Source organism: Heptranchias perlo, unplaced genomic scaffold (genome assembly GCF_035084215.1).
Source record: "Heptranchias perlo isolate sHepPer1 unplaced genomic scaffold, sHepPer1.hap1 HAP1_SCAFFOLD_193, whole genome shotgun sequence".
NCBI classification, from domain to species: Eukaryota; Metazoa; Chordata; class Chondrichthyes; order Hexanchiformes; family Hexanchidae; genus Heptranchias; species Heptranchias perlo.
Window position 1 is genome coordinate 15,822 of NW_027139198.1, and position 576,716 is coordinate 592,537.

A 576,716-nucleotide genomic window follows, 5' to 3' on the forward strand; every position below is an offset into this window, starting at 1 on the left:
GGTGATGCTGTGTGAGAGGGTTAGGAGTGGAGGTGATCCTGTGTGAGATGGTTAGGAGTGGAGGTGATGCTGTGTGAGATGGTGAGGAGTGGAGGTGATGCTGTGTGAGATGGTGAGGAGTGGAGGTGATGCTGTGTGAGATGGTGAGGAGTGGAGGTGATCCTGTGTGAGAGGGTTAGGAGTGGAGGTGATGCTGTGTGAGAGGGTGAGGAGTGGAGGTGATGCTGTGTGAGAGGGTGAGGAGTGGAGGTGATGCTGTGTGAGATGGTGAGGAGTGGAGGTGATGCTGTGTGAGATGGTGAGGAGTGGAGGTGATGCTGTGTGAGATGGTGAGGAGTGGAGGTGATGCTGTGTGAGAGGGTTAGGAGTGGAGGTGATGCTGTGTGAGAGGGTTAGGAGTGGAGGTGATGCTGTGTGAGATGGTGAGGAGTGGAGGTGATGCTGTGTGAGAGGGTGAGGAGTGGAGGTGATGCTGTGTGAGGGGGTTAGGAGTGGAGGTGACGCTGTGTGAGAGGGTGAGGAGTGGAGGTGATGCTGTGTGAGATGGTGAGGAGTGGAGGTGATCCTGTGTGAGAGGGTTAGGAGTGGAGGTGACGCTGTGTGAGAGGGTTAGGAGTGGAGGTGATGCTGTGTGAGATGGTGAGGAGTGGAGGTGATGCTGTGTGAGAGGGTGAGGAGTGGAGGTGATGCTGTGTGAGGGGGTTAGGAGTGGAGGTGATCCTGTGTGAGAGGGTTAGGAGTGGAGGTGATGCTGTGTGAGAGGGTTAGGAGTGGAGGTGATGCTGTGTGAGAGGGTGAGGAGTGGAGGTGATGCTGTGTGAGAGGGTGAGGAGTGGAGGTGATGCTGTGTGAGATGGTGAGGAGTGGAGGTGATGCTGTGTGAGAGGGTTAGGAGTGGAGGTGATGCTGTGTGAGAGGGTGAGGAGTGGAGGTGATGCTGTGTGAGATGGTGAGGAGTGGAGGTGATGCTGTGTGAGATGGTGAGGAGTGGAGGTGATGCTGTGTGAGATGGTGAGGAGTGGAGGTGATGCTGTGTGAGATGGTGAGGAGTGGAGGTGATGCTGTGTGAGAGGGTGAGGAGTGGAGGTGATGCTGTGTGAGAGGGTGAGGAGTGGAGGTGATGCTGTGTGAGATGGTGAGGAGTGGAGGTGATGCTGTGTGAGAGGGTTAGGAGTGGAGGTGATGCTGTGTGAGAGGGTTAGGAGTGGAGGTGATGCTGTGTGAGAGGGTTAGGAGTGGAGGTGATGCTGTGTGAGGGGGTTAGGAGTGGAGGTGATGCTGTGTGAGAGGGTGAGGAGTGGAGGTGATGCTGTGTGAGAGGGTTAGGAGTGGAGGTGATGCTGTGTGAGAGGGTGAGGAGTGGAGGTGATGCTGTGTGAGATGGTGAGGAGTGGAGGTGATGCTGTGTGAGAGGGTGAGGAGTGGAGGTGATGCTGTGTGAGAGGGTGAGGAGTGGAGGTGATGCTGTGTGAGAGGGTTAGGAGTGGAGGTGATGCTGTGTGAGAGGGTTAGGAGTGGAGGTGATGCTGTGTGAGAGGGTGAGGAGTGGAGGTGATGCTGTGTGAGAGGGTGAGGAGTGGAGGTGATGCTGTGTGAGAGGGTGAGGAGTGGAGGTGATGCTGTGTGAGAGGGTTAGGAGTGGAGGTGATGCTGTGTGAGAGGGTTAGGAGTGGAGGTGATGCTGTGTGAGATGGTGAGGAGTGGAGGTGATGCTGTGTGAGATGGTGAGGAGTGGAGGTGATGCTGTGTGAGATGGTGAGGAGTGGAGGTGATGCTGTGTGAGAGGGTTAGGAGTGGAGGTGATGCTGTGTGAGATGGTTAGGAGTGGAGGTGATGCTGTGTGAGGGGGTGAGGAGTGGAGGTGATGCTGTGTGAGATTGTGAGGAGTGGAGGTGATGCTGTGTGAGAGGGTGAGGAGTGGAGGTGATGCTGTGTGAGAGGGTTAGGAGTGGAGGTGATGCTGTGTGAGATGGTGAGGAGTGGAGGTGATGCTGTGTGAGAGGGTTAGGAGTGGAGGTGATGCTGTGTGAGAGGGTGAGGAGTGGAGGTGATGCTGTGTGAGAGGGTGAGGAGTGGAGGTGATGCTGTGTGAGATGGTGAGGAGTGGAGGTGATGCTGTGTGAGAGGGTTAGGAGTGGAGGTGATGCTGTGTGAGAGGGTTAGGAGTGGAGGTGATGCTGTGTGAGATGGTGAGGAGTGGAGGTGATGCTGTGTGAGAGGGTTAGGAGTGGAGGTGATGCTGTGTGAGAGGGTTAGGAGTGGAGGTGATGCTGTGTGAGAGGGTGAGGAGTGGAGGTGATGCTGTGTGAGAGGGTTAGGAGTGGAGGTGATGCTGTGTGAGAGGGTTAGGAGTGGAGGTGATGCTGTGTGAGAGGGTGAGGAGTGGAGGTGATGCTGTGTGAGAGGGTTAGGAGTGGAGGTGATGCTGTGTGAGAGGGTGAGGAGTGGAGGTGATGCTGTGTGAGAGGGTTAGGAGTGGAGGTGATGCTGTGTGAGAGGGTGAGGAGTGGAGGTGATGCTGTGTGAGAGGGTTAGGAGTGGAGGTGATGCTGTGTGAGGGGGTTAGGAGTGGAGGTGATGCTGTGTGAGAGGGTGAGGAGTGGAGGTGATGCTGTGTGAGAGGGTGAGGAGTGGAGGTGATGCTGTTTGAGAGGGTTAGGAGTGGAGGTGATGCTGTGTGAGATGGTGAGGAGTGGAGGTGATGCTGTGTGAGAGGGTGAGGAGTGGAGGTGATGCTGTGTGAGATGGTTTGGAGTGGAGGACGTGCTGTGTGAGAGGGTGAGGAGTGGAGGTGATGCTGTGTGAGAGGGTTAGGAGTGGAGGTGATGCTGTGTGAGAGGGTTAGGAGTGGAGGTGATGCTGTGTGAGAGGGTTAGGAGTGGAGGTGATGCTGTGTGAGAGGGTTAGGAGTGGAGGTGATGCTGTGTGAGAGGGTTAGGAGTGGAGGTGATGCTGTGTGAGAGGGTGAGGAGTGGAGGTGATGCTGTGTGAGAGGGTGAGGAGTGGAGGTGATGCTGTGTGAGATGGTGAGGAGTGGAGGTGATGCTGTGTGAGAGGGTTAGGAGTGGAGGTGATGCTGTGTGAGAGGGTTAGGAGTGGAGGTGATGCTGTGTGAGAGGGTGAGGAGTGGAGGTGATGCTGTGTGAGAGGGTGAGGAGTGGAGGTGATGCTGTGTGAGAGGGTGAGGAGTGGAGGTGATGCTGTGTGAGAGGGTGAGGAGTGGAGGTGATGCTGTGTGAGAGGGTTAGGAGTGGAGGTGATGCTGTGTGAGATGGTGAGGAGTGGAGGTGATGCTGTGTGAGGGGGTTAGGAGTGGAGGTGATGCTGTGTGAGGGGGTTAGGAGTGGAGGTGATGCTGTGTGAGAGGGTTAGGAGTGGAGGTGATGCTGTGTGAGAGGGTGAGGAGTGGAGGTGATGCTGTGTGAGAGGGTGAGGAGTGGAGGTGATGCTGTGTGAGAGGGTGAGGAGTGGAGGTGATGCTGTGTGAGATGGTTAGGAGTGGAGGTGATGCTGTGTGAGATGGTGAGGAGTGGAGGTGATGCTGTGTGAGATGGTGAGGAGTGGAGGTGATGCTGTGTGAGATGGTGAGGAGTGGAGGTGATGCTGTGTGAGATGGTGAGGAGTGGAGGTGATGCTGTGTGAGATGGTGAGGAGTGGAGGTGATGCTGTGTGAGAGGGTGAGGAGTGGAGGTGATGCTGTGTGAGATGGTGAGGAGTGGAGGTGATGCTGTGTGAGATGGTGAGGAGTGGAGGTGATGCTGTGTGAGAGGGTGAGGAGTGGAGGTGATGCTGTGTGAGAGGGTGAGGAGTGGAGGTGATGCTGTGTGAGATGGTTAGGAGTGGAGGTGATGCTGTGTGAGATGGTGAGGAGTGGAGGTGATGCTGTGTGAGAGGGTGAGGAGTGGAGGTGATGCTGTGTGAGATGGTGAGGAGTGGAGGTGATGCTGTGTGAGATGGTGAGGAGTGGAGGTGATGCTGTGTGAGAGGGTGAGGAGTGGAGGTGATGCTGTGTGAGAGGGTGAGGAGTGGAGGTGATGCTGTGTGAGGGGGTTAGGAGTGGAGGTGATGCTGTGTGAGAGGGTTAGGAGTGGAGGTGATGCTGTGTGAGATGGTTAGGAGTGGAGGTGATGCTGTGTGAGATGGTGAGGAGTGGAGGTGATGCTGTGTGAGATGGTGAGGAGTGGAGGTGATGCTGTGTGAGATGGTTAGGAGTGGAGGTGATGCTGTGTGAGAGGGTGAGGAGTGGAGGTGATGCTGTGTGAGATGGTGAGGAGTGGAGGTGATGCTGTGTGAGATGGTGAGGAGTGGAGGTGATGCTGTGTGAGATGGTTAGGAGTGGAGGTGATGCTGTGTGAGATGGTGAGGAGTGGAGGTGATGCTGTGTGAGATGGTGAGGAGTGGAGGTGATGCTGTGTGAGATGGTTAGGAGTGGAGGTGATGCTGTGTGAGATGGTGAGGAGTGGAGGTGATGCTGTGTGAGATGGTGAGGAGTGGAGGTGATGCTGTGTGAGATGGTTAGGAGTGGAGGTGATGCTGTGTGAGAGGGTGAGGAGTGGAGGTGATGCTGTGTGAGAGGGTGAGGAGTGGAGGTGATGCTGTGTGAGATGGTGAGGAGTGGAGGTGATGCTGTGTGAGAGGGTGAGGAGTGGAGGTGATGCTGTGTGAGATGGTGAGGAGTGGAGGTGATGCTGTGTGAGAGGGTTAGGAGTGGAGGTGATGCTGTGTGAGATGGTGAGGAGTGGAGGTGATGCTGTGTGAGATGGTGAGGAGTGGAGGTGATGCTGTGTGAGAGGGTGAGGAGTGGAGGTGATGCTGTGTGAGGGGGTTAGGAGTGGAGGTGATGCTGTGTGAGAGGGTGAGGAGTGGAGGTGATGCTGTGTGAGATGGTGAGGAGTGGAGGTGATGCTGTGTGAGAGGGTGAGGAGTGGAGGTGATGCTGTGTGAGATGGTGAGGAGTGGAGGTGATGCTGTGTGAGAGGGTGAGGAGTGGAGGTGATGCTGTGTGAGATGGTGAGGAGTGGAGGTGATGCTGTGTGAGAGGGTGAGGAGTGGAGGTGATGCTGTGTGAGAGGGTGAGGAGTGGAGGTGATGCTGTGTGAGAGGGTTAGGAGTGGAGGTGATGCTGTGTGAGATGGTGAGGAGTGGAGGTGATGCTGTGTGAGAGGGTTAGGAGTGGAGGTGATGCTGTGTGAGAGGGTGAGGAGTGGAGGTGATGCTGTGTGAGATGGTGAGGAGTGGAGGTGATGCTGTGTGAGAGGGTTAGGAGTGGAGGTGATGCTGTGTGAGAGGGTGAGGAGTGGAGGTGATGCTGTGTGAGAGGGTTAGGAATGGAGGTGATGCTGTGTGAGAGGGTGAGGAGTGGAGGTGATGCTGTGTGAGAGGGTTAGGAGTGGAGGTGATGCTGTGTGAGAGGGTGAGGAGTGGAGGTGATGCTGTGTGAGAGGGTTAGGAGTGGAGGTGATGCTGTGTGAGAGGGTGAGGAGTGGGGTTGCTGTGAGGAAAGTTGAACATTGATCAGTAAGTTGGGTCTCAGAGCTCAGTTATTCTTTTCTTGTTTCCAGTGAGGTCAAACACATGACCTCTTCCCTTGGTCCACTGCCTCCAACAGAAAGTCAGAGAATAGACATGAAAAATCATTAATTCAGGGAATTAGCCTTTGGTTAAACATATTTTCAGTTCAGATTTCAGTGACAGACATTTTGAGCTTCTGGTTGTTGGAGAGGCTGCCATTTCCCTCGGACCTACACCCCAACACTGTCTTCAGGAGACCAAGGGAGAGACCATGGATGGTTTGGGAAATGAAAATGTCCAACTAATGCATTGAGGAATGTTCTTCAGAAACTGATGGGGCAGAGTGGTGGGCGCTTTACCCTATATCTAATCTGTGCTGTACCTGCCTGGGAGTGTTTGACACTAACACTGGGGCCCAAAATGAAAAAATGTTCCAGTCCCCAGCACCAAACTTCTTCACTTTGATCGGCTCAAAAATTGATGGGGTGATGTAATGAAAATATAAACGTATAGAAATATGCTGAATATGAACCCATCGAAACACGGAACCAGACTGCTGAGCCTGGCACTACCCATGGGTAAAATGTAGCTGTTGAGGGCCAAGGGCCTCATGTGCTAAAGTACTGGAACAACTCATGAATGGAGACGGCCGGATTTATGAGGCCAGCATTTCACTATCAGGTCAGAATGGACGTATGTGAACAAAGGAAGGGCCTTGTACAAAGGGGCAATACTGGTACTGTGTGAAGACAGAAAATTAGAAACACCAGCGATCAATAAATGATACGGTAGCAAAAGCATTTTGGATGAGTATGAAGTGTTGTAATGAAAAGTTGGTATACAATGATTAACGGGGCCAGTTTTTTTTTCTCCCAAACACTCCCCCGACCCCATGCTGTGCCAAGACACCAAACGGGCGCAGTGCCCCCTAAGTGTGCTGCACTTCTGAAGACCTCAGACTGCCCGACTTTGCCGTCCCAGTTCATCAGAATAGCCCCTGGTGCATCCTTGCACTGCCTGCCCCCAGCACAGCTGCGGACTCCAGATTCCTTGAGGCTCCCTGGTTGCTGCTCAGGAGCAGGGTCTGAAGAGGGTTGCAGTGCAGGCACCACCCCCAGTGATGCACTTGGACACCCCACAGGTGGGAGAAGAGGAAGTTGAAGTTGGAGGGAAGGGAACAACCCTTCCCACCTCATTTCAGTTGGAATGCTGGACCTGTACCTATGACAGGCCCAAGCCCAGGCCCAGGCCCATGTATGCCCTTTCGGGAACCCCCCCAGTAATCTCCGAGCATTGGTGTGGGGTAGAGACCTGATGGAGCGGGACTCTGCCCCCCCCTTTTCCTCTCTGCAGCACCTGCAAACTGAGCATTCACTATGCTGCAATGAGGAAAATCGCCCCTACTGTGTCGGACAATAGGACAGAGACCCATTTGACAAGTTTTAAGAGGTGTGTGACACGAAAAGTAACAACTGTTTTCATTTACCGCAGAAACTGATCATTCAAAAATCTTCATTGGCGATTTCTGTGTAAAACAGCAACAGTGTCCTTGTGTTTTGAATGGGAAAATTCATCCGTCAGGAGAGAAAGTGAACGCTCTGTGCAAATCCTGGTAAAACAAGCTTGGCTTTTCACACGAGGGACAGGGGCTGTATCCTGCCTCTGAAAGTTTGTTCAGTTTGTTTGTAATTCCTCCGCTCCCCTGTTATGCGACTCATTTCTCTGCCCTGCAGCATTACATACTGTCCTCGTGGCACACACCGCTCCCCAACACAGTAATCGAGCGAAGGGGTAATGGACGGGAATGAAGGGGACTGAAGCTCAGTGCGGTGCTTTCGGCAGGGTGTGGTGGGGAGGGTGAAGCTGCGGAACAGTACTTTGGCTGACGGAGTTAGGAGAGAGTGCCAGCTTGATCTGAGATGTAGTTAGGAGAGAGTGCCAGCTTGATCTGAGATGTAGATAGTCGACATGCCAGCATGATCTGAGATGGAGCTAGGAGAGGGTGCCAGTGTGATCTGAGATGGAGTTAGGAGAGAGTGCCAGTGTGATCTGAGATGGAGTTAGGAGAGAGTGCCAGTGTGATCTGAGATGGAGTTAGGAGAGAGTGCCAGTGTGATCTGAGATGGAGTTAGGAGAGAGTGCCAGTGTGATCTGAGATGGAGTTAGGAGAGAGTGCCAGCGTGATCTGAGATGGAGTTAGGAGAGAGTGCCAGTGTGATCTGAGATGGAGTTAGGAGAGAGTGCCAGTGTGATCTGAGATGTAGTTAGTCGACATGCCAGCATGATCTGAGATGGAGTTAGGAGAGAGTGCCAGTGTGATCTGAGATGGAGTTAGGAGAGAGTGCCAGTGTGATCTGAGATGGAGTTAGTAGACAGTGCCAGTGTGATTTGAGATGGAGTTAGGAGAGAGTGCATGTGTGATCTGAGATGGAGTTAGGAGAGAGTGCCAGTGTGATTTGAGATGGAGTTAGGAGAGAGTGGCAGTGTGATCTGAGATGGAGTTAGGAGAGAGTGCCAGTGTGATTTGAGATGGAGTTAGGAGAGTGCCTGCATGATCTGAGATGGAGTTAGGAGAGAGTGCCAGTGTGATCTGAGATGGAGTTAGGAGAGAGTGCCAGTGTGATCTGAGATGGAGTTAGGAGAGAGTGCCAGTGTGATTTGAGATGGAGTTAGGAGAGTGCCTGCATGATCTGAGATGGAGTTAGGAGAGAGTGCCAGTGTGATCTGAGATAGAGTTAGGAGAGAGTGCCAGTGTGATTTGAGATGGAGTTAGGAGAGAGTGCCTGCATGATCTGAGATGGAGTTAGGAGAGAGTGCCAGTGTGATCTGAGATGGAGTTAGGAGAGAATGCCAGTGTGATCTGAGATGGAGTTAGGAGAGAGTGCCAGCGTGATCTGAGATGGAGTTAGGAGAGAGTGCCAGTGTGATCTGAGATAGAGTTAGGAGAGAGTGGCAGTGTGATCTGAGATGGAGTTAGGAGAGAGTGCCAGTGTGATCTGAGATAGAGTTAGGAGAGAGTGCCAGTGTGATCTGAGATGGAGTTAGGAGAGAGTGCCAGTGTGATCTGAGATGGAGTTAGGAGAGAGTGCCAGTGTGATTTGAGATGGAGTTAGGAGAGTGCCTGCATGATCTGAGATGGAGTTAGGAGAGAGTGCCAGTGTGATCTGAGATAGAGTTAGGAGAGAGTGCCAGTGTGATTTGAGATGGAGTTAGGAGAGAGTGCCTGCATGATCTGAGATGGAGTTAGGAGAGAGTGCCAGTGTGATCTGAGATGGAGTTAGGAGAGAATGCCAGTGTGATCTGAGATGGAGTTAGGAGAGAGTGCCAGCGTGATCTGAGATGGAGTTAGGAGAGAGTGCCAGTGTGATTTGAGATGGAGTTAGGAGAGAGTGCCAGTGTGATCTGAGATGGAGTTAGGAGAGAGTGCCTGCATGATCTGAGATGGAGTTAGGAGAGAGTGCCAGTGTGATCTGAGATGGAGTTAGGAGAGAATGCCAGTGTGATCTGAGATGGAGTTAGGAGAGAGTGCCAGTGTGATTTGAGATGGAGTTAGGAGAGTGCCTGCATGATCTGAGATGGAGTTAGGAGAGAGTGCCAGCGTGATCTGAGATGGAGTTAGTAGACAGTGCCAGCATGATCTGAGATGGAGTTAGGAGAGAGTGCCAGTGTGATTTGAGATGGAGTTAGGAGAGAGTGCCAGTGTGATTTGAGATGGAGTTAGGAGAGTGCCTGCATGATCTGAGATGGAGTTAGGAGAGGGTGCCAGCGTGATCTGAGATGGAGTTAGTAGACAGTGCCAGCGTGATCTGAGATGGAGTTAGGAGAGAGTGCCAGTGTGATTTGAGATGGAGTTAGGAGAGAGTGCCAGTGTGATTTGAGATGGAGTTAGGAGAGTGCCTGCATGATCTGAGATGGAGTTAGGAGAGAGTGCCAGTGTGATCTGAGATGGAGTTAGGAGAGAGTGCCAGTGTGATCTGAGATGGAGTTAGGAGAGAGTGCCAGCGTGATAAGTGATGGAGTTAGGAGAGAGTGCCAGTGTGATCTGAGATGGAGTTAGGAGAGAGTGCCAGTGTGATCTGAGATGGAGATAGGAGAGAGTGCCAGTGTGATTTGAGATGGAGTTAGGAGAGTGCCTGCATGATCTGAGATGGAGTTAGGAGAGAGTGCCAGCGTGATCTGAGATGGAGTTAGGAGAGAGTGCCAGTGTGATCTGAGATGGAGTTAGGAGAGAGTGCCAGTGTGATCTGAGATGGAGTTAGGAGAGAGTGCCAGCGTGATAAGTGATGGAGTTAGGAGAGAGTGCCAGCGTGATCTGAGATGGAGTTAGGAGAGAGTGCCAGTGTAATTTGAGATGGAGTTAGGAGAGAGTGCCAGTGTGATCTGAGATGGAGTTAGGAGAGAGTGCCAGTGTGATCTGAGATGGAGTTAGGAGAGAGTGCCAGTGTGATCTGAGATGGAGTTAGGAGAGAGTGCCAGTGTGATCTGAGATGGTGTTAGGAGAGAGTGCCAGTGTGATCTGAGATGGAGTTAGGAGAGAGTGCCAGTGTGATCTGAGATGGAGTTAGGAGAGAGTGCCAGTGTGATCTGAGATGGTGTTAGGAGAGTGCCAGTGTGATCTGAGATGGAGTTAGGAGAGAGTGCCAGTGTGATCTGAGATGGAGTTAGGAGAGAGTGCCAGTGTGATCTGAGATGGTGTTAGGAGAGAGTGCCAGCGTGATCTGAGATGGAGTTAGGAGAGAGTGCCAGCGTGATCTGAGATGGAGTTAGGAGAGAGTGCCAGTGTGATCTGAGATGGTGTTAGGAGAGAGTGCCAGTGTGATCTGAGATGGTGTTAGGAGAGAGTGCCAGCTTGATCTGAGATGGTGTTAGGAGAGAGTGCCAGCTTGATCTGAGAGGAAGTTAGGAGAGATTGTTAACTTGAACTGTTGGGGATTTGGAGGCGGTTTTGAGTGCCAATATATTCTGGGAGGGGGGAAAGCATCAGATGAACTTGTTTGAAGGCGGAGCCGGCTGCCAGGATGATTTGTTGAGGGACAAGGAGAAGAATGCCTCTGTGTACTCGGGGGGGGGGGTTGGAGTAGAGAATGTTTTTTTGAAATAGGTGGGATTTGGAAGGAATGCAGAGTGTCCGTGAGCTACGTTTGGAGAGAGGTTCGTGTGTCTTTGTGAATAATGTCAGTGGGATGTTTGTTGTGGGAGAGTGACTGTTGAGGTAAGTTTTGGGTAAGTGATGGTCTGGGGTTGGTCTGTTGAAAATCCAAAGTCACTTTATTTTTCTTTCATAAAAGTGAAATATCTAATAATTGTGAAGCATAAAAGTCCTCAAAATAAACCAGAAAACATCACTTTTAATATTAAAAAAAAAACAAAATTTCCCGGGGGAGCATGCCCCATAACCCCTCCCCCCTCCCTTTATAAATGTACCACCAACTCTATCCCTTAAATATTTTGGATTTCCCCCTCAGGCTCCCATGTCCTTTTTCTCTTCCAATACAAGTGAAGAAACTGTGAGAATATCTACAACTTCAAAACCTATCTATTTTCACGTCAGGGTTGTTCTTGAGTTGTTAGAATTCTGGAACCTTTTGGTCAGATTTTGGCCTGTCGTTGGGAGAAGACGTGAAGCATTTCATTGGAGCAAACCCACCTCCCAGTTACAGTGGAGTTTCGAAACCCAACAGTGAGCATGTGCCATCTTGCTGCCTACATCTTGACAAGAAAGCATTTGACAAACTTTTTATTATTTTTTTTTGTAATGGCACAAAGCAATGGTGTATATTGGGTCATTGTGACAAAGATGACACATGGCCTTTTCAGGCCTTCTATCTCCCCCACATCCAGTGTTTGCCAAATACATTTTCAAGAAGAAAACTCCCCTTTACAGGCAGCCTGTGACATCAACGCTGGTTTCCATTTTAACCCAACTGGACACTCAGTACATGGCCATAATGCAACCAGTGGATCACTGGAGGGGTAATTTTACAAAATCACACTCCTTTCTTTCGGCCTTGCCAGCCAGTATGTCGGAGATTCAAGCATATGCCACCATGATTTTCTGTTCATTAGAAATATAATGGATAGAAAATGATAGCAATCATTGTGCTTCAACTCCCAGTGTGCGCTCCCAACAGCAAAGCTTCGCAACCAAGAGCGTCATTTTATAAACGTACCCCTTAAATATGTGATTTTATGAAACTGCCTTTTCCATAGTCTCAGCCGATTGTACGCCTTTGTACATCAATACAAACGAGATGAATAGAATCACTTTCCGTCTGATCACTAATGTCTGGTGTGAATTTTGTGCAGTTAATTCTGTTCTTTCCACAGCGTGTGTTCTGTCGGCCGGTGGAACTGCACCAGTGAGCCATGTACGGGGAGCTGTGCAGTTGAAGGGGGATCATTTGTCACTTCGTTTGATTTAAAGAGATACAGATTCCATGGGGTCTGCAAGTACCTGCTGGTCAAAGTAAGATCACTGTCTGCTGAACAGTTCCTGTGGGATGACAATTGTTCTGTTAAAAGTTCATTAAAAAGTTGGATCCCTCGCCTCCTTTTCCTTGACCTTTGTTCACTGAGGTTCCTCCCACCTCTCCCCCACTGATGAGCACAGGCAGGGTTCTTGCAGTCCTCCTCCATAACTGGTGTCTGTACAAGAGTAGCCGTGCTTTTCTTCACCCTCTGAAACCTTATATGCACTCATTCTTCCTGTAAGGACACATTCCAGTTAATTAAGTCCGGAGAGCTTAGGTGCAGGTTGGCAGGGCCAAGGCTTAGGAATGCGCAAGTGTGAGCAGGAGTTTAATCAAATCAAACTGCAGATTATCAGAGCAGATCAGTGGTAAACCTACAGCTGCCTGTCCAGCTGGGACCGTCCTGCCATTTCGGTTTATGGTGTGGAAGGTTATCTGGAGCGGAGTGAGTAAAATCCCAATCCCCAGTAACGGTCTGTCCCTCCAGATTCCATTCATGGACTAGGCTGGCTTGTCAGTCATTAGCACTGCCCTGGAGTGCGATAGGCCTGCCTGATTCAGGGATCAGATTACTGAGTCTGCCAATTCCAAACTTCCATCAACAGACATGTTACCCTCTGCCCTATATAGACCCTGGTGTCTCCCCCCTACTCCCCCGCCCCCACCTGCTACAAGGGAAATAATCAGTAATTGGTGGTGAGATAACTGACTAATACAGCAAGTCCCAGAGCTCCTCATGAGTGTCGAGGTGAGCAGCATAAAATGGACGAGGGCGTTGGCACCCTCCCCCTGACCACACGTGGACATGCACCACACCTCATCAAATGGCAGTTTCTCCAGTTGGACGTGCGGAGTTTTAGCAGCAGCTCTTTGCCTGTCCAACCCATAGTGGGCACTGCTTCCTGCATATATGAGCATGTGTTCTTATACCTTCAGGTAATGACTTCGAGCAGCTGTCGTCCCTCAGAGTTTATTCAGCAGCACGATGGAAGGATCTACACAGTGCAGCTTGTATCATACTGGTCACCTATTGCAGACGTCCATATCCATTGCTGCACGCAAGGCTTACTCAACACTAACTGCTTAATCCACGCGCTCCCACGAGGGGTATGAGCGTGCTGTGAGGTACTCAGTGACAGGTCGCTGTGGGCCAGTACCTTCCCCCTGCAGCCGATTCCCTTTTTTTGCTGCAAATCCCTTTCATAAGGCCTTTTGACAAGCCAGCCTAGCCCATTAATGGAACCTGGAGGGACAGACCATTACTGGGGACTGGGATCTTGCAGCTGGGCCAAAGGAAGTCCTTCTGTTGCATTCCTAGGAATTTTGAACCAAGAAGGAGAACTGAACAGTACATCTGAGAACAGTAAAACTCTTTGTAATTATCTGCTGGCTTTGACGATTGATGTGGACAGCAGTCATTTAAGGGGCATTAAAAATCTGAGCACTTCTCCCACTGGTTAACACCTGTTAACTTAAGACTGTAGGATGATTTGCTTGTTCGGGGGCTGTTACAAAGTGTTGAATCCATTCCACCCCCTGACAGGCCTCATCTCATTATGGGCCATGGAAAGGGGCTTCCCAGTAACTATAGTGGAGATATGATACTTTTAGGGAGCCTCACCAATCCTCCAGCTCACATTGGGGAATCACATGACTGTCCATCCATTAAAATTAACAAATGGCAAACATGGGCATTGTGCCTGTTATATGTACAGCAGGTAGGTGAGGCTCCCCAGAGTTCCAATGCCGGTCAGTGCTTAGTTTTAAAGGTTTTTTAAGTCCATAATTATTCTTGCCACATTAATTTTTCCTCCTGAATATTCAAGAGAAAAATCGAGAGGGGCTGGGGAGCATGTGATCTAGGGTAACAGGGTTAAAACAGTGTAAAATAGCAGAGATACTGCAAACTGATCTAAAGGGATAGTGCTCAGTGTGATGGAGGAAAGCAGCCTGTGCATTCAGAATACACTCTCAGAACTTCAGATGTTCAACCTGAAAAATAAATCCTTTTCCAGATGACAATCCTTGGACACAGGTGGTAGTAAAGATAACCAATTTAGCTCACCCCCGAACCACCTTATATACCCAGCCCACAATACACTCGTGGCCAATCACATAGAATTACAGTACAACCTGAGGGCATGGAGTTAACACCTTGCCAGACCCCTTAAAGATGAAGCCAGCCACAGAAGTATAAAGTATCTCTGCTTTATTCAACATCCAAGTTAACACAACTAATCAGCACTTGTATTAGGCACTGAGGTTACAATTGACACTTATTTAGTTAGAGGGTATTAAACTGACGGAGTATAAATGTAGTTGAAGCTAACTCAGTATCTCGGCCGTAGCTGGGATACTTGTTTTTGCAGTATAGCAAAGTAGAGTTCAAAGTTGCCAAGTGACTTCGCAAAGTTAGATTGAAAGTCACTGGCAAATTAACAGTGATATTCAATCTGAGAGCACTTCACATAATGAGTTATTTATTTTTCAGAGTGCAGTGATTGTTATTATGTAGCCAGATGTGGTAGCCATTCTGCACCAGCAACATCTCACGGACAACAATGAGGAAAATAACCAGTTCACCTCCTAGTATTTTCTGGAGGGAGGAATGTCGGCCAGGGCACTGGGAGAACTCCCTGTTCTTCTTTGAATACTACCACAGGACCTTTAACATTCACACAAGGAAACAAATGCTATCTTGATTTTATATCTCATCCAAAGTACTGCACTGGAATGAGTCCAGGCTCAATTCTCAAGTCCTGGTGCGGAACTTGAGCCCGTGATCTTAAGATTCCAAAGTGAGAGTGCCACCAACTGAAACAAATTGAACTGAGCCAAAATTCAATGTGTAACCATGGTGCCTGTGTGAGAAACGGTCATTTGGTTCCAATGGTCAGCAGGACCTGGCTCTATAACTGATTGTCCACATCTCACATTCAGTAAAACCCAGGAGTCATTCCTGTGCTTCATAATGTGCTTTCGTAAAAGCTCATAGTGAGAAGGTATTCCCCTTCGATATGAAATAAATAACATATTGTATTGTTGGTTCTTTAACATCTATATTATGCAGAGTCCAAAGATTCCTGAAAATGGATATATAACAGCGGTCTTTCAGCAGTGCGGTAAAAAACGCTCTGAAACCTGCTTGACAGCCATAACCTACACCAATGATAAGGTAAGAACTGAACCCACGACGAGTGAGCCGTTAGTTGGGCTTCCTGCAGAGCTCAAGTGTATGTGTTAGAGTGGAGCAGCACCATGCAATGGAGAGGTTCAATCTCCCACTGAGGCCCCAGTTCCATGCACTACTGTAGGAAGGTATCAAACCATGTGCAACTCCCACATAGCTGGACAGGGAAAATCAAAGGGAGAAATCACTGGGTCACTGCTGCATGTCTCACGGCATGAACGTTGCTGGAGACTCAGGAGCAAGTCACTTGCCATTGGATGTCAGTAGTCCAATGGGATCCAAATGGAGGGTGAGGGCGATTAGGAAGATTTCTATACCCTGACAGGAAAAAGAAGCCATACTCAGTTTGTACGGGCTGAGATTATAGGTCTGGACAGATTCAGCTCTCTCCCTAAAGCCCTGTATCTTCTTCTGATTCAAATATTTATCTAGCCTTCCCTTAAAAGCTGCAATGGTTTCTATCCTCAGCTACTCCTTGTGGGAAAGCATTCCATGCTCATTTTTTACAATGGATTACCCAACTTTGCAATGGCAGTATCAAACATCTACCAAATCAAGCCATTTTCCGGATGGCACCTACATTGGTTGGAGTAGCATCGGTCAGTCAGATAGATTTTGATGAATTGACAAGAATGTCCCTTTATCTCCTTGGCTCACTGTACTTTCTCATTTTAACAACATTTAGTTGCTTCACTTTAAACTGTGCTACTTACGTTCATTGAGTTATTCTGCTTTCATTTGTTTTCAGTTAAATATCGAAATTTCAAGGCAGGACATGATAATAGTCAATGATGAAGTCAAGAAGTTACCCTACAAAACAGGTAACACCAGAACTGACAACACTGCAAATTTGATTCCATCAGAACATAGGCCCATTGTTATATCCAAAGGGCTAGTATGAAAGAAAGAACTTGCATTTATATAGCAGCTTTCACATCTTCACGACATCCCAAAGCATTTTACAGCCAATGAACTGCTTTAGAAGTGTAGTCTCTATTGTTTCATAGACAGATGTGGCAGCCAGTTTGCACACAGCAAGGTCCCACAGACAGCAATGAGATAAGTGACCAGTTAAGCTGTTTTTGGTGGTGTTGGTTGAGAGATAAATGCTGTCCAGGACATGTTTCCTGCTCTTTGTCAAATAGTGCCATGAACTGGCAGATAGGTACTTGCTTATCATCTGATCCAAAACACGGCAATACAGCACTCCCACACTGCAGCACTGAAGTGTCAACCATGTGCTGATTGTCAAGTGGGTGTTGAACCCACTGCCACAGAGGTGAGGGAGCTACCTCTGGATTAGACCATTTAAAGTGTGTGGACCACTCTAATTTGAGATACCTTGCTGTGGCAGGTCAGGAATTTTTCAGTAAAATGTAATTCAAATAATTACACACTTGTCAAATTTAAGGGGATGGGCGCAATTAAAGCGAAACATTACAATAGAGGGACAAAAATTCAGAAAGCTTTTGGAGAGCCTGAAGAGGTATTTCAACCCATCAGCAGCCATTGCCAAGGCTGAAGGGGCAGGGGATTAAGAAAAGGAAGGTTACAAGGAAAGGGAATCCGAGATGCAATCGTGAGTCTGCAGGCAAGTGACAGAGTATCCAAACCCCTGTCTGACAGCTGCCTGAGCAGAGGTGATGCTGTGTGAGGTCCTCGTGAGGAGAGTTACCTTTGTAGTCATTCCACAGTACCAATCACATGGGCCAGCCCTGCAGCATGGCTACAAGAAGAAGCAGCCAAGAAGAAGGCCATAGCTGACCATCACATTCTCTGCATCTGCGAACTGTATGCTACCGGAACCTGGCATCAGATAGCACAGCTCTACACTACCTGGTCCTTCCATCAGATAGCACAGCTCTACACTACCTGGTCCTTCCATCAGATAGCACAGCTCGACACTACCTGGTCCTTCCATCAGATAGCACAGCTCTACACTACCTGGTCCTTCCATCAGATAGCACAGCGATACACCTACCTGGTCCTTCCATCAGATAGCACAGCTCTACACTACCTGGTCCTTGCATCAGATAGCACAGCTCTACACTACCTGGTCCTTCCATCAGATAGCACAGCTCGACACTACCTGATCCTTCCATCAGATAGCACAGCTGTACACCTACCTGATCCTTGCATCAGATAGCACAGCTCGACACCTACCTGATCCTTACATCAGATAGCACAGCTCTACACTACCTGGTCCTTACATCAGATAGCACAGCTGTACACCTACCTGGTCCTTACATCAGATAGCACAGCTCTACACTACCTGGTCCTTACATCAGATAGCACAGCTGTACACCTACCTGGTCCTTACATCAGATAGCACAGCTGTACACCTACCTGGTCCTTACATCAGATAGCACAGCTGTACACCTACCTGGTCCTTACATCAGATAGCACAGCTCTACACTACCTGATCCTTGCATCAGATAGCACAGCTCTACACTACCTGGTCCTTACATCAGATAGCACAGCTGTACAGCTACCTGGTCCTTGCATCAGATAGCACAGCTGTACAGCTACCTGGTCCTTGCATCAGATAGCACAGCTGTACAGCTACCTGGTCCTTGCATCAGATAGCACAGCTGTACAGCTACCTGATCCTTGCATCAGATAGCACAGATCTACACTACCTGGTCCTTACATCAGATAGCACAGCTGTACAGCTACCTGGTCCTTGCATCAGATAGCACAGCTGTACAGCTACCTGGTCCTTGCATCAGATAGCACAGCTGTACAGCTACCTGGTCCTTGCATCAGATAGCACAGCTGTACAGCTACCTGGTCCTTGCATTAGATAGCACAGCTGTACACTTACCTGATCCTTACATCAGATAGCACAGCTGTACACTACATGGTCCTTACATCAGATAGCACAGCTGTACACTTACCTGATCCTTACATCAGATAGCACAGCTGTACACTTACCTGATCCTTACATCAGATAGCACAGCTGTACAGCTACCTGATCCTTACATCAGATAGCACAGCTGTACAGCTACCTGGTCCTTACATCAGATAGCACAGCTGCACACCTACCAGGTCCTTACATCAGATAGCACAGCTGTACAGCTACCTGGTCCTTGCATCAGATAGCACAGCTGTGCACCTACCTGGTCCTTACATCAGATAGCACAGCTGCACACCTACCTGGTCCTTACATCAGATAGCACAGCTGTACACCTACCTGGTCCTTACATCAGATAGCACAGCTGTACACCTACCTGGTCCTTACATCAGATAGCACAGCTGTACACTACCTGATCCTTACATCAGATAGCACAGCTGTACAGCTACCTGATCCTTACATCAGATAGCACAGCTGTACACTACCTGGTCCTTGCATCAGATAGCACAGCTGTACACTACCTGATCATTGCATCAGATAGCACAGCTCTACACTACCTGATCATTGCATCAGATAGCACAGCTCTACACTACCTGATCCTTACATCAGATAGCACAGCTGTACACCTACATGGTCCTTGCATCAGATAGCACAGCTGTACACCTACCTGAACTTTGCATCAGATAGCACAGCTGTACACCTACCTGATCCTTACATCAGATAGCACAGCTGTACACCTACCTGGTCCTTGCATCAGATAGCACAGCTGTACACTACCTGGTCCTTGCATCAGATAGCACAGCTGCACACCTACCTGGTCCTTACATCAGATAGCACAGCTGTACACCTACCTGATCATTGCATCAGATAGCACAGCTGTACATCTACCTGATCCTTACATCAGATAGCACAGCTGTACACCTACCTGGTTCTTGCATCAGATAGCACAGCTGTACACCTACCTGATCCTTACATCAGATAGCACAGCTGTACACCTACCTGGTCCTTGCATCAGATAGCACAGCTGTACACTACCTGGTCCTTGCATCAGATAGCACAGCTGCACACCTACCTGGTCCTTACATCAGATAGCACAGCTGTACACCTACCTGATCATTGCATCAGATAGCACAGCTGTACACCTACCTGATCCTTACATCAGATAGCACAGCTGTACACTACCTGATCATTGCATCAGATAGCACAGCTCTACACTACCTGATCCTTGCATCAGATAGCACAGCTCTACACTACCTGGTCCTTACATCAGATAGCACAGCTGTACAGCTACCTGGTCCTTGCATCAGATAGCACAGCTGTACAGCTACCTGGTCCTTGCATCAGATAGCACAGCTGTACAGCTACCTGGTCCTTGCATCAGATAGCACAGCTGTACAGCTACCTGATCCTTGCATCAGATAGCACAGCTCTACACTACCTGGTCCTTACATCAGATAGCACAGCTGTACAGCTACCTGGTCCTTGCATCAGATAGCACAGCTGTACAGCTACCTGGTCCTTGCATCAGATAGCACAGCTGTACAGCTACCTGGTCCTTGCATCAGATAGCACAGCTGTACAGCTACCTGGTCCTTACATTAGATAGCACAGCTGTACAGCTACCTGATCCTTACATTAGATAGCACAGCTGTACAGCTACCTGATCCTTACATCAGATAGCACAGCTGTACAGCTACCTGGTCCTTACATCAGATAGCACAGCTGCACACCTACCAGGTCCTTACATCAGATAGCACAGCTGTACAGCTACCTGGTCCTTGCATCAGATAGCACAGCTGTACACCTACCTGGTCCTTACATCAGATAGCACAGCTGCACACCTACCTGGTCCTTACATCAGATAGCACAGCTGTACACCTACCTGGTCCTTACATCAGATAGCACAGCTGTACACCTACCTGGTCCTTACATCAGATAGCACAGCTGTACACTACCTGATCCTTACATCAGATAGCACAGCTGTACAGCTACCTGATCCTTACATCAGATAGCACAGCTGTACACCTACCTGATCCTTGCATCAGATAGCACAGCTCGACACCTACCTGATCCTTACATCAGATAGCACAGCTGCACACCTACCTGGTCCTTACATCAGATAGCACAGCTGTACACCTACCTGGTCCTTACATCAGATAGCACAGCTGTACACCTACCTGATCCTTACATCAGATAGCACAGCTCTACACTACCTGGTCCTTACATCAGATAGCACAGCTCTACACTACCTGGTCCTTACATCAGATAGCACAGCTGTACAGCTACCTGGTCCTTGCATCAGATAGCACAGCTGTACAGCTACCTGGTCCTTGCATCAGATAGCACAGCTGTACAGCTACCTGGTCCTTGCATCAGATAGCACAGCTGTACAGCTACCTGATCCTTGCATCAGATAGCACAGCTCTACACTACCTGGTCCTTACATCAGATAGCACAGCTGTACAGCTACCTGGTCCTTGCATCAGATAGCACAGCTGTACAGCTACCTGGTCCTTGCATCAGATAGCACAGCTGTACAGCTACCTGGTCCTTGCATCAGATAGCACAGGTGTACAGCTACCTGGTCCTTGCATCAGATAGCACAGCTGTACACTTACCTGATCCTTACATCAGATAGCACAGCTGTACACTACCTGGTCCTTACATCAGATAGCACAGCTGTACACTTACCTGATCCTTACATCAGATAGCACAGCTGTACACTTACCTGATCCTTACATCAGATAGCACAGCTGTACAGCTACCTGATCCTTACATTAGATAGCACAGCTGTACAGCTACCTGATCCTTACATCAGATAGCACAGCTGTACAGCTACCTGGTCCTTACATCAGATAGCACAGCTGCACACCTACCAGGTCCTTACATCAGATAGCACAGCTGTACAGCTACCTGGTCCTTGCATCAGATAGCACAGCTGTACACCTACCTGGTCCTTACATCAGATAGCACAGCTGCACACCTACCTGGTCCTTACATCAGATAGCACAGATGTACACCTACCTGGTCCTTACATCAGATAGCACAGCTGTACACCTACCTGGTCCTTACATCAGATAGCACAGCTGTACACTACCTGATCCTTACATCAGATAGCACAGCTGTACAGCTACCTGATCCTTACATCAGATAGCACAGCTGTACACCTACCTGATCCTTGCATCAGATAGCACAGCTCGACACCTACCTGATCCTTACATCAGATAGCACAGCTCTACACTACCTGGTCCTTACATCAGATAGCACAGCTGTACACCTACCTGGTCCTTACATCAGATAGCACAGCTCTACACTACCTGGTCCTTACATCAGATAGCACAGCTGTACACCTACCTGGTCCTTACATCAGATAGCACAGCTCTACACTACCTGATCCTTGCATCAGATAGCACAGCTCTACACTACCTGGTCCTTACATCAGATAGCACAGCTGTACAGCTACCTGGTCCTTACATCAGATAGCACAGCTCTACACTACCAGGTCCTTACATCAGATAGCACAGCTGTACAGCTACCTGATCCTTGCATCAGATAGCACAGCTGTACAGCTACCTGATCCTTGCATCAGATAGCACAGCTCTACACTACCAGGTCCTTACATCAGATAGCACAGCTGTACAGCTACCTGGTCCTTGCATCAGATAGCACAGCTGTACACCTACCTGGTCCTTACATCAGATAGCACAGCTGCACACCTACCTGGTCCTTACATCAGATAGCACAGCTGTACACTACCTGGTCCTTGCATCAGATAGCACAGCTGTACACTACCTGATCATTGCATCAGATAGCACAGCTCGACACTACCTGATCATTGCATCAGATAGCACAGCTGTACACCTACCTGGTCCTTGCATCAGATAGCACAGCTGTACACCTACCTGATCATTGCATCAGATAGCACAGCTGTACACCTACCTGATCCTTACATCAGATAGCACAGCTGTACACCTACCTGGTCCTTGCATCAGATCGCACAGCTGTACAGCTACCTGGTCCTTGCATCAGATAGCACAGCTGTACAGCTACCTGATCCTTGCATCAGATAGCACAGCTCTACACTACCTGGTCCTTACATCAGATAGCACAGCTGTACAGCTACCTGGTCCTTGCATCAGATAGCACAGCTGTACAGCTACCTGGTCCTTGCATCAGATAGCACAGCTGTACAGCTACCTGGTCCTTGCATCAGATAGCACAGCTGTACAGCTACCTGGTCCTTGCATCAGATAGCACAGCTGTACACTTACCTGATCCTTACATCAGATAGCACAGCTGTACACTACCTGGTCCTTACATCAGATAGCACAGCTGTACACTTACCTGATCCTTACATCAGATAGCACAGCTGTACACTTACCTGATCCTTACATCAGATAGCACAGCTGTACAGCTACCTGATCCTTACATTAGATAGCACAGCTGTACAGCTACCTGATCCTTACATCAGATAGCACAGCTGTACAGCTACCTGGTCCTTACATCAGATAGCACAGCTGCACACCTACCAGGTCCTTACATCAGATAGCACAGCTGTACAGCTACCTGGTCCTTGCATCAGATAGCACAGCTGTACACCTACCTGGTCCTTACATCAGATAGCACAGCTGCACACCTACCTGGTCCTTACATCAGATAGCACAGCTGTACACCTACCTGGTCCTTACATCAGATTGCACAGCTGTACACCTACCTGGTCCTTACATCAGATAGCACAGCTGTACACTACCTGATCCTTACATCAGATAGCACAGCTGTACAGCTACCTGATCCTTACATCAGATAGCACAGCTGTACACTACCTGGTCCTTGCATCAGATAGCACAGCTGTACACTACCTGATCATTGCATCAGATAGCACAGCTCTACACTACCTGATCATTGCATCAGATAGCACAGCTGTACACCTACCTGGTCCTTGCATCAGATAGCACAGCTGTACACCTACCTGATCATTGCATCAGATAGCACAGCTGTACACCTACCTGATCATTGCATCAGATAGCACAGCTGTACACCTCCCTGATCCTTACATCAGATAGCACAGCTGTACACCTACCTGGTCCTTGCATCAGATAGCACAGCTGTACACTACCTGGTCCTTGCATCAGATAGCACAGCTGCACACCTACCTGGTCCTTACATCAGATAGCACAGCTGTACACCTACCTGATCATTGCATCAGATAGCACAGCTGTACACCTACCTGATCCTTACATCAGATAGCACAGCTGCACACCTACCTGGTCCTTACATCAGATAGCACAGCTCTACACTACCTGATCATTGCATCAGATAGCACAGCTGTACACCTACCTGATCCTTACATCAGATAGCACAGCTGTACACCTACCTGGTCCTTGCATCAGATAGCACAGCTGTACACCTACCTGATCATTGCATCAGATAGCACAGCTGTACACCTACCTGATCATTGCATCAGATAGCACAGCTGTACACCTCCCTGATCCTTACATCAGATAGCACAGCTCTACACTACCTGGTCCTTGCATCAGATAGCACAGCTCTACACTACCTGGTCCTTGCATCAGATAGCACAGCTCTACACTACCTGGTCCTTGCATCAGATAGCACAGCTGTACACCTACCTGGTCCTTGCATCAGATAGCACAGCTCTACACTACCTGGTCCTTGCATCAGATAGCACAGCTCTATACCTACCTGGTCCTTGCATCAGATAGCACAGCTGTACACCTACCTGATCATTGCATCAGATAGCACAGCTGTACACCTACCTGATCCTTACATCAGATAGCACAGCTGTACACCTACCTGGTCCTTGCATCAGATAGCACAGCTGTACACTACCTGGTCCTTGCATCAGATAGCACAGCTGCACACCTACCTGGTCCTTACATCAGATAGCACAGCTGTACACCTACCTGGTCCTTGCATCAGATAGCACAGCTGTACACCTACCTGATCATTGCATCAGATAGCACAGCTGTACACCTACCTGATCATTGCATCAGATAGCACAGCTCTATACCTACCTGGTCCTTGCATCAGATAGCACAGCTGTACACTACCTGGTCCTTGCATCAGATAGCACAGCTGCACACCTACCTGGTCCTTACATCAGATAGCACAGCTGTACACCTACCTGGTCCTTGCATCAGATAGCACAGCTCTACACTACCTGATCATTGCATCAGATAGCACAGCTCTACACCTACCTGATCCTTACATCAGATAGCACAGCTCTATACCTACCTGGTCCTTACATCAGATAGCACAGCTCTATACCTACCTGGTCCTTACATCAGATAGCACAGCTGTACACCTACCTGTCTTCTGCGCCTCTGGGAAGACTGATCTCCATGACTTTTGCCAGGGCCTGCAAAGATGGTGGGTGGCTTTCAAGCAGACGTAGCCAATCAGGAATGCTTGCTCTTTGTAACACTGACATCTCTTCTTTCACCATGTAAACAGGGCATGCTGTGATTGGGGTGCTTATGAAGAGCCATCCAACATAATGGTTAGTCAGATATGCAAATAGAGGAGCAAATTTACAGGCAAATTACAGAAAGATGCAAGAACTATAGAGTAGTGATAATGAGGGACTTTCCAGCCCAACGAGGAAGGAAGCAATGCTGGATCTAGTTCTGGGGAATGAAGTGGGGCAGGTGGAGCATGTTTCAGTGGGGGAGCATTTGGGGAACAGTGATCATAATATCATTAGGTTTAGAATAGTTATGGAAAGGGACAAGGAAAAATCAAATGTGAAAATGCTTAACTGGAGATGGGCAAATTTCAGTGAGTTAAAAAAGGATCTTGCCCAGGTGGATTGGAATCAAAAATTGTCAGGCAAAACAGTAATTGAACAATGGGAGGCCTTCAAGGAGGAGATGGTTCGGGTACAGAATAGACACATTCCCACGAGGGGGAAAGGAAGGGCATCCAAAGCTAGAGCTCCCTGGATGACTAAAGATATAGAGAGTAAAGTGAGACAGAAAAAGGAGGCTTATGACGAATGTAAGGTTTATAATACAGTAGGGAACCAGGCTGAATATAGAAAGTATAGAGGAGATCTAAAAAAAGGGAATAAGACGGACAAAGAGAGAGTATGAGAATAGATTAGCAGCTAACATAAAAGGGAATCCAAAAGTCTTTTATAAACATATAAACAGTAAAAGGGTAGTCAGAGGAAAGGAAGGACCGATTAGGGACAGAAAAGGAGATCTTCTTCTGGACGCAGAGGGCACGGCTGAGGTACTAAATGAATACTTCGCATCCGTCTTCACTAGAGAAGAGGATGCTGCCATTGTAGCAGTAAAGGAGGAGGTAGTAGTGATATTGGATATGATTAAAAATAGATAAAGAGGCAGTACTTAAAAGATTGGCAGTACTCAAAGTAGAAAAGTCACCCGGTCCAGATGAGATGCATCCTAGGTTATTGAGGGAAGTTAGGGTGGAAATTGCGGAGGCTCTGGCCACAATCTTCCAATCCTCCTTAGATATGGGGATGGTGCTGAAGGACTGGAGGATCGCAAATGTCACACCCCTGTTCAAAAATGGGGAGAGGGATAAACCCAGCAATTACAAGCCAGTCAGCCTAACGTCAGTGGTGGGAAACTTTTAGACACAATAATCGGGACAAAAGTAATTGGCACTTGGAAAAGTGTGGGCTAATAAATAAAAGTCAGCACAGATTTGTTAAAGGAAAATCGTGTTTGACTAACTTGATTGAGTTCTTTGATGAAGTAATGGAGAGAGTTGATGAGGGGAGTGCGGTTGATGTGTATATCGACTTTCAAAAGACATTTGATAAAGTGCCACATAATAGACTTGTCAGTAAAATTGAAGCCCATGGGATTAAAGGGACAGTGGCAGCATGGATACAAAATTTGCTAAGAGGCAGAAAGCAGAGAGTAGTGGTGAACGATTGTTTTTCAGACTGAAGAGAAGTATACAGTGGTGTTCCCCAAGGGTCAGTATTAGGACCACTACTCTTTTTAATATATATTAATGACCTGGACTTGAGTATAGAGGGTATAATTTCAAAGTTTACAGATGACATGAAACTCAGAAATGTTGTAAACAGTGAGGAGGATAGTAACAGACTTCAGGAGGACAGAGACAGACTGGTGAAATGGGCAGACACATGGCAGATGAAATTTAACGCAGAGAAGTGAGAAGTGATACATTTTGGTAGGAAGAATGAGGAGAGGCAAAATAAACTAAATGGTACAATTTTAAAGGGGGTGCAGGAACAGAGAGACCTGGGGGTGTATGTACACAAATCTTTGAAGGTGGCAGGACAAGCTGAGAAGGCTGTTAAAAACATATGGGATCCTGGGCTTTATTAACAGAGGCACAGAGTACAAAAGCAGGGAAGTTATGCAAAACCTTTGTAAAACACAGGTTAGGCCTCAGTCTGTATTCAATTCTGGGCACCACACTTTAGAACAGAGAAGGTTAAAGGGAGAATTAATAGAGGTTCTCAAAATCATGAATGGCTTTGATAGAGTAAATAAAGAGAAACTTTCTAGTGGCAGAAGGGTCGGTAACCAGAGGACACAAATTTAAGGTGATCGTCAAAATGGCCAGAGGTGACATGAGGAAACATTTTTTTAAGCGGAGAGTTGTTATGATCTGGAATGCACTGCCTGATAGGGTGGTGGAGCAGATTCAATAATAACTTTCAAAAGGAAATTGGATAAATACTTGAAGGGAAAAAAATTACAGGACTATGGGGGAAAGAACAGGGGTACAGGACTAATTGGATAGCCCTTTCAAAGAGCCAGCACAGGCATGATGGGCCAAATGGCCTCCTCCTGTGCTGTACCTACGATGATACAATGAAAATATCGTGACACCATGGGAGTCTGCTGACACAGCTTCCTTCACCAGCACCACACCTGCTGAAGTCAGCTAATTTCACCTCTCGCTCCAGATGTGGGTGCACGGGTGCTGGTGGGAGCACCTCTCATGCAGCCTATCCTGTTTGACATCTTCTTCCTCCTCCTCTTCTGAACATGTCACCTTGGGGTATCCTCATTGGGAAATCCATTGATGCAGGTAAAGGTGCTGGAGGGAAAAAATAAATAAAGATAGCAGGCACAAACACCCAAGAAAGCTGAAGTGTCAGTAAAGAAAAATAACCAAAATGGCCAAAAAATACTTCAGGTAACACTCGGGTCCCTTTTTGATCTCCCGCCTAATGTCCACCCTTAGCAACCCCAGACACCAGATTTCGTGGCCATTGTCTCAGACTGAACCAGACTATTTACCATCTCGGCATTATATTCAACCTGAAACTGAGTTTTCAACCCCATTTACTCCCCATCACAAAGACTGCCTACTTCCACCTTAGTAACATTGCCTGCCTCAATCCATCAGCCGCTGAAACCTTCATCCATAATTTTATCATCTCTGGACTCGACTAGTCTAATGTTGTCCGAGCTGACCTCCCGTCCTCCATCCTCTGTAAATTTAACTCATCCAAAACTCTGCAGCTCATTATCCTATCTCGCACCAGGCCCCGCTCACCTCATCACTCTTTTTCTTGCTCACCTACAGTGCCTCTCGTTCTCCCAAAGCCTCCAATTTAAAGTTCTCATCCGCCTGGCCTCGCCCCTCCTTATTTCTAACCTCTTACAACCCTACAATCCCCCACCCCCTCCCACACACCCGAACTCTCCATTCCTCTGGCTCTGGCCTTTTGTGTCTACACTCTCCTTTTACCCCTAGGCCGTCTAGGCCTCAAACTCTTAAATTCCCTCCCTAAACCCCCTCTGCCACCCCACCTCCTTTAAAACTCTCTTTAAAACCCACATCTTTGACTAATCTTTTGCTGACCCCTCCTAATGTCACCTCCTTTAGTTCGGCGTCCATTCTTGTCTGATTGTGCCTCTGTGAAGTGCCATGGGACTTTTTCTACATTAAAAGCACGATACGAACGTGATTTGGAATTAGCGCCCAGCACACCAGCACCCTGGGAAATGGAGCGAGGGAGTCCCACTGCCTTCTCTGAAGCTCCCACCTACTTCGGATGGGGGTTTCTGACTCCCACCCCAGGCCTGGCAAGAAAGCCCAGTGGGGCCGGAAATGAGCAGAAATCACAGCGTAGTGATTTTTCCCTCACCTTGCAAGCATTACACAATGTCTGCCCCAATTTCAGGTTCAGAGGTACTGTTATGGACACCAAAATTGGGCCAGGCATCTTATATTGGATTTATTAGCATAATACCTTAATTATTAAAAATCAGGTGTTGCTGTTATTTAGAATTTATTTACTATCACAAATGGAAATCGCTTGTACTGAGACTTATATCTCCGTTGGTCACAGTAAGTAATCCTGACAGCCAATTCCCAACTGGCTGTTTCATTAACCGCTTCCCCCGCCCGCCCGCCCTGGGAGAATCCAATATGAATGGCATTTGAATTTCAATATAGGTAAGTGTCAGGTGGTGCATTTTGGTAGGAAGAATATGGAGGCCACATACTCCTTAGAAAGTAAGTCCAACTGAGGTAGAGGAGCAAAGGGACCTAGGGGTACAGATACACAAATCACTAAAGATAGCGACACAGGTTAGTAAGGCCATAAAAAAGGCAAATCAAGCACTGGGGTTTATTTCTAGAGGGAAAGAATTGAAAAGCAAAGAAGTTATGTTAAACTTGTACAGTACCTTGGTTAGACCACACTTGGAGTATTGTGCACAGTTCTGGTCTCCATATCATAAAAAGGATATAGAGGCATTGGAGAAGGTGCAAAAAAGATTCACATGGGTGATACCAGAACTGAGAGGTCATATCTATCAGGAAGGATCAAACAGGCTGGGGATTTTTTCTCTCAAATAGAGAAGGCTGAGGGGTGACCTAATAGAGGTCTTAAAGTTTATGAAGGGATTCGATAGGGTAGACGTAGAGAAAATGTTTCCATTTGTGGGGAGACCAAAACTAAAGGCCATAAATATGATAGTCACTAATAAATCCAATAGGGAATTCAGGAGAAACTTCTTTACCCAAAGATGGTAAGAATGTGGAACTCTCTACCACAAGGAGTGGTTGAGGTGAATAGCATAGATGCATTTAAGGGGAAGCTGGATAAACACACGAGGGAGAAAGGAATAGAAGGATATCCTGATAGGGTTAGATGAAGAGGGGTGGGAGGAGTCTCCTGTGCAGCATAAACACCAGCATGGACCAGTTGGGCAGAATGGCCTGTTCCTGTGCTGTACATTCTATGTGATACATGTTTATGTATGAAAATATATTTATAGTAACTGTGATGATGTCACCTTGATATAGCAGTGTGAAAAAGGTCACGTGACCTTACTAAAATCACACCGCCATCCATACATAAATATAATTCATATTTAATATTAATCTTCACATCTAAGCTTTATTCAATTACCTACCTGACTTGTGGTGCAGAATATATGATGATATGCTATGAGATATGAATCCCATCATACTTCAGGCTTATAATTGTTTTTAGAGTCAACCCACTTGTCGATCATAAATTGGATCGCACGTCTCATCATGCATCTCTCTCTCATCTCTCCCCACTCCCCCCATCTCTCTTATAAATAGGCTGTCCCAATACAGATTTGCTTTAATTCCCCACACGCACCCTCCAGCAATACTGAGTGGAAACTCTAAAAATGTTCCTTGATAATTTCTCTGTCCCTCCAAGTGAGAGATGAGTGATGGAACCTTCATGGCCTCGCCATTGCTGTTTCACACCGTACAGCAGAGAATGCATTCGCCCCACTGTGTGGCCACTGACCATGAACATTCATTTTAATGATCCTGCTTTCTTTCAGGGAACATTACGATTTACAGACAGTCCTCCACCTACATTCAGATGAGCACTCTGTCTGGCCTTGAAATGCAGATCCTGGTTGGCCCCGTTTTTCAGGCGTATGTTAATATTGGAAATGATTTCTTTGGCAGCAGCTCTGGTAAGAGTTTAAGCACTGTTAATAAACACTACTAAACAGCATTTTTAAAGACTAAAGACATCTTCATACACACACCAGACACACAAACACACGTGCAAACACACACACACAAACACACGTGCACACACACACAAACACACGTGCACACACACAAACACACGTGCACACACAAACACACATGCACACACACAAACACGTGCACACACACACGTGCACGCACACACGCACACACACGCGCACACACGCACGCACACACACGCACGTATACACACACACACATACACACACACAAACACACGTGCACACACACACCACACACACATACACACACACAAACACACGTGCACACACACACCACACACACATTCCACATTTACATCCTTGATCAACAATAATTAGGAGTGAGCTTTGAAAAAGTTGTGGGGCTTCTGGTTGACGTGAGATAAAAGGATCTGTAACTCCCAACAATGGGATGTGCTGCCAGCAGTGTTACCGAGTGGAGACAGCTACCTTCCCAGGATAATCGTGGGCTGAATATTTAGATAATTCACCTTTTAGCGTGAGCTCAGCTGGAAACAGGAGCCGCCCATGCGCCCGAAGATCGCACTCCCTGCCTCACTGTAAATTGTGAAGAAGTGTTCAAGGAAATTGCAAAAATACATAGATTAAACAAGTAGGCAGAATGGTGGCCAATGTAATTTAACACAACAAAATGTAAAGGTAGCACAAATAAGAATGGCAGTTGAGAATACAGTCTGAACAGGTATATGCTGGAGCTGTCAATGAGCAAAGGCATTTAGGGGTCCACATGCTTAAGTCATTAAAAATTAGCTCACCGGCATCCAAAAATTGTAATAGGAAGCTTAGCTTCATCATGAGATATGGAATATGTCAGACCTGATTTAGAATATTGTGCTGTTTTGGGTTCCCCACCCTAGGAAGGACATAGGGAGTCCAGAGAGCTTCAGCAGCATAACACCTGGGCTGAAAATGATGTGGAGATGCCGGTGATGGACTGACGTTGACAATTGTAAACAATTTTACAACACCAAGCTATAGTCCAACAAATTTATTTTTAATTCCACAAGCTTTCGGAGGCTTCCTCCTTCGTCAGGTTAACGGTGTGGAAATCAATACCGTTCACCTGAGGAAGGAGGAAGCCTCCGAAAGCTTGTGGAATTAAAAATAAATTTGTTGGACTATAACTTGGTGTTGTAAAATTGTTTACAATCGGGCTGAAAATGACTGAGCTATGGTGAGAGATTGGGTAAACACGGAATTAAATTCTCTAGGGCTGAGCGGTTTAAAGGGCAATCCAATTGAATGTTTAAAATAATGAAGGGAATTCAGAACAAGGGGACATCATCTTAAGATCGGAACTGAGCCAGCTCATCGTGAATCCAGGGGAAGGGTGTGAGAATGTGGAATGCACTGATCCTGCGAGGCCTTAGACACACAATTCATTGAGGGAGTTTAAAAGGGAGATAGTCATTTACTTGGGAAACAAGGGTGGTATGAAGGGATGTGGAGAAAGATTGGAATTGAAGAAATAAAGCTAGCATGGCCAACAAAATGGCAGAGCAGGCTCGATGGGCCGAACGGCCTAACTCCTGTTCCTGTTTTCCTATGTACAACCTGTTTATAACCTGGAGAAATGTCTGACCTCCACTGATCGCAACATGCCCAAGATTAGAAATTGGAAGATTGTGGGATCATTCCATATCTCAGTGCTCCGACTCACCACACCTCACTGCTGACTCGGGGAGGGGCATGTGATGACTGTTCTCACATTGGTTCACGCAGTTTACCTTTTTCTCAGCATCTGACCCCCTTTGTCACTGACTCCAACATGATCACCGGTGAGAAACGGGAGGTTTCAGTGCCCCCATGTAATTTGAAAGAATAAAAGTTGGTGGGAAGGGCTGGAGGAGCGACTAAAGGTACAACTTCTGCTCTTTGAATGTGAGACAATGATGATATTATTTGTTGTACAACCACTGTGCAATTGACGAAACAGCAACGTTATATAAAATAGATGTTGGGAAACGTGGATCATATATCGGCCCAGAACCTACTTACCTTGGACGCCGCTCCGTAATGGCGTCCGTTCCAACCGCTGTCGAATCCTTCGGAGCGAGTTCGCGAATGAGCACATGCGCATTAAAACCCCGAAATCGCGAACTTGCTCCGAATGGTTCAACGGCGTTTTGATGGTCCCGAATTAAAGGGCCAACCACGCCACAATCAATACAATCAAACATAATCACCAAACAATCGTAAACTGGCCCATCATCCCAGCTGGAACAAAGATACGTAGGCCCCGAGAAGGTTCACTCGACAATACCAGCCCGACACTACTTATTAAAAGCGCGGAGATTTATAATGACCGCAAAACAACAAAACAATACATTTTAAAAATGTGGAATGTCTAATTATTCCTATTTTAATATTTTTTAATCATTAACGTTTAATTTCTGTATGTTTCAGTACATTATAAATAATTTCCTTGCCTTTTTATAATGAGGTATGTTATTGTGTTAAATTTATATTTAGACTAACACAGCGAATGTCACTTTAAATGAATGAATATTACTAGCCCGCTTGTGAGTGGGGCTACCATTCTCACAGTCTTTGCATCCGCACGCGGCCTGCGCTGATGCCAGAGTGTACACGGCCTGCGCTGATCCCAGAGCGCACGCGGCCTGCGCTGATCCCAGAGTGTACACGGCCTGCGCTGATCCCAGAGCGCACGCGGCCTGCGCTGATCCCAGAGTGTACACGGCCTGCGCTGATCCCAGAGTGTACGCGGCCTGCGCTGATCCCAGAGTGTACGCGGCCTGCGCTGATCCCAGAGCGTACACGGCCTGCGCTGATCCCAGAGCGCACACGGCCTGCGCTGATCCCAGAGAGCACACGGCCTGCGCTGATCCCAGAGCGCACACGGCCTGCGCTGATCCCAGAGCGCACACGGCCTGCGCTGATCCCAGAGCGTACACGGCCTGCGCTGATCCCAGAGCGTACACGGCCTGCGCTGATCCCAGAGTGTACACGGCCTGCGCTGATCCCAGAGTGTACACGGCCTGCGCTGATCCCAGAGAGTACGCGGCCTGCGCTGATCCCAGAGCGCACGCGGCCTGCGCTGATCCCAGAGCGCACACGGCCTGCGCTGATCCCAGAGCGCACACGGCCTGCGCTGATCCCAGAGCGCACACGGCCTGCGCTGATCCCAGAGCGTACACGGCCTGCGCTGATCCCAGAGCGTACACGGCCTGCGCTGATCCCAGAGCGTACACGGCCTGCGCTGATCCCAGAGCGTACACGGCCTGCGCTGATCCCAGAGTGTACACGGCCTGCGCTGATCCCAGAGTGTACACGGCCTGCGCTGATCCCAGAGTGTACGCGGCCTGCGCTGATCCCAGAGCGCACACGGCCTGCGCTGATCCCAGAGCGTACGCGGCCTGCGCTGATCCCAGAGCGCACACGGCCTGCGCTGATCCCAGAGCGTACACGGCCTGCGCTGATCCCAGAGCGTACGCGGCCTGCGCTGATCCCAGAGCGCACACGGCCTGCGCTGATCCCAGAGCGCACACGGCCTGCGCTGATCCCAGAGTGTACACGGCCTGCGCTGATCCCAGAGTGTACACGGCCTGCGCTGATCCCAGAGCGCACACGGCCTGCGCTGATCCCAGAGCGTACGCGGCCTGCGCTGATCCCAGAGCGCACACGGCCTGTGCTGATCCCAGAGTGTACACGGCCTGCGCTGATCCCAGAGTGTACACGGCCTGCGCTGATCCCAGAGTGTACACGGCCTGCGCTGATCACGGAGTGTACACGGCCTGCGCTGATCACGGAGCGCTCATGGCTTGCGCTGATCTTGATGCGCACGTGGCCTGTGCTGATCACGGAGCGCACGCGGCCTGCGCTGATCTCGAAGCGCACGCGGCCTGCGCTGATCTCGAAGCGCACGTGGCCTGTGCTGATCACAGAGCACACGTGGCCTGTGCTGATCACGGAGCGTGTTACTGGAGAAGATTTCAAAATTAAGCAAATGGACGTCGTGGCCTACGCAGTGAGTATATTCGTATTTTTTTATCTGCAGGATGTGCAGAGAGCCTTGCCACGCTGGACGGAGCAAGTTCTGGCCTGTGGTTTCATTACTCCAGAGGCTAGAGTGCTTGCTGGCAGCAGTGGTAAGGCCGGATGGTTTAGTTGGAGATAACAGATACTTAGCATAGTTAATGTGACTGCTACACGACAAAGTGTTTTATAAATGAGATTCTGGGCTTCATAATTGTGATATGCAGCGTTTGTCCTGTTGTAGGACTGTGTGGTAATTTCAATGGTGATCCCAAGGATGATTTCAGGAGTAGTATGGGAATGTTGGAACGCACTGCTGCACCTTTCGTGAATTCCTGGCAAGTTGATCACCACTGTGAACCCGCTATTAACAAACAGCCATACACGTCTGTCTCGTCAAACTGTAAGTGTGCTGATCCTCGGTCATTAAGGGCTCGATGGTCCAGGCCAATGGGATGAAAGTCTCCCCTGCCTGTTGTCTGTAAGGGGATAATTTTCTGATTTGCGCCTGGCGCGCTGGCCATGCAAAGCGGAAAACTGCAGGTGCACAGCCCGTGATTTCCCAATATGCACTCGAAGATCCAAACTCGCAAGGTCCACTTGAAATGAATATGAGCAGCAAAACCTCAGTTCCCAGTGGACATGCTCCACAGCACATAACTGTATCCAATTCAGCAACAATTGGTATCCGATTGTAATTGGTAGCACTCTCACCTCTCCAGCAACTGAGCAGACAGCCTAGGCTGACAATACTGCACCGAGGGTGTGCTGCATTGTCTTTCGGATCGGATATTAAACTGAGGAGCCATAAGTTTGCTCAGGTGGATGTAAATTCCATGGCAGTATTGGAAGAAGAGCAAGAAGTTCTCTCAGTGAGCATTCCTTCCTCAATCAACACAACCAAAAACACATTGGGGTCGATTTTAACCACCCTTCCGCCCCTCCCCTCCCGGGTGGGAATGGTGCGAGGGACGGGATAACATTGGGCGAGTGGAACTTACCGGCTCGAGATTGCTTCATCTCGCCCAAGGCCATTCTTTTTTCATGCTGGTCGAGGCTCCGCGGAGGAGGCCGAACTGATGTCATCGGTGCCACGACGCTGTTTTGACTGGGACTGAATGAGCGCCTGGGTGGCTACAGACAAGAGAAACATGGCGGGAGGCAGCAGCGTGACAAGAGGAGGCTGAGTTAAGTTTCCTTATTTTACTCTTTGGGATTCCTTGGGGGCCAGGTGTCCCTCTGTGCCCCTGAAGGAATCCTTGAGCCTCCCCTGCTCCTGCCTTCTCTCTCCCTCCCCACACCGGCATCTGTTTGGGAATCCCCTCCCTCAGCACGCCTTACACCAGGGACCGTTCCCTGGGTCTCCAGTTCCCACTCCCGTTCCCGCTCCTGCCACTGGATTTTGAGGTAATTCCCACAGGCTTCCATTGGGGCACAGGTGTGAAAAATTAAAATGAGGCCCAGCAGTTAAAATCGCCTTCAGGCTCCCCACGAGTCTCACCTGAGTTAAAATTGACCCTGTTGTTTTCATTCAACTCATTGCTGTTTTTGGATCTTGCTATGTGCAGGATTGCTTCCATATTTTTCCCACATCGCAAGAGTGACTCCACTTCAAAGTAATTCATTGATAAAGAACTTGCTTTTAGAAAGGAACTTTCACAATCTCAGAACATCCTAAGGTATTTCACAGGCAATCAATTATTTTTGAATTGTAGTTACTGTTTTAATGTAGGGAAGAGCGGCAGCCAATTTGTGCACAGCAAGATCCCACAAACAGCAATGAGATAATGGCCATATAATCTGTGTTAGCAATGTTTGTTGAGAGATGAATATTGGAGAACTCCCTGCTCTTCTTTCAAAAGTGCCATTGGAGCTTTTATGACCACCTAAGAAGGCAGACAGGATCTCATTTTAACAGTACATTTAAAAGACAACACTCTCTCAATAAGTGTCAGCGTAGATTGTATGCGATATTAAATTATAAAGTCTCTGGAGTGCAGCTTGAACACACAACCCTCTGACTCAGTGCAAGAATGCTACCACTGAAGCACCTGGGAGAGCCTGAGAAATAAATCAGGTCCGATATCAATATAAGTTCTTTCCCTGAATCAGAGACCGCACGATGTTTATTTTGCGTAAAGAAAAATATCATCCTGATTTTGGGATTGCCACAGTATTTTGAGGTTGTAGCTGAGGCACATCATTGGAATTGTTTTAAGGGAGCTTTACTCTGTATCTAATCCGTGCTGTACCTGCCCTGGGAGTGTTTGATGGGACAGTGTAGAGGGAGCTTTACTCTGTATCTAACCCGTGCTGTACCTGCCCCGGGAGTGTTTGATGGGACAGTGTAGAGGGAGCTTTACTCTGTATCTAACCCGTGCTGTACCTGCCCTGGGAATGTTTGATGGGACAGTGTAGAGGGAGCTTTACTCTGTATCTAATCCGTGCTGTACCTGCCCTGGGAGTGTTTGATGGGACAGTGTAGAGGGAGCTTTACTCTGTATCTAACCCGTGCTGTACCTGCCCCGGGAGTGTTTGATGGGACAGTGTAGAGGGAGCTTTACTCTGTATCTAACCCGTGCTGTACCTGCCCTGGGAATGTTTGATGGGACAGTGTAGAGGGAGCTTTACTCTGTATCTAACCCGTGCTGTACCTGCCCTGGGAGTGTGTGATGGGACAGTGTAGAGGGAGCTTTACTCTGTATCTAACCCGTGCTGTACCTGCCCTGGGAGTGTGTGATGGGACAGTGTAGAGGGAGCTTTACTCTGTATCTAACCCGTGCTGTACCTGCCCTGGGAGTGTGTGATGGGACAGTGTAGAGGGAGCTTTACTCTGTATCTAACCCGTGCTGTACCTGCCCTGGGAGTGTTTGATGGGACAGTGTAGAGGGAGCTTTACTCTGTATCTAACCCACGCTGTACCTGCCCTGGGAGTGTTTGATGGGACAGTGTAGAGGGAGCTTTACTCTGTATCTAACCCGTGCTGTACCTGCCCTGGGAGTGTTTGATGGGACAGTGTAGAGGGAGCTTTACTCTGTATCTAACCCGTGCTGTACCTGTCCTGGGAGTGTTTGTTGGGACAGTGTAGAGGGAGCTTTACTCTGTATCTAACCCGTGCTGTACCTGCCCTGGGAGTGTGTGATGGGACAGTGTAGAGGGAGCTTTACTCTGTATCTAACCCGTGCTGTACCTGCCCTGGGAGTGTGTGATGGGACAGTGTAGAGGGAGCTTTACTCTGTCTCTAACCCGTGCTGTACCTGCCCCGGGAGTGTGTGATGGGACAGTGTAGAGGGAGCTTTACTCTGTCTCTAACCCACGCTGTCCCTGCCCCGGGAGTGTGTGATGGGACAGTGTAGAGGGAGCTTTACTCTGTATCTAACCCGTGCTGTACCTGCCCTGGGAGTGTTTGATGGGACAGTGTAGAGGGAGCTTTACTCTGTATCTAACCCGTGCTGTACCTGCCCTGGGAGTGTGTGATGGGACAGTGTAGAGGGAGCTTTACTCTGTATCTAACCCACGCTGTACCTGCCCTGGGAGTGTTTGATGGGACAGTGTCAAGGGAGCTTTACTCTGTATCTAACCCGTGCTGTACCTGCCCCGGGAGTGTTTGATGGGACAGTGTAGAGGGAGCTTTACTCTGTATCTAACCCACGCTGTACCTGTCCTGGGAGTGTTTGATGGGACAGTGTTGAGGGAGCTTTACTCTGTATCTAACCCGTGCTGTACCTGCCCTGGGAGTGTTTGATGGGACAGTGTAGAGGGAGCTTTACTCTGTATCGAACCCGTGCTGTACCTGTCCTGGGAGTGTTTGATGGGACAGTGTAGAGGGAGCTTTACTCTGTATCTAACCCGTGCTGTACCTGCCCTGGGAGTGTGTGATGGGACAGTGTAGAGGGAGCTTTACTCTGTATCTAACCCGTGCTGTACCTGCCCTGGGAGTGTTTGATGGGACAGTGTAGAGGGAGCTTTACTCTGTATCTAACCCGTGCTATACCTGCCCTGGGAGTGTTTGATGGGACAGTGTAGAGGGAGCTTTACTCTGTATCTAACCCGTGCTGTACCTGCCCTGGGAGTGTGTGATGGGACAGTGTAGAGGGAGCTTTACTCTGTATCTAACCCACGCTGTGCCTGCCCTGGGAGTGTTTGATGCTGACACTGTTAATCTTTGTTCCATTTCCCAGACCTAACCTTGATGAACAATAAATATGTTATTAGGGGGTTTATCACACATCAATGACAGAATATATTTGATGTTTTATTTAACAGGGGGTTACCCTCCAAACAAGTGCCGTCTGCTGGTGGACATGACCAGCATTTTTGGACGATGCCATAATTTAGTGGATCCTATGCCATTCGAAGAGGTGACAACGTTCCTGCTTTTACTGGGACTCAGCACATTGTTTTATAACTCACTGCTTTTCTTCATTTACTGAGATATTTCAGTGAGGTTTTGGATTTATGGTGCACTTGGATTTCAAGGATAATTTTACCCATTGCCATGGTATCTGCTGCAGCCAATAATGTTCAAAACAAGGACATAAATCTGTGACCTTCAGTCCATGCAGCTCACATCATCCAGCTCTCGCTCCAGATCCTATCTCCCACTTTGTTCACCTCTCCCTACCTCAGAGACATGTCTATCAACTTGTAAATGAAGAATTGATCCCGTTCCGAGGGAATCCTTTGTTCAGATGTCTTTTAAGTGTGATTTCATTACTCCCACCGCTTAATTCAGCTTGGCGCTTTCCTTAGTGTGTAATGATTGGCCGGGGATTGCCTTGGAGCTGCTCCGTCTCCTATGCCGCATCTCCAAGGAAATTCCGGGTTGTCTCTGGTTGTCTTTCTTGGCCTAATTTGAATAACTGCACGTGACTTTCTGCACTGTTTGAAAAGTTCTCTCGGCAAGTGAAGAAATGGCAACTTGACCTTGAAAGCAAAATGTGAATAAAGCATGTGATAGGAGAGCAGAGATCAGCCTGTTGGTGTGGTCGTGCAGCGTTGTGTTGAACTGGAACATGGTCCTCACTCACTGTGTTCCTGATCCCAGACCGGGGAGGGCAGACACTTCCCCACCAGCAGTAGATTGAGCCAGCCTCTGATGGCCTGTAACAGAGTGGCATTGATAATGGCCTGGCAGCACATTGCAGCCTGCCTGCCTGCCCGCTCACACATTGAGCCACTTGGTTGTGAGTGGTGCAGGGAGGTTGATCGAAACAGAACACAGAAAGATTCGAACGAGTAGCTCCTCGGGGCTGTTTCTTCAGCCTCTGAATCAGACGACTCATTCGCATATGGGCTGATGCTCAAACACTTTACTCTTCGAGCATTTGCATTGTGGGCCCCTCCCACTCCTAAAATCACCACCAAACACCGGCCAGCCCATGTACATCAGATCAGGCAGGCATCAAACTGACCCCAAAATCCCAACTCATCGGAAATTCCCAGCTCAGTCGGGACCTGGCTCGTTCAGTCATGCCAGTCTGAAATCTTCCAGATCCTCCGGTGTGGATTCAGTCTCGGATTGTGGTAACACACGGACTATTCCAACACGGTTCGTTTCTTTCAAAAGTTTCTTTCAGTAAATGGGTCACCAAAAGCGGTGCAGAATTATCTGGAATTAGGTTTTCAAGGAATTGCTCGATTTTAAATTTTGCTGTTTATATCCGATTTCAGAAATGCCAATTTGAGGTGTGTACCTATGAAAGGACTCAGGCATTTCTGTGCGAAGCTCTTGGGTCTTATGCTCGTGCTTGTGCAGCAAAGGGACTGCTCTTAAATGGATGGAGGAATACAGTGCAAGGCTGCAGTAAGTATACAGTAAGAGAAACAGTACATGCAGGGTCCGGGGAGTGTGTCAGTACTCACAGGGGTCCAGGGAGTGTGTCAGAACGCACAGGGGTCCGGGGAGTGTGTCAGTACTCACAGGGGTCCGGGGAGTGTTTCAGAACTCACAGGGGTCCCAGGAGTGTGTCAGTACTCACTGGAGTCACGGGAGTGTGTCAGTACTCACAGGGGTCCGGGGAGTGTCAGTACTCACAGGGGTCCGGGGAGTGTGTCAGAACTCACAGGGGTCCCAGGAGTGTGTCAGTACTCACTGGAGTCACGGGAGTGTGTCAGTACTCACAGGGGTCCGAGGAGTGTGTCAGAACTCACAGGGGTCCGGGGAGTGTGTCAGTACTCACAGGGGTCCCAGGAGTGTGTCAGTACTCACAGGGGTCCCAGGAGTGTGTCAGTACTCACAGGGGTCCCAGGAGTGTGTCAGTACTCACAGGGGTCCCAGGAGTGTGTCGGTATTCACAGGGGTCCGGGGAGTGTGTCAGTACTCACAGGGGTCCCAGGAGTGTGTCAGTACTCACAGGGGTCCCAGGAGTGTGTCAGTACTCACAGGGGTCACAGGTGTGTGTCAGTACTGACAGGGGTCCCAGGAGTGTGTCAGTACTCACAGGGGTCCGGGGAGTGTGTCAGTACTCACAGGGGTCCGAGGAGTGTGTCAGTACTCACAGGGGTCCCAGGAGTGTGTCAGTACTCACAGGGGTCCGGGCAGTGTGTCAGTACTCACAGGGGTCCCAGGAGTGTGTCAGTACTCACAGGGGTCCCAGGAGTGTGTCAGTACTCACAGGGGTCCCAGGAGTGTGTCAGTACTCACAGGGGTCCGGGCAGTGTGTCAGTACTCACAGGGGTCCGGGGAGTGTGTCAGTACTCACAGGGGTCCCAGGAGTGTGTCAGTACTCACAGGGGTCCCAGGAGTGTGTCAGTACTCACAGGGGTCCCAGGAGTGGGTCAGTACTCACAGGGGTCCGGGGAGTGTGTCAGTACTCACAGGGGTCCCAGGAGTGTGTCAGTACTCACAGGGGTCCGGGGAGTGTGTCAGTACTCACAGGGGTCCGGGGAGTGTGTCAGTACTCACAGGGGTCCCAGGAGTGTGTCAGTACTCACAGAGTCACGGGTATGTGTCAGTACTCACAGGAGTCCCTGGTGTGTGTCAGTACTCACAAGAGTCCCGGGAGTGTGTCAGTACTCACAGGAGTCCCGGGAGTGTGTCAGTCCTCACAAGAGTCCCGGGAGTGTGTCAGTACTCACAGGAGTCCCGGGAGTGTGTCAGTACTCACAGAGTCACGGGTGTGTGTCAGTACTCACAGGAGTCCCGGGAGTGTGTCAGTACTCACAGGAGTCCCGGGAGTGTGTCAGTACTCACAAGAGTCCCGGGAGTGTGTCAGTACTCACAGGTGTCCCAGGATTGTGTCAGTACTCACAGAGTCACGGGTGTGTGTCAGTACTCACAGGTGTCCCAGGAGTGTGTCAGTACTCACAGGAGTCCCGGGAGTGTGTCAGTACTCACAGGAGTCCCGGGAGTGTGTCAGTACTCACAGGAGTCCCGGGAGTGTGTCAGTACTCACAGGAGTCACGGGAGTGTGTCAGTACTCACAAGACTCCCGGGAGTGTGTCAGTACTCACAGAGTCCCGGGAGTGTGTCAGTACTCACAGGAGTCCCGGGAGTGTGTCAGTACTCACAGGAGTCCCAGGAGTGTGTCAGTACTCACAGGGATCCGGGGAGTGTGTCAGTACTCACAGGGGTCCGGGGAGTGTGTCAGTACTCACAGGGGTCCCAGGAGTGTGTCAGTACTCACAGGGGCCCCAGGAGTGTGTCAGTACTCACAGGGGTCCGGGGAGTGTGTCAGTACTCACAGGGGCCCCAGGAGTGTGTCAGTACTCACAGGGGTCCCAGGAGTGTGTCTGCACTCACAGGAGTCCGGGAGTGTGTCAGTACTCACAGGTGTCCGGGGAGTGTGTCAGTACTCACAGGGGTCCGGGGAGTGTGTCTGTAATCACAGGGGTCCCAGGAGTGTGTCAGTACTCACAGGGGTCCCAGGAGTGTGTCAGTACTCACAGGGGTCCGGGGAGTGTGTCAGTACTCACAGGGGTCCGAGGAGTGTGTCAGTACTCACAGGGGTCCGGGGAGTGTGTCAGTACTCACAGGGGTCCGGGGAGTGTGTCAGAACTCACAGGGGTCCCAGGAGTGTGTCAGTACTCACAGGGGTCCGAGGAGTGTGTCAGTACTCACAGGGGTCCCAGGGGAGTGTGTCTGTAATCACAGGGGTCCGGGGAGTGTGTCAGTACTCACAGGGGTCCGGGGAGTGTGTCAGTACTCACAGGGGTCCCAGGAGTGTGTCAGTACTCACAGGGGTCCCAGGAGTGTGTCAGTACTCACAGGGGTCCCAGGAGTGTGTCAGTACTCACAGGGGTCCCAGGAGTGTGTCAGTACTCACAGGGGTCCCAGGAGTGTGTCAGTACTCACAGGGGTCCGGGGAGTGTGTCAGTACTCACAGGGGTCCGGGGAGTGTGTCAGTACTCACAGGGGTCCGGGGAGTGTGTCAGTACTCACAGGAGTCCCGGGAGTGTGTCAGTACTCACAAGAGTCCCGGGAGTGTGTCAGTACTCACAGGTGTCCCAGGATTGTGTCAGTACTCACAGAGTCACGGGTGTGTGTCAGTACTCACAGGTGTCCCAGGAGTGTGTCAGTACTCACAGGAGTCCCGGGAGTGTGTCAGTACTCACAGGAGTCCCGGGAGTGTGTCAGTACTCACAGGAGTCCCGGGAGTTTGTCAGTACTCACAGGAGTCACGGGAGTGTGTCAGTACTCACAAGACTCCCGGGAGTGTGTCAGTACTCACAGAGTCCCGGGAGTGTGTCAGTACTCACAGGAGTCCCGGGAGTGTGTCAGTACTCACAGGAGTCCCAGGAGTGTGTCAGTACTCACAGGGATCCGGGGAGTGTGTCAGTACTCACAGGGGTCCGGGGAGTGTGTCAGTACTCACAGGGGTCCCAGGAGTGTGTCAGTACTCACAGGGGCCCCAGGAGTGTGTCAGTACTCACAGGGGTCCGGGGAGTGTGTCAGTACTCACAGGGGCCCCAGGAGTGTGTCAGTACTCACAGGGGTCCCAGGAGTGTGTCTGCACTCACAGGAGTCCGGGAGTGTGTCAGTACTCACAGGTGTCCGGGGAGTGTGTCAGTACTCACAGGGGTCCGGGGAGTGTGTCTGTAATCACAGGGGTCCCAGGAGTGTGTCAGTACTCACAGGGGTCCCAGGAGTGTGTCAGTACTCACAGGGGTCCGGGGAGTGTGTCAGTACTCACAGGGGTCCGAGGAGTGTGTCAGTACTCACAGGGGTCCGGGGAGTGTGTCAGTACTCACAGGGGTCCGGGGAGTGTGTCAGAACTCACAGGGGTCCCAGGAGTGTGTCAGTACTCACAGGGGTCCGAGGAGTGTGTCAGTACTCACAGGGGTCCCAGGGGAGTGTGTCTGTAATCACAGGGGTCCGGGGAGTGTGTCAGTACTCACAGGGGTCCGGGGAGTGTGTCAGTACTCACAGGGGTCCCAGGAGTGTGTCAGTACTCACAGGGGTCCCAGGAGTGTGTCAGTACTCACAGGGGTCCCAGGAGTGTGTCAGTACTCACAGGGGTCCCAGGAGTGTGTCAGTACTCACAGGGGTCCCAGGAGTGTGTCAGTACTCACAGGGGTCCGGGGAGTGTGTCAGTACTCACAGGGGTCCGGGGAGTGTGTCAGTACTCACAGGGGTCCGGGGAGTGTGTCAGAACTCACAGGGGTCCGGGGAGTGTGTCAGTACTCACAGGGGTCCGGGGAGTGTGTCAGTACTCACAGGGGTCCCAGGAGTGTGTCAGTACTCACAGGGGTCCGGGGAGTGTGTCAGTACTCACAGGGGTCCCAGGAGTGTGTCAGTACTCACAGGGGTCCGGGGAGTGTGTCAGTACTCACAGGGGTCCGGGGAGTGTGTCAGTACTCACAGGGGTCCCAGGAGTGTGTCACTACTCACAGGGGTCCCAGGAGTGTGTCAGTACTCACAGGGGTCCGGGGAGTGTGTCAGTACTCACAGGGGTCCGGGGAGTGTGTCAGTACTCACAGGGGTCCGGGGAGTCTGTCATTACTCACAGGGGTCCCAGGGGAGTGTCAGTACTCACAGGGGTCCGGGGAGTGTGTCATTACTCACAGGGGTCCCAGGAGTGTGTCAGTACTCACAGGGGTCACAGGTGTGTGTCAGTACTGACAGGGGTCCCAGGAGTGTCTCAGTACTCACAGGGGTCCCAGGAGTGTGTCAGTACTCACAGGGGTCCGAGGAGTGTGTCAGTACTCACAGGGGTCCGGGGAGTGTGTCAGTACTCACAGGAGTCCCAGGAGTGTGTCAGTACTCACAGGGGTCCCAGGAGTGTGTCAGTACTCACAGAGTCACGGGTGTGTGTCAGTACTCACAGGAGTCCCGGGAGTTTGTCAGTACTCACAGGAGTCCCAGGAGTGTGTCAGTACTCACAGCGGTCCCAGGAGTGTGTCAGTACTCACAGAGTCACGGGTGTGTGTCAGTACTCACAGGAGTCCCGGGAGTGTGTCAGTACTCACAGGAGTCCCAGGAGTGTGTCAGTACTCACAGAGTCACGGGTGTGTGTCAGTACTCACAGGAGTCCCGGGAGTGTGTCAGTACTCACAGGGGTGCCGGGAGTGTGTCAGTACTCACAGAGTCACGGGTATGTGTCAGTACTCACAGGAGTCCCTGGTGTGTGTCAGTACTCACAAGAGTCCCGGGAGTGTGTCAGTACTCACAGGAGTCCCGGGAGTGTGTCAGTCCTCACAAGAGTCCCGGGAGTGTGTCAGTACTCACAGGAGTCCCGGGAGTTTGTCAGTACTCACAGAGTCACGGGTGTGTGTCAGTACTCACAGGAGTCCCGGGAGTGTGTCAGTACTCACAGGAGTCCCGGGAGTGTGTCAGTACTCACAAGAGTCCCGGGAGTGTGTCAGTACTCACAGGTGTCCCAGGATTGTGTCAGTACTCACAGAGACACGGGTGTGTGTCAGTACTCACAGGAGTCCCGGGAGTGTGTCAGTACTCACAGGAGACCCGGGAGTGTGTCAGTACTCACAGGAGTCCCGGGAGTGTGTCAGTACTCACAGAGTCCCGGGAGTGTGTCAGTACTCACAGGAGTCCCGGGAGTGTGTCAGTACTCACAGGAGTCCCAGGAGTGTGTCAGTACTCACAGGGGTCCGGGGAGTGTGTCAGTACTCACAGGGGTCCGGGGAGTGTGTCAGTACTCACAGGGTTCCCAGGAGTGTGTCAGTACTCACAGGGGCCCCAGGAGTGTGTCAGTACTCACAGGGGTCCGGGGAGTGTGTCAGAACTCACAGGGGTCCGGGGAATGTGTCAGTACTCACAGGGGCCCCAGGAGTGTGTCAGTACTCACAGGGGTCCCAGGAGTGTGTCAGTACTCACAGGTGTCCGGGGAGTTTGTCAGTACTCACAGGGGTCCGGGGAGTGTGTCAGAACTCACAGGGGTCCGGGGAGTGTGTCTGTAATCACAGGGGTCCCAGGAGTGTGTCAGTACTCACAGGGGTCCGGGGAGTGTGTCAGTACTCACAGGGGTCCGAGGAGTGTGTCAGTACTCACAGGGGTCCGGGGAGTGTGTCAGTACTCACAGGGGTCCGGGGAGTGTGTCAGTACTCACAGGGGTCCCAGGAGTGTGTCAGTACTCACAGGGGTCCGGGGAGTGTGTCAGTACTCACAGGGGTCCGGGGAGTGTGTCAGTACTCACAGGGGTCCGGGGAGTGTGTCAGAACTCACAGGGGTCCCAGGAGTGTGTCAGTACTCACAGGGGTCCGAGGAGTGTGTCAGTACTCACAGGGGTCCCAGGAGTGTGTCAGTACTCACAGGGGTCAGGGGATGTGTCAGTACTCACAGGGGTCCCAGGAGTGTGTCAGTACTCACAGGTGTCCGGGGAGTGTGTCAGTACTCACAGGGGTCCGGGGAGTGTGTCAGTACTCACAGGGGTCCGAGGAGTGTGTCAGAACTCACAGGGGTCCGGGGAGTGTGTCAGTACTTGCAGGGGTCCGGGGAGTGTGTCAGTACTCACAGGGGTCCGGGGAGTGTGTCAGTACTCACAAGGGTCCCAGGAATGTGTTAGTATTCACAGGGGTCCCAGGAGTGTGTCAGTACTCACAGGGGTCCGGGGAGTGTGTCAGTACTCACAAGGGTCCCAGGAATGTGTTAGTATTCACAGGGGTCCCAGGAGTGTGTCAGAACTCACAGGGGTCCCAGGAGTGTGTCAGTACTCACAGGGGTCCCAGGAGTGTGTCAGTACTCACAGGGGTCCCAGGAGTGTGTCGGTATTCACAGGGGTCCGGGGAGTGTGTCAGTACTCACAGGGGTCCCAGGAGTGTGTCAGTACTCACAGGGGTCCGGGGAGTGTGTCAGTACTCACAAGGGTCCCAGGAATGTGTTAGTATTCACAGGGGTCCCAGGAGTGTGTCAGAACTCACAGGGGTCCCAGGAGTGTGTCAGTACTCACAGGGGTCCCAGGAGTGTGTCAGTACTCACAGGGGTCCCAGGAGTGTGTCGGTATTCACAGGGGTCCGGGGAGTGTGTCAGTACTCACAGGGGTCCCAGGAGTGTGTCAGTACTCACAGGGGTCCCAGGAGTGTGTCAGTACTCAGAGGGGTCACAGGTGTGTGTCAGTACTGACAGGGGTCCCAGGAGTGTGTCAGTACTCACAGGGGTCCGGGGAGTGTGTCAGTACTCACAGGGGTCCGAGGAGTGTGTCAGTACTCACAGGGGTCCCAGGAGTGTGTCAGTACTCACAGGGGTCCGGGCAGTGTGTCAGTACTCACAGGGGTCCGGGGAGTGTGTCAGTACTCACAGGGGTCCCAGGAGTGTGTCAGTACTCACAGGGGTCCCAGGAGTGTGTCAGTACTCACAGGGGTCCCAGGAGTGTGTCAGTACTCACAGGGGTCCGGGGAGTGTGTCAGTACTCACAGGGGTCCCAGGAGTGTGTCACTACTCACAGGGGTCCGGGGAGTGTGTCAGTACTCACAGGGGTCCGGGGAGTGTGTCAGTACTCACAGGGGTCCCAGGAGTGTGTCACTACTCACAGGGGTCCCAGGAGTGTGTCAGTACTCACAGGGGTCCGGGGAGTGTGTCAGTACTCACAGGGGTCCGGGGAGTGTGTCAGTACTCACAGGGGTCCGGGGAGTCTGTCAGTACTCACAGGGGTCCCAGGGGAGTGTCAGTACTCACAGGGGTCCGGGGAGTGTGTCAGTACTCACAGGGGTCCCAGGAGTGTGTCAGTACTCACAGGGGTCACAGGTGTGTGTCAGTACTGACAGGGGTCCCAGGAGTGTGTCAGTACTCACAGGGGTCCCAGGAGTGTGTCAGTACTCACAGGGGTCCGAGGAGTGTGTCAGTACTCACAGGGGTCTGGGGAGTGTGTCAGTACTCACAGGAGTCCCAGGAGTGTGTCAGTACTCACAGGGGTCCCAGGAGTGTGTCAGTACTCACAGAGTCACGGGTGTGTGTCAGTACTCACAGGAGTCCCGGGAGTGTGTCAGTACTCACAGGAGTCCCAGGAGTGTGTCAGTACTCACAGCGGTCCCAGGAGTGTGTCAGTACTCACAGAGTCACGGGTGTGTGTCAGTACTCACAGGAGTCCCGGGAGTGTGTCAGTATTCACAGGAGTCCCAGGAGTGTGTCAGTACTCACAGATTCACGGTTGTGTGTCAGTACTCACAGGAGTCCCGGGAGTGTGTCAGTACTCACAGGGGTCCCAGGAGTGTGTCAGTACTCACAGAGTCACGGGTATGTGTCAGTACTCACAGGAGTCCCTGGTGTGTGTCAGTACTCACAAGAGTCCCGGGAGTGTGTCAGTACTCACAGGAGTCCCGGGAGTGTGTCAGTCCTCACAAGAGTCCCGGGAGTGTGTCAGTACTCACAGGAGTCCCGGGAGTGTGTCAGTACTCACAGAGTCACGGGTGTGTGTCAGTACTCACAGGAGTCCCGGGAGTGTGTCAGTACTCACAGGAGTCCCGGGAGTGTGTCAGTACTCACAAGAGTCCCGGGAGTGTGTCAGTACTCACAGGTGTCCCAGGATTGTGTCAGTACTCACAGAGTCACGGGTGTGTGTCAGTACTCACAGGAGTCCCGGGAGTGTGTCAGTACTCACAGGAGTCCCGGGAGTGTGTCAGTACTCACAGGAGTCACGGGAGTGTGTCAGTACTCACAAGACTCCCGGGAGTGTGTCAGTACTCACAGAGTCTCGGGAGTGTGTCAGTACTCACAGGAGTCCCAGGAGTGTGTCAGTACTCACAGGGGTCCGGGGAGTGTGTCAGTACTCACAGGGGTCCGGGGAGTGTGTCAGTACTCACAGGGGTCTGGGGAGTGTGTCAGTACTCACAGGGGTCCGGGGAGTGTGTCAGTACTCACAGGGGTCCCAGGGGAGTGTCAGTACTCACAGGGGTCCGGGGAGTGTGTCAGTACTCACAGGGGTCCCAGGAGTGTGTCAGTACTCACAGGAGTCCCAGGAGTGTGTCAGTACTCACAGGGGTCCCAGGAGTGTGTCAGTACTCACAGGGGTCACAGGTGTGTGTCAGTACTGACAGGGGTCCCAGGAGTGTGTCAGTACTCACAGGGGTCCCAGGAGTGTGTCAGTACTCACAGGGGTCCGAGGAGTATGTCAGTACTCACAGGGGTCCCAGGTGTGTGTCAGTACTCACAGGGGTCCGGGGAGTGTGTCAGTACTCACAGGAGTCCCGGGAGTGTGTCAGTACTCACACGAGTCCCGGGAGTGTGTCAGTACTCACAGGAGTCACGGGAGTGTGTCAGTACTCACAGGAGTCCCAGCAGTGTGTCAGGACTCACAGGGGTCCGAGGAGTGTGTCAGAACTCACAGGGGTCCCAGGAGTGTGTCAGTACTCACTGGAGTCACGGGAGTGTGTCAGTACTCACAGGGGTCCGGGGAGTGTGTCAGAACTCACAGGGGTCCCAGGAGTGTGTCAGTACTCACAGGGGCCCCAGGAGTGTGTCAGTACTCACAGGGGTCCGGGCAGTGTGTCAGTACTCACAGGGGTCCCAGGAGTGTGTCAGTACTCACAGGGGTCCGGGGAGTGTGTCAGTACTCACAGGGGTCCCAGGAGTGTGTCAGTACTCACAGGGGTCCCAGGAGTGTGTCAGTACTCACAGGGGTCCCAGGAGTGTGTCAGTACTCACAGGTTTCCGGGGAGTGTGTCAGTACTCACAGGGGTCCCAGGAGTGTGTCAGTACTCACAGGGGTCCGAGGAGTGTGTCAGTACTCACAGGGGTCCGAGGAGTGTGTCAGTACTCACAGGGGTCCGGGGAGTGTGTCAGTACTCACAGGGGTCCGAGGAGTGTGTCAGTACTCACAGAGTCCCGGGAGTGTGTCAGTACTCACAGGGGTCCCAGGAGTGTGTCAGTACTCACAGGGGTCCGAGGAGTGTGTCAGTACTCACAGGGGTCCCAGGAGTGTGTCAGTACTCACAGGGGTCCCAGGAGAGTGTCAGTACTCACAGGGGTCCGGGGAGTGTATCAGAACTCACAGGGGTCCGGGGAGTGTGTCTGTAATCACATGGGTCCGGGGAGTGTGTCTGTACTCACAGGGGTCCCAGGAGTGTGTCAGTACTCACAGGGGTCCGGGGAGTGTGTCAGTACTCACAGGGGTCCCAGGAGTGTGTCAGTACTCACAGGGGTCCGAGGAGTGTGTCAGTACTCACAGGGGTCCGGGGAGTGTGTCAGTACTCACAGGGGTCCGGGGAGTGTGTCAGAACTCACAGGGGTCCCAGGAGTGTGTCAGTACTCAAAGGGGTCCGAGGAGTGTGTCAGTACTCACAGGGGTCCCAGGAGTGTGTCAGTACTCACAGGGGTCCCAGGAGTGTGTCAGTACTCACAGGGGTCCCGGGATGTGTCAGTACTCACAGGGGTCCCAGGAGTGTGTCAGTACTCACAGGGGTCCGGGGAGTGTGTCAGTACTCACAGGGGTCCGGGGAGTGTGTCAGAACTCACAGGGGTCCGGGGAGTGTGTCAGTACTCGCAGGGGTCCGGGGAGTGTGTCAGTACTCGCAGGGGTCCCAGGATTGTGTCAGTACTCACAGGGGTCCCAGGAGTGTGTCAGTACTCACAGGGGTCCGGGGAGTGTGTCAGTACTCACAGGGGTCCCAGGAGTGTGTCAGTACTCACAGGGGTCCCAGGAGAGTGTCAGTACTCACAGGGGTCCGGGGAGTGTGTCAGTACTCACAAGGGTCCCAGGAATGTGTTAGTATTCACAGGGGTCTCAGGAGTGTGTCAGTACTCACAGGGGTCCCAGGAGTGTGTCAGTACTCACAGGGGTCCCAGGAGTGTGTCGGTATTCACAGGGGTCCGGGGAGTGTGTCAGTACTCACAGGGGTCCCAGGAGTGTGTCAGTACTCACAGGGGTCCCAGGAGTGTGTCAGTACTCACAGGGGTCACAGGTGTGTGTCAGTACTGACAGGGGTCCCAGGAGTGTGTCAGTACTCACAGGGGTCCGGGGAGTGTGTCAGTACTCACAGGGGTCCGAGGAGTGTGTCATTACTCACAGGGGTCCCAGGAGTGTGTCAGTACTCACAGGGGTCCGGGCAGTGTGTCAGTACTCACAGGGGTCCGGGGAGTGTGTCAGTACTCACAGGGGTCCCGGGAGTGTGTCAGTACTCACAGTGGTCCCAGGAGTGTGTCAGTACTCACAGGGGTCCCAGGAGTGTGTCAGTACTCACAGGGGTCCGGTGAGTGTGTCAGTACTCACAGGGGTCCCAGGAGTGTGTCAGTACTCACAGGGGTCCGGGGAGTGTGTCAGTACTCACAGGGATCCGGGGAGTGTGTCAGTACTCACAGGGGTCCCAGGAGTGTGTCACTACTCACAGGGGTCCCAGGAGTGTGTCAGTACTCACAGGGGTCCGGGGAGTGTGTCAGTACTCACAGGGGTCCGGGGAGTGTGTCAGTACTCACAGGGGTCCGGGGAGTGTGTCAGTACTCACAGGGGTCCGGGGAGTGTGTCAGTACTCACAGGGGTCCGGGGAGTGTGTCAGTACTCACAGGGGTCCGGGGAGTGTGTCAGTACTCACAGGGGTCCCAGGGGAGTGTCAGTACTCACAGGGGTCCGGGGAGTGTGTCAGTACTCACAGGGGTCCCAGGAGTGTGTCAGTACTCACAGGAGTCCCAGGAGTGTGTCAGTACTCACAGGGGTCCCAGGAGTGTGTCAGTACTCACAGGGGTCACAGGTGTGTGTCAGTACTGACAGGGGTCCCAGGAGTGTGTCAGTACTCACAGGGGTCCCAGGAGTGTGTCAGTACTCACAGGGGTCCGAGGAGTATGTCAGTACTCACAGGGGTCCCAGGTGTGTGTCAGTACTCACAGGGGTCCGGGGAGTGTGTCAGTACTCACAGGAGTCCCGGGAGTGTGTCAGTACTCACACGAGTCCCGGGAGTGTGTCAGTACTCACAGGAGTCACGGGAGTGTGTCAGTACTCACAGGAGTCCCAGCAGTGTGTCAGGACTCACAGGGGTCCGAGGAGTGTGTCAGAACTCACAGGGGTCCCAGGAGTGTGTCAGTACTCACTGGAGTCACGGGAGTGTGTCAGTACTCACAGGGGTCCGGGGAGTGTGTCAGAACTCACAGGGGTCCCAGGAGTGTGTCAGTACTCACAGGGGCCCCAGGAGTGTGTCAGTACTCACAGGGGTCCGGGCAGTGTGTCAGTACTCACAGGGGTCCCAGGAGTGTGTCAGTACTCACAGGGGTCCGGGGAGTGTGTCAGTACTCACAGGGGTCCCAGGAGTGTGTCAGTACTCACAGGGGTCCCAGGAGTGTGTCAGTACTCACAGGGGTCCCAGGAGTGTGTCAGTACTCACAGGTTTCCGGGGAGTGTGTCAGTACTCACAGGGGTCCCAGGAGTGTGTCAGTACTCACAGGGGTCCGAGGAGTGTGTCAGTACTCACAGGGGTCCGAGGAGTGTGTCAGTACTCACAGGGGTCCGGGGAGTGTGTCAGTACTCACAGGGGTCCGAGGAGTGTGTCAGTACTCACAGAGTCCCGGGAGTGTGTCAGTACTCACAGGGGTCCCAGGAGTGTGTCAGTACTCACAGGGGTCCGAGGAGTGTGTCAGTACTCACAGGGGTCCCAGGAGTGTGTCAGTACTCACAGGGGTCCCAGGAGAGTGTCAGTACTCACAGGGGTCCGGGGAGTGTATCAGAACTCACAGGGGTCCGGGGAGTGTGTCTGTAATCACATGGGTCCGGGGAGTGTGTCTGTACTCACAGGGGTCCCAGGAGTGTGTCAGTACTCACAGGGGTCCGGGGAGTGTGTCAGTACTCACAGGGGTCCCAGGAGTGTGTCAGTACTCACAGGGGTCCGAGGAGTGTGTCAGTACTCACAGGGGTCCGGGGAGTGTGTCAGTACTCACAGGGGTCCGGGGAGTGTGTCAGAACTCACAGGGGTCCCAGGAGTGTGTCAGTACTCAAAGGGGTCCGAGGAGTGTGTCAGTACTCACAGGGGTCCCAGGAGTGTGTCAGTACTCACAGGGGTCCCAGGAGTGTGTCAGTACTCACAGGGGTCCCGGGATGTGTCAGTACTCACAGGGGTCCCAGGAGTGTGTCAGTACTCACAGGGGTCCGGGGAGTGTGTCAGTACTCACAGGGGTCCGGGGAGTGTGTCAGAACTCACAGGGGTCCGGGGAGTGTGTCAGTACTCGCAGGGGTCCGGGGAGTGTGTCAGTACTCGCAGGGGTCCCAGGATTGTGTCAGTACTCACAGGGGTCCCAGGAGTGTGTCAGTACTCACAGGGGTCCGGGGAGTGTGTCAGTACTCACAGGGGTCCCAGGAGTGTGTCAGTACTCACAGGGGTCCCAGGAGAGTGTCAGTACTCACAGGGGTCCGGGGAGTGTGTCAGTACTCACAAGGGTCCCAGGAATGTGTTAGTATTCACAGGGGTCTCAGGAGTGTGTCAGTACTCACAGGGGTCCCAGGAGTGTGTCAGTACTCACAGGGGTCCCAGGAGTGTGTCGGTATTCACAGGGGTCCGGGGAGTGTGTCAGTACTCACAGGGGTCCCAGGAGTGTGTCAGTACTCACAGGGGTCCCAGGAGTGTGTCAGTACTCACAGGGGTCACAGGTGTGTGTCAGTACTGACAGGGGTCCCAGGAGTGTGTCAGTACTCACAGGGGTCCGGGGAGTGTGTCAGTACTCACAGGGGTCCGAGGAGTGTGTCATTACTCACAGGGGTCCCAGGAGTGTGTCAGTACTCACAGGGGTCCGGGCAGTGTGTCAGTACTCACAGGGGTCCGGGGAGTGTGTCAGTACTCACAGGGGTCCCGGGAGTGTGTCAGTACTCACAGTGGTCCCAGGAGTGTGTCAGTACTCACAGGGGTCCCAGGAGTGTGTCAGTACTCACAGGGGTCCGGTGAGTGTGTCAGTACTCACAGGGGTCCCAGGAGTGTGTCAGTACTCACAGGGGTCCGGGGAGTGTGTCAGTACTCACAGGGATCCGGGGAGTGTGTCAGTACTCACAGGGGTCCCAGGAGTGTGTCACTACTCACAGGGGTCCCAGGAGTGTGTCAGTACTCACAGGGGTCCGGGGAGTGTGTCAGTACTCACAGGGGTCCGGGGAGTGTGTCAGTACTCACAGGGGTCCGGGGAGTGTGTCAGTACTCACAGGGCTCCCAGGGGAGTGTCAGTACTCACAGGGGTCCGGGGAGTGTGTCAGTACTCACAGGGGTCCCAGGAGTGTGTCAGTACTAACAGGGGTCACAGGTGTGTGTCAGTACTCACAGGGGTCCCAGGAGTGTGTCAGTACTCACAGGGGTCCCAGGAGTGTGTCAGTACTCACAGGGGTCCGAGGAGTGTGTCAGTACTCACAGGGGTCCCAGGAGTGTGTCAGTACTCACAGGGGTCCCAGGAGTGTGTCAGTACTCACAGGGGTCCCGGGATGTGTCAGTACTCACAGGGTTCCCAGGAGTGTGTCAGTACTCACAGGGGTCCGGGGAGTGTGTCAGTACTCACAGGGGTCCGGGGAGTGTGTCAGAACTCACAGGGGTCCGGGGAGTGTGTCAGTACTCGCAGGGGTCCGGGGAGTGTGTCAGTACTCGCAGGGGTCCCAGGATTGTGTCAGTACTCACAGGGGTCCCAGGAGTGTGTCAGTACTCACAGGGGTCCGGGGAGTGTGTCAGTACTCACAGGGGTCCCAGGAGTGTGTCAGTACTCACAGGGGTCCCAGGAGAGTGTCAGTACTCACAGGGGTCCGGGGAGTGTGTCAGTACTCACAAGGGTCCCAGGAATGTGTTAGTATTCACAGGGGTCTCAGGAGTGTGTCAGTACTCACAGGGGTCCGGGGAGTGTGTCAGAACTCACAGGGGTCCCAGGAGTGTGTCAGTACTCACAGGGGTCCCAGGAGTGTGTCAGTACTCACAGGGGTCCCAGGAGTGTGTCGGTATTCACAGGGGTCCGGGGAGTGTGTCAGTACTCACAGGGGTCCCAGGAGTGTGTCAGTACTCACAGGGGTCCCAGGAGTGTGTCAGTACTCACAGGGGTCACAGGTGTGTGTCAGTACTGACAGGGGTCCCAGGAGTGTGTCAGTACTCACAGGGGTCCGGGGAGTGTGTCAGTACTCACAGGGGTCCGAGGAGTGTGTCAGTACTCACAGGGGTCCCAGGAGTGTGTCAGTACTCACAGGGGTCCGGGCAGTGTGTCAGTACTCACAGGGGTCCGGGGAGTGTGTCAGTACTCACAGGGGTCCCGGGAGTTTGTCAGTACTCACAGGGGTCCCAGAAGTGTGTCAGTACTCACAGGGGTCCCAGGAGTGTGTCAGTACTCACAGGGGTCCGGTGAGTGTGTCTGTACTCACAGGGGTCCCAGGAGTGTGTCAGTACTCACAGGGGTCCGGGGAGTGTGTCAGTACTCACAGGGATCCGGGGAGTGTGTCAGTACTCACAGGGGTCCCAGGAGTGTGTCACTACTCACAGGGGTCCCAGGAGTGTGTCAGTACTCACAGGGGTCCGGGGAGTGTGTCAGTACTCACAGGGGTCCGGGGAGTGTGTCAGTACTCACAGGGGTCCGGGGAGTGTGTCAGTACTCACAGGGGTCCCAGGGGAGTGTCAGTACTCACAGGGGTCCGGGGAGTGTGTCAGTACTCACAGGGGTCCCAGGAGTGTGTCAGTACTAACAGGGGTCACAGGTGTGTGTCAGTACTCACAGGGGTCCCAGGAGTGTGTCAGTACTCACAGGGGTCCCAGGAGTGTGTCAGTACTCACAGGGGTCCGAGGAGTGTGTCAGTACTCACAGGGGTCCGGGGAGTGTGTCAGTACTCACAGAGGTCCGGGGAGTGTGTCAGTACTCACAGGGGTCCCAGGAGTGTGTCAGTACTCACAGGGGTCCGAGGAGTGTGTCAGTACTCACAGGGGTCCCTGGAGTGTGTCAGTACTCACAGGGGTCCCAGGAGTGTGTCAGTACTCACAGGGGTCCCAGGAGCGTGTCAGTACTCACAGGGGTCCGGGGAGTGTGTCAGTACTCACAGGGGTCCCAGGAGTGTGTCAGTACTCACAGGGGTCCCAGGAGTGTGTCAGTACTCACAGGGGTCCGAGGAGTGTGTCAGTACTCACAGGGGTCCCAGGAGTGTGTCCGTACTCACCGGAGTCACGGGTGTGTGTCTGTACTCACAGGGTTCCGGGGAGTGTGTCAGCACTCACAGGGGTCCGGGGAGTGTGTCAGTACTCACAGGGGTCCCAGGAGTGTGTCAGTACTCACAGGGGTCCCAGGAGTGTGTCACTACTCACAGGGTTCCCAGGAGTGTGTCAGTACTCACAGGGGTCCCAGTAGTGTGTCGGTATTCACAGGGGTCCGGGGAGTGTGTCAGTACTCACAGGGGTGCCAGGAGTGTGTCAGTACTCACAGAGTCACGGGTGTGTGTCAGTACTCACAGGAGTCCCGGGAGTGTGTCAGTACTCACAGGAGTCCCAGGAGTGTGTCAGTACTCACAGAGTCACGGGTGTGTGTCAGTACTCACAGGAGTCACGGGAGTGTGTCAGTACTCACAGGGGTCCCAGGAGTGTGTCAGTACTCACAGAGTCACGGGTGTGTGTCAGTACTCACAGGAGTCCCTGGTGTGTGTCAGTACTCACAAGAGTCCCGGGAGTGTGTCAGTACTCACAGGAGTCCCGGCAGTGTGTCAGTCCTCACAAGAGTCCCGGGAGTGTGTCAGTACTCACAGGAGTCCCGGGAGTGTGTCAGTACTCACAGAGTCACGGGTGTGTGTCAGTACTCACAGGAGTCCCGGGAGTGTGTCAGTACTCACAAGAGTCCCGGGAGTGTGTCAGTACTCACAAGAGTCCCGGGAGTGTGTCAGTACTCACAGGTGTCCCAGGATTGTGTCAGTACTCACAGAGTCACGGGTGTGTGTCAGTACTCACAGGAGTCCCGGGAGTGTGTCAGTACTCACATGAGTCCCGGTAGTGTGTCAGTACTCACAGGAGTCCCTGGAGTGTGTCAGTACTCACAGGAGTCACGGGAGTGTGTCAGTACTCACATGAGTCCCGGGAGTGTGTCAGTACTCACAGGAGTCCCGGGAGTGTGTCAGTACTCACAGGAGTCCCGGGAGTGTGTCAGTACTCACAGGAGTCCCAGGAGTGTGTCAGTACTCACAGGGGTCCCAGGAGTGTGTCAGTACTCACAGAGTCACGGGTGTGTGTCAGTACTCACAGGAGTCCCGGGAGTGTGTCAGTACTCACAGGAGTCCCAGGAGTGTGTCAGTACTCACAGGGTTCCCAGGAGTGTGTCAGTACTCACAGGGGTCCCAGGAGTGTGTCAGTACTCACAGGGGTCCCAGGAGTGTGTCAGTACTCACAGGGGTCCGGGGAGTGTGTCAGTACTCACAGGGGTCCCAGGAGTGTGTCAGTACTCACAGGGGTCCCAGGAGTGTGTCAGTACTCACAGGGGTCCGAGGAGTGTGTCAGTACTCACAGGGGTCCCAGGAGTGTGTCCGTACTCACCGGAGTCACGGGTGTGTGTCTGTACTCACAGGGGTCCGGGGAGTGTGTCAGCACTCACAGGGGTCCGGGGAGTGTGTCAGTACTCACAGGGGTCCCAGGAGTGTGTCAGTACTCACAGGGGTCCCAGGAGTGTGTCACTACTCACAGGGTTCCCAGGAGTGTGTCAGTACTCACAGGGGTCCCAGTAGTGTGTCGGTATTCACAGGGGTCCGGGGAGTGTGTCAGTACTCACAGGGGTCCCAGGAGTGTGTCAGTACTCACAGAGTCACGGGTGTGTGTCAGTACTCACAGGAGTCCCGGGAGTGTGTCAGTACTCACAGGAGTCCCAGGAGTGTGTCAGTACTCACAGAGTCACGGGTGTGTGTCAGTACTCACAGGAGTCACGGGAGTGTGTCAGTACTCACAGGGGTCCCAGGAGTGTGTCAGTACTCACAGAGTCACGGGTGTGTGTCAGTACTCACAGGAGTCCCTGGTGTGTGTCAGTACTCACAAGAGTCCCGGGAGTGTGTCAGTACTCACAGGAGTCCCGGCAGTGTGTCAGTCCTCACAAGAGTCCCGGGAGTGTGTCAGTACTCACAGGAGTCCCGGGAGTGTGTCAGTACTCACAGAGTCACGGGTGTGTGTCAGTACTCACAGGAGTCCCGGGAGTGTGTCAGTACTCACAAGAGTCCCGGGAGTGTGTCAGTACTCACAAGAGTCCCGGGAGTGTGTCAGCACTCACAGGAGTCCCGGGAGTGTGTCAGTACTCACATGAGTCCCGGTAGTGTGTCAGTACTCACAGGAGTCCCTGGAGTGTGTCAGTACTCACAGGAGTCACGGGAGTGTGTCAGTACTCACATGAGTCCCGGGAGTGTGTCAGTACTCACAGGAGTCCCGGGAGTGTGTCAGTACTCACAGGAGTCCCGGGAGTGTGTCAGTACTCACAGGAGTCCCAGGAGTGTGTCAGTACTCACAGGGGTCCCAGGAGTGTGTCAGTACTCACAGAGTCACGGGTGTGTGTCAGTACTCACAGGAGTCCCGGGAGTGTGTCAGTACTCACAGGAGTCCCAGGAGTGTGTCAGTACTCACAGGGTTCCCAGGAGTGTGTCAGTACTCACAGAGTCACGGGTGTGTGTCAGTACTCACAGGAGTCCCGGGAGTGTGTCATTACTCAGAGGGGTCCCAGGAGTGTGTCAGTACTCACAGAGTCACGGGTGTGTGTCAGTACTCACAGGAGTCCCTGGTGTGTGTCAGTACTCACAAGAGTCCCGGGAGTGTGTCAGTACTCACAGGAGTCCCGGGAGTGTGTCAGTCCTCACAAGAGTCCCGGGAGTGTGTCAGTACTCACAGGAGTCCCGGGAGGGTGTCAGTACTCACAGAGTCACGGGTGTGTGTCAGTACTCACAGGAGTCCCGCGAGTGTGTCAGTACTCACAGGATTCCCGGGAGTGTGTCAGTACTCACAGGGATCCCGGGAGTGTGTCAGTACTCACAGGTGTCCCAGGATTGTGTCAGTACTCACAGGAGTCCCGGGAGTGTGTCAGTACTCACAGGAGTCCCGGGAGTGTGTCAGTACTCACAGGAGTCCCGGGAGTGTGTCAGTACTCACAGGGGTCACGGGAGTGTGTCAGTACTCACAGGAGTCACGGGAGTGTGTCAGTACTCACAAGACTCCCGGGAGTGTGTCAGTACTCACAGGAGTCCCGGGAGTGTGTCAGTACTCACAGGAGTCACGGGAGTGTGTCAGTACTCACAAGACTCCCGGGAGTGTGTCAGTACTCACAGAGTCACGGGTGTGTGTCAGTACTCACAGGAGTCCCGGGAGTGTGTCAGTACTCACAGGAGTCCCGGGAGTGTGTCAGTACTAACAGGGGTCACGGTAGTGTGTCAGTACTCACAGGAGTCCCGGGAGTGTGTCAGTACTCACAGGAGTCCCGGGAATGTGTCAGTACTCACAGGAGTCCCGGGAGTGTGTCAGTACTCACAGGAGTCCCGGGAGTGTGTCAGTACTCACAGGAGTCCCAGGAGTGTGTCAGTACTCACAGGAGTCCCAGGAGTGTGTCAGTACTCACAGGGGTCCGGGGAGTGTGTCAGTACTCACAGGAGTCCCAGGAGTGTGTCAGTACTCACAGGAGTCCCAGGAGTGTGTCAGTATTCACAGGGGTCCCAGGAGTGTGTCAGTACTCACAGGGGTCCCAGGAGTGTGTCAGTACTCACAGGGGTCCCGGGAGTGTGTCAGTACTCACAGGAGTCCCGGGAGTGTGTCAGTACTCACAGGGGTCCCGGGAGTGTGTCAGTACTCACAGGAGTCCCGGGAGTGTGTCAGTACTCACAGAGTCACGGGTGTGTGTCAGTACTCACAGGAGTCCCTGGTGTGTGTCAGTACTCACAAGAGTCCCGGGAGTGTGTCAGTACTCACAGGAGTCCCAGGAGTGTGTCAGTACTCACAGAGTCACGGGTGTGTGTCAGTACTCACAGGAGTCCCGGGAGTGTGTCAGTCCTCACAAGAGTCCCGGGAGTGTGTCAGTACTCACAGGAGTCCCGGGAGTGTGTCAGTACTCACAGAGTCACGGGTGTGTGTCAGTACTCACAGGAGTCCCGGGAGTGTGTGAGTACTCACAGGAGTCCCGGGAGTGTGTCAGTACTCACAAGAGTCCCGGGAGTGTGTCAGTACTCACAGGTGTCCCAGGAGTGTGTCAGTACTCACAGAGTCACGGGTGTGTGTCAGTACTCACAGGAGTCCCGGGAGTGTGTCAGTACTCACAGGAGTCCCGGGAGTGTGTCAGTACTCACAGGAGTCACGGGAGTGTGTCAGTACTCACAAGAGTCCCGGGAATGTGTCAGTACTCATAGAGTCACGGGTGTGTGTCAGTACTCACAGGAGTCCCGGCAGTGTGTCAGTACTCACAGGAGTCCCGGGAGTGTGTCAGTACTCACAGGAGTCCCGGGAGTGTGTCAGTACTCACAGGAGTCCCGGGAGTGTGTCAGTACTCACAGGAGTCATGGGAGTGTGTCAGTACTCACAGGAGTCATGGGAGTGTGTCAGTACTCACAAGAGTCCCGGGAGTGTGTCAGTATTCACAGAGTCACGGGTGTGTGTCAGTACTCACAGGGGTCACGGGAGTGTGTCAGTACTCACAGGAGTCCCGGGAGTGTGTCGGTACTCACAGGAGTCCCGGGAGTGTGTCAGTACTCACAGGAGTCCCGGGAGTGTGTCAGTACTCACAGGAGTCCCGGGAGTGTGTCAGTACTCACAGGAGTCCCGGGAGTGTGTCAGTATTCACAGGAGTCCCGGGAGTGTGTCATTACTCACAGGAGTCCCGGGAGTGTGTCAGTACTCATAGGAGTCCCGGGAGTGTGTCAGTACTCACAGGGGTCCCAGGAGTGTGTCAGTACTCACAGGGGTCCCGGGAGTGTGTCAGTACTCACAGGGGTCCCAGGAGTGTGTCAGTACTCACAGGGGTCCCGGGAGTGTGTCAGTACTCACAGGAGTCCCGGGATTGTGTCAGTACTCACAGGAGTCCCGGGAGTGTGTCAGTACTCACAGGGGTCCCAGGAGTGTGTCAGTCCTCACAGGGATCCCGGGAGTATGTCAGTACTCACAGGGGTCCCAGGAGTGTGTCAGTACTCACAGGAGTCCCGGGAGTGTGTCAGTACTCACAGAGTCCCGGGAGTGTGTCAGTACTCACAGGGGTCCCAGGAGTGTGTCAGTACTCACAGGAGTCCCGGGAGTGTGTCAGTACTCACAGGAGTCCCGGGAGTGTGTCAGTGTTCACAGAGTCCCGGGAGTGTGTCAGTACTCACAGAGTCCCGGGAGTGTGTCAGTACTCATAGGAGTCCCGGGAGTGTGTCAGTACTCACAGGAGTCCCGGGAGTGTGTCAGTACTCACAGGAGTCCCAGGAGTGTGTCAGTACTCACAGGGGTCCCGGGAGTGTGTCAGTACTCACAGAGTCACGGGTGTGTCAATGCTCTGGTTCATTTTGAGCCCTTTTATTCTTGCTAATTGATAGATTTTCATTGTTAAAAAACAAACATTGTGATAATTGGATTTTCATCAGACCCATAAGTTCCTAAACAGTCCGACATCTGACCTCCCCACTCCCCCTTTTCACAAAGGCACTCTCCCCGTCCAAGCCCAGTAGACAGAGATATTGAACCCCATCTCGCTCCCACCCTTTGAGACCGACACTGGGACCGACGTTCTTGGTCTCATTGCCCCAGCAGCACCTATTCTTCACTGCCATGGGGCCGCCCCTGAATTCCCAGTCGCGGTTCAGAGTGGACCAATGCTTCGTCGTGTCAGACGGAGATCGTTCTATGTTACACAGGGGACTTGGTGGGTCTTACGATGTGACAATGATCTGTGAGCCCATTTGCTGCGGTTTTAAGTCAGGTACTGGGCTGCTACATTAAACCAGGGCACCGCGGCATCATTGACAGCAGTCTGAGGGCTGCGGGGTTGAATTTAAAACGGGGAGAGGTATGGCAGCATAGTTTGGGGAGAATGACAATTAATTCTTGTCCAATCTTGTTAAAGATAGAACCTCGTTACCTTATGGAGGTAATCTCGGGTCTAATTTGTAAGTGCTGGGAAGCCAGTTCATAGGTCACCAGGATGGGGTCCTTTTGGGAAACCCCTATCCGTGAGTTATTGGGAGGAAGATGAGCAGGAAGCCCTTTTAGATGCTCGGAAGTTGAAGCAGTACCAGAGGAGGAGGGCACCTTCAAGATGTATCCTATTGTCCGAAGATATTGTCTGCACAGGATCTTTCTACATCTAAGTGAGGAACAGTGCTTACAGAAGCTTAGGTTCAGCAGGTAAGTAGTGGGGCAGCTGTCTGACTTGCAGTGGCATGAGCTGCAGCCGCACTGTCAGGCCCAGCACAGTGCTACCCGTGACCAGCAAGGTGACCATGCCCTCCAGTCATGGCTTTCATGGGGCCACCGGGGACTTTGCTTGCATTAACCAGTCGGCAGTGCACCAGAGAATGCAGTAGGTCACAGATGCTTTATTTGTGAGGTCCAACCAATATATAGTATTTCCCCGTGGTGCCCAGGGAATAGTAATCACAGGAACTTGGGTTTTCTTGACCTGCTGGATTCCTGCAAGTCCATGGTAGGATTGAAGGGACACGTGTCACCCTTCAAGCTCCTGTGGAGAGGAGTGCTCCTTATATGGACAGAAAGGGCTATTAATCCATCAATGTCCAGCTGGTGTCTCACCCATTGTCACAAATTATGCAAGTGCCAGCCAGGTTTCCTGGTAGCTCACACAGTTCCTTCATTCTGAAGCCACCTACTGTTCCACTATCATTTGAATAAACCCAGGGACCAAATGGCTGCTGGGGAACCGTGGTCACCCACTCTTAGCATGTCTCATGACCATCTCACCCAAACCTGCTAGGGATCCCTGGTCACCCACTCTTAGCATGTCTCATGACCATCTCACCCAAACCTGCTAGGGATCCCTGGTCACCCACTCTTAGCATGTCTCATGACCATCCCACCCAAACCTGCTAGGGAACCGTGGTCACCCACTCTTAGCATGTCTCATGACCACCTCACCCAAACCTGCTAGGGAACCCTGGTCACCCACTCTTAGCATGTCTCATGACCACCTCACCCAAACCTTCAGGCTTCTTCCAATGCATCCCGACAAAGGTACAATGAAGCCCACGCATTTACCCCCGGGCCCATCCACACCACTATGGGATGCTGGGAAAGAGGCTGTGATGTCAAGACCATTCGGGCATGTGGGACGGGAACCCTCTACTCTTGTCACCATGGAGTAAAAGTTGAAAGGAGCAGTACCAAAAACTGCATCAATCTTTCATGTTCCAATCGCATTCTTCTTTTGAAAGCAGTGTCATGGAGATACGGGTCCACAGCCCCTGCAGCGGTGAGAAATGATGACCTTCCCCCTCCACGAAGGTGCTTCCTCTTCATCTTCCTCTTCCTCCTGGCCTCCTGTGTTTGGTGCATCGCCCATTTATCGATCCAGATTCCCTTAGACCTGCTGTTTGCCAAACCGTGAAATTGTGACAAGGTGCCTGTTGCAGGCTCTGTTGGGGGTTTGGCACCTGCTTACTGTGCTTTACCTGTGAGCATGTAAAGAGGAACCATGGTAATAGGCCTTCCTGTGGACTGCTTTCCAACCTATATTCTGCAAACCTTTAACTTTCCATGTAATGTAATGCTGCTGAATGATCTTTGGGGACATTATGATGATTGGAGGGAACTTAAGAACAGGGTGGTACCAATTCTGCACCTGAGGAAGACCCCCCCAGCTCCCCATCTCCTGTCTCCTCCTGCGAGTTTGAGCCCTGTACCTGTGGGGCCCTGTTTTCATGCAATATAGGTGGATCTCCTTCATTGGCCGTCATATGTCTCTGCATTTCCCCTGCAGAGACTGAAAGAAAACTTGGTTATCTGCAGATTAGTTAAGGCCTAGCAACCCACCCAAAGTAATGGAGGCCTCTTCCTATGGACTGCAAGGCGAGAAGGTTGACCCTGCATCTGCTGTCGGAGGAAGGTGAAAGCAGCAGGCTGCCTTTACCAGTACTTGTCAAGAGTGGATGGGCAGGAGGAGTCATCATGAGAGTTGGTGTGAAGTGGTCCATGGCTTCTGATGGGAACACAACTATAATTGGAGGGGGGGGGGAATAACTACGTGGAAGGTGGGGAGATAACATGATAGTCAGATGGTGCACTTACAGTGCAAGAGGTGAAATGGGTCAGATTTGCTTATCCCCTCCTGGTGAGATCATTGAATTTCTTCCTTTCTGGAGACACGTCCCATGGTTAGTGTTCCTGCCTTGATTGCCTCCGCCACCTCTTGCCATGCACGGCAGGCCACTGCCTTGAGCACCTTACAGAAATGGCAGGGAAATAGAACATCACTGCTCTCCTCCAGCTCCCGCAGCAGTGGGTCGTTTGAAGAAAGTTTCATGACCTTAAGATGTTCCAAAACGCTTTACAGCCAATGAAGTGCTTTTGAAGCGTAATCACTGTTGTGATGTAGGAAACGCGGCGGGCAATTTGCGCACAGCAAGATCCCACAAACCGCGATGAGATAAATAATCAGATAATCTGTTGTGTTGGTTGAGGGATAAATATTGGCCAGGACACTGTGCAGAGCTGCCCTGATCTTCTTCGAATAATACCATGAGATCTTTTACGTGCTCCTGAGAAGGCAGATGGGGCCTTAGTTTAATGTCCCCTTTAAGATGGCACCTCTGACAGTGCACCACTCCCTCGGTACTGCACTGAAGTGTTCGTCTCGGATAGCTCTGAAGTGGGACTTGAGCCATGGCTGACTCATTGTCAAAGCTGGGGCCCCTGATTTTTCTGTTCCTCCTGGTATTTTGAGAAATGAATACAGTCTGATAAATGCAGTTACTAATTCTTGCTCCATGGCAATATAATTAGCAGAAAACGCCCCAGCAGTGAAATGATCAAGAAACGTTGCAGGGCATTTATGTTCTGCAGTTTTCCAAATATGCCCAGGGTTCCCAGAATAGACTTCATCAAAGAGCTCCTGAAAGCCCTTTGTACTGCCACAGACTTCGATACCAGCACTCAATCACAGCATGCAGCATCCGCCCACAAAATACTCAGTATTAAAATTAGTCCCAACAAGAAATCGGGGAGCTCGGAGCTGATTCTGAGCGCAGCTCACCTTTAGCTCATCTACCTGCACAGGCCCAGGATAATCAACCCTCCCAGTTCATACAGCATTCGACTCCCTCCTCTCCCTTCACTTTAACAAACACTCTTCTCAATCCCCAACCCAGTTAAGTTGGTACTCTTCTTCCCCTGTTCAAACTAGTACTCATACCTGCTCCCTCCACAGTCCGTGCTGCCACTCTTCACCACAGTCCGTGCTGCCACTCTTCACCACAGTCCATGCTGCCACTCTTCACCACAGTCCGTGCTGCCACTCTTCCCCACAGTCCGTGCTGCCACTCTTCAACACAGTCCGTGCTGCCACTCTTCACCACAGTCCGTGCTGCCACTCTTCACCACAGTCCATGCTGCCACTCTTCACCACAGTCCGTGCTGCCACTCTTCACCAGAGTCCGTGCTGCCACTCTTCACCACAGTCCGTGCTGCCACTCTTCACCACAGTCCGTGCTGCCACTCTTCACCACAGTCCGTGCTGCCACTCTTCACCACAGTCCGTGCTGCCACTCTTCACCACAGTCTGTGCTGCCACTCTTCACCACAGTCCGTGCTGCCACTCTTCACCACAGTCTGTGCTGCCACTCTTCACCACAGTCCGTGCTGCCACTCTTCACCACAGTCTGTGCTGCCACTCTTCCCCACAGTCCGTGCTGCCACTCTTCACCACAGTCTGTGCTGCCACTCTTCACCACAGTCCGTGCTGCCACTCTTCACCACAGTCCGTGCTGCCACTCTTCACCACAGTCCGTGCTGCCACTCTTCACTACAGTCCGTGCTGCCACTCTTCACCACAGTCCGTGCTGCCACTCTTTACCACAGTCCGTGCTGCCACTCTTCAACACAGTCCGTGCTGCCACTCTTCACCACAGTCCGTGCTGCCACTCTTCACCACAGTCCGTGTTGCCACTCTTCCCCACAGTCCGTGCTGCCACTCTTCACCACAGTCCGTGCTGCCACTCTTCACCACAGTCCGTGCTGCCACTCTTCACCACAGTCCATGCTGCCACTCTTCACCACAGTCTGTGCTGCCACTCTTCACCACAGTCCGTGCTGCCACTCCACCACAGTCCATGCTGCCACTCTTCACTACAGTCCGTGCTGCCACTCTTCATCACAGTCCATGCTGCCACTCTTCACCACAGTCCATGCTGCCACTCTTCACCACAGTCCGTGCTGCCACTCTTCACCACAGTCCATGCTGCCACTCTTCACCACAGTCCGTGCTGCCACTCTTCACCACAGTCCGTGCTGCCACTCTTCACCACAGTCCGTGCTGCCACTCTTCACCACAGTCCGTGCTGCCACTCTTTACCTCAGTCCGTGCTGCCACTCTTCACCACAGTCCGTGCTGCCACTCTTCACCACAGTCCGTGCTGCCACTCTTCACCACAGTCCGTGCTGCCACTCTTCACCACAGTCCGTGCTGCCACTCTTCACCACAGTCCGTGCTGCCACTCTTCACCACAGTCCGTGCTGCCACTCTTCACCACAGTCCGTGCTGCCACTCTTCACCATAGTCCGTGCTGCCACTCTTCACCACAGTCCATGCTGCCACTCTTCACCACAGTCCGTGCTGCCACTCTTCACCACAGTCCGTGCTGCCACTCTTCACCACAGTCCGTGCTGCCACTCTTCACCACAGTCCGTGCTGCCACTCTTCACCACAGTCCGTGCTGCCACTCTTCACCACAGTCCATGCTGCCACTCTTCACCACAGTCCGTGCTGCCACTCTTCACCACAGTCCGTGCTGCCACTCTTCACCACAGTCCGTGCTGCCACTCTTCACCACTGTCCGTGCTGCCACTCTTCACCACAGTCCGTGCTGCCACTCTTCCCCACAGTCCGTGCTGCCACTCTTCACCACAGTCTGTGCTGCCACTCTTCACCACAGTCCGTGCTGCCACTCTTCACCACAGTCCGTGCTGCCACTCTTCACCACAGTCCGTGCTGCCACTCTTCACCACAGTCTGTGCTGCCACTCTTCACCACAGTCTGTGCTGCCACTCTTCACCACAGTCCGTGCTGCCACTCTTCATCACAGTCCATGCTGCCACTCTTCACCACAGTCCATGCTGCCACTCTTCACCACAGTCCATGCTGCCACTCTTCACCACAGTCCATGCTGCCACTCTTCACCACAGTCCATGCTGCCACTCTTCACCACAGTCTGTGCTGCCACTCTTCACCACAGTCCGTGCTGCCACTCCACCACAGTCCATGCTGCCACTCTTCACCACAGTCCGTGCTGCCACTCTTCATCACAGTCCGTGCTGCCACTCTTCACCACAGTCCGTGCTGCCACTCTTCACCACAGTCCGTGCTGCCACTCTTCACCACAGTCCGTGCTGCCACTCTTCACCACAGTCCGTGCTGCCACTCTTCACCACAGTCCGTGCTGCCACTCTTCACCACAGTCCGTGCTGCCACTCTTCACCACAGTCCGTGCTGCCACTCTTCACCACAGTCCGTGCTGCCACTCTTCACCACAGTCCCTGCTGCCACTCTTCACCACAGTCCGTGCTGCCACTCTTCACCACAGTCCGTGCTGCCACTCTTCACCACAGTCCGTGCTGCCACTCTTCACCACAGTCCGTGCTGCCACTCTTCACCACAGTCCGTGCTGCCACTCTTCACCACAGTCCGTGCTGCCACTCTTCACCACAGTCCGTGCTGCCACTCTTCACCACAGTCCGTGCTGCCACTCTTCACCACAGTCCGTGCTGCCACTCTTCACCACAGTCCGTGCTGCCACTCTTCACCACAGTCCGTGCTGCCACTCTTCACCACAGTCCGTGCTGCCACTCTTCACCACAGTCCGTGCTGCCACTCTTCACCACAGTCCGTGCTGCCACTCTTCACCACAGTCCGTGCTGCCACTCTTCACCACAGTCCGTGCTGCCACTCTTCACCACAGTCCGTGCTGCCACTCTTCACCACAGTCCGTGCTGCCACTCTTCACCACAGTCCGTGCTGCCACTCTTCACCACAGTCCGTGCTGCCACTCTTCACCACAGTCCGTGCTGCCACTCTTCACCACAGTCCGTGCTGCCACTCTTCACCTCAGTCCGTGCTGGCACTCTTCACCACAGTCCGTGCTGCCACTCTTCACCACAGTCCGTGCTGCCACTCTTCACCACAGTCCGTGCTGCCACTCTTCACCACAGTCCGTGCTGCCACTCTTCACCACAGTCCGTGCTGCCACTCTTCACCACAGTCCGTGCTGCCACTCTTCACCACAGTCCGTGCTGCCACTCTTCACCACAGTCCGTGCTGCCACTCTTCACCACAGTCCGTGCTGCCACTCTTCACCACAGTCCGTGCTGCCACTCTTCACCACAGTCCGTGCTGCCACTCTTCACCACAGTCCGTGCTGCCACTCTTCACCACAGTCCGTGCTGCCACTCTTCACCACAGTCCGTGCTGCCACTCTTCACCACAGTCCGTGCTGCCACTCTTCACCACAGTCCGTGCTGCCACTCTTCACCACAGTCCGTGCTGCCACTCTTCACCACAGTCCGTGCTGCCACTCTTCACCACAGTCCGTGCTGCCACTCTTCACCACAGTCCGTGCTGCCACTCTTCACCACAGTCCGTGCTGCCACTCTTCACCACAGTCCGTGCTGCCACTCTTCACCACAGTCCGTGCTGCCACTCTTCACCACAGTCCGTGCTGCCACTCTTCACCACAGTCCGTGCTGCCACTCTTCACCACAGTCCGTGCTGCCACTCTTCACCACAGTCCGTGCTGCCACTCTTCACCACAGTCCGTGCTGCCACTCTTCACCACAGTCCGTGCTGCCACTCTTCACCACAGTCCGTGCTGCCACTCTTCACCACAGTCCGTGCTGCCACTCTTCACCACAGTCCGTGCTGCCACTCTTCACCACAGTCCGTGCTGCCACTCTTCACCACAGTCCGTGCTGCCACTCTTCACCACAGTCCGTGCTGCCACTCTTCACCACAGTCCGTGCTGCCACTCTTCACCACAGTCCGTGCTGCCACTCTTCACCACAGTCCGTGCTGCCACTCTTCACCACAGTCCGTGCTGCCACTCTTCACCACAGTCCGTGCTGCCACTCTTCACCACAGTCCGTGCTGCCACTCTTCACCACAGTCCGTGCTGCCACTCTTCACCACAGTCCGTGCTGCCACTCTTCACCACAGTCCGTGCTGCCACTCTTCCCCACAGTCCGTGCTGCCACTCTTCCCCACAGTCCGTGCTGCCACTCTTCACCACAGTCCGTGCTGCCACTCTTCACCACAGTCCGTGCTGCTACTCTCCCTCCCTATTCCTCCTCAGCTAATGCTGGTCCTCTCCTCATCAAAGCACTGCTCCCAACATCACCCTTCTCCTCCCCACCTCTAAGTCTCGTGCTGCTCCCAGTTTATATCCTTTCCTTATCCACGTCCTTTCCATCCATTTCTCTTTCACTGCTTTCCATTCCTTTCCCACTGCTAGATATTCTTCCCCTCCCCTTGCCGTGCATTCTTCCCCGATCAAACATTCCACCCTCCTCTCCTATTGCCGACCATTCCCCATTCCACTTGCCTACAATTCACCCCCACCCCTTACTCCAACCCGAGTACAGTTTCTTAAGCTCCAGGCAGGCCCTGCTCTTCCTACCAGTGCGTCCCAGCACTAATGCTTGGATTGCCGCCTGTGCATACTGTAAGTGGGAGTCCCCATGTAGAGTGTATGTAGGCAGCAATCTGGGCTATTGCTGCTCGGAAAACACTGGCAGGAGGAATGGCGTCTATCTCGTACGTAGGCGACTGAACTTAGGAGCAGCAGACGAGTAAGTGGGTAATAGGGGACCCAGTTGTGCTGATTTATGTCAGTAAATGCTAACGTACTGACTGGGCTCCAATGTGTCGGAATTTATGTTAGAGGCTGGCAAAGCCAGATCCTGTCCCCACCAAGTATCTTCACAATGTGCTTTGTCTATCAGGAGTCACTAGACAGTGATTGGGACTGAGAGTGCTGTTTGAGAGCTGGGGTTGACATGGAACATGGGTTGGACGTATTCCTGGAAGTTTCATCACATGGCCTCATGCCTCCAATCGCTCTGCCCCATTTTTTCCCATCTCCAATAATTTTATAACTAATAAACAAAAGCATTCAAAGAAAATGGTAAAAAAAAACACCTTTTTTTTATGCCTCACTGCTCGGAGGCCACTGTTTTAAGACTCCAGGACAATCCTAGAGGGATGGCAAACCTACAGAGAGCTGCTGAGAAATTAATTGTATGATGGAATGTCTTGTGAAAGTGCGCCTGAGATTTCTATGGGAGTCCTCCGGCAGGGGATATGAAATAAATGGCTAAAATATGTAATTTCTCCGAGGGTTGCACTGTGGTCTTTTATATAGCCTCTCTGTTAGAGTAAACTACAGGAGGCTGTGGGAAAGAAAGGCTGAGAGAGGGGTTTGAATGTATTTTTAATCCATTGTATATCTTTTTCAGAAATTATGTGCCCTGATCATCAAGTTTTTAGTTACAACGCCAGAGCATGTGATCGAACCTGCGTGTCACTATCTGATCGAGACTTTGAATGCACTGCGATTGACATCCCAGTCGATGGCTGTATCTGTCCATCTCGCACATACCTGGATGTTCATGGTAATTGTGTTAAAGCATCAAAGTGCCAGTGCACACTCAGCAATGGTGACTGGATAGGCCCAGGCGAATCGATTACCATTAACTATGAGACCTGGTGAGTGAGCACTGTAGATATTCAGCTATCAGCAGAAAAAGGGGCAAACATCGAAAATATCTCATGCATTTTCATTAACCTTTTAACGTCTTGGAATGACTATTGTTGATGATGGTGTTACACGTTTTTTAATTGAAACCTTTACCCGTTCATTTTCAAGTAGCGGCAGAGGAATGTCACACATCCACGTTTAATGCTCGTCTGCTAATATTACAAGCAGTGATCTCCGACCTATATATTATCATTTTTAAACTTGGGGGTTGAAAATCCGTGGCTCTTCTGGCAGATGGGAGTCTGCCAAAACTTTATGAAATTGGGCCGGGACCCGGTTATATTGGGTTTCCATCTCGTGATAGCCCCATGGGGTAGAGCCTCCCCCTGTCCCTTACAAGGTGGGGGCAGGGGGAGGCTCTAACCCATGGGGCTATCACGACATTGCACATGGAACATGGAACACGGGCATTGCACATGGAACGTGGACATTGCACATGGAAAATGGAACATGGGCATTGCACATGGAACGAGGACATTGCACTTGGAACACGGACACCACACGGAACACAGACACTGCACACAAAACACAGACATTGAACACGGAACATGGACACTGCACATGGAACACGGACACTGCACATGGAACACAGACACTACACATGGAACATGGACACTGCACGTGGAACACGGGCACTACACATGGAACACGGACACTGCACATGGAACATGGAACACGGACTCTGCACATGGAATGCAGACACTGCACATGGAACATGGACACTGCACATCAAACTGGGACACTGCACGTGGAAAGCGGTCACTGCACATGGAACATGGACACTGCACATGGAACATAGACACTGCATGTCGAACACAGACACTGCACATGGAACATGGAACACAGACACTTCACATGGAACATGGAACATGGACACTGCATATGGAACGCAGACACTGCACATGGAATATGGAACATGTACACCATGTCGAACTGGGACACTGCACATGGAACATGGACACGACACATGGAACACAGACACTGCACATGGAACATGGAACACGGACTCTGCATATGGAATGCGGACACTGCACATGGAACATGGACACTGCACATCAAACTGGGACACTGCACGTGGAAAGCGGTCACTGCACATGGAACATGGACACTGCACATGGAACATAGACACTGCATGTTGAACTCAGACACTGCACATGGAACATGGAACACAGACACTGCACATGGAACATGGAACATGGACACTGCACATGGAACATGGAACACAGACACTGCACATGGAACGGGGACACTGCACATGGAATATGGAACACGGACACTGAATGTTGAACTGGGACACTGCACATGGAACACAGACACTGCACATGGAACATGGAACATGGACACTGCACATGGAACATGGAACACAAACACTGCACATGGAACATGGAACATGGAACACGGACACTGCACGTAGAACTGGGACACTGCATATGGGACACGGACATTGCACATGGAACGCGGACATTGCACATGGAACACAGACACTTCACATGGAACACAGACACTTCACATGGACCACATACACTGCACATGGAACACAGACACTTCACATGGAACATAGACACCACATGGAACACAGACACATCACATGGGACACAGACACTTCACATGGAACACAGACACCACATGGAATACATACACTTCACATGGAACACAGACACTTCACATGGAACACAGACACTTCACATGGAACACAGACACTGCACATGAAATGCAGACACTTCACATGGAACACAGACACTTCACATGGAACACAGACACTGCACATGGAACACAGACACTTCACATGGAACACAGACACTTCACATGGAACACAGACACTGCACATGGAACACAGACACTTCACATGGAACACAGACACCACATGGAACACAGACACTTCACATGGAACACAGACACTTCACATGGAACACAGACACTTCACATGGAACACAGACACTGCACATGGAACACAGACACTTCACATGGAACACAGACACTTCACATGGAACACAGACACTGCACATGGAACACAGACACTTCACATGGAACACAGACACCACATGGAACACAGACACTTCACATGGAACACAGACACTTCACATGGAACGCAGACACTTCACATGGAACACAGACACTTCACATGGAACGCAGACACTTCACATGGAATACATACACTGCACATGGAACACAGACACTTCACATGGAATACAGACACTTCACATGGAACACAGACACCACATGGAACACAGACACTTCACATGGAACACAGACACTTCACATGGAACGCAGACACTTCACATGGAACACAGACACTTCACATGGAACACAGACACTTCACATGGAACACAGACACTTCACATGGAACGCAGACACTTCACATGGAACACAGACACTTCACATGGAACGCAGACACTTCACATGGAACACAGACACTTCACATGGAACACAGACACCACATGGAACACAGACACTTCACATGGAACACAGACACTTCACATGGAACACAGACACTTCACATGGAACGCAGACACTTCACATGGAACACAGACACTTCACATGGAACGCAGACACTGCACATGAAATGCAGACACTTCACATGGAACACAGACACTTCACATGGAACACAGACACTGCACATGGAACACAGACACTTCACATGGAACACAGACACTTCACATGGAACACAGACACTGCACATGGAACACAGACACTTCACATGGAACACAGACACTTCACATGGAACACAGACACTGCACATGGAACACAGACACTGCACATGGAACACAGACACCACATGGAACACAGACACTTCACATGGAACACAGACACTTCACATGGAACACAGACACTTCACATGGAACACAGACACTGCACATGGAACACAGACACCACATGGAACACAGACACTTCACATGGAACACAGACACTTCACATGGAACACAGACACTTCACATGGAACACAGACACTGCACATGGAACACAGACACTTCACATGGAACACAGACACTTCACATGGAACACAGACACTTCACATGGAACACAGACACTGCACATGGAACACAGACACTTCACATGGAACACAGACACTGCACATGGAACACAGACACTTCACATGGAACACAGACACCACATGGAACACAGACACTTCACATGGAACACAGACACTTCACATGGAACACAGACACCACATGGAACACAGACACTTCACATGGAACACAGACACTGCACATGGAACACAGACACTTCACATGGAACGCAGACACTTCACATGGAACACAGACACTGCACATGGAACACAGACACTGCACATGGAACACATACACTGCACATGGAACGCAGACACTTCACATGGAACACAGACACTTCACATGGAACACAGACACTGCACATGGAACGCAGACACTTCACATGGAACGCAGACACTTCACATGGAACACAGACACTGCACATGGAACACAGACACTTCACATGGAACACAGACACCACATGGAACACAGACACTTCACATGGAACACAGACACTGCACATGGAACACAGACACTGCACATGGAACACAGACACTGCACATGGAACACCTACACTGCACATGGAACACAGACACTGCACATGGAACACATACACTACACATGGAACGCAGACACTTCACATGGAACACAGACACTGCACATGGAACACAGACACTGCACATGGAACACAGACACTGCACATGGAACACATACACTGCACATGGAACGCAGACACTTCACATGGAACACAGACACTTCACATGGAACACAGACACTGCACATGGAACGCAGACACTTCACATGGAACGCAGACACTTCACATGGAACACAGACACTGCACATGGAACACAGACACTTCACATGGAACACAGACACCACATGGAACACAGACACTTCACATGGAACACAGACACTGCACATGGAACACAGACACTGCACATGGAACACAGACACTGCACATGGAACACCTACACTGCACATGGAACACAGACACTGCACATGGAACACATACACTACACATGGAACGCAGACACTTCACATGGAACACAGACACTTCACATGGAACACAGACACTGCAAATGGAACGCAGACACTTCACATGGAACGCAGACACTTCACATGGAACACAGACACTGCACATGGACCACAGACACTTCACATGGAACACAGACACCACATGGAACACAGACACTTCACATGGAACACAGACACCACATGGAACGCAGACACTTCACATGGAACACAGACACTTCACATGGAACACAGACACTGCACATGGAACATGGACACTGCACATGGAACATAGACACTGCATGTTGAACTCAGACACTGCACATGGAACATGGAACACAGACACTGCACATGGAACATGGAACATGGACACTGCACATGGAACATGGAACACAGACACTGCACATGGAACGGGGACACTGCACATGGAATATGGAACACGGACACTGAATGTTGAACTGGGACACTGCACATGGAACACAGACACTGCACATGGAACATGGAACATGGACACTGCACATGGAACATGGAACACAAACACTGCACATGGAACATGGAACATGGAACACGGACACTGCACGTAGAACTGGGACACTGCATATGGGACACGGACATTGCACATGGAACGCGGACATTGCACATGGAACACAGACACTTCACATGGAACACAGACACTTCACATGGACCACATACACTGCACATGGAACACAGACACTTCACATGGAACATAGACACCACATGGAACACAGACACTTCACATGGAACACAGACACTTCACATGGAACACAGACACCACATGGAACACATACACTTCACATGGAACACAGACACTTCACATGGAACACAGACACTTCACATGGAACACAGACACTGCACATGAAATGCAGACACTTCACATGGAACACAGACACTTCACATGGAACACAGACACTGCACATGGAACACAGACACTTCACATGGAACACAGACACTTCACATGGAACACAGACACTGCACATGGAACACAGACACTTCACATGGAACACAGACACCACATGGAACACAGACACTTCACATGGAACACAGACACTTCACATGGAACACAGACACTTCACATGGAACACAGACACTGCACATGGAACACAGACACTTCACATGGAACACAGACACTTCACATGGAACACAGACACTGCACATGGAACACAGACACTTCACATGGAACACAGACACCACATGGAACACAGACACTTCACATGGAACACAGACACTTCACATGGAACACAGACACCACATGGAACACAGACACTTCACATGGAACACAGACACCACATGGAACACAGACACTTCACATGGAATACAGACACTTCACATGGAACACAGACACTTCACATGGAACACAGACACTTCACATGGAACACAGACACTGCACATGGAACGCAGACACTTCACATGGAACACAGACACTTCACATGGAACGCAGACACTTCACATGGAACACAGACACTTCACATGGAACACAGACACTTCACATGGAACACAGACACTTCACATGGAACACAGACACTTCACATGGAACACAGACACTTCACATGGAACGCAGACACTTCACATGGAACACAGACACTTCACATGGAACACAGACACTTCACATGGAACACAGACACTGCACATGGAACACAGACACTTCACATGGAACACAGACACCACATGGAACACAGACACTTCACATGGAACACAGACACTTCACATGGAACACAGACACCACATGGAACACAGACACTTCACATGGAACACAGACACTGCACATGAAATGCAGACACTTCACATGGAACACAGACACTTCACATGGAACACAGACACTTCACATGGAACACAGACACTTCACATGGAACACAGACACTGCACATGGAACACAGACACTGCACATGGAACACAGACACCACATGGAACACAGACACTTCACATGGAACACAGACACTTCACATGGAACACAGACACTTCACATGGAACACAGACACTGCACATGGAACACAGACACTTCACATGGAACACAGACACTTCACATGGAACACAGACACTTCACATGGAACGCAGACACTTCACATGGAACACAGACACCACATGGAACACAGACACTGCACATGGAACACAGACACTTCACATGGAACACAGACACCACATGGAACACAGACACTTCACATGGAACACAGACACTTCACATGGAACACAGACACCACATGGAACACAGACACTTCACATGGAACACAGACACTGCACATGGAACACAGACACTTCACATGGAACACAGAAACTGCACATGGAACACAGACACTGCACATGGAACACATACACTGCACATGGAACACAGACACTGCACATGGAACACATACACTGCACATGGAACGCAGACACTTCACATGGAACACAGACACTTCACATGGAACACAGACACTGCACATGGAATGCAGACACTTCACATGGAACGCAGACACTTCTCATGGAACACAGACACTGCACATGGCACACAGACACTTCACATGGAACACAGACACCACATGGAACACAGACACTTCACATGGAACACAGACACTGCACATGGAACACAGACACTTCACATGGAACACAGACACTGCACATGGAACACAGACACTGCACATGGAACACATACACTGCACATGGAACACAGACACTGCACATGGAACACATACACTGCACATGGAACGCAGACACTTCACATGGAACACAGACACTTCACATGGAACACAGACACTGCACATGGAACGCAGACACTTCACATGGAAAGCAGACACTTCACATGGAACACAGACACTTCACATGGAACACAGACACCACATGGAACACAGACACTTCACATGGAACGCAGACACTTCACATGGAACACAGACACTTCACATGGAACACAGACACTTCACATGGAACACAGACACTGCACATGGACCACAGACACTTCACATGGAACACAGACACCACATGGAACACAGACACTTCACATGGAACACAGACACCACATGGAACACAGACACTTCACATGGAACACAGACACTGCACATGGAACGCAGACACTTCACATGGAACACAGACACTGCACATGGAACACAGACACTTCACATGGAACACAGACACTTCACATGGAACACAGACACTACACATGGAACACAGACACTTCACATGGAACACAGACACTTCACATGGAACACAGACACTTCACATGGAACACAGACACTTCACATGGAACACAGACACTGCACATGGAACACAGACACTTCACATGGAACACTTACACTGCACATGGAACACAGACACTGCATATGGAACACAGACACTTCACATGGAACACTTACACTGCACATGGAACACAGACACTGCACATGGAACACTTACACTGCACATGGAACACAGACACTTCACATGGAACACAGACACTTCACATGGAACACAGACACTGCACATGGAACACAGACACTTCACATGGAACACAGACACTTCACATGGAACACAGACACTTCACATGGAACGCAGACACTTCACATGGAACACAGACACTTCACATGGAACACAGACACTTCACATGGAACACAGACACTTCACATGGAACATAGACACCACATGGAACACAGACACTTCACATGGAACACAGCAACTTCACATGGAACACAGACACTTCACATGGAACACAGACACCACATGGAACACAGACACTTCACATGGAACGCAGACACTTCACATGGAACACAGACACCACATGGAACACAGACACTTCACATGGAACGCAGACACTTCACATGGAACACAGACACCACATGGAACACAGACACTTCACATGGAACACAGACACTTCACATGGAACGCAGACACTTCACATGGAACACAGACACTTCACATGGAACGCAGACACTTCACATGGAACACAGACACTTCACATGGAACGCAGACACTGCACATGGAACACAGACACCACATGGAACACAGACACTTCACATGGAACACAGACACTTCACATGGAACACAGACACCACATGGAACACAGACACTTCACATGGAACACAGACACTTCACATGGAACGCAGACACGTCACATGGAATACAGACACTGCACATGGAACACAGACACTTCACATGGAACGCAGACACTTCACATGGAACACAGACACTTCACATGGAACGCAGACACTTCACATGGAACACAGACACCACATGGAACACAGACACTTCACATGGAACACAGACACTTCACATGGAACATGGACACCACATGGAACACAGACACTTCACATGGAACACAGACACTTCACATGGAACGCAGACACTTCACATGGAACACAGACACCACATGGAACACAGACACTTCACATGGAACACAGACACTTCACATGGAACACAGACACCACATGGAACACAGACACTTCACATGGAAGACAGACACTTCACATGGAACACAGACACTTCACATGGAACACAGACACTTCACATGGAACACAGACACTTCACATGGAACACAGACACCACATGGAACACAGACACTTCACATGGAACACAGACACCACATGGAACACAGACACTTCACATGGAACACAGACACTGCACATGGAACACAGACACTTCACATGGAACACATACACTGCACATGAAATGCAGACACTTCACATGGAACACTTACACTGCACATGGAACGCAGACACTTCACATGGAACACAGACACTTCACATGGAACACAGACACTTCACATGGAACACAGACACTTCACATGGAACACAGACACCACATGGAAAACAGACACTTCACATGGAACACAGACACTGCACATGGAACACAGACACTGCATATGGAACACAGACACTGCACATGGAACACATACACTGCACATGGAACGCAGACACTTCACATGGAACACAGACACTTCACATGGAACACAGACACTTCACATGGAACACAGACACTTCACATGGAACGCAGACAATTCACATGGAACACAGACACTTCACATGGAACACAGACACTGCACATGGAACGCAGACAATTCACATGGAACACAGACACTTCACATGGAACACAGACACTGCACATGGACCACAGACACTTCACATGGAACGCAGACACCACATGGAACACAGACACTTCACATGGAACACAGACACCACATGGAACACAGACACTTCACATGGAACACAGACACCACATGGAACACAGACACTTCACATGGAACACAGACACCACATGGAACACAGACACTTCACATGGAACACAGACACTGCACATGGAACGCAGACACTTCACATGGAACACAGACACTGCACATGGAACACAGACACTTCACATGGAACACAGACACTTCACATGGAACACTTACACTTCACATGGAACACAGACACTACACATGGAACACAGACACTACACATGGAACACAGACACTTCACATGGAACACAGACACTTCACATGGAACACAGACACTTCACATGGAACACAGACACTGCACATGGAACACAGACACTTCACATGGAATACATACACTTCACATGGAACACTTACACTGCACATGGAACACAGACACTGCACATGGAACACAGACACTTCACATGGAACACAGACACTTCACATGGAACACAGACACTTCACATGGAACACTTACACTGCACATGGAACACAGACACTGCACATGGAACACAGACACTTCACATGGAACACAGACACTTCACATGGAACACAGACACTTCACATGGAATACATACACTTCACATGGAACACTTACACTGCACATGGAACACAGACACTGCACATGGAACACAGACACTTCACATGGAACACTTACACTGCACATGGAACACAGACACTGCACATGGAACACAGACACTGCACATGGAACACAGACACTTCACATGGAACACAGACACTTCACATGGAATACAGACACTTCACATGAAACGCAGACACTTCACATGGAACACAGACACTGCACATGGAACACAGACACTTCACATGGAACACAGACACTTCACATGGAACACAGACACTTCACATGGAACACAGACACTGCACATGAAATGCAGACACTTCACATGGAACACAGACACTTCACATGGAACACAGACACTTCACATGGAACACAGACACTTCACATGGAACACAGACACTTCACATGAAATGCAGACACTTCACATGGAACACAGACACTTCACATGGAACACAGACACTTCATATGGAACACAGACACTTCACATGGAATACATACACTGCACATGGAACACAGACACATCACATGGAACACTTACACTGCTCATGGAACACAGACACATCACATGCAACACAGACACTTCACATGGAACGCAGACACTTCACATGGAACACAGACACTTCACATGGAACGCAGACACTTCACATGGAACGCAGACACTTCACATGGAATACATACACTGCACATCGAACACAGACACTTCACATGGAACACAGACACTTCACATGGAACACAGACACTTCACATGGAACACAGACACTTCACATGGAACACAGACACTTCACATGGAACACAGACACTTCACATGGAATACATACACTGCACATCGAACACAGACACTGCACATGGAACACAGACACTTCACATGGAATACATACACTGCACATCGAACACAGACACTGCACATGGAACACAGACACTTCACATGGAACACAGACACTTCACATGGAACACTTACACTGCACATGGAACACAGACACTGCACATGGAACACAGACACTTCACATGGAACACATACACTTCACATGGAACACTTACACTGCACATGGAACACAGACACTTCACATGGAACACAGACACTTCACATGGAACACTTACACTGCACATGGAACACAGACACTGCACATGGAACACATACACTTCACATGGAATACAGACACTTCACATGAAACGCAGACACTTCACATGAAACGCAGACACTTCACATGGAACACAGACACTGCACATGGAACACAGACACTTCACATGGAACACAGACACTTCACATGGAATACAGACACTTCACATGAAACGCAGACACTTCACATGGAACACAGACACTGCACATGGAACACAGACACTTCACATGGAACACAGACACTTCACATGGAACACAGACACTTCACATGGAACACAGACACTGCACATGAAATGCAGACACTTCACATGGAACACAGACACTTCACATGGAACACAGACACTTCACATGGAACACAGACACTTCACATGAAATGCAGACACTTCACATGGAACACAGACACTTCACATGGAACACAGACACTTCACATGGAACACAGACACTTCACATGGAATACATACACTGCACATGGAACACAGACACATCACATGGAACACTTACACTGCTCATGGAACACAGACACATCACATGCAACACAGACACTTCACATGGAACGCAGACACTTCACATGGAACACAGACACTTCACATGGAACGCAGACACTTCACATGGAACGCAGACACTTCACATGGAATACATACACTGCACATCGAACACAGACACTTCACATGGAACACAGACACTTCACATGGAACGCAGACACTTCACATGGAACGCAGACACTTCACATGGAACACAGACACTTCACATGGAACACAGACACTTCACATGGAACACAGACACTTCACATGGAACACAGACACTTCACATGGAATACATACACTGCACATCGAACACAGACACTGCACATGGAACACAGACACTTCACATGGAACACAGACACTTCACATGGAACACAGACACTTCACATGGAATACATACACTGCACATCGAACACAGACACTTCACATGGAACACAGACACTTCACATGGAACGCAGACACTTCACATGGAACGCAGACACTTCACATGGAACACAGACACTTCACATGGAATACATACACTGCACATGGAACACAGACACTTCACATGGAACACATACACTGCACATCGAACACAGACACTTCACATGGAACACATACACTGCACATGGAACACAGACACTTCACATGGAACACAGACACTTCACATGGAATACATACACTGCACATGGAACACAGACACTTCACATGGAACACATACACTGCACATGGAACGCAGACACTTCACATGGAACACAGACACTGCACATGGAACACAGACACTTCACATGGAATACATACACTGCACATGGAACACAGACACTTCACATGGAACACATGCACTGCACATGGAACGCAGACACTTCACATGGAATACATACACTGCACATGGAACACAGACACTTCACATGGAACACATGCACTGCACATGGAACACAGACACTTCACATGGAACACAGACACTGCACATGGAACACAGACACTTCACATGGAACACAGACACTTCACATGGAATACATACACTGCACATGGAACACAGACACTTCACATGGAACACATGCACTGCACATGGAACGCAGACACTTCACATGGAATACATACACTGCACATGGAACACAGACACTTCACATGGAATACATACACTGCACATGGAAGACAGACACTTCACATGGAATGCAGACACTGCACATGGAACGCAGACACTTCACATGGAACACAGACACTTCACATGGAACACAGACACTTCACATGGAATGCAGACACTTCACATGGAACACAGACACTTCACATGGAATACAGACACTGCACATGGAACACAGACACTGCACACGGAACACAGACACTTCACATGGAATACATACACTGCACATGGAACACAGACACTTCACATGGAATACATACACTGCACATGGAACACAGACACTTCACATGGAACACATACACTGCACATGGAACACAGACACTGCACATGGAACACAGACACTTCACATGGAATACAGACACTGCACATGGAACACAGACACTGCACATGGAACACAGACACTTCACATGGAATACATACACTGCACATGGAACACAGACACTTCACATGGAATACATACACTGCACATGGAACACAGACACTTCACATGGAACACATTCACTGCACATGGAACGCAGACACTTCACATGGAACACAGACACTTCACATGGAACACAGACACTTCACATGGAACACAGACACTTCACATGGAATGCAGACTCTTCACATGGAACGCAGAAACTTCACATGGAACACAGACACTTCACATGGAACACAGACACTTCACATGGAACACAGACACTTCACATGGAACACAGACACTTCACATGGAACACAGACACTTCACATGGAACACAGACACTTCACATGGAATGCAGACACTTCACATGGAACGCAGAAACTTCACATGGAACACAGACACTTCACATGGAACACAGACACTTCACATGGAACACAGACACTTCACATGGAACACAGACACTTCACATGGAATGCAGACACTTCACATGGAACACAGACACTTCACATGGAATACATACACTGCACATGGAACGCAGACACATCACATGGAATTACTTACACTGCACATGGAACGCAGACACTTCACATGGAACACAGACACTTCACATGGAATACATACACTGCACATGGAACACTTACACTGCACATGGAACACATACACTGCACATGGAACGCAGACACTTCACATGGAACACAGACACTGCACATGGAACGCAGACACTTCACATGGAACACAGACACTTCACATGGAACACAGACACTTCACATGGAACACAGACACTTCACAAGGAATATACACTGCACATGGAACACAGACACTTCACATGGAACACAGACACTTCACATGGAACACAGACACTTCACATGGAACACAGACACTTCACATGGAACACAGACACTTCACATGGAACACAGACACTGCACATGGAACGCAGACAATTCACATGGAACACAGACACTTCACATGGAACACAGACACTGCACATGGACCACAGACACTTCACATGGAACGCAGACACCACATGGAACACAGACACTTCACATGGAACACAGACACCACATGGAACACAGACACTTCACATGGAACACAGACACCACATGGAACACAGACACTTCACATGGAACACAGACACCACATGGAACACAGACACTTCACATGGAACACAGACACTGCACATGGAACGCAGACACTTCACATGGAACACAGACACTGCACATGGAACACAGACACTTCACATGGAACACAGACACTTCACATGGAACACTTACACTACACATGGAACACAGACACTACACATGGAACACAGACACTACACATGGAACACAGACACTTCACATGGAACACAGACACTTCACATGGAACACAGACACTTCACATGGAACACAGACACTTCACATGGAACACAGACACTGCACATGGAACACAGACTCTTCACAAGGAATATACACTGCACATGGAACACAGACACTTCACATGGAACACAGACACGTCACATGGAACACAGACACTTCACATGGAACACAGACACTTCACATGAAATGCAGACACTTCACATGGAACACAGACACTTCACATGGAACACAGACACTTCACATGGAACACAGACACTTCACATGGAACACAGACACTTCACATGAAATGCAGACACTTCACATGGAACACAGACACTTCACATGGAACACAGACACTTCACATGGAACACAGACACTTCACATGAAATGCAGACACTTCACATGGAACACAGACACTTCACATGGAACACAGACACTTCACATGGAACACAGACACTTCACATGGAATACATACACTGCACATGGAACACAGACACATCACATGGAACACTTACACTGCTCATGGAACACAGACACATCACATGGAACACAGACACTTCACATGGAATACATACACTGCACATGGAACACAGACACATGACATGGAACACTTACACTGCACATGGAACACAGACACTTCACATGGAACACAGACACTGCACATGGAACACAGACACTTCACATGGAACACAGACACTTCACATGGAACACAGACACTTCACATGGAACACAGACACTTCACATGAAATGCAGACACTTCACATGGAACACAGACACTTCACATGGAACACAGACACTTCACATGGAACACTTACACTGCTCATGGAACACAGACACTTCACATGGAACACAGACACTTCACATGGAACGCAGACACTTCACATGGAACACAGACACTTCACATGGAACACAGACACTTCACATGGAATACATACACTGCACATCAAACACAGACACTTCACATGGAACACAGACACTTCACATGGAACGCAGACACTTCACATGGAACACAGACACTTCACATGGAATACATACACTGCACATGGAACACAGACACTTCACATGGAATACAGACACTTCACATGGAACACATACACTGCACATCGAACACAGACACTTCACATGGAACACATACACTGCACATGGAACACAGACACTTCACATGGAACACAGACACTTCACATGGAATACATACACTGCACATGGAACACAGACACTTCACATGGAACACATACACTGCACATGGAACGCAGACACTTCACATGGAACACAGACACTTCACATGGAACACATACACTGCACATGGAACGCAAACACTTCACATGGAATAAATACACTGCACATGGAACACAGACACTTCACATGGAATACATACACTGCACATGGAACACAGACACTTCACATGGAACACAGACACTTCACATGGAATACATACACTGCACATGGAACACAGACACTTCACATGGAACACAGACACTTCACATGGAACACTGACACTTCACATGGAACGCAGACACTGCACATGGAACGCAGACACTTCACATGGAACACAGACACTTCACATGGAACACAGACACTTCACATGGAATGCAGACACTTCACATGGAACGCAGAAACTTCACATGGAACACAGACACTTCACATGGAATACAGACACTGCACATGGAACACAGACACTGCACATGGAACACAGACACTTCACATGGAATACATACACTGCACATGGAACACAGACACTTCACATGGAATACATACACTGCACATGGAACACAGACACTTCACATGGAACACATACACTGCACATGGAACGCAGACACTTCACATGGAACACAGACACTTCACATGGAACACAGACACTTCACATGGAACACAGACACTTCACATGGAATGCAGACACTTCACATGGAACGCAGAAACTTCACATGGAACACAGACACTTCACATGGAACACAGACACTTCACATGGAACACAGACACTTCACATGGAACACAGACACTTCACATGGAACACAGACACTTCACATGGAATGCAGACACTTCACATGGAACGCCGAAACTTCACATGGAACACAGACACTTCACATGGAACACAGACACTTCACATGGAACACAGACACTTCACATGGAATGCAGACACTTCACATGGAACGCAGAAACTTCACATGGAACACAGACACTTCACATGGAATACATACACTGCACATGGAACACAGACACTTCACATGGAATACATACACTGCACATGGAACGCAGACACTTCACATGGAACACAGACACTTCACATGGAACACAGGCACTTCACATGGAATACAGACACTGCACATGGAACACAGACACATCACATGGAATACATACACTGCACATGGAACGCAGACACATCACATGGAACACAGACACTTCACATGGAATACATACACTGCACATGGAACACTTACACTGCACATGGAACACATACACTGCACATGGAACGCAGACACTTCACATGGAACACAGACACTGCACATGGAACGCAGACACTTCACATGGAACACAGACACTTCACATGGAACACAGACACTTCACATGGAACACAGACACTTCACAAGGAATATACACTGCACATGGAACACAGACACTTCACATGGAACACAGACACTTCACATGGAACACAGACACTTCACATGGAACACAGACACTTCACATGGAACACAGACACTTCACATGGAACACAGACACTGCACATGGAACACAGACACTTCACATGGAACACAGACACTTCACATGGAACACAGACACTGCACATAGAACACATACACTGCACATGGAACACATACACTGCACATGGAACACAGACACTTCACATGGAACACATACAGTTCACATGGAACACATACACTGCACATGGAACGCAGACACTGCACATGGAACGCAGACACTTCACATGGAACACAGACACTGCACATGGAACGCAGACACTTCACATGGAACACAGACACTTCACATGGAACACAGACACTTCACATGGAACGCAGACACTTCACATGGAACACAGACACTTCACAATAAACACAGACACTGCACATGGAACACAGACACTTCATATGGAACACTTACACTGCACATGGAACACAGACACTTCACATGGAACACAGACACTGCACATGGAACACAGACACTTCTCATGGAACACAGACACTTCACATGGAATACATACACTGCACATGGAACACAGACACATCACATGGAACGCAGACACTTCACATGGAACACAGACACTTCACATGGAACACAGACACTGCACATGGAACGCAGACACTGCACATGGAACGCAGACACTTCACATGGAACGCAGACACTTCACATGGAACACAGACACTACACATGGAACACAGACACTTCACATGGAACACAGACACTTCACATGGAACACAGACACTTCACATGGAACGCAGACACTTCACATGGAACACAGACACTTCACATGGAACACAGACACTTCACATGGAATGCAGACACTTCACATGGAACGCAGAAACTTCACATGGAATACAGACACTTCACATGGAACACAGACACTTCACATGGAATACAGACACTTCACATGGAACACAGACACTGCACATGGAACACAGACACTTCACATGGAACGCAGACACTGCACATGGAACACAGACACTTCACATGGAATACAGACACTGCACATGGAATACATACTCTGCACATGGAACACAGACACTTCACATGGAATACATACACTGCACATGGAACACAGACACTTCACATGGAACACATACACTGCACATGGAACGCAGACACTTCACATGGAACACAGACACTTCACATGGAACACAGACACTTCACATGGAATGCAGACACTTCACATGGAACGCAGAAACTTCACATGGAACACAGACACTTCACATGGAATACATACACTGCACATGGAACACAGACACTTCACATGGAATACATACACTGCACATGGAACGCAGACACTTCACATGGAACACAGACACTTCACATGGAATACAGACACTGCACATGGAACACAGACACATCACATGGAATACATACACTGCACATGGAACGCAGACACTTCACATGGAACACAGACACTTCACATGGAATACATACACTGCACATGGAACACAGACACTTCACATGGAACACATACACTGCACATGGAACGCAGACACTTCACATGGAACACAGACACTGCACATGGAACGCAGACACTTCACATGGAACACAGACACTTCACATGGAACACAGACACTTCACATGGAACACAGACACTTCACAAGGAATATACACTGCACATGGAACACAGACACTTCACATGGAACACAGACACTTCACATGGAACACAGACACTTCACATGGAACACAGACACTTCACATGGAACACACACACTTCACATGGAACACATACACTTCACATGGAACACATACACTGCACATGGAACACAGACACTTCACATGGAACACATACAGTTCACATGGAACACATACACTGCACATGGAACGCAGACACTGCACATGGAACACAGACACTTCACATGGAACACAGACACTGCACATGGAACGCAGACACTTCACATGGAACACAGACACTGCACATGGAACGCAGACACTTCACATGGAACACAGACACTTCACATGGAACGCAGACACTTCACATGGAACACAGACACTTCACATGGAACACAGACACTGCACATGGAACACAGACACTTCACATGGAACACAGACACTTCATATGGAACACAGACACTGCACATGGAACACAAACACTTCACATGGAACACAGACACTTCACATGGAACACAGACACTGCACATGGAACACAAACACTTCACATGGAACGCAGACACTTCACATGGAACACAGACACTTCACATGGAACACAGACACTGCACATGCAATACAGACACTTCACATGGAACGCAGACACTTCACATGGAACACAGACACTTCACATGAAATGCAGACACTTCACATGGAACACAGACACTTCACATGGAACACAGACACTTCACATGGAACACAGACACTTCACATGGAATACATACACTGCACATGGAACACAGACACATCACATGGAACACTTACACGCTCATGGAACACAGACACATCACATGGAACACAGACACTTCACATGGAATACATACACTGCACATGGAACACAGACACATGACATGGAACACTTACACTGCACATGGAACACAGACACTTCACATGGAACACAGACACTGCACATGGAACACAGACACTTCACATGGAACACAGATACTTCACATGGAACACAGACACTTCACATGGAACACAGACACTTCACATGAAATGCAGACACTTCACATGGAACACAGACACTTCACATGGAACACAGACACTTCACATGGAACACTTACACTGCTCATGGAACACAGACACTTCACATGGAACACAGACACTTCACATGGAACACAGACACTTCACATGGAATACATACACTGCACATGGAACACAGACACTTCACATGGAACACAGACACTTCACATGGAACACTGACACTTCACATGGAACGCAGACACTGCACATGGAACGCAGACACTTCACATGGAACACAGACACTTCACATGGAACACAGACACTTCACATGGAATGCAGACACTTCACATGGAACGCAGAAACTTCACATGGAACACAGACACTTCACATGGAATACAGACACTGCACATGGAACACAGACACTGCACATGGAACACAGACACTTCACATGGAATACATACACTGCACATGGAACACAGACACTTCACATGGAATACATACACTGCACATGGAACACAGACACTTCACATGGAACACATACACTGCACATGGAACGCAGACACTTCACATGGAACACAGACACTTCACATGGAACACAGACACTTCACATGGAACACAGACACTTCACATGGAATGCAGACACTTCACATGGAACGCAGAAACTTCACATGGAACACAGACACTTCACATGGAACACAGACACTTCACATGGAACACAGACACTTCACATGGAACACAGACACTTCACATGGAACACAGACACTTCACATGGAATGCAGACACTTCACATGGAACGCCGAAACTTCACATGGAACACAGACACTTCACATGGAACACAGACACTTCACATGGAACACAGACACTTCACATGGAATGCAGACACTTCACATGGAACGCAGAAACTTCACATGGAACACAGACACTTCACATGGAATACATACACTGCACATGGAACACAGACACTTCACATGGAATACATACACTGCACATGGAACGCAGACACTTCACATGGAACACAGACACTTCACATGGAACACAGGCACTTCACATGGAATACAGACACTGCACATGGAACACAGACACATCACATGGAATACATACACTGCACATGGAACGCAGACACATCACATGGAACACAGACACTTCACATGGAATACATACACTGCACATGGAACACTTACACTGCACATGGAACACATACACTGCACATGGAACGCAGACACTTCACATGGAACACAGACACTGCACATGGAACGCAGACACTTCACATGGAACACAGACACTTCACATGGAACACAGACACTTCACATGGAACACAGACACTTCACAAGGAATATACACTGCACATGGAACACAGACACTTCACATGGAACACAGACACTTCACATGGAACACAGACACTTCACATGGAACACAGACACTTCACATGGAACACAGACACTTCACATGGAACACAGACACTGCACATGGAACACAGACACTTCACATGGAACACAGACACTTCACATGGAACACAGACACTGCACATAGAACACATACACTGCACATGGAACACATACACTGCACATGGAACACAGACACTTCACATGGAACACATACAGTTCACATGGAACACATACACTGCACATGGAACGCAGACACTGCACATGGAACGCAGACACTTCACATGGAACACAGACACTGCACATGGAACGCAGACACTTCACATGGAACACAGACACTTCACATGGAACACAGACACTTCACATGGAACGCAGACACTTCACATGGAACACAGACACTTCACAATAAACACAGACACTGCACATGGAACACAGACACTTCATATGGAACACTTACACTGCACATGGAACACAGACACTTCACATGGAACACAGACACTGCACATGGAACACAGACACTTCTCATGGAACACAGACACTTCACATGGAATACATACACTGCACATGGAACACAGACACATCACATGGAACGCAGACACTTCACATGGAACACAGACACTTCACATGGAACACAGACACTGCACATGGAACGCAGACACTGCACATGGAACGCAGACACTTCACATGGAACGCAGACACTTCACATGGAACACAGACACTACACATGGAACACAGACACTTCACATGGAACACAGACACTTCACATGGAACACAGACACTTCACATGGAACGCAGACACTTCACATGGAACACAGACACTTCACATGGAACACAGACACTTCACATGGAATGCAGACACTTCACATGGAACGCAGAAACTTCACATGGAATACAGACACTTCACATGGAACACAGACACTTCACATGGAATACAGACACTTCACATGGAACACAGACACTGCACATGGAACACAGACACTTCACATGGAACGCAGACACTGCACATGGAACACAGACACTTCACATGGAATACAGACACTGCACATGGAATACATACTCTGCACATGGAACACAGACACTTCACATGGAATACATACACTGCACATGGAACACAGACACTTCACATGGAACACATACACTGCACATGGAACGCAGACACTTCACATGGAACACAGACACTTCACATGGAACACAGACACTTCACATGGAATGCAGACACTTCACATGGAACGCAGAAACTTCACATGGAACACAGACACTTCACATGGAATACATACACTGCACATGGAACACAGACACTTCACATGGAATACATACACTGCACATGGAACGCAGACACTTCACATGGAACACAGACACTTCACATGGAATACAGACACTGCACATGGAACACAGACACATCACATGGAATACATACACTGCACATGGAACGCAGACACTTCACATGGAACACAGACACTTCACATGGAATACATACACTGCACATGGAACACAGACACTTCACATGGAACACATACACTGCACATGGAACGCAGACACTTCACATGGAACACAGACACTGCACATGGAACGCAGACACTTCACATGGAACACAGACACTTCACATGGAACACAGACACTTCACATGGAACACAGACACTTCACAAGGAATATACACTGCACATGGAACACAGACACTTCACATGGAACACAGACACTTCACATGGAACACAGACACTTCACATGGAACACAGACACTTCACATGGAACACACACACTTCACATGGAACACATACACTTCACATGGAACACATACACTGCACATGGAACACAGACACTTCACATGGAACACATACAGTTCACATGGAACACATACACTGCACATGGAACGCAGACACTGCACATGGAACACAGACACTTCACATGGAACACAGACACTGCACATGGAACGCAGACACTTCACATGGAACACAGACACTGCACATGGAACGCAGACACTTCACATGGAACACAGACACTTCACATGGAACGCAGACACTTCACATGGAACACAGACACTTCACATGGAACACAGACACTGCACATGGAACACAGACACTTCACATGGAACACAGACACTTCATATGGAACACAGACACTGCACATGGAACACAAACACTTCACATGGAACACAGACACTTCACATGGAACACAGACACTGCACATGGAACACAAACACTTCACATGGAACGCAGACACTTCACATGGAACACAGACACTTCACATGGAACACAGACACTGCACATGCAATACAGACACTTCACATGGAACGCAGACACTTCACATGGAACACAGACACTTCACATGAAATGCAGACACTTCACATGGAACACAGACACTTCACATGGAACACAGACACTTCACATGGAACACAGACACTTCACATGGAATACATACACTGCACATGGAACACAGACACATCACATGGAACACTTACACGCTCATGGAACACAGACACATCACATGGAACACAGACACTTCACATGGAATACATACACTGCACATGGAACACAGACACATGACATGGAACACTTACACTGCACATGGAACACAGACACTTCACATGGAACACAGACACTGCACATGGAACACAGACACTTCACATGGAACACAGATACTTCACATGGAACACAGACACTTCACATGGAACACAGACACTTCACATGAAATGCAGACACTTCACATGGAACACAGACACTTCACATGGAACACAGACACTTCACATGGAACACTTACACTGCTCATGGAACACAGACACTTCACATGGAACACAGACACTTCACATGGAACGCAGACACTTCACATGGAACGCAGACACTGCACATGGAACACAGACACTTCACATGGAATACAGACACTGCACATGGAATACATACTCTGCACATGGAACACAGACACTTCACATGGAATACATACACTGCACATGGAACACAGACACTTCACATGGAACACATACACTGCACATGGAACGCAGACACTTCACATGGAACACAGACACTTCACATGGAACACAGACACTTCACATGGAATGCAGACACTTCACATGGAACGCAGAAACTTCACATGGAACACAGACACTTCACATGGAATACATACACTGCACATGGAACACAGACACTTCACATGGAATACATACACTGCACATGGAACGCAGACACTTCACATGGAACACAGACACTTCACATGGAATACAGACACTGCACATGGAACACAGACACATCACATGGAATACATACACTGCACATGGAACGCAGACACTTCACATGGAACACAGACACTTCACATGGAATACATACACTGCACATGGAACACAGACACTTCACATGGAACACATACACTGCACATGGAACGCAGACACTTCACATGGAACACAGACACTGCACATGGAACGCAGACACTTCACATGGAACACAGACACTTCACATGGAACACAGACACTTCACATGGAACACAGACACTTCACAAGGAATATACACTGCACATGGAACACAGACACTTCACATGGAACACAGACACTTCACATGGAACACAGACACTTCACATGGAACACAGACACTTCACATGGAACACACACACTTCACATGGAACACATACACTTCACATGGAACACATACACTGCACATGGAACACAGACACTTCACATGGAACACATACAGTTCACATGGAACACATACACTGCACATGGAACGCAGACACTGCACATGGAACACAGACACTTCACATGGAACACAGACACTGCACATGGAACGCAGACACTTCACATGGAACACAGACACTGCACATGGAACGCAGACACTTCACATGGAACACAGACACTTCACATGGAACGCAGACACTTCACATGGAACACAGACACTGCACATGGAACACAGACACTTCACATGGAACACAGACACTTCATATGGAACACAGACACTGCACATGGAACACAAACACTTCACATGGAACACAGACACTTCACATGGAACACAGACACTGCACATGGAACACAAACACTTCACATGGAACGCAGACACTTCACATGGAACACAGACACTTCACATGGAACACAGACACTGCACATGCAATACAGACACTTCACATGGAACGCAGACACTTCACATGGAACACAGACACTTCACATGAAATGCAGACACTTCACATGGAACACAGACACTTCACATGGAACACAGACACTTCACATGGAACACAGACACTTCACATGGAATACATACACTGCACATGGAACACAGACACATCACATGGAACACTTACACGCTCATGGAACACAGACACATCACATGGAACACAGACACTTCACATGGAATACATACACTGCACATGGAACACAGACACATGACATGGAACACTTACACTGCACATGGAACACAGACACTTCACATGGAACACAGACACTGCACATGGAACACAGACACTTCACATGGAACACAGACACTTCACATGGAACACAGACACTTCACATGGAACACAGACACTTCACATGGAACACAGACACTTCACATGAAATGCAGACACTTCACATGGAACACAGACACTTCACATGGAACACAGACACTTCACATGGAACACTTACACTGCTCATGGAACACAGACACTTCACATGGAACACAGACACTTCACATGGAACGCAGACACTTCACATGGAACACAGACACTTCACATGGAACACAGACACTTCACATGGAATACATACACTGCACATCAAACACAGACACTTCACATGGAACACAGACACTTCACATGGAACGCAGACACTTCACATGGAACACAGACACTTCACATGGAATACATACACTGCACATGGAACACAGACACTTCACATGGAATACAGACACTTCACATGGAACACATACACTGCACATCGAACACAGACACTTCACATGGAACACATACACTGCACATGGAACACAGACACTTCACATGGAACACAGACACTTCACATGGAATACATACACTGCACATGGAACACAGACACTTCACATGGAACACATACACTGCACATGGAACGCAGACACTTCACATGGAACACAGACACTTCACATGGAATACATACACTGCACATGGAACACAGACACTTCACATGGAATACAGACACTTCACATGGAACACATACACTGCACATCGAACACAGACACTTCACATGGAACACAGACACTTCACATGGAATACATACACTGCACATGGAACACAGACACTTCACATGGAACACATACACTGCACATGGAACGCAGACACTTCACATGGAACACAGACACTTCACATGGAATACATACACTGCACATGGAACACAGACACTTCACATGGAACACAGACACTGCACATGGAACGCAGACACTTCACATGGAACACAGACACTTCACATGGAACGCAGACACTTCACATGGAACACAGACACTTCACATGGAACACAGACACTGCACATGGAACACAGACACTTCACATGGAACACAGACACTTCATATGGAACACAGACACTGCACATGGAACACAAACACTTCACATGGAACACAGACACTTCACATGGAACACAGACACTGCACATGGAACACAAAAACTTCACATGGAACACAGACACTTCACATGGAAGACATACACTGCACATGGAACACAGACACATCACATGGAACGCAGAGACTTCACATGGAACACAGACACTTCACATGGAACACAGACACTGCACATGCAATACAGACACTTCACATGGAACGCAGACACTTCACATGGAACACAGACACTTCACATGAAATGCAGACACTTCACATGGAACACAGACACTTCACATGGAACACAGACACTTCACATGGAACACAGACACTTCACATGGAATACATACACTGCACATGGAATACAGACACATCACATGGAACACTTACACGCTCATGGAACACAGACACATCACATGGAACACAGACACTTCACATGGAATACATACACTGCACATGGAACACAGACACAAGACATGGAACACTTACACTGCACATGGAACACAGACACTTCACATGGAACACAGACACTGCACATGGAACACAGACACTTCACATGGAACACAGACACTTCACATGGAACACAGACACTTCACATGGAACACAGACACTTCACATGGAACACAGACACTTCACATGAAATGCAGACACTTCACATGGAACACAGACACTTCACATGGAACACAGACACTTCACATGGAACACTTACACTGCTCATGGAACACAGACACTTCACATGGAACACAGACACTTCACATGGAACGCAGACACTTCACATGGAACACAGACACTTCACATGGAACACAGACACTTCACATGGAATACATACACTGCACATCAAACACAGACACTTCACATGGAACACAGACACTTCACATGGAACACAGACACTTCACATGGAATACATACACTGCACATGGAACACAGACACTTCACATGGAATACAGACACTTCACATGGAACACATACACTGCACATCGAACACAGACACTTCACATGGAACACATACACTGCACATGGAACACAGACACTTCACATGGAACACAGACACTTCACATGGAATACATACACTGCACATGGAACACAGACACTTCACATGGAACACATACACTGCACATGGAACGCAGACACTTCACATGGAACACAGACACTTCACATGGAATACATACACTGCACATGGAACACAGACACTTCACATGGAACACATACACTGCACATGGAACGCAGACACTTCACATGGAATACATACACTGCACATGGAACACAGACACTTGACATGGAATACATAAACTGCACATGGAACACAGACACTTCACATGGAATGCAGACACTGCACATGGAACGCAGACACTTCACATGGAACACAGACACTTCACATGGAACACAGACACTTCACATGGAATGCAGACACTTCACATGGAACGCAGAAACTTCACATGGAACACAGACACTTCACATGGAATACAGACACTGCACATGGAACACAGACACTGCACATGGAACACAGACACTTCACATGGAATACATACACTGCACATGGAACACAGACACTTCACATGGAATACATACACTGCACATGGAACACAGACACTTCACATGGAACACATACACTGCACATGGAACGCAGACACTTCACATGGAACACAGACACTTCACATGGAACACAGACACTTCACATGGAACACAGACACTTCACATGGAATGCAGACACTTCACATGGAACGCAGAAACTTCACATGGAACACAGACACTTCACATGGAACACAGACACTTCACATGGAACACAGACACTTCACATGGAACACAGACACTTCACATGGAACACAGACACTTCACATGGAATGCAGACACTTCACATGGAACGCCGAAACTTCACATGGAACACAGACACTTCACATGGAACACAGACACTTCACATGGAATGCAGACACTTCACATGGAACGCAGAAACTTCACATGGAACACAGACACTTCACATGGAATACATACACTGCACATGGAACACAGACACTTCACATGGAATACATACACTGCACATGGAACGCAGACACTTCACATGGAACACAGACACTTCACATGGAACACAGGCACTTCACATGGAATACAGACACTGCACATGGAACACAGACACATCACATGGAATACATACACTGCACATGGAACGCAGACACATCACATGGAACACAGACACTTCACATGGAATACATACACTGCACATGGAACACTTACACTGCACATGGAACACATACACTGCACATGGAACGCAGACACTTCACATGGAACACAGACACTGCACATGGAACGCAGACACTTCACATGGAACACAGACACTTCACATGGAACACAGACACTTCACATGGAATGCCGAAACTTCACATGGAACACAGACACTTCACATGGAACACAGACACTTCACATGGAATGCAGACACTTCACATGGAACGCAGAAACTTCACATGGAACACAGACACTTCACATGGAATACATACACTGCACATGGAACACAGACACTTCACATGGAATACATACACTGCACATGGAACGCAGACACTTCACATGGAACACAGACACTTCACATGGAACACAGGCACTTCACATGGAATACAGACACTGCACATGGAACACAGACACATCACATGGAATACATACACTGCACATGGAACGCAGACACATCACATGGAACACAGACACTTCACATGGAATACATACACTGCACATGGAACACTTACACTGCACATGGAACACATACACTGCACATGGAACGCAGACACTTCACATGGAACACAGACACTGCACATGGAACGCAGACACTTCACATGGAACACAGACACTTCACATGGAACACAGACACTTCACATGGAACACAGACACTTCACAAGGAATATACACTGCACATGGAACACAGACACTTCACATGGAACACAGACACTTCACATGGAACACAGACACTTCACATGGAACACGGACACTTCACATGGAACACAGACACTTCACATGGAACACAGACACTTCACATGGAACACAGACACTGCACATGGAACACAGACACTTCACATGGAACACAGACACTTCACATGGAACACAGACACTGCACATAGAACACATACACTGCACATGGAACACATACACTGCACATGGAACACAGACACTTCACATGGAACACATACAGTTCACATGGAACACATACACTGCACATGGAACGCAGACACTGCACATGGAACTCAGACACTTCACATGGAACACAGACACTGCACATGGAACGCAGACACTTCACATGGAACACAGACACTTCACATGGAACACAGACACTTCACATGGAACGCAGACACTTCACATGGAACACAGACACTTCACAATAAACACAGACACTGCACATGGAACACAGACACTTCATATGGAACACTTACACTGCACATGGAACACAGACACTTCACATGGAACACAGACACTGCACATGGAACACAGACACTTCACATGGAACACAGACACTTCACATGGAATACATACACTGCACATGGAACACAGACACATCACATGGAACGCAGACACTTCACATGGAACACAGACACTTCACATGGAACACAGACACTGCACATGGAACGCAGACACTGCACATGGAACGCAGACACTTCACATGGAACGCAGACACTTCAAATGGAACATAGACACTACACATGGAACACAGACACTTCACATGGAACACAGACACTTCACATGGAACACAGACACTTCACATGGAACGCAGACACTTCACATGGAACACAGACACTTCACATGGAACACAGACACTTCACATGGAATGCAGACACTTCACATGGAACGCAGAAACTTCACATGGAACACAGACACTTCACATGGAACACAGACACTGCACATGGAACACAGACACTTCACATGGAATACAGACACTGCACATGGAATACATACACTGCACATGGAACACAGACACTTCACATGGAATACATACACTGCACATGGAACACAGACACTTCACATGGAATACATACACTGCACATGGAACGCAGACACTTCACATGGAACACAGACACTTCACATGGAACACAGACACTTCACATGGAATGCAGACACTTCACATGGAACGCAGAAACTTCACATGGAACACAGACACTTCACATGGAATACATTAACTGCACATGGAACACAGACACTTCACATGGAATACATACACTGCACATGGAACGCAGACACTTCACATGGAACACAGACACTTCACATGGAATACAGACACTGCACATGGAATACATACACTGCACATGGAACGCAGACACTTCACATGGAACACAGACACTTCACATGGAATACATACACTGCACATGGAACGCAGACACTTCACATGGAACACAGACACTTCACATGGAATACATACACTGCACATGGAACACAGACACTTCACATGGAACACATACACTGCACATGGAACGCAGACACTTCACATGGAACACAGACACTGCACATGGAACGCAGACACTTCACATGGAACACAGACACTGCACATGGAACACAGACACATCACATGGAATACATACACTGCACATGGAACGCAGACACTTCACATGGAACACAGACACTTCACATGGAATACATACACTGCACATGGAACACAGACACTTCACATGGAACACATACACTGCACATGGAACGCAGACACTTCACATGGAACACAGACACTGCACATGGAACGCAGACACTTCACATGGAACACAGACACTTCACATGGAACACAGACACTTCACATGGAACACAGACACTTCACAAGGAATATACACTGCACATGGAACACAGACACTTCACATGGAACACAGACATTTCACATGGAACACAGACACTTCACATGGAACACAGACACTTCACATGGAACACACACACTTCACATGGAACACGTACACTGCACATGGAACCCAGACACTTCACATGGAACACAGACACTTCACATGGAACACAGACACTGCACATAGAACACATACACTGCACATGGAACACATACACTGCACATGGAACACAGACACTTCACATGGAACACATACAGTTCACATGGAACACATACACTGCACATGGAACGCAGACACTGCACATGGAACACAGACACTTCACATGGAACACAGACACTGCACATGGAACGCAGACACTTCACATGGAACACAGACACTGCACATGGAACGCAGACACTTCACATGGAACACAGACACTTCACATGGAACGCAGACACTTCACATGGAACACAGACACTTCACATGGAACACAGACACTGCACATGGAACACAGACACTTCACATGGAACACAGACACTTCATATGGAACACTTTCACTGCACATGGAACACAGACACTTCACATGGAACACAGACACTGCACATGGAACACAAACACTTCACATGGAACACAGACACTTCACATGGAATACATACACTGCACATGGAACACAGACACATCACATGGAACGCAGACACTTCACATGGAACACAGACACTTCACATGGAACACAGACACTGCACATGCAATACAGACACTTCACATGGAACGCAGACACTGCACATGGAACGCAGACACTTCACATGGAACGCAGACACTTCACATGGAACACAGACACTACACATGGAACACAGACACTTCACATGGAACACAGACACTTCACATGGAACACAGACACTTCACATGGAACGCAGAAACTTCACATGGAACACAGACACTTCACATGGAACACAGACACTTCACATGGAACGCAGAAACTTCACATGGAATACAGACACTTCACATGGAACACAGACACTTCACATGGAATACAGACACTGCACATGGAACACAGACACTTCACATGGAATGCAGACACTTCACATGGAACGCAGAAACTTCACATGGAACACAGACACTTCACATGGAATACAGACACTTCACATGGAACACAGACACTGCACATGGAACACAGACACTTCACATGGAACACATACACTGCACATGGAACGCAGACACTTCACATGGAACACAGACACTTCACATGGAACACAGACACTTCACATGGAATGCAGACACTTCACATGGAACGCAGAAACTTCACATGGAACACAGACACTTCACATGGAATACATACACTGCACATGGAACACAGACACTTCACATGGAATACATACACTGCACATGGAACGCAGACACTTCACATGGAATACATACACATCACATGGAATACATACACTGCACATGGAACGCAGACACTTCACATGGAACACAGACACTTCACATGGAATACATGCACTGCACATGGAACACAGACACTTCACATGGAACACATACACTGCACATGGAACGCAGACACTTCACATGGAACACAGACACTGCACATGGAATACATGCACTGCACATGGAACACAGACACATCACATGGAATACATACACTGCACATGGAACGCAGACACTTCACATGGAACACAGACACTTCACATGGAACACAGACACTTCACATGGAATGCCGAAACTTCACATGGAACACAGACACTTCACATGGAACACAGACACTTCACATGGAATGCAGACACTTCACATGGAACGCAGAAACTTCACATGGAACACAGACACTTCACATGGAATACATACACTGCACATGGAACACAGACACTTCACATGGAATACATACACTGCACATGGAACGCAGACACTTCACATGGAACACAGACACTTCACATGGAACACAGGCACTTCACATGGAATACAGACACTGCACATGGAACACAGACACATCACATGGAATACATACACTGCACATGGAACGCAGACACATCACATGGAACACAGACACTTCACATGGAATACATACACTGCACATGGAACACTTACACTGCACATGGAACACATACACTGCACATGGAACGCAGACACTTCACATGGAACACAGACACTGCACATGGAACGCAGACACTTCACATGGAACACAGACACTTCACATGGAACACAGACACTTCACATGGAACACAGACACTTCACAAGGAATATACACTGCACATGGAACACAGACACTTCACATGGAACACAGACACTTCACATGGAACACAGACACTTCACATGGAACACGGACACTTCACATGGAACACAGACACTTCACATGGAACACAGACACTTCACATGGAACACAGACACTGCACATGGAACACAGACACTTCACATGGAACACAGACACTTCACATGGAACACAGACACTGCACATAGAACACATACACTGCACATGGAACACATACACTGCACATGGAACGCAGACACTGCACATGGAACGCAGACACTTCACATGGAACACAGACACTGCACATGGAACGCAGACACTTCACATGGAACACAGACACTTCACATGGAACACAGACACTTCACATGGAACGCAGACACTTCACATGGAACACAGACACTTCACAATAAACACAGACACTGCACATGGAACACAGACACTTCATATGGAACACTTACACTGCACATGGAACACAGACACTTCACATGGAACACAGACACTGCACATGTAACACAGACACTTCACATGGAACACAGACACTTCACATGGAATACATACACTGCACATGGAACACAGACACATCACATGGAACGCAGACACTTCACATGGAACACAGACACTTCACATGGAACACAGACACTGCACATGGAACGCAGACACTGCACATGGAACGCAGACACTTCACATGGAACGCAGACACTTCAAATGGAACATAGACACTACACATGGAACACAGACACTTCACATGGAACACAGACACTTCACATGGAACACAGACACTTCACATGGAACGCAGACACTTCACATGGAACACAGACACTTCACATGGAACACAGACACTTCACATGGAATGCAGACACTTCACATGGAACGCAGAAACTTCACATGGAACACAGACACTTCACATGGAACACAGACACTGCACATGGAACACAGACACTTCACATGGAATACAGACACTGCACATGGAATACATACACTGCACATGGAACACAGACACTTCACATGGAATACATACACTGCACATGGAACACAGACACTTCACATGGAATACATACACTGCACATGGAACGCAGACACTTCACATGGAACACAGACACTTCACATGGAACACAGACACTTCACATGGAATGCAGACACTTCACATGGAACGCAGAAACTTCACATGGAACACAGACACTTCACATGGAATACATTAACTGCACATGGAACACAGACACTTCACATGGAATACATACACTGCACATGGAACGCAGACACTTCACATGGAACACAGACACTTCACATGGAATACAGACACTGCACATGGAATACATACACTGCACATGGAACGCAGACACTTCACATGGAACACAGACACTTCACATGGAATACATACACTGCACATGGAACGCAGACACTTCACATGGAACACAGACACTTCACATGGAATACATACACTGCACATGGAACACAGACACTTCACATGGAACACATACACTGCACATGGAACGCAGACACTTCACATGGAACACAGACACTGCACATGGAACGCAGACACTTCACATGGAACACAGACACTGCACATGGAACACAGACACATCACATGGAATACATACACTGCACATGGAACGCAGACACTTCACATGGAACACAGACACTTCACATGGAATACATACACTGCACATGGAACACAGACACTTCACATGGAACACATACACTGCACATGGAACGCAGACACTTCACATGGAACACAGACACTGCACATGGAACGCAGACACTTCACATGGAACACAGACACTTCACATGGAACACAGACACTTCACATGGAACACAGACACTTCACAAGGAATATACACTGCACATGGAACACAGACACTTCACATGGAACACAGACATTTCACATGGAACACAGACACTTCACATGGAACACAGACACTTCACATGGAACACACACACTTCACATGGAACACGTACACTGCACATGGAACCCAGACACTTCACATGGAACACAGACACTTCACATGGAACACAGACACTGCACATAGAACACATACACTGCACATGGAACACATACACTGCACATGGAACACAGACACTTCACATGGAACACATACAGTTCACATGGAACACATACACTGCACATGGAACGCAGACACTGCACATGGAACACAGACACTTCACATGGAACACAGACACTGCACATGGAACGCAGACACTTCACATGGAACACAGACACTGCACATGGAACGCAGACACTTCACATGGAACACAGACACTTCACATGGAACGCAGACACTTCACATGGAACACAGACACTTCACATGGAACACAGACACTGCACATGGAACACAGACACTTCACATGGAACACAGACACTTCATATGGAACACTTTCACTGCACATGGAACACAGACACTTCACATGGAACACAGACACTGCACATGGAACACAAACACTTCACATGGAACACAGACACTTCACATGGAATACATACACTGCACATGGAACACAGACACATCACATGGAACGCAGACACTTCACATGGAACACAGACACTTCACATGGAACACAGACACTGCACATGCAATACAGACACTTCACATGGAACGCAGACACTGCACATGGAACGCAGACACTTCACATGGAACGCAGACACTTCACATGGAACACAGACACTACACATGGAACACAGACACTTCACATGGAACACAGACACTTCACATGGAACACAGACACTTCACATGGAACGCAGAAACTTCACATGGAACACAGACACTTCACATGGAACACAGACACTTCACATGGAACGCAGAAACTTCACATGGAATACAGACACTTCACATGGAACACAGACACTTCACATGGAATACAGACACTGCACATGGAACACAGACACTTCACATGGAATGCAGACACTTCACATGGAACGCAGAAACTTCACATGGAACACAGACACTTCACATGGAATACAGACACTTCACATGGAACACAGACACTGCACATGGAACACAGACACTTCACATGGAACACATACACTGCACATGGAACGCAGACACTTCACATGGAACACAGACACTTCACATGGAACACAGACACTTCACATGGAATGCAGACACTTCACATGGAACGCAGAAACTTCACATGGAACACAGACACTTCACATGGAATACATACACTGCACATGGAACACAGACACTTCACATGGAATACATACACTGCACATGGAACGCAGACACTTCACATGGAATACATACACATCACATGGAATACATACACTGCACATGGAACGCAGACACTTCACATGGAACACAGACACTTCACATGGAATACATGCACTGCACATGGAACACAGACACTTCACATGGAACACATACACTGCACATGGAACGCAGACACTTCACATGGAACACAGACACTGCACATGGAATACATGCACTGCACATGGAACACAGACACATCACATGGAATACATACACTGCACATGGAACGCAGACACTTCACATGGAACACAGACACTTCACATGGAATACAGACACTGCACATGGAACACAGACACATCACATGGAATACATACACTGCACATGGAACGCAGACACTTCACATGGAACACAGACACTTCACATGGAATACATGCACTGCACATGGAACACAGACACTTCACATGGAACACATACACTGCACATGGAACGCAGACACTTCACATGGAACACAGACACTGCACATGGAACGCAGACACTTCACATGGAACACAGACACTTCACATGGAACACAGACACTTCACATGGAACACAGACACTTCACAAGGAATATACACTGCACATGGAACACAGACACTTCACATGGAACACAGACACTTCACATGGAACACAGACACTTCACATGGAACACAGACACTTCACATGGAACACATACACTTCACATGGAACACATACACTGCACATGGAACCCAGACACTTCACATGGAACACAGACACTTCACATGGAACACAGACACTGCACATAGAACACATACACTGCACATGGAACACATACACTGCACATGGAACACAGACACTTCACATGGAACACATACAGTTCACATGGAACACATACACTGCACATGGAACGCAGACACTGCACATGGAACGCAGACACTTCACATGGAACACAGACACTGCACATGGAACGCAGACACTTCACATGGAACACAGACACTTCACATGGAACGCAGACACTTCACATGGAACACAGACACTTCACATGGAACACAGACACTGCACATGGAACACAGACACTTCACATGGAACACAGACACTTCATATGGAACACAGACACTTCACATGGAACGCAGACACTTCACATGGAACACAGACACTTCACATGGAACACAGACACTGCACATGGAACACAGACACTTCACATGGAACACAGACACTTCATATGGAACACTTACACTGCACATGGAACACAGACACTTCACATGGAACACAGACACTGCACATGGAACACAAACACTTCACATGGAACACAGACACTTCACATGGAATACATACACTGCACATGGAACACAGACACATCACATGGAACGCAGACACTTCACATGGAACACAGACACTTCACATGGAACACAGACACTGCACATGCAATACAGACACTTCACATGGAACGCAGACACTGCACATGGAACGCAGACACTTCACATGGAACGCAGACACTTCACATGGAACACAGACACTACACATGGAACACAGACACTTCACATGGAACACAGACACTTCACATGGAACACAGACACTTCACATGGAACGCAGACACTTCACATGGAACACAGACACCACATGGAACACAGACACTTCACATGGAACGCAGAAACTTCACATGGAATACAGACACTTCACATGGAACACAGACACTTCACATGGAATACAGACACTGCACATGGAACACAGACACTTCACATGGAATGCAGACACTTCACATGGAACGCAGAAACTTCACATGGAACACAGACACTTCACATGGAATACAGACACTTCACATGGAACACAGACACTGCACATGGAACACAGACACTTCACATGGAACGCAGAAACTTCACATGGAACACAGACACTTCACATGGAACACAGACACTGCACATGGAACACAGACACTTCACATGGAACGCAGAAACTTCACATGGAACACAGACACTTCACATGGAACACAGACACTGCACATGGAACACAGACACTTCACATGGAACACAGACACTTCACATGGAATACATACACTGCACATGGAACACAGACACTTCACATGGAACGCAGAAACTTCACATGGAACACAGACACTTCACATGGAACACAGACACTGCACATGGAACACAGACACTTCACATGGAACGCAGAAACTTCACATGGAACACAGACACTTCACATGGAACGCAGAAACTTCACATGGAACACAGACACTTCAATTGGAACACAGACACTGCACATGGAACACAGACACTTCACATGGAACGCAGAAACTTCACATGGAACACAGACACTTCACATGGAACGCAGAAACTTCACATGGAACACAGACACTTCACATGGAACACAGACACTGCACATGGAACACAGACACTTCACATGGAACGCAGAAACTTCACATGGAACACAGACACTTCACATGGAACACAGACACTGCACATGGAACACAGACACTTCACATGGAACACAGACACTGCACATGGAACACAGACACTTCACATGGAACGCAGAAACTTCACATGGAACACAGACACTTCACATGGAACACAGACACTGCACATGGAACACAGACACTTCACATGGAATGCAGACACTTCACATGGAACGCAGACACTGCACATGGAACGCAGACACTTCACATGGAACACAGACACTTCACATGGAACACAGCCACTTCACATGGAATACAGACACTGCACATGGAACACAGACACTTCACATGGAATACATACACTGCACATGGAACGCAGACACTTCACATGGAACGCAGACACTTCACATGGAATACATACACTGCACATGGAACACAGACACTGCACATGGAACACAGACACTTCACATGGAACACAGACACTTCACATGGAACACTTAAACTGCTCATGGAACACAGACACTTCACATGGAACACGGACACTTCTCATGGAACGCAGACACTTCACATGGAACACAGACACTTCACATGGAACACAGACACTTCACATGGAATACATACACTGCACATCGAACACAGACACTTCACATGGAACACATACACTGCACATGGAACACAGACACTTCACATGGAACACAGACACTTCACATGGAATACATACACTGCACATGGAACGCAGACACTTCACATGGAACACAGACACTTCACATGGAACACAGACACTTCACATGGAATGCAGACACTTCACATGGAACGCAGAAACTTCACATGGAACACAGACACTTCACATGGAATACAGACACTGCACATGGAATACAGACACTGCACATGGAACACAGACACTTCACATGGAATACATACACTGCACATGGAACACAGACACTTCACATGGAACACATACACTGCACATGGAACGCAGACACTTCACATGGAACACAGACACTTCACATGGAATACATACACTGCACATGGAACACAGACACTTCACATGGAATACATACACTGCACATGGAACACAGACACTTCACATGGAATACATACACTGCACATGGAACACAGACACTTCACATGGAATACATACACTGCACATGGAACGCAGACACTTCACATGGAACACAGACACTTCACATGGAACACAGACACTTCACATGGAATGCAGACACTTCACATGGAACGCAGAAACTTCACATGGAACACAGACACTTCACATGGAATACAGACACTGCACATGGAATACATACACTGCACATGGAACACAGACACTTCACATGGAATACATACACTGCACATGGAACACAGACACTTCACATGGAACACATACACTGCACATGGAACGCAGACACTTCACATGGAACACAGACACTTCACATAGAACACAGACACTTCACATGGAATGCAGACACTTCACATGGAACGCAGAAACTTCACATGGAACACAGACACTTCATATGGAATACATACACTGCACATGGAACGCAGACACTTCACATGGAACACAGACACTTCACATGGAACACAGGCACTTCACATGGAATACAGACACTGCACATGGAACACAGACACATCACATGGAATACATACACTGCACATGGAACGCAGACACTTCACATGGAACACAGACACTTCACATGGAATACATACACTGCACATGGAACACAGACACTTCACATGGAACACAGACACTGCACATGGAACGCAGACACTTCACATGGAACACAGACACTTCACATGGAACACAGACACTTCACATGGAACACAGACACTTCACAAGGAATATACACTGCACATGGAACACAGACACTTCACATGGAACACAGACACTTCACATGGAACACAGACGCTTCACATGGAACACAGACACTTCACATGGAACACAGACACTTCACATGGAACACATACACTTCACATGGATCACATACACTGCACATGGAACACAGACACTTCACATGGAACACAGACACTTCACATGGAACACAGACACTGCACATAGAACACATACACTGCACATGGAACACATACACTGCACATGGAACACAGACACTTCACATGGAACACATACAGTTCACATGGAACAGATACACTGCACATGGAACGCAGACACTGCACATGGAACGCAGACACTTCACATGGAACACAGACACTGCACATGGAACGCAGACACTTCACATGGAACACAGACACTTCACATGGAACACAGACACTTCACATGGAACGCAGACACTTCACATGGAACACAGACACTTCACATGGAACACAGACACTGCACATGGAACACAGACACTGCACATGGAACACAGACAATTCACATGGAACACAGACACTTCATATGGAACACTTACACTGCACATGGAACACAGACACTTCACATGGAACACAGACACTGCACATGGAACACAGACACTTCACATGGAACACAGACACTTCACATGGAATACATACACTGCACATGGAACACAGACACTGCACATGGAATACAGACACTTCACATGGAACGCAGACACTGCACATGGAACGCAGACACTTCACATGGAACGCAGACACTTCACATGGAACAAAGACACAAGACATGGAACACAGACACTTCACATGGAACACAGACACTTCACATGGAACACAGACACTTCACATGGAACACAGACACTTCACATGGAACGCAGACACTTCACATGGAACACAGACACTTCACATGGAACACATACACTGCACATGGAACACAGACACTTCACATGGAACACAGACACTTCACATGGAACGTAGACACTTCACATGGAACACAGACACTTCACATGGAACACAGACACTACACATGGAACACAGACACTTCACATGGAACACATACACTGCACATGGAACACAGACACTTCACATGGAACACAGACACTTCACATGGAACGCAGACACTTCACATGGAACACAGACACTTCACATGGAACACAGACACTTCACATGGAATACAGACACTTCACATGGAACACAGACACTGCACATGGAACACAGACACTTCACATGGAACACAGACACTTCACATGGAACACAGACACTGCACATGGAACACAGACACTTCACATGGAACGCAGAAACTTCACATGGAACACAGACACTTCACATGGAACACAGACACTGCACATGGAACACAGACACTTCACATGGAACGCCGAAACTTCACATGGAACACAGACACTGCACATGGATCACAGACACTTCACATGGAATGCAGACACTTCACATGGAACGCAGAAACTTCACATGGAACACAGACACTTCACATGGAATACAGACACTGCACATGGAACGCAGACACTTCACATGGAACACAGACACTTCACATGGAACACAGCCACTTCACATGGAATACAGACACTGCACATGGAACACAGACACTTCACATGGAACACATACACTGCAAATGGAACACAGACACTTCACATGGAACGCAGACACTTCACATGGAATACATACACTGCACATGGAACGCAGACACTTCACATGGAACGCAGAAACTTCACATGGAATACATACACTGCACATGGAACGCAGACACTTCACATGGAACACATACACTGCACATGGAACACATACACTGCACATGGAACGCAGACACTTCACATGGAACGCAGACACTTCACATGGAATACATACACTGCACATGGAACACAGACACTTCACATGGAACACAGACACTTCACATGGAACACAGACACTTCACATGGAACACAGACACTGCACATGGAACACAGACACTTCACATGGAACACAGACATTTCACATGGAACACAGACACTGCACATAGAACACATACACTGCACATGGAACACAGACACTTCACATGGAACACAGACATTTCACATGGAACACAGACACTGCACATGGAACACATACACTGCACATGGAACACAGACACTTCACATGGAACACATACACTTCACATGGAACACATACACTGCACATGCAACGCAGACACTTCACATGGAACACAGACACTGCACATGGAACACAGACACTTCACATGGAACACAGACACTTCACATGGAACACAGACACTGCACATAGAACACAGACACTGCACATGGAACACTGACACTTCACATGGAACACAGACACTTCATATGGAACACTTACACTGCACATGGAACACAGACACTTCACATGGAACACAGACACTTCACATGGAATACATACACTGCACATGGAACACAGACACTGCACATCGAACACTGACACTTCACATGGAACACAGACACTTCACATGGAACACAGACACTTCACATGGAACACAGACACTTCACAAGGAATATACACTGCACATGGAACACAGACACTTCACATGGAACACAGACACTTCACATGGAACACAGACACTTCACATGGAACACAGACACTTCACATGGAACACACACACTTCACATGGAACACATACACTTCACATGGAACACATACACTGCACATGGAACACAGACACTTCACATGGAACACAGACACTTCACATGGAACACAGACACTGCACATAGAACACATACACTGCACATGGAACACATACACTGCACATGGAACACAGACACTTCACATGGAACACATACAGTTCACATGGAACACATACACTGCACATGGAACGCAGACACTGCACATGGAACGCAGACACTTCACATGGAACACAGACACTGCACATGGAACGCAGACACTTCACATGGAACACAGACACTTCACATGGAACACAGACACTTCACATGGAACGCAGACACTTCACATGGAACACAGACACTTCACATGGAACACAGACACTGCACATGGAACACAGACAATTCACATGGAACACAGACACTTCATATGGAACACTTACACTGCACATGGAACACAGACACTTCACATGGAACACAGACACTGCACATGGAACACAGACACTTCACATGGAACACAGACACTTCACATGGAATACATACACTGCACATGGAACACAGACACATCACATGGAACGCAGACACTTCACATGGAACACAGACACTACACATGGAACACAGACACTGCACATGGAATACAGACACTTCACATGGAACACAGACACTTCACATGGAACACAGACACTACACATGGAACACAGACACTTCACATGGAACACAGACACTTCACATGGAACACAGACACTTCACATGGAACGCAGACACTTCACATGGAACACAGACACTTCACATGGAACACATACACTGCACATGGAACACAGACACTTCACATGGAACACAGACACTTCACATGGAACGCAGACACTTCACATGGAACACAGACACTTCACATGGAACACAGACACTTCACATGGAACACAGACACTACACATGGAACACAGACACTTCACATGGAACACATACACTGCACATGGAACACAGACACTTCACATGGAACACAGACACTTCACATGGAACGCAGACACTTCACATGGAACACAGACACTTCACATGGAACACAGACACTTCACATGGAACGCAGAAACTTCACATGGAAGACAGACACTTCACATGGAACACAGACACTTCACATGGAACACAGACACTTCACATGGAACACAGACACTTCACATGGAACACAGACACTGCACATGGAACACAGACACTTCACATGGAATGCAGACACTTCACATGGAACGCAGAAACTTCACATGGAATGCAGACACTTCACATGGAACACAGACACTTCACATGGAATACAGACACTTCACATGGAACACAGACACTGCACATGGAACACAGACACTTCACATGGAACGCAGAAACTTCACATGGAACGCAGACACTTCACATGGAACACAGACACTGCACATGGAACACAGACACTTCACATGGAACGCAGAAACTTCACATGGACCACAGACACTTCACATGGAACACAGACACTGCACATGGAACACAGACACTTCACATGGAACGCAGAAACTTCACATGGAACACAGACACTGCACATGGATCACAGACACTTCACATGGAATGCAGACACTTCACATGGAACGCAGAAACTTCACATGGAACGCAGACACTTCACATGGAATACAGACACTGCACATGGAACGCAGACACTTCACATGGAACACAGACACTTCACATGGAACACAGCCACTTCACATGGAATACAGACACTGCACATGGAACACAGACACTTCACATGGAACACATACACTGCACATGGAACACAGACACTTCACATGGAACGCAGACACTTCACATGGAACACATACACTGCACATGGAACGCAGACACTTCACATGGAACGCAGATACTTCACATGGAATACATACACTGCACATGGAACGCAGACACTTCACATGGAACACATACACTGCACATGGAACACATACACTGCACATGGAACGCAGACACTTCACATGGAACGCAGACACTTCACATGGAATACATACACTGCACATGGAACGCAGACACTTCACATGGAACACAGACACTTCACATGGAACACAGACACTTCACATGGAACACAGACACTGCACATGGAACACAGACACTTCACATGGAACACAGACATTTCACATGGAACACAGACACTGCACATAGAACACATACACTGCACATGGAACACAGACACTTCACATGGAACACAGACATTTCACATGGAACACAGACACTGCACATGGAACACATACACTGCACATGGAACACAGACACTTCACATGGAACACATACACTTCACATGGAACACATACACTGCACATGGAACGCAGACACTTCACATGGAACACAGACACTGCACATGGAACACAGACACTTCACATGGAACACAGACACTTCACATGGAACACAGACACTGCACATAGAACACAGACACTGCACATGGAACACTGACACTTCACATGGAACACAGACACTTCATATGGAACACTTACACTGCACATGGAACACAGACACTTCACATGGAACACAGACACTTCACATGGAATACATACACTGCACATGGAACACAGACACTGCACATGGAACACTGACACTTCACATGGAACACAGACACTTCATATGGAACACAGACACTGCACATGGAACACAGACACTTCACATGGAACACATACACTGCACATGGAACACTTACACTGCACATGGAACACTTACACTGCACATGGAACACTGACACTTCACATGAAACGCAGACACTTCACATGGAACACAGACACTGCACATGGAACACAGACACTTCACATGGAACACTTACACTGCACATGGAACACAGACACTTCACATGGAACACAGACACTTCACATGGAACACAGACACTTCACATGGAACACAGACACTTCACATGGAACACAGACACTTCACATGAAATGCAGACACTTCACATGGAACACAGACACTTCACATGGAACACACACACTGCACATGGAACACAGACACATCACATGGAACAATTACACTGCTCATGGAACACAGACACATCACATGGAACACAGACACTTCACATGGAACACAGACAAATTCACATGGAACACAGGCACTGCACATGGAACACAGACACTTCACATGAAATGCAGACACTTCACATGGAAGACAGACACTTCACATGGAACACAGACACTTCACATGGAACACAGACACTTCACATGGAACACAGACATTTCACATGGAACACAGACACTTCACATGGAACGCAGACACTTCACATGGAACACAGACACTTCACATGGAACGCAGACACTTCACATGGAATACATACACTGCACATGGAACACAGACACTTCACATGGAATACATACACTGCACATCGAACACAGACACTTCACATGGAACACAGACACTTCACATGGAACACAGACACTTCACATGGAATACATACACTGCACATGGAACGCAGACACTTCACATGGAACACAGACACTTCACATGGAATACATACACTGCACATGGAACGCAGACACTTCACATGGAACACAGACACTTCACATGGAATACATACACTGCACATGGAACGCAGACACTTCACATGGAACGCAGACACTTCACATGGAATACATACACTGCACATGGAACACAGACACTTCACATGGAACACATACACTGCACATGGAACGCAGACACTTCACATGGAATACAGACACTGCACATGGAATACATACACTTCACATGGAACACAGACACTTCACATGGAACACAGACACTTCACATGGAACACATACACTGCACATGGAACGCAAACACTTCACATGGAACACAGACACTTCACATGGAATACAGACACTTCACATGGAATACATACACTGCACATGGAACACAGACACTTCACATGGAATACATACACTGCACATGGAACGCAGACACTTCACATGGAACACAGACACTTCACATGGAACACAGACACTTCACATGGAACACAGACACTTCACATGGAACACAGACACTTCACATGGAACACAGACACATCACATGGAATGCAGACACTTCACATGGAACACAGACACTTCACATGGAACGCAGACACTTCACATGGAACACAGACACTTCACATGGAACGCAGACACTTCACATGGAACACAGACACTTAACATGGAATACATACACTGCACATGGAACGCAGACACTTCACATGGAACGCAGACACTTCACATGGAACACAGACACTTCACATGGAATACAGACACTGCACATGGAACACAGACACATCACATGGAATACATACACTGCACATGGAACGCAGACACTTCACATGGAACACAGACACTTCACATGGAATACATAAACTGCACATGGAACACAGACACTTCACATGGAATACATACACTGCACATGGAACGCAGACACTTCACATGGAACACAGACACTTCACATGGAACACAGACACTTCACATGGAATACATACACTGCACATGGAACGCAGACACTTCACATGGAACACAGACACTTCACATGGAACACAGACACTTCACATGGAACACAGACACTTCACATGGAATACATACACTGCACATGGAACGCAGACACTTCACATGGAACACAGACACTTCACATGGAATACATACACTGCACATGGAACACAGACACTTCACATGGAACACATACACTGCACATGGAACGCAGACACTTCACATGGAACACAGACACTTCACATGGAATACATACACTGCACATGGAACGCAGACACTTCACATGGAACACAGACACTTCACATGGAACACAGACACTTCACATGGAACACATACACTGCACATGGAACGCAGACACTTCACATGGAACACAGACACTTCACATGGAATACATACACTGCACATGGAACGCAGACACTGCACATGGAACGCAGACACTTCACATGGAACACAGACACTTCACATGGAATACAGACACTGCACATGGAACACAGACACTTCACATGGAATACATACACTGCACATGGAACGCAGACACTTCACATGGAACACAGACACTTCACATGGAATACATACACTGCACATGGAACGCAGACACTTCACATGGAACACAGACACTTCACATGGAACACAGACACTTCACATGGAACACAGACACTTCACATGGAATACATACACTGCACATGGAACACAGATACTTCACATGGAACACAGACACTTCACATGGAACACAGACACTTCACATGGAACACAGACACTTCACATGGAACACACACACTTCACATGGAACACATACACTTCACATGGAACACATACACTGCACATGGAACACAGACACTTCACATGGAACACAGACACTGCACATAGAACACATACACTGCACATGGAACACATACACTGCACATGGAACACAGACACTTCACATGGAACACATACACTGCACATGGAACGCAGACACTGCACATGGAACGCAGACACTTCACATGGAATGCAGACACTTCACATGGAACACAGACACTTCACATGGAACGCAGACACTTCACATGAAACACAGACACTGCACATGGAACACAGACACTTCACATGGAACACAGACACTTCATATGGAACACTTGCACTGCACATGGAACACAGACACTTCACATGGAACACAGACACTGCACATGGAACACAGACACTTCACATGGAACACAGACACTTCACATGGAATACATACACTGCACATGGAACACAGACACATCACATGGAACGCAGACACTTCACATGGAACACAGACACTTCACATGGAACACAGACACTGCACATGGAACGCAGACACTTCACATGGAACGCAGACACTTCACATGGAACACAGACACTTCACATGGAACACAGACACTGCACATAGAATACAGACACTGCACATGGAACACAGACACTTCACATGGAATGCAGACACTTCACATGGAACGCAGAAACTTCACATGGAATACAGACACTGCACATGGAACACAGACACTTCACATGGAACACAGACACTTCACATGGAACACAGACACTTCACATGGAACACACACACTTCACATGGAACACATACACTTCACATGGAACACATACACTGCACATGGAACACAGACACTTCACATGGAACACAGACACTGCACATAGAACACATACACTGCACATGGAACACATACACTGCACATGGAACACAGACACTTCACATGGAACACATACACTGCACATGGAACGCAGACACTGCACATGGAACGCAGACACTTCACATGGAATGCAGACACTTCACATGGAACACAGACACTTCACATGGAACGCAGACACTTCACATGAAACACAGACACTGCACATGGAACACAGACACTTCACATGGAACACAGACACTTCATATGGAACACTTGCACTGCACATGGAACACAGACACTTCACATGGAACACAGACACTGCACATGGAACACAGACACTTCACATGGAACACAGACACTTCACATGGAATACATACACTGCACATGGAACACAGACACATCACATGGAACGCAGACACTTCACATGGAACACAGACACTTCACATGGAACACAGACACTGCACATGGAACGCAGACACTTCACATGGAACGCAGACACTGCACATAGAATACAGACACTTCAAATGGAACACATACACTGCACATGGAACACAGACACTTCACATGGAACACAGACACTTCACATGGAATACATACACTGCACATGGAACACAGACACTTCACATGGAACACATACACTGCACATGGAACGCAGACACTTCACATGGAACACAGACACTTCACATGGAACACAGACACTTCACATGGAATACAGACACTGCACATGGAACACAGACACTTCACATGGAAAACATACACTGCACATGGAACGCAGACACTTCACATGGAACGCAGACACTTCACATGGAATACATACACTGCACATGGAACACAGACACTTCACATGGAACACAGACACTTCACATGGAACACATACACTTCACATGGAACACAGACACTTCACATGGAACACAGACACTTCACATGGAACACAGACACTTCACATGGAACACACACACTTCACATGGAACACATACACTTCACATGGAACACATACACTGCACATGGAACACAGACACTTCACATGGAACACAGACACTTCACATGGAACACAGACACTGCACATAGAACACATACACTGCGCATGGAACACATACACTGCACATGGAACACAGACACTTCACATGGAACACATACACTTCACATGGAACACATACACTGCACATGGAACACAGACACTTCACATGGAACACAGACACTTCACATGGAACACAGACACTTCACATGGAACACCGACACTGCACATAGAACACAGACACTGCACATGGAACACAGACACTTCATATGGAACACTTACACTGCACATGGAACACAGACACTTCACATGGAACACAGACACTGCACATGGAACACAGACACTTCACATGGAACACTTACACTGCACATGGAACACAGACACTGCACATGGAACACAGACACTGCACATGGAACACATACACTGCACATGGAACACATACACTGCACATGGAACACTGACACTGCACATGGAACACAGACACTTCACATGGAACACTTACACTGCAAATGGAACACAGACACTTCACATGGAACACAGACACTGCACATGGAACACAGACACTGCACATAGAACACATACACTGCACATGGAACACTGACACTTCACATGGAACACTGACACTTCATATGGAACACAGACACTTCACATGGAACACAGACACTGCACATAGAACACATACACTGCGCATGGAACACATACACTGCACATGGAACACAGACACTTCACATGGAACACATACACTTCACATGGAACACAGACACTTCATATGGAACACTTACACTGCACATGGAACACAGACACTTCACATGGAACACAGACACTTCACATGGAACACAGACACTTCACATGGAACACAGACACTTCACATGGAACACAGACACTTCACATGGAACACAGACACTGCACATAGAACACAGACACTGCACATGGAACACAGACACTTCATATGGAACACTTACACTGCACATGGAACACAGACACTTCACATGGAACACAGACACTGCACATGGAACACAGACACTTCACATGAACACTTACACTGCACATGGAACACAGACACTTCACATGGAACACAGACACTGCACATGGAACACATACACTGCACATGGAACACTGACACTTCACATGGAACACTGACACTTCATATGGAACACAGACACTTCACATGGAACACAGACACTTCACATGGAATACATACACTGCACATGGAACACAGACACATCACATGGAACGCAGACACTTCACATGGAACACAGACACTTCACATGGAATACAGACACTGCACATGGAATACAGACACTTCACATGGAACGCAGACACTTCACATGGAACACAGACACTTCACATGGAACACAGACACTTCACATGGAACACAGACACTTCACATGGAACACAGACACTTCACATGGAACGCAGACACTGCACATGGAACGCAGAGACTTCACATGGAACGCAGACACTTCACATGGAACGCAGACACTTCACATGGAACACAGACACTTCACATGGAACACAGACACTGCACATGGAACACAGACACTTCACATGTAACACAGACACTTCACATGGAACGCAGACACTTCACATGGAACGCAGACACTTCACATGGAACACAGACACTACACATGGCACACAGACACTTCACATGTAACACAGACACTTCACATGTAATACAGACACTTCACATGGAACACAGACACTTCACATGGAACACAGACACTTCACATGGAACACAGGCACTTCACATGGAATACAGACACTGCACATGGAACACAGACACTTCACATGGAATACATACACTGCACATGGAACGCAGACACTTCACATGGAACACAGACACTTCACATGGAATACATACACTGCACATGGAACGCAGACACTTCACATGGAACACAGACACTTCACATGGAACACAGACACTTCACATGGAACACAGACACTTCACATGGAATACATACACTGCACATGGAACACAGATACTTCACATGGAACACAGACACTTCACATGGAACACAGACACTTCACATGGAACACAGACACTTCACATGGAACACACACACTTCACATGGAACACATACACTTCACATGGAACACATACACTGCACATGGAACACAGACACTTCACATGGAACACAGACACTGCACATAGAACACATACACTGCACATGGAACACATACACTGCACATGGAACACAGACACTTCACATGGAACACATACACTGCACATGGAACGCAGACACTGCACATGGAACGCAGACACTTCACATGGAATGCAGACACTTCACATGGAACACAGACACTTCACATGGAACGCAGACACTTCACATGAAACACAGACACTGCACATGGAACACAGACACTTCACATGGAACACAGACACTTCATATGGAACACTTGCACTGCACATGGAACACAGACACTTCACATGGAACACAGACACTGCACATGGAACACAGACACTTCACATGGAACACAGACACTTCACATGGAATACATACACTGCACATGGAACACAGACACATCACATGGAACGCAGACACTTCACATGGAACACAGACACTTCACATGGAACACAGACACTGCACATGGAACGCAGACACTTCACATGGAACGCAGACACTTCACATGGAACACAGACACTTCACATGGAACACAGACACTGCACATAGAATACAGACACTGCACATGGAACACAGACACTTCACATGGAATGCAGACACTTCACATGGAACGCAGAAACTTCACATGGAATACAGACACTGCACATGGAACACAGACACTTCACATGGAACACAGACACTTCACATGGAACACAGACACTTCACATGGAACACACACACTTCACATGGAACACATACACTTCACATGGAACACATACACTGCACATGGAACACAGACACTTCACATGGAACACAGACACTGCACATAGAACACATACACTGCACATGGAACACATACACTGCACATGGAACACAGACACTTCACATGGAACACATACACTGCACATGGAACGCAGACACTGCACATGGAACGCAGACACTTCACATGGAATGCAGACACTTCACATGGAACACAGACACTTCACATGGAACGCAGACACTTCACATGAAACACAGACACTGCACATGGAACACAGACACTTCACATGGAACACAGACACTTCATATGGAACACTTGCACTGCACATGGAACACAGACACTTCACATGGAACACAGACACTGCACATGGAACACAGACACTTCACATGGAACACAGACACTTCACATGGAATACATACACTGCACATGGAACACAGACACATCACATGGAACGCAGACACTTCACATGGAACACAGACACTTCACATGGAACACAGACACTGCACATGGAACGCAGACACTTCACATGGAACGCAGACACTGCACATAGAATACAGACACTTCAAATGGAACACATACACTGCACATGGAACACAGACACTTCACATGGAACACAGACACTTCACATGGAATACATACACTGCACATGGAACACAGACACTTCACATGGAACACATACACTGCACATGGAACGCAGACACTTCACATGGAACACAGACACTTCACATGGAACACAGACACTTCACATGGAATACAGACACTGCACATGGAACACAGACACTTCACATGGAAAACATACACTGCACATGGAACGCAGACACTTCACATGGAACGCAGACACTTCACATGGAATACATACACTGCACATGGAACACAGACACTTCACATGGAACACAGACACTTCACATGGAACACATACACTTCACATGGAACACAGACACTTCACATGGAACACAGACACTTCACATGGAACACAGACACTTCACATGGAACACACACACTTCACATGGAACACATACACTTCACATGGAACACATACACTGCACATGGAACACAGACACTTCACATGGAACACAGACACTTCACATGGAACACAGACACTGCACATAGAACACATACACTGCGCATGGAACACATACACTGCACATGGAACACAGACACTTCACATGGAACACATACACTTCACATGGAACACATACACTGCACATGGAACACAGACACTTCACATGGAACACAGACACTTCACATGGAACACAGACACTTCACATGGAACACCGACACTGCACATAGAACACAGACACTGCACATGGAACACAGACACTTCATATGGAACACTTACACTGCACATGGAACACAGACACTTCACATGGAACACAGACACTGCACATGGAACACAGACACTTCACATGGAACACTTACACTGCACATGGAACACAGACACTGCACATGGAACACAGACACTGCACATGGAACACATACACTGCACATGGAACACATACACTGCACATGGAACACTGACACTGCACATGGAACACAGACACTTCACATGGAACACTTACACTGCAAATGGAACACAGACACTTCACATGGAACACAGACACTGCACATGGAACACAGACACTGCACATAGAACACATACACTGCACATGGAACACTGACACTTCACATGGAACACTGACACTTCATATGGAACACAGACACTTCACATGGAACACAGACACTGCACATAGAACACATACACTGCGCATGGAACACATACACTGCACATGGAACACAGACACTTCACATGGAACACATACACTTCACATGGAACACAGACACTTCATATGGAACACTTACACTGCACATGGAACACAGACACTTCACATGGAACACAGACACTTCACATGGAACACAGACACTTCACATGGAACACAGACACTTCACATGGAACACAGACACTTCACATGGAACACAGACACTGCACATAGAACACAGACACTGCACATGGAACACAGACACTTCATATGGAACACTTACACTGCACATGGAACACAGACACTTCACATGGAACACAGACACTGCACATGGAACACAGACACTTCACATGAACACTTACACTGCACATGGAACACAGACACTTCACATGGAACACAGACACTGCACATGGAACACATACACTGCACATGGAACACTGACACTTCACATGGAACACTGACACTTCATATGGAACACAGACACTTCACATGGAACACAGACACTTCACATGGAATACATACACTGCACATGGAACACAGACACATCACATGGAACGCAGACACTTCACATGGAACACAGACACTTCACATGGAATACAGACACTGCACATGGAATACAGACACTTCACATGGAACGCAGACACTTCACATGGAACACAGACACTTCACATGGAACACAGACACTTCACATGGAACACAGACACTTCACATGGAACACAGACACTTCACATGGAACGCAGACACTGCACATGGAACGCAGAGACTTCACATGGAACGCAGACACTTCACATGGAACGCAGACACTTCACATGGAACACAGACACTTCACATGGAACACAGACACTGCACATGGAACACAGACACTTCACATGTAACACAGACACTTCACATGGAACGCAGACACTTCACATGGAACGCAGACACTTCACATGGAACACAGACACTACACATGGCACACAGACACTTCACATGTAACACAGACACTTCACATGTAATACAGACACTTCACATGGAACACAGACACTTCACATGGAACACAGACACTTCACATGGAACACAGGCACTTCACATGGAATACAGACACTGCACATGGAACACAGACACTTCACATGGAATACATACACTGCACATAGAATACAGACACTGCACATGGAATGCAGACACTTCACATGGAATGCAGACACTTCACATGGAATACAGACACTGCACATGGAACACAGACACTTCACATGGAACACAGACACTTCACATGGAATACAGACACTGCACATGGAACGCAGACACTTCACATGGAACACAGACACTTCACATGGAACACAGACACTTCACATGGAATACAGACACTGCACATGGAACACAGACACTTCACATGGAATACATACACTGCACATGGAACGCAGACACTTCACATGGAATGCAGACACTTCACATGGAACGCAGACACTTCACATGGAATACATACACTGCACATGGAACACAGACACTTCACATGGAACACAGACACTTCACATGGAACACATACACTTCACATGGAACACAGACACTTCACATGGAACACAGACACTTCACATGGAACACAGACACTTCACATGGAACACACACACTTCACATGGAACACATACACTTCACATGGAACACATACACTGCACATGGAACACATACACTGCACATGGAACACAGACACTTCACATGGAACACAGACACTTCACATGGAACACAGACACTGCACATAGAACACATACACTGCGCATGGAACACATACACTGCACATGGAACACAGACACTTCACATGGAACACATACACTTCACATGGAACACATACACTGCACATGGAACACAGACACTTCACATGGAACACAGACACTTCACATGGAACACAGACACTTCACATGGAACACAGACACTGCACATAGAACACAGACACTGCACATGGAACACAGACACTTCATATGGAACACTTACACTGCACGTGGAACACAGACACTTCACATGGAACACAGACACTGCACATGGAACACAGACACTTCACATGGAACACTTACACTGCACATGGAACACAGACACTTCACATGGAACACAGACACTGCACATGGAACACAGACACTGCACATAGAACACATACACTGCACATGGAACACATACACTGCACATGGAACACTGACACTGCACATGGAACACAGACACTTCACATGGAACACTTACACTGCACATGGAACACAGACACTTCACATGGAACACAGACACTGCACATGGAACACAGACACTGCACATAGAACACATACACTGCACATGGAACACTGACACTTCACATGGAACACTGACACTTCATATGGAACACAGACACTTCACATGGAACACAGACACTGCACATAGAACACATACACTGCGCATGGAACACAGACACTTCACATGGAACACAGACACTTCACATGGAACACATACACTTCACATGGAACACAGACACTTCACATGGAACACAGACACTTCACATGGAACACATACACTTCACATGGAACACAGACACTTCACATGGAACACATACACTTCACATGGAACACAGACACTTCACATGGAACACAGACACTTCACATGGAACACATACACTTCACATGGAACACAGACACTTCACATGGAACACATACACTTCACATGGAACACAGACACTTCATATGGAACACTTACACTGCACATGGAACACAGACACTTCACATGGAACACAGACACTTCACATGGAACACAGACACTTCACATGGAACACAGACACTTCACATGGAACACAGACACTGCACATAGAACACAGACACTGCACATGGAACACAGACACTTCATATGGAACACTTACACTGCACATGGAACACAGACACTTCACATGGAACACAGACACTGCACATGGAACACAGACACTTCACATGGAACACTTACACTGCACATGGAACACAGACACTTCACATGGAACACAGACACTGCACATGGAACACAGACACTGCACATAGAACACATACACTGCACATGGAACACATACACTGCACATGGAACACTGACACTTCACATGGAACACTGACACTTCATATGGAACACAGACACTTCACATGGAACACTTACACTGCACATGGAACACAGACACTTCACATGGAACACAGACACTGCACATGGAACACAGACACTGCACATAGAACACATACACTGCACATGGAACACATACACTGCACATGGAACACTGACACTTCACATGGAACACTGACACTTCATATGGAACACAGACACTTCACATGGAACACAGACACTTCACATGGAATACATACACTTCACATGGAACACAGACACTGCACATGGAACACAGACACTTCACATGGAACGCAGACACTGCACATGGAACACAGACACTTCACATGGAATACAGACACTGCACATGGAATACATACTCTGCACATGGAACACAGACACTTCACATGGAATACATACACTGCACATGGAACGCAGACACTTCACATGGAACACAGACACTTCACATGGAACACAGACACTTCACATGGAACACAGACACTTCACATGGAATACATACACTGCACATGGAACACAGATACTTCACATGGAACACAGACACTTCACATGGAACACAGACACTTCACATGGAACACAGACACTTCACATGGAACACACACACTTCACATGGAACACATACACTTCACATGGAACACATACACTGCACATGGAACACAGACACTTCACATGGAACACAGACACTGCACATAGAACACATACACTGCACATGGAACACATACACTGCACATGGAACACAGACACTTCACATGGAACACATACACTGCACATGGAACGCAGACACTGCACATGGAACGCAGACACTTCACATGGAATGCAGACACTTCACATGGAACACAGACACTTCACATGGAACGCAGACACTTCACATGAAACACAGACACTGCACATGGAACACAGACACTTCACATGGAACACAGACACTTCATATGGAACACTTGCACTGCACATGGAACACAGACACTTCACATGGAACACAGACACTGCACATGGAACACAGACACTTCACATGGAACACAGACACTTCACATGGAATACATACACTGCACATGGAACACAGACACATCACATGGAACGCAGACACTTCACATGGAACACAGACACTTCACATGGAACACAGACACTGCACATGGAACGCAGACACTTCACATGGAACGCAGACACTTCACATGGAACACAGACACTTCACATGGAACACAGACACTGCACATAGAATACAGACACTGCACATGGAACACAGACACTTCACATGGAATGCAGACACTTCACATGGAACGCAGAAACTTCACATGGAATACAGACACTGCACATGGAACACAGACACTTCACATGGAACACAGACACTTCACATGGAACACAGACACTTCACATGGAACACACACACTTCACATGGAACACATACACTTCACATGGAACACATACACTGCACATGGAACACAGACACTTCACATGGAACACAGACACTGCACATAGAACACATACACTGCACATGGAACACATACACTGCACATGGAACACAGACACTTCACATGGAACACATACACTGCACATGGAACGCAGACACTGCACATGGAACGCAGACACTTCACATGGAATGCAGACACTTCACATGGAACACAGACACTTCACATGGAACGCAGACACTTCACATGAAACACAGACACTGCACATGGAACACAGACACTTCACATGGAACACAGACACTTCATATGGAACACTTGCACTGCACATGGAACACAGACACTTCACATGGAACACAGACACTGCACATGGAACACAGACACTTCACATGGAACACAGACACTTCACATGGAACGCAGACACTTCACATGGAACGCAGACACTTCACATGGAACACAGACACTGCACATGGAACGCAGACACTTCACATGGAACGCAGACACTGCACATAGAATACAGACACTTCACATGGAACACATACACTGCACATGGAACACAGACACTTCACATGGAACACAGACACTTCACATGGAATACATACACTGCACATGGAACACAGACACATCACATGGAACGCAGACACTTCACATGGAACACAGACACTTCACATGGAACACAGACACTGCACATGGAACGCAGACACTTCACATGGAACGCAGACACTGCACATAGAATACAGACACTTCACATGGAACACATACACTGCACATGGAACACAGACACTTCACATGGAACACAGACACTTCACATGGAATACATACACTGCACATGGAACACAGACACATCACATGGAACGCAGACACTTCACATGGAACACAGACACTTCACATGGAACACAGACACTGCACATGGAACGCAGACACTTCACATGGAACGCAGACACTGCACATAGAATACAGACACTTCACATGGAACACATACACTGCACATGGAACACAGACACTTCACATGGAACACAGACACTTCACATGGAATACATACACTGCACATGGAACACAGACACTTCACATGGAACACATACACTGCACATGGAACGCAGACACTTCACATGGAACACAGACACTTCACATGGAACACAGACACTTCACATGGAATACAGACACTGCACATGGAACACAGACACTTCACATGGAAAACATACACTGCACATGGAACGCAGACACTTCACATGGAACGCAGACACTTCACATGGAATACATACACTGCACATGGAACACAGACACTTCACATGGAACACAGACACTTCACATGGAACACATACACTTCACATGGAACACAGACACTTCACATGGAACACAGACACTTCACATGGAACACAGACACTTCACATGGAACACACACACTTCACATGGAACACATACACTTCACATGGAACACATACACTGCACATGGAACACAGACACTTCACATGGAACACAGACACTTCACATGGAACACAGACACTGCACATAGAACACATACACTGCGCATGGAACACATACACTGCACATGGAACACAGACACTTCACATGGAACACATACACTTCACATGGAACACATACACTGCACATGGAACACAGACACTTCACATGGAACACAGACACTTCACATGGAACACAGACACTTCACATGGAACACCGACACTGCACATAGAACACAGACACTGCACATGGAACACAGACACTTCATATGGAACACTTACACTGCACATGGAACACAGACACTTCACATGGAACACAGACACTGCACATGGAACACAGACACTTCACATGGAACACTTACACTGCACATGGAACACAGACACTGCACATGGAACACAGACACTGCACATGGAACACATACACTGCACATGGAACACATACACTGCACATGGAACACTGACACTGCACATGGAACACAGACACTTCACATGGAACACTTACACTGCACATGGAACACAGACACTTCACATGGAACACAGACACTGCACATGGAACACAGACACTGCACATAGAACACATACACTGCACATGGAACACTGACACTTCACATGGAACACTGACACTTCATATGGAACACAGACACTTCACATGGAACACAGACACTGCACATAGAACACATACACTGCGCATGGAACACATACACTGCACATGGAACACAGACACTTCACATGGAACACATACACTTCACATGGAACACAGACACTTCATATGGAACACTTACACTGCACATGGAACACAGACACTTCACATGGAACACAGACACTTCACATGGAACACAGACACTTCACATGGAACACAGACACTTCACATGGAACACAGACACTTCACATGGAACACAGACACTGCACATAGAACACAGACACTGCACATGGAACACAGACACTTCATATGGAACACTTACACTGCACATGGAACACAGACACTTCACATGGAACACAGACACTGCACATGGAACACAGACACTTCACATGAACACTTACACTGCACATGGAACACAGACACTTCACATGGAACACAGACACTGCACATGGAACACATACACTGCACATGGAACACTGACACTTCACATGGAACAATGACACTTCATATGGAACACAGACACTTCACATGGAACACAGACACTTCACATGGAATACATACACTGCACATGGAACACAGACACATCACATGGAACGCAGACACTTCACATGGAACACAGACACTTCACATGGAATACAGACACTGCACATGGAATACAGACACTTCACATGGAACGCAGACACTTCACATGGAACACAGACACTTCACATGGAACACAGACACTTCACATGGAACACAGACACTTCACATGGAACACAGACACTTCACATGGAACGCAGACACTGCACATGGAACGCAGAGACTTCACATGGAACGCAGACACTTCACATGGAACGCAGACACTTCACATGGAACACAGACACTTCACATGGAACACAGACACTGCACATGGAACACAGACACTTCACATGTAACACAGACACTTCACATGGAACGCAGACACTTCACATGGAACGCAGACACTTCACATGGAACACAGACACTACACATGGCACACAGACACTTCACATGTAACACAGACACTTCACATGTAATACAGACACTTCACATGGAACACAGACACTTCACATGGAACACAGACACTTCACATGGAAAACAGGCACTTCACATGGAATACAGACACTGCACATGGAACACAGACACTTCACATGGAATACATACACTGCACATAGAATACAGACACTGCACATGGAATGCAGACACTTCACATGGAATGCAGACACTTCACATGGAATACAGACACTGCACATGGAACACAGACACTTCACATGGAACACAGACACTTCACATGGAATACAGACACTGCACATGGAACGCAGACACTTCACATGGAACACAGACACTTCACATGGAACACAGACACTTCACATGGAATACAGACACTGCACATGGAACACAGACACTTCACATGGAATACATACACTGCACATGGAACGCAGACACTTCACATGGAACGCAGACACTTCACATGGAATACATACACTGCACATGGAACACAGACACTTCACATGGAACACAGACACTTCACATGGAACACATACACTTCACATGGAACACAGACACTTCACATGGAACACAGACACTTCACATGGAACACAGACACTTCACATGGAACACACACACTTCACATGGAACACATACACTTCACATGGAACACATACACTGCACATGGAACACATACACTGCACATGGAACACAGACACTTCACATGGAACACAGACACTTCACATGGAACACAGACACTGCACATAGAACACATACACTGCGCATGGAACACATACACTGCACATGGAACACAGACACTTCACATGGAACACATACACTTCACATGGAACACATACACTGCACATGGAACACAGACACTTCACATGGAACACAGACACTTCACATGGAACACAGACACTTCACATGGAACACAGACACTGCACATAGAACACAGACACTGCACATGGAACACAGACACTTCATATGGAACACTTACACTGCACGTGGAACACAGACACTTCACATGGAACACAGACACTGCACATGGAACACAGACACTTCACATGGAACACTTACACTGCACATGGAACACAGACACTTCACATGGAACACAGACACTGCACATGGAACACAGACACTGCACATAGAACACATACACTGCACATGGAACACATACACTGCACATGGAACACTGACACTGCACATGGAACACAGACACTTCACATGGAACACTTACACTGCACATGGAACACAGACACTTCACATGGAACACAGACACTGCACATGGAACACAGACACTGCACATAGAACACATACACTGCACATGGAACACTGACACTTCACATGGAACACTGACACTTCATATGGAACACAGACACTTCACATGGAACACAGACACTGCACATAGAACACATACACTGCGCATGGAACACAGACACTTCACATGGAACACAGACACTTCACATGGAACACATACACTTCACATGGAACACAGACACTTCACATGGAACACAGACACTTCACATGGAACACATACACTTCACATGGAACACAGACACTTCACATGGAACACATACACTTCACATGGAACACAGACACTTCACATGGAACACAGACACTTCACATGGAACACATACACTTCACATGGAACACAGACACTTCACATGGAACACATACACTTCACATGGAACACAGACACTTCATATGGAACACTTACACTGCACATGGAACACAGACACTTCACATGGAACACAGACACTTCACATGGAACACAGACACTTCACATGGAACACAGACACTTCACATGGAACACAGACACTTCACATGGAACACAGACACTGCACATAGAACACAGACACTGCACATGGAACACAGACACTTCATATGGAACACTTACACTGCACATGGAACACAGACACTTCACATGGAACACAGACACTGCACATGGAACACAGACACTTCACATGGAACACTTACACTGCACATGGAACACAGACACTTCACATGGAACACAGACACTGCACATGGAACACAGACACTGCACATAGAACACATACACTGCACATGGAACACATACACTGCACATGGAACACTGACACTTCACATGGAACACTGACACTTCATATGGAACACAGACACTTCACATGGAACACAGACACTTCACATGGAATACATACACTGCACATGGAACACAGACACATCACATGGAACGCAGACACTTCACATGGAACACAGACACTTCACATGGAATACAGACACTGCACATGGAATACAGACACTTCACATGGAACGCAGACACTTCACATGGAACACAGACACTTCACATGGAACACAGACACTTCACATGGAACACAGACACTTCACATGGAACGCAGAGACTTCACATGGAACGCAGACACTTCACATGGAACGCAGACACTTCACATGGAACACAGACAACTTCACATGGAACACAGACACTGCACATGGAACACAGACACTTCACATGTAACACAGACACTTCACATGGAACGCAGACACTTCACATGGAACGCAGACACTTCACATGTAACACAGACACTTCACATGTAATACAGACACTTCACATGGAACGCAGACACTTCACATGGAACGCAGACACTTCACATGGAATACATACACTGCACATAGAATACAGACACTGCACATGGAACACAGACACTTCACATGGAATGCAGACACTTCACATGGAACGCAGAAACTTCACATGGAATACAGACACTGCACATGGAACACAGACACTTCACATGGAACACAGACACTTCACATGGAATACAGACACTGCACATGGAACGCAGACACTTCACATGGAACACAGACACTTCACATGGAACACAGACACTTCACATGGAATACAGACACTGCACATGGAACACAGACACTTCACATGGAATACTTACACTGCACATGGAACGCAGACACTTCACATGGAACGCAGACACTTCACATGGAATACATACACTGCACATGGAACACAGACACTTCACATGGAACACAGACACTTCACATGGAACACAGACACTTCACATGGAACACATACACTTCACATGGAACACAGACACTTCACATGGAACACAGACACTTCACATGGAACACACACACTTCACATGGAACACATACACTGCACATGGAACACATACACTGCACATGGAACACAGACACTTCACATGGAACACAGACACTTCACATGGAACACAGACACTGCACATAGAACACATACATAGCGCATGGAACACATACACTGCACATGGAACACAGACACTTCACATGGAACACATACACTTCACATGGAACACATACACTGCACATGGAACGCAGACACTTCACATGGAACACAGACACTTCACATGGAACACAGACACTTCACATGGAACACAGACACTTCACATGGAACACAGACACTGCACATAGAACACAGACACTGCACATGGAACACAGACACTTCATATGGAACACTTACACTGCACATGGAACACAGACACTTCACATGGAACACAGACACTTCACATGGAACACTTACACTGCACATGGAACACAGACACTTCACATGGAACACAGACACTGCACATGGAACACAGACACTGCACATAGAACACATACACTGCACATGGAACACATACACTGCACATGGAACACTGACACTTCACATGGAACACTGACACTTCATATGGAACACAGACACTTCACATGGAACACAGACACTTCACATGGAATACATACACTGCACATGGAACACAGACACATCACATGGAACGCAGACACTTCACATGGAACACAGACACTTCACATGGAATACAGACACTGCACATGGAATACAGACACTTCACATGGAACGCAGACACTTCACATGGAACACAGACACTTCACATGGAACACAGACACTTCACATGGAACACAAACACTTCACATGGAACACAGACACTTCACATGGAACGCAGACACTGCACATGGAACGCAGAGACTTCACATGGAACACAGACACTTCACATGGAACACAGACACTTCACATGGAACACAGACACTTCACATGGAACACAGACACTGCACATGGAACACAGACACTTCACATGTAACACAGACACTTCACATGGAACGCAGACACTTCACATGGAACGCAGACACTTCACATGGAACGCAGACACTTCACATGGAACACAGACACTTCACATGTAACACAGACACTTCACATGTAATACAGACACTTCACATGGAACGCAGACACTTCACATGGAACGCAGACACTTCACATGGAACACAGACACTTCACATGGAACACAGACACTTCACATGGAACACAGACACTTCACATGGAATGCAGACACTTCACATGGAACACAGACACTGCACATGGAACACAGACATTTCATATGGAACACTTACACTGCACATGGAACACAGACACTTCACATGGAATAGAGACACTGCACATGGAATACAGACACTGCACATGGAACACAGACACTTCACATGGAACGCAGAAACTTCACATGGAATACAGACACTGCACATGGAACACAGACACTTCACATGGAACACAGACACTTCACATGGAATACAGACACTTCACATGGAACACATACACTGCACATGGAACACAGACACTTCACATGGAATACATACACTGCACATGGAACGCAGACACTTCACATGGAACGCAGACACTTCACATGGAATACATACACTGCACATGGAACGCAGACACTTCACATGGAACACAGACACTTCACATGGAATACAGACACTTCACATGGAACACAGACACTTCACATGGAACACAGACACTTCACATGGAACACAGACACTTCACATGGAACACATACACTTCACATGGAACACATACACTGCACATGGAACACATACACTGCACATGGAACACAGACACTTCACATGGAACACAGACACTTCACGTGGAACACAGACACTGCACATAGAACACATACACTGCACATGGAACACATACACTGCACATGGAACACAGACACTTCACATGGAACACATACACTTCACATGGAACACAGACACATCACATGGAACACATACACTGCACATGGAACGCTGACACTGCACATGGAACACAGACACTGCACATGGAACACAGACACTTCACATGGAACACAGACACTTCACATGGAACACAGACACTGCACATGGAACACAGACACTTCACATGGAACACAGACACTTCACATGGAACACAGACACTGCACATGGAACACAGACACTTCATATGGAACACATACACTGCACATGGAACACAGACACTTCACATGGAACACAGACACTGCACATGGAACACAGACATTTCATATGGAACACAGACACTGCACATGGAACACAGACACTTCACATGGAACACTTACACTGCACATGGAACACAGACACTTCACATGGAACACAGACACTGCACATGGAACACAGACACTGCACATAGAACACATACACTGCACATGGAACACATACACTGCACATGGAACACTGACACTTCACATGGAACACAGACACTGCACATGGAACACAGACACTTCATATGGAACACTTACACTGCACATGGAACACAGACACTTCACATGGAACACAGACACTGCACATGGAACACAGACACTTCACATGGAACACAGACACTTCACATGGAACACAGACACTGCACATGGAACACAGACACTGCACATAGAACACATACACTGCACATGGAACACATACACTGCACATGGAACACTGACACTTCACATGGAACACTGACACTGCACATGGAACGCAGACACTGCACATGGAACGCAGACACTTCACATGGAACACAGACACTTCACATGGAACGCAGACACTGCACATGGAACGCAGAGACTTCACATGGAACGCAGACACTTCACATGGAACACAGACACTTCACATGGAACGCAGACACTGCACATGGAACACAGACACTTCACATGGAACACAGACACTGCACATGGAACACAGACACTTCACATGTAATACAGACACTTCACATGGAACACAGACACTTCACATGGAACGCAGACACTTCACATGGAACACAGACACTTCACATGGAACACAGACACTTCACATGGAACACAGACACTTCACATGGAACACAGACACTTCACATGGAACGCAGACACTTCACATGGAACGCAGACACTTCACATGGAACGCAGACACTTCACATGGAACGCAGACACTTCACATGGAACGCAGACACTTCACATGGAACGCATACACTTCACATGGAACACAGACACTTCACATGGAACGCAGACACTTCACATGGAACACAGACACTTCACATGGAACACAGACACTTCACATGGAACACAGACACTACACATGGAACACAGACACTTCACATGTAACACAGACACTTCACATGGAACGCAGACACTTCACATGGAACGCAGACACTTCACATGGAACACAGACACTTCACATGGAACACAGACACTGCACATGGAACACAGACACTTCACATGGAACACAGACACTACACATGGAATACAGACACTGCACATGGAACACAGACACTACACATGGAATACAGACACTGCACATGGAACGCAGACACTTCACATGGAACGCAGACACTTCACATGGAACGCAGACACTTCACATGGAACACAGACACTACACATGGAACGCAGACACTACACATGGAATACAGACACTGCACATGGAACACAGACACTACACATGGAATACAGACACTGCACATGGAACGCAGACACTGCACATGGAACGCAGACACTGCACATGGAACGCAGATACTTCACATGGAACACAGACACTTCACATTGAACGCAGACACTTCACATGGAACACAGACACTGCACATGGAAAACAGACAACAGTTTTACAGCATAAATACTCCATGGAATGCTGAAAAGAGACATCAGCTATGCAATACAGATGTATAAAATGTAGGCAGAACCAAGCAACAAGTGAAAGTTTGCAAATCTGAGTTATAATGTGAGAGATGTAGTTCCTGTAATTAGTACCTTCATGTATTGTTGTTCTCCCCTGTCTCTCTCCACAGGTTCTGCAGGAACGGAATACTGAAGCGCACAGGCCAGCCTCCAGTCTTCAAAGGTCCAAAAAGATTCCCTATCATTTTAAATATAAATGTGTGATATATATTTATATACATATATATATATAGAAACACTTGAAAAGGTATCATTTGATATATGATTTCAAACACATCACTTTGTAATCCTTCTTATCATGTTCTGTTGGTGCTCTGAATGAAAATGATCCCACATTTCTGGTGATGCAAAAATATCTTAATTTGTTCTTTCCAGGAATGTGCAGGCCTCCTAAACTTTACTTTAGCTGTGCACACGGGCCACAAGGCCAATATGGGACAACATGTGCACCAACCTGCCAGACGATAGCCACAGAAATTTCATGTGTGAGTAGGAAATACAGTAAACTCGCCTTTCACAGAATTGTGAATCTTGAAATGATTTAAGAACTGAATTGCCTGTTCTTTGCCCCACCCATAGATACCATCTAAGTGTGCATCTGGCTGTATATGTCCAGAGGGGATGGTCTTAGATTACTACGCTAGGTGTGTCTACCCTGAAGATTGTCAATGCAAGTTCAGTGACCGGACCTACAAAAGAGGAGAGAAAATGATGAAAGACTGCCAGGAGTGGTAAGGAGTTCGAACATTTTACTGATCTACTGTGGAGTGAATTCTAAAAGTGAGAAACTGGTTTTAGGAACATAGGAACAGGAGTAGGCCATTCAGCCCCTCGTGCCTGCTCCGCCATTTGATAAGATCATGGTTGATCTGTGATCTAACTCCATATACCTGCCTTTGGCCCATATTCTGCTCTTCCGGTGACTCATGGTTAAGGCAGTGACCAACTGAACGTCTCAGGGTCAATCTGTGGTCTGCACTGAGTTAGCTGATTTCAGCCAGGACAGAGGTCAAATCTAGAGGCACTGAGGTCAAATGCAGAGCCCGTACGGGCTCTACATTTGACCTCAGTGCCTCTAGATTAGGGGCAGAAAATCATTCGGCCTTTAGGGTCAGACTGCTCAGGGATGAAGAGGGAAACCTAGTTGTGGGGGATGAAGGCACGGTGGAGGGTATCAAATGAACAGTTTTCGTCTGATTTTAGAAATGGCGGTGGAAGTGAGAATGACGGGGCACTAGAGGAGGATGTGGAAAAATTGGAATTGATAATCGTAGGAAAGGAATTGGTTCTCAAGATGTTAGCAGAATTCAAGGTGGATATGTCACTAGGGCCTTGATGGCATGAACCTTACCCTGTTGAAAGTAGTCCATCCTCCAGGGAGAAATGCAAATTGTGTCAAAAAGGAAATAAAGAATAAACTGGGTGACTGAAGACCAATGAGTCGATTGTGGTGAAATTCTTCGAATCCATAATTCAAGATAAAATTACTGAGCATTTAGAGTTGCAGGGGTTATTCAATGACAGCCAGCATGGATATGCTAAAGGCAAACCATGCTTGCAAATCTAATAGAATTTTGTGTAAAAGTGACCTATTCGATAAAAGGAATTCAGTAGATGTATTGTGTATCGATTTTCAGATGGCATTTGATAAGGTGCCTCACAAGAGACCAGTTACAAAAATACAGGCATTTGGTACAATAGGAAATAGGAAATAACTTGCTTTTTTATAGTACCTTTAAAAACATCTCAGGACACATCAGGGAAAACAGATGCTGAACCAAGGAAAGAGAGACTAGGAGTAGTGACCTCAAGCTTGGTCAGAGATGGGTTTTAAGGAGGGTTTTAAAGGTGACAAGGGAGGTGGAGAGGTTGGGGGGGTTTTAGGGAGGAAGTTCCAGAGCATGAGGGTCTAAGCGTCTGAAGGGGCAGCCATCGGTGATGGGTGAAGAGAGAGGGAGGTACACAAGAGGCTGGAGTTAGATTAATGAAGAGTTTGAGCAGGGTTGTAGGGCTAGAGGAAGTTACTGGGACAGAGTGGGGTAAAACCATGAAGGGATTTAAAGACAAGAATGATCGTTTTAAACTGGGGGTTGGAGAGCTAATGCAGGAGAGCGAGGATGGGGAAGGATGATTTCGTGTGCAACAGGATGTGAGCAGAAGAGTTTCGGATAAAGCTGAAGTTTGGGATGATGGGAGCCAGCCGGCAGAGCTTTGGAATAATCCAGTATGGAGGTGACAAAGGCACGTGTGAGGGGTTCAGCAGCAGAGATGACGTTACAGAGGTGGAAGTAGGCACTCTGTGACGGAGAGGGTATGAGGCCAGGAGCCCAGCTTGACGTTAAACAGAATGCTGAGGCTGAATATCCTGAGTTGGTTCAGTCTGAGACAGGAATGGGTTGGAACTTGTAGCTGGGGTTCAGGGTTTAAGACAGGTGCCAAAGGCGATGGCTTCAGTCTTCCCACTATCTAATTGGAAGAAGTTACAGCTCATCCCGAACTGGATGTTGGACAAGTTTGACAACACAGAGGCAGTAGAGGGATTGAGAGAGAGAGGTGGTGGAGAGGTTGGGTTGGGTGTGGAAGCTGGCCTCATGTCTGCGAATGATGTTATCAAGGGATAGATGAGGAAGAGGAGGGGGGGGCCAAGGATAGAACCTTGGGGGGGTGGGGGGTGCAGGTAAATGGTGTCCAAACGGGAAGGGAAATCATTGCCGGAGGTTCTCTGACTAAGGTAGGTAAGAATGGAAACAAGCGAGGGTAGGCCCACTGAACTGGACAAGGAAGAAGCGGCATTGCAGGAGGAAGGTGTGGTCGGCTCTGTCAAAGGCTGCAGAGAGGTCCAGGAGAACAAGGAAGAATAATACACTATGGTCATAGTTATAGTCATAGGGGATGTCATTTGCGACTTTGATCAGGGTTGTTTTGGTGCTGTGGAAGGGGTGGAAATCTGATTGGAGAGATTGAAACAGGGAAAGATTGGCAGATTTGGGTGGTGACAAGTTCAGGGACTTTGGAGAGGAGAGGGAGGTTGGAGATGGGGCAGTAGTTTGCAAGGGCAGAGTGATGATGGTGGTTTTGAAAGGGAGGGAGTCAGAACCTGAGGAGAGTGAACCACTTACTCTGTCAGCTAGCATGGGGGCCAGGAAGAGAAGCTGGGTGGTCAGCAGTGGGAATAGGGTTAAGGGAGCAGGAGGTGGAACCCGTAGATGAGATGAGCTCAGAGAGGGCATGAGGGGAGATGGACGAGAAACCAGAGAGAGTTCCTCACACTTGTTGGATGTGAGGGTGGAGATTTAAGGGCTGGGCAGAGGGGAGAATGGGGGGAGGTTTGGCTTGGTGGGCAAAGAGAAGGTGGTGGAGCAGAAGAACACAATGTGTCAAGGGTGGCTTTTTTGAGGAAGGGGGTGATGATGGCAGTTTTAACAGGGGGAGGGACAATGCCTGAAGGCAGGCATTAACAATGTGAGCAAGCATAGGGGCCAAAAGGGGAAGTTGAGTAGTCAGCACTTGAGTAAGGAGAGGGTCAAGAGAGCAGGAGGTGGGTCTCATGGAGACGTTTAGAGTGAAAGCTGTAGAATAGTGGGGGAGTCAGGGGTGGCAGCAAATGGAAACGGATGAGTTTGGGAGTTGGGGGGAAAGCAGCAGAGGAAGCTACCGAATGGTCTCAATATTGGAGACAATGAAATCCATGAGTGCTTCTCACTTAGTATTGGAGGTGAGAGTGGAGGGAGTGGGGGGGAAAGGGGCTTGAGAAGGAGATTAGTCCTGGTTGTCCTTGTCCTCTGGTATGATCCTGGAGCAGTTGGATATTTTGGCTCAGAAAGCAAGGCACAAGCTAAATCTGAGGGATTGACTGTCAGTTGTCCACCATGTGTGCTCATACTTGCAGCCCTCGGACTTGAAGGTGAGGACTGTACCAGGGGAATAGCAAGGGTGGGAGATGGTGAGCAATTTGGTAGGAACAGGACTTCAAAGGCGATGATGAGGGAGTGATTAAGCAGGTCCATGTTGGCTGAGGTATCATGGCAGATGGAGAGGCAGAGGAGAGGGAGCTGGGAGTTTGCGAGTGAATTTGTGAAGAGTGAATGTTTTTTCCATGTGTGGATACTGGGGGCTGTAGATGGAAGTGGGTCAGAGATCACCACTGATCGAGTCCTCAGGAATGGAGAGGCCACGGTAAGATTATGGGGTGGCCATGGACGTGGATGACTGAGTTTATGTGGAAAGTGAGACTGAGTGAGGATGGGAGGGTAGAGAAGTTAGAGGAGAGGGTGCAAAGGGAATCTAAATGTAGTTGAAATCACTGAGGATAATGAGCTAAGGGGGTAGGGAAGAGAGAAGATTTCAATAAGGAGATCGGCACGACATTTTGGAGGGCAAAACACATCAGGGATTTTAATTGAGAGGTGGGATGGATGGAATGTAATATTAAGGGAGGTGGGTGCATTAGGACTTAAATAGAATGGGGGTCATTTTGGCTTTGGGTGATAGTGTAAAACGGGCAATGTCGATTCAGCCCAGCTGCTATATATCTCTCCTGCTTTTCATCTCCATCAAAGTCTTAACTGAATCGTTATCACCCATTTTACACAATCACCCAAATTCAAAATTACCCCCAATGTTTTTAAATACATAAACCGACAGCAGTCTCATTTCTCACAAGTGTACATTTAAGAAATTCCTTCATTGTTTTCTATAAAATAGTTAACAAACTGATCCCCTAACACCAGTGGTGGACGGAGGGGGGGTTTGCATATTGAATCCAATGGGCAGTCACACAGGTACTCTGAGCAACAACAGGTTGACTGTGTGTGTGTGGGAAAGTGAGGGGCAAGTTTCTAGTGGGTGGGAATACACAGACACGTTCTGCTCAGCCTCTCCCACCCAAACAAGGATAGTACCAGAAGTTTCACTCAGCACCTATTGATTTTTATAATAATTATCTTAAAACACCACAGATTTCTATTTGACAGAGGGCAGCACTGAGACACAGTTAGTTCATGACCACAGTTCAAGCTTTCCCATCTATTGGTTGACACGTCTGACTACCTGAAGCCACATGTGTTGATAACATAGAACAGTATTCTCACTCAGCTCTCCTGAGCTAGTAATAATGAATAGCACAAACTGGGCTGTCTCCTTGTGTCTGCCTTGTGTAAACATGCCAGGGATCCCTCGAACTGTAATGGTTTCTCACCGAGTTACTCAGGCTCATCCGATGTTTCATTACTGTTCTGTTTTTCAACAGTATCTGCCTTAGCGGCAAATGGAAATGCACAGAAAATGTGTACTGCCCTGCGACTTGTGTCATTCACGGTGAAGGGTACGTTACCACATTCGATGGAAAGAAATTTGTCTTCAATGGCAACTGTGAATACACTTTGGTTCAGGTAATGAGACAAGATATCCAAGGATTATTACTTTTCAAATGTTTTCAGAGTTTCTTTGTGGTATCAGTGAGTTTTTAAGTAACAAATTATATTTAATTATTTGGGAATTTTAGAACTCGTGTTGTGCAAATGGTACACGTCCAAATTTCAAGATTGTATCTGAGAATGTTATTTGTGGCCAATCAGGAGTGACCTGCTCCAGAGCAATAAAGATCTACATTGGGGTAAGACGATCATATTAATATTGGGGTAAAATAATAGAATCACATTGATATTAGGCGAAAGGAACCCCATTAACATCGGGGTAATGGAATCTCCTCAATATTGGAGTGATAGAATCACATTGATTTTGGGCGAAGAAAATCACTTTCATATGGAATATGGGCTGATTCCCTCACGGGATCAGTCTGCCCCTCTCACTCTCCCACCTATCTCACCAGTTAAAACTGATCCTCTCAATGGTTCACTCTGTCCCTCTCACTGGGTCATGCTGTCTATCTGTCTCTTGCCAGGCCAGTCTTGTTATATTTTTTATCCTCCGTATGGAGTGCAATGCAGCTCTGTGCCAAACCTTTAGTCTCTGTCTTCTATTTTGAGCATATTGGAAAATCACAAATGTGCTGCGAGCAATTTTCTGCACATTGGTCCCAAATACCCAGCAGTTAAGCCAGGATCATGCCCACCGACGCTCTCCAGCATGATTCCAGAGTTTACAAATAAGGGTTGGCTGGAGGTTTCACCCCTTATAAGGCTGACTCTAAACTCCAGGGCCCCGATATTTATAGGAAGGGTGCAGGTGAGGCTGAAAATGGCCAAAGAACCCGGCAAGGCCAGGGACACTGAAGTCCCGCTGATCTTAACGGCAGGAGCTCATTAACATCTTCTAGCCCAATCTCCTGCCTGGCAGTCGGCCAAATGTACAGCCTGGCCAGAGAGTGGAGGGAAACGCCAGTGGCAGGAGGCTGCAGCTGGGGTCCCTTGGAGACGGTCCCCGGCAATCGGGAGAGGGGGGAGATCGGCAATCGGGGTAGGGGAGGCCGGGGCGGAGGGCGGGAGGTCGGCAAACAGGGCTCGGGGGGGTGGCAGAGGGCGGGTGGTCGGTAATCAGGGCTGGGGGAGATTGGCAATCGGGAGAGGGAGATGGCAATCGGGAGGGGGGAGATCAGCAATCGGGAGGGGGGAGATCAGCAATCGGGAGGGGGGAGATCAGCAATCGGGAGGGGGGAGATCAGCAATCGGGAGGGGGGAGATCAGCAATCGGGAGTGGAAGATCGGCAATCGCGGGGAGAGAGGAGGCAATCGGGAGTGGAAGATCGGCAATCGCGGGGAGAGAGGAGGCAATCGGGAGGGGGGAGATCGGCAATCGGGAGGGGGAGGAGGCAATCGGGAGGGGGAGGAGGCAATCGGGAGGGGGAGGAGGCAATCTGGGGGGAGGGGAGGAGACAAATGGGAGGGGGAGGAGGAAATCGGGGGGGGGGGCAATTGGCGGGGGGAAGGCTGTGATCAGGGCTGGGGGAGGCCGAAGGCTTCCCTTAAAGGGCCTGGGGGAGCACTCCTGCTCGTCCTGACCCACCAGGAGCACTGAAACAGCCACTTACCCACCTCCCTTTTACTGCCAGGTCTCCCGAACCCTGGGAAACTCGTACAGCAACAGTGAATTTAAAATCCGGCTCCCAATTGCACTGTGAGAGCCTGATTTAAATATGTTAATGAAGCGCTCCCCCCCTCTGTGGCGGGCCATCCGGACGCCTCGATATCCACCGCTGAAAAAATAGCGGCGGACATGTGTATACAGTGGGCTGGGACCGCGTGAAACGCATTCCACTTTTTAACCCCTCCCCCCCTCTCCACCGGTAACCCTCTCCTGCCCATCATGGGGGGTTAATATCGAGGGTCCAGGAGTCAGCGGAGTCTCAGCGTAACCAGCAAGCTCCTATTTCCCAGGGTTCCAGCAGCAGTCCAGCGGAGCCATTGATCAAATTCAGGCCCATTGATTCCAAGGGACTGAGTATTGTCAGGAGCCCACCTGTGGAGCTCGAATCTGTAATCCCAGCACAGGAGGGTCCGAATCACCAACAGGTAAAACACGGCTCGGAGCCTCGATTCTTGTTAAATGAAACGGTTGCTGAGAATGACAGCCTGAGCAAGTGCTGGAAGAAAAACAAAAAGAAACCAAAGAAATGGAAGGGTGCAAACCACCTGGGCTGATGAAATCGGAAGGGAATATTTCAGGGAACTGGAGAAAATGGAGAGAAAGGTTTGATTTGTTTAGGAGAGTTTTCGGGACTGAAGTAAAATCACCAAAGGTGCCATGTCCCTCATTATTAAGTCACAGGCAATGCGCTACTTAAAACATACTATAGAGCTCAATTCATCTTGGACAAAGCCATGCAATAGCTTGATGTGCTGATAAGAAATTTCAGACCACAGAATTCATAGAAACAGAGAAAATAGAAGCAAGAGGAGGCCATTCGGCCCTTCGGGCCTGCTCCGCTATTCAAAATGATCATGGCTGATCGTCGAACTCAGTACCCTGTTCCCGCTTTTTCCCCCTATCCCTTGATCCCTTCAGCATTAAGAAATATATCTATCTCCTTCTTGAATATATTTAATGACTTGGCCTCCACTGCCTTCTGTGGTAGAGAAATCCACAGGTTCACCACCCTCTGAGTGAAGAAATTTCTCCTCATTTCGGTTCTAAATGGCATACGCTGTACCCTGAGACTGTGACCCCTGGTTCTGGACTCCCCAGCCATCGGGAACATCCTCCCTGCATCTAGTCTGTCTAGTCCTGATAGAATTTTATATGTTTCGATGAGATCACCTCTCATTCTTCTAAAGTCCAGTGAATATAGGCCTAGTCGACCCAATCTCTCCTCATACGTCAGTCCTGCCATCCCAGGAATCAGTCTGGTAAACCTTCGTTGCACTCCCTCCATGGCAAGGACATCCTTCCTCAGATAAGGAGAACAAAACTGCACACAATACTCCAGATGTGGTCTCACCAAGGCACCGTACAACTGCAGAAAGACATCCCTGTTCCTGTACTCAAATCCTCTTGCAATGAAGGCCAACATACCATTCGCCTTCCTAACTGCTTGCTGCACCTGAATGCTCGCTTTCAACGACTGGTGTACAAGGACACCCAGGTCTCGTTGCACCTCCCCTTTTCCCAATCTATCACCATTCAGATAATAATCTGTCTTTCTGTTTTTACAACCAAAGTGGATAACCTCACATTTATCCACATGATACCGCATCTGCCATGTTCTTGCCCACTCACCCAACTTGTCTAAATCACATTGGAGCCTCTTTGCATCCTCCTCACAGCTCACATTCCACCCCAGCTTTGTGTCGTCTGCAAACTTGGAAATGTTACATTTAGTTCCCTCATCCAAATCATTGATATATATTGTGAATAGCTGGGGCCCAAGCACTGATCCCTGCGGTACCCCACTAGTCACTGCCTGCCACCCGGAAAAAGCTCAGTTTATTCCTACTCTCTGTTTCCTGTCTGTCAAACAATTCTCTATCCATGCCAGTATATTCCCCCCAATCCCATGTGCTTTAATTTTACACACTGACCTCTTGTGTGGGACCTTATCAAAAGCCTTCTGAAAATCCAAATACACCACATCCACTGGTTCTCCCCTATCTAGTTTACTAGTTACATCCTCAAAAAACTCCAGTAGATTTGTTAAGCATGATTTCCCTTTCATAAACCCATGCTGACTTTGTCCAATCCCGTTAATGCCTTCCAAGTGTTTTGTTATCACATCCTTTATAATAGACTCGAGCATTTTCCCCACTATTGATGTTAGGCTAACTGGTCTGTAATTCCCTGTTTTATCTCTCCCTCCTTTTTTAATTAGTGGGGTTACATTTGCCACCCTCCAATTTGTAGGAACCGTTCCTGAGTCGAAAGAATTTTGGAAGATGATCACCAATGCATCCATTATTTCCAGGGCCACTTCCTTTAGTACTCTGGGATGTAGATTATCAGGCCCTGGGGATTTGTCAGCCTTTAGCCCCATTAATTTCCCTAGCACTATTTTTTTACGAATACTGGTTTCCTTCAGTTCCTCCCTCTCACTGGACCCTTGGTTCCCTAACATTTCCGGGAGGTTACTTGTGTCCTCCTTTGTGAAGATAGAACCAAAATATGTGTTTAATTGTTATTCCATTTCTTTGTTCCCCATTATAATTTCCCCCATTTCTGACTCTAAGGGACCTACATTTGTCTTCACTAATCTTTTTCTCTTGACATATTTATAGAAGCTTTTACAGTCAGTTTTTATGTTCCCTGCTAGTTTACTCTCATACTCTATTTTTCCCCTCTTAATCAATATCTTTGTCCTCCTTTGCTGAATTCTGAACTGCTCCCAATCCTTCGGCTTGCTGCTTTTTCTGGCAATTTTATATGTCTCCTCTTTGGATCTAATACTATCCCTAATTTCTTTTGTAAGCCACGGGTGAGCCACCTTTCCTGTTTTATTTTTGCACCAGACAGGAATGAATAATTGTTGTAATTCCTGCACACATTCTTTAAATACTAGCCATTGCCTATCCACCGTCATCCCTTTTAGTAAAGTTCCCCAATCTATCATAGCCAACTCGCACCTCATACTTTCGTAATTTCCTTTATTTAGATTCAGGACCCTAGTTTCGGATTCAACTACTTCACTCTCCATCTTAATGAGGAATTCTATCATGTTATGGTCGCTCTTCCCTAAGGGACCCCGCACAACAAGATTGTTAATTAATCCTTTCTCATTGCACAATACCCAGTTTAGGATCGCCTGTACTCCAGTTGGTTCCTCAACGTTTTGGTCTGGAAAACCATCATGTACACACTCCAAGAATTCCTCCCCCACAGTATTATTGCTAATTTGGTTTGACCAATCTATATGTAGATCAAAGTCACCCATGATTATCGTTGTACCTTTCTTGCATGCATCTCTAATTTCCTGTTTAATGCCCTCCCCTACATCTCCACTACTGTTTGGGGGCCTATAGACGATCCCCACCAACGTTTTCTGCCCCTTGGTGTTTCTTGGCTCCACCCATACAGATTCCACATCGTGATTTTCCGAGCCAATATCCTTCCTCACTAATACATTGATTTCCTCCTTTACGAACAACGCTACCCCACCTCCTTTCCCTTTTTTCCTGTCCTTCCTAAATATTGAATACCCCTGGATGTTCAGTTCCCATCCTTGGTCACCCTGCAGCCATGTCTCCGTAATCGCAACTATATCATAATCGTTAATATCTATCTGCGCTGTTAATTCATCCAGCTTATTGTGAATGCTCCACGCATTAAGACAGAATGCGTTCAGACTTGTCTTTTTCAGATGGTTAGTCATCTTAGTTTTATTTCGCACTATGGCCCTATTTGTTTTTCGCCTTTGTTTTTTCTGCCTTCCACTATTGCTTCTTCCCTTTCTGTCTTTTGTTTCTATCCTTGTTTCCCCCTCCTCTGTCTCCCTGCTCAGGTTCCCACCTGGGAATATATGAAAGGCACATAATTAATGAACGAATTCAAGCCGCAGATGAATTGGTTGACGGGTTTGTCATACAGTTGAAAAAGAGGGGCAAGTCCTGTGACTGTGGTGCATGGAGAGAGAGCCTTATCCAAGGATTGTGAGAGGTGAAGGGGTGAGGAGTGTGACTGGAGCTCAGTGTGAGGAGTGTGACTGGAGCTCAGTGTGAGGAGTGTGACTGGAGCTCAGTGTGAGGAGTGTGACTGGAGCTCAGTGTGAGGAGTGTGACTGGAGCTCAGTGTGAGGAGTGTGACTGGAGCTCAGTGTGAGGAGTGTGACTGGAGCTCAGTGTGAGGAGTGTGACTGGAGCTCAGTGTGAGGAGTGTGACTGGAGCTCAGTGTGAGGAGTGTGACTGGAGCTCAGTGTGAGGAGTGTGACTGGAGCTCAGTGTGAGGAGTGTGACTGGAGCTCAGTGTGAGGAGTGTGACTGGAGCTCAGTGTGAGGAGTGTGACTGGAGCTCAGTGTGAGGAGTGTGACTGGAGCTCAGTGTGAGGAGTGTGACTGGAGCTCAGTGTGAGGAGTGTGACTGGAGCTCGGTGTGAGGAGTGTGACTGGAGCTCGGTGTGAGGAGTGTGACTGGAGCTCGGTGTGAGGAGTGTGACTGGAGCTCAGTGTGAGGAGTGTGACTGGAGCTCAGTGTGAGGAGTGTGACTGGAGCTCAGTGTGAGGAGTGTGACTGGAGCTCAGTGTGAGGAGTGTGACTGGAGCTCAGTGTGAGGAGTGTGACTGGAGCTCAGTGTGAGGAGTGTGACTGGAGCTCAGTGTGAGGAGTGTGACTGGAGCTCAGTGTGAGGAGTGTGACTGGAGCTCAGTGTGAGGAGTGTGACTGGAGCTCAGTGTGAGGAGTGTGACTGGAGCTCAGTGTGAGGAGTGTGACTGGAGCTCAGTGTGAGGAGTGTGACTGGAGCTCAGTGTGAGGAGTGTGACTGGAGCTCAGTGTGAGGAGTGTGACTGGAGCTCAGTGTGAGGAGTGTGACTGGAGCTCAGTGTGAGGAGTGTGACTGGAGCTCAGTGTGAGGAGTGTGACTGGAGCTCAGTGTGAGGAGTGTGACTGGAGCTCAGTGTGAGGAGTGTGACTGGAGCTCAGTGTGAGGAGTGTGACTGGAGCTCAGTGTGAGGAGTGTGACTGGAGCTCAGTGTGAGGAGTGTGACTGGAGCTCAGTGTGAGGAGTGTGACTGGAGCTCAGTGTGAGGAGTGTGACTGGAGCTCAGTGTGAGGAGTGTGACTGGAGCTCAGTGTGAGGAGTGTGACTGGAGCTCAGTGTGAGGAGTGTGACTGGAGCTCAGTGTGAGGAGTGTGACTGGAGCTCAGTGTGAGGAGTGTGACTGGAGCTCAGTGTGAGGAGTGTGACTCGAGCTCAGTGTGAGGAGTGTGACTGGAGCTCAGTGTGAGGAGTGTGACTGGAGCTCAGTGTGAGGAGTGTGACTGGAGCTCAGTGTGAGGAGTGTGACTGGAGCTCAGTGTGAGGAGTGTGACTGGAGCTCAGTGTGAGGAGTGTGACTGGAGCTCAGTGTGAGGAGTGTGACCGGAGCTCAGTGTGAGGAGTGTGACTGGAGCTCAGTGTGAGGAGTGTGACTGGAGCTCAGTGTGAGGAGTGTGACTGGAGCTCAGTGTGAGGAGTGTGACTGGAGCTCAGTGTGAGGAGTGTGACTGGAGCTCAGTGTGAGGAGTGTGACTGGAGCTCAGTGTGAGGAGTGTGACTGGAGCTCAGTGTGAGGAGTGTGACTGGAGCTCAGTGTGAGGAGTGTGACTGGAGCTCAGTGTGAGGAGTGTGACTGGAGCTCACTGGGTCACTCTGTTCCTCACTCTCGCTCACTCGGTCAGTCTGTTCCTCACTTTCTCTCACTCGGTCACTCTGTTCCTCACTCTGTCTCTCACTCGGTCAGTCTGTTCCTCACTCTCCTTCTCTGGGTCTGTCTGTTCCTAACTCCCTCTCTCTCTGGGTCACTCTGTTACTCACTCTCTCTCTCACTCGGTCACTCTGTTCCTCACTCTCTCTCTCACTCGGTCAGTCTGTTCCTCACTCTCTCACTGGGTCACTCTGTTCCTCACTCGCTCTCACTGGGTCCGTCTGTTCCTCACTCTCTCTCACTCGGTCAGTCTGTTCCTCACTCTCTCTCTCACTCGGTCAGTCTGTTCCTCACTCTCTCTCTCACTGGGTCAGTCTGTTCCTCACTCTCTCTCTCACTGGGTCAGTCTGTTCCTCACTCTCTCTCTCACTGGGTCACTCTGTTCCTCACTCTCTCTCTCACTGGGTCAGTCTGTTCCTCACTCTCCCTCTCTGGGTCTGTCTGTTCCTAACTCCCTCTCTCTCTGGGTCACTCTGTTCCTCACTCTCTCTCTCACTTGGTCACTCTGTTCCTCACTCTCTCTCTCACTCGGTCAGTCTGTTCCTCACTCTCTCACTGGGTCAGTCTGTTCCTCACTCGCTCTCACTGGGTCCGTCTGTTCCTCACTCTCTCTCACTCGGTCAGTCTGTTCCTCACTCTCTCTCTCACTCGGTCAGTCTGTTCCTCACTCTCTCTCTCACTGGGTCAGTCTGTTCCTCACTCTCTCTCTCACTGGGTCACTCTGTTCCTCACTCTCTCTCTCACTGGGTCAGTCTGTTCCTCACTCTCCCTCTCTGGGTCTGTCTGTTCCTCACTCTCTCTCACTCGGTCAGCCTGTTCCTCACTCTCTCTCTCACTGGGTCACTCTGTTCCTCATTCTCTCTCTCACTGGGTCAGTCTGTTCCTCACTCTCTCTCACTGGGTCACTCTGTTCCTCACTCTCTCTCACTGGGTCACTCTGTTCCTCACGCTCTCTCTCAGTGGGTCAGTCTGTTCCTCACTCTCTCTCACTGGGTCAGTCTGTTCCTCACTCTCTCTCAGTGGGTCACTCTGTTCCTCACTCTCTCTCACTCGGTCAGCCTGTTCCTCACTCTCTCTCTCACTGGGTCACTCTGTTCCTCACTCTCTTTCTCACTGGGTCAGTCTGTTCCTCACTCTCTCTCACTGGGTCACTCTGTCCCTCACTCTCTCTCACTGGGTCACTCTGTTCCTCACTCTCTCTCACTGGGTCACTCTGTTCCTCATTCTCTCTCACTGGGTCAGTCTGTTCCTCACTCTCTCTCTCACTGGGTCACTCTGTTCCTCACTCTCTCTCTCACTGGGTCAGTCTGTTCCTCACTCTCTCTCTCACTGGGTCACTCTGTTCCTCACTCTCTCGCTCACTGGGTCACTCTGTTCCTCACTCTCTCTCACTGGGTCAGTCTGTTCCTCACTCTCTCTCTCACTGGGTCTGTCTGTTCCTCACTCTCTCTCACTGGGTCACTCTGTTCCTCACTCTCTCTCTCACTGGGTCTGTCTGTTCCTCACTCTCACTGGGTCTGTCTGTTCCTCACTCTCTCTCTCACTGGGTCACTCTGTTCCTCACTCTCTCTCTCACTGGGTCAGTCTGTTCCTCACTCTCTCTCTCACTGGGTCACTCTGTTCCTCACTCTCTCGCTCACTGGGTCACTCTGTTCCTCACTCTCTCTCTCTGGGTCATTCTGTTCCTCACTCTCTCTCTCACTGGGTCTGTCTGTTCCTCACTCTCTCTCACTGGGTCTGTCTGTTCCTCACTCTCTCTCTCACTGGGTCACTCTGTTCCTCACTCTCTTTCTCACTGGGTCAGTCTGATCCTCACTCTCTCTCACTGGGTCAGTCTGTTCCTCACTCTCTCTCACTGGGTCACTCTGTTCCTCACTCTCGCTCACTGGGTCACTCTGTTCCTCACTCTCTCTCACTGGGTCACTCTGTTCCTCATTCTCTCTCTCACTGGGTCCGTCTGTTCCTCACTCTCTCACTGGGTCAGTCTGTTCCTCACTCTCTCTCTCACTGGGTCAGTCTGTTCCTCACGCTCTCGCTCACTGGGTCACTCTGTTCCTCACTCTCTCTCACTGGGTCAGTCTGTTCCTCACTCTCTCTCACTGGGTCACTCTGTTCCTCACTCTCTCTCTCACTGGGTCTGTCTGTTCCTCACTCTCTCTCTCACTGGGTCTGTCTGTTCCTCACTCTCTCTCTCTCTCTCTCTCACTGTGTCAGTCTGTTCCTCACTCTTTTGCCGAAAATGTCTGTCCCTCTCTTTCCCTTGCCCCGTCTTTTGCCTTGCATTCGCTGTTTCTAGGTTAGAAACACAGTCTGTCCCAAGAATGTGCAGAATAAGGGAATAGAGAGACATGCTTGACAGGACTGGCTGGGCTGCCACGAAACCAGTAGATTAGCAGAGGGACCCTAGCTGTCCAGCGTTAATAGTATATGTCTATTGTACGATGGGGTATATGTCTATTGTACGATGGGGTATATGTCTATTGTACGATGGGGTATATGTCTATTGTACGATGGGGTATATGTCTATTGTACGATGGGGTATATGCATTGAAAGAGCTCGACCATTTGTTTCCATTCCAGGATGTTCTGATAGAAATGACAGATGGAACTTACATGATAACACCTGAAAATGCGGCTGATAAATTTAACATAAACATCAACCCGCTGTATCTGTCCTTCGAAGTGATAATCCCTGGGGGTCACCGCCTACAGATGTTATGGAACAAGAATACAAACGCATTCATCAGCTTCACCAGAATGCAACAGGTAAACGAGTGATGGTTTACACTCATTTTCTTGCAGACTAATATCCATGTACAAGACATACCAGTCTTCAGCCATTACAAAAACCACTAAGAGATGATATGGGGCCAGGTGCAGAGAAATCCGAAACCTGGTTTTTAACAACATTTAGGCTTTTGCTGCACTGGGCACCGATAGATTGGGGCAATTTCCCCCCCCACCGCCCCTCGCCCCTGCCACCATGAGAGGATCGCGTTGGGGGTAAAAGATTAAAAATCGCAAAATGCGAGCCCAAACCCATCATGAAGACACCTGCCACCATTTTTACAGCGGTGGGTTTCGGGCGTGTCTCTGCCCCGCTCTCGACAGGTGAGACACCTCATTATAATATTTAAATCAAGGTTTCCACAATGATCTGAGAGGCTGATTTAAATTTAACGGTGGACGGACATGTTCGCTGATGACTGCACAGTGTTCAGTTCCATTCGCAACCCCTCAGATAATGAAGCAGTCCGAGCCTGCATGCAGCAAGACCTGGACAACATCCAGGCTTGGGCTCATAAGTGGCAAGTAACATTCACGCCAGATAAGTGCCAGGCAATGACCATCTCCAACAAGAGAGAGTCTAACCACCTCCCCTTGACATTCAACGGCATTACCATCGCCGAATCCCCCACCATCAACATCCTGGGGTCACCATTGACCAGAAACTTAACTGGACCAGCCATATAAATACTGTGGCTATGAGAGCAGGTCAGAGGCTGGGTATTCTGCGGCGAGTGACTCACATCCTGACTCCCCAAAGCCTTTCCACCATCTACAAGGCACAAGTCAGGAGTGTGATGGAATACTCTCCACTTGCCTGGATGAGTGCAGCTCCAATAACACTTAAGAAGCTCGACACCATCCAGGACAAAGCAGCCCATTTGATTGGCACCCCATCCACCACCCTAAACATTCACTCCCTTCACCACCGGCGCACTGTGGCTGCAGTGTGTACCATCCACAGGATGCACTGCAGCAACTCGCCAAGGCTTCTTCGACAGCACCTCCCAAACCCACGACCTCTACCACCTAGAAGGACAAGAGCAGCAGGCACATGGGAACAATACCACCTGCACGTTCCCCTCCAAGTCATACACCATGCTGACTTGGAAATATATCGCCGTTCCTTCATCGTCGCTGGGTCAAAATCCTGGAACTCCCAACCTAACAGCACTGTGGGAGAACCTTCACCACACGGACTGCAGCGGTTCAAGAAGGCGGCTCACCACCACCTTCTCAAGGGCAATTAGAGATGGGCAATAAATGCCGGCCTCGCCAGCGACGCCCACATCCCATGAAAGAATAAAAAATAACCGACATTACCCTAAATGTGATCTCAATAATATTCGACATTACCCAAAATGTAATCTCGATAATATCCCACATTACCCAAAATGTAATCGCTATAATATCCCACATTACCCTAAATGTAATCTCGATAATATCCGACATTACCCTAAATGTAATCTCGATAATATCCCACATTACTCTAAATGTAATCTCGATAATATCCCACATTACCCTAAATGTAATCTCGATAATATCCGACAATACCCTAAATGTAATCTCCATAATATCCCACATTACCCTAAATGTAATCTCTATAATATCCCACATTACCCTAAATGTAATCTCGATAATATCCGACATTACCCTAAATGTAATCTCTATAATATCCCACATTACCCTAAATGTAATCTCTATAATATCCCACATTACCCTAAATGTAATCTCGATAATATCCGACATTACCCTAAATGTAATCTCTATAATATCCCACATTACCCTAAATGTAATCTCGATAATATCCGACATTACCCTAAATGTAATCTCTATAATATCCCACATTACCCTAAATGTAATCTCGATAATATCCCACATTACCCTAAATGTAATCTCTATAATATCCCACATTACCCTAAATGTAATCTCGATAATATCCCACATTACCCTAAATGTAATCTCGATAATATCCCACATTACCCTAAATGTAATCTCGATAATATCCCACATTACCCTAAATGTAATCTCGATAATATCCCACATTACCCTAAATGTAATCTCGATAATATCCCACATTACCCTAAATGTAATCTCGATAATATCCCACGTTACCCTAAATGTAATCTCGATAATATCCCACATTACCCTAAATGTAATCTCCATAATATCCCACATTACCCTAAATGTAATCTCGATAATATCCCACGTTACCCTAAATGTAATCTCGATAATATCCCACATTACCCTAAATGTAATCTCCATAATATCCCACATTACCCTAAATGTAATCTCGATAATATCCCACATTACCCAAATGCAATCTCGATAAAATCCGACATTAGCCGAAATGTGATCTCCATAATATCTGACATTACCCTACATGTAATCTGTGCAACATGCAGTCCCTGGGGTGATGGGTCACCAGTACAATCCCTGGGGTGATGGGGCACCAATACATGCCCTGGGGTGATGGGTCACGTGTAAATACCATGGGGTGATGGGTCACCTGTAAATTCTCTGGGGTGATGGGTCACCAGTACATGCCCTGGGGTGATGGGTCACCAGTACATTACCTGGGGTGATGGGTCACCAGTACATTACCTGGGCTGATGGGTCACCAGTACAGCCCCTGGGGTGATGAGTCACCGGTACGTTCGCTGGGGTGATGGGTCACCAGTACAGTCCCTGGGATGATGGGTCACGAGTACAGTCCCTGGGGTGATGGGTCACGAGTACAGTCCCTGGGGTGATGGGTCACCTGTACATTCCCTCGGGTGAAGGGTCACCTGTACAGTCCCTGGGGTGATGGGTCACCAGTACATTCCCTGGGGTGATGGGTCACCAGTACATTCCCTGGGGTGAAGGGTCACCTGTAAAGTCCCTGGGGTGATGGGTCACCAGTACAGTCCCTGGGATGATGGGTCACCAGTACAGTCCCTGGGGTGATGGGTCACCTGTACATTCCCTCGGGTGAAGGGTCACCTGTACAGTCCCTGGGGTGATGGGTCACCAGTACATTCCCTGGGGTGATGGGTCACCAGTACAGTCCCTGGGATGATGGGTCACGAGTACAGTCCCTGGGGTGATGGGTCACCTGTACATTCCCTCGGGTGAAGGGTCACCTGTACAGTCCCTGGGGTGATGGGTCACCAGTACATTCCCTGGGGTGATGGGTCACCAGTACATTCCCTGGGGTGATGGTTCACCAGTACATTCCCTGGGGTGATGGGTCACCAGTACAGTCCCTGGGGTGATGGGTCACCAGTACATTCCCTGGGGTGATGGGTCACCAGTACATTCCCTGGGGTGAAGGGTCACCAGTACAGTCCCTGGGATGATGGGTCACGAGTACAGTCCCTGGGGTGATGGGTCACCAGTACATTCCCTGGGGTGATGGGTCACCAGTACAGTCCCTGGGGTGATGGGTCACCAGTACATTCCCTGGGGTGATGGGTCACCAGTACATTCCCTGGGGTGAAGAGTCATCAGTACAGTCCCTGGGATGATGGGTCACGAGTACAGTCCCTGGGGTGATGGGTCACCTGTACATGTCCTGGGGTGATGGGTCACCTGTACAGTCCCTCGGGTGAAGGGTCACCTGTATATTCCCTGAGGTATTGGTTCACCTGTACATTCCCTGAGGTATTGGTTCACCTGTACATTCCCTGAGGTATTGGTTCACCATTACATTCCCTGGGGTGATGGTTCACCAGTACATTCCCTGGGGTGATGGTTCACCAGTACATTCCCTGGGGTGATGGGTCACCAGTACATTCCCTGGGGTGATGGGTCACCAGTACAGTCCCTGGGGTGATGGGTCACCAGTACATTCCCTGGGGTGATGGGTCACCTGTACATGTCCTGGGGTGATGGGTCACCTGTACAGTCCCTCGGGTGAAGGGTCACCTGTACATTCCCTGAGGTATTGGTTCACCTGTACATGTCCTGAGGTGATGGGTCACCAGTACATTCCCTGGGGTGATGGGTCACCAGTACTTTCCCTGGGGTCACACACCATCCCGACTTGGAAATATATCGCCGTTCCTTCATCGTCGCTGGGTCAAAATCCTGGAACTCCCTTCCTAACAGCACTGTGGGAGAACCGTCACCACACGGACTGCAGCGGTTCAAGAAGGCGGCTCACCACCACCTTCTCAAGGGCAATTAGGGATGGGCAATAAATGCCGGCCTCGCCAACGACGCCCACTTCCCATGAACGAATAAAAAAAAACGACATTACCCTAAATGTAATCTCTATAATATCACACATTACCTGAAATGTAATCTCTATAATATCTCACATTACCCTAAATGTAATCTCGATAATATCCGACATCACCCTAAATGTAATCTCTATAATATCTGACATTACCCTACATGCAGTCCCTGGGGTGATGGGTCAGCTGTAAATTCCCTGGGGTGATGGGTCTCCAGTACATTACCTGGGGTGATGGGTCACTAGTACGACCCCTGGGGTGATGGGTCACCAGTACAGTTCCTGGGGTGATGGGTCACCAGGACAGTCCCTTGGGTGAAGGGTCACCAGTACAGTCCCTCGGGAGATGGGTCACCAGTACAATTCCTGGGATAATGGGTCACCAGTACAATCCCTGGGGTGATGGGTCACCTGTACATTCCCTGGGGTGATGGGTCACCAGTACATTTCCTGGGGTGATGGGTCACCAGTAGAATTCTTGGGGTGATGGGTCACCAGTACATGCCCTGGGGTGTTGGGTCACCAGTACAGTCCCTGGGGTGATGGGTCACCAGTCCATTCCCTGTGGCGATTGGTCACCTGTACATGCCCTGGGGTGGTGGGTCACCAGTACTTGCCCTGAGGTGATGGGTCACCAGTATATGCCCTGGGGTGTTGGGTCACCAGTACATGCCCTGGGGTGATGGGTCACCAGTCCATTCCCTGTGGCGATTGGTCACCTGTACATGCCCTGGGGTGGTGGGTCACCAGTACAGTCCCTGGGGTGATGGGTCAACAGTACATACCCTGGGGTGATGGGTCACCTTTACATTCCCTGGGGTGATGGGTCACCAGTTCAGTCCCTGGGGTGATGGGTCACCAGTACAGTCTCTGGGGTGATGGGTCACCTTTACATTCCCTGGGGTGATGGGTCACCAGTACAGTCCCTGGGATGATGGGTCAACAGTACAGTCTCTGGGGTGATGGGTCACCTTTACATTCCCTGGGGTGATGGGTCAACAGTACATACCCTGGGGTGATGGGTCACCTTTACATTCCCTGGGGTGGTGGGTCACCAGTACAGTCTCTGGGGTGATGGGTCACCAGTACTAACCCTGTGGTGATGGGTCATCTTTACATTCCCTGGGGTGATGGGTCACCAGTACAGTCTCTGGGGTGATGGGTCACCAGTACTATCCCTGTGGTGATGGGTCACCTTTACATTCCCTGGGGTGATGGGTCACCAGTACAGTCTCTGGGGTGATGGGTCACCAGTACAGTCCCTGGGGTGATGGGTCACCTTTACATTCCCTGGGGTGATGGGTCACCTATACATTCCCTGGGGTGATGGGTCACCAGTACAATCCCTGGGGTGATGGGTCACCAGTACAGTCTCTGGGGTGATGGGTCACCTTTACATTCCCTGGGGTGATGGGTCACCTTTACATTCCCTGGGGTGATGGGTCACCAGTACAGTCTCTGGGGTGATGGGTCACCAGTACAGTCTCTGGGGTGATGGGTCACCAGTACAGTCCCTGGGGTGATGGGTCACCAGTACAGTCCCTGGGGTGATGGGTCACCAGTACATGCTGTCCTGTAATCATTTGCCTATAGATTCATTGCTGCTACATTCCTGTGTCTTGCCTGTGTTGCTGTGGGGAGTCACTGTGTGGATGTCAGATTACTCTACATGGAGAGATGGAGGAATAGACAGTAACATCAGCGTAATTGTCAGAGAAGGACGGAGAGGTCTCGGAAGGTATGAGGTACTGAGAAATATGCTTACACAAAAGATGATAATATTTTTGCATGTCATCAGCTTTCACTTTGTGGACTCTGCGGTAATTTCAATGGTGACATCGGTGATGATTTCATAACTCGGAGCCAATACTTAGCCTCCAATGCATTAGAATTTGCAAATACTTGGAAGGAAGATCCTTTATGTCAAGATGTAACTGAAATTGTCCATCCATGTGACCTAAACCCATATCGTCTGTCCTGGGCAGAGAAACAGTGCCACATAATTCACAATGACGTCTTCGAACCATGCCACAATCTGGTGAGTGCTTTTCATGGGATTGTAACGTTGTGCCTGTTGTTCAGTCATTGAATGGCTAGAGAGATCACCAAAAGCTGAGGTATGCCTGTCAGTGCTCTCAGGCAGCTCACTCTGGGGAACATTCACCTGGTTAAGAAAAGGAATGTTGATCCACATCAGAATAGTGTATGAACAAAACAATGAGCAAATGAGGAGTGGGAATTGGAAAGACTGCACCAGACCCATTTCACTCATTTTCAAAGTCAGCAGGAAAACTAGCCTTTCCCTCCTTCAAGCCTGGGCCAGACCCGAGCTCCACCGTTGAAATGACGGGGAGCTTTCAGTCAAGGTGCAGGGGAGACCTGAATAGTTTTTGTCTTTCACAGCTCTGGCAGCTCTTTCCCAGTCTATGAGAGAGTCCATTCAGTCAGAATCACTGGGCTAATTAAAGCAAACTGTTGATTCTGGATCACTCTTGGAAAAAGATGCAGGGGCCAAGGTCTGTCGTGCAGGCCGTAAAGGAGGAAAACCATGAGATAAATCAGGTAGAAGGGATTGTTTAATGGACGCCAGCCGTGCGTTTTAAAAGCCTGAGGATTGTCGGAGAAAAAGACCTGAGGGAGTTGTGGAGTTCCACAGTTTTGAGGCCCGAGAAAGATTGATTTAGAAAAAGAGACAGTGCAATGAGTTCTGATTTCAACAGAGGAAGGGTGTGTAGGACAGGATATTTGCAGTTTAAGGAGAGCAAAAGAGGAGCATTTGGTGGAGCAACTAAATATGAGGACAAAAAAGGCAGTGGTGGAGAGAGATTGGAGGCTAGAAATGAGAAAAGGGTCACCAATAGACAGTGAGATTCTTGTTGCATCTGATCTGGGAACAGAAGGGATTTGCTGAAGAACATTCCCAGATATGGGAGCAGGATTCAAGACTTGGGCATGCTTGAGTTTTATGGAAGGTTAAAAGTTGCTGAGAAAAAATAAAGCTTTTGGCACTAAAGAGGAAACCAAGCTTCTTGGAGGTAGATCAGCAATGGAGTAGATCAGCAATGGAGTAGATCAGCAATGGAGTAGATCAGCAATGGAGTAGATCAGCAATGGGGGTAGATCAGCAATGGAGTAGATCAGCAATTGAGTAGATCAGCAATGGAGTAGATCAGCAATGGAGTAGATCAGCAATGGGGGTAGATCAGCAATGGAGTAGATCAGCAATGGAGTAGATCAGCAATGGACAAGATCAGGAATGGAGTAGATCAGCAATGGAGTAGATCAGCAATGGGGGTAGATCAGCAATGGAGTAGATCAGCAATGGAGTAGATCAGCAATGGAGTAGATCAGCAATGGAGGAGATCAGCAATGGGGGTAGATCAGCAATGGAGGTAGATCAGCAATGGAGGTAGATCAGCAATGGAGTAGATCAGCAATGGAGTAGATCAGCAATGGATTCAATCAGCAATGGAGTAGATCAGCAATGGAGGAGGTGAGCAATGGATTCAATCAGCAATGGAGTAGATCAGCAATGGGGGTAGATCAGCAATGGAGTAGATCAGCAATGGATTCAATCAGCAATGGAGTAGATCAGCAATGGAATAGATCAGCAATGGAGTAGATCAGCAATGGATTCAATCAGCAATGGAGTAGATCAGCAATGGAGTAGATCAGCAATGGAGTAGATCAGCAATGGAGTAGATCAGCAATGGAGTAGATCAGCAATGGAGTCGATCAGCAATGGAGTCGATCAGCAATGGAGCAGATCAGCAATGGAGGTAGATCAGCAATGGGGGTAGATCAGCAATGGAGTCGATCAGCAATGGAGTCGATCAGCAATGGAGTAGATCAGCAGTGGAGTAGATCAGCAATGGAGTAGATCAGCAATGGAGGTAGATCAGCAATGGAGTAGTTCAGCAATGGAGTAGATCAGCAATGTAGTAGATCAGCAATGGAGGAGATCAGCAATGGGGGTAGATCAGCAATGGAGTAGATCATCAATGGAGTAGATCAGCAATGGAGTAGATCAGCAATGGAGTAGATCAGCAATGGAGTAGATCAGCAATGGAGGTAGATCAGCAATGGAGTAGTTCAGCAATGGAGTAGATCAGCAATGTAGTAGATCAGCAATGGAGGAGATCAGCAATGGGGGTAGATCAGCAATGGAGTAGATCAGCAATGGAGTAGATCAGCAATGGAGGTCGATCAGCAATGGAGGAGATCAGCAATGGTGGAGATCAGCAATGGAGGTAGATCAGCAATGGGGGTAGATCAGCAATGGAGGAGATCAGCAATGGAGTAGATCAGCAATGGAGTAGATCAGCAATGGATTAGATCAGCAATGGAGTAGATCAGTAATTGAGGTAGATCAGCAATGGAGTAGATTAACAATGGAGTTAGATCAGCAATGGAGTGGATCAGCATTGGAGTAGATCATCAATGGAGTAGATCAGCAATGGAGTAGATCAGCAATGGCCTCGATCAACAATGGAGGTAGATCAGCAATGGAGTAGATTAACAATGGAGCAGATCAGCAATGGAGTAGATCAGCAATGGGGGTAGATCAGCAATGGAGTAGATCAGCAATGGAGTAGATCAGCAATGGAGTAGATCAGCAATGGAGGAGATCAGCAATGGGGGTAGATCAGCAATGGAGGTAGATCAGCATTGGAGTAGATCAGCAATGGAGGTAGATCAGCAATGGGGGTACATCAGCAATGGAGCAGATCAGGAATGGAGAAGATCAGCAATGGAGCAGATCAGCAATGGAGCAGATCAGCAATGAAGTAGATCAGCAATGAAGTAGATCAGCAATGGAGTAGATCAGGAATGGTGTAGATCAGCAATGGAGCAGATCAGCAATGGAGCAGATCAGCAATGGAGTAGATCATCAATGGAGTAGATTAACAATGGAGTAGATCAGCAATGGAGTAGATCAGCAATGGAGTAGATCAGCAATGGATTCAATCAGCAATGGAGTAGATCAGCAATGGTGGAGATCAGCAATGGATTCAATCAGCAATGGAGTAGATCAGCAATGGGGGTAGATCAGCAATGGAGTAGATCAGCAATGGATTCAATCAGCAATGGAGTAGATCAGCAATGGAATAGATCAGCAATGGAGTAGATCAGCAATGGATTCAATCAGCAATGGAGTAGATCAGCAATGGAGTAGATCAGCAATGGAGTAGATCAGCAATGGAGTAGATCAGCAATGGAGTAGATCAGCAATGGAGTAGATCAGCAATGGAGTCGATCAGCAATGGATTCGATCAGCAATGGAGCAGATCAGCAATGGAGGTAGATCAGCAATGGGGGTAGATCAGCAATGGAGTAGATCAGCAATGGAGTCGATCAGCAATGGAGTAGATCAGCAATGGAGTAGATCAGCAATGCAGTAGATCAGCAATGGAGTAGTTCAGCAATGGAGTAGATCAGCAATGTAGTAGATAAGCAATGGAGGAGATCAGCAATGGGGGTAGATCAGCAATGGAGTAGATCATCAATGGAGTAGATCAGCAATGGAGTAGATCAGCAATGGAGTAGATCAGCAATGGAGGTAGATCAGCAATGGAGTAGTTCAGCAATGGAGTAGATCAGCAATGTAGTAGATCAGCAATGGAGGAGATCAGCAATGGGGGTAGATCAGCAATGGAGTAGATCAGCAATGGAGTAGATCAGCAATGGAGGTCGATCAGCAATGGAGGAGATCAGCAATGGTGGAGATCAGCAATGGAGGTAGATCAGCAATGGGGGTAGATCAGCAATGGAGGAGATCAGCAATGGAGTAGATCAGCAATGGAGTAGATCAGCAATGGAGTATATCAGCAATGGATTAGATCAGCAATGGAGTAGATCAGTAATTGAGGTAGATCAGCAATGGAGTAGATTAACAATGGAGTTAGATCAGCAATGGAGTGGATCAGCAATGGAGTAGATCATCAATGGAGTAGATCAGCAATGGAGTAGATCATCAATGGCGTCGATCAACAATGGAGGTAGATCAGCAATGGAGTAGATTAACAATGGAGTAGATCAGCAATGGAGTAGATCAGCAATGGAGTAGATCAGCAATGGAGTAGATCAGCAATGGAGTAGATCAGCAATGGAGGAGATCAGCAATGGGGGTAGATCAGCAATGGAGGTAGATCAGCATTGGAGTAGATCAGCAATGGAGGTAGATCCGCAATGGAGGTAGATCAGCAATGGGGGTACATCAGCAATGGAGCAGATCAGGAATGGAGTTGATCAGCAATGGAGCAGATCAGCAATGGAGCAGATCAGCAATGAAGTACATCAGCAATGAAGTAGATCAGCAATGGAGTAGATCAGGAATGGAGTAGATCAGCAATGGAGCAGATCAGCAATGGAGTAGATCAGCAATGGAGGAGATCAGCAATGGATTCAATCAGCAATGGAGTAGATCAGCAATGGGGGTAGATCAGCAATGGAGTAGATCAGCAATGGATTCAATCAGCAATGGAGTAGATAAGCAATGCAATAGATCAGCAATTGAGTAGATCAGCAATGGATTCAATCAGCAATGGAGTAGATCAGCAATGGAGTAGATCAGCAATGGAGTAGATCAGCAATGGAGTAGATCAGCAATGGGGGTAGATCAGCAATGGAGTAGATCAGCAATGGAGTAGATCAGCAATGGAGTAGATCAGCAATGGATTCGATCAGCAATGGAGCAGATCAGCAATGGAGGTAGATCAGCAATGGGGGTAGATCAGCAATGGAGTAGATCAGCAATGGAGTCGATCAGCAATGGAGTAGATCAGCAATGGAGTTGATCAGCAATGGAGTTGATCAGCAATGGAGTAGATCAGCAATGGAGTAGTTCAGCAATGGAGTAGATCAGCAATGTAGTAGATCAGCAATGGAGGAGATCAGCAATGGGGGTAGATCAGCAATGGAGTAGATCATCAATGGAGTAGATCAGCAATGGAGTAGATCAGCAATGGAGTAGATCAGCAATGGAGGTAGATCCTCAATGGAGTAGTTCAGCAATGGAGTAGATCAGCAATGTAGTAGATCAGCAATGGAGGAGATCAGCAATGGGGGTAGATCAGCAATGGAGTAGATCAGCAATGGAGTAGATCAGCAATGGAGGTCGATCAGCAATGGAGGAGATCAGCAATGGTGGAGATCAGCAATGGAGGTAGATCAGCAATGGGGGTAGATCAGCAATGGAGGAGATCAGCAATGGAGTAGATCAGCAATGGAGTAGATCAGCAATGGAGTAGATCAGTAATTGAGGTAGATCAGCAATGGAGTAGATTAACAATGGAGTTAGATCAGCAATGGAGTGGATCAGCAATGGAGTAGATCAGCAATGGTGTAGATCAGCAATGGAGTAGATCAGCAATGGAGATAGATCAGCAATGGAGGTAGATCAGCAATGGAGTAGATCAGCAATGGAGTAGATCAGCAATGGAGTAGATCAGCAATGGCGTCGATCAACAATGGAGGTCGATCAGCAATGGAGTAGATCAGCAATGGAGTAGATCAGCAATGGAGTAGATCTGCAATGGAGGTCGATCAGCAATGGAGTAGATCTGCAATCGAGTAGATCAGCAATGGATTCGATCAGCAATGGAGTAGATCAGCAATGGAGTAGATCAGCAATGGAGTAGATCTGCAATGGAGGTCGATCAGCAATGGAGTAGATCTGCAATCGAGTAGATCAGCAATGGCGTCGATCAACAATTGAGGTAGATCAGCAATGGAGTAGATTAACAATGGAGTAGATCAGCAATGGAGTAGATCAGCAATGGAGATAGATCAGCAATGGAGGTAGATCAGCAATGGAGTAGATCAGCAATGGAGTAGATCAGCAATGAAGTAGATCAGCAATGGCGTCGATCAACAATGGAGGTCGATCAGCAATGGAGTAGATCAGCAATGGAGTAGATCAGCAATGGAGTAGATCTGCAACGGAGGTCGATCAGCAATGGAGTAGATCTGCAATGGAGTAGATCAGCAATGGAGGAGATCAGCAATGGAGGTAGATCAGCAATGGAGTAGATCTGCAATGGAGGTAGATCAGCAATGGAGGTAGATCAGCAATGGAGTAGATCAGCAATGGAGTAGATCAACAATGGAGGAGATCAGCAATGGAGTAGATCAGCAATGGGGGTAGATCAGCAATGGAGGAGATCAGCAATGGAGTAGATCAGCAATGGAGGAGATCAGCAATGGAGGAGATCAGCAATGGAGGAGATCAGCAATGGAGTAGATCAGCAATGGAGGAGATCAGCAATGGAGTAGATCAGCAATGGAGGAGATCAGCAATGGAGTAGATCAGCAATGGAGGTAGATCAGCAATGGAGTAGATCTGCAATGGAGGTAGATCAGCAATGGAGTAGATCAGCAATGGAGGTAGATCAGCAATGGAGGTAGATCAGCAATGGAGTAGATCAGCAATGGAGTAGATCACCAATGGATTAGATCAGCAATGGAGGAGATCAGCAATGGAGTAGATCAGCAATGGAGGTAGATCAGCAATGGAGTAGATCTGCAATGGAGGTAGATCAGCAATGGAGTAGATCAGCAATGGAGTAGATCAGCAATGGTGTAGTTCAGCAATGGAGGAGATCAGCAATGGAGTAGATCAGCAATGGAGTAGATCAGCAATGGAGTAGCTCAGCATTGGATTCGATCAGCAATGGAGTAAATCAGCAATAGAGTAGATCAGCAATGGAGTAGATCTGCAATGGAGGTAGATCAGCAATTGACTAGATCTGCAATGAAGTAGATCAGCAATGGAGGAGATCAGCAATGTTGTAGATCAGCAATGGTGTAGATCAGCAATGGAGTTAGATCAGCAATGGAATAGATCTGCAATGGGGGTAGATCAGCAATGGGGGTAGATCAGCAAATGAGGTAGATCAGCAATGGAGGAGATCAGCAATGGGGGTAGATCAGCAATGGGGGTAGATCAGCAATGGAGTCGATCAGCAATGGAGTAGATCAGCAATGGAGTAGATCAGCAATGGGGGTCGATCAGCAATGGAGTAGATCAGCAATGGAGTAGATTAACAATGGGGGTAGTTCAGCAATGGAGTAGATCAGCAATGGAGTAGATCAGCAATGGAGTAGATCAGCAATGGGGGTAGGTCAGCAATGGGGGTAGATCAGCAATGGAGTAGATCAGCAATGGGGGTAGATCAGCAATGGAGTAGATCAGCAATGGAGGTAGATCAGCAATGGAGTATATCAGCAATGGGGGTAGATCAGCAATGGAGTAGATCAGCAATGGAGGAGATCAGCAATGTAGGTAGATCAGCAATGGGGGTAGATCAGCAATGGAGTAGATAAGCAATGGGGGTAGATCAGCAATTGAGGTAGATCAGCAATGGAGTAGATCAGCAATGGAGGAGATCAGCAATGTAGGTAGATCAGCAATGGGGGTAGATCAGCAATGGAGTAGATAAGCAATGGGGGTAGATCAGCAATGGAGGTAGATCAGCAATGGAGTAGATCAGCAATGGAGTAGATCAGCAATGGGGGTCGATCAGCAATGGAGTAGATCAGCAATGGAGGAAATCAGCAATGGAGTAGATCAGCAATGGAGGAGATCAGCAATGGAGTCGATCAGCAATGGAGGTAGATCAGCAATGGAGTAGATCAGCAATGGAGTAGATCAGCAATGGGGGTAGATCAGCAATGGAGTAGATCAGCAATGGAGTAGATCAGCAATGGAGTAGATCAGCAATGTAGTAGATCAGCAATGGAGTAGATCAGCAATGTAGTAGATCAGCAATGGAGTAGATCAGCAATGGAGTAGATCAGCAATGGAGTAGATCAGCAATGTAGTAGATCAGCAATGGAGTAGATCAGCAATGGAGTAGATCAGCAATGGAGTAGATCAGCAATGGAGTAGATCAGCAATGGAGTAGATCAGCAATGGATTAGATCAGCAATGGATTAGATCAGCAATGGATTAGATCAGCAATGTACTAGATCAGCAATGGAGTAGATCAGCAATGGGGGTAGATCAGCAATGAAGGACTAAGACTAGTGGTAACTTTTTGTTCAATCTGTGAGCTACATGAAGGAATTATATTGCTTGATGAACTGATCGAGACTGGACTTTCATTGGTCCTATTGCTGATGGAGTTCCAACGTGTTGTTTCCATCACAACACTCAGTGAAGAATTTAGAAAGGAAAATAGGTATGTGCAGGACTCGAAAAGGCTCTGGATTGCAACTGGCTGGTCATAAAAACTAATACCTCTCATTCACCCTCTTCCTCAAATTTTGTTCTCATTCACCCGTAATATTTTTCACACTAGCTGAACCATTGCCTCCCTCTGCAGTCTGTTCCACACATTCACCACCCTCTCCATAAAGTAGTTTCATCTAATTAGTGTAGGCACCTTCCGTATTCTAAGCTTGAGCCTGTGACTGCTCGTTTTAGAGTTTATAACAATCTCAAACATGTTATCAGGGCCAATTTATCTATTCCCTTAAGGATCTTGAATACTTAAATAATATCTCTCCTCAGACTTCCCTCCCTCCAGAGTTATCAATCTCAGGCTCTCCTCATTGCTCAAATACCGTGAGCTCACCATCAGGTCACTTGCCCTTGACTGCACTCCCCGCACCACTCCTGCTTTCCCATCTTCAGGCTCCTTCTCCTCATTTAAAATCTTAAGTGAGGCAGTCATAAAGAAAAGGAAAGACAGAGACAATTTGTGCACAGCAAGGTCCCACAAACAGCAATATGATAATGACCAGATAATCTGCTCTAGATGTTGGTTGAGGGATAAATATTGGCCAGGAAGAACTCCGCTGCTCTTCTTTGTAATCGTGTTCTGGGATCTTTTACGTCCACCCGAGAGAGCAAACAGGGTCTCGGTTTTAACATCTCATCCTAAACATGGCACCTCCATCAGTGCAACACTCCCTCGGTAATGCACTGGAGTGTTAGCGTGGATTACATACCCCAGGTTCTGGGGTGGGACTTAAACCCACAACTGTCTGACTCAGAGACGAGAGTGCTACCACTGAGCCAGTAACTTTGTAGCCAGTCCCCACTCTAACTTCCTGGATTGGGTCTGGCAAGTGCATCGATACTGGGGTGGATTCGCACACACTTTAAGCAAATGCCCTATCCGGGTGGGTGGCAGAGACACATGGTGCCAGTGGGTGGAAATCACCGACCACCAATAGGTGTTTGGCTCTTTGATGCTTATCAAACTCCAACCGCAACAGACATCATGGGGGTAAATTTTAACCCCAAGAGCAGGTGGGCTGGGGGCAGGTGGGAGGTTAAAATAACAGCTTTTTGGAGTGGGACCTCATCCCGGGTCCAACTCGCCCAGTTCTGGGTTTAATCCAGGCAGGTTCGTCTGCATATGGACAGCAGACACCCCGGCCCCCCTGATCTTCTCCCCGGCCCCCCGATCTTCTCCACGGACCCCCAATCTTCTCCCCGGCCCCCTCGATCTTCTCCCCAGCCCCCCGATCTTCTCCCCGATCTTCTCCCCGATCTTCTCCACGATCTTCTCCACGACCCTCCCCGATCTTCTCCCCGATCTTCTCCACGATCTTCTCCGCGACCCTCCCCGATCTTCTCCGCGACCCTCCCCGATCTTCTCCCCGATCTTCTCCCCGATCTTCTCCACGACCCTCCCCGATCTTCTCCGCGATCCTCCCCGATCTTCTCCCCGATCTTCTCCCCGATCTTCTCCACGACCCTCCCCGATCTTCTCCCCGATCTTCTCCCCGATCTTCTCCACGACCCTCCCCGATCTTCTCCCCGATCTTCTCCCCGATCTTCTCCACGACCCTCCCCGATCTTCTCCCCGATCTTCTCCCCGATCTTCTCCCCGATCTTCTCCCCGATCTTCTCCACGATCTTCTCCGCGACCCTCCCCGATCTTCTCCGCGACCCCCCCCGATCTTCTCCCCGATCTTCTCCCCGATCTTCTCCACGACCCTCCCCGATCTTCTCCACGATCTTCTCCCCGATCTTCTCCCCGATCTTCTCCGCGACCCTCCCCGAACTTCTCCCCGATCTTCTCCCCGATCTTCTCCCCGATCTTCTCCACGATCTTCTCCCCGATCTTCTCCACGATCTTCTCCCCGATCTTCTCCCCGATCTTCTCCGCGACCCTCCCCGATCTTCTCCACGATCTTCTCCCCGATCTTCTCCCCGATCTTCTCCGCGACCCTGCCCGATCTTCTCCCCGATCTTCTCCGCGACCCTCCCCGAACTTCTCCACGATCTTCTCCACGACCCTCCCCGATCTTCTCCCCGATCTTCTCCCCGATCTTCTCCGCGACCCCCCCCGATCTTCTCCCCGATCTTCTCCCCGATCTTCTCCACGATCTTCTCCCCGATCTTCTCCACGATCTTCTCCCCGATCTTCTCCCCGATCTTCTCCGCGACCCTCCCCGATCTTCTCCCCGATCTTCTCCACGACCCTCCCCGATCTTCTCCGCGACCCTCCCCGATCTTCTCCCCGATCTTCTCCACGACCCTCCCCGATCTTCTCCGCGACCCTCCCCGATCTTCTCCACGATCTTCTCCACGACCCTCCCCGATCTTCTCCCCGATCTTCTCCCCGATCTTCTCCCCGATCTTCTCCCCGATCTTCTCCACGACCCTCCCCGATCTTCTCCGCGACCCTCCCCGATCTTCTCCCCGATCTTCTCCCCGATCTTCTCCACGATCTTCTCCCCGATCTTCTCCCCGATCTTCTCCACGACCCTCCCCGATCTTCTCCACGATCTTCTCCCCGATCTTCTCCACGATCTTCTCCACGACCCTCCCCGATCTTCTCCACGATCTTCTCCACGACCCTCCCCGATCTTCTCCCCGATCTTCTCCCCGATCTTCTCCCCGATCTTCTCCACGATCTTCTCCACGACCCTCCCCGATCTTCTCCCCGATCTTCTCCCCGATCTTCTCCCCGATCTTCTCCACGGCCCCCCCCGATCTTCTCCCCGATCTTCTCCCCGATCTTCTCCCCGATCTTCTCCACGACCCTCCCCGATCTTCTCCCCGATCTTCTCCACGATCTTCTCCCCGATCTTCTCCACGACCCTCCCCGATCTTCACCCGATCTTCTCCCCGATCTTCTCCACGATCTTCTCCACGACCCTCCCCGATCTTCTCCCCGATCTTCTCCCCGATCTTCTCCACGATCTTCTCCCCGATCTTCTCCACGATCTTCTCCCCGATCTTCTCCCCGATCTTCTCCACGGCCCTCCCCGATCTTCTCCCCGATCTTCTCCACGGCCCCCCCCGATTTTCTCCCCGATCTTCTCCACGATCTTCTCCCCGATCTTCTCCACGATCTTCTCCCCGATCTTCTCCCCGATCTTCTCCCCGATCTTCTCCCCGATCTTTTCCACGACCCTCCCCGATCTTCTCCCCGATGTTATCCACGACCCTCCCCGATCTTCTCCCCGATCTTCTCCCCGATCTTCTCCCCGATCTTCTCCACGACCCTCCCCGATCTTCTCCCCGATCTTCTCCCCGATCTTCTCCGCGACCCCCCCGATCTTCTCCCCGATCTTCTCCGCGGCCCCCTGATCTACTCCGCGACCCTCCCCGATCTTCTCCCCGATCTTCTCCCCGATCTTCTCCCCGATCTTCTCCACGATCTTCTCCCCGATCTTCTCCACGATCTTCTCCCCGATCTTCTCCCCGATCTTCTCCACGGCCCTCCCCGATCTTCTCCCCGATCTTCTCCACGGCCCCCCCCGATTTTCTCCCCGATCTTCTCCACGATCTTCTCCCCGATCTTCTCCACGATCTTCTCCCCGATCTTCTCCCCGATCTTCTCCCCGATCTTCTCCCCGATCTTCTCCGCGACCCTCCCCGAACTTCTCCACGATCTTCTCCACGACCCTCCCCGATCTTCTCCCCGATCTTCTCCCCGATCTTCTCCGCGACCCCCCCCGATCTTCTCCCCGATCTTCTCCCCGATCTTCTCCACGATCTTCTCCCCGATCTTCTCCACGATCTTCTCCCCGATCTTCTCCCCGATCTTCTCCGCGACCCTCCCCGATCTTCTCCCCGATCTTCTCCACGACCCTCCCCGATCTTCTCCGCGACCCTCCCCGATCTTCTCCCCGATCTTCTCCACGACCCTCCCCGATCTTCTCCGCGACCCTCCCCGATCTTCTCCACGATCTTCTCCACGACCCTCCCCGATCTTCTCCCCGATCTTCTCCCCGATCTTCTCCCCGATCTTCTCCCCGATCTTCTCCACGACCCTCCCCGATCTTCTCCGCGACCCTCCCCGATCTTCTCCCCGATCTTCTCCCCGATCTTCTCCACGATCTTCTCCCCGATCTTCTCCCCGATCTTCTCCACGACCCTCCCCGATCTTCTCCACGATCTTCTCCCCGATCTTCTCCACGATCTTCTCCACGACCCTCCCCGATCTTCTCCACGATCTTCTCCACGACCCTCCCCGATCTTCTCCCCGATCTTCTCCCCGATCTTCTCCCCGATCTTCTCCACGATCTTCTCCACGACCCTCCCCGATCTTCTCCCCGATCTTCTCCCCGATCTTCTCCCCGATCTTCTCCACGGCCCCCCCCGATCTTCTCCCCGATCTTCTCCCCGATCTTCTCCCCAATCTTCTCCACGACCCTCCCCGATCTTCTCCCCGATCTTCTCCACGATCTTCTCCCCGATCTTCTCCACGACCCTCCCCGATCTTCACCCGATCTTCTCCCCGATCTTCTCCACGATCTTCTCCACGACCCTCCCCGATCTTCTCCCCGATCTTCTCCCCGATCTTCTCCACGATCTTCTCCCCGATCTTCTCCACGATCTTCTCCCCGATCTTCTCCCCGATCTTCTCCACGGCCCTCCCCGATCTTCTCCCCGATCTTCTCCACGGCCCCCCCCGATTTTCTCCCCGATCTTCTCCACGATCTTCTCCCCGATCTTCTCCACGATCTTCTCCCCGATCTTCTCCCCGATCTTCTCCCCGATCTTCTCCCCGATCTTTTCCACGACCCTCCCCGATCTTCTCCCCGATGTTATCCACGACCCTCCCCGATCTTCTCCCCGATCTTCTCCCCGATCTTCTCCCCGATCTTCTCCACGACCCTCCCCGATCTTCTCCCCGATCTTCTCCCCGATCTTCTCCGCGACCCCCCCGATCTTCTCCCCGATCTTCTCCGCGGCCCCCTGATCTACTCCGCGACCCTCCCCGATCTTCTCCCCGATCTTCTCCCCGATCTTCTCCCCGATCTTCTCCCCGATCTTCTCCACGATCTTCTCCCCGATCTTCTCCACGATCTTCTCCCCGATCTTCTCCCCGATCTTCTCCACGGCCCTCCCCGATCTTCTCCCCGATCTTCTCCACGGCCCCCCCCGATTTTCTCCCCGATCTTCTCCACGATCTTCTCCCCGATCTTCTCCACGATCTTCTCCCCGATCTTCTCCCCGATCTTCTCCCCGATCTTCTCCCCGATCTTTTCCACGACCCTCCCCGATCTTCTCCCCGATGTTATCCACGACCCTCCCCGATCTTCTCCCCGATCTTCTCCCCGATCTTCTCCCCGATCTTCTCCACGACCCTCCCCGATCTTCTCCCCGATCTTCTCCCCGATCTTCTCCGCGACCCCCCCGATCTTCTCCCCGATCTTCTCCGCGGCCCCCTGATCTACTCCGCGACCCTCCCCGATCTTCTCCCCGATCTTCTCCCCGATCTTCTCCACGATCTTCTCCCCGATCTTCTCCGCGACCCTCCCCGAACTTCTCCACGATCTTCTCCACGACCCTCCCCGATCTTCTCCCCGATCTTCTCCCCGATCTTCTCCGCGACCCCCCCCGATCTTCTCCCCGATCTTCTCCACGATCTTCTCCCCGATCTTCTCCACGATCTTCTCCCCGATCTTCTCCCCGATCTTCTCCGCGACCCTCCCCGATCTTCTCCACGATCTTCTCCGCGACCCTCCCCGATCTTCTCCCCGATCTTCTCCACGACCCTCCCCGATCTTCTCCGCGACCCTCCCCGATCTTCTCCACGATCTTCTCCACGACCCTCCCCGATCTTCTCCCCGATCTTCTCCCCGATCTTCTCCCCGATCTTCTCCACGACCCTCCCCGATCTTCTCCGCGACCCTCCCCGATCTTCTCCACAATCTTCTCCACGACCCTCCCCGATCTTCTCCCCGATCTTCTCCCCGATCTTCTCCACGATCTTCTCCCCGATCTTCTCCGCGACCCTCCCCGATCTTCTCCCCGATCTTCTCCCCGATCTTCTCCCCGATCTTCTCCCCGATCTTCTCCCCGATCTTCTCCACGACCCTCCCCAATCTTCTCCACGATCTTCTCCCCGATCTTCTCCCCGATCTTCTCCACGACCCTCCCCGATCTTCTCCACGATCTTCTCCACGACCCTCCCCGATCTTCTCCACGATCTTCTCCACGACCCTCCCCGATCTTCTCCCCGATCTTCTCCCCGATCTTCTCCACGATCTTCTCCACGACCCTCCCCGATCTTCTCCCCGATCTTCTCCCCGATCTTCTCCCCGATCTTCTCCACGGCCCCCCCCGATCTTCTCCCCGATCTTCTCCCCGATCTTCTCCCCGATCTTCTCCCCGATCTTCTCCACGATCTTCTCCCCGATCTTCTCCACGACCCTCCCCGATCTTCTCCCCGATCTTCTCCCCGATCTTCTCCCCGATCTTCTCCACGACCCTCCCCGATCTTCTCCCCGATCTTCTCCACGATCTTCTCCCCGATCTTCACCCCGATCTTCTCCACGACCCTCCCCGATCTTCACCCGATCTTCTCCCCGATCTTCTCCACGATCTTCTCCACGACCCTCCCCGATCTTCTCCCCGATCTTCTCCCCGATCTTCTCCACGATCTTCTCCCCGATCTTCTCCACGATCTTCTCCCCGATCTTCTCCCCGATCTTCTCCACGGCCCTCCCCGATCTTCTCCCCGATCTTCTCCACGGCCCCCCCCGATCTTCTCCCCGATCTTCTCCCCGATCTTCTCCCCGATCTTCTCCACGACCCTCCCCGATCTTCTCCCCGATCTTCTCCACGATCTTCTCCCCGATCTTCTCCCCGATCTTCTCCCCGATCTTCTCCCCGACCCTCCCCGATCTTCTCCCCGATCTTCTCCCCGATCTTCTCCACGATCTTCTCCCCGATCTTCTCCACGACCCTCCCCGATCTTCTCCCCGATCTTCTCCCCGATCTTCTCCCCGATCTTCTCCACGACCCTCCCCGATCTTCTCCCCGATCTTCTCCCCGATCTTCTCCGCGACCCCCCCGATCTTCTCCCCGATCTTCTCCGCGGCCCCCTGATCTACTCCGCGACCCTCCCCGATCTTCTCCCCGATCTTCTCCACGGCCCCCCCCGATCTTCTCCACGGCCCCCCCCGATCTTCTCCGCGACCCTCCCCGATCTTTTCCACGGCCCCCCCCCCAGATCTTCTCCCCGCTCCCCCCGATCTTCTCCCCGCTCCCCCCCGATCTTCTCCCCGCTCCCCCCGATCTTCTCCCCGCTCCCCCCGATCTTCTCCCCGCTCCCCCCGATCTTCTCCCCACCCCCCCCGATCTTCTCCCCACTCCCCCCGATCTTCTCCCCACCCCCCCCGATCTTCTCCCCGCTCCCCCCCGATCTTCTCCCCGGCCCCCCCGATCTTCTCCCCGCTCCCCCCGATCTTCTCCCCGCTCCCCCCGATCTTCTCCCCGCTCCCCCCGATCTTCTCCCCGCTCCCCCCGATCTTCTCCCCCCTCCTCCCGATCTTCTCCCCGCTCCCCCCGATCTTCTCCCCGCTCCCCCCGATCTTCTCCCCGCTCCCCCCGATCTTCTCCCCGCTCCCCCCGATCTTCTCCCCGCTCCCCCTGATCTTCTCCCCGCTCCCCCGATCTTCTCCCCGCTCCCCCCGATCTTCTCCCCGCTCCCCCCGATCTTCTCCCCACTCCCCCCGATCTACTCCCCGGCCCCCCCGATCTTCTCCCCGCTCCCCCCGATCTTCTCCCCACTCCCCCCGATCTTCTCCCCGCTCCCCCCGATCTTCTCCCCACTCCCCCCGATCTTCTCCCCGCTCCCCCCGATCTTCTCCCCAACGCCCGATCTTCTCCCCGCTCCCCCCGATCTTCTCCCCGCTCCCCCCGATCTTCTCCCCGGCCCCCCCGATCTTCTCCCCGCTCCCCCCGATCTTCTCCCCTCTCCCCCCGATCTTCTCCCCGCTCCCCCCGATCTTCTCCCCGCTCCCCCCGATCTTCTCCCCGCTCCCCCCGATCTTCTCCCCGCTCCCCCCGATCTTCTCCACGGCCCCCCCCGATCTTCTCCGCGACCCTCCCCGATCTTTTCCACGGCCCCCCCCCCAGATCTTCTCCCCGCTCCCCCCGATCTTCTCCCCGCTCCCCCCCGATCTTCTCCCCGCTCCCCCCGATCTTCTCCCCGCTCCCCCCGATCTTCTCCCCGCTCCCCCCGATCTTCTCCCCACCCCCCCCGATCTTCTCCCCACTCCCCCCGATCTTCTCCCCACCCCCCCCGATCTTCTCCCCGCTCCCCCCCGATCTTCTCCCCGGCCCCCCCGATCTTCTCCCCGCTCCCCCCGATCTTCTCCCCGCTCCCCCCGATCTTCTCCCCGCTCCCCCCGATCTTCTCCCCGCTCCCCCCGATCTTCTCCCCCCTCCTCCCGATCTTCTCCCCGCTCCCCCCGATCTTCTCCCCGCTCCCCCCGATCTTCTCCCCGCTCCCCCCGATCTTCTCCCCGCTCCCCCCGATCTTCTCCCCGCTCCCCCTGATCTTCTCCCCGCTCCCCCGATCTTCTCCCCGCTCCCCCCGATCTTCTCCCCGCTCCCCCCGATCTTCTCCCCACTCCCCCCGATCTACTCCCCGGCCCCCCCGATCTTCTCCCCGCTCCCCCCGATCTTCTCCCCACTCCCCCCGATCTTCTCCCCGCTCCCCCCGATCTTCTCCCCACTCCCCCCGATCTTCTCCCCGCTCCCCCCGATCTTCTCCCCAACGCCCGATCTTCTCCCCGCTCCCCCCGATCTTCTCCCCGCTCCCCCCGATCTTCTCCCCGGCCCCCCCGATCTTCTCCCCGCTCCCCCCGATCTTCTCCCCTCTCCCCCCGATCTTCTCCCCGCTCCCCCCGATCTTCTCCCCGCTCCCCCCGATCTTCTCCCCGCTCCCCCCGATCTTCTCCCCGCTCCCCCCGATCTTCTCCCCACTCCCCCCGATCTTCTCCCCGCTCCCCCCGATCTTCTCCCCGCTCCCCCCGATCTTCTCCCCGCTCCCCCCGATCTTCTCCCCTCTCCCCCCGATCTTCTCCCCACTCCCCCCGATCTTCTCCCCGCTCCCCCCGATCTTCTCCCCGCTCCCCCCGATCTTCTCCCCACTCCCCCCGATGTTCTCCCCGGCCCCCCCGATCTTCTCCCCACTCCCCCCCGATCTTCTCCCCGGCCCCCCCGATCTTCTCCCCACTCCCACCGATCTTCTCCCCGCTCCCCCCGATCTTCTCCACGCTCCCCCCGATCTTCTCCCCGCTCCCCCCGATCTTCTCCCCACTCCCCCCGATCTTCTCCCCACTCCCCCCGATCTTCTCCCCGCTCCCCCCGATCTTCTCCCCGCTCCCCCCGATCTTCTCCCCGCCCCCCCGATCTTCTCCCCACTCCCCCCGATCTTCTCCCCACTCCCCCCGATCTTCTCCCCACTCCCACCCGATCTTCTCCCCTCTCCCCCCGATCTTCTCCCCGCTCCCCCCGATCTTCTCCCCGCTCCCCCCGATCTTCTCCCCTCTCCCCCCGATCTTCTCCCCGCTCCCCCCGATCTTCTCCCCCCTCCCCCCGATCTTCTCCCCGCTCCCCCCGATCTTATCCCCGCTCCCCCCGATCTTCTCCCCGCTCCCCCCGATCTTCTCCCCGCTCCCCCCGATCTTCTCCCCGCTCCCCCCGATCTTCTCCCCCCTCCCCCCGATCTTCTCCCCGCTCCCCCCGATCTTCTCCCCGCTCCCCCCGATCTTCTCCCCGCTCCCCCCGATCTTCTCCCCGCTCCCCCCGATCTTCTCCCCGCTCCCCCCGATCTTCTCCCCGGCCCCCCCGATCTTCTCCCCGCTCCCCCCGATCTTCTCCCCGCTCCCCCCGATCTTCTCCCCGCTCCCCCCGATCTTCTCCCCGGCCCCCCCGATCTTCTCCCCGCTCCCCCCGATCTTCTCCCCGCTCCCCCCGATCTTCTCCCCGCTCCCCCCGATCTTCTCCCCGGCCCCCCCGATCTTCTCCCCTCTCCCCCCGATCTTCTCCCCACTCCCCCCGATCTTCTCCCCGCTCCCCCCGATCTTCTCCCCGCTCCCCCCGATCTTCTCCCCGCTCCCCCCGATCTTCTCCCCCCCCGATCTTCTCCCCGGCCCCCCCGATCTTCTCCCCACTCCCCCCCGATCTTCTCCCCACTCCCCCCCGATCTTCTCCCCACTCCCCCCAATCTTCTCCCCGCTCCCTCTGATCTTCTCCCCGGCCCCCCCGATCTTCTCCCCGGCCCCCTGATCTTCTTCGCGGACCCCCCGATCTTCTCCCCGCTCCCCCCTGATCTTCTTCGTGGACCCCCCGATCTTCTCCCCGACCCCCCCCCCGATCTTCTCTGCTGCCCCCCCGAACTTCTCCCCACTCCCTGACCTTCTCCACGGCCCCCCGATATTCTCTGCTGCCCTCCCCCGATCTACTCTGCGGCCCCCGATCTTCTCCCCACTCCCTGACCTTCTCCACGGCCCCCCCCGTTCTTCTCTGCTGACCCCCCGATCTTCTCTGAGGCCCCCTGATCTTCTCCCCACTCCCTGACTTTCTCCGCGGCCCCCCTCGTTCTTCTCTGCTGACCCCCCGATCTTCTCTGAGGCCCCCTGATCTTCTCCCCACTCCCTGACCTTCTCCGCGGCCTCCCCGATCTTCTCTGCTGCCCTCCCTGATCTTCTCTGCTGCCCCCCCCCGATCTTCTCTGCGGCCCCCTGATATTCTCCCCACTCCCCGATCTTCTCCGCGGCCCCCCCGATCTTCTCTGCCAACCCCCCGATCTTCTCTGCGGCCCCCTGATATTCTCCCCACTCCCTGACTTTCTCCGCGGCCCCCCCCGATCTTCTCCGCGGCCCCCCCGATCTTCTCTGCCGCCCCTCCGCCGATCTTCTCCCCGTCCCCTCAATCTTCTCCCCGTCCCCTCAATCTTCTCTGCGGCCCCCTGATCTCCTCCCCACTCCCTGACCTTCTCCACGGCCCCCCCCGATATTCTCTGCCGACCCCCCGATCTTCTCTGAGGCCCCCTGATCTTCTCCCCACTCCCTGACCTTCTCCCCGGCCCCCTGATCTTCTCTCTGGCCCCAGGATCCCTCCCTCCTCCCTCCGATCCCCAGCTACAGCCTGCTACCACAGACCTTCCTGCCCAACAGCCAGCCTGCCTGTCAATCAAGCTGGGCATCCGGAAGGAAAATCTGCTGATCACGACCCGCCAACTTACCTTCCGGGTTTCATACCCGAAAATCGTTCCCCCCCACCCACCCACGCTGCTCCCTACCCGGCTCAGGGTCAAAATCATGCCCCATCTGCCTGTACACATTGCCTGCCACATAACTAAACTACTGTTGTTTTCTGCTCTCCAACAACCAGAATACAGAACTAACCAGGGCCCACCCAAGAAACTCCATATAGGCCATTTGTATCCCTGTCAATGCAGTCAGGCTTTCACACGGACTGAAGGTACTGAAATAACTGATATCGCAGTGCAACAAGTTCACTTGCTGTGCTTGGGCTAGAATTCACAGCTCTTCCGTGAGACCAGACAATGTGTAAATCAATGCTCAGAACAGGTTGACATACCAGTGATCTTCATAGTGTTGAGCAGAGAGGTCATTAAAACAACTGGAGGCTGAGTGGGCGACTTTTAGCAGTTTTGTGTGGCTCTTTCCCTTCTCTCTTTGCTGACAGGTTTATCGAGTTCCGTATTATGAAAGCTGCGTCCAGACCACGTGTGGCTGTGAGATATTTGGAGACTGTGACTGTCTGTGCGGTGCCATCGCAGTCTACGCTAAAGCCTGCTTAGATGCTGGCGTCTGCATCAACTGGAGAAGCCTTCAGTTCTGCTGTAAGTTTTTCTTGCGTCAAAGAATATTTTAAAAGGACTGATCTTACACTGCGATGAAAATTAATGCCGGGAATTTCCTCGAGAGTCCTGCCGATTGGCTGCCGTAACTTCGGCAGAAGATCGGCTGGAAGCCCATTTTCCACCAGTAATCAGCTGAAATTAGGGCAGCCGATCGGCAGAATCCCCAAGGGAATTCCCAACGATAGTTTTTTTGACTATGTGCTGCACCAAACTACTAATCATTAACTATTTATGCAATATATGGAATGTTCTTTGTATCTTGAGATTTTTATCTATAAACTCATGCACCTGCCTTTCATTCAGTACGTTTTATTCTGGAGGAAGCCATCACTTGGGGTAAATATTGTAAGTGGTTTTTGCATGTAGGATTGACTGAATTGATTGCCATGTGCTTAGCCTTCATGCCAATCGACAAACACTACAGAAGTTCAGAGCACAGAGAGAGGCCATTTGTCCCTCCATGTCTTTGCTTGAGCAATCCAAAACTAATCCCCCATACTGCCCCAAATCTTTATCTACTCTTCCCTTACAAAATGCAATGGTCTCTGCCTCAACCATCTTGTCTCACAACTCTCTGCATAAAGATACTTCTTCTGATCTCTCTCCTCACTCTCTTAATGGCAATTTTAAATGGACGATTCCTCATCACAAACTCCCCCCAGAGGAAACAGTCTTCTTTCCCCGTTCACTCCAACTAAACCCTTCATCATTTTAAAAACTTGCATTAAATCTCCTCTTAACATTCTCTCCTCCAGTGGAAAAAAAACATCTCAAGTATCTGGTTGTAACTGTAGTTTCTCATCCCTGGTATCTTACTGGTGAATTTATTCAATCCGTTCTCTGTGGCTTTCGAGCCTTTTTCATATTGGGGCAGCCAACATTGTGCACGGTACTGTAACTGAGGCCTGACCATTGTCACAGTTAGCTCCATCTCTTTACCGTTCTACTCAATGTCCCAAATGATAAAATCCAACTGATTTTTGGCCTTTTTATGACTTTATCTACCTGCGCTCCACACCTTTCAGCATCTTCCCATTGACTTTATGCCTAAATTTTCTGATCGGCATCACCTGCTTTTCGGGCCGATGGAAAGTTGGGTGGAGATTTGTTACCTGCGGCTCTCCTCATGTTGCCCGATTAGTATTTAAATTGGTGCAGGAAGCACCGCCAGTCTGTGAGCAGCTCTCTGTGAATGAGTGCACAATGACTTGATCATTTCACGTGCCTGGATTTTCTGTCATTTACGCCTATTTCATGCTGTTTCTTTTCCCACCGTCAGTGTAAAGAGACCAGGATTGAGAGTTCAACATTCTCAGGCCATTGCTGAAACCTTCTTTGATCTGTTGTTCCTGGTGCGACTGAATGGGGAGGTTTTCCTGGGTCATATTGGAAAATGATGTGGGTTCCTTTGCGGATGGACCTTCCCCCTCGCTCCAGTTTCTAATATTTGTTGCGCTCATGCACAGAGCCAGGAAAATCTCTCCTCCCGTCTATACAGCATTGCGCCCGTTGCTCTGGTGCTGCATATTTTCTTCTCCAGCTGTCCTATCGCTGCAATGTCTTTGAGAATCTGAGGGTCGGGATGGGGATCTCTGTGCAAGTACTAAGGTGTGTCTTCCCAGGACCCCAACCATTGACCCTGGCAAAGTTCACGGGGTCAGGGGGAGGCCCTCCATTTAAATGCCAGTAGTGGATGACGTATGACCAAGAGTCTATCTGGGGCACCTGCGCTGAGGAAGCTGGAAAGGCCTTTGTAAGGGGTCGGCTTTTAAATGTATATTTTTTAAATGCACTTTCTCTTCAGGGGTCCAGGCCACTACTCTAGCCTGGACCCCCAATGGGTCCCATTGCCATTGCTTCACCAGATAGACCACTACCGACACGATACCCTGTCCTGATGAGGGCCAGGAAATTGGCAACTCCTGACGTAGGGAATGCCCTGCCCAGCCTCACCCCTCTTATGCCGATGGCCTTGTTTGGGACGGGAATAGGCTCCGCTCCCGAGAGCCATCCTGGAAACTCCAGTGTTAAGGGCAGCGTATCCAGCTCCCATCCTAAGTTGGGGCTCTTTCAGTGGACTCCCACTGACGTGATACTGGGTGTGCGGCAGAACGGCCATGGATTTTTAAGCCCAGTAATGTTTTGGAGGAAGAGGAGGAGAACAACAGGGGGATGGCAGGCAGGTCAGGCTCCACCTGAAACCATTGGCATCCACCTGCTGGTAACCCCACACTAGAACATCCAGGCAGAGGGCGCCTCTATATTCTGTTGTCGGGGTACCAGTAAGATCCCTGTGTCTGAGGTGCAGACTTTTATCACCAGGAAAACCATCATGATTTATGCCACATACGGCGAGCAAGCCAGCAGATAAACTCTACCACAGGCACAGCTCTGCCAATGGCTGCAAGTCACAACCACACAACATTTATGCAAATGTGTTGTTTCAAAGTACCGCTGTGGACATTTCCAGTATCAGCTGAGCAGTAGTGCAAGAATGTGCAAAACAAGCACTGTTTCCTCCAGCACTGAGCGACGTCTCGTCTTTGACCATTTCAATCTCCATCTCAGCACCGATTGCTCGCTAGCCTCTGAATTCACTGCTCTCCCGAAACCTCTCTCTCCAAATGAACTCTCCTACCTCTGTTCATGACCACCCATTCCACCTTGGCGTGACCATCTTCCAGAATTCCAGAACGTGACCAGAATCTCGGGTACGCCCATTTTTGGTGCAGGGAGCATTCAGTGAGCCTCAAAGCTGAGGCCCAAATGCTCCCCAGATATTGGGCCTTGGGCCTCATTAGAATGGAGCTGCTGGCAAAGAGTTATGGAAAATCAGGCCACTGCTAGCGTCACATCGACCCTCAGGTGAGTGTGTTCAGGATTGGGATCGGGCTGGGAGTCGGGCTGGGGCCCAGGGCTGGGACTGAGGATCGGAGCTCGGGTCGGGCCATGGTTGGGGGTCAGGCCGGGGGTTGGGGGTCGGACTGGGGGCGGGTTTGGGCTGGGGGTTGGGGGCCAGGGGCCAGGGGTCGGGTCAGGCTGGGTCCAGGGGTTGGCCAGGGTCAGGGGTCGGGCCAAGGTGGGGGGGGGTCGGGTCAGGGTCGGGAAGGGGGCCAGGGGTCGGGAGTCGGGGGCCGGGGTTGGGTTGGAGCCAAGGGTCCGGGGTCAGTTCAGGCTGGGGCCAGCGGTCAGGGTGGGGGTGGGGTGGGGCTGGGCTAGGGGCCGGGTCGGGAATCACCGGGCCAGGGATCGGGGGGGGGGCAGGGATTGGGAATCTGTCGGGGGAAGGAGATCGGGAGCCCAGGCTGGGAGATGTGACGATGGGGGGCTGGGGAGCAGCGACAACCTGTTCCTTTAATGTGGGGTCAGGAGAACTCCTGCTCTTCCCCGCTCCACATTCAGGTAAGTTACCTCCCTTCTTGATTGGGTCTAACAGGTGAAGCCTCGGCTTGTTTCCCTGAGTGCAGCCAGTGTTGCTGTGGGCTGCCTCGGGCCAAACCAATCTTGGAGAGTGGGCCTCAAAGTGGTGTTCGGCCCTTTATTTCCATATACAAAGGAACTAAGACTTGCTTCGGGCGTGGGTAAAGGTCACATATTTTTTGTATTTACCCAATATGGCGGGTAGCACACGTCCAGCCGGAGATGTGTGCACACTTCCTGCCCACCATATTGGTGCCATGGTACCGCCCGAAAAATGGGCACTGCACAGACCAATTTCTAGTCCACGGTCTTGATCACCAACAAGGTCATCCCCCAGCACTCCTTTGTCACCACCCATATCCTTTACCCTCCGAGTCACACACCACCCCGACTTGGAAATATATCGCCGTTCCTTCATCGTCGCTGGGTCAAAATCCTGGAACTCCCTCCCTAACAGCACTGTGGGAGAACCTTCACCACACGGACTGCAGCGGTTCAAGAAGGCGGCTCACCACCACCTTCTCAAGGGCAATTAGGGATGGGCAATAAATACCGGCCTTGCCAGCGACAGTCACATCCCGTGAACAAATTTTAAAAAAATCCCACTTGCCCTGCATCCACCCTGGAAAAACCAAATCATTTACAACCACATTCTCCATTTCCCTCAATACCTCCAAAGCTGTTGATTTGCTCCTTGCCTCCACCTTATTTACTTTTGTCCCCAGTAACACCTTCACCAACTCCCACCCCAGTCAGTCCCCCGATACAGCCCCATCTTCACTCCCTCAAGTCCATGTGGCACAAACTTGAGCATACTGGTGCACAACTACCTTAGATATCCATTGCCAGATCTGGCTGGACCATATTGAACTCTACCAGGCTTCATTCTCTTCTGCTAAAATGGCCCATCACTCTAGGATTATTGGGAGAGCAAAGATAACCATTGGCTTTTCTCTTCAAACCCCTCTCCCCTGCACCCCACCCCCCAAACCTCCAACAATTGTGAAGAGCTCATGGACTCCTTTTTCTCCAAGATTCAAACCATCCGTGGATGGGTCTCTAATGCTTCACTGCCTCCCCTTGCTCACAAAAACCAAACCTCCTCCCATCCCATCCCCACCAAAGCCCTGAACCACCAGCTCTTTCTGTTTGTTCTCCCATTTTTCCTCAAGTTCATCGATCCCATGAGACCCATCACCAACTCCCTCAACCCTATACTCAACAAAATCCTGATCATCCAACTTTGCTCTCTGGTTCTCATTCTAGCCGATATTGTAAATGGTTTACCCTCCTCAGGTACTGTCATCATCCCCTCCTCAAAAAGCTCACCCTTGACCTCTCTGTCCTCATCAACTATCATCCACCTTTCATCTCCTCTTTAGAATCATAGAAAATTTACGGCACAGAAGGAGGCCATTCGGTCCATCGTGTCCGTGCTGGCCGAAAATGAGCCACCCAGCCTAATCCCACTTTCCAGCACTTGGTCCATAGTCCTGTAGGTTTCGGCACTTCAGGCGCACATCCAGGTAGTTTTTAAATGAGTTGAGGGTTTCTGCCTCTACCACCCTTCCAGGCAGTGAGTTCCAGACCCCACCACTCTCTGGGTGAAAAAAAATTTCCTCAGCTCCCCCCTAATCCTTCTACCAATCACTTTAAATCTATGCCCCTTGGATATTGACCTCTCTACTAAGGGAAATCCACTCTATCTAGGCCCCTCATAATTTTGTACACCTCAATTAAATCTCCCCTCAGCTTCCTCTGTTCCAAAAAGAACAACCCCAGCCAGTCCAATCTTTGTTCATAGCTAAAATTCTCCAGCCCTGGCAACATCCTCGTGAATCTCCTCTGCACCCTCTCTAGTGCAATCACATCCTTCCTGTAATGTGGTGACCAGAACTGTACACAATACTCAAGCTGTGGCCTAACCAGTGTTTTATACAGTTCTAGCATAACCTCCCTGCTCTTATTAGCCGAGGCATGGAATATAAAGGAAAGTATCCCGTATGCCTTCTTAACCACCTTATCTACCTGTCCTGCTACCTTCAGGGATCTGTGGACATACACTCCAAGGTCCCTCACTCCCTCTTCACCTCTCAGTATCCTCCCATTTATTGTGTACTCCCTTGCCTTGTTTGCTCTCCCCAAATGCATTACCTCACACTTCTCCAGATTGAATTCCATTTGCCACTTTTCTGCCCACCTGACCAGTCCATTGATATCTTCCTGCAGTCTACAGCTTTCCTCCTCACTATCAACCACACGGCCAATTTTTGTATCATCTGCAAACTTCTGAATCATGCCCGGCACATTATTGTCCAAATCATTAATATATATCACAAAAAGCAAGAGACCTAGTACTAAGCCCTGCGGAACCCCACTGGAAACAGCCTTCCAGTCACAAAAACACGTGTCAGCCATTACCCTTTGCTTCCTGTCACTGAGCCAATTTTGGATCCAATTGCCACTTGGATCCCATGGGCTTGTACTTTTTTGACCAGTCTGCCATATGGGACCTTGTCAAAAGTGTTGCTAAAATCCATGTAGACTACATCAAATGCACCACCCTCATCGACCCTCCTTGATACCTCCTCAAAAAATTCAATCAAGTTAGACATGACCTTCCCTTAACAAATCCATGCTGATTGTCCTTGATTACTCTGTGCCTTTCTAAGTGGCTGTTTATCCTGTCCCTCGGAATTGATTCCAATAATTTGCCCACCACCGAGGTTAGACTGACTGGCCTGTAATTACTCGGTCTATCCCTCGCTCCCTTTTTAAACCTCTCCAGGGCCCTTGTCTTATCACCTCCCAGATTCAGACTGATCTCTCCTGTAACTCCCTGTTTGAAACCCTCCCACAGCACAGACACAGCCTTAATCAAAGTCACAAACGACATTCTTTGTGACCGTGATCCATGATCCCGACTCATTCACCTTGACTTCTCTGCAGCCTTTAACGGAGTCAATCACACCATCCTCCTTCAATACCTCTCCTCTGCTGTCCAGCTCTTCCTACTGTCGGCTGCAGCATTTCCGCTACTGCAGCAGTAGCCTGGGCCCTGCCGACTGTGAAGGCATCAGAGGAGACTGGCAAGATGGTCCGGATATGGTACTATCCTAAGAGAAAGGACCATCACTGCGCCAATTCTAGCCCTGATCCTGGGCACTGCTTTGCTGCAGTGTTTCCAACTGCACGGAGTGGTGGAATTGGCAGTGACAGATGTAGTGACCGACTCCCATTCATCCTGGTCAGCTCTCCCTGGCAGCCTGTGGTCTGTCTGTGCCAAAGGTGGCCCCCATCTTCTCCCAGCAGGACGGCAACAGCCCCATTAGGAAATGTGGACACAGTCAGGATTCCCATGCCTTAAGTTTTGCTTCACTGACAAACGGAAGCATTACACTGCCTTCCGCCACTCCTGGGCTTTAAACCTGCGACAGCATGCAATCTACAGCAGCCTCTCCCCACATCGTAGAACTCCGAAACACAGGCATTTCTGACATCTGGAGAGCAGCCGGAAGAATTTAATGAAGCTGGCCCCTGAAACTGTGGCTGGGCCAGCGGGCAGCATGCTCAGCGGGTACAAATCACAAACCTTCAGACGTCGAGTCGGGCTTGTATTCAATCAGAAAGTCTAGGCTCACAAGCTCATGTGGTTCTGATGACAAAAATCTGGGTTTATGGTGAAGATAAATGGGAAACTTGTCTGTTGATAGCTCTTATCAGTTAGGACAGTTATTTACAGATTTTAATCCATTTTTTCCCAATTATTCCTCCTGGTCCCCTTTGGTAAGGATCCAGTCTGTTGCAGGGGTGAGATTTTACAGGCAGCACCAGTCCCTCAGTATCTCACTGAACAGACATCCTTCATGTATGAACCTGGACATTGAGTGTCGTAGGCTGTTTGTAGGGAGTGGTACAGCACAGCCTGGTCCTCCCCCGACCCAACATCCAAAACAGAGCACGTCCCAGCAACAGTCAGTGAGCAGGCAGGAGCACTGGAGCTCATTGCAGAGACCAGCTGAGCTGAGCCATTAGAGCACCTCCCATGGCAGATGATGCATTTACCCACTGGACCATTGGGGGGTTTAAAATATTCTGAATTGTAGTATACACAATCACAACCCGTACACAATCACAACCCGTACACAATCACAACCCGTACACAATCACAACCCGTACACAATCACAACCCGTACACAAACACAACCCAGACACAATCACAACCCGTACACAATCACAACCCGTACACAATCACAACCCGTACACAATCACAACCCGTACACAATCACAACCCATACACAATCACAACCCGTACACAATCACAACCCATACACAATCACAACCCGTACACAATCACAACCCATACACAATCACAACCCGTACACAATCACAACCCGTACACAATCACAACCCAGACACAATCACAACCCGTACACAATCACAACCCGTACACAATCACAACCCGTACACAATCACAACCCATACACAATCACAACCCGTACACAATCACAACCCGTACACAATCACAACCCATACACAATCACAACCCGTACACAATCACAACCCGCACACAATCACAACCCGCACACAATCACAACCCGTACACAATCACAACCCGTACACAATCACAACCCGTACACAATCACAACCCGTACACAATCACAACCCGTACACAATCACAACCCGTACACGATCACAACCCATACACAATCACAACCCATACACAATCACAACCCGTACACAAACACAGCCCGTACACAATCACAACCCGTACACAAGCACAACCCGTACACAATCACAACCCATACACAATCAAAACCCATACACAATCACAACCCGCACACAATCACAACCCGTACACAATCACAACCCGTACACAATCACAACCCGCACACAATCACAACCCGTACACAATCACAACCCTTACACAATCACAACCCGTACACAATCACAACCCATACACAATCACAACCCGTACACAAACACAGCCCGTACACAATCACAACCCATACACAATCACAACCCGTACACAATCACAACCCGTACACAATCACAACCCATACACAAACACAGCCCGTACACAATCACAACCCGTACACAATCACAACCCGTACACAATCACAACCCATACACAATCACAACCCGCACACAATCACAACCCGCACACAATCACAACCCATACACAATCACAACCCGTACACAATCACAACCCGCACACAATCACAACCCATACACAATCACAACCCATACACAATCACAACCCATACACAATCACAACCCGCACACAATCACAACCCATACACAATCACAACCCGTACACAATCACAACCCGTACACAATCACAACCCGTACACAAACACAGCCCGTACACAATCACAACCCGTACACAATCACAACCCGTACACAATCACAACCCGTACACAATCACAACCCGTACACAATCACAACCCTTACACAATCACAACCCATACACAATCACAACCCATACACAATCACAACCCATACACAATCACAACCCGTACACAAACACAGCCCGTACACAATCACAACCCGTACACAATCACAACCCGTACACAATCACAACCCATATACAAACACAACCCGTACACAATCACAACCCGTACACAATCACAACCCGTACACAATCACAACCCGTACACAAACACAACCCGTACACAAACACAACCCGTACACAATCACAACCCCTACACAATCACAACCCGTACACAATCACAACCCGTACACAAACACAGCCCGTACACAATCACAACCCGTACACAATCACAACCCATACACAAACACAACCCGTACACAATCACAAACCATGCACAAACACAACCCATACACAATCACAACCCGTACACAAACACAGCCCGTACACAATCACAACCCGTAGACAAACACAGCCCGTACACAATCACAACCCGTACACAAACACAACCCGTACACAATCACAACCCATACACAATCACAACCCATACACAAAAACAACCCGTACACAATCACAACCCATACACAATCACAACCCATACACAAACACAACCCGTACACAATCACAACCCGTACACAAACACAGCCCGTACACAATCACAACCCGTACACAATCACAACCCGTACACAATCACAACCCGTACACAATCACAACCCGTACACAATCACAACTCGTACACAAACACAACCCGTACACAATCACAACCCGTACACAAACACAACCCATACACAATCACAACCCGTACACAAACACAACCCATACACAATCACAACCCGTAAACTAAGATACACAAACACAACCCTTACACAAACATACACAAACACAACCCGTACACAAACATACACAAACATAACCCATACACAAACATACACAAACGCAACCCGAACACAAACATACACAAACGCATCCCGTACACAACCATACACAAACACAACCCATACACAAACATACACAAACGCAACCCGAACACAAACATACGCAAACACAACCCATACACAAACATACACAAACGCAACCCGAACACAAACATACCAAACGCAACCCGTACACAAACATTCACAAATGCAACCCGTACACAAACATACACAAACACAGCCCGTACACAAACATACACAATCACAACCATACACAAACACAGCCCATACACAAATATACACAAACACAACCTGTATGCAAACATACACAAACACAACCCGTACACAAACATACACAAATACAACCCGTACACAAACATACACAAACACAACCCTTACGCAAACATACACAAATGCTACCCGTACGCAAACATACACATACGCTACCCGTACGCAAACATACACAAACACACTGCACACACCAACACACCCTACACACAAACATATACACAGCACAATGAAAGGGTAGGGACAGAATGAAAGGTAAAAATACAGTCAAGTGCTGACCCTGTCAGACAGCCAGTTATAGCATTTAGTTGTTTTGTTAATATTTTGATTTGATTTAAGAGCCTATATTTGATGCATTGTACATTTCTTTTAGCCGTGTATTGTGACTACTACAACACCCATCCACCAAAAAATAACCAGACTGAATTTACTGAGAATGGAGATTATCCAAGTCATTATCAGCCTTGTTCATGTCCTGGTAACCTGTGGGCATTCCCAAAGAACAACATGGAAGGTAAGATTATTGATTCGACAGACCAGCCCTGATACTGGTTTACGAGCAACTCATCGATTTGCCTGAAATTTTACTCTCTCCTATTTTAATGGAGGCGGTGCCTCATGGAGGCTGGGGCACTTTTCTCTAGAAAAGGGAAGACTGAGGGGTGACCTGATGGAGGTCTATAAGATTATGAAAGGGTTTGATAGGGTAGACAGAGAGAAGATGTTTCCACTTGCAGCGTAGACCAGAACTACGGGCCTCAGATATAAGATAGTCACTAATAAATCCAATAGGAATTCAGGAGAAACTTCTTTTACCCAGAGAGAGGTTAGAACGTGGAACTCGCTACCACAAGGAGTAGTTGAGGTGAATAGCATAGATGCATTTAAGGGGAAGCGAGATAAACACATGAGGGAGAAAGGAATAGAAGGATATGCTGATAGGGTTAGATGAGGTAGGGAGGGAGGAGGCTCTTGTGGAGCATAAACACCAGCATAGACCGGTTGGGCCGAATGGCCTGTTCCTGTGCGGAATATTCTATGTAATATAATCGCAGGCTGGAAATTCAATTATGATAAGTGTAACAATATCACAGCATAATTATATGGCCTGTGTTCTTACTGATAGTGTTACAGCATCATTACAGGCCTGAGTGTTCTCAGTGTGATATTACCACCGAATAACTATAGGGCCTGAGTTTTCTTAGTGTGATGTTTCCAGTGGGGTTCCGCAGGGCTCAGTACGAGGTCCCTTGCTTTTTGTGGTATATATTAATGATTTGGACTTAAATGTAGGGGGCATGATAAAGAAGTTTGCAGATGATACAAAAATTGGCAGTGTGTTTGATGGTGAGGAGGAAAGCTGTAGACTGCAGGAAGATATCAATGGACTGGTCAGGTGGGCAGAAAAATGGCAAATGGAATTCAATCCGGAGAAGTGTGAGGTAATGCATTTGGGGAGGGCAAACAAGGCAAGGGAGTACACAATAAATGGGAGGATACTGAGAGGTGAAGAGGGAGTGAGGGACCTTGGAGTGCATGTCCACAGATCCCTGAAGGTAGCAGGACAGGTGGATAAGGTGGTTAAGAAAGCATATGGAATACTTTCCTTTATTAGCGAAGGCATAGAATATAAGAGCAGGTAGGTTATGCTGGAACTGTATAAAACACTGGTTCGGCCACAGCTTGAGTACTGTGGACAGTTCTGGTCACCACATTTCAGGAAAGACCTGATTGCACTAGAGAGGGTGCAGAGGAGATTTACGAGGATGTTGCCAGGACTGGAGAATTTTAGCTGTGAGGTAAGATTGGGGTTGTGCTCTTTAGAACAAAGGAGGCTGAGGGGAGATTTAATTGAGGTGTATAAAATTATGAGGGGCCTAGATAAAGTGGATAGGAAGGACCTATTTCCCTTAGCAGAGAGGTTAATAACCAAGGGGCAGAGATTTAAAGTGATTGGTAGAAGGATTAGAGGGGAGCTGAGGAGAATATTTTTCACCCAGAGGGTGGTGGGGGTCTGGGACTCACTGCCTGGAAGGGTGGTAGAGGCAGAAACCATCAACTCATTTAAAATGTACCTGGATGTGCACTTGAAGTGCTGTAACCTACAGGGCTACGGACCAAGTGCTGGAAAGTGGGATTCAGCGGGATAGCTATTTTTCAGCCAGCACGGACACGATGGGCCAAATGGCCTCCTTCTTTGCCATAACTTTCTGTGATTCTATGATAGTATCACAGCATAATTACAGGCCTAGGTGTTTCAGTGTGATAGCACCAAACAATAATTATCGTGCCTGAATGTACCCAGTGGGATTGTATCACAGAACAATTATAGGGCCTGAATTTTCTTATTATGATAGAAAAACAGCATAATTATAGACTCTTAGTGTCCTTAATGTGATATTATCATAGTACAATTATAGGGCCTGACTGTCCTTAGTGTGATATTATCACAGTATAATTATAGGGCCTGACTGTCCTTAGTGTGATAGTATCACAGTATAATTATAGGGTCTGACTGTCCTTAGTGTGATAGTATTACAGTATAATTATAGGGCCTGAGTGTCCTTAGTGTGATAGTATCACAGTATAATTATAGGGCCTGACTGTCCTTAGTGTGATAGTATCACAGTATAATTATAGGGCCTGACTGTCCTTAGTGTGATAGTATCACAGTATAATTATAGGGCCTGAGTGTCCTTAGTGTGATAGTATCACAGTATAATTATAGGGCCTGAGTGTCCTTAGTGTGATAGTATCACAGTATAATTATAGGGCCTGAGTGTCCTTAGTGTGATAGTATCACAGTATAATTATAGGGCCTGACTGTCCTTAGTGTGATAGTATCACAGTATAATTATAGGGCCTGAGTGTCCTTAGTGTGATAGTATCACAGTATAATTATAGGGTCTGAGTGTCCTTTGTGTGATATTATCACAGTATAATTATAGGGTCTGACTGTCCTTAGTGTGATATTATCACAGTATAATTATAGGGTCTGAGTGTCCTTAGTGTGATAGTATCACAGTATAATTATAGCGCCTGAGTGTCCTTAGTGTGATAGTATCACAGTATAATTATAGGGCCTGAGTGTCCTTAGTGTGATATTATCACAGTATAATTATAGGGCCTGAGTGTCCTTAGTGTGATAGTATCACAGTATAATTATAGGGTCTGACTGTCCTTAGTGTGATATTATCACAGTATAATTATAGGGTCTGACTGTCCTTAGTGTGATAGTATCACAGTATAATTATAGGGTCTGACTGTCCTTAGTGTGATATTATCACAGTATAATTATAGGGTCTGACTGTCCTTAGTGTGATAGTATCACAGTATAATTATAGGGCCTGAGTGTCCTTAGTGTGATAGTATCACAGTATAATTATAGGGCCTGACTGTCCTTAGTGTGATAGTATCACAGTATAATTATAGGGCCTGACTGTCCTTAGTGTGATAGTATCACAGTATAATTATAGGGCCTGAGTGTCCTCAGTGTGATATTATCACAGTATAATTATAGGGCCTGACTGTCCTTAGTGTGATATTATCACAGTATAATTATAGGGCCTGACTGTCCTTAGTGTGATAGTATCACAGTATAATTATAGGGCCTGACTGTCCTTAGTGTGATAGTATCACAGTATAATTATAGGGCCTGAGTGTCCTCAGTGTGATATTATCACAGTATAATTATAGGGCCTGACTGTCCTTAGTGTGATATTATCACAGTATAATTATAGGGCCTGACTGTCCTTAGTGTGATAGTATCACAGTATAATTATAGGGTCTGACTGTCCTTAGTGTGATATTATCACAGTATAATTATAGGGCCTGACTGTCCTTAGTGTGATAGTATCACAGTATAATTATAGGGCCTGACTGTCCTTAGTGTGATATTATCACAGTATAATTATAGGGCCTGACTGTCCTTAGTGTGATATTATCACAGTATAATTATAGGGCCTGACTGTCCTTAGTGTGATCGTATAACAGTATAATTATAGGGCCTGAGTGTCCTTAGTGTGATAGTATCACAGTATAATTATAGGGTCTGACTGTCCTTAGTGTGATAGTATCACAGTATAATTATAGGGCCTGAGTGTCCTTAGTGTGATAGTATCACAGTATAATTATAGGGTCTGACTGTCCTTAGTGTGATATTATCACAGTATAATTATAGGGCCTGACTGTCCTTAGTGTGATAGTATCACAGTATAATTATAGGGCCTGACTGTCCTTAGTGTGATAGTATCACAGTATAATTATAGGGTCTGAGTGTCCTTAGTGTGATAGTATCACAGTATAATTATAGGGCCTGAGTGTCCTTAGTGTGATATTATCACAGTATAATTATAGGGCCTGAGTGTCCTTAGTGTGATAGTATCACAGTATAATTATAGGGTCTGACTGTCCTTAGTGTGATAGTATCACAGTATAATTATAGGGCCTGAGTGTCCTTAGTGTGATATTATCACAGTATAATTATAGGGCCTGACTGTCCTTAGTGTGATAGTATCACAGTATAATTATAGGGTCTGACTGTCCTTAGTGTGATAGTATCACAGTATAATTATAGGGTCTGACTGTCCTTAGTGTGATAGTATCACAGTATAATTATAGGGCCTGAGTGTCCTTAGTGTGATATTATCACAGTATAATTATAGGGCCTGACTGTCCTTAGTGTGATAGTATCACAGTATAATTATAGGTCCTGACTGTCCTTAGTGTGATAGTATCACAGTATAATTATAGGGCCTGACTGTCCTTAGTGTGATAGTATCACAGTATAATTATAGGGCCTGACTGTCCTTAGTGTGATAGTATCACAGTGTAATTATAGGGCCTGAGTGTCCTTAGTGTGATATTATCACAGTATAATTATAGGGTCTGAGTGTCCTTAGTGTGATAGTATCACAGTATAATTATAGGGCCTGACTGTCCTTAGTGTGATATTATCACAGTATAATTATAGGGCCTGACTGTCCTTAGTGTGATAGTATCACAGTATAATTATAGGGCCTGACTGTCCTTAGTGTGATAGTATCACAGTATAATTATAGGGTCTGACTGTCCTTAGTGTGATATTATCACAGTATAATTATAGGTCCTGAGTGTCCTTAGTGTGATAGTATCACAGTATAATTATAGGGCCTGACTGTCCTTAGTGTGATAGTATCACAGTATAATTATAGGGTCTGAGTGTCCTTAGTGTGATAGTATCACAGTATAATTATAGGGCCTGACTGTCCTTAGTGTGATAGTATCACAGTATAATTATAGGGCCTGAGTGTCCTTAGTGTGATAGTATCACAGTATAATTATAGGGCCTGACTGTCCTTAGTGTGATAGTATCACAGTATAATTATAGGGCCTGAGTGTCCTTAGTGTGATAGTATCACAGTATAATTATAGGGCCTGACTGTCCTTAGTGTGATAGTATCACAGTATAATTATAGGTCCTGACTGTCCTTAGTGTGATAGTATCACAGTATAATGATAGGGTCTGACTGTCCTTAGTGTGATAGTATCACAGTATAATTATAGGGCCTGAGTGTCCTTAGTGTGATATTATCACAGTATAATTATAGGGTCTGACTGTCCTTAGTGTGATATTATCACAGTATAATTATAGGGTCTGACTGTCCTTAGTGTGATATTATCACAGTATAATTATAGGTCCTGAGTGTCCTTAGTGTGATAGTATCACAGTATAATTATAGGGTCTGAGTGTCCTTAGTGTGATAGTATCACAGTATAATTATAGGGTCTGAGTGTCCTTAGTGTGATATTATCACAGTATAATTATAGGGTCTGACTGTCCTTAGTGTGATATTATCACAGTATAATTATAGGGCCTGAGTGTCCTTAGTGTGATATTATCACAGTATAATTATAGGGTCTGAGTGTCCTTAGTGTGATATTATCACAGTATAATTATAGGGTCTGAGTGTCCTCAGTGTGATAGTATCACAGTATAATTATAGGGTCTGAGTGTCCTTCGTGTGATAGTATCACAGTATAATTATAGCGTCTGAGTGTCCTTAGTGTGATATTATCACAGTATAATTATAGGGTCTGAGTGTCCTTAGTGTGATATTATCACAATATAATTATAGGGCCTGAGTGTCCTTAGTGTGATAGTATCACAGTATAATTATAGGGCCTGAGTGTCCTTAGTGTGATATTATCACAGTATAATTATAGGGCCTGACTGTCCTTAGTGTGATAGTATCACAGTATAATTATAGTGTCTGACTGTCCTCAGTGTGATAGTATCACAGTATAATTATAGGGCCTGACTGTCCTTAGTGTGATATTATCACAGTATAATTATAGGGTCTGACTGTCCTTAGTGTGATAGTATCACAGTATAATTATAGGGTCTGAGTGTCCTTCGTGTGATATTATCACAGTATAATTATAGTGTCTGACTGTCCTTAGTGTGATATTATCACAGTATAATTATAGGGCCTGACTGTCCTTAGTGTGATAGTATCACAGTATAATTATAGGGCCTGAATTTTCTTATTATGATAGAAAAACAGCATAATTATAGACTCTTAGTGTCCTTAATGTGATATTATCACAGTACACTTATAGGGCCTGACTGTCCTTAGTGTGATATTATCACAGTATAATTATAGGGTCTGAGTGTCCTTAGTGTGATAGTATCACAGTATAATTATAGGGTCTGACTGTCCTTAGTGTGATATTATCACAGTATAATTATAGGTCCTGAGTGTCCTTAGTGTGATAGTATCACAGTATAATTATAGGGCCTGACTGTCCTTAGTGTGATAGTATCACAGTATAATTATAGGGTCTGAGTGTCCTTAGTGTGATAGTATCACAGTATAATTATAGGGCCTGACTGTCCTTAGTGTGATAGTATCACAGTATAATTATAGGGCCTGAGTGTCCTTAGTGTGATATTATCACAGTATAATTATAGGGCCTGAGTGTCCTTAGTGTGATATTATCACAGTATAATTATAGGGCCTGAGTGTCCTTCGTGTGATAGTATCACAGTATAATTATAGGGCCTGACTGTCCTTAGTGTGATAGTATCACAGTATAATTATAGGGCCTGAGTGTCCATAGTGTGATAGTATCACAGTATAATTATAGGGCCTGAGTGTCCTTAGTGTGATATTATCACAGTATAATTATAGGGCCTGACTGTCCTTAGTGTGATAGTATCACAGTATAATTATAGGGTCTGACTGTCCTTAGTGTGATAGTATCACAGTATAATTATAGGGCCTGAGTGTCCTTAGTGTGATAGTATCACAGTATAATTATAGGGCCTGACTGTCCTTAGTGTGATAGTATCACAGTATAATTATAGGGTCTGAGTGTCCTTAGTGTGATATTATCACAGTATAATTATAGGGCCTGAATGTCCTTAGTGTGATATTATCACAGTGTAATGATAGGGCCTGAGTGTCCTTAGTGTGATATTATCACAGTATAATTATAGGGCCTGACTGTCCTTAGTGTGATAGTATCACAGTATAATTATAGGGTCTGAGTGTCCTTAGTGTGATAGTATCACAGTATAATTATAGGGCCTGAGTGTCCTTAGTGTGATAGTATCACAGTATAATTATAGGGCCTGAGTGTCCTTAGTGTGATATTATCACAGTATAATTATAGGGCCTGAGTGTCCTTAGTGTGATATTATCACAGTATAATTATAGGGCCTGACTGTCCTTAGTGTGATAGTATCACAGTATAATTATAGGGCCTGACTGTCCTTCGTGTGATAGTATCACAGTATAATTATAGGGTCTGACTGTCCTTAGTGTGATATTATCACAGTATAATTATAGGGCCTGAGTGTCCTTCGTGTGATAGTATCACAGTATAATTATAGGGTCTGAGTGTCCTTAGTGTGATATTATCACAGTATAATTATAGGGTCTGACTGTCCTTAGTGTGATAGTATCACAGTATAATTATAGGGCCTGACTGTCCTTAGTGTGATAGTATCACAGTATAATTATAGGGTCTGACTGTCCTTCGTGTGATAGTATCACAGTATAATTATAGGGCCTGACTGTCCTTAGTGTGATATTATCACAGTATAATTATAGGGACTGAGTGTCCTTAGTGTGATAGTATCACAGTATAATTATAGGGCCTGAGTGTCCTTAGTGTGATAGTATCACAGTATAATTATAGGGTCTGAGTGTCCTTAGTGTGATAGTATCACAGTATAATTATAGGGCCTGAGTGTCCTTAGTGTGATAGTATCACAGTATAATTATAGGGCCTGACTGTCCTTCGTGTGATAGTATCACAGTATAATTATAGGGTCTGACTGTCCTTAGTGTGATAGTATCACAGTATAATTATAGGGCCTGAGTGTCCTTAGTGTGATAATATCACAGTATAATTACAGGGCCTGAGTGTCCTTAGTGTGATAGTATCACAGTATAATTATAGGGCCTGAGTGTCCTTAGTGTGATAGTATCACAGTATAATTATAGGGCCTGACTGTCCTTAGTGTGATAGTATCACAGTGTAATTATAGGTTCTGACTGTCCTTAGTGTGATACTATCACAGTATAATTATAGGGCCTGAGTGTCCTTAGTGTGATAGTATCACAGTATAATTACAGGGCCTGAGTGTCCTTAGTGTGATAGTATCACAGTATAATTATAGGGCCTGACTGTCCTTCGTGTGATAGTATCACAGTATAATTATAGGGCCTGAGTGTCCTTAGTGTGATATTATCACAGTATAATTATAGGGCCTGAGTGTCCTTAGTGTGATATTATCACAGTATAATTATAGGGTCTGAGTGTCCTTCGTGTGATATTATCACAGTATAATTATAGGGCCTGAGTGTCCTTAGTGTGATATTATCACAGTATAATTATAGGGCCTGACTGTCCTTAGTGTGATAGTATCACAGTATAATTATAGGGTCTGACTGTCCTTAGTGTGATAGTATCACAGTATAATTATAGGGTCTGAGTGTCCTTAGTGTGATATTATCACAGTATAATTATAGGGCCTGACTGTCCTTCGTGTGATAGTATCACAGTATAATTATAGGGCCTGACTGTCCTTCGTGTGATAGTATCACAGTATAATTATAGGGTCTGACTGTCCTTAGTGTGATATTATCACAGTATAATTATAGGGCCTGAGTGTCCTTCGTGTGATAGTATCACAGTATAATTATAGGGTCTGAGTGTCCTTAGTGTGATATTATCACAGTATAATTATAGGGTCTGACTGTCCTTAGTGTGATAGTATCACAGTATAATTATAGGGTCTGACTGTCCTCAGTGTGATAGTATCACAGTATAATTATAGGGTCTGACTGTCCTTAGTGTGATATTATCACAGTATAATTATAGGGCCTGACTGTCCTTAGTGTGATAGTATCACAGTATAATTATCGGGTCTGACTGTCCTCAGTGTGATAGTATCACAGTATAATTATAGGGTCTGACTGTCCTTAGTGTGATAGTATCACAGTATAATTATAGGGCCTGACTGTCCTTAGTGTGATATTATCACAGTATAATTATAGGGCCTGAGTGTCCTTGGTGTGATAGTATCACAGTATAATTATAGGGCCTGAGTGTCCTTAGTGTGATAGTATCACAGTATAATTATAGGGTCTGAGTGTCCTTAGTGTGATAGTATCACAGTATAATTATAGGGCCTGAGTGTCCTTAGTGTGATAGTATCACAGTATAATTATAGGGTCTGAGTGTCCTTAGTGTGATAGTATCACAGTATAATTACAGGGCCTGAGTGTCCTTAGTGTGATAGTATCACAGTATAATTACAGGGCCTGAGTGTCCTTAGTGTGATAGTATCACAGTATAATTATAGGGCCTGACTGTCCTTAGTGTGATATTATCACAGTATAATTATAGGGCCTGACTGTCCTTAGTGTGATAGTATCACAGTATAATTATAGGGTCTGACTGTCCTTAGTGTGATAGTATCACAGTATAATTATAGGGTCTGACTGTCCTTCGTGTGATATTATCACAGTATAATTATAGGGCCTGACTGTCCTTTGTGTGATAGTATCACAGTATAATTATAGGGTCTGAGTGTCCTTAGTGTGATATTATCACAGTATAATTATAGGGTCTGAGTGTCCTTAGTGTGATATTATCACAGTATAATTATAGGGTCTGAGTGTCCTTAGTGTGATAGTATCACAGTATAATTATAGGGCCTGAGTGTCCTTAGAGTGATAGTATCACAGTATAATTATAGGGCCTGAGTGTCCTTAGTGTGATATTATCACAGTATAATTATAGGGCCTGACTGTCCTTAGTGTGATATTATCACAGTATAATTATAGGGCCTGAGTGTCCTTCGTGTGATAGTATCACAGTATAATTATAGGGTTTGAGTGTCCTTAGTGTGATATTATCACAGTATAATTATAGGGTCTGACTGTCCTTAGTGTGATAGTATCACAGTATAATTATAGGGTCTGACTGTCCTCAGTGTGATAGTATCACAGTATAATTATAGGGTCTGACTGTCCTTAGTGTGATATTATCACAGTATAATTATAGGGCCTGACTGTCCTTAGTGTGATAGTATCACAGTATAATTATAGGGTCTGACTGTCCTCAGTGTGATAGTATCACAGTATAATTATAGGGTCTGACTGTCCTTAGTGTGATAGTATCACAGTATAATTATAGGGCCTGACTGTCCTTAGTGTGATATTATCACAGTATAATTATAGGGCCTGAGTGTCCTTGGTGTGATAGTATCACAGTATAATTATAGGGCCTGAGTGTCCTTAGTGTGATAGTATCACAGTATAATTATAGGGTCTGAGTGTCCTTAGTGTGATAGTATCACAGTATAATTATAGGGCCTGAGTGTCCTTAGTGTGATAGTATCACAGTATAATTATAGGGCCTGAGTGTCCTTAGTGTGATAGTATCACAGTATAATTATAGGGCCTGAGTGTCCTTAGTGTGATATTATCACAGTATAATTATAGGGCCTGAGTGTCCTGAGTGTGATATTATCACAGTATAATTATAGGGCCTGACTGTCCTTAGTGTGATAGTATCACAGTATAATTATAGGGCCTGACTGTCCTTCGTGTGATAGTATCACAGTATAATTATAGGGTCTGACTGTCCTTAGTGTGATATTATCACAGTATAATTATAGGGCCTGAGTGTCCTTCGTGTGATAGTATCACAGTATAATTATAGGGTCTGAGTGTCCTTAGTGTGATATTATCACAGTATAATTATAGGGTCTGACTGTCCTTAGTGTGATAGTATCACAGTATAATTATAGGGCCTGACTGTCCTTAGTGTGATAGTATCACAGTATAATTATAGGGTCTGACTGTCCTTCGTGTGATAGTATCACAGTATAATTATAGGGCCTGACTGTCCTTAGTGTGATATTATCACAGTATAATTATAGGGACTGAGTGTCCTTAGTGTGATAGTATCACAGTATAATTATAGGGCCTGAGTGTCCTTAGTGTGATAGTATCACAGTATAATTATAGGGTCTGAGTGTCCTTAGTGTGATAGTATCACAGTATAATTATAGGGCCTGAGTGTCCTTAGTGTGATGGTATCACAGTATAATTATAGGGCCTGACTGTCCTTCGTGTGATAGTATCACAGTATAATTATAGGGTCTGACTGTCCTTAGTGTGATAGTATCACAGTATAATTATAGGGCCTGAGTGTCCTTAGTGTGATAATATCACAGTATAATTACAGGGCCTGAGTGTCCTTAGTGTGATAGTATCACAGTATAATTATAGGGCCTGAGTGTCCTTAGTGTGATAGTATCACAGTATAATTATAGGGCCTGACTGTCCTTAGTGTGATAGTATCACAGTGTAATTATAGGTTCTGACTGTCCTTAGTGTGATACTATCACAGTATAATTATAGGGCCTGAGTGTCCTTAGTGTGATAGTATCACAGTATAATTACAGGGCCTGAGTGTCCTTAGTGTGATAGTATCACAGTATAATTATAGGGCCTGACTGTCCTTCGTGTGATAGTATCACAGTATAATTATAGGGCCTGAGTGTCCTTAGTGTGATAGTATCACAGTATAATTATAGGGCCTGAGTGTCCTTAGTGTGATATTATCACAGTATAATTATAGGGTCTGAGTGTCCTTCGTGTGATATTATCACAGTATAATTATAGGGCCTGAGTGTCCTTAGTGTGATATTATCACAGTATAATTATAGGGCCTGACTGTCCTCAGTGTGATAGTATCACAGTATAATTATAGGGCCTGACTGTCCTTTGTGTGATAGTATCACAGTATAATTATAGGGTCTGACTGTCCTTAGTGTGATATTATCACAGTATAATTATAGGGCCTGAGTGTCCTTCGTGTGATAGTATCACAGTATAATTATAGGGTCTGAGTGTCCTTAGTGTGATATTATCACAGTATAATTATAGGGTCTGACTGTCCTTAGTGTGATAGTATCACAGTATAATTATAGGGTCTGACTGTCCTCAGTGTGATAGTATCACAGTATAATTATAGGGTCTGACTGTCCTTAGTGTGATATTATCACAGTATAATTATAGGGCCTGACTGTCCTTAGTGTGATAGTATCACAGTATAATTATAGGGTCTGACTGTCCTCAGTGTGATAGTATCACAGTATAATTATAGGGTCTGACTGTCCTTAGTGTGATAGTATCACAGTATAATTATAGGGCCTGACTGTCCTTAGTGTGATATTATCACAGTATAATTATAGGGCCTGAGTGTCCTTGGTGTGATAGTATCACAGTATAATTATAGGGCCTGAGTGTCCTTAGTGTGATAGTATCACAGTATAATTATAGGGTCTGAGTGTCCTTAGTGTGATAGTATCACAGTATAATTATAGGGCCTGAGTGTCCTTAGTGTGATAGTATCACAGTATAATTATAGGGTCTGAGTGTCCTTAGTGTGATAGTATCACAGTATAATTACAGGGCCTGAGTGTCCTTAGTGTGATAGTATCATAGTATAATTACAGGGCCTGAGTGTCCTTAGTGTGATAGTATCACAGTATAATTATAGGGCCTGACTGTCCTTAGTGTGATATTATCACAGTATAATTATAGGGCCTGACTGTCCTTAGTGTGATAGTATCACAGTATAATTATAGGGTCTGACTGTCCTTAGTGTGATAGTATCACAGTATAATTATAGGGTCTGACTGTCCTTCGTGTGATATTATCACAGTATAATTATAGGGCCTGACTGTCCTTTGTGTGATAGTATCACAGTATAATTATAGGGTCTGAGTGTCCTTAGTGTGATATTATCACAGTATAATTATAGGGTCTGAGTGTCCTTAGTGTGATATTATCACAGTATAATTATAGGGTCTGAGTGTCCTTAGTGTGATAGTATCACAGTATAATTATAGGGCCTGAGTGTCCTGAGAGTGATAGTATCACAGTATAATTATAGGGCCTGAGTGTCCTTAGTGTGATATTATCACAGTATAATTATAGGGCCTGACTGTCCTTAGTGTGATATTATCACAGTATAATTATAGGGCCTGAGTGTCCTTCGTGTGATAGTATCACAGTATAATTATAGGGTTTGAGTGTCCTTAGTGTGATATTATCACAGTATAATTGTAGGGTCTGACTGTCCTTAGTGTGATAGTATCACAGTATAATTATAGGGTCTGACTGTCCTCAGTGTGATAGTATCACAGTATAATTATAGGGTCTGACTGTCCTTAGTGTGATATTATCACAGTATAATTATAGGGCGTGACTGTCCTTAGTGTGATAGTATCACAGTATAATTATAGGGTCTGACTGTCCTCAGTGTGATAGTATCACAGTATAATTATAGGGTCTGACTGTCCTTAGTGTGATAGTATCACAGTATAATTATAGGGCCTGACTGTCCTTAGTGTGATATTATCACAGTATAATTATAGGGCCTGAGTGTCCTTGGTGTGATAGTATCACAGTATAATTATAGGGCCTGAGTGTCCTTAGTGTGATAGTATCACAGTATAATTATAGGGTCTGAGTGTCCTTAGTGTGATAGTATCACAGTATAATTAAAGGGTCTGACTGTCCTTGGTGTGATAGTATCACAGTATAATTATAGGGTCTGACTGTCCTTAGTGTGATAGTATCACAGTATAATTATAGGGCCTGAGTGTCCTTAGTGTGATAGTATCACAGTATAATTACAGGGCCTGAGTGTCCTTAGTGTGATAGTATCACAGTATAATTACAGGGCCTGAGTGTCCTTAGTGTGATAGTATCACAGTATAATTATAGGGCCTGACTGTCCTTAGTGTGATATTATCACAGTATAATTATAGGGCCTGACTGTCCTTAGTGTGATAGTATCACAGTATAATTATAGGGCCTGACTGTCCTTAGTGTGATATTATCACAGTATAATTATAGGGTCTGACTGTCCTTAGTGTGATAGTATCACAGTATAATTATAGGGCCTGACTGTCCTTAGTGTGATATTATCACAGTATAATTATAGGGTCTGACTGTCCTTAGTGTGATAGTATCACAGTATAATTATAGGGTCTGACTGTCCTTCGTGTGATATTATCACAGTATAATTATAGGGCCTGACTGTCCTTTGTGTGATAGTATCACAGTATAATTATAGGGTCTGAGTGTCCTTAGTGTGATATTATCACAGTATAATTATAGGGTCTGAGTGTCCTTAGTGTGATATTATCACAGTATAATTATAGGGTCTGAGTGTCCTTAGTGTGATAGTATCACAGTATAATTATAGGGCCTGAGTGTCCTTAGAGTGATAGTATCACAGTATAATTATAGGGCCTGAGTGTCCTTAGTGTGATATTATCACAGTATAATTATAGGGCCTGACTGTCCTTAGTGTGATCGTATCACAGTATAATTATAGGGCCTGACTGTCCTTAGTGTGATAGTATCACAGTATAATTATAGGGCCTGACTGTCCTTAGTGTGATAGTATCACAGTATAATTATAGGGCCTGACTGTCCTTAGTGTGATAATATCACAGTATAATTATAGGGTCTGACTGTCCTTAGTGTGATAGTATCACAGTATAATTATAGGGCCTGACTGTCCTTAGTGTGATATTATCACAGTATAATTATAGGGCCTGACTGTCCTTAGTGTGATAGTATCACAGTATAATTATAGGGTCTGACTGTCCTTAGTGTGATATTATCACAGTATAATTATAGGGCCTGACTGTCCTTAGTGTGATATTATCACAGTATAATTATAGGGCCTGACTGTCCTTAGTGTGATATTATCACAGTATAATTATAGGGCCTGAGTGTCCTTAGTGTGATAGTATCACAGTATAATTATAGGGCCTGACTGTCCTTAGTGTGATAGTATCACAGTATAATTATAGGGTCTGACTGTCCTTAGTGTGATAGTATCACAGTATAATTATAGGGCCTGAGTGTCCTTAGTGTGATAGTATCACAGTATAATTATAGGGCCTGACTGTCCTTAGTGTGATAGTATCACAGTATAATTACAGAGCCTGAGTGTCCTTAGTGTGATAGTATCACAGTATAATTATAGGGCCTGACTGTCCTTAGTGTGATAGTATCACAGTATAATTATAGGGCCTGAGTGTCCTTAGTGTGATAGTATCACAGTATAATTATAGGGCCTGAGTGTCCTTAGTGTGATATTATCACAGTATAATTATAGGGCCTGAGTGTCCTTAGTGTGATATTATCACAGTATAATTACAGGGCCTGAGTGTCCTTAGTGTGATAGTATCACAGTATAATTATAGGGCCTGAGTGTCCTTAGTGTGATAGTATCACAGTATAATTATAGGGTCTGAGTGTCCTTCGTGTGATATTATCACAGTATAATTATAGGGCCTGAGTGTCCTTAGTGTGATATTATCACAGTATAATTATAGGGCCTGACTGTCCTTAGTGTGATAGTATCACAGTATAATTATAGGGTCTGAGTGTCCTTAGTGTGATAGTATCACAGTATAATTATAGGGCCTGAGTGTCCTTAGTGTGATAGTATCACAGTATAATTACAGGGCCTGAGTGTCCTTAGTGTGATATTATCACAGTATAATTATAGGGCCTGAGTGTCCTGAGTGTGATATTATCACAGTATAATTATAGGGCCTGACTGTCCTTAGTGTGATAGTATCACAGTATAATTATAGGGCCTGACTGTCCTTCGTGTGATAGTATCACAGTATAATTACAGGGTCTGACTGTCCTTAGTGTGATATTATCACAGTATAATTATAGGGCCTGAGTGTCCTTCGTGTGATAGTATCACAGTATAATTATAGGGTCTGAGTGTCCTCAGTGTGATATTATCACAGTATAATTATAGGGTCTGACTGTCCTTTGTGTGATAGTATCACAGTATAATTATAGGGCCTGACTGTCCTTAGTGTGATAGTATCACAGTATAATTATAGGGTCTGACTGTCCTTAGTGTGATAGTATCACAGTATAATTATAGGGCCTGACTGTCCTTAGTGTGATATTATCACAGTATAATTATAGGGCCTGAGTGTCCTTAGTGTGATAGTATTACAGTATAATTATAGGGCCTGAGTGTCCTTAGTGTGATAGTATCACAGTATAATTATAGGGTCTGAGTGTCCTTAGTGTGATAGTATCACAGTATAATTATAGGGCCTGAGTGTCCTTAGTGTGATAGTATCACAGTATAATTATAGGGCCTGAGTGTCCTTAGTGTGATAGTATCACAGTATAATTACAGGGCCTGAGTGTCCTTAGTGTGATAGTATCACAGTATAATTATAGGGCCTGACTGTCCTTAGTGTGATATTATCACAGTATAATTATAGGGCCTGACTGTCCTTAGTGTGATAGTATCACAGTATAATTATAGGGTCTGACTGTCCTTAGTGTGATAGTATCACAGTATAATTATAGGGTCTGACTGTCCTTAGTGTGATAGTATCACAGTATAATTATAGGGCCTGAGTGTCCTTCGTGTGATATTATCACAGTATAATTATAGGGCCTGACTGTCCTTAGTGTGATAGTATCACAGTATAATTATAGGGCCAGAGTGTCCTTAGTGTGATATTATCACAGTATAATTATAGGGCCTGAGTGTCCTTAGTGTGATAGTATCACAGTATAATTATAGGGCCTGACTGTCCTTAGTGTGATATTATCACAGTATAATTATAGGGCCTGACTGTCCTTTGTGTGATAGTATCACAGTATAATTATAGGGTCTGAGTGTCCTTCGTGTGATATTATCACAGTATAATTATAGGGTCTGAGTGTCCTTAGTGTGATATTATCACAGTATAATTATAGGGTCTGAGTGTCCTTAGTGTGATAGTATCACAGTATAATTATAGGGCCTGAGTGTCCTTAGAGTGATAGTATCACAGTATAATTATAGGGCCTGAGTGTCCTTAGTGTGATATTATCACAGTATAATTATAGGGCCTGACTGTCCTTAGTGTGATATTATCACAGTATAATTATAGGGCCTGAGTGTCCTTAGTGTGATAATATCACAGTATAATTATAGGGTCTGACTGTCCTTAGTGTGATATTATCACAGTATAATTATAGGGTCTGACTGTCCTTAGTGTGATAGTATCACAGTATAATTATAGGGTCTGACTGTCCTTCGTGTGATATTATCACAGTATAATTATAGGGCCTGACTGTCCTTGGTGTGATATTATCACAGTATAATAATAGGGCCTGACTGTCCTTAGTGTGATATTATCACAGTATAATTATAGGGCCTGAGTGTCCTTGGTGTGATTGTATCACAGTATAATTATAGGGCCTGAGTGTCCTTAGTGTGATAGTATCACAGTATAATTATAGGGCCTGACTGTCCTTAGTGTGATAGTATCACAGTATAATTATAGGGTCTGACTGTCCTTAGTGTGATAGTATCACAGTATAATTATAGGGCCTGACTGTCCTTAGTGTGATAGTATCACAGGATAATTATAGGGCCTGACTGTCCTTCGTGTGATAGTATCACAGTATAATTATAGGGCCTGAGTGTCCTTAGTGTGATAGTATCACAGTATAATTATAGGGTCTGAGTGTCCTTCGTGTGATATTATCACAGTATAATTATAGGGTCTGAGTGTCCTTCGTGTGATATTATCACAGTATAATTATAGGGTCTGAGTGTCCTTAGTGTGATAGTATCACAGTATAATTATAGGGCCTGAGTGTCCTTAGAGTGATAGTATCACAGTATAATTATAGGGCCTGAGTGTCCTTAGTGTGATATTATCACAGTATAATTATAGGGCCTGACTGTCCTTAGTGTGATATTATCACAGTATAATTATAGGGTCTGAGTGTCCTTAGTGTGATAGTATCACAGTATAATTATAGGGCCTGACTGTCCTTAGTGTGATAGTATCACAGTATAATTATAGGGCCTGAGTGTCCTTAGTGTGATAATATCACAGTATAATTATAGGGTCTGACTGTCCTTAGTGTGATATTATCACAGTATAATTATAGGGCCTGACTGTCCTTAGTGTGATAGTATCACAGTATAATTATAGGGTCTGACTGTCCTTAGTGTGATATTATCACAGTATAATTATAGGGCCTGACTGTCCTTAGTGTGATATTATCACAGTATAATAATAGGGCCTGACTGTCCTTAGTGTGATATTATCACAGTATAATTATAGGGCCTGAGTGTCCTTAGTGTGATTGTATCACAGTATAATTATAGGGCCTGAGTGTCCTTAGTGTGATAGTATCACAGTATAATTATAGGGCCTGACTGTCCTTAGTGTGATAGTATCACAGTATAATTATAGGGTCTGACTGTCCTTAGTGTGATAGTATCACAGTATAATTATAGGGCCTGAGTGTCCTTAGTGTGATAGTATCACAGGATAATTATAGGGCCTGACTGTCCTTCGTGTGATAGTATCACAGTATAATTATAGGGCCTGAGTGTCCTTAGTGTGATAGTATCACAGTATAATTATAGGGCCTGACTGTCCTTAGTGTGATAGTATCACAGTATAATTATAGGGCCTGACTGTCCTTAGTGTGATAGTATCACAGTATAATTATAGAGCCTGACTGTCCTTAGTGTGATATTATCACAGGATAATTATAGGGCCTGACTGTCCTTAGTGTGATATTATCACAGTATAATTATAGGGCCTGACTGTCCTTAGTGTGATAGTATCATAGTATAATTATAGGGCCTGACTGTCCTTAGTGTGATAGTATAACAGGATAATTATAGGGCCTGACTGTCCTTAGTGTGATAGTATCACAGTATAATTATAGGGCCTGAGTGTCCTTAGTGTGATAGTATCACAGTATAATTATAGGGCCTCACTGTCCTCAGTGTGATAGTATCACAGTATAATTAGAGGGCCTGACTGTCCTCAGTGTGATAGTATCACAGTATAATTATAGGGTCTGACTGTCCTTAGTGTGATCGTATCACAGTATAATTATAGGGCCTGAGTGTCCTTAGTGTGATAGTATCACAGTATAATTATAGGGCCTGACTGTCCTCAGTGTGATAGTATCACAGTATAATTATAGGGTCTGACTGTCCTTCGTGTGATCGTATCACAGTATAATTATAGGGCCTGAGTGTCCTTAGTGTGATATTATCACAGTATAATTATAGGGCCTGAGTGTCTTTAGTGTGATATTATCACAGTATAATTATAGGGTCTGACTGTCCTTAGTGTGATATTATCACAGTATAATTATAGGGCCTGAGTGTCCTTAGTGTGATATTATCACAGTATAATTATAGGGCCTGAGTGTCCTTAGTGTGATATTATCACAGTATAATTATAGGGCCTGACTGTCCTTAGTGTGATAGTATCACAGTATAATTATAGGGCCTGAGTGTCCTTAGTGTGATATTATCACAGTATAATTATAGGGCCTGAGTGTCCTTAGTGTGATATTATCACAGTATAATTACAGGGCCTGAGTGTCCTTAGTGTGATAGTATCACAGTATAATTATAGGGCCTGAGTGTCCTTAGTGTGATAGTATCACAGTATAATTATAGGGTCTGAGTGTCCTTCGTGTGATATTATCACAGTATAATTATAGGGCCTGAGTGTCCTTAGTGTGATATTATCACAGTATAATTATAGGGCCTGACTGTCCTTAGTGTGATAGTATCACAGTATAATTATAGGGTCTGAGTGTCCTTAGTGTGATAGTATCACAGTATAATTATAGGGCCTGAGTGTCCTTAGTGTGATAGTATCACAGTATAATTACAGGGCCTGAGTGTCCTTAGTGTGATATTATCACAGTATAATTATAGGGCCTGAGTGTCCTGAGTGTGATATTATCACAGTATAATTATAGGGCCTGACTGTCCTTAGTGTGATAGTATCACAGTATAATTATAGGGCCTGACTGTCCTTCGTGTGATAGTATCACAGTATAATTACAGGGTCTGACTGTCCTTAGTGTGATATTATCACAGTATAATTATAGGGCCTGAGTGTCCTTCGTGTGATAGTATCACAGTATAATTATAGGGTCTGAGTGTCCTCAGTGTGATATTATCACAGTATAATTATAGGGTCTGACTGTCCTTTGTGTGATAGTATCACAGTATAATTATAGGGCCTGACTGTCCTTAGTGTGATAGTATCACAGTATAATTATAGGGTCTGACTGTCCTTAGTGTGATAGTATCACAGTATAATTATAGGGCCTGACTGTCCTTAGTGTGATATTATCACAGTATAATTATAGGGCCTGAGTGTCCTTAGTGTGATAGTATTACAGTATAATTATAGGGCCTGAGTGTCCTTAGTGTGATAGTATCACAGTATAATTATAGGGTCTGAGTGTCCTTAGTGTGATAGTATCACAGTATAATTATAGGGCCTGAGTGTCCTTAGTGTGATAGTATCACAGTATAATTATAGGGCCTGAGTGTCCTTAGTGTGATAGTATCACAGTATAATTACAGGGCCTGAGTGTCCTTAGTGTGATAGTATCACAGTATAATTATAGGGCCTGACTGTCCTTAGTGTGATATTATCACAGTATAATTATAGGGCCTGACTGTCCTTAGTGTGATAGTATCACAGTATAATTATAGGGTCTGACTGTCCTTAGTGTGATAGTATCACAGTATAATTATAGGGTCTGACTGTCCTTAGTGTGATAGTATCACAGTATAATTATAGGGCCTGAGTGTCCTTCGTGTGATATTATCACAGTATAATTATAGGGCCTGACTGTCCTTAGTGTGATAGTATCACAGTATAATTATAGGGCCAGAGTGTCCTTAGTGTGATATTATCACAGTATAATTATAGGGCCTGAGTGTCCTTAGTGTGATAGTATCACAGTATAATTATAGGGCCTGACTGTCCTTAGTGTGATATTATCACAGTATAATTATAGGGCCTGACTGTCCTTTGTGTGATAGTATCACAGTATAATTATAGGGTCTGAGTGTCCTTCGTGTGATATTATCACAGTATAATTATAGGGTCTGAGTGTCCTTAGTGTGATATTATCACAGTATAATTATAGGGTCTGAGTGTCCTTAGTGTGATAGTATCACAGTATAATTATAGGGCCTGAGTGTCCTTAGAGTGATAGTATCACAGTATAATTATAGGGCCTGAGTGTCCTTAGTGTGATATTATCACAGTATAATTATAGGGCCTGACTGTCCTTAGTGTGATATTATCACAGTATAATTATAGGGCCTGAGTGTCCTTAGTGTGATAATATCACAGTATAATTATAGGGTCTGACTGTCCTTAGTGTGATATTATCACAGTATAATTATAGGGTCTGACTGTCCTTAGTGTGATAGTATCACAGTATAATTATAGGGTCTGACTGTCCTTCGTGTGATATTATCACAGTATAATTATAGGGCCTGACTGTCCTTGGTGTGATATTATCACAGTATAATAATAGGGCCTGACTGTCCTTAGTGTGATATTATCACAGTATAATTATAGGGCCTGAGTGTCCTTGGTGTGATTGTATCACAGTATAATTATAGGGCCTGAGTGTCCTTAGTGTGATAGTATCACAGTATAATTATAGGGCCTGACTGTCCTTAGTGTGATAGTATCACAGTATAATTATAGGGTCTGACTGTCCTTAGTGTGATAGTATCACAGTATAATTATAGGGCCTGACTGTCCTTAGTGTGATAGTATCACAGGATAATTATAGGGCCTGACTGTCCTTCGTGTGATAGTATCACAGTATAATTATAGGGCCTGAGTGTCCTTAGTGTGATAGTATCACAGTATAATTATAGGGTCTGAGTGTCCTTCGTGTGATATTATCACAGTATAATTATAGGGTCTGAGTGTCCTTCGTGTGATATTATCACAGTATAATTATAGGGTCTGAGTGTCCTTAGTGTGATAGTATCACAGTATAATTATAGGGCCTGAGTGTCCTTAGAGTGATAGTATCACAGTATAATTATAGGGCCTGAGTGTCCTTAGTGTGATATTATCACAGTATAATTATAGGGCCTGACTGTCCTTAGTGTGATATTATCACAGTATAATTATAGGGTCTGAGTGTCCTTAGTGTGATAGTATCACAGTATAATTATAGGGCCTGACTGTCCTTAGTGTGATAGTATCACAGTATAATTATAGGGCCTGAGTGTCCTTAGTGTGATAATATCACAGTATAATTATAGGGTCTGACTGTCCTTAGTGTGATATTATCACAGTATAATTATAGGGCCTGACTGTCCTTAGTGTGATAGTATCACAGTATAATTATAGGGTCTGACTGTCCTTAGTGTGATATTATCACAGTATAATTATAGGGCCTGACTGTCCTTAGTGTGATATTATCACAGTATAATAATAGGGCCTGACTGTCCTTAGTGTGATATTATCACAGTATAATTATAGGGCCTGAGTGTCCTTAGTGTGATTGTATCACAGTATAATTATAGGGCCTGAGTGTCCTTAGTGTGATAGTATCACAGTATAATTATAGGGCCTGACTGTCCTTAGTGTGATAGTATCACAGTATAATTATAGGGTCTGACTGTCCTTAGTGTGATAGTATCACAGTATAATTATAGGGCCTGAGTGTCCTTAGTGTGATAGTATCACAGGATAATTATAGGGCCTGACTGTCCTTAGTGTGATAGTATCACAGTATAATTATAGGGCCTGACTGTCCTTAGTGTGATAGTATCACAGTATAATTATAGGGCCTGACTGTCCTTAGTGTGATAGTATCACAGTATAATTATAGAGCCTGACTGTCCTTAGTGTGATATTATCACAGGATAATTATAGGGCCTGACTGTCCTTAGTGTGATATTATCACAGTATAATTATAGGGCCTGACTGTCCTTAGTGTGATAGTATCATAGTATAATTATAGGGCCTGACTGTCCTTAGTGTGATAGTATAACAGGATAATTATAGGGCCTGACTGTCCTTAGTGTGATAGTATCACAGTATAATTATAGGGCCTGAGTGTCCTTAGTGTGATAGTATCACAGTATAATTATAGGGCCTCACTGTCCTCAGTGTGATAGTATCACAGTATAATTAGAGGGCCTGACTGTCCTCAGTGTGATAGTATCACAGTATAATTATAGGGTCTGACTGTCCTTAGTGTGATCGTATCACAGTATAATTATAGGGCCTGAGTGTCCTTAGTGTGATAGTATCACAGTATAATTATAGGGCCTGACTGTCCTCAGTGTGATAGTATCACAGTATAATTATAGGGTCTGACTGTCCTTCGTGTGATCGTATCACAGTATAATTATAGGGCCTGAGTGTCCTTAGTGTGATATTATCACAGTATAATTATAGGGCCTGAGTGTCTTTAGTGTGATATTATCACAGTATAATTATAGGGTCTGACTGTCCTTAGTGTGATATTATCACAGTATAATTATAGGGCCTGAGTGTCCTTAGTGTGATATTATCACAGTATAATTATAGGGCCTGAGTGTCCTTAGTGTGATATTATCACAGTATAATTATAGGGCCTGACTGTCCTTAGTGTGATAGTATCACAGTATAATTATAGGGCCTGACTGTCCTTCGTGTGATAGTATCACAGTATAATTATAGGGTCTGACTGTCCTTAGTGTGATATTATCACAGTATAATTATAGGGCCTGAGTGTCCTTCGTGTGATAGTATCACAGTATAATTATAGGGTCTGAGTGTCCTTAGTGTGATATTATCACAGTATAATTATAGGGTCTGACTGTCCTTAGTGTGATAGTATCACAGTATAATTATAGGGCCTGACTGTCCTTAGTGTGATAGTATCACAGTATAATTATAGGGCCTGACTGTCCTTAGTGTGATAGTATCACAGTATAATTATAGGGCCTGACTGTCCTTAGTGTGATATTATCACAGTATAATTATAGGGCCTGACTGTCCTTAGTGTGATAGTATCACAGTATAATTATAGGGTCTGACTGTCCTTAGTGTGATATTATCACAGTATAATTATAGGGCCTGACTGTCCTTAGTGTGATATTATCACAGTATAATTATAGGGCCTGACTGTCCTTAGTGTGATATTATCACAGTATAATTATAGGGCCTGAGTGTCCTTAGTGTGATAGTATCACAGTATAATTATAGGGCCTGACTGTCCTTAGTGTGATAGTATCACAGTATAATTATAGGGTCTGACTGTCCTTAGTGTGATAGTATCACAGTATAATTATAGGGCCTGAGTGTCCTTAGTGTGATAGTATCACAGTATAATTACAGAGCCTGAGTGTCCTTAGTGTGATAGTATCACAGTATAATTATAGGGCCTGACTGTCCTTCGTGTGATAGTATCACAGTATAATTATAGGGCCTGAGTGTCCTTAGTGTGATAGTATCACAGTATAATTATAGGGCCTGAGTGTCCTTAGTGTGATATTATCACAGTATAATTATAGGGTCTGAGTGTCCTTCGTGTGATATTATCACAGTATAATTATAGGGCCTGAGTGTCCTTAGTGTGATATTATCACAGTATAATTATAGGGCCTGACTGTCCTTAGTGTGATAGTATCACAGTATAATTATAGGGTCTGAGTGTCCTTAGTGTGATAGTATCACAGTATAATTATAGGGCCTGAGTGTCCTTAGTGTGATAGTATCACAGTATAATTATAGGGCCTGAGTGTCCTTAGTGTGATATTATCACAGTATAATTATAGGGCCTGAGTGTCCTTCGTGTGATATTATCACAGTATAATTATAGGGCCTGACTGTCCTTAGTGTGATAGTATCACAGTATAATTATAGGGTCTGACTGTCCTTAGTGTGATATTATCACAGTATAATTATAGGGCCTGACTGTCCTCAGTGTGATAGTATCACAGTATAATTATAGGGTCTGACTGTCCTTAGTGTGATCGTATCACAGTACAATTATAGGGTCTGAGTGTCCTTAGTGTGATAGTATCACAGTATAATTATAGGGCCTGAGTGTCCTTAGTGTGATATTATCACAGTATAATTACAGGGCCTGACTGTCCTCAGTGTGATAGTATCACAGTATCATTATAGGGCCTGACTGTCCTTAGTGTGATAGTATCACAGTATAATTATAGGGCCTGACTGTCCTTAGTGTGATATTATCACAGTATAATTACAGGGCCTGACTGTCCTTAGTGTGATAGTATCACAGTATAATTATAGGGCCTGACTGTCCTCAGTGTGATATTATCACAGCATAATTATAGGGTCTGACTGTCCTTAGTTTGATAGTATCACAGTATAATTATAGGGCCTGACTGTCCTCAGTGTGATATTATCACAGTATAATTATAGGGTCTGACTGTCCTTAGTTTGATAGTATCACAGTATAATTATAGGGTCTGACTGTCCTGAGTGTGATATTATCACAGTATAATTATAGGGTCTGACTGTCCTTAGTTTGATAGTATCACAGTATAATTATAGGGCCTGACTGTCCTTAGTGTGATATTATCACAGTATAATTATAGGGTCTGAGTGTCCTCAGTGTGATATTATCACAGTATAATTATAGGGTCTGACTGTCCTTTGTGTGATAGTATCACAGTATAATTATAGGGCCTGACTGTCCTTAGTGTGATAGTATCACAGTATAATTATAGGGTCTGACTGTCCTTAGTGTGATAGTATCACAGTATAATTATAGGGCCTGACTGTCCTTAGTGTGATATTATCACAGTATAATTATAGGGCCTGAGTGTCCTTAGTGTGATAGTATTACAGTATAATTATAGGGCCTGAGTGTCCTTAGTGTGATAGTATCACAGTATAATTATAGGGTCTGAGTGTCCTTAGTGTGATAGTATCACAGTATAATTATAGGGCCTGAGTGTCCTTAGTGTGATAGTATCACAGTATAATTATAGGGCCTGAGTGTCCTTAGTGTGATAGTATCACAGTATAATTACAGGGCCTGAGTGTCCTTAGTGTGATAGTATCACAGTATAATTATAGGGCCTGACTGTCCTTAGTGTGATATTATCACAGTATAATTATAGGGCCTGACTGTCCTTAGTGTGATAGTATCACAGTATAATTATAGGGTCTGACTGTCCTTAGTGTGATAGTATCACAGTATAATTATAGGGTCTGACTGTCCTTAGTGTGATAGTATCACAGTATAATTATAGGGCCTGAGTGTCCTTCGTGTGATATTATCACAGTATAATTATAGGGCCTGACTGTCCTTAGTGTGATAGTATCACAGTATAATTATAGGGCCAGAGTGTCCTTAGTGTGATATTATCACAGTATAATTATAGGGCCTGAGTGTCCTTAGTGTGATAGTATCACAGTATAATTATAGGGCCTGACTGTCCTTAGTGTGATATTATCACAGTATAATTATAGGGCCTGACTGTCCTTTGTGTGATAGTATCACAGTATAATTATAGGGTCTGAGTGTCCTTCGTGTGATATTATCACAGTATAATTATAGGGTCTGAGTGTCCTTAGTGTGATATTATCACAGTATAATTATAGGGTCTGAGTGTCCTTAGTGTGATAGTATCACAGTATAATTATAGGGCCTGAGTGTCCTTAGAGTGATAGTATCACAGTATAATTATAGGGTCTGACTGTCCTTAGTGTGATATTATCACAGTATAATTATAGGGTCTGAGTGTCCTTAGTGTGATATTATCACAGTATAATTATAGGGCCTGAGTGTCCTTAGAGTGATAGTATCACAGTATAATTATAGGGTCTGACTGTCCTTAGTGTGATAGTATCACAGTATAATTATAGGGCCTGAGTGTCCTTAGTGTGATATTATCACAGTATAATTATAGGGCCTGACTGTCCTTAGTGTGATATTATCACAGTATAATTATAGGGCCTGAGTGTCCTTAGTGTGATAATATCACAGTATAATTATAGGGTCTGACTGTCCTTAGTGTGATATTATCACAGTATAATTATAGGGTCTGACTGTCCTTAGTGTGATAGTATCACAGTATAATTATAGGGTCTGACTGTCCTTCGTGTGATATTATCACAGTATAATTATAGGGCCTGACTGTCCTTGGTGTGATATTATCACAGTATAATAATAGGGCCTGACTGTCCTTAGTGTGATATTATCACAGTATAATTATAGGGCCTGAGTGTCCTTGGTGTGATTGTATCACAGTATAATTATAGGGCCTGAGTGTCCTTAGTGTGATAGTATCACAGTATAATTATAGGGCCTGACTGTCCTTAGTGTGATAGTATCACAGTATAATTATAGGGTCTGACTGTCCTTAGTGTGATAGTATCACAGTATAATTATAGGGCCTGACTGTCCTTAGTGTGATAGTATCACAGGATAATTATAGGGCCTGACTGTCCTTCGTGTGATAGTATCACAGTATAATTATAGGGCCTGAGTGTCCTTAGTGTGATAGTATCACAGTATAATTATAGGGTCTGAGTGTCCTTCGTGTGATATTATCACAGTATAATTATAGGGTCTGAGTGTCCTTCGTGTGATATTATCACAGTATAATTATAGGGTCTGAGTGTCCTTAGTGTGATAGTATCACAGTATAATTATAGGGCCTGAGTGTCCTTAGAGTGATAGTATCACAGTATAATTATAGGGCCTGAGTGTCCTTAGTGTGATATTATCACAGTATAATTATAGGGCCTGACTGTCCTTAGTGTGATATTATCACAGTATAATTATAGGGTCTGAGTGTCCTTAGTGTGATAGTATCACAGTATAATTATAGGGCCTGACTGTCCTTAGTGTGATAGTATCACAGTATAATTATAGGGCCTGAGTGTCCTTAGTGTGATAATATCACAGTATAATTATAGGGTCTGACTGTCCTTAGTGTGATATTATCACAGTATAATTATAGGGCCTGACTGTCCTTAGTGTGATAGTATCACAGTATAATTATAGGGTCTGACTGTCCTTAGTGTGATATTATCACAGTATAATTATAGGGCCTGACTGTCCTTAGTGTGATATTATCACAGTATAATAATAGGGCCTGACTGTCCTTAGTGTGATATTATCACAGTATAATTATAGGGCCTGAGTGTCCTTAGTGTGATTGTATCACAGTATAATTATAGGGCCTGAGTGTCCTTAGTGTGATAGTATCACAGTATAATTATAGGGCCTGACTGTCCTTAGTGTGATAGTATCACAGTATAATTATAGGGTCTGACTGTCCTTAGTGTGATAGTATCACAGTATAATTATAGGGCCTGAGTGTCCTTAGTGTGATAGTATCACAGGATAATTATAGGGCCTGACTGTCCTTCGTGTGATAGTATCACAGTATAATTATAGGGCCTGAGTGTCCTTAGTGTGATAGTATCACAGTATAATTATAGGGCCTGACTGTCCTTAGTGTGATAGTATCACAGTATAATTATAGGGCCTGACTGTCCTTAGTGTGATAGTATCACAGTATAATTATAGAGCCTGACTGTCCTTAGTGTGATATTATCACAGGATAATTATAGGGCCTGACTGTCCTTAGTGTGATATTATCACAGTATAATTATAGGGCCTGACTGTCCTTAGTGTGATAGTATCATAGTATAATTATAGGGCCTGACTGTCCTTAGTGTGATAGTATAACAGGATAATTATAGGGCCTGACTGTCCTTAGTGTGATAGTATCACAGTATAATTATAGGGCCTGAGTGTCCTTAGTGTGATAGTATCACAGTATAATTATAGGGCCTCACTGTCCTCAGTGTGATAGTATCACAGTATAATTAGAGGGCCTGACTGTCCTCAGTGTGATAGTATCACAGTATAATTATAGGGTCTGACTGTCCTTAGTGTGATCGTATCACAGTATAATTATAGGGCCTGAGTGTCCTTAGTGTGATAGTATCACAGTATAATTATAGGGCCTGACTGTCCTCAGTGTGATAGTATCACAGTATAATTATAGGGTCTGACTGTCCTTCGTGTGATCGTATCACAGTATAATTATAGGGCCTGAGTGTCCTTAGTGTGATATTATCACAGTATAATTATAGGGCCTGAGTGTCTTTAGTGTGATATTATCACAGTATAATTATAGGGTCTGACTGTCCTTAGTGTGATATTATCACAGTATAATTATAGGGCCTGAGTGTCCTTAGTGTGATATTATCACAGTATAATTATAGGGCCTGAGTGTCCTTAGTGTGATATTATCACAGTATAATTATAGGGCCTGACTGTCCTTAGTGTGATAGTATCACAGTATAATTATAGGGCCTGACTGTCCTTCGTGTGATAGTATCACAGTATAATTATAGGGTCTGACTGTCCTTAGTGTGATATTATCACAGTATAATTATAGGGCCTGAGTGTCCTTCGTGTGATAGTATCACAGTATAATTATAGGGTCTGAGTGTCCTTAGTGTGATATTATCACAGTATAATTATAGGGTCTGACTGTCCTTAGTGTGATAGTATCACAGTATAATTATAGGGCCTGACTGTCCTTAGTGTGATAGTATCACAGTATAATTATAGGGCCTGACTGTCCTTAGTGTGATAGTATCACAGTATAATTATAGGGCCTGACTGTCCTTAGTGTGATATTATCACAGTATAATTATAGGGCCTGACTGTCCTTAGTGTGATAGTATCACAGTATAATTATAGGGTCTGACTGTCCTTAGTGTGATATTATCACAGTATAATTATAGGGCCTGACTGTCCTTAGTGTGAAAGTATCACAGTCTAATTATAGGGCCTGACTGTCCTTAGTGTGATATTATCACAGTATAATTATAGGGCCTGAGTGTCCTTAGTGTGATAGTATCACAGTATAATTATAGGGCCTGACTGTCCTTAGTGTGATAGTATCACAGTATAATTATAGGGTCTGACTGTCCTTAGTGTGATAGTATCACAGTATAATTATAGGGCCTGAGTGTCCTTAGTGTGATAGTATCACAGTATAATTACAGAGCCTGAGTGTCCTTAGTGTGATAGTATCACAGTATAATTATAGGGCCTGACTGTCCTTCGTGTGATAGTATCACAGTATAATTATAGGGCCTGAGTGTCCTTAGTGTGATAGTATCACAGTATAATTATAGGGCCTGAGTGTCCTTAGTGTGATATTATCACAGTATAATTATAGGGTCTGAGTGTCCTTCGTGTGATATTATCACAGTATAATTATAGGGCCTGAGTGTCCTTAGTGTGATATTATCACAGTATAATTATAGGGCCTGACTGTCCTTAGTGTGATAGTATCACAGTATAATTATAGGGTCTGAGTGTCCTTAGTGTGATAGTATCACAGTATAATTATAGGGCCTGAGTGTCCTTAGTGTGATAGTATCACAGTATAATTATAGGGCCTGAGTGTCCTTAGTGTGATATTATCACAGTATAATTATAGGGCCTGAGTGTCCTTCGTGTGATATTATCACAGTATAATTATAGGGCCTGACTGTCCTTAGTGTGATAGTATCACAGTATAATTATAGGGTCTGACTGTCCTTAGTGTGATATTATCACAGTATAATTATAGGGCCTGACTGTCCTCAGTGTGATAGTATCACAGTATAATTATAGGGTCTGACTGTCCTTAGTGTGATCGTATCACAGTACAATTATAGGGTCTGAGTGTCCTTAGTGTGATAGTATCACAGTATAATTATAGGGCCTGAGTGTCCTTAGTGTGATATTATCACAGTATAATTACAGGGCCTGACTGTCCTCAGTGTGATAGTATCACAGTATCATTATAGGGCCTGACTGTCCTTAGTGTGATAGTATCACAGTATAATTATAGGGCCTGACTGTCCTTAGTGTGATATTATCACAGTATAATTACAGGGCCTGACTGTCCTTAGTGTGATAGTATCACAGTATAATTATAGGGCCTGACTGTCCTCAGTGTGATATTATCACAGCATAATTATAGGGTCTGACTGTCCTTAGTTTGATAGTATCACAGTATAATTATAGGGCCTGACTGTCCTCAGTGTGATATTATCACAGTATAATTATAGGGTCTGACTGTCCTTAGTTTGATAGTATCACAGTATAATTATAGGGTCTGACTGTCCTGAGTGTGATATTATCACAGTATAATTATAGGGCCTGAGTGTCCTTAGTGTGATAGTATCACAGTATAATTATAGGGCCTGAGTGTCCTTAGTGTGATATTATCACAGTATAATTATAGGGTCTGACTGTCCTTAGTTTGATAGTATCACAGTATAATTATAGGGTCTGACTGTCCTGAGTGTGATATTATCACAGTATAATTATAGGGCCTGACTGTCCTTCGTGTGATAGTATCACAGTATAATTATAGGGTCTGACTGTCCTTAGTTTGATAGTATCACAGTATAATTATAGGGCCTGACTGTCCTTAGTGTGATATTATCACAGTATAATTATAGGGCCTGACTGTCCTTAGTGTGATATTATCACAGTATAATTATAGGCTCTGACTGTCCTCAGTGTGATAGTATCACAGTATAATTATAGGGCCTGACTGTCCTTAGTGTGATATTATCACAGTATAATTATAGGGCCTGACTGTCCTTAGTGTGATATTATCACAGAAGAATTATAGGGCCTGACTGTCCTTAGTGTGATAGTATCACAGTATAATTATAGGGCCTGATTGTCCTTAGTGTGATATTATCACAGTATAATTATAGGGCCTGACTGTCCTTAGTGTGATTATATCACAGTATAATTATAGGGTCTGACTGTCCTAAGTGTGATAGTATCACAGTATAATTATAGGGCCTGACTGTCCTTAGTGTGATAGTATCACAGTATAATTATAGGGCCTGACTGTCCTTAGTGTGATAGTATCACAGTATAATTATAGGGCCTGACTGTCCTTAGTGTGATAGTATCACAGTATAATTATAGGGTCTGAGTGTCCTTCGTGTGATAGTATCACAGTATAATTATAGGGCCTGACTGTCCTTAGTGTGATAGTATCACAGTATAATTATAGGGCCTGAGTGTCCTTAGTGTGATATTATCACAGTATAATTATAGGGCCTGACTGTCCTTCGTGTGATAGTATCACAGTATAATTATAGGGCCTGACTGTCCTTAGTGTGATAGTATCACAGTATAATTATAGGTCCTGACTGTCCTTAGTGTGATAGTATCACAGTATAATTATAGGGTCTGACTGTCCTTAGTGTGATATTATCACAGCATAATTATAGGTCCTGAGTGTCCTTAGTATGATGGTATCACAGTATAATTATAGGGTCTGAGTGTCCTTAGTGTGATAGTATCACAGTATAATTATAGGGTCTGAGTGTCCTTAGTGTGATATTATCACAGTATAATTATAGGGTCTGACTGTCCTGAGTGTGATATTATCACAGTATAATTATAGGGCCTGAGTGTCCTTAGTGTGATATTATCACAGTATAATTATAGGGTCTGAGTTTCCTTAGTGTGATATTATCACAGTATAATTATAGGGTCTGAGTGTCCTTAGTGTGATAGTATCACAGTATAATTATAGGGTCTGAGTGTCCTTCGTGTGATAGTATCACAGTATAATTACAGGGTCTGAGTGTCCTTAGTGTGATATTATCACAGAATAATTATAGGGTCTGACTGTCCTCAGTGTGAAAGTATCACAGTATAATTATAGGGCCTGACTGTCCTTAGTGTGATGGTATCACAGTATAATTATAGGGCCTGAGTGTCCTTAGTGTGATATTATCACAGTATAATTATAGGGCCTGACTGTCCTTAGTGTGATAGTATCACAGTATAATTATAGGGTCTGACTGTCCTTAGTGTGATAGTATCACAGTCTAATTATAGGGCCTGACTGTCCTTAGTGTGATATTATCACAGTATAATTATAGGGTCTGACTGTCCTTAGTGTGATAGTATCACAGTATAATTATAGGGTCTGAGTGTCCTTCGTGTGATATTATCACAGTATAATTATAGTGTCTGAGTGTCCTTAGTGTGATATTATCACAGTATAATTATAGGGTCTGAGTGTCCTTAGTGTGATAGTATCACAGTATAATTATAGGGTCTGACTGTCCTACGTGTGATATTATCACAGTATAATTATAGGTCCTGAGTGTCCTTAGTGTGATAGTATCACAGTATAATTATAGGGCCTGACTGTCCTTAGTGTGATAGTATCACAGTATAATTATAGGGTCTGACTGTCCTTAGTGTGATATTATCACAGTATAATTATAGGTCCTGAGTGTCCTTAGTGTGATAGAATCACAGTATAATTTATCGGGCCTGACTGTCCTTAGTGTGATAGTATCACAGTATAATTATAGGGCCTGACTGTCCTTAGTGTGATAGTATCACAGTATAATTATAGGGCCTGAGTGTCCTTAGTGTGATAGTATCACAGTATAATTATAGGGCCTGAGTGTCCTTAGTGTGATAGTATCACAGTATAATTATAGCGTCTGACTGTCCTTCGTGTGATATTATCACAGTATAATTATAGGGCCTGAGTGTCCTTAGTGTGATATTATCACAGTATAATTATAGCGTCTGACTGTCCTTCGTGTGATAGTATCACAGTATAATTATAAGGCCTGACTGTCCTTAGTGTGATAGTATCACAGTATAATTATAGCGTCTGACTGTCCTTCGTGTGATATTATCACAGTATAATTATAGGGCCTGAGTGTCCTTAGTGTGATATTATCACAGTATAATTATAGGGCCTGACTGTCCTTAGTGTGATAGTACCACAGTATAATTATAGGGCCTGACTGTCCTTAGTGTGATAGTATCACAGTATAATTATAGCGTCTGACTGTCCTTAGTGTGATAGTATCACAGTATAATTATAGGGCCTGACTGTCCTTAGTGTGATAGTATCACAGTATAATTATAGGGTCTGACTGTCCTTAGTGTGATAGTATCACAGTATAATTATAGGGTCTGACTGTCCTTAGTGTGATATTATCACAGTATAATTATAGGGCCTGACTGTCCTTAGTGTGATATTATCACAGTATAATTATAGGGCCTAACTGTCCTTAGTGTGATAGTATCACAGTATAATTATAGGGTCTGAGTGTCCTTAGTGTGATAGTACCACAGTATAATTATAGGGCCTGACTGTCCTTAGTTTGATAGTATCACAGTATAATTATAGCGTCTGACTGTCCTTAGTGTGATATTATCACAGTATAATTATAGGGCCTGAGTGTCCTTAGTGTGATATTATCACAGTATAATTATAGGGCCTAACTGTCCTTAGTGTGATATTATCACAGTATAATTATAGGGCCTGACTGTCCTTAGTGTGATAGTACCACAGTATAATTATAGGGTCTGACTGTCCTTAGTGTGATAGTATCACAGTATAATTATAGGGCCTGAGTGTCCTTAGTGTGATAGTATCACAGTATAATTATAGGGCCTGAGTGTCCTTAGTGTGATATTATCACAGTATAATTATAGGGCCTGACTGTCCTTAGTGTGATAGTACCACAGTATAATTATAGGGTCTGACTGTCCTTAGTGTGATAGTATCACAGTATAATTATAGGGCCTGAGTGTCCTTAGTGTGATAGTATCACAGTATAATTATAGGGCCTGAGTGTCCTTAGTGTGATATTATCACAGTATAATTATAGGGCCTGACTGTCCTTAGTGTGATAGTATCACAGTATAATTATAGGGCCTGACTGTCCTTAGTGTGATATTATCACAGTATAATTATAGGGCCTGAGTGTCCTTAGTGTGATAGTATCACAGTATAATTATAGGGCCTGACTGTCCTTAGTGTGATAGTATCACAGTATAATTATAGGGCCTGAGTGTCCTTAGTGTGATATTATCACAGTATAATTATAGGGCCTGACTGTCCTTAGTGTGATATTATCACAGTATAATTATAGGGTCTGACTGTCCTCAGTGTGATAGTATCACAGTATAATTATAGGGCCTGAGTGTCCTTAGTGTGATATTATCACAGTATAATTATAGGGTCTGAGTGTCCTTAGTGTGATAGTATCACAGTATAATTATAGGGCCTGACTGTCCTTAGTGTGATAGTATCACAGTATAATTATAGGGTCTGAGTGTCCTTAGTGTGATAGTATCACAGTATAATTATAGGGCCTGAGTGTCCTTCGTGTGATAGTATCACAGTATAATTATAGGGCCTGAGTGTCCTTTGTGTGATATTATCACAGTATAATTATAGGGTCTGACTGTCCTTAGTGTGATATTATCACAGTATAATTATAGGGCCTGACTGTCCTTAGTGTGATAGTATCACAGTATAATTATAGGGTCTGAGTGTCCTTAGTGTGATAGTATCACAGTATAATTATAGGGCCTGACTGTCCTTAGTGTGATAGTATCACAGTATAATTATAGGGCCTGAGTGTCCTTAGCGTGATATTATCACAGTATAATTATAGAGCCTGACTGTCCTTAGTGTGATAGTATCACAGTATAATTATAGGGTCTGAGTGTCCTTAGTGTGATATTATCACAGTATAATTATAGGGCCTGACTGTCCTTAGTGTGATAGTATCACAGTATAATTATAGGGCCTGAGTGTCCTTTGTGTGATATTATCACAGTATAGTTATAGGGTCTGAGTGTCCTTAGTGTGATAGTATCACAGTATAATTATAGGGCCTGAGTGTCCTTAGTGTGATAGTATCACAGTATAATTATAGGGCCTGAGTGTCCTTAGTGTGATAGTATCACAGTATAATTATAGGGTCTGAGTGTCCTTAGTGTGATAGTATCACAGTATAATTATAGGGCCTGAGTGTCCTTAGCGTGATATTATCACAGTATAATTATAGGGCCTGACTGTCCTTAGTGTGATAGTATCACAGTATAATTATAGGGTCTGACTGTCCTTAGTGTGATATTATCACAGTATAATTATAGGGTCTGACTGTCCTTAGTGTGATATTATCACAGTATAATTATAGGGCCTGACTGTCCTTAGTGTGATAGTATCACAGTATAATTATCGGGTCTGAGTGTCCTTAGTGTGATAGCATCACAGTATAATTATAGGGCCTGACTGTCCTTAGTGTGATATTATCACAGTATAATTATAGGGCCTGACTGTCCTTAGTGTGATAGTATCACAGTATAATTATAGGGCCTGAGTGTCCTTAGTGTGATAGTATCACAGTATAATTATAGGGCCTGACTGTCCTTAGTGTGATATTATCACAGTATAATTATAGGGCCTGACTGTCCTTAGTGTGATATTATCACAGTATAATTATAGGGCCTGAGTGTCCTTAGTGTGATAGTATCACAGTATAATTATAGGGCCTGAGTGTCCTTAGTGTGATAGTATCACAGTATAATTATAGGGCCTGACTGTCCTTAGTGTGATATTATCACAGTATAATTATAGGGCCTGAGTGTCCTTAGTGTGATAGTATCACAGTATAATTATAGGGCCTGACTGTCCTTAGTGTGATATTATCACAGTATAATTATAGGGTCTGAGTGTCCTTAGTGTGATATAATCACAGTATAATTATAGGGTCTGTCTGTCCTTAGTGTGATATTATCACAGTATAATTATAGGGCCTGACTGTCCTTAGTGTGATAGTATCACAGTATAATTATCGGGTCTGAGTGTCCTTAGTGTGATAGCATCACAGTATAATTATAGGGCCTGACTGTCCTTAGTGTGATATTATCACAGTATAATTATAGGGCCTGACTGTCCTTAGTGTGATAGTATCACAGTATAATTATAGGGCCTGAGTGTCCTTAGTGTGATAGTATCACAGTATAATTATAGGGCCTGACTGTCCTTAGTGTGATATTATCACAGTATAATTATAGGGCCTGACTGTCCTTAGTGTGATATTATCACAGTATAATTATAGGGCCTGAGTGTCCTTAGTGTGATAGTATCACAGTATAATTATAGGGCCTGAGTGTCCTTAGTGTGATAGTATCACAGTATAATTATAGGGCCTGAGTGTCCTTAGTGTGATAGTATCACAGTATAATTATAGGGCCTGAGTGTCCTTAGTGTGATAGTATCACAGTATAATTATAGGGCCTGACTGTCCTTAGTGTGATATTATCACAGTATAATTATAGGGTCTGAGTGTCCTTAGTGTGATAGTATCACAGTATAATTATAGGGCCTGAGTGTCCTGAGTGTGATAGTATCACAGTATAATTATAGGGCCTGACTGTCCTGAGTGTGATAGTATCACAGTATAATTACAGGGCCTGACTGTCCTCAGTGTGATAGTATCACAGTATAATTATAGGGTCTGACTGTCCTTAGTGTGATAGTATCACAGTATAATTATAGGGTCTGACTGTCCTTAGTGTGATAGTATCACAGTATAATTATAGGGCCTGACTGTCCTTAGTGTGATAGTATCACAGTATAATTATAGGGCCTGACTGTCCTTAGTGTGATAGTATCACAGTATAATTATAGGGCCTGAGTGTCCTTAGTGTGATAGTATCACAGTATAATTATAGGGCCTGAGTGTCCTTAGTGTGATAGTATCACAGTATAATTATAGGGTCTGACTGTCCTTAGTGTGATTGTATCACAGTATAATTATAGGGCCTGACTGTCCTTAGTGTGATAGTATCACAGTATAATTATAGGGCCTGACTGTCCTTAGTGTGATAGTATCACAGTATAATTATAGGGCCTGACTGTCCTTAGTGTGATAGGTTCACAGTATAATTATAGGGCCTGAGTGTCCTTAGTGTGATAGTATCACAGTATAATTATAGGGCCTGAGTGTCCTCAGTGTGATAGTATCACAGTATAATTATAGGGTCTGACTGTCCTTAGTGTGATAGTATCACAGTATAATTATAGGGCCTGACTGTCCTTAGTGTGATAGTATCACAGTATAATTATAGGGCCTGACTGTCCTTAGTGTGATAGTATCACAGTATAATTATAGGGCCTGACTGTCCTTAGTGTGATAGTATCACAGTATAATTATAGGGCCTGACTGTCCTTAGTGTGATAGTATCACAGTATAATTATAGGGTCTGAGTGTCCTCAGTGTGATAGTATCACAGTATAATTATAGGGCCTGACTGTCCTTAGTGTGATAGTATCACAGTATAATTATAGGGCCTGACTGTCCTTAGTGTGATAGTATCACAGTATAATTATAGGGCCTGACTGTCCTTAGTGTGATAGTATCACAGTATAATTATAGGGCCTGAGTGTCCTTAGTGTGATAGTATCACAGTTTAATTATAGGGCCTGACTGTCCTTAGTGTGATAGTATCACAGTATAATTATAGGGCCTGACTGTCCTTAGTGTGATAGTATCACAGTATAATTATAGGGCCTGAGTGTCCTTAGTGTGATAGTATCACAGTATAATTATAGGGCCTGACTGTCCTTAGTGTGATAGTATCACAGTATAATTATAGGGCCTGAGTGTCCTTAGTGTGATAGTATCACAGTTTAATTATAGGGCCTGACTGTCCTTAGTGTGATAGTATCACAGTATAATTATAGGGCCTGACTGTCCTTAGTGTGATAGTATCACAGTATAATTATAGGGCCTGAGTGTCCTTAGTGTGATAGTATCACAGTTTAATTATAGGGCCTGACTGTCCTTAGTGTGATAGTATCACAGTATAATTATAGGGCCTGACTGTCCTTAGTGTGATAGTATCACAGTATAATTATAGGGCCTGACTGTCCTTAGTGTGATAGTATCACAGTATAATTATAGGGCCTGACTGTCCTGAGTGTGATAGTATCACAGTATAATTATAGGGCCTGACTGTCCTTAGTGTGATAGTATCACAGTATAATTATAGGGCCTGAGTGTCCTTAGTGTGATAGTATCACAGTTTAATTATAGGGCCTGACTGTCCTTAGTGTGATAGTATCACAGTATAATTATAGGGCCTGACTGTCCTCAGTGTGATAGTATCACAGTATAATTATAGGGTCTGAGTGTCCTTAGTGTGATAGTATCACAGTATAATTATAGGGCCTGAGTGTCCTTAGTGTGATAGTATCACAGTATAATTATAGGGCATGACTGTCCTTAGTGTGATATTATCACAGTATAATTATAGGGCCTGAGTGTCCTTAGTGTGATAGTATCACAGTATAATTATAGGGCCTGACTGTCCTTAGTGTGATAGTATCACAGTATAATTATAGGGCATGACTGTCCTTAGTGTGATATTATCACAGTATAATTATAGGGCCTGAGTGTCCTTAGTGTGATAGTATCACAGTATAATTATAGGGCATGACTGTCCTTAGTGTGATATTATCACAGTATAATTATAGGGCCTGAGTGTCCTTAGTGTGATAGTATCACAGTATAATTATAGGGTCTGACTGTCCTTAGTGTGATAGTATCACAGTATAATTATAGGGTCTGACTGTCCTTAGTGTGATATTATCACAGTATAATTATAGGGTCTGACTGTCCTTAGTGTGATATTATAACAGTATAATTATAGGGCCTGAGTGTCCTTAGTGTGATAGTATCACAGTATAATTATAGGGCCTGAGTGTCCTTAGTGTGATATTATCACAGTATAATTATAGGGTCTGAGTGTCCTTAGTGTGATAGTATCACAGTATAATTATAGGGCCTGACTGTCCTTAGTGTGATAGTATCACAGTATAATTATAGGGTCTGACTGTCCTTAGTGTGATAGTATCACAGTATAATTATAGGGTCTGAGTGTCCTTAGTGTGATATTATCACAGTATAATTATAGGGCCTGAGTGTCCTTAGTGTGATAGTATCACAGTATAATTATAGGGCCTGACTGTCCTTAGTGTGATAGTATCACAGTATAATTATAGGGCATGACTGTCCTTAGTGTGATATTATCACAGTATAATTATAGGGCCTGAGTGTCCTTAGTGTGATAGTATCACAGTACAATTATAGGGTCTGACTGTCCTTAGTGTGATATTATCACAGTATAATTATAGGGTCTGACTGTCCTTAGTGTGATATTATAACAGTATAATTATAGGGCCTGAGTGTCCTTAGTGTGATAGTATCACAGTATAATTATAGGGTCTGAGTGTCCTTAGTGTGATATTATCACAGTATAATTATAGGGCCTGAGTGTCCTTAGTGTGATAGTATCACAGTATAATTATAGGGCCTGAGTGTCCTTAGTGTGAAAGTATCACAGTATAATTATAGGGCCTGACTGTCCTTAGTTTGATAGTATCACAGTATAATTGTAGGGCCTGAGTGTCCTTCGTGTGAAAGTATCACATTATAATTATAGGGCCTGACTGTCCGCAGTGTGATAGTATCACAGTATAATTATAGGGCCTGACTGTCCTTAGTGTGATAGTATCACAGTATAATTATAGGGCCTGAGTGTCCTTAGTGTGATAGTATCACAGTTTAATTATAGGGTCTGACAGTCCTTAGTGTGATAGAATCACAGTATAATTATAGGGCCTGAGTGTCCTGAGTGTGATAGTATCACAGTTTAATTATAGGGCCTGACTGTCCTTAGTGTGATTATATCGCAGTATAATTATAGGGTCTGACTGTCCTTAGTGTGATTTTATCACAATATAATTATAGGGTCTGAGTGTCCTTCGTGTGATATTATCACAGTATAATTATAGGGCCTGACTGTCCTTCGTGTGATATTATCACAGTATAATTATAGGGCCTGAGTGTCCTTAGTGTGATATTATCACAGTATAATTATAGGGTCTGAGTGTCCTTAGTGTGATTGTATCACAGGATAATTATAGGGTCTGAGTGTCCTTCGTGTGATAGTATCACAGTATAATTATAGGGCCTGACTGTCCTTCGTGTGATATTATCACAGTATAATTATAGGGTCTGAGTGTCCTTCGTGTGATATTATCACAGTATAATTATAGGGCCTGAGTGTCCTTAGTGTGATATTATCACAGTATAATTATCGGGTCTGACTGTCCTTAGTTTGATAGTATCACAGTATAATTATAGGGCCTGAGTGTCCTTAGTGTGATAGTATCACAGTATAATTATAGGGTCTGAGTGTCCTTAGTGTGATAGTATCACAGTATAATTATAGGGCCTGAGTGTCCTTCGTGTGATATTATCACAGTATAATTATAGGGCCTGACTGTCCTTCGTGTGATATTATCACAGTATAATTATAGGGCCTGAGTGTCCTTAGTGTGATAGTATCACAGTATAATTATAGGGTCTCAGTGTCCTTCGTGTGATATTATCACAGTATAATTATAGGGCCTGAGTGTCCTTAGTGTGATATTATCACAGTATAATTATAGGGTCTGAGTGTCCTTAGTGTGATTGTATCACAGGATAATTATAGGGTCTGAGTGTCCTTCGTGTGATAGTATCACAGTATAATTATAGGGCCTGACTGTCCTTCGTGTGATATTATCACAGTATAATTATAGGGTCTGAGTGTCCTTCGTGTGATATTATCACAGTATAATTATAGGGCCTGAGTGTCCTTAGTGTGATAGTATCACAGTATAATTATAGGGTCTGACTGTCCTTAGTGTGATATTATCACAGTATAATTATAGGGTCTGACTGTCCTTTGTGTGATAGTATCACAGTATAATTATAGGGCCTGAGTGTCCTTAGTGTGATAGTATCACAGTATAATTATAGGGCCTGACTGTCCTTAGTGTGATAGTATCACAGTATAATTATAGGGTCTGAGTGTCCTTGGTGTGATAGTATCACAGTATAATTATAGGGTCTGAGTGTCCTTCGTGTGATAGTATCACAGTATAATTATAGGGTCTGACTGTCCTTAGTGTGATAGTATCACAGTATAATTATAGGGTCTGACTGTCCTTAGTGTGAAAGTATCACAGTATAATTATAGGGCCTGACTGTCCTTAGTGTGATATTATCACAGTATAATTTTCGGGCCTGACTGTCATTAGTGTGATATTATCACAGTATAATTATAGGGCCTGACTGTCCTTAGTGTGATAGTATCACAGTATAATTATAGGGTCTGACTGTCCTCAGTGTGAAAGTATCACAGTATAATTATAGGGCCTGACTGTCCTTAGTGTGATAGTATCACAGTATAATTATCGGGCCTGACTGTCCTTAGTGTGAAAGTATCACAGTTTGATTACAGGGCCTGACTGTCCTTAGTGTGATAGTATCACAGTATAATTATAGGGCCTGACTGTCCTTGGTGTGATAGTATCACAGTATAATTATAGGGCCTGAGTGTCCTTCGTGTGATATTATCACAGTATAATTATTGGGTCTGACTGTCCTCAGTGTGATATTATCACAGTATAATTATAGGGCCTGAGTGTCCTTCGTGTGATATTATCACAGTATAATTATAGGGTCTGACTGTCCTTAGTTTGATAGTATCACAGTATAATTATAGGGTCTGACTGTCCTTAGTGTGATAGTATCACAGTATAATTATAGGGTCTGACTGTCCTTAGTGTGATAGTATCACAGTATAATTATAGGGTCTGACTGTCCTTAGTGTGATAGTATCACAGTATAATTATAGGGTCTGACTGTCCTTAGTGTGATAGTATCACAGTATAATTATAGGGTCTGACTGTCCTCAGTGTGATAGTATCACAGTATAATTATAGGGCCTGACTGTCATTAGTGTGATAGTATCACAGTATAATTGCAGGGCCTGAGTGTCCTTAGTGTGATAGTATCACAGTATAATTATAGGGTCTGACTGTCCTCAGTGTGAAAGTATCACAGGATAATTATAGGGCCTGACTGTCATTAGTGTGATAGGATCACAGTATAATTACAGGGCCTGAGTGTCCTAAGTGTGATAGTATCACAGTATAATTATAGGGTCTGACTGTCCTTAGTGTGATAGTATCACAGTATAATTATAGGTCCTGAGTGTCCTTAGTGTGATATTATCACAGTATATTTATAGGGCCTGACTGTCCTTAGTGTGATAGTATCACAGTATAATTATAGGGCCTGACTGTCCTTCGTGTGATATTATCACAGTATAATTATAGGGTCTGAGTGTCCTTCGTGTGATATTATCACAGTATAATTATAGGGCCTGACTGTCCTTAGTGTGATATTATCACAGTATAATTATAGGGCCTGAGTGTCCTTAGTGTGATTGTATCACAGTATAATTATAGGGTCTCAGTGTCCTTCGTGTGATATTATCACAGTATAATTATAGGGCCTGAGTGTCCTTAGTGTGATAGTATCACAGTATAATTATAGGGTCTGAGTGTCCTTCGTGTGATTGTATCACAGGATAATTATAGGGTATGAGTGTCCTTAGTGTGATAGTATCACAGTATAATTATAGGGCCTGACTGTCCTTCGTGTGATATTATCACAGTATAATTATCGGGTCTGAGTGTCCTTCGTGTGATATTATCACAGTATAATTATAGGGCCTGAGTGTCCTTAGTGTGATATTATCACAGTATAATTATAGGGTCTGACTGTCCTTAGTGTGATATTATCACAGTATAATTATAGGGTCTGACTGTCCTTAGTGTGATAGTATCACAGTATAATTATAGGGCCTGAGTGTCCTTAGTGTGATAGTATCACAGTATAATTATAGGGCCTGACTGTCCTTAGTGTGATAGTATCACAGTATAATTATAGGGTCTGAGTGTCCTTAGTGTGATAGTATCACAGTATAATTATAGGGTCTGAGTGTCCTTAGTGTGATAGTATCACAGTATAATTATAGGGTCTGACTGTCCTTAGTGTGATAGTATCACAGTATAATTATAGGGTCTGACTGTCCTTAGTGTGAAAGTATCACAGTCTAATTATAGGGCCTGACTGTCCTTAGTGTGATATTATCACAGTATAATTATAGGGCCTGACTGTCATTGGTGTGATATTATCACAGTATAATTATAGGGCCTGACTGTCCTCAGTGTGATATTATCACAGTATAATTATAGGGCCTGACTGTCCTTAGTGTGATAGTATCACAGTATAATTATAGGGTCTGACTGTCCTCAGTGTGAAAGTATCACAGAATAATTATAGGGCCTGACTGTCCTTAGTGTGATAGTATCACAGTATAATTATAGGGCCTGAGTGTCCTTAGTGTGATAGTATCACAGGATAATTATAGGGCCTGACTGTCCTTCGTGTGAAAGTATCACAGTATAATTACAGGGCCTGACTGTCCTTAGTGTGATAGTATCACAGTATAATTATAGGGCCTGACTGTCCTTAGTGTGATAGTATCACAGTATAATTATAGGGTCTGACTGTCCTCAGTGTGAAAGTATCACAGTATAATTATAGGGCCTGACTGTCCTTAGTGTGATAGTATCACAGTATAATTATAGGGCCTGACTGTCCTTAGTGTGATAGTATCACAGTATAATTACAGGGCCTGAGTGTCCTTAGTGTGATATTATCACAGTATAATTATAGGGTCTGACTGTCCTCAGTGTGATATTATCACAGTATAATTATAGGGCCTGAGTGTCCTTAGTGTGATATTATCACAGTATAATTATAGGGTCTTACTGTCCTTAGTGTGATAGTATCACAGTATAATTATAGGGTCTGACTGTCCTTAGTGTGATAGTATCACAGTATAATTATAGGGTCTGACTGTCCTTAGTGTGATAGTATCACAGTATAATTATAGGGTCTGAGTGTCCTTAGTGTGATAGTATCACAGTATAATTATAGGGTCTGACTGTCCTTAGTGTGATATTATCACAGTATAATTTTAGGGTCTGACTGTCCTCAGTGTGATAGTATCACAGTATCATTATAGGGCCTGACTGTCATTAGTGTGATATTATCACAGTATAATTATAGGGTCTGACTGTCCTCAGTGTGAAAGTATCACAGTATAATTATAGGGCCTGAGTGTCCTTAGTGTGATAGTATCACAGTATAATTATAGGGTCTGAGTGTCCTTAGTGTGATAGTATCACAGTATAATTATAGGGTCTGAGTGTCCTTAGTGTGATAGTATCACAGTATAATTATAGGGTCTGACTGTCCTTAGTGTGATATTATCACAGTATAATTATAGGGCCTGAGTGTCCTTAGTGTGATAGTATCACAGTATAATTACAGGGCCTGAGTGTCCTTAGTGTGATAGTATCACAGTATAATTATAGGGTCTGAGTGTCCTTAGTGTGATAGTATCACAGTATAATTATAGGGTCTGACTGTCCTTAGTGTGATATTATCACAGTATAATTATAGGGTCTGACTGTCCTCAGTGTGAAAGTATCACAGTATAATTATAGGGCCTGACTGTCATTAGTGTGATAGTATCACAGTATAATTATAGGGTCTGAGTGTCCTTAGTGTGATAGTATCACAGTATAATTATAGGGTCTGACTGTCCTTAGTGTGATATTATCACAGTATAATTATAGGGTCTGACTGTCCTCAGTGTGAAAGTATCACAGTATAATTATAGGGCCTGACTGTCATTAGTGTGATAGTATCACAGTATAATTACAGGGCCGGAGTGTCCTTAGTGTGATAGTATCACAGTATAATTATAGGGTCTGACTGTCCTTAGTGTGATAGTATCACAGTATAATTATAGGGCCTGAGTGTCCTTAGTGTGATATTATCACAGTATAATTATAGGGTCTGACTGTCCTTAGTGTGAAAGTATCACAGTATAATTATAGGGCCTGACTGTCATTAGTGTGATATTATCACAGTATAATTATTGGGCCTGAGTGTCCTTAGTGTGATATTATCACAGTATAATTATAGGGCCTGAGTGTCCTTAGTGTGATATTATCACAGTATAATTATAGGGTCTGACTGTACTTAGTGTGATATTATCACAGTATAATTATAGGGCCTGAGTGTCCTCAGTGTGATATTATCACAGTATAATTATAGGGCCTGAGTGTCCTTCGTGTGATATTATCACAGTATAATTATAGGGTCTGACTGTCCTTAGTGTGATAGTATCACAGTATAATTATAGGGTCTGAGTGTCCTTAGTGTGATAGTATCACAGTATAATTATAGGGCCTGAGTGTCCTTAGTGTGATTGTATCACAGTATAATTATAGGGCCTGACTGTCATTAGTGTGATAGTATCACAGGATAATTATAGGGCCTGAGTGTCCTTAGTGTGATAGTATCACAGTATAATTATAGGGCCTGACTGTCCTTAGTGTGATAGTATCACAGTATAATTATAGGGCCTGAGTGTCCTTAGTGTGATAGTATCACAGTATAATTATAGGGCCTGAGTGTCCTTAGTGTGATTGTATCACAGTATAATTATAGGGCCTGACTGTCATTAGTGTGATAGTATCACAGTATAATTATAGGGCCTGAGTGTCCTTAGTGTGATAGTATCACAGTATAATTATAGGGCCTGAGTGTCCTTAGTGTGATATTATCATCGTATAATTATAGGGCCTGACTGTCCTTAGTGTGATAGTATCACAGTATAATTATAGGGCCTGAGTGTCCTTAGTGTGATATTATCACAGTATAATTATAGGGTCTGAGTGTCCTTAGTGTGATCGTATCACAGTATAATTATAGGGCCTGACTGTCCTTAGTGTGATATTATCACAGTATAATTATAGGGTCTGACTGTCCTTAGTGTGATAGTATCACAGTATAATTATAGGGTCTGACTGTCCTTAGTGTGATAGTATCACAGTATAATTATAGGGTCTGAGTGTCCTTAGTGTGATCGTATCACAGTATAATTATAGGGTCTGACTGTCCTTAGTGTGATAGTATCACAGTATAATTATAGGGCCTGACTGTCCTTAGTGTGATATTATCACAGTATAATTATAGGGTCTGACTGTCCTGAGTGTGATAGTATCACAGTATAATTATAGGGTCTGACTGTCCTTAGTGTGATAGTATCACAGTATAATTATAGGGTCTGACTGTCCTCAGTGTGATATTATCACAGTATAATTATAGGGCCTGACTGTCCTTAATGTGATAGTATCACAGTATAAATATAGGGCCTGAGTGTCCTTAGTGTGATAGTATCACAGTATAATTATAGGGTCTGACTGTCCTTAGTGTGATATTATCACAGTATAATTATAGGGTCTTGACGATCCGGATTCTTTCCCCTCAGTCTGGTTCAGTAATAACTGAAGTCGAATACATTTTAAAGTCCAACACATCTTTAATAGCAGGGTTCTTAGTCTGCAGCATTGATTTGGACTCCTGATAGAGTCCCTCTATGCTGGCAGAGCAAGAACAACAACATACAGAAATCCACACGTTTTTATACAGATGAATAGGGGTTGGAACATACTTAACGAGGGTCAACACCAATCATAAGCCGGGCATAGGTTGCCATGCGAGGTTACATTATTTCCGGCCAATCATAAATCGTCCATGTGCTGATCATGCTGCTGTTAGACATCAAAGGGGATAACTTCCTCACTTTCCAACTTAGAATGTTCTTCCCTGTTCCTTCTGTTCCTTATCTCCCAACCTGGAATGTCTTTCAACTTTGGCTAAGCTCGTTACCTATATTGATCTGCCATAAACATGGAGACATTCAGACCAGTCCTTGACTCACATCAAAGACCTATCATTGATAAGACAATGCAGGCCTGCTGACTAAGCAAACATATGGCCCAGCAGGGGGGCCAGGCCACTTGTATCAATCTCAGTTACTAACTAATTAACCCTTTCTAACCATTTTGCATTCTGCTTCTTTGCCACGTAGACATTTTAATATTTTACCGAAAACTGACCACGTAGGGATTCTCATTCCCCCCTTTTATCATATCATGATAACCAATTATTACGGTGCTCACTGGTTCTGCAGGTTCTGCAGTGCAGCAACATTTAAGTAAGCAATAAACTATAAGAATTATAACAATGAATATGACTAGCCCTTGAACTAGAGAAGTCCCAATAGAACACAGACATGTTTCATCAATACGCCTTTGTACTCTTATCTGTTCTCAGGAACAGACTCCTTCTAAACATCTCTCAAGTAAGTTACGAATGTCCTTGGTCAGCTAAACCTATTCATGTTAGTTTGAAAAGGCTAACATAGTCAAATATCCTATGGTGCTTTATATTTTGTTTCCAGCCTAACTAGACTGAATGGTACCTTTCAGACCATTTTACACCTGTGAATTGGTGCCCTCCCCATTATATCCCTTAATCCAAATTCTCCCTACAATATCCCGTTAGATGCTGTACCTCATCTTAACCAGGTTCCCTTCGTGTTGGCCACCAGTCCGGGTGGAAGAGAGGCAGAGCATCTGATAATCCTATCAAACTATAATTGTCTTCCCTTTTACATGCACCTTACCCCAGCGGGTGCTACTCCCAGTACCATTAAGATGTGTTCTTAGTTGAAACCACAGAGACAATGGGGACATTCTCACCCAGGCTCTGTTTTACTATCTTTGCCAAACCCTTCATCCTCTGCTTACATTTATTACATGCAATGAAAATCAAGAAGCACATTACAACAAACTGCACTACGACTAATACATATGAAATTAATCTAATCCAAGGATGGATCTGTATATTCAGTCCCAAATTCCAGAGGTCATTTCACCAGGTGGTGACTTTAATTTGGTCACTGTCATGCTTAATGTTACTGTCCTGTTGTAGGTTATAATAAACCTTCTGGGAGAGGCGTATCTCCATTCGCAATGCTTCCAAGTAATTAGGCAACAGGGGTGTCAGATACCCAAATGTGTCCTGATATGCTTTTAAGTCCTTTCTGACATTCTCAGAAACTTGTAAGGTGGTGAGGTTATGCCGGTGTATCTCTACCAGTTCCTCGGGTCCAATCCGAACCAGGACTTCAGAAATGGAGTAGAATTCTGGACTTAAAATATCACAAGTTAGATTGGCATATTTAAACGTTTTCAAATTAGTTGTAACACAGTATTCGCCCTCTCCGGCATATACCACTTAAGTGGGTTTTAGATCCGCCTCTAGGGCCTCCATGGTACAGTTGATATCCGGATTGGTACCGGTATTATTAAACCCACACTGTGCTTCTAGGCTGTGTCCAACACTATGTGGACACACAGTGACAGCATGTCTAGTAACACATCCCTTTAATTTTGTTCCAGCCAATCAGCTTAAATCTACGTCCTCTAGTTCTTGAACCCTCTGCTAGGGGAAACAGGTACTTCCTGTCTACTTTATCTGGGCCCCTCATAATCTTGTAATTTTTTATCCATCGTGCGGATATCTTCTAAATATTGTTTCTCCCAATTTTATTGTTAACTGATGGGAACCTAACCCTGAATTTTGGAAATCCAAATTACTGTGTCCCTCTTTACTTTAATTTCAGTCCTTTTGATTGATACCAGTGTTTCCTGACTGTTTCATTAATTAGTTGGTTTCTCTATGGACCATGTGTCAGTGCCTTGTTTAAAAGGATTTCTCACTCGCCTGGACCACATTAACCATTTTCCTGTTGTGCTGTTGTCAAGTAACTGAGCCCGTCTGAGACTCATTCTTCAATGTATCTTCTTCATGTATCTCCGCATACTAGCAGCATCTCATAGGAATGAGCTTAGTGTTCTTGGATATTAACTTTCTGCTGGCCAGTCTCTTCTTCCTCATGGTATTTCCGAACATTTTCCATGGCACACATCATATGTCCTGTAGGATTCAGTCCTGTAAAAGCAACTGGTTTGTTTAAAGAGTGGTTGCAATAGCTCACCAGGCCACAGGCCTTTGTAATCATGTTCTTCATCCTGATCTCCGTTTCAGATGATGGCAACATACATTTGTATCTTTTATGTCCACTGTAGCCATTCTTAGGTTTTCAGGTTATCTTATCAAAAAGATCAGGGGTGTCTAGAGTGCTTATCTCCCCCTGCATGGTCCCGATGTCAGGGTAGTGGCCAGGCTATTGAGTGTAGTTTTCTCATTATTCATTATAGGCAAGGACACAAATATCTCCACGAGAAAGCTATCAATTTACTATTCTCAACTACACTTTCCTGACTTCCACTAGATTGTATATTTATGCCAGATTGATTTTTTTATCATGCCCAATTCAATGACTTTAGAGAAATTCCCATATCTCCCCACCTCGAGCATTCTGTCTCAGAAGACAACAAATAGGCTAAAACAAAACAAATCAAAATGTTTTCAAAAGAAGAGAATCAGGTTGATATCACCTCACTGTGACATTTGGTATCCGCTGATGTCTGCAGCTAAAGTCTTAAATCTTTAACACCACTGGATCGTTTCCTGCACCAAATTTCTCCAGCAAAGGTTGCACCGTAACTTTGTAACTACTCTTGGTAATCCTGCACCATCAACACTCACGTGGTCCCAAAAAAAAACCCAGGGTCACCTGTTTTAAAAGAAACACAGAAAATCCATTGCGGCTCTTCTTGAGAGCCCAAGTGATTAATTTGTCAAATCTTCATTTATTACTTACTTATCCAAAGGAATAATCCCTATACCCAAAACAAATTCAGAAAACAAAACAGGAGAGAGAATTTGCCTAGTTCCACTCTCTCTCTCTCCCTCTCTCTGAAGCACGCAGCCTGTCTGAAATAAACACTGTCTCTCCCACATACAGATGTACGCAGGGCTGCAGACTGGAATTTCTAACTCCAAGTCCTGATCTCTGTGTTTTCAAGATGTAACCACATTAAGCAGATATCATTAGCAGCCGCCTGCTAAGATATGTTATATTCCTCTTTTATTAATTTATTAATGGTTTGGGCATGTGTTTCTAGCACTGTAGCTATCCTTTGCAAATATATGGTCAGCATTTGATTCTCAGACAATTCCTTATCTGTATTTTCATTTATCTTTTAATATATCTTTAATGCGAGACCCTAAATCTCTGACCTTTTGATCTAATGTTGTCAAATCAATGGTGTTAACAACTAAGGCAAAGGCAGTTGCTATATCACTTATCACAGATCTTTACGTCTCCATATTTGCCTATCTCTTTTTACGATGTCCACCTCCATTCCATGTGGCTCTTTGTTTTAACACTTGAGTTAGGAGGTGTTGATCTAATTGTTGAGTTTTCTTAGCAGTCTCAATGCGAGTTATATAATTTGTCAGGGAAGGTCTCCCCTCTTTGGTCAGATCTTGTATTCTACTATGAATTTCAAATAAAATTGAATAGCCCCAGAACTTGTCAAAACTTCCTTATCATACTGTGGCAGGGTAAAACTGATAGGCGTTTAGTACCCTGTGTCAGTACATAGCTCAAGTAATGGACTTCCAATTGTCTAACCTATGCTTCCTTTTCATATGATTTGTTTTACATTCCTTTCTTATCAATTTTTTCACTGTAGCGTGAAAACTTATATCTCAGTCAATTGTAGCCTTTAGCATTTCCGAGTGATTGGGACAATTTTACTAATATAACCTATACCAATTATTACCTCATGTTCACCTGTGTTCTGGGCAAGCCTCAGACAGTTCTCAACCGACTGGGTCATTTCTATCTGTTTGAACTGGTCTTGGCATGACAGTCTGGCTTCTTGGGATGGAAGGGGTTAATATTAACTTGCTCTTGTGGTAGGAGTAACTTGATCCTTCTCCCTTTTAGATTAAGTTCCCACCTTCAAAATTTCACTTCACACAGGTTTGACTGATTTTTTTTACTTCTCACATTTGTGGATTGCTTTATACTATATTTTTGCACACTATTTTTTCACATACTTTTAGTGGATGTGATTATAATCAACGCTCCGAGCTGTTCCAGCTTTCCGACTTTTCCTATCACAATGATCCTGATAGTTTTTTAATCTATCCCGTTAATTTTTAACCTCTTTTTAAACCACAGCCAATCACAAAATAAACATTCAAAATGCCAATTTTTTGAAGATCCCATGTCTGGAATTTAACATGCCCACACTTTATAAGAACCAGAATTTAATAGGTCACTTAACCTCAATAACTCCAATTTTAATTCAGCAGTATCAGAATTAAACACACGACAAGACAGATACATTACACAAAGGAAGAAAACACGTAAGACACAGTAAGAAGGGGGTGTGGCCCACAACACAGACAAAAAAAACACTGATCAAAGACAGGCTTTTTAAAGGGACAGTACACTTAAACAACAAAACCTTTCTTTTTCGGGTCTCTGTCTTTTAAACATTTGTCTAGTCACTTAATTCTATCCATATTTGTTTTTACAGTACTGTCTCCATAAAGCAATTAGTTCTTTGGCTGTGGTACCTCTGTTATTTTTCCAAATTAATTCCTGAGCCTTTTTGGCGGCATCTAAGTTTTATCAATAGTTCCTGTTTATAGCCAATCACCAGGAACTTAAACCCTGACTACCCTCAGTGATATTAACCACTGACCTACCGCTTACAAGTTATTCCCTCAGTGATATTCGACCACTGACCTCTTCCTGCTATTTCTGTGTATTCGCCAGACTGACCTGAATCTTGTAAGGACACCACACGAGTGTTAGCGATTGGACGATTCGTCGTCAGACTGACGGATTGGAGGAAAACCGACATAGTAAATTAAGACTACTTACATCGGGGCGCCATTTCCTTCCTCCGTGTCTGAGACAATCCGCCTCTTACTCCGCGAACTCTCGGTGAACGACCGTTAAGATCCCACCGCTGCCACCAAATGACGATCCGGATTCTTTCCCCTCAGTCTGGTTCAGTAATAACTGAAGTCGAATACATTTTAAAGTCCAACACATCTTTAATAGCAGGGTTCTTAGTCTGCAGCATTGATTTGGACTCCTGATAGAGTCCCTCTATGCTGGCAGAGCAAGAACAACAACATACAGAAATCCACACGTTTTTATACAGATGAATAGGGGTTGGAACATACTTAACGAGGGTCAACACCAATCATAAGCCGGGCATAGGTTGCCATGCGAGGTTACATTATTTCCGGCCAATCATAAATCGTCCATGTGCTGATCATGCTGCTGTTAGACATCAAAGGGGATAACTTCCTCACTTTCCAACTTGGAATGTTCTTCCCTGTTCCTTCTGTTCCTTATCTCCCAACCTGGAATGTCTTTCAACTTTGGCTAAGCTCGTTACCTATATTGATCTGCCATAAACATGGAGACATTCAGACCAGTCCTTGACTCACATCAAAGACCTATCATTGATAAGACAATGCAGGCCTGCTGACTAAGCAAACATATGGCCCAGCAGGGGGGCCAGGCCACTTGTATCAATCTCAGTTACTAACTAATTAACCCTTTCTAACCATTTTGCATTCTGCTTCTTTGCCACGTAGACATTTTAATATTTTACCGAAAACTGACCACGTAGGGATTCTCAGTCTGACTGTCCTTAGTGTGATAGTATCACAGTATAATTATAGGGTCTGACTGTCCTTAGTGTGATAGTATCACAGTATAATTATGGGGCCTGACTGTCCTTAGTGTGATATTATCACAGTATAATTATAGGGTCTGACTGTCCTTAGTGTGATAGTATCACAGTATAATTATAGGGTCTGAGTGTCCTTAGTGTGATATTATCACAGTATAATTATAGGGCCTGACTGTCCTTAGTGTGATATTATCACAGTATAATTATAGGGCCTGAGTGTCCTTAGTGTGATAGTATCACAGTATAATTATAGGGTCTGACTGTCCTTAGTGTGATATTATCACAGTATAATTATAGGGCCTGACTGTCCTTAGTGTGATATTATCACAGTATAATTATAGGGCCTGACTGTCCTTTGTGTGATAGTATCACAGTATAATTATAGGGTCTGACTGTCCTTAGTGTGAAAGTATCACAGTATAATTATAGGGCCTGACTGTCCTTAGTGTGATATTATCACAGTATAATTATAGGGTCTGACTGTCCTTAGTGTGATAGTATCACAGTATAATTATAGGGCCTGAGTGTCCTTAGTGTGATAGTATCACAGTATAATTATAGGGCCTGACTGTCCTTAGTGTGATATTATCACAGTATAATTATAGGGCCTGAGTGTCCTTAGTGTGATAGTATCACAGTATAATTATAGGGTCTGACTGTCCTTAGTGTGATATTATCACAGTATAATTATAGGGCCTGACTGTCCTTAGTGTGATATTATCACAGTATAATTATAGGGCCTGACTGTCCTTTGTGTGATAGTATCACAGTATAATTATAGGGTCTGACTGTCCTTAGTGTGAAAGTATCACAGTATAATTATAGGGCCTGACTGTCCTTAGTGTGATAGTATCACAGTATAATTATAGGGTCTGACTGTCCTTAGTGTGATATTATCACAGTATAATTATAGGGTCTGACTGTCCTTAGTGTGATAGTATCACAGTATAATTATAGGGTCTGACTGTCCTTAGTGTGATATTATCACAGTATAATTATAGGGTCTGACTGTCCTTAGTGTGATAGTATCACAGTATAATTATAGGGTCTGACTGTCCTTAGTGTGATAGTATCACAGTATAATTATAGGGCCTGACTGTCCTTAGTGTGATATTATCACAGTATAATTATAGGGTCTGACTGTCCTTAGTGTGATAGTATCACAGTATAATTATAGGGTCTGAGTGTCCTTAGTGTGATATTATCACAGTATAATTATAGGGTCTGACTGTCCTTAGTGTGATAGTATCACAGTATAATTATAGGGTCTGACTGTTCTTAGTGTGATAGTATCACAGTATAATTATAGGGCCTGACTGTCCTTAGTGTGATATTATCACAGTATAATTATAGGGTCTGACTGTCCTTATGTGATATTATCACAGTATAATTATAGGGTCTGAGTGTCCTTCGTGTGATATTATCACAGTATAATTATAGGGCCTGACTGTCCTTCGTGTGATAGTATCACAGTATAATTTTAGGGCCTGACTGTCCTTAGTGTGATAGTATCACAGTATAATTATAGGGCCTGAGTGTCCTTAGTGTGATATTATCACAGTATAATTATAGGGCCTGAGTGTCCTTAGTGTGATAGTATCACAGTATAATTATAGGGCCTGAGTGTCCTTAGTGTGATAGTATCACAGTATAATTATAGGGCCTGAGTGTCCTTAGTGTGATCGTATCACAGTATAATTATAGGGCCTGACTGTCCTTAGTGTGATATTATCACAGTATAATTATAGGGTCTGACTGTCCTTAGTGTGATAGTATCACAGTATAATTATAGGGCCTGAGTGTCCTTAGTGTGATATTATCACAGTATAATTATAGGGCCTGAGTGTCCTTAGTGTGATAGTATCACAGTATAATTATAGGGCCTGAGTGTCCTTAGTGTGATAGTATCACAGTATAATTATAGGGCCTGAGTGTCCTTAGTGTGATCGTATCACAGTATAATTATAGGGCCTGACTGTCCTTAGTGTGATATTATCACAGTATAATTATAGGGTCTGACTGTCCTTAGTGTGATAGTATCACAGTATAATTATAGGGTCTGACTGTCCTTAGTGTGATAGTATCACAGTATAATTATAGGGCCTGACTGTCCTTAGTGTGATAGTATCACAGTATAATTATAGGGTCTGACTGTCCTTAGTGTGATAGTATCACAGTATAATTATGGGGCCTGACTGTCCTTAGTGTGATATTATCACAGTATAATTTTCGGGCCTGAGTGTCCTTAGTGTGATAGTATCACAGTATAATTATAGGGTCTGACTGTCCTTAGTGTGATATTATCACAGTATAATTATAGGGCCTGACTGTCCTTAGTGTGATATTATCACAGTATAATTATAGGGCCTGACTGTCCTTTGTGTGATAGTATCACAGTATAATTATAGGGTCTGACTGTCCTTAGTGTGAAAGTATCAAAGTATAATTATAGGGCCTGACTGTCCTTAGTGTGATAGTATCACAGTATAATTATAGGGTCTGACTGTCCTTAGTGTGATAGTATCACAGTATAATTATAGGGCCTGAGTGTCCTTAGTGTGATAGTATCACAGTATAATTATAGGGCCTGACTGTCCTTAGTGTGATATTATCACAGTAAAATTATAGGGCCTGAGTGTCCTTAGTGTGATAGTATCACAGTATAATTATAGGGTCTGACTGTCCTTAGTGTGATATTATCACAGTATAATTATAGGGCCTGACTGTCCTTAGTGTGATATTATCACAGTATAATTATAGGGCCTGACTGTCCTTTGTGTGATAGTATCACAGTATAATTATAGGGTCTGACTGTCCTTAGTGTGAAAGTATCACAGTATAATTATAGGGCCTGACTGTCCTTAGTGTGATAGTATCACAGTATAATTATAGGGTCTGACTGTCCTTTGTGTGATAGTATCACAGTATAATTATAGGGCCTGAGTGTCCTTAGTGTGATAGTATCACAGTATAATTATAGGGTCTGACTGTCCTTAGTGTGAAAGTATCACAGTATAATTATAGGGCCTGACTGTCCTTAGTGTGATATTATCACAGTATAATTATAGGGCCTGACTGTCCTTAGTGTGATAGTATCACAGTATAATTATAGGGCCTGAGTGTCCTTCGTGTGATATTATCACAGTATAATTATAGGGCCTGACTGTCCTTAGTGTGATATTATCACAGTATAATTATAGGGTCTGAGTGTCCTTCGTGTGATATTATCACAGTATAATTATAGGGCCTGGCTGTCCTTCGTGTGATAGTATCACAGTATAATTATAGGGCCTGACTGTCCTTAGTGTGATAGTATCACAGTATAATTATAGGGCCTGAGTGTACTTCGTGTGATATTATCACAGTATAATTATAGGGCCTGACTGTCCTTAGTGTGATAGTATCACAGTATAATTATAGGGTCTGACTGTCCTTAGTGTGATAGTATCACAGTATAATTATAGGGCCTGGCTGTCCTTCGTGTGATAGTATCACAGTATAATTATAGGGCCTGGCTGTCCTTCGTGTGATAGTATCACAGTATAATTATAGGGCCTGAGTGTCCTTAGTGTGATAGTATCACAGTATAATTATAGGGTCTGACTGTCCTTAGTGTGATAGTATCACAGTATAATTATAGGGCCTGAGTGTCCTGAGTGTGATATTATCACAGTATAATTATAGGGCCTGACTGTCCTTAGTGTGATATTATCACAGTATAATTATAGGGCCTGACTGTCCTTAGTGTGATAGTATCCCAGTATAATTATAGGGCCTGAGTGTCCTTAGTGTGATAGTATCACAGTATAATTATAGGGTCTGACTGTCCTTAGTGTGATAGTATCACAGTATAATTATAGGGTCTGAGTGTCCTCAGTGTGATAGTATCACAGTATAATTATAGGGCCTGACTGTCCTTGGTGTGATATTATCACAGTATAATTATAGGGCCTGACTGTCCTTAGTGTGATAGTATCACAGTATAATTATAGGGCCTGAGTGTCCTTCGTGTGATATTATCACAGTATAATTATAGGGCCTGGCTGTCCTTCGTGTGATAGTATCACAGTATAATTATAGGGCCTGAGTGTCCTTCGTGTGATATTATCACAGTATAATTATAGGGCCTGAGTGTCCTTAGTGTGATAGTATCACAGTATAATTATAGGGCCTGAGTGTCCTTAGTGTGTTCGTATCACAGTATAATTATAGGGCCTGACTGTCCTTAGTGTGATATTATCACAGTATAATTATAGGGTCTGACTGTCCTTAGTGTGATAGTATCACAGTATAATTATAGGGCCTGAGTGTCCTGAGTGTGATATTATCACAGTATAATTATAGGGCCTGAGTGTCCTTAGTGTGATAGTATCACAGTATAATTATAGGGCCTGAGTGTCCTTAGTGTGATAGTATCACAGTATAATTATAGGGCCTGAGTGTCCTTAGTGTGATCGTATCACAGTATAATTATAGGGCCTGACTGTCCTTAGTGTGATATTATCACAGTATAATTATAGGGTCTGACTGTCCTTAGTGTGATAGTATCACAGTATAATTATAGGGTCTGACTGTCCTTAGTGTGATAGTATCACAGTATAATTATGGGGCCTGACTGTCCTTAGTGTGATATTATCACAGTATAATTATAGGGCCTGAGTGTCCTTAGTGTGATAGTATCACAGTATAATTATAGGGTCTGACTGTCCTTAGTGTGATATTATCACAGTATAATTATCGGGCCTGACTGTCCTTAGTGTGATATTATCACAGTATAATTATAGGGCCTGACTGTCCTTTGTGTGATAGTATCACAGTATAATTATAGGGTCTGACTGTCCTTAGTGTGAAAGTATCAAAGTATAATTATAGGGCCTGACTGTCCTTAGTGTGATAGTATCACAGTATAATTATAGGGTCTGACTGTCCTTAGTGTGATAGTATCACAGTATAATTATAGGGCCTGAGTGTCCTTAGTGTGATAGTATCACAGTATAATTATAGGGCCTGACTGTCCTTAGTGTGATATTATCACAGTATAATTATAGGGCCTGAGTGTCCTTAGTGTGATAGTATCACAGTATAATTATAGGGTCTGACTGTCCTTAGTGTGATATTATCACAGTATAATTATATGGCCTGACTGTCCTTAGTGTGATATTATCACAGTATAATTATAGGGTCTGACTGTCCTCAGTGTGATAGTATCACAGTATAATTATAGGGTCTGACTGTCCTTAGTGTGATATTATCACAGTATAATTATAGGGCCTGACTGTCCTTAGTGTGATATTATCACAGTATAATTATAGGGCCTGACTGTCCTTTGTGTGATAGTATCACAGTATAATTATAGGGTCTGACTGTCCTTAGTGTGAAAGTATCACAGTATAATTATAGGGCCTGACTGTCCTTAGTGTGATAGTATCACAGTATAATTATAGGGTCTGACTGTCCTTAGTGTGATAGTATCACAGTATAATTATAGGGCCTGAGTGTCCTTAGTGTGATAGTATCACAGTATAATTATAGGGTCTGACTGTCCTTAGTGTGAAAGTATCACAGTATAATTATAGGGCCTGACTGTCCTCAGTGTGATATTATCACAGTATAATTATAGGGCCTGACTGTCCTTAGTGTGATAGTATCACAGTATAATTATAGGGCCTGAGTGTCCTTCGTGTGATATTATCACAGTATAATTATAGGGCCTGGCTGTCCTTCGTGTGATAGTATCACAGTATAATTATAGGGCCTGAGTGTCCTTAGTGTGATATTATCACAGTATAATTATAGGGCCTGACTGTCCTTAGTGTGATATTATCACAGTATAATTATAGGGTCTGAGTGTCCTTCGTGTGATATTATCACAGTATAATTATAGGGCCTGGCTGTCCTTCGTGTGATAGTATCACAGTATAATTATAGGGCCTGACTGTCCTTAGTGTGATAGTATCACAGTATAATTATAGGGCCTGAGTGTCCTTAGTGTGATAGTATCACAGTATAATTATAGGGTCTGACTGTCCTTAGTGTGATAGTATCACAGTATAATTATAGGGCCTGAGTGTCCTGAGTGTGATATTATCACAGTATAATTATAGGGCCTGACTGTCCTTAGTGTGATATTATCACAGTATAATTATAGGGCCTGACTGTCCTTAGTGTGATAGTATCACAGTATAATTATAGGGTCTGACTGTCCTTAGTGTGATATTATCACAGTATAATTATAGGGTCTGACTGTCCTTAGTGTGATAGTATCACAGTATAATTATAGGGCCTGACTGTCCTTAGTGTGATATTATCACAGTATAATTATAGGGTCTGACTGTCCTTAGTGTGATAGTATCACAGTATAATTATAGGGCCTGAGTGTCCTGAGTGTGATATTATCACAGTATAATTATAGGGCCTGACTGTCCTTAGTGTGATATTATCCCAGTATAATTATAGGGTCTGACTGTCCTTAGTGTGATATTATCACAGTATAATTATAGGGCCTGACTGTCCTTAGTGTGATATTATCACAGTATAATTATAGGGTCTGACTGTCCTTAGTGTGAAAGTATCAAAGTATAATTATAGGGCCTGACTGTCCTTAGTGTGATAGTATCACAGTATAATTATAGGGTCTGACTGTCCTTAGTGTGATAGTATCACAGTATAATTATGGGGCCTGACTGTCCTTAGTGTGATATTATCACAGTATAATTATAGGGCCTGAGTGTCCTTAGTGTGATAGTATCACAGTATAATTATAGGGTCTGACTGTCCTTAGTGTGATAGTATCACAGTATAATTATGGGGCCTGACTGTCCTTCGTGTGATATTATCACAGTATAATTATAGGGCCTGAGTGTCCTTAGTGTGATAGTATCACAGTATAATTATAGGGTCTGACTGTCCTTAGTGTGATATTATCACAGTATAATTACAGGGCCTGACTGTCCTTAGTGTGATATTATCACAGTATAATTATAGGGCCTGACTGTCCTTTGTGTGATAGTATCACAGTATAATTATAGGGTCTGACTGTCCTTAGTGTGAAAGTATCAAAGTATAATTATAGGGCCTGACTGTCCTTAGTGTGATAGTATCACAGTATAATTATAGGGTCTGACTGTCCTTAGTGTGATAGTATCACAGTATAATTATAGGGCCTGAGTGTCCTTAGTGTGATAGTATCACAGTATAATTATAGGGCCTGACTGTCCTTAGTGTGATATTATCACAGTATAATTATAGGGCCTGAGTGTCCTTAGTGTGATAGTATCACAGTATAATTATAGGGTCTGACTGTCCTTAGTGTGATATTATCACAGTATAATTATATGGCCTGACTGTCCTTAGTGTGATATTATCACAGTATAATTATAGGGTCTGACTGTCCTCAGTGTGATAGTATCACAGTATAATTATAGGGTCTGACTGTCCTTAGTGTGATATTATCACAGTATAATTATAGGGCCTGACTGTCCTTAGTGTGATATTATCACAGTATAATTATAGGGCCTGACTGTCCTTTGTGTGATAGTATCACAGTATAATTATAGGGTCTGACTGTCCTTAGTGTGAAAGTATCACAGTATAATTATAGGGCCTGACTGTCCTTAGTGTGATAGTATCACAGTATAATTATAGGGTCTGACTGTCCTTAGTGTGATAGTATCACAGTATAATTATAGGACCTGAGTGTCCTTAGTGTGATAGTATCACAGTATAATTATAGGGTCTGACTGTCCTTAGTGTGAAAGTATCACAGTATAATTATAGGGCCTGACTGTCCTCAGTGTGATATTATCACAGTATAATTATAGGGCCTGACTGTCCTTAGTGTGATAGTATCACAGTATAATTATAGGGCCTGAGTGTCCTTCGTGTGATATTATCACAGTATAATTATAGGGCCTGGCTGTCCTTCGTGTGATAGTATCACAGTATAATTATAGGGCCTGAGTGTCCTTAGTGTGATATTATCACAGTATAATTATAGGGCCTGACTGTCCTTAGTGTGATATTATCACAGTATAATTATAGGGTCTGAGTGTCCTTCGTGTGATATTATCACAGTATAATTATAGGGCCTGGCTGTCCTTCGTGTGATAGTATCACAGTATAATTATAGGGCCTGACTGTCCTTAGTGTGATAGTATCACAGTATAATTATAGGGCCTGAGTGTCCTTAGTGTGATAGTATCACAGTATAATTATAGGGTCTGACTGTCCTTAGTGTGATAGTATCACAGTATAATTATAGGGCCTGAGTGTCCTGAGTGTGATATAATCACAGTATAATTATAGGGCCTGACTGTCCTTAGTGTGATATTATCACAGTATAATTATAGGGCCTGACTGTCCTTAGTGTGATAGTATCACAGTATAATTATAGGGTCTGACTGTCCTTAGTGTGATATTATCACAGTATAATTATAGGGTCTGACTGTCCTTAGTGTGATAGTATCACAGTATAATTAGAGGGCCTGACTGTCCTTAGTGTGATATTATCACAGTATAATTATAGGGTCTGACTGTCCTTAGTGTGATAGTATCACAGTATAATTATAGGGCCTGAGTGTCCTGAGTGTGATATTATCACAGTATAATTATAGGGCCTGACTGTCCTTAGTGTGATATTATCCCAGTATAATTATAGGGTCTGACTGTCCTGAGTGTGATATTATCACAGTATAATTATAGGGCCTGACTGTCCTTAGTGTGATATTATCACAGTATAATTATAGGGTCTGACTGTCCTTAGTGTGAAAGTATCAAAGTATAATTATAGGGCCTGACTGTCCTTAGTGTGATAGTATCACAGTATAATTATAGGGTCTGACTGTCCTTCGTGTGATAGTATCACAGTATAATTATAGGGCCTGACTGTCCTTAGTGTGATATTATCACAGTATAATTATAGGGCCTGAGTGTCCTTAGTGTGATAGTATCACAGTATAATTATAGGGTCTGACTGTCCTTAGTGTGATATTATCACAGTATAATTATAGGGCCTGACTGTCCTTAGTGTGATATTATCACAGTATAATTATAGGGCCTGACTGTCCTTTGTGTGATAGTATCACAGTATAATTATAGGGTCTGACTGTCCTTAGTGTGAAAGTATCACAGTATAATTATAGGGCCTGACTGTCCTTAGTGTGATAGTATCACAGTATAATTATAGGGTCTGACTGTCCTTAGTGTGATAGTATCACAGTATAATTATAGGGCCTGAGTGTCCTTAGTGTGATAGTATCACAGTATAATTATAGGGCCTGACTGTCCTTAGTGTGATATTATCACAGTATAATTATAGGGTCTGACTGTCCTTAGTGTGATAGTATCACAGTATAATTATAGGGCCTGAGTGTCCTGAGTGTGATATTATCACAGTATAATTATAGGGCCTGAGTGTCCTTAGTGTGATAGTATCACAGTATAATTATAGGGCCTGAGTGTCCTTAGTGTGATAGTATCACAGTATAATTATAGGGCCTGAGTGTCCTTAGTGTGATCGTATCACAGTATAATTATAGGGCCTGACTGTCCTTAGTGTGATAGTATCACAGTATAATTATAGGGTCTGAGTGTCCTTAGTGTGATATTATCACAGTATAATTATAGGGTCTGACTGTCCTTAGTGTGATAGTATCACAGTATAATTATAGGGTCTGACTGTCCTTAGTGTGATAGTATCACAGTATAATTATAGGGCCTGACTGTCCTTAGTGTGATATTATCACAGTATAATTATAGGGCCTGAGTGTCCTTAGTGTGATAGTATCACAGTATAATTATAGGGTCTGAGTGTCCTTAGTGTGATATTATCACAGTATAATTATAGGGCCTGACTGTCCTTAGTGTGATATTATCACAGTATAATTATAGGGCCTGACTGTCCTTCGTGTGAAAGTATCAAAGTTTAATTATAGGGCCTGACTGTCCTTAGTGTGATAGTATCACAGTATAATTATAGGGTCTGACTGTCCTTAGTGTGAAAGTATCAAAGTTTAATTATAGGGCCTGACTGTCCTTAGTGTGATAGTATCACAGTATAATTATAGGGTCTGACTGTCCTTAGTGTGATAGTATCACAGTATAATTATAGGGCCTGAGTGTCCTTAGTGTGATAGTATCACAGTATAATTATAGGGCCTGACTGTCCTTAGTGTGATATTATCACAGTATAATTATAGGGCCTGACTGTCCTTTGTGTGATAGTATCACAGTATAATTATAGGGTCTGACTGTCCTTAGTGTGAAAGTATCACAGTATAATTATAGGGCCTGACTGTCCTTAGTGTGATAGTATCACAGTATAATTATAGGGTCTGACTGTCCTTAGTGTGATAGTATCACAGTATAATTATAGGGCCTGAGTGTCCTTAGTGTGATAGTATCACAGTATAATTATAGGGTCTGACTGTCCTTAGTGTGAAAGTATCACAGTATAATTATAGGGCCTGACTGTCCTTAGTGTGATATTATCACAGTATAATTATAGGGCCTGACTGTCCTTAGTGTGATATTATCACAGTATAATTATAGGGCCTGACTGTCCTTAGTGTGATAGTATCACAGTATAATTATAGGGCCTGACTGTCCTTAGTGTGATATTATCACAGTATAATTATAGGGTCTGACTGTCCTTAGTGTGATAGTATCACAGTATAATTATAGGGCCTGACTGCCCTTAGTGTGATATTATCACAGTATAATTATCGGGTCTGAGTGTCCTTCGTGTGATATTATCACAGTATAATTATAGGGCCTGACTGTCCTTCGTGTGATAGTATCACAGTATAATTATAGGGCCTGACTGTCCTTAGTGTGATAGTATCACAGTATAATTATAGGGCCTGAGTGTCCTTAGTGTGATATTATCACAGTATAATTATAGGGCCTGAGTGTCCTTAGTGTGATAGTATCACAGTATAATTATAGGGCCTGAGTGTCCTTAGTGTGATAGTATCACAGTATAATTATAAGGCCTGAGTGTCCTTAGTGTGATCGTATCACAGTATAATTATAGGGTCTGACTGTCCTTAGTGTGATATTATCACAGTATAATTATAGGGTCTGACTGTCCTTAGTGTGATAGTATCACAGTATAATTATAGGGTCTGACTGTCCTTAGTGTGATAGTATCACAGTATAATTATAGGGCCTGAGTGTCCTGAGTGTGATATTATCACAGTATAATTATAGGGCCTGACTGTCCTTAGTGTGATATTATCACAGTATAATTATAGGGCCTGACTGTCCTTAGTGTGATATTATCACAGTATAATTATAGGGTCTGACTGTCCTTAGTGTGATAGTATCACAGTATAATTATAGGGCCTGACTGTCCTTAGTGTGATAGTATCACAGTATAATTATAGGGCCTGAGTGTCCTTAGTGTGATAGTATCACAGTATAATTATAGGGCCTGAGTGTCCTTAGTGTGATAGTATCACAGTATAATTATAGGGCCTGAGTGTCCTTAGTGTGATAGTATCACAGTATAATTATAGGGCCTGACTGTCCTTAGTGTGATATTATCACAGTATAATTATAGGGCCTGAGTGTCCTTAGTGTGATAGTATCACAGTATAATTATAGGGCCTGACTGTCCTTAGTGTGATATTATCACAGTATAATTATAGGGCCTGACTGTCCTTAGTGTGATAGTATCACAGTATAATTATAGGGTCTGACTGTCCTTAGTGTGATATTATCACAGTATAATTATAGGGTCTGACTGTCCTTAGTGTGATAGTATCACAGTATAATTATAGGGCCTGACTGTCCTTAGTGTGATATTATCACAGTATAATTATAGGGTCTGACTGTCCTTAGTGTGATAGTATCACAGTATAATTATAGGGCCTGAGTGTCCTGAGTGTGATATTATCACAGTATAATTATAGGGCCTGACTGTCCTTAGTGTGATATTATCCCAGTATAATTATAGGGTCTGACTGTCCTTAGTGTGATATTATCACAGTATAATTATAGGGCCTGACTGTCCTTAGTGTGATATTATCACAGTATAATTATAGGGTCTGACTGTCCTTAGTGTGAAAGTATCAAAGTATAATTATAGGGCCTGACTGTCCTTAGTGTGATAGTATCACAGTATAATTATAGGGTCTGACTGTCCTTCGTGTGATAGTATCACAGTATAATTATAGGGCCTGAGTGTCCTTAGTGTGATATTATCACAGTATAATTATAGGGCCTGACTGTCCTTAGTGTGATATTATCACAGTATAATTATAGGGCCTGAGTGTCCTTAGTGTGATAGTATCACAGTATAATTATAGGGTCTGACTGTCCTTAGTGTGATATTATCACAGTATAATTATAGGGCCTGACTGTCCTTAGTGTGATATTATCACAGTATAATTATAGGGCCTGACTGTCCTTTGTGTGATAGTATCACAGTATAATTATAGGGTCTGACTGTCCTTAGTGTGAAAGTATCACAGTATAATTATAGGGCCTGACTGTCCTTAGTGTGATAGTATCACAGTATAATTATAGGGTCTGACTGTCCTTAGTGTGATAGTATCACAGTATAATTATAGGGCCTGAGTGTCCTTAGTGTGATAGTATCACAGTATAATTATAGGGCCTGACTGTCCTTCGTGTGATATTATCACAGTATAATTATAGGGTCTGACTGTCCTTAGTGTGATAGTATCACAGTATAATTATAGGGCCTGAGTGTCCTGAGTGTGATATTATCACAGTATAATTATAGGGCCTGAGTGTCCTTAGTGTGATAGTATCACAGTATAATTATAGGGCCTGAGTGTCCTTAGTGTGATAGTATCACAGTATAATTATAGGGCCTGAGTGTCCTTAGTGTGATCGTATCACAGTATAATTATAGGGCCTGACTGTCCTTAGTGTGATATTATCACAGTATAATTATAGGGTCTGACTGTCCTTAGTGTGATAGTATCACAGTATAATTATAGGGTCTGACTGTCCTTAGTGTGATAGTATCACAGTATAATTATAGGGCCTGACTGTCCTTAGTGTGATATTATCACAGTATAATTATAGGGCCTGAGTGTCCTTAGTGTGATAGTATCACAGTATAATTATAGGGTCTGAGTGTCCTTAGTGTGATATTATCACAGTATAATTATAGGGCCTGACTGTCCTTAGTGTGATATTATCACAGTATAATTATAGGGCCTGACTGTCCTTCGTGTGAAAGTATCAAAGTTTAATTATAGGGCCTGACTGTCCTTAGTGTGATAGTATCACAGTATAATTATAGGGTCTGACTGTCCTTAGTGTGAAAGTATCAAAGTTTAATTATAGGGCCTGACTGTCCTTAGTGTGATAGTATCACAGTATAATTATAGGGTCTGACTGTCCTTAGTGTGATAGTATCACAGTATAATTATAGGGCCTGAGTGTCCTTAGTGTGATAGTATCACAGTATAATTATAGGGCCTGACTGTCCTTAGTGTGATATCATCACAGTATAATTATAGGGCCTGACTGTCCTTTGTGTGATAGTATCACAGTATAATTATAGGGTCTGACTGTCCTTAGTGTGAAAGTATCACAGTATAATTATAGGGCCTGACTGTCCTTAGTGTGATAGTATCACAGTATAATTATAGGGTCTGACTGTCCTTAGTGTGATAGTATCACAGTATAATTATAGGGCCTGAGTGTCCTTAGTGTGATAGTATCACAGTATAATTATAGGGTCTGACTGTCCTTAGTGTGAAAGTATCACAGTATAATTATAGGGCCTGAGTGTCCTTCGTGTGATAGTATCACAGTATAATTATAGGGCCTGACTGTCCTTAGTGTGATATTATCACAGTATAATTATAGGGCCTGACTGTCCTTAGTGTGATATTATCACAGTATAATTATAGGGCCTGACTGTCCTTAGTGTGATAGTATCACAGTATAATTATAGGGCCTGACTGTCCTTAGTGTGATATTATCACAGTATAATTATAGGGTCTGACTGTCCTTAGTGTGATAGTATCACAGTATAATTATAGGGCCTGACTGCCCTTAGTGTGATATTATCACAGTATAATTATAGGGTCTGAGTGTCCTTCGTGTGATATTATCACAGTATAATTATAGGGCCTGACTGTCCTTCGTGTGATCGTATCACAGTATAATTATAGGGCCTGACTGTCCTTAGTGTGATAGTATCACAGTATAATTATAGGGCCTGAGTGTCCTTAGTGTGATAATATCACAGTATAATTATAGGGCCTGAGTGTCCTTAGTGTGATAGTATCACAGTATAATTATAGGGCCTGAGTGTCCTTAGTGTGATAGTATCACAGTATAATTATAAGGCCTGAGTGTCCTTAGTGTGATCGTATCACAGTATAATTATAGGGCCTGACTGTCCTTAGTGTGATATTATCACAGTATAATTATAGGGTCTGACTGTCCTTAGTGTGATAGTATCACAGTATAATTATAGGGTCTGACTGTCCTGAGTGTGATAGTATCACAGTATAATTATAGGGCCTGAGTGTCCTGAGTGTGATATTATCACAGTATAATTATCGGGCCTGACTGTCCTTAGTGTGATATTATCACAGTATAATTATAGGGCCTGACTGTCCTTAGTGTGATATTATCACAGTATAATTATAGGGTCTGACTGTCCTTAGTGTGATAGTATCACAGTATAATTATAGGGCCTGACTGTCCTTAGTGTGATAGTATCACAGTATAATTATAGGGCCTGAGTGTCCTTAGTGTGATAGTATCACAGTATAATTATAGGGCCTGACTGTCCTTAGTGTGATAGTATCACAGTATAATTATAGGGCCTGAGTGTCCTTAGTGTGATATTATCACAGTATAATTATAGGGTCTGAGTGTCCTTAGTGTGATAGTATCACAGTATAATTATAGGGTCTGAGTGACCTTAGTGTGATAGTATCACAGTATAATTATAGGGTCTGAGTGTCCTTAGTGTGATAGTATCACAGTATAATTATAGGGTCTGAGTGTCCTTAGTGTGATAGTATCACAGTATAATTATAGGGTCTGACTGTTCTTCGTGTGATATTATCACAGTATAATTATAGGGTCTGAGTGTCCTTAGTGTGATATTATCACAGTATAATTAAAGGGTCTGACTGTCCTTAGTGTGATATTATCACAGTATAATTATAGGGTCTGACTGTCCTTAGTGTGATATTATCACAGTATAATTATAGGGTCTGACTGTCCTTAGTGTGATAGTATCACATTATAATTATAGGGTCTGACTGTCCTTAGTGTGATAGTATCACAGTATAATTATAGGGTCTGAGTGACCTTAGTGTGATAGTATCACAGTATAATTATAGGGTCTGAGTGTCCTTAGTGTGATAGTATCACAGTATAATTATAGGGTCTGAGTGACCTTCGTGTGATAGTATCACAGTATAATTATAGGGTCTGAGTGTCCTTAGTGTGATAGTATCACAGTATAATTATAGGGTCTGAGTGTCCTTAGTGTGATAGTATCACAGTATAATTATAGGGCCTGAGTGTCCTTAGTGTGATAGTATCACAGTATAATTATAGGGTCTGAGTGTCCTCAGTGTGATAGTATCACAGTATAATTATAGGGCCTGACTGTCCTTAGTGTGATATTATCACAGTATAATTATAGGGCCTGACTGTCCTTAGTGTGATATTATCACAGTATAATTATAGGGTCTGACTGTCCTTAGTGTGATAGTATCACAGTATAATTATAGGGTCTGACTGTCCTTAGTGTGATAGTATCACAGTATAATTATAGGGTCTGAGTGACCTTAGTGTGATATTATCACAGTATAAGTATAGGGTCTGACTGTCCTTAGTGTGATATTATCACAGTATAATTATAGGGTCTGACTGTCCTTAGTGTGATATTATCACAGTATAATTATAGGGTCTGACTGTCCTTAGTGTGATATTATCACAGTATAATTATAGGGCCTGACTGTCCTTAGTGTGATATTATCACAGTATAATTATAGGGTCTGACTGTCCTTAGTGTGATAGTATCACAGTATAATTATAGGGTCTGACTGTCCTTAGTGTGATATTATCACAGTATAATTATAGGGTCTGACTGTCCTTAGTGTGATAGTATCACAGTATAATTATAGGGTCTGACTGTCCTTAGTGTGATAGTATCACAGTATAATTATAGGGCCTGACTGTCCTTAGTGTGATATTATCACAGTATAATTATAGGGTCTGACTGTCCTTAGTGTGATAGTATCACAGTATAATTTTCGGGTCTGAGTGTCCTTAGTGTGATATTATCACAGTATAATTCTCGGGTCTGACTGTCCTTAGTGTGATAGTATCACAGTATAATTATAGGGTCTGACTGTTCTTAGTGTGATAGTATCACAGTATAATTATAGGGCCTGACTGTCCTTAGTGTGATATTATCACAGTATAATTATAGGGTCTGACTGTCCTTAGTGTGATAGTATCACAGTATAATTATAGGGCCTGACTGTCCTTAGTGTGATATTATCACAGTATAATTATAGGGTCTGACTGTCCTTAGTGTGATATTATCACAGTATAATTACAGCGCCTGAGTGTCCTTAGTGTGATAGTATCACAGTATAATTATAGGGCCTGACTGTCCTTAGTGTGATATTATCACAGTATAATTATAGGGCCTGAGTGTCCTTAGTGTGATAGTATCACAGTATAATTATAGGGCCTGACTGTCCTTAGTGTGATATTATCACAGTATAATTATAGGGTCTGACTGTCCTTAGTGTGATAGTATCACCGTATAATTATAGGGCCTGACTGTCCTTAGTGTGATATTATCACAGTATAATTATAGGGCCTGAGTGTCCTTAGTGTGATAGTATCACAGTATAATTATAGGGTCTGACTGTCCTTAGTGTGATATTATCACAGTATAATTATAGGGCCTGACTGTCCTTAGTGTGATATTATCACAGTATAATTATAGGGCCTGACTGTCCTTTGTGTGATAGTATCACAGTATAATTATAGTGTCTGACTGTCCTTAGTGTGAAAGTATCACAGTATAATTATAGGGCCTGACTGTCCTTAGTGTGATAGTATCACAGTATAATTATAGGGTCTGACTGTCCTTAGTGTGATAGTATCACACTTTAATTATAGGGCCTGAGTGTCCTTAGTGTGATAGTATCACAGTATAATTATAGGGCCTGACTGTCCTTAGTGTGATATTATCACAGTATAATTATAGGGCCTGAGTGTCCTTAGTGTGATAGTATCACAGTATAATTATAGGGTCTGACTGTCCTTTGTGTGATATTATCACAGTATAATTATAGGGCCTGACTGTCCTTAGTGTGATATTATCACAGTATAATTATAGGGCCTGACTGTCCTTTGTGTGATAGTATCACAGTATAATTATAGGGTCTGACTGTCCTTAGTGTGAAAGTATCACAGTATAATTATAGGGCCTGACTGTCCTTAGTGTGATAGTATCACAGTATAATTATAGGGTCTGACTGTCCTTAGTGTGATAGTATCACAGTATAATTATAGGGCCTGAGTGTCCTTAGTGTGATAGTATCACAGTATAATTATAGGGTCTGACTGTCCTTAGTGTGAAAGTATCACAGTATAATTATAGGGCCTGACTGTCCTTAGTGTGATATTATCACAGTATAATTATAGGGCCTGACTGTCCTTAGTGTGATATTATCACAGTATAATTATAGGGCCTGACTGTCCTTAGTGTGATAGTATCACAGTATAATTATAGGGCCTGACTGTCCTTAGTGTGATATTATCACAGTATAATTATAGGGTCTGACTGTCCTTAGTGTGATAGTATCACAGTATAATTATAGGGCCTGACTGTCCTTAGTGTGATATTATCACAGTATAATTATAGGGTCTGAGTGTCCTTCGTGTGATATTATCACAGTATAATTATAGGGCCTGACTGTCCTTCGTGTGATAGTATCACAGTATAATTATAGGGCCTGACTGTCCTTAGTGTGATAGTATCACAGTATAATTATAGGGCCTGAGTGTCCTTAGTGTGATATTATCACAGTATAATTATAGGGCCTGAGTGTCCTTAGTGTGATAGTATCACAGTATAATTATAGGGCCTGAGTGTCCTTAGTGTGATAGTATCACAGTATAATTATAAGGCCTGAGTGTCCTTAGTGTGATCGTATCACAGTATAATTATAGGGCCTGACTGTCCTTAGTGTGATATTATCACAGTATAATTATAGGGTCTGACTGTCCTTAGTGTGATAGTATCACAGTATAATTATAGGGTCTGACTGTCCTTAGTGTGATAGTATCACAGTATAATTATAGGGCCTGAGTGTCCTGAGTGTGATATTATCACAGTATAATTATGGGGCCTGACTGTCCTTAGTGTGATATTATCACAGTATAATTATAGGGCCTGACTGTCCTTAGTGTGATATTATCACAGTATAATTATAGGGTCTGACTGTCCTTAGTGTGATAGTATCACAGTATAATTATAGGGTCTGAGTGTCCTTAGTGTGATATTATCACAGTATAATTATAGGGTCTGAGTGTCCTTAGTGTGATAGTATCACAGTATAATTATAGGGCCTGAGTGTCCTTAGTGTGATAGTATCACAGTATAATTATAGGGCCTGAGTGTCCTTAGTGTGATAGTATCACAGTATAATTATAGGGCCTGACTGTCCTTAGTGTGATAGTATCACAGTATAATTATAGGGCCTGACTGTCCTTAGTGTGATAGTATCACAGTATAATTATAGGGCCTGAGTGTCCTTAGTGTGATAGTATCACAGTATAATTATAGGGCCTGACTGTCCTTAGTGTGATAGTATCACAGTATAATTATAGGGCCTGAGTGTCCTTAGTGTGATAGTATCACAGTATAATTATAGGGCCTGACTGTCCTTAGTGTGATAGTATCACAGTATAATTATAGGGCCTGAGTGTCCTTAGTGTGATATTATCACAGTATAATTATAGGGTCTGAGTGTCCTTAGTGTGATAGTATCACAGTATAATTATAGGGCCTGAGTGTCCTTAGTGTGATAGTATCACAGTATAATTATAGGGTCTGAGTGTCCTTGGTGTGATGTTATCACAGTATAATTATAGGGTCTGACTGTCCTCAGTGTGATAGTATCACAGTATAATTATAGGGCCTGAGTGTCCTTAGTGTGATAGTATCACAGTATAATTATAGGGCCTGAGTGTCCTTCGTGTGATAGTATCACAGTATAATTATAGGGCCTGACTGTCCTTAGTGTGATAGTATCACATTATAATTATAGGGCCTGACTGTCCTTAGTGTGATATTATCACAGTATAATTATAGGGCCTGACTGTCCTTAGTGTGATAGTATCACAGTATAATTATAGGGCCTGAGTGTCCTTAGTGTGATAGTATCACAGTATAATTATAGGGTCTGACTATCCTTAGTGTGATAGTATCACAGTATAATTATAGGGCCTGAGTGTCCTTTGTGTGATATTATCACAGTATAATTAAAGGGTCTGACTGTCCTTAGTGTGATATTATCACAGTATAATTATAGGGTCTGACTGTCCTTAGTGTGATAGTATCACAGTATAATTATAGGGTCTGAGTGACCTTAGTGTGATATTATCACAGTATAATTATAGGGTCTGACTGTCCTTAGTGTGATATTATCACAGTATAATTATAGGGTCTGACTGTCCTTAGTGTGATATTATCACAGTATAATTATAGGGTCTGACTGTCCTTAGTGTGATATTATCACAGTATAATTATAGGGTCTAAGTGTCCTTAGTGTGATTGTATCACAGTATAATTATAGGGCCTGACTGTCCTTAGTGTGATATTATCACAGTATAATTATAGGGTCTGACTGTCCTTAGTGTGATAGTATCACAGTATAATTATAGGGTCTGACTGTCCTTAGTGTGATATTATCACAGTATAATTATAGGGTCTGACTGTCCTTAGTGTGATATTATCATAGTATAATTATAGGGTCTGACTGTCCTTAGTGTGATATTATCACAGTATAATTATAGGGTCTGAGTGTCCTTAGTGTGAAAGTATCACAGTATAATTATAGGGCCTGAGTGTCCTTAGTGTGATAGTATCACAGTATAATTATAGGGCCTGAGTGTCCTTAGTGTGATATTATCACAGTATAATTATAGGGTCTGAGTGTCCTTAGTGTGATAGTATCACAGTATAATTATAGGGCCTGAGTGTCCTTAGTGTGATAGTATCACAGTATAATTATAGGGTCTGAGTGTCCTTGGTGTGATGTTATCACAGTATAATTATAGGGTCTGACTGTCCTTAGTGTGATAGTATCACAGTATAATTATAGGGCCTGAGTGTCCTTAGTGTGATAGTATCACAGTATAATTATAGGGCCTGAGTGTCCTTCGTGTGATAGTATCACAGTATAATTATAGGGCCTGACTGTCCTTAGTGTGATAGTATCACAGTATAATTATAGGGCCTGACTGTCCTTAGTGTGATATTATCACAGTATAATTATAGGGCCTGACTGTCCTTAGTGTGATAGTATCACAGTATAATTATAGGGCCTGAGTGTCCTTAGTGTGATAGTATCACAGTATAATTATAGGGCCTGAGTGTCCTTAGTGTGATATTATCACAGTATAATTATAGGGCCTGAGTGTCCTTAGTGTGATAGTATCACAGTATAATCATAGGGTCTGACTGTCCTTAGTGTGATATTATCACAGTATAATTATAGGGTCTGACTGTCCTTAGTGTGATAGTATCACAGTATAATTATAGGGTCTGATTGACCTTAGTGTGATATTATCACAGTATAATTATAGGGTCTGACTGTGCTTAGTGTGATATTATCACAGTATAATTATAGGGTCTGACTGTCCTTAGTGTGATATTATCACAGTATAATTATAGGGTCTGACTGTCCTTAGTGTGATATTATCACAGTATAATTATAGGGCCTGACTGTCCTTAGTGTGATATTATCACAGTATAATTATAGGGTCTGACTGTCCTTAGTGTGATAGTATCACAGTATAATTATAGGGTCTGACTGTCCTTAGTGTGATATTATCACAGTATAATTATAGGGTCTGACTGTCCTTAGTGTGATAGTATCAAAGTATAATTATAGGGTCTGACTGTCCTTAGTGTGATAGTATCACAGTATAATTATAGGGCCTGACTGTCCTTAGTGTGATATTATCACAGTATAATTATAGGGTCTGACTGTCCTTAGTGTGATAGTATCACAGTATAATTATAGGGTCTGAGTGTCCTTAGTGTGATATTATCACAGTATAATTATAGGGTCTGACTGTCCTTAGTGTGATAGTATCACAGTATAATTATAGGGTCTGACTGTCCTTAGTGTGATAGCATCACAGTATAATTATAGGGCCTGACTGTCCTTAGTGTGATATTATCACAGGATAATTATAGGGTCTGACTGTCCTTAGTGTGATAGTATCACAGTATAATTATAGGGTCTGAGTGTCCTTAGTGTGATATTATCACAGTATAATTATAGGGCCTGACTGTCCTTAGTGTGATATTATCACAGTATAATTATAGGGCCTGAGTGTCCTTAGTGTGATAGTATCACAGTATAATTATAGGGTCTGACTGTCCTTAGTGTGATATTATCACAGTATAATTATAGGGCCTGACTGTCCTTAGTGTGATATTATCACAGTATAATTATAGGGCCTGACTGTCCTTTGTGTGATAGTATCACAGTATAATTATAGGGTCTGACTGTCCTTAGTGTGAAAGTATCACAGTATAATTATAGGGCCTGACTGTCCTTAGTGTGATAGTATCACAGTATAATTATAGGGTCTGACTGTCCTTAGTGTGATAGTATCACAGTATAATTATAGGGTCTGACTGTCCTTAGTGTGAAAGTATCACAGTATAATTATAGGGCCTGACTGTCCTTAGTGTGATATTATCACAGTATAATTATAGGGCCTGACTGTCCTTAGTGTGATAGTATCACAGTATAATTATAGGGCCTGACTGTCCTTAGTGTGATAGTATCACAGTATAATTATAGGGCCTGACTGTCCTTAGTGTGATATTATCACAGTATAATTATAGGGTCTGAGTGTCCTTCGTGTGATATTATCACAGGATAATTATAGGGCCTGACTGTCCTTCGTGTGATAGTATCACAGTATAATTATAGGGCCTGACTGTCCTTAGTGTGATAGTATCACAGTATAATTATAGGGCCTGAGTGTCCTTAGTGTGATAGTATCACAATATAATTATAGGGTCTGACTGTCCTTAGTGTGATAGTATCACAGTATAATTATAGGGCCTGACTGTCCTGAGTGTGATATTATCACAGTATAATTATAGGGCCTGACTGTCCTTAGTGTGATATTATCACAGTATAATTATAGGGCCTGACTGTCCTTAGTGTGATATTATCACAGTATAATTATAGGGTCTGACTGTCCTTAGTGTGATAGTATCACAGTATAATTATAGGGCCTGACTGTCCTTAGTGTGATAGTATCACAGTATAATTATAGGGCCTGAGTGTCCTTAGTGTGATAGTATCACAGTATAATTATAGGGCCTGACTGTCCTTAGTGTGATAGTATCACAGTATAATTATAGGGCCTGAGTGTCCTTAGTGTGATATTATCACAGTATAATTATAGGGTCTGAGTGTCCTTAGTGTGATAGTATCACAGTATAATTATAGGGCCTGAGTGTCCTTAGTGTGATAGTATCACAGTATAATTATAGGGCCTGAGTGTCCTTCGTGTGATAGTATCACAGTATAATTATAGGGCCTGACTGTCCTTAGTGTGATAGTATCACAGTATAATTTTCGGGCCTGACTGTCCTTAGTGTGATATTATCACAGTATAATTATAGGGCCTGACTGTCCTTAGTGTGATAGTATCACAGTATAATTATAGGGTCTGAGTGTCCTTAGTGTGATATTATCACAGTATAATTATAGGGCCTGACTGTCCTTAGTGTGATATTATCACAGTATAATTATAGGGCCTGAGTGTCCTTAGTGTGATAGTATCACAGTATAATTATAGGGTCTGACTGTCCTTAGTGTGATATTATCACAGTATAATTATAGGGCCTGACTGTCCTTAGTGTGATATTATCACAGTATAATTATAGGGCCTGACTGTCCTTAGTGTGATAGTATCACAGTATAATTATAGGGTCTGACTGTCCTTAGTGTGATATTATCACAGTATAATTATAGGGCCTGACTGTCCTTAGTGTGATATTATCACAGTATAATTATAGGGCCTGACTGTCCTTTGTGTGATAGTATCACAGTATAATTATAGGGTCTGACTGTCCTTAGTGTGAAAGTATCACAGTATAATTATAGGGCCTGACTGTCCTTAGTGTGATAGTATCACAGTATAATTATAGGGTCTGACTGTCCTTAGTGTGATAGTATCACAGTATAATTATAGGGCCTGAGTGTCCTTAGTGTGATAGTATCACAGTATAATTATAGGGCCTGACTGTCCTTAGTGTGATATTATCACAGTATAATTATAGGGCCTGAGTGTCCTTAGTGTGATAGTATCACAGTATAATTATAGGGTCTGACTGTCCTTAGTGTGATATTATCACAGTATAATTATAGGGCCTGACTGTCCTTTGTGTGATAGTATCACAGTATAATTATAGGGTCTGACTGTCCTTAGTGTGAAAGTATCACAGTATAATTATAGGGCCTGACTGTCCTTAGTGTGATAGTATCACAGTATAATTATAGGGTCTGACTGTCCTTTGTGTGATAGTATCACAGTATAATTATAGGGTCTGACTGTCCTTAGTGTGAAAGTATCACAGTATAATTATAGGGCCTGACTGTCCTTAGTGTGATAGTATCACAGTATAATTATAGGTCCTGACTGTCCTTAGTGTGATAGTATCACAGTATAATTATAGGGTCTGACTGTCCTTAGTGTGATAGTATCACAGTATAATTATAGGGTCTGACTGTCCTTAGTGTGAAAGTATCACAGTATAATTATAGGGTCTGACTGTCCTTAGTGTGATAGTATCACAGTATAATTATAGGGTCTGACTGTCCTTAGTGTGATAGTATCACAGTATAATTATAGGGTCTGACTGTCCTTAGTGTGAAAGTATCACAGTATAATGATAGGGCCTGACTGTCCTTAGTGTGATATTATCACAGTATAATTATAGGGCCTGACTGTCCTTAGTGTGATAGTATCACAGTATAATTATAGGGCCTGACTGTCCTTAGTGTGATAGTATCACAGTATAATTATAGGGCCTGACTGTCCTTAGTGTGATATTATCACAGTATAATTATAGGGTCTGAGTGTCCTTCGTGTGATATTATCACAGGATAATTATAGGGCCTGACTGTCCTTCGTGTGATAGTATCACAGTATAATTATAGGGCCTGACTGTCCTTAGTGTGATAGTATCACAGTATAATTATAGGGCCTGAGTGTCCTTAGTGTGATAGTATCACAATATAATTATAGGGTCTGACTGTCCTTAGTGTGATAGTATCACAGTATAATTATAGGGCCTGACTGTCCTGAGTGTGATATTATCACAGTATAATTATAGGGCCTGACTGTCCTTAGTGTGATATTATCACAGTATAATTATAGGGCCTGACTGTCCTTAGTGTGATATTATCACAGTATAATTATAGGGTCTGACTGTCCTTAGTGTGATAGTATCACAGTATAATTATAGGGCCTGACTGTCCTTAGTGTGATAGTATCACAGTATAATTATAGGGTCTGACTGTCCTTAGTGTGATAGTATCACAGTATAATTATAGGGCCTGACTGTCCTTAGTGTGATAGTATCACAGTATAATTATAGGGCCTGACTGTCCTTAGTGTGATATTATCACAGTATAATTATAGGGCCTGACTGTCCTTAGTGTGATAGTATCACAGTATAATTATAGGGCCTGAGTGTCCTTAGTGTGATATTATCACAGTATAATTATAGGGTCTGAGTGTCCTTCGTGTGATAGTATCACAGTATAATTATAGGGCCTGAGTGTCCTTAGTGTGATAGTATCACAGTATAATTATAGGGCCTGAGTGTCCTTCGTGTGATAGTATCACAGTATAATTATAGGGCCTGACTGTCCTTAGTGTGATAGTATCACAGTATAATTTTCGGGCCTGACTGTCCTTAGTGTGATATTATCACAGTATAATTATAGGGCCTGACTGTCCTTAGTGTGATAGTATCACAGTATAATTATAGGGCCTGAGTGTCCTTAGTGTGATAGTATCACAGTATAATTATAGGGCCTGAGTGTCCTTAGTGTGATAGTATCACAGTATAATTATAGGGCCTGAGTGTCCTTAGTGTGATATTATCACAGTATAATTAAAGGGTCTGACTGTCCTTAGTGTGATATTATCACAGTATAATTATAGGGTCTGACTGTCCTTAGTGTGATAGTATCACAGTATAATTATAGGGTCTGAGTGACCTTAGTGTGATATTATCACAGTATAATTATAGGGTCTGACTGTCCTTAGTGTAATATTATCACAGTATAATTATAGGGTCTGACTGTCCTTAGTGTGATATTATCACAGTATAATTATAGGGTCTGACTGTCCTTAGTGTGATAGTATCACAGTATAATTATAGGGCCTGAGTGTCCTTAGTGTGAAAGTATCACAGTATAATTATAGTGTCTGAGTGTCCTTAGTGTGATAGTATCACAGTATAATTATAGGGCCTGAGTGTCCTTAGTGTGAAAGTATCACAGTATAATTATAGGGCCTGAGTGTCCTGAGTGTGATTGTATCACAGTATAATTATAGGGTCTGACTGTCCTTAGTGTGATATTATCACAGTATAATTATAGGGTCTGACTGTCCTTAGTGTGATAGTATCACAGTATAATTATAGGGTCTGAGTGGCATTAGTGTGATATTATCACAGTATAATTATAGGGTCTGACTGTCCTTCGTGTGATATTATCACAGTATAATTATAGGGTCTGACTGTCCTTAGTGTGATATTATCACAGTATAATTATAGGGTCTGACTGTCCTTAGTGTGATATTATCACAGTATAATTATAGGGTCTGAGTGTCCTTAGTGTGATTGTATCACAGTATAATTATAGGGCCTGAGTGTCCTTAGTGTGATAGTATCGCAGTATAATTATAGGGCCTGAGTGTCCTTAGTGTGATAGTATCACAGTATAATTATAGGGTCTGACTGTCCTTAGTGTGATATTATCACAGTATAATTATAGGGTCTGACTGTCCTTAGTGTGATATTATCACAGTATAATTATAGGGTCTGACTGTCCTTAGTGTGATATTATCACAGTATAACTATAGGGTCTGAGTGTCCTTAGTGTGAAAGTATCACAGTATAATTATAGGGCCTGAGTGTCCTTAGTGTGATAGTATCACAGTATAATTATAGGGTCTGACTGTCCTTAGTGTGATATTATCACAGTATAATTATAGGGTCTGACTGTCCTTAGTGTGATATTATCACAGTATAATTATAGGGTCTGACTGTCCTTAGTGTGATATTATCACAGTATAATTATAGGGCCTGAGTGTCCTTAGTGTGATTGTATCACAGTATAATTATAGGGCCTGAGTGTCCTTAGTGTGATAGTATCACAGTGTAATTATAGGGTCTGACTGTCCTTAGTGTGATAGTATCACAGTATAATTATAGGGCCTGAGTGTCCTTAGTGTGATAGTATCACAGTATAATTATAGGGTCTGACTGTCCTTAGTGTGATATTATCACAGTATAATTATAGGGTCTGACTGTCCTTAGTGTGATATTATCACAGTATAATTATAGGGTCTGACTGTCCTTAGTGTGATATTATCACAGTATAACTATAGGGTCTGAGTGTCCTTAGTGTGAAAGTATCACAGTATAATTATAGGGCCTGAGTGTCCTTAGTGTGATAGTGTCACAGTATAATTATAGGGTCTGAGTGTCCTAAGTGTGATATTATCACAGTATAATTATAGGGTCTGAGTGTCCTTAGTGTGATAGTATCACAGTATAATTATAGGGCCTGACTGTCCTTCGTGTGATATTATCACAGTATAATTATAGGGCCTGACTGTCCTTAGTGTGATAGTATCACAGTATAATTATAGGGCCTGAGTGTCCTTAGTGTGATAGTATCACAGTATAATTATAGGGTCTGACTGTCCTTAGTGTGATAGTATCACAGTATAATTACAGGGCCTGACTGTCCTTAGTGTGATAGTATCACAGTATAATTATAGGGTCTGAGTGTCCTCAGTGTGATAGTATCACAGTATAATTATAGGGCCTGACTGTCCTTAGTGTGATATTATCACAGTATAATTATAGGGCCTGACTGTCCTTAGTGTGATAGTATCACAGTATAATTATAGGGCCTGAGTGTCCTTAGTGTGATAGTATCACAGTATAATTATAGGGTCTGACTGTCCTTAGTGTGATAGTATCACAGTATAATTATAGGGCCTGAGTGTCCTTAGTGTGATAGTATCACAGTATAATTATAGGGCCTGAGTGTCCTTTGTGTGATAGTATCACAGTATAATTATAGGGTCTGACTGTCCTTCGTGTGATATTATCACAGTATAATTATAGGGTCTGACTGTCCTTAGTGTGATATTATCACAGTATAATTATAGGGCCTGAGTGTCCTTCGTGTGATATTATCACAGTATAATTATAGGGTCTGAGTGTCCTTAGTGTGATAGTATCACAGTATAATTATAGGGTCTGACTGTCCTTAGTGTGATATTATCACAGTATAATTATAGGGTCTGACTGTCCTTAGTGTGATATTATCACAGTATAATTATAGGGCCTGACTGTCCTCAGTGTGATAGTATCACAGTATAATTATCGGGCCTGAGTTTCCTTAGTGTGATAGTATCACAGTATAATTATAGGGCCTGACTGTCCTTAGTGTGATAGTATCACAGTATAATTACAGGGCCCGACTGTCCTCAGTGTGATAGTATCACAGTATAATTATAGGGCCTGAGTTTCCTTCGTGTGATAGTATCACAGTATAATTATAGGGCCTGACTGTCCATAGTGTGATAGTATCACAGTATAATTATAGGGCCTGAGTGTCCTTAGTGTGATAGTATCAAAGTATAATTATAGGGTCTGACTGTCCTTAGTGTGATAGTATCACAGTATAATTATAGGGTCTGACTGTCCTCAGTGTGATAGTTTCACAGTATAATTATAGGGCCTGACTGTCCTTAGTGTGATATTATCACAGTATAATTATAGGGCCTGAGTGTCCTTAGTGTGATAGTATCACAGTATAATTATAGGGCCTGACTGTCCTCAGTGTGATATTATCACAGTATAATTATAGGGCCTGACTGTCCTTAGTGTGATATTATCACAGTATAATTATAGGGTTTGACTGTCCTTAGTGTGATATTATCACAGTATAATTATAGGGTCTGAGTGTCCTTAGTGTGATATTATCACAGTATAATTATAGGGCCTGACTGTCCTTAGTGTGATAGTATCACAGTATAATTATAGGGCCTGACTCTCCTTAGTGTGATATTATCACAGTATAATTATAGGGCCTGAGTGTCCTTAGTGTGATAGTATCACAGTATAATTATAGGGTCTGACTGTCCTTAGTGTGATAGTATCACAGTATAATTATAGGGCCTGACTGTCCTTAGTGTGATAGTATCACAGTATAATTATAGGGCCTGACTGTCCTTAGTGTGATATTATCACAGTATAATTATAGGGCCTGAGTGTCCCTAGTGTGATATTATCACAGTATAATTATAGGGTCTGAGTGTCCTTAGTGTGATAGTATCACAGTATAATTATAGGGCCTGAGTGTCCTTAGTGTGATAGTATCACAGTATAATTATAGGGTCTGAGTGTCCTTAGTGTGATATTATCACAGTATAATTATAGGGCCTGAGTGTCCTTAGTGTGATAGTATCACAGTATAATTATAGGGCCTGAGTGTCCTTAGTGTGATATTATCACAGTATAATTATAGGGTCTGACTGTCCTTAGTGTGATATTATCACAGTATAATTATAGGGTCTGACTGTCCTGAGTGTGATAGTATCACAGTATAATTATAGGGCCTGAGTGTCCTCAGTGCGATATTATCACCGTATAATTATAGGGTCTGAGTCTCCTTAGTGTGATAGTATCACAGTATAATTATAGGGTCTGACTGTCCTTAGTGTGATATTATCACAGTATAATTATAGGGCCTGACTGTCCTTAGTGTGATAGTATCACAGTATAATTATAGGGCCTGAGTGTCCTCAGTGTGATATTATCACAGTATAATTATAGGGTCTGAGTGTCCTTAGTGTGATAGTATCACAGTATAATTATAGGGTCTGACTGTCCTTAGTGTGATAGTATCACAGTATAATTATAGGGCCTGACTGTCCTTAGTGTGATAGTGTCACAGTATAATTATAGGGTCTGACTGTCCTTAGTGTGATAGTATCACAGTATAATTATAGGGTCTGACTGTCCTTAGTGTGATAGTATCACAGTATAATTATAGGGTCTGACTGTCCTTAGTGTGATATTATCACAGTATAATTATAGGGTCTGACTGTCCTTAGTGTGATATTATCACAGTATAATTATAGGGTCTGACTGTCCTTCGTGTGATAGTATCACATTATAATTATAGGGCCTGAGTGTCCTTAGTGTGATATTATCACAGTATAATTATAGGGTCTGACTGTCCTTAGTGTGATATTATCACAGTATAATTATAGGGCCTGACTGTCCTTAGTGTGATAGTATCACAGTATAATTATAGGGTCTGACTGTCCTTAGTGTGATAGTATCACAGTATAATTATAGGGTCTGACTGTCCTTAGTGTGATAGTATCACAGTATAATTATAGGGCCTGACTGTCCTTAGTGTGATATTATCACAGCATAATTATAGGGCCTGACTGTCCTTAGTGTGATAGTATCACAGTATAATTACAGGGTCTGACTGTCCTTAGTGTGATAGTATCACAGTATAATTATAGGGCCTGACTGTCCTTAGTGTGATAGTATCACAGTATAATTATAGGGCCTGAGTGTCCTTAGTGTGATATTATCACAGTATAATTATAAGGTCTGACTGTCCTTCGTGTGATATTATCACAGTATAATTATAGGGCCTGACTGTCCTTAGTGTGATATTATCACAGTATAATTAGAGGGTCTGACTGTCCTCAGTGTGATATTATCACAGTATAATCATAGGGTCTGACTGTCCTTAGTGTGATATTATCACAATGTAATTATAGCGTCTGACTGTCCTCAGTGTGATATTATCACAGTATAATTATAGGGTCTGACTGTCCTTAGTGTGATATTATCACAGTATAATGATAGGGTCTGACTGTCCACAGTGTGATATTATCACAGTATAATTATAGGGTCTGACTGTCCTCATTGTGATATTATCACAGTATAATTATAGGGTCTGACTGTCCTCAGTGTGATATTATCACAGTATAATTATAGGGCCTGACTGTCCTTAGTGTGATAGTATCACAGTATAATTATAGGGCCTGACTGTCCTTCGTGTGATAGTATCACAGTATAATTATAGGGCCTGAGTGTCCTTAGTGTGATATTATCACAGTATAATTATAGGGCCTGACTGTCCTTCGTGTGATAGTATCACAGTATAATTATAGGGCCTGACTGTCCTCAGTGTGATATTATCACAGTATAATTATAGGGCCTGACTGTCCTTAGTGTGATAGTATCACAGTATAATTATAGGGCCTGACTGTCCTTAGTGTGATAGTATCACAGTATAATTATAGGGCCTGAGTGTCCTTAGTGTGATAGTATCACAGTATAATTATAGGGCCTGAGTGTCCTTAGTGTGATAGTATCACAGTATAATTATAGGGCCTGAGTGTCCTTAGTGTGATAGTATCACAGTATAAATATAGGGCCTGACTGTCCTTAGTGTGATTGTATCACAGTATAATTATAGGGCCTGAGTGTCCTTAGTGTGATAGTATCACAGTATAATTATAGGGTCTGACTGTCCTTGGTGTGATAGTATCACAGTATAATTATAGGGTCTGACTGTCCTTAGTGTGATATTATCACAGTATAATTATAGGGTCTGAGTGTCCTTAGTGTGATAGTATCACAGTATAATTATAGGGTCTGACTGTCCTTAGTGTGATAGTATCACATTATAATTATAGGGCCTGACTGTCCTTAGTGTGATTTTATCACAGTATAATTATAGAGCCTGACTGTCCTTAGTGTGATAGTATCACAGTATAATTATAGGGTCTGACTGTCCTTAGTGTGATAGTATCACAGTATAATTATAGGGCCTGACTGTCCTTAGTGTGATAGTATCACAGTATAATTATAGGGTCTGAGTGTTCTTAGTGTGATAGTATCACAGTATAATTATAGGGTCTGACTGTCCTTAGTGTGATAGTATCACAGTATAATTATAGGGTCTGACTGTCCTTAGTGTGATAGTATCACAGTATAATTATAGGGCCTGACTGTCCTTAGTGTGATATTATCACAGTATAATTATAGGGTCTGACTGTCCTCAGTGTGATATTATCACAGTATAATTATAGGGTCTGACTGTCCTCAGTGTGATATTATCACAGTATAATTATAGGGTCTGACTGTCCTCAGTGTGATATTATCACAGTATAATTATAGGGCCTGACTGTCCTTAGTGTGATAGTATCACAGTATAATTATAGGGTCTGAGTGTCCTTAGTGTGATAGTATCACAGTATAATTATAGGGCCTGAGTGTCCTTCGTGTGATATTATCACAGTATAATTATAGGGTCTGACTGTCCTTAGTGTGATAGTATCACAGTATAATTATAGGGCCTGACTGTCCTTAGTGTGATAGTATCACAGTATAATTATAGGGCCTGAGTGTCCCTAGTGTGATATTATCACAGTATAATTATAGGGTCTGAGTGTCCTTAGTGTGATAGTATCACAGTATAATTATAGGGCCTGAGTGTCCTTCATGTGATAGTATCACAGTAAAATTATAGGGCCTGACTGTCCTTAGTGTGATATTATCACAGTATAATTATAGGGTCTGACTGTCCTTAGTGTGATAGTATCACAGTATAATTATAGGGCCTGAGTGTCCTTAGTGTGATAGTATCTCAGTATAATTATAGGGCCTGATTGTCCTTAGTGTGATAGTATCACAGTATAATTATAGGGCCTGACTGTCCTTAGTGTGATAGTATCACAGTACAATTATAGGGCCTGAGTGTACTTAGTGTGATAATATCACAGTATAATTATAAGGCCTGAGTGTCCTTAGTGTGAAAGTATCACAGTATAATTATAGGGCCTGACTGTCCTTAGTGTGATAGTATCACAGTATAATTATAGGGTCTGACTGTCCTTAGTGTGATATTATCACAGTATAATTATAGGGCCTGACTGTCCTTAGTGTGATAGTATCACAGTATAATTATAGGGCCTGAGTGTCCTTAGTGTGATATTATCACAGTATAATTATAAGGTCTGACTGTCCTTAGTGTGATATTATCACAGTATAATTATAGGGTCTGACTGTCCTTAGTGTGATAGTATCACATTATAATTATAGGGCCTGAGTGTCCTTAGTGTGATATTATCACAGTATAATTATAGGGCCTGACTGTCCTTAGTGTGATATTATCACAGTATAATTATAGGTCCTGACTGTCCTTAGTGTGATAGTATCACAGTATAATTATCGGGTCTGACTGTCCTTAGTGTGATAGTATCACAATATAATTATAGGGTCTGACTGTCCTTAGTGTGATAGTATCACAGTATAATTATAGGGCCTGACTGTCCTTAGTGTGATATTATCAAAGTATAATTATAGGGCCTGACTGTACTTTGTCTGATATTATCACAGTATAATTATAGGGTCTGACTGTCCTCAGTGTGATATTATCACAGTATAATTATAGGGTGTGACTGTCCTTAGTGTGATATTATCACAGTATAATGATAGGGTCTGACTGTCCACAGTGTGATATTATCACAGTATAATTATAGGGTCTGACTGTCCTCAGTGTGATATTATCACAGTATAATTATAGGGTCTGACTGTCCTCAGTGTGATATTATCACAGTATAATTATAGGGCCTGACTGTCCTTAGTGTGATAGTATCACAGTATAATTATCGGGCCTGACTGTCCTTAGTGTGATAGTATCACAGTATAATTATAGGGCCTGAGTGTCCTTAGTGTGATAGTATCACAGTATAATTATAGGGCCTGACTGTCCTTAGTGTGATAGTATCACAGTATAATTATAGGGCCTGAGTGTCCTTAGTGTGATATTATCACAGTATAATTATAGGGCCTGACTGTCCTTAGTGTGATAGTATCACAGTATAATTATAGGGTCTGACTGTCCTTCGTGTGATATTATCACAGTATAATTATAGGGTCTGAGTGTCCTTCGTGTGATATTATCACAGTATAATTATAGGGCCTGACTGTCCTTAGTGTGATAGTATCACAGTATAATTATAGGGTCTGACTGTCCTTAGTGTGATATTATCACAGTATAATTATAGGGCCTGACTGTCCTTAGTGTGATAGTATCACAGTATAATTATGGGGTCTGACTGTCCTCAGTGTGATATTATCACAGTATAATTATAGGGCCTGAGTGTCCTTAGTGTGATATTATCACAGTATAATTATAGGGTCTGACTGTCCTTCGTGTGATATTATCACAGTATAATTATAGGGCCTGACTGTCCTTAGTGTGATATTATCACAGTATAATTAGAGGGTCTGACTGTCCTTAGTGTGATAGTATCACAGTATAATTATAGGGCCTGACTGTCCTTAGTGTGATATTATCACAGCATAATTATAGGGCCTGACTGTCCTTAGTGTGATAGTATCACAGTATAATTACAGGGTCTGACTGTCCTTAGTGTGATAGTATCACAGTATAATTATAGGGCCTGACTGTCCTTAGTGTGATAGTATCACAGTATAATTATAGGGCCTGAGTGTCCTTAGTGTGATATTATCACAGTATAATTATAAGGTCTGACTGTCCTTCGTGTGATATTATCACAGTATAATTATAGGGCCTGACTGTCCTTAGTGTGATATTATCACAGTATAATTAGAGGGTCTGACTGTCCTCAGTGTGATATTATCACAGTATAATCATAGGGTCTGACTGTCCTTAGTGTGATATTATCACAATGTAATTATAGCGTCTGACTGTCCTCAGTGTGATATTATCACAGTATAATTATAGGGTCTGACTGTCCTTAGTGTGATATTATCACAGTATAATGATAGGGTCTGACTGTCCACAGTGTGATATTATCACAGTATAATTATAGGGTCTGACTGTCCTCATTGTGATATTATCACAGTATAATTATAGGGTCTGACTGTCCTCAGTGTGATATTATCACAGTATAATTATAGGGCCTGACTGTCCTTAGTGTGATAGTATCACAGTATAATTATAGGGCCTGACTGTCCTTCGTGTGATAGTATCACAGTATAATTATAGGGCCTGAGTGTCCTTAGTGTGATAGTATCACAGTATAATTATAGGGCCTGACTGTCCTTAGTGTGATAGTATCACAGTATAATTATAGGGCCTGAGTGTCCTTAGTGTGATAGTATCACAGTATAATTATAGGGCCTGAGTGTCCTTAGTGTGATAGTATCACAGTATAATTATAGGGCCTGAGTGTCCTTAGTGTGATAGTATCACAGTATAAATATAGGGCCTGACTGTCCTTCGTGTGATTGTATCACAGTATAATTATAGGGCCTGAGTGTCCTTAGTGTGATAGTATCACAGTATAATTATAGGGTCTGACTGTCCTTGGTGTGATAGTATCACAGTATAATTATAGGGTCTGACTGTCCTTAGTGTGATATTATCACAGTATAATTATAGGGTCTGAGTGTCCTTAGTGTGATAGTATCACAGTATAATTATAGGGTCTGACTGTCCTTAGTGTGATAGTATCACATTATAATTATAGGGCCTGAGTGTCCTTAGTGTGATAGTATCGCAGTATAATTATAGGGTCTGACTGTCCTTAGTGTGATAGTATCACAGTATAATTATAGGGTCTGACTGTCCTTAGTGTGATAGTATCACAGTATAATTATAGGGTCTGACTGTCCTTAGTGTGATAGTATCACATTATAATTATAGGGCCTGACTGTCCTTAGTGTGATTTTATCACAGTATAATTATAGAGCCTGACTGTCCTTAGTGTGATAGTATCACAGTATAATTATAGGGTCTGACTGTCCTTAGTGTGATAGTATCACAGTATAATTATAGGGCCTGACTGTCCTTAGTGTGATAGTATCACAGTATAATTATAGGGTCTGAGTGTCCTTAGTGTGATAGTATCACAGTATAATTATAGGGTCTGACTGTCCTTAGTGTGATAGTATCACAGTATAATTATAGGGTCTGACTGTCCTTAGTGTGATAGTATCACAGTATAATTACAGGGCCTGACTGTCCTTAGTGTGATATTATCACAGTATAATTATAGGGTCTGACTGTCCTCAGTGTGATATTATCACAGTATAATTATAGGGTCTGACTGTCCTCAGTGTGATATTATCACAGTATAATTATAGGGTCTGACTGTCCTCAGTGTGATATTATCACAGTATAATTATAGGGCCTGACTGTACTTAGTGTGATAGTATCACAGTATAATTATAGGGTCTGAGTGTCCTTAGTGTGATAGTATCACAGTATAATTATAGGGCCTGAGTGTCCTTCGTGTGATATTATCACAGTATAATTATAGGGTCTGACTGTCCTTAGTGTGATAGTATCACAGTATAATTATAGGGCCTGACTGTCCTTAGTGTGATAGTATCACAGTATAATTATAGGGCCTGAGTGTCCCTAGTGTGATATTATCACAGTATAATTATAGGGTCTGAGTGTCCTTAGTGTGATAGTATCACAGTATAATTATAGGGCCTGAGTGTCCTTAGTGTGATAGTATCACAGTAAAATTATAGGGCCTGACTGTCCTTAGTGTGATATTATCACAGTATAATTATCGGGCCTGACTGTCATTAGTGTGATAGTATCACAGTATAATTATAGGGCCTGAGTGTCCTTAGTGTGATAGTATCTCAGTATAATTATAGGGCCTGATTGTCCTTAGTGTGATAGTATCACAGTATAATTATAGGGCCTGACTGTCCTTAGTGTGATAGTATCACAGTACAATTATAGGGCCTGAGTGTACTTAGTGTGATAATATCACAGTATAATTATAAGGCCTGAGTGTCCTTAGTGTGAAAGTATCACAGTATAATTATAGGGCCTGACTGTCCTTAGTGTGATATTATCACAGTATAATTATAGGGCCTGACTGTCCTTAGTGTGATAGTATCACAGTATAATTATAGGGCCTGAGTGTCCTTAGTGTGATATTATCACAGTATAATTATAGGGCCTGACTGTCCTTAGTGTGATATTATCACAGTATAATTATAGGTCCTGACTGTCCTTAGTGTGATAGTATCACAGTATAATTATCGGGTCTGACTGTCCTTAGTGTGATAGTATCACAATATAATTATAGGGTCTGACTGTCCTTAGTGTGATAGTATCACAGTATAATTATAGGGCCTGACTGTCCTTAGTGTGATATTATCAAAGTATAATTATAGGGCCTGACTGTACTTTGTCTGATATTATCACAGTATAATTATAGGGTCTGACTGTCCTCAGTGTGATATTATCACAGTATAATTATAGGGTGTGACTGTCCTTAGTGTGATATTATCACAGTATAATGATAGGGTCTGACTGTCCACAGTGTGATATTATCACAGTATAATTATAGGGTCTGACTGTCCTCAGTGTGATATTATCACAGTATAATTATAGGGCCTGACTGTCCTTAGTGTGATAGTATCACAGTATAATTATAGGGCCTGACTGTCCTTAGTGTGATAGTATCACAGTATAATTATAGGGCCTGAGTGTCCTTAGTGTGATAGTATCACAGTATAATTATAGGGCCTGACTGTCCTTAGTGTGATAGTATCACAGTATAATTATAGGGCCTGAGTGTCCTTAGTGTGATATTATCACAGTATAATTATAGGGCCTGACTGTCCTTAGTGTGATAGTATCACAGTATAATTATAGGGTCTGACTGTCCTTCGTGTGATATTATCACAGTATAATTATAGGGTCTGAGTGTCCTTCGTGTGATATTATCACAGTATAATTATAGGGCCTGACTGTCCTTAGTGTGATAGTATCACAGTATAATTAGAGGGTCTGACTGTCCTTAGTGTGATATTATCACAGTATAATTATAGGGCCTGACTGTCCTTAGTGTGATAGTATCACAGTATAATTATGGGGTCTGACTGTCCTCAGTGTGATATTATCACAGTATAATTATAGGGCCTGAGTGTCCTTAGTGTGATATTATCACAGTATAATTATAGGGTCTGACTGTCCTTCGTGTGATATTATCACAGTATAATTATAGGGCCTGACTGTCCTTAGTGTGATATTATCACAGTATAATTAGAGGGTCTGACTGTCCTCAGTGTGATATTATCACAGTATAATCATAGGGTCTGACTGTCCTTAGTGTGATATTATCACAGTATAATTATAGGGTCTGACTGTCCTTCGTGTGATAGTATCACAGTATAATTATAGGGTCTGACTGTCCTTAGTGTGATATTATCACAGTATAATGATAGGGTCTGACTGTCCACAGTGTGATATTATCACAGTATAATTATAGGGTCTGACTGTCCTCATTGTGATATTATCACAGTATAATTATAGGGTCTGACTGTCCTCAGTGTGATATTATCACAGTATAATTATAGGGCCTGACTGTCCTTAGTGTGATAGTATCACAGTATAATTATAGGGCCTGACTGTCCTTCGTGTGATAGTATCACAGTATAATTATAGGGCCTGAGTGTCCTTAGTGTGATAGTATCACAGTATAATTATAGGGCCTGACTGTCCTTAGTGTGATAGTATCACAATATAATTATAGGGCCTGAGTGTCCTTAGTGTGATAGTATCACAGTATAATTATAGGGCCTGAGTGTCCTTAGTGTGATAGTATCACAGTATAATTATAGGGCCTGAGTGTCCTTAGTGTGATAGTATCACAGTATAAATATAGGGCCTGACTGTCCTTAGTGTGATAGTATCACAGTATAATTTTAGGGCCTGAGTGTCCTTAGTGTGATAGTATCACAGTATAATTATAGGGTCTGACTGTCCTTGGTGTGATAGTATCACAGTATAATTATAGGGTCTGACTGTCCTTAGTGTGATAGTATCACATTATAATTATAGGGCCTGACTGTCCTTAGTGTGATTTTATCACAGTATAATTATAGAGCCTGACTGTCCTTAGTGTGATAGTATCACAGTATAATTATAGGGTCTGACTGTCCTTAGTGTGATAGTATCACAGTATAATTATAGGGCCTGACTGTCCTTAGTGTGATAGTATCACAGTATAATTATAGGGTCTGAGTGTCCTTAGTGTGATAGTATCACAGTATAATTATAGGGTCTGACTGTCCTTAGTGTGATAGTATCACAGTATAATTATAGGGTCTGACTGTCCTTAGTGCGATAGTATCACAGTATAATTATAGGGCCTGACTGTCCTTAGTGTGATATTATCACAGTATAATTATAGGGTCTGACTGTCCTCAGTGTGATATTATCACAGTATAATTATACGGTCTGACTGTCCTCAGTGTGATATTATCACAGTATAATTATAGGGTCTGACTGTCCTCAGTGTGATATTATCACAGTATAATTATAGGGCCTGACTGTCCTTAGTGTGATAGTATCACAGTATAATTATAGGGTCTGAGTGTCCTTAGTGTGATAGTATCACAGTATAATTATAGGGCCTGAGTGTCCTTCGTGTGATATTATCACAGTATAATTATAGGGTCTGACTGTCCTTAGTGTGATAGTATCACAGTATAATTATAGGGCCTGACTGTCCTTAGTGTGATAGTATCACAGTATAATTATAGGGCCTGAGTGTCCCTAGTGTGATATTATCACAGTATAATTATAGGGTCTGAGTGTCCTTAGTGTGATAGTATCACAGTATAATTATAGGGCCTGAGTGTCCTTAGTGTGATAGTATCACAGTATAATTATAGGGCCTGACTGTCCTTAGTGTGATATTATCACAGTATAATTATCGGGCCTGACTGTCCTTAGTGTGATAGTATCACAGTATAATTATAGGGCCTGACTGTCCTTAGTGTGATAGTATCACAGTATAATTATAGGGCCTGAGTGTCCTTAGTGTGATAGTATCTCAGTATAATTATAGGGCCTGATTGTCCTTAGTGTGATAGTATCACAGTATAATTATAGGGCCTGACTGTCCTTAGTGTGATATTATCACAGTATAATTATAGGGTCTGAGTGTCCTTAGTGTGATAGTATCACAGTATAATTATAGGGCCTGACTGTCCTTAGTGTGATAGTATCACAGTATAATTATAGGGTCTGAGTGTCCTGAGTGTGATAGTATCACAGTATAATTATAGGGTCTGACTGTCCTTAGTGTGATAGTATCACAGTATAATTATAGGGTCTGAGTGTCCTGAGTGTGATAGTATCACAGTATAATTATAGGGTCTGACTGTCCTTAGTGTGATATTATCACAGTATAATTATAGGGCCTGAGTGTACTTAGTGTGATAATATCACAGTATAATTATAAGGCCTGAGTGTCCTTAGTGTGAAAGTATCACAGTATAATTATAGGGCCTGACTGTCCTTAGTGTGATAGTATCACAGTATAATTATAGGGTCTGACTGTCCTTAGTGTGATATTATCACAGTATAATTATAGGGCCTGACTGTCCTTAGTGTGATAGTATCACAGTATAATTATAGGGCCTGAGTGTCCTTAGTGTGATATTATCACAGTATAATTATAAGGTCTGACTGTCCTCAGTGTGATATTATCACAGTATAATTATAGGGTCTGACTGTCCTCAGTGTGATATTATCACAGTATAATTATAGGGCCTGACTGTCCTTCGTGTGATAGTATCACAGTATAATTATAGGGCCTGACTGTCCTTAGTGTGATAGTATCACAGTATAATTATAGGGCCTGAGTGTCCTTAGTGTGATAGTATCACAGTATAATTATAGGGCCTGACTGTCCTTAGTGTGATAGTATCACAGTATAATTATAGGGCCTGAGTGTCCTTAGTGTGATATTATCACAGTCTAATTATAGGGTCTGAGTGTCCTTCGTGTGATATTATCACAGTATAATTATAGGGCCTGACTGTCCTTAGTGTGATAGTATCACAGTATAATTATAGGGTCTGACTGTCCTTAGTGTGATATTATCACAGTATAATTATAGGGCCTGACTGTCCTTAGTGTGATAGTATCACAGTATAATTATGGGGTCTGACTGTCCTCAGTGTGATATTATCACAGTATAATTATAGGGCCTGAGTGTCCTTAGTGTGATATTATCACAGTATAATTATAGGGTCTGACTGTCCTTCGTGTGATATTATCACAGTATAATTATAGGGCCTGACTGTCCTTAGTGTGATAGTATCACAGTATAATTATAGGGCCTGACTGTCCTTAGTGTGATATTATCACAGTATAATTAGAGGGTCTGACTGTCCTCAGTGTGATATTATCACAGTATAATCATAGGGTCTGACTGTCCTTAGTGTGATATTATCACAATGTAATTATAGCGTCTGACTGTCCTCAGTGTGATATTATCACAGTATAATGATAGGGTCTGACTGTCCACAGTGTGATATTATCACAGTATAATTATAGGGTCTGACTGTCCTCATTGTGATATTATCACAGTATAATTATAGGGTCTGACTGTCCTCAGTGTGATATTATCACAGTATAATTATAGGGTCTGACTGTCCTTAGTGTGATAGTATCACAGTATAATTATAGGGTCTGACTGTCCTTAGTGTGATATTTTCACAGTATAATGATAGGGTCTGACTGTCCACAGTGTGATATTATCACAGTATAATTATAGGGTCTGACTGTCCTCATTGTGATATTATCACAGTATAATTATAGGGTCTGACTGTCCTCAGTGTGATATTATCACAGTATAATTATAGGGTCTGACTGTCCTTAGTGTGATAGTATCACAGTATAATTATAGGGTCTGACTGTCCTTAGTGTGATATTATCACAGTATAATGATAGGGTCTGACTGTCCACAGTGTGATATTATCACAGTATAATTATAGGGTCTGACTGTCCTCATTGTGATATTATCACAGTATAATTATAGGGTCTGACTGTCCTCAGTGTGATATTATCACAGTATAATTATAGGGCCTGACTGTCCTTAGTGTGATAGTATCACAGTATAATTATAGGGCCTGACTGTCCTTCGTGTGATAGTATCACAGTATAATTATAGGGCCTGAGTGTCCTTAGTGTGATAGTATCACAGTATAATTATAGGGCCTGACTGTCCTTAGTGTGATAGTATCACAGTATAATTATAGGGCCTGAGTGTCCTTAGTGTGATAGTATCACAGTATAATTATAGGGCCTGAGTGTCCTTAGTGTGATAGTATCACAGTATAATTATAGGGCCTGAGTGTCCTTAGTGTGATAGTATCACAGTATAAATATAGGGCCTGACTGTCCTTAGTGTGATTGTATCACAGTATAATTATAGGGCCTGAGTGTCCTTAGTGTGATAGTATCACAGTATAATTATAGGGTCTGACTGTCCTTGGTGTGATAGTATCACAGTATAATTATAGGGTCTGACTGTCCTTAGTGTGATATTATCACAGTACAATTATAGGGTCTGAGTGTCCTTAGTGTGATAGTATCACAGTATAATTATAGGGTCTGACTGTCCTTAGTGTGATAGTATCACATTATAATTATAGGGCCTGAGTGTCCTTAGTGTGATAGTATCGCAGTATAATTATAGGGTCTGACTGTCCTTAGTGTGATAGTATCACAGTATAATTATAGGGTCTGACTGTCCTTAGTGTGATAGTATCACAGTATAATTATAGGGTCTGACTGTCCTTAGTGTGATAGTATCACATTATAATTATAGGGCCTGACTGTCCTTAGTGTGATTTTATCACAGTATAATTATAGAGCCTGACTGTCCTTAGTGTGATAGTATCACAGTATAATTATAGGGTCTGACTGTCCTTAGTGTGATAGTATCACAGTATAATTATAGGGCCTGACTGTCCTTAGTGTGATAGTATCACAGTATAATTATAGGGTCTGAGTGTCCTTAGTGTGATAGTATCACAGTATAATTATAGGGTCTGACTGTCCTCAGTGTGATATTATCACAGTATAATTATAGGGTCTGACTGTCCTCAGTGTGATATTATCACAGTATAATTATAGGGCCTGACTGTCCTTAGTGTGATAGTATCACAGTATAATTATAGGGTCTGAGTGTCCTTAGTGTGATAGTATCACAGTATAATTATAGGGCCTGAGTGTCCTTCGTGTGATATTATCACAGTATAATTATAGGGTCTGACTGTCCTTAGTGTGATAGTATCACAGTATAATTATAGGGCCTGACTGTCCTTAGTGTGATAGTATCACAGTATAATTATAGGGCCTGAGTGTCCCTAGTGTGATATTATCACAGTATAATTATAGGGTCTGAGTGTCCTTAGTGTGATAGTATCACAGTATAATTATAGGGCCTGAGTGTCCTTAGTGTGATAGTATCACAGTAAAATTATAGGGCCTGACTGTCCTTAGTGTGATATTATCACAGTATAATTATCGGGCCTGACTGTCCTTAGTGTGATAGTATCACAGTATAATTATAGGGCCTGAGTGTCCTTAGTGTGATAGTATCTCAGTATAATTATAGGGCCTGATTGTCCTTAGTGTGATAGTATCACAGTATAATTATAGGGCCTGACTGTCCTTAGTGTGATAGTATCACAGTACAATTATAGGGCCTGAGTGTACTTAGTGTGATAATATCACAGTATAATTATAAGGCCTGAGTGTCCTTAGTGTGAAAGTATCACAGTATAATTATAGGGCCTGACTGTCCTTAGTGTGATAGTATCACAGTATAATTATAGGGTCTGACTGTCCTTAGTGTGATATTATCACAGTATAATTATAGGGCCTGACTGTCCTTAGTGTGATAGTATCACAGTATAATTATAGGGCCTGAGTGTCCTTAGTGTGATATTATCACAGTATAATTATAAGGTCTGACTGTCCTTAGTGTGATATTATCACAGTATAATTATAGGGTCTGACTGTCCTTAGTGTGATAGTATCACATTATAATTATCGGGCCTGAGTGTCCTTAGTGTGATATTATCACAGTATAATTATAGGGCCTGACTGTCCTTAGTGTGATATTATCACAGTATAATTATAGGTCCTGACTGTCCTTAGTGTGATAGTATCACAGTATAATTATCGGGTCTGACTGTCCTTAGTGTGATAGTATCACAATATAATTATAGGGTCTGACTGTCCTTAGTGTGATAGTATCACAGTATAATTATAGGGCCTGACTGTCCTTAGTGTGATATTATCAAAGTATAATTATAGGGCCTGACTGTACTTTGTCTGATATTATCACAGTATAATTATAGGGTCTGACTGTCCTCAGTGTGATATTATCACAGTATAATTATAGGGTGTGACTGTCCTTAGTGTGATATTATCACAGTATAATGATAGGGTCTGACTGTCCACAGTGTGATATTATCACAGTATAATTATAGGGTCTGACTGTCCTCAGTGTGATATTATCACAGTATAATTATAGGGTCTGACTGTCCTCAGTGTGATATTATCACAGTATAATTATAGGGCCTGACTGTCCTTAGTGTGATAGTATCACAGTATAATTATAGGGCCTGACTGTCCTTAGTGTGATAGTATCACAGTATAATTATAGGGCCTGAGTGTCCTTAGTGTGATAGTATCACAGTATAATTATAGGGCCTGACTGTCCTTAGTGTGATAGTATCACAGTATAATTATAGGGCCTGAGTGTCCTTAGTGTGATATTATCACAGTATAATTATAGGGCCTGACTGTCCTTAGTGTGATAGTATCACAGTATAATTATAGGGTCTGACTGTCCTTCGTGTGATATTATCACAGTATAATTATAGGGTCTGAGTGTCCTTCGTGTGATATTATCACAGTATAATTATAGGGCCTGACTGTCCTTAGTGTGATAGTATCACAGTATAATTATAGGGTCTGACTGTCCTTAGTGTGATATTATCACAGTATAATTATAGGGCCTGACTGTCCTTAGTGTGATAGTATCACAGTATAATTATGGGGTCTGACTGTCCTCAGTGTGATATTATCACAGTATAATTATAGGGCCTGAGTGTCCTTAGTGTGATATTATCACAGTATAATTATAGGGTCTGACTGTCCTTCGTGTGATATTATCACAGTATAATTATAGGGCCTGACTGTCCTTAGTGTGATATTATCACAGTATAATTAGAGGGTCTGACTGTCCTCAGTGTGATATTATCACAGTATAATCATAGGGTCTGACTGTCCTTAGTGTGATATTATCACAGTATAATTATAGGGTCTGACTGTCCTTAGTGTGATAGTATCACAGTATAATTATAGGGTCTGACTGTCCTTAGTGTGATATTATCACAGTATAATGATAGGGTCTGACTGTCCACAGTGTGATATTATCACAGTATAATTATAGGGTCTGACTGTCCTCATTGTGATATTATCACAGTATAATTATAGGGTCTGACTGTCCTCAGTGTGATATTATCACAGTATAATTATAGGGCCTGACTGTCCTTAGTGTGATAGTATCACAGTATAATTATAGGGCCTGACTGTCCTTCGTGTGATAGTATCACAGTATAATTATAGGGCCTGAGTGTCCTTAGTGTGATAGTATCACAGTATAATTATAGGGCCTGACTGTCCTTGGTGTGATAGTATCACAATATAATTATAGGGCCTGAGTGTCCTTAGTGTGATAGTATCACAGTATAATTATAGGGCCTGAGTGTCCTTAGTGTGATAGTATCACAGTATAATTATAGGGCCTGAGTGTCCTTAGTGTGATAGTATCACAGTATAAATATAGGGCCTGACTCTCCTTAGTGTGATCGTATCACAGTATAATTTTAGGGCCTGAGTGTCCTTAGTGTGATAGTATCACAGTATAATTATAGGGTCTGACTGTCCTTGGTGTGATAGTATCACAGTATAATTATAGGGTCTGACTGTCCTTAGTGTGATAGTATCACATTATAATTATAGGGCCTGACTGTCCTTAGTGTGATTTTATCACAGTATAATTATAGAGCCTGACTGTCCTTAGTGTGATAGTATCACAGTATAATTATAGGGTCTGACTGTCCTTAGTGTGATAGTATCACAGTATAATTATAGGGCCTGACTGTCCTTAGTGTGATAGTATCACAGTATAATTATAGGGTCTGAGTGTCCTTAGTGTGATAGTATCACAGTATAATTATAGGGTCTGACTGTCCTTAGTGTGATAGTATCACAGTATAATTATAGGGTCTGACTGTCCTTAGTGCGATAGTATCACAGTATAATTATAGGGCCTGACTGTCCTTAGTGTGATATTATCACAGTATAATTATAGGGTCTGACTGTCCTCAGTGTGATATTATCACAGTATAATTATAGGGTCTGACTGTCCTCAGTGTGATATTATCACAGTATAATTATAGGGTCTGACTGTCCTCAGTGTGATATTATCACAGTATAATTATAGGGCCTGACTGTCCTTAGTGTGATAGTATCACAGTATAATTATAGGGTCTGAGTGTCCTTAGTGTGATAGTATCACAGTATAATTATAGGGCCTGAGTGTCCTTCGTGTGATATTATCACAGTATAATTATAGGGTCTGACTGTCCTTAGTGTGATAGTATCACAGTATAATTATAGGGCCTGACTGTCCTTAGTGTGATAGTATCACAGTATAATTATAGGGCCTGAGTGTCCCTAGTGTGATATTATCACAGTATAATTATAGGGTCTGAGTGTCCTTAGTGTGATAGTATCACAGTATAATTATAGGGCCTGAGTGTCCTTAGTGTGATAGTATCACAGTATAATTATAGGGCCTGACTGTCCTTAGTGTGATATTATCACAGTATAATTATCGGGCCTGACTGTCCTTAGTGTGATAGTATCACAGTATAATTATAGGGCCTGACTGTCCTTAGTGTGATAGTATCACAGTATAATTATAGGGCCTGAGTGTCCTTAGTGTGATAGTATCTCAGTATAATTATAGGGCCTGATTGTCCTTAGTGTGATAGTATCACAGTATAATTATAGGGCCTGACTGTCCTTGGTGTGATAGTATCACAGTACAATTATAGGGCCTGAGTGTACTTAGTGTGATAATATCACAGTATAATTATAAGGCCTGAGTGTCCTTAGTGTGAAAGTATCACAGTATAATTATAGGGCCTGACTGTCCTTAGTGTGATAGTATCACAGTATAATTATAGGGTCTGACTGTCCTTAGTGTGATATTATCACAGTATAATTATAGGGCCTGACTGTCCTTAGTGTGATAGTATCACAGTATAATTATAGGGCCTGAGTGTCCTTAGTGTGATATTATCACAGTATAATTATAAGGTCTGACTGTCCTCAGTGTGATATTATCACAGTATAATTATAGGGTCTGACTGTCCTCAGTGTGATATTATCACAGTATAATTATAGGGCCTGACTGTCCTTCGTGTGATAGTATCACAGTATAATTATAGGGCCTGACTGTCCTTAGTGTGATAGTATCACAGTATAATTATAGGGCCTGAGTGTCCTTAGTGTGATAGTATCACAGTATAATTATAGGGCCTGACTGTCCTTAGTGTGATAGTATCACAGTATAATTATAGGGCCTGAGTGTCCTTAGTGTGATATTATCACAGTCTAATTATAGGGTCTGAGTGTCCTTCGTGTGATATTATCACAGTATAATTATAGGGCCTGACTGTCCTTAGTGTGATAGTATCACAGTATAATTATAGGGTCTGACTGTCCTTAGTGTGATATTATCACAGTATAATTATAGGGCCTGACTGTCCTTAGTGTGATAGTATCACAGTATAATTATGGGGTCTGACTGTCCTCAGTGTGATATTATCACAGTATAATTATAGGGCCTGAGTGTCCTTAGTGTGATATTATCACAGTATAATTATAGGGTCTGACTGTCCTTCGTGTGATATTATCACAGTATAATTATAGGGCCTGACTGTCCTAAGTGTGATAGTATCACAGTATAATTATAGGGCCTGAGTGTCCTCAGTGTGATATTATCACAGTATAATTATAGGGTCTGAGTGTCCTTAGTGTGATATTATCACAGTATAATTATAGGGCCTGACTGTCCTTAGTGTGATATTATCACAGTATAATTAGAGGGTCTGACTGTCCTCAGTGTGATATTATCACAGTATAATCATAGGGTCTGACTGTCCTTCGTGTGATATTATCACAGTATAATTATAGGGTCTGACTGTCCTCAGTGTGATATTATCACAGTATAATTATAGGGTCTGACTGTCCTTAGTGTGATATTATCACAGTATAATGATAGGGTCTGACTGTCCACAGTGTGATATTATCACAGTATAATTATAGGGTCTGACTGTCCTCATTCTGATATTATCACAGTATAATTATAGGGTCTGACTGTCCTCAGTGTGATATTATCACAGTATAATTATAGGGCCTGACTGTCCTTAGTGTGATAGTATCACAGTATAATTATAGGGCCTGACTGTCCTTCGTGTGATAGTATCACAGTATAATTATAGGGCCTGAGTGTCCTTAGTGTGATAGTATCACAGTATAATTATAGGGCCTGACTGTCCTTAGTGTGATAGTATCACAGTATAATTATAGGGCCTGAGTGTCCTTAGTGTGATAGTATCACAGTATAATTATAGGGCCTGAGTGTCCTTAGTGTGATAGTATCACAGTATAATTATAGGGCCTGAGTGTCCTTAGTGTGATAGTATCACAGTATAAATATAGGGCCTGACTGTCCTTAGTGTGATAGTATCACAGTATAATTATAGGGCCTGAGTGTCCTTAGTGTGATAGTATCACAGTATAATTATAGGGTCTGACTGTCCTTGGTGTGATAGTATCACAGTATAATTATAGGGTCTGACTGTCCTTAGTGTGATAGTATCACATTATAATTATAGGGCCTGACTGTCCTTAGTGTGATTTTATCACAGTATAATTATAGAGCCTGACTGTCCTTAGTGTGATAGTATCACAGTATAATTATAGGGTCTGACTGTCCTTAGTGTGATAGTATCACAGTATAATTATAGGGCCTGACTGTCCTTAGTGTGATAGTATCACAGTATAATTATAGGGTCTGAGTGTCCTTAGTGTGATAGTATCACAGTATAATTATAGGGTCTGACTGTCCTTAGTGTGATAGTATCACAGTATAATTATAGGGTCTGACTGTCCTTAGTGTGATAGTATCACAGTATAATTATAGGGCCTGACTGTCCTTAGTGTGATATTATCACAGTATAATTATAGGGTCTGACTGTCCTCAGTGTGATATTATCACAGTATAATTATAGGGTCTGACTGTCCTCAGTGTGATATTATCACAGTATAATTATAGGGTCTGACTGTCCTCAGTGTGATATTATCACAGTATAATTATAGGGCCTGACTGTCCTTAGTGTGATAGTATCACAGTATAATTATAGGGTCTGAGTGTCCTTAGTGTGATAGTATCACAGTATAATTATAGGGCCTGAGTGTCCTTCGTGTGATATTATCACAGTATAATTATAGGGTCTGACTGTCCTTAGTGTGATATTATCGCAGTATAATTATAGGGTCTGACTGTCCTTAGTGTGATAGTATCACAGTATAATTATAGGGCCTGACTGTCCTTAGTGTGATAGTATCACAGTATAATTATAGGGCCTGAGTGTCCCTAGTGTGATATTATCACAGTATAATTATAGGTTCTGAGTGTCCTTAGTGTGATAGTATCACAGTATAATTATAGGGCCTGAGTGTCCTTAGTGTGATAGTATCACAGTATAATTATAGGGCCTGACTGTCCTTAGTGTGATATTATCACAGTATAATTATAGGTTCTGAGTGTCCTTAGTGTGATAGTATCACAGTATAATTATAGGGCCTGAGTGTCCTTAGTGTGATAGTATCACAGTATAATTATAGGGCCTGACTGTCCTTAGTGTGATATTATCACAGTATAATTATCGGGCCTGACTGTCCTTAGTGTGATAGTATCACAGTATAATTATAGGGCCTGAGTGTCCTTAGTGTGATAGTATCTCAGTATAATTATAGGGCCTGATTGTCCTTAGTGTGATAGTATCACAGTATAATTATAGGGCCTGACTGTCCTTAGTGTGATAGTATCACAGTATAATTATAGGGCCTGAGTGTCCTTAGTGTGATAGTATCACAGTATAATTATAGGGTCTGACTGTCCTTAGTGTGATATTATCACAGTATAATTATAGGGCCTGAGTGTCCTTAGTGTGAAAGTATCACAGTATAATTATAGGGCCTGACTGTCCTTAGTGTGATAGTATCACAGTATAATTATAGGGTCTGACTGTCCTTAGTGTGATATTATCACAGTATAATTATAGGGCCTGACTGTCCTTAGTGTGATAGTATCACAGTATAATTATAGGGTCTGACTGTCCTTAGTGTGATATTATCACAGTATAATTATAGGGCCTGACTGTCCTTAGTGTGATAGTATCACAGTATAATTATAGGGCCTGAGTGTCCTTAGTGTGATATTATCACAGTATAATTATAAGGTCTGACTGTCCTTAGTGTGATATTATCACAGTATAATTATAGGGTCTGACTGTCCTTAGTGTGATAGTATCACATTATAATTATAGGGCCTGAGTGTCCTTAGTGTGATATTATCACAGTATAATTATAGGGCCTGACTGTCCTTAGTGTGATATTATCACAGTATAATTATAGGGCCTGACTGTCCTTAGTGTGATAGTATCACAGTATAATTATAGGGTCTGACTGTCCTTAGTGTGATAGTATCACAGTATAAATATAGGGTCTGACTGTCCTTAGTGTGATAGTATCACAGTATAATTATAGGGCCTGACTGTCCTTAGTGTGATATTATCACAGTATAATTATAGGGCCTGACTGTACTTTGTCTGATATTATCACAGTATAATTATAGGGTCTGACTGTCCTCAGTGTGATATTATCACAGTATAATTATAGGGTCTGACTGTCCTTAGTGTGATATTATCACAGTATAATGATAGGGTCTGACTGTCCACAGTGTGATATTATCACAGTATAATTATAGGGTCTGACTGTCCTCAGTGTGATATTATCACAGTATAATTATAGGGTCTGACTGTCCTCAGTGTGATATTATCACAGTATAATTATAGGGCCTGACTGTCCTTAGTGTGATAGTATCACAGTATAATTATAGGGCCTGACTGTCCTTAGTGTGATAGTATCACAGTATAATTATAGGGCCTGAGTGTCCTTAGTGTGATAGTATCACAGTATAATTATAGGGCCTGACTGTCCTTAGTGTGATAGTATCACAGTATAATTATAGGGCCTGAGTGTCCTTAGTGTGATAGTATCACAGTATAATTATAGGGCCTGAGTGTCCTTAGTGTGATAGTATCACAGTATAATTATAGGGCCTGAGTGTCCTTAGTGTGATAGTATCACAGTATAAATATAGGGCCTGAGTGTCCTTAGTGTGATAGTATCTCAGTATAATTATAGGGCCTGATTGTCCTTAGTGTGATAGTATCACAGTATAATTATAGGGCCTGACTGTCCTTAGTGTGATAGTATCACAGTACAATTATAGGGCCTGAGTGTACTTAGTGTGATAATATCACAGTATAATTATAAGGCCTGAGTGTCCTTAGTGTGATAATATCACAGTACAATTATAGGGCCTGACTGTCCTCAGTGTGATAATATCACAGTACAATTATAGGGCCTGACTGTCCTTAGTGTGATAGTATCACAGTATAATTATAGGGCCTGAGTGTCCTTAGTGTGATAGTATCACAGTATAAATATAGGGTCTGACTGTCCTTAGTGTGATAGTATCACAGTATAATTATAGGGCCTGACTGTCCTTAGTGTGATATTATCACAGTATAATTATAGGGTCTGACTGTCCTTAGTGTGATATTATCACAGTATAATTATAGGGTCTGACTGTCCTTGGTGTGATAGTATCACAGTATAATTATAGGGCCTGAGTGTCCTTAGTGTGATAGTATCACAGTATAAATATAGGGCCTGAGTGTCCTTAGTGTGATAGTATCTCAGTATAATTATAGGGCCTGACTGTCCTTAGTGTGATAGTATCACAGTATAATTATAGGGCCTGAGTGTCCTTAGTGTGATAGTATCACAGTATAATTATAGGGCCTGAGTGTCCTTAGTGTGATAGTATCTCAGTATAATTATAGGGCCTGACTGTCCTTAGTGTGATATTATCACAGTATAATTATAGGGCCTGACTGTCCTTAGTGTGATAGTATCACAGTATAATTATAGGGCCTGACTGTCCTTAGTGTGATAGTATCACAGTACAATTATAGGGCCTGAGTGTACTTAGTGTGATAATATCACAGTATAATTATAGGGCCTGAGTGTACTTAGTGTGATAATATCACAGTACAATTATAGGGCCTGACTGTCCTTAGTGTGATAATATCACAGTATAATTATAAGGCCTGAGTGTCCTTAGTGTGAAAGTATCACAGTATAATTATAGGGCCTGACTGTCCTTAGTGTGATAGTATCACAGTATAATTATAGGGTCTGACTGTCCTTAGTGTGATATTATCACAGTATAATTATAGGGCCTGACTGTCCTTAGTGTGATAGTATCACAGTATAATTATAGGGCCTGAGTGTCCTTAGTGTGATATTATCACAGTATAATTATAGGGTCTGACTGTCCTTGGTGTGATATTATCACAGTATAATTATAGGGTCTGACTGTCCTTAGTGTGATAGTATCACATTATAATTATAGGGCCTGAGTGTCCTGAGTGTGATATTATCACAGTATAATTATAGGGCCTGACTGTCCTTAGTGTGATATTATCACAGTATAATTATAGGGCCTGACTGTCCTTAGTGTGATAGTATCACAGTATAATTATAGGGTCTGACTGTCCTTAGTGTGATAGTATCACAGTATAATTATAGGGTCTGACTGTCCTTAGTGTGATATTATCACAGTATAATTATAGGGCCTGACTGTACTTTGTCTGATATTATCACAGTATAATTATAGGGTCTGACTGTCCTCAGTGTGATATTATCACAGTATAATTATAGGGTCTGACTGTCCTTCGTGTGATATTATCACAGTATAATGATAGGGTCTGACTGTCCACAGTGTGATATTATCACAGTATAATTATAGGGTCTGACTGTCCTCAGTGTGATATTATCACAGTATAATTATAGGGTCTGACTGTCCTCAGTGTGATATTATCACAGTATAATTATAGGGCCTGACTGTCCTTAGTGTGATAGTATCACAGTATAATTATAGGGCCTGACTGTCCTTAGTGTGATAGTATCACAGTATAATTATAGGGCCTGAGTGTCCTTAGTGTGATAGTATCACAGTATAATTATAGGGCCTGAGTGTCCTTAGTGTGATAGTATCACAGTATAATTATAGGGCCTGAGTGTCCTTAGTGTGATAGTATCACAGTATAATTATAGGGCCTGAGTGTCCTTAGTGTGATAGTATCACAGTATAATTACAGGGCCTGAGTGTCCTTAGTGTGATAGTATCACAGTATAAATATAGGGCCTGACTGTCCTTAGTGTGATAGTATCACAGTATAATTATAGGGCCTGACTGTCCTTAGTGTGATAGTATCACAGTATAATTATAGGGTCTGAGTGTCCTTAGTTTGATAGTATCACAGTATAATTATAGGGTCTGACTGTCCTTAGTGTGATAGTATCACAGTATAATTATAGGGTCTGACTGTCCTTAGTGTGATAGTATCACAGTATAATTATAGGGCCTGAGTGTCCTTAGTGTGATATTATCACAGTATAATTATAGGGTCTGACTGTACTCAGTGTGATATTATCACAGTATAATTATAGGGTCTGACTGTCCTCAGTGTGATATTATCACAGTATAATTATAGGGTCTGACTGTCCTCAGTGTGATATTATCACAGTATAATAATAGGGCCTGACTGTCCTTAGTGTGATAGTATCACAGTATAATTATAGGGCCTGAGTGTCCTTAGTGTGATAGTATCACAGTATAATTATAGGGCCTGAGTGTCCTTAGTGTGATAGTATCACAGTATAATTATAGGGCCTGACTGTCCTTAGTGTGATAGTATCACAGTATAATTATAGGGTCTGACTGTCCTTAGTGTGATAGTATCACAGTATAATTATAGGGCCTGACTGTCCTTAGTGTGATATTATCACAGTATAATTATAGGTTCTGACTGTCCTCAGTGTGATATTATCACAGTATAATTAGAGGGTCTGACTGTCCTCAGTGTGATATTATCACAGTATAATTATAGGGTCTGACTGTCCTCAGTGTGATATTATCACAGTATAATTATAGGGCCTGACTGTCCTTAGTGTGATAGTATCACAGTATAATTATAGGGCCTGAGTGTCCTTAGTGTGATATTATCACAGTATAATTATAGGGTCTGACTGTCCTTTGTGTGATAGTATCACAGTATAATTATAGGGTCTGACTGTCCTTAGTGTGATAGTATCACAGTATAATTATAGGGTCTGACTGTCCTTAGTGTGATAGTATCACAGTATAATGATAGGGCCTGACTGTCCTTAGTGTGATAGTATCACAGTATAATTATAGGGTCTGACTGTCCTTAGTGTGATAGTATCACAGTATAATTATAGGGTCTGACTGTCCTTAGTGTGATAGTATCACAGTATAATTATAGGGTCTGACTGTCCTTAGTGTGATATTATCACAGTATAATTATAGGGCCTGACTGTCCTGAGCGTGATAGTATCACAGTATAATTATAGGGTCTGACTGTCCTTAGTGTGATAGTATCACAGTATAATTATTGGGCCTGAGTGTCCTTAGTGTGATATTATCACAGTATAATTATAGGGCCTGAGTGTCCTTAGTGTGATAGTATCACAGTATAATTATAGGGCCTGACTGTCCTTAGTGTGATAGTATCACAGTATAATTATAGGGTCTGACTGTCCTTAGTGTGATATTATCACAGTATAATTATAGGGCCTGACTGTCCTTAGTGTGATAGTATCACAGTATAATTATGGGGTCTGACTGTCCTCAGTGTGATATTATCACAGTATAATTATAGGGCCTGAGTGTCCTTAGTGTGATATTATCACAGTCTAATTATAGGGTCTGACTGTCCTTCGTGTGATATTATCACAGTATAATTATAGGGCCTGACTGTCCTTAGTGTGATATTATCACAGTATAATTAGAGGGTCTGACTGTCCTCAGTGTGATATTATCACAGTATAATTATGGGGTCTGACTGTCCTCAGTGTGATATTATCACAGTATAATTATGGGGTCTGACTGTCCTCAGTGTGATATTATCACAGTCTAATTATAGGGTCTGACTGTCCTTCGTGTGATATTATCACAGTATAATTATAGGGCCTGACTGTCCTTAGTGTGATATTATCACAGTATAATTAGAGGGTCTGACTGTCCTCAGTGTGATATTATCACAGTATAATTATAGGGTCTGACTGTCCTCAGTGTGATATTATCACAGTATAATGATAGGGTCTGACTGTACTTTGTCTGATATTATCACAGTATAATTATAGGGTCTGAGTGTCCTTAGTGTGATAGTATCACAGTATAAATATAGGGCCTGACTGTCCTGAGTGTGATAGTATCACAGTATATTTATAGGGTCTGAGTGTCCTTAGTGTGATAGTATCACAGTATAATTATAGGGTCTGAGTGTCCTTAGTGTGATAGTATCACAGTATAATTATAGGGCCTGACTGTCCTTAGTGTGATAGTATCACAGTATAATTCTAGGGCCTGAGTGTCCTTCGTGTGATAGTATCACAGTATAATTATAGGGTCTGAGTGTCCTTTGTGTGATAGTATCACAGTATAATTATAGGGTCTGAGTGTCCTTAGTGTGATAGTATCACAGTATAATTATAGGGTCTGAGTGTCCTTAGTGTGATAGTATCACAGTATAATTATAGGGTCTGACTGTCCTTCGTGTGATATTATCACAGTATAATTATAGGGCCTGACTGTCCTTCGTGTGATAGTATCACAGTATAATTATAGGGCTTGACTGTCCTTAGTGTGATATTATCACAGTATAATTATAGGGTCTGACTGTCCTTAGTGTGATCGTATCACAGTATAATTATAGGGCCTGACTGTCCTTAGTGTGATATTATCACAGTATAATTATAGGGCCTGACTGTACTTTGTCTGATATTATCACAGTATAATTATAGGGTCTGACTGTCCTCAGTGTGATATTATCACAGTATAATTATAGGGTCTGACTGTCCTTCGTGTGATATTATCACAGTATAATGATAGGGTCTGACTGTCCACAGTGTGATATTATCACAGTATAATTATAGGGTCTGACTGTCCTCAGTGTGATATTATCACAGTATAATTATAGGGTCTGACTGTCCTCAGTGTGATATTATCACAGTATAATTATAGGGCCTGACTGTCCTTTGTGTGATAGTATCACAGTATAATTATAGGGCCTGACTGTCCTTAGTGTGATAGTATCACAGTATAATTATAGGGCCTGAGTGTCCTTAGTGTGATAGTATCACAGTATAATTATAGGGCCTGAGTGTCCTTAGTGTGATAGTATCACAGTATAATTATAGGGCCTGAGTGTCCTTAGTGTGATAGTATCACAGTATAATTATAGGGCCTGAGTGTCCTTAGTGTGATAGTATCACAGTATAATTATAGGGCCTGACTGTCCTTAGTGTGATAGTATCACAGTATAATTATAGGGTCTGACTGTCCTTGGTGTGATAGTATCACAGTATAATTATAGGGTCTGACTGTCCTTAGTGTGATAGTATCACATTATAATTATAGGGCCTGACTGTCCTTAGTGTGATATTATCACAGTATAATTATAGGGCCTGACTGTCCTTAGTGTGATAGTATCACAGTATAATTATAGGGTCTGACTGTCCTTAGTGTGATAGTATCACAGTATAATTATAGGGCCTGACTGTCCTTAGTGTGATAGTATCACAGTATAATTATAGGGTCTGAGTGTCCTTAGTTTGATAGTATCACAGTATAATTATAGGGTCTGACTGTCCTTAGTGTGATAGTATCACAGTATAATTATAGGGTCTGACTGTCCTTAGTGTGATAGTATCACAGTATAATTATAGGGCCTGAGTGTCCTTAGTGTGATATTATCACAGTATAATTATAGGGTCTGACTGTACTCAGTGTGATATTATCACAGTATAATTATAGGGTCGGACTGTCCTCAGTGTGATATTATCACAGTATAATTATAGGGTCTGACTGTCCTCAGTGTGATATTATCACAGTATAATTATAGGGCCTGACTGTCCTTAGTGTGATAGTATCACAGTATAATTATAGGGCCTGAGTGTCCTTAGTGTGATAGTATCACAGTATAATTATAGGGCCTGAGTGTCCTTAGTGTGATAGTATCACAGTATAATTATAGGGCCTGACTGTCCTTAGTGTGATAGTATCACAGTATAATTATAGGGTCTGACTGTCCTTAGTGTGATAGTATCACAGTATAATTATAGGGCCTGACTGTCCTTAGTGTGATATTATCACAGTATAATGATAGGGTCTGACTGTCCTCAGTGTGATATTATCACAGTATAATTATAGGGTCTGACTGTCCTCAGTGTGATATTATCACAGTATAATTATAGGGTCTGACTGTCCTCAGTGTGATATTATCACAGTATAATTATAGGGCCTGACTGTCCTTAGTGTGATAGTATCACAGTATAATTATAGGGCCTGAGTGTCCTTAGTGTGATATTATCACAGTATAATTATAGGGTCTGACTGTCCTTAGTGTGATAGTATCACAGTATAATTATAGGGTCTGACTGTCCTTAGTGTGATAGTATCACAGTATAATTATAGGGCCTGACTGTCCTTAGTGTGATAGTATCACAGTATAATGATAGGGCCTGACTGTCCTTAGTGTGATAGTATCACAGTATAATTATAGGGTCTGACTGTCCTTAGTGTGATAGTATCACAGTATAATTATAGGGTCTGACTGTCCTTAGTGTGATAGTATCACAGTATAATTATAGGGTCTGACTGTCCTTAGAGTGATATTATCACAGTATAATTATAGGGCCTGACTGTCCTTAGCGTGATAGTATCACAGTATAATTATAGGGTCTGACTGTCCTTAGTGTGATAGTATCACAGTATAATTATTGGGCCTGAGTGTCCTTAGTGTGATATTATCACAGTATAATTATAGGGCCTGAGTGTCCTTAGTGTGATAGTATCACAGTATAATTATAGGGCCTGACTGTCCTTAGTGTGATAGTATCACAGTATAATTATAGGGTCTGACTGTCCTTAGTGTGATATTATCACAGTATAATTATAGGGCCTGACTGTCCTTAGTGTGATAGTATCACAGTATAATTATGGGGTCTGACTGTCCTCAGTGTGATATTATCACAGTATAATTATAGGGCCTGAGTGTCCTTAGTGTGATATTATCACAGTCTAATTATAGGGTCTGACTGTCCTTCGTGTGATATTATCACAGTATAATTATAGGGCCTGACTGTCCTTAGTGTGATATTATCACAGTATAATTAGAGGGTCTGACTGTCCTCAGTGTGATATTATCACAGTATAATTATAGGGTCTGACTGTCCTGAGTGTGATATTATCACAGTATAATTATAGGGTCTGACTGTCCTCAGTGTGATATTATCACAGTATAATGATAGGGTCTGACTGTACTTTGTCTGATATTATCACAGTATAATTATAGGGTCTGAGTGTCCTTAGTGTGATAGTATCACAGTATAAATATAGGGCCTGACTGTCCTTAGTGTGATAGTATCACAGTATAATTATAGGGTCTGAGTGTCCTTAGTGTGATAGTATCACAGTATAATTATAGGGTCTGAGTGTCCTTAGTGTGATAGTATCACAGTATAATTATAGGGCCTGACTGTCCTTAGTGTGATAGTATCACAGTATAATTCTAGGGCCTGAGTGTCCTTCGTGTGATAGTATCACAGTATAATTATAGGGTCTGAGTGTCCTTTGTGTGATAGTATCACAGTATAATTATAGGGTCTGAGTGTCCTTCGTGTGATAGTATCACAGTATAATTATAGGGTCTGAGTGTCCTTAGTGTGATAGTATCACAGTATAATTATAGGGTCTGACTGTCCTTCGTGTGATATTATCACAGTATAATTATAGGGCCTGACTGTCCTTCGTGTGATAGTATCACAGTATAATTATAGGGCTTGACTGTCCTTAGTGTGATATTATCACAGTATAATTATAGGGCCTGACTGTCCTTAGTGTGATATTATCACAGTATAATTATAGGGCCTGACTGTCCTTAGTGTGATAGTATCACAGTATAATTATAGGGTCTGACTGTCCTTAGTGTGATAGTATTACAGTATAATTATAGGGTCTGACTGTCCTTAGTGTGATATTATCACAGTATAATTATAGGGTCTGAGTGTCCTTAGTGTGATAGTATCACAGTATAATTATAGGGTCTGACTGTCCTTAGTGTGATAGTATCACAGTATAATTATAGGGTCTGACTGTCCTTAGTGTGATAGTATCACAGTATAATGAAAGGGCCTGACTGTCCTTCGTGTGATAGTATCACAGTATAATGAAAGGGCCTGACTGTCCTTAGTGTGATAGTATCACAGTATAATTATAGGGTCTGACTGTCCTTAGTGTGATAGTATCACAGTATAATTATAGGGTCTGACTGTCCTTAGCGTGATAGTATCACAGTATAATTATAGGGTCTGACTGTCCTTAGTGTGATATTATCACAGTATAATTATAGGGCCTGACTGTCTTTAGCGTGATAGTATCACAGTATAATTATAGGGTCTGACTGTCCTTAGTGTGATAGTATCACAGTATAATTATTGGGCCTGAGTGTCCTTAGTGTGATATTATCACAGTATAATTATAGGGCCTGAGTGTCCTTAGTGTGATAGTATCACAGTATAATTATAGGGCCTGACTGTCCTTAGTGTGATAGTATCACAGTATAATTATAGGGTCTGACTGTCCTTAGTGTGATATTATCACAGTATAATTATAGGGCCTGACTGTCCTTAGTGTGATAGTATCACAGTATAATTATGGGGTCTGACTGTCCTCAGTGTGATATTATCACAGTATAATTATAGGGCCTGAGTGTCCTTAGTGTGATATTATCACAGTCTAATTATAGGGTCTGACTGTCCTTCGTGTGATATTATCACAGTATAATTATAGGGCCTGACTGTCCTTAGTGTGATATTATCACAGTATAATTAGAGGGTCTGACTGTCCTCAGTGTGATATTATCACAGTATAATTATAGGGTCTGACTGTCCTGAGTGTGATATTATCACAGTATAATTATAGGGTCTGACTGTCCTCAGTGTGATATTATCACAGTATAATGATAGGGTCTGACTGTACTTTGTCTGATATTATCACAGTATAATTATAGGGTCTGAGTGTCCTTAGTGTGATAGTATCACAGTATAAATATAGGGCCTGACTGTCCTTAGTGTGATAGTATCACAGTATAATTATAGGGTCTGAGTGTCCTTAGTGTGATAGTATCACAGTATAATTATAGGGTCTGAGTGTCCTTAGTGTGATAGTATCACAGTATAATTATAGGGCCTGACTTTCCTTAGTGTGATAGTATCACAGTATAATTCTAGGGCCTGAGTGTCCTTCGTGTGATAGTATCACAGTATAATTATAGGGTCTGAGTGTCCTTTGTGTGATAGTATCACAGTATAATTATAGGGTCTGAGTGTCCTTAGTGTGATAGTATCACAGTATAATTATAGGGTCTGAGTGTCCTTAGTGTGATAGTATCACAGTATAATGATAGGGTCTGACTGTCCTTCGTGTGATATTATCACAGTATAATTATAGGGCCTGACTGTCCTTCGTGTGATAGTATCACAGTATAATTATAGGGCCTGACTGTCCTTAGTGTGATATTATCACAGTATAATTATAGGGCCTGACTGTCCTTAGTGTGATATTATCACAGTATAATTATAGGGCCTGACTGTCCTTAGTGTGATAGTATCACAGTATAATTATAGGGTCTGACTGTCCTTAGTGTGATAGTATCACAGTATAATTATAGGGCCTGAGTGTCCTTAGTGTGATAGTATCACAGTATAATTATAGGGCCTGAGTGTCCTTAGTGTGATAGTATCACAGTATAATTATAGGGCCTGACTGTCCTTAGTGTGATAGTATCACAGTATAATTATAGGGTCTGACTGTCCTCAGTGTGATATTATCACAGTATAATTATAGGGCCTGAGTGTCCTTAGTGTGATATTATCACAGTATAATTATAGGGCCTGAGTGTCCTTAGTGTGATAGTATCACAGTATAATTATAGGGCCTGAGTGTCCTTAGTGTGATATTATCACAGTATAATTATAGGGCCTGACTGTCCTTAGTGTCATAGTATCACAGTATAATTATAGGGTCTGAGTGTCCTTCGTGTGATAGTATCACAGTCTAATTATAGGGTCTGAGTGTCCTTAGTGTGATAGTATCACAGTATAATTATAGGGTCTGAGTGTCCTTAGTGTGATAGTATCACAGTATAATTATAGGGCCTGAGTGTCCTTAGTGTGATAGTATCACAGTATAATTATAGGGCCTGAGTGTCCTTCGTGTGATAGTATCACAGTATAATTATAGGGTCTGAGTGTCCTTTGTGTGATAGTATCACAGTATAATTATAGGGTCTGAGTGTCCTTAGTGTGATAGTATCACAGTATAATTATAGGGTCTGAGTGTCCTTAGTGTGATAGTATCACAGTATAATTATAGGGTCTGAGTGTCCTTAGTGTGATAGTATCACAGTATAATTATAGGGCCTGACTGTCCTTAGTGTGATAGTATCACAGTATAATTATAGGGCCTGACAGTCCTTAGTGTGATATTATCACAGTATAATTATAGGGCCTGACTGTCATTAGTGTGATATTATCACAGTATAATTATAGGGCCTGACTGTCCTTAGTGTGATAGTATCACAGTATAATTATAGGTCCTGACTGTCCTTAGTGTGATAGTATCACAGTATAATTATAGGGCCTGAGTGTCCTTAGTGTGATAGTATCACAGTATAATTATAGGGTCTGACTGTCCTTAGTGTGATAGTATAACACTATAATTATAGGGCCTGAGTGTCCTTAGTGTGATAGTATCACAGTATAATTATAGAGCCTGAGTGTCCTTTGTGTGATAGTATCACAGTATAATTATCGGGTCTGACTGTCCTCAGTGTGATATTATCACAGTATAATTATAGGGTCTGACTGTCCTCAGTGTGATATTATCACAGTATAATTATAGGGCCTGACTGTCCATAGTGTGATCGTATCACAGTATAATTATAGGGCCTGAGTGTCCTTTGTGTGATAGTATCACAGTATAATTATAGGGCCTGAGTGTCCTTAGTGTGATAGTATCACAGTATAATTATAGGGCCTGAGTGTCCTTAGTGTGATAGTATCACAGTATAATTATAGGGCCTGAGTGTCCTTAGTGTGATAGTATCACAGTATAATTATAGGGCCTGAGTGTCCTTAGTGTGATAGTATCACAGTAGAATTATAGGTCCTGAGTGTCCTTAGTGTGATAGTATCACAGTATAATTATAGGGCCTGAGTGTCCTTAGTGTGATAGTATCACAGTATAATTATAGGGCCTGAGTGTCCTTCGTGTGATAGTATCACAGTATAATTATAGGGTCTGACTGTCCTTAGTGTGATATTATCACAGTATAATTATAGGGTCTGACTGTCCTTAGTGTGATAGTATCACAGTATAATTATAGGGCCTGACTGTCCTTAGTGTGATAGTATCACAGTATAATTATAGGGTCTGAGTGTCCTTAGTGTGATAGTATCACAGTATAATTATAGGGCCTCACTGTCCTCAGTGTGATAGTATCACAGTATAATTATAGGGTCTGAGTGTCCTCGGTGTGATAGTATCACAGTATAATTCTAGGGCCTGAGTGTCCTTAGTGTGATAGTATCACAGTATAATTATAGGGCCTGAGTGTCCTTCGTGTGATAGTATCACAGTATAATTATAGGGCCTGAGTGTCCTTAGTGTGATAGTATCACAGTATAATTATAGGGCCTGAGTGTCCTTCGTGTGATAGTATCACAGTATAATTATAGGGCCTGAGTGTCCTTAGTGTGATAGTATCACAGTATAATTATAGGGCCTGAGTGTCCTTAGTGTGATAGTATCACAGTATAATTATAGGGCCTGAGTGTCCTTCGTGTGATATTATCACAGTATAATTTTAGGGTCTGAGTGTCCTTTGTGTGATTGTATCACAGTATAATTATAGGGCCTGAGTGTCCTTAGTGTGATTGTATCACAGTATAATTATAGGGCCTGAGTGTCCTTAGTGTGATATTATCACAGTATAATTATAGGGCCTTACTGTCCTTAGTGTGATATTATCACAGTATAATTATAGGGCCTGAGTGTCCTTAGTGTGATAGTATCACAGTATAATTATAGGGTCTGAGTGTCCTTAGTGTGATATTATCACAGTATAATTATAGGTCCTGACTGTCCTTAGTGTGATAGTATCACAGTATAATTATAGGGTCTGAGTGTCCTTAGTGTGATATTATCACAGTATAATTATAGGGTCTGAGTGTCCTTAGTGTGATAGTATCACAGTATAATTATAGGGTCTGAGTGTCCTTAGTGTGATAGTATCACAGTATAATTATAGGGCCTGACTGTCCTTAGTGTGATAGTATCACAGTATAATTCTAGGGCCTGAGTGTCCTTCGTGTGATAGTATCACAGTATAATTACAGGGTCTGAGTGTCCTTTGTGTGATAGTATCACAGTATAATTATAGGGTCTGAGTGTCCTTAGTGTGATAGTATCACAGTATAATTATAGGGTCTGAGTGTCCTTAGTGTGATAGTATCACAGTATAATTATAGGGTCTGACTGTCCTTCGTGTGATATTATCACAGTATAATTATAGGGCCTGACTGTCCTTCGTGTGATAGTATCACAGTATAATTATAGGGCCTGACTGTCCTTAGTGTGATATTATCACAGTATAATTATAGGGCCTGACTGTCCTTAGTGTGATATTATCACAGTATAATTATAGGGCCTGACTGTCCTTAGTGTGATAGTGTCACAGTATAATTATAGGGTCTGACTGTCCTTAGTGTGATAGTATCACAGTATAATTACAGGGCCTGAGTGTCCTTAGTGTGATAGTATCACAGTATAATTATAGGGCCTGAGTGTCCTTAGTGTGATAGTATCACAGTATAATTATAGGGCCTGACTGTCCTTAGTGTGATAGTATCACAGTATAATTATAGGGCCTGAGTGTCCTTAGTGTGATAGTATCACAGTATAATTATAGGGCCTGAGTGTCCTTAGTGTGATAGTATCACAGTAGAATTATAGGTCCTGAGTGTCCTTAGTGTGATAGTATCACAGTATAATTATAGGGCCTGAGTGTCCTTAGTGTGATAGTATCACAGTATAATTATAGGGCCTGAGTGTCCTTCGTGTGATAGTATCACAGTATAATTATAGGGTCTGACTGTCCTTAGTGTGATATTATCACAGTATAATTATAGGGTCTGACTGTCCTTAGTGTGATAGTATCACAGTATAATTATAGGGCCTGACTGTCCTTAGTGTGATAGTATCACAGTATAATTATAGGGTCTGAGTGTCCTTAGTGTGATAGTATCACAGTATAATTATAGGGCCTCACTGTCCTCAGTGTGATAGTATCACAGTATAATTATAGGGTCTGAGTGTCCTCGGTGTGATAGTATCACAGTATAATTCTAGGGCCTGAGTGTCCTTAGTGTGATAGTATCACAGTATAATTATAGGGCCTGAGTGTCCTTCGTGTGATAGTATCACAGTATAATTATAGGGCCTGAGTGTCCTTAGTGTGATAGTATCACAGTATAATTATAGGGCCTGAGTGTCCTTCGTGTGATAGTATCACAGTATAATTATAGGGCCTGAGTGTCCTTAGTGTGATAGTATCACAGTATAATTATAGGGCCTGAGTGTCCTTAGTGTGATAGTATCACAGTATAATTATAGGGCCTGAGTGTCCTTCGTGTGATATTATCACAGTATAATTTTAGGGTCTGAGTGTCCTTTGTGTGATTGTATCACAGTATAATTATAGGGCCTGAGTGTCCTTAGTGTGATTGTATCACAGTATAATTATAGGGCCTGAGTGTCCTTAGTGTGATATTATCACAGTATAATTATAGGGCCTTACTGTCCTTAGTGTGATATTATCACAGTATAATTATAGGGCCTGAGTGTCCTTAGTGTGATAGTATCACAGTATAATTATAGGGTCTGAGTGTCCTTAGTGTGATATTATCACAGTATAATTATAGGTCCTGACTGTCCTTAGTGTGATAGTATCACAGTATAATTATAGGGTCTGAGTGTCCTTAGTGTGATATTATCACAGTATAATTATAGGGTCTGAGTGTCCTTAGTGTGATAGTATCACAGTATAATTATAGGGTCTGAGTGTCCTTAGTGTGATAGTATCACAGTATAATTATAGGGCCTGACTGTCCTTAGTGTGATAGTATCACAGTATAATTCTAGGGCCTGAGTGTCCTTCGTGTGATAGTATCACAGTATAATTACAGGGTCTGAGTGTCCTTTGTGTGATAGTATCACAGTATAATTATAGGGTCTGAGTGTCCTTAGTGTGATAGTATCACAGTATAATTATAGGGTCTGAGTGTCCTTAGTGTGATAGTATCACAGTATAATTATAGGGTCTGACTGTCCTTCGTGTGATATTATCACAGTATAATTATAGGGCCTGACTGTCCTTCGTGTGATAGTATCACAGTATAATTATAGGGCCTGACTGTCCTTAGTGTGATATTATCACAGTATAATTATAGGGCATGACTGTCCTTAGTGTGATATTATCACAGTATAATTATAGGGCCTGACTGTCCTTAGTGTGATAGTGTCACAGTATAATTATAGGGTCTGACTGTCCTTAGTGTGATAGTATCACAGTATAATTATAGGGCCTGAGTGTCCTTAGTGTGATAGTATCACAGTATAATTATAGGGCCTGAGTGTCCTTAGTGTGATAGTATCACAGTATAATTATAGGGCCTGACTGTCCTTAGTGTGATAGTATCACAGTATAATTACAGGGTCTGACTGTCCTCAGTGTGATATTATCACAGTATAATTATAGGGCCTGAGTGTCCTTAGTGTGATATTATCACAGTATAATTATAGGGCCTGAGTGTCCTTAGTGTGATAGTATCACAGTATAATTATAGGGCCTGAGTGTCCTTAGTGTGATATTATCACAGTATAATTATAGGGCCTGACTGTCCTGAGTGTCATAGTATCACAGTATAATTATAGGGTCTGAGTGTCCTTCGTGTGATAGTATCACAGTCTAATTATAGGGTCTGAGTGTCCTTAGTGTGATAGTATCACAGTATAATTATAGGGTCTGAGTGTCCTTAGTGTGATAGTATCACAGTATAATTATAGGGCCTGAGTGTCCTTAGTGTGATAGTATCACAGTATAATTATAGGGCCTGAGTGTCCTTCGTGTGATAGTATCACAGTATAATTATAGGGTCTGAGTGTCCTTTGTGTGATAGTATCACAGTATAATTATAGGGTCTGAGTGTCCTTAGTGTGATAGTATCACAGTATAATTATAGGGTCTGAGTGTCCTTAGTGTGATAGTATCACAGTATAATTATAGGGTCTGAGTGTCCTTAGTGTGATAGTATCACAGTATAATTATAGGGCCTGACTGTCCTTAGTGTGATAGTATCACAGTATAATTATAGGGCCTGACAGTCCTTAGTGTGATATTATCACAGTATAATTATAGGGCCTGACTGTCCTTAGTGTGATATTATCACAGTATAATTATAGGGCCTGACTGTCCTTAGTGTGATAGTATCACAGTATAATTATAGGTCCTGACTGTCCTTAGTGTGATAGTATCACAGTATAATTATAGGGCCTGAGTGTCCTTAGTGTGATAGTATCACAGTATAATTATAGGGTCTGACTGTCCTTAGTGTGATAGTATCACACTATAATTATAGGGCCTGAGTGTCCTTAGTGTGATAGTATCACAGTATAATTATAGGGCCTGAGTGTCCTTAGTGTGATAGTATCACAGTATAATTATCGGGTCTGACTGTCCTCAGTGTGATATTATCACAGTATAATTACAGGGCCTGAGTGTCCTTAGTGTGATAGTATCACAGTATAATTATAGGGCCTGAGTGTCCTTAGTGTGATAGTATCACAGTATAATTATAGGGCCTGACTGTCCTTAGTGTGATAGTATCACAGTATAATTATAGGGCCTGAGTGTCCTTAGTGTGATAGTATCACAGTATAATTATAGGGCCTGAGTGTCCTTAGTGTGATAGTATCACAGTAGAATTATAGGTCCTGAGTGTCCTTAGTGTGATAGTATCACAGTATAATTATAGGGCCTGAGTGTCCTTAGTGTGATAGTATCACAGTATAATTATAGGGCCTGAGTGTCCTTCGTGTGATAGTATCACAGTATAATTATAGGGTCTGACTGTCCTTAGTGTGATATTATCACAGTATAATTATAGGGTCTGACTGTCCTTAGTGTGATAGTATCACAGTATAATTATAGGGCCTGACTGTCCTTAGTGTGATAGTATCACAGTATAATTATAGGGTCTGAGTGTCCTTAGTGTGATAGTATCACAGTATAATTATAGGGCCTCACTGTCCTCAGTGTGATAGTATCACAGTATAATTATAGGGTCTGAGTGTCCTCGGTGTGATAGTATCACAGTATAATTCTAGGGCCTGAGTGTCCTTAGTGTGATAGTATCACAGTATAATTATAGGGCCTGAGTGTCCTTCGTGTGATAGTATCACAGTATAATTATAGGGCCTGAGTGTCCTTAGTGTGATAGTATCACAGTATAATTATAGGGCCTGAGTGTCCTTCGTGTGATAGTATCACAGTATAATTATAGGGCCTGAGTGTCCTTAGTGTGATAGTATCACAGTATAATTATAGGGCCTGAGTGTCCTTAGTGTGATAGTATCACAGTATAATTATAGGGCCTGAGTGTCCTTCGTGTGATATTATCACAGTATAATTTTAGGGTCTGAGTGTCCTTTGTGTGATTGTATCACAGTATAATTATAGGGCCTGAGTGTCCTTAGTGTGATTGTATCACAGTATAATTATAGGGCCTGAGTGTCCTTAGTGTGATATTATCACAGTATAATTATAGGGCCTTACTGTCCTTAGTGTGATATTATCACAGTATAATTATAGGGCCTGAGTGTCCTTAGTGTGATAGTATCACAGTATAATTATAGGGTCTGAGTGTCCTTAGTGTGATATTATCACAGTATAATTATAGGTCCTGACTGTCCTTAGTGTGATAGTATCACAGTATAATTATAGGGTCTGAGTGTCCTTAGTGTGATATTATCACAGTATAATTATAGGGTCTGAGTGTCCTTAGTGTGATAGTATCACAGTATAATTATAGGGTCTGAGTGTCCTTAGTGTGATAGTATCACAGTATAATTATAGGGCCTGACTGTCCTTAGTGTGATAGTATCACAGTATAATTCTAGGGCCTGAGTGTCCTTCGTGTGATAGTATCACAGTATAATTACAGGGTCTGAGTGTCCTTTGTGTGATAGTATCACAGTATAATTATAGGGTCTGAGTGTCCTTAGTGTGATAGTATCACAGTATAATTATAGGGTCTGAGTGTCCTTAGTGTGATAGTATCACAGTATAATTATAGGGTCTGACTGTCCTTCGTGTGATATTATCACAGTATAATTATAGGGCCTGACTGTCCTTCGTGTGATAGTATCACAGTATAATTATAGGGCCTGACTGTCCTTAGTGTGATATTATCACAGTATAATTATAGGGCCTGACTGTCCTTAGTGTGATATTATCACAGTATAATTATAGGGCCTGACTGTCCTTAGTGTGATAGTGTCACAGTATAATTATAGGGTCTGACTGTCCTTAGTGTGATAGTATCACAGTATAATTATAGGGCCTGAGTGTCCTTAGTGTGATAGTATCACAGTATAATTATAGGGCCTGAGTGTCCTTAGTGTGATAGTATCACAGTATAATTATAGGGCCTGACTGTCCTTAGTGTGATAGTATCACAGTATAATTACAGGGTCTGACTGTCCTCAGTGTGATATTATCACAGTATAATTATAGGGCCTGAGTGTCCTTAGTGTGATATTATCACAGTATAATTATAGGGCCTGAGTGTCCTTAGTGTGATAGTATCACAGTATAATTATAGGGCCTGAGTGTCCTTAGTGTGATATTATCACAGTATAATTATAGGGCCTGACTGTCCTGAGTGTCATAGTATCACAGTATAATTATAGGGTCTGAGTGTCCTTCGTGTGATAGTATCACAGTCTAATTATAGGGTCTGAGTGTCCTTAGTGTGATAGTATCACAGTATAATTATAGGGTCTGAGTGTCCTTAGTGTGATAGTATCACAGTATAATTATAGTGCCTGAGTGTCCTTAGTGTGATAGTATCACAGTATAATTATAGGGCCTGAGTGTCCTTCGTGTGATAGTATCACAGTATAATTATAGGGTCTGAGTGTCCTTTGTGTGATAGTATCACAGTATAATTATAGGGTCTGAGTGTCCTTAGTGTGATAGTATCACAGTATAATTATAGGGTCTGAGTGTCCTTAGTGTGATAGTATCACAGTATAATTATAGGGTCTGAGTGTCCTTAGTGTGATAGTATCACAGTATAATTATAGGGCCTGACTGTCCTTAGTGTGATAGTATCACAGTATAATTATAGGGCCTGACAGTCCTTAGTGTGATATTATCACAGTATAATTATAGGGCCTGACTGTCCTTAGTGTGATATTATCACAGTATAATTATAGGGCCTGACTGTCCTTAGTGTGATAGTATCACAGTATAATTATAGGTCCTGACTGTCCTTAGTGTGATAGTATCACAGTATAATTATAGGGCCTGAGTGTCCTTAGTGTGATAGTATCACAGTATAATTATAGGGTCTGACTGTCCTTAGTGTGATAGTATCACACTATAATTATAGGGCCTGAGTGTCCTTAGTGTGATAGTATCACAGTATAATTATAGGGCCTGAGTGTCCTTAGTGTGATAGTATCACAGTATAATTATCGGGTCTGACTGTCCTCAGTGTGATATTATCACAGTATAATTATAGGGTCTGACTGTCCTCAGTGTGATATTATCACAGTATAATTATAGGGCCTGACTGTCCTTAGTGTGATCGTATCACAGTATAATTATAGGGCCTGAGTGTCCTTTGTGTGATAGTATCACAGTATAATTATAGGGCCTGAGTGTCCTTAGTGTGATAGTATCACAGTATAATTATAGGGCCTGAGTGTCCTTAGTGTGATAGTATCACAGTATAATTATAGGGCCTGAGTGTCCTTAGTGTGATAGTATCACAGTATAATTATAGGGCCTGAGTGTCCTTAGTGTGATAGTATCACAGTATAATTATAGGTCCTGAGTGTCCTTTGTGTGATAGTATCACAGTATAATTATAGGGCCTGAGTGTCCTTAGTGTGATAGTATCACAGTATAATTATAGGGCCTGAGTGTCCTTCGTGTGATAGTATCACAGTATAATTATAGGGTCTGACTGTCCTTAGTGTGATAGTATCACAGTATAATTATAGGACCTGACTGTCCTTAGTGTGATAGTATCACAGTATAATTATAGGGTCTGACTGTCCTTAGTGTGATAGTATCACAGTATAATTATAGGGCCTGACTGTCCTTCGTGTGATAGTATCACAGTATAATTATAGGGTCTGAGTGTCTTTAGTGTGATAGTATCACAGTATAATTATAGGGCCTCACTGTCCTCAGTGTGATAGTATCACAGTATAATTATAGGGTCTGAGTGTCCTTGGTGTGATAGTATCACAGTATAATTCTAGGGCCTGAGTGTCCTTAGTGTGATAGTATCACAGTATAATTATAGGGCCTGAGTGTCCTTCGTGTGATAGTATCACAGTATAATTATAGGGCCTGAGTGTCCTTAGTGTGATAGTATCACAGTATAATTATAGGGCCTGAGTGTCCTTCGTGTGATAGTATCACAGTATAATTATAGGGCCTGAGTGTCCTTAGTGTGATAGTATCACAGTATAATTATAGGGCCTGAGTGTCCTTAGTGTGATAGTATCACAGTATAATTATAGGGCCTGAGTGTCCTTAGTGTGATAGTATCACAGTATAATTATAGGGCCTGAGTGTCCTTCGTGTGATATTATCACAGTATAATTTTAGGGTCTGAGTGTCCTTTGTGTGATTGTATCACAGTATAATTATAGGGCCTGAGTGTCCTTAGTGTGATTGTATCACAGTATAATTATAGGGCCTGAGTGTCCTTAGTGTGATATTATCACAGTATAATTATAGGGCCTTACTGTCCTTAGTGTGATATTATCACAGTATAATTATAGGGCCTGAGTGTCCTTAGTGTGATAGTATCACAGTATAATTATAGGGTCTGAGTGTCCTTAGTGTGATATTATCACAGTATAATTATAGGTCCTGACTGTCCTTAGTGTGATAGTATCACAGTATAATTATAGGGTCTGAGTGTCCTTAGTGTGATATTATCACAGTATAATTATAGGGTCTGAGTGTCCTTAGTGTGATAGTATCACAGTATAATTATAGGGCCTGAGTGTCCTTAGTGTGATAGTATCACAGTATAATTATAGGGTCTGACTGTCCTTAGTGTGATAGTATCACAGTATAATTATAGGGTCTGACTGTCCTTAGTGTGATAGTATCACAGTAGAATTATAGGGCCTGAGTGTCCTTAGTGTGAAAGTATCACAGTATAATTATAGGGCCTGAGTGTCCTTAGTGTGATAGTATCACAGTATAATTATAGGGTCTGACTGTCCTTAGTGTGATTGTATCACAGTATAATTATAGGGTCTGACTGTCCTTAGTGTGATAGTATCACAGTATAATTATAGGGTCTGACTGTCCTTAGTGTGATAGTATCACAGTATAATTATAGGGTCCGACTGTCCTTAGTGTGATAGTATCACAGTATAATTATAGGGTCTGACTGTCCTTAGTGTGATAGTATCACAGTATAATTATAGGGTCTGAGTGTCCTTAGTGTGATATTATCACAGTATAATTATAGGGTCTGACTGTCCTTAGTGTGATATTATCACAGTATAATTATAGGACCTGACTGTCCTTAGTGTGATATTATCACATTATAATTATAGGGTCTGACTGTCCTTAGTGTGATAGTATCACAGTATAATTATAGGGTCTGACTGTCCTCAGTGTGATAGTATCACAGTATAATTATAGGGCCTGAGTGTCCTTAGTGTGATAGTATCACAGTATAATTATAGTGCCTGAGTGTCCTTAGTGTGATAGTATCACAGTATAATTATAGGGTCTGACTGTCCTTCGTGTGATATTATCACAGTATAATTATAGGGTCTGAGTGTCCTTCGTGTGATAGTATCACAGTATAATTATAGGGTCTGACTGTCCTTAGTGTGATAGTATCACAGTATAATTATAGGGTCTGACTGTCCTTAGTGTGATATTATCACAGTATAATTTTAGGGTCTGACTGTCCTTAGTGTGATATTATCACAGTATAATTATAGGATCTGACTGTCCTTAGTGTGATAGTATCACAGTATAATTATAGGGTCTGACTGTCCTTAGTGTGATATTATCACAGTATAATTATAGGGTCTGACTGTCCTTAGTGTGATGGTATCACAGTATAATTATAGGGCCTGACTGTCCTTAGTGTGATAGTATCACAGTATAATTATAGGGCCTGAGTGTCCTTAGTGTGATAGTATCACAGTATAATTATAGGGTCTGACTGTCCTTAATGTGATAGTATCACAGTATAATTATAAGGCCTGAGTATCCTTAGTGTGATAGGATCACAGTATCATTATAGGGCCTGAGTGTCCTTAGTGTGATAGTATCACAGTATAATTATAGGGCCTGAGTGTCCTTAGTGTGACAGTATCACACTATAATTATAGGGCCTAACTGATCTGCACATGGCCTGTGTCCCAAACTGTACACAGCAATAACTCTCAGACCCTCAGCAATGTGGTTGATTCTTCATCGCCCTCTGAAATGACCTAACAAGCCACTCAGTTGTAAAATCTTGCTAAAAAAAGTGATGATAAGAATAAAACCGGACGGACCACCCGGCATCGGACCACTCGGCACCGGACACGACAACGGCAAAACACTCAGCCCAGTCGACCCTGCAACTCCTCCTCACGATCATCTGGGGACTTGTGCCAAAATTGAGAGAGCTGTCCCACTGACTAGTCAAACAACAGCCTGACATAGCCATACTCACTGAATCATACCTTTCAGCCAATGTCGCAGACTCTTCCATCACCATCCCTGGGTATGTCCTGTCCCAGCGGCAGGGCAGACCCACCAGAGGTGGCGGTACAGTGATATACAGTCAGGAGGGAGTGGCCCTGGGAGTCCTCAACATTGACTCCGGACCCCATGAAATCTCATGGCATCAGGTCAAACATGGGCAAGGAAACCTCCTGCTGATTACCACCTACCGTCCTCCCTCAGCTGATGAATCAGTCCTCCTCCATGTTGAGCACCACTTGGAGGAAGCACTGAGGGTAGCAAGGGCACAAAATGTACTCTGGGTGGGGGACTTCAATGTCCATCACCAAGAGTGGCTCGGTAGCACCACTACTGACCGAGCTGGCCGAGTCCTGAAGGACATAGCTGCCAGACTGAGCCTACGGCAGGTGGTGAGCGAACTAACACGAGGGAAAAACCTACTTAACCTCGTCCTCACCAATCTACTTGTCACAGAGGCATCTGTCCATGACAGTATTGGTAGGAGTGACCACCGCACAGTCCTTGTGGAGACGAAGTCCCGTCTTCGCACTGAGGACACCATCCAACGTGTTGTGTGGCACTACCACCGTGCTAAATGGGATAGATTCAGAATAAATCTAGCAGCTCAAAACTGGGCATCCATGAGGCGCTGTGGGCCATCAGTAGCAGCAGAATTGTATTCCAGCACAATCTGTAACCTCATGGCCCGACATATTCTTCACTCTACCATTACCAACAAGCCAGGAGTGTAGAAGAGCATGCCAGGAGCAGCACCAGGCGTACCTAAAAATGAGGTGCCAACCTGGTGAAGCTACAACTCAGGACTACATGCATGCTAAACAGTGGAAGCAACATGCTGGAGACAGAGCTAAGCGATTCCACAACCAATGGATCAGATCAAAGCTCTGCAGTCCTGCCACATCCAGTCGTGAATGGTGGTGGACAATTAAACAACTAATGGGAGGAGGAGGCTCTGTAAACATCCCTATCCTCAATGATGGCGGAGTCCAGCATGTGAGTGCAAAAGACAAGGCTGAAGCGTTTGCAACCACCTTCAGCCAGAAGTGCCGAGTGGATGATCCATCTCGGCCTCCTCCCGATATCCCCACCATCACAGAAGCCAGTCTTCAGCCAATTCGATTCACTCCACGTGATATCAAGAAACGGCTGAGTGCACTGGATACAGCAAAGGCTATGGGCCCCGACAGCATCCCGGCTGTAGTGCTGAAGACTTGTGCTCCAGAACTAGATGCGCCTCTAGCCAAGCTGTTCCAGTACAGCTACAACACTGGCATCTACCCGACAATGTGGAAAATTGCCCAGGTATGTCCTGTCCACAAAAAGCAGGACAAATCCAATCCGGCCAATTACCGCCCCATCAGTCTACTCTCAAACATCAGCAAAGTGATGGAAGGTGTCGTCGACAGTGCTATCAAGCGGCACTTACTCACCAATAACCTGCTCACCGATGCTCAGTTTGGGTTCCGCCAGGACCACTCGGCTCCAGACCTCATTACAGCCTTGGTCCAAACATGGACAAAAGAGCTGAATTCCAGAGGTGAGGTGAGAGTGACTGCCCTTGACATCAAGGCAGCATTTGACAGAGTGTGGCACCAAGGAGCCCTAGTAAAATTGAAGTCAATGGGAATCAGGAGGAAAACTCTCCAGTGGCTGGAGTCATACCTAGCACAAAGGAAGATGGTAGTGGTTGTTGGAGGCCAATCATCTCAGCCACAGGACATTGCTGCAGGAGTTCCTCAGGGCAGTGTCCTCGGCCCAACCATCTTCAGCTGTTTCATCAATGACCTTCCCTCCATCATCAGGTCAGAAATTGGGATGTTCGCCGATGACTGCACAGTGTTCAGTTCCATTCGCAACCCCTCAAATAATGAAGCAGTCCGAGCCCGCATGCAGCAAGACTTGGACAACAACCAGGCTTGGGCTCATAAGTGGCAAGTAACATTCGCGCCAGACAAGTGTCAGGCAATGACCATCTCCAACAAGAGAGAGTCTAACCACCTCCCCTTGACATTCAACGGCATTACAATCACTGAATCCCCCACCATCAACATCCTGGGGGTCACCATTGACCAGAAACTTAACTGGACCAGCCATATAAATACTGTGGCTACGAGAGCAGGTCAGAGGCTGGGTATTCTGTGGCAAGTGACTCACCTCCAGTCTCCCGAAACCCTTTCCACCATCTACAAGGCACAAGTCAGGAGTGTGATGGAATACTCTCCACTTGCCTGGATGAGTGCAGCTCCAACAACACTCAAGAAGCTCGACACCATCCAGGACAAAGCAGCCCGCTTCATTGGCACCCCATCCACCACCCTAAACAATCACTCCCTTCACCACCGGCGCACTGTGGCTGCAGTGTGCACCATCCACAGGATGCACTGCAGCAACTCGCCAAGGCTTCTTCAACAGCACCTCCCAAACCCGCGACCTCTACCACCTGGAAGGACAAGAGCAGCAGGTACATGGGAGCAACACCATCTGCACGTTCCCCTCCAAGTCACACACCATCCCGACTTGGAAATATATCGCCGTTCCTTCATTGTCGCTGGGTCAAAATCCTGGAACTCCCTTCCTAACAGCACTGTGGGAGAACCTTCACCACACGGACTGCAGCGGTTCAAGAAGGCGGCTCACCACCACCTTCTCAAGGGCAATTCGGGATGGGCAATAAATGCCGGCCTCGCCAGCGACGCCCACATCCCATGAACGAATCTTTTATAAAATGGACTTGCGTTTTCTATCTGGCGATCTGCTGCTGTAACCGGAGCATGCTTTGACTTTTTTACTGAAGCTGAACATTGCTGATTGTTTTGCAGATTTATCCTTGATAACTGCTGATGTCTTTCTTGACCAGCATAGTGTATCATTGTTATATTTAACACAAATTAAATATCCTTCAATTCTTCCTTTCCCACGGAAGAGCTGTTTTTTTTTCTCAAATGTTTCCATTAGTTTTGTATTTTTTGCTGTGAATTGTTTCAACCCCCTCCCTGAGTTGAAGCTCCTTATTGTGATGAGGAGGCAGTGAATGAACTTTGCTTGCTGGGGAGCTGATGGGGTCAACTCTTTATCGTGACTTATTTCGGGTTCAGCTCAGAGTGGAAATGTTCATTAATGATGATGGTGAAGTTGTTGATCCACTGCATTCCTCACCTGCTTTGACAGGTGATTTTATCTGTTGCATCCTAATATTAAGTTTGTAAAACATTTGATATTACTGTGTGCCTCGAACTGCATTGAATCTTTGTGTTGACAGGTTGCTACAGGTGTGCTGTGGATGACTATTATGATGACAACTTGCAGTCGTGCGTGGCCTGTGGTAAGTAACTGAATTCTACTCTAAAATCACCGTGTATGCCTGTTTCCCTCAGGAAGCAGATTAAAGTGTGAGAAAGTGTGAGCAGCTGAGCCTTACAGATCAGAAACGTCCCAAGTTTGATGCCTGCTGAGTTCGCTTGTTCCAGTTCGGGTGATCGAGGAGTGCAATAATTGGCCTTCATGATCCTAGGTTGGTGAAGGGAAAATCGATCAGGATTTTGGTTCCTCATCACTATCTACAATTCCAGTAGGAAAACTGTACACGAGCCTGTTCGGCGAGCTCGATCAAGCTCGGCTGCAGGTAAATAACCTGCCAACACTCACTGCCTCGACCCATGCACACTAATTGTCAGCTTTTGGACTTCTCATTGTTTCAATCCAAGGGTCAATCCAAGGGTCATTATCCAGCATTTCACAAGAAAAAAATAAGATCTGTTGGAAGGCGGATCGGAGGCAGTCAGAAGCAATCATCTAGAATTTACATTCTCCCCCGGATGGTTGTGCAGAAAATTGAGGTAAAAGGTTTTAACATGAGCTGATGGTTTCTGAGTCACAGTTAAAACAGCGAAAACAGTTTGAGATATACCATTCAAAGTCAGTCTCAGATATACCATTCAAAGTCAGTCTCAGATATACCATACAAAGAGGGTTCTATAACAAGGGGGCATAGATTCAAGGTAAAAGGCGGGAGGTTTAGAGGGGATTTGAGAAAGAACTTTTTCACCCAGAGGGTGGTTGGAGTCTGGAACTCACTGCCTGAGAGGGTTGTGGAGGCAGGAACCCTCACAACATTCAAGAAGCATTTGGATGAGCACTTGAAATGCCATAGCATACAAGGCTACGGACCAAATGCTGGAATATGGGATGAGATGAGACTGGGCTTGATGGCCGGCGCGGACACGATGGGCCGAAGGGCCTCTATCCGTGCTGTATAACTCTATGACTCTATACCATACAGAGTCAGTCTGAGATATACCATTCAAAGTCAGTCTCAGATATACCATTCACAGTCAGTCTCAGATATACAATTCAAAGTCAGTCTCAGATATACCATTCACAGTAAGTCTCAGATATACCATTCAAAGTCAGTCTCAGATATACCATACAGAGTCAGTCTCAGATATACCATTCAAAGTCAGTCTCAGATATACCATTCAAAGTCAGTCTCAGATATACCATACAGAGTCAGTCTCAGATATACCATTCAAAGTCAGTCTCAGATATACCATACAGAGTCAGTCTCAGATATACCATACAGAGTCAGTCTCAGATATACAATTCAAAATCAGTCTCAGATATACCATACAGAGTCAGTCTCAGATATACCATACAGAGTCAGTCTCAGATATACCATTCAAAGTCAGTCTCAGATATACCATTCAAAGTCAGTCTCAGATACACCATACAGAGTCAGTCTCAGATATACCATTCAAAGTCAGTCTCAGATATATCATACAGAGTCAGTCTCAGATATACCATTCACAGTCAGTCTCAGATATACCATTCACAGTCAGTCTCAGATATACCATTCAAAGTCAGTCTCAGATATACCATACAGAGTCAGTCTCAGATATACCATTCAAAGTCAGTCTCAGATATACCACACAGAGTCAGTCTCAGATATACCATTCAAAGTCAGTCTCAGATATACCATACAGAGTCAGTCTCAGATATACCATACAGAGTCAGTCTCAGATATACCATTCACAGTCAGTCTAAGATATACCATACAGAGTTAGTCTCAGATATACCATTCACAGTCAGTCTCAGATATACCATTCAAAGTCAGTCTCAGATATACCATTCACAGTCAGTCTCAGATATACCATTCAAAGTCAGTCTCAGATAGACCATTCAAAGCCAGTCTCAGATATACCATACAGAGTCAGTCTCAGATATACCATTCAGAGTCAGTCTCAGATATACCATTCAAAGCCAGTCTCAGATATACCAAACAGAGTCAGTCTCAGATATACCATACAGAGTCAGTCTCAGATATACCATACAGAGTCAGTCTCAGATATACCATTCACAGTCAGTCCAAGATATACCATACAGAGTTAGTCTCAGATATACCATTCACAGTCAGTCTCAGATATACCATTCAAAGTCAGTCTCAGATATACCATTCACAGTCAGTCTCAGATATACCATTCACAGTCAGTCTCAGATATACCATTCAAAGTCAGTCTCAGATATACCATACAGAGTCAGTCTCAGATATACCATTCACAGTCAGTCTCAGATATACCATACAGAGTCAGTCTCAGATATACCATGCAGAGTCAGTCTAGGATATACCATTCCAAGTCAGTCTCAGATATACCATTCAAAGTCAGTCTCAGATATACCACACAGAGTCAGTCTCAGATATACCATACAGAGTCAGTCTCAGATATACCATACAGAGTCAGTCTCAGATATACCATTCAAAGTCAGTCTCAGATATACCATACAGAGTCAGTCTCAGATATACCATACAGAGTCAGTCTCAGATATACCATACAGAGTCAGGCTCAGATATACCATTCAAAGTCAGTCTCAGATATACCAAACAGAGTCAGTCTCAGATATACCATTCACAGTCAGTCTCAGATATACCATTCACAGTCAGTCTCAGATATACCATTCAAAGTCAGTCTCAGATATACCATTCAAAGCCAGTCTCAGATATACCATACAGAGTCAGTCTCAGATATACCATACAGAGTCAGTCTCAGATATACCATTCAGAGTCAGTCTCAGATATACCATTCAAAGCCAGTCTCAGATATACCAAACAGAGTCAATCTCAGATATACCATACAGAGTCAGTCTCAGATATACCATTCAAAGCCAGTCTCAGATATACCATTTAAAGCCAGTCTCAGATATACCAAACAGAGTCAGTCTCAGATATAGCATTCAAAGTCAGTCTCAGATATACCACACAGAGTCAGTCTCAGATATACCATTCAAAGTCAGTCTCAGATATACCATTCACAGTCAGTCTCAGATATACCATACAGAATCAGTCTCAGATATACCATTCACAGTCAGTCTCAGATATATCATACAGAGTCAGTCTCAGATATACCATGCAGAGTCAGTCTCAGATATACCATTCCAAGTCAGTCTCAGATATACCATTCAAAGTCAGTCTCAGATATACCACACAGAGTCAGTCTCAGATATACCATACAGAGTCAGTCTCAGATATACCATACAGAGTCAGTCTCAGATATACCATTCAAAGTCAGTCTCAGATATACCATACAGAGTCAGTCTCAGATATACCATACAGAGTCAGTCTCAGATATACCATACAGAGTCAGTCTCAGATATACCATTCAAAGTCAGACTCAGATATACCAAACAGAGTCAGTCTCAGATATACCAAACAGAGTCAGTCTCAGATATACCATACAGAGTCAGTCTCAGATATACCATACAGAGTCAGTCTCAGATATACCATTCACAGTCAGTCTAAGATATACCATACAGAGTTAGTCTCAGATATACCATTCACAGTCAGTCTCAGATATACCATTCAAAGTCAGTCTCAGATATACCATTCACAGTCAATCTCAGATATACCATTCACAGTCAGTCTCAGATATACCATTCAAAGTCAGTCTCAGATATACCATTCAAAGCCAGTCTCAGATAGACCATACAGAGTCAGTCTCAGATATACCATACAGAGTCAGTCTCAGATATACCATTCAGAGTCAGTCTCAGATATACCATTCAAAGCCAGTCTCAGATATACCAAACAGAGTCAGTCTCAGATATACCATACAGAGTCAGTCTCAGATATACCATTCAAAGCCAGTCTCAGATATACCATTTAAAGCCAGTCTCAGATATACCAAACAGAGTCAGTCTCAGATATACCATTCAAAGTCAGTCTCAGATATACCACACAGAGTCAGTCTCAGATATACCATTCAAAGTCAGTCTCAGATATACCATTCACAGTCAGTCTCAGATATACCATACAGAGTCAGTCTCAGATATACCATTCACAGTCAGTCTCAGATATACCATACAGAGTCAGTCTCAGATATACCATGCAGAGTCAGTCTCAGATATACCATTCCAAGTCAGTCTCAGATATACCATTCAAAGTCAGTCTCAGATATACCACACAGAGTCAGTCTCAGATATACCATACAGAGTCAGTCTCAGATATACCATTCACAGTCAGTCTCAGATATACCATTCAAAGTCAGTCTCAGATATACCATTCAAAGCCAGTCTCAGATAGACCATACAGAGTCAGTCTCAGATATACCATACAGAGTCAGTCTCAGATATACCATTCAGAGTCAGTCTCAGATATACCATTCAAAGCCAGTCTCAGATATACCAAACAGAGTCAGTCTCAGATATACCATACAGAGTCAGTCTCAGATATACCATTCAAAGCCAGTCTCAGATATACCATTTAAAGGCAGTCTCAGATATACCAAACAGAGTCAGTCTCAGATATACCATTCAAAGTCAGTCTCAGATATACCACACAGAGTCAGTCTCAGATATACCATTCAAAGTCAGTCTCAGATATACCATTCACAGTCAGTCTCAGATATACCATACAGAGTCAGTCTCAGATATACCATTCACAGTCAGTCTCAGATATACCATACAGAGTCAGTCTCAGATATACCATGCAGAGTCAGTCTCAGATATACCATTCCAAGTCAGTCTCAGATATACCATTCAAAGTCAGTCTCAGATATACCACACAGAGTCAGTCTCAGATATACCATACAGAGTCAGTCTCAGATATAACATACAGAGTCAGTCTCAGATATACCATTCAAAGTCAGTCTCAGATATACCATACAGAGTCAGTCTCAGATATACCATACAGAGTCAGTCTCAGATATACCATACAGAGTCAGTCTCAGATAGACCATTCAAAGTCAGTCTCAGATATACCAAACAGAGTCAGTCTCAGATATACCATTCACAGTCAGTCTCAGATATACCATTCACAGTCAGTCTCAGATATACCATTCAAAGTCAGTCTCAGATATACCATTCAAAGCCAGTCTCAGATATACCATACAGAGTCAGTCTCAGATATACCATACAGAGTCAGTCTCAGATATACCATTCAAAGTCAGTCTCAGATATACCAAACAGAGTCAGTCTCAGATATACCAAACAGAGTCAGTCTCAGATATACCATACAGAGTCAGTCTCAGATATACCATTCACAGTCAGTCTAAGATATACCATACAGAGTTAGTCTCAGATATACCATTCACAGTCAGTCTCAGATATACCATTCAAAGTCAGTCTCAGATATACCATTCACAGTCAGTCTCAGATATACCATTCACAGTCAGTCTCAGATATACCATTCAAAGTCAGTCTCAGATATACCATTCAAAGCCAGTCTCAGATATACCATACAGAGTCAGTCTCAGATATACCATACAGAGTCAGTCTCAGATATACCATTCAGAGTCAGTCTCAGATATACCATTCAAAGCCAGTCTCAGATATACCAAACAGAGTCAGTCTCAGATATACCATACAGAGTCAGTCTCAGATATACCATTCAAAGCCAGTCTCAGATATACCATTTAAAGCCAGTCTCAGATATACCAAACAGTGTCAGTCTCAGATATACCATTCAAAGTCAGTCTCAGATATACCACACAGAGTCAGTCTCAGATATACCATTCAAAGTCAGTCTCAGATATACCATTCACAGTCAGTCTCAGATATACCATACAGAGTCAGTCTCAGATATACCATTCACAGTCAGTCTCAGATATACCATACAGAGTCAGTCTCAGATATACCATGCAGAGTCAGTCTCAGATATACCATTCCAAGTCAGTCTCAGATATACCATTCAAAGTCAGTCTCAGATATACCACACAGAGTCAGTCTCAGATATACCATACAGAGTCAGTCTCAGATATACCATTCAAAGTCAGTCTCAGATATACCATACAGAGTCAGTCTCAGATATACCATACAGAGTCAGTCTCAGATATACCATACAGAGTCAGTCTCAGATATACCATTCAAAGTCAGTCTCAGATATACCAAACAGAGTCAGTCTCAGATATACCATTCACAGTCAGTCTCAGATATACCATTCACAGTCAGTCTCAGATATACCATTCAAAGTCAGTCTCAGATATACCATTCAAAGCCAGTCTCAGATATACCATACAGAGTCAGTCTCAGATATACCATACAGAGTCAGTCTCAGATATACCATTCAGAGTCAGTCTCAGATATACCATTCAAAGCCAGTCTCAGATATACCAAACAGAGTCAGTCTCAGATATACCATACAGAGTCAGTCTCAGATATACCATTCAAAGCCAGTCTCAGATATACCATTTAAAGCCAGTCTCAGATATACCAAACAGAGTCAGTCTCAGATATACCATTCAAAGTCAGTCTCAGATATACCACACAGAGTCAGTCTCAGATATACCATTCAAAGTCAGTCTCAGATATACCATTCACAGTCAGTCTCAGATATACCATACAGAGTCAGTCTCAGATATACCATTCACAGTCAGTCTCAGATATACCATACAGAGTCAGTCTCAGATATACCATGCAGAGTCAGTCTCAGATATACCATTCCAAGTCAGTCTCAGATATACCATTCAAAGTCAGTCTCAGATATACCACACAGAGTCAGTCTCAGATATACCATACAGAGTCAGTCTCAGATATACCATACAGAGTCAGTCTCAGATATACCATTCAAAGTCAGTCTCAGATATACCATACAGAGTCAGTCTCAGATATACCATACAGAGTCAGTCTCAGATATACCATACAGAGTCAGTCTCAGATATACCATTCAAAGTCAGTCTCAGATATACCAAACAGAGTCAGTCTCAGATATACCATTCAAAGTCAGTCTCAGATATACCATACAGAGTCAGTCTCAGAGATACCATACAGAGTCAGTCTCAGATATACCATTCAAAGTCAGTCTCAGATATACCATTCAGAGTCAGTCTCAGATATACCATTCAGAGTCAGTCTCAGATATACCATTCAGAGTCAGTCTCAGATATACCATTCAGAGTCAGTCTCAGATATACCATTCAAAGTCAGTCTCAGATATACCATTCAGAGTCAGTCTCAGATATACCATACAGAGTCAGTCTCAGAGATACCATACAGAGTCAGTCTCAGATATACCATTCAAAGTCAGTCTCAGATATACCATTCAGAGTCAGTCTCAGATATACCATTCAGAGTCAGTCTCAGATATACCATTCAGAGTCAGTCTCAGATATACCATTCAGAGTCAGTCTCAGATATACCATTCAAAGTCAGTCTCAGATATACCATTCAGAGTCAGTCTCAGATATACCATACAGAGTCAGTCTCAGATATACCATTCAGAGTCAGTCTCAGATATACCATTCAGAGTCAGTCTCAGATATACCATACAGAGTCAGTCTCAGATATACCATTCAGAGTCAGTCTCAGATATACCATAGAGTCAGTCTCAGATATACCATTCAGAGTCAGTCTCAGATATACCATAGAGTCAGTCTCAGATATACCATTCAGAGTCAGTCTCAGATATACCATAGAGTCAGTCTCAGATATAGCATTCAGAGTCAGTCTCAGATATACCATACAGAGTCAGTCTCAGATATACCATTCAGAGTCAGTCTCAGATATATCATTCAGAGTCAGTCTCAGATATACCATACTAAGTCAGTCTCAGATGTAACATTCAGAGTCAGTCTCAGATATACCATAGAGTCAGTCTCAGATATACCATTCAGAGTCAGTCTCAGATATACCATAGAGTCAGTCTCAGATATACCATTCAGAGTCAGTCTCAGATATACCATAGAGTCAGTCTCAGATATACCATACAGAGTCAGCCTCAGATATACCATTCAAAGTCAGTCTCAGATATACCATTCAGAGTCAGTCTCAGATATACCATTCAGAGTCAGTCTCAGATACACCATACAGAGTCAGTCTCAGGTATACCATTCAGAGTCAGCCTCAGATATACCATTCAAAGTCAGTCTCAAATATACCATTCAAAGTCAGCCTCAGATATACCATACAGAGTCAGTCTCAGGTATACCATTCAGAGTCAGTCTCAGATATACCATTCAAAGTCAGTCTCAGATATACCATTCAAAGTCAGTCTCAGATACACCATTCAGAGTCAGTCTCAGATATACCATTCAGAGTCAGTCTCAGATACACCATACAGAGTCAGTCTCAGATATACCATTCAAAGTCAGTCTCAGATGTACCATTCAAAGTCAGTCTCAGATATACCATTCAGAGTCAGTCTCAGATATACCATACAGAGTCAGTCTCAGATATACCATTCAAAGTCAGTCTCAGATGTACCATTCAAAGTCAGCCTCAGATATGCCTTTCAGAGTCAGTCTCAGATATACCAGTCAGAGTCACCTTTAGATATACCAGTCATAGTCAGCCTCTGATATACATATAAAAGTCAATCTAAGAAATACCATTGAACGTCAGCCTCAGATATACCACGAATGTCAGCATTCGATGTTCTTCAAAGTCAGTCTCAGATATACCATTCCATTTCAGTTTCAAATATACCATTGAAAGGCAGCCGCAGAAATAGAACTCAAAGTCAGTCTCAGATATACCATTCAAAGTCAGTCTCAGATATACCATTCAAAGTAAGTCTCAGATATACCATTCAAAGTCAGTCTCAGATATACCATTCAAAGTCAATCTCAGATATACCATTCAAAGTCAGTCTCAGATATACCATACAGAGTCAGTCTCAGATATACCATTCAAAGTCAGTCTCAGATATACCATTCAAAGTAAGTCTCAGATATACCATTCAAAGTCAGTCTCAGATATACCATTCAAAGTCAATCTCAGATATACCATTCAAAGTCAGTCTCAGATATACCATACAGAGTCAGTCTCAGATATACCATTCAAAGTCAGTCTCAGATATACCATTCAAAGTCAGTCTCAGATATACCATTTAAAGCCAGTCTCAGATATACCAAACAGAGTCAGTCTCAGATATACCATTCAAAGTCAGCCTCAGATATACCACGAATGTCAGCCTTCGATGTTATTCAAAGTCAGTCTCAGATATACCATTCCATTTCAGTTTCAAATATACCATTGAAAGTCAGCCGCAGAAATATAACTCAAAGTCAGTCTCAGATATACCATTCAAAGTCAGTCTCAGATATACCATTCAAAGTCAGTCTCAGATATACCATTCAAAGTCAGTCGCAGATATACCATTCAAAGTCAGTCTCAGATATACCATTCAAAGTCAGTCTCAGATATACCATACAGAGTCAGTCTCAGATATACCATTCAAAGTCAGTCTCAGATATACCATTCAAAGTCAGTCTCAAATATACCATTCAAAGTCAGTCTCAGATATACCATTCAAAGTCAGTCTCAGATATAACATTCAAAGTCAGTCTCAGATATACCATACAGAGTCAGTCTCAGATATACCATTCAAAGTCAGTCTCAGATATACCATTCAAAGTCAGTCTCAGATATACCATTCAAAGTCAGTCTCAGATATACCATTCAAAGTCAGTCTCAGATATACCATTCAAAGTCAGTCTCAGATATACCACACAGAGTCAGTCTCAGATATACCAAACAGAGTCAGTCTCAGATATACCATTCAAAGTCAGTCTCAGATATACCAAACAGAGTCAGTCTCAGATATACCATACAGAGTCAGCCTCAGATATACCTTTCAAAGTCATAATCAGATATACCATTCAAAGTCAGTCTCAGATATACCATTCAAAGTCAGTCTCAGATATACCATACAGAGTCAGTCTCAGATATACCAAACAGAGTCAGCCTCAGATCTACCATTCAAAGTCAGTCTCAGATATACCATTCAAAGTCAGTCTCAGATATACCATTCAAAGTCAGTCTCAGATATACCATACAGAGTCAGTCTCAGATATACCATTCAAAGTCAGTCTCAGATATACCATTCAAAGTCAGTCTCAGATATACCATTCAAAGTCAGTCTCAGATATACCATTCAAAGTCAGTCTCAGATATACCATTCAAAGTCAGTCTCAGATATACCATACAGAGTCAGTCTCAGATATACCATTCAAAGTCAGTCTCAGATATACCATTCAAAGTCAGTCTCAGATATACCATTCAAAGTCAGTCTCAGAGATACCATTCAAAGTCAGTCTCAGATATACCATTCAAAGTCAGTCTCAGATATACCACACAGAGTCAGTCTCAGATATACCAAACAGAGTCAGTCTCAGATATACCATACAGAGTCAGCCTCAGATGTACCATTCAAAGTCAGTCTCAGATATACCATTCAAAGTCAGTCTCAGATATACCACACAGAGTCAGTCTCAGATATACCAAACAGAGTCAGTCTCAGATATACCATTCAAAGTCAGTCTCAGATATACCAAACAGAGTCAGTCTCAGATATACCATACAGAGTCAGCCTCAGATATACCTTTCAAAGTCATAATCAGATATACCATTCAGAGTCAGTCTCAGATATACCATTCAGAGTCAGTCTCAGATATACCATACAGAGTCAGTCTCAGATATACCATTCAGAGTCAGTCTCAGATATACCATAGAGTCAGTCTCAGATATACCATTCAGAGTCAGTCTCAGATATACCATAGAGTCAGTCTCAGATATACCATTCAGAGTCAGTCTCAGATATACCATAGAGTCAGTCTCAGATATAGCATTCAGAGTCAGTCTCAGATATACCATACAGAGTCAGTCTCAGATATACCATTCAGAGTCAGTCTCAGATATATCATTCAGAGTCAGTCTCAGATATACCATACTAAGTCAGTCTCAGATGTAACATTCAGAGTCAGTCTCAGATATACCATAGAGTCAGTCTCAGATATACCATTCAGAGTCAGTCTCAGATATACCATAGAGTCAGTCTCAGATATACCATTCAGAGTCAGTCTCAGATATACCATAGAGTCAGTCTCAGATATACCATACAGAGTCAGCCTCAGATATACCATTCAAAGTCAGTCTCAGATATACCATTCAGAGTCAGTCTCAGATATACCATTCAGAGTCAGTCTCAGATACACCATACAGAGTCAGTCTCAGGTATACCATTCAGAGTCAGCCTCAGATATACCATTCAAAGTCAGTCTCAAATATACCATTCAAAGTCAGCCTCAGATATACCATACAGAGTCAGTCTCAGGTATACCATTCAGAGTCAGTCTCAGATATACCATTCAAAGTCAGTCTCAGATATACCATTCAAAGTCAGTCTCAGATACACCATTCAGAGTCAGTCTCAGATATACCATTCAGAGTCAGTCTCAGATACACCATACAGAGTCAGTCTCAGATATACCATTCAAAGTCAGTCTCAGATGTACCATTCAAAGTCAGTCTCAGATATACCATTCAGAGTCAGTCTCAGATATACCATACAGAGTCAGTCTCAGATATACCATTCAAAGTCAGTCTCAGATGTACCATTCAAAGTCAGCCTCAGATATGCCTTTCAGAGTCAGTCTCAGATATACCAGTCAGAGTCACCTTTAGATATACCAGTCATAGTCAGCCTCTGATATACATATAAAAGTCAATCTAAGAAATACCATTGAACGTCAGCCTCAGATATACCACGAATGTCAGCATTCGATGTTCTTCAAAGTCAGTCTCAGATATACCATTCCATTTCAGTTTCAAATATACCATTGAAAGGCAGCCGCAGAAATAGAACTCAAAGTCAGTCTCAGATATACCATTCAAAGTCAGTCTCAGATATACCATTCAAAGTAAGTCTCAGATATACCATTCAAAGTCAGTCTCAGATATACCATTCAAAGTCAATCTCAGATATACCATTCAAAGTCAGTCTCAGATATACCATACAGAGTCAGTCTCAGATATACCATTCAAAGTCAGTCTCAGATATACCATTCAAAGTAAGTCTCAGATATACCATTCAAAGTCAGTCTCAGATATACCATTCAAAGTCAATCTCAGATATACCATTCAAAGTCAGTCTCAGATATACCATACAGAGTCAGTCTCAGATATACCATTCAAAGTCAGTCTCAGATATACCATTCAAAGTCAGTCTCAGATATACCATTTAAAGCCAGTCTCAGATATACCAAACAGAGTCAGTCTCAGATATACCATTCAAAGTCAGCCTCAGATATACCACGAATGTCAGCCTTCGATGTTATTCAAAGTCAGTCTCAGATATACCATTCCATTTCAGTTTCAAATATACCATTGAAAGTCAGCCGCAGAAATATAACTCAAAGTCAGTCTCAGATATACCATTCAAAGTCAGTCTCAGATATACCATTCAAAGTCAGTCTCAGATATACCATTCAAAGTCAGTCTCAGATATACCATTCAAAGTCAGTCTCAGATATACCATTCAAAGTCAGTCTCAGATATACCATACAGAGTCAGTCTCAGATATACCATTCAAAGTCAGTCTCAGATATACCATTCAAAGTCAGTCTCAAATATACCATTCAAAGTCAGTCTCAGATATACCATTCAAAGTCAGTCTCAGATATACCATTCAAAGTCAGTCTCAGATATACCATACAGAGTCAGTCTCAGATATACCATTCAAAGTCAGTCTCAGATATACCATTCAAAGTCAGTCTCAGATATACCATTCAAAGTCAGTCTCAGATATACCATTCAAAGTCAGTCTCAGATATACCATTCAAAGTCAGTCTCAGATATACCACACAGAGTCAGTCTCAGATATACCAAACAGAGTCAGTCTCAGATATACCATTCAAAGTCAGTCTCAGATATACCAAACAGAGTCAGTCTCAGATATACCATACAGAGTCAGCCTCAGATATACCTTTCAAAGTCATAATCAGATATACCATTCAAAGTCAGTCTCAGATATACCATTCAAAGTCAGTCTCAGATATACCATACAGAGTCAGTCTCAGATATACCAAACAGAGTCAGCCTCAGATCTACCATTCAAAGTCAGTCTCAGATATACCATTCAAAGTCAGTCTCAGATATACCATTCAAAGTCAGTCTCAGATATACCATACAGAGTCAGTCTCAGATATACCATTCAAAGTCAGTCTCAGATATACCATTCAAAGTCAGTCTCAGATATACCATTCAAAGTCAGTCTCAGATATACCATTCAAAGTCAGTCTCAGATATACCATTCAAAGTCAGTCTCAGATATACCATACAGAGTCAGTCTCAGATATACCATTCAAAGTCAGTCTCAGATATACCATTCAAAGTCAGTCTCAGATATACCATTCAAAGTCAGTCTCAGAGATACCATTCAAAGTCAGTCTCAGATATACCATTCAAAGTCAGTCTCAGATATACCACACAGAGTCAGTCTCAGATATACCAAACAGAGTCAGTCTCAGATATACCATACAGAGTCAGCCTCAGATGTACCATTCAAAGTCAGTCTCAGATATACCATTCAAAGTCAGTCTCAGATATACCACACAGAGTCAGTCTCAGATATACCAAACAGAGTCAGTCTCAGATATACCATTCAAAGTCAGTCTCAGATATACCAAACAGAGTCAGTCTCAGATATACCATACAGAGTCAGCCTCAGATATACCTTTCAAAGTCATAATCAGATATACCATTCAAAGTCAGTCTCAGATATACCATTCAAAGTCAGTCTCAGATATACCATACAGAGTCAGGCTCAGATATACCAAACAGAGTCAGCCTCAGATATACCATTCAAAGTCAGTCTCAGATATACCATTCAAAGTCAGTCTCAGATATACCATTCAAAGTCAGTCTCAGATATACCATACAGAGTCAGTCTCAGATATACCATTCAAAGTCAGTCTCAGATATACCAAACAGAGTCACTCTCAGATATACCATACAGAGTCAGCCTCAGATATACCTTTCAAAGTCATAATCAGATATACCATTCAAAGTCAGTCTCAGATATACCATTCAAAGTCAGTCTCAGATATACCATACAGAGTCAGTCTCAGATATACCAAACAGAGTCAGCCTCAGATATACCATTCAAAGTCAGTCTCAGATATACCATTCAAAGTCAGTCTCAGATATACCATACAGAGTCAGTCTCAGATATACCATTCAAAGTCAGTCTCAGATATACCATTCAAAGTCAGTCTCAGATATACCATTCAAAGTCAGTCTCAGATATACCATTCAAAGTCAGTCTCAGATATACCATTCAAAGTCAGTCTCAGATATACCATACAGAGTCAGTCTCAGATATACCATTCAAAGTCAGTCTCAGATATACCATTCAAAGTCAGTCTCAGAGATACCATTCAAAGTCAGTCTCAGAGATACCATTCAAAGTCAGTCTCAGATATACCATTCAAAGTCAGTCTCAGATATACCACACAGAGTCAGTCTCAGATATACCAAACAGAGTCAGTCTCAGATATACCATACAGAGTCAGCCTCAGATGTACCATTCAAAGTCAGTCTCAGATATACCATTCAAAGTCAGCCTCAGATGTACCTTTCAAAGTCATAATCAGATATACTATACAGAGTCAATCTCAGATATACCATTCAGAGTCAATCTCAGATATACATTACAGAGTCAGTCTCTGATATACAATTCAAAGTCAGTCTAGATACCTTTCAGAGGATAGACTGAAACAAAGAACATTGGAGTCTGTGTCTATCGTAATTATATTTGATAGTCAGCCATTCACAGGTTATCAATTATTACAATCTCTGTCAAGTGCTTTGAATGAACCATAGTTTGCTGGGAGCTAACTCTTCATCGAACCAGCTATCAGTGACACTACTAGATAGAATAACTCCAGTAACTTCACATTCAATCGGCCTGAGCCGATTATACCATCTGCTATTGAAAAAATCCACCTGCAGATGTATTTCATGTCTTTGTCATACCAGGCCATTATGTATATTCTCTGCAATTTTCAGAAACAACTAGTAGTACGCTACTTTCACCCTGTGAGCAGCAAGACAGAAACTGCTAAACAATCTATCGTAGACAGAGTAACGTCATCTTTGTCACAACTTTACTTCGCTGCTTCTTTGAGATTTTGAGCATTCGTCATTGCAGTTGCAGAATTGCCACAGTTTAGAAATAAAGTAGAGTAGAGTTGGGGAGATATTGAGGTTATGAATAAAGTAGTGAGCTGGGTTGCGGAGGTATTGAGATTATAAATAAAGTAGTGAGCTGGGTTGGGGAGGTATTGAGTTCATAAATAAAGTAGGGAGCTGGGTTGGGGAGGTATTGAGTTTGTAAATAAAGTAGTGAGCTGGGTTGGGGAGGTATTGAGATTATAAATAAAGTAGTGAGCTGGGTTGGGGAGGTATTGAGATTATAAATAAAGTGGTGAGCTGGGTTGGGGTGTATTGAGATTATAAATAAAGTAGTGAGCTGGGTTGGGGAGAAATTGAGTTTATAAATTAAGTCGTGAGCTGGGTTGGGGAGATAATGAGTTTCTAAATAAAGTAGTGAGTTGGGTTGGGGAGATATTGAGATTATAAATAAAGTAGTGAGCTGTGTTGGGGAGGTATTGAGATTATAAATAAAGTAGTGAGCTGGGTTGGGGAGATATTGAGTTTATAAATAAAGTAGTGAGCTGGGTTGGGGAGATATGGTATTGAGATTATAAATAAAGTAGTGAGCTGGGTTGGGGAGATATTGAGTTTATAAATAAAGTAGTGAGCTGGGTTGGGGGTGTATTGAGATTATAAATAAAGTTGTGAGCTGGGTTGGGGAGATATTGAGTTTATAAATAAAGTAGTGAGCTGGGTTGGGGAGATATTGAGATTATAAATAAAGTAGTGAGCTGTGTTGGGGAGGTATTGAGATTATAAATAAAGTAGTGAGCTGGGTTGGGGAGATATTGAGTTTATAAATAAAGTAGTGAGCTGGGTTGGGGAGGTATTGAGATTATGAATAAAGTAGTGAGCTGTGTTGGGGAGGTATTGAGATTATAAATAAAGTAGTGAGCTGGGTTGGGGAGATATTGAGTTTATAAATAAAGTAGTGAGCTGGGTTGGGGAGGTATTGAGACTATAAATAAAGTAGTGAGCTGGGTTGGGGACGTATTGAGATTATAAATAAAGTAGTGAGCTGGGTTGGGGAGATATTGAGTTTATAAATAAAGTAGTGAGCTGGGTTGGGGAGGTATTGAGATTATAAATAAAGTAGTGAGCTGGGTTGGGGACGTATTGAGATTATAAATAAAGTAGTCAGCTGGGTTGGGGAGGTATTGAGATTATAAATAAAGTAGTGAGCTGGGTTGGGGAGATATTGAGTTTATAAATAAAGTAGTGAGCTGGGTTGGGGACGTATTGAGATTATAAATAAAGTAGTGAGCTGGGTTGGGGAGATATTAAGTTTATAAAGAAAGTAGTGAGCTGGGTTGGGGAGGTATTGAGTTTATAAATAAAGTAGTGAGCTGGGTTGGAGGTGTATTGAGATTATAAATAAAGTAGTGAGCTGGGTTGGGGGTGTATTGAGATTATAAATAAAGTAGTGAGCTGGGTTGGGGAGATATGGTATTGAGAGTATAAATAAAGTAGTGAGCTGGGTTGGGGAGATATTGAGTTTATAAATAAAGTAGTGAGCTGGGTTGGGGGTGAATTGAGATTATAAATAAAGTAGTGAGCTGGGTTGGGGATGTATTGAGATTATAAATAAAGTAGTGAGCTGGGTTGGGGAGGTATTGAGTTTATAAAGAAAGTAGTGAGCTGGGTTGGGGAGATATTGAGTTTATAAATAAAGTAGTGAGCTGTGTTGGGGAGGTATTGAGATTATAAATAAAGTAGTGAGCTGGGTTGGGGAGGTATTGAGATTATAAATAAAGTAGTGAGCTGGGTTGGGGAGGTATTGAGTTTATAAATAAAGTAGTGAGCTGGGTTGGGGAGATATTGAGATTATAAATAAAGTAGGGAGCTGGGTTGGGGGTGTATTGAGATGATAAATAAAGTAGTGAGCTGGGTTGGGGAGATATTGAGATTATAAATAAAGTAGGGAGCTGGGTTGGGGGTGTATTGAGATTATAAATAAAGTAGTGAGCTGGGTTGGGGAGAAATTGAGTTTATAAATTAAGTAGTGAGCTGGGTTGGGGAGATAATGAGTTTATAAATAAAGTAGTGAGCTGGGTTGGGGAGATATTGAGATTATAAATAAAGTAGTGAGCTGTGTTGGGGAGGTATTGAGATTATAAATAAAGTAGTGAGCTGGGTTGGGGAGATATTGAGTTTATAAATAAAGTAGTGAGCTGGGTTGGGGAGATATGGTATTGAGATTATAAATAAAGTAGTGAGCTGGGTTGGGGAGATATTGAGTTTATAAATAAAGTAGTGAGCTGGGTTGGGGGTGTATTGAGATTATAAATAAAGTAGTGAGCTGGGTTGGGGAGATATTGAGTTTATAAATAAAGTAGGGAGCTGGGTTGGGGAGGTATTGAGATTATAAATAAAGTAGTGAGCTGGGTTGGGGAGATATTGAGTTTATAAATAAAGTAGTGAGCTGGGTTGGGGAGGTATTGAGATTATGAATAAAGTAGTGAGCTGTGTTGGGGAGGTATTGAGATTATAAATAAAGTAGTGAGCTGGGTTGGGGAGCTATTGAGTTTATAAATAAAGTAGTGAGCTGGGTTGGGGAGGTATTGAGACTATAAATAAAGTAGTGAGCTGGGTTGGGGACGTATTGAGATTATAAATAAAGTAGTGAGCTGGGTTGGGGAGATATTGAGTTTATAAATAAAGTAGTGAGCTGGGTTGGGGAGGTATTGAGATTATAAATAAAGTAGTGAGCTGGGTTGGGGACGTATTGAGATTATAAATAAAGTAGTGAGCTGGGTTGGGGAGGTATTGAGATTATAATTAAAGGAGTGAGCTGGGTTGGGGAGATATTGAGTTTATAAATAAAGTAGTGAGCTGGGTTGGGGACGTATTGAGATTATAAATAAAGTAGTGAGCTGGGTTGGGGAGATATTGAGTTTATAAAGAAAGTAGTGAGCTGGGTTGGGGAGGTATTGAGATTATAAATAAAGTAGTGAGCTGGGTTGGAGGTGTATTGAGATTATAAATAAAGTAGTGAGCTGGGTTGGGGGTGTATTGAGATTATAAATAAAGTAGTGAGCTGGGTTGGGGAGATATGGTATTGAGATTATAAATAAAGTAGTGAGCTGGGTTGGGGAGATATTGAGTTTATAAATAAAGTCGTGAGCTGGGTTGGGGGTGTATTGAGATTATAAATAAAGTAGTGAGCTGGGTTGGGGAGGTATTGAGATTATAAATAAAGTAGTGAGCTGGGTTGGGGAGGTATTGAGTTTATAAAGAAAGTAGTGAGCTGGGTTGGGGAGATATTGAGTTTATAAATAAAGCAGTGAGCTGTGTTGGGGAGGTATTGAGATTATAAATAAAGTAGTGAGCTGGGTTGGGGAGGTATTGAGATTATAAATAAAGTAGTGAGCTGGGTTGGGGAGGTATTGAGTTTATAAATAAAGTAGTGAGCTGGGTTGGGGAGATATTGAGATTATAAATAAAGTAGGGAGCTGGGTTGGGGAGGTATTGAGTTTATAAATAAAGTAGTGAGCTGGGTTGGGGAGGTATTGAGTTTATAAATAAAGTAGTGAGCTGGGTTGGGGAGGTATTGAGTTTATAAATAAAGTAGTGAGCTGGGTTGGGGAGGTATTGAGTTTATAAATAAAGTAGTGAGCTGGGTTGGGGGTGTATTGAGATTATAAATAAAGTAGTGAGCTGGGTTGGGGAGATATTGAGATTATAAATAAAGTAGTGAGCTGGGTTGGGGAGGGATTGAGTTTATAAATAAAGTAGTGAGCTGGGTTGGGGGTGTATTGAGATTATAAATAAAGTAGTGAGCTGGGTTGGGGAGATATTGAGATTATAAATAAAGTAGTGAGCTGGGTTGGGGAGGTATTGAGATTATAAATAAAGTAGTGAGCTGGGTTGGGGAGGTATTGAGATTATAAATAAAGTAGTGAGCTGGGTTGGGGAGGTATTGAGATTATAAATAAAGTAGTGAGCTGGGTTGGGGAGATATTCAGTTTATAAATAAAGTAGTGAGCTGGGTTGGGGACGTATTGAGATTATAAATAAAGTAGTGAGCTGGGTTGGGGAGATATTGAGTTTATAAAGAAAGTAGTGAGCTGGGTTGGGGAGGTATTGAGTTTATAAATAAAGTAGTGAGCTGGATTGGAGGTGTATTGAGATTATAAATAAAGTAGTGAGCTGGGTTGGGGGTGTATTGAGATTATAAATAAAGTAGTGAGCTGGGTTGGGGGTGTATTGAGATTATAAATAAAGTAGTGAGCTGGGTTGGGGAGATATGGTATTGAGATTATAAATAAAGTAGTGAGCTGGGTTGGGGAGATATTGAGTTTATAAATAAAGTAGGGAGCTGGGTTGGGGAGATATTGAGATTATAAATAAAGTAGTGAGCTGGGTTGGGGAGGTATTGAGATTATAAACAAAGTAGTGAGCTGGGTTGGGGAGGTATTGAGTTTATAAAGAAAGTAGTGAGCTGGGTTGGGGGTGTATTGAGATTATAAATAAAGTAGGGAGCTGGGTTGGGGAGATATTGAGTTTATAAATAAAGTAGGGAGCTGGGTTGGGGAGATATTGAGATTATAAATAAAGTAGTGAGCTGGGTTGGGGAGGTATTGAGATTATAAACAAAGTAGTGAGCTGGGTTGGGGAGGTATTGAGTTTATAAAGAAAGTAGTGAGCTGGGTTGGGGAGATATTGAGTTTATAAATAAAGTAGTGAGCTGTGTTGGGGAGGTATTGAGATTATAAATAAAGTAGTGAGCTGGGTTGGGGAGATATTGAGATTATAAATAAAGTAGTGAGCTGGGTTGGGGAGGTATTGAGTTTATAAATAAAGTAGTGAGCTGGGTTGGGGGTGTATTGTGATTATAAATAAAGTAGTGAGCTGGGTTGGGGAGATATTGACTTTATAAATAAAGTAGTAAGCTGGGTTGGGGGTGTATTGAGATTATAAATAAAGTAGTGAGCTGGGTTGGGGAGATATTGAGATAATAAATAAAGTATTGAGCTGGGTTGGGGAGGTATTGAGATTATAAATAAAGTAGTGAGCTGGGTTGGGGCGGTATTGAGATTATAAATAAAGTAGTGAGCTGGGTTGGTGAGGCATTGAGTTTATAAAGAAAGTAGTGAGCTGGGTTGGGGAGATATTGAGATTATAAATAAAGTAGTGAGCTGGGTTGGGGAGATATTGAGTTTATAAATAAAGTAGTGAGCTGGGTTGGAGGTGTATTGAGATTATAATTAAAGTAGTGAGCTGGGTTGGGCAGGTATTGAGATTATAAATAAAGTAGTGAGCTGGGTTGGGGGTATATTGAGATTATAAATAAAGTAGTGAGCTGGGTTGTGGAGGTATTGAGATTATAAATAAAGTAGGGAGCTGGGTTGGGGAGGGATTGAGATTATAAATAAAGTAGTGAGCTTGGTTGGGGAGGTATTGAGTTTATAAATAAAGTAGTGAGCTGGGTTGGGGAGGTATTGAGTTTATAAATAAAGTAGGGAGCTGGGTTGGGGAGGGATTGAGATTATAAATAAAGTAGTGAGCTTGGTTGGGGAGGTATTGAGTTTATAAATAAAGTAGTGAGCTGGGTTGGGGAGGTATTGAGTTTATAAATAAAGTAGTGAGCTTGGTTGGGGAGGTATTGAGTTTATAAATAAAGTAGTGAGCTGGGTTGGGGGTGTATTGAGATTATAAATAAAGTAGGGAGCTGGGTTGGGGAGGTATTGAGATTATAAATAAAGCAGTGAGCTGGGTTGGGGAGGTATTGAGTTTATAAATAAAGTTGTGAGCTGGGTTGGGGAGGTATTGAGTTTATAAATAAAGTAGTGAGCTGGGTTGGGGAGGTATTGAGATTATAAATAAAGTAGTGAGCTGGGTTGGGGAGGTATTGAGATTATAAATAAAGTAGTGAGTTGGGTTGGGGAGATATTGAGTTTATAAATAAAGTAGTCAGCTGGGTTGGGGAGATATTGAGATTATAAATAAAGTAGTGAGCTGGGTTGGGGAGGTATTGAGATTATAAATAAAGTAGGGAGCTGGGTTGGGGAGATATTGAGATTATAAATAAAGTAGGGAGCTGGGTTGGGGAGATATTGAGATTATAAATAAAGTAGTGAGCTGGGTTGGGGAGGTATTGAGATTATAAATAAAGTAGGGAGCTGGGTTGGGGAGATATTGAGATTATAAATAAAGTAGGGAGCTGGGTTGGGGAGATATTGAGATTATAAATAAAGTAGTGAGTTGGGTTGGGGAGATATTGAGTTTATAAATAAAGTAGTGAGCTGGGTTGGGGGTGTATTGAGATTATAAATAAAGTAGTGAGCTGGGTTGGGGAGGTATTGAGATTATAAATAAAGTAGTGAGCTGGGTTGGGGAGGTATTGAGTTTATAAATAAATAGGGAGCTGGGTCGGGGAGATATTGAGTTTATAAATAAAGTAGTGAGCTGGGTTGGGAGGTATTGAGTTTATAAATAAAGTAGTGAGCTGGGTTGGGAGGTATTGAGATTATAAATAAAGTAGTGAGCTGGGTTGGGGAGGTATTGAGATTATAAATAAAGTAGTGAGCTGGGTTGGGGAGGTATTGAGATTATAAATAAAGTAGTGAGCTGGGTTGGGGGTGTATTGTGATTATAAATAAAGTAGTGAGCTGGGTTGGGGAGATATTGAGTTTATAAATAAAGTAGTAAGCTGGGTTGGGGGTGTATTGAGATTATAAATAAAGTAGTGAGCTGGGTTGGGGAGATATTGAGATAATAAATAAAGTATTGAGCTGGGTTGGGGAGGTATTGAGATTATAAATAAAGTAGTGAGCTGGGTTGGGGCGGTATTGAGATTATAAATAAAGTAGTGAGCTGGGTTGGTGAGGTATTGAGTTTATAAAGAAAGTAGTGAGCTGGGTTGGGGAGATATTGAGATTATAAATAAAGTAGTGAGCTGGGTTGGGGAGATATTGAGTTTATAAATAAAGTAGTGAGCTGGGTTGGAGGTGTATTGAGATTATAAATAAAGTAGTGAGCTGGGTTGGGCAGGTATTGAGATTATAAATAAAGTAGTGAGCTGGGTTGGGGGTATATTGAGATTATAAATAAAGTAGTGAGCTGGGTTGGGGAGGTATTGAGATTATAAATAAAGTAGGGAGCTGGGTTGGGGAGGGATTGAGATTATAAATAAAGTAGTGAGCTTGGTTGGGGAGGTATTGAGTTTATAAATAAAGTAGTGAGCTGGGTTGGGGAGGTATTGAGTTTATAAATAAAGTAGGGAGCTGGGTTGGGGAGGGATTGAGATTATAAATAAAGTAGTGAGCTTGGTTGGGGAGGTATTGAGTTTATAAATAAAGTAGTGAGCTGGGTTGGGGAGGTATTGAGTTTATAAATAAAGTAGTGAGCTTGGTTGGGGAGGTATTGAGTTTATAAATAAAGTAGTGAGCTGGGTTGGGGGTGTATTGAGATTATAAATAAAGTAGGGAGCTGGGTTGGGGAGGTATTGAGATTATAAATAAAGTAGTGAGCTGGGTTGGGGAGGTATTGAGTTTATAAATAAAGTTGTGAGCTGGTTTGGGGAGGTATTGAGTTTATATTAAAGTAGTGAGCTGGGTTGGGGAGGTATTGAGATTATAAATAAAGTAGTGAGCTGGGTTGGGGAGGTATTGAGATTATAAATAAAGTAGTGAGTTGGGTTGGGGAGATATTGAGTTTATAAATAAAGTAGTCAGCTGGGTTGGGGAGATATTGAGATTATAAATAAAGTAGTGAGCTGGGTTGGGGAGGTATTGAGATTATAAATAAAGTAGGGAGCTGGGTTGGGGAGATATTGAGATTATAAATAAAGTAGGGAGCTGGGTTGGGGAGATATTGAGATTATAAATAAAGTAGTGAGCTGGGTTGGGGAGGTATTGAGATTATAAATAAAGTAGGGAGCTGGGTTGGGGAGATATTGAGATTATAAATAAAGTAGGGAGCTGGGTTGGGGAGATATTGAGATTATAAATAAAGTAGTGAGTTGGGTTGGGGAGATATTGAGTTTATAAATAAAGTAGTGAGCTGGGTTGGGGGTGTATTGAGATTATAAATAAAGTAGTGAGCTGGGTTGGGGAGGTATTGAGATTATAAATAAAGTAGGGAGCTGTGTTGGGGAGATATTGAGATTATAAATAAAGTAGGGAGCTGGGTTGGGGAGATATTGAGATTATAAATAAAGTAGTGAGCTGGGTTGGGGAGGTATTGAGATTATAAATAAAGTAGGGAGCTGGGTTGGGGAGATATTGAGATTATAAATAAAGTAGGGAGCTGGGTTGGGGAGATATTGAGATTATAAATAAAGTAGTGAGTTGGGTTGGGGAGATATTGAGTTTATAAATAAAGTAGTGAGCTGGGTTGGGGGTGTATTGAGATTATAAATAAAGTAGTGAGCTGGGTTGGGGAGGTATTGAGATTATAAATAAAGTAGGGAGCTGGGTTGGGGAGATATTGAGATTATAAATAAAGTAGGGAGCTGGGTTGGGGAGATATTGAGATTATAAATAAAGTAGTGAGCTGGGTTGGGGAGGTATTGAGATTATAAATAAAGTAGGGAGCTGGGTTGGGGAGATATTGAGATTATAAATAAAGTAGGGAGCTGGGTTGGGGAGATATTGAGATTATAAATAAAGTAGTGAGTTGGGTTGGGCAGGTATTGAGATTATAAATAAAGTAGTGAGCTGGGTTGGGGGTATATTGAGATTATAAATAAAGTAGTGAGCTGGGTTGGGGAGGTATTGAGATTATAAATAAAGTAGGGAGCTGGGTTGGGGAGGGATTGAGATTATAAATAAAGTAGTGAGCTTGGTTGGGGAGGTATTGAGTTTATAAATAAAGTAGTGAGCTGGGTTGGGGAGGTATTGAGTTTATAAATAAAGTAGGGAGCTGGGTTGGGGAGGGATTGAGATTATAAATAAAGTAGTGAGCTTGGTTGGGGAGGTATTGAGTTTATAAATAAAGTAGTGAGCTGGGTTGGGGAGGTATTGAGTTTATAAATAAAGTAGTGAGCTTGGTTGGGGAGGTATTGAGTTTATAAATAAAGTAGTGAGCTGGGTTGGGGGTGTATTGAGATTATAAATAAAGTAGGGAGCTGGGTTGGGGAGGTATTGAGATTATAAATAAAGTAGTGAGCTGGGTTGGGGAGGTATTGAGTTTATAAATAAAGTAGTGAGCTGGGTTGGGGAGGTATTGAGATTATAAATAAAGTAGTGAGCTGGGTTGGGGAGGTATTGAGATTATAAATAAAGTTGTGAGCTGGGTTGGGGAGGTATTGAGTTTATAAATAAAGTAGTGAGCTGGGTTGGGGAGGTATTGAGATTATAAATAAAGTAGTGAGCTGGGTTGGGGAGGTATTGAGATTATAAATAAAGTAGTGAGTTGGGTTGGGGAGATATTGAGTTTATAAATAAAGTAGTCAGCTGGGTTGGGGAGATATTGAGATTATAAATAAAGTAGTGAGCTGGGTTGGGGAGGTATTGAGATTATAAATAAAGTAGGGAGCTGGGTTGGGGAGATATTGAGATTATAAATAAAGTAGGGAGCTGGGTTGGGGAGATATTGAGATTATAAATAAAGTAGTGAGCTGGGTTGGGGAGGTATTGAGATTATAAATAAAGTAGGGAGCTGGGTTGGGGAGATATTGAGATTATAAATAAAGTAGGGAGCTGGGTTGGGGAGATATTGAGATTATAAATAAAGTAGTGAGTTGGGTTGGGGAGATATTGAGTTTATAAATAAAGTAGTGAGCTGGGTTGGGGGTGTATTGAGATTATAAATAAAGTAGTGAGCTGGGTTGGGGAGGTATTGAGATTATAAATAAAGTAGGGAGCTGGGTTGGGGAGATATTGAGATTATAAATAAAGTAGGGAGCTGGGTTGGGGAGATATTGAGATTATAAATAAAGTAGTGAGCTGGGTTGGGGAGGTATTGAGATTATAAATAAAGTAGGGAGCTGGGTTGGGGAGATATTGAGATTATAAATAAAGTAGGGAGCTGGGTTGGGGAGATATTGAGATTATAAATAAAGTAGTGAGTTGGGTTGGGGAGATATTGAGTTTATAAATAAAGTAGTGAGCTGGGTTGGGGGTGTATTGAGATTATAAATAAAGTAGTGAGCTGGGTTGGGGAGGTATTGAGATTATAAATAAAGTAGGGAGCTGGGTTGGGGAGATATTGAGATTATAAATAAAGTAGGGAGCTGGGTTGGGGAGATATTGAGATTATAAATAAAGTAGTGAGCTGGGTTGGGGAGGTATTGAGATTATAAATAAAGTAGGGAGCTGGGTTGGGGAGATATTGAGATTATAAATAAAGTAGGGAGCTGGGTTGGGGAGATATTGAGATTATAAATAAAGTAGTGAGTTGGGTTGGGGAGATATTGAGTTTATAAATAAAGTAGTGAGCTGGGTTGGGGGTGTATTGAGATTATAAATAAAGTAGTGAGCTGGGTTGGGGAGGTATTGAGATTATAAATAAAGTAGTGAGCTGGGTTGGGGAGGTATTGAGTTTATAAATAAATAGGGAGCTGGGTCGGGGAGATATTGAGTTTATAAATAAAGTAGTGAGCTGGGTTGGGAGGTATTGAGTTTATAAATAAAGTAGTGAGCTGGGTTGGGAGGTATTGAGATTATAAATAAAGTAGTGAGCTGGGTTGGGGAGGTATTGAGATTATAAATAAAGTAGTGAGCTGGGTTGGGGAGGTATTGAGATTATAAATAAAGTAGTGAGCTGGGTTGGGGGTGTATTGTGATTATAAATAAAGTAGTGAGCTGGGTTGGGGAGATATTGAGTTTATAAATAAAGTAGTAAGCTGGGTTGGGGGTGTATTGAGATTATAAATAAAGTAGTGAGCTGGGTTGGGGAGATATTGAGATAATAAATAAAGTATTGAGCTGGGTTGGGGAGGTATTGAGATTATAAATAAAGTAGTGAGCTGGGTTGGGGCGGTATTGAGATTATAAATAAAGTAGTGAGCTGGGTTGGTGAGGTATTGAGTTTATAAAGAAAGTAGTGAGCTGGGTTGGGGAGATATTGAGATTATAAATAAAGTAGTGAGCTGGGTTGGGGAGATATTGAGTTTATAAATAAAGTAGTGAGCTGGGTTGGAGGTGTATTGAGATTATAAATAAAGTAGTGAGCTGGGTTGGGCAGGTATTGAGATTATAATTAAAGTAGTGAGCTGGGTTGGGGGTATATTGAGATTATAAATAAAGTAGTGAGCTGGGTTGGGGAGGTATTGAGATTATAAATAAAGTAGGGAGCTGGGTTGGGGAGGGATTGAGATTATAAATAAAGTAGTGAGCTTGGTTGGGGAGGTATTGAGTTTATAAATAAAGTAGTGAGCTGGGTTGGGGAGGTATTGAGTTTATAAATAAAGTAGGGAGCTGGGTTGGGGAGGGATTGAGATTATAAATAAAGTAGTGAGCTTGGTTGGGGAGGTATTGAGTTTATAAATAAAGTAGTGAGCTGGGTTGGGGAGGTATTGAGTTTATAAATAAAGTAGTGAGCTTGGTTGGGGAGGTATTGAGTTTATAAATAAAGTAGTGAGCTGGGTTGGGGGTGTATTGAGATTATAAATAAAGTAGGGAGCTGGGTTGGGGAGGTATTGAGATTATAAATAAAGTAGTGAGCTGGGTTGGGGAGGTATTGAGTTTATAAATAAAGTTGTGAGCTGGGTTGGGGAGGTATTGAGATTATAAATAAAGTAGTGAGCTGGGTTGGTGAGGTATTGAGTTTATAAAGAAAGTAGTGAGCTGGGTTGGGGAGATATTGAGATTATAAATAAAGTAGTGAGCTGGGTTGGGGAGATATTGAGATTATAAATAAAGTAGTGAGCTGGGTTGGCCAGGTATTGAGATTATAAATAAAGTAGTGAGCTGGGTTGGGGGTATATTGAGATTATAAATAAAGTAGTGAGCTGGGTTGGGGAGGTATTGAGATTATAAATAAAGTAGGGAGCTGGGTTGGGGAGATATTGAGATTATAAATAAAGTAGGGAGCTGGGTTGGGGAGATATTGAGATTATAAATAAAGTAGTGAGTTGGGTTGGGGAGATATTGAGTTTATAAATAAAGTAGTGAGCTGGGTTGGGGGTGTATTGAGATTATAAATAAAGTAGTGAGCTGGGTTGGGGAGGTATTGAGATTATAAATAAAGTAGTGAGCTGGGTTGGGGAGGTATTGAGTTTATAAATAAATAGGGAGCTGGGTCGGGGAGATATTGAGTTTATAAATAAAGTAGTGAGCTGGGTTGGGAGGTATTGAGTTTATAAATAAAGTAGTGAGCTGGGTTGGGAGGTATTGAGATTATAAATAAAGTAGTGAGCTGGGTTGGGGAGGTATTGAGATTATAAATAAAGTAGTGAGCTGGGTTGGGGAGGTATTGAGATTATAAATAAAGTAGTGAGCTGGGTTGGGGAGGTATTGAGTTTATAAATAAAGTAGGGAGCTGGGTCGGGGAGATATTGAGTTTATAAATAAAGTAGTGAGCTGGGTTGGGAGGTATTGAGTTTATAAATAAAGTAGTGAGCTGGGTTGGGGAGGTATTGAGTTTATAAATAAAGTAGTGAGCTGGGTTGGGGAGGTATTGAGTTTATAAATAAAGTAGTGAGCTGGGTTGCGGAGGTATTGAGTTTATAAATAAAGTAGTGAGCTGGGTTGCGGAGGTATTGAGATTATAAATAAAGTAGTGAGCTGGGTTGCGGAGGTATTGAGATTATAAATAAAGTAGGGAGCTGGGTTGCGGAGGTATTGAGATTATAAATAAAGTAGGGAGCTGGGTTGCGGAGGTATTGAGATTATAAATAAAGTAGGGAGCTGGGTTGCGGAGGTATTGAGTTTATAAATAAAGTAGTGAGCTGGGTTGGGGAGGTATTGAGTTTATAAATAAAGTAGTGAGCTGGGTTGGGGAGGTATTGAGATTATAAATAAAGTAGTGAGCTGGGTTGGGGAGGTATTGAGTTTATAAATAAAGTAGTGAGCTGGGTTGGGGAGATATTGAGTTTATAAATAAAGTAGTGAGCTGGGTTGGGGACGTATTGAGATTATAAATAAAGTAGGGAGCTGGGTTGGGGAGATATTGAGTTTATAAATAAAGTAGGGAGCTGGATTGGGGAGGTGTTGAGATTATAAATAAAGTAGTGAGCTGGGTTGGGGAGGTATTGAGTTTATAAATAAAGTAGTGAGCTGGGTTGGGGAGATATTGAGATTATAAATAAAGTAGGGAGCTGGGTTGGGGAGATATTGAGTTTATAAATAAAGTAGGGAGCTGGGTTGGGGAGGTATTGAGTTTATGAATAAAGTAGGGAGCTGGGTTGGGGAGGTCTTGAGATTATAAATAGGAACATAGCAACAGGAGTCGGCCATTCAGCCCCTCATGCCTGCTCTGCCATTTGATATGGTCATGGCTGATCTGTGATCTAACTGCATATACCTTTGGCCCATATCCCTTAATACCTTAGGTTGCCAAAAAGCTATCTATCTCACATTTAAATTTAGCAATTGAGCTAGTATCAATTGCCATTTGCGGAAGAGAGTTCCAAACTTCTACAACCCTTTCTGTGTAGAAATGTTTTCTAATCTCACTCCTGAAAGGTCTGGCTCTAATTTTTCGACTGTGCCCCCTACTCCTAGAATCCCCAACCAGCGGAAATAGTTTCTCTCTATCCACCCTATCTGTTCCCTTTAATATCTTATAAACTTCGATCAGATCACCCCTTAACCTTCGAAACTCTCGAGAATACAACCCCAATTTGTGTAATCTCTCCTCCTAACTTACCCCTTGAAGTCCGGGTATCATTCTAGTAAACCTACGCTGCACTCCCTCCATGGCCAATATGTCCTTCCAAATGTGCGGTGCCCAGAACTGCTCACAGTACTCCAGGTGCGGTCTAACCAGGGTTTTGTATAGCTGCAGCATAACTTCTGCCCCCTTGTACTCTAGTCCTCTAGATATAAAGGCCAGCATTCCATTAGCATTACTGATTATTTTCTGCACCTGTTCATGACACTTCAATGATCTATGTACCTGAACCCCTCAGTCCTTTTGGACATCCACTGTTTTTAACTTTTTACCATTTAGAAAGTACCCTTTTCTATCCTTTTTTGATCCAAAATGGATGACCTCACATTTGTCTACATTGAATTCCATTTGCCACAGTTTTGCCCATTCACATAATCTATCAATATCCCTTTGTAATTTTATGTTTCCATTTACACTGCTTACAATGCCACCAATCTTTATGTCGTCGGCAAAGTTAGATATGAGACTTTCTATGCCTTCATCTAAGTCATTAATAAATATTGTGAATAATTGAGGCCCCAAGACAGATCCCTGCGGGACTCCACGAGTCACATCCTGCCAATATGAGCACCTACCCATTATCCCTACTCTCTGTCGCCTTTCGCTCAGCCAACTTCCTAACCAAGTCCGTACTTTTCCCTCGATTCCATGGGCTTCTATCTTAACTAACAGTCTCTTATGTGGGACCTTATCAAATGCCTTCTGGAAGTCCATATAAAAAACATCCATTGACATTCCCCTGTCCACTACTTTAGTCACTTGATTTCAAAAATTTACACTGAGATTCCGATGTTTCGGATTTTCCTACAGTGTGCTTCTGTGATGTGTAATATGGACTGTTGACTTGTTTTGTGTTCGCTGCAGTGCTCAGCTATATTCTGTAGCTTTGAAAGCTATTTCCTCACATGAGCACAGTGGAGGGCCCTTCGTATCTGTGGAGCCATTTTAGAGCGGGGAAATGTGAGGAGAGGTGTAAAGAATCAGTAATAGCTGACTGTAATATATTACAAACCCCAGGGTAGAGGCAGCACAAAACCCATTGCCCCCACCAGGCCTGTTCCTGCAAACCACGCTTCATGTACTTTAAAGGTTGTTTTTAATCATTGTCGCGTGGAATGATTTTATTTTGAGCACAACAAAACCCTTTTATTACAGGTTCAAAAGTGCAGTAAAGGCCAGAATTTACTGTTGGTGACAATAGCAGGTGAACATTTAACATGCCAGCTTGACATTTCTGTGACTGCTATTCCAAAGCACCAGAAAATGCACCTCAAAAAGGTGCCAAATGCCAAAACTTTCCGGGGAAAGTGGTCGTGTCCCCAATCTCCCTCTTCGGTGTTGAGCTTGATTCAGTGGTCGCACTCTCATCTCCAAATCAAAAGTTCAAGTCCAGGTCTTCAGCACATCATCTAGACTGACACTCCAGTGCAGTACTGAGGGAATGCTGCACTGTTGGAGGTGCCGTCTTTCAGATCAGATGTTCACCAGAAGCCCCTCTCAGGTGGATGTAAGAAAGCAGGGAGTTTTCTCCGTGTCCTGGCTAGCATCTATCCCTCAAACGTATTATTAAAAGACAGTTTATTTGGTTATCTACCTCATCGCTGTTTGTGGGACCTTGCTGTGCACAGATTGACTGCTGCATTTCCTTACTTTACCAAATTGACTCCATTTTAGAAGTACGTCATTGACTGTGAAGCACTTTGGGATGTTCTGATATTGTGAAAGGCACTATATAAATGCCAATTCTCTTTATTTAGTATAAATCTCATGGCTTCAGCACTCATTCCTCCCTTCAGCCACTTCTAAATCCACTTCCATAAAAGTAATGGATTGCCTGGAGCTTCGATTATAACAAGCTTATATATCATTGCACTTTCAGTCCAATTCCTTGTCTTCGCGTGTCGTAAGGCTTTATTCGTTCATTCAGGACAGCTTTCGAATTGTCAACTTTTTGGGGGCCATGTCAGCTTTTTGGAAGCATTTGGTCAGCTCCTGTGGGTTATCTAGTTTTGCTTACACATGAGGAATGGGCAATTGAGAAAGGACCTTCTGCCACCCATGAAACCATCTCCAGCAAGGAGTCAGGGCATTGGGAAAGGAAGGATGGCAGTGGAGAACATTGGCAAAAAAAAACAAGCTCGGAAAAAATCTGGGCAAAATAAAATCGAGAAAGAGTTATCACCAGGCCTGCTCTCTCGGGCCAGCTGGCAGCCACCTTAAAAAACCATGCAGACAGAGACCTGGCCGTAGGCGAGCACCCCCCCAGCCCTACCTCCTCCCAAGCACGCACACACTATTGTGCGCGCACACACACACACACACACACATGTGCAGGAGATGTAGGAAGTCCAGTGGGAAGAAAAAAAGTGAGAAGAAATTAAGTCCTTAAAAAAAAATACAAAATTAAAACACTTCAGCTTCAAGAAGACCCCTGAGGACTGAGCACATTGTTGAAGATACCATCATTCAGATACGATCTTAAACCATGGCCTTGTTTGCATGGAGCCTAAACATTCCATGGTACTGTTGAAAGAAGAGTGTGGGATGTTGTCCGGGAGTCCCGACCAACATTCCTCCCACAACGAAAGCACAAAAGAAAAGACAGGGGCTGGGAATTTCCTCGGAGCAGCTCCCGCTCCGCCATTATAACTTTGACTCAACTGCAGTGGGAACTCCTTTTACACCCGTAGACGGGGTTTCGACCGCACTGCCAGTGAAATTACAGCAGCAAAGCTGGAGCAGCTCTGAGGAAATAGCTGTTCATTTATCTCATTGCTGTTTACAAAATGGCTGCTACATTTGTCTGGATAACGACAGTCACATGTGAAGTGTTTTGCTATGTTTCTGAGAGAAATGATAAAGCAATATAAATACAAACAGTAAATATTCTTAAAATGAAAAAATGACATTTAGACACCACATAAAGCGTTTTATAATTAAGAATATTATACTCACTCTTTCAACCTTTCTTGCAGATGCAGATTACTTATGAACATACGTGACCCAAAACGGTAAGTGTCTCAGTTCTTGAATTCCTGCAGCTTCCAATTCTTTGGAATTCCTTCAATAAGATCTCTGTCCGTAAACAGCAGACTCTAGTGGTTGTTCATTATCTGTATCTCAGACGTCCTTCCTTTGGTTTCTCATTTACTCTGATTTAAGCAGCAGAATAATTCACAATAAAAGTAAAGCCCCGAATTGTGCGGATGGGGTGGGGGAGACGGGGAGCAAGCCTCCATGCCTTATTGGCCTGAGCCCCCCCCACCCCATTTTAACTGCTTGTCTTTATTAACATTTGAAGGACAGGTTGCCCTGCAGAATTGGGCAGTTCGCCCACATGACCCACACAATTTCTGCCGCGTTCCCCAACTGTATATAAATGGGGATGCACCCTTAAAGCAATGATGCAACCCCTGCTTGCATTTTTCACTCAGAACTGTGGAACACTTGCTGGCTGCAGAGATGAGCTGAAGGGCTCCCACCCCCACCCCACCCCACCCCACCCCGCTTACCTGATCGCTCCCCAGAGGCCCTCTTCTCCAGCACACACAGGTGCAGCCCCAAGGCCACTGTCAGGCAAGGCTCGATACAATTGAACCATAACTTCCGTTATGTGAAAGATTGTAATATCATTTATTATGTTAAGGGTTGTAATATCATTCATTAGGTTAAGGGTTGTAATATCATTCATTATGTGAAGGATTGTAATATCATTCATTATGTGAAGGATTGTAATATCATTCATTATGTTAAGGGTTGTAATATCATTCATTAGGTTAAGGATTGTAATATACAATATGTTAAGGGTTGTAATATCATTCATTATGTTAAGGATTGTAATATCATTCATTAGGTTAAGGGTTGTAATATCATTCATTAGGTTAAGGGTTGTAATATCATTCATTATGTTAAGGATTGTAATATCATTCATTAGGTTAAGGGTTGTAATATCATTCATTAGGTTAAGGGTTGTAATATAATTCATTATGTTAAGGGTTGTGATATCATTCATTGTGTTAAGGGTTGTAATATCATTCATTATGTGAAGGATTGTAATATCATTCTTTATGTTGATGATTGCAATATCATTCATTATGTTGAGGGTTGTAATGTCATTATGTTGAGGGTTGTAATGTCATTATGTGAAGGGTTGTAATGTCATTCATTATGTTGATGATTGGAATATCATCCAATATGTTAAGGATTGTAACATCATCCATTATGTTAAGGGTTGTACTATCATGGGCACAGGTTAAAAGTGAGGAAGTTAGGCATAAGAAGGGAGGCAGGAACCTTTTTATCCCAAGTATGATACAGTTGTAGACTATGTTACCAGGACTTGGAAATATATCGCCGTTCCTTCATCGTCGCTGGGTCAAAATCCTGCAACTCCCTTCCTAACAGCACTGTGGGAGAACCTTCACCACACGGACTGCAACGGTTCAAGAAGGCGGCTCACCACCACCTTCTCAAGGGCAATTAGGGATGGGCAATAAATGCCGGCCTCGCCAGCGACGCCCACATCCCGTGAACGAATAAAAAAAAAAGTTCAAAACAATTAGAAGCATTTCTGGAGAGGGAGAGAAGTTGAGAGGGGCGAAGTGGGATTGAGGGAAATGATCAGAAAGGGATAAATGGCACATGCTGAGAAGGCAGGTTGGTGGGTTAAGGGATTGAGAGCTCCCACTCGCCGTGTGTCCTTGCTCTCAGGTTTGTTGGTGCCAGCTGTATGGGAGTGTGAGGCCACTTACCGCACTCCCAGTTCCTGGGAAGCCTGAAGCAATCGCTGACAACCAGCTGTGCAGCTCAGTTGACGACTGAGCTCTCCCTGGAGAATAAGCTGAATGTAACAGGTATGGTTTATGCTGAGGTGACTATAGTCACAGTAAAAGATGCAGACATGTCTTGTGAACATTCTCCTGTTTTCCTTTCAGAATCCAACAAGAATACGCTCTAGAATATACCACAGTCAACCAGAACTGGTTGTAGTTACTGTTCATGATGTGTGACCAGTTACTAGTTACTATTAGCCAGTGAGACAGTTTCTTCAGAAAGTTCAGCATCCAGCATTCCGAAGAAAGAAGACTGAATTTCGGAACTGGGCCAGATTATTTCTGATGTTTTCATTGTCAGGTCTACATTTAGCATCACTGAGAGTGTCGTCTTTGTCCGTTTATTCACTGTGACTTTAACAAATTTAAAAATAAAACTTGGATTTTTACAAGATTGACCTGACGATGGCTCCAGACTGCACAAGGGGGTCACATCTGAACATGGTTTTTCTGTAATATGTGCCGGTAAATCTTTATTTCTGTTGTTACTGAATGGAGGGCGATTCAGAATAAACTGTGGAAATATCCATTTGTGTTATGTTACTTAATTAAAAGGCCAATTGAAGGGGCCAAATGAATTAACCAAGCTGACAAGTATCCAGAACAACTCATTTTGTTTTCTGTAAAGCTGCACTTTAACCACAGTGAATTACTGAAAAGTCCAGGCTACTTGATGATATACTCCACCTAATGTTTATTGGCATGTAGAGTACAAAATTTATCTATTTTCTTTGGCTGCCCAAATTTTTAAAATTAATTTCACTGGAAGTTGAAGCAGAATTATCTGCTACTTTTTTTTATTCTCTCATGGGATGTGGGCGTCGCTGGCGAGGCCGGCATTTATTGCCCATCCCAAATTGCCCTTGAGAAGGTGGTGGTGAGCCGCCTTCTTGAACTGCTGCAGTCCTTGTGGTGAAGGTTCTCCCACAGTGCTGTTAGGAAGGGAGATCCAGGATTTTGACCCAGCGACGATGAAGGAACGGCGATATATTTCCAAGTCGGGATGGTGTGTGACTTGGAGGGGAACGTGCAGGTGGTGTTGTTCCCATGTGCCTGCTGCTCTTGTCCTTCCAGGTGGTAGAGGTCGCGGGTTTGGGAGGTGCTGTCGAAGAAGCCTTGGCGAGTTGCTGCAGTGCATCCTGTGGATGGTACACACTGCAGCCACAATGCGCCGGTGGTGAAGGGAGTGAATGTTTAGGGTGGCGGATGGGGTGCCAATCAAGCGGGCTGCTTTGTCCTGGATGGTGTTGAGCTTCTTGAGTGTTGTTGGATCTGCACTCATCCAGGCAAGTGGAGAGTATTCCATCACACTCCTGACTTGTGCCTTGTCGATGGTGGAAAGGCTTTGGGGACTCAGGAGGTGAGTCATTCGCTGCAGAATACCCAGCCTCTGACCTGGTCTCGTAGCCACAGTATTTATATGGCTGGTTCAGTTAAGTTTCTGGTCAATGGTGACCCTCCAGGATGTTGATGGTGGGGGATTCGGCGATGGTAATACCATTGAATGTCAAGGGGAGGTGGTTAGACTCTCTTTTGTTGGAGATGGTCATTGCCTGGCACTTGTCTGGCGCGAATGTTACTTGCCACTTATCAGCCCAAGCCTGGATGTTGTCCAGGTCTTGCTGCATGCGGGCTCGGACTGCTTCATTATCTGAGGGGTTGCGAATGGAACTGAACACTGTGTAATCATCAGCGAACATCCCCATTTCTCACCTTATGATGGAGGGAAGGTCATTGATGAAGCAGCTGAAGATGGTTGGGCCTAGGACACTGCCCTGAAGAACTCCTGCAGCAATGTCCTGGGGCTGAGATGATTTGTCTCCAACAACCACTACCATCTTCCTTTGTGCTCACTATGACTCCAGCAACTGGAGAGTTTTTCCCCTGAATCCCATTGACTTCAATTTTACTAGGGCTCCTTGGTGCCACACTCGGTCAAATGCTGCCTTGATGTCAAGGGCAGTCACTCTCACCTCACCTCTGGAATTCAGCTCTTTTGTCCATGTTTGGACCAAAGCTGTAATGAGGTCTGGAGCCGAGTGGTCCTGGCGGAACCCAAACTGAGCATCGGTGAGCAGGTTATTGGGAAATAAGTGCCGCTTGATAGCACTGTCGACGATACCTTCCATCACTTCGCTAATGATTGAGAGTAGACTGATGGGACGGTAAGTGGCCGGATTGGATTTGTCCTGCTTTTTGTGGACAGGACATACCTGGTCAATTTTTGCACATTGTCGGGTAGATGCCAGTGTTGTAGCTTGTCTGGAACAGTTTGGCTAAGGGCGTATCTAGTTCTGGAGCACAAGTCTTCAGCACTACATCCGGGATGTTGTCGGGGCCCATAGCCTTTGCTGTATCCAGTGCACTCAGCCGTTTCTTGATATCACGTGGAGTGAATCGAATTGGCTGAAGACTGGCTTCTGTGATAGTGGGGATATCGGGAGGAGGCTGAGATGGATCATCTTCTCGGCACTTCTGGCTGAAGATGCAAACGCTTCAGCCTTGTCGTTTGCCCTCACATGCTGGAATCTGCCATCATTGAGGATGGGGATGTTCATGGAACCTCCTACTCCCGTTAGTTGATTAATTGTCCACCACCGTTCACGACTGGATGTGGCAGGACTGCAGAACTTTGATCTGATCCATTGGTTGTGGAATCGCTGAGCTCTGTCTAAATCATGTTGCTTCCGCTGTTGAGCATGCATATAGTCATGTGTTGTAGCTTCACCAGGTTGGCACCTCATTTTTCAGTACGCCTGGTGCTGCTCCTGGTTTGCTCTTCTACACTCTTCATCATCCAGTCCATTAACACACGACATCATCCAGTCCATTAACACTCTTCATCATCCAGTCCATTAACACACGACATCATCCAGTCCATTAACACACTGCATCATCCAGTCCATTAACACACGACATCATCCAGTCCATTAACACACGACATCATCCAATCCATTAACACACGACATCATCCAGTCCATTAACACACGACATCATCCAGTCCATTAACACACGACATCATCCAGTCCATTAACACACGACATCATCCAATCCATTAACACACGACATCATCCAATCCATTAACACACGACATCATCCAGTCCATTAACACACGACATCATCCAGTCCATTAACACACGACATCATCCAGTCCATTAACACACGACATCATCCAGTCCATTCACACACTGCATCATCCAGTCCATTAACACACGACATCATCCAATCCATTAACACACGACATCATCCAGTCCATTAACACACGACATCATCCAGTCCATGAACACACGACATCATCCAGTCCATTAACACACGACATCATCCAGTCCATGAACACACGACATCATCCAGTCCATTAACACACGACATCATCCAGTCCATTAACACACGAGATCATCCAGTCCATGAACACACGACATCATCCAGTCCATTAACACACGACATCATCCAGTCCATTAACACATGACATCATCCCGTCCATTAACACACGACATCATCCAGTCCATTAACACACGACATCATCCAGTCCATTAACACACGACATCATCCAGTCCATTAACACACGACATCATCCAGTCCATTAACACACTGCATCATCCAGTCCATTAACACACTGCATCATCCAGTCCATTAACACACTGCATCATCCAGTCCATTAACACACGACATCATCCAATCCATTAACACACGACATCATCCAGTCCATTAACACACTGCATCATCCAGTCCATTAACACACTGCATCATCCAGTCCATTCACACACGACATCATCCAGTCCATTAACACACGACATCATCCAGTCCATTAACACACGACATCATCCAGTCCATTAACACACTGCATCATCCAGTCCATTAACACACGACATCATCCAGTCCATTAACACACTGCATCATCCAGTCCATTAACACACGACATCATCCAGTCCATTAACACACTGCATCATCCAGTCCATTAACACACTGCATCATCCAGTCCATTAACACACTGCATCATCCAGTCCATTAACACACGACATCATCCAGTCCATGAACACACGACATCATCCAGTCCATTAACACACGACATCATCCAGTCCATTAACACACGACATCATCCAGTCCATGAACACACGACATCATCCAGTCCATTAACACACTGCATCATCCAGTCCATTAACACACGACATCATCCAGTCCATGAACACACGACATCATCCAGTCCATTAACACACTGCATCATCCAGTCCATTAACACACGACATCATCCAGTCCATTAACACACGACATCATCCAGTCCATTAACACACGACATCATCCAGTCCATTAACACACGACATCATCCAGTCCATTAACACACGACATCATCCAGTCCATTAACACACGACATCATCCAGTCCATGAACACACGACATCATCCAGTCTATTAACACACGACATCATCCAGTCCATTAACACACGACATCATCCAGTCCATTAACACACGATATCATCCAGTCCATTAAAACACGACATCATCCAGTCCATTAACACACGACATCATCCAGTCCATTAACACACGACATCATCCAGTCCATTAACACACGACATCATCCAGTCCATTAATACACGACATCATCCAGTCCATTAACACACGACATCATCCCGTCCATTAACACACGACATCATCCAGTCCATTAACACACGACATCATCCCGTCCATTAACACACGAGATCATCCAGTCCATTAACACACGACATCATCCAGTCCATTAACACACGACATCATCCAGTCCATTAACACACGACATCATCCAGTCCATTAAAACACGGCATCATCCAGTCCATTAACACACGACATCATCCAGTCCATGAGCACACGACATCATCCAGTCCATTAACACACTGCATCATCCAGTCCATTAACACACTGCATCATCCAGTCCATTAACACACGACATCATCCAGTCCATTAACACACGACATCATCCAGTCCATTAACACACGACATCATCCAGTCCATTAACACACGACATCATCCAGTCCATTAACACACGACATCATCCAGTCCATTAACACACGACATCATCCAGTCCATTAACACACTGCATCATCCAGTCCATTAACACACGACATCATCCAGTCCATTAAAACACGACATCATCCAGTCCATGAACACACTGCATCATCCAGTCCATTAACACACGACATCATCCAGTCCATTAACACACGACATCATCCCGTCCATTAACACACAACATCATCCAGTCCATTAACACACGACATCATCCAGTCCATTAACACACTGCATCATCCAGTCCATTAACACACGACATCATCCAGTCCATTAACACACTGCATCATCCAGTCCATTAACACACAACATCATCCAGTCCATTAACACACGACATCATCCAGTCCATTAACACACGACATCATCCAGTCCATTAACACACAACATCATCCAGTCCATTAACACACGACATCATCCAGTCCATTAACACATTGCATCATCCAGTCCATTAACACACTGCATCATCCAGTCCATTAACACACGACATCATCCAGTCCATTAACACACGACATCATCCAGTCCATTAACACACGACATCATCCAGTCCATTAACACACGACATCATCCAGTCCATTAACACACGACATCATCCAGTCCATGAACACACGACATCATACAGTCCATTACCACACTGCATCATCCAGTCCATTAACACACTGCATCATCCAGTCCATTAACACACGACATCATCCAGTCCATTAACACACGACATCATCCAGTCCATTAACACACTGCATCATCCAGTCCATTAACACACAACATCATCCAGTCCATTAACACACGACATCATCCAGTCCATTAACACACTGCATCATCCAGTCCATTAACACACGACATCATCCAGTCCATTAACACACGACATCATCCAGTCCATTAACACACGACATCATCCAGTCCATGAACACACGACATCATCCAGTCCATTAACACACTGCATCATCCAGTCCATTAACACACGACATCATCCAGTCCATTAACACACGACATCATCCAGTCCATGAACACACGACATCATCCAGTCCATTAACACACTGCATCATCCAGTCCATTAACACACGACATCATCCAGTCCATTAACACACGACATCATCCAGTCCATTAACACACGACATCATCCAGTCCATGAACACACGACATCATCCAGTCCATTAACACACTGCATCATCCAGTCCATTAACACACGACATCATCCAGTCCATTAACACACGACATCATCCAGTCCATTAACACACGACATCATCCAGTCCATGAACACACGACATCATCCAGTCCATTAACACACTGCATCATCCAGTCCATTAACACACTGCATCATCCAGTCCATTAACACACGACATCATCCAGTCCATTAACACACGACATCATCCAGTCCATTAACACACGACATCATCCAGTCCATTAACACACTGCATCATCCAGTCCATTAACACACTGCATCATCCAGTCCATTAACACACGACATCATCCAGTCCATTAACACACGACATCATCCAGTCCATTAACACTCGACATCATCCAGTCCATTAACACACGACATCATCCAGTCCATTAACACACTGCATCATCCAGTCCATTAACACACGACATCATCCAGTCCATTCACACACTGCATCATCCAGTCCATTAACACACGACATCATCCAATCCATTAACACACGACATCATCCAGTCCATTAACACACGACATCATCCAGTCCATGAACACACGACATCATCCAGTCCATTAACACACGACATCATCCAGTCCATGAACACACGACATCATCCAGTCCATTAACACACGACATCATCCAGTCCATTAACACACGACATCATCCAGTCCATGAACACACGACATCATCCAGTCCATTAACACACGACATCATCCAGTCCATTAACACATGACATCATCCCGTCCATTAACACACGACATCATCCAGTCCATTAACACACGACATCATCCAGTCCATTAACACACGACATCATCCAGTCCATTAACACACGACATCATCCAGTCCATTAACACACTGCATCATCCAGTCCATTAACACACTGCATCATCCAGTCCATTAACACACTGCATCATCCAGTCCATTAACACACGACATCATCCAATCCATTAACACACGACATCATCCAGTCCATTAACACACTGCATCATCCAGTCCATTAACACACTGCATCATCCAGTCCATTCACACACGACATCATCCAGTCCATTAACACACGACATCATCCAGTCCATTAACACACGACATCATCCAGTCCATTAACACACTGCATCATCCAGTCCATTAACACACGACATCATCCAGTCCATTAACACACTGCATCATCCAGTCCATTAACACACGACATCATCCAGTCCATTAACACACTGCATCATCCAGTCCATTAACACACTGCATCATCCAGTCCATTAACACACTGCATCATCCAGTCCATTAACACACGACATCATCCAGTCCATGAACACACGACATCATCCAGTCCATTAACACACGACATCATCCAGTCCATTAACACACGACATCATCCAGTCCATGAACACACGACATCATCCAGTCCATTAACACACTGCATCATCCAGTCCATTAACACACGACATCATCCAGTCCATGAACACACGACATCATCCAGTCCATTAACACACGACATCATCCAGTCCATTAACACACGACATCATCCAGTCCATTAACACACGACATCATCCAGTCCATTAACACACGACATCATCCAGTCCATGAACACACGACATCATCCAGTCTATTAACACACGACATCATCCAGTCCATTAACACACGACATCATCCAGTCCATTAACACACGATATCATCCAGTCCATTAAAACACGACATCATCCAGTCCATTAACACACGACATCATCCAGTCCATTAACACACGACATCATCCAGTCCATTAACACACGACATCATCCAGTCCATTAATACACGACATCATCCAGTCCATTAACACACGACATCATCCCGTCCATTAACACACGACATCATCCAGTCCATTAACACACGACATCATCCCGTCCATTAACACACGAGATCATCCCGTCCATTAACACACGAGATCATCCAGTCCATTAACACACGACATCATCCAGTCCATTAACACACGACATCATCCAGTCCATTAACACACGACATCATCCAGTCCATTAAAACACGGCATCATCCAGTCCATTAACACACGACATCATCCAGTCCATGAGCACACGACATCATCCAGTCCATTAACACACTGCATCATCCAGTCCATTAACACACTGCATCATCCAGTCCATTAACACACGACATCATCCAGTCCATTAACACACGACATCATCCAGTCCATTAACACACGACATCATCCAGTCCATTAACACACGACATCATCCAGTCCATTAACACACGACATCATCCAGTCCATTAACACACGACATCATCCAGTCCATTAACACACTGCATCATCCAGTCCATTAACACACGACATCATCCAGTCCATTAAAACACGACATCATCCAGTCCATGAACACACTGCATCATCCAGTCCATTAACACACGACATCATCCAGTCCATTAACACACGACATCATCCCGTCCATTAACACACAACATCATCCAGTCCATTAACACACGACATCATCCAGTCCATTAACACACTGCATCATCCAGTCCATTAACACACGACATCATCCAGTCCATTAACACACTGCATCATCCAGTCCATTAACACACGACATCATCCAGTCCATTAACACACTGCATCATCCAGTCCATTAACACACAACATCATCCAGTCCATTAACACACGACATCATCCAGTCCATTAACACACGACATAATCCAGTCCATTAACACACAACATCATCCAGTCCATTAACACACGACATCATCCAGTCCATTAACACACGACATCATCCAGTCCATTAACACACGACATCATCCAGTCCATTAACACACGACATCATCCAGTCCATGAACACACGACATCATCCAGTCCATTACCACACTGCATCATCCAGTCCATTAACACACTGCATCATCCAGTCCATTAACACACGACATCATCCAGTCCATGAACACACGACATCATCCAGTCCATTACCACACTGCATCATCCAGTCCATTAACACACTGCATCATCCAGTCCATTAACACACGACATCATCCAGTCCATTAACACACGACATCATCCAGTCCATCAACACACTGCATCATCCAGTCCATTAACACACGACATCATCCAGTCCATTAACACACGACATCATCCAGTCCATTAACACACGACATCATCCAGTCCATGAACACACGACATCATCCAGTCCATTAACACACTGCATCATCCAGTCCATTAACACACGACATCATCCAGTCCATTAACACACGACATCATCCAGTCCATGAACACACGACATCATCCAGTCCATTAACACACTGCATCATCCAGTCCATTAACACACGACATCATCCAGTCCATTAACACACGACATCATCCAGTCCATTAACACACGACATCATCCAGTCCATGAACACACGACATCATCCAGTCCATTAACACACTGCATCATCCAGTCCATTAACACACTGCATCATCCAGTCCATTAACACACGACATCATCCAGTCCATTAACACACGACATCATCCAGTCCATTAACACACGACATCATCCAGTCCATTAACACACTGCATCATCCAGTCCATTAACACACTGCATCATCCAGTCCATTAACACACGACATCATCCAGTCCATTAACACACGACATCATCCAGTCCATTAACACTCGACATCATCCAGTCCATTAACACACGACATCATCCAGTCCATTAACACACTGCATCATCCAGTCCATTAACACACGACATCATGCAGTCCATTAACACACGACATCATCCAGTCCATTAACACACGACATCATCCAGTCCATTAACACACGACATCATCCAGTCCATTAACACACGACATCATCCAGTCCATTAACACACGACATCATCCAGTCCATTAACACACGACATCATCCAGTCCATTAACACACTGCATCATCCAGTCCATTAACACACGACATCATGCAGTCCATTAACACACGACATCATCCAGTCCATTAACACACGACATCATCCAGTCCATTAACACACGACATCATCCAGTCCATTAACACACGACATCATCCAGTCCATTAACACACCACATCATGCAGTCCATTAACACACGACATCATCCAGTCCATTAACACACGACATCATCCAGTCCATTAACACACGAGATCATCCAGTCCATTAACACACTGCATCATCCAGTCCATTAACACACGACATCATCCAGTCCATTAACACACGACATCATCCAGTCCATTAACACACGACATCATCCAGTCCATTAACACACAACATCATCCAGTCCATTAACACACGACATCATCCAGTCCATGAACACACGACATCATCCAGTCCATTAACACACGACATCATCCAGTCCATTAACACACGACATCATCCAGTCCATTAACACACGACATCATCCAGTCCATTAACACACGACATCATCCAGTCCATTAACACACGAGATCATCCAGTCCATTAACACAGGACATCATCCAGTCCATTAACACACTGCATCATCCAGTCCATTAACACACGACATCATCCAGTCCATTAACACACGACATCATCCAGTCCATGAACACACGACATCATCCAGTCCATTAACACACGATATCATCCAGTCCATTAAAACACGACATCATCCAGTCCATTAACACACGACATCATCCAGTCCATTAACACACGACATCATCCAGTCCATTAACACACGACATCATCCAGTCCATTAACACACGACATCATCCAGTCCATTAACACACGACATCATCCCGTCCATTAACACACGACATCATCCAGTCCATTAACACACGACATCATCCAGTCCATTAACACACGAGATCATCCCGTCCATTAACACACGAGATCATCCAGTCCATTAACACACGACATCATCCAGTCCATTAACACACGACATCATCCAGTCCATTAACACACGACATCATCCAGTCCATTAAAACACGGCATCATCCAGTCCATTAACACACGACATCATCCAGTCCATGAGCACACGACATCATCCAGTCCATTAAAACACTGCATCATCCAGTCCATTAACACACTGCATCATCCAGTCCATTAACACACGACATCATCCAGTCCATTAACACACTGCATCATCCAGTCCATTAACACACGACATCATCCAGTCCATTAAAACACGACATCATCCAGTCCATGAACACACTGCATCATCCAGTCCATTAACACACAACATCATCCAGTCCATTAACACACGACATCATCCAGTCCATTAACACACGACATCATCCAGTCCATTAACACACGACATCATCCAGTCCATTAACACACGACATCATCCAGTCCATTAACACACGACATCATCCAGTCCATTAACACACTGCATCATCCAGTCCATTAACACACGACATCATCCAGTCCATTAACACACGACATCATCCAGTCCATTAACACACGACATCATCCAGTCCATTAACACACGACATCATCCAGTCCATTAACACACTGCATCATCCAGTCCATTAACACACGACATCATCCAGTCCATTAACACACGACATCATCCAGTCCATTAACACACGACATCATCCAGTCCATTAACACACAACATCATCCAGTCCATTAACACACGACATCATCCAGTCCATTAACACACGACATCATCAAGTCCATTAACACACGACATCATCCAGTCCATTAACACACTGCATCATCCAGTCCATTAACACACTGCATCATCCAGTTCATTAACACACGACATCATCCAATCCATTAACACACGACATCATCCAGTCCATTAACACTCGACATCATCCAGTCCATTAACACACGACATCATCCAGTCCATTAACACACGACATCATCCAGTCCATTAACACTCGACATCATCCAGTCCATTAACACACGACATCATCCAGTCCATTAACACACGACATCATGCAGTCCATTAACACACGACATCATCCAGTCCATTAACACACGACATCATCCAGTCCATTAACACACGACATCATCCAGTCCATTAACACACCACATCATGCAGTCCATTAACACACGACATCATCCAGTCCATTAACACACGACATCATCCAGTCCATTAACACACGAGATCATCCAGTCCATTAACACACTGCATCATCCAGTCCATTAACACACGACATCATCCAGTCCATTAACACACGACATCATCCAGTCCATTAACACACGGCATCATCCAGTCCATTAACACACAACATCATCCAGTCCATGAACACACGACATCATCCAGTCCATTAACACACGACATCATCCAGTCCATTAACACACGACATCATCCAGTCCATTAACACACGACATCATCCAGTCCATTAACACACGACATCATCCAGTCCATTAACACACGAGATCATCCAGTCCATTAACACACGACATCATCCAGTCCATTAACACACGACATCATCCAGTCCATTAACACACGACATCATCCAGTCCATCAACACACGACATCATCCAGTCCATTAACACACGACATCATCCAGTCCATTAACACACGACATCATCCAGTCCATTAACACACTGCATCATCCAGTCCATTAACACAGGACATCATCCAGTCCATCAACACACTGCATCATCCAGTCCATTAACACACGACATCATCCAGTCCATTCACACACGACATCATCCAGTCCATGAAAACACGACATCATCCAGTCCATTAACACAGGACATCATCCAGTCCATTAACACACTGCATCATCCAGTCCATTAACACACTGCATCATCCAGTCCATTAACACAGGACATCATCCAGTCCATTAACACACTGCATCATCCAGTCCATTCACACACTGCATCATCCAGTCCATTAACACACGACATCATCCAGTCCATTAACACACTGCATCATCCAGTCCATTAACACACGGCATCATCCAGTCCATTAACACACGGCATCATCCAGTCCATTAACACACTGCATCATCCAGTCCATTAACACACGACATCATCCAGTCCATTAACACACTGCATCATCCAGTCCATTAACACACTGCATCATCCAATCCATTAACACACGACATCATCCAGTCCATTAACACACGACATCATCCAATCCATTAACACACGACATCATCCAGTCCATTAACACACGACATCATCCAGTCCATTAACACACGACATCATCCAGTCCATTAACACACGGCATCATCCAGTCCATTAACACACGACATCATCCAGTCCATTAACACACGACATCATCCAGTCCATTAACACACGACATCATCCAGTCCATTAACACACGACATCATCCAGTCCATTAACACACGACATCATCCAGTCCATTAACACACTGCATCATCCAGTCCATTAACACACGACATCATCCAGTCCATTAACACACGACATCATCCAGTCCATTAACACACGACATCATCCAGTCTATTAACACACGACATCATCCAGTCCATTAACACACGACATCATCCAGTCCATTAACACACGAGATCATCCAGTCCATTAATAAACTGCATCATCCAGTCCATTAACACACGACATCATCCAGTCCATTAACACACGACATCATCCAGTCTATTAACAGACGACATCATCCAGTCCATTAACACACGACATCATCCAGTCCATTAACACACGACATCATCCAGTCCATTAACACACTGCATCATCCAGTCTATTAACACACGACATCATCCAGTCCATTAACACACGACAACATCCAGTCTATTAACACACGACATCATCAAGTCCATTAACACACGACATCATCCAGTCCATTAACACACTGCATCATCCAGTCCATTAACACACGACATCATCCAGTCCATTAACACACTGCATCATCCAGTCCATTAACACACTGCATCATCCAGTCCATTAACACACGACATCATCCAGTCCATTAACACACGACATCATCCAGTCCATTAACACACGACATCATCCAGTCCATTAACACACGACATCATCCAGTCCATTAACACACTGCATCATCCCGTCCATTAACACACGACATCATCCAGTCCATGAACACACGACATCATCCAGTCCATTAACACACGACATCATCCAGTCCATTAACACACGACATCATCCAGTCCATTAACACACGACATCATCCAGTCCATTAACACACGACATCATCCAGTCCATTAACACACGACATCATCCAGTCCATTAACACACTGCATCATCCAGTCCATTAACACACGACATCATCCAGTCCATGAACACACGACATCATCCAGTCCATTAACACACGACATCATCCAGTCCATTAACACACGACATCATCCAGTCCATTAACACACGACATCATCCAGTCCATTAACACACGACATCATCCAGTCCATTAACACACGACATCATCCAGTCCATTAATACACGACATCATCCAGTCCATTAACACACGACATCATCCAGTCCATTAACACACTGCATCATCCAGTCCATTAACACACGACATCATCCAGTCCATTAACACACGACATCATCCAGTCCATTAACACACGACATCATCCAGTCCATGAACACACGACATCATCCAGTCCATTAACACACGACATCATCCAGTCCATTAACACACGACATCATCCAGTCCATTAATACACGACATCAACCAGTCCATTAACACACGACATCATCCAGTCCATTAAAACACTGCATCATCCAGTCCATTAACACACGACATCATCCAGTCCATTAACACACGACATCATCCAGTCCATTAACACACGACATCATCCAGTCCATTAACACACGACATCATCCAGTCCATTAACACACGACATCATCCAGTCCATGAACACACGACATCATCCAGTCCATTAACACACGACATCATCCAGTCCATTAACACACGACATCATCCAGTCCATTAACAAACGACATCATCCAGTCCATTAACACACGACATCATCCAGTCCATTAACAAACTACATCATCCAGTCCATTAACACACGACATCATCCAGTCCATTAACACACGACATCATCCAGTCCATGAACACACGACATCATCGAGTCCATTAACACACGACATCATCCAGTCCATTAACACACTGCATCATCCAGTCCATGAACACACGACATCATCCAGTCCATGAACACACGACATCATCCAGTCCATGAACACACGACATCATCCAGTCCATTAATACACGACATCATCCAGTCCATTAACACAGGACATCATCCAGTCCATTAACACACGACATCATCCAGTCCATTAACACACTGCATCATCCAGTCCATTAACACACGACATCATCCAGTCCATTAATACACGATATCATCCAGTCCATTAACACACGACATCATCCAGTCCATGAACACACGACATCATCGAGTCCATTAACACACGACATCATCCAGTCCATTAACACACAACATCATCCAGTCCATTAACACACGACATCATCCAGTCCATTAACACACTGAATCATCCAGTCCATTAACACACGACATCATCCAGTCCATTAACACACGACATCATCCAGTCCATTAACACACTGCATCATCCAGTCCATTAACACACTGCATCATCCAGTCCATGAACACACGACATCATCCAGTCCATTAACACACTGCATCATCCAGTCCATTAACACACGACATCATCCAGTCCATTAACACACGACATCATCCAGTCCATTAACACACGACATCATCCAGTCCATTAACACACGACATCATCCAGTCCATTAACACACGACATCATCCAGTCCATTAACACACGACATCATCCAGTCCATGAACACACGACATCATCCAGTCCATTAACACACGACATCATCCAGTCCATTAACACACGACATCATCCAGTCCATTAACACACGACATCATCCAGTCCATTAACACACGACATCATCCAGTCCATTAACACACGACATCATCCAGTCCATTAACACACGACATCATCCAGTCCATTAACACACAACATCATCCAGTCCATTAACACACGACATCATCCAGTCCATTAACACACGACATCATCAAGTCCATTAACACACGACATCATCCAGTCCATTAACACACTGCATCATCCAGTCCATTAACACACTGCATCATCCAGTTCATTAACACACGACATCATCCAATCCATTAACACACGACATCATCCAGTCCATTAACACTCGACATCATCCAGTCCATTAACACACGACATCATCCAGTCCATTAACACACGACATCATCCAGTCCATTAACACTCGACATCATCCAGTCCATTAACACACGACATCATCCAGTCCATTAACACACGACATCATGCAGTCCATTAACACACGACATCATCCAGTCCATTAACACACGACATCATCCAGTCCATTAACACACGACATCATCCAGTCCATTAACACACCACATCATGCAGTCCATTAACACACGACATCATCCAGTCCATTAACACACGACATCATCCAGTCCATTAACACACGAGATCATCCAGTCCATTAACACACTGCATCATCCAGTCCATTAACACACGACATCATCCAGTCCATTAACACACGACATCATCCAGTCCATTAACACACGGCATCATCCAGTCCATTAACACACAACATCATCCAGTCCATGAACACACGACATCATCCAGTCCATTAACACACGACATCATCCAGTCCATTAACACACGACATCATCCAGTCCATTAACACACGACATCATCCAGTCCATTAACACACGACATCATCCAGTCCATTAACACACGAGATCATCCAGTCCATTAACACACGACATCATCCAGTCCATTAACACACGACATCATCCAGTCCATTAACACACGACATCATCCAGTCCATCAACACACGACATCATCCAGTCCATTAACACACGACATCATCCAGTCCATTAACACACGACATCATCCAGTCCATTAACACACTGCATCATCCAGTCCATTAACACAGGACATCATCCAGTCCATCAACACACTGCATCATCCAGTCCATTAACACACGACATCATCCAGTCCATTCACACACGACATCATCCAGTCCATGAAAACACGACATCATCCAGTCCATTAACACAGGACATCATCCAGTCCATTAACACACTGCATCATCCAGTCCATTAACACACTGCATCATCCAGTCCATTAACACAGGACATCATCCAGTCCATTAACACACTGCATCATCCAGTCCATTCACACACTGCATCATCCAGTCCATTAACACACGACATCATCCAGTCCATTAACACACTGCATCATCCAGTCCATTAACACACGGCATCATCCAGTCCATTAACACACGGCATCATCCAGTCCATTAACACACTGCATCATCCAGTCCATTAACACACGACATCATCCAGTCCATTAACACACTGCATCATCCAGTCCATTAACACACTGCATCATCCAATCCATTAACACACGACATCATCCAGTCCATTAACACACGACATCATCCAATCCATTAACACACGACATCATCCAGTCCATTAACACACGACATCATCCAGTCCATTAACACACGACATCATCCAGTCCATTAACACACGGCATCATCCAGTCCATTAACACACGACATCATCCAGTCCATTAACACACGACATCATCCAGTCCATTAACACACGACATCATCCAGTCCATTAACACACGACATCATCCAGTCCATTAACACACGACATCATCCAGTCCATTAACACACTGCATCATCCAGTCCATTAACACACGACATCATCCAGTCCATTAACACACGACATCATCCAGTCCATTAACACACGACATCATCCAGTCTATTAACACACGACATCATCCAGTCCATTAACACACGACATCATCCAGTCCATTAACACACGAGATCATCCAGTCCATTAATAAACTGCATCATCCAGTCCATTAACACACGACATCATCCAGTCCATTAACACACGACATCATCCAGTCTATTAACAGACGACATCATCCAGTCCATTAACACACGACATCATCCAGTCCATTAACACACGACATCATCCAGTCCATTAACACACTGCATCATCCAGTCTATTAACACACGACATCATCCAGTCCATTAACACACGACAACATCCAGTCTATTAACACACGACATCATCAAGTCCATTAACACACGACATCATCCAGTCCATTAACACACTGCATCATCCAGTCCATTAACACACGACATCATCCAGTCCATTAACACACTGCATCATCCAGTCCATTAACACACTGCATCATCCAGTCCATTAACACACGACATCATCCAGTCCATTAACACACGACATCATCCAGTCCATTAACACACGACATCATCCAGTCCATTAACACACGACATCATCCAGTCCATTAACACACTGCATCATCCCGTCCATTAACACACGACATCATCCAGTCCATGAACACACGACATCATCCAGTCCATTAACACACGACATCATCCAGTCCATTAACACACGACATCATCCAGTCCATTAACACACGACATCATCCAGTCCATTAACACACGACATCATCCAGTCCATTAACACACGACATCATCCAGTCCATTAACACACTGCATCATCCAGTCCATTAACACACGACATCATCCAGTCCATGAACACACGACATCATCCAGTCCATTAACACACGACATCATCCAGTCCATTAACACACGACATCATCCAGTCCATTAACACACGACATCATCCAGTCCATTAACACACGACATCATCCAGTCCATTAACACACGACATCATCCAGTCCATTAATACACGACATCATCCAGTCCATTAACACACGACATCATCCAGTCCATTAACACACTGCATCATCCAGTCCATTAACACACGACATCATCCAGTCCATTAACACACGACATCATCCAGTCCATTAACACACGACATCATCCAGTCCATGAACACACGACATCATCCAGTCCATTAACACACGACATCATCCAGTCCATTAACACACGACATCATCCAGTCCATTAATACACGACATCAACCAGTCCATTAACACACGACATCATCCAGTCCATTAAAACACTGCATCATCCAGTCCATTAACACACGACATCATCCAGTCCATTAACACACGACATCATCCAGTCCATTAACACACGACATCATCCAGTCCATTAACACACGACATCATCCAGTCCATTAACACACGACATCATCCAGTCCATGAACACACGACATCATCCAGTCCATTAACACACGACATCATCCAGTCCATTAACACACGACATCATCCAGTCCATTAACAAACGACATCATCCAGTCCATTAACACACGACATCATCCAGTCCATTAACAAACTACATCATCCAGTCCATTAACACACGACATCATCCAGTCCATTAACACACGACATCATCCAGTCCATGAACACACGACATCATCGAGTCCATTAACACACGACATCATCCAGTCCATTAACACACTGCATCATCCAGTCCATGAACACACGACATCATCCAGTCCATGAACACACGACATCATCCAGTCCATGAACACACGACATCATCCAGTCCATTAATACACGACATCATCCAGTCCATTAACACAGGACATCATCCAGTCCATTAACACACGACATCATCCAGTCCATTAACACACTGCATCATCCAGTCCATTAACACACGACATCATCCAGTCCATTAATACACGATATCATCCAGTCCATTAACACACGACATCATCCAGTCCATGAACACACGACATCATCGAGTCCATTAACACACGACATCATCCAGTCCATTAACACACAACATCATCCAGTCCATTAACACACGACATCATCCAGTCCATTAACACACTGAATCATCCAGTCCATTAACACACGACATCATCCAGTCCATTAACACACGACATCATCCAGTCCATTAACACACTGCATCATCCAGTCCATTAACACACTGCATCATCCAGTCCATGAACACACGACATCATCCAGTCCATTAACACACTGCATCATCCAGTCCATTAACACACGACATCATCCAGTCCATTAACACACGACATCATCCAGTCCATTAACACACGACATCATCCAGTCCATTAACACACGACATCATCCAGTCCATTAACACACGACATCATCCAGTCCATTAACACACGACATCATCCAGTCCATGAACACACGACATCATCCAGTCCATTAACACACGACATCATCCAGTCCATTAACACACGACATCATCCAGTCCATTAACACACGACATCATCCAGTCCATTAACACACGACATCATCCAGTCCATTAACACACGACATCATCCAGTCCATTAACACACGACATCATCCAGTCCATTAACACACGACATCATCCAGTCCATTAACACACGACATCATCCAATCCATTAACACACTGCATAATCCAGTCCATGAACACACGACATCATCCAGTCCATTAACACTCGACATCATCCAGTCCATTAACACACGACATCATCCAGTCCATGAACACACGACATCATCCAGTCCATTAACACACGACATCATCCAGTCCATTAACACACTGCATCATCCAGTCCATTAACACACTGCATCATCCAGTCCATTAACACACGACATCATCCAGTCCATTAACACACTGCATCATCCAGTCCATTAACACACGACATCATCCAGTCCATTAACACACTGCATCATCCAGTCCATTAACACACGACATCATCCAGTCCATTAACACACGACATCATCCAGTCCATGAACACACGACATCATCCAGTCCATTAACACACGACATCATCCAGTCCATTAACACACGACATCATCCAGTCCATTAACACACGACATCATCCAGTCCATTAACACACGACATCATCCAGTCCATTAACACACGACATCATCCAGTCCATTAACACACGACATCATCCAGTCCATTAACACACGACATCATCCAGTCCATTAACACACGACATCATCCAGTCCATTGACACACGACATCATCCAGTCCATTGACACACGACATCATCCAGTCCATTAACACACTGCATCATCCAGTCCATGAACACACGACATCATCCAGTCCATTAACACACGACATCATCCAGTCCATTGACACACGACATCATCCAGTCCATTAACACACTGCATCATCCAGTCCATGAACACACGACATCATCCAGTCCATTAACACACGACATCATCCAGTCCATTAACACACGACATCATCCAGTCCATTAACACACGACATCATCCAGTCCATTAACACACGACATCATCCAGTCCATTAACACACGACATCATCCAGTCCATTAACACTCGACATCATCCAGTCCATTAACACACGACATCATCGAGTCCATTAACACACTGCATCATCCAGTCCATTAACACACGACATCATCCAGTCCATTAACACACGACATCATCCAGTCCATTAACACACTGCATCATCCAGTCCGTTAACACACGACATCATCCAGTCCATTAACACACGACATCATCCAGTCCATTAACACACGACATCATCCAGTCCATTAACACTCGACATCATCCAGTCCATTAACACACGTCATCATCCAGTCCATTAACACACTGCATCATCCAGTCCATTAACACACGACATCATCCAGTCCATTAACACTCGACATCATCCAGTCCATTAACACACGACATCATCCAGTCCATTAACACACAACATCATCCAGTCCATTAACACTCGACATCATCCAGTCCATTAACACACGTCATCATCCAGTCCATTAACATACGACATCATCCAGTCCATTAACACACTGCATCATCCAGTCCGTTAACACACGACATCATCCAGTCCATTAACACACTGCATCATCCAGTCCATGAACACACGACATCATCCAGTCCATGAACACACGACATCATCCAGTCCATTAACACACGACATCATCCAGTCCATTAACACACTGCATCATCCAGTCCATGAACACACGACATCATCCAGTCCATTAACACACGACATCATCCAGTCCATTAACACACGACATCATCCAGTCCATTAACACACGACATCATCCAGTCCATTAACACACTGCATCATCCAGTCCATTAACACACGACATCATCCAGTCCATGAACACACTGCATCATCCAGTCCATGAACACACGACATCATCCAGTCCATTAACACACTGCATCATCCAGTCCATTAACACACGACATCATCCAGTCCGTTAACACACGACATCATCCAGTCCATTAACACACGACATCATCCAGTCCATTAACACACTGCATCATCCAGTCCATTAACACACGACATCATCCAGTCCATTAACACACTGCATCATCCAGTCCATTAACACACGACATCATCCAGTCCATTAACACACTGCATCATCCAGTCCATTAACACACGACATCATTCAGTCCATTAACACACGACATCATCCAGTCCATTAACACACGACATCATCCAGTCCATTAACACACTGCATCATCCAGTCCATTAACACACGACATCATCCAGTCCATTAACACACGACATCATCCAGTCCATTAACACACGACATCATCCAGTCCATCAACACACGACATCATCCAGTCCATTAACACACTGCATCATCCAGTCCATTAACACACGACATCATCCAGTCCATTAACACACGACATCATCCAGTCCATTAACACACTGCATCAACCAGTCCATTAACACACGACATCATCCAGTCCATGAACACACGACATCATCCAGTCCATTAACACACTGCATCATCCAGTCCATTAACACACGACATCATCCAGTCCATTAAAACACGACATCATCCCGTCCATTAACACACGACATCATCCAGTCCATTAACACACGACATCATCCAGTCCATTAACACACGATATCATCCAGTCCATTAACACACTGCATCATCCTGTCCATTAACACACGACATCATCCAGTCCATTAAAACACGACATCATCCAGTCCATTAACACACGACATCAACCGGTCCATTAACACACGACATCATCCAGTCCATTAACACACGACATCATCCAGTCCATTAAAACACGACATCATCCCGTCCATTAACACACGACATCATCCAGTCCATTAACACACGACATCATCCAGTCCATTAACACACGATATCATCCAGTCCATTAAAACACGACATCATCCCGTCCATTAACACACAACATCATCCAGTCCATTAAAACACGACATCAACCAGTCCATTAACACACGACATCATCCAGTCCATTAACACACGACATCATCCAGTCCATTAAAACACGACATCATCCCGTCCATTAACACACGACATCATCCAGTCCATTAACACACGACATCATCCAGTCCATTAACACGCTGCATCATCCAGTCCATTAACACACGACATCGTCCAGTCCATTAACACACGACATCATCCAGTCCATTAACACACGACATCATCCAGACCATTAACAAACTACATCATCCAGTCCATTAACACATGACATCATCCAGTCCATTAACACACTGCATCATCCAGTCCATTAACACACGACATCATCCAGTCCATTAACACATGACATCATCCAGTCCATTAACACACTGCATCATCCAGTCCATTAACACACGACATCATCCAGTCCATTAACACACGACATCATCCAGTCCATCAACACACGACATCATCCAGTCCATTAACACACGTCATCATCCAGTCCATTAACACACGACATCATCCAGTCCATTAACACACGACATCATCCAGTCCATTAACACACGACATCATCCAGTCCATTAACACACGACATCATCCAGTCCATTAACACACGACATCATCCAGTCCATTAACACACGACATCATCCAGTCCATCAACACACGACATCATCCAGTCCATTAACACACGACATCATCCAGTCCATTAACACACGACATCATCCAGTCCATGAACACACGACATCATCCAGTCCATTAACACACGACATCATCCAGTCCATTAATACACGAGATCATCCAGTCCATTAACACACTGCATCATCCAGTCCATTAACACACAACATCATCCAGTCCATTAACACACTGCATCATCCAGTCCATGAACACACGACATCATCCAGTCCATTAACACACGACATCATCCAGTCCATTAACACACTGCATCATCCAGTCCATTAACACACGACATCATCCAGTCCATGAACACACGACATCATCCAGTCCATTAACACACGACATCATCCAGTCCATTAACACACTGCATCATCCAGTCCATTAACACACGACATCATCCAGTCCATTAACACACTGCATCATCCAGTCCATGAACACACGACATCATCCAGTCCATTAACACACAACATCATCCAGTCCATGAACACACTGCATCATCCAGTCCATTAACACACTGCATCATCCAGTCCATTAACACACGACATCATCCAGTCCATTAACACACTGCATCATCCAGTCCATTAACACACTGCATCATCCAGTCCATGAACACACGACATCATCCAGTCCATTAACACACGACATCATCCAGTCCATTAACACACGACATCATCCAGTCCATTAACACACGACATCATCCAGTCCATTAACACACGACATCATCCAGTCCATTAACACACGACATCATCCAGTCCATTAACACACGACATCATCCAGTCCATTAACACACGACATCATCCAGTCCATTAACAAACTGCATCATCCAGTCCATTAACACACGACATCATCCAGTCCATTAACACACGACATCATCCAGTCCATTAACACACGACATCATCCAGTCCATTAACACACGACATCATCCAGTCCATTAACACACGACATCATCCAGTCCATTAACACACGACATCATCCAGTCCATTAACACACTGCATCATCCAGTCCATTAACACACTGCATCATCCAGTCCATGAACACACGACATCATCCAGTCCATTAACACACGACATCATCCAGTCCATTAACACACGACATCATCCAGTCCATTAATACACGACATCATCCAGTCCATTAACACACTGCATCATCCAGTCCATTAACACACGACATCATCCAGTCCATTAACACACGACATCATCCAGTCCATTAACACACGACATCATCCAGTCCATTAACACACGACATCATCCAGTCCATTAATACACGACATCATCCAGTCCATTAACACACTGCATCATCCAGTCCATTAACACACTGCATCATCCAGTCCATTAACACACTGCATCATCCAGTCCATGAACACACGACATCATCCAGTCCATTAACACACGACATCATCCAGTCCATTAACACACTGCATCATCCAGTCCATTAACACACGTAATCATCCAGTCCATTAACACACAACAACATCCAGTCCATTAACACACGACATCATCCAGTCCATTAACACACGACATCATCCAGTCCATTAACACACGACATCATCCAGTCCATTAATACACGAAATCATCCAGTCCATTAACACACTGCATCATCCAGTCCATGAACACACGACATCATCCAGTCCATTAACACACTGCATCATCCAGTCCATTAACACACGACATCATCCAGTCCATTAACACACTGCATCATCCAGTCCATTAACACACTGCATCATCCAGTCCATTAACACACTGCATCATCCAGTCCATGAACACACGACATCATCCAGTCCATTAACACACGACATCATCCAGTCCATTAACACACAACATCATCCAGTCCATTAACACACTGCATCATCCAGTCCATTAACACACGACATCATCCAGTCCATTAACACACGACATCATCCAGTCCATTAACACACGACATCATCCAGTCCATTAACACACGACATCATCCAGTCCATTAACACTCGACATCATCCAGTCCATTAACACACTGCATCATCCAGTCCATTAACACACGACATCATCCAGTCCATTAACACACGACAACATCCAGTCCATTAACACACGACATCATCCAGTCCATTAACACACGACATCATCCAGTCCATTAACACACTGCATCATCCAGTCCATTAACACACGACATCATCCAGTCCATTAACACACGACATCATCCAGTCCATTAACACACGACATCATCCAGTCCATTAACACACGACATCATCCAGTCCATTAACACACGACATCATCCAGTCCATTAACACACGACATCATCCAGTCCATTAACACACGACATCATCCAGTCCATTAACACACGACATCATCCAGTCCATTAACACACGACATCATCCAATCCATTAACACACGACATCATCCAGTCCATTAACACTCGACATCATCCAGTCCATTAACACACGTCATCATCCAGTCCATTAACACACGACATCATCCAGTCCATTAACACACTGCATCATCCAGTCCATTAACACACTGCATCATCCAGTCCATTAACACACGACATCATCCAGTCCATTAACACACGACATCATCCAGTCCATTAACACACTGCATCATCCAGTCCATTAACACACGACATCATCCAGTCCATTAACACACGACATCATCCAGTCCATTAACACACGACATCATCCAGTCCATTAACACACTGCATCATCCAGTCCATTAACACACGACATCATCCAGTCCATTAACACACGACATCATCCAGTCCATTAACACACTGCATCATCCAGTCCATTAACACACGACATCATCCAGTCCATTAACACACGACATCATCCAGTCCATTAACACACTGCATCATCCAGTCCATTAACACACTGCATCATCCAGTCCATTAACACACGACATCATCCAGTCCATTAACACACGATATCATCCAGTCCATTAAAACACGACATCATCCCGTCCATTAACACACGACATCATCCAGTCCATTAAAACACGACATCATCCCGTCCATTAACACACGACATCATCCAGTCCATTAAGACACGACATCATCCAGTCCATTTACACACGACATCATCCAGTCCATTAAAACACGACATCATCCCGTCCATTAACACACGACATCATCCAGTCCATTAACACACGATATCATCCAGTCCATTAACACACTGCATCATCCCGTCCATTAACACACGACATCATCCAGTCTATTAAAACACGACATCAACCAGTCCATTAACACACGACATCATCCAGTCCATTAACACACGACATCATCCAGTCCATTAAAACACGACATCATCCCGTCCATTAACACACGACATCATCCAGTCCATTAACACACGACATCATCCAGTCCATTAACACACGACATCATCCAGTCCATTAAAACACGACATCATCCCGTCCATTAACACACGACATCATCCAGTCCATTAACACACGACATCATCCAGTCCATTAACACACGACATCATCCCGTCCATTAACACACGACATCATCCAGTCCATTAACACACGACATCATCCAGTCCATTAACACACGACATCATCCAGTCCATTAACACACGACATCATCCAGTCCATTAACACACGACATCATCCAGTCCATTAACACACTGCATCATCCAGTCCATTAACACACGACATCATCCAGTCCATTAACACACGACATCATCCCGTCCATTAACACACGACATCATCCAGTCCATTAAAACACGACATCATCCAGTCCATTAACACACGACATCATCCAGTCCATTAACACACGACATCATCCAGTCCATTAACACACGACATCATCCAGTCCATTAACACACGACATCATCCAGTCCATTAACACACGACATCATCCAGTCCATTAACACACGACATCATCCAGTCCATTTACACACGACATCATCCAGTCCATTAAAACACGACATCATCCAGTCCATTGACACACGACATCATCCAGTCCATTAACACACGACATCATCCAGTCCATTAACACACGACATCATCCAGTCCATTAACACACGACATCATCCAGTCCATTTACACACGACATCATCCAGTCCATTAACACACGACATCATCCAGTCCATTAACACACGACATCATCCAGTCCATTAACACACGACATCATCCAGTCCATTTACACACGACATCATCCAGTCCATTAAAACACGACATCATCCCGTCCATTAACACACGACATCATCCAGTCCATTAACACACGACATCATCCAGTCCATTAACACACGACATCATCCAGTCCATTAACACACGATATCATCCAGTCCATTAAAACACGACATCATCCCGTCCATTAACACACGACATCATCCAGTCCATTAAAACACGACATCAACCAGTCCATTAACACACGACATCATCCAGTCCATTAACACACGACATCATCCAGTCCATTGACACACGACATCATCCAGTCCATTAAAACACAACATCATCCCATCCATTAACACACGACATCATCCAGTCCATTAACACACGACATCATCCAGTCCATTAAAACACGACATCATCCCGTCCATTAACACACCACATCATCCAGTCCATTAACACACGACATCATCCAGTCCATTAACACACGACATCATCCAGTCCATTAACACACGACATCATCCAGTCCATTAACACACGACATCATCCAGTCCATTAACACACTGCATCATCCAGTCCATGAACACACGACATCATCCAGTCCATTAACACACGACATCATCCAGTCCATTAACACACTGCATCATCCAGTCCATTAACACACGACATCATCCAGTCCATTAACACACTGCATCATCCAGTCCATGAACACACGACATCATCCAGTCCATTAACACACGACATCATCCAGTCCATTAACACACGACATCATCCAGACCATTAACACACGACATCATCCAGTCCATTAACACACTGCATCATCCAGTCCATGAACACATGACATCATCCAGTCCATTAACACACTGCATCATCCAGTCCATGAACACACGACATCATCCAGTCCATTAACACACGACATCATCCAGTCCATTAACACACGACATCATCCAGACCATTAACAAACTACATCATCCAGTCCATTAACACATGACATCATCCAGTCCATTAACACACTGCATCATCCAGTCCATTAACACACTGCATCATCCAGTCCATTAACACACGACATCATCCAGTCCATTAACACACTGCATCATCCAGTCCATTAATACACGACATCATCCAGTCCATTAACACACTGCATCATCCAGTCCATGAACACACGACATCATCCAGTCCATTAACACACGATATCATCCAGTCCATTAACACACTGCATCATCCAGTCCATTAACACACGACATCATCCAATCCATTAACACACGACATCATCCAGTCCATTAACACACGACATCATCCAATCCATTAACACACGACATCATCCAGTCCATTAACACACGACATCATCCAGTCCATTAACACACGACATCATCCAGTCCATTAACACACTGCATCATCCAGTCCATTAACACACTGCATCATCCAGTCCATTAACACACGACATCATCCAGTCCATTAACACACGACATCATCCAGTCCATTAACACACGACATCATCCAGTCCATTAACACACAACATCATCCAATCCATTAACACACGACATCATCCAGTCCATGAACATACGACATCAACCAGTCCATTAACACACGACATCATCCAGTCCATTAACACACGACATCATCCAGTCCATGAGCACACGACATCATCCAGTCCATTAACACACGACGTCATCCAGTCCATGAACACACGACATCATCCAGTCCATTAACACACTGCATCATCCAGTCCATTAACACACGACATCATCCAGTCCATTAACACACGACATCATCCAGTCCATTAACACACTGCATCATCCAGTCCATTAACTCACGACATCATCCAGTCCATTAACACACGACATCATCCAGTCCATTAACAAACTACATCATCCAATCCATTAACACACGACATCATCCAGTCCATGAGCACACGACATCATCCAGTCCATTAACACACGACATCATCCAGTCCATTAACACACGACATCATCCAGTCCATGAACATACGACATCAACCAGTCCATTAACACACGACATCATCCAGTCCATTAACATACGACATCATCCAGTCCATTAACACACGACATCATCCAGTCCATTAACACACGACATCATCCAGTCCATTAACACACGACATCATCCAGTCCATTAACACACTGCATCATCCAGTCCATTAACACACTGCATCATCCAGTCCATTAACACACGACATCATCCAGTCCATTAACACACTGCATCATCCAGTCCATTAACACACTGCATCATCCAGTCCATTAACACAGGACATCATCCAGTCCATTAACACACTGCATCATCCAGTCCATTAACACACAACATCATCCAGTCCATTAACACACGACATCATCCAGTCCATTAACACACGACATCATCCAGTCCATTAACACACGACATTATCCAGTCCATTAACACACGACATCATCCAGTCCATTAACACTCTGCATCGTCCAGTCCATTAACACTCGACATCATCCAGTCCATTAACACACTGCATCATCCAGTCCATTAACACACGACATCATCCAGTACATTAACACACTGCATCATCCAGTCCATTAACATACGACATCATCCAGTCCATTAACAAACGACATCATCCAGTCCATTAAAACACGACATCATCCAGTCCATTAACACACGACATCATCCAGTCCATTAACACACGACATCATCCAGTCCATTAACACACGACATCATCCAGTCCATTAACACACTGCATCATCCAGTCCATTAACACACGACATCATCCAGTCCATTAACACACGACATCATCCAGTCCATTAACACACGACATCATCCAGTCCATTAACACACGACATCATCCAGTCCATTAACACACGACATCATCCAGTCCATTAACACTCGACATCATCCAGTCCATTAACACACTGCATCATCCAGTCCATTAACACACGACATCATCCAGTCCATTAACACACGACATCATCCAGTCCATTAACACACGACATCATCCAGTCCATTAACACTCGACATCATCCAGTCCATTAACACACGACATCATCCAGTCCATTAACACACGACATCATCCAGTCCATTAACACACGACATCATCCAGTCCATTAACACACGACATCATCCAGTCCATTAACACACTGCATCATCCAGTCCATTAACACACTGCATCATCCAGTCCATTAAAACACGACATCATCCAGTCCATTAACACACGACATCATCCAGTCCATTAACACACTGCATCATTCAGTCCATTAACACACGACATCATCCAGTCCATTAACACACGACATCATCCAGTCCATTAACACACTGCATCATCCAGTCCATTAACACACGACATCATCCAGTCCATTAACACACGACATCATCCAGTCCATTAACACACTGCATCGTCCAGTCCATTAACACACGACATCATCCAGTCCATTAACACACTGCATCATCCAGTCCATTAACACACGACATCATCCAGTCCATTAACACACGACATCATCCAGTCCATTAACACACGACATCATCCAGTCCATTAACACACGACATCATCCAGTCCATTAACACACGACATCATCCAGTCCATTAACACACGACATCATCCAGTCCATTAACACACGACATCATCCCGTCCATTAACACACGACATCATCCAGTCCATTAACACACGACATCATCCAGTCCATTAACACACTACATCATCCAGTCCATTAACACACGACATCATCCAGTCCATTAACACACGACATCATCCTGTCCATTAAAACACGACATCATCCAGTCCATTAACACACGACATCATCCAGTCCATTAACACACTGCATCATCCAGTCCATTAACACACTGCATCATCCAGTCCATTAACACACGACATCATCCAGTCCATTAACACACGACATCATCCAGTCCATTAACACACTGCATCATCCAGTCCATTAACACACGACATCATCCAGTCCATTAACACACGACATCATCCAGTCCATTAACACACTGCATCATCCAGTCCATTAACACACGAGATCATCCAGTCCATGAACACACGACATCATCCAGTCCATTAACACACGGCATCATCCAGTCCATTAACACACTGCATCATCCAGTCCATTAACACACGACATCATCCAGTCCATTAACACACGACATCATCCAGTCCATTAACACACGACATCATCCAGTCCATTAACACACGACATCATCCAGTCCATTAACACACGACATCATCCAGTCCATTAAGACACGACATCATCCAGTCCATTAACACACAACATCATCCAGTCCATTAACACACGACATCATCCAGTCCATGAACACACGAGATCATCCAGTCCATTAACACACGACATCATCCAGTCCATTAGCACACGACATCATCCAGTCCATTAGCACACGACATCATCCAGTCCATTAACACACGACATCATCCAGTCCATTAACACACGACATCATCCAGTCCATTAACACACGACATCATCCAGTCCATTAACACACTGCATCATCCAATCCATTAACACACGACATCATCCAGTCCATTAGCACACGGCATCATCCAGTCCATTAACACACGACATCATCCAGTCCATGAACACACGACATCATCCAGTCCATTAACACACGACATCATCCAGTCCATTAACACACGACATCATCCAGTCCATGAGCACACGACATCATCCAGTCCATTTACACACTGCATCATCCAGTCCATTAACACACGACATCATCCAGTCCATGAGCACACGACATCATCCAGTCCATTAACACACGACATCATCCAGTCCATTAACACACAACATCATCCAGTCCATTAACACACAACATCATCCAGTCCATGAACACACGACATCATCCAGTCCATTAACACACTGCATCATCCAGTCCATTAAGACACGACATCATCCAGTCCATGAACACACGACATCATCCAGTCCATTAAAACACTGCATCATCCAGTCCATTAACACACGACATCATCCAGTCCATTAACACACGACATCATCCAGTCCATTAACACACTGCATCATCCAGTCCATTAACACACTGCATCATCCAGTCCATTAACACACGACATCATCCAGTCCATTAACACACTGCATCATCCAGTCCATTAACACACTGCATCATCCAGTCCATTAACACACGACATCATCCAGTCCATTAACACACGTCATCATCCAGTCCATTAACACACTGAATCATCCAGTCCATTAACACACTGCATCATCCAGTCCATTAACACACTGCATCATCCAGTCCATGAACAGACTGCATCATCCAGTCCATTAACACACTGCATCATCCAGTCCATTAACACACTGAATCATCCAGTCCATTAACACACTGAATCATCCAGTCCATTAACACACGACATCATCCAGTCCATTAACACACTGAATCATCCAGTCCATTAACACACTGCATCATCCAGTCCATTAACACACTGCATCATCCAGTCCATTAACACACGACATCATCCAGTCCATTAACACACGGCATCATCCAGTTCATTTACACACGACATCATCCAGTCCATTAACACACGACATCATCCAGTCCATTAACACACAACATCATCCAGTCCATGAACACACGACATCATCCAGTCCATTAACACACGACATCATCCAGTCCATTAACACACGACATCATCCAGTCCATTAACACACGACATCATCCAGTCCATTAACACACGACATCATCCAGTCCATTAACACACGACATCATCCAGTCCATTAACACACGTCATCATCCAGTCCATTAACACACTGAATCATCCAGTCCATTAACACACTGCATCATCCAGTCCATTAACACACTGCATCATCCAGTCCATTAACACACTGCATCATCCAGTCCATTAACACACTGCATCATCCAGTCCATTAACACACGACATCATCCAGTCCATTAACACACTGCATCATCCAGTCCATTAACACACGACATCATCCAGTCCATTAACACACTGCATCATCCAGTCCATTAACACACGACATCATCCAGTCCATTAACACACGACATCAACCAGTCCATTAACACACGACATCATCCAGTCCATTAACATACGACATCATCCAGTCCATTAACACACGACATCATCCAGTCCATTAACACACGACATCATCCAGTCCATTAACACACGACATCATCCAGTCCATTAACACACTGCATCATCCAGTCCATTAACACACTGCATCATCCAGTCCATTAACACACGACATCATCCAGTCCATTAACACACTGCATCATCCAGTCCATTAACACACGACATCATCCAGTCCATTAACACTCTGCATCGTCCAGTCCATTAACACTCGACATCATCCAGTCCATTAACACACTGCATCATCCAGTCCATTAACACACGACATCATCCAGTACATTAACACACTGCATCAACCAGTCCATTAACACACGACATCATCCAGTCCATTAAAACACGACATCATCCAGTCCATTAACACACGACATCATCCAGTCCATTAACACACGACATCATCCAGTCCATTAACACACGACATCATCCAGTCCATTAACACACTGCATCATCCAGTCCATTAACACACGACATCATCCAGTCCATTAACACACGACATCATCCAGTCCATTAACACACGACATCATCCAGTCCATTAACACACGACATCATCCAGTCCATTAACACACGACATCATCCAGTCCATTAACACTCGACATCATCCAGTCCATTAACACACTGCATCATCCAGTCCATTAACACACGACATCATCCAGTCCATTAACACACGACATCATCCAGTCCATTAACACACGACATCATCCAGTCCATTAACACTCGACATCATCCAGTCCATTAACACACGACATCATCCAGTCCATTAACACACGACATCATCCAGTCCATTAACACACGACATCATCCAGTCCATTAACACACGACATCATCCAGTCCATTAACACACGACATCATCCAGTCCATTAACACACTGCATCATCCAGTCCATTAACACACTGCATCATCCAGTCCATTAAAACACGACATCATCCAGTCCATTAACACACGACATCATCCAGTCCATTAACACACTGCATCATTCAGTCCATTAACACACGACATCATCCAGTCCATTAACACACGACATCATCCAGTCCATGAACACACTGCATCATCCAGTCCATTAACACACGACATCATCCAGTCCATTAACACACGACATCATCCAGTCCATTAACACACTGCATCGTCCAGTCCATTAACACACGACATCATCCAGTCCATTAACACACTGCATCATCCAGTCCATTAACACACGACATCATCCAGTCCATTAACACACGACATCATCCAGTCCATTAACACACGACATCATCCAGTCCATTAACACACGACATCATCCAGTCCATTAACACACAACATCATCCAGTCCATGAACACACGACATCATCCAGTCCATTAACACACGACATCATCCAGTCCATTAACACACGACATCATCCAGTCCATTAACACACAACATCATCCAGTCCATTAACACGCTGCATCATCCAGTCCATTAACACACGACATCATCCAGTCCATTAACACACGACATCATCCAGTCCATTAACACACAACATCATCCAGTCCATTAACACATGACATCATCCAGTCCATTAACACACGACATCATCCAGTCCATTAACACACTGCATCATCCAGTCCATGAACACACGACATCATCCAGTCCATTAACACACGACATCAACCAGTCCATTAACACACGACATCATCCAGTCCATGAACACACGACATCATCCAGTCCATTAACACACGGCATCATCCAGTCCATTAACACACGACATCATCCAGTCCATTAACACACTGCATCATCCAGTCCATTAACACACAACATCATCCAGTCCATTAACACACTGCATCATCCAGTCCATTAACACACGACATCATCCAGTCCATTAACACACGGCATCATCCAGTCCATTAACACACGACATCATCCAGTCCATTAACACACTGCATCATCCAGTCCATGAACACACGACATCATCCAGTCCATTAACACACTGCATCATCCAGTCCATTAACACACGACATCATCCAGTCCATGAACACACGACATCATCCAGTCCATGAACACACGACATCATCCAGTCCATTAACACACGGCATCATCCAGTCCATTAACACACGACATCATCCAGTCCATTAACACACGACATCATCCAGTCCATTAACACACGACATCATCCAGTCCATTAACACACTGCATCATCCAGTCCATTAAAACACGACATCATCCAGTCCATTAACACACGACATCATCCAGTTCATTAACACACGACATCATCCAGTCCATTAACACACTGCATCATCCAGTCCATTAACACACGACATCATCCAGTCCATTAACACACTGCATCATCCAGTCCATTAACACACTGCATCATCCAGTCCATTAACACACGACACCATCCAGTCCATTAACACACGACATCATCCAGTCCATTAACACACTGCATCATCCAATCCATTAACACACGACATCATCCAGTCCATGAACACACGACATCATCCAGTCCATGAAGACACGACATCATCCAGTCCATTAACACACTGCATCATCCAGTCAATTAACACACGACATCATCCAGTCCATTAACACACTGCATCATCCAGTCCATTAACACACGACATCATCCAGTCCATTAACACACTGCATCATCCAGTCAATTAACACACGACATCATCCAGTCCATTAACACACTGCATCATCCAGTCCATTAACACACGACATCATCCAGTCCATTAACACACTACATCATCCAGTCCATTAACACACGACATCATCCAGTCCATTAACACACGACATCATCCAGTCCATTAACACACAACATCATCCAGTCCATTAACACACGACATCATCCAGTCCATTAACACACGACATCATCCAGTCCATTAACACACGAGATCATCCAGTCCATTAACACACGACATCATCCAGTCCATTAACACACTGCATCATCCAGTCCATTAACACACGACATCATCCAGTCCATGGACACACGACATCATCCAGTCCATGAACACACGACATCATCCAGTCCATTAACACACTGCATCATCCAGTCCATTAACACACTGCATCATCCAGTCCATTAACACACGACATCATCCAGTCCATTAACACACGACATCATCCAGTCCATGAACACACGACATCATCCAGTCCATTAACACACGACATCATCCAGTCCATTAACACACGACATCATCCAGTCCATGAACACACGACATCATCCAGTCCATGAACACACGGCATCATCCAGTCCATTAACACACGACATCATCCAGTCCATTAACACACGACATCATCCAGTCCATTAACACACGAGATCATCCAGTCCATTAACACACGACATCATCCAGTCCATTAACACACGACATCATCCAGTCCATTAACACACTGCATCATCCAGTCCATTAACACACGACATCATCCAGTCCATTAACACACGACATCATCCAGTCCATTAACACACTGCATCATCCAGTCCATTAACACACGACATCATCCAGTCCATGAACACACGACATCATCCAGTCCATGAACACACGACATCATCCAGTCCATTAACACACGACATCATCCAGTCCATTAACACACGACATCATCCAATCCATTAACACACGACATCATCCAGTCCATTAACACACGACATCATCCAGTCCATTAACACACGACATCATCCAGTCCATTAACACACGACATCATCCAGTCCATTAACACACGACATCATCCAATCCATTAACACACGACATCATCCAATCCATTAACACACGACATCAACCAGTCCATTAACACACGACATCATCCAGTCCATTAACACACGACATCATCCAGTCCATTAACACACGACATCATCCAGTCCATTAACACACGACATCATCCAGTCCATTAACACACGACATCAACCAGTCCATTAACACACGACATCATCCAGTCCATTAACACACGACATCAACCAGTCCATTAACACACGACATCATCCAGTCCATTAACACACGACATCATCCAGTCCATTAACACACGACATCATCCAGTCCATGAACACACGACATCATCCAGTCCATTAACACACGACATCATCCAGTCCATTAACACACTGCATCATCCAGTCCATTAACACACGACATCATCCAATCCATTAACACACGACATCATCCAGTCCATTAACAAACTGCATCATCCAGTCCATTAACACACTGCATCATCCAGTCCATTAACACACGACATCATCCAGTCCATTAACACACGTCATCATCCAGTCCATTAACACACTGCATCATCCAGTCCATTAACACACTGCATCATCCAGTCTATTAACACACAACATCATCCAGTCCATTAACACACGTCATCATCCAGTCCATTAACACACTGCATCATCCAGTCCATTAACACACTGCATCATCCAGTCTATTAACACACAACATCATCCAGTCCATTAACACACGACATCATCCAGTCCATTAACACACGTCATCATCCAGTCCATTAACACACTGCATCATCCAGTCCATTAACACACTGCATCATCCAGTCTATTAACACACAACATCATCCAGTCCATGAGCACACGACATCATCCAGTCCATTAACACACGACATCATCCAGTCCATTAACACACGACATCATCCAGTCCATTAACACACGACATCATCCAGTCCATGAACACACGACATAATCCAGTCCATTAACACACGACATCATCCAGTCCATTAACACACGACATCATCCAGTCCATGAACACACTGCATCATCCAGTCCATTAACACACGTCATCATCCAGTCCATTAACACACTGCACCATCCAGTCCATTAACACACGACATCATCCAGTCCATTAACACACTGCATCATCCAGTCCATTAACACACTGCATCATCCAGTCCATTAACACACGACATCATCCAGTCCATGAACACACGACATCATCCAGTCCATGAACACACGACATCATCCAGTCCATTAACACACGACATCATCCAGTCCATTAACACACGACATCATCCAGTCCATTAACACACAACATCATCCAGTCCATTAACACACGACATCATCCCGTCCATTAACACACGACATCATCCAGTCCATTAAGACACTGCATCATCCAGTCCATTAACACACGTCATCATCCAGTCCATTAGCACACGACATCATCCAGTCCATTAACACACGACATCATCCAGTCCATTAACACACGACATCATCCAGTCCATTAACACACGACATCATCCAGTCCATTAACACACGACATCATCCAGTCCATTAACACACGACATCATCCAGTCCATTAACACACGACATCATCCAATCCATTAACACACGACATCATCCAGTCCATTAACACACGAGATCATCCAGTCCATTAACACACGACATCATCCAGTCCATGGACACACGACATCATCCAGTCCATGAACACACGACATCATCCAGTCCATGAACACACGACATCATCCAGTCCATTAACACACGACATCATCCAGTCCATTAACACACGACATCATCCAGTCCATTAACACACGACATCATCCAGTCCATTAACACACGACATCATCCAGTCCATTAACACACGACATCATCCAATCCATTAACACACGACATCATCCAGTCCATTAACACACGACATCATCCAGTCCATTAACACTCGACATCATCCAGTCCATGAACACACGACATCAACCAGTCCATTAACACACGACATCATCCAGTCCATTAACACACGACATCATCCAGTCCATTAACACACGACATCATCCAGTCCATTAACACACTGCATCATCCAGTCTATTAACACACAACATCATCCAGTCCATTAACACAGGACATCATCCAGTCCATTAACACACGTCATCATCCAGTCCATTAACACACTGCATCATCCAGTCCATTAACACACTGCATCATCCAGTCGATTAACACACAACATCATCCAGTCCATGAGCACACGACATCATCCAGTCCATTAACACACGACATCATCCAGTCCATTAACACACGACATCATCCAGTCCATTAACACACGACATCATCCAGTCCATGAACACACGACATAATCCAGTCCATTAACACACGACATCATCCAGTCCATTAACACACGACATCATCCAGTCCATGAACACACTGCATCATCCAGTCCATTAACACACGTCATCATCCAGTCCATTAACACACTGCACCATCCAGTCCATTAACACACGACATCATCCAGTCCATTAACACACTGCATCATCCAGTCCATTAACACACTGCATCATCCAGTCCATTAACACACGACATCATCCAGTCCATGAACACACGACATCATCCAGTCCATGAACACACGACATCATCCAGTCCATTAACACACGACATCATCCAGTCCATTAACACACGACATCATCCAGTCCATTAACACACAACATCATCCAGTCCATTAACACACGACATCATCCCGTCCATTAACACACGACATCATCCAGTCCATTAACACACGACATCATCCAGTCCATTAAGACACTGCATCATCCAGTCCATTAACACACGACATCATCCAGTCCATTAGCACACGACATCATCCAGTCCATTAACACACGACATCATCCAGTCCATTAACACACGACATCATCCAGTCCATTAACACACGACATCATCCAGTCCATTAACACACGACATCATCCAGTCCATTAACACACGACATCATCCAGTCCATTAACACACGACATCATCCAATCCATTAACACACGACATCATCCAGTCCATTAACACACGAGATCATCCAGTCCATTAACACACGACATCATCCAGTCCATGAACACACGACATCATCCAGTCCATGAACACACGACATCATCCAGTCCATTAACACACGACATCATCCAGTCCATTAACACACGACATCATCCAGTCCATTAACACACGACATCATCCAGTCCATTAACACACGACATCATCCAGTCCATTAACACACGACATCATCCAATCCATTTACACACGACATCATCCAGTCCATTAACACACGACATCATCCAGTCCATTAACACTCGACATCATCCAGTCCATGAACACACGACATCAACCAGTCCATTAACACACGACATCATCCAGTCCATTAACACACGACATCATCCAGTCCATTAACACACGACATCATCCAGTCCATTAACACACTGCATCATCCAGTCCATTAACACACGACATCATCCAGTCCATTAACAAACTGCATCATCCAGTCCATTAACACACGACATCATCCAGTCCATTAACACACGACATCATCCAGTCCATTAACACACGACATCATCCAGTCCATTAACACACGACATCATCCAGTCCATTAACACACGACATCATCCAGTCCATTAACACACGACATCATCCAGTCCATTAACACACGACATCATCCAGTCCATTAACACACGACATCATCCAGTCCATGAACACACGACATCATCCAGTCCATTAACACACGACATCATCCAGTCCATTAACACACGACATCATCCAGTCCATTAACACACGACATCATCCAGTCCATTAACACACGACATCATCCAGTCCATTAACACACGACATCATCCAGTCCATTAACACACGACATCATCCAGTCCATTAACACACCACATCATCCAGTCCATTAACACACGACATCATCCAGTCCATTAACACACGACATCATCCAGTCCATTAACACACCACATCATCCAGTCCATTAACACACGACATCATCCAGTCCATTAACACACGACATCATCCAGTCCATTAACACACGACATCATCCAGTCCATTAACACACGACATCATCCAGTCCATTAACACACGACATCATCCAGTCCATTAACACACTGCATCATCCAGTCCATTAACACACGACATCATCCAGTCCATTAACACACTGCATCATCCAGTCCATTAACACACTGCATCATCCAGTCCATGAACACACGACATCATCCAGTCCATTAACACACGACATCATCCAGTCCATTAATACACGACATCATCCAGTCTATTAACACACTGCATCATCAAGTCCATTAACACACGACATCATCCAGTCCATTAACACACTGCATCATCCAGTCCATGAACACACGACATCATCCAGTCCATTAACACACGACATCATCCAGTCCATTAACACACGACATCATCCAGTCCATTAACACACTGCATCATCCAGTCCATGAACACACGACATCATCCAGTCCATTAACACACGACATCATCCAGTCCATTAACACACGACATCATCCAGTCCATTAAAACACTGCATCATCCAGTCCATGAACTCACGACATCATCCAGTCCATGAACACACGACATCATCCAGTCCATTAACACACGACATCATCCAGTCCATTAACACACGACATCATCCAGTCCATTAACACACGACATCATCCAGTCCATTAACACACGACATCATCCAGTCCATTAACACACTGCATCATCCAGTCCATTAACACACTGCATCATCCAGTCTATTAACACACAACATCATCCAGTCCATGAGCACACGACATCATCCAGTCCATTAACACACGACATCATCCAGTCCATTAACACACGACATCATCCAGTCCATTAACACACGACATCATCCAGTCCATGAACACACGACATAATCCAGTCCATTAACACACGACATCATCCAGTCCATTAACACACGACATCATCCAGTCCATGAACACACTGCATCATCCAGTCCATTAACACACGTCATCATCCAGTCCATTAACACACTGCACCATCCAGTCCATTAACACACGACATCATCCAGTCCATTAACACACTGCATCATCCAGTCCATTAACACACTGCATCATCCAGTCCATTAACACACGACATCATCCAGTCCATGAACACACGACATCATCCAGTCCATGAACACACGACATCATCCAGTCCATTAACACACGACATCATCCAGTCCATTAACACACGACATCATCCAGTCCATTAACACACAACATCATCCAGTCCATTAACACACGACATCATCCCGTCCATTAACACACGACATCATCCAGTCCATTAAGACACTGCATCATCCAGTCCATTAACACACGTCATCATCCAGTCCATTAGCACACGACATCATCCAGTCCATTAACACACGACATCATCCAGTCCATTAACACACGACATCATCCAGTCCATTAACACACGACATCATCCAGTCCATTAACACACGACATCATCCAGTCCATTAACACACGACATCATCCAGTCCATTAACACACGACATCATCCAATCCATTAACACACGACATCATCCAGTCCATTAACACACGAGATCATCCAGTCCATTAACACACGACATCATCCAGTCCATGGACACACGACATCATCCAGTCCATGAACACACGACATCATCCAGTCCATGAACACACGACATCATCCAGTCCATTAACACACGACATCATCCAGTCCATTAACACACGACATCATCCAGTCCATTAACACACGACATCATCCAGTCCATTAACACACGACATCATCCAGTCCATTAACACACGACATCATCCAATCCATTAACACACGACATCATCCAGTCCATTAACACACGACATCATCCAGTCCATTAACACTCGACATCATCCAGTCCATGAACACACGACATCAACCAGTCCATTAACACACGACATCATCCAGTCCATTAACACACGACATCATCCAGTCCATTAACACACGACATCATCCAGTCCATTAACACACTGCATCATCCAGTCTATTAACACACAACATCATCCAGTCCATTAACACAGGACATCATCCAGTCCATTAACACACGTCATCATCCAGTCCATTAACACACTGCATCATCCAGTCCATTAACACACTGCATCATCCAGTCGATTAACACACAACATCATCCAGTCCATGAGCACACGACATCATCCAGTCCATTAACACACGACATCATCCAGTCCATTAACACACGACATCATCCAGTCCATTAACACACGACATCATCCAGTCCATGAACACACGACATAATCCAGTCCATTAACACACGACATCATCCAGTCCATTAACACACGACATCATCCAGTCCATGAACACACTGCATCATCCAGTCCATTAACACACGTCATCATCCAGTCCATTAACACACTGCACCATCCAGTCCATTAACACACGACATCATCCAGTCCATTAACACACTGCATCATCCAGTCCATTAACACACTGCATCATCCAGTCCATTAACACACGACATCATCCAGTCCATGAACACACGACATCATCCAGTCCATGAACACACGACATCATCCAGTCCATTAACACACGACATCATCCAGTCCATTAACACACGACATCATCCAGTCCATTAACACACAACATCATCCAGTCCATTAACACACGACATCATCCCGTCCATTAACACACGACATCATCCAGTCCATTAACACACGACATCATCCAGTCCATTAAGACACTGCATCATCCAGTCCATTAACACACGACATCATCCAGTCCATTAGCACACGACATCATCCAGTCCATTAACACACGACATCATCCAGTCCATTAACACACGACATCATCCAGTCCATTAACACACGACATCATCCAGTCCATTAACACACGACATCATCCAGTCCATTAACACACGACATCATCCAGTCCATTAACACACGACATCATCCAATCCATTAACACACGACATCATCCAGTCCATTAACACACGAGATCATCCAGTCCATTAACACACGACATCATCCAGTCCATGAACACACGACATCATCCAGTCCATGAACACACGACATCATCCAGTCCATTAACACACGACATCATCCAGTCCATTAACACACGACATCATCCAGTCCATTAACACACGACATCATCCAGTCCATTAACACACGACATCATCCAGTCCATTAACACACGACATCATCCAATCCATTTACACACGACATCATCCAGTCCATTAACACACGACATCATCCAGTCCATTAACACTCGACATCATCCAGTCCATGAACACACGACATCAACCAGTCCATTAACACACGACATCATCCAGTCCATTAACACACGACATCATCCAGTCCATTAACACACGACATCATCCAGTCCATTAACACACTGCATCATCCAGTCCATTAACACACGACATCATCCAGTCCATTAACAAACTGCATCATCCAGTCCATTAACACACGACATCATCCAGTCCATTAACACACGACATCATCCAGTCCATTAACACACGACATCATCCAGTCCATTAACACACGACATCATCCAGTCCATTAACACACGACATCATCCAGTCCATTAACACACGACATCATCCAGTCCATTAACACACGACATCATCCAGTCCATTAACACACGACATCATCCAGTCCATGAACACACGACATCATCCAGTCCATTAACACACGACATCATCCAGTCCATTAACACACGACATCATCCAGTCCATTAACACACGACATCATCCAGTCCATTAACACACGACATCATCCAGTCCATTAACACACGACATCATCCAGTCCATTAACACACGACATCATCCAGTCCATTAACACACCACATCATCCAGTCCATTAACACACGACATCATCCAGTCCATTAACACACGACATCATCCAGTCCATTAACACACCACATCATCCAGTCCATTAACACACGACATCATCCAGTCCATTAACACACGACATCATCCAGTCCATTAACACACGACATCATCCAGTCCATTAACACACGACATCATCCAGTCCATTAACACACGACATCATCCAGTCCATTAACACACTGCATCATCCAGTCCATTAACACACGACATCATCCAGTCCATTAACACACTGCATCATCCAGTCCATTAACACACTGCATCATCCAGTCCATGAACACACGACATCATCCAGTCCATTAACACACGACATCATCCAGTCCATTAATACACGACATCATCCAGTCTATTAACACACTGCATCATCAAGTCCATTAACACACGACATCATCCAGTCCATTAACACACTGCATCATCCAGTCCATGAACACACGACATCATCCAGTCCATTAACACACGACATCATCCAGTCCATTAACACACGACATCATCCAGTCCATTAACACACTGCATCATCCAGTCCATGAACACACGACATCATCCAGTCCATTAACACACGACATCATCCAGTCCATTAACACACGACATCATCCAGTCCATTAAAACACTGCATCATCCAGTCCATGAACTCACGACATCATCCAGTCCATGAACACACGACATCATCCAGTCCATTAACACACGACATCATCCAGTCCATTAACACACTGCATCATCCAGTCCATTAACACACGACATCAACCAGTCCATTAACACACGACATCATCCAGTCCATTAACACACGACATCATCCAGTCCATTAACACACGACATCATCCAGTCCATGAACACACGACATCATCCAGTCCATTAACACACGACATCATCCAGTCCATTAACACACTGCATCATCCCGTCCATTAACACACGATATCATCCAGTCCATTAACACACGACATCATCCAGTCCATTAACACTCGACATCATCCAGTCCATTAACACACGACATCATCCAGTCCATTAACACACGACATCATCCAGTCCATTAACACACTGCATCATCCAGTCCATTAACACACTGCCTCATCCAGTCCATTAACACACGACATCATCCAGTCCATTAACACACTGCCTCATCCAGTCCATTAACACACGACATCATCCAGTCCATTAACACACGACATCATCCAGTCCATTAACACACGACATCATCCAGTCCATGAACACACGACATCATCCAGTCCATTAACACACGACATCATCCAGTCCATTAACACACTGCATCATCCAGTCCATTAACACACGACATCATCCAGTCCATTAACACACTGCATCATCCAGTCCATTAACACACTGCATCATCCAGTCCATTAACACACTGCCTCATCCAGTCCATTAACACACGACATCATCCAGTCCATTAACACACTGCCTCATCCAGTCCATTAAAACACGACATCATCCAGTCCATTAACACACGACATCATCCAGTCCATTAACACACGACATCATCCAGTCCATTAACACACGACATCATCCAGTCCATTAACACACGACATCATCCAGTCCATTAACACACGACATCATCCAGTCCATTAACACACGACATCATCCAGTCCATGAACACACTGCATCATCCAGTCCATTAACACACGGCATCATCCAGTCCATTAACACACGACATCATCCAGTCCATTAACACACTGCATCATCCAGTCCATTAACACACGACATCATCCAGTCCATGAGCACACGACATCATCCAGTCCATTAACACACGACATCATCCAGTCCATTAACACACGACATCATCCAGTCCATTAACACACTGCATCATCCAGTCCATTAACACACGACATCATCCAGTCCATTAACACACTGCATCATCCAGTCCATTAACACACGACATCATCCAGTCCATTAACACACTGCATCATCCAGTCCATTAACACACGACATCATCCAGTCCATTAACACACGACATCATCCAGTCCATTAACACACGACATCATCCAGTCCATTAACACACTGCATCATCCAGTCCATTAACACACGACATCATCCAGTCCATTAACACACGACATCATCCAGTCCATTAACACACGACATCATCCAGTCCATTAACACACTGCATCATCCAGTCCATGAACACACTGCATCATCCAGTCCATTAACACACGACATCATCCAGTCCATTAACACACGACATCATCCAGTCCATTAACACACGACATCATCCAGTCCATGAACACACGAGATCATCCAGTCCATTAACACACGACATCATCCAGTCCATTAACACACTGCATCATCCAGTCCATTAACACACGACATCATCCAGTCCATGAACACACGACATCATCCAGTCCATTAACACACGACATCATCCAGTCCATTAACACACTGAATCATCCAGTCCATTAACACACGACATCATCCAGTCCATTAACACACTGCATCATCCAGTCCATTAACACACGACATCATCCAGTCCATGAACACACGACATCATCCAGTCCATTAACACAAGACATCATCCAGTCCATTAACACACTGCATCATCCAGTCCATGAACACACGACATCATCCAGTCCATTAACACACGACATCATCCAGTCCATTAACACACGACATCATCCAGTCCATTAACACACGATATCATCCAGTCCATGAACACACGACATCATCCAGTCCATTAACACACGACATCATCCAGTCCATTAACACACGACATCATCCAGTCCATTAACACACTGCATCATCCAGTCCATTAACACACGACATCATCCAGTCCATTAACACACGACATCATCCAGTCCATTAACACACTGCATCATCCAGTCCATTAACACACGACATCATCCAGTCCATTAACACACGACATCATCCAGTCCATTAACACACTGCATCATCCAGTCCATTAACACACGACATCATCCAGTCCATTAACACACGACATCATCCAGTCCATTAACACACTGCATCATCCAGTCCATTAACACACTGCATCATCCAGTCCATTAACACACGACATCATCCAGTCCATTAACACACTGCATCATCCAGTCCATTAACACACGACATCATCCAGTCCATTAACACACGACATCATCCAGTCCATTAACACACTGCATCATCCAGTCCATTAACACACGACATCATCCAGTCCATTAACACACGACATCATCCAGTCCATTAACACACTGCATCATCCAGTCCATTAACACACGACATCATCCAGTCCATTAACACACGACATCATCCAGTCCATTAACACACGACATCATCCAGTCCATTAACACACGACATCATCCAGTCCATTAACACACTGCATCATCCAGTCCATTAACACACGACATCATCCAGTCCATTAACACACGACATCATCCAGTCCATTCACACACTGCATCATCCAGTCCATTAACACACGACATCATCCAGTCCATTAACACACGACATTATCCAGTCCATTAACACACGACATCATCCAGTCCATTAACACACGACATCATCCAGTCCATTAACACACGACATCATCCAGTCCATTAACACACGACATCATCCAGTCCATTAACTCACGACATCATCCAGTCCATGAACACACGACATCATCCAGTCCATTAACACACGACATCATCCAGTCCATTAACACACGACATCATCCAGTCCATTAACACACGACATCATCCAGTCCATTAACACATTGCATCATCCAGTCCATTAACACACGGCATCATCCAGTCCATTAACACACGACATCATCCAATCCATTAACACACGACATCATCCAGTCCATTAACACACGACATCATCCAGTCCATTAACACACGACATCATCCAGTCCATGAACACACGACATCATCCAGTCCATTAACACATTGCATCATCCAGTCCATTAACACACGGCATCATCCAGTCCATTAACACACGACATCATCCAATCCATTAACACACGACATCATCCAGTCCATTAACACACTGCATCATCCAGTCCATTAACACACGACATCATCCAGTCCATTAACACACGACATCATCCAGTCCATTAACACACTGCATCATCCAGTCCATTAACACACGACATCATCCAGTCCATTAACACACGACATCATCCAGTCCATTAACACACGACATCATCCAGTCCATTAACACACGACATCATCCAGTCCATTAACACACTGCATCATCCAGTCCATTAACACACGACATCATCCAGTCCATTAACACACGACATCATCCAGTCCATTCACACACTGCATCATCCAGTCCATTAACACACGACATCATCCAGTCCATTAACACACGACATCATCCAGTCCATTAACACACGACATCATCCAGTCCATTAACACACGACGTCATCCAGTCCATTAACACACGACATCATCCAGTCCATTAACACACGACATCATCCAGTCCATTAACTCACGACATCATCCAGTCCATGAACACACGACATCATCCAGTCCATTAACACACGACATCATCCAGTCCATTAACACACGACATCATCCAGTCCATTAACACACGACATCATCCAGTCCATTAACACACGACATCATCCAGTCCATTAACACACGACATCATCCAGTCCATTAACACACGACATCATCCAGTCCATTAACACATTGCATCATCCAGTCCATTAACACACGGCATCATCCAGTCCATTAACACACGACATCATCCAATCCATTAACACACGACATCATCCAGTCCATTAACACACGACATCATCCAGTCCATTAACACACGACATCATCCAGTCCATGAACACACGACATCATCCAGTCCATTAACACACGGCATCATCCAGTCCATTAACACACGACATCATCCAGTCCATTAACACACGACATCATCCAATCCATTAACACACGACATCATCCAGTCCATTAACACACGGCATCATCCAGTCCATTAACACACGACATCATCCAGTCCATTAACACACGACATCATCCAGTCCATTAACACACTGCATCATCCAGTCCATTAACACACGACATCATCCAGTCCATTAACACACGACATCATCCAATCCATTAACACACGACATCATCCAGTCCATTAACACACTGCATCATCCAGTCCATTAACACACGACATCATCCAGTCCATTTACACACGACATCATCCAGTCCATTAACACACGACATCATCCAGTCCATTAACACACGACATCATCCAGTCCATTAACACACTGCATCATCCAGTCCATTAACACACTGCACCATCCAGTCCATTAACACACGACATCATCCAGTCCATTAACACACGACATCATCCAGTCCATTAACACACTGCATCATCCAGTCCATTAACACACTGCATCATTGTTGGCCAGGGGCTGCAAAAGAGAACTACTGAGTTTATTCCGAATTGCTAACACGCAGGTAAAAGTAACTTTTGAACTGAAGTGACCTGGAGTTCAGTCACTGGTCTGGGCTGGCCGGAACCGGTTAGAATTAGCTACGCTTCTAAGAGACAAAGGGGATCTGATGAGACACCAGTCCTTTTTTCGAAAAGGAGTAATGAGGTAATGCTACCTAACCCCTTGGAACAGAGCCAATCAGGGGATGACACCGACCACTCGAACAAATCTAAGCCAACAGGAGAAAGACAACACCACTCGAAGAGATAAGACTTGGGAATAAGAATGATGAATTGCAGGCTTGGTGTCAGTGTGTGTTTGCGAAACTGCGGAGACTAACCATCATGAAAGTGGAAGACCCTACGTCAGGGATGTAGAGACTACGTCAGGGACGTGGAGACGACGTCAAGAGAGAAAGAACGGAACGCCTGGCCAGCGTCAGCTCTCCTTTCCGGTTAATATAATATCCTTTCTATTCTGTGACCACTCAGGGAATGTCAGAGAAACCTAGTGGGTGGGTGTTTAAATCCTAGTTTGGGTAATAAACTGTATAACCGGCTGTAAACTGCATGCCTATATCTCACCAGACGTATAAGCTATATGTACATGATCTAACAACGTTAATAAAGCGAATTGAGAATTAAGAGAGAATTGACTCTTCTCCTCTTTGTACTAAGCCAATAACCGTAACCGGTGACCTCGGTCTACATATTTGGCGTCCCTGGGTGGGCTCAGGATAAATCTCTCCGTTGATTCAGCGGGAGACTCGAGCCAAACCGAATTGGCAAAGTTCACAGAGAACAGGAGTTTGGGTTAATTCATAGCTACTAACATAAGATGACGAATAAAGGGAAATCTCCAAGCCCTGGGGATTTGGACTGTTTTGACTGGAAGGGACTCCTCCAAAAATACGTAATAGGGAAGTGGCCGCAATACGGGGAGTATGCGGGTCACATTGGAGACAAGGGAAAGCCTGTTGGGGAGGTCCTTTGGAGAATTGCGCAAACAAAGATGTCAGATAAGAAATTTAAAAAGATACAGAAGTCCGTAGCGATCGGATGTTTACTTGAGGAATGGATAGAATGGTAGGAGAGAGAGAGAGAGGAACATCAGAAAATCCAGAACGGATTAGGGGAAGAAAATAAAAAACTCCGTGAGGAGATAGCCCGCCTTAGTGAGAAGGTAACTGATCCAGAGGGAGAGAGAAGTGCAGATTTGATGCACATGAACCAATATCAGTTACAGTGCAAAAAATTGACTAATGAGAAGAGTAAGAGAGAGGGAGAAGCCCAAGCAGCTAAAGCTGAGGTGGAGGGATGGAAACAACAATGTAGTGATTTAAAAACTGCAATGAATGTGATTCACAGATCAGCTCAGGAGAAGAGGAGTAGTACCGGCGATCACACAAAGTGTCAGAAACTGATAGGGAGGCTGCAAGATCAGCTAGCCGCACAGAGGGGCATATTGTGTGCTTTCGCACCCGGAAGAGGTGAAGAAAGTGGTCAAGAGGATGTAGATCTGGATGATTTAGCAGACGAGGCGGATAGATACAGCAGCGGTGATGGGGAACCTCCACTAGGGGACCCACCGCCAGCATATGCTCCAGAGCCGAAAAAACCGTCTGCCCCAATGGCCCCCCTTGTAACCACTAGAGCACAGATGGGGGAAGATGGCCAGGATATGACATATTCCACCTCACTTGGGGTACAAGAACTGAGGGTTATTGTGAAAGATATTGGGACGTGTGCGCCTGGGGATGATGCTAGGGAGTTGTTCCTAGCAGTCAGGCAACAGAGAGCGATACACGGCTTAGACGATACTGAGGAAAGAAAATTAATCCGAATGTGCCTACACCCACATATACACTCCGCCCTACCGGAGGAACAAAAACTTGGTGGAGGCACAAATGAGGCCTTAAAGGACCAGGTATTATCTGTCATGGGCGATAACAGAGGGGATCCAGTGGAGGCGCTAATGAAATGCTATCAAAGAAAAGGTGAACACCCCACTGTATTTTCGGCCCACATTTGGGCGGTGTTTCAAGGGGTCTACGGCACAGGCTTAGATAGGGATAATTTACAGCAGGAGGTTAGGAACCGATGGCTGAGAACACTAGTGTCATATGGCACTGAGGAGTCGAGGAAGGCACTAGATCAGTTTGACCCCGCTGATGACACACATACAGAACCCTGGATAATTAGGAAGATAGTTAGAGTATGGGAAAGGGAAATACCAAAACGATCCAAGGCATCCGGGGACAGAGCAATGCCTGTTAAAGATCAGACGATAACCTGGAGAAATGAAGGGAGGGGACCTACTCAGAGGGAACCCCCTCCAGCTTATCAGACAATGGGAAGAGGTAGAGGCAGAGGAAGAGGAAACTTCTCGGGAACAGGGAGAACTCAAGGCGAGGTGTCCAAATGCTATAACTGTGGCCAAGAGGGACACTTCGCAAGGGACTGCCCGAACCCGAGACGAGAGAATGCAGGTCGGGGAAGAAACCAGAGCCGACCCGTGGAAGGGCCGAATAGACCGAGTCCTCAGTGTGATACGATAGAAATATCACCGAGTTCCGGGTTGTACCCCGAACTGCAATGACGGTCTCAGGCCTCTCCGTTATGGGTGTGTGACGCACGGTGGGATGACACGGAGAGACCCCTAGTGAATGGTAGGGTCGGAGGCCGCCCTCTTACATTCCTTTGGGACACAGGGGGATCCCAAACCTCCATTAACACCACTCAGATCAATGACATAGATTGGAAAATTCAAAACAAAATTATTCTAAGCGGATTCACAGGGCATTCACAAGTGGGATATGTGAATGTACCGTTGGCAGTCAGTGTGGGAGGCATAGTGATAGAGCATTCAGTGGTCCTTATTAAACTACCCAGAGAACAAGAACATATATTAGGGAGTGACTATATGGCCAAAGCGGGATTCTGCTTCGACCCCGTTAATTGTATGATTTGGCAAATGCCTTTGGACATGGGCAGTATAAATCACACAGTCGTCCCGGTGGGGGAATATCAGGATAGGATATGCGCGATCGGGGAAATGTGGATCGAACCAGGAGAAATGAGTAACGATCGTGAATTACAACAAATTATTGCACAAAACTCAATAGTATTTGCCCGACATAAACATGACTGTGGGAAAATGACCGGGAGTGTGTGTATACAAGGTCCAGACCTCAAACCACAAAAGCAGTATGGTTTCCCAAAACAAGCAGAAGAAGAGATAGAGAAGGTGATACAGAGTCTGCTGCAGCAAGGGATATTAAGACCAATAGCTTCTACTAATAATGCACCTATTTGGCCAGTGAAGAAACCCGACGGTAGCTGGCGACTAACGATAGACTACAGAGAATTAAATAAAGTCACCCCGCTAACAGCCCCTACTGTAGCAACTAGCCCAGAGACCGTAGTTCGACAAAACGAGGATGCGCAGTGGTTTACGGTTTTGGACATAAGTAACGGTTTTTGGTCTATTCCACTGGAGAAAGAATGTCAATATAAATTTGCATTTACTTTCCAAGGACAGCAATATACATGGCCCGCCCTGACGCAGGGGTTTCACAATTCCCCGTCCACATTTCACCAACGGCTGAGGGAAGGGTTAAAAGGATTCTCGAGGCCTGAATGTCTAGTGCAGTATGTAGACGACTTACTCCTACAAACTGAAACCAAGAAGGAACATTATCAACCGCTAAGTGAATTACTGCAGTTGTTACATGACTTGGGATTAAAGATTGACCCTAAAAAAGCGCAGACCATGAAACAAAAAGTTACTTACTTGGGAATGATTCTGACACCGGAACAAAGGGACATTGACAAGCGAAGGGTAGAGACGGTTGGCAGACTCCCTGTTCCGCGGGATGTAAAAGGGTTAAGGTCCTTCTTGGGGTTGGTGGGATATTGCAGGGACCATATTGATGGATTCGCCACAAAGGCGGCCCCACTGATGGAATTATTAAAAAAGAATGTAGCCTGGGAGTGGAAAACAGAACACACCCAGGCCATGACTGATCTAAAGCAAGCACCAGCTGCCGTGCCTGCTCTAAAAACCCCAAATCCAACTGAGCTGTTTTCATTGGAGGTGGCTACCACAGACAACACCCTGTCGGCAGTTCTATTACAGGAGACACATGGGAAATTACGACCAGCAGCGCACGCCTCACGTATGCTCTCACCAGTAGAGCAGGGGTATACGGTATGCGAAAGACACTTGCTAGCTGTCTTTTGGGCAGTGCAGCATTTTACCTATATAGTGGGACTAAACCCACTTACAATATTAACAGAACACACCCCCGTACAACTACTGTTAGACGGAAGGATTAAGGATGGTTCAGTTAGCCAAAATAGAATCGCTAGATGAACATTGTTGCTGCAAGGGAGAAATATAACTGTGAGAGTGACTGCCCTTGACATCAAGGCAGCATTTGACCGAGTGTGGCAACAAGGAGCCCCAGTAAAATTGAAGTCAACAGGAATCAGGGGGAAAACTCTCCAGTGGCTGGAATCATACCGAGTACAAAGGAAGATGGTAGTGGTTGTTGGAGGCCAATCATCTCAGCCCCAGGACATTGCTGCAGGAGTTCCTCAGGGCAGTGTCCTAGGCCCAACCATCTTCAGCTGCTTCATCAATGACCTTCCCTCCATCATAAGGTCAGAAATGGGGATGTTTGCTGATGATTGCACAGTGTTCAGTTACATTCACAACCCCTCAGATAATGAAGCAGTCCGAGCCCGCATGCAGCAAGACCTGGACAACATGCGAACTGCACGGTGTGCGGATACACAGTGAACTGCTGAGAGTTTGGTAAGTGTGGGAGTTTAAGGGTTAATCTCTTTAAATCTAGTGCATATTGCTTCAACTGTTGAAGTTCAATTTAAAAGTTTAAATTTTTAAGTTTCTGTCAGGCTTCAGCAGAGAGAGCTGCTGTAGCAAGTTAATTGGTTAGCTAGATTAAACTGGTCCCTGAAGGTGAGGCAGGCCTGACTCATCTGAGTCAGAAACTGTAGAAATACAGGGGCCTGTCAGTGCGACAGCACGGTGTGCGGACAACACAGTGTGAACGCTGAGAGTTTGGTGAGTGTGGGAGTTCGGTGAAGTGGGGGAAGGAGGTGCTGCTTTGCCTTGCTTTTCCTAACTTTTCCCGCAGAGCGGCAGTGGACCTGAGAGTAGAAGACTGAGATTGGGGAATAAAAGCAGCAGCAGACCTGCAACAAGAGACAACTACTGTGCGACGTCACAGGTGAGGCAGGAGAGTCCGAGAGGTGAGCACAGTATAAAAGGAGAGACCAAGAGCGGGAGGAGAGTCCGAGAGGTGATCACAGTATAAAAGGGGAGACCTAGAGCGGGAAGAGAGTCTGAGAGTCTACGGCAAGTCATGGCAGCACAGCTCGCACCCGTGATATGCTCCTCCTGCACTATGTGAAGTCATGGACACCACCGGTGTCCCTGGCGACCATGTGTGCAGGAAGTGTGTCCAGCTGCAGCTACTGGCTAACCATCTTTCGGAGCTGGAGCTGCGGGTGGATTCATTGTGGAGCATCCGCGATGCTGAGATTATCATGGATAGCACATTCAGTGAGGTGGTCACACCGCAGGTAAAGAATACACAGGCAGAAAGGAAATGGGTGACCGCCAGGCAGAGTAAAAGGACTAGGCAGGTAGAGCAGGAGTCCCCTGGGGTCATCTCCCTCTCAAACAGATATTCTGCTTTGGATACTGTTGGGGGAGATGCTTATCAGGGGAAAGCAGCAAGAGCCAGGTTTGGGGCACCACGGGTGGCTCTGCTGCACAGGAGGGGAGGAAGAAGAGTGGCAGGGCTATAGTGATAGGGGATTCAATTGTAAGGGGAACAGATAGGCGTTCCTGCGGCCGCAAACGTGACTCCAGGATGGTATGTTGCCTCCCTGGTGCAAGGGTCAAGGATGTCACGGAGCGGCTCCAGGACATTCTGGAGGGGGAGGGTGAACAGCCAGTAGTCGTGGTCCATATTGGTACCAACGACATAGGTAAAAAAAGGGATGAGGTCCTGCAAGGTGAATTTAAGGAGTTAGGAGATAAATTAAAAAGCAGGACTTCAAAGGTAGTGATCTCAGGATTACTACCAGTGCCACGTGCTAGTGAGTATAGGAACAGGAGAATAGACAGGATGAATGCGTGGCTGCAGGGATGGTGTAGGAGGGAGGGATTTAGATTCCTGGGACATTGGGACCGGTTCTGGGGAAGGTGGGACCTGTACAAACGGGACGGGTTACACTCGAGCAGGACCGGGACCAATGTCCTCGCGGGGGTGTTTGCTAGTGCTGTTGGGGAAGGTTTAAACTAGAGTGGCAGGGGGATGGGAACCTGAGCGGGAAGTCAGAAGAGAATAAAGTTGAGAGCAGCAAGAGAGGGGAAGACCCAGGGAAAATCTACAATACAAATAGTACGAACAGTTGTTCAAGAACAAGTGAAAGGGAAAAGCGGAGAGCAGCGGAAAGAAAGTGTACTTTAGGCACTTTAGGTACTTTAGGCACGACAGATAAAATGAAAACTAGAAGGCGTAAGGCGATTAACCCAGCATCAAAGCTGTGGCAGGGGGTTGGGAGCCTGAGCAGGAAGACAGAGGAAAGCGTGTCAGGAAGGGACAGAAGGTATAGAGTAAAAGGTAAAGTGTTAAAAAAGGAAAAAGCAGGAACTAAGTGTCACAAAACATATTTGAAAGTTCTTTATCTGAATGCACGTAGCATTCATAACAAAATGGACGAGTTAATGGCACAAATAACTACGTATGGGTATGATCTTGTGGCCATTACAGAAACATGGCTGCAGGGTGACAACGACTGGGAATTAAATATGCCAGGGTATTTAACAATCAGGAAGGACAGGCAGGAAGGAAGGGGAGGTGGGGTGGCTATGTTAATAAGGGAAGGAATCACTGTAATACAGAGAAATGATATTGGGACAAAGGATCAGGATAATGAAACAGTTTGGGTGGAGATAAGGAATAATAAGGGGCAAAAAACACTCGTGGGCGTAGTATATAGGCCTCCTAATAGTTGCAACTCTGCTGGAAGAAGTATTAATCAGGAAATAGTCGGGGCATGTAATAAGGGAACAGCTATAATTATGGGGGATTTTAACTATCATATTAACTGGACAAATCAAATTGGGCAGGGCAGCCTTGAGGAAGAGTTTATTGAGTGTATTAGGGATGGATTTCTTGAGCAGTATGTAACTGATCCTACAAGGGGGCAAGCAACCTTGGACCTGGTCCTGTGTAATGAGCCAGGATTAATTAATAATGTCCTAGTTAAGGATTCCCTTCGAATGAGTGACCATAACATGGTTACATTCCATATCCAATTAGAGGGTGAGAAGGTTGGTTCTCAAACAAGCGTACTGAGCTTGAATAAAGGAGACTATGATGGTATGAGAGCGGAATTGATTAAAGTGGACTGGGAAAATAGATTAAAGGGTAAGACGGTACATGAACAGTGGTGTTCATTCAAGGAGTTATTTTACAACTTTCAAAAAATATATATTCCACTGAGGAAGAAAGGGTGTAAAAGAAATGACAGCCATCCGTGGCTAAGTAAAGAAATTAAGGATAGTATCCGACTAAAAACAAGGACATATAAGGTAGCCAAACTTAGTGGGAGGATAGAAGATTGGGAAGTCTTCAAAAGACAGCAAAAAGTAACGAAAGGATTGATTAAGAAAGGGAAGATAGATTATGAAAATAAATTAGCAAAAAATATAAAAACAGATATCAAGAGTTTCTACAGTTATATAAAAAGAAAAAGGGTGGCTAAGGCAAACGTAGGTCCTTTAGAGGATGAGACTGGGAAATTAATGGTGGGAAACATGGAGATGGCAAAAATGCTGAACAAATATTTTGTTTCAGTCTTTACAGTAGAATATCCCAACACTGGACAAACAGGGGGCTCTAGGTGGGGAGGAGCTAAATACGATTAAAATCACTAAGGAATTGGTACTCAGTAAATTAATGGGACTCAAGGCGGATAAATCCCCTGGACCTGATGGCTTACATCCTAGGGTCTTGAGGGAAGTGGCAGTAGGGATTGTGGATGCTTTGGTAATAATTTTCCAAAATTCTCTGGACTCGGCAAAGGTCCCAGCAGATTGGAAAACTGCTAATGTAACACCCTTATTTAAAAAGGGTAATAGGCAGAAGGCTGGAAATTATAGACCAGTCAGCCTAACATCTGTGGTGGGTAAAATTTTGGAGTCTATTATTAAGGAGACAGTAGCGGAACATTTGGATAAACATAATTTAAAGGACAAAGTCAGCATGGCTTTACGAAGGGGAAGTCATGGCTGACAAATTTGCTTTAGTTCTTTGAGGATATAACGTACAGGGTGGATAAAGGGGAACCAGTGGAAGTAGTGTATTTAGACTTCCAGAAGGCATTCGACAAGGTGCCACATAAAAGATTATTGCTCAAGATAAAGAATCACTGGATTGGGGGTAATATTCTGGCATGGGTGGAGGATTGGTTATCTAACAGGAAGCAGAGAGTTGGGATAAATGGTTCATTCTCGGACTGGCAACCAGTAGCCAGTGGTGTTCCGCAGGGGTCGGTGCTGGGTCCCCAACTCTTTACGATCTATATTAACGATTTGGAGGAGGGGACCGAGTGTAACATATCAAAGTTTGCAGATGATACAAAGATGGGAGGGAAAGTAGAGAGTGAGGAGGACATAAAAAACCTACAAGGGGATATAGACAGGCTGGGTGAGTGGGCGGAGATATGGCAGATGCAATACAATATTGGAAAATGTGAGGTTATGCACTTTGGCAGGAAAAATCGGAGAGCAAGTTATTATCTTAATGGCGAGAAACTGGAAAGTACTGCAGTACAAAGGGATCTGGGGGTCCTAGTGCAAGAAAATCAAAAAGTTAGTTTGCAGGTGCAGCAGGTGATCAAGAAGGCCAACCGAATGTTGGCTTTTATTGCTAGGGGGATAGAATATAAAAACAGGGAGGTATTGCTGCAGTTATATAATGTATTGGTGAGACCGCATCTGGAATACTGCATACAGTTTTGGTGTCCATACTTAAGAAAAGACATACTTGCTCTCGAGGCAGTACAAAGAAGGTTCACTCGGTTAATCCCGGGGATGAGGGGGCGGACATATGAGGAGAGGTTGAGTAGATTGGGACTCTACTCATTGGAGTTCAGAAGAATGAGAGGCGATCTTATTGAAACATATAAGATTGTGAAGGGGCTTGATCGGGTGGATGCGGTAAGGATGGTCCCAAGGATGGGTGAAACTAGAACTAGGGGGCATAATCTTAGAATAAGGGGCTGCTCTTTCAAAACTGAGATGAGGAGAAACTTCTTCACTCAGAGGGTCGTAGGTCTGTGGAATTTGCTGCCCCAGGAAGCTGTGGAAGCTACATCATTAAATAAATTTAAAACAGAAATAGACAGTTTCCTAGAAGTAAAGGGAATTAGGGGTTACGGGGAGCGGGCAGGAAATTGGACATGAATTTAGATTTGAGGTTAGGATCAGATCAGCCATGATCTTATTGAATGGCGGAGCAGGCTCGAGGGGCCGATTGGCCTACTCCTGCTCCTATTTCTTATGTTCTTATGTTCTAACATCCAGGCTTGGGCTCATAAGTGGAAAGTAACCTTCGCGCCAGACAAGTGCCAGGCAATGACCATCTCCCACAAGAAAGAGTCTAACCACCTCCCCTTGACATTCAATGGTATTACCATCGCCGAATCCCCCACCATCAACATCCTGGGGGTCACCATTGACCAGAAACTTAACTGGACCAGCCATATAAATACTGTGGCTACAAGAGCAGGTCAGAGGCTGGGTATTCTGCAGCGAGTGACTCACCTCCTGACTCCCCAAAGCCTTTCCACCATCTACAAGGCACAAGTTAGGAGTGTGATGGAATACTCTCCACTTGCCTGGATGAGTGCAGCTCCAACAACACTCAAGAAGCTCGGCACCATCCAAGATAAAGCAGCCCGCTTGATTGGCACCCCATCCACCACCCTAAACATTCACTCCCTTCACCACCGGTGCACTGTGGCTGCAGTGTGTACCATCCACAGGATGCACTGCAGCAACTCACCAAGGCTTCTTCGACAGCACCTCACAAACCCGCGACCTCTACCACCTAGAAGGACAAGAGCAGCAGGTACATGGGAACAACACCACCTGCACGTTCCCCTCCAAGTCACACACCATCCCGACTTGGAAATATATCGCCGTTCCTTCATCGTCGCTGGGTCAAAATCCTAGAACTCCCTTCCTAACAGCACTTTGGGAGAACCTTCACCACACGGACTGCAGCGGTTCAAGAAGGCGGCTCACCACCACCTTCTCAAGGGCAATTAGGGATGGGCAATAAATGCCGGCCTCGCCAGCAACGCCCACATCCCATGAACGAAAAAATATAACCACTATGTAAGCAGACAACTTAGTTTATCAGGGAGAAAAACATGAGTGTCAATTGATGATTGCAAATGACCCCAAGGGCCCATTTATATCAAAACAAAAGGAAGGGGATAAGACGGGGCCTGAAAGCAGAAAGACAAAGGAAACAGGAAAGGAAGAACCCTATTTTAAAATTTTTGTGGATGGCTCTTCATCAGTACAGGATGGGGAAAGGAGAACTGGCTGTGGGATATACATGGAGGATGACCACGGACAGGAAAGATTTAGTGCGGCTCTGAAATTACCTAACACTATGAGTGCGCAGGCAGCAGAACTAGCAGCCGTCGCATATGTGGTTGGTCAGCCGGAATATTTTCTGCCCAGATCAGTCATATATTCTGATAGCATGTATGTTTGTAATAGCCTCACAGAACATTTGCCCCTATGGGAAGCGAGGGGATTTGTCTCAGCGGATGCAAGGCCCCTTCCGTCAGCCCCGCTATTACGGTACATCTTTGAAGAAAGGGGAAAGGATATGGAGTCACAAAAGTGAAAGCTCATTCAAAACTATCTCCCGAAGGGAACAGGAAAGCTGATGAACTAGCCAAACGAGGTGCTGTAAGTGGACAGGAATGGCAGCCACCGATTGGGGAAATCGGGGGCCAGAAAGAGAAGCAGGTCAAAGTAATGGATTTAACGGAGGAGCAAAAGAAAGATGGAGAATTAAAAAAACTAATAGAAGGAGCAGAGTCAGACACATACAAAAGGCACAAGGGGGTCTATATTCAAGACGGAGTGGTTTTATGTGAAGGAAAATTTGTGGTGCCAGAGGGGGGACGAAATCAAATAATCCACTGGTACCATGACTTATGGGGACATAAAGGGACGGAGAGCACCCTAGAAAGGATAAAGGAGGTGTGTTGGTGGCCTGGAATGACAGGTGACGTGGAACACTATGTCAAGAATTGTTTGATCTGTGCACAACACAACCCCGATAGAAATGTTAAGGGGCCCTCCAACATACTAGACCAGTAGAAGGGCCTTGGACTAATTTACAGATAGACTATGTAGGACCCCTTCCCCCCACTCCAGGAGGCTACAAGTACATTCTAGTAATAGTGGATACCTTCACTAAATGGGTGGAAGTTTTTCCGACCAGAACAAACACAGCCAAAATTACTGCGAAAATTCTATTAGAAAAGCGGTTTACCCGTTGGGGTGTACCCCGAAGCATAGAATCGGATCTGGGAACACATTTTACAGCCCAAGTAATGCAAGATGTTATGACCCTTTTTGGGGTCAGACAGAGATTTAACATACCCTATAGACCACAGTCTAGTGGAATTGTGGAAAGAATGAATCGGACATTGAAAAACATGATCGCCAAAATGGTGCAGCAGCGCAAGACAACCTGGCAGGTCGTTCTGCCCTTTGTGCTGATGATAGTCAGGAATACCGTGGCTTCATCAACAGGCTACACTCCTTATAGACTCATGACAGGAAGGGACATGAGGGGAATTGAAGGGGTTGGTAGGTTTGGATTTGTCTGAACCCGAGGTAGACCACATTATATCAGAAAAATGGGTACAACAGCTAGTAGAAACAGTAAAAGAAGCAAATTATGTAACCGACAGGGAAAGAAGAAACAGCAAAGCAAGGCTTATTTCGATGCAAAAGCCAGCCCGATAGAGTTGAGCCCCGGACAGAGAGTAATGATTAGAATACACCAGCCCACCTCATTCTTGAGTCCAAAGTTTGCCGGTCCCTATGAGATAGTAGACAAAGCTAACCCATCTCTATACAAGATATTAATGGCACCGGATAGGAGTGGCTGGTCCCACATTAATCAGCTAAAGTTGGTGGGAGAAAAACAAGATAATCACCATTGGCATGTGCTGCTCGATGCAAACAATGTTCCGAATTCTGAAGGTCAGGAAGATCAAGAACAGGACCAGCTACAGGTCCAAGAGGAGGTCATTGAAAACAAATTTGATACTGTCCGTTCACATGCAGAGGCGAATCCAGGGGAAACACGAAAGAAAAATAAAACAAAAAGGGGGAATAAGTGGGTTGGAAGAAATGGACGGTTAGAATCTGAAACAAATTGGGAACAGGATACGGACGGTCTGGCTCAGTATATGGAGAGACTGGACTTATGATAGTACTTAAAAGAAACTGTAAATAAGAGCAGAAATTACACTTGTTTATTACAGGTCCAGCCTAGAATGAAGGGGATAATGCATTTTGTTGCTGTCGGATTGACCATCATCAGACCTGTGGTTGAACCTGCCTCGGAGCCGTCACGACGAATGAATGTGCCTGAAGCAGTGTCGACGGCGGAGGGATATCCCGAGACCAGGGACAACTTTGCTCTGCAGAATAAGACAGTCCGAACCAACAAAGGGAAAAGAGAGGATTTAAATTTGTATTATACGGGAGTGGATGGGTTAGCGTGTGCGGGAAAGACTTTGGGTATACCGGAGGGAGCGGGAGTACAGTTTTGATGTATCACAGTTCTAGAGGTGACATTATCGGTAATCCCAGAGGGAAAAATCATTAATCAATTTGCGGGTCCATTTATGGAGCGACCATCAGGGAGCGACGGTCGAGGTAAAATTATGGTGCACTGGGACCACACCTATGTAAATATTGACTGGGGTAGTGACTCATACCAGAGATATATTGATTGGGGTGGATATAGCAGGCGTTTTAGAAAGATTGGCTGGATCATCATCAATTGTACAGAGGAAGACACAACACAGAAAGGGGATAGAGCAAAAAGGGCGTTAAGGGTTGCAGACAGGAGTTTCTGTCGGGGGCCAGGACCCTTCATAATTTTCAGGACCCCGAGGAGGCTTACCACACCACCCCCTCCAGTGATTAAAACCACACCGGAACCTAGATGTAGCGAATCTCAGTACAAAACGGACGGTGTAGGTCTGGTGCTGGAGGAAACAGGAGAATCTGTCACTTTGGTACCGGGATATCAACATGTGCAGGTGGTCTTCAATTTGACTGAAATAACTGCTCCAGGATGGTGTTCATACGCCACAAAACACTTATTTATCCACCTCCTTAGGAGACAGTTAAGCAGGAATGAGTTCAGGCCAGTAAAAAACAGGAAAAAGAGAGGGCTATTAGAACTAGCAGGGGCAGGTTATGCATCAGGAGTGGCAACAGTCAACACGTTGGACATAGCAGAATTGGAAAATCAGATACAATCCCTCCAGCAGAAAATGCAGGTTATTACTGGAGAGGGTTATCGGGATCAAATACGAGACAGCCAAATAGGTCAGGATGCATCACGAGTGACCCTAGACACAGTAAAATTGCTGAAACCTTTACAGGATACAATAAATTTGATTATTGACCGTACGGCTAATGCTTCAGAGGAAGCCCATAAGGCCGAGACGTGTGCCATATATACTAGCTGGGTGTTGACTATGATTGGTACTAATTTGTTACAGCTCAATACACACCAAGTTCCAGACTGAGTGTCGGATGAACAGTTAGAGAAATCGGTCGGAGAAGAAACACCTCTATGCCACCTCAGAAGTTTAACCTTAACTCATAGGGTGTTAGGTACCTGTCCCGAGGATAACGGGAAATATTACGTTGGGGCGGTGTTTCATATTCCCCGGCACGGAAGCAATTTGACCTACCCTTTAAAAAGAGTTCATAACGTGGGCAAGTATCATGAGAGTACTTTGATATCTTTGAGCAATCCACCATCTCATGCTATTGAAATGGACGGTGCTAAGAAAGGGGTAGATTTGTCAAAGTGTCACCAAGGAGGGAATCACTGGGCCTGTCCAGAAGAGATAACGAGACAGAAACTTACTAATTGTGGGTTCAGTACTTATGAAAATTGTTCATTGTCCATTTTGCCGGTTAACAACCAGTCCTTTTTACAATACGCCCTTGTGGGACAAACGTATTACATAGCCACAGTGGCTATGAACTATAACAAAGGATGGAAACAGTGCCCTCTGGAAGGACACAATGTGGCCATTAACAATGTGACCTCAGACCTGGTTGTCGGTGGACAAGTTCTGCCTAAACCAATAATGAGGATGCAGCGGACTGCAGCGGTTCAAGAAGGCGGCTCACCACCACCTTCTCGAGGGCAATTAGGGATGGGCAATAAATGCTGGCCTCGCCAGCGACGCCCACATCCCGTGAACGAATAAAAAAAACGAAAATCTCACAGTCCAACGTACTGATATAGACCAAGATCTCCGGAAATATGTTCCTACCAAACTACCACCCATTCCGCACCTGACTGCAGATTGGACGCAAATAGCGGAGGAAGCCAATGAGATAATTCATCAATGGACTAAACACACTAAAATAATTAAAACTCATGCTGATAAAGCAGATGAACTGCTATGGGACCCTGGGTTCTGGGATAAGTTTTGGAATTGGGGATCTAATGTTCAAATACATCCATGGGTCAGGATTTTATCACATGCTGCTGTAGTTGTGATTTTATGTGCATTAATACTTGTCATATTCAATGTATATCAGCTTAGAAGGTGGAAAAATGAAATTTTGCAACAATTGAGTGTTAGTGCTATAATGAAACAGAAGAAGCGATTATCAATATAAGGACACTGTGTGAAGTATATTTTATACGCTTCTTTTTTATATTTTTCCTATAACCATTTATATTTTTTTTCTATAACCATTTATATTTTTTCTATAACCATATGATATCGCGGATGTAATGTGCCCATTGGGGGACAATGACAACCTCAGGAGTGGTACACAGAAAGGGAGAATGATGATCCTAAGATAAGCATCTTTGGATCAAAAGGGGGGAGATGTTGGCCAGGGGCTGCAAAAAACTACTGAGTTTATTCCGAATTGCTAACACTCAGGCAAAAGTAACTTTTGAACTGAAGTGACCTGGAGTTCAGTCACTGGTCTGGGCTGGCCGGAACTGGTTTGAATTAGCTACGCTTCTAAGAGACAAAGGGGAAGTGATGAGACACCAGACCTTATTTAGAAAAGGAGTAATGAGGTAATGCTACCAACCCCTTGGAACAGAGCCTATCAGGGGATGACACCGACCACTCAAGCAAATCTAAGCCAACAGGAGAAAGACAACACCACTCGAAGAGATAAGACTTGGGAATAAGAATGAAGAATTGCAGGCTTGGTGCCAGTGTGTGAAACTCCGGAGACTAACCATCGCGGAAGTGGAAGACCCTACGTCAGGGACGTGGAGACGACGTCAAGAGAGAGAGAACGGAACGCCTGGCCAGTGTCAGCTCTCCTTTCCGGTTAATATAATATCCTTTCTATTCTGTGACCACTCAGGGAGTGTCAGAGAAACCTAGTGGGTGGGTGTTTAAATCCTAGTTTGGGTATAAAACTGTATAACCTGCTGTAAACTGCATGCCTATATCTAACCAGATGTATAAGCTTATATGTACATGATCTAACAACGTTAATGAGGCGAATTGAGAATTAAGAGAGAATTGACTCTTCTCCTCTTTGTACTAAGCCAATAACCGTAACCGGTGACCTCCGGTCAACAGTGGTATCCAATTACACTTCCCAGCTCTCCACATTATCTATACATCCAAACATACGCAAATGATGGGCAGGAAAAGACCAACTTGTCTATCAAGCCTGTCCTACACTCATGATAGCTGAAGCATCATAACTAGATACTTGCTGCCCCCCGCAGCCATGTAATCTCCTGGTCTCTTTTAGTGAACATTTTACAGTATCAGAATTAAGTCCTGCTGGTCGGGATAGAGTGAGACCTCCTGCAGATAGCTTGACACCATGGAGGTCAACAATAGAAGAAAGCATCATTTGACCAAAGGGAGTCAACATGGATTTGTGACGGTACGTCAAGTCTGACTAGCCTAGTTGAATTTTTTGAAGAGTTCACTGGCATGGTGGATAGGGCGTGTCTATGGATTTTGTCTGTATGGACTTCCACAAGGCAATTGATAAGGCTCTGCACGAGAGATTATTGGCAAAAATGAGAGCGTGTGAAATTGGAGGTATCATTGTGACATGAATCAGTAATTGTCTGGGAGGTCGGAGACAGAAAGTGGGGGTAAAGGGTTTGTTCTATGATTGGTGGGATACAAGAAATGGTGCTGCCCAGGCGTATATACTAGGCCTCATCCTTTCACCACACATACTAATGGCGTGGATGAAGAAATAAGTATATCCAAGTTTTCAGATGACACTAAGTTAGGAGGTTCAGTAAGTTGTGTGGATGGGAGCAGGATGTGACAAAAAGATATAGGCAGACCAAGAGAGTGGGAAAAACTGTGCCAGATGGAGTTAAATATGGGGAAGTCTGGATCTGAGAAAGATAAATCAGAATTGTTTTTAATAGTGAGTGACGGAGCAGTGGAGGAGCTAAAGGTTTTAGGTGTCCATGTACACTAATCAATTAAAGCCATCACACAGGTAGAAAAAGTAATCAAAAATGCTAAGCGAATGTTAGCCTTTATCTGGAGGGGGCTGGGATACAAAGAGGGGGAAGTTATGCTTCATTTGTACAGAGCCTTGGTCAGACCCCACCTGGAGTATTGTGTTCAGTTTTAGGCACCGAATCTCAGGAAATATATGTTATCCTTGGAAAGGGTACAGCTCAAATTCACCAGAAAACCAGGGCTTAAAAGGTTCAATTATGAGGGCAGGTTGCATAAATTTGGCTTGTATTCCCTTGAAGGTTAAGGAGAGATCTAACTGAAGTGTTTAAAATGATAAAGGGATTCAATAGGGTACATACAGAGAAACTATTTTCTCTGGTGGAGGAATCCAGAACAAGAGGGTATAATATTAAAATTAGAGCTAGGTGATTTAGGAGTGAAATCAAGGAGCATTTATTCACACAAAGGGTAGGGGAAATCTGGAACTCGTTCCCCCAGAAGGCTGTGGATGCTGACTCAATTGAAATTTTCCAGACTGAGATCGCTAGATTTTTATTAGGTAAGGGTATCGAGGGATATGGATCAAAGGCAGGTAAATGGAGTTGAGGTACAGATCAGCCATGTTCTAACTGAATGGCAGACCAGGCTCGAGGGGCTGAATGGCCAAATCCTGTTCCTATATTCCAACTGGACTCTGATATACGAACACTTAGCACATTCATTTTGAATTCCTCTCTCTGCTATTTTAGCGGAGCCTCTTTCCAAACCATTCCCGTTGTCTACGTGCATTTTAAATTGAAGACCACGGGTGTATTGTCATTAAATTCATATGTTGGCACGAGTGAGCACCACGTGCAGGAACTCAGAGGTACCGCATCTCTTGAGTTCAAAACACAGGCTTGAATCCCTTATTTTCTGATCAAATTTACCTTGTGTGCTCATGAAGTGTAGCAAATTGTACTCGCTGAGACATTACAAAGGAATGTTTTCATCAGCTGAAGTCTCAGGAGGAAAGGGATTATGCACAGTGAAGGAACAACACATCCATTTATAGGCAGTGTTAGTTCCATCAAAACAAAGCCAAATGCTATTATTGAAACACTTACAGTTACATGGTCTGAAACTCGAAATGTCCCTCACACAGATCGTCAGTGAAAAATGAATTCTCCATGCAGAATCCACCACACCCAAATGTCAGACCTTTTCAGTGAAATGAGCAGAATATCCTCATAACACTGCCTGTGACGAATACAGAGCTTCAATCACATTCCTAAAAACAAGAAAATGTACATATTTAAATATCTTTGAATGGTTGAACTGTGAGTTACTGCCGGCTGTACATATTATAGTCTGGTGTGCCATAGATCATTTCAAAAGCACCGACATGGGCAAGAAATCATCGTGCTGATTACCACCTACTGCCCTCCATGTCGACCACCACTTGGAGAAAGCACTGAGGTGACCAGGGGTGGGGGACTTCAATGTCTATCACCAAGATTGGCTGGGTATTAATACTACTGACCGAGCTGGACGAGTCCTGAAGGACTAGGCTTGGGGCAGCTGGTGACAGAACCAACACAAGGAAATTAAAAAAAAGACTTTTCATTTATGTAGCGTCTTTCATGACCTCAGGATGTCGTAAAGCGCTTTACAGCCAATTAAGTACTTTTAAAGTGTGGTCACTGTTGTAATGTGGTAAATAACCTACTTGACCTTGTCCTCATCAATCTACCTGACTTGAGATGTGTCTGTCCTTGACAGCATTGGTATAAGTGACCATCACACAGTCCTTGTGAAGACCAAGTCCCATCTTCACACTGCAGACTCCCTACATCATGTTGTGTGGCACTATCACCATGTTAAGAACAGATCTAGCAGCTCAAAACTGAGCGTCCATGAGGAACTGTGGGCCGTCAGCAGCAGCAGAATTGTATCACCTCACAATCTGTAACATCATGGCCCGGCATTTCCTCCACTCCTGCATCACCAGGAAGCCAGATGACCAGCCCTGGTTCAATGAGGAGTGCAGAAGACCATGCTGGGAGCACCACCAGCCATACCTGAAAATGAGGTGCCAACCTGGAAAAGCTACAACTCAGCTCTACATGCATGCTAAACAGCATAGCGGCATGCTGTGGACAGAGCTAAGCAATCCCACAACCAACAGATCAGATCAAACTTGCCACATGCCACATGCTGTCGTGAATGGTGGTGGACAATTAAGCAATTAACGGGAGGAGGAGGCTTCATGAACAACCCCATCCTCAATGGCGAGCGCTGCATGTGAGCCCAAAAGACAAGGTTATAGTGTTTGCAACCTTCTTCAGCCAGAAGTGCCGAGTGGATGATCCATCTCGGCCTCCTCCCGATATCCCCACCATCACAGAAGCCTGTCTTCAGCCAATTCAATTCACTCCACGTGATATCAAGAAACGGCTGAGTGCACTGGATACAGCAAAGGCTATGGGCCCCGACAACATCCCAGCTGTAGTGCTGAAGACTTGTGCTCCAGAACTAGCTGCGCCTCCAGCCAAGCTGTTCCAGTAAAGCTACAACACTGGCATCTACCCGACAATGTGGAAAATTGCCCAGGTATGTTCTGTCCACAAAAAGCAGGACAAATCCAATCCGGCCAAGAAATAAGAAAGAAAGAATTTGCTTTCATGACCTCATGACGTCCCAGAGTGCTTCACAGCCAATGAAGTACTTTTTGATGTGTTGTCACTGTTCTAATGTAGGAAATACACCAGCCACTTTGTACACAGCAAGATCCCAAAGATAGTGACAAGAACCAGACAATCTGCTTTTTTAATGATGTTGATTGAAGGAGAACTATTGGGCAGGACATTGGGAGAACTATTGGGCAGGACACCAGGAGAATTATTGGGCAGGACACTGGGAGAACAATTGGTCACGACACTGGGAGAACTATTGGGCAGAACACTGGGAGCACCATTGTGCAGGACACTGGGAGAACTATTGTGCAGGACACTGGGAGAACTATTGGGCAGGACACTGGGAGAACTATTGGGCAGGACACCAGGAGAATTATTGGGCAGGACACTGGGAGAACTATTGGGCAGGACACTGGGAGAACTATTGGGCAGAACACTGGGAGCACCATTGTGCAGGACACTGGGAGAACTATTGTGCAGGACACTGGGAGAACTATTGGGCAGGACACTGGGAGAACTATTGGGCAGGACACTGGGAGAACTATTGGGCAGGACATTGGGAGAACTATTGGACAGGACACTGGGAGAACTATTGTGCAGGACACTGGGAGAACAATTGGTCAGGACACTGGGAGAATTATTGGGCAGGACACTGGGAGAACAATTGGTCAGGACACTGGGAGAACTATTGCGCAGGACACTGGGAGAACTATTGGGCAGGACACTGGGAGAACTATTGGGCAGGACACCAGGAGAACTATTGGGCAGGAGAACTATTGGGCAGGACATTGGGAGAACCATTGGGCAGGACATTGGGAGAATTATTGGGCAGGACATTGGGAGAACTATTGGGCAGGACACTGGGAGAACTATTGGGCAGGACATTGGGAGAACTATTGGGCAGGACACCAGGAGAACTATTGGGCAGGACACTGGGAGAACAATTGGTCAGGACACTGGGAGAACTATTGGGCAGGACACTGGGAGAACTATTGGGCAGGACACTGGGAGAACTATTGGGCAGGACACCAGGAGAACTATTGGGCAGGAGAACTATTGGGCAGGACATTGGGAGAACCATTGGGCAGGACATTGGGAGAACTATTGGGCAGTACACTGGGAGAACCATTGTGCAGGACATTGGGAGAACTATTGGGCAGGACACTGGGAGAACAATTGGTCAGGACATTGGGAGAACTATTGGGCAGAACACTGGGAGCACCATTGTGCAGGACACTGGGAGAACTATTGGGCAGGACACTGGGAGAACTATTGGGCAGGACACTGGGAGAACTATTGGGCAGGACACTGGGAGCACCATTGTGCAGGACACTGGGAGAACTATTGAGCAGGACACTGGGAGAACCATTGTGCAGGACACTGGGAGAACTATTGGGCAGATCACTGGGAGAACTATTGGGCAGGACACTGGGAGCACCATTGTGCAGGACACTGGGAGAACTATTGAGCAGGACACTGGGAGAACCATTGTGCAGGACACTGGGAGAACTATTGGGCAGATCACTGGGAGAACTATTGAGCAGGACACTGGGAGAACCATTGTGCAGGACACCAGGAGAACTATTGGGCAGGAGAACTATTGGGCAGGACATTGGGAGAACCATTGGGCAGGACATTGGGAGAACTATTGGGCAGTACACTGGGAGAACTATTGTGCAGGACACTGGGAGAACTATTGGGCAGGACATTGGGAGAACTATTGGACAGGACACTGGGAGAACTATTGTGCAGGACACTGGGAGAACAATTGGTCAGGACACTGGGAGAATTATTGGGCAGGACACTGGGAGAACAATTGGTCAGGACACTGGGAGAACTATTGCGCAGGACACTGGGAGAACTATTGGGCAGGACACTGGGAGAACTATTGGGCAGGACACCAGGAGAACTATTGGGCAGGAGAACTATTGGGCAGGACATTGGGAGAACCATTGGGCAGGACATTGGGAGAATTATTGGGCAGGACATTGGGAGAACTATTGGGCAGGACACTGGGAGAACTATTGGGCAGGACATTGGGAGAACTATTGGGCAGGACACCAGGAGAACTATTGGGCAGGACACTGGGAGAACAATTGGTCAGGACACTGGGAGAACTATTGGGCAGGACACTGGGAGAACTATTGGGCAGGACACTGGGAGAACTATTGGGCAGGACACCAGGAGAACTATTGGGCAGGAGAACTATTGGGCAGGACATTGGGAGAACCATTGGGCAGGACATTGGGAGAACTATTGGGCAGGACACTGGGAGAACAATTGGTCACGACACTGGGAGAACTATTGGGCAGGACACTGGGAGAACTATTGGGCAGGACACTGGGAGAACTATTGGGCAGAACACTGGGAGCACCATTGTGCAGGACACTGGGAGAACTATTGTGCAGGACACTGGGAGAACTATTGGGCAGGACACTGGGAGAACTATTGGGCAGGACACTGGGAGAACTATTGGGCAGGACATTGGGAGAACTATTGGACAGGACACTGGGAGAACTATTGTGCAGGACACTGGGAGAACAATTGGTCAGGACACTGGGAGAATTATTGGGCAGGACACTGGGAGAACAATTGGTCAGGACACTGGGAGAACTATTGCGCAGGACACTGGGAGAACTATTGGGCAGGACACTGGGAGAACTATTGGGCAGGACACCAGGAGAACTATTGGGCAGGAGAACTATTGGGCAGGACATTGGGAGAACCATTGGGCAGGACATTGGGAGAATTATTGGGCAGGACATTGGGAGAACTATTGGGCAGGACACTGGGAGAACTATTGGGCAGGACATTGGGAGAACTATTGGGCAGGACACCAGGAGAACTATTGGGCAGGACACTGGGAGAACAATTGGTCAGGACACTGGGAGAACTATTGGGCAGGACACTGGGAGAACTATTGGGCAGGACACTGGGAGAACTATTGGGCAGGACACCAGGAGAACTATTGGGCAGGAGAACTATTGGGCAGGACATTGGGAGAACCATTGGGCAGGACATTGGGAGAACTATTGGGCAGTACACTGGGAGAACCATTGTGCAGGACATTGGGAGAACTATTGGGCAGGACACTGGGAGAACAATTGGTCAGGACATTGGGAGAACTATTGGGCAGAACACTGGGAGCACCATTGTGCAGGACACTGGGAGAACTATTGGGCAGGACACTGGGAGAACTATTGGGCAGGACACTGGGAGAACTATTGGGCAGGACACTGGGAGCACCATTGTGCAGGACACTGGGAGAACTATTGAGCAGGACACTGGGAGAACCATTGTGCAGGACACTGGGAGAACTATTGGGCAGATCACTGGGAGAACTATTGGGCAGGACACTGGGAGAACTATTGGGCAGGACATTGGGAGAACTATTGGACAGGACACTGGGAGAACTATTGTGCAGGACACTGGGAGAACAATTGGTCAGGACACTGGGAGAATTATTGGGCAGGACACTGGGAGAACAATTGGTCAGGACACTGGGAGAACTATTGCGCAGGACACTGGGAGAACTATTGGGCAGGACACTGGGAGAACTATTGGGCAGGACACCAGGAGAACTATTGGGCAGGAGAACTATTGGGCAGGACATTGGGAGAACCATTGGGCAGGACATTGGGAGAATTATTGGGCAGGACATTGGGAGAACTATTGGGCAGGACACTGGGAGAACTATTGGGCAGGACATTGGGAGAACTATTGGGCAGGACACCAGGAGAACTATTGGGCAGGACACTGGGAGAACAATTGGTCAGGACACTGGGAGAACTATTGGGCAGGACACTGGGAGAACTATTGGGCAGGACACTGGGAGAACTATTGGGCAGGACACCAGGAGTACTATTGGGCAGGGGAACTATTGGGCAGGACATTGGGAGAACCATTGGGCAGGACATTGGGAGAACTATTGGGCAGTACACTGGGAGAACCATTGTGCAGGACATTGGGAGAACTATTGGGCAGGACACTGGGAGAACAATTGGTCAGGACATTGGGAGAACTATTGGGCAGAACACTGGGAGCACCATTGTGCAGGACACTGGGAGAACTATTGGGCAGGACACTGGGAGAACTATTGGGCAGGACACTGGGAGAACTATTGGGCAGGACACTGGGAGCACCATTGTGCAGGACACTGGGAGAACTATTGAGCAGGACACTGGGAGAACCATTGTGCAGGACACTGGGAGAACTATTGGGCAGATCACTGGGAGAACTATTGGGCAGGACACTGGGAGAACTATTGGGCAGGACATTGGGAGAACTATTGGACAGGACACTGGGAGAACTATTGTGCAGGACACTGGGAGAACAATTGGTCAGGACACTGGGAGAATTATTGCGCAGGACACTGGGAGAACTATTGGGCAGGACACTGGGAGAACTATTGGGCAGGACACCAGGAGAACTATTGGGCAGGAGAACTATTGGGCAGGACATTGGGAGAACCATTGGGCAGGACATTGGGAGAATTATTGGGCAGGACATTGGGAGAACTATTGGGCAGGACACTGGGAGAACTATTGGGCAGGACATTGGGAGAACTATTGGGCAGGACACCAGGAGAACTATTGGGCAGGACACTGGGAGAACAATTGGTCAGGACACTGGGAGAACTATTGGGCAGGACACTGGGAGAACTATTGGGCAGGACACTGGGAGAACTATTGGGCAGGAGAACTATTGGGCAGGACATTGGGAGAACCATTGGGCAGGACATTGGGAGAACTATTGGGCAGTACACTGGGAGAACCATTGTGCAGGACATTGGGAGAACTATTGGGCAGGACACTGGGAGAACAATTGGTCAGGACATTGGGAGAACTATTGGGCAGAACACTGGGAGCACCATTGTGCAGGACACTGGGAGAACTATTGGGCAGGACACTGGGAGAACTATTGGGCAGGACACTGGGAGAACTATTGGGCAGGACACTGGGAGCACCATTGTGCAGGACACTGGGAGAACTATTGAGCAGGACACTGGGAGAACCATTGTGCAGGACACTGGGAGAACTATTGGGCAGATCACTGGGAGAACTATTGGGCAGGACACTGGGAGCACCATTGTGCAGGACTCTGGGAGAACTATTGAGCAGGACACTGGGAGAACCATTGTGCAGGACACTGGGAGAACTATTGGGCAGGACACTGGGAGAACTATTGGGCAGGACACTGGGAGAACTATTGGGCAGGACACTGGGAGAACTATTGGGCAGAACACTTGGAGAACCATTGGGCAGGACACTGGGAGAACTATTGGGCAAAACACTTGGAGAACCATTGGGCAGGACACTGGGAGCACCATTGTGCAGGACACTGGGAGAACTATTGGGCAGGACACTGGGAGAACTATTGGGCAGGACACTGGGAGAACTATTGGGCGGAACACTTGGAGAACCATTGGGCAGGACACTGGGAGCACCATTGTACAGGACACTGGGAGAACTATTGGGCAGGACACTGGGAGAACTATTGGACAGGACACTGGGAGAACTATTGGGCAGGACACTGGGAGAACTATTGGGCAGGACACTGGGAGAACTATTGGGCAGGACACTGGGAGAACTATTGAGCAGGAACTGGGAGAACTATTGGGCAGGACACTGGGAGAACTATTGGGCAGGACACTGGGAGAACTATTGTGCAGGACACTGGGAGAACTATTGGGCAGGACACTGGGAGAACTATTGGGCAGGACACTGGGAGAACTATTGAGCAGGACACTGGGAGAACTATTGAGCAGGACACTGGGAGAACTATTGGGCAGGACACTGGGAGAACTATTGAGCAGGACACTGGGAGAAATATTGGGCAGGACACTGGGAGAACTATTGGGCAGGACACTGGGAGAACTATTGGGCAGGACACTGGGAGAACTCCCCCGTTCTTTTTCAAAACAGTGCTATAGGAGCTCTTATGCCCAGCTGAAAAGGCAGACTTGGATCATTGCTCATCCAAAAGACGGCACCCCCGATAGTGCAGCACTCTGTCAGTTCTGCACTGGAGTGTCAGATTGGATTATGTGCTCAAATCTCTGGGGTGGGATAATGCACCACAAACTTCTGACTCAGAGGCGAGTGTGCGACCACTGAGCCAAGACTGACACCTATTGTATTCTTACTAATTGACAGGGCCAATTACCACCCCATCAGTCTACTCCCAATCGTCAACTAAGTGATCAAAGGAATTGTCGACAGTGCTACCAAGCGGCACTTACTCACCAATAACCTGCTCACCGATGCTCAGTTTGGGTTCCGCCAGGACCACTCAGCTCCAGACCTCATTACAGCCTTGGTCCAAACATGGACAAACGTGCTTAGTTCCAGAGGTGAGGTGAGAGTGACTGCCCTTGACACCAAGGCAGCATTTGACCGAGTGTGGCACCAAGGAGCCCTAGTAAAATTGAAGTCAATGGGAATCAGGGGAAAACTCTCCAGTGGCTGGAGTCATACCTAGCACAAAGGAAGATGGCAGTGGTTGTTGGAGGCCAATCGTCTCAGCCCCAGGACATTGCTGCAGGACTTCCTCAGGGCAGTGTCCAGGGTCCAACCATCTTCGGCTGCTTCATCAATGACCTTCCCTCCATCATAAGGTCAGAAATGGGGATGTTCGCTGATGATTGCACAGTGTTCAGTTCCACTCGCAACCCCTCAGATAATGAAGCAGTCCGAGCCCGCATGCAGCAAGACCTGGACAACATCCAGGCTTGGGTTGATAAGTGGCAAGTAACATTCGCACCAGACAAATGCCAGGCAATGACCATCTCCAACAAGAGAGAGTCTAACCACCTCCCCTTGACATTCAACGGCATTACCATCTCCGAATCCCCCATCATCAACAGCCTGGGGGTCACCATTGACCAGAAACTTAACTGGACCAGCCATATAAATACTGTGGCTACGAGAGCAGATCAGAGGCTGGGTATTCTGCGGCGAGTGACTCACCTCCTGACTCCCCAAAGCCTTTCCACCATCTACAAGGCACAAGTCAGGAGTGTGATGGAATACTCTCCACTTGCCTGGATGAATGCAGCTCCAACAACACTCAAGAAGCTCGACACCATCCAGGACAATGCAGCCCACTTGATTGGCACCCCATCCACCACCCTAAACATTCACTCCCTTCACCACCAGCGCACTGTGGCTGCAGTGTGTACCATCCACAGGATGCACTGCAGCAACTCACCAAGGCTTCTTCAACAGCACCTCCCAAACCCATGACCTCTACCACCTAGAAGGACAAGAGCAGCAGGCACATGGGAACAACACCACCTGCACGTCCCCCTCCAAGTTACACACCATCCCGACTTGGAAATATATTGCCATTCCTTCATCATCGCTCGATCAAAATCCTGGAACTCCCTTCCTAACAGCACTGTGGGAGAACCTTCACCACACGGACTGCAGCGGTTCAAGAAGGCGGCTCACCACCACCTTCTCAAGGGCAATTAGGGATGGGCAATCAATGCTGGCCTTGCCAGCGATGCCCACATCTCATGAACAAATAAAATAAAGGAAGTGCAGCTGGGTGGTCAGCAGTTTGGTGAGAATGGGGCCAAGGGAGCAGGAAGTGATCTCATGGACAAGATGAGCTCAGAAAAGGGATGAAGGAAAATCGGAGGGAAACTAGAGCAAGACATGGGTCCGGGGCTAGGGCAAGGGTGAGTCTTGGTGAGCAAGAGAAATGGAGGGGAAACACCAGAGGCAGCTGAAAGGATGGTCTCAATCTTAGTGACATGGAAGACCATGATCTCCTCGCAGTTGCTGTTGGAGTTGAGGGTGGAGACGGGTTTAAGGAGATAGTTGGTAATAGAGAAAAGAAACTCTCTGGATTATCCTAGAGAAGTAGACGGTTTTGGCAGAGGAGAGTGCAGCCCAGTAGCATTTGATTGGTCCAGTTAAATCTGGTGATGGAGGGCTAAATCAGATATGCACCAGATGTGCTCGTGTTAACACCTCTTGGACTTCAGGGCCCATAACAGGGTGAATAATCGATATGGGAGAGAGTGAAGGTTTTACTCGGGACAAGAGCATCAAAGATCAAAGGTGGGGTTGAGGCAGTGGTTAAGCGAACATACTGATAACACTGCCCTGTACGCAGTACAGAATGAGGTATGTATAATCCCATTATTCCTGACAACGCTGCTGCTCTGTATAGTTTAGAATGAGAAGCACATCACTTATTGACTCCCACTAATGTAGTCCCTGTATACAGTACAGAATGAGGAGTGTATCACTCCTTTACTCCTGATAATACCGTGCCTGGTTTTGCTGCTATTGGCACTGGGCTAGGTTCAGTGAAAGGTTTGGTGGGACCCTCATGTTGTCATGTTTTATTCTGGTAGTTAGAGCTCCTCCCTCTACACTGGTAATGTCACATTGTCCAACCTTTACTGGAGACATCTGTTAAAATGAGTCTTGCTGAAGGTCAGTCACCCTCATATTCTAGTGCTCGAATGGGAGGACCCTAGGCAAGACAGAGGGTCAGAGGTATCTTGGTGTGCAAGTTCACAGATCCCTGAAGGCGGCGGAACAGGTAGATAAGGTGGTAAAGAAGGCATATGGGATACTTGCCTTTATTAGCCGAGGCATAGAATATAAGAGCAAGGAGGTTACGATGGAGCTGTATAAAACACTGGTTAGGCCACAGCTGGAGTACTGTGTGCAGTTCTGGTCGCCACACTACAGGAAGGATGTGATCGCTTTGGAGAGGGTGCAGAGGAGATTCACCAGGATGTTACCAGGGCTGGAGCGCTTCAGCTATGAAGAGAGACTGGGAAGATTGGGTTTGTTTTCCTTGGAGCAGAGGAGGCTGAGGGGGGACATGATTGAGGTGTACAAAATTATGAGGGGCACAGATAGGATGGATACTAAGGAGCTTTTTCCCTTCGTTGAGGGTTCTATAACAAGGGGACATAGATTCAAGGTAAAAGGCGGGAGGTTTAGAGGGGATTTGAGAAAGAACTTTTTCACCCAGAGGGTGGTTGGAGTCTGGAACTCACTGCCTGAAAGGGTTGTGGAGGCAGGAACCCTCACAAAATTCAAGAAGCATTTGGATGAGCACTTGAAATGCCATAGCATACAAGGCTACGGACCAAATGCTGGAATATGGGATTAGAGTAGACAGGGCTGATGGCCAGCGCGGACACGATGGGCCGAAGGGCCTCTATCCGTGCTGTACAACTCTATGACTCTATGATTCTATATCTGACATTATAACCAGATGATCACCAGCTGGTAATCTGAATAATGGAACAGCACAGGTAAAGCAATGTGCCTTGGGCATGTTTGCAGTTGTGGGATGTCAGGATGCAGTATGTTAAGGATGTCATTGACTTGGCCAATAGCCAGGCTGTGGAGAGGAGCTGAAGATTGTCACTAAATGCACATCTCACTGTACAGACGGCCACTGTCACACACATTGCTGGAAAATATCCCTTCCTTCACAGCTAGCACTGCCAAAACTCAGCAGCAAATTCTGGTGACCTTCCTCGTGATGCAGAGACATTACACCTGTGCATACATTATAAAGGAATGATTGAGTATTCTCAGTGTTGAGTATTTTCTTGTTCACCATTATTGTATTTCTGCTTCAGTGCCAGTTAGTGCAGTGATGTGTAATCACAGTACTTTTCTGGTTCGGGTAGTACATGGTGTATTTTTCATGTCGTAAAGGCAGAGGAAGCATGTCATGTTACTGTGAGATTTGTGGTGAGAACCTTCTGAGACTGGGTGTGAACAGGAACTGTATGGCACTCGGGAGTGATGTATGGGAATGATTCAATCAAAAGCCATTGGCACCATGCTGTTGAGGCAGAGCAATGGAACTTTACATCGTGTTACAATATCCACAGCTGGGTGAAGAGACTGAGTCTCGGGAAGAACACGTGAATGAACACTTTAGAATGACCGACAGAATCATTTCACAAGTGTCAAGATGCTGCTGAAACAATGGGGTTTATATCACTTTTAAACAACTCAGAGAACTATTGTAGGGCTGGAGGAGGGAGAAAGGGAGGGGTGAGGCCATGGAGGGATTTGAAAACAAGGATGCGAATTTTAAAATCAAGGCATTCCCGGGATGGGAGCCATTGTAGGTCAGCGAGCACAGGGGTGATGGGTGAACGGGACATGGTACGAGTTAGGATATGGGCAGCAGAGTTTTGGATGAGCTCAAGTTTATGGAGGATGGAAGATGGGAGGCCGGCCAGGAGAGCATTGGAATAGTCCAGTTTGGAAATAACAAAGGCATGGATGAGGGTTTCAATAGCAGATGAACTGAGGCAGGGCAGAGACGGGTGATGTTACGGAGGTGGGAGTAGGCAGTCTTGGTGACGGAGTGGATAAGTGGTCTGAAGTTCATCTCAGGGTCAAATGAGATGCCATGGCTGTGCACGATCTGGTTCAGCCTCAGACAATGGCCAGGGGAGGGATGGAGTCAGTGGCTAGGGAACAGAGTTTGCAGCGGGGACCAAAGACAATGGCTTTGGTCTTCCCAATATTTAGTTGGAGGAGATTTTTGATCATCCAGTACTAGATGTTGGACAAGCCGTGTGACAAATGAGAGACAGTGGATGGGTCGAGGGAGGTGGTGGTGAGGTAGAGCTGGGTGTCGTCAGCGTACACGTGGAATCTGACGTTGTGTTTTCGGATGATGTTGCCGAGGGGCAGCATGTAGATGAGAAATAGGAGGGGGCCAAGGATAGATCCTCAGGGGGACTCCAGAGGTAACGGTGTGGGAGTGGGAAGAAAAGCCATTGCAGGGGATTCTCTGACTGTGACGGGATTGATAAGACTGGAACCAGGCGAGGGCAGTCCCACCCAGCTGGACGATGGAGGAGAGGCATTGGAGGAGGATGGTGTGGTGAACCGTGTCAAAGGCTGCAGACAGGTGGAGAAGGATGAGGAGGGAGAGTTCACCACGGTCACTGTCACATGGGATGTCAGTTGTGACTTTGATAAGGGCCGTTTCAGTACTGTGGCAGGGACGGAAACCTGATTGGAGGGATTCAAACATGGAGTTGGGGGAAAGATGGGCACGGATTTGGGAGGCGACAAAACGTTCAAGGACTTTGGAGAGGAAAGGGAGGTTGGAGATGGGGCGGTAGTTTGCAAGGATAGAGGGGTCAAGGGTGGGTTTTTGAGGAGGGGGGTGATACGGGAGATTTGAAGTGGAGGGGGACAGTACCCGAGGAGAGGGAACCGTTAACAATATCAGCTAACATGGAGGCCAGGGAGGGAAGTTGGTTGGTCATCAATTTGGTGGGAATAGGGTTGTGGGAGCAGGAGGTGGGTCTCATGGTCAAGATGTGCTCGGAGAGGGCATGAGGGGAGAGAGGAGAGAAACCGGAGAAAGATGTGAATTCAGGGCTAGGGCAGGAGGGGACCTTAGTGTTAATTGTATCCATGTGATTTCTATCAATTAGTGTTAATTGAGAACCGGTCTAGGATGTGCATGATGTTTAAGAGTGATCTCTGTGAATAAAGGCTAGGAAGCAACTGAAGACCAGGCTCTAGTATTTGCAGACTCTTAGGGCTCAATTTTGAAATGGTGGCGGGGGTAGCAGTGGATGGTGGGGAGGGGGGGTGTCGGTGAAGGTGCGCATAGAAACCCCAAACAAAAAAACTTATCTTTTCGGACGCAATCGCGATGTTATTGATGGTGATTAAAGTTGTTTCCGGGTTTCGCGCCAGGCAGCCAGCCTGATTGACAGGAGCTGCTACGCCCGGGGTGGGGGGAGAGAAAGAGAGAGAGAGAGGGACACATCAAATGGTGCTGGAACAGAGAGTGGCGGTCGCTGAAGATCGACGGGGGGGGGGAGGGGGGAAGATCGGGGGGGAGTGGGGGTGATCTTTGGGGGAGATTGGAGGGGGGAGATCGGAGGGGGAGAAGGGAAGATCGGGGGGAGAGGGGAAGTTCGGGGGAGAGGGGAAGATCGGGGGAGGGGGAAGATCGGGGGAGGGGGAAGATCGGGGGAGGGGGAAGATCGGGGGAGGGGGAAGATCAGGGGAGAGGGGAAGATCAGGGGAGAGGGGAAGATCAGGGGGAGAGGGGAAGATCAGGGGAGGAGAGGGGAAGATCAGGGGGAGAGGTGAAGATCGGGGGGAGAGGTGAAGATCAGGGGGAGAAGGGAAGATCGGGGGAGAGGGGAAGATCAGGGGAGAGGGGAAGATCGGGGGGAGGAGAGGGGAAGATCAGGGGGAGAGGTGAAGATCGGGGGGAGAGGGGAAGAACGGGGGAGAGGGGAAGATCGGAGGAGGAGAGGGGAAGATCGGGGGAGAGGGGAAGATCAGGGGAGGAGAGGGGAAGATCAGGGGGAGAGGTGAAGATCGGGGGGAGAAGGGAAGATCGGGGGAGGAGACGGGAAGATCAGGGGAGAGGGGAAGATCGGGGGAGGAGAGGGGGAGATCGGGGGGGAGAGGGGAAGATCGGGGGGAGAGGGGAAGAACGGGGGAGAGGGGAAGATCGGAGGAGGAGAGGGGAAGATCGGGGGAGGAGAGGGGAAGATCGGGGGAGGAGAGGGGAAGATCGGGGGAGGAGAGGGGAAGATCGGGGGGAGAGGGGAAGATCGGGGGGGAGAGGGGAAGATCGGGGGGAGAGGGGAAGATCGGGGGGATAGGGGAAGATCGGGAGGAGAGGGGAAGATCGGGGGGAGAGGGGAAGATCAGGGGGGGAGGGGAAGATCAGAGGGGGAGGCGGGAGATTGGGGGGAAAGGGGAAGATCGGGGGGAGGAGAGGGGAAGATCGGGGGGGAGAGGGGACGTTCGGGGGGAGAGGGGAAGATCAGGGGAGAGGGGACGTTCGGGGGGAAAGGGGAAGATCGGGGGGGGGAGCAGAGGGGAAGACCGGGGGGAGGTGAAGATCGGGGGGAGGAGAGGGGAAGATCAGGGGGATAGGGGAAGATCAGGGGAAGGAGAGGGGAAGATCAGGGGGAGGGGGCAGATTGGGGGGAGGGGCAGATCGGGGAGAGGGGAAGAATGCGGGGAGAGAGGAAGATTGGGGGAGAGGGGAAGATCAGGGGGAGAGGGGTAGATCGGGGGAGGGGAAAATCGGGGGAGAGGGGAAAATCGGGGGGAGAGGGGAAGATTGGGGGGCAGGGGAAAATCGGGGGGGAGAAGGGAAGATCAGGGAGAGGAGAGGGGAAGATCGGGGGGAGGAGAGGGGAAGATCGGGGGGGAGGAGAGGGGAAGATCGGGGGGGAGGAGAGGGGAAGATCGGGGGGGAGGAGAGGGGAAGATCGGGGGGAGAAGGGTAATTCGGGGGGGGAGGGGAAGATCGGGGGGAGGAGAGGGGAAGATCGGGGGGGAGGAGAGGGGAAGATCGGGGGGAGAAGGGTAATTCGGGGGGGGAGGAGAGGGGAAGATCGGGGGGAGGAGAGGGGAAGATCGGGGGGAGAAGGGTAATTCGGGGGGGGAGGGGAAGATCGGGGGGAGGAGAGGGGAAGATCGGGGGGAGGAGAGGGGAAGATCGGGGGGAGGAGAGGGGAAGATCGGGGGGAGGAGAGGGGAAGATCGGGGGGAGGAGAGGGGAAGATCGGGGGGGAGGAGAGGGGAAGATCGGGGGGGAGGAGAGGGGAAGATCGGGGGGAGAGGGGAAGATCGGGGGGGAGAAGGGTAATTCGGGGGGGGAGGGGAAGATCGGGGGGAGAGGGGAAGATCGGGGGGAGAAGGGTAATTCGGGGGGGGAGGGGAAGATCGGGGGGAGGAGAGGGGAAGATCGGGGGGGAGGAGAGGGGAAGATCGGGGGGGAGGAGAGGGGAAGATCGGGGGGGAGGAGAGGGGAAGATCGGGGGGGCAGAAGGGAAAATCGGGGGGGAGAGGGGAAGATCGGGGGGAGAAGGGTAATTCGGGGGGGGAGGGGAAGATCGGGGGGAGAGGGGAAGATCGGGGGGAGAAGGGTAAATCGGGGGGGGAGGGGAAGATCGGGGGGAGAGGGGAAGATCGGGAGGAGAGGGGAAGATCTGGGGGAGAGGGGAAGATTGGAGGGAGAGGGGGGATCGGGGGGGAGAGGGGTAGATCGGGGGAGGGGAAATCGGGGGAGAGGGGAAAATCGGGGGCAGAGGGGAAGATTGGGGGGAGAGGGGAAGATCGGGGGGGAGAGGGGTAGATCGGGGGAGGGGAAATCGGGGGAGAGGGGAAAATCGGGGGCAGAGGGGAAGATTGGGGGGCAGGGGAAAATCGGGGGGGGAGAAGGGAAGATCGTGGGGAGGAGAGGGGAAGATCGGGGGGAGAGGGGAAGATCCGGGGGAGGGGGGAAGATCGGGGGGAGGGGGGAAGATCGGGGGGAGTAGAGGGGAAGATCGGGGGGAGGGGGGAAGATCAGGGGGAGGAGAGGGGAAGATCGGGGGGAGGGGGGAAGATCGGGGGGAGGAGAGGGGAAGATCGGGGGGAGGAGAGGGAAAGATCAGGGGGAAAGCGGAAGATCGGGGGGAGAAGGGAAGATTGGGGGAGAGGGGAAGATCGCGGTGACATGAGCAGGGGAGGGGGATGATCGGGGGGACATCGGGGGAAGAGGGGCAGATCAGGGTGGGGGAAGAGGGGGAGATCGGAGAGGGAGACATTGAACATCGGAGCAGGGTGGAAAGGTAGGTTGATTTTGTGTTTTAACTTTGAGCAATGGTTTGTTATGTAATTTATTTAGTTTCTTTTTGCCTGATCTGGCCCTTCAGGCCTGGTTTCACCAGGCGTGAATCAGAAGCCGTGGGAAAGCCGCCCAGGTAAGTTAAAAATCGTTCTAACTCCCTAATATGTCACAAGTAAAGTGCCTTAGGTACCTCACATTTGCTTCTTTAACTTTCATCCCGCCGGTGGGACTTCCAGACTCGGGACGCCCGTGCGCACACAGGTGTGTCTGTGGGAAACTCGGAAGTCGGCGGCTTGGAGCCAGCTTCTGAACCCACTCTGCTTTTCTGCAATTTTCTCAGCCCCCCCCCGCCTCCAACACACCCGCAATTTAGGTTTAAAATCGAGCCCTTTGCGTTTTCCTCACAGTTTACTTTCCCACCTAGCTTTGTATCGTCAGCAAACTTGGATACATTACACTCGATCCCTTCATCTAAGTCATTAATATAGATTGTAAATAGCTGAGGTCCAAGCACTGATCCTTGTGATACCCCACTAGTTACAGCCTGCCAACCTGAAAATGACCCGTTTATCACTACTCACTGCTTTCTGTCCATTAACCAATCCTCTCTCCATGCTAATATATAACCCCAACCCCATGAGCACTTATCAAATATCTTTTGAAAATCCAAATATACTACATCCACTGGTTCCCCTTTATCTACCCTGCTCGTTACATCCTCAAAAAATTCCAATAGATTTGTCAAACACAATTTCCCTTTTCTAAAACCATGTTGACTCTGCCTAATTATATTATGATTTTCTAAGTGCCCTGTTTCCACTTCCTTCATATAGATTCCAGCATTTTCCCAACGACTGATGTCAGGCTAACTGACCTGCAGTTCCCTGTTTTCTCTCTCCCTCCTTTCTTGAATAGCGGGGTCACATTTACTACCTTCCTGTCCACTGGGACCGTTTTAGAATCTCAGGAATTTTGGAAAATCACAACCAATGCATCCACTATCTCTGCAGCCACCTCTTTTAGAACCCTCGGATGTAGGCCATCAGGTCCAGGGGATTTATGATAGAATCATAGAATCAGCTTTTAGTCCCATTAATTTCTCCAGTACTTTTTCTTCACTAATGTTAATTACTTTAAGTTCCTCAATCTCATTAGACCCTTGGTTCCCCACTATTTCTGGTATGTTTTTTTGTGTCTTTTACTGTGAAGACAGATACAAAATATTTGTTTAACGTCTCTGCCATTTCCTGATTCCCCATTATAATTTCTCCTGTCTCTGCCTCTAAGGGACCTACATTTACTTTTGATACTCTCTTCCTTTTTACATACTTGTAGAAACTCTTACAATCTGTTTTTATATTTCTCGCTAGTTTACTCTCATATTCCATTTTCTCCCTTTTTATCAATTTTTTGGTCGTCCTTTGCTGGTTTCAAACACTCTCCCAGTCCTCAGGCTTACTACTCCTCTTGGCAACATTATAGGCCTCTTTTAATCTAATACTATCCTTAAATTCTTCAGTTAGCTAACATTGACATCAATGCCAGCATGCAGATTGGGTTGGTAGTTTGTTCTTACATTCATGATAATTTCATTGACAGAAGTATATGTTTGCTTCTGTTTTATTATATATAACTTTCTATATTTTTTAAAAAGAAGACAACATGGGCATTTTGATTCCATTCATTATTAGGTTACTCTGCTCTGTAAGTGCACTCCCCTCCCTTTTACTTTCTTACAGTATTAGTGGATTCCTTCCTTTTCACTTCCTTTAATGTGCCTCATGCCTCTTCATAGTTGTCTCTGTAAATGAACCCGCATCAGCTTTCCAAAGGCAGACCTAGGATCTATTTAAGAAGCTTAAGTTTGATGCTTAGTCCAGGCATCGACTTATTTCCTGAAGTACTTCAGTCCAGCGTGCCCAGTCCGGAGAACAGGTAAAGGTGATGTGGAAGAGGCTGCTGAATCTGCAGAAAGAAACACAGAATAAAGAAAGAGACCGATTAATTTACTCTTTGCAGCCAATGAAATTGCAAATGGTGTTTGACTAACTTGAGTGAGTTCTGTAATGAAGTAACAGAGAGGGTTGATGAGGGTAGTGCGGTTGATGATGTATATGGAGTTTCGAAAAGTGTTTGATAGAATATCGTACAATAGAATTGTTAGAAAAATTGAAGCCCATGGGATTAAAGGGACAGTGGCTGCGTCAATGTGAAATTGGTGAAGGGACAGAAAGCAGAGAGTAGCAGAGAACGATTGTTTTTCAGACTGGAGGGAAGTATACAGTGGTGTTCCCCAGGAGTTGGTGTTGGGACCACTGCTCTTGTTGATATATATTAATGACCTGGACTTGGGTATAGAGGATATAATTTCAAAGTTTGCAGATGACATGAAACTCGGAAATGTAGTAAACAATGTGGAGGATAGTAACAGACTTCAGGAGGACAGAGACAGACTGGTGAAATGGGCAGACACACGTGGCAGATGAAATTTAACACAGAGAAGTGTGAAGTGATACATTTTGGTAGGAAGAATGAGGAGAGACAATATAAACTAAAGGGTACAATTTTAAAGGGGGTGCACATGCCAGAGGAAATAGCCCAGAGAAAGCGCAGGAATCCCCCCAGAGGACAGGTATAAAGAAGCAGTGGAGGTGATGAGCCTGAAACAGTGAAATCACAAAACAAGGCAGCGCAGTGAGAGGAAGTTTCAGATAAGTATTTAGTTTCTTCTTTAAGTGTGTCGATGGTTCGTGTTAAGTTAGTGTAATTATTGAGTTTATTGGTTAAGTTGGTGGTTAGTGTAAGTGTCTGTAGGGGAATGGTTTAAACTAGGAATCTATAACTTGCTAATACTTATCAAATTAATAACTTAAACTAGATAAATTAATTAGTTTAAAAAAAACTAAAAATAAACCAAGTGAATTAATTACATAAAAAGTTTAAGTAAATAAATAAAACAAGGTTAGAAAGAGGAGTGCAGGTAGTGTGCCATAACTGCAACATGTGGGAGTTTGTGGAGAGCAGCGTGATCCCAAGCAACCACATCTGCAACAAATGTCCGCAACTCGAGGAACTTTGGCTCAGAATTGTTAAGCTGGAGCCCGATTTGATGCTTCAGGGAGGGAGAGGAGTTACCTGGACACTATGACCTAGGAGGCAGTCACACCCCTTAGGTTAGATAGTGGTTTAGATTTGGTCAGGGACAGGAGGATGTGACTGCCAGTCAGGCAAGTAAGGGGACCCCAGATGCAGTGGTGGACGAGCCTCAGCCTTTGTCCTTGTCAAACAGGTACGAGGTACTTGCTACCTGTGCGGATGAGAACAAAGACTGCAGGGAGGATGGGCCACCTGATCATGGCACAGGGGGCCATTCAAGTGGGGGGAGCAAAAAGGAATGTGGTAAGTGTTAGGGATAGTATAGTCAGGGGGACAGACACTGTTTTCTGCAGCCGTGGTCCACAGTCCCGAAGGCTGTATTGCTGGCCCTGTGCCAGGGTTAAGGACATCTCCTTGCAGCTGGAAATGAACTTGGAGCAAGAGGGAGGATCCAGTTGCTGTGATCCACGTGGGTACCAATGATGAAGGTAAAACTAGGAATGAGGTTCTGCTGAGGGAGTTTGAGGAGCTATGTTCCAAATTAAAAAGCAGAACCTGAAAGGTAATAATCTCCAGATTACTACCTGAGCCATACGCAAATTGGCATAGAGACAAACAGATGAGATGGTTAATTGCGTGGCTGAAAGAGTGGTGTGGGAGGTAGGGGTTTTAATTCATGGGGCACTGGCACCAGTACTGGGGAAAGAGAGCTGTTCCATTAGGACAGGCGCCACATAAACCGGGCTGGGACCAGTGTCCTGGCGAATTGAATAAGTAGGGTGGTGGATAGGGCTTTAAACTAACAAGGGAAGCGGGGGGGGTGGGTTCAGGTAAGGGTAAATTTATAAGTCTAAAGAGAAAAGTCAAGGCTGTAGAACAGAGTAGCAACTTGGGTAAAAACAAGCAGAGTGTGTCAGGAAGGGACAGAGAGTTTAACAAAGGTAATAGGGCATTAGTGACTAAGGTCACATCAGGGAAATAAAGTAAAAAGTTAAAATTAAAGGCGCTATATCTGAATGCATGAAACATTAGTAACAAGATAGATGAATTAATGGCACAAATAGAGATAAAGTGGGTAACGCGCCCGGTGAAATTAGTCAGTTTCCCGTGCGATCGTAGCAGGCAAACCACGAATTGGATCCACTTACCTGCTCCTCCGGGTTCCCCACTGCTGATCTGCGCGTCGGGCGGGCTGCACATGCGCAGTAAGATCTGTCAGCTGGAGGCGCTCTATTTAAAGGGGCAGTCCTCCACTGACAGATGCTGCAACAAATAGCAAAAATTACAGCATGGAGCAGCCCAGGGGGAAGGCTGCTCCCAGTTTAATGATGCCTCACTCCAGGTATCAATACATGGGGTGAGGAGGAGGGGGAGGGCAGAGATCATCCCCCCGGCGGGCGGGAGGAAGCGGCCTGCCTCTGCCACCAGGAAGGCCTGGCTTGAGGTGGCAGAGGAGGTCACCTGCGCCACCAACATATCGCCCACCTGCATACAGTGCAGGAGATGCTCCAATGACCTCAGTAGGTCAGCCAAAGTGAGTACACGTAGTCTTTCCCCTGCACTCCGTCTGCCACATCACTGCTCCCACCCCACATCTCCTTCTGCACTGCCAACTCTACTCTGTCACATCACCCCTCACACCCACTCAAACCTCATCTTCATCTTACCTGCACTTACTCACCTCGCCAGTACTCATCCCGCCACTACCACTCAACCCAATCCTCATACAATCTCATGGCTCTATCTCATACTCACCCTCTCATGCATCTCTTTCACAGTCAGCCTCACTCAACCTGCCACTACCTGTGCTGCAGCCACAGGGCATGCATCACATATGTGCAGTAGGCAGCGTAAGGCAAACGTGTCGTGAGCATGAAGGGGATGCACAAGGGTGTTTGAGGGTTTGTCATGGTTGTTACTTATATTGAATTTCTGAACAACTCACATTAGATATTGTATTGGCTCCACTACTGCCATGTCTTCGCGAATCTTGTCTGGTTTGTGCAATAATGCCCGCTCCTGAGGATCACTATGAAGACCCACAACTGATGCCACCCATTGTGTCACTGCAGAGTGGGTGTAGGTGTATTTGCAGGGCTCTTCTGCGCAGACGACTGGGAGACGTCGGCGATGTCCCCGGTTGCACCCTGGAAGGATGCGGAGGAGAAGTTGTTGAGGGCAGTGGTGACTTTGACAGCGACAGGTAAGAAGATGGTGCTCGGGCCAGCCGGGAGCAGCTTGGCATGAAAGAGGCTGCAGATGTCCACAACTACATGGCGAGTGACTCTGAGCCTCCGTGTGCACTGCTGCTCAGAGAGGTCCAGGAAGCTGAGCCTCGGTCTGTGGACCCTGTGGCGAGGGTAGTGCCCTCTGCGACACATCTCTCTCTGCGGTTGCCCTCCCTCCTGCTGTACAGGTGGATGTGTCACAGCGCTCTGTTGTGGAGCTCCACGTGTCAGAGGTGGACGGCGTGGATGGCGAGGCTGGTGATGCTGTTCGCCCTCCGAGGAGGTCATGACTGCAGCTACGGCGGCCCCCGTCTGGAAGATGTCCATCTGAGGGGGTCCGCAAGGTAGGTACATGTCTCCGGACCCCGGGGTAAGTGTGCAGGTTGGTGACTTTGATTGTCAGGAGGAGGGTGGTGGAGGCCAAACTTTGTCCCAAGTGACAGAGTGGCCTCCTGCAATGAGTGAGGGTCTCCCCCCCCACCTGTCAAATGGACCTTTGCAGCTGCCACAGGCTGACAGCTGCAACACGTCCATTTCAACTGGGAGTGTTTCCCCCAGTGTGGGAAACAGTCCCACTTTGTTCTAAAATCCCACACAGTCCCTTAATCAGGTCAGTTAATGAGCTGAAATACCTAAATAAATACTCTCAAGTGGCATCCCGTTGGCTTTAATTGCCTGCGGGATTCCCACCAGCGGGGGCTGCGCACGCACGCCGGCGCGGGATCGAGACGGGATCCGGTCCCGCTCCGGGATTCCCCGATTTTCGGGCCCCCCCGCCGAGAACGCACCCGATAGCGAGTTCTAAAATCGAGCCCATGGTTGCAGGGTGACCAAGGTTGGGAACTAAATATTCCAGGGTACTTGATTTTTAGAAAAGATAGGCAAAATGGAAAAGGGGAAGGGGGTGGGGTAGCCCTAATAAAAAGGATGAGATAAAGACAATAGTGAGAAAGGATCTTAGCTCAGAAAATCAGGATGTGGAATCAGTGTGAGAGGAGCTAAGAAATAACAAGGGGCAGAAAACACTGGTGGCAATAGATTACAGGCCCCCTAACAGTAGTTATAGTGTTGGACAAAGTATGAATCAGGAAATTAGAGGAGCATGTAACAAGGGTAATGCAATAATCATGGTGAACTTTAATCTTCATATCGACTGGGCAAATCAAATTGGCAAAAGTAGTTTGGAGGACGAGTTCATGGAATGCATCTGAGACAATTTTCCAGAACAATATGTCATGGAACCAACTAGGGAACAGGTTATTTTAGATCTAGTATTGTGTAGTGAGACAGGTTTAATTAGTAATCTTATAGTAAAGGATCCTTTGGGGAAGAGTGATCATGATATGATAGCATTTCATATTGAGTTCAAGAGTGATGTCATTAAGTCCGAAACTAGGGTCTTAAATTTAAACAAGGCCAATTATGTAGGAATGGGGGGCAAGTTGGCAAAGGTAGATGGGAAATTAGATGAAAAGACATGACGGTAGATAAGCAACGGCAAACATTTAAAGAAATAATTCATAATTCCCAACGAATATACATTCCCTTGAGGAATAAAAACTCCATGGGAAAAGTGATCCAACCATGGCTAACTAGAGAAGTTAAGAATAGTACTGGGTTAAAATAATAGGCTTACAATGTAGCCAAAAAAGTAGTAAGTCTGAGGATTGGGAGGGTTTTGGAAATCAACAAAGGATGACCAAGAAATTGATGAAGAGGGAGAAAATAGAATATGAGAATAAGCTAGCAAGAAATATAAAAACAGATTGTAAGAAATTCTACAAGTATGTAAAAAGGAAGAGATTAGCGAAAGTAAACATCAGTCCGTTAGAGGCAGAGACAGGAGAAATTATAATGTGGAATAAGGAAATGGCAGTGACGTTAAACAAATATTTTGTATTGGCGAGAAAGGATCTTTGCTCAGAAGATCAGAAGGTAGAATCAGTATGGGTGGAAATAAGAAATAACATGGGGCAGAAAATACTGGTGGGAGTAGTTTATAGGCCCCCTAATAGTAGCAACACGGTTGGACAGAGCGGTAATTATGAAATATTAGGAGCTTGTAACAAAGGTAAAACAATAATCGTGGGGGACTTCAATCTTCATATAAACTGGGCAAATCAAATTGGAAAAGGTAGTTCAGAGGACGAGTTCATGGAATGCATTTGAGACGGTTTCCTAGAACAATACGTCATGGAACCAACAAGGGAACAGGTTATTTTAGATCTTGTATTATGTAATGAGAATGGGTTAATTAGTAATCTCACAGTAAGGGATCCTCTGGGGAAGAGTGATCATAATATGATAGTATTTTCACATTGAGTTTGAGAGTGACGTACTTAAGTCAGAAACTAGACTCTTAAACTTAAATAAATCCAATTACATAGGTATGAGGGGCGAGTTGGCAAAGGTAGATTGGGAAATCAAATTAAAGGGTGTGACGATTGAAAAGCAATGGCAAACATTTAAAGAAGTATTTCAATAGTCTCAACAAATATACATTCCATTGAGAAATAATGGCTCCACGGGAAAAGTGATCCACCCATGGCTAACTAAAGAAGTTAAGGATAGTATTAGATTAAAAGACGAGGCCGATAATTTTGCTAAGAAGAGTAGTGAGCCTGTGGGCCATCAGCAGCAGTAGAATTGTATTACAGCACAATCTGTAGCCTCATGGCTCGGCATATTCCTCACTCTACCATTCCAACAAGCCAAGGGATCAACCCTGGTTCAATGAAGAGTGTAGAAGAGCATGCCAGGAGCACCAGGCCTACCTAAAAATGAGGTGCCAACCTGGTGAAGGTACAACACAGGACTACATGCATGCTAAACAGCGGAAGCAACATGCTATAGACAGAGCTAAGCGATTCCACAACCAACGGATCAGATCAAAGCTCTGCAGTCCTGCCACATCCAGTCATGAATGGTGGTGGACAATTAAACAACTAACGGGAGGAGGAGGCTCTGTAAACATTCCCATCCTCAATGATGGCGGAGTCTAGCACGTGAGTGCAAAAGACAAAGCTGAAGCGTTTGCAACCATCTTCAGCCAGAAGTGCCAAGTGGATGATCCATCTCGGCCTCCTCCTGATATCCCCACCATCACAGAAGCCAGTCTTCAGCCAATTCGATTCACTCCACGTGATATCAAGAAATGGCTGAGTGCACTGGATACAGCAAAGGCTATGGGCCCCGACAGCATCCCGGCTGTAGTGCTGAAGACTTGTGCACCAGAACTAGCTGCGCCTCTGGACAAACTGTTCCAGTCCAGCTACAACACTGGCATCTACCCGACAATGTGGAAAATTGCCCAGGTATGTCCTGTCCACAAAAAGCAGAGCAAATCCAATCCGGCCAATTACAGGCCCATCAGTCTACTCTCAATCATCAGCAAAGTGATGGAGGGTGTCGTCGACAGTGCTGTCAAGTGGCACTTACTCACCAATAACCTGATCACCAATGCTCAGTTTGGGTTCCGCCAGGACCACTCGGCTCCACACCTCATTACAGCCTTGGTCCAAACATGGACAAAAGAGCTGAATTCCAGAGGTGAGGTGAGAGTGACTGCCCTTGACATCAAGGCAGCATTTGACCAAGTGTGGCACCAAGGAGCCCGAGTTAAATTGAAGTCAATGGGAATCAGGGGGATAAACTCTCCCTTGCCTGGAGTTATACCTGGCACAAAGGAAGAATTTTAAAAAGAGCCCCTTGAGCCCTTCAATCAAATGTCCCCCTCCTTTCCCAATTTCCATGTCTTTCTAAAGACCCTTTAGCCTGGAATATTTAGCTCCCAGTCATACCCAGCCTGTAGCCAGGTCTCTGTAATCACTACTACATCATGCCCTTTAAGCTGAATTTGTGCTTCTAACTGACTTGTTTTATTTCTTATGCTATCTACATTTGTGTACAGAACTCTGAATCGGACAATTGTCTCCACTCTGCCTATATGTCCTGCTAGCCTTTTTCTCCCATTTTTTAACCTACTTTGTGGATTTTCCCCTCCCACCCCCTAACTTGTTTAAATATTTCCCATCTGGCCTCTCTGATCCAATAGAATTCCAAAAATCTATCCCAGTACACAAGGCCAGGTGCGACAATATTGATGGTGGGACTTGCAGATTTAAATTCCAAAGCAGAACTACCTGACCCAGACAAAAGGGCTCTTTGTTCTGTCTTAAGCTTCATTTGAGAAGACGGTGTCCTACAAGATTTTTTTTTTATTCATTCATGGGATGTGAACGTCAATGGCGAGGCCAGCATTTATTGCCCATCCCTAATTGCCCTCGAGAAGGTGGTGGTGAGCCGCCTTCTTGAACCGCTGCAGTCCGTGTGGTGAAGGTTCTCCCACAGTGCTGTTAGGAAGGGAGTTCCAGGATTTTGACCCAGCGACGATGAAGGAACGGCGATATATTTCCAAGTCGGGATGGTGTGTGACTTGGAGGGGAACGTGCTGGTGGTGTTGTTCCCATGTGCCTGCTGCTGTTGTCCTTCTCGGTGGTAGAGGTCGTGGGTTTGGGAGGTGCTGTCGAAGAAGCCTTGGCGAGTTGCTGCAGTGCATCCTGTGGATGGTGCACACTGCAGCCACAGTGCGCCGGTGGTGAAGGGAGTGAATGTTTAGGGTGGTGGATGGGGTGCCAATCAAGTGGGCTGCTTTGTCCTGGATGGTGTCGAGCTTCTTGAGTGTTGTTGGAGCTGCACTCATCCAGGCAAGTGGAGAGTATTCCATCACACTCCTGACTTGTGCCTTGTAGATGGTGGAAAGGCTTTGGGGAGTCAGGAGGTGAGTCACTCGCCGCAGAATACCCAGCCTCTGACCTGCTCTTGTCACCACAGTATTTATATGGCTGGTCCAGTTATGTTTCTGGTCAATGGTGACCCCCAGGATGTTGATGGTGGGGGATTCGGCGATGGTAATGCCGTTGAATGTCAAGGGGAGGTGGTTAGAGCCTCTTGTTGGAGATGGTCATTGCCTGGCTTGTCTTGATATATATTAATGACTTGGACTTGGGTGTACAGGGCACAATTTCAAAATTTGCAGATGACACAAAATTTGGAAGGGGGGAGGATGGTGATCGACTTCGGGAGGATATGGACAGGCTGGTGGCACGGGCGGACTCGTGGCGGATGAAATTTAACACAGAAAAATGCGAGGTGATACATTTCAATAGGAAGAACGAGGAAAGGCAATATAAACTAAAGGGCACAACTCTAAAAGAGGTACAGGAACAGAGAGATCTCTGAGTTTACGTACATATATCGTTGAAGGTTACAGGGCAGGCTGAGAAAGCGGTTAAAAAAGCATATGGGATCCTGGGCTTTATAAATAGAGGCATAGAGTACAAAAGTATGGAAGTTATGATGAACCTTTATAAAACACTGGTTCAGCCACAACTGGAGTATTGTGTCCAGTTCTGGGCACCGCACTTTAGGAAAGATGTGAAGGCCTTAGAGAGGGTGCAGAAGAGATTTACTAGAACGGTTCCAGGGATGAGGGGCTTTAGTTACGTGGACAGACTGGAGAAGCTGGGGTTGTTCTCCTTGGACAGAGATGGTTGCGAGGAGATTTGATAGAGGTATTCAAAATCATGAACGGTCTAGACAGAGTAGATAGAGAGAAACTGTCCTATTGGCGGAAGGGTCAACAACCAGAGGACATCGATTTAAGGTGATTGGCAAAAGAACCAAAGGTGATATGGGGAAGACCTTTTTTACACAGAGAGTGGTTAGGATCAGGAATGCACTGCCTGAGGGGGTGGTGGAGGCAGATTCAATCATGGCTTTCAAAAGGGAACTGGATAAGTACTTGAAAGGAAAAAATTGCAGGGCTATGGGGATAGGAGAGGGAATAGCTGGATTGCTCTTGCATAGAGCTGGCCCGGACTTAATGGGCCAAATGGCCTCCTTCGTGCTGTAACCTTTCTATGATTCTATGATAACCCCCTCCACCCACCAAGAATTAAAAAGCTGTGCCGATCCTATGAAGACATTAGTGAGGAGCTCCATGTTAGAAGAGTGTGCTTCACCAAAGAGGTAACAGGGGAGATGTGCCAGCTATTGGATTAAAACCTGCAGCCAAAGCCAAAGTGATCTGCTCAGGCAGCTGTGCCTATGGCAATTAAAGTGACAAGCGCACTCAACTATTATACCACAGGCTCAATTCAAGCAGCCATGGGGGGATATCATCCAGAGAGCATTTAACAAATAACTGGCACACTTTAGAAGGGAGCCAGGGAATTCATCCAGTTTGGCTCGACAGCAATGCATCAGTGTGATGAGGCTATCCAGTGTTATCATGTTGAGAGAGAGAGAAAGTGAGAAAAAATAAACTTCAATTTATAAAGCACCATTCATATCCTCAGGATGTCCCAAAGCATTTCACAGCCAATAAAGTACTCTTGAAATGTAGTCCCTGTTATAACATAGAGAAACACAGCAAGCAGGCTGCACACAGCAAGGTCCCACAAACAGCAATGAGACAGATGACCAAATCATCTGTTTTAGTAATATTGGTTGAGGGATAAAGTTGGCTTGGACACCTGCTCTTCTTCAAAAAGTGTCATCAGATCGTTTACATCCACCAGAGAAGGCAGACAGGGCCTTGAATTAATATCTCATCTGAAAAACAACAGTGCTACACTTCTCAGTTAGTGCACTGAAGTGTCTCGATTATGCTCAAGTCTCTGGAGCGAGGATTGAACCCACAATTTAACGCTACCACTGAGCCAAGCCTGACAGCCTGTTGTACCATCGTGAGTTCCTACCCGTTTAGCCTCTTGAGCCTGTTCCGTCATTCAATTAGATTATCACTGATCTGTATCTTAATTCCATTTACCCGCATTTGCCTAACAAAAATTATAAATAGAGGCATAGAGTACAAAAGCAAGGAAGTTATGATGAACCTTTCGAAAACACTGGTTCGGCCACAACTGGAGTACTGTGTCCAATTCTGAGCACCGCACTTTAGGAAGGATGTGAAGGCCTTAGAGAGGGTGCAGAAGAGATTTACTAGAACAGTTCCAGGGATGAGGGAATTTCGTTACCTGGACAGGCTGGAGAAGCTGGGGTTATTCTCCTTGGACAGAGAAGGTTGAGAGGAGATTTGATAGAGGTATTCAAAGTTTTGGCATTTTGAATTAACCCCCAGCCTCAACAGCTTTTCAGGAGAGAGTGTTCCAGATTTCCACTCCCCTCTGTGTGAAGAAATACTTTCTGACATCACCCCTAAACAGCCTCGCTCTAATTTTATGCCCCCTTGTTCTGGACATCCCCACCAGAGGGAATAGTTTCACTCGATCTACCCTATAAAATCCTTTAATTATCTTAAACACTTCAATTGGATCACTCCTTAATCTTCTATATTCAAGGGAATACAAGCCCAGTTTATGCAAACTGTCTTCATAATTTAACCTTATTAGCCCCAATATCATTCTGGTGAATCTGTGCTGCAAACCCTCCAAGGCCAATATATCCTTCCTGAGATGCGGTGCCCAGAACTGAATGTTGATGGGGCCTGACCAGAGCTCTCCCCAGCTGTAACATAATTTCCACCCCTTTATATTCCAGCCCTCTTGAGATAAAGGCCAACATTCCATAGCCTTTTTGTTATTTTTTGCACCTGTCCACTGGTTTTTAGTGATTTCTGTCCATGAACACCTAAATCTCTCTGCTCATCCACAGTTCCTAGCTTCTCACCATTTACAAAATACTCTGATCTATCTTTCTCAGTGAATGACCTCACACTTTCTCACATTGAGCTCCATCTGCCACAGTTTTACCCACTCACTTAATCTGTCAATCTCCCTTTGCAACTGTCTGCTCCCATCGACACTATTTACTGTGCCACCGAACCCATTATCCCTACTCTCTGTCTCCTACTTCCCAAACAATTCACTACCCATGTCAATAGGTTGCCTCTAATTCTACGTGCTTTCATTTTTGCTAACAGTCTCTTGAGTGGAACCTTATCGCATGCCTTCTGGAAATCCATATAAATAACATCCCATAGACACGCCCTTCTCTACCACGTTAATGGCCTCATCAAAAAATTCAACTCGGTTGGTTAGACGTGGCTTACCCTTTACAAATCCATACTGGCTCTCTCTGATCAATTCATAATTGTCCAAGTGCTCAGACACTCTGGGCTCAATTTTAAAATCAAATTGCAGGCGTGTTGGGGAACATAGGAACATAGGAACAGGAGTAGGCCATTCAGCCCCTCGTGCCTGCTCCGCCATTTGATAAGAACATGGCTGATCTGTGATCTAGCTCCATATACCTGCCTTTGGCCCATATCCCTTAATACCTTTGGTTGCCAAAAAGCTATCTATCTCACATTTAAATTTAGCAATTGAGCTAGTATCAATTGCCATTTGCGGAAGAGAGTTCCAAACTTCTACACCCTTTGTGTGTAGAAATATTTTCTAATCTCACTCCTGAAAGGTCTGGCTCTAATTTTTAGACTGTGCCCCCTACTCCTAGAATCCCCAACCAGTGGAATTAGATTCTCTCTATCCACCCTATCTGTTCCCCTTAATATCTTATAAACTTCGATCAGATCACCCCTTAACCTTCTAAACTCGAGAGAATACAACCCCAATTTGTGTAATCTCTCCTCGTAACTTAACCCTCGAAGTCCAGGTATCATTCTAGTAAACCTACGCTGCACTCCCTCCAAGGCCAATATGTCCTTCCAAAGGTGCGGTGCCCAGAACTGCTCACAGTACTCCAGGTGGGGTCTAACCAGGGTTTTGTATAGCTGCAGCATAACTTCTGCCCCCTTGTACTCCAGTCCTCTAGATATAAAGGCCAGCATTCCATTAGCCTTCTTGATTATTTTCTGCACCTGTTCATGACACTTCAATGATCTATGTACCTGAACCACTGAGTCCCTTTGGACATCCACTGTTTTTAACTTTTTACCGTTTAGAAAGTACCCTGTTCTATCCTTTTTTGATCCAAAGTGGATGACCTCACATTTGTCTACATTGAATTCCATTTGCCACAGTTTTGCCCATTCACCTAATCTATCAATATCGCTTTGTAATTTTATGTTTTCATCTACTCTGCTTACAATGCCACCAACCTTTCTGTCATTGGCAAACTTAGATATGAGACTTTCTATGCCTTCATCTAAGTCGTTAATAAATATTGTGAATAATTGAGGCCCCAGACAGATCCCTGCGGGACTCCACTAGTCACATCCTGCTAATTTGAATACTTACCCATTATCCCTACTCTCTGTCGCCATTCACTCAGCCAACCTCCTAACCAAGTCCGTACTTTTCCCTTGATTCCATGGGCTTCTATCTTAACTAACAGTCTCTTATGTGGGACTTTATCAAATGCCTTCTGGAAGTCCATATAAATAACATCCATTGACATTCCCCTGTCCACTACGTCAGTCACCTCTTAAAAAAATTCAATCAGGTTTGTCAGGCACGACCTACCTTTCACAAATCCATGCTGGCTCTCCCTGATTAACTGAAAATTCTCGAGGTGTTCAGTCACCCTATCCTTAATTATAGAATCCAGCATTTTCCCCACAACAGATGTTAGGTTAACTGGTCTATAATTGCCCGGTTTCCCTCTCTCTCCTTTCTTAAATACTGACGCAAAGTAATTATTCAACATGTCCGCCATTTCCCCATTGTCAATGACAATATCCCCACTTTCAGTTTTTAAGGGGCCAACACTGCTCCTGACCACCCTCTTTTTCCTGATACAACTATAAAAGTTCTTTGTGTTGGTTTTGATATCCCTTGCAAGTTTCTTTTCATACTCTCTTTTTGTAGCTCTTACTATCTGTTTTGTGACCCTTTGTTGATCTTTGTATCTTTCCCATTCGCCAGGATCTGTGCCATTTTTTGCCTTTTTTTATGCACTTTCCTTATGTCTTATACTGTCCCTTATCTCTTTAGTTGTCCATGGCTTTTTTTTTGGCAAGTAGAGTTCTTGCCCCTCAGGGGTATAAGCCGATTCTGTATCACGTTAAATGTTTCTTTAAACATTTCCCACTGATCATCAGTCGTTTTACCCATTAACAGATTTGCCCAGTTTACTGTGGACAGTCTCTGTCTCATCCCATTGAAGTCGGCCTTACCTCAGTCTATAATCTTAGCAGCTGATTCACTTTTTTCCCTTTCAAACGCTACATTGAACTCGATCATGTTATGATCACTATTGGATAGATGTTCACGCACAGTTAAGCTGTTAACTAAATCTGGTTCATTACTCATTACTAAATCTAGTATGGCTTGCCCCCTTGTTGCCTCTAGGACATACTGCTGTAGAAAACTATCCTGGACACACTCACGAAATTCACTACCTTTCTGGTAGTTGCTAGTCTGCTTTTCCCAATCTATGTGAAGGTTAAAGTCCCCCATTAAGACCACTATGCCTTTGTTACATGCTTGTCTAATCTCTGCATTTATACAATCTAGCACTTTTTATTATTCGTTCATGGGATGTGGGCGTCGCTGGCGAGGCCGGCATTTATTGCCCATCCCTAATTGCCCTTGAGAAGGTGGTGGTGAGCCGCCTTCTTGAACCGCTGCAGTCCATGTGGTGAAGGTTCTCCCACAGTGCTGTTAGGAAGGGAGTTCCAGGATTTTGACCCAGCGACGATGAAGGAACGGCGATATATTTCCAAGTCGGGATGGTGTGTGACTTGGAGGGGAACGTGCTGGTGGTGTTGTTCCCATGTACCTGCTGCTGTTGTCCTTTTAGGTGGTAGAGGTCGCAGGTTTGGGAGGTGCTGTCGAAGAAGCCTTGGCGAGTTGCTGCAGTGCATCCTGTGGATGGTACACACTGCAGCCACAGTGCGCCGGTGGTGAAGGGAGTGAATGTTTAGGGTGGTGGATGGGGTGCCAATCAAGCGGGCTGCTTTGTCCTTCAGAGCTGCTGCCAGGGCTCCTATACACAACTCCCACTATAGTCTTAGATCCTTTCCTATTTCTCAATTCAACCCATAAGGTCTCTGTTGGCTGCTTACCCCTCATTATATCCCCCTTTATCATTGAAGTGATTTCATCTCTAATCACTAAGGCTACTCCTCCTCCTCTTCCAGTTTCCCTATCTCTCCTGTAGACCTTAATTAGGGTTAGGGGGGGCTGCAAAAATAGCAAAACTCCCGAGCGGGTTTGGAAGCCGGCTCCAACCCGCCGATTTCTGGGGTTGCCACAGATGCACCTGTGCTCGCTTCATGAATCCAGAAGTCACACCGGCAATTAAAGCCGGCGGGACGATGGTTAAACATTGACATCGTTGATCTTGTTTAAGTCTAATTTTGTGGAGATTGAGGCAGGGGTGCGATTTTAATTCAACCTCAGCGTGTTTCCCGTGCTGTGTGAAACACGCCATGGTGAACGAGTTGTGTTTCAGCCGGCAGCCATTTGGATATTTAAATACCTGTTTGACAGATGGGGATAAAAGGTGAATTATTGCAGCAGGGCACTCAGTTCTCTCGGACAAACTTCTGGCTGGGAGATCTTTGTGTTTAGACTGAAAATTCTTGGTTCACACTCAGAATTGTTCTGTTTACACATATTTACTAACTTTTTGGACCTACTCAAACTGACACCATCAAGAACGGGGGCGCGATGGCTGCATTCACCAGTACATCCAAGGATGAGGAACATCACCATCCTCGCCAGGCACGGCGTGCACTTACGCCACTTGGAGCTCCACAACACAGTGCTGCGCCACAGGCACCTGTACAAGAGCATAGAGGGCAACAACAGAGGGAGCAATGTCGCAGGAGGCACTACCCTCGCCACAGGGTCTACAGACCTAGGCTCAGCTTCCTGGACCTCTGTGAGGACCAGTGCATACGGAGGCTCAGAGTGAGTCGTCAGGTGGTCGCAGACATTTGCAGCCTCCTTCATGCTGAGCTGCTCCCGGCTGGGCCTGGCAGCATCTCATTAAAGTGACCACTGCCCTCAACTTCTTCGCTTCCAGATCATTCCAGGGTGCCACCGGTGACATCGCCGGGGTCTCACAGTCGTCTGCACACAAGTACATAACACAGTCACCGACGGCTTGTTTCACAGACCTTCGCAGTACCTCAACTTCCCCATGGATGACCTCAGCCAGACGGAGAGGGCAGTGGGATTCCACGCTGTGGCTGGCTTCCCACGGGTGCAGGGTGTAATCGATTGCATCCATATAGCAATCCGAGCACCTCCACATGAGCCAGGACTGTTCATCAACTGGAAGGGCTATCACTGCATCAACACTCAGCTCGTTTGTGACCACCGCAAAAGATTCCTTCACGTATGCGCCAGATTCCCTGGCAGCTGCCACGACTCCTTCATCCTCCGGGAATCCAACATCCCGGGCCCCTTCCACGCACCGAACACCTGCAAGGGCTGGCTCCTCAGGGACAAGGGATACCCCCTGCACACGTGGCTCGTGACACCTCTGAGGAACCCCACCACCGAGCAACAGTGTCGATATAACGACAGCCACATCGCTACTAGGTCTACAATTGAGCAAGCTATAGGGTGCTCAAGATGCACTTCAGGTGCCTTGATCGTCCTGGGGGAGCGTTTCAATACGCACCAGACAGAGTGGGACGCATTATAGTCGTGCGTTGTGCCCTGCACAACAGAGGGGTGCCACTTGAGGAGGCCCCATCCACATCTGCCACCCATATTGAGGAGGAGGAGGAAGAGGCGGAGGAGCAAGTGGAGGAGGAGGAGGAGGAGGATGAAACCATGGGCAGAACAACGGCTCACCTGGCTGCTCATGAGGCCAGTGAGTCATTGATATGCGAACGGTTCTTCTAACATCAGAAAGTGAGAAGAGTCCAGTCCTCACACCACCTGGAAAGAGCAGCGTCAACACCAGCACCACCCCCCACCTCCCGCACAAAACAGTCCAGGAACTACACATACACCCACTGTAAAGTGACCCACTGGGTGGCATCAAGTGTCGCCGTTCATGATGAAACACATGAAAGGGCCCTATCACAAAAGCCAGTCAACAATGGGCAAGACGTGGCAGTAGTGGTGAGAAAAATAACATTTAATGTGACTTTAACAAAAACCAAATATAAATGAAAAACATAACAGTCTATCAGACACCTTTGTGCATATCCTTCGTGATCACAAATCCTTAGCCTTTCACTTCTGACTACTCCTACATGGTGCATCCCCTGTGGCTGCAGCAGAGGTAGTGGCAGTTTGCTCGTGTTCATGCCCTGACCGATTAGATGCTTTGGGCCTACGCCCTCTGGGTTTCGGTGCCCATGAGGGCCTCTCCAAAGACTGCTCCACCTGCACCTGTGCAGGGGCAGACTCGGCCACCTGGAGAGGAGGCAGCATTGCGGGTAATGGTTGAGAGGGGGGCAACAGGTGAAACGTGGGAGCACTTTGAGTGGCGTCCCCACTTCCATGTCCCCTTTCGCCGTCATCCCTCCCCTGGCCCAGGCTCACATCACTGCACCACTCTGCTGGAGAACAGTTTGGAGGACTTGTGTGATGCCTTGGAAGGCAACTTCTAAAGTATCTGTCAGTCTGTTTAAGGCGACAGAATGTTGTTCACCGTGAGTCCAAACGGCCATTGTCAGCGCCTGAATGGACTCATTTGTGAGCCGTGCTTGAAGCTCCGTGGAGGCTAGCCTTCCCTCCATCGCAGACATTCCCGCACTTACCTGCGACATTATCTCAGACATTTCAGCAATTATGTGTGACACTGTCTCAGACAGTTGCTCACGTCCTTGTAACAGTATCTCAGAGATTCCCTCCTGTACCAGTGTCACCATTCCACTCATGCAGGAGTTGGACTCCTCCATCCTCTGCGCGATTGTGGAGAGTGCGAGTGGCACCTGTTCCAGCACCTCACAAATGTGCTGCTGTCCCTCGATCATTCTCCTTTTAAAGGATGGCCCCCAGGGTTCAGCATCTGCATCCAGCTGAGCACAGCCTGGAGAGGAGTGCTCCCACCGACACGGACTCTCCACAGCTGCCCCTGCCACCAGTGTCTGCTCATGCTCACTTGTGTGTGGTGACTCACCAGGTGCCAACCCAACTAACTGACTACTAGGACCTACTGAGGTGTGAATATCTGCGCTGGTGGATGGCTCCCTTAGATGTGACGGTGCCCCCTCAGAGGCCGGGAGCTCCTCTGAGGAATCTCCCTCTGTCGTCACTGCAGTCGTTGAAGGGTCTGTAAGAGAACAGAAGTCAATATTAAGCATCATCACAGATGTGTCATGTTGCGATGAGCATACTGAGGTGTTCAACATGCCAATCATTGTTAACATCAATTTATGTTGTGTGTGATGAATGTTAAAGTTGTGTCACCAGACGTTTGTGGGGTGCCAGTCTCGGCATCCCCGAAGGTCAGGCACTCGAGGGTGTGGCTCAGCTCCAGCGCCTCTTACTCCACTTCTGTGAGGACCACTATTTGTTGCGGCCCCCCCTCCGGTCCTCGCCCGCTCACGTGCATTCTGAGCTCTCTCCTAGAAGGGGAGAAAATACAGAGGTGTGAGTGAGTGATGGTGAAGTGGCCAACCGATGAATGCATTGCTTTGGGTGAGGCTGACTGTGGAAGAGGTGCATCAGAGGGTGAGTGAGACAGAGCCATCACATTAGATCAGGATTGGGCTGAGTGGTAGTGGTGGGGAGGTGAGGAAGTGTTGAGGAAGTGCAGGTAAGTTGAGGGTGAGGTTTGAGTGGGTGTGAGGAGTGATGTGATAGATTAGTGTGGGCAGTGCAGAATGAGTTGTGGGATGGGGGCGGTGATGTGGAAGATGGAGTGTAGGAGAATGAGTAAGTGTACTCACTTTGACTGACCTAGTTAGGTCATTGAAACGCTTCCTACACTGGATCCAGGTGTGGGAGACGTTGCTGCTGCTGGTGACCTCCTCTGCCACCTCGAGCCAGGCCTTCTTGGTGGCAGAGGCAGGGCCACTTCCTCCCGTCCCTGGGGTAAATCACATCCGTCCTCCTCCTCACCCCGTCCAGTAGCACCTGCAGTGAGGCCTCATTAAACCTTGGAGCAGCCTTTCCCCTGTGTTGCTCTATGTTGTGTATTTTTTGGTTGTTTGCTGCAGGAAAAGCCTTTGGAGGACTGCCCCTTTAAATAGGACTCCTCCAGCTGACAGCCTGTGATGTGGGTGCGCAGTCCGCCCGCTGCACAGCTTTCGGACGGCAAACCCGGAAGCCACGGTAAAGGGCCACCAATTAACTTGGGATTGCGTGGGAAACGGTGAGATTTTCATAGTCGGGTTACCCGGGCGCCCATTGACCCCCCCACCCCCGCTGCCATCCCGCCGCCCTTTCAGAATCGAACCCTCTGTCCCTAATAACAGATTTTAGTAACTTCCTCACACTAGACGTTAGACTAATAGGTCTAGAATTTCCTGGTTTCTCTCTCTCACCCTGAAGTGACACTAGCAATTTTCCATTCCAAGAGGACAATTCCCGAATCGAGTGAGTTTTGGAAGATCATGACTAGAGCATCTGCAATTTCCTCACTTACTTCTTTTAATGCCCTGGGTTAGAAACCATCGGGTTCTGGAGATTTGCCAATCTTCAGTCTCATTATTTTCTCCATTACCATTTTTTTAACTTATATTAAATCTAGTTGTTAGTTTTTCTCATATCTCTGGTACTTTATTCTCTTCCTCTACTGTGAAGATTCATACAAAATAATTATTTAGTATGTCTACCATTTCCTGATTTCCAATTACAATATCACCTGCCTCTGTCTCTAAGGGGCCCGCATTACCCCAGCCACCCTCTTTCTCTTAATATACTTGTTAAAACTTTTAGTATTATCGTTGATATCCCTCGCAACTTTTTTCTCGTATTCCCTTTTTGCAGCTCTTACCACTTTCCTTGTATCCCTTTGCTGTTCTTTATATCTCTCCCAGTCTGCAGGATCTCCACTATTTTTGCATTTGTGTAAGCCCTTTTAGTTTTATGGTCTTCCTCACTTTGACCAAGGTTATTTAATTACATAAATGGAGCACTTGCCCTTTAGGGGTATATACAGGTCTTGCATTGTACCAAATATTTCTTTGAACACCTCCCACTGTTCATAGTATCATAGTCGGTATAGCACAGGAGGAAACCATTCGGCCCATCGTGCCTGTACTAGCTCTTTGAAAGAGCTATCCAATTAGTCCCATTCCTCTGCTCTTTCCCCATTGCCTTGTGAATTTTTTTCCCTTCAAGTATTTATCCAATTCCCCTTTGAAAGTTATTGTTGAATCAGTTTCCACCACCCTTTCAGGCAGTGAATTCCAGATCATCACAACTCGCTGAGTAAAAAAATGTTTCCTCATCTCGCCTCTGGCTCTTTTGCCGATTACCTTAAATCTGTGTCCTCTGGTTACTGAGCTTTCTGCCACTGTGAAAGGTTTCTCTTTATTAACTTTATCAAAACCGTTTAGGTTTTGAACACCTCTATCAAATCTCCCATTAACCTTCTCTGTTCTGAGGAGAACAAACCTAGTTTCTCCAGTCTCTCCACATAACTGAAGTCCCTCATCCCTGGAACCATTCCAGTAAATCTCTTCTGCACCCTCTCTAAGGCCTTGACATCCTTCCTAAAGTGTGGTGCCCAGAATTGAACACAACACTCCCGCTGAGGCCTAACCAATGTGTTATAACGATTTAGCATAACTTCCTTGCCTTTGTACTCAATGCCTTTATTAATAAAGTCCTTTTAACAACCTTCTCAACTTGTCCTGTCACCTTCAAAGATTTGTGTACATACACCCCCAGGTCTCTCTGTTCCTGCACCCCCTTTAAAATTGTACCATTTAGTTTATATTGTCTCTCCTCATTCATTCTACCAAAATGTATCACTTCACGCTTTTCTGCATTAAATTTCACCTGCCATGTGTCTGCCCATTTCACCAGTCTGTCTACGTCCTCCTGAAGTCTATTACTATCCTCCACATTGTTTACTACATTTCTGAGTTTTGTGTCATCTGCAAACTTTAAACCCTCTATACCCAAATCCAGGTTATTAATATGTATCAAAAAGAGCAGTGGTCCTAATACTGACCCCTGGGGAACACCACTGAATACTTCCCTCCAGTCTGAAAAACAACCGTTTACCACGACTCTCTGCTTTCTGTCCCTTCACCAATTTTGTATCCACACTGCCATTCCCCTTTAATCCCATGGGCTTTAATTTAGTTAACAAGTCTATTATGTGTTACTTTATCAAATGCCTTTTGAAAGTCCATATACACTACATCAATCGCACTACCCTCATCAACTCTCTCCGTTACGTCATCAAAGAACTCAATTATGTTAGTCAAACCCGATTTTCTTTTAATAAAGTCCATGCTGACTTTCATTTATTAGCCCAGACTTTTCAAGTGCCAATTAATTTTGACCCGGATTATTTTCTGTTAAAGTTTCCCACCATCTGTTGATCTGTAGTTTTATTGTTAACAGTTCCGCCCAGTTTATTCTGGTCAATTTCTGCTCCTTCCTTCAAAGTCAGCCTTCCTCATATTCTGCAGTCCTGACACACTGCCTGTGTTGCCATTTTCTTTCTATATTTATTTACTTATTTAATGTTTATATAGCAGTTATTGATTCCTCTCTAGTGCTAACTGAATCCCCTAAAATGATAATTTAGTTTCTTATAGGAACACAGGAACAGGAGTAGGCCATTTAACCCCTCGAGCCTGTTCCGCCAATCAATGAGATCATGGCTGATCTGTGACCTAACTCCATTTACCCGCATTAGCCCCATATCCCTTAATACCTTTGGTTAACAAAAATCTATCAATCTCAGATTTAAAATTAACAATTGAGCTAACATCAACTGCCATTTGTGGCAGAAAGTTCCAAACTTCTACCATCCTTTGCGTGTAGAAGTGTTTCCTAACTTCACTCCGGAAAGGTCTGGCTCTAATTTTTAGGCTATGTCCCCAAGTCCTAGACTCTCCAACCAGCAGAAATAGTTTCTCTCTATCCACCCTATCAGTTCCCCTTAATATCTTATAAACTTCGATCAGATCACCCCTTAACCTTCTAAAGTCTAGAGAATACAACCCCAATTTGTGTAATCTCTCTTCGTAACTTAACCCTTGAAGTCCGGGTATCATTCTAGTAAACCTACGCTGCACTCCCTCCAAGGCCAATATGTCCTTCCGAAGGTGCGGTGCCCAGAACTGCTCACAGTACTCCAGGCGTGGTCTAACCAGGGTTTTGTATAGCTGTAGGATAACCTCTGCCCCCTTGTATTCTACCACTCAGCTTAGTAAATTTATCCTATTCGGTCTATTTATTTATTAAAGTTGATGATTTAGTTTTTCCCCTTGCCTCGTATGTGTTGTTTTAAGCTAATTAGCTTCTTAATCAACAATAGCCAACTATTTAGTTAAAATTAGAGTGCAGATAATAGTTTGTTTTACCTCTCTGCTGCTGCTCTGTGCTTTTTCAAGTATTACTCTATTGCTGTTGGTCCTTCAGTTTAAATTATTAAGTCTTCATTCGGTTTACAGTTCACTAACCCAGCTTATACTATGTGCTCGAGCTATAGCCTTTAAAAGTGCCATTCAACAGTCAACTCACAATGCCAATCATTTATTTATGTGCTGCAATCTTCAGCCATTCTTAGCTTTATAAAGGCTGCACTCCTAATTTCCCACCCCCTGACCCACCTCCCCATCCACTGCACCACTCCTCTGCTACACAGGAATTGTGTTATCAAAAACCGTGAATGATCCAGCTACGCAAATGATGACAGGGTCAGCACCGGAGAGGATAGGCTGGCAGAAATCCCACATCCAGGGCGCAGCACTAGCTTAAATGGCCCTGTGCATTTTCAGGACAAGGTTTTTTAACTGTTATCCCAAAAAGGGGATAATATGATCCTTCAGTATTTCTGTAGACTTCTTTCATAAGATTCATATCCCAAAACGCACTGCTTAATGTCGAGCTGACTTGGCACCAAACAGAGATGTCGACATTACTGAGAGCTCAGTGGCTTCTTACCTTTGAGATCCTGCCTGCTATAGAAATCTTCAGCCTCACTTGTGCTTTGCAGGAGCTGTAACTTCAAGTAATCTTCTGTTGTTCCTCCCTTTGGAGACTCAGTAAAACCTTCGGTTTTTCACTCCTCGCTCATTCTTTCTGCTCTATTCATTTTCTCTCAAGAAATCTATCTTTCCATTGAATCTATGGAACATGAAACATAGGAACAGAAGTAGGACATTCAGTTCCTCGAGCCTGTTCCGTCATTCAATGAGATCATGGCTGATCTGTATCCTAACTCCATTTACCCACCTTGGCTCCACATCCCTTAATACCCTTGGCTAGTAAAAATCTATCGAGCTCAGATTTAAAATTATTAATTGAGTTAGCATCTACTGCTTTTTGTAGGAGAGAGTTCCACACTTCTATAACCCTTTGTGTGAAGAAGTGTTTCTTAATTCCTCTTCTGAATGGCCTGGCTCTGATTTTAAGGTTATGCTCCCTTGTCCTAGACTCTCCCACAAGCGGAAAAAGTTTCTCTCTACCTATCCTATCAATTCCTTTCAATATCTTAAAAACCTCAATCAAATCACCCCTGAACCTTCCATATTCCAGGGAATACGAGCCCAGAATACAAGCTTCGGAAGCTTAATTAAATATTATAATGAGGCTTTTTAATACATGGTACTCACACTGGATGCCTATCGGAGGAGCCTAATTCAATACGGTGGGTGGTGCACTGATTGGAACCTTAGGCGCCCGCTTTACACCTGTAAGACGGGCAGGGCGCAATCAAATTTCTAGGCCCAGATTCTCAAGTATCGAACCCAATCCCAATGTCACATGGTATCCTTTCTGTCTGTGTTACACTGGAGTGCAAAAAAAAACAGGCTGTTGCTGAGGTATCTGAGATTGTATTGTGTCCGAGTCCACTGGATATTTCCATATTGGCCTGCACCATAATATCTATCGAATTTATTGGAACTGCAGTTTGACTACTTTCATGAATTCTATTCTGCGCTGATACAAAACTTCTCTGTAAACACCAACAGACCCTACCTGTCACCTTGAGGCACTTTAGGCTCGATTTTCGAGTGAAGTAGCGGATGCGTTGGGGAGGGGGGCTCCGAAATTCACGGAAATCTCCAGTGGGTTCGGAACCCGGCTCCAACCCACAGACTTCCGGGTTCCCCACTGACGAGTCTGGGTGCGTGTGCGCCTCCCAAATGCGGAAGTCCCACCGGCAATTAAAGCCGGCGGGATGATAGTTAAGACACTTATTTAGATACTTGAAGAACTTGAAGTACTTAATTTTTCCACATTAAGGCAGGGGTCTGATTTTGAAACATCCTCAGCGTGTTTCCTGTGCTGTGGGAAACACTCCATGTTCTACCAGACGTGTTTCAGCCGGCAGCCAGTGGGTCATTCAAATGCTTGTTCGACAGATGGGGAGAAAAGGTGAGTTCTTGCTGCAGGGACCTCAGTTCATCCACACAAACTTTTGGCTGCAAGATCTTTGTGTTTTCACTGAAAATCTTACTTTTCACTCACAATTCTTCTGTTCAAACGTATTTAACAACTTTTCGGACCCCCTCAAACTCACACCATCAGGATGGGGGGGCACGATGGCTGCATTCACCAGTACATCCGAGGACGAGCAACATCACCGTCCTCGCCAGGCACGGCGTGCACTTCCACCACATGGAGCTCCATCACACAGTGCAGCACCACAGGCACCTGTACAAGGGCACGGAGGGCAACAACAGAGAGAGCGACGTCGCAGGAGGCACTACCCTCGCCACAGGGTCTACAGACCGAGGATCAGCTTCCTGGACCTCCCTGAGGAGCAGTGTATACGGAGGCTCAGAGTGAGTCGTCAGGTAATCACAGACATCTACAGCCTCCTTCATGCTGAGCTGCTCCCGGCAGGGCCGAGCAGCATCTCCTTACCTGTCGCTGTCAAAGTCACCACTGCCCTCAACTTCTTCACCTCCAGATCATTCAAGGGTGCCACCGGGGACATCGCCGGGGTCTCTCAGTCGTCTGCACACAAGTACGTAAGGCAGGTTACCGATGGCTTGTTTCGCAGGGTCTCGCACTACGTCAAATTCCCCATGGAAGACCTCAGCCAGACGGAGAGGGCAGTGGGATTCCACTCTGTGGCTGGCTTCCCACGGGTGGTGCAGGGTGTAATCGATTGCACCCATATAGCAATACGAGCACCTCCACACAAGCCAGGACTGTTCATCAACTGGAAGGGCTATCACTCTATCAACACTCAGCTCATTTGTGACCACCACAAGAGATTCCTTCACGTGTGCGCCAGACACCCTGGCAGCTGCCATGATTCCTTCATCCTCCGGGAGTCCAACATCCCGCCCCTCTTCCACGCACCGAACACCTGCAAGGGCTGGCTCCTCAGGGACAAGGGATACCCCCTGCACACGTGGCTCATGACACCTTTGAGGAACCCCACCACCGAGCAACAGTGTCGATATAACGACAGCCACATCGCTACTAGGTCTACAATTGAGCAGCTATAGGGTGCTCAAGATGCGCTTCAGGTGCCTTGATCGTCCTGGGGGAGCGCTTCAATATGCACCAGACAGAGTGGCACCCCTCTGTTGTGCACAACATGGCACAACAGAGGGGTGCCACTTGAGGAGGCCCCATTCACATCTGCCACCCACATTGAGGAGGGGGAGGGGGAGGAGGAGGAGGAACAACCCATGGGCAGAACAGCGGCTCACCTGGCTGCTCGTCAGGCCAGGGAGTCACTGATGTGTGAACGGTTCTCCTAACATCAGACAGTGTGAAGAGTCCAGTCCTCACAACCTGGACAGATCAGCGGCCACACCAGGCCGTCCACCCCTCCCTGCACAAAATAGTCCTACAACTACACATACACCCACTGTAAAGTGACCCACTGGGTGGCATCAAGTGTCGCTGTTCATGGTGAATCTCATGAAAGGGCCCTATCACAAAAGCCAGTCAAGAATGGCCAAGATGTGGCAGCAGAGGTGACAATCGTAAAATTTAATGTCACTTTAACAAAAAGCTAATATAAATGAAAAACATGACCAACCGTCAACCACCCTTGTGTATCCCCTTCGTGCTCACAAAACCTTCACCTTTCTCTTCCGACTACTCCTACGTGGTGCATCCCCTGTGGCTGTAGCAGAGGTAGTGGCAGTTTGCTCTTGTTCATGCCCTGACTGATTAGATGCTTTGGGCCTACGCCTTCTGGGTTTTGGTGCCCGTGAGGCCCCCTCCAAAGACTGCTCCACCTGCACCTGTGCAGGGGTAGACTCGGCCACCTGGAGAGGAGGCAGCATTGCAGGTACTGGTTGAGAGGGGGGGCAACGGGTGAGACGTGTGAGCGCTTTGAGTGGCATCCCCACTTCCATGTCCCCTTTCGCCGTCATCCTTCCCCTGGGCCAGGCCCACATCACTCCTACCACCCTGCTGGACGACAGTTTGGAGAACATATGTGAAACCTTGTAAGGAAAATACTAGTGTATCTGTCTGCCTGTCTAAGGGTCCAAACGACCGATGTCAGGGCCTGAATGGACTATTTTGTGAGCCGTGCTTGAAGCTCAATGGAGGCTAGACTTCTCTCCACCGCAGACATTCCCGCACTTACCTGTGACAGTATCTCAGACAGTTGCTCACGTCTCCGTGACACTATCTCAGAGATTCCCTCCAGTACCTGTGCCACCATTCCACTAATGCAGGAATTGGACTCCTCCATCCTCTGCGCGATTGTGGAGAGCGCGAGTGGCACCTGTTCCAATACCTCGCAAATGTGCTGCTGTCCCTCGATCATTCTCCTTTTAAAGGATGGCCCCCAGGATTCAGCATCTGTGTCCAGCTGAGCACAGCCTGGAGAGGAGTGCTCCCACCATGCAGACTCTCCACAGCTGCCCCTGCCACCAGTGTCTGCTCGTGCTCACTTGTGTGTGGTAACTCACCAGGTGCCAACCCAACTAACTGAGGACTAGGACCCACCGAGGTGTGAGTATCTGCACTGGTGGATGGCTCACTCAGATGTGACGGTGCCCCCTCAGAGGCCAGCAGGTCGTCTGAGGAATCGCCCTCTGTCGTCTCTGTGGTCGCTGAAGGGTCGGTAAGAGAACAGAAGTCAATATTAAGCATCATCACAGATGTGTCATGTTGCGATGAGCATACTGAGGTGTTCAACATGCCAATCATTGTTACCATCAATTCATATTGTGTGTGATGAATGTTAAAGTTGTGTCACCAGACGTTTGTGGGGTGCCAGTCTCGGCATCCCCGACGGACGGGCACTCGAGGGTTTGGATCAGCTCCAGCGCCTCCGACTCTGCCTCTGTGAGGACCACTATTTGTTGTGGCCCCCCCCAGTCCTCGCCCTCTCACGTGCATTTTGCGCTCTCTTCTTCCAGAAGGGGAGAAAGAACAGACGTGTGAGTGAGTGATGGTGAAGTGGCCAACCAATGAATGCATTGCTTTGGGTGAGGCTGACCGTGGAAGAGGAGCATCAGAGGGTGAGTGAGACAGAGACATCACATTGGATCAGGATTGGGATGAGTGGTAGTGGTGGGGTCACAAATGGGGAGGTGAGGAAGTGCTGAGGAAGTTCAGGTAAGTTGAGGATGAGCTTTGAGTGGGTGTGAGGAGTGATGTGATAGAGTAGTGTTGGCAGTGCAGAATGAGTTGTGGAGTGGGGGTGGTGATGTGGAAGACGGAGTGTAGGAGAATCAATAAGTGTACTCACTTTTGCTGACCTAGTTAGGTCGTTGAAACGCTTCCTGCACTGGATCCAGGTGCGGGAGATGTTGCTCCTGCTGGTGACCTCGTCCGCCACCTCGAGCCAGGCTTTCTTGGTGGCAGAGGCAGGCCACTTCCTCCCGTCCGCCGGGCAAAACACATCCCTCCTCACTCCATCCAGTAGCACCTGGAGTGAGGCCTCATTAAACCTTGGAGCAGCCTTGCCCCTGAGCTGCTCCATTGTGGTTTCTGGGTCTCTGCTCCAGAAAAAGCCTTTGGAGCAATGGCCCTTTAAATCGAGCTCCTCCAGCTGACAGCCTATGATGCGGGTGCGCAGTCCGCCCACTGCGCAGCTTCCGGACGGCAAACCCGGAAGCCACGGTAAGTGGCACCAATTGAATCGTGATCGCGTGGGAAACGGACATGTTTTATTGGTCGGGTTACCGACGTGCCCAATCACCCCCCACTGCCACTCCACCTCCGTTCTAATATCGAGGCCCTTTATGTGTGCAGATTTAATTCATGTCCAAGTTGTAGACTATATTTTAGGTCAATCATATTCCTTTGTGTTGGAGCTTTGTGGGACAATTAAGCATAAGGTGCACACTGCAGTCAGGTGAGACACCTGCACCAAGATCGATCAGGATGATTCTCAAAATGATTGTTGGTGTCATGGCAGGAAAGTAGGGTTATGCTAAATTGAATATTGGTAAGCTGTATGATTGGGAAAATATCAGTGAGAATATCAATGAGAAGTCTTTGAACATGGGCATAAAGACTTTAGGTTGACAATGTACCAACAGTATGGTTGGCAGAAAGAGTTGGTGGCATGGAGCTTAGAGAGAGAACTGTCAAGGTGACCTGCTGGCTGTCCTGGTAATTGGTCGTGCATAGGTTTGGCACTGACCTCATCCATAGTACGTCACGTATAGATTCAACTGATAAGGCATGAAGACAATGAGCTTTGGACTGCATTTTATAGAACAGAGCAGCTTTCAAAAGTAGCTCAGTGCTTTCAGGAGCTTTTCCCTTCTGCTAGCAGAATTACTTTGTTTATGGTGTTGTAAGACATCAGGGGGGAATAATCAAACAATGCAAAGCATGCTACAAATGCACAACTGGTTGAGAACTGGTCTTGCCCTGTTCAACCTGCAGCATAAGTACGGAAGGGTGGCCTATGGCCTACCTGACTGATTCAACAGTCACCCCAGTAAAGTTTCCCAGGGTCAGTCTTATCTCAATTCTTTCTGTGCCTTCCTGGTAGTAAATCTGCCTCTGTGTGGAAGCTTCGCTCTGGAGGGAGGCAGGAAATGGCTGTTGCTGCAGGATTCCAATGCCTGAAGCAGCTTATGAGGGCAGCAACCTCAAAGACTAGAATAATTCTGTAGCCTCTGATTACGAAGGAAAATTCTGCCTCAGAGGACGAGTGCATCAATAGTTCCTGCATTGGCTGCAGTCACTGCTTCAGGCTTTTGTATTTTTCTATGCACTGTGTCTCACCTAGCATCAGTGGACTGATGTTCCTCCTGCCCAGCATTGGTGGGGCAATGGTAGAAAATGTAATGTCACTCCAACACTTAAAGAAGTACATCCGGGGGCAATATGGGAAACAGAGACCTGCCTCTAGTCTTTCCAAGCACCGACTCGATTACAGCCCATTCTAGGTCCATTACAGTCCATTCAGATACCTCTTGGAGAAAGATTGGTTAGTCAGCAAGTCAAGTTTGAGATAAAAAATAAGAAATTGCACAAGCAAAAAAACAGGCTTGTAAAAGAGAAAGAAAGGTTACCATTTTGGATCGGACCGTTCATTACATAGCTGCAAATTTTGAGTGGGGCCTACCATTAGATAGGTTAACATTTAGGTGGAGTCCTTCACCAGAAAGGTTAACATTTTAGATGGGATTCATCATCAGTGAGTGAGTGAGTGAAAAGGTAAGAATAGATTACTGATAACACACCTGGTGTAGCTATGGTTTTATGTTCTATAAAGTTCAGAAGGTGCATTAAGCTCAGAGAGAGTGATTAGCTTCCTGCAAGGGTTCAGACGATCGTCAATTGTAACTTCAAGGGACTGCAAAAACCCTGGAGAAAAAATGTCCATCATTTCCCTGGGGATTCCACCAAAGTTATGGTGGACAATTAGGAGAACCCCTGTGGAGATTTAACCTCACGTGTCTTTCCTCCTTGTAATTGAGTTCATTTGTTTTTCAAAAAGTTGAATTTTGAAGCTTCTAATTATCTCAAGTGATTATCATTTGTTTCGTTGACAGAAAATGTAAACAGCTATCAGAGAGAGACAGACAGACAGAGAGAGACACTCAGAGTGTCTTTCCTCATTTCCTCATTTAATTTAAGTCAAATTTTTAAAGCTTTAATTTCCATCTGTGTTTTATTGATAGTTAATTAGAATGTTTACCTTTTCTTATAGCTGCGAGAGACAGAGAACGAAAATGGACAAAGAGGTGCACAAATAGAGGAGAGAGTGAGAGAGACAGACACATTGGTGTCCACTAACTAATCTCAAAACACCAAATTCACTGTTTACAGAGATCCCTTAGAAAGGCACAAAGCAATGGTAGGATTCCCTTCCCCCAACCAGTGCTGTGAAGCCCATGCCTTACCCATCCCTTCACTAATGACAGACACCCGTGAACCAAATTTCATATTCCACCCCCAGTTATCAAGTGTACTTCCTGTCTAAAGATACTAATTGCTGTAATGCTTTTTATGTCAACACTTACGATGGAAGCTACCTTTGTAATGATTACATTTTGTTGATGAACCGAGGAGTCACTCAATGCTTTATGAACAAAAATTCAACCATCGTTCTAAGGGGGTTGCAACCAGGGAAATGGGACTCGCTCCATTGGAGTTTCCATGCCCTGTGGCTTAGAGTCCCAGCACATGTGGTTAGACCAATCTACCTCCCTTATCACCAGTGGATGTGGGAACCACCTGGTGGGGGGGGGTCCAGGCCTGGATCGAGACCTGGCCCCTCAACGATTTGGCTACAAAATGTTTTTGTTAAAAGCAGCACCCTTTTGTAAGTGGGTCTCAGGCTGTGGGTCCTGGATCAATTGAAAATTCCAAGACAGAAATCAATAGATTTTTATTAGGTAAGGGTATCAATGGATATAGGAGCAAGGCAAGTAAATCGAGTTGGGGTACAGATCAGCCATGATCTGATTGACTGGTGGAACAGGCTCGAAGGTCTGAATGGCCCTACTCCTGTCTCTATGTGACCTGTTTCAGGGACAAATTGCTTTTGCATCTTAAAAACTATTTCACATTCCTTCCGCATTTTTTCCTTCCAGTATCTCTTCCCATTTTACTATCCCCCTGAATTCTCTCATACACTGAAAGGCAGCTTGTTTAAAATGTCGCTTTTTAATTGGCTTCCTTTTGTTGTCTAGCCTCCTGTCTATCCTCCATGTCAGAGCAATACGGTCACTAGGTCCCAAATGCTTGCTTATTTCGACTTTGCTTGTTGTTCCCTCCTCATACGCGACAGGGGGTGAATTTTATTGCGCCCTCTCTGGCTCTGTCGGCATGACTTTGGCGGATATCCCATTTGTGTTACTGCGGTGCAGTGAGAGAAGCTCTGAGGAGGATCTGCCCCCAGAGATTTTTTACACTAAGCATTTTACCAATATAGAGTTTAAATTCTTCTATATTGTTCAACAAAATACTACCTGAATGATCTTCTATTTAGACAATAAAACCAAGAGGTTACCAGAACTGGGTGTGGTTATTATTAGTCATGTTCCTTCATCGTCGCTGGGTCAAAATCCTGGAACTCCCTTGCTAACAGCACTGTGGGAGAACCTTCACCACACGGACTGCAGAGGTTCAAGAAGGCGGCTCACCACCACCTTCTCAAGGGCAATTAGGGATGGGCAATAAATGCCGGCCTCGCCAGCGACGCCCACATCCCATGAATGATTTTGTTTTTAAAGTAATGTCACAAGCTGGGAGAAGGTTAATTTTGACAAATTAAAGGTTTTCCTCAGCGAGTGCTGTTAATCTTGATAAGGAGAATGAGCCAAACAGGATCTGGTTTATCTGCTAATTTAATCTCTGGTTTCAGAGGGTGTGACTGCTTCTGTTGTCTTATATATAACGTTTCAAAGTGGAATTGTGTGAACAGTGATTGATCAGCAGCCAGAGCAGCTCTAACGGTGAGCCCATCAGCGGCTCAAGGGCACTCCAAATGTTTAAATTACTGAATATATTGATCTTCTCCAGTTTTCTGAATATTCCTGGTAAGTTCTTGCTTCTGTGGAGATTTAGTCAATCTTTGCTACATGTTTCCTTCTCTCAGTATTGCACCTGCTTTTGATCTTTTCGCATTTTTCTTTCCAGTGCTCCAATTAACGTCTGCCCGTTCTCAATCTTTCTGTTCTATCTTATTCTTCTCTCGTTTCCTTTCTTTCCATCAGGACTCTCTCTAATTTATATTTCAGACTAATTCATTCCCATCTTCTTACCCACATCCCCTTTACATATTCTACCATATGCTTTTATTAATTTGGACCATCTCCATCTGTTTTTCTTAATCACTTTTCTTCTTCATGTAATCTTTGCTTTAGCAATAACTGCTTGTTGCACCTTATTTATCACACCATGCTCACTCTTTTAAGTCCCTGGATTCCAAACATCCTCTTCCTTTCTATTGGTGTATGCTGGTTTCAAACAAAACTTTTAACAGGGTTTTGTCATGTATGCAGAGTATTGAAGGCGGCGGAACAGGTAGATAAGGTGGTAAAGAAGGCATATGGGATACTTGCCTTTATTAGCCGAGGCATAGAATATAAGAGCAAGGAGGTTATGATGGAGCTGTATAAAACACTGGTTAGGCCACAGCTGGAGTACTGTGTGCAGTTCTGGTCGCCACACTACAGGAAGGATGTGATCGCTTTGGAGAGGGTGCAGAGGAGATTCACCAGGATGTTACCAGGGCTGGAGCGCTTCAGCTATGAAGAGAGACTGGGAAGATTGGGTTTGTTTTCCTTGGAGCAGAGGAGGCTGAGGGGGGACATGATTGAGGTGTACAAAATTATGAGGGGCACAGATAGGATGGATACTAAGGAGCTTTTTCCCTTCGTTGAGGGTTCTATAACAAGGGGGCATAGATTCAAGGTAAAAGGCGGGAGGTTTAGAGGGGATTTGAGAAAGAACTTTTTCACCCAGAGGGTGGTTGGAATCTGGAACTCACTGCCTGAGAGGGTTGTGGAGGCAGGAACCCTCACAACATTCAAGAAGCATTTGGATGAGCACTTGAAATGCCATAGCATACAAGGCTACGGACCAAATGCTGGAATATGGGATTAGAGTAGACAGGGCTGATGGCCGGCGCGGACACGATGGGCCGAAGGGCCTCTATCCGTGCTGTATAACTCTATGACTCTATGACTCTATGATGCTTTCACCAAACCTTTTTCACTGACAATTTCCAAAAACGATGGTGTTTCTTTGGCCTGCATTCATAGCTTTTGTATTTTAACTGTAGAGTAAATCTATAAAAAGTATATGAAATTCAGCATGTCCACGACTATCTCAGAGCTTAGAGTGTGGGATGTTAACATGCAACTGCTCAATACAATATGTGTGGCTGAGGGTGAGTGGGAGGTTTGGTTTACTCTGCTCAGGAACCACTGAAATCCATTTTGGGAATGATTTTGGAACAAGGCTGCTTAATTTCATTCATAAGTTTAATACTTACTGTAAATAGTTCTCAAGCTGCACACTTGAGCACAAAAATTAAAGCATAAACTTGTAGAACTGAAATCAGTGAGGTTCTGGCTATTTGATTGAGATTTTGAGACCAGAAAGATGGTGAGTTCCCCCAAAATTTCTTGAAGATCTGGTTTATTATTGGTGAAAATGTCTCATCTTTACAACAGTTGAGTATTAATGTGGAAATAAGTGCTTTTCACACCGAACCTGATGCACTTCCACCCACAGAGTCCTTGCTAACTGGCTAATAATGTAATGACCACTCTGGTTTTACACACGGTGTAAAAGGTTGTCACCTGTCTGGTTTTGGTCTGGACAATTGTTTGTTAGGCAAGTTGGCTGGGAATTTTTTTGAAGGATAAGTGGAACATCCAAAGTTGGGTTTTTAAAATAAATGCTTTTTCCACTTATTCTGTGTCCCATATTGTGGATGTTTTATTAACCGAGGTTATTAAAGGGGAAGGACAGACCAGTGATAACTTTTTGTTCAAACTATTCCTCCAATTCCTATATTTAAAAACTATTGACTACCATTTGAAAATAAACTCCAAGATTTCCCACCCTAACCGAGACCTGCCGCGTCCCCTTAGCCGCTGAGCTGCAGTGTTCCAGCAACATAACTGAAGACCCTGTCAGCAACACACTGTGTGTCCAATCGTTTCAAATCAGGCTCCAATTTCAGCCTGCTCAGGGAGCTAATCTGGGGTTATCTGACCCTGGGAAAATATGCCATCAGCTGGTACGCTGCAGAAAAGAAGTCTTCCCAGATTTACTCAGCTGGTAGCAAGCTCTCACCTGGGTCTGAACCCCCACCCACCCCAATAACTGAGCATCTAATCTAGCCTGTCACTGCAGTGCAGCACTGAGTGAGTGTTGAATTATGGTGCTGTACTTTGGGTGAGACATTAAACTGAGACCTCATCAGCCCCGGAGGATGTTAAAAGATCCCATTGGGTTTTTGAAGAAGAGCAGGAAGTTCACCCAGTGTCTTGATCAACATTTCTCTCTCAACCAATACTGACAAAAAGCAGATGTTAATTCACCTCAGTGCTGCTCATGGGACATTGCTGGTTTGCCTTTGTCTCTGCATTTAAAGTAGTTCATAGTGTGACATGCTTTGAGGTGTTTCGGTGTGATATATATACAAGGATTGTTATTGAGGTTTGGTTAATGTTCATTATAGCATCATGGAAATTTCAGCCTGTATTGGTGGCAGTTCCACATTGGAGCGATTTACTGTAATCCCATTCCCCATACCCTTTAATACTTCATCAAATGCTGATCTAATTCCCTCTTAAATGACTTGGGGTTCAGTAGCCACCTGTGGTAGTACATTCCATATTCTAATGACCCTTTATATAAAAACGTTTTTATAACCTCTCCCTTTATACTCCAAGTACTAATCCTAGGTTTGTTACTGAATCACCAACCAGCAGAAAGAATTGTCTACTGTTTAGTCCCTCATTTTCAGAATTTTGAACTCCTCTATCAGATCCCCTGAGCTTCTCTGCTCTAGTAAACACAGTCCTAGTCTTTCTTGTATCACAAATGAACGCTATCCTCTGATTCCTGGTATTATCTGAGCTATTGTGCACACTTCAATATCATCAACTGGACAATCCAGAGAATGCAAGCTATGGGCCCAGCCTTTATCCTGCCCTGATCTCTGTCCAGTTTTAGACTTGGCAAAAGAGAACTAATGGTTAAATAAAAAATAACTTGTATTTATGGAACACTTCTCACATTGTCATAATGCCCCAAGTGCTTCACAGTCAATAACTTTAAAAGTTCAGTCACTGTTGTTATGTAGGCAAACGCAGCAACCAATTCGCACAGGGCAAGGTCCTCCCAAACAGTATGAGGTGAATAAGGACTGAATCTCTTTAGATGGTGTTGGACGAGGGAAGAGTGTTGACCAGGACACCAGGAAAATTTCTGGTGTTCTTCAAAAAGCTGCCATGGGATCTTTTACATCCATCTTAACAGGCAGCCAAGGCCGCAGTTTTAAATTGATCCGAAAGACACCGCCTCTGACAATGCAGCACTCCCTCATTACTGTACTGAAGTGTTAGCCTAGATTATGTGCTCAATTCATAGAACAGATATTGAACCCACAACTTTCTGACTCAGAGGCAACAGTATTGCCAGATGAAAGTTAGTGACAATGATTTGTCCAGAAAGCCTTCTCCAGGTGGGATATCTTTCTGGTTAAAGACCTACCCACACAGGTCAGCAATGTGGTTTCCCCATCACAGGACTGTGGAGACATTCCAAGTCACTGGGGAACATCTAGAGGCCAGAGATGAAGCTGTGAATCACAATGTTCAAATGACTATATTTGAAGCTTATAAAAGCACAAGCTGTTTCTCTGTTGCCCTGCTCTACACGTGGGGTGGATTCCACAGCCCAAGATGGTTGTTTCTTAGTAGAATTCTTTGATATGAATGCAGCATAAAACAGAAGGTATTTGTATGAAAGAGTTAAGGAACAGCAAAGGATGCTGTAAGTTAGTATAAGGATGGTACAGGTTGTTAATAGAACTCGTGACAGTAGTGATGTACTGGGAGGTAGGGGGTGAAGTGTATAAATATGGAGATTGGGGAAGTATGTAGGAACATAGGAACAGGAGTAGGCCATTCAGCCCCTCGAGCCTGCTCCGCCATTTGATAAGATCATGGCTGATCTGTGATCTAACTCCATATACCTGCCTTTGGCCCATATCCCTTAATACCTTCAGTGGCCAAAATGCTATCTATCTCAGATTTAAATTTAACAATTGAGCTAGTATCAATTGCCGTTTGCGGAAGAGAGTTCCAAACTTCTACCACCCTTTGTGTGTAGAAATGTTTTCTAATCTCGCTCCTGAAAGGTCTGGCTCTAATTTTTAGACTGTGCCCCCTACTCCTAGAATCCCCAACCAGCGGAAATAGTTTCTCTCTATCCACCCTATCTGTTCCCCTTAATATCTTATAAACTTCGATCAGATCACCCCTTAACCTTCTAAACTCCAGAGAATACAACCCCAATTTGTGTAATCTCTCCTCGTAACTTAACCCTTGAAGTCCAGGTTTCATTCTAGTAAACCCAAGCTGCACTCCCTCCAAGGCCAATATGTCCTTCCGAAAGTGCGGTGCCCAGAACTGCTCACAGTACTCCAGGTGCGGTCTAACCAGGGCTTTGTATAGCAAAAACAATGTGGTTATACTGGGAAAATATAATTTTCACATAGAGGGGAGAAGCAGAACAGCTCAGGTAGTAAACGCAATGAATTTCTAGAATGTATTCAGGACAATATGTTTTAGAACTGACAAGAAATACCGGATTCAGTGATGAGTAACCAACCAGAATTAACAATCGGACAGTACGGAGGCATCTTGCAAATAGTGACCATGTCATGATTGAATTTGATATTAGGTTTGAGAGAGAAAAGGGATAGATAAAAAACAAGGTTTTAAATTTAAGTAAGGCAAACCTCAAAGGGATAAGAAATAAATTGCCCACAGTAAACTGGGCTGATCTGTTAATGGGTAAACCTACAGACAAGGAGTGTTTAATTCAGTACAAAACCAGCACGTATCCCCAAAAGGTAAAGGCTCCGCTTGTGTAGTTAAACAACCACGGGACGAATGAGGTGAAAAACGGTATCAAGATAAAAGAAAAAGCTCACACAAATACAAGGGGAAGTGGACTATAAAAAGTATCAGAGATACAAAGAGAGTAATAAGAGGTGCAAAAAAAGGGAATATGAAAAAACTTAGGGATATCAAAGCTAACAGCAAATGTTTTTATAAATACATTAAGAGAAAGAGAGAGGGGTAAAGGGGAATATGGGCCAATTAAAGACAGATGGAAGTGAGACCAGAATGCATACCTGTTAAACGAGTACTTTGAATCCCTTTTCACAGTGGGGGAAGGGGACAATATATCAGTGATAGAAATGTACCTAAAAATAAGGCAAGGGGAGGAAGTATTGAATTTAACATAAGTAAAAAAATGTTAATGGAGAAAATAATGGCATTTAACATGGACAAATCCCCAGGACCTGATGGTTTCCATCCCAGGGTATTAAAAGAAATAGATGAGGAAATTGTAAATGCATGAGTCGTAATTTTCCAAAACTCTCTGGATTCAGGGATTGTGCTTTTGAATTGGAAAATTGCAAATGTCACCCCATTGTTTAAGAAGGGAAGGAGGGATAAAACAGGTAACTACAGGACCTGTCAGCTTAACATCAATAGTGGGAACGTTACTTGAATCTATCACCAGAAACAGAGTATCTGAGCACCTGGACAAGTATGAGCTGATTAAAGAGAGTCAGCACGGATTTGTGAACAGTAGGTCATGTCGAACTATTGGAGTTGAATTTTTTTTGAGGAGGTGACTAACACGGTGGACAGAGAAGTGTCTATGCATGATGTCTATATGGACTTCCAAAAGGATTTTGATAAGGTTCTGCACAAGAAATTATCAGCGATAATGAATGCGCAAGGAATTGGAGCCAACCTTGTGACATGGGTCGCTAATTGGTTGGAAGGTAGAAGGAGGAGAGTCATCGGAAGGGAGCTGGTTCAGTTCTTGGGGCAGATTGCATCATAGAAAAGGTAAGTGGCTTAACCGTTCACATACACATGGTCAATGTGATCACCTGAGGGATAAGAAAGGGATTTTCCAGATTTATTTTGTCCCTCATTGACTCCAGGTTTTTTTCCCTGTTTTTTTTGCCTCTCCCAGGAGATGACATGGCTGCAGAGGGAGTAGGAAGTGTCCAGTCATGGTGCCTAGAGTGTGGGGCAGGCTTGATGGAGCAGCTGGTCTTTTCCTGCCCGTCATTTACATATGTTCGTAAAGCAATCGTTCTCTGATTGCTGGAATATGACAAATGGTGGTCCCTAGGGACCCTGTACTGGGGCTGCAGCTTTCACCATATATATTAATGAATTGGATGAAGACATACAGAGCTGTCTTTCCAAGTTTGCAGATGACACTAAGTTACGAGGCGCAGTAAGTTGTGTGGACGGGAGCAGGAAGTTGCAGAGGGACATAGTAAGACTAAGTGAGTGTGGGCAAAACTATGGCAGATGGAGTTCAATGTGAGGAAGTGCAAGGTTATCCATTTTGGATCTGAGAAAGACAAATCAGAATGGCCCAGATATTTCTGCCATGGGCCCTGTTAACTAGACTAACAGTTAGCTGGCTAAATGTGCATGTTTAGGTTTTAATATTATTTCCCCACAAAGTTGCTGGAAGTGTGAGCTGATTACAGCATGGTGAGGGTAACAGGGCATCTCCTTAAAGGCATGGCGAGGTTAACAGGGCATCTCCTTAACAAAATGGCGAGGTTAACAGGGCATCTCCTTAACGACATGGCGAGGTTAACAGGGCATCTCCTTAACGACATGGTGAGGGAAACAGGGCATCTCCTTAACGACATGGCGAGGATAACAGGGCATCTCCTTAACAACATGGCGAGGGTAACAGGGCATCTCATTAACGACATGGCGTGGGTAACAGGGCATCTCATTAAAAACATGGCGAGGATAACAGGGCATCTCCTTAACGACATGGCGAGGGTAACAGGGCATCTCATTAAAAACATGGTGAGGGTAACAGGGCATCTCCTTAACGACATGGCGAGGGTAACAGGGCATCTCCTTAACGACATGGCGAGGGTAACAGGGCATCTCCTTAACGACATGGCGAGGGTAACAGGGCATCTCCTTAACGACATGGCGTGGGTAACAGGGCATCTCATTAAAAACATGGCGAGGATAACAGGGCATCTCCTTAACAACATGGCGAGGGTAACAGGGCATCTCATTAAAAACATGGCGAGGATAACAGGGCATCTCCTTAACAACATGGCGAGGATAACAGGGCATCTCCTTAACAACATGGCGAGGGTAACAGGGCATCTCCTTAACAACATGGCGAGGATAACAGGGCATCTCCTTAACGACATGGCGAGGGTAACAGGGCATCTCCTTAACAACATGGTGAGGATAACAGGGCATCTCCTTAACGACATGGCGAGGGTAACAGGGCATCTCCTTAACGACATGGCGAGGGTAACAGGGCATCTCCTTAACGACATGGCGAGGGTAACAGGGCATCGCCTTAACAACATGGCGAGGGTAACAGGGCATCTCCTTAACGACATGGCGAGGATAACAGGGCATCTCCTTAACGACATGGCGAGGGAAACAGGGCATCTCCTTAACGACATGGCGAGGGGAACAGGGCATCTCCTTAACGACATGGCGAGGGTAACAGGGCATCTCCTCAACGACATGGCGAGGGTAACAGGGCATCTCCTTAACGACATGGCGTGGGTAACAGGGCATCTCATTAAAAACATGGCGAGGATAACAGGGCATCTCCTTAACGACATGGCGAGGGTAACAGGGCATCTCCTTAACGACATGGCGAGGATAACAGGGCATCTCCTTAAAGACATGGCGAGGGTAACAGGGCATCTCCTTAACAACATGGCGAGGGTAACAGGGCATCTCCTTAACGACATGGCGAGGGTAACAGGGCATCTCCTTAACGACATGGCGAGGGTAACAGGGCATCTCCTTAACGACATGGTGAGGGTAACAGGGCATCTCCTTAACAACATGGCGAGGGTAACAGGGCATCTCCTTAACGACATGGTGAGGGTAACAGGGCATCTCCTTAACGACATGGAGAGGGTTACAGGGCATCTCCTTAACGAAATGGCGAGGGTAACAGGGCATCTCCTTAATGAAATGGCGAGGGTAACAGGGCATCTCATTAAAAACATGGCGAGGGTAACAGGGCATCTCCTTAACGACATGGCGAGGGTAACAGGGCATCTCCTTAACGACATGGCGAGGGTAACAGGGCATCTCCTTAACGACATGGCGAGGGTAACAGGGCATCTCCTTAACAACATGGCGAGGATAACAGGGCATCTCCTTAATGAAATGGCGAGGGTAACAGGGCATCTCCTTAACAACATGGTGAGGGTAACAGGGCATCTCCTTAACGACATGGCGAGGGAAACAGGGCATCTCCTTAACAACATGGCGAGGGTAACAGGGCATCTCCTTAACGACATGGCGAGGGTAACAGGGCATCTCCTTAACGACATGGCGAGGGTAACAGGGCATCTCCTTAACGAATTGGCGAGGGTAACAGGGCATCTCCTTAACGACATGGCGAAGGTAACAGGGCATCTCCTTAACAACATGGTGAGGGTAACAGGGCATCTCCTTAACGACATGGCGAGGGTAACAGGGCATCTCCTTAACGACATGGCGAGGGTAACAGGGCATCTCCTTAACGACATGGCGAGGGTAACAGGGCATCTCATTAACGACATGGCGAGGGTAACAGGGCATCTCCTTAACGACATGGTGAGGGTAACAGGGCATCTCCTTAACAACATGGTGAGGGTAACAGGGCATCTCCTGAACGACATGGCGAGGGTAACAGGGCATCTCCTTAACAACATGGCGAGGGTAACAGGGCATCTCCTTAATGGCATGGCGAGGGTAACAGGGCATCTCCTTAACGACATGGCGAGGGTAACAGGGCATCTCCTTAACAACATGGCGAGGGTAACAGGGCATCTCATTAACAACATGGCGAGGGTAACAGGGCATCTCCTTAACGACATGGCGAGGGTAACAGGGCATCTCCTTAACGACATGGCGAGGGTAACAGGGCATCTCCTTAACAACATGGCGAGGATAACAGGGCATCTCCTTAACAACATGGCGAGGGTAACAGGGCATCTCCTTAACGACATGGCGAGGGTAACAGGGCATCTCCTTAACGATATGGCGAGGGTAACAGGGCATCTCCTTAACGACATGGCAAGGGTAACAGGGCATCTCCTTAACGACATGGCGAGGGTAACAGGGCATCTCCTTAACGACATGGCGAGGGTAACAGGGCATCTCCTTAACGACATGGCGAGGATAACAGGGCATCTCATTAACAACATGGCGAGGGTAACAGGGCATCTCCTTAACAACATGGCGAGGATAACAGGGCATCTCATTAACAACATGGCGAGGATAACAGGGCATCTCATTAAAAACATGGCGAGGGTAACAGGGCATCTCCTTAACAACATGGCGAGGATAACAGGGCATCTCATTAACGACATGGCGAGGATAACAGGGCATCTCATTAACAACATGGCGAGGGTAACAGGGCATCTCCTTAACAACATGGCGAGGATAACAGGGCATCTCATTAACGACATGGCGAGGATAACAGGGCATCTCCTTAACGACATGGCGAGGATAACAGGGCATCTCCTTAACGACATGGCGAGGGTAACAGGGCATCTCCTTAACAACATGGCGAGGATAACAGGGCATCTCCTTAACGACATGGCGAGGGTAACAGGGCATCTCCTTAACAACATGGTGAGGATAACAGGGCATCTCCTTAACGACATGGCGAGGGTAACAGGGCATCTCCTTAACGACATGTCGAGGGTAACAGGGCATCTCCTTAACGACATGGCGAGGGTAACAGGGCATCGCCTTAACAACATGGCGAGGGTAACAGGGCATCTCCTTAACGACATGGCGAGGATAACAGGGCATCTCCTTAACGACATGGCGAGGGAAACAGGGCATCTCCTTAACGACATGGCGAGGGTAACAGGGCATCTCCTTAACGACATGGCGAGGGTAACAGGGCATCTCCTCAACGACATGGCGAGGGTAACAGGGCATCTCCTTAACGACATGGCGTGGGTAACAGGGCATCTCATTAAAAACATGGCGAGGATAACAGGGCATCTCCTTAACGACATGGCGAGGGTAACAGGGCATCTCCTTAACGACATGGCGAGGATAACAGGGCATCTCCTTAAAGACATGGCGAGGGTAACAGGGCATCTCCTTAACAACATGGCGAGGGTAACAGGGCATCTCCTTAACGACATGGCGAGGGTAACAGGGCATCTCCTTAACGACATGGCGAGGGTAACAGGGCATCTCCTTAACAACATGGCGAGGATAACAGGGCATCTCCTTAACAACATGGCGAGGGTAACAGGGCATCTCCTTAACGACATGGCGAGGGTAACAGGGCATCTCCTTAACGATATGGCGAGGGTAACAGGGCATCTCCTTAACGACATGGCAAGGGTAACAGGGCATCTCCTTAACGACATGGCGAGGGTAACAGGGCATCTCCTTAACGACATGGCGAGGGTAACAGGGCATCTCCTTAACGACATGGCGAGGATAACAGGGCATCTCATTAACAACATGGCGAGGGTAACAGGGCATCTCCTTAACAACATGGCGAGGATAACAGGGCATCTCATTAACAACATGGCGAGGATAACAGGGCATCTCATTAAAAACATGGCGAGGGTAACAGGGCATCTCCTTAACAACATGGCGAGGATAACAGGGCATCTCATTAACGACATGGCGAGGATAACAGGGCATCTCATTAACAACATGGCGAGGGTAACAGGGCATCTCCTTAACAACATGGCGAGGATAACAGGGCATCTCATTAACGACATGGCGAGGATAACAGGGCATCTCCTTAACGACATGGCGAGGATAACAGGGCATCTCCTTAACGACATGGCGAGGGTAACAGGGCATCTCCGTAATGACATGGCGAGGGTAACAGGGCATCTCCGTAATGACATGGTGAGGGAAACAGGGCATCTCCTTAACAACATGGCGAGGATAACAGGGCATCTCCTTAACGACATGGCGAGGGTAACAGGGCATCTCCGTAATGACATGGTGAGGGAAACAGGGCATCTCCTTAACAACATGGCGAGGATAACAGGGCATCTCCTTAACGACATGGCGAGGATAACAGGGCATCTCCTTAACGACATGGCGAGGGTAACAGGGCATCTCCTTAACGACATGGTGAGGGTAACAGGGCATCTCCTTAACGACATGGCGAGGGTAACAGGGCATCTCCTTAACAACATGGCGAGGGTAACAGGGCATCTCATTAAAAACATGGCGAGGGTAACAGGGCATCTCCTTAACAACATGGCGAGGGTAACAGGGCATCTCCTTAACAACATGGCGAGGGTAACAGGGCATCTCCTTAACAACATGGCGAGGGTAACAGGGCATCTCCTTAACAACATGGCGAGGGTAACAGGGCATCTCCTTAACGACATGGCGAGGGTAACAGGGCATCTCCTTAATGACATGGTGAGGGTAACAGGGCATCTCCTTAATGACATGGTGAGGGTAACAGGGCATCTCCTTAACAACATGGCGAGGGTAACAGGGCATCTCCTTAACGACATGGCGAGGGTAACAGGGCATCTCCTTAATGACATGGTGAGGGTAACAGGGCATCTCATTAAAAACATGGCGAGGATAACAGGGCATCTCCTTAACGACATGGCGAGGGTAACAGGGCATCTCATTAACGACATGGCGAGGGTAACAGGGCATCTCATTAACAACATGGCGAGGTTAACAGGGCATCTCCTTAACGACATGGCGAGGGTAACAGGGCATCTCCTTAACGACATGGCGTGGGTAACAGGGCATCTCATTAAAAACATGGCGAGGTTAACAGGGCATCTCCTTAACAACATGGCGAGGGTAACAGGGCATCTCCTTAACGACATGGCGAGGGTAACAGGGCATCTCCTTAACAACATGGCGAGGGTAACAGGGCATCTCCTTAACGACATGGCGAGGGTAACAGGGCATCTCCTTAACAACATGGCGAGGGTAACAGGGCATCTCCTTAAAAACATGGCGAGGGTAACAGGGCATCTCATTAACAACATGGCGAGGGTAACAGGGCATCTCCTTAACGACATGGCGAGGGTAACAGGGCATCTCATTAAAAACATGGCGAGGGTAACAGGGCATCTCCTTAACAATATGGCGAGGGTAACAGGGCATCTCCTTAAAAACATGGCGAGGGTAACAGGGCATCTCCTTAACAACATGGCGAGGGTAACAGGGCATCTCATTAAAAACATGGCGAGGGTAACAGGGCATCTCCTTAACAACATGGCGAGGGTAACAGGGCATCTCCTTAAAAACATGGCGAGGGTAACAGGGCATCTCCTTAACAACATGGCGTGGGTAACAGGGCATCTCCTTAACAACATGGCGAGGGTAACAGGGCATCTCATTAACAACATGGCGAGGGTAACAGGGCATCTCCTTAACGACATGGCGAGGGTAACAGGGCATCTCATTAAAAACATGGTGAGGGTAACAGGGCATCTCATTAACAACATGGCGAGGGTAACAGGGCATCTCCTTAACGACATGTCGAGGGTAACAGGGCATCTCCTTAACAACATGGTGAGGGTAACAGGGCATCTCATTAACAACATGGCGAGGGTAACAGGGCATCTCCTTAACAACATGGCGAGGGTAACAGGGCATCTCCTTAAAAACATGGCGAGGGTAACAGGGCATCTCCTTAACAACATGGCGAGGGTAACAGGGCATCTCATTAAAAACATGGCGAGGGTAACAGGGCATCTCCTTAACAACATGGCGAGGGTAACAGGGCATCTCCTTAAAAACATGGCGAGGGTAACAGGGCATCTCATTAACAACATGGCGAGGGTAACAGGGCATCTCATTAAAAACATGGCGAGGGTAACAGGGCATCTCCTTAACAACATGGCGAGGGTAACAGGGCATCTCATTAACGACATGGTGAGGGTAACAGGGCATCTCATTAAAAACATGGCGAGGATAACAGGGCATCTCCTTAACAACATGGCGAGGGTAACAGGGCATCTCCTTAACAACATGGCGAGGGTAACAGGGCATCTCATTAAAAACATGGCGAGGGTAACAGGGCATCTCCTTAACAACATGGCGAGGGTAACAGGGCATCTCCTTAACAACATGGCGAGGGTAACAGGGCATCTCATTAAAAACATGGCGAGGGTAACAGGGCATCTCCTTAACAACATGGCGAGGGTAACAGGGCATCTCATTAAAAACATGGCGAGGATAACAGGGCATCTCCTTAACAACATGGCGAGGGTAACAGGGCATCTCCTTAAAAACATGGCGAGGTTAACAGGGCATCTCCTTAACAACATGGCGTGGGTAACAGGGCATCTCCTTAACAACATGGCGAGGGTAACAGGGCATCTCATTAACAACATGGCGAGGGTAACAGGGCATCTCCTTAAAAACATGGCGAGGGTAACAGGGCATCTCCTTAACAACATGGCGAGGGTAACAGGGCATCTCCTTAAAAACATGGCGAGGGTAACAGGGCATCTCATTAACAACATGGCGAGGGTAACAGGGCATCTCCTTAACGACATGGCGAGGGTAACAGGGCATCTCCTTAACGACATGGCGAGGGTAACAGGGCATCTCCTTAACAACATGGCGAGGGTAACAGGGCATCTCCTTAACAACATGGTGAGGGTAACAGGGCATCTCCTTAACAACATGACGAGGATAACAGGGCATCTCCTTAACGACATGGCGAGGGTAACAGGGCATCTCCTTAACAACATGGCGAGGGTAACAGGGCATCTCATTAACAACATGGCGAGGGTAACAGGGCATCTCCTTAACGACATGGTGAGGGTAACAGGGCATCTCCTTAACAACATGGCGAGGGTAACAGGGCATCTCCTTAACAACATGGTGAGGGTAACAGGGCATCTCCTTAACAACATGGCGAGGGTAACAGGGCATCTCATTAACAACATGGCGAGGGTAACAGGGCATCTCCTTAACGACATGGCGAGGGTAACAGGGCATCTCCTTAACAACATGGCGAGGGTAACAGGGCATCTCATTAACAACATGGCGAGGGTAACAGGGCATCTCCTTAACAACATGGCGTGGGTAACAGGGCATCTCCTTAACAACATGGCGAGGGTAACAGGGCATCTCCTTAACAACATGGCGAGGGTAACAGGGCATCTCCTTAACGACATGGTGAGGGTAACAGGGCATCTCCTTAACAACATGGCGAGGGTAACAGGGCATCTCCTTAACAACATGGCGAGGGTAACAGGGCATCTCCTTAATGACATGGCGAGGGTAACAGGGCATCTCCTTAACAACATGGCGAGGGTAACAGGGCATCTCATTAACGACATGGTGAGGGTAACAGGGCATCTCCTTAACGACATGGCGAGGGTAACAGGGCATCTCCTTAACAACATGGCGAGGATAACAGGGCATCTCCTTAACAACATGGCGAGGGTAACAGGGCATCTCCTTAACGACATGGCGAGGGTAACAGGGCATCTCCTTAACAACATGGCGAGGGTAACAGGGCATCTCATTAACGACATGGTGAGGGTAACAGGGCATCTCCTTCACAACATGGCGAGGGTAACAGGGCATCTCCTTAACGACATGGCGAGGGTAACAGGGCATCTCCTTAACAACATGGCGAGGGTAACAGGGCATCTCATTAACGACATGGTGAGGGTAACAGGGCATCTCCTTAACAACATGGCGAGGGTAACAGGGCATCTCCTTAACAACATGGCGAGGATAACAGGGCATCTCCTTAACAACATGGCGAGGGTAACAGGGCATCTCCTTAACAACATGGTGAGGGTAACAGGGCATCTCCTTAACAACATGGCGAGGGTAACAGGGCATCTCATTAACGACATGGTGAGGGTAACAGGGCATCTCCTTAACGACATGGCGAGGTTAACAGGGCATCTCCTTAACGACATGGCGAGTGTAACAGGGCATCTCCTTAACAACATGGCGAGGGTAACAGGGCATCTCCTTAACAACATGGCGAGGGTAACAGGGCATCTCCTTAACGACATGGCGAGGATAACAGGGCATCTCCTAAACGACATGGTGAGGGTAACAGGGCATCTCCTTAACAACATGGCGAGGGGAACAGGGCATCTCCTTAACGACATGGCGAGGGTAACAGGGCATCTCATTAACAACATGGTGAGGGTAACAGGGCATCTCCTTAACAACATGGTGAGGATAACAGGGCATCTCCTTAACGACATGGCGAGGGTAACAGGGCATCTCCTTAACAACATGGTGAGGGTAACAGGGCATCTCCTTAACAACATGGCGAGGGTAACAGGGCATCTCCTTAACAACATGGCGAGGGTAACAGGGCATCTCCTTAACGACATGGTGAGGGTAACAGGGCATCTCCTTAACGACATGGCGAGGATAACAGGGCATCTCCTTAAAGACATGGCGAGGGTAACAGGGCATCTCCTTAACAACATGGCGAGGGTAACAGGGCATCTCCTTAACGACATGGCGAGGGTAACAGGGCATCACCTTAACGACATGGCGAGGGTAACAGGGCATCTCCTTAACGACATGGTGAGGGGAACAGGGCATCTCCTTAACAACATGGCGAGGGTAACAGGGCATCTCCTTAACGACATGGTGAGGGTTACAGGGCATCTCCTTAACGAAATGGCAAGGGTAACAGGGCATCTCCTTAATGAAATGGCGAGGGTAACAGGGCATCTCATTAAAAACATGGCGAGGGTAACAGGGCATCTCCTTAACGACATGGCGAGGGTAACAGGGCATCTCCTTAACGACATGGCGAGGGTAACAGGGCATCTCCTTAACGACATGGCGAGGGTAACAGGGCATCTCCTTAACAACATGGCGAGGATAACAGGGCATCTCCTTAATGAAATGGCGAGGGTAACAGGGCATCTCCTTAACAACATGGTGAGGGTAACAGGGCATCTCCTTAACGACATGGCGAGGGAAACAGGGCATCTCCTTAACAACATGGCGAGGGTAACAGGGCATCTCCTTAACGACATGGCGAGGGTAACAGGGCATCTCCTTAACGACATGGCGAGGGTAACAGGGCATCTCCTTAACGACATGGCGAGGGTAACAGGGCATCTCCTTAACGACATGGCGAGGGTAACAGGGCATCTCCTTAACAACATGGTGAGGGTAACAGGGCATCTCCTTAACAACATGGCGAGGGTAACAGGGCATCTCATTAACGACATGGCGAGGGTAACAGGGCATCTCCTTAACGACATGGCGAGGGTAACAGGGCATCTCCTTAACAACATGGTGAGGGTAACAGGGCATCTCCTTAACGACATGGCGAGGGTAACAGGGCATCTCATTAACGACATGGCGAGGGTAACAGGGCATCTCCTTAACGACATGGCGAGGGTAACAGGGCATCTCCTTAACGACATGGCGAGGGTAACAGGGCATCTCATTAACAACATGGCGAGGGTAACAGGGCATCTCCTTAACGACATGGTGAGGGTAACAGGGCATCTCCTTAACAACATGGCGAGGGTAACAGGGCATCTCATTAACAACATGGCGAGGGTAACAGGGCATCTCCTTAACGACATGGCGAGGGTAACAGGGCATCTCCTTAACAACATGGCGAGGATAACAGGGCATCTCATTAACAACATGGCGAGGATAACAGGGCATCTCATTAAAAACATGGCGAGGATAACAGGGCATCTCATTAACGACATGGCGAGGATAACAGGGCATCTCCTTAACGACATGGCGAGGATAACAGGGCATCTCCTTAACGACATGGCGAGGGTAACAGGGCATCTCCGCAATGACATGGCGAGGGTAACAGGGCATCTCCGTAATGACATGGTGAGGGAAACAGGGCATCTCCTTAACAACATGGCGAGGATAACAGGGCATCTCCTTAACGACATGGCGAGGGTAACAGGGCATCTCCGTAATGACATGGTGAGGGAAACAGGGCATCTCCTTAACAACATGGCGAGGATAACAGGGCATCTCCTTAACGACATGGCGAGGATAACAGGGCATCTCCTTAACGACATGGCTAGGGTAACAGGGCATCTCCTTAACGACATGGTGAGGGTAACAGGGCATCTCCTTAACGACATGGCGAGGGTAACAGGGCATCTCCTTAACAACATGGCGAGGGTAACAGGGCATCTCCTTAAAAACATGGCGAGGGTAACAGGGCATCTCCTTAACAACATGGCGAGGGTAACAGGGCATCTCCTTAACAACATGGCGAGGGTAACAGGGCATCTCCTTAACAACATGGCGAGGGTAACAGGGCATCTCCTTAACAACATGGCGAGGGTAACAGGGCATCTCCTTAACGACATGGCGAGGTTAACAGGGCATCTCCTTAATGACATGGTGAGGGTAACAGGGCATCTCCTTAATGACATGGTGAGGGTAACAGGGCATCTCCTTAACAACATGGCGAGGGTAACAGGGCATCTCCTTAACGACATGGCGAGGGTAACAGGGCATCTCCTTAACGACATGGCGAGGGTAACAGGGCGTCTCCTTAACGACATGGCGAGGGAAACAGGGCATCTCATTAAAAACATGGCGAGGATAACAGGGCATCTCCTTAACAACATGGCGAGGGTAACAGGGCATCTCCTTAACGACATGGCGAGGGAAACAGGGCATCTCATTAAAAACATGGCGAGGATAACAGGGCATCTCCTTAACAACATGGCGAGGGTAACAGGGCATCTCCTTAACGACATGGCGAGGGTAACAGGGCATCTCATTAAAAACATGGCGAGGGTAACAGGGCATCTCCTTAACAAAATGGCGAGGGTAACAGGGCATCTCATTAACGACATGGCGAGGGTAACAGGGCATCTCATTAACAACATGGCGAGGGTAACAGGGCATCTCCTTAACGACATGGCGAGGGTAACAGGGCATCTCCTTAACGACATGGCGTGGGTAACAGGGCATCTCATTAAAAACATGGCGAGGATAACAGGGCGTCTCCTTAACGACATGGCGAGGGTAACAGGGCATCTCCTTAACGACATGGCGAGGGTAACAGGGCATCTCCTTAACGACATGGCGAGGGTAACAGGGCATCTCCTAAACAACATGGCGAGGGTAACAGGGCATCTCCTTAACGACATGGCGAGGGTAACAGGGCATCTCATTAACAACATGGTGAGGGTAACAGGGCATCTCGTTAACAACATGGTGAGGGTAACAGGGCATCTCCTTAACAACATGGCGAGGGTAACAGGGCATCTCCTTAACGACATGGCGAGGGTAACAGGGCATCTCCTTAACAACATGGCGAGGGTAACAGGGCATCTCATTAACAACATGGCGAGGGTAACAGGGCATCTCCTTAACGACATGGCGAGGGTAACAGGGCATCTCCTTAACAACATGGCGAGGGTAACAGGGCATCTCATTAAAAACATGGCGAGGGTAACAGGGCATCTCCTTAACAACATGGCGAGGGTAACAGGGCATCTCCTTAAAAACATGGCGAGGGTAACAGGGCATCTCCTTAACGACATGGCGTGGGTAACAGGGCATCTCCTTAACAACATGGCGAGGGTAACAGGGAATCTCATTAACGACATGGTGAGGGTAACAGGGCATCTCCTTAACAACATGGCGAGGGTAACAGGGCATCTCGTTAACAACATGGCGAGGTTAACAGGGCATCTCCTTAACAACATGGCGAGGGTAACAGGGAATCTCCTTAACGACATGGCGAGGGTAACAGGGCATCTCCTTAACAACATGGCGAGGGTAACAGGGCATCTCCTTAAAAACATGGCGAGGGTAACAGGGCATCTCATTAACAACATGGCGAGGGTAACAGGGCATCTCATTAAAAACATGGCGAGGGTAACAGGGCATCTCCTTAACAACATGGCGAGGGTAACAGGGCATCTCATTAACGACATGGTGAGGGTAACAGGGCATCTCATTAAAAACATGGCGAGGATAACAGGGCATCTCCTTAACAACATGGCGAGGGTAACAGGGCATCTCCTTAACAACATGGCGAGGGTAACAGGGCATCTCATTAAAAACATGGCGAGGGTAACAGGGCATCTCCTTAACAACATGGCGAGGGTAACAGGGCATCTCCTTAACAACATGGCGAGGGTAACAGGGCATCTCATTAAAACATGGCGAGGGTAACAGGGCATCTCCTTAACAACATGGCGAGGGTAACAGGGCATCTCATTAAAAACATGGCGAGGATAACAGGGCATCTCCTTAACAACATGGCGAGGGTAACAGGGCATCTCCTTAAAAACATGGCGAGGTTAACATGGCATCTCCTTAACAACATGGCGTGGGTAACAGGGCATTTCCTGAACAACATGGCGAGGGTAACAGGGCATCTCATTAACAACATGGCGAGGGTAACAGGGCATCTCCTTAAAAACATGGCGAGGGTAACAGGGCATCTCCTTAACAACATGGCGAGGGTAACAGGGCATCTCCTTAAAAACATGGCGAGGGTAACAGGGCATCTCATTAACAACATGGCGAGGGTAACAGGGCATCTCCTTAACGACATGGCGAGGGTAACAGGGCATCTCCTTAACGACATGGCGAGGGTAACAGGGCATCTCCTTAACGACATGGCGAGGGTAACAGGGCATCTCCTTAACAACATGGTGAGGGTAACAGGGCATCTCCTTAACAACATGACGAGGATAACAGGGCATCTCCTTAACGACATGGCGAGGGTAACAGGGCATCTCCTTAACAACATGGCGAGGGTAACAGGGCATCTCATTAACAACATGGCGAGGGTAACAGGGCATCTCCTTAACAACATGGCGAGGGTAACAGGGCATCTCCTTAACGACATGGTGAGGGTAACAGGGCATCTCCTTAACAACATGGCGAGGGTAACAGGGCATCTCCTTAACAACATGGCGAGGGTAACAGGGCATCTCCTTAACAACATGGCGAGGATAACAGGGCATCTCCTTAACAACATGGCGAGGGTAACAGGGCATCTCCTTAACGACATGGCGAGGGTAACAGGGCATCTCCTTAACAACATGGCGAGGGTAACAGGGCATCTCATTAACGACATGGTGAGGGTAACAGGGCATCTCCTTAACAACATGGCGAGGGTAACAGGGCATCTCCTTAACGACATGGCGAGGGTAACAGGGCATCTCCTTAACAACATGGCGAGGGTAACAGGGCATCTCATTAACGACATGGTGAGGGTAACAGGGCATCTCCTTAACAACATGGCGAGGGTAACAGGGCATCTCCTTAACAACATGGCGAGGATAACAGGGCATCTCCTTAACAACATGGCGAGGGTAACAGGGCATCTCCTTAACAACATGGTGAGGGTAACAGGGCATCTCCTTAACAACATGGCGAGGGTAACAGGGCATCTCATTAACGACATGGTGAGGGTAACAGGGCATCTCCTTAACGACATGGCGAGGTTAACAGGGCATCTCCTTAACGACATGGCGAGGGTAACAGGGCATCTCCTTAACAACATGGCGAGGGTAACAGGGCATCTCCTTAACGACATGGCGAGGGTAACAGGGCATCTCCTTAACGACATGGTGAGGGTAACAGGGCATCTCCTTAAAAACATGGCGAGGGAAACAGGGCATCTCCTTAACGACATGGTGAGGGTAACAGGGCATCTCCTTAACAACATGGCGAGGGAAACAGGGCATCTCCTTAACGACATGGCGAGGATAACAGGGCATCTCCTTAACAACATGGCGAGGGTAACAGGGCATCTCATTAACGACATGGCGAGGTTAACAGGGCATCTCCTTAAAAACATGGCGAGGGTAACAGGGCATCTCATTAACAACATGGCGAGGGTAACAGGGCATCTCCTTAACGACATGGCGAGGGTAACAGGGCATCTCCTTAACGACATGGCGAGGGTAACAGGGCATCTCCTTAACGACATGGCGAGGGTAACAGGGCATCTCCTTAACAACATGGTGAGGGTAACAGGGCATCTCCTTAACAACATGACGAGGATAACAGGGCATCTCCTTAACGACATGGCGAGGGTAACAGGGCATCTCCTTAACAACATGGCGAGGGTAACAGGGCATCTCATTAACAACATGGCGAGGGTAACAGGGCATCTCCTTAACAACATGGCGAGGGTAACAGGGCATCTCCTTAACGACATGGTGAGGTTAACAGGGCATCTCCTTAACAACATGGCGAGGGTAACAGGGCATCTCCTTAACAACATGGCGAGGGTAACAGGGCATCTCCTTAACAACATGGCGAGGATAACAGGGCACCTCCTTAACAACATGGCGAGGGTAACAGGGCATCTCCTTAACGACATGGCGAGGGTAACAGGGCATCTCCTTAACAACATGGCGAGGGTAACAGGGCATCTCATTAACGACATGGTGAGGGTAACAGGGCATCTCCTTAACAACATGGCGAGGGTAACAGGGCATCTCCTTAACGACATGGCGAGGGTAACAGGGCATCTCCTTAACGACATGGCGAGGGTAACAGGGCATCTCATTAACGACATGGTGAGGGTAACAGGGCATCTCCTTAACAACATGGCGAGGGTAACAGGGCATCTCCTTAACAACATGGCGAGGATAACAGGGCATCTCCTTAACAACATGGCGAGGGTAACAGGGCATCTCCTTAACAACATGGTGAGGGTAACAGGGCATCTCCTTAACAACATGGCGAGGGTAACAGGGCATCTCCTTAACAACATGGCGAGGGTAACAGGGCATCTCCTTAACAACATGGCGAGGGTAACAGGGCATCTCCTTAACGACATGGCGAGGGTAACAGGGCATCTCCTTAACGACATGGCGAGGGTAACAGGGCATCTCCTTAACGACATGGTGAGGGTAACAGGGCATCTCCTTAACAACATGGCGAGGGAAACAGGGCATCTCCTTAACGACATGGTGAGGGTAACAGGGCATCTCCTTAACAACATGGCGAGGGAAACAGGGCATCTCCTTAACGACATGGCGAGGATAACAGGGCATCTCCTTAACAACATGGCGAGGGTAACAGGGCATCTCATTAACGACATGGCGAGGGTAACAGGGCATCTCCTTAACAACATGGCGAGGGTAACAGGGCATCTCCTTAACGACATGGCGAGGGTAACAGGGCATCTCCTTAACGACATGGCGAGGGTAACAGGGCATCTCCTTAACGACATGGCGAGGATAACAGGGCATCTCCTTAACGACATGGTGAGGGTAACAGGGCATCTCCTTAACGACATGGTGAGGGTAACAGGGCATCTCCTTAACGACATGGTGAGGATAACAGGGCATCTCCTTAACAACATGGCGAGGGTAACAGGGCATCTCCTTAACAACATGGCGAGGGTAACAGGGCATCTCCTTAACGACATGGCGAGGATAACAGGGCATCTCCTTAACAACATGGCGAGGGTAACAGGGCATCTCCTTAACAGCATGGCGAGGGTAACAGGGCATCTCCTTAACGGCATGGCGAGGGAAACAGGGCATCTCCTTAAAGACATGGCGAGGGTAACAGGGCATCTCCTTAACAACATGGCGAGGGTAACAGGGCATCTCCTTAACAACATGGCGAGGGTAACAGGGCAGCTCCTTAACAACATGGCGAGGTTAACAGGGCATCTCCTTAACAACATGGCGAGGGTAACAGGGCATCTCCTTAAAGACATGGCGAGGGTAACAGGGCATCTCCTTAACAACATGGCGAGGGTAACAGGGCATCTCCTTAACAACATGGCGAGGGTAACAGGGCAGCTCCTTAACAACATGGCGAGGTTAACAGGGCATCTCCTTAACAACATGGCGAGGGTAACAGGGCAGCTCCTTAACAACATGGCGAGGTTAACAGGGCATCTCATTAACGACATGGCGAGGGTAACAGGGCATCTCCTTAATGACATGGTGAGGGTAACAGGGCATCTCCTTAACAACATGGCGAGGGTAACAGGGCATCTCCTTAATAACATGGCGAGGGTAACAGGGCATCTCCTTAATAACATGGTGAGGATAACAGGGCATCTCCTTAACAACATGGCGAGGATAACAGGGCAGCTCCTTAACAACATGGTGAGGGTAACAGGGCATCTCATTAACAACATGGCGAGGATAACAGGGCATCTCCGTAACAACATGGCGAGGTTAACAGGGCATCTCCTTAACAACATGGCGAGGGTAACAGGGCATCTCCTTAACAACATGGCGAGGGTAACAGGGCATCTCCTTAACGGCATGGCGAGGGTAACAGGGCAGCTCCTTAACAACATGGCGAGGATAACAGGGCAGCTCCTTTACAACATGGCGAGCGTAACAGGGCATCTCCTTAACGGCATGGCGAGGGTAACAGGGCATCTCATTAACAACATGGCGAGGGTAACAGGGCATCTCATTAAAAACATGGCGAGGGTAACAGGGCATCTCCTTAACAACATGGCGAGGTTAACAGGGCATCTCCTTAACAACATGGCGAGGGTAACAGGGCATCTCCTTAACGGCATGGCGAGGGTAACAGGGCATCTCCTTAACGACATGGCGAGGGTAACAGGGCAGCTCCTTAACAACATGGCGAGGGTAACAGGGCAGCTCCTTAACAACATGGCGAGGTTAACAGGGCATCTCCTTAACAACATGGCGAGGGTAACAGGGCATCTCCTTAACAACATGGCGAGGGTAACAGGGCAGCTCCTTAACAACATGGCGAGGGTAACAGGGCATCTCATTAACGACATGGCGAGGGTAACAGGGCATCTCCTTAACGACATGGCGAGGATAACAGGGCATCTCCTTAATGACATGGTGAGGGTAACAGGGCATCTCCTTAACATCATGGCGAGGGTAACAGGGCATCTCCTTAATAACATGGCGAGGGTAACAGGGCATCTCCTTAATAACATGGTGAGGATAACAGGGCATCTCCTTAACGACATGGCGAGGGTAACAGGGCATCTCCTTAACAACATGGTGAGGGTAACAGGGCATCTCCTTAATGACATGGCGAGGGTAACAGGGCATCTCCTTAACGACATGGCGAGGGTAACAGGGCATCTCCTTAATGACATGGCGAGGGTAACAGGGCATCTCCTTAATGACATGGTGAGGGTAACAGGGCATCTCCTTAATGACATGGCGAGGGTAACAGGGCATCTCCTTAACGACATGGAGAGGGTTACAGGGCATCTCCTTAACGACATGGCGAGGGTAACAGGGCATCTCCTTAACGACATGGCGAGGGTAACAGGGCATCTCCTTAACAACATGGCAAGGGTAACAGGGCATCTCCTTAACGACATGGAGAGGGTTACAGGGCATCTCCTTAACAACATGGCGAGGGTAACAGGGCATCTCCTTAACGACATGGAGAGGGTTACAGGGCATCTCCTTAACAACATGGCGAGGATAACAGGGCATCTCCTTAACAACATGGCGAGGGTAACAGGGCATCTCATTAACGACATGGCGAGGGTAACAGGGCATCTCCTTAATGTATGGCGAGGGTAACAGGGCATCTCCTTAATGGCATGGCGAGGGTAACAGGGCATCTCCTCAACAACATGGTGAGGGTAACAGGGCATCTCCTGAACGAAATGGCGAGGGTAACAGGGCATCTCCTTAATGACATGGCGAGGGTAACAGGGCATCTCCTTAACAACATGGTGAGGGTAACAGGGCATCTCCTTAATGGCATGGCGAGGGTAACAGGGCATCTCCTTAACGACATGGCTAGGGTAACAGGGCATCTCCTTAATGGCATGGCGAGGGTAACAGGGCATCTCCTTAATGGCATGGCGAGGGTAACAGGGCATTTCCTTAACGACATGGCGAGGGTAACAGGGCATCTCCTTAATGGCATGGCGAGGGTAACAGGGCATCTCCTTAATATATGGCGATGGTAACAGGGAGTCTCTTTAACGGTATGGCGATGGTAACAGGGAGTCTCTTTCACGGTATGGCGATGGTAACAGGGAGTCTCTTTAACGGTATGGCGATGGTAACAGGGCGTCTCTTTAACGGTATGGCGATGGTAACAGGGAGTCTCTTTAACGGTGTGGCGATGGTAACAGGGAGTCTCTTTAACGGTATGGCGATGGCAACAGGGAGTCTCTTTAACGGTATGGCGATGGTAACAGGGAGTCTCTTTAACGGTATGGCGATGGTAACAGGGCGTCTCTTTAACGGTATGGCGATGGTAACAGGGAGTCTCTTTAATGGTATGGCGATGGTAACAGGGCGTCTCTTTAACGGTATGGCGATGGTAACAGGGAGTCTCTTTAACGGTATGGCGATGGCAACAGGGAGTCTCTTTAACGGTATGGCGATGGTAACAGGGAGTCTCTTTAACGGTATGGCGATGGTAACAGGGAGTCTCTTTAACGGTATGGCGATGGTAACAGGGAGTCTCTTTAACGGTATGGCGATGGTAACAGGGCGTCTCTTTAATGGTATGGCGATGGTAACAGGGAGTCTCTTTAACGGTATGGCGATGGTAACAGGGAGTCTCTTTAACGGTGTAGCGATGGTAACAGGGAGTCTCTTTAACGGTATGGCGATGGTAACAGGGAGTCTCTTTAATGGTATGGCGAGGGTAACAGGGCGTCTCTTTCATGGTATGGTGAGGGTAACAGGGAGTCTCTTTAACGGTATGGTGAGGGTAACAGGGAGTCTCTTTAACGGTATGGTGAGGGTAACAGGGAGTCTCTTTAACGGTATGGCGAGGGTAACAGGGAGTCTCTTTAACGGTATGGCGATGGTAACAGGGCGTCTCGTTAATGGTATGGTGAGGGTAACAGGGAGTCTCTTTAACGGTATGGCGATGGTAACAGGGAGTCTCTTTAACGGTATGGCGAGGGTAACAGGGAGTCTCTTTAACGGTATGGCGATGGTAACAGGGAGTCTCTTTAATGGTATGGTGAGGGTAACAGGGAGTCTCTTTAACGGTATGGCGATGGTAACAGGGAGTCTCTTTAACGGTATGGCGATGGTAACAGGGAGTATCTTTAACGGTATGGCGATGGTAACAGGGAGTCTCTTTAACGGTATGGCGATGGTAACAGGGCGTCTCTTTAACGGTATGGCGATGGTAACAGGGAGTCTCTTTAACGGTATGGCGATGGTAACAGGGAGTCTCTTAACGGTATGGCGATGGTAACAGGGAGTCTCTTTAACGGTATGGCGAGGGTAACAGGGAGTCTCTTTAACGGTATGGCGATGATAACAGGGCGTCTCTTTAACGGTATGGCGATGGTAACAGGGAGTCTCTTTAACGGTATGGCGATGGTAACAGGGCGTCTCTTTAATGGTATGGTGAGGTTAACAGGGAGTCTCTTTAACGGTATGGCGATGGTAACAGGGAGTCTCTTTAACGGTATGGCGATGGTAACAGGGCGTCTCTTCAACGGTATGGCGATGGTAACAGGGAGTCTCTTTAACGGTATGGTGAGGGTAACAGGGAGTCTCTTTAACGGTATGGCGATGGCAACAGGGAGTCTCTTTAATGGTATGGCGATGGTAACAGGGCGTCTCTTTAATGGTATGGTGAGGGTAACAGGGAGTCTCTTTAACGGTATGGCGATGGTAACAGGGAGTCTCTTTAACGGTATGGCGATGGTAACAGGGCGTCTCTTTAACGGTATGGCGATGGTAACAGGGAGTCTCTTTAACGGTATGGCGATGGTAACAGGGAGTCTCTTTAACGGTATGGCGAGGGTAACAGGGAGTCTCTTTTACGGTATGGCGATGGTAACAGGGCGTCTCTTTAACGGTATGGCGATGGTAACAGGGAGTCTCTTTAACGGTATGGCGATGGTAACAGGGCGTCTCTTTAATGGTATGGTGATGGTAAAAGGGAGTCTCTTTAACGGTATGGCGATGGTAACAGGGAGTCTCTTTAACGGTATGGCGATGGTAACAGGGCGTCTCTTTAACGGTATGGCGATGGTAACAGGGAGTCTCTTTAACGGTATGGTGAGGGTAACAGGGAGTCTCTTTAACGGTATGGCGATGGTAACAGGGAGTCTCTTTAACGGTATGGCGATGGTAACAGGGCGTCTCTTTAATGGTATGGTGAGGGTAACAGGGAGTCTCTTTAACGGTATGGCGATGGTAACAGGGAGTCTCTTTAACGGTATGGCGATGGTAAAAGGGCGTCTCTTTAACGGTATGGCGATGGTAACAGGGAGTCTCTTTAACGGTATGGCGATGGTAACAGGGAGTCTCTTTAACGGTATGGCGATGGTAACAGGGAGTCTCTTTAACGGTATGGCGATGGGAACAGGGAGTCTCTTCAATGGTATGGTGAGGGTAACAGGGAGTCTCTTTAACGGTATGGCGATGGTAACAGGGAGTCTCTTTAACAGTATGGCGATGGTAACAGGGCGTCTCTTTAACGGTATGGCGATGGTAACAGGGCGTCTCTTTAACGGTATGGCGATGGTAACAGGGAGTCTCTTTAACGGTATGGCGATGGTAACAGGGAGTCTCTTTAACGGTATGGCGATGGTAACAGGGAGTCTCTTTAACGGTATGGCGATGGTAACAGGGCGTCTCTTTAACGGTATGGCGATGGTAACAGGGAGTCTCTTTAACGGTATGGCGATGGTAACAGGGAGTCTTTTTAACGGTATGGCGATGGTAACAGGGATTCTCTTTAATGGTATGGTGAGGGTAACAGCGAGTCTCTTTAACGGTATGGCGATGGTAACAGGGCGTCTCTTTAACGGTATGGTGAGGGTAACAGGGCGTCTCTTTAACGGTATGGTGAGGGTAACAGTGAGTCTCTTTAACGGTATGGCGATGGTAACAGGGAGTCTCTTTCATGGTATGGCGATGGTAACAGGGAGTCTCTTTAACGGTATGGCGATGGTAACAGGGCGTCTCTTTAACGGTATGGCGATGGGAACAGGGAGTCTCTTTAACGGTATGGCGAGGGTAACAGGGAGTCTCTTTAACGGTATGGCGATGGTAACAGGGAGTCTCTTTAATGGTATGGCGATGGTAACAGGGCGTCTCTTTAACGGTATGGCGATGGTAACAGGGAGTCTCTTTAACGGTATGGCGAGGGTAACAGGGAGTCTCTTTAACGGTATGGCGATGGTAACAGGGAGTCTCTTTAATGGTATGGTGAGGGTAACAGGGAGTCTCTTTAAAGGTATGGCGATGGTAACAGGGCGTCTCTTTAACGGTATGGTGAGGGTAACAGGGCGTCTCTTTAACGGTATGGTGAGGGTAACAGGGAGTCTCTTTAACGGTATGGCGATGGTAACAGGGAGTCTCTTTAATGGTATGGCGATGGTAACAGGGCGTCTCTTTAACGGTATGGCGATGGTAACAGGGAGTCTCTTTAATGGTATGGCGATGGTAACAGGGCGTCTCTTTAACGGTATGGCGAGGGTAACAGGGCGTCTCTTTAACGGTATGGCGAGGGTAACAGGGAGTCTCTTTAATGGTATGGCGATGGTAACAGGGCGTCTCTTTAACGGTATGTCGATGGTAACAGGGAGTCTCTTTAACGGTATGGCGAGGGTAACAGGGAGTCTCTTTAACGGTATGGCGTTGGTAACAGGGCGTCTCTTTAACGGTATGGCGAGGGTAACAGGGAGTCTCTTTAACGGTATGGCGATTGTAACAGGGAGTCTCTTTAATGGTATGGCGATGGTAACAGGGAGTCTCTTTAATGGTATGGCGATGGTAACAGGGAGTCTCTTTAACGGTATGGTGAGGGTAACAGGGAGTCTCTTCAACGGTATGGCGATGGTAACAGGGCGTCTCTTTAATGGTATGGCGATGGTAACAGGGAGTCTCTTTAATGGTATGGTGAGGGTAACAGGGAGTCTCTTTAACGGAATGGCGATGGTAACAGGGAGTCTCTTTAAAGGTATGGTGATGGTAACAGGGCGTCTCTTTAACGGTATGGCGAGGGTAAAAGGGAGTCTCTTTAACGGTATGGCGATGGTAACAGGGCGTCTCTTTAACGGTATGGCGATGGTAACAGGGAGTCTCTTTAACGGTATGGCGAGGGTAACAGGGAGTCTCTTTAACGGTTTGGCGATGGTAACAGGGCGTCTCTTTAATGGTATGGCGATGTTAACAGGGCGTCTCTTTAACGGTATGGCGATGGTAACAGGGAGTCTCTTTAACGGTATGGCGATGGTAACAGGGCGTCTCTTTAATGGTATGGCGAGGGTAACAGGGCGTCTCTTTAACGGTATGGCGAGGGTAACAGGTAGTCTCTTTAACGGTTTGGCGATGGTAACAGGGCGTCTCTTTAACGGTATGGCGATGGTAACAGGGAGTCTCTTTAACGGTATGGCGATGGTAACAGGGAGTCTCTTTAACAGTATGGCGATGGTAACAGGGAGTCTCTTTCATGGTATGGCGATGGTAACAGGGAGTCTCTTTAACGGTATGGCGATGGTAACAGGGAGTCTCTTTAACGGTATGGCGATGGTAACAGGGCGTCTCTTTAACGGTATGGCGATGGTAACAGGGAGTCTCTTTAATGGTAGGGCGATGGTAACAGGGAGTCTCTTTAACGGTATGGCGAGGGTAACAGGGAGTCTCTTTAACGGTATGGCGATGGTAACAGGGAGTCTCTTTAACGGTATGGCGATGGTAACAGGGAGTCTCTTTAACGGTATGGCGATGGTAACAGGGCGTCTCTTTAACGGTATGGCGATGGTAACAGGGAGTCTCTTTAATGGTATGGCGATGGTAACAGGGAGTCTCTTTAACGGTATGGCGATGGTAACAGGGAGTCTCTTTAACGGTATGGTGAGGGTAACAGGGAGTCTCTTTAATGGTATGGCGATGGTAACAGGGAGTATCTTTAACGGTATGGCGATCGTAACAGGGAGTCTCTTTAACGGTATGGCGATGGTAACAGGGAGTCTCTTTAATGGTATGGCGATGGTAACAGGGAGTCTCTTTAACGGTATGGCGATGGTAACAGGGAGTCTCTTTAACGGTATGGCGATGGTAACAGGGAGTCTCTTTAACGGTATGGCGATAGTAACAGGGAGTCTCTTTAATGGTATGGCGATGGTAACAGGGAGTCTCTTTAACGGTATGGCGATGGTAACAGGGAGTCTCTTTAACGGTATGGCGATGGTAACAGGGAGTCTCTTTAACGGTATGGCGATGGTAACAGGGAGTCTCTTTAATGGTATGGTGAGGGTAACAGGGAGTCTCTTTAACGGTATGGCGATGGTAACAGGGAGTCTCTTTAACGGTATGGCGATGGTAACAGGGAGTCTCTTTAATGGTATGGCGATGGTAACAGGGAGTTTCTTTAACGGTATGGCGATGGTAACAGGGAGTCTCTTTAATGGTATGGTGAGGGTAACAGGGAGTCTCTTTAACGGTATGGCGATGGTAACAGGGAGTCTCTTTAACGGTATGGCGAGGGTAACAGGGAGTCTCTTTAACGGTATGGTGAGGGTAACAGGGAGTCTCTTTAACGGTATGGCGATGGTAACAGGGAGTCTCTTTAACGGTATGGCGATGGTAACAGGGAGTCTCTTTAATGGTATGGTGAGGGTAACAGGGAGTCTCTTTAACGGTATGGCGATGGTAACAGGGAGTCTCTTTAACGGTATGGTGAGGGTAACAGGGAGTCTCTTTAACGGTATGGCGATGGTAACAGGGAGTCTCTTTAACGGTATGGCGATGGTAACAGGGAGTCTCTTTAACGGTATGGCGAGGGTAACAGGGAGTCTCTTTCATGGTATGGCGATGGTAACAGGGAGTCTCTTTAACGGTATGGCGAGGGTAACAGGGAGTCTCTTTAACGGTATGGCGATGGTAACAGGGAGTCTCTTTAACGGTATGGCGATGTTAACAGGGCGTCTCTTTAATGGTATGGCGATGGTAACAGGGAGTCTCTTTTATGGTATGGCGATGGTAACAGGGCGTCTCTTTAACGGTATGGTGAGGGTAACAGGGAGTCTCTTTAAAGGTATGGTGAGGGTAACAGGGCGTCTCTTTAACGGTATGGCGATGGTAACAGGGAGTCTCTTTAACGGTATGGTGAGGGTAACAGGGAGTCTCTTTAACGGTATGGCGATTGTAACAGGGAGTCTCTTTAACGGTATGGTGAGGGTAACAGGGAGTCTCTTTAACGGTATGGCGATGGTAACAGGGAGTCTCTTTAACGGTATGGCGATGGTAACAGGGAGTCTCTTTAACGGTATGGCGATGGTAACAGGGAGTCTCTTTAACGGTATGGCGATGGTAACAGGGAGTCTCTTTAACGGTATGGCGAGGGTAACAGGGAGTCTCTTTAACGGTATGGCGATGGTAACAGGGAGTCTCTTTAACGGTATGGCGATGGTAACAGGGAGTCTCTTTAACGGTATGGCGATGGTAACAGGGCGTCTCTTTAATGGTATGGCGATGGTAACAGGGAGTCTCTTTAACGGTATGGCGATGGTAACAGGGAGTCTCTTTAACGGTATGGCGATGGTAACAGGGAGTCTCTTTAACGGTATGGCGATGGTAACAGGGAGTCTCTTTAATGGTATGGCGATGGTAACAGGGAGTCTCTTTAACGGTATGGCGATGCTAACAGGGCGTCTCTTTAACGGTATGGTGAGGGTAACAGGGCGTCTCTTTAACGGTATGGCGATGGTAACAGTGCGTCTCTTTAACGGTATGGTGAGGGTAACAGGGCGTCTCTTTAACGGTATGGCGATGGTAACAGGGAGTCTCTTTAACGGTATGGTGAGGGTAACAGGGAGTCTCTTTAACGGTATGGTGAGGGTAACAGGGAGTCTCTTTAACGGTATGGTGAGGGTAACAGGGAGTCTCTTTAACGGTATGGTGAGGGTAACAGGGAGTCTCTTTAACGGTATGGTGAGGGTAACAGGGAGTCTCTTTAACGGTATGGCGAGGGTAACAGGGCGTCTCTTTAACGGTATGGCGATGGTAACAGGGAGTCTCTTTAACGGTATGGCGATGGTAACAGGGCGTCTCTTTAACGGTATGGCGATGGTAACAGGGAGTCTCTTTAACGGTATGGTGAGGGTAACAGGGCGTCTCTTTAACGGTATGGCGATGGTAACAGGGAGTCTCTTTAACGGTATGGCGATGGTAACAGGGAGTCTCTTTAACGGTATGGCGATGGTAACAGGGCGTCTCTTTAACGGTATGGCGATGGTAACAGGGAGTCTCTTTAACGGTATGGCGATGGTAAAAGGGAGTCTCTTTAACGGTATGGCGATGGTAACAGGGAGTCTCTTTAACGGTATGGTGAGGGTAACAGGGAGTCTCTTTAATGGTATGGCGAGGGTAACAGGGAGTCTCTTTAACGGTATGGCGATGGTAACAGGGAGTCTCTTTAACAGTATGGTGAGGGTAACAGGGAGTCTCTTTAATGGTATGGCGATGGTAACAGGGAGTCTCTTTAACGGTATGGCGATGGTAACAGGGAGTCTCTTTAATGGTATGGTGAGGGTAACAGGGAGTCTCTTTAACGGTATGGTGAGGGTAACAGGGAGTCTCTTTAACGGTATGGCGAAGGTAACAGGGAGTCTCTTTAACGGTATGGTGAGGGTAACAGGGAGTCTCTTTAACGGTATGGCGATGGTAACGGGGAGTCTCTTTAACGGTATGGCGATGGTAACAGGGAGTCTCTTTAACGGTATGGTGAGGGTAACAGGGAGTCTCTTTAACGGTATGGCGATGATAACAGGGAGTCTCTTTAACGGTATGGCGATGGTAACAGGGAGTCTCTTTAACGGTATGGCGATGGTAACAGGGAGTCTCTTTAACGGTATGGTGAGGGTAACAGGGAGTCTCTTTAACGGGATGGCGATGGTAACAGGGAGTCTCTTTAACGGTATGGCGATGGTAACAGGGAGTCTCTTTAACGGTATGGCGATGGTAACAGGGAGTCTCTTTAATGGTATGGTGAGGGTAACAGGGAGTCTCTTTAATGGTATGGCGATGGTAACAGGGAGTCTCTTTCATGGTATGGTGAGGGTAACAGGGAGTCTCTTTAACGGTATGGCGATAGTAACAGGGAGTGTCTTTAATGGTATGGCGATGGTAACAGGGAGTCTCTTTAACGGTATGGCGATGGTAACAGGGAGTCTCTTTAATGGTATGGCGATGGTAACAGGGAGTCTTTTTAACGGTATGGCGATGGTAACAGGGAGTCTCTTTAACGGTATGGCGATGGTAACAGGGAGTCTCTTTAACGGTATGGCGATGGTAACAGGGCGTCTCTTTAACGGTATGGTGAGGGTAACAGGGAGTCTCTTTAATGGTATGGCGATGGTAACAGGGAGTCTCTTTAACGGTATGGCGATGGTAACAGGGAGTCTCTTTAACGGTATGGTGAGGGTAACAGGGCGTCTCTTTAACGGTATGGCGATGGTAACAGGGAGTCTCTTTAACGGTATGGCGATGATAACAGGGAGTCTCTTTAACGGTATGGCGATGGTAACAGGGAGTCTCTTTAACGGTATGGCGATGGTAACAGGGAGTCTCTTTAACGGTATGGTGAGGGTAACAGGGAGTCTCTTTAACGGGATGGCGATGGTAACAGGGAGTCTCTTTAACGGTATGGCGATGGTAACAGGGAGTCTCTTTAACGGTATGGCGATGGTAACAGGGAGTCTCTTTAATGGTATGGTGAGGGTAACAGGGAGTCTCTTTAATGGTATGGCGATGGTAACAGGGAGTCTCTTTCATGGTATGGTGAGGGTAACAGGGAGTCTCTTTAACGGTATGGCGATAGTAACAGGGAGTGTCTTTAATGGTATGGCGATGGTAACAGGGAGTCTCTTTAACGGTATGGCGATGGTAACAGGGAGTCTCTTTAATGGTATGGCGATGGTAACAGGGAGTCTCTTTCACGGTATGGCGATGGTAACAGGGAGTCTCTTTAACGGTATGGCGATGGTAACAGGGAGTCTCTTTAATGGTATGGTGAGGGTAACAGGGAGTCTCTTTAACGGTATGGCGATGGTAACAGGGAGTCTCTTTAACGGTATGGCGATGGTAACAGGGCGTCTCTTTAACGGTATGGTGAGGGTAACAGGGAGTCTCTTTAATGGTATGGCGATGGTAACAGGGAGTCTCTTTAACGGTATGGCGATGGTAACAGGGAGTCTCTTTAACGGTATGGTGAGGGTAACAGGGCGTCTCTTTAACGGTATGGCGATGGTAACAGGGAGTCTCTTTAACGGTATGGCGATGGTAACAGGGCGTCTCTTTAACGGTATGGCGATGGTAACAGGGAGTCTCTTTAACGGTATGGCGATGGTAACAGGGAGTCTCTTTAAGGGTATGGCGATGGTAACAGGGAGTCTCTTTAACGGTATGGTGAGGGTAACAGGGAGTCTCTTTAATGGTATGGCGAGGGTAACAGGGAGTCTCTTTAACGGTATGGCGATGGTAACAGGGAGTCTCTTTAACGGTATGGTGAGGGTAACAGGGAGTCTCTTTAATGGTATGGCGATGGTAACAGGGAGTCTCTTTAACGGTATGGCGATGGTAACAGGGAGTCTCTTTAATGGTATGGTGAGGGTAACAGGGAGTCTCTTTAACGGTATGGCGAAGGTAACAGGGAGTCTCTTTAACGGTATGGTGAGGGTAACAGGGAGTCTCTTTAACGGTATGGCGATGGTAACAGGGAGTCTCTTTAACGGTATGGCGATGGTAACAGGGAGTCTCTTTAACGGTATGGTGAGGGTAACAGGGAGTCTCTTTAACGGTATGGCGATGGTAACAGGGAGTCTCTTTAACGGTATGGCGATGGTAACAGGGAGTCTCTTTAACGGTATGGCGATGGTAACAGGGAGTCTCTTTAACGGTATGGTGAGGGTAACAGGGAGTCTCTTTAACGGGATGGCGATGGTAACAGGGAGTCTCTTTAACGGTATGGCGATGGTAACAGGGAGTCTCTTTAACGGTATGGCGATGGTAACAGGGAGTCTCTTTAAAGGTATGGTGAGGGTAACAGGGAGTCTCTTTAATGGTATGGCGATGGTAACAGGGAGTCTCTTTCATGGTATGGTGAGGGTAACAGGGAGTCTCTTTAACGGTATGGCGATGGTAACAGGGAGTGTCTTTAATGGTATGGCGATGGTAACAGGGAGTCTCTTTAACGGTATGGCGATGGTAACAGGGAGTCTCTTTAATGGTATGGCGATGGTAACAGGGAGTCTCTTTAACGGTATGGCGATGGTAACAGGGAGTCTCTTTAACGGTATGGCGATGGTCACAGGGAGTCTCTTTAATGGTATGGTGAGGGTAACAGGGAGTCTCTTTAACGGTATGGCGATGGTAACAGGGAGTCTCTTTAACGGTATGGCGAGGGTAACAGGGAGTCTCTTTAATGGTATGGCGATGGTAACAGGGAGTCTCTTTAACGGTATGGCGATGGTAACAGGGAGTCTCTTTAAAGGTATGGCGATGGTAACAGGGCGTCTCTTTAACGGTATGGTGAGGGTAACAGGGAGTGTCTTTAATGGTATGGCGAGGGTAACAGGGAGTCTCTTTAACGGTATGGCGATGGTAACAGGGAGTCTCTTTAACGGTATGGCGATGGTAACAGGGAGTCTCTTTAACGGTATGGTGAGGGTAACAGGGAGTCTCTTTAACGGTATGGTGAGGGTAACAGGGAGTCTCTTTAACGGTATGGCGATGGTAACAGGGAGTCTCTTTAATGGTATGGTGAGGGTAATGAGAATCCCTGCGTGGTCAGTTTTCGGTAAAATATTAAGATGCCTACGTGGCAAAGAAGCAGAATGAAAAATGGTTAGAAAGGGTTAATTAGTTAGTAACTGAGATTGGTACAGGTGGCCTGCCCTCCTGCTGGGCCATATGTTTGCTTAGTCAGCAGGCCTGCATTGTCTTATCAATGATAGGTCTTTGATGTGAGTCAAGGACTGGTCTGAATGTCTCCATGTTTATGGCAGATCAATATAGGTAACGAGCTTAGCCAAAGTTGAAAGACATTCCAGGTTGGGAGATAAGGAACAGAAGGAACAGGGAAGAACATTCCAAGTTGGAAAGTGAGGAAGTTATCCCCTTTGATGTCTAACAGCAGCATGATCAGCACATGGACGATTTATAATTGGCCGGAAATAATGTAACCTCGCATGGCAACCTATGCCCGGCTTATGATTGGTGTTGACCCTCGTTAAGTATGTTCCAACCCTATTGATTTGTATAAAAACGTGTGGATTTCTGTATGTTTTTGTTCTTGCTCTGCCAGCATAGAGGGACTCTATCAGGAGTCCAAATCAATGCTGCAGACTAAGAACCCTGCTATTAAAGATGTGTTGAACTTTAAAATGTATTCGACTTCAGTTATTACTGAACCAGACTGAGGGGAAAGAATCCGGAACGTCAGTAACAGGGAGTCTCTTTAATGGTATGGCGATGGTAACAGGGAGTCTCTTTCATGGTATGGTGAGGGTAACAGGGAGTCTCTTTAACGGTATGGCGATGGTAACAGGGAGTGTCTTTAATGGTATGGCGATGGTAACAGGGAGTCTCTTTAACGGTATGGCGATGGTAACAGGGAGTCTCTTTAATGGTATGGCGATGGTAACAGGGAGTCTCTTTAACGGGATGGCGATGGTAACAGGGAGTCTCTTTAACGGTATGGCGATGGTAACAGGGAGTCTCTTTAATGGTATGGTGAGGGTAACAGGGAGTCTCTTTAACGGTATGGCGATGGTAACAGGGAGTCTCTTTAACGGTATGGCGAGGGTAACAGGGAGTCTCTTTAATGGTATGGCGATGGTAACAGGGAGTTTCTTTAACGGTATGGCGATGGTAACAGGGAGTCTCTTTAAAGGTATGGCGATGGTAACAGGGCGTCTCTTTAACGGTATGGTGAGGGTAACAGGGAGTGTCTTTAATGGTATGGCGAGGGTAACAGGGAGTCTCTTTAACGGTATGGCGATGGTAACAGGGAGTCTCTTTAACGGTATGGCGATGGTAACAGTGAGTCTCTTTAACGGTATGGTGAGGGTAACAGGGAGTCTCTTTAACGGTATGGTGAGGGTAACAGGGAGTCTCTTTAACGGTATGGCGATGGTAACAGGGAGTCTCTTTAACGGTATGGCGATGGTAACAGGGCGTCTCTTTAACGGTATGGCGATGGTAACAGGGAGTCTCTTTAACGGTATGGCGATGGTAACAGGGAGTCTCTTTAACGGTATGGCGATGGTAACAGGGAGTCTCTTTAACGGTATGGTGAGGGTAACAGGGAGTCTCTTTAATGGTATGGCGAGGGTAACAGGGAGTCTCTTTAACGGTATGGCGATGGTAACAGGGAGTCTCTTTAACAGTATGGTGAGGGTAACAGGGAGTCTCTTTAATGGTATGGCGATGGTAACAGGGAGTCTCTTTAACGGTATGGCGATGGTAACAGGGAGTCTCTTTAATGGAATGGTGAGGGTAACAGGGAGTCTCTTTAACGGTATGGTGAGGGTAACAGGGAGTCTCTTTAACGGTATGGCGAAGGTAACAGGGAGTCTCTTTAACGGTATGGTGAGGGTAACAGGGAGTCTCTTTAACGGTATGGCGATGGTAACGGGGAGTCTCTTTAACGGTATGGCGATGGTAACAGGGAGTCTCTTTAACGGTATGGTGAGGGTAACAGGGAGTCTCTTTAACGGTATGGCGATGATAACAGGGAGTCTCTTTAACGGTATGGCGATGGTAACAGGGAGTCTCTTTAACGGTATGGCGATGGTAACAGGGAGTCTCTTTAACGGTATGGTGAGGGTAACAGGGAGTCTCTTTAACGGGATGGCGATGGTAACAGGGAGTCTCTTTAACGGTATGGCGATGGTAACAGGGAGTCTCTTTAACGGTATGGCGATGGTAACAGGGAGTCTCTTTAATGGTATGGTGAGGGTAACAGGGAGTCTCTTTAATGGTATGGCGATGGTAACAGGGAGTCTCTTTCATGGTATGGTGAGGGTAACAGGGAGTCTCTTTAACGGTATGGCGATAGTAACAGGGAGTGTCTTTAATGGTATGGCGATGGTAACAGGGAGTCTCTTTAACGGTATGGCGATGGTAACAGGGAGTCTCTTTAATGGTATGGCGATGGTAACAGGGAGTCTCTTTAACGGTATGGCGATGGTAAAAGGGAGTCTCTTTAACGGTATGGCGATGGTAACAGGGAGTCTCTTTAATGGTATGGTGAGGGGAACAGGGAGTCTCTTTAACGGTATGGCGATGGTAACAGGGAGTCTCTTTAACGGTATGGCGATGGTAACAGGGCGTCTCTTTAACGGTATGGTGAGGGTAACAGGGAGTCTCTTTAATGGTATGGCGATGGTAACAGGGAGTCTCTTTAACGGTATGGCGATGGTAACAGGGAGTCTCTTTAACGGTATGGTGAGGGTAACAGGGCGTCTCTTTAACGGTATGGCGATGGTAACAGGGAGTCTCTTTAACGGTATGGCGATGGTAACAGGGCGTCTCTTTAACGGTATGGCGATGGTAACAGGGAGTCTCTTTAACGGTATGGCGATGGTAACAGGGAGTCTCTTTAACGGTATGGCGATGGTAACAGGGAGTCTCTTTAACGGTATGGTGAGGGTAACAGGGAGTCTCTTTAATGGTATGGCGAGGGTAACAGGGAGTCTCTTTAACGGTATGGCGATGGTAACAGGGAGTCTCTTTAACGGTATGGTGAGGGTAACAGGGAGTCTCTTTAATGGTATGGCGATGGTAACAGGGAGTCTCTTTAACGGTATGGCGATGGTAACAGGGAGTCTCTTTAATGGTATGGTGAGGGTAACAGGGAGTCTCTTTAACGGTATGGTGTGGGTAACAGGGAGTCTCTTTAACGGTATGGCGAAGGTAACAGGGAGTCTCTTTAACGGTATGGTGAGGGTAACAGGGAGTCTCTTTAACGGTATGGCGATGGTAACAGGGAGTCTCTTTAACGGTATGGCGATGGTAACAGGGAGTCTCTTTAACGGTATGGTGAGGGTAACAGGGAGTCTCTTTAACGGTATGGCGATGGTAACAGGGAGTCTCTTTAACGGTATGGCGATGGTAACAGGGAGTCTCTTTAACGGTATGGCGATGGTAACAGGGAGTCTCTTTAACGGTATGGTGAGGGTAACAGGGAGTCTCTTTAACGGGATGGCGATGGTAACAGGGAGTCTCTTTAACGGTATGGCGATGGTAACAGGGAGTCTCTTTAACGGTATGGCGATGGTAACAGGGAGTCTCTTTAATGGTATGGTGAGGGTAACAGGGAGTCTCTTTAATGGTATGGCGATGGTAACAGGGAGTCTCTTTCATGGTATGGTGAGGGTAACAGGGAGTCTCTTTAACGGTATGGCGATGGTAACAGGGAGTGTCTTTAATGGTATGGCGATGGTAACAGGGAGTCTCTTTAACGGTATGGCGATGGTAACAGGGAGTCTCTTTAATGGTATGGCGATGGTAACAGGGAGTCTCTTTAACGGTATGGCGATGGTAACAGGGAGTCTCTTTAACGGTATGGCGATGGTAACAGGGTGTCTCTTTAATGGTATGGTGAGGGTAACAGGGAGTCTCTTTAACGGTATGGCGATGGTAACAGGGAGTCTCTTTAACGGTATGGCGAGGGTAACAGGGAGTCTCTTTAATGGTATGGCGATGGTAACAGGGAGTCTCTTTAACGGTATGGCGATGGTAACAGGGAGTCTCTTTAAAGGTATGGCGATGGTAACAGGGCGTCTCTTTAACGGTATGGTGAGGGTAACAGGGAGTGTCTTTAATGGTATGGCGAGGGTAACAGGGAGTCTCTTTAACGGTATGGCGATGGTAACAGGGAGTCTCTTTAACGGTATGGCGATGGTAACAGGGAGTCTCTTTAACGGTATGGTGAGGGTAACAGGGAGTCTCTTTAACGGTATGGTGAGGGTAACAGGGAGTCTCTTTAACGGTATGGCGATGGTAACAGGGAGTCTCTTTAATGGTATGGTGAGGGTAACAGGGAGTCTCTTTAATGGTATGGCGATGGTAACAGGGAGTCTCTTTCATGGTATGGTGAGGGTAACAGGGAGTCTCTTTAACGGTATGGCGATGGTAACAGGGAGTGTCTTTAATGGTATGGCGATGGTAACAGGGAGTCTCTTTAACGGTATGGCGATGGTAACAGGGAGTCTCTTTAATGGTATGGCGATGGTAACAGGGAGTCTCTTTAACGGTATGGCGATGGTAACAGGGAGTCTCTTTAACGGTATGGCGATGGTAACAGGGAGTCTCTTTAATGGTATGGTGAGGGTAACAGGGAGTCTCTTTAACGGTATGGCGATGGTAACAGGGAGTCTCTTTAACGGTATGGCGAGGGTAACAGGGAGTCTCTTTAATGGTATGGCGATGGTAACAGGGAGTCTCTTTAACGGTATGGCGATGGTAACAGGGAGTCTCTTTAAAGGTATGGCGATGGTAACAGGGCGTCTCTTTAACGGTATGGTGAGGGTAACAGGGAGTGTCTTTAATGGTATGGCGAGGGTAACAGGGAGTCTCTTTAACGGTATGGCGATGGTAACAGGGAGTCTCTTTAACGGTATGGCGATGGTAACAGGGAGTCTCTTTAACGGTATGGTGAGGGTAACAGGGAGTCTCTTTAACGGTATGGTGAGGGTAACAGGGAGTCTCTTTAACGGTATGGCGATGGTAACAGGGAGTCTCTTTAATGGTATGGTGAGGGTAACAGGGAGTCTCTTTAACGGTATGGTGAGGGTAACAGGGAGTCTCTTTAACGGTATGGTGAGGGTAACAGGGAGTCTCTTTAACGGTATGGTGAGGGTAACAGGGAGTCTCTTTAACGGTATGGCGATGGTAACAGGGCGTCTCTTTAACGGTATGGCGATGGTAACAGGGAGTCTCTTTAACGGTATGGCGATTGTAACAGGGAGTCTCTTTAACGGTATGGCGAGGGTAACAGGGCGTCTCTTTAACGGTATGGCGATGGTAACAGGGCGTCTCTTTAACGGAATGGCGATGGTAACAGGGCGTCTCTTTAACGGTATGGCGATGGTAACAGGGAGTCTCTTTAACGGTATGGCGATGGTAACAGGGAGTCTCTTTAATGGTATGGTGAGGGTAACAGGGAGTCTCTTTAACGGTATGGCGATGGTAACAGGGAGTCTCTTTAACGGTATGGCGATGGTAACAGGGAGTGTCTTTAATGGTATGGCGATGGTAACAGGGAGTCTCTTTAACGGTATGGCAATGGTAACAGGGAGTCTCTTTAACGGTATGGCGATGGTAACAGGGAGTCTCTTTAACGGTATGGCGATGGTAACAGGGAGTCTCTTTAATGGTATGGTGAGGGTAACAGGGAGTCTCTTTAACGGTATGGCGATGGTAACAGGGATTCTCTTTAATGGTATGGCGATGGTAACAGGGAGTCTCTTTAACGGTATGGCGATGGTAACAGGGAGTCTCTTTAACGGTATGGCGATGGTAACAGGGAATCTCTTTAAAGGTATGGCGATGGTAACAGGGAGTCTCTTTAACTGTATGGCGATGGTAACAGGGAGTCTCTTTAACGGTGTGGCGATGGTAACAGGGAGTCTCTTTAACGTTATGGCGATGGTAACAGGGAGTCTCTTTAACGGTATGGCGATGGTAACAGGGAGTCTCTTTAATGGTATGGCGATGGTAACAGGGAGTCTCTTTAACGGTATGGTGAGGGTAACAGGGCGTCTCTTTCACGGTGTGGCGATGGTAACAGGGCGTCTCTTTAACGGTATGGCGATGGTAACAGGGAGTCTCTTTAACGGTATGGCGAGGGTAACAGGGAGTCTCTTTAACGGTGTGGCGATGGTAACAGGGCGTCTCTTTAACGGTATGGCGAGGGCAACAGGGAGTCTCTTTAACGGTGTGGCGATGGTAACAGGGCGTCTCTTAAACGGTATGGCGAGGGTAACAGGGAGTCTCTTTAACGGTGTGGCGATGGTAACAGGGCGTCTCTTTAACGGTATGGCGATGGTAACAGGGAGTCTCTTTAACGGTATGGCGATGGTAACAGGGAGTCTCTTTAACGGTATGGTGAGGGTAACAGGGAGTCTCTTTAACGGGATGGCGATGGTAACAGGGAGTCTCTTTAACGGTATGGCGATGGTAACAGGGAGTCTCTTTAACGGTATGGCGATGGTAACAGGGAGTCTCTTTAATGGTATGGTGAGGGGAACAGGGAGTCTCTTTAATGGTATGGCGATGGTAACAGGGAGTCTCTTTCATGGTATGGTGAGGGTAACAGGGAGTCTCTTTAACGGTATGGCGATGGTAACAGGGAGTGTCTTTAATGGTATGGCGATGGTAACAGGGAGTCTCTTTAACGGTATGGCGATGGTAACAGGGAGTCTCTTTAATGGTATGGCGATGGTAACAGGGAGTCTCTTTAACGGTATGGCGATGGTAACAGGGAGTCTCTTTAACGGTATGGCGATGGTAACAGGGAGTCTCTTTAATGGTATGGTGAGGGTAACAGGGAGTCTCTTTAACGGTATGGCGATGGTAACAGGGAGTCTCTTTAACGGTATGGCGATGGTAACAGGGCGTCTCTTTAACGGTATGGTGAGGGTAACAGGGAGTCTCTTTAATGGTATGGCGATGGTAACAGGGAGTCTCTTTCACGGTATGGCGATGGTAACAGGGAGTCTCTTTAAAGGTATGGCGATGGTAACAGGGCGTCTCTTTAACGGTATGGTGAGGGTAACAGGGAGTGTCTTTAATGGTATGGCGAGGGTAACAGGGAGTCTCTTTAACGGTATGGCGATGGTAACAGGGAGTCTCTTTAACGGTATGGCGATGGTAACAGGGAGTCTCTTTAACGGTATGGTGAGGGTAACAGGGAGTCTCTTTAACGGTATGGTGAGGGTAACAGTGAGTCTCTTTAACGGTATGGCGATGGTAACAGGGAGTCTCTTCAATGGTATGGTGAGGGTAACAGGGAGTCTCTTTAACGGTATGGTGAGGGTAACAGGGAGTCTCATTAACGGTATGGTGAGGTGAACAGGGAGTCTCTTTAACGGTATGGTGAGGGTAACAGGGAGTCTCTTTAACGGTATGGCGATGGTAACAGGGCGTCTCTTTAACGGTATGGCGATGGTAACAGGGAGTCTCTTTAACGGTATGGCGATTGTAACAGGGAGTCTCTTTAACGGTATGGCGAGGGTAACAGGGCGTCTCTTTAACGGTATGGCGATGGTAACAGGGCGTCTCTTTAACGGAATGGCGATGGTAACAGGGCGTCTCTTTAACGGTATGGCGATGGTAACAGGGAGTCTCTTTAACGGTATGGCGATGGTAACAGGGAGTCTCTTTAATGGTATGGTGAGGGTAACAGGGAGTCTCTTTAACGGTATGGCGATGGTAACAGGGAGTCTCTTTAACGGTATGGCGATGGTAACAGGGAGTGTCTTTAATGGTATGGCGATGGTAACAGGGAGTCTCTTTAACGGTATGGCGATGGTAACAGGGAGTCTCTTTAACGGTATGGCGATGGTAACAGGGAGTCTCTTTAACGGTATGGCGATGGTAACAGGGAGTCTCTTTAATGGTATGGTGAGGGTAACAGGGAGTCTCTTTAACGGTATGGCGATGGTAACAGGGAGTCTCTTTAACGGTATGGCGATGGTAACAGGGCGTCTCTTTAACGGTATGGTGAGGGTAACAGGGAGTCTCTTTAATGGTATGGCGATGGTAACAGGGAGTCTCTTTAACGGTATGGCGATGGTAACAGGGAGTCTCTTTAAAGGTATGGCGATGGTAACAGGGCGTCTCTTTAACGGTATGGTGAGGGTAACAGGGAGTGTCTTTAATGGTATGGCGAGGGTAACAGGGAGTCTCTTTAACGGTATGGCGATGGTAACAGGGAGTCTCTTTAACGGTATGGCGATGGTAACAGGGAGTCTCTTTAACTGTATGGTGAGGGTAACAGGGAGTCTCTTTAACGGTATGGTGAGGGTAACAGTGAGTCTCTTTAACGGTATGGCGATGGTAACAGGGAGTCTCTTCAATGGTATGGTGAGGGTAACAGGGAGTCTCTTTAACGGTATGGTGAGGGTAACAGGGAGTCTCTTTAACGGTATGGTGAGGTGAACAGGGAGTCTCTTTAACGGTATGGTGAGGGTAACAGGGAGTCTCTTTAACGGTATGGCGATGGTAACAGGGCGTCTCTTTAACGGTATGGCGATGGTAACAGGGAGTCTCTTTAACGGTATGGCGATTGTAACAGGGAGTCTCTTTAACGGTATGGCGAGGGTAACAGGGCGTCTCTTTAACGGTATGGCGATGGTAACAGGGCGTCTCTTTAACGGAATGGCGATGGTAACAGGGCGTCTCTTTAACGGTATGGCGATGGTAACAGGGAGTCTCTTTAACGGTATGGCGATGGTAACAGGGAGTCTCTTTAATGGTATGGTGAGGGTAACAGGGAGTCTCTTTAACGGTATGGCGATGGTAACAGGGAGTCTCTTTAACGGTATGGCGATGGTAACAGGGAGTGTCTTTAATGGTATGGCGATGGTAACAGGGAGTCTCTTTAACGGTATGGCGATGGTAACAGGGAGTCTCTTTAACGGTATGGCGATGGTAACAGGGAGTCTCTTTAACGGTATGGCGATGGTAACAGGGAGTCTCTTTAATGGTATGGCGATGGTAACAGGGAGTCTCTTTAACGGTATGGCGATGGTAACAGGGAGTCTCTTTAACGGTGTGGCGATGGTAACAGGGAGTCTCTTTAACGGTATGGCGATGGTAACAGGGAGTCTCTTTAACGGTATGGCGATGGTAACAGGGAGTCTCTTTAATGGTATGGCGATGGTAACAGGGAGTCTCTTTAACGGTATGGTGAGGGTAACAGGGCGTCTCTTTAACGGTGTGTCGATGGTAACAGGGCGTCTCTTTAACGGTATGGCGATGGTAACAGGGAGTCTCTTTAACGGTATGGCGAGGGTAACAGGGAGTCTCTTTAACGGTGTGGCGATGGTAACAGGGCGTCTCTTTAACGGTATGGCGATGGTAACAGGGAGTCTCTTTAACGGTATGGCGATGGTAACAGGGCGTCTCTTTAACGGTATGACGATGGTAACAGGGCGTCTCTTTAACGGTATGGCGATGGTAACAGGGAGTCTCATTAACGGTATGGCGATGGTAACAGGGCGTCTCTTTAATGGTATGGCGATGGTAACAGGGAGTCTCTTTAATTGTATGGCGATGGTAACAGGGAGTCTCTTTAACGGTATGGTGAGGGTAACAGGGAGTCTCTTTAACGGTATGGCGATGGTAACAGGGAGTCTCTTTAACGGTATGGCGATGGTAACAGGGAGTCTCTTTAATGGTATGGCGATGGTAACAGGGACTCTCTTTAATGGTATAGTGATGATAACAGGGAGTGTCTTTAACGGTATGGCGAGGGTAACAGGGAGTCTCTTTAATGGTATGGTGATGGTAACAGGGAGTGTCTTTAATGGTATGGCGATGGTAACAGGGAGTCTCTTTAACGGTATGGTGAGGGTAACAGGGAGTCTCTTTAACGGTGTGGCGATGGTAACAGGGAGTCTCTTTAACGGTATGGTGAGGGTAACAGGGAGTCTCTTTAACGGTGTGGCGATGGTAACAGGGAGTCTCTTTAACGGTATGGCGATGGTAACAGGGAGTCTCTTTAACGGTATGGCGATGGTAACAGGGAGTCTCTTTAACGGTATGGCGATGGTAACAGGGAGTCTCTTTAACGGTATGGCGATGGTAACAGGGAATCTCTTTAACGGTATGGCGATGGTAACTGGGAGTCTCTTTAATGGTATGGCGATGGTAACAGGGAGTCTCTTTAACGGTATGGCGATGGTAACAGGGCGTCTCTTTAACGGTATGGTGAGGGTAACAAGGCGTCTCTTTAACGGTATGGCGATGGTAACAGGGCGTCTCTTTAACGGTATGGTGAGGGTAACAGGGCGTCTCTTTAACGGTATGGCGATGGTAACAGGGAGTCTCTTTAACGGTATGGTGAGGGTAACAGAGAGTCTCTTTAATGGTATGGTGAGGGTAACAGGGAGTCTCTTTAACGGTATGGTGAGGGTAACAGGGAGTCTCTTTAACGGTATGGTGAGGGTAACAGGGAGTCTCTTTAACGGTATGGTGAGGGTAACAGGGAGTCTCTTTAACGGTATGGTGAGGGTAACAGGGCGTCTCTTTAACGGTATGGCGATGGTAACAGGGAGTCTCTTTAACGGTATGGCGATGATAACAGGGAGTCTCTTTAACGGTATGGCGATGGTAACAGGGCGTCTCTTTAACGGTATGGCGATGGTAACAGGGAGTCTCTTTAACGGTATGGTGAGGGTAACAGGGCGTCTCTTTAACGGTATGGCGATGGTAACAGGGAGTCTCTTTAACGGTATGGCGATGGTAACAGGGAGTCTCTTTAACGGTATGGCGATGGTAACAGGGCGTCTCTTTAACGGTATGGCGATGGTAACAGGGAGTCTCTTTAACGGGATGGCGATGGTAACAGGGAGTCTCTTTAACGGTATGGCGATGGTAACAGGGAGTCTCTTTAACGGTATGGTGAGGGTAACAGGGAGTCTCTTTAATGGTATGGCGAGGGGAACAGGGAGTCTCTTTAACGGTATGGCGATGGTAACAGGGAGTCTCTTTAACGGTATGGTGAGGGTAACAGGGAGTCTCTTTAACGGTATGGTGAGGGTAACAGGGAGTCTCTTTAACGGTATGGCGAAGGTAACAGTGAGTCTCTTTAACGGTATGGTGAGGGTAACAGGGAGTCTCTTTAACGGTATGGCGATGGTATCAGGGAGTCTCTTTAACGGTATGGCGATGGTAACAGGGAGTCTCTTTAACGGTATGGTGAGGGTAACAGGGAGTCTCTTTAACGGTATGGCGATGGTAACAGGGAGTCTCTTTAACGGTATGGCGATGGTAACAGGGAGTCTCTTTAACGGTATGGCGATGGTAACAGGGAGTCTCTTTAACGGTATGGTGAGGGTAACAGGGAGTCTCTTTAACAGGATGGCGATGGTAACAGGGAGTCGCTTTAACGGTATGGCGATGGTGACCGGGAGTCTCTTTAACGGTATGGCGATGGTAACAGGGAGTCTCTTTAATGGTATGGTGAGGGTAACAGGGGTGTCTTTAATGGTATGGCGATGGTAACAGGGAGTCCCTTTCATGGTATGGTGAGGGTAACCGGGAGTCTCTTTAACGGTATGGCGATGGTAACAGGGAGTGTCTTTAATGGTATGGCGATGGTAACAGGGAGTCTCTTTAACGGTATGGCGATGGTAACAGGGAGTCTCTTTAATGGTATGGCGATGGTAACAGGGAGTCTCTTTAACGGTATGGCGATGGTAAGAGGGAGTCTCTTTAATGGTATGGCGATGGTAACAGGGAGTCTCTTTAATGGTATGGTGAGGGTAACAGGGAGTCTCTTTAACGGTATGGCGATGGTAACAGGGAGTCTCTTTAACGGTATGGCGATGGTAACAGGGCGTCTCTTTAACGGTATGGTGAGGGTAACAGGGAGTCTCTTTAATGGTATGGCGATGGTAACAGGGAGTCTCTTTAACGGTATGGCGATGGTAACAGGGAGTCTCTTTAAAGGTATGGCGATGGTAACAGGGCGTCTCTTTAACGGTATGGTGAGGGTAACAGGGAGTGTCTTTAATGGTATGGCGTGGGTAACAGGGAGTCTCTTTAACGGTATGGCGATGGTAACAGGGAGTCTCTTTAACGGTATGGCGATGGTAACAGGGAGTCTCTTTAACGGTATGGTGAGGGTAACAGGGAGTCTCTTTAACGGTGTGGTGAGGGTAACAGGGAGTCTCTTTAACGGTGTGGTGAGGGTAACAGGGAGTCTCTTTAACGGTATGGTGAGGGTAACAGGGAGTCTCTTTAACGGTATGGTGAGGGTAACAGGGAGTCTCTTTAACGGTATGGCGATGGTAACAGGGCGTCTCTTTAACGGTATGGCGATGGTAACAGGGAGTCTCTTTAACGGTATGGCGATTGTAACAGGGAGTCTCTTTAACGGTATGGCGAGGGTAACAGGGCGTCTCTTTAACGGTATGGCGATGGTAACAGGGCGTCTCTTTAACGGAATGGCGATGGTAACAGGGCGTCTCTTTAACGGTATGTCGATGGTAACAGGGAGTCTCTTTAACGGTATGGCGATGGTAACAGGGAGTCTCTTTAATGGTATGGTGAGGGTAACAGGGAGTCTCTTTAACGGTATGGCGATGGTAACAGGGAGTCTCTTTAACGGTATGGCGATGGTAACAGGGAGTGTCTTTAATGGTATGGCGATGGTAACAGGGAGTCTCTTTAACGGTATGGCGATGGTAACAGGGAGTCTCTTTAACGGTATGGCGATGGTAACAGGGAGTCTCTTTAACGGTATGGCGATGGTAACAGGGAGTCTCTTTAATGGTATGGTGAGGGTAACAGGGAGTCTCTTTAACGGTATGGCGATGGTAACAGGGAGTCTCTTTAACGGTGTGGCGATGGTAACAGGGCGTCTCTTTAACGGTATGGCGATGGTAACAGGGAGTCTCTTTAAGGGTATGGCGAGGGTAACAGGGAGTCTCTTTAACGGTATGGCGACGGTAACAGGGCGTCTCTTTAACGGTATGGCGATGGTAACAGGGAGTCTCTTTAACGGTATGGTGAGGGTAACAGGGCGTCTCTTTAAACGTATAGCGATGGTAACAGGGAGTCTCTTTAACGGTATGGCGATGGTAACAGGGATTCTCTTTAACGGTATGGCGATGGTAACAGGGCGTCTCTTTAACGGTATGGCGATGGTAACAGGGAGTCTCTTTAACGGTATGGCGATGGTAACAGGGAGTCTCTTTAACGGTATGGCGATGGTAACAGGGAGTCTCTTTAACGGTATGGTGAGGGTAACAGGGAGTCTCTTTAATGGTATGGCGATGGTAACAGGGAGTCTCTTTAATGGTATGGCGATGGTAACAGGGAGTCTCTTTATCGGTATGGCGATGGTAACAGGGAGTCTCTTTAATGGTATGGTGAGGGTAACAGGGAGTCTCTTTAACGGTATGGTGAGGGTAACAGGGAGTCTCTTTAACGGTATGGTGAGGGTAACAGGGAGTCTCTTTAACGGTATGGCGATGGTAACAGGGAGTCTCTTTAACGGTATGGTGAGGGTAACAGGGAGTCTCTTTAACGGTATGGCGATGGTAACAGGGAGTCTCTTTAACGGTATGGCGATGGTAACAGGGAGTCTCTTTAACGGTATGGCAATGGTAACAGGGAGTCTCTTTAACGGTATGGTGAGGTTAACAGGGAGTCTCTTTAACGGGATGGCGATGGTAACAGGGAGTCTCTTTAACGGTATGGCGATGGTAACAGGGAGTCTCTTTAACGGTATGGCGATGGTAACAGGGAGTCTCTTTAATGGTATGGTGAGGGTAACAGGGAGTGTCTTTAATGGTATGGCGATGGTAACAGGGAGTCTCTTTAATGGTATGGTGAGGGTAACAGGGAGTCTCTTTAACGGTATGGCGATGGTAACAGGGAGTGTCTTTAATGGTATGGCGATGGTAACAGGGAGTCTCTTTAACGGTATGGCGATGGTAACAGGGAGTCTCTTTAATGGTATGGCAATGGTAACAGGGAGTCTCTTTAACGGTATGGCGATGGTAACAGGGAGTCTCTTTAATGGTATGGCGATGGTAACAGGGAGTCTCTTTAACGGTATGGCGATGGTAACAGGGAGTCTCTTTAATGGTATGGTGAGGGTAACAGGGAGTCTCTTTAACGGTATGGCGATGGTAACAGGGAGTCTCTTTAACGGTATGGCGATGGTAACAGGGCGTCTCTTTAACGGTATGGTGAGGGTAACAGGGAGTCTCTTTAATGGTATGGCGATGGTAACAGGGAGTCTCTTTAACGGTATGGCGATGGTAACTGGGAGTCTCTTTAAAGGTATGGCGATGGTAACAGGGCGTCTCTTTAACGGTATGGTGAGGGTAACAGGGAGTGTCTTTAATGGTATGGCGAGGGTAACAGGGAGTCTCTTTAACGGTATGGCGATGGTAACAGTGAGTCTCTTTAACGGTATGGCGATGGTAACAGGGAGTCTCTTAAACGGTATGGCGATGGTAACAGGGAGTCTCTTTCATGGTATGGTGAGGGTAACAGGGAGTCTCTTTAACGGTATGGTGAGGGTAACAGGGAGTCTCTTTGACGGTATGGTGAGGGTAACAGGGAGTCTCTTTAACGGTATGGTGAGGGTAACAGGGAGTCTCTTTAACGGTATGGCGATGGTAACATGGCGTCTCTTTAACGGTATGGCGATGGTAACAGGGAGTCTCTTTAACGGTATGGCGATTGTAACAGGGAGTCTCTTTAACGGTATGGCGAGGGTAACAGGGCGTCTCTTTAACGGTATGGCGATGGTAACAGGGCGTCTCTTTAAAGGTATGGCGATGGTAACAGGGCGTCTCTTTAAAGGTATGGCGATGGTAACAGGGAGACTCTTTAACGGTATGGCGATGGTAACAGGGAGTCTCTTTAATGGTATGGGGAGGGTAACAGGGAGTCTCTTTAACGGTATGGCGATGGTAACAGGGAGTCTCTTTAACGGTATGGCGATGGTAACAGGGAGTCTCTTTAACGGTATGGCGATGGTAACAGGGAGTGTCTTTAATGGTATGGCGATGGTAACAGGGAGTCTCTTTAACGGTATGGCGATGGTAACAGGGAGTCTCTTTAACGGTATGGCGATGGTAACAGGGAGTCTCTTTTACGGTATGGCGATGGTAACAGGGAGGCTCTTTAATGGTATGGTGAGGGTAACAGGGAGTCTCTTTAACGGTATGGCGATGGTAACAGGGAGTCTCTTTAACGGTATGGCGATGGTAACAGGGAGTCTCTTTAACGGTATGGCGATGGTAACAGGGAGTCTCTTTAACGGTATGGCGATGGTAACAGGGAGTCTCTTTAACGGTATGGCGATGGTAACAGGGAGTCTCTTTAATGGTATGGTGATGGTAACAGGGAGTCTCTTTAACGGTATGGCGATGGTAACAGGGAGTCTCTTTAATGGTATGGTGAGGGTAACAGGGAGTCTCTTTAACGGTATGGCGATGGTAACAGGGAGTCTCTTTAATGGTATGGCGATGGTAACAGGGAGTCTCTTTAACGGTATGGTGAGGGTAACAGGGCGTCTCTTTAACGGTGTGGCGATGGTAACAGGGCGTCTCTTTAACGGTATGGCGATGGTAACAGGGAGTCTCTTTAACGGTATGGCGAGGGTAACAGGGTGTCTCTTTAACGGTGTGGCGATGGTAACAGGGCGTCTCTTTAACGGTATGGCGAGGGTAACAGGGAGTCTCTTTAACGGTGTGGCGATGGTAACAGGGCGTCTCTTTAACGTTATGGCGAGGGTAACAGGGAGTCTCTTTAACGGTATGGCGATGGTAACAGGGCGTCTCTTTAACGGTATGGCGATGGTAACAGGGCGTCTCTTTAACGGTATGGCGATGGTAACAGGGAGTCTCTTTAACGGTATGGCGATGGTAACAGGGCGTATCTTCAATGGTATGGCGATGGTAACAGGGAGTCTCTTTAATGGTATGGCGATGGTAACAGGGAGTCTCTTTAACGGTATGGTGAGGGTAACAGGGAGTCTCTTTAACGGTATGGCGATGGTAACAGGGAGTCTCTTTAACGGTATGGCGATGGTAACAGGGAGTCTCTTTAATGGTATGGCGATGGTAACAGGGAGTCTCTTTAATGGTATGGTGATGGTAACAGGGAGTGTCTTTAACGGTATGGCGAGGGTAACAGGGAGTCTCTTTAATGGTATGGTGATGGTCACAGGGAGTGTCTTTAATGGTATGGCGATGGTAACAGGGAGTCTCTTTAACGGGATGGTGAGGGTAACAGGGAGTCTCTTTAACGGTGTGGCGATGGTAACAGGGCGTCTCTTTAACGGTATGGTGAGGGTAACAGGGAGTGTCTTTAATGGTATGGCGAGGGTAACAGGGAGTCTCTTTAACGGTATGGCGATGGTAACAGTGAGTCTCTTTAACGGTATGGCGATGGTAACAGGGAGTCTCTTTAACGGTATGGTGAGGGTAACAGGGAGTCTCTTTAACGGTATGGCGATGGTAACAGGGAGTCTCTTTCATGGTATGGTGAGGGTAACAGGGAGTCTCTTTAACGGTATGGTGAGGGTAACAGGGAGTCTCTTTGACGGTATGGTGAGGGTAACAGGGAGTCTCTTTAACGGTATGGTGAGGGTAACAGGGAGTCTCTTTAACGGTATGGCGATGGTAACATGGCGTCTCTTTAACGGTATGGCGATGGTAACAGGGAGTCTCTTTAACGGTATGGCGATTGTAACAGGGAGTCTCTTTAACGGTATGGCGATGGTAACAGGGCGTCTCTTTAAAGGTATGGCGATGGTAACAGGGCGTCTCTTTAAAGGTATGGCGATGGTAACAGGGAGACTCTTTAACGGTATGGCGATGGTAACAGGGAGTCTCTTTAATGGTATGGGGAGGGTAACAGGGAGTCTCTTTAACGGTATGGCGATGGTAACAGGGAGTCTCTTTAACGGTATGGCGATGGTAACAGGGAGTCTCTTTAACGGTATGGCGATGGTAACAGGGAGTGTCTTTAATGGTATGGCGATGGTAACAGGGAGTCTCTTTAACGGTATGGCGATGGTAACAGGGAGCCTCTTTAACGGTATGGCGATGGTAACAGGGAGTCTCTTTTACGGTATGGCGATGGTAACAGGGAGTCTCTTTAATGGTATGGTGAGGGTAACAGGGAGTCTCTTTAACGGTATGGCGATGGTAACAGGGAGTCTCTTTAACGGTATGGCGATGGTAACAGGGAGTCTCTTTAACGGTATGGCGATGGTAACAGGGAGTCTCTTTAACGGTATGGCGATGGTAACAGGGAGTCTCTTTAACGGTATGGCGATGGTAACAGGGAGTCTCTTTAACGGTATGGTGATGGTAACAGGGAGTCTCTTTAACGGTATGGCGATGGTAACAGGGAGTCTCTTTAATGGTATGGTGAGGGTAACAGGGAGTCTCTTTAACGGTATGGCGATGGTAACAGGGAGTCTCTTTAATGGTATGGCGATGGTAACAGGGAGTCTCTTTAACGGTATGGTAAGGGTAACAGGGCGTCTCTTTAACGGTGTGGCGATGGTAACAGGGCGTCTCTTTAACGGTATGGCGATGGTAACAGGGAGTCTCTTTAACGGTATGGCGAGGGTAACAGGGTGTCTCTTTAACGGTGTGGCGATGGTAACAGGGCGTCTCTTTAACGGTATGGCGAGGGTAACAGGGAGTCTCTTTAACGGTGTGGCGATGGTAACAGGGCGTCTCTTTAACGGTATGGCGAGGGTAACAGGGAGTCTCTTTAACGGTGTGGCGATGGTAACAGGGCGTCTCTTTAACGGTATGGCGATGGTAACAGGGAGTCTCTTTAACGGTATGGCGATGGTAACAGGGCGTCTCTTTAACGGTATGGCGATGGTAACAGGGCGTCTCTTTAACGGTATGGCGATGGTAACAGGGAGTCTCTTTAACGGTATGGCGATGGTAACAGGGCGTATCTTCAATGGTATGGCGATGGTAACAGGGAGTCTCTTTAATGGTATGGCGATGGTAACAGGGAGTCTCTTTAACGGTATGGTGAGGGTAACAGGGAGTCTCTTTAACGGTATGGCGATGGTAACAGGGAGTCTCTTTAACGGTATGGCGATGGTAACAGGGAGTCTCTTTAATGGTATGGCGATGGTAACAGGGAGTCTCTTTAATGGTATGGTGATGGTAACAGGGAGTGTCTTTAACGGTATGGCGAGGGTAACAGGGAGTCTCTTTAATGGTATGGTGATGGTCACAGGGAGTGTCTTTAATGGTATGGCGATGGTAACAGGGAGTCTCTTTAACGGTATGGTGAGGGTAACAGGGAGTCTCTTTAACGGTGTGGCGATGGTAACAGGGAGTCTCTTTAACGGTGTGGCGAGGGTAACAGGGAGTCTCTTTAACGGTATGGCGATGGTAACAGGGAGTCTCTTTAACGGTATGGCGATGGTAACAGGGAGTCTCTTTAACGGTATGGCGATGGTAACAGGGCGTCTCTTTAACGGTATGGCGATGGTAACAGGGAGTCTCTTTAACGGTATGGCGATGGTAACAGGGCGTCTCTTTAATGGTATGGCGATGGTAACAGGGCGTCTCTTTAACGGTATGGCGATGGTAACAGGGCGTCTCTTTAATGGTATGGTGAGGGTAACAGGGAGTCTCTTTAACGGTATGGCGATGGTAACAGGGCGTCTCTTTAATGGTATGGCGATGGTAACAGGGAGTCTCTTTAACGGTATGGCGATGGTAACAGGGAGTCTCTTTAACGGTATGGCGATGGTAACAGGGAGTCTCTTTAATGGTATGGCGATGGTAACAGGGAGTCTCTTTAATGGTATGGCGATGGTAACAGGGAGTCTCTTTAATGGTATGGCGATGGTAACAGGGCGTCTCTTTAATGGTATGGCGATGGTAACAGCGAGTCTCTTTAACGGTATGGCGATGGTAACAGGGAGTCTCTTTAACGGTATGGTGAGGGTAACAGGGAGTCTCTTTAACGGTATGGCGATGGTAACAGGGAGTCTCTTTAACGGTATGGCGATGGTAACAGGGAGTCTCTTTAACGGTATGGCGATGGTAACAGGGAGTCTCTTTAATGGTATGGCGATGGTAACAGGGAGTCTCTTTAACGGTATGGTGAGGGTAACAGGGAGTCTCTTCAACGGTATGGCGATGGTAACAGGGAGTGTCTTTAACGGTATGGCGATGGTAACAGGGAGTCTCTTTAACGGTATGGCGATGGTAACAGGGAGTCTCTTTAACGGTATGGCGATGGTAACAGGGAGTCTCTTTAACGGTATGGCGATGGTAACAGGGAGTCTCTTTAACGGTATGGCGATTGTAACAGGGAGTCTCTTTAACGGTATGGTGAGGGTAACAGGGAGTCTCTTTAACGGTGTGGCGAGGGTAACAGGGCGTCTCTTTAATGGTATGGCGATGGTAACAGGGAGTCTCTTTAACGGTATGGCGAGTGTAACAGGGCGTCTCTTTAACGGTATGGCGATGGTAACAGGGAGTCTCTTTAACGGTATGGCGATTGTAACAGGGAGTCTCTTTAACGGTATGGCGATGGTAACAGGGAGTCTCTTTAACGGTATGGTGAGGGTAACAGGGAGTCTCTTTAACGGTTTGGCGAGGGTAACAGGGCGTCTCTTTAACGGTATGGCGATGGTAACAGGGAGTCTCTTTAACGGTATGGTGAGGGTAACAGGGAGTCTCTTTAACGGTATGGCGATGGTAACAGGGAGTCTCTTTAATGGTATGGCGATGGTAACAGGGAGTCTCTTTAACGGTACGGCGATGGTAACAGGGAGTCTCTTTAACGGTATGGCGATGGTAACAGGGCGTCTCTTTAATGGTATGGCGATGGTAACAGGGCGTCTCTTTAACGGTATGGCGATGGTAACAGGGCGTCTCTTTAATGGTATGGTGAGGGTAACAGGGAGTCTCTTTAACGGTATGGCGATGGTAACAGGGCGTCTCTTTAATGGTATGGCGATGGTAACAGGGAGTCTCTTTAACGGTATGGCGATGGTAACAGGGAGTCTCTTTAACGGTATGGCGATGGTAACAGGGAGTCTCTTTAATGGTATGGCGATGGTAACAGGGAGTCTCTTTAATGGTATGGCGATGGTAACAGGGAGTCTCTTTAATGGTATGGCGATGGTAACAGGGCGTCTCTTTAATGGTATGGCGATGGTAACAGCGAGTCTCTTTAACGGTATGGCGATGGTAACAGGGAGTCTCTTTAACGGTATGGTGAGGGTAACAGGGAGTCTCTTTAACGGTATGGCGATGGTAACAGGGAGTCTCTTTAACGGTATGGCGATGGTAACAGGGAGTCTCTTTAACGGTATGGCGATGGTAACAGGGAGTCTCTTTAATGGTATGGCGATGGTAACAGGGAGTCTCTTTAACGGTATGGTGAGGGTAACAGGGAGTCTCTTCAACGGTATGGCGATGGTAACAGGGAGTGTCTTTAACGGTATGGCGATGGTAACAGGGAGTCTCTTTAACGGTATGGCGATGGTAACAGGGAGTCTCTTTAACGGTATGGCGATGGTAACAGGGAGTCTCTTTAACGGTATGGCGATGGTAACAGGGAGTCTCTTTAACGGTATGGCGATTGTAACAGGGAGTCTCTTTAACGGTATGGTGAGGGTAACAGGGAGTCTCTTTAACGGTGTGGCGAGGGTAACAGGGCGTCTCTTTAATGGTATGGCGATGGTAACAGGGAGTCTCTTTAACGGTATGGCGAGTGTAACAGGGCGTCTCTTTAACGGTATGGCGATGGTAACAGGGAGTCTCTTTAACGGTATGGCGATTGTAACAGGGAGTCTCTTTAACGGTATGGCGATGGTAACAGGGAGTCTCTTTAACGGTATGGTGAGGGTAACAGGGAGTCTCTTTAACGGTTTGGCGAGGGTAACAGGGCGTCTCTTTAACGGTATGGCGATGGTAACAGGGAGTCTCTTTAACGGTATGGTGAGGGTAACAGGGAGTCTCTTTAAAGGTATGGCGATGGTAACAGGGAGTCTCTTTAATGGTATGGCGATGGTAACAGGGAGTCTCTTTAACGGTATGGCGATGGTAACAGGGAGTCTCTTTAATGGTATGGCGATGGTAACAGCGAGTCTCTTTAACGGTATGGCGATGGTAACAGGGAGTCTCTTTAATGGTATGGCGATGGTAACAGGGAGTCTCTTTAACGGTTTGGTGAGGGTAACAGGGAGTCTCTTTAACGGTGTGGCGAGGGTAACAGGGAGTCTCTTTAACGGTATGGCGATGGTAACAGGGAGTCTCTTTAACGGTATGGTGAGGGTAACAGGGAGTCTCTTTAACGGTGTGGCGATGGTAACAGGGAGTCTCTTTAACGGTATGGTGAGGGTAACAGGGAGTCTCTTTAACGGTATGGCGATGGTAACAGGGAGTCTCTTTAACGGTATGGCAATGGTAACAGGGAGTCTCTTTAACGGTATGGCGATGGTAACAGGGAGTCTCTTTCACGGTGTGGCGAGGGTAACACGGTGTCTCTTCAACGGGATGGCGATGGTAACAGGGAGTCTCTTTAACGGGATGGCGATGGTAACAGGGAGTCTCTTTAATGGTATGGCGATGGTAACAGGGCGTCTCTTTAATGGTATGGCGATGGTAACAGGGAGTCTCTTTAATGGTATGGTGAGGGTAACAGGGAGTCTCTTTAACGGTATGGCGATGGTAACAGGGAGTCTCTTTAATGGTATGGCGATGGTAACAGGGAGTCTCTTTAATGGTATGGTGAGGGTAACAGGGAGTCTCTTTAACGGTGTGGCGATGGTAACAGGGAGTCTCTTTAACGGTATGGCGATGGTAACAGGGAGTCTCTTTAATGGTATGGCGATGGTAACAGGGAGTCTCTTTAATGGTATGGTGATGGTAACAGGGAGTCTCTTTAACGGTGTGGCGAGGGTAACAGGGAGTCTCTTTAACGGTGTGGCGAGGGTAACAGGGAGTCTCTTTAACGGTATGGCGATGGTAACAGGGCGTCTCTTTAACGGTGTGGCAAGGGTAACAGGGAGTCTCTTTAACGGTGTGGCGATGGTAACAGGGAGTCTCTTTAACGGTATGGCGATGGTAACATGGAGTCTCTTTAATGGTATGGCGATGGTAACAGGGAGTCTCTTTAACGGTATGGTGAGGGTAACAGGGAGTCTCTTTAACGGTATGGCGATGGTAACAGGGAGTCTCTTTAACGGTATGGCGATGGTAACAGGGAGTCTCTTTAATGGTATGGTGAGGGTAACAGGGAGTCTCTTTAACGGTATGGTGAGGGTAACAGGGAGTCTCTTTAACGGTATGGTGATGGTAACAGGGCGTCTCTTTAACGGTATGGTGAGGGTAACAGGGAGTCTCTTTAACGGTATGGTGAGGGTAACAGGGAGTCTCTTTAACGGTATGGCGATGGTAACAGGGAGTCTCTTTAACGGTATGGCGATGGTAACAGGGAGTCTCTTTAACGGTATGGCGATGATAACAGGGAGTCTCTTTAATGGTATGGTGAGGGTAACAGGGAGTCTCTTTAACGGTATGGCGATGGTAACAGGGAGTCTCTTTAATGGTATGGCGAAGGTAACAGGGAGTCTCTTTAACGGTATGGCGATGGTAACAGGGAGTCTCTTTAACGGTATGGCGAAGGTAACAGGGAGTATCTTTAATGGTATGGCGAAGGTAACAGGGAGTCTCTTTAACGGTATGGTGAGGGTAACAGGGCGTCTCTTTAACGGTATGGCGATGGTAACAGGGAGTCTCTTTAACGGTGTGGTGAGGGTAACAGGGCGTCTCTTTAACGGTATGGCGATGGTAACAGGGAGTCTCTTTTACGGTATGGCGATGGTAACAGGGAGTCTCTTTAATGGTATGGCGAAGGTAACAGGGAGTCTCTTTAACGGTATGGCGATGGTAACAGGGAGTCTGTTTAACGGTATGGCGATTGTAACAGGGAGTCTCTTTAACGGTATGGTGAGGGTAACAGGGAGTCTCTTTAATGGTATGGCGATGGTAACAGGGTGTCTCTTTAAAGGTATGGCGATGGTAACAGGGAGTCTCTTTAACGGTATGGCGATGGTAACAGGGAGTCTCTTTAACGGTATGGCGATGGTAACAGGGAGTCTCTTTAACGGTATGGCGATGGTAACAGGGAGTCTCTTTAATGGTATGGCGATGGTAACAGGGAGTCTCTTTAACGGTATGGCGAGGGTAACAGGGAGTCTCTTTAACGGTATGGCGATGGTAACAGGGAGTCTCTTTAACGGTATGGCGATGGTAACAGGGCGTCTCTTTAACGGTATGGCGATGGTAACAGGGAGTCTCTTTAACGGTATGGCGAAGGTAACAGGGATTCTCTTTAACGGTATGGTGAGGGTAACAGGGAGTCTCTTTAACGGTATGGTGAGGGTAACAGGGCGTCTCTTTAACGGTATGGCGATGGTAACAGGGAGTCTCTTTAACGGTATGGCGATGGTAACAGGGAGTCTCTTTAATGGTATGGCGAAGGTAACAGGGAGTCTCTTTAACGGTATGGTGAGGGTAACAGGGAGTCTCTTTAACGGTATGGCGATAGTAACAGGGAGTCTCTTTAACGGTATGGCGAGGGTAACAGGGAGTCTCTTTAACGGTATGGCGATGGTAACAGGGAGTCTCTTTAACGGTATGGCGATTGTAACAGGGAGTCTCTTTAACGGTATGGCGAGGGTAACAGGGAGTCTCTTTAACGGTATGGTGATGGTCACAGGGCGTCTCTTTAATGGTATGGCGATGGTAACAGGGAGTCTCTTTAATGGTATGGCGATGGTAACAGGGAGTCTCTTTAACGGTATGGTGAGGGTAACAGGGAGTCTCTTTAACGGTATGGTGAGGGTAACAGGGAGTCTCTTTAACGGTATGGCGATGGTAACAGGGAGTCTCTTTAACGGTATGGCGATGTTAACAGGGCGTCTCTTTAACGGTATGGCGATGGTAACAGGGAGTCTCTTTAATGGTATGGTGATGGTAACAGGGCGTCTCTTTAACGGTATGGCGATGGTAACAGGGAGTCTCTTTAACGGTATGGCGAGGGTAACAGGGAGTCTCTTTAATGGTATGGCGATGGTAACAGGGAGTCTCTTTAACGGTATGGCGATGGTAACAGGGAGTCTCTTTAACGGTATGGCGATGGTAACAGGGAGTCTCTTTAATGGTATGGCGAGGGTAACAGGGAGTCTCTTTAACGGTATGGCGATGGCAACAGGGAGTCTCTTTAACGGTATGGCGAGGGTAACAGGGAGTCTCTTTAACGGTATGGCGATGGTGACAGGGAGTCTCTTTAACGGTATGGCGATGGTAACAGGGCGTCTCTTTAACGGTATGGCGATGGTAACAGGGAGTCTCTTTAATGGTATGGCGATGGTAACAGGGCGTCTCTTTAACGGTATGACGATGGTAACAGGGAGTCTCTTTAATGGTATGGCGAGGGTAAAAGGGCGTCTCTTTAACGGTATGGCGATGGTAACAGGGAGTCTCTTTAACGGTTTGGCGATGGTAACAGGGAGTCTCTTTAACGGTTTGGCGATGGTAACAGGGAGTCTCTTTAACGGTATGGCGATGGTAACAGGGCGTCTCTTTAATGGTATGGCGATGGTAACAGGGAGTCTCTTCAACGGTATGGCGATGGTAACAGGGAGTCTCTTTAACGGTATGGCGATGATAACAGGGAGTCTCTTTAACGGTATGGCGATGGTAACAGGGCGTCTCTTTAACGGTATGGCGATGGTAACAGGGAGTCTCTTTAACGGTATGGCGATGGTAACAGGGAGTCTCTTTAACGGTATGGCGATGGTAACAGGGAGTCTCTTTAACGGTATGGCGAGGGTAACAGGGATTCTCTTTAATGGTATGGCGATGGTAACAGGGAGTCTCTTTAACGGTATGGCGATGGTAACAGGGAGTCTCTTTAACAGTATGGCGATGGTAACAGGGAGTCTCTTTAATGGTGTGGCGATGGTAACAGGGAGTCTCTTTAACGGTATGGCGATGGTAACAGGGCGTCTCTTTAATGGTATGGCGATCGTAACAGGGCGTCTCTTTAATGGTATGGTGAGGGTAACAGGGAGTCTCTTTAACGGTATGGCGATGGTAACAGGGAGTCTCTTTAACGGTATGGCGATGGTAACAGGGAGTCTCTTTAACGGTATGGCGATGGTAACAGGGCGTCTCTTTAATGGTATGGTGAGGGTAACAGGGAGTCTCTTTAACGGTATGGCGATGGTAACAGGGAGTCTCTTTAACGGTATGGCGAGGGTAACAGGGAGTCTCTTTAATGGTATGGTGAGGGTAACAGGGAGTCTCTTTAACGGTATGGCGATGGTAACAGGGAGTCTCTTTAACGGTATGGCGATGGTACCAGGGAGTCTCTTTAACGGTATGGCGATGGTAACAGGGCGTCTCTTTAACGGTATGGCGATGGTAACAGGGCGTCTCTTTAACGGTATGGCGATGGTAACAGGGAGTCTCTTTAACGGTATGGCGAGGGTAACAGGGAGTCTCTTTAACGGTATGGTGATGGTCACAGGGCGTCTCTTTAATGGTATGGCGATGGTAACAGGGAGTCTCTTTAACGGTATGGTGAGGGTAACAGGGAGTCTCTTTAACGGTATGGTGAGGGTAACAGGGAGTCTCTTTAACGGTATGGCGATGTTAACAGGGCGTCTCTTTAACGGTATGGCGATGGTAACAGGGAGTCTCTTTAATGGTATGGTGATGGTAACAGGGCGTCTCTTTAACGGTATGGCGATGGTAACAGGGAGTCTCTTTAACGGTATGGCGAGGGTAACAGGGAGTCTCTTTAATGGTATGGCGATGGTAACAGGGAGTCTCTTTAACGGTATGGCGATGGTAACAGGGCGTCTCTTTAACGGTATGGCGATGGTAACAGGGCGTCTCTTTAACGGTATGGCGATGGTAACAGGGAGTCTCTTTAACGGTATGGCGAGGGTAACAGGGAGTCTCTTTAACGGTATGGTGATGGTCACAGGGCGTCTCTTTAATGGTATGGCGATGGTAACAGGGAGTCTCTTTAACGGTATGGTGAGGGTAACAGGGAGTCTCTTTAACGGTATGGTGAGGGTAACAGGGAGTCTCTTTAACGGTATGGCGATGTTAACAGGGCGTCTCTTTAACGGTATGGCGATGGTAACAGGGAGTCTCTTTAATGGTATGGTGATGGTAACAGGGCGTCTCTTTAACGGTATGGCGATGGTAACAGGGAGTCTCTTTAACGGTATGGCGAGGGTAACAGGGAGTCTCTTTAATGGTATGGCGATGGTAACAGGGAGTCTCTTTAACGGTATGGCGATGGTAACAGGGAGTCTCTTTAACGGTATGGCGATGGTAACAGGGAGTCTCTTTAATGGTATGGCGAGGGTAACAGGGAGTCTCTTTAACGGTATGGCGATGGTAACAGGGAGTCTCTTTAACGGTATGGCGAGGGTAACAGGGAGTCTCTTTAACGGTATGGCGATGGTAACAGGGAGTCTCTTTAACGGTATGGCGATGGTAACAGGGCGTCTCTTTAACGGTATGGCGATGGTAACAGGGAGTCTCTTTAATAGTATGGTGATGGTAACAGGGCGTCTCTTTAACGGTATGACGATGGTAACAGGGAGTCTCTTTAATGGTATGGCGAGGGTAACAGGGCGTCTCTTTAACGGTATGGCGATGGTAACAGGGAGTCTCTTTAACGGTTTGGCGATGGTAACAGGGAGTCTCTTTAACGGTTTGGCGATGGTAACAGAGAGTCTCTTTAACGGTATGGCGATGGTAACAGGGCGTCTCTTTAATGGTATGGCGATGGTAACAGGGAGTCTCTTTAACGGTATGGCGATGGTAACAGGGAGTCTCTTTAATGGTATGGCGATGGTAACAGGGAGTCTCTTTAACGGTATGGCGATGGTAACAGGGCGTCTCTTTAACGGTATGGCGATGGTAACAGGGAGTCTCTTTAACGGTATGGCGATGGTGACAGGGAGTCTCTTTAACGGTATGGCGATGGTAACAGGGAGTCTCTTTAATGGTATGGCGATGGTAACAGGGCGTCTCTTTAACGGTATGACGATGGTAACAGGGAGTCTCTTTAATGGTATGGCGAGGGTAAAAGGGCGTCTCTTTAACGGTATGGCGATGGTAACAGGGAGTCTCTTTAACGGTTTGGCGATGGTAACAGGGAGTCTCTTTAACGGTTTGGCGATGGTAACAGGGAGTCTCTTTAACGGTATGGCGATGGTAACAGTGCGTCTCTTTAATGGTATGGCGATGGTAACAGGGAGTCTCTTTAACGGTATGGCGATGGTAACAGGGAGTCTCTTTAACGGGATGGCGATGGTAACAGGGAGTCTCTTTAACGGTATGGCGATGGTAACAGGGCGTCTCTTTAACGGTATGGCGATGGTAACAGGGAGTCTCTTTAATGGTATGGCGATGGTAACAGGGAGTCTCTTTAACGGTATGGCGATGGTAACAGGGAGTCTCTTTAACGGTATGGCGAGGGTAACAGGGATTCTCTTTAATGGTATGGCGATGGTAACAGGGAGTCTCTTTAACGGTATGGCGATGGTAACAGGGAGTCTCTTTAACAGTATGGCGATGGTAACAGGGAGTCTCTTTAATGGTGTGGCGATGGTAACAGGGAGTCTCTTTAACGGTATGGCGATGGTAACAGGGCGTCTCTTTAATGGTATGGCGATCGTAACAGGGCGTCTCTTTAATGGTATGGTGAGGGTAACAGGGAGTCTCTTTAACGGTATGGCGATGGTAACAGGGAGTCTCTTTAACGGTATGGCGATGGTAACAGGGAGTCTCTTTAACGGTATGGCGATGGTAACAGGGCGTCTCTTTAATGGTATGGTGAGGGTAACAGGGAGTCTCTTTAACGGTATGGCGATGGTAACAGGGAGTCTCTTTAACGGTATGGCGAGGGTAACAGGGAGTCTCTTTAATGGTATGGTGAGGGTAACAGGGAGTCTCTTTAACGGTATGGCGATGGTAACAGGGAGTCTCTTTAACGGTATGGCGATGGTAACAGGGAGTCTCTTTAACGGTATGGCGATGGTAACAGGGCGTCTCTTTAACGGTATGGCGATGGTAACAGGGCGTCTCTTTAACGGTATGGCGATGGTAACAGGGAGTCTCTTTAACGGTATGGCGAGGGTAACAGGGAGTCTCTTTAACGGTATGGTGATGGTCACAGGGCGTCTCTTTAATGGTATGGCGATGGTAACAGGGAGTCTCTTTAATGGTATGGCGATGGTAACAGGGAGTCTCTTTAACGGTATGGTGAGGGTAACAGGGAGTCTCTTTAACGGTATGGTGAGGGTAACAGGGAGTCTCTTTAACGGTATGGCGATGGTAACAGGGAGTCTCTTTAACGGTATGGCGATGTTAACAGGGCGTCTCTTTAACGGTATGGCGATGGTAACAGGGAGTCTCTTTAATGGTATTGTGATGGTAACAGGGCGTCTCTTTAACGGTATGGCGATGGTAACAGGGAGTCTCTTTAACGGTATGGCGAGGGTAACAGGGAGTCTCTTTAATGGTATGGCGATGGTAACAGGGAGTCTCTTTAACGGTAGGGCGATGGTAACAGGGAGTCTCTTTAACGGTATGGCGATGGTAACAGGGAGTCTCTTTAATGGTATGGCGAGGGTAACAGGGAGTCTCTTTAACGGTATGGCGATGGTAACAGGGAGTCTCTTTAACGGTATGGCGAGGGTAACAGGGAGTCTCTTTAACGGTATGGCGATGGTAACAGGGAGTCTCTTTAACGGTATGGCGATTGTAACAGGGCGTCTCTTTAACGGTATGGCGATGGTAACAGGGAGTCTCTTTAATAGTATGGCGATGGTAACAGGGCGTCTCTTTAACGGTATGACGATGGTAACAGGGAGTCTCTTTAATGGTATGGCGAGGGTAACAGGGCGTCTCTTTAACGGTATGGCGATGGTAACAGGGAGTCTCTTTAACGGTTTGGTGATGGTAACAGGGAGTCTCTTTAACGGTTTGGCGATGGTAACAGGGAGTCTCTTTAACGGTATGGCGATGGTAACAGGGCGTCTCTTTAATGGTATGGCGATGGTAACAGGGAGTCTCTTTAACGGTATGGCGATGGTAACAGGGAGTCTCTTTAACGGTATGGCGATGGTAACAGGGAGTCTCTTTAACGGTATGGCGATGGTAACAGGGCGTCTCTTTAACGGTATGGCGATGGTAACAGGAAGTCTCTTTAACGGTATGGCGATGGTAACAGGGAGTCTCTTTAACGGTATGGCGATGGTAACAGGGAGTCTCTTTAACGGTATGGCGATGGTAACAGGGAGTCTCTTTAACGGTATGGCGATGGTAACAGGGAGTCTCTTTAACGGTATGGCGAGGGTAACAGGGATTCTCTTTAATGGTATGGCGATGGTAACAGGGAGTCTCTTTAACGGTATGGCGATGGTAACAGGGAGTCTCTTTAACAGTATGGCGATGGTAACAGGGAGTCTCTTTAATGGTGTGGCGATGGTAACAGGGAGTCTCTTTAACGGTATGGCGATGGTAACAGGGCGTCTCTTTAATGGTATGGCGATCGTAACAGGGCGTCTCTTTAATGGTATGGTGAGGGTAACAGGGAGTCTCTTTAACGGTATGGCGATGGTAACAGGGAGTCTCTTTAACGGTATGGCGATGGTAACAGGGAGTCTCTTTAACGGTATGGCGATGGTAACAGGGCGTCTCTTTAATGGTATGGTGAGGGTAACAGGGAGTCTCTTTAACGGTATGGCGATGGTAACAGGGAGTCTCTTTAACGGTATGGCGAGGGTAACAGGGAGTCTCTTTAATGGTATGGTGAGGGTAACAGGGAGTCTCTTTAACGGTATGGCGATGGTAACAGGGAGTCTCTTTAACGGTATGGCGATGGTAACAGGGAGTCTCTTTAACGGTATGGCGATGGTAACAGGGCGTCTCTTTAACGGTATGGCGATGGTAACAGGGCGTCTCTTTAACGGTATGGCGATGGTAACAGGGAGTCTCTTTAACGGTATGGCGAGGGTAACAGGGAGTCTCTTTAACGGTATGGTGATGGTCACAGGGCGTCTCTTTAATGGTATGGTGAGGGTAACAGGGAGTCTCTTTAATGGTATGGCGAGGGTAACAGGGAGTCTCTTTAACGGTATGGCGAGGGTAACAGGGAGTCTCTTTAACGGTATGGCGATGGTAACAGGGAGTCTCTTTAATGGTATGGCGATGGTAACAGGGAGTCTCTTTAACGGTATGGTGAGGGTAACAGGGAGTCTCTTTAACGGTATGGTGAGGGTAACAGGGAGTCTCTTTAACGGTATGGCGATGGTAACAGGGAGTCTCTTTAAAGGTATGGCGATGTTAACAGGGCGTCTCTTTAACGGTATGGCGATGGTAACAGGGAGTCTCTTTAACGGTATGGCGAGGGTAACAGGGAGTCTCTTTAATGGTATGGCGATGGTAACAGGGAGTCTCTTTAACGGTATGGCGATGGTAACAGGGAGTCTCTTTAACGGTATGGCGATGGTAACAGGGAGTCTCTTTAATGGTATGGCGAGGGTAACAGGGAGTCTCTTTAACGGTATGGCGATGGTAACAGGGAGTCTCTTTAACGGTATGGCGAGGGTAACAGGGAGTCTCTTTAACGGTATGGCGATGGTAACAGGGAGTCTCTTTAACGGTATGGCGATTGTAACAGGGCGTCTCTTTAACGGTATGGCGATGGTAACAGGGAGTCTCTTTAATAGTATGGCGATGGTAACAGGGCGTCTCTTTAACGGTATGACGATGGTAACAGGGAGTCTCTTTAATGGTATGGCGAGGGTAACAGGGCGTCTCTTTAACGGTATGGCGATGGTAACAGGGAGTCTCTTTAACGGTTTGGTGATGGTAACAGGGAGTCTCTTTAACGGTTTGGCGATGGTAACAGGGAGTCTCTTTAACGGTATGGCGATGGTAACAGGGCGTCTCTTTAATGGTATGGCGATGGTAACAGGGAGTCTCTTTAACGGTATGGCGATGGTAACAGGGAGTCTCTTTAACGGTATGGCGATGGTAACAGGGAGTCTCTTTAACGGTATGGCGATGGTAACAGGGCGTCTCTTTAACGGTATGGCGATGGTAACAGGGAGTCTCTTTAACGGTATGGCGATGGTAACAGGGAGTCTCTTTAACGGTATGGCGATGGTAACAGGGAGTCTCTTTAACGGTATGGCGATGGTAACAGGGCGTCTCTTTAATGGTATGGTGAGGGTAACAGGGAGTCTCTTTAACGGTATGGCGATGGTAACAGGGAGTCTCTTTAACGGTATGGCGAGGGTAACAGGGAGTCTCTTTAATGGTATGGTGTGGGTAACAGGGAGTCTCTTTAACGGTATGGCGATGGTAACAGGGAGTCTCTTTAACGGTATGGCGATGGTAACAGGGAGTCTCTTTAACGGTATGGCGATGGTAACAGGGCGTCTCTTTAACGGTATGGCGATGGTAACAGGGCGTCTCTTTAACGGTATGGCGATGGTAACAGGGAGTCTCTTTAACGGTATGGCGAGGGTAACAGGGAGTCTCTTTAACGGTATGGTGATGGTCACAGGGCGTCTCTTTAATGGTATGGCGATGGTAACAGGGAGTCTCTTTAATGGTATGGCGATGGTAACAGGGAGTCTCTTTAACGGTATGGTGAGGGTAACAGGGAGTCTCTTTAACGGTATGGTGAGGGTAACAGGGAGTCTCTTTAACGGTATGGCGATGGTAACAGGGAGTCTCTTTAACGGTATGGCGATGTTAACAGGGCGTCTCTTTAACGGTATGGCGATGGTAACAGGGAGTCTCTTTAATGGTATGGTGATGGTAACAGGGCGTCTCTTTAACGGTATGGCGATGGTAACAGGGAGTCTCTTTAACGGTATGGCGAGGGTAACAGGGAGTCTCTTTAATGGTATGGCGATGGTAACAGGGAGTCTCTTTAACGGTATGGCGATGGTAACAGGGAGTCTCTTTAACGGTATGGCGATGGTAACAGGGAGTCTCTTTAATGGTATGGCGAGGGTAACAGGGAGTCTCTTTAACGGTATGGCGATGGTAACAGGGAGTCTCTTTAACGGTATGGCGAGGGTAACAGGGAGTCTCTTTAACGGTATGGCGATGGTAACAGGGAGTCTCTTTAACGGTATGGCGATGGTAACAGGGCGTCTCTTTAACGGTATGGCGATGGTAACAGGGAGTCTCTTTAATAGTATGGCGATGGTAACAGGGCGTCTCTTTAACGGTATGACGATGGTAACAGGGAGTCTCTTTAATGGTATGGCGAGGGTAACAGGGCGTCTCTTTAACGGTATGGCGATGGTAACAGGGAGTCTCTTTAATGGTATGGCGATGGTAACAGGGAGTCTCTTTAACGGTTTGGTGAGGGTAACAGGGAGTCTCTTTAACGGTGTGGCGAGGGTAACAGGGAGTCTCTTTAACGGTATGGCGATGGTAACAGGGAGTCTCTTTAACGGTATGGTGAGGGTAACAGGGAGTCTCTTTAACGGTGTGGCGATGGTAACAGGGAGTCTCTTTAACGGTATGGTGAGGGTAACAGGGAGTCTCTTTAACGGTATGGCGATGGTAACAGGGAGTCTCTTTAACGGTATGGCAATGGTAACAGGGAGTCTCTTTAACGGTATGGCGATGGTAACAGGGAGTCTCTTTCACGGTGTGGCGAGGGTAACACGGTGTCTCTTCAACGGGATGGCGATGGTAACAGGGAGTCTCTTTAACGGGATGGCGATGGTAACAGGGAGTCTCTTTAATGGTATGGCGATGGTAACAGGGCGTCTCTTTAATGGTATGGCGATGGTAACAGGGAGTCTCTTTAATGGTATGGTGAGGGTAACAGGGAGTCTCTTTAACGGTATGGCGATGGTAACAGGGAGTCTCTTTAATGGTATGGCGATGGTAACAGGGAGTCTCTTTAATGGTATGGTGAGGGTAACAGGGAGTCTCTTTAACGGTGTGGCGATGGTAACAGGGAGTTTCTTTAACGGTATGGCGATGGTAACAGGGAGTCTCTTTAATGGTATGGCGATGGTAACAGGGAGTCTCTTTAATGGTATGGTGATGGTAACAGGGAGTCTCTTTAACGGTGTGGCGAGGGTAACAGGGAGTCTCTTTAACGGTGTGGCGAGGGTAACAGGGAGTCTCTTTAACGGTATGGCGATGGTAACAGGGCGTCTCTTTAACGGTGTGGCAAGGGTAACAGGGAGTCTCTTTAACGGTGTGGCGATGGTAACAGGGAGTCTCTTTAACGGTATGGCGATGGTAACATGGAGTCTCTTTAATGGTATGGCGATGGTAACAGGGAGTCTCTTTAACGGTATGGTGAGGGTAACAGGGAGTCTCTTTAACGGTATGGCGATGGTAACAGGGAGTCTCTTTAACGGTATGGCGATGGTAACAGGGAGTCTCTTTAATGGTATGGTGAGGGTAACAGGGAGTCTCTTTAACGGTATGGTGAGGGTAACAGGGAGTCTCTTTAACGGTATGGTGATGGTAACAGGGCGTCTCTTTAACGGTATGGTGAGGGTAACAGGGAGTCTCTTTAACGGTATGGTGAGGGTAACAGGGAGTCTCTTTAACGGTATGGTGATGGTAACAGGGCGTCTCTTTAACGGTATGGTGAGGGTAACAGGGAGTCTCTTTAACGGTATGGTGAGGGTAACAGGGAGTCTCTTTAAAGGTATGGTGATGGTAACAGGGCGTCTCTTTAACGGTATGGCGATGGTAACAGGGCGTCTCTTTAACGGTATGGTGAGGGTAACAGGGAGTCTCTTTAACGGTATGGTGAGGGTAACAGGGAGTCTCTTTAATGGTATGGCGATGGTAACAGGGAGTCTCTTTAAAGGTATGGCGATGGTAACAGGGAGTCTCTTTAACGGTATGGCGATGGTAACAGGGAGTCTCTTTAACGGTATGGCGATGGTAACAGGGAGTCTCTTTAACGGTATGGCGATGATAACAGGGAGTTTCTTTAATGGTATGGTGAGGGTAACAGGGAGTCTCTTTAACGGTATGGCGATGGTAACAGGGAGTCTCTTTAATGGTATGGCGAAGGTAACAGGGAGTCTCTTTAACGGTATGGCGATGGTAACAGGGAGTCTCTTTAACGGTATGGCGAAGGTAACAGGGAGTCTCTTTAATGGTATGGCGAAGGTAACAGGGAGTCTCTTTCACGGTATGGTGAGGGTAACAGGGCGTCTCTTTAACGGTATGGCGATGGTAACAGGGAGTCTCTTTAACGGTATGGTGAGGGTAACAGGGCGTCTCTTTAACGGTATGGCGATGGTAACAGGGAGTCTCTTTAACGGTATGGCGATGGTAACAGGGAGTCTCTTTAATGGTATGGCGAAGGTAACAGGGAGTCTCTTTAACGGTATGGCGATGGTAACAGGGAGTCTGTTTAACGGTATGGCGATTGTAACAGGGAGTCTCTTTAACGGTATGGTGAGGGTAACAGGGAGTCTCTTTAATGGTATGGCGATGGTAACAGGGTGTCTCTTTAACGGTATGGCGATGGTAACAGGGAGTCTCTTTAACGGTATGGCGATGGTAACAGGGAGTCTCTTTAACGGTATGGCGATGGTAACAGGGAGTCTCTTTAACGGTATGGCGATGGTAACAGGGAGTCTCTTTAATGGTATGGCGATGGTAACAGGGAGTCTCTTTAACGGTATGGCGAGTGTAACAGGGAGTCTCTTTAACGGTATGGCGATGGTAACAGGGAGTCTCTTTAACGGTATGGCGATGGTAACAGGGCGTCTCTTTAACGGTATGGCGATGGTAACAGGGAGTCTCTTTAACGGTATGGCGATGGTAACAGGGAGTCTCTTTAACGGTATGGCGATGGTAACAGGGAGTCTCTTTAATGGTATGGCGAAGGTAACAGGGAGTCTCTTTAACGGTATGGTGAGGGGAACAGGGAGTCTCTTTAACGGTATGGCGATGGTAACAGGGAGTCTCTTTAACGGTATGGCGAGGGTAACAGGGAGTCTCTTTAACGGTATGGCGATGGTAACAGGGAGTCTCTTTAACGGTATGGCGATTGTAACAGGGAGTCTCTTTAACGGTATGGCGAGGGTAACAGGGAGTCTCTTTAACGGTATGGCGATGGTAACAGGGAGTCTCTTTAACGGTATGGCGATGGTAACAGGGCGTCTCTTTAACGGTATGGCGATGGTAAAAGGGCGTCTCTTTAACGGTATGGCGATGGTAACAGGGAGTCTCTTTAACGGTATGGCGATGGTAACAGGGCGTCTCTTTAACGGTATGGCGATGGTAACAGGGAGTCTCTTTAACGGTATGGCGAGGGTAACAGGGAGTCTCTTTAATGGTATGGCGATGGTAACAGGGAGTCTCTTTAACGGTATGGCGATGGTAACAGGGAGTCTCTTTAACGGTATGGCGATGGTAACAGGGCGTCTCTTGAATGGTATAGTGAGGGTAACAGGGAGTCTCTTTAACGGTATGGCGATGGTAACAGGGAGTCTCTTTAACGGTATGGCGAGGGTAACAGGGAGTCTCTTTAATGGTATGGTGAGGGTAACAGGGAGTCTCTTTAACGGTATGGCGATGGTAACAGGGAGTCTATTTAACGGTATGGCGATGGTAACAGGGAGTCTCTTTAACGGTATGGCGATGGTAACAGGGCGTCTCTTTAACGGTATGGCGATGGTAACAGGGAGTCTCTTTAACGGTATGGCGATGGTAACAGGGAGTCTCTTTAACGGTATGGCGATGGTAACAGGGAGTCTCTTTAATGGTATGGTGAGGGTAACAGTAAGTCTCTTTAATGGTATGGCGATGGTAACAGGGAGTCTCTTTAACGGTATGACGATGGTAACAGGGAGTCTCTTTAACGGTATGGCGATGGTAACAGGGAGTCTCTTTAACGGTATGGCGATGGTAACAGGGAGTCTCTTTAACGGTATGGCGATGGTAACAGGGAGTCTCTTTAACGGTATGGCGATGGTAACAGGGCGTCTCTTTAACGGTATGGCGATGGTAACAGGGAGTCTCTTTAACGGTATGGTGAGGGTAACAGGGAGTCTCTTTAACGGTATGGCGATGGTAACAGGGAGTCTCTTTAACGGTATCGCGATGGTAACAGGGAGTCTCTTTAACGGTATGGCGATGGTAACAGGGAGTCTCTTTAACGGTATGGCGATGGTAACAGGGAGTCTCTTTAATGGTATGGCGATGGTAACAGGGAGTCTCTTTAACGGTATGGCGATGGTAACAGGGAGTCTCTTTAACGGTATGGCGATGGTAACAGGGAGTCTCTTTAATGGTATGGCGATGGTAACAGGGAGTCTCTTTAACGGTATGGCGATGGTAACAGGGCGTCTCTTTAACGGTATGGCGATGGTACCAGGGAGTCTCTTTAATGGTATGGCGATGGTAACAGGGAGTCTCTTTAATGGTATGGCGATGGTAACAGGGAGTCTCTTTAACGGTATGGCGATGGTAACAGGGAGTCTCTTTAATGGTATGGCGATGGTAACAGGGAGTCCCTTTAACGGTATGGCGATGGTAACAGGGAGTCTCTTTAATGGTATGGCGATGGTAACAGGGAGTCTCTTTTATGGTATGGTGAGGGTAACAGGGAGTCTCTTTAACGGTATGGCGATGGTAACAGGGAGTCTCTTTAATGGTATGGCGATGGTAACAGGGATTCTCTTTTATGGTATGGTGAGGGTAACAGGGAGTCTCTTTAACGGTGTGGTGATGGTAACAGGGAGTCTCTTTTATGGTATGGTGAGGGTAACAGGGAGTCTCTTTAACGGTATGGTGAGGGTAACAGGGAGTCTCTTTAACGGTATGGCGATGGTAACAGGGAGTCTCTTTAACGGTATGGTGAGGGTAACAGGGAGTCTCTTTAATGGTATGGCGATGGTAACAGGGAGTCTCTTTAACGGTATGGCGATGGTAACAGGTAGTCTCTTTAACGGTATGGTGAGGGTAACAGGGCGTCTCTTTAACGGTGTGGTGATGGTAACAGGGAGTCTCTTTAACGGTATGGCGATGGTAACAGGGAGTCTCTTTAACGGTATGGCGATGGTAACAGGGAGTCTCTTTAACGGTATGGCGATGGTAACAGGGCGTCTCTTTAACGGTATGGCGATGGTAACAGGGCGTCTCTTTAACGGTATGGCGATGGTAACAGGGAGTCTCTTTAACGGTATGGCGATGGTAACAGGGAGTCTCTTTAACGGGATGGTGAGGGTAACAGGGCGTCTCTTTAACGGTATGGCGATGGTAACAGGGCGTCTCTTTAACGGTATGGCGATGGTAACAGGGAGACTCTTTAACGGTATGGTGAGGGTAACAGGGAGTCTCTTTAATGGTATGGTGAGGGTAACAGGGCGTCTCTTTAACGGTATGGCGATGGTAACAGGGAGTCTCTTTAACGGTATGGTGAGGGTAACAGGGAGTCTCTTTAACGGTATGGTGAGGGTAACAGGGAGTCTCTTTAACGGTGTGGCGATGGTAACAGGGAGTCTCTTTAACGGTATGGCGATGGTAACAGGGAGTCTCTTTAACGGTATGGCGATGGTAACAGGGAGTCTCTTTAACGGTATGGCGAGGGTAACAGGGAGTCTCTTTAATGGTATGGCGATGGTAACAGGGAGTCTCTTTAACGGTATGGCGATGGTAACAGGGAGTCTCTTTAACGGTATGGCGATGGTAACAGGGAGTCTCTTTAATGGTATGGCGATGGTAACAGGGAGTCTCTTTAAAGGTATGGCGATGGTAACAGGGCGTCTCTTTAATGGTATGGCGATGGTAACAGGGCGTCTCTTTAATGGTATGGTGAGGGTAACAGGGAGTCTCTTTAACGGTATGGCGATGGTAACAGGGAGTCTCTTTAACGGCATGGCGAGGGTAACAGGGAGTCTCTTTAACGGTATGGCGATGGTAACAGAGCGTCTCTTTAATGGTATGGTGAGGGTAACAGGGAGTCTCTTTAACGGTATGGCGATGGTAACAGGGAGTCTCTTTAACGGTATGGCGAGGGTAACAGGGAGTCTCTTTAATGGTATGGTGAGGGTAACAGGGAGTCTCTTTAACGGTATGGCGATGGTAACAGGGAGTCTCTTTAACGGTATGGCGATGGTAACAGGGAGTCTCTTTAACGGTATGGCGATGGTAACAGGGCGTCTCTTTAACGGTATGGCGATGGTAACAGGGCGTCTCTTTAACGGTATGGCGATGGTAACAGGGAGTCTCTTTAACGGTATGGCGATGGTAACAGGGAGTCTCTTTAATGGTATGGTGAGGGTAACAGGGAGTCTCTTTAATGGTATGGCGATGGTAACAGGGAGTCTCTTTAACGGTATGACGATGGTAACAGGGAGTCTCTTTAACGGTATGGCGATGGTAACAGGGAGTCTCTTTAACGGTATGGCGATGGTAACAGGGAGTCTCTTTTATGGTATGGTGAGGGTAACAGGGAGTCTCTTTAACGGTATGGCGATGGTAACAGGGAGTCTCTTTAATGGTATGGCGATGGTAACAGGGAGTCTCTTTTATGGTATGGTGAGGGTAACAGGGAGTCTCTTTAACGGTATGGTGATGGTAACAGGGAGTCTCTTTAACGGTATGGCGATGGTAACAGGGAGTCTCTTTAACGGTGTGGTGATGGTAACAGGGAGTCTCTTTTATGGTATGGTGAGGGTAACAGGGAGTCTCTTTAACGGTATGGTGAGGGTAACAGGGAGTCTCTTTAACGGTATGGCGATGGTAACAGGGAGTCTCTTTAACGGTATGGTGAGGGTAACAGGGAGTCTCTTTAATGGTATGGCGATGGTAACAGGGAGTCTCTTTAAAGGTATGGCGATGGTAACAGGTAGTCTCTTTATCGGTATGGTGAGGGTAACAGGGCGTCTCTTTAACGGTGTGGTGATGGTAACAGGGAGTCTCTTTAACGGTATGGCGATGGTAACAGGGAGTCTCTTTAACGGTATGGCGATGGTAACAGGGAGTCTCTTTAACGGTATGGCGATGGTAACAGGGAGTCTCTTTAACGGTATGGCGATGGTAACAGGGCGTCTCTTTAACGGTATGGCGATGGTAACAGGGCGTCTCTTTAACGGTATGGCGATGGTAACAGGGAGTCTCTTTAACGGTATGGCGATGGTAACAGGGAGTCTCTTTAACGGTATGGTGAGGGTAACAGGGCGTCTCTTTAACGGTATGGCGATGGTAACAGGGCGTCTCTTTAACGGTATGGCGATGGTAACAGGGAGTCTCTTTAACGGTATGGTGAGGGTAACAGGGCGTCTCTTTAACGGTATGGTGAGGGTAACAGGGAGTCTCTTTAACGGTATGGCGATGGTAACAGGGAGTCTCTTTAATGGTATGGTGAGGGTAACAGGGCTTCTCTTTAACGGTATGGCGATGGTAACAGGGAGTCTCTTTAACGGTATGGTGAGGGTAACAGGGCGTCTCTTTAACGGTATGGCGATGGTAACAGGGAGTCTCTTTAATGGTATGGTGAGGGTAACAGGGCGTCTCTTTAACGGTATGGCGATGGTAACAGGGAGTCTCTTTAACGGTATGGTGAGGGTAACAGGGAGTCTCTTTAACGGTATGGTGAGGGTAACAGGGAGTCTCTTTAACGGTGTGGCGATGGTAACAGGGAGTCTCTTTAACGGTGTGGCGAGGGTAACAGGGAGTCTCTTTAACGGTGTGGCAAGGGTAACAGGGAGTCTCTTTAACGGTATGGCGATGGTAACAGGGAGTCTCTTTAATGGTATGGCGATGGTAACAGGGAGTCTCTTTTACGTTATGGCGATGGTAACAGGGAGTCTCTTTAACGGTATGGCGAGGGTAACAGGGAGTCTCTTTAACGGTATGGCGATGGTAACAGGGAGTCTCTTTAACGGTATGGCGATGGTAACAGGGAGTCTCTTTAATGGTATGGCGATGGTAACAGGGAGTCTCTTTAATGGTATGGCGATGGTAACAGGGAGTCTCTTTAACGGTATGGCGATGGTAACAGGGAGTCTCTTTAACGGTATGGCGATGGTATCAGGGAGTCTCTTTAATGGTATGGCGATGGTAACAGGGAGTCTCTTTAATGGTATGGCGATGGTAACAGGGAGTCTCTTTAACGGTATGGCGATGGTAACAGGGAGTCTCTTTAAGGGTATGGCGATGGTAACAGGGAGTCTCTTTAACGGTATGGCGATGGTAACAGGGAGTCTCTTTAACGGTATGGCGATGGTAACAGGGAGTCTCTTTAATGGTATGGCGATGGTAACAGGGAGTCTCTTTAACGGTATGGCGATGGTAACAGGGCGTCTCTTTAACGGTATGGCGATGGTAACAGGGAGTCTCTTTAATGGTATGGCGATGGTAACAGGGCGTCTCTTTAACGGTATGGCGATGGTAACAGGGCGTCTCTTTAACGGTATGGCGATGGTAACAGGGAGTCTCTTTAACGGTATGGCGATGGTAACAGGGAGTCTCTTTAATGGTATGGTGAGGGTAACAGGGAGTCTCTTTAATGGTATGGCGATGGTAACAGGGAGTCTCTTTAACGGTATGATGATGGTAACAGGGAGTCTCTTTAACGGTATGGCGATGGTAACAGGGAGTCTCTTTAACGGTATGGCGATGGTAACAGGGAGTCTCTTTAACGGTATGGCGATGGTAACAGGGAGTCTCTTTAACGGTATGGCGATGGTAACAGGGAGTCTCTTTAACGGTATGGCGATGGTAACAGGGCGTCTCTTTAACGGTATGGCGATGGTAACAGGGAGTCTCTTTAACGGTATGGTGAGGGTAACAGGGAGTCTCTTTAACGGTATGGCGATGGTAACAGGGAGTCTCTTTAACGGTATGGCGATGGTAACAGGGAGTCTCTTTAATGGTATGGCGATGGTAACAGGGAGTCTCTTTAACGGTATGGCGATGGTAACAGGGAGTCTCTTTAACGGTATGGCGATGATAACAGGGAGTCTCTTTAACGGTATGGCGATGGTAACAGGGAGTCTCTTTAACGGTATGGCGATGGTAACAGGGAGTCTCTTTAACGGTATGGCGATGGTAACAGGGAGTCTCTTTAACGGTATGGCGATGGTAACAGGGAGTGTCTTTAACGGTATGGCGATGGTAACAGGGAGTCTCTTTAACGGTATGACGATGGTAACAGGGAGTCTCTTTAACGGTATGGCGATGGTAACAGGGAGTCTCTTTAACGGTATGGCGATGGTAACAGGGATTCTCTTTAACGGTATGGCGATGGTAACAGGGAGTCTCTTTAACGGTATGGCGATGGTAACAGGGCGTCTCTTTAACGGTATGGCGAAGGTAACAGGGAGTCTCTTTAACGGTATGGTGAGGGTAACAGGGAGTCTCTTTAACGGTATGGCGATGGTAACAGGGAGTCTCTTTAACGTTATGGCGATGGTAACAGGGAGTCTCTTTAATGGTATGGCGATGGTAACAGGGAGTCTCTTTAACGGTATGGCGATGGTAACAGGGAGTCTCTTTAACGGTATGGCGATGGTAACAGGGAGTCTCTTTAACGGTATGGCGATGGTAACAGGGAGTCTCTTTAACGGTATGGCGATGGTAACAGGGAGTCTCTTTAATGGTATGGCGATGGTAACAGGGAGTCTCTTTAACGGTATGGCGATGGTAACAGGGCGTCTCTTTAACGGTATGGCGATGGTAACAGGGAGTCTCTTTAATGGTATGGCGATGGTAACAGGGAGTCTCTTTAATGGTATGGCGATGGTAACAGGGAGTCTCTTTAACGGTATGGCGATGGTAACAGGGAGTCTCGTTAATGGTATGGCGATGTTAACAGGGAGTCTCTTTTATGGTATGGTGAGGGTAACAGGGAGTCTCTTTAACGGTATGGCGATGGTAACAGGGAGTCTCTTTAATGGTATGGCGATGGTAACAGGGAGTCTCTTTTATGGTATGGTGAGGGTAACAGGGAGTCTCTTTAACGGTATGGTGATGGTAACAGGGAGTCTCTTTAACGGTATGGCGATGGTAACAGGGAGTCTCTTTAACGGTGTGGTGATGGTAACAGGGAGTCTCTTTTATGGTATGGTGAGGGTAACAGGGAGTCTCTTTAACGGTATGGTGAGGGTAACAGGGAGTCTCTTTAACGGTATGGCGATGTTAACAGGGAGTCTCTTTAACGGTATGGTGAGGGTAACAGGGAGTCTCTTTAATGGTATGGCGATGGTAACAGGGAGTCTCTTTAACGGTATGGCGATGGTAACAGGTAGTCTCTTTAACGGTATGGTGAGGGTAACAGGGCGTCTCTTTAACGGTGTGGTGATGGTAACAGGGAGTCTCTTTAACGGTATGGCGATGGTAACAGGGAGTCTCTTTAACGGTATGGCGATGGTAACAGGGAGTCTCTTTAACGGTATGGCGATGGTAACAGGGCGTCTCTTTAACGGTATGGCGATGGTAACAGGGAGTCTCTTTAACGGTATGGCGATGGTAACAGGGAGTCTCTTTAACGGTATGGCGATGGTAACAGGGAGTCTCTTTAACGGTATGGCGATGGTAACAGGGAGTCTCTTTAATGGTATGGCGATGGTAACAGGGAGTCTCTTTAATGGTATGGCGATGGTAACAGGGAGTCTCTTTAACGGTATGGCGATGGTAACAGGGAGTCTCTTTAACGGTATGGCGATGGTATCAGGGAGTCTCTTTAATGGTATGGCGATGGTAACAGGGAGTCTCTTTAATGGTATGGCGATGGTAACAGGGAGTCTCTTTAACGGTATGGCGATGGTAACAGGGAGTCTCTTTAAGGGTATGGCGATGGTAACAGGGAGTCTCTTTAACGGTATGGCGATGGTAACAGGGAGTCTCTTTAACGGTATGGCGATGGTAACAGGGAGTCTCTTTAATGGTATGGCGATGGTAACAGGGAGTCTCTTTAACGGTATGGCGATGGTAACAGGGCGTCTCTTTAACGGTATGGCGATGGTAACAGGGAGTCTCTTTAATGGTATGGCGATGGTAACAGGGCGTCTCTTTAACGGTATGGCGATGGTAACAGGGCGTCTCTTTAACGGTATGGCGATGGTAACAGGGAGTCTCTTTAACGGTATGGCGATGGTAACAGGGAGTCTCTTTAATGGTATGGTGAGGGTAACAGGGAGTCTCTTTAACGGTATGGCGATGGTAACAGGGAGTCTCTTTAACGGTATGATGATGGTAACAGGGAGTCTCTTTAACGGTATGGCGATGGTAACAGGGAGTCTCTTTAACGGTATGGCGATGGTAACAGGGAGTCTCTTTAACGGTATGGCGATGGTAACAGGGAGTCTCTTTAACGGTATGGCGATGGTAACAGGGAGTCTCTTTAACGGTATGGCGATGGTAACAGGGCGTCTCTTTAACGGTATGGCGATGGTAACAGGGAGTCTCTTTAACGGTATGGTGAGGGTAACAGGGAGTCTCTTTAACGGTATGGCGATGGTAACAGGGAGTCTCTTTAACGGTATGGCGATGGTAACAGGGAGTCTCTTTAATGGTATGGCGATGGTAACAGGGAGTCTCTTTAACGGTATGGCGATGGTAACAGGGAGTCTCTTTAATGGTATGGCGATGATAACAGGGAGTCTCTTTAACGGTATGGCGATGGTAACAGGGAGTCTCTTTAACGGTATGGCGATGGTAACAGGGAGTCTCTTTAACGGTATGGCGATGGTAACAGGGAGTCTCTTTAACGGTATGGCGATGGTAACAGGGAGTGTCTTTAACGGTATGGCGATGGTAACAGGGAGTCTCTTTAACGGTATGACGATGGTAACAGGGAGTCTCTTTAACGGTATGGCGATGGTAACAGGGAGTCTCTTTAACGGTATGGCGATGGTAACAGGGAGTCTCTTTAACGGTATGGCGATGGTAACAGGGAGTCTCTTTAACGGTATGGCGATGGTAACAGGGCGTCTCTTTAACGGTATGGCGATGGTAACAGGGAGTCTCTTTAACGGTATGGTGAGGGTAACAGGGAGTCTCTTTAACGGTATGGCGATGGTAACAGGGAGTCTCTTTAACGTTATGGCGATGGTAACAGGGAGTCTCTTTAATGGTATGGCGATGGTAACAGGGAGTCTCTTTAACGGTATGGCGATGGTAACAGGGAGTCTCTTTAACGGTATGGCGATGGTAACAGGGAGTCTCTTTAACGGTATGGCGATGGTAACAGGGAGTCTCTTTAACGGTATGGCGATGGTAACAGGGAGTCTCTTTAATGGTATGGCGATGGTAACAGGGAGTCTCTTTAACGGTATGGCGATGGTAACAGGGCGTCTCTTTAACGGTATGGCGATGGTAACAGGGAGTCTCTTTAATGGTATGGCGATGGTAACAGGGAGTCTCTTTAATGGTATGGCGATGGTAACAGGGAGTCTCTTTAACGGTATGGCGATGGTAACAGGGAGTCTCTTTAATGGTATGGCGATGTTAACAGGGAGTCTCTTTTATGGTATGGTGAGGGTAACAGGGAGTCTCTTTAACGGTATGGCGATGGTAACAGGGAGTCTCTTTAATGGTATGGCGATGGTAACAGGGAGTCTCTTTTATGGTATGGTGAGGGTAACAGGGAGTCTCTTTAACGGTATGGTGATGGTAACAGGGAGTCTATTTAACGGTATGGCGATGGTAACAGGGAGTCTCTTTAACGGTGTGGTGATGGTAACAGGGAGTCTCTTTTATGGTATGGTGAGGGTAACAGGGAGTCTCTTTAACGGTATGGTGAGGGTAACAGGGAGTCTCTTTAACGGTATGGCGATGTTAACAGGGAGTCTCTTTAACGGTATGGTGAGGGTAACAGGGAGTCTCTTTAATGGTATGGCGATGGTAACAGGGAGTCTCTTTAACGGTATGGCGATGGTAACAGGTAGTCTCTTTAACGGTATGGTGAGGGTAACAGGGCGTCTCTTTAACGGTGTGGTGATGGTAACAGGGAGTCTCTTTAACGGTATGGCGATTGTAACAGGGAGTCTCTTTAACGGTATGGCGATGGTAACAGGGAGTCTCTTTAACGGTATGGCGATGGTAACAGGGCGTCTCTTTAACGGTATGGCGATGGTAACAGGGAGTCTCTTTAACGGTATGGCGATGGTAACAGGGAGTCTCTTTAACGGTATGGCGATGGTAACAGGGAGTCTCTTTAATGGTATGGCGATGGTAACAGGGAGTCTCTTTAACGGTATGGCGATGGTAACAGGGAGTCTCTTTAATGGTATGGCGATGATAACAGGGAGTCTCTTTAACGGTATGGCGATGGTAACAGGGAGTCTCTTTAACGGTATGGCGATGGTAACAGGGAGTCTCTTTAACGGTATGGCGATGGTAACAGGGCGTCTCTTTAACGGTATCGCGATGGTAACAGGGAGTCTCTTTAACGGTATGGTGAGGGTAACAGGGAGTCTCTTTAACGGTATGGCGATGGTAACAGGGAGTCTCTTTAACGGTATGGCGATGGTAACAGGGAGTCTCTTTAATGGTTTGGCGATGGTAACAGGGAGTCTCTTTAACGGTATGGCGATGGTAACAGGGAGTCTCTTTAATGGTATGGCGATGGTAACAGGGAGTCTCTTTTATGGTATGGTGAGGGTAACAGGGAGTCTCTTTAACGGTATGGCGATGGTAACAGGGAGTCTCTTTAATGGTATGGCGATGCTAACAGGGAGTCCCTTTAACGGTATGGCGATGGTAACAGGGAGTCTCTTTAATGGTATGGCGATGGTAACAGGGAGTCTCTTTTATGGTATGGTGAGGGTAACAGGGAGTCTCTTTAACGGTATGGCGATGGTAACAGGGAGTCTCTTTAATGGTATGGCGATGGTAACAGGGAGTCTCTTTTATGGTATGGTGAGGGGAACAGGGAGTCTCTTTAACGGTATGGTGATGGTAACAGGGAGTCTCTTTAACGGTATGGCGATGGTAACAGGGAGTCTCTTTAACGGTGTGGTGATGGTAACAGGGAGTCTCTTTTATGGTATGGTGAGGGTAACAGGGAGTCTCTTTAACGGTATGGTGAGGGTAACAGGGAGTCTCTTTAACGGTATGGCGATGGTAACAGGGAGTCTCTTTAACGGTATGGTGAGGGTAACAGGGAGTCTCTTTAATGGTATGGCGATGGTAACAGGGAGTCTCTTTAACGGTATGGCGATGGTAACAGGTAGTCTCTTTAACGGTATGGTGAGGGTAACAGGGCGTCTCTTTAACGGTGTGGTGATGGTAACAGGGAGTCTCTTTAACGGTATGGCGATGGTAACAGGGAGTCTCTTTAACGGTATGGCGATGGTAACAGGGAGTCTCTTTAACGGTATGGCGATGGTAACAGGGCGTCTCTTTAACGGTATGGCGATGGTAACAGGGAGTCTCTTTAACGGTATGGCGATGGTAACAGGGAGTCTCTTTAACGGTATGGTGAGGGTAACAGGGCGTCTCTTTAACGGTATGGCGATGGTAACAGTGCGTCTCTTTAACGGTATGGCGATGGTAACAGGGAGACTCTTTAACGGTATGGTGAGGGTAACAGGGCGTCTCTTTAACGGTATGGTGAGGGTAACAGGGCGTCTCTTTAACGGTATGGCGATGGTAACAGGGAGTCTCTTTAATGGTATGGTGAGGGTAACAGGGCTTCTCTTTAACGGTATGGCGATGGTAACAGGGAGTCTCTTTAACGGTATGGTGAGGGTAACAGGGAGTCTCTTTAACGGTATGGTGAGGGTAACAGGGAGTCTCTTCAACGGTGTGGCGATGGTAACAGGGAGTCTCTTTAACGGTGTGGCGAGGGTAACAGGGAGTCTCTTTAACGGTGTGGCAAGGGTAACAGGGAGTCTCTTTAACGGTATGGCGATGGTAACAGGGAGTCTCTTTAACGGTATGGCGATGGTAACAGGGAGTCTCTTTCACGTTATGGCGATGGTAACAGGGAGTCTCTTTAACGGTATGGCGAGGGTAACAGGGAGCTTCTTTAACAGTATGGCGATGGTAACAGGGAGTCTCTTTAACGGTATGGCGATGGTAACAGGGAGTCTCTTTAATGGTATGGCGATGGTAACAGGGAGTCTCTTTAATGGTATGGCGATGGTAACAGGGAGTCTCTTTAACGGTATGGCGATGGTAACAGGGAGTCTCTTTAACGGTATGGCGATGGTAACAGGGAGTCTCTTTAACGGTATGGCGATGGTAACAGGGAGTCTCATTAATGGTATGGCGATGGTAACAGGGAGTCTCTTTAACGGTATGGCGATGGTAACAGGGAGTCTCTTTAACGGTATGGCGAGGGTCACAGGGAGTCTCTTTAATGGTATGGCGATGGTAACAGGGAGTCTCTTTAACGGTATGGCGATGGTAACAGGGAGTCTCTTTAACGGTATGGCGATGGTAACAGGTAGTCTCTTTAATGGTATGGCGATGGTAACAGGGAGTCTCTTTAAAGGTATGGCGATGGTAACAGGGCGTCTCTTTAATGGTATGGCGATGGTAACAGGGCGTCTCTTTAATGGTATGGTGAGGGTAACAGGGAGTCTCTTTAACGGTATGGCGATGGTAACAGGGAGTCTCTTTAACGGCATGGCGATGGTAACAGGGAGTCTCTTTAGCGGTATGGCGATGGTAACAGAGCGTCTCTTTAATGGTATGCTGAGGGTAACAGGGAGTCTCTTTAACGGTATGGCGATGGTAACAGGGAGTCTCTTTAACGGTATGGCGAGGGTAACAGGGAGTCTCTTTAATGGTATGGTGAGGGTAACAGGGAGTCTCTTTAACGGTATGGCGATGGTAACAGGGAGTCTCTTTAACGGTATGGCGATGGTAACAGGGAGTCTCTTTAACGGTATGGCGATGGTAACAGGGCGTCTCTTTAACGGTATGGCGATGGTAACAGGGCGTCTCTTTAACGGTATGGCGATGGTAACAGGGAGTCTCTTTAACGGTATGGCGATGGTAACAGGGAGTCTCTTTAATGGTATGGTGAGGGTAACAGGGAGTCTCTTTAATGGTATGGCGATGGTAACAGGGAGTCTCTTTAACGGTATGACGATGGTAACAGGGAGTCTCTTTAACGGTATGGCGATGGTAACAGGGAGTCTCTTTAACGGTATTGCGATGGTAACACGGAGTCTCTTTAACGGTGTGGCGATGGTAACAGGGAGTCTCTTTAACGGTATGGCGATGGTAACAGGGCGTCTCTTTAACGGTATGGCGATGGTAACAGGGAGTCTCTTTAACGGTATGGTGAGGGTAACAGGGAGTCTCTTTAACGGTATGGCGATGGTAACAGGGAGTCTCTTTAACGGTATGGCGATGGTAACAGGGAGTCTCTTTAATGGTATGGCGATGGTAACAGGGAGTCTCTTTAACGGGATGGCGATGGTAACAGGAAGTCTCTTTAAAGGTATGGCGATGGTAACAGGGAGTCTCTTTAATGGTATGGCGATGGTAACAGGGAGTCTCTTTAACGGTATGGCGATGGTAACAGGGAGTCTCTTTAATGGTATGGCGATGGTAACAGGGAGTCTCTTTAACGGTATGGCGATGGTAACAGGGAGTCTCTTTAACGGTATGGCGATGGTAACAGGGAGTCTCTTTAATGGTATGGCGATGGTAACAGGGAGTCTCTTTTATGGTATGGTGAGGGTAACAGGGAGTCTCTTTAACGGTATGGCGATGGTAACAGGGAGTCTCTTTAACGGTGTGGTGATGGTAACAGGGAGTCTCTTTTATGGTATGGTGAGGGTAACAGGGAGTCTCTTTAACGGTATGGTGAGGGTAACAGGGAGTCTCTTTAACGGTATAGCGATGGTAACAGGGAGTCTCTTTAACGGTATGGTGAGGGTAACAGGGAGTCTCTTTAATGGTGTGGCGATGGTAACAGGGAGTCTCTTTAAAGGTATGGCGATGGTAACAGGTAGTCTCTTTAACGGTATGGTGAGGGTAACAGGGCGTCTCTTTAACGGTGTGGTGATGGTAACAGGGAGTCTCTTTAACGGTATGGCGATGGTAACAGGGAGTCTCTTTAACGGTATGGCGATGGTAACAGGGAGTCTCTTTAACGGTATGGCGATGGTAACAGGGAGTCTCTTTAACGGTATGGCGATGGTAACAGGGCGTCTCTTTAACGGTATGGCGATGGTAACAGGGCGTCTCTTTAACGGTATGGCGATGGTAACAGGGAGTCTCTTTAACGGTATGGCGATGGTAACAGGGAGTCTCTTTAACGGTATGGTGAGGGTAACAGGGCGTCTCTTTAACGGTATGGCGATGGTAACAGGGCGTCTCTTTAACGGTATGGCGATGGTAACAGGGAGTCTCTTTAACGGTATGGTGAGGGTAACAGGGCGTCTCTTTAACGGTATGGTGAGGGTAACAGGGAGTCTCTTTAACGGTATGGCGATGGTAACAGGGAGTCTCTTTAATGGTATGGTGAGGGTAACAGGGCTTCTCTTTAACGGTATGGCGATGGTAACAGGGAGTCTCTTTAACGGTATGGTGAGGGTAACAGGGCGTCTCTTTAACGGTATGGCGATGGTAACAGGGAGTCTCTTTAATGGTATGGTGAGGGTAACAGGGCGTCTCTTTAACGGTATGGCGATGGTAACAGGGAGTCTCTTTAACGGTATGGTGAGGGTAACAGGGAGTCTCTTTAACGGTATGGTGAGGGTAACAGGGAGTCTCTTTAACGGTGTGGCGATGGTAACAGGGAGTCTCTTTAACGGTGTGGCGAGGGTAACAGGGAGTCTCTTTAACGGTGTGGCAAGGGTAACAGGGAGTCTCTTTAACGGTATGGCGATGGTAACAGGGAGTCTCTTTAACGTTATGGCGATGGTAACAGGGAGTCTCTTTAACGGTATGGCGAGGGTAACAGGGAGTCTCTTTAACGGTATGGCGATGGTAACAGGGAGTCTCTTTAACGGTATGGCGATGGTAACAGGGAGTCTCTTTAATGGTATGGCGATGGTAACAGGGAGTCTCTTTAATGGTATGGCGATGGTAACAGGGAGTCTCTTTAACGGTATGGCGATGGTAACAGGGAGTCTCTTTAACGGTATGGCGATGGTAACAGGGAGTATCTTTAACGGTATGGCGATGGTAACAGGGAGTCTCTTTAACGGTATGGCGATGGTAACAGGGAGTCTCTTTAACGGTATGGCGATGGTAACAGGGAGTCTCTTTAACGGTATGGCGATGGTAACAGGGAGTCTCTTTAACGGTATGGCGATGGTAACAGGGAGTCTCTTTAATGGTATGGCGATGGTAACAGGGAGTCTCTTTAACGGTATGGCGATGGTAACAGGGCGTCTCTTTAACGGTATGGCGATGGTAACAGGGAGTCTCTTTAATGGTATGGCGATGGTAACAGGGCGTCTCTTTAACGGTATGGCGATGGTAACAGGGCGTCTCTTTAACGGTATGGCGATGGTAACAGGGAGTCTCTTTAACGGTATGGCGATGGTAACAGGGAGTCTCTTTAATGGTATGGTGAGGGTAACAGGGAGTCTCTTTAATGGTATGGCGATGGTAACAGGGAGTCTCTTTAACGGTATGACGATGGTAACAGGGAGTCTCTTTAACGGTTTGGCGATGGTAACAGGGAGTCTCTAACGGTATGGCGATGATAACAGGGAGTCTCTTTAACCGTATGGCGATGGTAACAGGGAGTCTCTTTAACGGTATGGCGATGGTAACAGGGAGTCTCTTTAACGGTATGGCGATGGTAACAGGGCGTCTCTTTAACGGTATGGCGATGGTAACAGGGAGTCTCTTTAACGGTATGGTGAGGGTAACAGGGAGTCTCTTTAACGGTATGGCGATGGTAACAGGGAGTCTCTTTAACGGTATGGCGATGGTAACAGGGAGTCTCTTTAATGGTATGGCGATGGTAACAGGGAGTCTCTTTAACGGTATGGCGATGGTAACAGGGAGTCTCTTTAATGGTCTGGCGATGGTAACAGGGAGTCTCTTTAACGGTATGGCGATGGTAACAGGGAGTATCTTTAACGGTATGGCGATGGTAACAGGGAGTCTCTTTAATGGTATGGCGATGGTAACAGGGAGTCTCTTTAACGGTATGGTGAGGGTAACAGGGCGTCTCTTTAACGGTATGGCGATGGTAACAGGGAGTCTCTTTAATGGTATGGCGATGGTAACAGGGAGTCTCTTTAATGGTATGGCGATGGTAACAGGGAGTCTCTTTAACGGTATGGCGATGGTAACAGGGAGTCTCTTTAATGGTATGGCGATGGTAACAGGGAGTCTCTTTAACGGTATGGCGATGGTAACAGGGAGTCTCTTTAATGGTATGGCGATGGTAACAGGGAGTCTCTTTTATGGTATGGTGAGGGTAACAGAGAGTCTCTTTAACGGTATGGCGATGGTAACAGGGAGTCTCTTTAATGGTATGGCGATGGTAACAGGGAGTCTCTTTTATGGTATGGTGAGGGTAACAGGGAGTCTCTTTAACGGTATGGTGATGGTAACAGGGCGTCTCTTTAACGGTATGGCGATGGTAACAGGGAGTCTCTTTAACGGTGTGGTGATGTTAACAGGGAGTCTCTTTTATGGTATGGTGAGGGTAACAGGGAGTCTCTTTAACGGTATGGTGAGGGTAACAGGGAGTCTCTTTAACGGTATGGCGATGGTAACAGGGAGTCTCTTTAACGGTATGGTGAGGGTAACAGGGAGTCTCTTTAATGGTATGGCGATGGTAACAGGGAGTCTCTTTAACGGTATGGCGATGGTAACAGGTAGTCTCTTTAACGGTATGGTGAGGGTAACAGGGCGTCTCTTTAACGGTGTGGTGATGGTAACAGGGAGTCTCTTTAACGGTATGGCGATGGTAACAGGGAGTCTCTTTAACGGTATGGCGATGGTAACAGGGAGTCTCTTTAACGGTATGGCGATGGTAACAGGGAGTCTCTTTAACGGTATGGCGATGGTAACAGGGAGTCTCTTTAACGGTATGGCGATGGTAACAGGGAGTCTCTTTAATGGTATGGCGATGGTAACAGGGAGTCTCTTTAACGGTATGGCGATGGTAACAGGGCGTCTCTTTAACGGTATGGCGATGGTAACAGGGAGTCTCTTTAATGGAATGGCGATGGTAACAGGGAGTCTCTTTAATGGTATGGCGATGGTAACAGGGAGTCTCTTTAACGGTATGGCGATGGTAACAGGGAGTCTCTTTAATGGTATGGCGATGGTAACAGGGAGTCTCTTTAACGGTATGGCGATGGTAACAGGGAGTCTCTTTAATGGTATGGCGATGGTAACAGGGAGTCTCTTTTATGGTATGGTGAGGGTAACAGGGAGTCTCTTTAACGGTATGGCGATGGTAACAGGGAGTCTCTTTAATGGTATGGCGATGGTAACAGGGAGTCTCTTTTATGGTATGGTGAGGGTAACAGGGAGTCTCTTTAACGGTATGGTGATGGTAACAGGGAGTCTCTTTAACGGTATGGCGATGGTAACAGGGAGTCTCTTTAACGGTGTGGTGATGGTAACAGGGAGTCTCTTTTATGGTATGGTGAGGGTAACAGGGATTCTCTTTAACGGTATGGTGAGGGTAACAGGGAGTCTCTTTAACGGTATGGCGATGGTAACAGGGAGTCTCTTTAACGGTATGGTGAGGGTAACAGGGAGTCTCTTTAATGGTATGGCGATGGTAACAGGGAGTCTCTTTAACGGTATGGCGATGGTAACAGGTAGTCTCTTTAACGGTATGGTGAGGGTAACAGGGCGTCTCTTTAACGGTGTGGTGATGGTAACAGGGAGTCTCTTTAACGGTATGGCGATGGTAACAGGGAGTCTCTTTAACGGTATGGCGATGGTAACAGGGAGTCTCTTTAACGGTATGGCGATGGTAACAGGGCGTCTCTTTAACGGTATGGCGATGGTAACAGGGCGTCTCTTTAACGGTATGGCGATGGTAACAGGGAGTCTCTTTAACGGTATGGCGATGGTAACAGGGAGTCTCTTTAACGGTATGGTGAGGGTAACAGGGCGTCTCTTTAACGGTATGGCGATGGTAACAGGGCGTCTCTTTAACGGTATGGCGATGGTAACAGTGAGTCTCTTTAACGGTATGGTGAGGGTAACAGGGCGTCTCTTTAACGGTATGGTGAGGGTAACAGGGCGTCTCTTTAACGGTATGGCGATGGTAACAGGGAGTCTCTTTAATGGTATGGTGAGGGTAACAGGGCTTCTCTTTAACGGTATGGCGATGGTAACAGGGAGTCTCTTTAACGGTATGGTGAGGGTAACAGGGCGTCTCTTTAAAGGTATGCCGATGGTAACAGGGAGTCTCTTTAATGGTATGGTGAGGGTAACAGGGCGTCTCTTTAACGGTATGGCGATGGTAACAGGGAGTCTCTTTAACGGTATGGTGAGGGTAACAGGGAGTCTCTTTAACGGTATGGTGAGGGTAACAGGGAGTCTCTTTAACGGTGTGGCGATGGTAACAGGGAGTCTCTTTAACGGTGTGGCGAGGGTAACAGGGAGTCTCTTTAACGGTGTGGCAAGGGTAACAGGGAGTCTCTTTAACGGTATGGCGATGGTAACAGGGAGTCTCTTTAACGGTATGGCGATGGTAACAGGGAGTCTCTTTAACGTTATGGCGATGGTAACAGGGAGTCTCTTTAACGGTATGGCGAGGGTAACAGGGAGTCTCTTTAACGGTATGGCGATGGTAACAGGGAGTCTCTTTAACGGTATGGCGATGGTAACAGGGAGTCTCTTTGATGGTCTGGCGATGGTAACAGGGAGTCTCTTTAATGGTATGGCGATGGTAACAGGGAGTCTCTTTAACGGTATGGCGATGGTAACAGGGAGTCTCTTTAACGGTATGGCGATGGTAACAGGGAGTCTCTTTAACGGTATGGCGATGGTAACAGGGAGTCTCTTTAATGGTATGGCGATGGTAACAGGGAGTCTCTTTAACGGTATGGCGATGGTAACAGGGAGTCTCTTTAATGGTATGGCGATGGTAACAGGGAGTCTCTTTAACGGTATGGCGATGGTAACAGGGAGTCTCTTTAACGGTATGGCGATGGTAACAGGGAGTCACTTGAATGGTATGGCGATGGTAACAGGGAGTCTCTTTAACGGTATGGCAATGGTAACAGGGAGTCTCTTTAATGGTATGGCGATGGTAACAGGGAGTCTCTTTTATGGTATGGTGAGGGTAACAGGGAGTCTCTTTAACGGTATGGCGATGGTAACAGGGAGAATCTTTAATGGTATGGCGATGGTAACAGGGAGTCTCTTTTATGGTATGGTGAGGGTAACAGGGAGTCTCTTTAACGGTATGGTGATGGTAACAGGGAGTCTCTTTAACGGTATGGCGATGGTAACAGGGAGTCTCTTTAACGGTGTGGTGATGGTAACAGGGAGTCTCTTTTATGGTATGGTGAGGGTAACAGGGAGTCTCTTTAACGGTATGGTGAGGGTAACAGGGAGTCTCTTTAACGGTATGGCGATGGTAACAGGGAGTCTCTTTAACGGTATGGTGAGGGTAACAGGGAGTCTCTTTAATGGTATGGCGATGGTAACAGGGAGTCTCTTTAACGGTATGGCGATGGTAACAGGTAGTCTCTTTAACGGTATGGTGAGGGTAACAGGGCGTCTCTTTAACGGTGTGGTGATGGAAACAGGGAGTCTCTTTAACGGTATGGCGATGGTAACAGGGAGTCTCTTTAACGGTATGGCGATGGTAACTGGGAGTCTCTTTAACGGTATGGCGATGGTAACAGGGAGTCTCTTTAACGGTATGGCGATGGTAACAGGGCGTCTCTTTAACGGTATGGCGATGGTAACAGGGCGTCTCTTTAACGGTATGGCGATGGTAACAGGGAGTCTCTTTAACGGTATGGCGATGGTAACAGGGAGTCTCTTTAACGGTATGGTGAGGGTAACAGGGCGACTCTTTAACGGTATGGCGATGGTAACAGGGCGTCTCTTTAACGGTATGGCGATGGGAACAGGGAGTCTCTTTAACGGTATGGTGAGGGTAACAGGGCGTCTCTTTAACGGTATGGTGAGGGTAACAGGGCGTCTCTTTAACGGTATGGCGATGGTAACAGGGAGTCTCTTTAATGGTATGGTGAGGGTAACAGGGCTTCTCTTTAACGGTATGGCGATGGTAACAGGGAGTCTCTTTAACGGTATGGTGAGGGTAACAGGGCGTCTCTTTAACGGTATGGCGATGGTAACAGGGAGTCTCTTTAATGGTATGGTGAGGGTAACAGGGCGTCTCCTTAACGGTATGGCGATGGTAACAGGGAGTCTCTTTAACGGTATGGTGAGGGTAACAGGGAGTCTCTTTAACGGTATGGTGAGGGTAACAGGGAGTCTCTTTAACGGTGTGGCGATGGTAACAGGGAGTCTCTTTAACGGTGTGGCGAGGGTAACAGGGAGTCTCTTTAACGGTGTGGCAAGGGTAACAGGGAGTCTCTTTAACGGTATGGCGATGGTAACAGGGAGTCTCTTTAACGGTATGGCGATGGTAACAGGGAGTCTCTTTAACGTTATGGCGATGGTAACAGGGAGTCTCTTTAACGGTATGGCGAGGGTAATAGGGAGTCTCTTTAACGGTATGGCGATGGTAACAGGGAGTCTCTTTAACGGTATGGCGATGGTAACAGGGAGTCTCTTTAATGGTATGGCGATGGTAACAGGGAGTCTCTTTAATGGTATGGCGATGGTAACAGGGAGTCTCTTTAACGGTATGGCGATGGTAACAGGGAGTCTCTTTAACGGTATGGCGATGGTAACAGGGAGTCTCTTTAACGGTATGGTGAGGGTAACAGGGAGTCTCTTTAATGGTGTGGCGATGGTAACAGGGAGTCTCTTTAACGGTATGGCGAGGGTAACAGGGCGTCTCTTTAATGGTATGGCGATGGTAACCGGTGAGTCTCGTTAACGGTATGGTGATGGTAACAGGGAGTCTCTTTCACGGTATGGCGATGGTAACAGGGAGTCTCTTTAACGGTATGGCGATGGTAACAGGGAGTCTCTTTAACGGTTTGGCGATGGTAACAGGGAGTCTCTTTAATGGTATGGCGATGGTAACAGGGAGTCTCTTTAACGGTATGGCGATGGTAACAGGGAGTCTCTTTAATGGTATGGCGATGGTAACAGGGCGTCTCTTTAACGGTATGGCGATGGTAACAGGGAGTCTCTTTAATGGTATGGCGATGGTAACAGGGAGTCTCTTTTATGGTATGGCGATGGTAACAGGGAGTCTCTTTAACGGTATGGCGATGGTAACAGGGAGTCTCTTTAACGGTATGGCGATGGTAACAGGGAGTCTCTTTAACGGTATGGCGATGGTAACAGGGAGTCTCTTTAATGGTATGGTGAGGGTAACAGGGAGTCTCTTTAACGGTATGGCGATGGTAACAGGGAGTCTCTTTAACGGTATGGCGATGGTAACAGGGAGTCTCTTTAATGGTATGGCGATGGTAACAGGGAGTCTCTTTAATGGTATGGCGATGGTAACAGGGCGTCTCTTTAACGGTATGGTGAGGGTAACAGGGAGTCTCTTTAACGGTATGGCGATGGTAACAGGGAGTCTCTTTAACGGTATGGCGAGGGTTACAGGGCGTCTCTATAATGGTATGGCGATGGTAACAGGGCGTCTCTTTAATGGTATGGCGATGGTAACAGGGAGTCTCTTTAACGGTATGGCGATGGTAACAGGGCGTCTCTTTAATGGTATGGCGATGGTAACAGGGAGTCTCTTTAACGGTATGGCGATGGTAACAGGGAGTCTCTTTAACGGTATGCCGATGGTAACAGGGCGTCTCTTTAATGGTATGGCGATGGTAACAGGGAGTCTCTTTAACGGTATGGCGATGGTAACAGGGAGTCTCTTTAACGGTGTGGCGAGGGTAACAGGGAGTCTCTTTAACGGTGTGGCGATGGTAACAGGGAGTCTCTTTAATGGTATGGCGATGGTAACAGGGAGTCTCTTTAACGGTATGGCGATGGTAACAGGGAGTCTCTTTAACGGTATGGCGATGGTAACAGGGAGTCTCTTTAACGGTATGGCGATGGTAACAGGGAGTCTCTTTAATGGTATGGCGATGGTAACAGGGAGTCTCTTTAACGGTATGGCGATGGTAACAGGGAGTCTCTTTAATGGTATGGCGATGGTAACAGGGAGTCTCTTTTATGGTATGGCGATGGTAACAGGGCGTCTCTTTAACGGTATGGTGAGGGTAACAGGGAGTCTCTTTAACGGTATGGCGATGGTAACAGGGAGTCTCTTTAATGGTATAGCGATGGTAACAGGGAGTCTCTTTAACGGTATGGCGATGGTAACAGGGCGTCTCTTTAACGGTATGGTGAGGGTAACAGGGAGTCTCTTTAACGGTATGGCGATGGTAACAGGGCGTCTCTTTAACGGTATGGCGATGGTAACAGGGCGTCTCTTTAACCGTATGGTGAGGGTAACAGGGAGTCTCTTTGACGGTATGGCGATGGTAACAGGGCGTCTCTTTAACGGTATGGCGATGTTAACAGGGAGTCTCTTTAACGGTATGGCGATGGTAACAGGGCGTCTCTTTAATGGTATGGCGATGGTAACAGGGCGTCTCTTTAACGGTCTGGTGAGGGTAACAGGGAGTCTCTTTAACGGTATGGCGATGGTAACAGGGAGTCTCTTTAAAGGTATGGCGATGGTAACAGGGAGTCTCTTTAACGGTATGGTGAGGGTAACAGGGAGTCTCTTTAACGGTATGGCGATGGTAACAGGGAGTCTCTTTAATGGTATGGTGATGGTAACAGGGCGTCTCTTTAATGGTATGGCGATGGTAACAGGGAGTCTCTTTAATGGTATGGCGATGGTAACAGGGAGTCTCTTTAACGGTATGGTGAGGGTAACAGGGAGTCTCTTTAACGGTATGGCGATGGTAACAGGGAGTCTCTTTAACGGTATGGCGATGGTAACAGGGAGTCTCTTTAACGGTATGGCGATGGTAACAGGGAGTCTCTTTAACGGTATGGTGATGGTAACAGGGAGTCTCTTTAACGGTATGGCGATGGTAACAGGGAGTCTCTTTAACGGTATGGCGATGGTAACAGGGAGTCTCTTTTATGGTATGGCGATGGTAACAGGGCGTCTCTTTAACGGTATGGTGAGGGTAACAGGGAGTCTCTTTAACGGTATGGCGATGGTGACGATCCGGATTCTTTCCCCTCAGTCTGGTTCAGTAATAACTGAAGTCGAATACATTTTAAAGTTCAACACATCTTTAATAGCAGGGTTCTTAGTCTGCAGCATTGATTTGGACTCCTGATAGAGTCCCTCTATGCTGGCAGAGCAAGAACAAAAACATACAGAAATCCACACGTTTTTATACAAATCAATAGGGTTGGAACATACTTAACGAGGGTCAACACCAATCATAAGCCGGGCACAGGTTGCCATGCGAGGTTACATTATTTCCGGCCAATCATAAATCGTCCATGTGCTGATCATGTTGCTGTTAGACATCAAAGGGAATAACTTCCTCACTTTCCAACTTAGAATGTTCTTCCCTGTCCCTTCTGTTCCTTATCTCCCAACCTGGAATGTCTTTCAACTTTGGCTAAGCTCGTTCCCTATATTGATCTGCCATAAACATGGAGACATTCAGACCAGTCCTTGACTCACATCAAAGACCTATCATTGATAAGACAATGCAGGCCTGCTGACGAAGCAAACATATGGCCCAGCAGGAGGGCCAGGCCACTTGTATCAATCTCAGTTACTAACTAATTAACCCTTTCTAACCATTTTGCATTCTGCTTCTTTGCCACGTAGGCATTTTAATATTTTACCGAAAACTGACCACGTAGGGATTCTCAATGGTAACAGGGAGTCTCTTTAATGGTATGGCGATGGTAACAGGGCGTCTCTTTAACGGTATGGCGATGGTAACAGGGAGTCTCTTTAACGGTATGGCGATGGTAACAGGGAGTCTCTTTAATGGTATGGCGATGTTAACAGGGAGTCTCTTTTATGGTATGGTGAGGGTAACAGGGAGTCTCTTTAACGGTATGGCGATGGTAACAGGGAGTCTCTTTAACGGTATGGCGATGGTAACAGGGAGTCTCTTTAATGGTATGGCGATGGTAACAGGGAGTCTCTTTAATGGTATGGCGATGGTAACAGGGAGTCTCTTTAACGGTATGGCGATGGTAACAGGGAGTCTCTTTAACGGTATGGCGATGGTAACAGGGAGTCTCTTTAACGGTATGGTGAGGGTAACAGGGAGTCTCTTTAATGGTGTGGCGATGGTAACAGGGAGTCTCTTTAACGGTATGGCGAGGGTAACAGGGCGTCTCTTTAATGGTATGGCGATGGTAACCGGTGAGTCTCGTTAACGGTATGGTGATGGTAACAGGGAGTCTCTTTCACGGTATGGCGATGGTAACAGGGAGTCTCTTTAACGGTATGGCGATGGTAACAGGGAGTCTCTTTAACGGTATGGCGATGGTAACAGGGAGTCTCTTTAATGGTATGGCGATGGTAACAGGGAGTCTCTTTAACGGTATGGCGATGGTAACAGGGAGTCTCTTTAATGGTATGGCGATGGTAACAGGGCGTCTCTTTAACGGTATGGCGATGGTAACAGGGAGTCTCTTTAATGGTATGGCGATGGTAACAGGGAGTCTCTTTTATGGTATGGCGATGGTAACAGGGAGTCTCTTTAACGGTATGGCGATGGTAACAGGGAGTCTCTTTAACGGTATGGCGATGGTAACAGGGAGTCTCTTTAACGGTATGGCGATGGTAACTGGGAGTCTCTTTAATGGTATGGTGAGGGTAACAGGGAGTCTCTTTAACGGTATGGCGATGGTAACAGGGAGTCTCTTTAACGGTATGGCGATGGTAACAGGGCGTCTCTTTAATGGTATGGCGATGGTAACAGGGAGTCTCTTTAACGGTATGGCGATGGTAACAGGGCGTCTCTTTAATGGTATGGCGATGGTAACAGGGAGTCTCTTTAACGGTATGGCGATGGTAACAGGGAGTCTCTTTAACGGTATGCCGATGGTAACAGGGCGTCTCTTTAATGGTATGGCGATGGTAACAGGGAGTCTCTTTAATGGTATGGTGAGGGTAACAGGGCTTCTCTTTAACGGTATGGCGATGGTAACAGGGAGTCTCTTTAACGGTATGGTGAGGGTAACAGGGCGTCTCTTTAACGGTATGGCGATGGTAACAGGGAGTCTCTTTAATGGTATGGTGAGGGTAACAGGGCGTCTCCTTAACGGTATGGCGATGGTAACAGGGAGTCTCTTTAACGGTATGGTGAGGGTAACAGGGAGTCTCTTTAACGGTATGGTGAGGGTAACAGGGAGTCTCTTTAACGGTGTGGCGATGGTAACAGGGAGTCTCTTTAACGGTGTGGCGAGGGTAACAGGGAGTCTCTTTAACGGTGTGGCAAGGGTAACAGGGAGTCTCTTTAACGGTATGGCGATGGTAACAGGGAGTCTCTTTAACGGTATGGCGATGGTAACAGGGAGTCTCTTTAACGTTATGGCGATGGTAACAGGGAGTCTCTTTAACGGTATGGCGAGGGTAATAGGGAGTCTCTTTAACGGTATGGCGATGGTAACAGGGAGTCTCTTTAACGGTATGGCGATGGTAACAGGGAGTCTCTTTAATGGTATGGCGATGGTAACAGGGAGTCTCTTTAATGGTATGGCGATGGTAACAGGGAGTCTCTTTAACGGTATGGCGATGGTAACAGGGAGTCTCTTTAAAGGTATGGCGATGGTAACAGGGAGTCTCTTTAACGGTATGGTGAGGGTAACAGGGAGTCTCTTTAATGGTGTGGCGATGGTAACAGGGAGTCTCTTTAACGGTATGGCGAGGGTAACAGGGCGTCTCTTTAATGGTATGGCGATGGTAACCGGTGAGTCTCGTTAACGGTATGGTGATGGTAACAGGGAGTCTCTTTCACGGTATGGCGATGGTAACAGGGAGTCTCTTTAACGGTATGGCGATGGTAACAGGGAGTCTCTTTAACGGTATGGCGATGGTAACAGGGAGTCTCTTTAATGGTATGGCGATGGTAACAGGGAGTCTCTTTAACGGTATGGCGATGGTAACAGGGAGTCTCTTTAATGGTATGGCGATGGTAACAGGGCGTCTCTTTAACGGTATGGCGATGGTAACAGGGAGTCTCTTTAATGGTATGGCGATGGTAACAGGGAGTCTCTTTTATGGTATGGCGATGGTAACAGGGAGTCTCTTTAACGGTATGGCGATGGTAACAGGGAGTCTCTTTAACGGTATGGCGATGGTAACAGGGAGTCTCTTTAACGGTATGGCGATGGTAACAGGGAGTCTCTTTAATGGTATGGTGAGGGTAACAGGGAGTCTCTTTAACGGTATGGCGATGGTAACAGGGAGTCTCTTTAACGGTATGGCGATGGTAACAGGGAGTCTCTTTAATGGTATGGCGATGGTAACAGGGAGTCTCTTTAATGGTATGGCGATGGTAACAGGGCGTCTCTTTAACGGTATGGTGAGGGTAACAGGGAGTCTCTTTAACGGTATGGCGATGGTAACAGGGAGTCTCTTTAACGGTATGGCGAGGGTTACAGGGCGTCTCTATAATGGTATGGCGATGGTAACAATGCGTCTCTTTAATGGTATGGCGATGGTAACAGGGAGTCTCTTTAACGGTATGGCGATGGTAACAGGGCGTCTCTTTAATGGTATGGCGATGGTAACAGGGAGTCTCTTTAACGGTATGGCGATGGTAACAGGGAGTCTCTTTAACGGTATGCCGATGGTAACAGGGCGTCTCTTTAATGGTATGGCGATGGTAACAGGGAGTCTCTTTAACGGTATGGCGATGGTAACAGGGAGTCTCTTTAACGGTATGGCGATGGTAACAGGGCGTCTCTTTAATGGTATGGCGATGGTAACAGGGAGTCTCATTAATGGTATGGCGATGGTAACAGGGAGTCTCTTTAACGGTATGGCGATGGTAACAGGGAGTCTCTTTAACGGTATGGCGATGGTAACAGGGCGTCTCTTTAACGGTATGGCGATGGTAACAGGGTGTCTCTTTAACGGTATGGCGATGGTAACAGGGCGTCTCTTTAACGGTATGGCGATGGTAACAGGGAGTCTCTTTAACGGTATGGCGATGGTAACAGGGAGTCTCTTTAATGGTATGGCGATGGTAACAGGGAGTCTCTTTAACGGTATGGGGAGGGTAAGAGGGAGTCTCTTTAACGGTATGGCGATGGTAACAGGGAGTCTCTTTAACGGTATGGCGATGGTAACAGGGAGTCTCTTTAACGGTATGGCGATGGTAACAGGGAGTCTCTTTAACGGTGTGGCGAGGGTAACAGGGAGTCTCTTTAACGGTGTGGCGATGGTAACAGGGAGTCTCTTTAATGGTATGGCGATGGTAACAGGGAGTCTCTTTAACGGTATGGCGATGGTAACAGGGAGTCTCTTTAACGGTATGGCGATGGTAACAGGGAGTCTCTTTAACGGTATGGCGATGGTAACAGGGAGTCTCTTTAATGGTATGGCGATGGTAACAGGGAGTCTCTTTAACGGTATGGCGATGGTAACAGGGAGTCTCTTTAATGGTATGGCGATGGTAACAGGGAGTCTCTTTTATGGTATGGCGATTGTAACAGGGCGTCTCTTTAACGGTATGGTGAGGGTAACAGGGAGTCTCTTTAACGGTATGGCGATGGTAACAGGGAGTCTCTTTAATGGTATAGCGATGGTAACAGGGAGTCTCTTTAACGGTATGGCGATGGTAACAGGGCGTCTCTTTAACGGTATGGTGAGGGTAACAGGGAGTCTCTTTAACGGTATGGCGATGGTAACAGGGCGTCTCTTTAACGGTATGGCGATGGTAACAGGGCGTCTCTTTAACCGTATGGTGAGGGTAACAGGGAGTCTCTTTGACGGTATGGCGATGGTAACAGGGCGTCTCTTTAACGGTATGGCGATGTTAACAGGGAGTCTCTTTAACGGTATGGCGATGGTAACAGGGCGTCTCTTTAATGGTATGGCGATGGTAACAGGGCGTCTCTTTAACGGTCTGGTGAGGGTAACAGGGAGTCTCTTTAACGGTATGGCGATGGTAACAGGGAGTCTCTTTAAAGGTATGGCGATGGTAACAGGGAGTCTCTTTAACGGTATGGTGAGGGTAACAGGGAGTCTCTTTAACGGTATGGCGATGGTAACAGGGAGTCTCTTTAATGGTATGGTGATGGTAACAGGGCGTCTCTTTAATGGTATGGCGATGGTAACAGGGAGTCTCTTTAATGGTATGGCGATGGTAACAGGGAGTCTCTTTAACGGTATGGTGAGGGTAACAGGGAGTCTCTTTAACGGTATGGCGATGGTAACAGGGAGTCTCTTTAACGGTATGGCGATGGTAACAGGGAGTCTCTTTAACGGTATGGCGATGGTAACAGGGAGTCTCTTTAACGGTATGGTGATGGTAACCGGGAGTCTCTTTAACGGTATGGCGATGGTAACAGGGAGTCTCTTTAACGGTATGGCGATGGTAACAGGGAGTCTCTTTAACGGTATGGCGATGGTAACAGGGAGTCTCTTTAATGGTATGGCGATGGTAACAGGGCGTCTCTTTAACGGTATGGCGATGGTAACAGGGAGTCTCTTTAATGGTATGGCGATGGTAACAGGGAGTCTCTTTTATGGTATGGCGATGGTAACAGGGAGTCTCTTTAACGGTATGGCGATGGTAACAGGGAGTCTCTTTAACGGTATGGCGATGGTAACAGGGAGTCTCTTTAACGGTATGGCGATGGTAACAGGGAGTCTCTTTAATGGTATGGTGAGGGTAACAGGGAGTCTCTTTAACGGTATGGCGATGGTAACAGGGAGTCTCTTTAACGGTATGGCGATGGTAACAGGGAGTCTCTTTAATGGTATGGCGATGGTAACAGGGAGTCTCTTTAATGGTATGGCGATGGTAACAGGGCGTCTCTTTAACGGTATGGTGAGGGTAACAGGGAGTCTCTTTAACGGTATGGCGATGGTAACAGGGAGTCTCTTTAACGGTATGGCGAGGGTTACAGGGCGTCTCTATAATGGTATGGCGATGGTAACAATGCGTCTCTTTAATGGTATGGCGATGGTAACAGGGAGTCTCTTTAACGGTATGGCGATGGTAACAGGGCGTCTCTTTAATGGTATGGCGATGGTAACAGGGAGTCTCTTTAACGGTATGGCGATGGTAACAGGGAGTCTCTTTAACGGTATGCCGATGGTAACAGGGCGTCTCTTTAATGGTATGGCGATGGTAACAGGGAGTCTCTTTAACGGTATGGCGATGGTAACAGGGAGTCTCTTTAACGGTATGGCGATGGTAACAGGGCGTCTCTTTAATGGTATGGCGATGGTAACAGGGAGTCTCATTAATGGTATGGCGATGGTAACAGGGAGTCTCTTTAACGGTATGGCGATGGTAACAGGGAGTCTCTTTAACGGTATGGCGATGGTAACAGGGCGTCTCTTTAACGGTATGGCGATGGTAACAGGGTGTCTCTTTAACGGTATGGCGATGGTAACAGGGCGTCTCTTTAACGGTATGGCGATGGTAACAGGGAGTCTCTTTAACGGTATGGCGATGGTAACAGGGAGTCTCTTTAATGGTATGGCGATGGTAACAGGGAGTCTCTTTAACGGTATGGGGAGGGTAAGAGGGAGTCTCTTTAACGGTATGGCGATGGTAACAGGGAGTCTCTTTAACGGTATGGCGATGGTAACAGGGAGTCTCTTTAACGGTATGGCGATGGTAACAGGGAGTCTCTTTAACGGTGTGGCGAGGGTAACAGGGAGTCTCTTTAACGGTGTGGCGATGGTAACAGGGAGTCTCTTTAATGGTATGGCGATGGTAACAGGGAGTCTCTTTAACGGTATGGCGATGGTAACAGGGAGTCTCTTTAACGGTATGGCGATGGTAACAGGGAGTCTCTTTAACGGTATGGCGATGGTAACAGGGAGTCTCTTTAATGGTATGGCGATGGTAACAGGGAGTCTCTTTAACGGTATGGCGATGGTAACAGGGAGTCTCTTTAATGGTATGGCGATGGTAACAGGGAGTCTCTTTTATGGTATGGCGATTGTAACAGGGCGTCTCTTTAACGGTATGGTGAGGGTAACAGGGAGTCTCTTTAACGGTATGGCGATGGTAACAGGGAGTCTCTTTAATGGTATAGCGATGGTAACAGGGAGTCTCTTTAACGGTATGGCGATGGTAACAGGGCGTCTCTTTAACGGTATGGTGAGGGTAACAGGGAGTCTCTTTAACGGTATGGCGATGGTAACAGGGCGTCTCTTTAACGGTATGGCGATGGTAACAGGGCGTCTCTTTAACCGTATGGTGAGGGTAACAGGGAGTCTCTTTGACGGTATGGCGATGGTAACAGGGCGTCTCTTTAACGGTATGGCGATGTTAACAGGGAGTCTCTTTAACGGTATGGCGATGGTAACAGGGCGTCTCTTTAATGGTATGGCGATGGTAACAGGGCGTCTCTTTAACGGTCTGGTGAGGGTAACAGGGAGTCTCTTTAACGGTATGGCGATGGTAACAGGGAGTCTCTTTAAAGGTATGGCGATGGTAACAGGGAGTCTCTTTAACGGTATGGTGAGGGTAACAGGGAGTCTCTTTAACGGTATGGCGATGGTAACAGGGAGTCTCTTTAATGGTATGGTGATGGTAACAGGGCGTCTCTTTAATGGTATGGCGATGGTAACAGGGAGTCTCTTTAATGGTATGGCGATGGTAACAGGGAGTCTCTTTAACGGTATGGTGAGGGTAACAGGGAGTCTCTTTAACGGTATGGCGATGGTAACAGGGAGTCTCTTTAACGGTATGGCGATGGTAACAGGGAGTCTCTTTAACGGTATGGCGATGGTAACAGGGAGTCTCTTTAACGGTATGGTGATGGTAACCGGGAGTCTCTTTAACGGTATGGCGATGGTAACAGGGAGTCTCTTTAACGGTATGGCGATGGTAACAGGGAGTCTCTTTTATGGTATGGCGATGGTAACAGGGCGTCTCTTTAACGGTATGGTGAGGGTAACAGGGAGTCTCTTTAACGGTATGGCGATGGTAACAGGGAGTCTCTTTAATGGTATGGCGATGGTAACAGGGCGTCTCTTTAACGGTATGGCGATGGTAACAGGGAGTCTCTTTAACGGTATGGCGATGGTAACAGGGAGTCTCTTTAATGGTATGGCGATGTTAACAGGGAGTCTCTTTTATGGTATGGTGAGGGTAACAGGGAGTCTCTTTAACGGTATGGCGATGGTAACAGGGAGTCTCTTTAACGGTATGGCGATGGTAACAGGGAGTCTCTTTAATGGTATGGCGATGGTAACAGGGAGTCTCTTTAATGGTATGGCGATGGTAACAGGGAGTCTCTTTAACGGTATGGCGATGGTAACAGGGAGTCTCTTTAACGGTATGGCGATGGTAACAGGGAGTCTCTTTAACGGTATGGTGAGGGTAACAGGGAGTCTCTTTAATGGTGTGGCGATGGTAACAGGGAGTCTCTTTAACGGTATGGCGAGGGTAACAGGGCGTCTCTTTAATGGTATGGCGATGGTAACCGGTGAGTCTCGTTAACGGTATGGTGATGGTAACAGGGAGTCTCTTTCACGGTATGGCGATGGTAACAGGGAGTCTCTTTAACGGTATGGCGATGGTAACAGGGAGTCTCTTTAACGGTATGGCGATGGTAACAGGGAGTCTCTTTAATGGTATGGCGATGGTAACAGGGAGTCTCTTTAACGGTATGGCGATGGTAACAGGGAGTCTCT

General features: G+C 45.4%; 1 protein-coding gene across 1 annotated transcript; it reads left to right on the top strand.

Annotated features, from left to right (window-relative positions):
* The first annotated feature begins 6,028 nt into the window (after positions 1-6,028).
* Positions 6,029-322,085, top strand: LOC137309946 (mucin-6-like). Its single transcript, XM_067977944.1, has 21 exons — positions 6,029-6,089; positions 7,003-7,123; positions 11,839-11,977; positions 15,052-15,156; positions 15,920-15,992; positions 29,839-29,976; positions 34,298-34,456; positions 38,320-38,414; positions 39,727-39,859; positions 70,006-70,255; positions 140,001-140,053; positions 140,266-140,375; positions 140,470-140,621; positions 145,139-145,280; positions 145,394-145,504; positions 155,257-155,442; positions 161,481-161,720; positions 181,605-181,761; positions 192,209-192,349; positions 321,942-322,004; positions 322,057-322,085. The coding sequence occupies exons 1-21, from the start codon at positions 6,029-6,031 to the stop codon at positions 322,083-322,085; spliced, it is 2,658 nt and encodes an 885-aa protein (XP_067834045.1).
* Positions 322,086-576,716: the final 254,631 nt, after the last annotated feature.

Excerpts from the sequence above, each read along its gene's own strand:
- LOC137309946 (XM_067977944.1), top strand. The coding sequence starts at position 6,029 with ATGCTGAATATGAACCCATCGAAACACGGAACCAGACTGCTGAGCCTG. Across the intron at positions 6,090-7,002 it reads GAGCCTGGCACTACCCATGG|AAACTGATCATTCAAAAATC; the intron begins GTAAAATGTAGC and ends CATTTACCGCAG. Across the intron at positions 140,622-145,138 it reads ATGAAAGACTGCCAGGAGTG|TATCTGCCTTAGCGGCAAAT; the intron begins GTAAGGAGTTCG and ends GTTTTTCAACAG.